This window comes from Neodiprion lecontei, chromosome 2, assembly GCF_021901455.1.
Source record: "Neodiprion lecontei isolate iyNeoLeco1 chromosome 2, iyNeoLeco1.1, whole genome shotgun sequence".
NCBI classification, from domain to species: domain Eukaryota; kingdom Metazoa; phylum Arthropoda; class Insecta; order Hymenoptera; family Diprionidae; genus Neodiprion; species Neodiprion lecontei.
Window position 1 is genome coordinate 26,342,398 of NC_060261.1, and position 435,260 is coordinate 26,777,657.

Below are 435,260 nucleotides of genomic sequence, written 5' to 3' on the forward strand. Positions count from 1 at the left end.
AGGTGATAATTATACCTGTGCAAAAGTCGACACAAAGTGAAATAATAATTGTTAACAATGGTTTGATATTGCGGCCGTCCTGCTGTTTCTTTTTCGTCTGGCAACCCTTTGTGCTTCTGTTACTTCTTTTTCTCAATCTTACTTCGACGTCCTGGAGCTGGTGAACTATTTTACTGGCACCAGGGGAATAGAGTGATAAACTGCGACTCGATTTTGCACGTTAGTTTACACAGTTTTATAAGGACAATCTATACGTCGAAGGGTTTTGTAATTGCTTACGGGGTCGGGAAACTTTTCTACGATATACATTTGGAAGAAAAAACTTTACCTGAGATCAATCTGTTTCACTCTGATTTATTGAGAGTAAGCTCGTTTATTGGGTTTTCGCTCGAATATTATCATAACACTGCACCTTCCGACAATTTCGTTCATTTAGTGATAATTTTAAAGCCGTCAAGAATGAAGTATGTTTATGGGTATCGTAGACAAGTTAAGTTTCACGTAGAAGGTTCTGAAGATTAGACAAAAATCGGTACGAATTGAATAGGTAAATATCGCGAACGATGCATGTGTGAACGGGTTGGGAAAAGGTGTGAGAAAATGATTCTTAAGAAAACATGGACGAGTCACCTTCTAATCCGACTTCTATTCGAAACGCATCTGCTTAAAAGATCTTTGATTGGATTAAGTACTAACGAAAGTTTTTAAAAATCGACTCTCTGCTCCGTTTGAATTTTTTTTTGTGCACTACTGCTACGGAAATACGGTTTAAACGGCTGGTGTAATATTTCATTTTTTAACGCAACTCATAATCGTTTGTGATAATTAATGGTTTCTGCCCGGATTCGGAACTCAAAATGATTCGATCCTCACAGACATCCTTTCTAATTCTAGCTAGAACGCTGAAACTCGTTTACTAATTTTTTCTAATTTTTTCCAACCGATCTAGGGTGAGCAGATTGAGGTCCAAAAACGACTTTCTTCAGAACCACACCGGTGCACATCGTATCAACTCGTTTGCCAAGTTCTGATAATTGCCGAGAGAAGCGCTGCTCCTGCCGTCTGACCACGTGGGGTAGAACGAAGCTTGCAAGCTCCTAGGGAGACAGTAGTCCGCGGACCGTCACACGGGTCTCAAGTTTGTCGTTCAAAGTTCGCTGGTTTTAAATGTAAGTTAAGAAAACAACCTGCGCCGTCAAATATTCGCCGTCGATAATCGTCCGCGGACGGGATAAGCTGGTGAGTTTAATCGTACGTCGTAATTTGAGGTAAAAATTTGATCCGGACGAATGTCATCGCCTTGAGTACACGATGATAACGAGAGTTGTGATTATCGTGACGCGAAGTATATAATTTACCCGAGATCGTAGAGGTGATGGGTGAAGTATGCAAAGAGCAAATATTTCAGGATTAATTATGGAACGGTGTTTGTGAGTTTTGACAGGGTTTGACATGCTTGCGATATTGACGTTTGAACGACGATTATTATTCCATTAAGATTATTATCAATTGATATTCGAAGTACTGTACTGGAAAAAAATTCGGTGTATGATGTACGTTCAGAACAGCCGAGCCAGAATCACGAGCGTAAATTCTTAAATGTGGAAACAGCGGTAAAGCAATGAATTTATTCCTCGACTGATTGAATAGGCCTTATCGAGAACTCGTGGTCCTACAAGTCATTAGCGAATTATATAATAACATTTTAGAAAGAGAATGAATGAAAAATGATGAGCATAAAAAACGAAGAGTTTTACCCAGAAAAACGGTTTAATAATTTCAACAGGAAATACTGTTTTTTAAAACGTGTTTGTTTGATTAAAATAAAGTATTCTCGACCAGGAATTATAAATATTGATTTCTCGCAACTGAGATGCCTATTTGTCTCAAATAATACATTCGAATAATGATTTATTACCTCTGAAGAGAAACATTTGTTTCAGACGTGTTTATTTGCTTCAAATAGATCGTTTTCAAGTGGGACACCAATATTCATTTCCCGTAATTAGTGGTATTCACTTTTTATCAAGTCAGACAATCTATTCGAAGTTCATTTAACTACAATCAAATAAATTAGTGAGAAATATATTTTCACGAATTAGATATTTATTTTCACGTTGAATTCATGAATGCACGGAATGGATGAATCGAATATTCCTGTCTGAAAGGTATTATATTTTTTACGAGGTTCGCGTGAATTTCAAAAATAATTGAAATTAATAATATTTCATTGACTGAAAGCATATCTACCATTTGTCGAAGAGCTTTTAGATAGTTGAAGAAACTGACGACACGTTAACATCCGAGCTTTTTTTTTTATGAAATCCTCGAATATCTTCAGGTGACAGCTTCGTATCATCGATATAAGTACGACTCGCAAAATGAATGAGAAAAATTTGACGCGGAGTTTGTGTGACAGTTTGGTGAAATCGGCAAAGTTTCCTAAGGAACTAAAATGGTATTTTTCCCATTTTTCGATCAACGATAAATAGTTTCCGAGTCAAAAGGCATGTACGACGAATATTAAGTAACGATTACAACAACCAGGTCGGAATTTTCAATTTTATATTCAATGAAACCAATTCCCTTTAATGTTACGTTCAGGGTATTCAAATGCAATATTTTTTCCATTAACAAAAATATTCATTCACTATAAATAAAATATTTATTTCGTATCACGACTTCCTGCTACCAAACATTTATTTACCGTAAAGAACAGATTTCAAATAGATCTTCACAGCAATGAGATGAATACATGTTTATCAGGTTCATATACTGATCTTTTTTTTTTCTTTGCGGTTATTAAAATTTATTTTAATGCACGATATTTCTTTATAGTTGTAAAGACAACACCGAGCCGTATCCATTTAAATCCGTCCACATTTATACGTATTCAATCAAGTGCGGAGTATGCAAAATAATAATCATCCTGTAAAAATTAAGTGTAATCTGGAATATAATATTCACTCGATTAATAATTATTTTACGTGTTTTTCACACGAGTGAAATCCGACCGAACAGAAACTTTGCGCATTGTTTTTATCTGAGATGGATATACAAATTGCGTAGCAGATTAGAAAAATGGCCAAAAAAAAAAAAAGAAAAGAAAAACGTGAAACAGAAAGAAAAAATCAATCCGAGAGGCGGAAAAAACATTTCGCCTACATTTAATTTTTTCCCGATAGTTGCAACGCCTGCAGCGAAATTGCACTGAAAAATTATTTTCATATACGGTGTTGTTGCTGAAAAAGTTGGCGCGATCTCGGCACAGAAATTTGAGCAGGTACGGGAAATGAGTGGAAATGGAATGATTGTATAATTGATTCTTTGCATGAGAATATTTTATAGATGCTTATTATGCAGAGAGATAAAAACTAAAAGGACATATTTCTTCTTTTCTCCACGAGTTAACAATAATTGAAGCAAAGACGGCAGATTGAAAACTGCAACAATACGCTTGTACAACACCTGAAAATACTTTTTTCAACATGAAAGACAAAATATGATCTCATGATTTTACGTTTTTTCTGCTTTATACACATCGTATCTTCAGAATGCATTTTTTTTACACGCGAAGCCTCGAATTCAAATTACTTCAATACCCGTAGCAGACGCTTGGCCCAAAGACTAACTAATTTGAACGGAGTTTGTCTTCACTGCGCGCTATCTTATTGTAAGAGCTAGACGTGATGTGAACAAGGATGCAAGTAGAATTAATATGCCCAGAGTATTGAATTGCGTGTATCGCAGTTGAAAATTACGTGTACACCGTGGCGGCAAAAAACTATAAATCATCTTTCGTCGAAGAATGTTATACATTAATTAGATGTTAAAAAGAAAAAAAGAAAGTCAGTCGAGTGATGTGACACCATTTTTATTATTTGTGTATTCAGCAAAGTTTCAATTCTCTTACGTAGTTCTTAGTTGAGAAGCCGAAAAGCAACGTCTTCTTAGAATTTACTACTATAAAATTCCAAAGTCTTACAATTAGTGTAAAACAGAAAATCGGTATCTGCATTTACAAATATACCAAAGTTGTGTCTATTTCTTATCGTCTCATTTTAGTATATTTTATTGTAAACTAAGATTCTGCGTAATGGCTTACAGAGGAATAAATAAATCAACGATCTCATTCATCAGAATTTCACGACTTTGTATTAATTGTACCACTGTTTAGGGTTGATAAATTTCGAACCTGTAAGTTGAGGAAGTTTTGCGTGAGAAATTGTCAAAGTCTAATTACGTTTAGCTTTATATTTTTCTGTATCTATTGATAAGAATATTTGAGCTTCGAAAGTGAAATGAGATATGATTATGGAATCGTTTGAATATTGCCCCATTGATTTTCACCATGTAAAAAAAAAAAAAAAAAACGTGTTCAATTATATATCATATCAACATATAATATATCAACATATCGCGATGTAACATAATTCTGTAAAAATGTCGAAATGACTTCTGATTCTATTTTGACAATGATAGTGAAGGCTTTTGAGGCTGTTTTACAGTGCAAAACTTAAAAATATGCAAACATGACGAAAACTCTGTATAGTTAGCCAGAAACAAATAATAAGCAAGAACTTGGGGGATAAAATGAACGGTCAGCTTAGAGCGAATAAAAAATGGAAACAGTTAAATCAGTGGTAATGTATTTTCAGTCCAGCGGTTTTACTGTATTTCCGTATAACTCTGTCGTTTTAATTCATCGTTACCGATCGGAATACGGATCTAGAAAACAGGGGTGCAAAATATAGCGCTTAACGCTTTCACTCATACGTTTTTGTACTCAATATCTTGGCCTCAATTCCGTCGCACGGTGATTTTTGGGGTCGTTGATCAGAAATCTGAAGTCAGAATTTGATGATTTCTGAATCCAAGACGGCGAATCGAATATAGAGAATGTAAAATCAACAAACTATCAAAATTCGATGATTCTAGCAAAAAATACCACATTTTCATATTGTTTGAAGCTGTACATAAACTGTTATAAAGCTAGGATACGGAAATTTTTGAGTCGGGACGCTGAGTATCCGACTAAGAATGAAAGCGTTAGCTCTAACGGGACAGTTTGGTTAGGTCCCACGTTTTACGTCCCGGGGATTTGCACATCTAATTCTTCAGGTCCGTGTAGATACGGAAGCTAATTTCGAATTCGCGTTTTCGCGATGAACTTGCGGAAATTACCGAATGACGTCGAGCTGTCGGATGGACGTCGATACACCGTTTGAGAAAAAGTTTCACTTTGCCGTGAGTTCTCGTTCCGTTTTTCCTAAGCCCATTATTAATATATTAACGTTTTCTACGCCAAGAGCTTCGCGTTGGTAGTTTTATCGTATAATGGCCCAGCTAGCTACACATTCGTTTTAATCAAGCCGGCTAACTCAGCTCGCTCACCTATTGACTGACTCGGATTGGATGACCGCTAACTAAACTCGTTCGGCTGAATAAACATGGAAAACATTCGTACTCGTTGCAGACTGCAGTGCAGCAGCCCTGAATCTGGGAACGCGTTTGTCTCACTGCACGGCGGACAGTCAGATTCGAAATTTGTTTGCCGTAATCAATATACAGCAGACCGGATCCTCTTGTTTTACATTGAATTCGACGGTTTTCAAACAATTAACACTTCGACCGATCGGGCCAATCTACGACCGATCCAGTTTGACCAAAATTTTACTGCAAGTTGGACAGGATGCGTATCCCAATTGTTTCGCAATTGAATAATAGATACGGATTTGCGGGAAGAGCTTTTTTGATTTTTCAAAATAGCGCAGGTGTAACAAATTTTTCGCTATGAACAATGTCGTCTTGAAAAATTCACGCACCGTGAGAAATTTTTCAATGTCTTTACCGCACGGTTCTTGACTATTTTCACTTTTTACCGTAAACGAAAAATATAACGAAATAAAAACGAGATTTTTTAGATGTCAACAGGAAATCTGGCGCGCGTTACTGTTTGCATTATGATCACTTGTGGTATGTTTTCTTGTGACTATTGCAATATAATTTATTGCTAGTTCATCAATGAATTGACGTCAAGGCATTGTTTGACGTAAAAAAATTTAGCTAACTCGGCAAAGAGATCGAATGTCGCATTAACCAGAAAATGTAGCATTGATAATTATAATAACACTAAATTAGTAGGTTTCGGATCATTGAGGTTCCTTCACGGTCTTTTTACACTCAGCGTAAGATTGCAGTACGAGTAAATAAAAAAAAAAAAAAACAAATTTGAGAAACCCCAGTTTGATCGTATCTGTTTCCAAGATAAGCAAACTTTTTCTGTTCGTCTCGCCTACACTTAAAACTTCGAAAATATTAATTAATTATTTGATACTACGTGATCTGTTGTTTCATTAGAATTGAATTTGTTCACCAACATGGAGGATCAAACATATTCCACTCGACGGAACGAATGTTTCGTTTAAGTACAGACGTTTTCCGATACATTAGGAGCCTGATACATTTTTTAAAAATTAATTTCTGCATCAAATACGCGTTTCGATGATCATAAAATCGGTGACTAATTTCTCACCGAAGGTAACTTAGAATCAACTTCCGGCTTAAACCAGGCAGTTTTAAATCGGATTAATTTAGCTTTGCTCGTGAATCGGTTAAATGGAACTGAGAACAGTTTAATATCTCGGTCAATGTTAGCCTGAATATAAAGAACAGAAGATATTTTATTTTTTTACTTGAATTACAGAGCTCGGTTCTTTTTTCCAGGTATTGCAGGATTATTGTAATGTTCCGTAAAAAATTACGAGTTACATTCAAAATTGCACCAACAATGTCTACTCCGATTTAGTAAATTTTTCTTAAATTCGCTTCTACATTGTTTTTTTTTAACAAAATTGTGCAAGACTAATCTGACACTTGAAGATTCAATCTTAGAAGCATGCGAAATTCCGTCCCTGCAGGAAATCCGCATTCATGAATTAGTTCAATGCGTGCGGATTCGCAAATAGATGTACATACTCGTATCATGTTCCGTTGTCCGTAAAAATTCGGTGCTTTTGCACTTTCATTACACATTTTTGCAAATATCCTAGAGCATTGGAATAGAAGAATGATAAAATTACGCCGTAAATTTATCGCCGTATTTCACCGTGGATTATTTGATTTATGGCGATAGCACAGTATTGAACGGTTATACCATGGAGTTCAATTCGCAGAGCGTGAATTATATCCGTTAGCGCTGAGTGTGAACGATTTTTCTTCCCTAACGGCAAATCACTAACAATGAATTTCAATCCTCAGTCATACTCGGAATTGAAAAACTCGGTTTTTTCGACGATATTTCCCAAATTCAAGTCAGTTCAAGATTCTATATTTCTCAAATAAACGTTCGCAATTTCATCATGATATTTCTTCGGAAATAATTATGGCCGTGAAAAATGATGTGCATAAAATCGAACACTGGGAGAAATTTTTAGTCCGGTTACCGCTCAGTCCTTGACTATTTTCATTTTTTACCACAATCGAAAAATATAGTTCTTAGTTGTTTTACCGAATTTTTCTAGTCGTTGTAAAAAATGAAATTTTTCTCAGTGTACAATAGAAACACCAAAGTATCCGTACGCGGCAATATTACACCCCGGATAGTAATGACGTGTACAAAAACGTGCAGGGAAATATTCTGCGAGTTGGCAATATTCATCGAATGGAAATTTATTTCTTTCACAATTTTCTGGCGCAATAGTACAGCCGGGATTCATGGTTCTACAGAATGAGAAATCAGCCCAGGCTTCTTTGACACTCGTGTATTTCAAGGGGTGGAATAACAAAGTGTGAAATTCAGAGAAAGAGCACAAAAACGTCGGGCATAAATGGAAATTCTTTTTTCACCTCGCCCCAAGCTGCAGTGGATTTTCAATTTCTGGTATACCTTCATCCTGCACCTGCCCTAGGGCACTCGCATTTTTCCCCTCATCGACAGACGCCAGTTTTCCGGTCAATTTTCCACCCAGGTATACGTTCACTTACATGTGTAACACCTCGTTGCCGAAAGACGTCACGAAAATGGATCAGCAATCGAGTTTGAGAAACTGAAAAACACCGGAATTTAAAGCACGCGTACATGATTGATTCGTTTCTTACTCCTGAGCCATGTTCCTCAATTAATTCAGTTTTTTTTATTTTTCTTTCCCGACTTTTTCGCGTATCTATTATTTTCTCTTTACGTCTTACGTCACGATCACGCAGCGGAGCGCGTCTCTGATGTTACGGCTGTAAAAATTGGACAAATAACCTGTGAGATACGGAAATATTTTCCACTTGTAACGACCAGCAAAATATAAAAAAAAAAATCACTATCGACATAGTTTTCTACATCGAACTGTCACGGAATTTTGAGAACGTATTTTCCAGTATTTGGTGTCTTTCCAAGGTATTGACAGAATATCAATTCATTGCCCGTGGATAAAATCATTCACGTCGGTTAAGAAGTTCGGTAAACCAAAATTGCCGCGAATGTTTTGAAATCCTCGTCATTTGCAATCTGAAAATTGGCTATGTCCAAGGAACTTTCCGGAAATCAACAATTTTCACCTGTGAAAAAGAGGATTTTTGATTGCTCCCGTCTTCGAGCGTTCTTCTTCTTTGTTTTTGTTCGTTCACAGGTTTTTACTCGCATAATTTGAAATGAGTTGTTTGGCAGAGGCCAAGATTTACTCGTGAAATGTTTGAATGACGCATGGTTCGCAGCGCTTTTGCGCAAAGCTTTCACCATTAACGGTAATAGGACAAAGACGTTTGTTGAATATAATCGGCTCGTGAGCTTGACTGGAAGCCACGCGGGTACCTACCGTTCTAGAGCAGACAATTAGATTAGGTATTCCGTTTGTCAGTTTAACTGTTAGAAATTCAACAGACGATGGAAATTGACGTCCTCAGATAAGGAACGACGCTCAAGCGACTCCGTCGTTCTCTGGATTTCTCCGAATTATCATTCGTCAGGGTATTATTGATCTTCCTAAATCGACAAATATGCATTTGACATGGTCGGAAATGGATACTTTTTACTGTTATCAGTATTCGTTAAATCATAAAGATCTCTTTGAAAATACAAAAATATTAAGTACTGGGATTACGAACAAGTGTTGATATCCACGCCCTATTTCAACTCATTAATTGTTAAAACTCTAGTAGATTCGTTCGTTTTCGCTCTACGGTGGCTCAGTTTATTCAGAAGACTATTTTCTATAAATTCACTAAGGCAGATTCTAGCCGTAGTCAACCGAATATCGCGGTTTGTTGATCAGAACTAATATCGGCACAATATTGTCAAATTAATTGTTCAGCAATTCCAACATGATAGAAGAAACGTGTCTCAGTAAATTTAGAAAAAGTAGTTTCCTGAATAAAATGAGTCTTATAAGACTTACTACAGTAATGTGAAATCAAACAAATCTACTAGATTTTAAACCATTTTCAAGTGATTAGAAACGAAGCATCGATATCTCGAGTTTTTTTATTACTATTTCAGTATTTTCGTATCTATGACGAGATAAAATATCAGGAAATTAATAATTCGATAAATGTCCGGTTCACGGCTGCCTCATAATGTGAATAAAAATGATCGAATTTCAGCGAATCAGCCTCCGTTGTTTGTATTTATCTTTGTTGAATAGCAGAATGCACTGAACTGTAACGAATATCGCGACCGCCTTTTTCATACATCGCAAGTTCGCATTCAATTTTACTGCCGATGTAGTAAAACTCGCAATTAACTTTAAGGCGAGTGCAGCAAAGGGTGAATTAAAAAAAAAATGAAAATAAAAAATAAAACGAACGAATCAATTAACGAGGGTGAGGCGCAGCGATCAGTCGTTTGTTTCAATTTTAGTATTTTCATCATAGCCGTTGTCGGGGGGGGGGGGGGGGGGGGGGGGGAGTTTTTTTCATTAACTTTTTTCCCCCCGAAACCAGACACGCACGCAATTCCCCAAAAACATTTTCACGAAAATGAGAATTGTACACGCGGCACGGCGAGGGTCTAACCATCGAACCTCGATACATGCGGCTATTGGTGCAGCTTGGCAAATATACTCCGCGTAAAACTGGATCGTTTATTTTGATTGAAGCGTGATTGAGTGGGGGGGTTTACCCAGCGTAAACCAATTAACGGTACACGGATCGATGAATGGAACCCTTTTCTAAACGAAAACGAATCGATTTCATTATGCAGTAGTGCAATTTCAAGGTACGTCGCAATACTAAATTTAATTAGCAGCTTCAAGTACTTTCTCGGCAAAAAAACAAGTATCACGAAAGCTGAAATGGAATCCCAACGATTTTTTCCCCGAGGGTTGATTGCCTATTTTTGGGGGTTGTTTTCACCCCTTTAAACCGTTTTATCGCCGACAAAAAAATATGCGAGTTTTTTAGTTTTCAATGTTCCACAACGTACATGTGTCATAACGAATTCGATGGGTGTCATCAAACTGGTGTTCCCTGTAAGTAGTTCAATGCACAATTACAATGTTTCGTTCAAGAATTCATTGCCACGTACGGTGGTTTAAATCGTCGATTTCCTGGAGGTGTTTCACTGCCATTCAAAGAAATTTTCTAAAATATTGTTTGAAAAAAGGAACTCCCTCCATTATGATAAAGTTGTATCATTCTATCTTGGTGTTTATGATAGACTACACTGCACTAGAAAGATATCTCACCTCTGATAGGAAAAGTCATTTAAATTTGGAAGAAACACTTCGTGATATAATTGTAAATTAGTTTCGGGATATTGTGGATACACTTTTCAAAGGGATTACACACATCTGAAAGTTCACGTATTGGCCTTTTTCATCGGTACTTTCATTAGATAATAGTCTTTTCATAGTCATATTCAAAGTCAAAATAAACATTATTTTTTCAAAAACGTTCTTAGTTCGTGAAAAATCAAATTTATACAAAGAAATAACTCAAAAGTGACTCGACAAAAATGTTCTCTATACCTTATGGCTCACATCTTAAGTTAGATGCATGCATCGATCCGAGATGAAAGATTATGGATAACTCGGTTTCTTTCAGATTATTGGTTCATGTGAAAACTGGTAAGAGGCCTGGAAAAGGACGTGAGTCTGATATACGATATAAGCGGTTGAAGATTGGATAAATTTTGAGTTATAGCCGTACAGTTTTGTAGAAAAAAACGTTACGTACAAACATAATAGTCGTTTTTATACAAATGCATTTTTGTTTTCTCCGACAAAATCAAATTCTTGATCGCGGCCACGAAAATAACAGTTTCGGTAGATGTTCTAATATATATTATAGATTTCTCTGTAGCAGTAAAATAATTGCGCGAAGAGTTCCGCCGTACAGACGCAAATATCCACGCCTGCCAAGGGTGGATAAATTTTCGCATTACGAAGATTTCGGGTGGTGTGAGTAATTTGAAATGATTTTAGAAAATTTAAGAAAAATTCAATATTTTGTGCCATTTTGAAAAGGTGTTACTTGATTTACGTAATTTTCTAAATTTTCAAACATTCAATGGTATTGGACAAATTTTCAACGAACTTTACAGAAGTTTGTATGATTTGCAACAATTTGACACGATTTCAATCATTTCTTTTCGCATTCAAAGAATGCTTTGGCTTTTATAAGATTTCGGGTCATAATTCTAAGTAATACCTAAAGGTCTCATCAAAAAGTATGCGCAATATTGAAGAGTTATACCCAATTCTGCGCACTTTTTCTAGATTGAGTGAAATGAATCAAATGCACCGACAGAAGTATCTAATTGTGGTTATTACATATCCAGTACTCAAGGGACGAGAATGGTGAAATTTTAATTATCTATTGACAATTGTCGTGAAACAAAAGCTTTCCTCCAAATTTTGGATTAAATTTTCAGCCTCCTGCAATGAAAGTATACAAGCAAGGAATTTTTATCAGCGGTGGGCAGAATCACTTTGGAAAGGTTCCTTGTCCCCAATCTAAAAATTGGTGCAAGTATTTTCTTATACAACTATTTTCAATCAGTCAAGTATTAAAAATCGTTTTTTCGCCGAAATTTCGGGGTGGAGTCGAAGTTCCGAACCAAAAAAGCTCCGAGAGTTCAAATCCCTGATATCATAAATTTCTTAAAGTAAAGTCCCGTAATCACGAAGCTTCGACCGTTGGAAATGCCGAATGCTCGAAGTTCCGAACGAAAAAGTTTCGAAATTGTACAGCTTCGACAGCTCAATGTTCCGTAATAAGCAAGCGCCTCAAGTAGTAATGCTGGTGCGTGTGTACGAAAAAACTGGTTTTCAGAACTTTGAATCGTCAAGAAATCGACGAAATCAATATATTCGGTTAAAGTTTCGATTTTTTTCGTTTTGTCGAATTGCTGTTAATTACATAAATGGGACTTTCTTTTAAAAATCCGCCAGATTTCGATAAAAATTGACCGACACATTCTTAATTTAGCTGAATTTTTTTTTACGGGTTCTGTATCGAAAAAAAAGAGATACGTATTCGAGGATTTTTTTCCACATGTTTTGGAAACCAGAGGGTATCGAAAATTTGAGAATTTGGTGATTTCGGCTTGGAGACTCATTTTCAAAAATTTCATAACTCCGGTTCTAATTGAGCTAGAAAATTCTTTTTTTTTACATTTCAAAGCTAAGAGAATGAATTTTGATCAAAAAAAGTTTTATTGAAAATTATTAATAAATTCATATTGTTATAAACAATTAAAATGTTTAGATCGATTTTTAACAATTGCCCGCCTCATTTTCTTGCCATTGATTCTATATTTTTAATTAAATAATATTATTTATTAGCAAATGAAACTTTATTAAAAATCGAACAAAAAAATAAATAAATAATAAATATTATTGCAGAAAATAAAAAATCAATTCACTAAGATTTTAATACATTATATATTATTAGTTAATAAGTTCCTCGTGTTGCATTACATCGTACATACATGTTTGAAAAATGAGTGATCATGAAAGATATGAGTTTAAAAAAAATCCATCACTCCAAAGGCGTGACGGGTAAGATTTTGAAAAAAATCCAGAAGTCTTATTTCACAGAATGCAAAAGGACAGCCAACTTTCAGCCATATCGCAAATATCAACTTTTAAATTCTCACCAAGTTGGCACGGAAAGCACCGTACACAATCAAACCAAACAGTCGATTGTACCAAATTTATTTTTGACACCAACATACAATCCCTAGTTCATTAAAAATTTTCTAATAACGACGACAAATGCAATCAGGTAACACGTCTTGCGGGGAAGATCGATCATCGCGAAAGCTCCGACAATCAAAACGATCTCTGCAAAGGCATGTAATTTCTTTCAGAGGTCAGAGTTGTAGTTAGCCGGCTCGAATGAACCGAAGCCGTGAATCACGCCCTTCGGTTCATTCCGGACGTGTAAGAAACTGGCCGTGGAATCCGGACGCGGTAAGGCAATCGGAATCCTTGGTACTTTCCGTGAGCCAAAGCGCTTCCTGCGGCCATACGGTCGGTCGGACTCGCGTTGGGCCGGCCGCAACACGAGATTAGATTACCTCACGATGGGATTAGGCGGGCCGGATGGGTAATAGATTTACCCGACCCGTGAAACCTCGCCAAAAACAGTCGGAGGTTCACTTTACTCCTTATTGCCTCGTCGTCGTCCCAGTCAGCGGCTCTTTCTTCCCAACCAAGATAAAGACGAAGAGAAAACCGGAAGTGGAAGTGGTGGTGGTGGCTGCGGAGACGGAGATGAAGGGTAGCCAACCTCGCGGGAACCGCCTAGCTGCAGTTTGCAGAATGCTAATTGTCCCTAGGACAAAGGAACGGGAGGATTCCGTCTTCGCGGGTCTCCCTGCAATTACGTGCTCTCGCTGTTTTCCCTCTTTTTGTCATAACAGTTGCTCTTCTTTTTTTTTCTCTTTTCTTTTCGTTTTTTATCGCGTCTTTTATTCACTTTCAGATATTTTGGTCTACCGAGAAAATTTTATCCTCCCGCAGGGAAAATTCCCAGGCCAGATAATTGCTTGTTCTACTTTGTCGCTTTAGAATTTGTCCCGTGGTAATTTTCAAAGGCTTAATATACCGCATGCTCATCGGTTTTCTTTCTACGTTCAGGTTTAGTTAGCTCCTTTACGAAGGTGGTGAAGAAAATCTCACGGAAATTAGCGTGCACTTTTTTTTCTTTTTTTGCTTTTTTTTTTTTGCGGTAATTGCGGTTGCTGCTCCTTTTTCCTGTAAAGATATTCGAAACTCGCGTTGATTTCTGCAGATATTACTTTACGCTGTGCAAAATTTCGACCAGATTTGTTGGTTTGTTTATATTGTTACAAAAGGTAACTCGCTTTGCTTTTTCGGATCAGCAATGTAATAGTTAGTCAATTAAAATAAAGACAATAACAAAATCTAGTAAAAGATAAGATATTCGAGTTATACAACTTTAGTCTGAGATTTCAATGTTTTACACAGTATTTTTCGTTGACTCAATAACAGTATAGTCAAGTTTTAAGACATTACGCAACCGAGAGTCTTAGAAGTTTAAAAAGTATTGTCGCACCAAATACTTGATGTGCAATTAAAATTACTCTGAAATCGGTGGAGCCATTCCTTTATAATTTAGATTACAGAAAAATAATTATAGAAACATTGAAAAATTCAACAAATAGTAACCGGAAGCGGCAGAAGCTTGGCAAGTTTTGTAGATCATCTCTAGCCCTTGATTTTTCACCCAATTTTCATTCAAATCGATGAACCTATTCTTCCTGGAATTGATGATTAGACATTCTCTATGCACACACAAACACACACATGCATACGCTCATTGGAAAATACCTACTATAAAACAATTTTACCAGTGATAACTAAAACGTTGTCATCAAACGGAAAATTGATTAATTTTTCAAATCAACATCTTTCGTAACGACACAAAGAGTTAATGGACACTTTACTTTTTGCGATCATGCCCGAGAAGGTAAAAAATTGGCACATTTTTTATTTAGCAAATTCTAGAACGTGTGCAAAACTTGCATCCGAAGATTAGATCTTATCAACGGCTTTTAGCCAAATCGAGCCGAGTCATGGGAAAGTAATATCTCGACGAGTGGTACGTGCATAGGAATTAGGTGTGATGTGAGTTCGTCCGAAAGATGGACATTATGATCACCTTCATCCCTTTCTGCCTGAGTTTGACGAGGGGCATCGCGAAAGGGTCATTTTTTGCAAAGAAATATGCAGAGTGGTGTACAGACTGTATATCTATACAAATCTGGAGAGAAGAAGAAGGCATAGGAAGAATCCCTTCGTCGCAAGTACCATTCACACGCCTAAATAATCTACCTGAATAATCATTTCTATATTCACAAGCGCGCAATTAACAATGGAAATTCCATCTCTGGAAAAAAACTTAATCAAGCTTGAATATCCGCAACAATCACATTGAAAAACCGATTGTGTACCTCGTTGGTGACTTTGTGAATTACTATGTCAAAGCGTAATACCCACTTTCCGAGTCGAGTTAAAACTCAGCACTTTTTGATCGAGCTTAATGAGCAAAGAATCGTAGAATTTGTCAATTTTTCTAGACGAGATGAAAATACCTCGTTACCGTCGTCGATAATTAATTTAAGAAAAACATCACGAATTTTAATAATGACAGCTAAATGTCAACATTGTTCGAAATCACGGTCGCAAAAATTATACCACTCGTATCGGTAGAAAATTTTTCAACATTCCTTCTGTGCATGTTCCGAACGTGTAGTTTTTCCTGGCGTAGCTGCAGTTATACCGAGCATGAGGGATTATTAATTTATCTGTAGTCCTGGGTAATTCTTCACGGTGCAGATTACGCGGATAATGAATCGCAAGACGGCTTGCGCGAGCAGCGGAATCCGGTATAAGCCTTTTATATTACATACGCGTAGATGGAAAACCCGCGAAAATTTTTCCGAGTTCTATTTCCTGCGCATTGTTCAGCGACTGTAACGCTCCGAATCAGTACGCGAAATTGTCAGTCCTAATTTTCGTATATCTCATCCATTGTTTCCAGAGAATCGACGCGGGTCTCTGTCGTCTTTACGCTTCATCGGTTCCATTCAAATTGATAATTTCAAAACCGGGCTTTCGCCCTTTGATCTCCTGTCGCTCACCTCCTGCTCTCGTACATGCACTTGGGGACAATGAATCTGATACGGCTAATTTTTTACACTAGACAGTTACGTTGGCAAGACAGAGAAACCTGCAGCGCCACAGTCAGCCGAGCGTGAAAACGAACTCAATCTCAATAAACGTAACATAACCCATGACCGTCGAATCTAACCTTAGAATACGTGTCGATCCAACAAGTCATTATCCCCGCGGTATTCTTAGGTTAGATTCGACGGTCATGGGTTATGTTACGTTTATTGAGATTGAGTTTGTTTCGCGCTCCGCCGACCGTGGCGCTGCAGGTTGCTCGGTGTTGCCAACGTAACTATCTAGTGCAAAAAATTACACGTCTCAGATTCATTGTCCTCAAGTGTATATTTCCAAAATTGAAGAAATCGTCTTTACTTATTTTATAAACGAGGGTAGCCTATCTGCAGATACGATAAGCAGAAAATTAACACCGAGGAGAGACGAATGCTGATTTGTACTTTTTATGCACGATCGTAAAGCGGAGTGCCTATCGTATTTGTCACAGGGAAAAATGTCGCTTGGAAAAAATGAGAATTCTCTTCGACTTGGAAATATGTTTCATCACTCTTACAATTGTTTAACAGCATTGTCCAACATGCGAATGGGCGTGTATGTATGTGTGTACGCAGAAAATGTTTAATTCTAAATGCCGGGAAAGCAGATTCACCAATTAGAATGAAAGCTGGATGAAAAATCAAAGGTTAGTAGTTAGTGGATTAGATGATTCGTGGAACTTGCGAAGCTTTCATCGCTTTCGGTTACCGTATGGCGAATTTGGGAATTTTTCAATAACTGTTTTGGTGTAATTTAAATTACAGAGGAATAGCTCTACCGATTTTGAAATAATTTGAATGGGTCATCAAGTATTCGATACAGATCTGTCGCGAAAATTTTTAAACTTTTACGACTCTCGGTTGCGTATATCCGCAATATTGAGAAAACGGCCAAATCAGTTCGAATAAAATTTGGCAAGAAGATCAAGTATTCGGCCATGCATGCTGCAAGCAAGCTTAACATTTTTTTACATATGGCTGGATCTGTTCAGGCTCACCACCTGATATACAAACGACGCAAAGACGAAGGTCTTATTCTAGCGAATGTTCACATTCTAGCTTGAATCGACCCTGGATTTTTCTTTATCTGCTTAATCACTCCAGCTTATTACGCCGAATGAAAATTTTTTTGCCTTTAATTTGCGGCTTTCACTTCAGTTTGAACTTATATAGCCCGTAAAAGAACTTGTGATATTTTAGATATACTTACGGTCTTTAGTGAAAAATTCAATTGTAATTTGTTCTTATCTTAAAAAGTGAAAAAAAAAATACTTGGACTACATAATACGCAATATTCATTTTGCAAGGAATTTTGGCTTCCGGGGTACAAAAGTATTTGGCTAGTACTACGAGAGGAAAGTTGTATTTATCGCATATCGAAAATTATATCTCAGCTGAGAAGCGAGATGCGGCGTTCATACCGATAGTGAATCGGTTTTTATTAAGAAAATTATGAAATTATTTCACCAAAATTCCTAGGACACCGTCGATAAGTAGAATTTCTTTTTTCTTAATTTGTTAATCCGACTCCGTTTCCGACATACGAGGACATAATTCGATGTAGAATTTTCCGCTTTACATAAAGATCAAATCATTTTTCATATATGGATAGCAGTTTTTACGGAATACCCAAAAAAATGTCAAATTGAACTGTTTTCTCGAAACAGCGGTTATGCAGCTCAGTGATGACTTTAGATTTGAGTTCCTTAGGGTCGAAACATTCCTTTACACAAAAATGCATCCACATCACGAATATTTTCAATTCAGACCTATCTTGACTGGACTATTCAACTGACAATTAGACCGTCAAGCACGTGGTTATATTTCGAGTCCCGAAAGAAAGAGCAGAAGCCACGCTGCCGGTACAAACGGTTCATGAACAGATTTTATTTCAGGCACGCTAACCCAAGCTGACCCTGTCGACTTTAGTTGACCTACCCTACTCGCAGCCTTTGTTCTTTCACCCTGTAATCGACTCGACTCATAGTTATTGTAGCAACTCTCTTCTCGGTTTTTGTATCCTTTGTTCTTTTTCTAGGCTCCTCTTTTTATACTTTCTCTTCCCGCAAGTGCCGGGTTCGCTATGTAAAAGCTTTTATCGATTCAGCCGGTGTCTTCAAAGGCAGTGAAAACATTTCAGTGTGTATGTATAATACATGTACATATACCACGAGCATACGACGTTCGGCAACTAATGTATACGGTATATCAATCAGCTGCGACGTGAGGTAACGCGGTTGAATTGAGTTATCGGGTTTGTTATACGGCTATTGGCACTTTGGAATACCTCGCTTTTTTATTCGATTTTCTTGTTTCTTTTCTTGCGTTTTTTATACAGTCGTTTTAAAATCTGCCAGTCTGCTGATAGACAAAATTAATTACGTCGCTTTCAGTCTCGCTCGTTCACAATTAAATTTCTCGTTTCCGTGAAAGCATATAAGTATGATATATGCGGCATTCCACGTGTGATCGTTCCGACCGAAGCCTTCACCCTCGCAGAACTAGTTCCAACTTTGTAAAATGTTTTTGTCAGCTACGGACGGTTGTGTATCATACAAGAAAAAGTTAAAACTATAAAAGTTTTCTTTTCAAATTAATTTGGAAGTCATAATACGCCAAAAAACCGCTGCTCCTGAAATTGAATAAAAGAATGAAAAAATACCTCAGCTTTGTTAGATATCCAAAAAACAATACTATTTTTCGGCTAAACTTTGAAAAATATTCGTATGTATAAATTTTGTCATATAGGGCCGAATTTAGCTCAGAAATTATGAATTTTTTTACGAATTATATTCCGAGAGAATGAATACTGTGAAGGTCTCAAAGGAAACAAAATACACAATCAAAAGTTGTGCTTACTTCCCACTTCCTGAGAACGTCATGTTTCAAGACAAGGTCAGCTGTATCTCAAGAACATGCAATCCTGATCAAATAGTCTCATTTCGGATTCAAACTTTGTATCTATCCGTAAAATCTTCAGAAGTCATGAGCCAACTAAAACTTTTGATAACTGTATTTTCGTTTAAGTCTCACAATCCGAATGCTCTTCCTATGCTGAATATTTCTTCTCTTTTTTTCTTAGTATTTAAATTAAAACAAAATCAAAGCCTCTACCTGCATTCAGTTCCGCAATTGTCTAGAAGCTGGTGGTCATTTGACATACATCATGTCATAAACAAAATTTTCCATCTTCTCGTACTCTCTTTGTATCGCTGATAATCGATTCGGAAGTTAGCCTGTCGTCTAGTGCTGGAGTCCGTGACGTACGGGCGCAAGAGTTAGAAAAAAAAATCAATTGGAAAACGTAATTTCATAAATTCTAGTCTTTGGTGTGGCGGCAGAGAATGATATTCCAAGTTGAGTAGTAAGAATGGCAGACCATTTGGTTCCTGGAAAATGGTGGCAGGCGGCAAAAAAGCCACGCGAAAATGTGTCTAACTTACTACGTGCCATAAGGGCTGGAACAATGATAAATATTTACAGAAAGTAATACAAATTCTATATCCAAAAAGGCGGACCAAAATTATGATTCGAACGCTCTGGCATACGCCGAAAAAGAACGGTAAGCCGAGTAGATTTAGTCCAAGAGCCAGAGCAGAACAAGTAGGTGTTCATAATGGAATCTTCCACAGAATTGATTCTCTTATTGGAAAATGTTCAGGGGTGTCGCCAGAATGTAAATTCAACTTGTTGAGAAGGGGGGAAGAAGCGGAGGGAGGTGAGCTTCAGCCGCCATCTTGAAAAAAAGTGTTTCATCGAATATCTCGTGAACTGTGCATCGTACGACACAAAACAGCAGAAATTGTTTCCTTAAATCATAAAATCTTCTACAACTTTTATTGGAAACCTTTTCTATACAGTGCATAGGGTTTTATTTATCGCACACGAAACTTTATTTAACGTGGTTAATGCTAAGTCTATAGTGAACGATCGATGAAACATTAAAAATAGTAATAACTAAAATTTTAGGACATAAAATTTCCAATACTAAGCTTTGTTTCAAGTTTTTTTCCGTAAAATTTATTTAGATACATAATTCTTATACCTAATCAAGAGCTATAGCCTGGTAGACGTTGAACCGCGTGAATTATTAGTGGAAATGTTGCTCGGAGTAGGTACACGAAAAATATTTCATAGCGCATAAAACGACAAAAGGTGTTGCGAAAAATGATAACACTGTGTAGTGGATCTATTAAAATTATAAATAGTGTGTAGAACTACTAATAACTTACATAGATCCTTCTTACTTGCAAGGGTAGAAGGTCTTATCATCAAACATTGTCAATGTATCAAGATACATCATGCTTTTACATCACGTTACATCGTAAAAATTAATAATGATAATAATAAAAATAATAATAATAACAATAATAATAATGAGAAAGAAAATGTGGCGAAGGGGGTAACGCGGCGCAACGTTTACCAAGCTATAGCTCTTAAAGTATCAATTTTATGGAAAAAAACTTGAAACAACGCTTATTGGAAATTTTATGTCCTACAAGTTTAGTTATTACCATTTTTAATGTTTCATCGATCGTTCACTATATACTTAGCATTAACCACGTTAAATAAAGTTTCGTGTGCTATAAATAAAACCCTATGCACTGTATAGAAAAGGTTTCCAATAAAAGTTGTAGAAGATTTTATTATTTACGGAAACAATTTCTGCCGTTTTGTGTCGTACGATGCACAGTTCACGAGATATTCGATGAAACACTTTTTTTCAAGATGGCGGCTGAAGCTCACCCCCCTCCCCTTCTGCCCCCTTCTCAACAAGTTGAATTTACATTCTGGCGACACCCCTGAACATTTTCCAATAAGAGAATCAATTCTGTAGAAGATTCCATTATGAACACCTACTTGTTCTGCTCTGGCTCTTGGACTAAATCTACTCGGCTTACCGCTCTTTGTCGGCGTATGCCAGAGCGTTCGAGTCAGAATTTTGGTCCACCTTTTTGGATATAGAATTTGTATTACTTTCTGTAAATATTTGTCTTTGTTCCAGCCCTTATGGCACGTAGCAAGTTAGACACATTTTCGCGTGGCTTTATTGCCGTCTGCCGCCATTTTCCAGAAACCAAATGGTCTGCCATTCTTACTACTCAACTTGGAATATCATTCTCTGCTGCCACATGAAAAACCAGAATTTATGAAATTACGTTTTTCAATTGATTTTTTTTTAACCCTTAGCGGCCATCCGCTGCGCTCTCTAGCACTGGACGCCATGCAAACTTCCGAATCAATTATCAGCGATATTAAGAGAGTAAGATAAGATGGAAAATTTTATTTATGATATGACGTATGTCATATGGTCACTAGCTCTCCGTCTACAAGGAAATTTCCACCCGCTTTTGTGGCCTGACAAAAAAGTATCATCCGAAATTTCCAAAGATGAAAATGTATGGTTTTCGAACACTCTGAAAATTTATACATTTTTGATTATTTCTAGACTTTGAAGAGCTACCGTATTGTTTTGCATACTTATTATGACTTCAAAATTCACTCAAGGCTAAAACTTTTTGATTTCCAACCTTTTTTCTCCGATGTAAAACTTTCAAGTTATACTAAACTGAACATCAGAGGTTGTCAATTTTCTAGTGTCAAATATTTTCCCTAATTTCAATCCACTTTGGATCACATGCAATTTCGATGAATAAATCAGGTTTTCCATATTTACGTAGATACATTTGCCTCGTATTTCGTGGTCAATCTATAAACGGTAATGTAAAAATGAATGTATCATATTTCTAACCTCACCGTTGACATTACCTGCACTTTTTTTCTAAATAATCTCTCAAGCCTTAATACGATTCTAAATCTAGTTTCTTCTAGTGACTTTCCTGATATTCTATTTCATCTTTTTCGTATAATAATATGCAACTGTAATGTATTGATTGTTGAAATAGTCACCACTCGTAATGAAAAAAATTAAGTTCGTATACATGTATTCACATATACTGATCTGCTTATAGGTTTACTAATGGTTTCATTTCCACTGATTCGCATTATAGTCCTATGCCAGCCTTGAGGAGGTGCCGTAAGCACAAAAACCGAATGAGGTTTAACATTAGAATCCAATGAGCTACTATTTTTTACATTTTTTGTAGCTTTTATTACAGATAGTAACATAAGATTCTGAATTTCTCCAGCTGCTGTGGTTGAAAAGCCAGCAGCAACTTTGAGTCACATCTTTGAATGTTGTGACATCGATGATCTTATCCAGGCTTTACTGTGAATAATAATTGTAATTCTCATAATGTTATTCTTGCTTATTGCTTGTTAAAAATTTGCGTGTATGTTAAAATCTTCACCCGATCATTTGAAAAGTTGTCGAGCCTGAAGTACGCTATGAATGCGCATCGACGTTCAAAGCCTGTGCAGCTTGCGCAAAGTGCTTCATTTCCAAAGAGTGCGATAAAACAACGTTGACGCATGCGCACAAGTGAAGAGCTCGATTTTACACACTATGGCTTTCTTTGATACACGCGTACTTTCGAATATCTCAATTTTACGTTATTTGATGTCATTGAACGTAAGTTACTTAACCCCAATTTACGTGATGTCAGTGGCACCTTCAATGCTTCTTGAATCAAACTTTTCTTCACAGGTGTTGGAAGAAATAGTACGTGTCACACGCTCAACCATTCTCGAGCTATAAATTTTTTGCGATTCAACATTTCACCAATTTTCCTTTTCTATTTATTTTTCTCCTCGTCAACTAATTTTTCACTATCGTCATTTCTTTAGACAATGACGAGCGTATTCCCAGATTTAATAATCGTCATGTACTTTTGCCACATTTTCCCTTTCAATTATTGTCAGCTATCATCTTTATTCAAAGAAATGGAATTATATGATCTAATTATTAACGGACATGGGTTATGTTACGTTTATTGAGATTGAGTTTGTTTCACGCTCGGCCGACTATGGCGCTGTAGGTCTCTCAGTGTTGCCAACGTAACTTTCTAGTGAAAAAAATTAGCCGTCTCAGATTCATTGTCCCCAAGTGTACATATTGTACGTTCATGGATGTAGAGTAAGATTTTGCAGTTTATCGTTTATTTCTTCATTTCTCTTCTTCGGATTAATCCCGTTCAGCGAAACCTCTCACATTCCCTTCGCTCTAAATTTTCCTTATTTCATGTTTTCCTAAATACAGACACGCAGTAATGTAATGCCCGCCAAAAAGCGGCGTTAACTTACTTGCGGACCAATTATGGCTGATCCTGACGATCGTTCGCTTAGTAATTCTATATCTGGAAAACAGGGCCAGAGACAGCGGTCAAGTGCGTGGTCGACAGTAGTCAAGAAGACCCTAAAATAACCACAAAACTAATACGTAGGTATAGATTTATATCTGATTGAATAATTGGATTACAGAAAATCAACTGCTGTGTGGACAGAAATGTCTAGCACCTTGAGCATATATTATTTATGTCGGAAGTAATTTCATTTCATGTATTTGCATTATTCAAAACATCAAATATTTCGTGTCAAGAAGATTGCTTAGGCAAAAATCGATTCTTTTTTTATCAACTATACTATTTAACAGTGGTTTTGTTGCCTTTGATATTTGAGTGGCCTTATTATTTTTTGATGTCAACGATCCTCGGAGTAAGCATAGTTTCCTTAAATTAGCTCTAGTTATTCATTTTATCGACATTTTTATACATGACTCAAAAAAGCAATATTTACATGAAGAATTCGATTTTTTTAAATATCTAAGGTCTATCAAAAAAATACTACACAGCTTAGCTGAAATTCTTTTTTGTGTTACCCTGATTTTCGCGGTGAATTTTGGCGTTTGAGGACGAAGAATTTACGAGTAAAATCATGACGCGTTGTTCGTAATCAATATCAGCGTAATGTTGTAAAATTAGGTATCTTACGATTCAATTATGATAAAACAGTGTCTCACATTCAATGACTTTGTGGAAAATACTCTTCCGAATATTACAAGTGATTGTAAATTTCCTTAACGATAATAAATTTCTAATGCAAAAATACAGTGTTTATTCATTTATATTGTAATAGATGAAATGAAAAATTCATTTGCAACAATCTTCCAAGTAAAGTTTAGTTTATTTCTTCCGACGTTCGAAACCAGCATGTCTCTTCATTTAGTCTCGTCTCTTCACGAGAGCATCCTCTTGGGATTTTGTTTATATCTGAATCTTTTAATACGAATGCTCTCGGAGCAGTCTAGAAGCGAAGTATTTTTCTGACAGTTGAGTGAAACCCAATCAATCAACTGTTGATTACGACCAACAAACGTCGAGCCGGTTGAAAACAAGCCGGAAAAATAGTATTTTTTCTGTTAGTTTTAATCACTTCACAAACCAATTTCATTACTCGGAGAACCATCAAGTTTGATTACAATGTTTTACGGTTAATATTCTTCTTTTTTTTTTTTTTTATCAAGCGGTTGCTTCAGTTTCCACGAAATTGTTTCCTATTACATTACTTCATTCGTTATTATAGCAACTTTTATAAAATTTTCTATAAACGTCGTGTGAACTGTGTTGGAGTCCAGTTTTTTTTTTTTTCGATACAAACTGTACGGTCAAAGAAAACGGGACATGGTAATTATAAATTCCCATTAACCAAATCAATAATTTTCGTACATCATCCTAGGCACTGGCCGGGGTTTGGACACGCGAACTCCAGATTTGGAGACAGCGTGTCTAGCCTCTGAGCCACCGTAGATCTGATGAAAGGAAGAAAGAAAATAAAAAAAAAATGTCTAAATCGGTTCAGTATTTTTGGAGTTATAAGCGAACATACGGTTTTACGTACGTTGAGAAGAGAAGAGAAAAAGATGAAAGGTTACATTCGTCAATTCGACACTTCAGAATAGCATCCATAGAATATATTTGGTACACCGCGAGTAAACAGGAAGGTTTTGTAGAGGAAAGTCTTGTGAAAGTTGAACGTGACGGAAAAATGATGACAGTGTTTATAGGCTTGCGCAACAAAATGTACGTGTGTCAAAAGTAAGGAACGTATGGAAAAAAGCTCAGGGCTTGAAGGCAACTGTTGTCAAAAACACTACAGACTTTAACGACTACTCAGATCGTTTAAAAAATATGATTACTCGGTATAGAGGCCAATTTAATTGATCTTTCGGTCTATTGCTAATTTACGTGTAACACAAACCGTCAAGCAAGTCAAACTAGCTCTTGATTCTTACGACGACAAGCGATACTTGCTACCTGATACCACAGACACGTTACCTTGGCGTCATTGTGAAATGAGAATCTTAACTGGTGTGAACACGGATATCTGGACAACAGAATTCGGAGTTAAGGGGAAATATTTTTAATAATTTTTAAGCGTACTAAGCTGCATGATGCAATGCAATGCAATGATGTTTTATAAAATAAAGATTGCCATTCGATATTTCCTAGCGGTTTGATTGAATCGAAAAGAGTACTCACCGGCGGATTCCTCTATGCAACTATTTGCGTCTTTTGCCCTAATCTATCCACATCGAATATCGTTTCTTAGACCCTTTCCGAGTACCACTTCCAATAGATAAATGTTCGGATATCAAACGTTGAGAATTTCCTCTTATGGGAAACTAAACTCGATAAACTCGATGGTCAAAAATGTATAATTCATCCACCACAAGATGTAATCGTATCCGCAAAAAGTATCTGTATGAGTATATTCAGTTTCTATTCATGAAACTGATTTCGAAACGCCGAACAAACGCTTTATGCACATTTCTGTTGTTTTCGCATCAGAACTTAAATCTCCACCAGAGAAGCACAGAAAAGAGCATATTGAAGTGGATGTTCCGAATGATGTGGCACAGGGGCCTGAAATATTCAAGGATGAGAAAGGGAAAAAATGGAAACATTAAGCGAAATGAGAAAATAGAAAAAGACATTGCGGGAAGTGGGGAAAAAAAAAAAACACTGCCATGCCGTTTGCGATCGATACAGTTTTCAAGGTATGTAGGTATCAGTCTCATCTATATTTCAGAGACAGATATACATGCCTTTCTTCGTTGATAACTTACATGTTGTATACGCTGGGTATAATACCGGTACTTTTTCTGGTCACAACAGGGAAACAGGAATTCGAACAATTTATTATCATCCATATGCATAGAATTCTCTTCTGACTGAAAATCATTCATTTTATTCGTTTCTAGGTTAACGAACGCGTTTGGCTCGATTCTAAAGCAATGGCAGGGATGGAGTATCTAAAAACTGTACAGAGTTTGCGACTAGACGTATTTTGTCGATAAAATTATATTATAAAGTGTTTTCAAGTAACAATAATTCGTTGTTACTGCGGAATAAAAATTTAGACCCAATTTACAATCAATCATTAATTTTACAAAGCTATCTTTTCCTGCCCTCGAAAATTGTATCGATGAAAAAAGTTGTCATAGAACGGGGGTGACTCGTTAAATTGAGAACACGGATCATTTTTTATCAACATTGAAGGTTGTATGTTTAGTATAAGGGTCAGCTTCATAAGTAAAAATTTCGGTTTCGTTGGAAGGCTACGATAAGCATAGTGAATCGGTCCGAGGAGGATATCTGTATCATCTTTTGAGGACATGTTGATACTAATAAGATGCGTTGATCCTACAAAAATTTCGGACCTCTGTCTATTTTTGTTTTTAAATAAATCGAAAAAACGTAAAATCAGAAAATAATTTTTTTTCGCAAAAACGGCTTAACCTATTTCAATGAAATTTCCATATATTATAGAGGTATACGAAGGTTGTACTCGTGAAAAATAACAGCTCATAATTTTTATAACGATCATTAGAAACAGGTGATTTTTTCCGAAATTATTTTTTTTCTCTTTATGATAACGTTCCAGAACAATTTTGAAAACTAGCTCTTTTTTTGTCTTCTTTGGTGTAGAATAACCCCTTAAATCTTTAAATTGATCAGAAGGGTATACCATATTGAAAAGAAATAAGAACCACTTTTTTTTTTTTATAATAATCCATTTATTCCATTGTTGATAAATTCGTAACAACAGAAACGAAGCTTATTTGATTAATTTATGAGTGCAAATAACATTCAATATTATATTACAAACAATGATGTGAAAACAATTTTTTTTTAATTAATATATTGAAATATTCAAAAATGAATTATAAATTGTGTTGAAATGTTGATAATTTTATTCAAAATAAATAACCTTTTGCATTTGAAAACAAGAATATAAATATTATTTCAATCAGATTCAATTTTAATTTTTTATTCAATTAAACTAAGATTTAGAGAATATTATAAGGATTCCCGCTCGATTATAATTAATTATCAGTCTGTTCGGTAACCGTAAGAAAGTATTAAACACGTATAAGTAGATAGACGAGGAGATGTTATATGATAAAGATATTAATCTTATAAGTAGGTAGAAACGTTGATTTTAATAAATAAACATATTGCAGCATTACTGTGTATAAACAGTGTTACCAGCATTAGGAAAACAGAGTCCAGTCAATCGCCTCCATTTTGGCCGCTATTTTCTGATGAACCGAAATCGCGGTTATAAATAAACATATTACAATCTAATTCTTAATGATTACTAATTGTTGACATTAAATGCAAGTTTTGTTTGAATTTTGAATAAAAATATATCCACGTTTAAAAGTTCATAATCCGAGTCGTTCCGTTTATTCGAAATTGATAAAAAAAAGTATCGAGTACTCCGAAAAATATAGATGCTAAAGATTTTTCGACAGTCTTTAAACGTGCAATTGTAGTTGGTGATGTTGTGTGACCAAATGGCTGGGTAATGAAATGTAAGAGAATAAAAATTGATGATGAGGAGCAGGCAGAGTCTTTGGGAGATGAATCATCTTCGGATACATTTGAGTTATTAGAAAAAACTGAATCAAGCTTACCATCGGTGAGTGAAGCTCTGATGATCCATCGTTTAATCTGAATGTTGTACGAAATGATACCGAGTGTATTGAAGTTCAAATCAAAAGAACTGTTATAGCTCATAAATATTATCGTGTATGCTTTGCTCCAAATAGAAATCTAGCAGTTGTTACTCAAATTGATCGTATGCAATCCATGATTATACGACGGATTATGAAGATCTCTATCAATTAAAAGTTCATTGTAATTTGAGCATTTTGAGGTCAACGGAGTTGACGAAAATTATGGAAAGCTTTCCTGTTGAATGTGACGGATTGATACGCTGATCGATAAGATGGATGATTTTCGTATTCTTGATGAACAATTCGAGATTTATTAACAGCAATGAAAAATGCAGATTCTCGTACTGTAACTCAAGCTTTTATTGTATTTTTATTTAAACTTCGTGCCGGCAATTCAAACAAGTTTATGTCAGTGACTTTACAATTAGGAGATGAGCAGTTGGTTTCAAAATATTGTGAACAAGTGATGCAATCATTCGAAAAAGATGCATTATCTAGTTACTTCGGTTTTTGATCTATGTCCAGAAAATAACGATCTCATTCAGGATAATTCAACACTATTAGTAAAACGTGTGTACGATGATTTTAATGATAAGCTTGTTTTGATTTGTGATGGAACATATGCTCGCCATTGGAAGAACTCTAATATTGAATATCAAAGCAAGTCTTTTTCTGGACAAAAAAAGTACCACTACGTAAACCTTTTACTATTTGTACAACAAATAGATACATAGTTGATAAGTTAGAGCCATATTATGCCAACCTAAATGATGCTGCTATAATGAAAAAAATTATTGGAACCGGGTGACGCTTTTGTTATTGACCGAGGGTCGCGTGACGTTCAAGAGCACTTGGAAAAAAATGGTTATCGAATAATAATGTCAGCATTAAGAGGAAAGCGAAAAAACTGCTGAATTAAACGCTTCAAGATATGTGAATAAAATTCGTTGGATAGGAGAAGCAACTCACAGAATGCTGATACAAAAATATCATCTACTTGATGAAAAATTCCACATCACTTCTGACTCGGAGTATTGAGATGAAATACACTAGCTGTTGAAGCAGCGAAATATGGTTGGCAGTGAAAAAAAACTTCTATTTGAGACAATCTCATTTTGTGATTTGATGGGATAGGAAAGGAAAGTATATGGCAGAAAAAGACGTGAAACTTTTAATAACTGGTTCTTATCAACATAAACAATTGGCAATATCACACTGAGCAGAAATGATAGACGAATCGGATAATATAACTATTATGTTTGTTAGAGACGAAACCAATATACCAAAGACTCAAGTACAATCTAGTCATATTGTTGGAAAGGTTTATAGGTGTTTCATTGAATATAAACTAAATACTGTTGGGTGGAGTGGAATATCAAGATATTGGTGTGAATGTGCAAATGGACCTTGTTGTTCACACGTTGCTGCAATAATTTTTCATTTAGCATAGGAACGATATTTGTCTAAAATCTCTAGACCGGCTGCAATACCTACTCAACACATTACGTAATAAAGATAATATTTCAACCGTTATTGACGAAGATAGCGACGAAGATTAGTCACGAAGATTAAAGGTGGTTTTATTATATAAGAAATGAAAATTGATCTGATTGGATCAGTATGATGATAAATGATATTTATATTAATGTTTTCGTACGCAGAAGGAAACTTTTTTCGAAAAAAATGATTAACATCTCAATATGGTTTAAAATAAATTTTTAAATATTTCAATGCTTTAATTAAAGAAATAAAAAAATTAAAAATTGTTTTCGATATTTAATGTTATTTGCACTTATAAATTTATCAAATAAGCATTGCTTTTGTTGTTTCAAAGATACAAGGATTCAAGTAAATCGATTTTTATATAAAAAAATTGGTTCTTATTCTTTTTCAATATGGCGTAGCTTTCTGATCAATTTGAAGATTTGAGGGGTTATTCTAAATAAATAAAAAAAAAAAAAACTGAAAAAAGTTAGTTCCAAAATTGTACTAGAACGTTGTCATGAAGAAAAAAAAATAATTTCGGAAAAAATCACCTGTTTCTAATGACTGTTTTAAAGATTATGAGCTGTTATTTTTGTCGAGTATATCCTTCATATACTTCTATAGTGTGTCAAAATTTCGTTTAAATTTGCTGAGCCGTTTTTGGGACAAAAATTATTTTTTGATTTTACGTTTTTTTCGATTTATTGAAAAACCAAAATAGATAAAGGTGTGATACTTGCAGGATTAATCGTTGACTTTTTTAAAATTTTCTTATATTTTTTTTTAATTTTAATAAATTTAATTTTAATTAATAATTTAAAAATAATAAATTTGGATATGTACGGTGTAGGCATACGCGGAATCGCGAAAATCCTTTAATTTTCAGGTTTTTAAGCCTTGCTATTTACGAGAAACACGTTGATCGATTTTATCGCTTTATCAAATTGGACTTTCGCTTTCGACTTCTTAACACTTTCTGCGGCCGGACAAATATGTGTTTATTTATACAGGATGAGTAAAAAAAAAAAAAAAACTTGACCGATTTAAATCGTGTATAAAATCCGAACGCGTCGATCGATTTTTAGAAGCTTTTTCTCTGCTCGAAATTAGAAGAATAAGCCTTTCACTTCACGAGTGAAAATCTAAAAAAAAAAAAAAACGGGTTCTGGAAAATTCCCTGTGAGGATGAAAAAAATTAATATTAGAAAACGTTCAACTCAATTTCCACCTTAAATTGTGAATTGAAAATTAATTCTGAAATGTCAGCAATTCTTTTAGATTCTATTGACATCATATGAAACGTTTCTTGTAATAACAGAGTCAAAACACACGCTTTAAAATTGAGATTTTTTTTTTGGGACATTATCAAAAACGTCGACTGTAAATGATGTCGAGAAGTTACCAAAAACGATACGCCTCATATTAATGATTTGAATACTTCAGCCAACAGTTAATCAAAATTCAATCAGAATTAAATTGAGAACGAGTAACCACCGGGCAGGCAAAACGAACATTTTTAAGATTTTTTGTCACGGTGTTTTGCCTGATTTTTTTTTTAATATTGGTGCAATATCTAGGGCATCACATTTGCGGTCGAGGAAGAGCATTATTCAATGATCTGGGAAACTTGAAGTCACGCAGCCTGTTTTTACTCTTCAGTGAAACTTTGTTAAGAGCAGCATTTATGCTCTACTTTTTCACATCTCGTTTCAGATCACGTGGACAGAATCTAGGAGAGTTACTAAAATCCTAGAATCAAATTTCAAATTACAATTTAAAATGGAAGTTAAGTTGAACATTCCTTAATTTAATTCCTTAACACGACTTTTCAAAATCGGTTTCCTTAAAGTTTATGTCTGAGCAATAAATAAAGAATTTTCGGATTTTCACACGCAAAATGAAAATATTATTCTTCTAATTTTGAGGAAGATGAGTTTCTGAAAATTGGTTCACGCGTTCGGATTTTATTCACGTTTTAAATTGGTCTGGTTTTGTTGGGACACCCTATACAAAACCTCGTGTGTTTTTTATGTAAAAAAAAATCTGATCTCTCTGTTTATTAAATTCATTCTCAGGTATATGCTCAGAAAGCCCTGAAAAATAGACTATTTTATTTTTTTCTGTCAAAAAGTAGACATTTTGTAGTATATCCCTCATCTCTTCGAAAACTTCATTAAATGCCAGAAAATGTGTAGATTATTAAAAAAACAGATACGAAATTTTGGTTTTTCTCCATTAATTTAGTTTTTGGAAATTGAAATATTTTCGTAAAATTTGAAAAGTTTTTTTTTTCATGAAGTTGGATTCCAAACTCTTAGAAAAAAGACTGGGTAATGTCGTAAAAGCGCAAAGACTTGCTTTGAAGCAGCCTGGGGCATTATTTAAAACAAAACAGACGAATCTGTTGACCATCTTTTTGCGTAGATACGACATTTCAATCCCGAGATAACATGGATAAAAAATTATCGGATATCGTAAACCAACAAATTTTGACTCTTGATAATTCACAAGCGGAGACCAAAAATATTCGGGCCATTGCATGAATGATCTTAATTTAATAACATAAAATTAATTATACGGCATATTTCTAATGATTAAAATACTTATCTCGATTAATATGCGAATTAGTAATTATTAAATATATACGATTTTTTTTTAGCAATTCAGTAATAATAATAATAAATTTAATTAATATAAAATAATTTTTTTTTTTCATTTTTGTTTTATTAAAATTTATTCTTACTTCGTGTAAAAAAACAACCCTTGAAAAAAAAATCGAAGGTGTCGAGGTCTGGAGGTGGCCCATTTCACGCGGAAGGTTCCATATGCCGTTTTATTGTTAATAGTCACCACATTTTCGATATGCTTTAAAAATTTAATGGTTTCCTCGAAATGACTGCTTTTTCAAACAAACAAAAATTGAATAATTCAGTCTTTTGGGTCTTGGCGTACACGTGACTCTAAATATAAAAAATAGTGTTTTTTGCCATTACCTAAGGATCTATATGAGAATGAATTTCATATTCGGAAATATCGGACATGCTTATGCAAAAAACACATACAGTCATATTTTTTACGACGCAGAGTGCTAAAAATTCAAAGACCAAGTTTCAATTCGTAAATGTAATAAAATGATGAACGTATTTTTTGTAAATGACGTATCCAAATTGCAGTCGGATCAAAAATTTTTACCTTAAAAGTCGAGCTCAGTCGATTGATCAGCCCGTACAAGTGTGACCGTAAAATTGAGCTCGAAGAAAGTATTTGGTAAATTCACATCTCAACTTCATTAGGACTAACATCTAAGAATGTGTTCTACATGAGTAATTCAAACAGGACATTTATTTTTATAAAAATTATCGTTGATTTTTGCGTTTGGCGTTTCACGTGGAAAAAACCGAGTTACTCGTTTCAATGAAGTGTGAAGCGATCGCGTCCGTTCCGTGAAAGCTGAGTCTGGCTTGTTTTCGTAATCATTGTAGGTTGTCGAAATTTAATATCCACAGAAAAAGCTCACACCTTTCCTGGAGTGTCCTGTTGAAGTATGACGCTCAAAGTGTGGGATAACCAGAGGAATACGGTTGACGATAAATGATTAAGTTTCGCGAACAATTCTACTCCGAGTTTCCAAAGTACTTACATAAGTACCTACGTGTACATACGCAACTTGGAAGGTTCGCTTGTACATATGTGACTACAAGATATATACGGCTAGTTCCGCGAACTGGATATGTAACTACAGCACCGTCTAACAGCTATCTAACGTGAGCGATGCCAGTCAGAACTAAACTTGTATGCAACTCGAGCCGCTCGCTCGCATCCCTGCGGAATTCTGTTTACTTGAAATACTGGAAATTCTCATCTAGCACCAGCGTCTATTATATTTCTCGGGCAAGTAGGCAGAACCGCGTTTTAATGAATTCCATCCTTCCGAAAGAGCTTCGTTCGAAATGTACAATCTTTCAGAAGCTTCGCTCGAGCGTTCTTAATTATTTTACAACCAAGTTTTGAACCAATATTTTTCCAATTTTACCAGCTGCTTTTCACGTAATTCAATTATTTGTCGATGGCAATAAATCGGATTTTTACAATTCTGATTTTTATTCAAACGGATTCGGACAAATCGACCAATGACAAATTTAGATTATAATCGTGTACCGGGACGATCTCTCGAAATTTGAAAATCAACCGCGCGTGCGCCAAATAATTCGATCTCATTGGCCGGCGAAATCTTCCCGCAGCCGCGCAGCGATATTCTTGTCTGCGATGCAGGCGGGCCAACGTACACGAAATATGCACGTTTGAAATTTCAAAATATTTTTTTTCCAATCTACAAGAATATGAAATAAAAAAATTTCAGTCAAATACTCAATTATTTGAGATTCTAACCTCGATAATTCGTATCAACTACTTTGCCTCCAGAAACACGTTGACAGCTGAAACTCGGGATGGCCCACCTGCACGAACAGCCGATACAACTCGCGCATGTGCAGTTGATTTTTAAGTTTCAAGAGATTGTCCCGCATCAAGAGTTGAAAACTAAAGGGACGTAACTCACTGTTGTTTATTTTTTTTGTATTCGCCGGACAAGTCCGCTTTTCTTGAATATTGTTAGTACGCCTTTATGGTAGTAATGTATTGATCGTTGAAAAACCATGTGTTAGAAACGCTATTTTGGTTCTAGCCTTTGATATCTTTCACCTCGAAAAATAGTTTATCGATTGTATGTCAATTTGTGAAAAATGCGTTCTGGCATTATTTACGATTTTTTTTTGTCGCTATTAATAACCAATCGTTGTTTGGTAGTCGTGACATTTATTATTCCATTACAGGAATCGAAATACCAGCTTCATTCAAGTACAATATTTTACAGCTTACAATATTTTTTCCCCTTGCAAATGAAAACTTATTTCTTGCAAAGAAGTTTTTCGATAGGTTAAAATACTGTAGCTTCTTTTATTCTCTGACTGTAAAGAAGTAGCAAGTCAAAAGCGCATTGTGTGCAAAAAAAAAAAATTTACACATTGTCTTTACAGTTTGTTAAATTTGATTTCAAAATACTCTCACTGATTTTGGTCCACAAAACTAAATTCGTTGCAGACAACTTCTGGTTCGATTCGTATTATATTCATCTTGAACCTGTTTTGTTTTTCGTCTTACCGTGAAGTCCAGTTGCGAGACTCATTTCTTCCCACATTAGTTTCTTGTATTCAATTGATATTTAGCTTAATAAATTACGGTACAAAACTTTTTGTTCCATTATCGAGGCTACGCAGATCAAAATTCTCACAAGTTTCTGACATTACTTATTTTCTGAAGTTATTCCACATATTTTTCGCACAACTTACATTCAACAATTTTTTAACCTTCTGCGGCAAATTTTCACCACAAACACTTACTTTGTGATTCGACTTTGCGGTTTCACAATATTTACACAATTTTAATTGCAATGATTCAAGTGGCTGTGTCATTACAGCTGGGGCAACGTACCGTGGTTTGAAAGCCCTGATATATTCGTTGATAAATTCTGCAGTGTGATAAAAAGCTATAGAGGTGGTAGAAAACTGCACTGAGAAAAGAGTCTTGTTATAGTGAACAGGATTTATTTACTGTTAAAAAAATCGTATATTTGAATATGGCGAAATAAATATTTAGATATAGATAAGAAATCGCGGATTTGTTTATACGTCTTTGTGTGAAACGAAGAGTTATTAATAGTTAATAAGTCATTAGTTTCTTTGGGAACAGTATCCTGTTATATGAAACAATCGAACACAACCTTCGACTACTTAAATATTGGTACCGAATGAATATTCATTAATAGTTAATCAATCATCTATTTTATTGAAAATCCTATTCAGTGATGGCAAACTACATGCTCGTTGCCTCGTTACCGTAATACGGATATAGCCGTTGTTACTTTTTTCAAACCGTTTCACTCTGAAACGGCCGGAAAGCGCACATCGTTCTTGGAGCACGAACGTTACGTAACGTACACTTGGGAACAATGAATCTGAGACGGCTAATTTTTTACACTAGACAGTTATGTTGGCAACACTGAGAAACCTGCAGCGCCACAGTCGGCCGAGCGCGAAACGAACTCAATCTCAATAAACGTAACACAACCCATGACCGTCGTTATCAGTGTTGCCAACGTAACTGTCTAGTGTCAAAAATTAGCCGTCTCGGATTCATTATCCCCAAGTGTACGTTTGAATCGAATCGGTGAGACGAACGTCCGAATGTCCCCGTGTGAGTCGGAAATAAATCTTCCATCGCACACACCTAACCTCGAACATAATTTCGCATATCCGGATCAGGAATTTATAAATAAAAACACCTTGCACTAACATTTAAATATTGGAAGCAGCTCGGATAAGCCCCAAGATTGCAATATCAGTTCCGTAACATTATTGTCGCACTGTCGGACTGGCTTTTATTATAAATCAACTGCTTGGCCTACGAACTGCGGGCAAAATGTAAAGAATGTGCTTGGAACGTGCGATTGGTGGGCTTATGAACTTTGAATCTTCAAATAAGATTTGTTGACTGTGAATAAATCTTCATTTGTGATAACATGGTGTGAAATTCCTTACAATTAGTGCTAATTTTTTGGTAAGAGAAAAAAACAAAAATTTGAATCAATTCTCACTTTATTCGCCACAATTTTGCACTATGTTTTGAATAATATACATATTTTAGTGAGAGGTTAATATTCAATTTGCTTCAAATACTACAAAATTTCGATTGTAGTTGTGACAGCACACGTATTTATTACATGTTAATAAGTTTTCTAACAGTTAAAAAATGTTTCCTGAAAATAGTCGACAAAATATATTTATCTTTTATTCCAAGACTCTTTTCTCAGTGTGGAACGGTCAATGGCTTGAGCCAAGTATTGGTATTTGTTTAGAAGACGTATCTCCAATGTTGTGAAAGTAAACTGTACCGTGTGCCCACATGAATTCGCAGATTGAGCTTCATGTACATTGTTATCCACACATTGAGACACCGCAGCCAGCACGAAATTTGTCAAGGTGCGCTGGTGCATCAGTCGTCGATGTGCAAACGTCTAAATTGCGCGTGGTATCACGTGCATTGGGTCACTGATCGTGAAACTCGAGCAAATAACTGATCTGCGGTATGCTTCGTGATTTTAAGTTGGCAAATTTTTCCTGGGATATCAGACAATGAGAATGCTAATTTTTATCATCACGATTCGACATTAAGGTTTCAAGAACTTGTAATGCATGCAAAAAAGTTGCAGCTACGATGCCATGTTTATAATTAATAGAACTTGTTGAAGATGTCGGCAAAAGCAGGACAATAATAGTCTAAATTCGTGGAAAGTATTCATCGGAAAAGTAATCCAATGTTAAACGTAGTAGAAAAGAATGTGCGAAACAAACGACCAAGAGATAATTAATTAACTGCAGCTGTCGCAGTTGAGGAGCTCGTAGTATTGCAACTGAAACGAACAGCAAACGTCGCTCAGGGATCCTGTTTCGGGTATAATTGACTTTAGTAATTATATTTGCAGCATATTCCAGCTATTTCAAGGAACAACTCGGTCAATTGTATTCAACTCTGAGCGTTCAAGTGTACGATTTCACTTTGTGCAGCTTTCGAATGTGGCAGGTTTTTCACTTAACAATGTTGCATATTCGTAAACAGAGATGGTAATTTCTATGCCACGTGAAAAACTGTAAATGCGTGTAAATGAAAAAATAATCAAGCAGCGTCTGATCATTGAGTAAAATTCAATTGATTTATTTTCAAATCTTATCCATTCGAGTATTTGGTAATATTTTTCACCTATCGACAAGGCTTACGAGGGTCAATTTTCTATAATTTGTACAGAAAAAGCCGCGTGATAATATTGACCTTATCCCCCTCTTCCTTTTTATTTTTCCGTATGAAATCTGATTTTTCATTCAGGGCGTCGCACACTTTTGCTTCGAATGATGTTGAAGTATGATATTTGTGCTTGCTGAAACTTGGAATTCAGAAGAAAACGATTCTCGGTTTTATAAACTCATTTTGCCATTCACAAAGAAAAACTGGGATTCAGGTGAGACAAGAAACGCGGAATCGTGCATGTATTACAAAACGAAACTTTTTTCGAAAGTAATATCAAGAAATTAACCAATACAAATAATAAAACAACTCAATTGATCTATCGTTCTCGAGTTCCATTTCCTAGGAATAGAATTCGCAAAGAAATCGCATCTTTTATACGTCTTTTTGTCGTATCGCTGCTACTGTATTAAACATTCGTTTTTCTTGTACCATACCATCTTCACTTCAAGTTTGCTTTTCGAAGAAATATTTTTCCGTGGCAACCTTGTACACGTGTAGAAAAAATTATATTTAATCGAGGACGTAACATGGAGTTAATATCACCCTGATTGTGAGTGCCAAATCACATTTCATAGTAAAAACAAATGTATCAACACGCATTGTTCAGAAAGTTTTGGAATTATTACCGAGTATATCAAAGACTCAGTAAAGTTACTTGAAAATATTGATTAAGAATTTCTGTTGTCTTAAATAGGAGGTATTTGTTTAGTTTCTTCGGAACCAGAGATTAATGTGTACTGCAAGAGATTTTCATTAATTATGGTTACACATTTGTCATTTCTCAACGAAATAAATATATCTATAACTAATTGTTTGATAGCACCTTAGTTCGCGTGTTTATTGGAAACACTGACCCTTTTTGTATGAAGTATGAGGTTACTTAGAAAAGAAATAGATTAACAGTGACGTGGTCAATTCTTCGACGTATATACGTTTGGGAATCAAATGACAAAAATTTAGAGTGTTTGAATTTTTTTTTTCGAGAATTCACAACTTTTCGAAAAATTGATCAACTCTGGTGTTTTTCGGAAAAATTTTCAGCCTTGACTATACTTGAGGAAAAAAAAATACGAAAAACGTGATTATCGTCAATCGTGGTATGATCTTTTCAATTAAAGCTCAAACTTCACGATTTCGAGAGATTGGAAATTTTCTTTTATAAATCTCATAAAAAATTTTTTTTTTTTTTTTTATAAAATATGCCGTCGGAGTTATCGTGGGATCACATCTCGTTCCGTTTTTATTTTTTTTTTTTCAATTTGAAATTTCGTTCTGCAGAATAAGGCTTCTGTATCAGATTTTATCAGAAAACGAAGATTTCGTTAAATTTTGATTCCCTCTGGAACTCTTTCGACTTATTTTTACTATTTTGAAGACTAGGGACTATTTTTCACTCATTAACTTAACCCGTTGAGGACACATGGGGTCCAACGGACCCCAGACAAATTTCAATGCAATTTTAAATCTACAAAGACCCTTAGGAATTAGATATATAGCACCATCTGTTGTTGTTTGAAGTCTCCACAACAAGTTTTGACACGTTACGAAGGTCTCTTTGGCATTAGTCATCCTGCAGAGACATATTAGTGCGCACGTGTTTTTTTTTTTGGGGTTCTGTAGACCCCGTGTGGCCGTACTGTGGCAAAATCTTAGAAAAATTCAATTTTTTTTTTATCGTTGATTGATGTTATATTGTTTCTATAAACGTAAGTATTTATGCATGAATTGAATTTTTTTTTTCAGCAATAAATAATGGTTATTAATTAAATATATATGTGTGTATATATACAGATGTCTTATAATCTTCGACCTCGAACTATCGCCAGCCGTCTAATGAAATAAAATTAAAGTTTCGCACCGGTTTTAAGTCGATACATAGCGTGAAACACAAATGAGAACTGTTTTTCTGCGTGGGGTGCGCTGGACCCCGTGTGTCCTCAACGATATTTTTTCGATGTGTGTCCTCAACGGGTTAATTTTACTATTTCTCAAAATAGTAAAATTACTCGAATTAGTTTCAGAGGGAGTCAAAATTTAACGAAATCTTCCGGTCTAACTTTATACAGAAACCTTATTGTGTAGAAAGAATTTTCAAATTGAAAAAAAAAAAATAGACTGAGTTGTGACACGATAAATACGACGGCATGACTTGTAAAGAAAAAAAAAACAATGTTATATATGAGTTTGAAAAAAAAAAAGAATACAATTATCGGACATCTCGATATCGTGAAATTACACCTTTAAATAAAAAAACCATTCCATAATTTATAACAATTGTATGCAATTTCGTATACCGTTTTTCGTGTCTCTTTTTCTGAAATTATAGTGAATAAGAAAAATTTTGAAAAAAAATACCTCGTTTGGTTAATTCTTCAACAAGTTGTGTCTTGTCAAAAAAAAAAATTAAAAAATTCATATCTCAAAAACACATGAACGAAAAAAATCGAAAAAAGTCGTGAAATCTCCTATCATTAGGCGTAATCACCCATAAAAGTTTTTACGGAGTGAAAAATTTCGAATTATTATTTCCGTACGTTTTGACGGAAAATGCCCCATAAGTTGATTAATCTGATTCCCTTGAATCTTCAATTCATTTATTATTTGTATCTTATATTAGGTGTTTAGGTCATTAGACTACAAATTGACTTTGGGCACTGTAACATTATCAATCACGCCTATTGACGCAAAGATGTATAAATAAGAGGCATCAATGGTTCTGCTCATCATTTTTTTTTTTAGCAGATAACACCATAAATCAATACAGTGGATCCTAGAAAGCAAAATTTCGTAAGGAACCAAGACTATTATTTTCCATGGATAGGAATATCGAGCTACTGTACGACAACAATTATGATAAAAATAAAAAATATTCAGTTACCGATAAAATACATGATTCGACCAGGAGTATTGAATACCACGATCTGATCCTAGTTGTAATAAAATGCGCGAGTGACCATCGAAAAAATCCCCAAACTCTGGTTATCATTCCGTCCGAACTTCGCTCAGGTCAGATCATTTTATCAATCAATTACTTCCGTGTTTGAGTTGCCGCGATTCACCAAGCGCTTGAGCTTGCGGATTCCTGCAAGCGCAAATTCGTACCTACCGATCATGCAGAAGTTCATTAACGAGGTTGCGCTGTAGCAGAGAGATACTCTTTGACTGTACGTTCCATGTCGTCACTAACGTACCGGTGTATTGAAACGTGTGAAAGGCACGGCAGGGTTCCACCACCAACAATTCCAACGACTCGGGAGCTTCGAGATTAATCAAGCGTTACCTTTGATGCGAAATAACTCAGGATGGATCGGAAATCCAACGGGGGGTGGGAACACACGAGTAATTTTTGTCACAAGAAAAATTCAGTAAAACAGGTATTGTTAAAAAAACTGTTTGATAATTGTTGGAATTACGAACAACGAGGTACGCCTAATCATTTTGCGCTATTGTCGATCCTTTTTTGGTAAGTGCAACGCAAAATCAGTTTCTGAGGTTTACTCTACTTTTTTAGCTAAACAAGGTTTTAACGTCAATTCATCGTTGCACAGGCATTAAATTTTTGCAACAGTTACAAGAAAATACAGCAACAGTGATCGTAATGAAAAAGAGTAGCAACGAATTCTTTTATAATAGTCAAGGGCTGAGCGGTAACCGGAATTAAAAATTTCTCTCAGTGTACTCTCGGACTTGACACATTGACAAAAGTTTTGTTTTTTGTTACTTTTTCAACGTAAAACCATTTTTTTCGGACTTACTCATTTCAGGTAATCAATGACCGATAATTGACCACTCATGACTTTCTTTTCCAAAGATGACTAAGTGTGAGGAAAAAATTTCCAAGACACAAAACGTTTGTTTTTATTTGGAGTTATCGAAAACAAATAATTTGAACTCCCAACGTAAGCAATGACTAGAGACTTTCGAATTCAAACATAAAATGGAAGATTTACAAAATACGTTATTTTTTGTTTCGGTATTTTTTTTCTTTAAAAAAAAAAATTAAAGGAAAACCAACATTTTCACCCCTGCTTCATTGAAGAGGTTTTATTTTCGCATGTTTGAATTTTCGATATATCGGTTGTTCGAAATATCGACCCTTTCAAGTTTTGATCCGCATCCAATTCTTCTTGATTTATTAGTCATTTTTTAATCAGTGTGTCTTCGGAAATAAAACTGACTAGGTATTGCATGCAGAATTTCTAGACATTCTAGTTAAATTTATCTGCAACGGTTTCAATTATAATTATAGACAGTTTTTCCTGATCTTTACATATCCAATTAAAATGTGAACGTTTTTTGAGTCAAAGGTTGAAAATGACACGGCAAGATGTGCCGACTTTTCGGCCCTTTGAAGGGAGCCTCCCTCAAAGTTAAACAATTTATTCAAATAAGAAATATAAAAAGCATGCCTTTGTTATAAAAAACAGAAAAGAAAAGATGAATATATGACATCACAAAATGGCGTGCGAATCTATCTGTACTCCACATAGATGAACGAAACGACAAAAGTGACAAAAACCAATCATTTCCGAGATCGCTTATCTCGTTATTATAACCTTAGTGGAAATGTTTTTTATCCTAAAAATTTACCAAGAAAAGAGGACATCATTAATTTACTTGTCGGGATCTTTGAAAATCATTTTTTGGTTATGAAGGAAATAAGAAAATCAAAAAGAGAGAGAAAATTATTTCTTTCGTTTCTTAAAGATTAAATTGTGTTATAAACTGCTAACGATAAGATTATCAGTGTTAGATTTAAGATTTAGCTAAACCTAAGGCTAATACAGTGGCCTAAATCCTACCGTTATTTTAGTCATTTTGAAATTTTTCCAACTCCCCTCAAAAATATGTTCATATTATAGAAACAAAATTCCCTGTGAATTATATAAAAATTTTCGGTCAATATTAACACGTGCTGTTCATCGTTTAGAATGTTCAATGCAAAACACATAAAAATTTCCGATGTTTGTCAATTATTTTTTTTCGTCAACGAAAATGAACTGAAAAAATCAAATCGATACTTGAAAACAATGTTTAAACTTCCAACTAAACGTAAGAAAAAAAACTTTAGAATGAACGCACATATTCCGTAAATAACAACACTCAATCAAACCAAAGTAAAAAATTATAGATTTGTGAAGCATAAGAAAGTTTTCAGATTCGAAGGTAGAAAAAAATGCACTCCTGGCAACGAAATTTCAGGATTAATTTACGTCTGACCGAACATTTTTTTCACCCAACCAAAAAGTTCATTTTATATAGTGCGCAGAAATCGTAATATTTTAGTCATTTTTAAGAAGCTGTTTGCCAGCACTATCCCATAGATTCTGTTGCGATTGCAAAATCAGATCTACACAGCGAAATCATTTTATAAAAAATTGAAAAATGATAACGCGTTGCAGAGATTATTTCACCATTTGGCGAAAAATTTTTGTAGATTTACGATGTAACATAATGTATTATTTGATAGCGGTAATCAATTAGTGGATCTCGTAATTTCGTAAATTTTACCAATCTTCATCCACCGAACCAATTTAGTGAACCGTATGAAGCGATTTAGTTGAATCCACTAGAGCGTATTCAATATTTTGATAATAACGTGACGAAAGTATTATTTCATTAAACTGACTATACATAGGTATTAAAATCGAGATTTCGTTTTTACAAGTATATTTTGTTCAGTTGAATTTGTTTGCAATTTTGAAACAATTGTTTCATTAAATTTAGTATTTAGAACAAAATATTGTATTCCCGTGAGAAAATTCTCTAAAAAATGAGTTTACAAATAAATATTTTTACAAAAGCAAAAAGTTTTCTCTAAGTGAATTTTTTTTTTTGCTTCTCTCTTGAGTTAAACATTGTTCTCAAGCGTCGAGTTAATTTGTTCAGTCCATTTTTGTTTGTGAAAAATAATAATAAAAAAATATCGAAAATTAAAATGTATTTTACAGTTTAAATTTCAACCACCCACCGGGGCTGGTGGTGTTAATATGATCCAAAAAAATTTATGTTCACAGTTTTTTTTTTATCTACAACGTGAAAATATTTTTGGGGGGGGGGAACTGAAAAAATTCCAAAACAACCAAATCAACGGACACCCTAGTGCTTAATTAAAGCTGTCTGTTTTTACGAAACTGCAAAAATGTTTCGCTCATGATCATTGATTTTAATTTTTAAAAGCTTTCTAGTTTATCATTGTAGCATTTATCACAGTCATTACACGGTGTTTCATATACCGAATTGGAACGATCTTCTTAATGGAGTTCATCTTTTGGAAGATCAAACAGCCTAGACAAGTTAATAACGTTTTATACAAACACATCCGTTATCGAACGTCTTTAAAGATTTAGCATGGAGTTTGTGACGCAAAAAAAAAAAAAACATCCGTCTAATCGTAATTCGGTACATTGGCCAATCAAATATAATGGATAACTTTTGGTTAGTATAACCTATCAAATTGATATTTTTGTCATGGAAGATACTTGCCAATGAAATCCCTCCGTTATACTGCAAATAATAGTTACTTTTTGTTTCGGAGGATGATGGAAATCGAAATTCGAATATCTTTGTTACCGTGTTTCTTTTTGGTACCAATCAGCAATTGTTGACCAATTATGTTTCATTATAGATACTTCTAGGAAACTGATCTTATCATTCGACTCAACTTCTGACGTACATTAAAGCCTATCATGAAAGCTATTGACGACTTCAATAAGAAAAATCCAAACGGCCAGCTGGGATTGTTATCAAAATATCATGAACACGTGTTTGATAAAATGCCATTAAAATTACAAAGACTACAAAGATCTTAATTCCAGTTGTGACGAAGTTCAAGAAAATTGGCGACAGTGGGAATCACATCGTCGAACCGAATATCTGTTTAAGTAAGTTGTCTTGTCAAATGTCGAAACAGCTGCATAAAAACACAGCTTAAAGGATTGCAGAAACTTTTGTAAAGGAATTTCTATATTACCTTTCTTTTTATCCCATATTTTGATAACAGAACTGATAGCCAGCTCTGTCGGAATATTGATAAAGATCGAAACCACATCGAAAGATCAGTTATAAAATAAAAAATTGGGATATTGCTATCCGCTCTAAAACTGATTGCATAATTTATACTGCATCCGGAATAGAGATGAGTTTTTAATTGTTTAGCTTTTTATATATGCACTATCGGATGAAAGTCAGACTATACTCGTTAGGGACACCGACTGTCTGTTTGTCACGTCTGTATCGCAGCTAGCTGCTCATCCGCGAGACACGAAACCCGATTCAATTACGTTAAACATATTTGCATTAATCAAGCTTTCTCGGGGGGAAGAACGTAGAATTCATTCGAAATAAAATGATGAATTGTGTGAAAATTAGCCGTTAATCACGAGAGTTCGTTATCCTCGTTTGAAATACAGCGAGTGGGCGGCTTCGCTTCGTTACAAAACATCCTGTCACCCAAATCCGGCAAATTAGTTGGCAGAGAAGGAAGGTGAGATACGATTATTAGTAAATTTGTCTTCGACGCAATCTATATGAAAATTTTATGAAAGAAGATATTATGTAAATACATTATCGAGATCGTTTCGATTTAACCCTTTCAATTTAAAATGAAAATATCGGCTCAAAATGCCTTTATCTCAGTAAACACTTTTTGGACGATATTGAAATGTTTTGATCATGTTTCAGAAATTGAGTTTTTTTTGTCCAAATTTTGGGTTTTTTTCGCAAATGTGAGAATAATTCTAAGAAATAAATAGCGACAATTGATTTGTAGGAAAATTTTACCCTCGTTTCATACAATTTTCAATTATCTCATGTGCAGTAAGTCTCGGGAAATTCGTAAAAAACGAAAATCAAGACTGTACACTACAGTGTACAAAAAAGTGAATGGGTTAAACGTCAAACGCAATCACCGTAAAATTCTCATTCTCGAGTTCGATGTGTCAACTACATAGACTCGCTGCATGGAATAGAAAAACGTTTTGTCAACCTGACAAACGGGATAGGATATCAGTAGCGTGTGTTTCAAACAGAAAAACAGCCTGGCGAAATTGAAAGCAATACGATACGATACGTTGATCTCACAGTCAAAAACATTTTCCTGGGAAATAATCAGAATTGAATATTGCGGATTCTCTCACTGCACTTATTGTATTCATTTTCATGGATCAGCATTTTGAAGATTTTTGGGGTCAAACTTAAATTCACCGATGTGTTCACACCGAAATAAACCTTTAACTACAAAAGGTAAATTCGTATCGATTTGTGCCCAGTGCCCAGGATTAGGAGGTCACATTAAAATTATGGATTTATTCCTCGAGTTTTCTGCACCCTCTGTGATTCACGTGTATATAATGCGTATGTAACCAGTCGTTGCGAATTGATAAATTTCATTGAAAAATACAGAAATAGATGGAACAATGTAATATTCTGCATCAGTTTATAGGTATAACATCCCTGAAAAAGATGGAATGATTTCTTTTACGTGCAGGGACAATTGTCTTACATTAATGCAAAATATGGCATTATTAGTAACTTAATGGTTAATTTTCGAGATTAGAAGAATCGATTTTAATTCCTAATAGTGTTTTGGTACAAATGTTATGAATGCTCATTCCAGTTGAATCACACTAGGTATGTAATATTCCCAACTAAACTCGAATCGCTCCGATTTAAAGGTATAAATCTTAACCATTGACGCCTACTCTCATTTCGATCATTCATCTAATTAAACAGTTAAATTTGAGATTTAATCTTGTAAATATTTTTATACAGAATGTAACCTGAGAATATCCGTAAATTTTATGGCGGTAGTGCGAAATATAAAGAAATGATTGTAATGCCGAAATTTAATTTCGGCCCATCTTTGCTAGGCTTCTGAGAACTTTACGTTCATTCACAGAATTTTTGGTAAAAAGTTTCGCAAACTTGAAACAAGGTATCGTTGGAAGTCAATTTTTTTTCTTTGGAGCCATTGAACTTTATCGTTATAAAAAATTGAATAAAAAAAATAAAAAAAACGACTCTACAGATTTTTCATACAAGACATTTTTCCATCTGACGTTTCGGTAACGAGTTAGAATCGTTCGAAATACAAACGACTTCCGAAGGTACAGATTTTGGAATTATCATAACTTTAAAACTAAATCACTAAAATATCTGAAAAAATTGTTCAGTACTCTGGGACTTTCATACGGAAAACCAATTCAAAAATTGGAAAGACTGAGAATCGGAAACTTGTCAAAGTTTTCTTGGATTGTCTCATAGATACTTTCTAAGAGTTTTTGTTTTATCTCCATTTTCTCGCACCAGTTTATTAACCAAGATAGCAAGTACAAATAGATTCGCCTCAATGTCCCCCAACTTCCCCGGATATGCCTACGGTTATTTTCTTTTTTCCACCGAGTCCACTACAGTATTAAGAACGTTTCAAATAAATCACTATACTAGGGCGAAACTGTGAACTTTACGACACTCGTTATTTTTACTTTCTTGAAAAGTTTTCACTGCAGTTCCACAAGCTGAAGAAAAAAGCTAGAAGGTTGTTCTCTCGCACTCCGCGTATTGCATTGATCAGATGAAATGAAGTTAAACCGATCATGAAACATCACAATTACACAAGACAAATCGATAACGGTCGTCTGCGAAAAGTTTTTCATGTCTAAATTTTCTGAAATTCATTTTTGAAAATCATGCAGCAGGATAGATTTTCTGTTGTCCATTACAAATGCGAAAGTACAGCGATTTTTCGTTTGGAAGATTTGTGAAAAAAAAAAAAGAAAAAAAAACCTCTTACAGTCCAACGTCCGGATATCAAGGCGCCGCCATTAATATGAATGACTTACGCTCCTCTTGTCGCCCCAGCCGTCATTCTCTCTTCCACCCTACTTCCGAATTCATTGTTACGCACTGTTATCATTCAGTGATATGCACCACCCGCATGTGTCATTTATTTCGATAGGATGGTTTCGAAAACGATTTGATAACGTTGGTGCGATCGAATGTACGCCGCTGTTTGATGCATTGCGACGCAGATATGCGGATATATAGATTCGTGTGACGTACGAACATTGAAAAACAAACGGATTCAAACGTGTCCGCCGTTTAGTTATTTCTCCAACAACTCTTTTATTCGACGAACACGCGTGCGACTTGAACAGCCAATTCCTGAAAGAATTTTTGTATGAAATTTCATTACTATGGTATTTTGTTTGATGAATTTTTCTACCGACGAATGAACGTCGGATCGATTCGACGATAATACTGGGAATTATTTGGCGGAGTACAAAATTTTGTACAATTGAGCCGACTTCAAATATCGTGGAAAATTTTTGGGCGCAGGGTTGAAGTTCCGAATTTCAAAAGTTCCGAAAGCGTCTGATTCCTAATTATTTGGTGGTGAAACTTGAAGTAAAGAAATCAAACTTTTACAAATCAACAAGTTCGAATGGTCAGAAACCCGACGGCTCAAGGTATCCGAAATGCGAGATACCGAAAATTCAAGTTACGATAGAGGAAAATTGTGAAAAATAAAGTTTCGATAGAGTAAAATTTGGAAAAATTGAAATATACTCACACAACGAGTGGGTGTAAAAAAATCAGAAAAACCGAGAATCAGAATGACCAGGATTCCGAACGTAAAAATATTGAAAATCCAAAGCAGAGAAAACTTGACGGGCCTATTTCAAGGTATGAGACTCACATGAAGCAATAATGATAGAATTTGATTTATTTCTGAAGGTATTTTTCTTTATTTTTTATACTTATTTTTCATTTGAGATTGGAAAAGTTTGGGGTTAGTCTGACCCCAGTGTGGCAGTGGTATGATTCCAGATAGATGTAGAAGCTAAGGGTCAGGTTTCAATCATGTTTTTATTGAGAATCAACAGACATGTACTTGACAGTAGTATGTGATTTGAATATTTTTTGATAAAGGATGAGATCACACATTTTTAATATACTTGGTGAAAGGTTTTTGCACCAGGAGTGCTTTTTGGGAGGATATCACAACTTTTTGTATAAATTTATTTGTTACTCGTTCTTTAGTCTTATGTATAAACTACTTTTGTCAGACATTGATAACTTCGAAATCCAGAGAATTGTTTTGGAAAAAAATCATGGTTATTTTAAGATGGTTTCATTGCAGCATCTAGTTGGTTCAAAGGTGCTATATATAGTCAAACCAAGTTTACCTGATTACATGAATGTAATCTTAGGTTTTGCAAAACTATCAGCTCGTTATATTGTTTATATTGTATCGAAACAATTCTTTCGATGAAATTTATAAGTTTGTGCTGAGATTTATATTGCTGACTTTGCTTGTTCGAAACTTTATTTGTGCGGTGTCACAGAAAATAAATTCAATTGGCAAGATATACTTCGTTAGTTCGACTTTATCCACCTGACTATGTTCGATACACTGAGCACTCAGTGCTACGTATATCGCTTCGTATACTTCAAGTTTCGATCGATCAAGTTTATTTGCAGAGTTTCAAGCTACCCAAGTTTCCGTCATTATTCAAATATTTATCACGGAATCTGGATATCAACATCAAATTGAGTTTTTGATTAAAGTTTATCGATCGAAACTCAAGGTAAATCTCGTTTCTGAATCAGACACTGTGAAATAAAAGATTTAGTTAACAAAAGTCACATAGTACAAGACTTCATCGTTGAAAGCTACACAGCATCAAGAGTAGACACGTTGGAATTATCTTCAATCCTGTGAAGTTTTATTTTAAAGAGACCAACACTTAATTACACGGAAATCAACACTATAATTTTTCTAAAAAATTCGACTTCAATTTCAGAATGTGCGAAAGTTCCAAATTTTCCTAAACCGATATTATAAAGCTACTTTTGATGCACCTTAAAGTTGTGCGAAGAAATCTGTGGACTGATTCTACGGTGATGGTCGAAGGGGCAACACGCTTTGAAAACATCAACGACTGACAAGTGATTTCTCGATGATTTCAAATATTAAAGAATTGTTTAAATTTCACTAGCCTTCCAGTGGTTCTCAAACGTTCGAAGATGTTAGACATATATTACTTATTTCCAAGTGATGTTTAATATTAAACTATGTTTCGAATTGCAGTGATTTCCAGTGATATTTAACTAATTCCTCAAGCAAATAGTCTCTCGATGCTGGTGTTTGATCCTAGCTGTCCATGCGCATGTCACACAAATTCTGTTTAAGTCGAAGCTTTTAGCGTCTATAATATAGAAGGAATGTTTTAATGTTTAGGATAGATAGAAAAATAGACTACGTAAAACAGAGCACTGTACATTTTATACATGTTTTCACTCAGAGTTATGTCTCGAAGAATGTATTCAAACCATGAATAGTGTTCAAGTAATCATCTGCCGACCTTACAGCTTGCATTGTGTAGCACAAAAATTTCCAACCCCTACAATGATAAATGAATGAACAGAAACTGAACAAGAACAGACCTGGGACTAGCTCGCACAGAACACAATACAATCAACTTTTTGAGGTTACAAGGCCGAGAAAGGAGACACCAAGGCCAACAAATACTTGTACGATAACTCATTTGTTATACAGAATGGCGAACATCGTTTGCATTATGTGTCACGCAGCTAATGGATTGTTTACAAAATGCGTTGTTCTATGAGAGCATAGTCTTCTGTACATTCCAACCCTTGTCCTTCGCTTCTTGCCGGTATCAGCTGACTTCTGTAGGTGCCGGATCTACGCTTCTTCGGTGAACCCACATGAAAGAGGCGATAGCGTGCGTGCATCCACCCGCCAAACAAGATACTAAATTGATGATAGTTCACACATATTTTATGCCGAAACGTATAGCTTTGTACATACCATCGGTCACCGCACACTCGTGACATTCGGCAGATTTTATTGATTCTTGACCTTTGTCCGCCATCGATGTTCCGACTTTTGATTTGCGACGCACTTTGTGCTCTGGAGTGATTTTTGTTCCACAGTGCATGCTGAGCTCAGCGACGTACTTTCTCCTGCAAACCTAATTATATACATATAAGGTATATCTGTCAGGTTACGTACGTGGAAAACGTGGATGCTAATTGATATTAATAAATAAATAATTTCTGTACACTCTCCTGGGTATATAGAAGTATATAGACAACACAATTAATGAAGCAGACTGCGATTCACGTTCATTGTGAAGTTATAAAGCACTTTCGAGAACTTGAAGCAAAATATTGAACTTTTTCATGAAAGAGAATCTACAATTTATGCCACTTACCTGCCGGTTTTACTCCATGTATTTCATTGTCAGCTCCGGCGGACTCGAGAAAAAATAATCGGATATGATCATTTTGATCATATGTGGATTGATCATATCTGATCATATACGAAAAGTTAAACAATGGATGCTTCTCTATGGTCTTATCAGCTCGTACACGAGGAAATATGAAGATACATCCCATGAAAAAATTTCCTGATGGGCACGATATGAAAATTGGCCCGATCGGACCTTATACGGACAGATCGAACTGTATGTGGCTAAATATTTCCAAGTATTTCTTATACTTATACACAGCCGTACACCTTACACAACAATATCACGCAATACAATACATTTATAACTCAAACGTAGAATTACATAACGGGATTTTTTGGTAACTTTTATACGTATATACTAAACCGGAAGTGGTACACCATCTACGAGAAGGAATATCATGGAAAAAACGCTGAATGACTTATTAAAGAACAATTTTTCTGTAAAACTGAAGTTGGAAGACTTGATTTTTGAAAGTTGAAATTATAGATCATCGAAAAATTATTTTTAGTCAAATTTTTTTTATTCTTGATTAAGAAGTAGCAGAATTTTTTTTAACCAGGGATGATTTTATATGATCTGATATGGACATATACGAGTATACCTTGATTTTCTCATACATTTCTATATTAGAAAATATTTCGCAGTCATATACAAAACCATATGCGGACGTATCTGGCTGTATGTATCAAAACTTGATTTTTCATCGGCATTTCCGGATGTGAACATATATTAAAATATAAAATCGTATACGACCATATCAGAAGATCTATTGACAAGGAAAAAAGAAGCTATATGTAGCGATATATAGCCGGATTTAACTGTAAATGGCGAAGTTGAAGTTACTGACATTATCGTAAAAATGCACGTTTCCAAGAAATCGCTATTCCTCAATTTTAGGAATGTCTGAAATGCAGTAAATTATAACAAGACAAAAGAAATTCATATTTCAAAAACTTACCACTTCAAATTCACTATAAAATTGCCAAATAGTGACTTTTTTTTGCAGCTGAAGTAACTAAACGTTGCATAGTTGTGTCAGCAAATATTTTCAGTTACGCACATTCGGTTCTGTATGAAGTTTCTGACATACCCTAAATTAAAATTATTGCCACAACGATGTTCACTACAGTTACAGACGCAGTTATTATTCACAACGAATACACTGCCGGCCATTACCTTCATTTTTGAGTACACTCTCTAATTTTTTAGTGCGGCAAGATATCTTAACTGGTGTACCCAAACTCTTGGCCGGCAGTGTATTTTACACAATTTATGACAATTTACAGATTCGAAATTTGTTCTAATCGTGAATTTTTCATGCCCTTAAACCTTCCATCAGTAAGTTCTTCAAAACCAAGTTCCTATTTTCAACTTATAACAAAGCTTGGTCACGGTTGAAACTACTGAATGAAAATAGTTAAAATTTATATAGTTTTTATCATCCATTAGTGAATTCAATCATCACAATGTTATTTGTATACGGGTAGTTATATTTCCGGTTAATTCTTCTCTCAGTGAACTGTTTTCTCACGGTATGCTAAAGTGTTCGGCCATCGCAACAAAATAAGCGGCTAAGTGGTGGTTTTTCACGGAATGAGATTCAGCGGTAAAATCTATCGACAGCTATTTTTCAAGCAGTCTAATTATGCGATATAAATCAATAGTTTTCTTCACAGTGTGCTGATTTATTCGGCCCAAGATCCGTGAAAGGGTCTTAGGGGTGGTTTTTCGTGGAAAGGGATGGAGCAACAAGTTCTGAAAGCCGTTGCTCGAGGCGCAACTCTATTCTGAGTTCTGAAAGAATGTAATTTCATACACTTTGCCCAGCTGTTTGGTCAATTTTCAGTTTTTGGGCCACAGAAATCGAGAGTTGTGAGCTAAAATCAGGCTAAGGGTTTTTTTTAAGTACTCTAAGCCACGAGCAATTCATTGGCAATAAAATATTGCATATTGAAAATTACCTCCGAGTTTCACGTTTTCATCGTATTTCCAACTTTTTTAATACCCAGAATTGCCGACGATTGCAGGGAAACGGCAGCAGCGACAAATTCCGGAGTATGGCAACTAATCAGCAACGAAAGAGGATTAATTGCCTGTATAAATCTGAATCGATTATGCTCGAGTAGTCGTGTCAGGTTCATAAACGTCGACTACGTCCTGAAAGTCTAGATCCCGGAATTACGGAAGTCATTTAGCTATATGATAGCTAGTTTGTTGTAATAACGATTGGCTTCTCCGAGAAGCTTTTTTTTTTACATATTATCTTATCTTTCGATGGAACAGTGATTTTCATTGCTAAGAATTGTAACTGCATTTCCTAATGACCCGCGTGAAAATTTTCTCAATTTTAATCTGTACTATTGTTACGTGGGGGTGAGGGTGTACTGAGCGGTGGTAGTTGATGATTAATTGAATAATCTAGCTCCCACGTAACGACAATGAATAATAATTAAATCTAAGAAAAGACTTACCTTTCGGTAAGCCGGTAATTTGTAGGATCGTGTTGCTATAGACCTATACAGGTCTGTGAGGTTTGTTTAAATAGTTGAGGCTATTTTATAATAAAGAAAATGGGAAGAAGGTCGCTCAAAATAAATGTTTAAAAAGATTTAACTGGTAAAAGATGAAGTATATTCTGGTTCAATTTAGTTATTGAAATATCTGGTAACAATCGATGGTGATAAATATATATATGAGCCGAAAATAACAATTCATAAAGTTTTCAAGTTTATAAAAATCGTGTGTTATACTATTCTAGAAGATAATATTATTTGGTACCAGGAACATCTACTCTGAACGATGGTTATAACTAGCTGGCCGTGATAATTGTATTGTATCTCTCTTTTTAGATTATCTTAAATCGTTTAATATTATGTATATATATTTAATATATATATTTAATCGTTTAGTCTTATTTGTTAATTCTTGAAAACAATAAGTGGAATTTAATTGGGGGTAGTGAAGCTAGCCACCAATTCTATGCTTGGTTTTTGTGAATTTACTGAAGTAGTTTTGATTATCAAGGTGAACAAGAATTCGTCTAATTTTTTGAGGGTTAACACTCGGATTGACTTAGCTTTTGGGTGAATCGGTCGACGAGATTGAGAGCCGTCGGATCGTGTCGGTCTGCGTCGGTAGAATGCTGGGCCAGGGGCCTCACCTCAAATTTGGAAGAGTTGATGAATCGAATGATGTTGAACGTTGGTCACTTAGTCTTTGTGAATTTAGAATGATATCTTGTTATCGAAAGTTTGAAAGTGTCTGTTTGTGATTTTGATGATAAGTTAAAATTGATTGGAACGATTATTTATTAAAAATGATAGTGTAATTATTATTATTTTTACTTAAGATTACCTGATTCGCTTGAATCAGGGCCGAACTCAATTTTAACTAAGGAAAATGGAATATCATAAAAATGTCTATTCGCGAAATGACGAGATTTAGTAAAGAACAGAAAAGATGGAAATGTAGAAGATAGTGAGTCTTTTGCAATTAACAGAATAACTGAATGCTCGAATTTAACGAATTAGCGCGAGACTTTAGGCCGGTCACAATTAAGATTTTCCAAACGCTACTCTTGCTCGAGAGGGCTAATCCGGGTTTACGTCCACGCACTTCGCGACTTGACAGACGAAAGACGCGGCTTCTTGGGCCCGAGGGTCCAAGGAGCTGCAGTTGTAATTAGTTACAACGGTAATTAGCCAATGAGGTGCGAGGGCGACCTCCTGGTGCCCAAATCCACATGGTCAGCGTTACTTCTCGCTCTTCGACGGTGTTCCGACGATTCTCAATCTCGTCGGTGACACATTGAAAATATGAACAAAAGATATTTGCATGCAATGTTCACACATTCATTCATACATTCCAATGAGTAATCTATTTTAATTTGATGGTTCTGAAGGTAGTGGTTTATCCTAGTTATTGATTATAATTTTAATTTAAAAAGAGGAATATTTCCAGGCTGAGCGCTACTGATACTAACTCAGCAGTCTCTCATCTCAGTTCTTGGTACCAGATAAATAGAATAAAGTTGAACCTTATACTAGGGATCATCGTTGGTCTCTACGTGACTTTTGCCAGGAGGGGTGGAACTCGCCGTTATTAGAATATGAGATTTTGATGAAATGATATCTGTGCATTGAAGAAATTAGCAATGAAATGAAATGGAATTTTGAAAAAGTTACGCCAAGGCGGTACGTCGGGGCGTAACATCCCTCCCCACTTAGAAACCATCAACGTCCCCGTTGATGAATAATTAAAGCCTAGTAGGTATATGAAAATTGAGAGTAAACAAAATGATAACGTATGTGTGTGTGTGACAATGATAATGATGAACCAACGTATTATATAGATATAAAAACAAATTTCAGGTCGGCGGGAGAGTAGCTCTCTGTGATCAGTAAACTGGTCAGCCGGCCTTCACATTACCGACAACTATATCTTAGGTTAACGTAAGGGAGTAATAACATGATTAAAGGTGGTATATTTTATAACATGGTGACAATTGTTGCTACAGCAATCTAGGATGTAAGGTCGGCGGGAGAATAACTCTCTATGATCAGTGAGACTGGTCAGCCGAGTTCTTTATAGCGAAAATGACTTATGCGAAACGTTGGTGGAACGGCTAGTATGTTCTGCGTTGGTTGACAATTGGCTTTGGCGCTGCTGAACATCAGGTGTACCGTGTCCTCTGATTGGTGAACGAGATCTGGATACTCGGCTAGCTGGAGAGCCTTACGCCTTGGTAGAGGCCGGATTCCGTGCATTTAGATCTTTGTGGTGGGCCTAGTGTCATGTGACCCACTGAGAGTCGTAGTCGTATGTGTACCCTCGTAGCGGATACTCGTTAATAGGTTGACGAACGGGAATCCTGGCAGTACTTTTAAGTGCTGCCTTGTTTTGGCATCTGGGTTCCTTTGGAGTAGTGCATTCTGGACCCAAACAGCTCGTCGACTGCATTCAGCCACTCGAACTCGCCTTTTCTCCTGTTAGGTTTTGTAAAAGTTTTCACCAAATTGCCATTTGCCTTAAATAATTGCCGAAGTTCCAATGGTCATTTTTTCTAATATACTGTAGCATTTTTAACGTTAATTTGGAATGAAAGGAATTTGAAAGAAGGGAAAGGTTTCAAGGTTAACATCACACTGAGTTGATCCATTCAGAAGCTTCTGAACGAACTCTAAGGGCAGATCAAGTTCATCGCTGAACTTCCCTCTTAGGTGTTAGACTTCAAACTTAGAGCTAGATACAGTTGAATATCCCTCGTTGCGGTTGGTCACGCCCCATCCGTTGGCGTTAAGCTTAAAATTACTTAGAAATAAAGAATCGTTTCCGTAGTGCCCCTCGTACTGCACTTACTCCTGAGCAACTAATCTGCTTCCCTAAGTCTGATGTTATGTAACTTTTCATAGTATATCCCACGATTGTTGGTAAATGATGTGATTATGTAGTCCTCCAAGTTGGTTTCTCTCAATATCCAAAATGCGATAATTAATAAGGTAAATTCCCCTAATGAATCCATGGTATTCTTCTTCCTCAAGTTCGAAAATGAATGTACATTACTCCCAATCCCATATTTGTAGTCGCATTAATCAGTCTACAATGCGTTCCATCAGTAAGCCAATTCGAGTTTGTCTACATGTTTAATGAATCTTTCACCGTTGTTACCTTCTAATACTACGTTATTGTTTTCCAAGACTTTAACAATTTTGTATGGACCCTGGTATCGTTTGCTAAATTTTCCTTTCCTAGCTTCTATCTGTACGCGTACCATGTCTCCCGCTTTGCCTTTGAACGGATGTACTGTCCGATCGTAATACATTTTCGACCTTTCCTTCGCCTGCACTAAGTTGTTCGCAGCCAAGGCCTGCATTTCGTTTAATCTGATTATTAGGTCTTCAAGATACGAGTTGTACGTTAAACGGTTTTCCTCAGTATCAAACAAGTTGGACAGCGCGCTATTTTTCCGAAAACTAGCTCATACGGTGTGAAGTTTGTGGCTTCATGAACTGCCGTATTGTATGAAAACATAGCAAATTGAACTAGTTCATCCCAATCGTCAAACTCATTAATATAATGTTTAATGTACTCTGTTAAAACAATATGACTACGTTCTAATGCGCCATTTGATTGTGGTCGATAACTGGAAGTTGTAATATGTTTAATTTTGAAAAGTTTAGCTAATTCTTGTAATAGTTTATTTACAAAACTTGTTCCTCGATCTGTTAGAATAGTTTTAGGCGATCCAAATTGCAAAATCAGATGTTTTACCATTGCGTGAGCCACTGTCTCAGCTCTTATATCGGGAATAGGCACGGCGATACAAAATTTTGTCAAATTATCCTGCATAGTTAAGATATGCTTGTTGCCACTAGGGGTCTGCGGAAGTGGACCTACTGTATCTAGTGAAATTTTCTGAAACGGCTCAGATGGAGTGTCCGTTATTAGCATTGGCTCCCTAGTCTTTACGCGAACTAGCTTTTGTTCTTGACAGCTTTCGCATCTCCGAATGAAATTACTGATATCCTCTCTCATTCGTGGCCAATAAAATCTTTCGCGGATTCTTCGGTATGTTTTGGTCACGCCTTTGTGTCCTCCCATTAGTCCACTATGCATTTCCGAAATTATGCCTGGTCTTATTTCTGATGGTGGTATCTCGGTTATACCTGAACAGATGGTAATGTCTATGTCTTCGTCCTCAAAAATATATATTAATAAATTTGAGATGTCTATTGATAGTTCGTCAGTCATATCCCCTAATTTTGAAATTCTAAATGTTTTTATTTTCAGATCTAGTAAAGTCGTTTTCAAATTTCCCAAAGTTTTTACTTTATCGGTTGTTATTCCCGTAATCGTAGAAATTTCGTCTACACTGATTAAAACGTCAGGATGTAAAACATTAGCTTTAATAAGACTGATGTCTGCGCCGGTGTCTATTAGAAAAATAGCTGAGTGTTCTTTTAATTCAGGAGCTGTCATCCTGATCAGTGGCGATTCTCGATCTGGTCCGCGCGTATCAATGCACCGGCCGGCGGTTCCGCGAAACGGACCGTCGGTTGACGCTCGGGCGTCGCGTACCTCGCCGTTGCGTCCGGACGACGAGTCGCGTTCGAGTTTAAAGATTCAGCTGTTTCGGACGTTCTACGCGGAGATGGTGACCGTGTTCTGACGTTCGAATTATCAAACCTCGCTTGATTAAAACTGGACTGCTGATTCGGGTCGTATGAACGGGTGTTTGAATTTGGCGAATTCGATCTGCTCGTATTTAAATTTGCTCCCGGCGATCCCGATCTCTGTGGAATCGATGTAGGATTTATTGTGGGCGGATATCCATAAGGTGGTAAATACGGATATGTCATCGGCGGATAATAATACGGGTGTTGTGGAAAATAAGGCGGATATTGATAACCACGCGGTTGCTGGTACTGAAGCTGTGAGTGAGCGGGCATGCCGTATGGGTAATAACCCCTCGGTTCGGGTGATCGTCGATCGGCGACGTTTGCCGTCGGGTGTCTGTACATCGCCGCGTTCGGTGACGGGCTTCTCGCGCGTGTCTCCGCTCCGTCTGAGATGCCATAATTCGAATACAATTGCGGCGCGTTATTTTGGTTATAAATCATTGGAGAGTTCGGTCGCGAAATTTGTACTCTCTGCGTTTCTCCGGAAGATATTATTCCCTGACGCATACGATTTTCTGTTTTTCGCGCTAACTTAAACGCTTCTTCCAATGTCTTTACACGTCCTTCAACATATCTTTCGATAGCTTCAGGTAGTCCTCGAATATAAGCATCCAACGCGTTCACTTGCAGTACTTTCATTACCGCGTCGACTTCGGTTTTTCCGTACTCGTCTTCTAAAGCTACGCGAGCTGCACTGACCAAGATTTTTAATCGATCGTAGAAATCGCTCACGTTTTCATCACGTTTCATCCGTATATTCGCGATCTCTTGTTGATAATACGGATAAGTCTTTTCAGCTGCAAATCGACTTTTCAGATGTTTTATTAATTCATTGACCGTATTGAAAGTCTCGCCATATGTACTGTCGCGAGCTGCTCCTTGCAATTTTCCTAGAACGCACTTTACATATGCGCCTTCCGAATTCGGCGGAATATACACTGAACCGTTTTGCACGTCTTGTAAGAAATCTTTCAAACGAATGTTTTTCCCGTCAAAATATGGAATATTTAATATACTGTGTTGTAGCGCGAAGCATTCCGCCATCGACGTCATCATCGCATTACTCGCGTCTAGAGCGGATACATTGGTTCGGTCCGCGCTCTGGTTTCCCGTTTCGTTGGGCATTTCAAAATCGAAAAAGGTTGTTTATGCACACGAAATAATTCAGGCCAATTTTTAGGCAAATATTGGGAACACAGCTAATACACAAATGACCAGTGGAAAATTCGGCAATATACGATATCAGGATATTATGACATATACATACAAATACACAAGTAATAATTCGCAGAGTTTCATGCACAATTTGTCATTAATTATATAATTATTATCTAGAAAGAAAGATACTTTGTTTTTTTCATGCGTTTGACCAGTTTTTCAATTTTAACACAAAAACTAAAATTTTTTTTTTTTTTTTTTCCTTTTTTTTTTTTATTTAAACAAATCTCACTTTTAGCAACAAAATCCCACCGCTGCCACCAATTCTTGTGTTACGTGGGGGTGAGGGTGTACTGAGCGGTGGTAGTTGATGATTAATTGAATAATCTAGCTCCCACGTAACGACAATGAATAATAATTAAATCTAAGAAAAGACTTACCTTTCGGTAAGCCGGTAATTTGTAGGATCGTGTTGCTATAGACCTATACAGGTCTGTGAGGTTTGTTTAAATAGTTGAGGCTATTTTATAATAAAGAAAATGGGAAGAAGGTCGCTCAAAATAAATGTTTAAAAAGATTTAACTGGTAAAAGATGAAGTATATTCTGGTTCAATTTAGTTATTGAAATATCTGGTAACAATCGATGGTGATAAATATATATATGAGCCGAAAATAACAATTCATAAAGTTTTCAAGTTTATAAAAATCGTGTGTTATACTATTCTAGAAGATAATATTATTTGGTACCAGGAACATCTACTCTGAACGATGGTTATAACTAGCTGGCCGTGATAATTGTATTGTATCTCTCTTTTTAGATTATCTTAAATCGTTTAATATTATGTATATATATTTAATATATATATTTAATCGTTTAGTCTTATTTGTTAATTCTTGAAAACAATAAGTGGAATTTAATTGGGGGTAGTGAAGCTAGCCACCAATTCTATGCTTGGTTTTTGTGAATTTACTGAAGTAGTTTTGATTATCAAGGTGAACAAGAATTCGTCTAATTTTTTGAGGGTTAACACTCGGATTGACTTAGCTTTTGGGTGAATCGGTCGACGAGATTGAGAGCCGTCGGATCGTGTCGGTCTGCGTCGGTAGAATGCTGGGCCAGGGGCCTCACCTCAAATTTGGAAGAGTTGATGAATCGAATGATGTTGAACGTTGGTCACTTAGTCTTTGTGAATTTAGAATGATATCTTGTTATCGAAAGTTTGAAAGTGTCTGTTTGTGATTTTGATGATAAGTTAAAATTGATTGGAACGATTATTTATTAAAAATGATAGTGTAATTATTATTATTTTTACTTAAGATTACCTGATTCGCTTGAATCAGGGCCGAACTCAATTTTAACTAAGGAAAATGGAATATCATAAAAATGTCTATTCGCGAAATGACGAGATTTAGTAAAGAACAGAAAAGATGGAAATGTAGAAGATAGTGAGTCTTTTGCAATTAACAGAATAACTGAATGCTCGAATTTAACGAATTAGCGCGAGACTTTAGGCCGGTCACAATTAAGATTTTCCAAACGCTACTCTTGCTCGAGAGGGCTAATCCGGGTTTACGTCCACGCACTTCGCGACTTGACAGACGAAAGACGCGGCTTCTTGGGCCCGAGGGTCCAAGGAGCTGCAGTTGTAATTAGTTACAACGGTAATTAGCCAATGAGGTGCGAGGGCGACCTCCTGGTGCCCAAATCCACATGGTCAGCGTTACTTCTCGCTCTTCGACGGTGTTCCGACGATTCTCAATCTCGTCGGTGACACATTGAAAATATGAACAAAAGATATTTGCATGCAATGTTCACACATTCATTCATACATTCCAATGAGTAATCTATTTTAATTTGATGGTTCTGAAGGTAGTGGTTTATCCTAGTTATTGATTATAATTTTAATTTAAAAAGAGGAATATTTCCAGGCTGAGCGCTACTGATACTAACTCAGCAGTCTCTCATCTCAGTTCTTGGTACCAGATAAATAGAATAAAGTTGAACCTTATACTAGGGATCATCGTTGGTCTCTACGTGACTTTTGCCAGGAGGGGTGGAACTCGCCGTTATTAGAATATGAGATTTTGATGAAATGATATCTGTGCATTGAAGAAATTAGCAATGAAATGAAATGGAATTTTGAAAAAGTTACGCCAAGGCGGTACGTCGGGGCGTAACACTATATTACAAATTAAATGAAAGATGTCGAAAATAATTCTTGTTTAATTTCGTACGAAATATTGAAAAAAAAAAATGTTAAAAAGCGTGTTTTTGGGAAAAAAATACTAATTAAATGCTTAACCATACGTATAATTTTCATAAATCTATAATGTAAGTAATGTAGGAGTTAAGAATGGACTAAAAAATCAAAAGAAGAAGAAATAGTACGTAGACTTGAAATTGACTTTCTCGGAAACGGCTGTCCATTCGGAGTTTCTGCTTTGGGCAATTCAAATTTGAGTCATGGCCCGCACGCGACATAAGTTTCATTGAAATCGGTGGGTGACGGACTGTAAGGTCTCCTTTTTAGAGCAATACCTCTAACGTCCACTCTGTTCAACTTCCGTAGAAGCTTACCGTGGTTCACAGCATCAAAAGTTTCACAATTAGTCCGATCCAGGAAAGCAATAAGGATATTTATTTACTCTTCTCAAAGCACAAGCATATGTATACCGTGAATTTTTTTCTATTGAAATAATTTCACACTCCGTTATAAATGCATATCAATAGTTGAGGTATATGCAAGTTTTTTAAATGCGAACAGAAAAAATCTAAAATAATACAAATGAATCAGAATTACACTGGATATTGGAATAAATGAAGCTGGGATCTTATTCCAGTGGTTTATTACTCAAGGAAACATTTTTCTCATTTGAAAACTCTTTGAATCAGCCATCTTTGATTTTGCAAACTTCTGAGTTTCGTAAATTTCAATTGCCGATCTTGGATACTGACTCATTCGAAAATGCTTAAAGAGGTAATAGCTATACGTTCTTAACCAAAAGTGAGTCTCCTTGACAATATTGAATACTTTATGATAAGATAAAAATCTGAAAAAAATCAATAACAATAAGAAAATTCAATTTGAATGATAATAATATTGAATGTTGATCGTGGTTATCGATGTCGTTGAAACCAAAACAATCGGATAATTGTTAACGTTTCGGCCCGAGTGGGGCCCCTCTTCAGAACAAAAATTAATTAGTTTATTGCTCATATCTTATCTGAAGATGTGTGTTGGATGAAAAAGGAGCAAAGAACAGACGAGCATCGCAGAATAAAAGGCAAAACAGGATGATCCGCCAACCATTAAAGAGCGGAAATATAACGAGATAATTTTCAAAGTAATACATATTGGTCAATTATTATTTAAAATCTGGCGTAGGTCAACTTTATAAAATGTTAAGTCGAAAATTTTAAAAACTTTGAAAATTATTATGACACCAGGAATGACGTAATTATATTCAGCAATAAGATTTTTATCTTGTCATAAAATATTCGATATTGTCGATGAGAGATTCACTTTCGGTTGAGAATGTATAGCCAATACATCATTAAGCGTTACAAGTTTTCAAAAAAACACCAGTCGGGTGACTTGCTTTCAAATGCCCACATGGGGCAAATTCTTGAAGAAAACAAGACTATCGAATCAATTGCAAAACTCATTTCCATTTCCAAACTCATTTACAGTTTCTTTTCCTCATTTGTTTTATACAATTTTCTTTTCTCTCGTGTAAAAGCAAGCGTGTCGTATTTCCCAAGTCTTATTTTTCATTCGCATTTTCTTCATCCGAATACGTGAAATTTGTCCGGAAATGTAAGTTTGAAAAATGTTACAAAAACGATGAGATCGAAGTATACGTTGTCACAAATTGTGAAATAATGAAAGAAAGTCTTGAAGTATCCAGGGAAAATCGGTAAAACGTATTCTTGAAAGTTTTTCGAATTGATTTAGTAGTATAGCAAGGAGAGTTCTACACGCAGATTCCTGTTACCGACACTTGCCGACATTCTCCCCAGACTCAAACCCTTTTCCGCGATGACGTCACAGTCTGCCGTACCGACTTGAGGTTAAAAACGTGCAGCCTTACCGACACTTACCGACATCCTCCCCGGACTCAAACTCTTTTTCCGCGATTTTTACCGTCGACCGATACAACTGTCGGTAAGGTTGCACGTTTTTGACCTCAAGTCGGTACGGCAGACTGTGACGTCATCGCGGAAAAGGGTTTGAGTCTGGGGAGAATGTCAGTAAGTGTCGGTAACAGGAATCTGCGTGTAGAACTCTCCTTGCTATACTACTTGATTTGTCGCTGATTTTTCACTCCGAACTGGGTACAATATGGACAACAAAAAAAATTTCTTGAAAAAGCCTGCAAGATTCTTAAGAAAAATACAAAATTTCCGTTCCGCTATCCCGATGTTCTTGCTGCTTTTCGAACAGCCACGTGCCCAGGAATACTTACAGGAGTAATAAGGATTACGGGAGTATAATTTCCATGCTGATATCTCAAAAATCGGATAAGACGTTGAGCGAGGGTGACGTGCCGAGGTGGGGTAATCTGTCAAGCGACTAGCTACGCGTCATCGTTCGGTAACGAAATTACCCACACGAACGTGCGGCGGGGATGAAATGAAAATGCCGCTCACGAGTTAGGAGCGCTGCCAAAATTTGGTAACTATATCAAATCCACGCCATTGTCGGGAAGATGCGGTGACTGCTTCCACGACTTTGTCACCTCCGTGGGGCGCCTGTGTAATTCTAATCGATGGATACACGTATGAGAGATTCTATGATAAATCGATCATCTCAAGATCCCAATAAGCTAGAGTTAAGTGGTCATTACGAGTTAGAGGGGAAAGTAAGTTTGTTTTTGATATTTTTTCTTTAAACTCTGAGATCTTCTACAAGTGTTGAATAAATACGTGAAAGGTACATTACGTAAGATCTTTAATGAGAAGCATCGAAAATAAACATAATTTGGCCATTCTTCCGTAGGTCCTTGAAATAAACCAGTTTTGCAATTACTGACTTTGCTCAGATTTTGATCTGAAAATAAAATGACTGATATTTATTTTGTATATTAAATTATGCTGTTTTCGTATGATTGGTTTTTTGAAATCTCGATTTGGGACCAAATTTTAATGGTGGGTGTTGTTAGTTGAAACTTTCGATTTTTGACGACAAAATCACTCGATTTCAGTTATTAAAAATGCAACGATGCATGATTAAGAATATTTCTCGTTTTACGACTAGTTTTTTTGATTGTTAATTTTCATGTATGAAGAGGTTACAAAATTCGAAGTAAATCAATGCAGTAGTCTGCCGTATAGGTATATTAATTTATGCTTAAACGATGTACTTGGCAACAAACATCGATGTCAATATCTTCTACAGCAAGAAAGTATTTTTGTGGGTGGCTATTTTCATGGTTTTTAACACAAAGAAGAACTGTTTTTTCACTCTTTCTAAATTCTGTCAGAGTCACTGAAACGACGTAATAAGAATCCCTTATCCATTTTGTCGATTCAATTGTTACTATCGGGTACAAAGTGATGGATATCTTATAATAGAACACAGCAGATGTTGCAAATTTGGAATAAAAAATTTCAGGTCAGTCCGGTACCTAGATTGTACAATCAGCTTATTGATAATTTATGAAAGGAGAAGAGCGCCGTACTCAAGCACCAAAAATGACTATCTAATATAAGGGGAAGTTCACATTGATTAGAATAGACTTGAGCTTTTCTAAGTAGCCCATCCAACCTGACGCTTTTCCCCTGTTTACCCTTCGATTTATTTTTTCAAATTTTACTCAGTTTTTCTTACTATCCAGTTCTTTCGTAACTTGTTACTTTGCATTCACGCCTGGCAAATCGTTTTACCACCACGCTGGCTAACAAACGACACTCCATCATCTGGTTCGTCTTTTATGGCAATGAATTTGTCCTCCATTTTATAGCATTCTATGCGCATTCTTGAGTATTCAGTTGCGAGAAGTCTGCTGAATGGAATAAACAAATGTTTCCAAATAATGAATATTCACCAGCTAGGGACATTTTTTTTCCACTTCCGAATAATGAAGCCTGGAAATTGTGGTTTAAAACTTAATGCAGTCGATTCTCTAATATAGCGTGTGTTACGTCCTCCACAATACGATCTATTGAATACCTTGCTAACAATAAGTTGTTTTCGTTCTCTTCATGCATTTCTATATTCATATATTTTCGAATATTCGTACCTCCACTTTTGAAACTAATCACTCTTCTTAATTCTCCGTTATACCTACGAACCCTTCCTCTCAACATGCCCAACGTCGTCCTTGCATCACATGGGTTCTGGACTTTCCCTTCCTCGCTAACACTCTTACTTACTTTTTTCGCGAATACTCCACCGAATTCCCCTCATTTTCTGAGACCATATTTTTTTAATTCAAAACTGGAAGGGTAGTCGCTGTTTTTTCATTACGATATAATCTAGTTTCAAGCTCGGTATTTTCCTATTATTTTCTGGCATCACCGAATGATTTCTCTGGGTAATTAAAATTGGAGATCACTAGGCCCGTTGCATTAAACAATTGGACATTAATCTATCAATGTATCGACCTTGTCTCTCTCGTATCCAAGGAATCAGCCGGTGGATGTCATTGCGCAACATGACGGCTAACGGCAACACAAACCACCTACATCTCCAATGTTTTGAGGTCACGGATTTTCGATCCGACTAGTTGTTGGCAGATCCAGTTAACTAGCCTTGAATAAGTCAGGCTATCACGTACTGCCTCCACTCAAATACAACGACGAAGAAGAAGGAAAAAAGTAATTGCTAAATCTCAAGCTGGAACGAGAGGAGAAAAGTACGAAAAGGGGATCCCCGTAACTAGAATAATTGGCGAATCGTTGGCATCGGGGGATTACTTTATCGATACTCGCCGACTGGCTGGAAGAGCTTTAGCCGTTACTTACAACATGGCGAACTCCGTTGTTTTATTGCCAATCAAACCAATCCCGGTGAAAGCAAGTTGGATATGTACCTATATACGTCGGTGAACTTCTTTAATTATGGACGACTCGTCGCATTTATCCGAACCTCCGATGGTCTTAATTTGCAAAAAACTAGAAACGGGTCAAATATACGAGTGTTAAGAAGTCTGAAGTGATATCCGATAGCAGGAAAAAATTTGCATTGTTTTCGTCTGTGAAAATTTTGCTGTAAATCCGTATCTGTATACAAATATGTGTGTTTCTTTTTTTTTCAACACGCACTTTATGAAACGTTAAGATCTATTCTGTACTCTTCTGTGACTTCATTTCGAAACTTTACCGCGCTTTATGTGTTCGGGAAATCGCATTTTGCTTATACCTACCAATCGGAAAAACGTCATTTCTCTACGAACTTCTTTGCAAGTAAGATCCATCTGGGAACATACCCAGAAGGAATTCCTTCAAAATAAAAAGCAAACAGATTATTATCACTTCGTTTGAAAATAAAATAAAAAAGTAACTTTTAATTCTAAGCCTCAATAAAAAATGTCTAATTGACGTTAATAGAATCCGTTTTGATAAGGGTCATTTATGTGATATTTTTAATATTTTAACTCTGAATCAAGAAAATTCCATGCTCGGGACCGTATAATCGTTGATATATATTGGCCTGCAAAAACTGTTTTTGGTAGGGCACATTTTTTTGAACACCCCCAAGCGTACAGAGTGTTGGATGAAAGTATTCCCATACTTATATTATTAATATTTGTCGGTTTTCCGAAGCATTCACAAAACATGCCTAAAAATGAATCGATAGATTGAAGAGGCCCATTTGAGAAAACTACTAAGATATTGAAATCTCCGAAAATGCGTGTATTTGAACAGATTTAACTAAAACTAGTTCATTTTTCACTGGGCATTTCTCTTTTTCACATCTCATGCCGCACAATGGTTTCTGTTAAATTACACCTTAGATCCACAGTGAATATGCCCTTTTCTTAGCCGCAATATGAAACGTGAATAATTACTTAGGAAAACAGCAAAATTTACTTTAGAACCACCGTATAAATTATACGAAATCTTCATGCCTGTTGAAATTTTTTTCCGCAAATAACTCCACTGAAATATCTTTGCATAATTTTGGGTATTGAGACTCCTAACTGCGGAGAAATATTGCTAAGTTAATAATGTAAAAAATTCTCGGATAATTTTTGAGCTTCCCTTACGTGCCCTATCATTTCTCTGCATTCGACAATGATATTTTATTTTTCTCTTTAATATTCGTAAAATTTCGTATTGTTTCGAGGGTAACCTTATACGTATTTTTAGTAACATAGAAGGTATCTGATTACATTAAGTTTGTTGAAAAGTCATAGCTTTGAAAGAAATTTAAAGTTGCTCGTCGCATATTTCATGAATAAATAATACACATTGTAATTGTCGTGATTTGGAAAGCTCATATCACGGTAAGAATTAAGTGGAACGTAGATTCGATATGCAAGTAGACGGTTAGTTCAAAAAATAGTCCTAATTGAATCATGAAAGTTGAAGGTATCCTCGAAGCTTTTCAATTGCTTGTACATTATTGGAAACTGAAATATGTGAAATCTAAATTATCAATGCAATTCGACTTGTTTATCCTCACTATAGTATTTTGATTCCTAACAGTCATTCGTAAATGTTCTTCAATTTCGGAGATCATTTATTAGTTTTAAAAAATACTTCTAACAATGAAACACAGCGAATTTAAGGTCCACATTCAACCCACATAATTTTGTACTTCAATCAAGTTCTAAAAATCTACAAATTTCTTATAATATATTCAAAATATTTGATTCCTTAAGTCCAAAAGTAACCCTCAGATCACAGATCTTCTTGGTAATTTCGTTTATTGTACACATGTAGACAGTCATTCTGGCACGACTAATTTTTCGGCCCAGTCGGCAACGTTGGCAATGCAGAATCTGCCCGCAGCGCCACCACCGGCCGGTTTCGATCGTGAAATATTCTCAATCTTCGTAAACATAGCATAACCCATCAATGCAAAATTCGGCCGGCGGTAGCGCTGCGGGAAGATTCTGCATTGCCAACGTTACCGATTGGGCCGAAAAGTTAGCCGTGCCAGAATCACTGTCCACATTACATAGGAAAGGAATCATACGAGGTTTCAAGTTCGTCGTGATCTAAGAATGCAGGTTATACAATAGAAAGGGTTGTAACCTAGCAGAAGTACAGTCAAAAAATTATGTCGACAGTCCAATAATTACTATCGTCGATTGAGTCACAATAGTGTTAATTATATTCGACCAAAACATACATACATAAGCCGAATGATTTCTTTGACTCGGTATATTTGGTCATTTGAAAAAAACCGTTATTCGGATACTCAAAAAAATTCTAAGTCTTCATCAAAATGGCGAAAATTTGCAGTACCAATGACCTAAAGGAAAAAAAAAGTACGAATGGGTGTGAAACGTGCTCAGTCTCTCTTCGGAGTCACGACTCATTCTTCGTCTCTCCTATCCAATAGACTCCATTTCACCTGACTATCGCCTTACATTCCTAGAATCCTGATCCTGCACTCTGCTCTTTGCATTCCCCAACGCTTCATTTCACTCGTCCCAAGACTCTACTGACCTATCCTTTGAATAGCACACCTCCTTTCAACTGTTTCGTAGACTTCCTTGCAATAAACATATAATTTATATTCTAAACATACCTAGAGTTATTTATTCAACCCTTATCCTAACCTCCAAAAGCGAAACCGAACCAGCTATCTATTCCTTACCGCTTGGGAATAAACGACCTTCGGGTTATTACAGGTGTATGTATGCAAGGGTGAGAAACTTTACCAGTAGAAATTAACGATAACGATTTTCTTCTCTCTCTCTCTCAGTTTTCCTCTATCCCTGCTCGACGGAGGTACGGCGTCCATTTTGCTACCAGCAGTAAACTTTTTCTTTTCATTCTACTTTCCACCCTCTCAAGCGGCAAAAAATAAACAAATTTCTCGTTTCTCAATACCAGGGTCGTGGGTTCGCCCTTCCATTCGCCTACACAAATTTCTGGAGCTTTGCAATTTTTCCATGTGGTCCGTGAGATGGGATGTGTGTATACATGTATGGAGCATTCCACGTCAAATTGACCTGGGTCTGGGACTCGATTTCTCCGAATTGACTTACGACTTTTTGTACGATTGTTTTAACTCTTGAAAGTACTTATATTTTTTCGGAATTTTAACAATACATTGCAATTAGCTAGAATTTTTCAAAATGACTATATTGATCACCACAATTTAAAATCGGAAATACTTTTGAAAAAGCATGTGTCAGATACCAAAATTTTTGAATCTCGAGCCAGAGTGGAATGGCGTTTGCTTCTTATTTTTTTCAACCTATTCCCGGATAAAACAAAAAAAAAAAAAAATTAGAAGGACGAGTTAGTTTACTATGGGTAGTTGTTCAAATATTTTTATACGTAACACCAGATTTTTGAAATTTTTATCAAATTTTTCCAAACTGATTAATTGTTTACCATTTTTAAAAATAAGCATATTTTTCGGCATAATTTAAAAACCTTAAAAAATTCTTAAAAATTTACAAAAATTACAAAATTTTCTCCAATGAGAAGGAAGAGTCACCGTGGTCTGTTGATTGAAAATTTGTACACGCAACACTGGATTTATAAGAACTTTTTCATATTTCTGACACTTGATATTTGAGAATTATTTCAGATTTTCAAATTGTGGCAATCAATATGGTCATCATCAAAAATTGTAACTAAATTCCACGGACTCGAAAAATTTCGAAAGAATGTGCTTTTAAGTGTCAAAACAATCATATAAAAAATCGTGAGTCAAATCAGAAAGGTCAAAGTTTATACCCAGGTCGATATGACATTTAACGCCCTATAGGTACATATATGTTACTGCTCGAGGTGATGTAACGTCGACACCGTGATTTGCACTTTGGTTTTGATCTCGTGAGGTCCGTTGCACGAATCCGCACATATTGCACCGGACGCAAGAAATCCGATATGTTTCATCGCATCGATAATCAGTCAAATTTCAATGAATAAAATAGATTCACGTTAGATTATTGTGACTCATCACAAAACTGATTCAAAATCGATGCATGTGGACTAAATATTTTACATCCAAAAGAGGTTTTTTTTTTTGTTACCGATCCAATTTGATAATTGTAGATAATCGTAAAATGGAGCGATTAGTTGAATACGACTGCTTAACTTATCAATAATTACGTTCAAAAATGTACCGTTCAAAATATGCAACACACGAAGATATACATATGGGGTATTCCATGACAGCTCGATCAAGATTCTACGTGGATGTCTCAGTTTGGCTTTATAATTTTCTGTAGGAAAGTACGTAACGAAAAATGCAATCGTCATTTTTTCAGAATTTTTCGACCCAGCGTGTCTGAAGTATGATTTAAAAATTCGAAAAAAGACCCAACTTTCTAAAATCTAAAAAAATTCAGAGCAATCTTGTAGAATATAAGAAAATTTTTTACACCTATTAGAAGATGGATATAATAAAAGAACAGCAAATAATAGCCTGAATTTAGTATCAGTCAAAATAACGTTCATTTTCCATATCTTATCAATTTCAAAGAACTTTGGTTTCTTCCGACAGCAGAAAAAAAAATTGCACACGTTTCCTGCAAGAAAAGGAATTGCACAACGGTTTTTATTTCATTACAGAAATATATTTCTTTCCGACGTGAGTAATTCGTATAATTTCCAATGAAAATCACCACGCCTTTGCTTTTCCGCCATCGTTTCTTTTGTACATAAAACGTTACCACAGATATAATCATTTGTACAATATTGCAGAATTAGGTGTTCAAAAAAACAAACAATTATTCTTTGCTTCTAAGAATCACCTATTCATATAAAGGTGAATCCAACAATATATGCCATAGATATTGTCTAAATACGCCAAGATTATACTCAAAAGATATAAAGTGTAACAGTCTTTCAATGACGTTCCGCTCTGTCCGCCAAGTACTGTACTTCCATTCGGTAAGTTTTTCTTACGAGAGAGATACACTATCCAGAGGTATTTAAAAAACACTGTTTCATAGTTCGCGTGACTAATGGCACAAGGTCGTAACCACAAAAAATGCGATTCTAGTGACAAAGGGAGGTATAATATTTTTTTCCACCATTCGTTCTGAAAACTAACAAAGTTATACCGTGAGAATTTCGATTTTCTGATCGCCAATTATGCAAATCGTTAATCCGATTACTTCAGCGGGAGGGGGGGGGGGGGGGTTTATTGGATCCAGGCCGGAATCGCAAACCTCCCCTACTGTCATATTGAGCAAGGGGACGGGCGCTTTCTTCCACTTAAAAAAATTACACTCTCGGGTAGAAATCTCAGGCAGAGTTTCGACTCTCCACCCCCTATCAGTCAGCCATAGCGAGCGGTCGAATCTCGGTTCGGATCGATTCCACCCCCCACCCCCTAAAGTTAACGGTTACATTGTGACAGACAATAGTTCAGGTAAGTTTGTCATATCTCGTTTCTTTTTTTTTGTACCAGTGATAGTACAATTTCATCGGATATTATTCAAATTAAAAAATCATGTCCCTGTGCGGTCTTGATTTAGATTGAAAAATGGCGAGACGCTCTGGTGACGATGTTGGTCGAGCACTTCATACGTGTGAAGCTGTGAATTATTTTTAGGGCGAGAGCAAAGACGACTTTGATTTCGTAGTTGTAAATAGTTTTGGATCGAAAAACGTTTATAGTTTCTATTAAAACCTCCTTTATTCGCACCTCAAAAAATCAGGTGTTCGTATGGAAAAATTAAGGGTTCCAATTCGATCAAATTATTTTGCAATATTTTTTTCTCAAAAGGCGGGTGAGGGTCAAAATCACGAAAGACCAAATGTCGACTGGTTGAAAAACTGAAATTTTTGATATACGAATTTTAAAACAACGAATGAAAAGCGTATCGAAGTTGGGATTTTCCTTAAATCATCCAGTAGAATAACTATTTTCCCAATGCACAGATTAAACTGATATTGAATTTCAACTTTTCTGTCTATATTTTCTTGTTTCAAGCCTAAATACGATCAAAAATAATATATTACGAGTAATTGATATGCAAACCTAATTTTCTACGAAAATATGTATATTAGAGTTGTTGTCAAATAATGATTTTATAAAAATAACTAATTTTTCGATAAATTTTTATGAAGAAACGTCGATAAGAATAAATGTTGTCTTAGGTTTGATGAATAACAAACTTCAGCTATTAGATTATTATTCATTCGGCGTCATCATGCGATTTGCACATCAATTACTCGTAAGCCGTTGATTTTACAGATAAAAGTCAAGAGACGTTTTTTTTAGAGAATTCGATTTCCTATAAAACACTATAGGGAAAATACCGTACGATTTAATCAGACTTGGGAGAACCAATAATAGTGGAAAAAAAAAAATTTTCCCATGTTAATCAAATGGGGAAACTTCAATGCCGTTCAGCTACGTCTAAATATTTTTTGACAGCGCTCGGATTGCGCTCCGATTTGTTTTTAGATTCGAACTAAAGACTTTTCGGGTGATGAGTAAAAAAAATAAAAATATCGCCCTAAAATGACACACCCTAATATATATATATATACACGCTTTTCTCGTGGAGGTTTCGAAATCTTGTAGAAACTCATCTTCGGAAGCTGCTAAATTCCATAAAACATAATTCCCTTATGTTTGAGTGGTAAGTTTTCAACCCTTGTAAGAATTCACAGTTTTCTATAATTATCTTATTAACGTTGTGCGAATTTTGTCATTTTTTGTCGTAGAAAACTATCGGCTATCGTAATCTTTTGTAGAATTTTGTACACTTTTTCTAAAATTCACCGAATTTAGTTCCAGTTTCTTAAAGGCACTTGAATATTTTTCATTTTCATATAGATAATTACAACTTGTGTAGTTGTAAATGATAGTAACTTGGCATGATATTTAATCGTTTCTTACGAAAAATTGACAAAAAACAACGATTTTATAGTTTTCCGTGTTTTCTAACATTCTAATAGAAATTATTTCCATCAAGGTTTGTCAAAAGTTTTGCATGACGGGTCGGATTTGAATTCATATCTCAAGTTATGAAAATCTCACATGATGACCAGAATATCGAATTGACCTTACATCACACAAAGAATAGAAATTACCAGCAAAAGATCCAAAGAAATTTTCGCAACTCTTGCGGAATAAATCTCAAGAGCAATGATTACGACAAAATTGACAAATGCTCGGCGATTTTTTACAACTTTGCAATTAAATTCACAGATATATCTCCGCGCACACAGGTTGGCATAAAGTTGTAACCTTAAGGCGAGAAATCAGGAAAAATCGTTCCTTCTAACTCGGAGTATAAGTTTTTAGCGTAGCGAGTTAACCCGGGGGTTGAAAATCCGAGCCTTTTGTAATGAATTATAATTATGAAAAGCGCGTTCGAACTCTATCTTCTCTTGGCTTTCCTTTTTTTCGCTTATCTAACTCCTGCCTTTACCGGCAGCCATGCAAAATAATCGGTGGAAATCCTATTCCCCCTATCGAAACCATGAAACAGGAACGAAACTTCGAATGCTTTTTCAATTTAACTTATAAGTAAAATATCTCAAGGTGAACATGCAGAAACATCGGTGCTAAAATTGGGTATTATATTTTTTTAAATACAAATGCTGGCGAAGCGAATGATTTACTCATCGTCATGATTTGATTTAGCGATTAGGCGGAGATCTGGGGACGTGTAAAATTCTGGTTAGTTGTTGTTTGTGCCGGTGCAGCAACTCTAGCAAAAGTTCAACGCAACCGAAAAAATGCGGGAGTTCAATCTTGCGTCTGAATGATCGGAAATTTAAACGAGAGAAAGAGCAGCGTGGATATCGCGAGAATCTATCCCCTTGTTCTATTTCGATACCCGATAAAAACAATACGTCGCACATTTGGCACGACTTTAACGGCACCTCATATATATGTATATTGTGCACGCGATACCAGAGTAGGTATCAGGAAACCTTTGAGGAGCTGAATTGATTTTAGATTGAGCCAAACTTCGACGTTCCCGTTCACATGATTACCTACTTTATATCCGACAATCGATTTCTGGCCGATGATTCAATTTGTGACCCACGAAACGAAAAACATCAAAATTGTACATCGTATGATCCACGTTTTATAGGTTTCATTTTCGTTCGTTCACAAATTTGGTAATTGGAGTGTAAACTTATTGCATTAAGAAAAGAAAAAAAAAAAACAAATCGACAACAATGTCAGCAGTTCTGGAATTTTTCACATCTCAGGATTCCCGATAAAATTTTCCATTATCCCAGAAAGGTCCCTTAAAAAAACACTATAAAAATTACCAATTTTCAATGAAATTCGTATACCAATCTTCTAAAACTTCATACAACTTCTATAAAAAATGTCTGCAACAATTCTTGACGCGTCACGAAATCTTCACGTGAAGAAAAATTTGTATATTTTTAAGATTCTCTGTGAATGTATAATTAAATGAATTATTGGTAGGAGCATAAAATGATAACATTACGAGTGAATATGCGGCGGTTTTTAACAAATAAAAGTGATCACGGCGAACGAAATTAGGTAAAATGGCGTGACACCGCCCCTTTAAGTAGGATAAAATGTATACAAATAGTTGGATTAAGGGATTTAAAAGCTTTGCAGCTTGGATATATTCTTTCCAATATGCGGTTAACGTTGCAAATTTACTTCAACCCACGACGCCGCGCCAACTACAATCAAATACGTGTTCCTATTTTCCTGGCTTACCCGAATATAACCTCCGTGAACAAACATTGCTAGCCTTAGCTCGGAGGATTTTTAGAGTAAATTCGATTTACGTAGACTAGACACAGATGAAAAGAAAAAGATTAAAAAAAAAACACAACTATACTAAACTTATTCATAAACTTACAAGAGCAGTTTAGCGCTTCTATGAATAAAGATAAAGAATTCGGGTGACTTAATACGAAATAAGAATTCCATCTTCGTCTTCAATTTTTCAGAATTTGCACAATTTATTTTTGATCGAAAATCTGTTCCGAACGAACAGGCCAAATTTTATGAGTACACATTTTTAAATTGAAACATTTTCACCCAAGAAATCGGGAAAAAAGTAATTTTCTCAGAATCATTTTCGATGAAATACCAGATGCGTTCCGATAATGTTTGACGTTCGGGTCGGAAAGCCGGATTGAATTTGCTGTGGAAATTTTAAACAGCGTATAATTTATATTTGATAATTCTTTAATCGACTTTAAATTTCACAGAAATAATCTAGGGACTCTGACGGGTATAATTTAATCGCCCCCAAATTGAATTGAAATTTATCTTCTTTGTCGTCTTTCCATCATTTTCTCAACTTTGGTTATCGAAACTCTGAAGGGAGCAATACGGCGACTTTCAAAAAAAAAAAAAATCGAGACTTCACACAATCGAATTATTTCTTGAGCAAATTTGTTTTGCGTCGAAAAAATGTTGAAAAAAATTTTACCATGAGATTTTTTCAACACCGATTGTCCATATTTTCATGTAATTTCTACAAATTGCAAGGTAGAAATTTGAACGAAACTTACCAACATGCATTTGGAACTCTTTTCTTCAGAACTGTACCTAATAATGAATTTACAGCAAAGAATTATGCTTAATGTTTATAACTACACCGTCGGCCAAAAGTTTGGGTACACCATTCGAAATTTCTTGCCGCACTAAGCTCAGACAGCGTACTAAAAAATAGTATTTCTTAATATTACTGTAAGCATTAACCCTTTTTTCTATTCTGCTCAACTTTTTTATTCCTATTTTCTAATTCTTGCATTGTGATTAAGTCTTTTTCCTCTTTTTCCTATTCCTTCTTCCACCTTTCTGTTCTGCCTGTTTTCCCACCGCTCTCATTTCTTTTCAAAAACGTTTCCTCCACGTCTTCACATTTATATTCTTCAAGATTCCTGATCCTCTATTTCTCTGTTTATTATTCATGTTACCGAATATTCTTCTTGCTTTGTCTTTGTTTGCTGTTTCCCATTCTTCTTGTGTCACCCTCTGCTTTTTCTCTTCTATTAATTTCTTGCATTTTCTTTTACTTTACAATTATCCTTTTTTTCTTTCGTTATCTCCCATAAAATCTGCCCTTTTTCTTTTTAGTTCTATTTTCGCATCATGACATTCTTTGACTGGACACTTTCTTCTCAAATTTCTCTCTCTCTCTCTTGTATTCTCTATTAATCAGCGCTTTGTTCATCCTACTTTTTAGTATCTCGCATCCTTCTCGTTTGCATTCTCGCTGCTTAGGTTTTCCTAATATTTTTCTATATCTTCTACCTTGAAGTTCATTCTTTCTTCCTTCTCGGTGTTTCCACCTTACCGGGCTACCACTTTTCTTTATATTATTTACGTTAGCCAAAAAAAAAAAAAAAAATAACAACTGTTTTGTACCGTTTAACTATTCTTTATACTTCGTTTTTGTTTTTTACTACACTCAGTTTATCTTCCATTTTGCTCGTCTTATCGTAATGATTTATTTCTGGTTTTCTCTCTATCTTAATACGTCAATCTTAGCTTAAAATTTTCTCCATTTAGTTATTATTTGTTATTCATTTTTTTCTACTTTATTGCCTTTTTACTTCTTCCCACTTTTGTTTTTGCTTATTGTTAAAGTCTCGTTGTTGGTTCCAGTGAGTCTCCTGTTTCCTCCAGTTTTCCTTCTTCGCGACGCTTGCGTTTTGCATCTCTTGTTTTTTTTTTAACTATCTTGGAATCTCTTCTATACTGCTGTTTTTCTCTACATCGTATATCCTCTTCTTTGCTTCTTCTAACGCTTTCCTCTATTGACTAGTATGCGTTTCCTGCGACCCCTCTGTTTCCTCTTGTTACTTGTTATTTCTTTGAATTCATCTAATACATCAGCTCTTCGCTTTTCTTCTTTTTTAAGGCAGGATCCCAAAGAATTTAATTTACTTGTTTTACTCTGTTTGATTTCTTCCTCGTGTTTATATGTTCTACTGCTTTTCTGCTCCCTTCACGGTCGTATTTTCAATTCTGAAAAAGTCTTGATCGATTTGAAAAATATGAGTTCCAAAATTTTCAAAATCTGTTCCGTTTCACGTGGAATTTCCAGCGTATCGAGACTGCGATATTCGAGTATTCAGGATCGTCGTTTGCCTATTCATCAGTTGATTTTAAATCTGAAAACAAAAGTTACCAAGAAATTTACTCGGGCTCGTTATACATATTGCATGTATATCATTATCTATATCCACGTACCTACCGTTGCGCTCGTAACCCTGGGCAAAATGTTCTCAAAGTTACAGCTCTGCTGCGATATAACAACAGATCAAAGTATTAATTAAGGGGGCTTAATATCAATTTCGTTATTCAATAACAACCGTAGGTAATCATGGCTCACTGAATTTCTCAATTTTGCATAAAACGTCACAATGGGTGATTTTAACAACGATGTAAAAAAGGTGCCTGGCTCGTGCTCGATTCACATTCACGAGCAACATTCTTCGTCGAAATGAGAATTGTTTAACGCGATAAGAAAGAGACGCGAGTTATCCTGGATGTGTAGGTTCTTGAGTAGAATCAATTATGCAGCAAATTTTAAAAGAAAATCAATATTTTACAACAACACAAACCTAAATCTTTTGCATAATAATTTTTACTTACTCTCATGGTTTAACCAGTATAATATATTCAGTGCAATATAATAAATAAAGTAATATATTTGGTATAATTGTTATGTGATAAAAGTTCATGAACACGGAATATCGTTTCAATGGTACAATTTTGAGCTGAATCTACGAGACGTCGCAAGTATATGTTTTTAATTTTGCAAGCTGGTAGTTTTCCATGAGTCAAATTCTGCGTCAAAGTACAAACCTGATGCCACAAGATTCATCGAAATACTTAAAAAATATAGATTCAAGAGCGGTATCCTAAAGTTGATTCTTCAAATTTTCATTAATCAGCCAATCATTGAGCAAGAGTATTTTAAACATTGAGCCGGACGTTCAAAAAATCGGGGAAAATTTGGTACGATAAACTTTAAGATACATCAAAGTTCGAGAATCAAGAGCTTTCGAAAAAAACCAATGTTAAAGATCGCGCCAGGCCATAACTGGCACGCTAAGTTTCATTCATTTTCAGAGCGTCCTAAACAATTCAAAACAATGGAAAAAGTTGTACGCACTTGAACAACTAATTCGAATAATACTGAAATTTCAAGAATGCGGGCGCAACCGTTTTTGAGTTCCTATAATTCAAACTTTACTGACGTGAATGGAAAACACTCCGTCTCGACAATACGAGATACCCATTTTCGAAAAAACATTGTTGATAATTTCAAGTTCACAATTTGAAAGTATAAATGATAAAAGGTTAGATTCGGCAGCGAGGAAACGCGGACTGGGGAACGTTCATAAATTACGTCGTCGAATTTTGAGGGTTTTTGATCCCCTCTTGTCATATTCTGTCCAATACAAAGACCCCTCCCTTTTTCACTGACTTATCTGAAATTGTATTTCGTATTTAGAAAGATTAGAAATTTTATTACAAAAGAGCAGTCTTATCGAGTCTCATACTCGAGATGCACGAGCGATTTATGTGATCCTAAAACGTTTAAACTACAGATTTTGGGCTGCAATCCTCACCGTAAAAATTCGTTCCCGCTATGTGAAAAACTGCAAATCGTGTGGCTATGCTTTGTGAAATGCATGTACGATTCATGTGCTTTGAAAATATTCAACTACCAACAAGTCGTTTTTATACTGTGCAGAAAAATTCGTGTATTCTATGTATATTACATTTATGAACTGTATAGGTAAGGGCTTTGAAGATATGGCAAGTCTGTGAAATGAAAATCGGGACGGAGAAAAGTCGACAAAGCATAAATATCGCTGAATTTCTGTTGATTAGCAACGCGGCTTATTTCTGTTTGAAATTATCTTCTACTTGGTGTAAAATTGTTTATTATATTTTTAGGATGGTAAGATTTGGTTACGTCCCTCCCAGATGTTGGTGGTGGGATGCTATCTAAAGTTCACTTAGCGCCCCCACCGAAAATCGCATTTTCCCACTTATCTGTAAAAGTAAAAAAATTTGGGGTCAAAACTGGTACATAAATAGTATAGAAAATTTTAGTCCCAAGTTGTTTAGAATTTTTGTCAAGTGGGTACGATAATCTGAAGGGTCTAGTGATACCTAAATTTCGATTGGTAGGTGTATGTTGACAAATTTTTACAATACGATTCGTCCTTTCGCATAAAAATCCAGCCCCCTTATAAAGATTATCGGTAGGTAGGCGAAATTTCAAAAACATTTCAAATCTCGAACAATCCATTTTGCATGGAATAGTTCACATGTAATATCGATGGTACAAAATGTTCTTCCAATTTCGGATGATTTTTGCTATTGCGGGAATAAAAATGAATGAAATTCTGTGGTGAAAATTTATACTCTACATCTACCGGCGGTAGACTTGCGAGGCTTGAAATTATTGAAATTTGTTCAGATGATGCAGAAAGAGTATTTTCTACCGCACGGCTTTCCCCACCAAATAAATAAAAACTCGATCGGTGAACGAAGAACAAGAATTTCCCATTTGTATGCATCAATGAGTATCAGTTCAAATCGCCCGAACGTCGACCAACCGTTCTCACATATCTGCGAGTATCGAATAATTTTCAGATTTCACGGGTTGTATGGCAGCTTGAAGTTTCTTTCTTCCACTTGCCTTTCTTTTCAAATAGAAAAGGAGAAAAAGGATAAAACCTCGTGTTGCAAGTGCTGTAACATTTTATGACGGCAGTGAAAATATATGTTTCAACCATACCTGGTAATGAAAAAGCTACGCTTTGAAACGATTTGTGCACCTGTGATTTTATAAAACGACACGTCGCAAAAACTATACAAACTTTGTTTGAAAAATTTTCATAAATAACCATGCTTATGAAATCAAGTATGCTCTTTGTTTCTGTTTGAATTCGTCATACTCAATATATTTCTAGACGGCAGTCCCAATAAATTCGAGGAACCTTTCACAAAAACATCGTGCATCATAATTTTTGTTGCATATACTCGTACAAATTTCACATTCATCATAAATAATTTGTATTTGTGTACAGTCAATGATATTCGTTCGGAAAAAATGACAATTGCAAGTGATATAGTGATATTCAGAATGGGATTAGTGGTTAGTTCTAACTTTGAATAGTAGCTTCTATTCATGGTTCTATGATGACTGTGGAATTAATATGAGTTTGGCTGGTGAAAATTTTGAAGAGTCAAAATATGTTCGTTATAGTGCTATTTTTAAAGACATGGGAATACAAATATATAAAAATATATTGAATTTCACCGATTCTAGCTTAATAAAATATACTTAAACCTATAGATGCATACTGTTATCAGTGGAATTTTCATATTTTTAGAATTATTGTCCAATTACAGTGGCGTCTTATTACGAAAGCTGCATCGAATATTGAAGAAACATGATTTTGAGGGGGTATTTTAGTCTGGAGGCCTAAATTTCGGCCGTGTCTCGGGCTTGATAAAAAGAAAACATACTTTCAGCATCCATTTTCTTAGTCTTTGTATTTATGTTTCAAGAGCTTATAGAAAAATATCAGTGTCGAAAAAAAAAAAAAAAAATTGAAAATGTTACGGCCCTCTAGATATTCCCATTAGTAAAAGACGGATTGTGGCGGTTGACATGATTCCATTACTTCCGACACAAAAGTCTGTCAAAAGTGAATATTTAGTATTTGAAAGTGAATTACTAAGCATTCTCATTAAATTTGCAACCAGTTTTCTTAATTTTGCTCAACTTGGTTAGGGAGACGCAATATCACATTTTATTTTATTTTTTGTTATTATTATTTTTTTATTATTTAAATAAACAATGTATCATGGCAAAAAGAATCAATACATCTCTACTAATGGTACTCAGTTCATCTCTATTAATTTCGCTCTGCGATTTCAAATACCCCGTAACTAGATTCAGGAATCACTTATGGCGAACTTTGAATTCCATCGTAGTCTGGTTTCGATTTTCCTAAAACTGAATTCCAAAATCACCACGAAGAATTTTAGTTTTACTTCATAGTGTATATTAAACGTAAATCATTTGAAAAATTGGTGAACAGTTTTTGGAAATCACGGTTTTTTTTTGTGAATCTACTTAACCTGTCAGGTATCAGTTTTATTTATCGAAAAACAATTTTTTTGCACATTAAACTCTAACGTCTATACAACGCCAGCATGGCTTCCATCCGAGGACACAGCGGAACCGAAAAGGGGAACACACACGATCGGTTACGATGTGTAGTAAATTGTATAGTAAATTCACAATAACAAAGGCGAATAATGTTCACTATAAATTTTTAGTAAATTTACAACAGGAATTTTGAACACTGTAGATTGGAATATCCCCTTAAATGACAAAATACTGTTTTGTATCCATATACATGTTAAAGATGGACAAATTATACCCGCGTGGAAAGTCCTCACCTCACGCATAATTTGATGCCACGAAGATAGGACGATGAAATACGATGTACATTTAGTTAGCGATGAAGTTATTCGCCCAGTCGACGCTGTCCTCTCAATTTGCTTGACATCGTACACACAATACTCGACTTTTGTGATCACCGACGAGATTAATGCGCGTAAAGTGAACCCTGCCCCCAGGAATAATTCTCACGCACTTCGTCGGGGGAATTCGAAGGAAAATTTTGACAACGTTGAACAACGTTTTATGTAGGTAAACGATTCTTATCTTCTGGTCTGTGTAGTGTAATTTTTTTCTCACATCATTTCATATATTCGTTCAAAACTCATCAGGTGAAGCTGAGTGAGACCGAAGTGTGATGAGTAATCAATAGTTCAAAAGAAGATCAAGAATTTTTATTAGATTCAAAGACGAAGATTTCAAAACCAAGCAAGTTAGGAATTGACTGCTGAATGTTCAGAATCCAAATCGAAATTTATCACCGTAGAAATTATAACAATCATCACTGATGTGTACTTTAATATTTCAATCTTAAATTCAAATCACATTCAACTTTAGCAGCCCTAGTCTAGATTTTGGCCTTAACGGTAGACATGCACTTATATGTACCAAGTAAGATCTCATTGAATCCTTTTTGGTCCTTGGTCCTATTCAGAACCTTGAGACCGACCTACCTACTCGATATTTATATCTACTACGTTCTTCGACACCCAACATATTTTAGCTCTACACCTTCCAATCCTCCTTTTTTTCATGACACTAATCCACTGGGCTTGGGGTGCACCCAGTGCGAGGTATCACTTAACGGCATTGCTTCAATTGCTTACACTTTACAGGGCGTGGCTGCGAGTGAAAAAGTTTTGCGGACTTGGGCCCAGCTACAGTGGCGACCCCTGGTTAGTTAGTGCGCCTCCTTCCAGGGGGCGTAAGGTGCCTAAACTATGAGGGCCTCACTATCCAGTGGCTTATTGTTTCACAATCACTATCAGTTCCTATCCCGTATTGTCTGTACTGTCTCCTTTCTGTCCTGCTGAATTTCTGTGTTTATTGTTCTCCTCTCTTCAGGACTCCCGGCTTTGCGTTATCGCGTCCATCAGGTCGTTTGAGCCCAGTAGTCCATGAATGCTGTCTCTCTGGTGGCCTCCACTGCACTACGGTGAAATAACGAATGTTTAGCATCGTCATACTCTCCGCATACTCTTCCGAAGCAGTAGCGGTAGGCTTTGAACCAGCCATGGCCATTCAACGTCTGTGTCAGAGGGTACATGACATTTTGTTTTCTCTTATGCCATCGCCTTAGATCCGGTTCTAGCGTGCGTGTCTAGGTGCCTCTATCTTGCCCCTCACTGCTGTTACCAAATCCTCAGAGTCTTCTGTCGTTTTTCTCGGCGAATCCATTTCCCTTCGGCTTTTCTCAAGGACTATAAAGACGCGTTGTCGTTTTGTAAGTACCGCAAGCTGGTGGTATCGTTAGATTTTTTCGCAGTATTTCAGGAACAGAAAGATTCCGCTTTGTTGAAGAGAAGTTCTTTCACACGGTTAATTTGTTCTTTTGGAACCCACCGCAATTTAAAGAAAGGATGGTTCACTGAAGCTAGTATGGCATCATTGATTTGTCACGAAAAAGAATGAAAATCGTGAAATTTCTTTAAGTTTTCTAAAAAGATCGTCACCAAATGTGAACAATACTTCAAATCTCGGAGATGTAACTTCCATAGCTGTTTTTGCATTTGGATCAGTATCGGAAACAGTTGGCCGTAAAAACAATTTTTTTCTCTTGTAGCCTATCTAAAGCTTCAACGATGGGTTGAACGAACTCTGTGTCCTTGAATTTTGGAAGTTCCAATGAGTCGCATACTTTAGAGAGGCAATCTTTTACTTTCAATAAATCTCACAAAGTCATATGATGAATTTCAACGAGTTGCGTAAGGAAAACTTGACGCTTTTCCCGTTATTTCTTTTTACTTCTCAACTGCTTCAGGAGATCTTGCGGTACGATTCCATATTGCAGAATGTTTTCCAAATGCAGAATGTTGAACTCTCTTATAATCGAAAACACCATCAACATTGGATTCTATTATAACAGCTTTGATATACACGGAAGCTATGAGATTTAGTATACGGCTCGCACAGCGTTGATGTTCAAGTAGTAATTCGTGAACATAAAAATTACCGTCACACAAATTCCAGTAACCACGATTTCATGTCCATCATCATCATCTACATTTTCATTTTCATCAGAATTATTCGGGCTTTGCGGTTAACTGTAAACAGCAAAAGCTTTCATCATATTTGACGCATTGTCGGTTCTTGTTTTCACAATCTTCTTCGAGTCAAGTTTGAGTTCGTTTTGTATGTCCTGAAGTAATTCCACAATTTTTTCATAAGATTGTCTTCCTTTAAATCTACGACAGGCTAAAGCAGCGCTTCTCCTCGTAAAGATTTTCATTTAGCTGCTAAAAAAAAGCCAACGGCAGTTTCCAAATGACTGCGAAACAATTATACATTGTATTATCATTCTGTTGTTAGGTATAATGGGAGATTCACCCAGTGTGCAGTAACTTCGAGAAAACTTTGCTCTGACGATGACTAAATGTCTGCGGTTGTACATATATTAGTGAAAGAGTTCTTATCATTTCGGTATACATTAGGGTGGTCCTTATTCAGGGTGTCGACGAATTTTTGTCAGACCATCTGTAGCTTATTAATACATACAATATTCAATAAATCAATCTTCAGAAATATTTGAATAAGAACTTTCAGTGAATTAATGATGACTTGTGAAAAAGTTGTCAATACTTCAATCACAGGTATTTATCATCATTGTCTACAGTTGCATAGAGTTTCATTTCATTTCATAGTTATGGCTGAATTACCTCGATTATACAATTATATTACATTCACCAGAGATCAATTTCTTGAATGCTGCATATTCGACGATAGACTTAGGCGGCTTCGTCTCAACTACAAAAGAAAGGATTAATGCTGAAAGTACTCAGAGAATAAAATGTTTTATCTTTGTTGGTGAAAAGAAAAACTCGTCATTTTCTGTTCAAAATGCACAAGTTTATCAAATAGTTAAAACAATGATTCGCACAATGTTCAAGAAAACTACATGAATTACCTTATCTTTTCATATGGATGGATTGTCGAGATTGAGAGCCGTCAGGTGTACGTATATAGTAGAAAATAATGAAAGTATTATCAATTAAATATATTAACATAATTGATTGTTATTATCAACTTTTAATATAACCCGATTCTATTGAATCGGGGCAGAATTTGGTTTTAGTTACGGAAATTGTAAAAATCACAAGGTGTCTTTTTCATCGAAACGATCTTATAATTGGTGAAGGAGGACAGTAAAAGATGAAATGAAAGTGATCGTGAGTCCTTCATAATTAACAGAATAAACTGAAGGCTCGGCTTGACAAATATACACGAAACTTATGCCAGTCACAGTTAGGATTTTCCAACGCTACTCTGCTCGCTAATCTGGATAATCCAACGGTTTTCAGTCTCGCCTATTTTATAATTAGAATATTGACGAAAGATATTCTATTATAACTTTCATATATGCACTCACACTGTTTACTAATTACTCTTTTTTAATTTTGTGCGTCTGGCGTAAACAGTTAGTCCTGATTACGAATGTGAAAGAGAGATCTCGTAGTTGAGCTACAGGTAGCTATCCCAACGTTTCTTAGTTTAGTTCTTCGCATTTATTAACTAATACTGGCTAACTTGGCCATTTATGACATACTAGCTAACTCGTCCCGGCTTCGCACGGAAAGATAAATCTAAGTTAAATGTACACTCAATCACGTAATTATCTCTCCGCTCGAAGCTTGCACAAAAGATGGCTCTGTAACCCTGAAATGTAAAGTTATCCATCACATCACGCTAATGTTATATTTCACGTATGTCCAACCATTTGGTTAGCGCACATTGATATAACAGTCAAGCATTGCTTTTTCTTCCGACTTAATTTACTAATATTGAGAATTCAAACTAAAAACTTATTTTATCAGAATGAATTATAGCCTATGTTATTCAGTGATAGTTTAGCTTTTTATTAGTGACAGAATTTTCATAATCGGTTCAGTAGTTCAAGACGTTATCCCTACATAAAAACACACAAAATTTACCTCGTTATAAATTAACGTGACTTTTAGTGAGAGGGGTGCTTATGACTGTTATAAGAATATGAGGTTGAAAGTATTTGCGTAAGAACATGCAGCGTGCGAAACAATTGTGAATAAAACGGAATTTTGAAAAACATACGTCGGGATGTAACACAATGAATGCGCGTGTCAGTTCATTCTGCTGTTAGTAGTCCTGCTAAATCTTATGAAGTTGGCTCAAATTTTGCAACAATTATGAATTTTGATAGCGATGTTTCACGATTTGTGGGTAATAACAATCAAAAACATGAAGTCTATCGAATCCGGAAATCGATCCATGTCGTCGTCCGGTGAATTTATCGTTGATTTCACTGTGTTTCATTGGCATAGATATATGTACACTTGGGGACAATTAATCTGAGATGTCCAGTTTTTTTTACACTAGACAGTTATGTTGGCAACACTGAAAAACCTACAGCGCCATGGTCGGCCGAGCGCGAAACAAATTCAATCTCAATAAACGTAACATAACCCATGACCGTCGAATCTAACCTTTAAAAATATTTAATGTTATGTTTATCTTGAATGTTTGATTTGCGTTAATGCCGAATTTTTTACCGGTATATGATATAAATATAGCATAATGTTTATTTTATACCCTTGTAACTATATTTTCAATGCATCCAATAGTTACACGGCGTGCAATATCTGGAGATTTTATTATTGTAATCGCGATTTTTATTCATGCGTTCTGCCGATTCATCTTCAGAATCAATTTGATTACTCGACATTTTTTAGAATTGATGATTTTTGAGGTTAGCTGTAGAACAGCAGAGAGATACCGTCCCTAGAATTAACTCGTAAATACCAGACGGGTGCAAATTCGCACCACCTAAATTTTCTTTCGTTGTGGTTCTGATTCTGAATTGTTCTGACTTTGATGGATTTTCAGTAAATAAATGTCATTTTTCGCATTCGAGACTATTATCATTGGATTCCTGGGAAATTTCAAACCCCAAGAAACATTGGTTATCGAATACTTCCCAACTGTATATACGAGAGTTATAGTACTTTGAAAATGGACAACTCCAAATCGCACTAGTGTGGTTTGTATGTATCCTCAATCGAGGTGCGGTTACTACGGGTTAACCCTAGGACCCTACACTTCTGTGCGAAACAAATAACCCATCACAAGGGTTACGCGCGCCCCAGAACTGCAAATCAACGCTACTAACGAACCGTTTGTCGCAGAAGGGTCTTGTTTTTTTTCATTTGAGAACTAAAAGACTGAATAGTAGAATAGTATATGCGACGATAACCTAATATGAATTTTTCACACTGAAAAATCCGATCGAACGAAGTAAGAAAAATGATTTTTGCAGGCCGTAAGAATTATGTGGGGTTAGGGGTATCCATGTGTAGGGTCCTAAGGTTAACTACACTTCAGTGTTCGCTGGACACTAGGGACTGACAATCAGTCGTAAAAAATCGATAAAAAAATATCGACCAAAAAGTTTTTTGGGAGAGTGTTACGGGGTAGAACGCGTAGACGTTGATGAGCGGTAAACGAAACCTACTCTACGCCAAGCCAAGGTGTTATTTGGCTATTTTAGGATTCTTAAACGTCGATTACGCGCTAACGTGCCACTACTCCCAATGCAGGAAGTGATTGAAAAGACGGTTTAAACGGTATGGTTGGTTTATTACGAGTTTGAGAGTTAATGTTCGTCGAAATGTAATTTATTTTAAAAAGTTGAATTGCAGATTATGTTATGAACAGAATTAAATGTATCGTCTAGAAATGTGTCTTGAGAAAGACTTGGTTTTAGAGTGAGATGTGTGGTTGTTAAAAGTTGGAAAACTAGTGAACTTAGAGACAAAGCGTATGAGTGCAAGAAAGGTGTGAGAATCTAAAGTAGAGGGGAATAGAATTACCTGAGTAAAGGCGATAGCGAGTAGTGTCATGCTGGTTGAAGGTAGGAGGACAGGATAGAGACTACAGCTTTAATATAATAAATGCGGGAAAGTTAGCAAATAGGACCGATAGACGAGAAAGGCATGTGTCGGTACGCCGGATGTAACTCCCGAGGGATAATTTTCACTAGTGAATTAACCCTGGCTAAAACCTTGCAGAAAACTAATTCAGACAGACTCATAAGCCATCTTTTAAAAAATGTCTCACTGGTCGCAAATTTTTCAATCAGCTATGGTAAAGTTAGGATAGGTACCATAATTCGCTAACAATAAGTCACAAACCGACGCGAAAGAAGCTGAAATTTCATCGCGACGAGTTGGATAAATGTTATGAAGTACTCGGTGCCCCTCCTCAATTACTGTACTTGGTCATTGCCGCTACCGTTTTCTTTATTATTGTCATTGTTATTATTGCCATTACGATGATTATTATGATTATTATGGTGATTATTATTACCCAGAAACTGGCGAATATACTTCGTGCATAAAATAAGGCGAAAATTGAGTTAGAGTCTAATATGCGAAAAAGGGAGTCCGTGCTGTGAAAATTTTCCGCAGCATCGTCGCGTCGCGTCTCTTCGCACCGGCTCTCCTCTGTAAGGTGGACTTAAAAAAATTACTTTAGAGACAAGGCCGGTAAGGTAACGCCAGCCTGTAGCTAAAGTGGGTTGGACGGTGTTAATTGATTGTGAATAGAAAGAAATAAGCATCGCAGAAACGTTATAGCGATGTCTGGCTCCATTAGGGGAATATTGCCTTATGCATATTTTGTTAACAATTCGATCAGGATCGAGTTCACACTTTGGAAGGCACATCACTTTTAGATATTCCAACTTGAGACTGCAGGAAAATTAATTCTGAAATCATTGCGAAGTAGGATTTGATGGATAGTGTTTTACTCCACAGGTCAAACTACACTTTACATGAAGTAAGGTTGAATTCTTGTTGAAAGTGGTTGATTATTCGAGTTTGCGAAAGTATAACTATATATTTACAGATTGAATTTAAAAGATTTTATTACGAAATTACAAACTGTCGTTAATACTAGTTGGTTGCATATAGCTTTTTTAAAATGTAAGATGTTGTTTGTTGAATAGTCTGTTTGACGAAATTTGATTGAAGTTTCGAACAGAAGTTTGATGTGGTATAAAATTATTAGACAGTTGCCGGTAATGTGACTGAGACTTGTTAATTAGTTAGTTAGTCGTTGATGGTTTGAAAGATTGATGTGTACTAGTTTTCGTTGATAAATGACGTCAACAATAACAATAAAAATTGAAGGTATAATGCATGTAGCATGCAAAGACAGTGACAATGAAATCGTGAAAAAGATTCGAAATGAAATGGAATTTCAGAATCCTCATAGAATATAGATAAAAACCCTCATGGGAATTCTTCATACTTCAGAAATATGACTAAAGCTTGATTAAAAAATGTCTTAAAATTTCACAAAAAGAAGTGCAATCCTGTGGGAGTTTCGTTAAATTCCAGCAGGGTGATTTTTGGAATTTTATCACAATTTCTCTACCATGAGAATTGCATTCCTTGTACCTCATGGAATCTCCATCCTTTGGGTTCTTGAGCTGAATTGAAGGAAAAGTCGTAACAAAAATGTACGATTGATTAATGAATAAAAACAGGGCAAAATTTGAGAAACTATTAGTCAGTTACATCTATGAAATTATTTACCCAAATCAAACCACAGGAAATTTTTCGATGAAACAGCTAGTACTTTTTCTTCCATAAAAGTCAAAAATCAAGTTTTGAGATTTTTGAAAATGACGAACCTAATTGATAGAATTTTGATCTTTGTCTTTTAAATCAGTTTCTGGTAGCCAAAATGTTTTCGTAAAATCCCAAATTTTTTGTCATTCAAATTTGCATTGAAGATAAATTTCTTAATTACGTTTGTTTTTTGACACCATTTTCTGACCCCGAGAACACGTCAGTTTCAAATTCTTGCATTTGACAAACCACCAAAATTTGACTCGTTTCAAAAGTCACATTATTGTACTAATCGTCTTGATTTGGTGAACATCGATGATTGTTTTTAGTTTTGTAAAAAAAAAAAAAAAAAATAGCTGTATTTGAACAGTGACTGCAGATTACCTTAAGGATCCGTAAGTTAATTCTGCAAGTAATTTTGATTGAATCAGTTTCCAGCTTTCTAAGTTTCTATATAAAATATTACAATCGTGTTCTCTTACTCTGGTGGAAAAATCTGCTTAAAAAATTTATAAAAGCACCCTGTCCCTTTTTTTTAATTTTCATTAAAATTCAAGTACTTCTAGTGTTTTTTGTTTCAAAATTTCGGTCAATATCAAGATTAAATATCACCGCCAAGTACCTGTAGGCCGGCTAGCGCTAGCCGAGAATCAAGTCAGCCCAATTCCTGCCCAAAATCAGGGTCTCACATCTCTGGAAAAATTAAATATTTTCAAACAAAACTCCCACGATCCAGAGACATTCCCCATCTGATCTTTATTGATTTAGAAATCTGATTGAAATCTGGACTACAGTTTTAATAATATTGGCGGTCAAAGTTGATGTAAAATGAAAATTCTTCCTCTTCTTCTTCTTCTTCCTCTTTCTCTTCCTTCTTCTTCTTCTTCTTCTTCTTCTTCTTCTTCTTCTTCTTCTTCTTCTTCTTCTTCTTCGGCCCTGGTGCTTGGGACCTCAATAAGTGATAAACGGCTACATGCGTTGAATTTAAAATTATAAGAGGGGCGCCACTATTGGTCATTTCCTAACCCAACGTAATCCTGCGCTCCATGCATTGACGCGTACAAGTCCTTGCTTTGGAGTTTCCATTCAGTCGACCGAATCAACCCTTAAGTCGCTATATAATACTCGTTTCACGGATTTATAGTTAATATTGTATCTTGCAGAGGATAGCATTTTGCCGTCAATATGTTTGTTTCTTAGCTGCGTTAATAATTAAGGAGAGGCATTTATAGATACGTTGATTGATTTTTTCATTAAGAATCTCGAGGTTCGAATAGCGACACTCTACATATCAAATAATTGCTGACATCTTTTCTTTAATGAGATATGTTTGGGTACCTAGCAGGATTTAAGATACACTACTGCCAGTACGACTTTTAATTTTTATACTTATGGTAAGTGGTTATTTGAAACTGGTTCTTGTACATTTTTCACGTAATAGGTAGATTTGAACGAATACATTGATATTATTCATTGTTACTAGTCAGTGTTCATTCGGTAGTAAAATTGGAACCCGTTTTTCACCGATGAGAGATTCTGTTTTCTTATCTTCCAAATATATTTGCAGTTGTTCTGGAAATTTGCAGAATCTTTTACGCGAATCATAAAAATCTTCGGGACAAACCCCACGTGATCCTGACTCTCACTCAGATGTACTTCAAAACAATAGTAAACTATCGTGATAGATTTGCGTTGGGGGTGAAAAATCGAGACTATTTTAAAGATACACATTTTAAAGTCGAAGAACCTTCAGACTTTCATCAATAGACTCTCTGAAAAGAGCGAAAAAAATTATTCACGCTACTTGCGTGCCGGCATTCTGTGACGGAATTACCTAAACTCGATTATAGTGGTAAAAAAAAGTTACAACCTTGCCCGAGAAAATACGTTGAAAAAAATTCTGGAATTAATATAATAATATAAAAACTTAGTGTGAATAATAAAGGTGAGTACAGATTATCATCGATATGCGACGGATTATAAGCCAATTTGAACAAAATTACTGACTTAGTCTTTGATAAAAATTCTTCCGGCTGTGTATAATACACATAATTTTGAGAAAGGACCGATCCTATAGAAATCATTTGTACAGAAATACAATTCTACAGAATCTAGAGAACGTGCTTTTCATCGAATAATTCATCAAATCATAACGACTTCTTTTACGTTCACCCTTATTTGATGTTCACCCTTATTTAAAGGGGGGGAGTAAGGGTTTCAGCGTAAAAAAAACCACTTTTTTGTGAATTTTTTTTAAAAGTATGGATTGTGCAAATTTAGTCAAACCTTTTGTACATTATTCAGTATACTTTTAACAATATTCTGTAATTTTTTCATGCGGAAATATTGAAAAACAAGCCGGTGACAGATCTTGCCCCAGAACGTCTCAGAAAAAAAACAATTTGCGATGTTCACTATATCTCGGTCGGAAATTATCTGATATCAAAAACCATTAAAATTTAGTCAAAGTATCATCAAATCCTCCCCCCAACGCTCTTTGATTCTTTTTTTTTCATTTAAAAGTTTTTGGCGGCCATCTAAAGTGTAAACTGTTATTTTCCACGCAAAATTCCGCCATTTTGTGGGTGGGAAACTCCCTTAATGTAAAAAAAAAAAATTTAACTAAACGTTGGGGGGAGGTATTTTATATGTATAAAATGTGTACCAAGTTTGAAATGAATCGGTCAAGTAGTTTTCAAATTGCAGTGAACACGGACTTTGAAAAAGTAGTTTTGAGAAAAAATCACAAGCGCACGATCGAACGTACAACGACAAACTGACGCTCGTTTCTCGTTTTAAAATATTGTACAGTGTATAGTACATATACAAATATAAAATATGTCTTTATGGCTTTACTTAACTGTCTTTACTAAATAAAATATTCTCGAAACAGGATAATGGACCAGAACGATTGAAGTGAATAAGCTGTATACCTGCTGTCAGAGATATAGTGTTAAAAGGCAGGAGACTAAGTAGACAATAACTTCAAGAGTTGTGCTCAGATCGACTTAAAATTTTGGGAATATATTCTTGAAATGTTTAACAATAAGATAAGACAAAAAAAAATTCTTCGAAAGTGCAAACCCTTATCTCCCCCCCCCCCCCCCCCCCCTTAAATCGATCAGGTTTGCTTGTCTGAAAGATATAGTTACCAGCAATGTTGATCGAATGTAATGTACGGAAACGTATTTATGAAGTTTTTTCCTTTCTTTGTGTAAAATGTTTAAGAGATTTTTTAAACGTCAAACTTGGATGCAGTAATTAAGCGGAGAACTTCGCCGTGTTCCCATTTTCGCAGAATATTTATTCAGCGGATTTGATAAAAATCATCCATTGAGTAAACGTCGTTAAGACTTCTGGCTCTCGGAATATTTACACTATATATGTACCGATGGAAGCAAATTATCGGGATTCAATGGAAACCCTCTTAGGTATCTCGCGAGGGAACGGAGTTCATTGGACCGACGGACGCAGGACGGAACAAATCTTCTGATGGTTTTATTCTGCCGGGGAGAAGTTTGTTTAGAATTCAATTAGAGGACGGGTATAATTGCAGACAAGAAACGGGATCGAAAGACACGAGGAGAATACGAGAAGGAATTGAAAACAAATTTTGAGTCTAGTGTGCGAAGTCAAGAGCCGGGTTCTGTGACACACCGACAACATTACAGCACAACTTTTGCAATTCTGATTTTCAAATCGAGTACGTTTCGCTCGAAATATTCGCAGACTTTGAAAGAAATATACTGAGAAATTTTCGCCTACTTATAAAACAGCAATACCCGCATATTACGCTCGTTCATTCATATTTATATGGCGCCTGAAGGAATAACACGTTTCAACATTCTCCCTCCGTCAAAGGTATTAATTAAGTTTGAATTCTTCTGACTTGTTCCAGCATTTTATTCAAATCACACTCAACGAATTTTGTTATAAATATAATTTTTGCAAAATATGTGACATGAGTTCTTACGATTCTTGTAAAAAAATATAACATGAAAAAAAAAGAAGCTGGATCATAGGATACGTAAAAACGGATGGCTAAAAGAAATAAAGGATTCAACGAAATGTTGTTTTTTGATATTCCAAATCGAGTTTGGATTCAATTCTTTTGATTCATTAGTTAGGCAGTTAGCTAATTAGTTGAAAACCTATACGGTTAAACGACAGACATTCAGAAAAAGTGATATGTAGTTAGATAATTAGATATTTGGATGAATATTGTATTAGATAATTATTTATGCTTTATCTTAAGATAATTTGATCTCTCGGTGGCTACCAATTCAATATTTCAGGAAAGAGTATTTATCAGAATTGTCCAAACGTGCCTAGAAAGCACCAATGTTTCTTAATTTTGAAATCTGACCCTTCGGCTGAAAGCGTATTTTTTCAACTGACAAGTGTTTCGAACATTCACCAATACTGAACAGTTACAACGTTATTTTGTTATATTCATAGATGCGTTCCGGGTGAAAAAATCGACCCGTTAGAGGTCAAATTCAATAGAACTCGCACATCGCCGAGCGAATACATAAATTTTTTAATCGTCATGTCACGGATCTGGGAGACAGTTTTCTGAACAAAACTTCTCTAAACAGAAGAAAGATTTTTGGAAATTCGATTCGATGTGACACCATTTCAAATGAGGAATTATTACATTTGCAAGCTTCGAAGATATTTTTGAAAAATGTAAGTATCTCGAATACTGGAATTATAAAAAGTCTGGGAAATCGAGCCTTCATTTCAAACCGCTCCAAAATTTTTTTAAATCTGGTAAGTGTGTTTTTCACTTTACGAATTTCAAAGCCATTTGAAACGAAGCATCGATACCCAAGTTTTTGTTGACAATTTTAGCCTTTTCTAATTTTATACTTTCATTGATAATTTTGCAAATTACATGTGGGACGACTTTCGATTCTGAGAACGTACACGGTCGAAAGCTAAAGCTTTGAGAAAAATGATGTTACCGGCTATTTCCAAAAAGGTATAATTCAAGTTCTTACGAGAGACTGAGACAGAGAAAAATAAGAAGAAAATAGAGCAAGGAATGGAATGAAAAAAAGGAAACGATTATAAATGAACTGCGTTCCACGTAATGCAGGGGTGTCAACAGCCCCTTTTCCTTTTAGCGCGTGGCACGATCTCTCACTTTTTCTTATCTCCTCTCTTTGTCTCTCCCACATATCTCTCTCTCTCTCTCTTTTTCCGAGGCGCAGCACTCTAATTGACGGAGTCCACGTCCCGTCGAGGTTCTCAAATTTTGCTCAGTCTTGCTTCTCAGTCGCAGATAATGATAAGTGAATTTTTTGCCATCGAGTCAATCGGACATTTAGATATTATATTAGAACAGTGTACTATGTTGTATCAAATTCTGTATTCCCATTTTACGAACTTTCTCAGAAAGATCGCCCAAAAATGCGAGTTTTCACAAGATTCACAGCGAAAAACACACCTAAGAACGAAATATATCCTGACAATATGGAAGAAAAATTTATTTTCAATTAATCACGTTTTTGAATCAATCAAAAGAATCATAAATAAAAATTATCACTCAACAGAAAAAAGTTTATTGAAAAAATTTACAATCTCGCAGATTTTTATACATTATTTTTAGACACGATCACTATCAACCGAGTACCTGTAAATACATTAAAGTATTTGTTGCTGCTGCTCCACGAATCTTCTTAACATTCCGGGAATTTCGGCGATGAAATAGCAGCAGGAGTGAACTTTCAGTAATCCGTAATTTCCCCAGTTTATAACGAATTTTCATGCACCATGAAAATATTTTGGAGTGTCTGTAGTGACAGTATTCGGAAAAAAAAATTTTATCAGCCGGTTGGAATGAATTTCTGACAAAAAATCATATGTGTCGAACAGATGAGAACTGACATCCAATTATTTACACCTCTGTTGTTTCGAAGGAACTAAATTTTGCCATTGTTATCGTTAACATTAACGAAATAGTCATTAATATTGATAAGCCTCGACCCGATCATGTTTTCTGCAAGAAAACAAAGTTTCTCCATTCAGCTTCCAACTTGTTATTGTTTTTCCTGCACTGAATGGATGAAAATATTGTTGTTACTAGGACCTGAACAGAAAACATGATGCGCCATACGGCAGGCAAAGTTTATATTACACAGGTTGGCTTTTTGAATCGCTTCAGGCTAATATCTCGAGTACTCGAAGAGATATCGGCATCATCTTTCCCCCTCAAAATCCTTTTTTTATTTGTATGAAACTTTGTCTCGTATCTTCTCTAGTTTCCGAGAAATGCACTTGAATCTTGAAACCTTGGTGGCAAAAGCCATTTTGCAAAAAAGCTGTCCGAGGTTCATACGATTTCGTGTAATATGGCAAAGTGCTAGATATTCTTTAATAATTATATTTTTGTACAAAATGTAATTTATATGATACTGATTTTCTCTCATTATCGCTTGGAAAAATTACGTCAGTCACAAGAAAGCTAATGATTTCGACTTCTCGTTTAAAATTAATTACCAACTCCACGTAATCTGGAGGCCTTCAGTTTCGACGAACGACTGAAATGCAAATCGTCGTATATTTTGCAAGTTGAAACGAAACTTTGTTGGAACGTCTGTGTAAGGCGGCAATGAAAGTAAGCAGAGTGACAATTTCATTAAGAAGAAAGCGAAAAAAAGTGTACTTGACTTCGGGCACTGGGAGGGCTGAATTTGATTATGTCCCAAGTACAGCAAAAATGTACATCTAATGGCTTTATAGGATGAAAAAATTCATGGTTAAATTAACAAATAATCACGTTGACACCAAATTACGCATTAGGTCTCTGATATAAAACATGCGGCAGTTACAGGGCGATTGTTCTTGAAAAATTCGTCGTGACATCTATATTTCAGAGCCAAAAATATACTCAACATTGAATGATTCGATCGTAATAACAAAATGAGATTTTAACCTTAATTCACGTTCATAGATCAACCTGTAATCATCAAATGATCGCTGCGAAGAAATAAGTTTCTCAGTACAACCAAACACCGATTTTTGTGTGTCGGTATAGCACGAAAATTCTATCTAATCACACTCGTATTCAACGTTTGCTTTGACCTTCATCCATTTGAATCACTATTTCCAACTCGCTTATCGGGCAAAAATACAAAACTTTTCGCATATGATGCGGAAACAGAATTAAAAAGGCCTCGTGTAATATGTTCGGATTATTCCCCAATTTCTCTATCTCAAATCAAATCTCTTCTCCCTCTTTTACGGAAATGTCTGCAATCCGGAAGTAATTCTGTCAAATGAACATTCCTGGAACGAACTCATATGCCACATATCATGAAGGGAGTATGCTGTTTTTCGTGAACTGAAGTACAGGAAAGAAATGCTTTCCACTCGACTCAGAATTTCTCTTGTTGTCATTCCTCACGCTGATTACTATTTTCCGGTATATTGTAACCTAAGTGGCGAACTAAATATAAAATTGCAAAGATCAGTCAATCAATCAGATTAACTAACAGTAAACGATCTGGTCGTCGGCTGAAATCATAACGGTTCGGAAACATTCGTGAATTTCTTGCATACTCTTTTAGAATTGCTCTCAAATTCCAGATGTAGAAAATATAAGTGCCTTTCAATTCAATACAAATTGTTATTGAGAATATTGAAGTTTCATACATTTCTTAAAATTTTTGTTACTGATAAACACCGACTTTCAGAATTGTATTAGGAAAACTTACTATCCATCTGTATCACTTTTTCACACAGATTCCTAACAGTAAATAATAGTATTTTTAAACTTACAGTACTACCTCTGGTTCGTCCGGATTTCAATAATTCATATATAAGTACTGTGATCTCTTATTATTGTAGAAATGACTATTACCGTACCTTGATTATCTCTGAATTAGTATATTTTATTGTAATTATGTATATGTATGTATGAGGCTTTCCACGCTAACTCAGTAAACAGTCGACCATGATATTTTTTAATTTCACCAAGGATTTTTTCTACCTTAAGAAGACCCTGAAAAGCTTTCAAGAATTTTTTCAAATATTTTTAATCACTCGTCTTTACCCTATGAATTTTTAAACCCATCTTAAGAACACCTAAGTTGATTTTTATGAAACAAGAAAAAAAAAAACATTTCACTTCCGAAATAAAATATTTTCACCCGAGGTTCAGAGTGGGGTCTCGTTAATTCCTGTTTTTATTTTTAATCATTTCTTCTACTTTCATACCTGTTAAAAATATGTTATAATACATACCCCATCTTCGGTTTAATTACTGATTTTGCATATTGTTTCTCTAGTACTAAAACATACTATCGTGTTTTTTCAACATTTTTTCAGAACATTTTATGTCAAGAATAATAACCAAATATAGCCAGAGGGAAAGGTGAGAATGAGAATTAACAAATTAACGAGAAAGGTAGTGTGTGATAAGTGAGAGATAGATGTCTATGTCCGCGATACTATTACTCGAAACAACAATAAGGAAGGCTTACAATAATCAGTTGAAGGTAGGCTAGCATTTAATGCACAATCTAAAGTCCTTAGAAAAAAATGTTAACAATCTAAGCAAAAGTAGTCTAATATATTGCGAGAATAGTATTATCACAGTAGGAAAACAGTCAAGATTATTCTCAGGTAAGACAATAAGATATTAGAAATGATACAGAAAAGCAGAAATTACAAGCCAATCATGTGTTATCGGAATTAAAGCACAAATTTACAGAGACAAGGTAATCAAAAACTAATCAGGAAATAAATACTAGATCGTATATTATAAAATATAAGAAATAGCGAGAACAAGTAGAAAAGAGAAAGATAGTCGTAACGTATTAAGAAAAGAGAAGAGCGAAAATTATTATACAATATATTACAAGTTAGAGGGATTACGATCAGACTACGTGACAGAGGTATCAGCGAAGAAACGTAATTAGGAAATATGAGTTTCATGCTATTTGAATCTGGCGCCAGCCGCCATCTTGTTTCTTGGGATTTCATCGAGAGATATTGATTGGGTCAGGACCACGGTCTTATAGACCGATGTTGTGAATTTTCGCCGCTAGCGCTAGTGAGGGAGAGGCCTACTTAGTACGCATACACCGGCCTCGGAGATTGCAGCGCTTCGGTCTTTGGTGCACAAATTGAGAAACACAGGCTTCAAGACGGTCACGATACGTTACGTAGGAAGGGGCTTGGAGTGCCCAGACCTGTCTATAAGACCGTGGTCAGGACATTTTTTTTCTTGTATCGATCAGTACTCTTTTCGTGATCTCATTTCGTGATTTCGTGATAACGAAGACCTTTATATCGTTATCCAACAAATATTAATCAATCCAACAGCGCGTGTAGATTAATTCATAAACCAAAATAAGTTGTGGGCTCAGAAAACGTATGCCGAGATGTATTTTTTGGATAAGAGAGTGTTTTCGACCAAAAATCTTGACTTTTATCAGACATTCCTTTTGAGGTTAGCTAGCCCGCGTGCAACAATGCAAATAACCAAAAATGGAACCTGAAGTGAGTAAAATCAGGAAGTTAAAAGATGCGGAAAACTGGTCACAATGGAATTTTCAAATCTCAGTCTTAATGCGAGATAAGATTGACATGAGAGTGGTTACTGGAGACTTCGTCAGGCTTACGCTCGACGACGAGCCAACAACGTCGCAGCAGCAGCAGCTGAGTTCCTGGATGAAAGCCGACGGTACTGCTCAGAAGATTATTGCATCGAGTGTCGCAAACTCTCAGCTCAATCGTATCATGAAATGCACCTGCGCCAAGGATATGTAGAAAACTTTACACAAACTTTACGGACAAAAATCTGAGACAAGCATCCACATACTTGATCAAGAATGGTACCCGATCACCAAACAACAGACGAATGGCATGTTATCTCACATTGCAAGACTAAAGAACCTTGCGCACCGCTTAAAAGTACTAGGTTAGTCGACTGCAGATTCAGTGATAGTAATCAACATTCTTATGACACTGCCTGCAGCGTACAATCACTTCATTAGTGCGTGAGAATTAACCGCTCGAACTGACCTTACCTTGAGTAACCTGATCGAGAGCCTACGCGCAGAAGAAGCAAGATTTTCAACTCGAGAAAAAGGACAGTGAAGCAGATGAAGAAGAAGAACCGAAGAGGAAAGCGAAACTCCAAACCCCCTCAGAAAGACGACCATGAAGACAAAGCCGGCTCAGATGTCTGTTACAAATCTAATAAACCAGGCCATTAGGCGAGTGGATGTTGAGCAGACAAAGCGCAGAACCAGAGCCGAGAGGCCAAGACAAAGGACCACGCTTTCGTCAAACAAGCAGCGTTGCTTGTGGATCATCCCCAATGCAACACAGAGGTATGGTACGTCGATTCTGGAGCTACCGATCACATGTCGAATCAAAAGACGTGGTTTATTAATCTGAAGCTTTTTAATAAACCACAATCTGTCAACATTGGGAAGAGAGGCGAGACTGTCGGTGTTTTGGGTAGAGGACACATAAATATTCTAGCCTACGACGGAAACAAATGGATAGAGAAACATCTCTCTCAAATTCTTTTCATACCTAATCTACGCTACAACCTGTTGTCAGCCTTCTCATTGTTAGCGCTGGATAAAGCATTGCTGCAGATTTCGGATGCCAAAGGATGCCAAGTCAAACATGATGGGACTACTGTTGCAGTGGGAGTACAAAAACACAAACTCTCTGAAATACTTTATAAAATATTTTAAACAGCGGACGATGAGATAGTAGCAAGTCTTAACACAAAGGAAAGTTTCAAGTTATAGCCCGAGAAGTTGGGGCATTGGAACATCCCTCACGCGAAGCAATACTTGAAAACTCACGGGATTAAGGTAGACGATCAAGAACATTTATTTTGCGATGGCTGCGTTTTCGGTAAAGCACACCGACTAAGTTTTCAAAAACGTAGAACAAAAGATTGAAAAACAATAGCTCCGGGTGAGCTTGTCCACACAGACTTGTGTGGACCTATGCAGAGGGAGTCTATAAACGATTCTCACTACTATTTATTGTTGAAAGATAATTACTCTCACTAAAGAACTGTATATTTTATCAGATTCAATACCGAGGCTGTTGCGCGAATCATGGATATCGTCGTCATGGCGAAAAATCAACTCAGAAGAGACATGAGGGTTCTGCGAACAGATAACGCTTTGGAATTTGTAAATTCCGAGGTCAACGAACTACTGATAAATCGTGGGATATGACATCAGAGGACAGTAGTCTATACTCCGGAATAGAACGGCTTCGCGGAGAGGGAAACCGCGCATTTGTCGAGACTGCGAGGGCTATGATACACGCAAGGAATCTTTTCGTCAGACTGTGGGCCAAGGCTGTAAATACGTCAGCTTACTTTCTTCACCACACAGGTACAAGGACCATTCATCGAAAGACTCCGTATGAGCTGTGGTCCGATCAACCTGCTGAGCTGGATGAGCTAGTCAGTTTTGGAGCACTTGCATACGCATACATTCCAAAGCAGAAACGCCAGAAAGTTGACTGCAACACGGAGCAGGGATACTAAGTGAGCTACGACCAAGACGTAAAGGGATTTAGAATCTGGTTCCCAGACTCGGACAAGGTGAAACCCAGAAGAGACGTAGGTACAGTTCAGAGAAGACTACCGTTACCCAGATGACTTCAAGCAAGTCGCAGAATCGGAACGGATACGTTTCTACGAATCTATAGAAGAAATCGCTGTCGAACCACTAGATTACGAGTTACAAGAACTCCAAGATGAGCTTCAAGACGAGCTTCTAGAAGAACTTCAAAAATCAGGTCTGTCTGGCGATGAGGAGCCTGAAGTTCCCTTCGCAGATAAGGAGTCTAATGGTGGAAGGGAATGGGATTCGGCTAACGATGCTCTTGAACTACCAGAAGAAGAGCAAGAGCAAGCATCCCCAGACCTCCGGCTGCGAGAGCCTTGTTCGACACAAACGTGATCAGGCATCTAAGTAGATACCAAGACGGTGTCGGTCCCGAGACTGTCCTTCTAGCAGAAAAAGAAGAGCCGAAAACTTATCAAGAAGCCACCAACGCGCCATATGCGGCGCCGGGGAAGTGCGCGATGGGCGAAAAAGTTGCATCACTGAAGAAAAATAAGACTTGGAGTATTGTGAGACCTGAAGGCAACTGGAACGCGATAGGCAAATGTTGGGTATTCAAGTTGAAAAGGTACCCCGATCGACAAATCGATAGATTCAAGGCTAGACTTGGTGCCAAAGGCAGGGCACGGGTCCATTGACATGACACCTTTAGCCCAATCGTCAAATATAACTCAATCCGAGTCATCTTGGCCTTAGCAGTATCGAGAAAGATGATCTTGAAGCAGTTCGATATAAAAACTGCTCTCCTCAATGAAAAACTCAAAGAAACCATTTTCATGAAGCAGCCAGAAGGATACGAGAAAGGAAAAGAACATATTTACGAACTGGAGTGAAACTTGTATGGACTAAAACAAGCTTTCAGATGCTCTCAACTCCTTGAGCAAGTTCAACCTACAACCAACGAAGTCAGACTCGTGCGTCTTCACCAATAATCAGGATGAAAGTACCCTAATCTTGGCCATCTACATAAACGATGGACTGGCTGCAACGTCGAACAGCGATGGTGTGAATGCGTTGCCCTCTGAACTGAAGAAGGAGTTCGAGTTAACTGCTGGAAATTTTAATTTTTTTTTAGATTTCCCGATAGAATGTGGCACTGACGACTCTATTTTCCTTCACTACATGGACTATGCTAAGAAGATCCTTGAGCGTTTCAGCATGGACGATGCGATTACTGTAGCAGTTCCTATTGACAAGCATCAGGAGCTGAACATACTGGTACATGGCAGACAGGAGTGAGCGGATTACGAGCCTCGTATAGAGAAGTCGTTTATTCGCTGATTTACTTGGCGATAGGGACCAGTTCGGATATGCTGTTTACGCTCAGTACCGTAAGTGAATATTTAGAATCACCTGACAAAATTCATTGGAACGCTGTTAAGAAAATTCTGAAATACTTGAAAGAAAGACGTGAATTACGGTTTAATGTCAAAGCAGGCGTGGATCTAAAATTACTAGCTTTCAGGAATGCTAATTACGCAGGCGATGTTGAAACACGTAGATCAACGACTGGCTACGTATTCAAGTTAGGTGAAGGCACTATCTCAGGGTGTTCGAAGAAACAAAAAGTCGTTGCGCTTTCAACGACTGAATCAGATTATATAGCTGCGGTTCAGATAATCAAAGATCTAATTTGGCTAAAACGTTTGGTTTATGAGATCACTGGCGAAGAAATTGCAAAACCTATGGTTAAGATGGAAAAGCAAAGCACGATCAATCTTCTTGAAAATCCAGAATTTCACCAGCGATTAAAACACACTGACATAAAATATAATTTTGCTCGCAAGATGTATCATAAGAAATTTTTTAACTTACTTAGCGATCCTACTGAAGAACAGCAAGCGGAGATCTTTACAAAACCACTGGCAAGTTTAGCAATTTTGTAACTTCGTAAACTATTAAACATAGTTCCTAAAGCTTAAAGATAAGTTTCGATATCAACAAACCAAGTGTATTTCTGCTAACGTTAATAAGACTGATAAAGTATAAACAAGAAATTGGTGATAATAGGAATGATTGAAATGAATGACAGCACGAAAGATACCATGAAAAGTGGGAGTATTAGAAATATGATTTCCATGCTATTTGAATCTGGCGCCAGCCACCATTTTGTTTTATACCGTCATCGAGAGATATCGATTAGGTTAAGATCTTTTATTTCTTGTATCGATCTGTACTCTCTTCTTGGTCTCAGTTTTTGATAACGAAGACCTTTGTATGGTTATCCAATAAATATTAATCAATCAACAACACGTGTAAATTAATTCATAACTCACAACAAAAAAGATGTTATTCAATACGGCGCCATACTCAAAAGTCGAAGAACGACGTATGATGCCGCGCAGCGATATAAAATCGCGTACATGGCACGCTTACGATATTAACTACTGAAAGATATTGAATAAGAAAGCAACTTATTATCAAATCAGAAAATAAAGAGAAAAGATAGAGACAAGACAATAAGAAACAGAGATAAGTTGCGAGAATTTATAGGGTAAACAATTTAGTAATCACTAATGAGCATCAATAGATAGTCAATTTCAAGTAAAGTATGGCAGTTAAAGATATTCTAATCAAGCACGAGCAAATGGATAGTAAAGCGCTACTACTCAACGGTATTAGACAATTAGATAACTCAACAAAGCAAGATCCAGAAATTAAAGGAATAGTCGCTATTAAATAATTAAGTAAGCGCTAACCAGTCACGAAGTTGCTTCCGGTATTAGGGGAGAGAAGAAAAGATAAGGTACGAGCTCACGTGGCTCACGCCGAGTAAATTGCGAGAAAAGATAAGGAAAGAGAAAAGATATAATGCAAGTAGCCTCGTGGCTTCACAAAATAACAAAAGAAAACCTCACTTACCAGAACAGAAGATGAGATATAGAGAGAGGTAGAGATAGTACAGTAGAAAAAAAAATTATAGAAGGAAACCGATAGATATTAAAAGAAGCGATATGTGATAGACTGAAGTAACGATAAGTAACATTGAGCGAAACGAAAGCACGTCTGCGATGTAATCTCGTTGAACGTAGAATCTGCCGGGTCGAGCGGTGATTCTGGCGATTCTGGCCAATTTTCAGCGTCCTGCTAAGCTGTCACGTGATTGTCTCCGTGTCCTGAGCGATCGCTAATTGGACCAGCAGGTCACGTGCGACGAGTCAACAGGTAAGACGGGCGGTACCATCTTCGCTCGTCTTCTCCTCTTTCGTGGTCATATTTTGAATTATCGATCCGTTAGGCGATACTTAAGGAGGTTGAGGTCAGCTGCTTCGCGCTATGCGTGAGAGAGGAAGGCTTACCCCTCATGGTATTGTGGAAAAAATCAAACTGGTGCAGCTCAGTACTGGTCCAAGACAAGTATTGTACCGAAACATCCTGGTGGCGATGGCCTTCATACCAGATACCCATGTGGAATCTGCCAGGTTGACGAAGTCCAACACTTACGAACTCTGGGCTTGCCCTCACGCTGCAGCCCTTCGATAAAATGTGTGTAACAAACAGACACGTTCCTTTTGATAATTGACGGAATAGCAGGCGGTATAATGGTTGATTCAGCTCCAGGCTGACAAGTGTTGACGACGGAGAGCTCAGCCCATCGACGACGTATCCAAACGGTAGTAGCGTTATTTCTATGGTTCGGCTCTTGCCCGAGAAGTCTGATCATTGAAGATCTGCTTTGAGCATTTTGCGACGTACACCAGGCATGGACCTTTTCATAATCGCTACATGTATCCACCTGGAGTCGCGTTCGCGATGTTCTGTACCTAGTAACTGACGGTATGACGCTGTTGACACAGCTTCGTTGTGTTGGGCGCTATTCTGTAGAAGAGGTTCTTTATTATAACCCATGTGACGGGGTACCTATAAAATACCACATCGCAATATATAATAATACAGTGTGTCTCAGAACCGGGCCCCTGGCAGTTGACGAGATTCTTGTATAGCAAGCCGACCCATTAATGTCCCCCGCCACTACGTGGCGCTAGTAGTCACCTATCACAATGCGTTCCTATTGGTCACATGAAGGTTAGAAACAACGCAACGAAAATGATAAAAAACGCAAAGAGCAGATTTACGGGTCGGTTGGAGGGGTCGGGGGTAGAGCAGGTGACTACTAGCGCCACGTAGTGGTGGAGGACACTAACGGGAACACGGTAAAACGAGGAGTGCCAATGACCTACCCAGAACTAACTACATAAAATGATAGGGGTTATAGAGGAAGTTGCGTCGAGTAAATAAACCTGTAGAATATGTGGTTTCCGAAGACACGTTTGCGAGATAAGACTGGTAAAAAAATCCCAATAAGCCCTGTCATGTAGGTAACCTAGTACACAGGAGACATCGGTTAGGAGCAGTCTTGGCCACCACTAATTACTTTACGTAATGAATTACATCCAAAATACTGCTAAAAAAAATGGATTCAAATATTGGCACTTTTGTGTGTCCGATATTGACCTAGTCAAGCTGTAAGTCAACACAAACTAAATGGTATTTTGGTTTCTCTTCCCTGTGCTAGTGTGCTGAAATCTTTTGCGCCACGCGGTGATCCCAACGGTTTTCTTTTTCTCATATTCACAATAAACGTAATCTTTTCTTCTTCAATTTTTTCCCCAAGTCCTGTGTTAATTATTTTACCCTTTTTATCGCAAGAATTTCAACTATGACATACATAATACATTTGTAATTTGTAATTAGAATAAGATCCGGTAATAATTACATTCTTAATTCATTATTTGAATTTTTCTAATTAAAAATTACAATTGTAATTGTAGTATTTTCGTTTTACCAATGTAATTTGTAATTTATATGTAATTAATTATACAAAGTAGTAAATGTTGCCTAAGACTGCTCCTAACCGATACTTGCGTGTGTACTCGGTTACCTACACAACGAAGCCTAGCGGGATTTTGTAATCAATCGTATCTCGTGAACGCATCTTCGGATACCGCATGTTCATCAGAATATTTTTCTTAACTCGACCTCCTCTATTACTCCTATCATTTTGTGTACTCAGTTCTGGGACATCCTGTGTTCTCAAGACCTTCAAGACTCCGCTACACAACCACTAGTTCTTTTACTCTCAATAATATTTGGATAAAAGTAATCAAATCATTTCCAATCCAGTTGATTAATTTTAATATTGTGCATCTTGTTTATAAACTTTAAGTCATCACACTTTGTATACTTGTACTATTCTTCATGCAATAGTACTGTCATTATTTTCATCTCTTCAAATGTATACAGTGTATGCTCCTTGTCCTTTGCTACACATAATCCAAGGACATAATAATTATGCAATTTATTCCAATTTAATTCTCATCTCTCTTCACATCTCTCCCTTTCGGATCGGTGCTCGTTACACGGGTAAGATACGCGAGCTTACAGCAATCGCGTAAATTGAAAGGTCGAGTGCCCATGCAACGTTACTTTCGGAAGTTCCTTCGTGAATGGATGTGAGGGATTGAATGCACGCATGTGGGTATAAAAATTTACGTATGTATTGGTATCTGTTCGTGTGAAGCCCTGCCCTTACAGAAATACCATATATTTGAAAATGTGAAAAATGGATATAAAAAATCAGAACATTTCTGAAGGTGAATTGGATTAATATTGGGATAGTATATACTGATAAAAATTACCTAATTTTGAAAACTCATACTACTCACGCAGAAAGCGGAAGGCGTAGCTAATGAATGAAAGTGAATGGATATAAATGGCATGAAACGCGAGCCTTGGGCCAGCTTTCAAAGGGTCTAAATTTATGTCCACCTGATATTTGGGTGTTACTGTGTACACTGTGTGAGGCGGTATTTGACGGATCGTCACAAGGGTGGAAGTAACGAACTTCCTCGCTTACCTTCAAAGCGATAAATACGACCAAGTTACGTCTGAGGCTAATACTCCACAGAAACGACTATATCCTGTTGAGAAAATATTATCATGCAAGCTTAAATTTTGTGCGTGTTCGAACTTTAAACATCGCATCACGAAAACTGTCTTACTGGCTTGGATTCTTCGTAAACGGTGAACAGGGCAGTGCCAAAAATATGCGAAAAGCTTCCCGCTATCGAATATTATCGTCCTTGAACCGAACAATTCGTACCACTAACTGTTTTGTCGATTATCAAGCACGTCATGATTGTCTTATCTCACATGACTTGTAAATGAACTGTAGCGTGATGACAAGTGTTATGAGCTGGATTGACTCTAATTGTTGTTTATTTACGAAAGAACAAACCCGCCGCAATAATTTAACGCTCGTACTAGAACTAAACTGCTGAACACGGTTTACCTGAGAACGAATGCAAAGTTTGCCTCTCTTGGTTTAGGTCGTGTTGAGAGAAGACGAGCTACTACGATAAAAAGACGCCACTTACTTTTCGTCGATCTTGATGATTCTGGCTTGATTACGGTAAGAATTATCACTATTTACTCGCGATTGCTCTGGTTACGGTGAATGAATTATTGTTTTTGGCTGAATAAATTTCCTACAACAGGGTTGTTGTGGAAAGGTTTTCAAAAGAAAGAAGGATAATTCATTAATGCCAAGCAGGCGTCGGTGGATTACGTAAAAAGGATTTAGATAAGTAATTCAACGGGCCAGGTACACCCAAAATTCACGAATGCCAAACAGGCGCCGGTGATGATATTAAAATGGATACGGAGCCAGTTTGATTTACTTACGTTGAAGGTTATTAATTAGGTTAGTCACTATTTAAATTGAGCACAATAATTAGTTTTATTCAAATTGAACTGAATTGAAATTATAATGTTTGGATATTGTTATGAAAAAATAATATTATTCAATATAATTAGAAGCACGGAATTTCTTGAGAGTTATTTAATCCGTCAAGATTTTAAACGCTTTTGTGAACTACTGTAATCGAAGGTTGACGAAGAACTTGCTCTGTTCAACGGATGATTTTGAAGTAACATATTTCGTTAAAGGATATTTGATGAACTATCCAACGCTTCTGTTCACAAGGAAAGGTATCGAAGTGCCTCCCCCCCCCCCCCAGGTTTCGTTCATTTTGGGATATGTTATTCTTCATTAAAATCTAAGAGACGCGTATTTTTTTTTATTGGCTGAAAAACGGTTTAAAGGGGTAGATTCAACCCCCAAAGTTGGGCATCCTCAGTGGTAATTATTATAATTATATATAATATTATTATTATAATTAATATTATATATAATATTCGCATGCTTCCAGTTGACATATTTGAATGAGACCGATTGGAGGATAATTCCCACAGCGAATAATGAAAAATGCATTTCGTCCGAATACGATGGGGTTAAATGTTTACAAATTACAGGGGTTGAAAGTTACAGATTAATTATAACCAAAAAACGGTTGCTCGTATTTGGCTGCAATTCATTGCATTTGAAAGAGAAAAAAAAATTAGCAGACGCGTGTTTTTACGTTTTCCGAAATAATGTCACATAGGGGGTGAACTACCCGTGTACACGTGCAACCAAGTTCCCGTTAAATTGGTACAACTTTGCTTCAGTTCGTCTCATTTAATATTACAAAGCACTTTGTAAGCAACAATGGAGGAGCTTATTCGTTTGAATAACATTTGGTTGCATTAATGACAAAAACCACCCTCCGAAATATCCGACCGCCTTCATGCAGAGTTGATTTCGCAATCTCGAAGTCTTGCGGAACCCAGTATTTCAGGGGTTTCTGAGTTCACCGGAGTAGATTCTGACCTTGCAATTTTTAAATTAAACCTGGCTAACGCTGTAAAAACGAAGGACTTTACTTCTTATTTCTTCCAAAGGGTTGCAAGAGATCGTCGAGTTAACCCTTTATTGCACGGTTCTTTCACCTATTTCATATCCATATTTTGTATATTTAGAGAGCTTTTTAACATACTTCTTTGCTGTTGTTTGCTATTTATAATCGTATACTAATAGGTTTTCAAAACCCGAGAGTGATTATTGAGATATAATATAAATTATTATTGTTAGAAACAAATTGATTAAAAAAATTGATGAAAATTGAAGCAATACTTTATTTCCGAGAAAGTCACCACTCTACACATATACATGTTTTATATGAATTACATATTTTCAGGACCTCTGATTACGAATCTGAAATCGAATTTTGAAAATCCAAGATGGCGAATCCAATCTCTCTCCCTCTCTCTCTCACACACACACGCATAATGGTCGCAGATACTTTGTCCGGAAATCTCTATGGAATTAGATCCTCGTTCATAAACGAGAGCTTCCTTACCCTTTCATCCCTAATTTATGAACAGTATCCTCGACCTAAAGGTTAATTGTAATACTCGAACTTTCACCGCCTACATAAATAGGAGAGAGTTTGACTCAACAATTCCGATGCATGATTAAAGAAGCCAACCGAAGACTTTCTATAAGAGTTTGTTCGAAGTGCGCTCCGCATATTTAATCTGAAAAAGTTGAGACTCTGAATGACAAACGGAACTTAAGACAAGACTTGAAACCTGAAGCACGTGTGCAAGAACTCTTTCAATAAGACAGACAAACGATTAAAGTAGAATTTCGGCTTTTAGTTACTCTTTTCTGTGAATCTAGAGTCACACGTCAACATCGTCTTTATGTGACTGGTTCAAAAAAGATTCTTTTTCATAAACAAATTGTTAGCACTAATATTAGGATATCAACCAAAACTTTCGTACATATCCTTTAACACTGTTTAACACTACATACAATGTTTGAAATAATGTTCACGATATGCTGGATCGGCGGCAAAGTTGAAACCTCAATACAATTTCCAAACCGAAAGTTTCAGTAGTTATATTCGAATTTATTATGTGTAGAAACTTAAATTAGTCAACGAATCGAATTATTGCTCAAAGAGCTTTTTGATGTTAAACTTTGAAGAGTTAGCGGAAGACTGACTTTCTATTAGTCGACGTTGAAAGGGAATTTTTTCGGTAATGATAGGAGTTTCTTTAAATTTGTAGATTGGTTCGTTATTCTGATACGTGGATTTTTAGGATTGGTCAGGATTTTTACAGTAGAATTTCTTATATAAAGAAAAGGTATGCCGATGGAAGCAACAAGAGAAAAATTCGTCGGAAATTATGTACGAGGGTTATAAAAAGAATGGGAAATTTTCGTATTTATGAGTGCACATTTGCTCGCCAAATTTGCAGCTCCGAAGCCGTGCGAAATTATTATAATTGTTAAAATTGTTTGACGATTTTGTTTTTGGATGATGGTCGGCTTTTTACGAGCTGTCACTAAAGGTACTTAAGCAATTTGCAGCTAGGTATGTGTGTGTGATACGATATTAAAAATTGTCCTGCTCTTGCAAACTCAAATTGTTCACAATCAGCTGTCAAGTCAAATATTAACGACGTTTATTCCCTAATATGCTTTTTCAAAAACTGTCATACCTCAAACTCAATAGTCAGAATACAAAACTTGGTAGGTTCATCGTCGGATGCACTTAAAATGCAATGCAATGAAAAATATTTTGCGTTGAATTATTAATATAACTATTTAAGGTAAGTGTCTCCTATTCAGTACGTCCTGTTTAAAGAAAACTAAAGATTCCAGGATTGTTTAGGTATGTATTAGAATTCTGCTAACAATGAGTCAAATACTACCGAAAATTTAGCTATTTCTCAAATGAAGTATTAAAATAAAAGTTCAACATTCCGTTCATCGTTTGATGCTTGAGGCGTGTTGGAAGCTCGCGAGCTTTTGACTATTTTAATATCATTGTGGCTTGTAAATAAATTTTAGCTCAATTCTGTGCGCAAGCTTTATTCACACGTGCATTTTTGTTTACGTAGAATGTAAAAAAATGTCTGTTGCATTTGCTACTTTTGCAACCGGCGCCCTTTTGTTGTTGACATTACTACAATTCATGTAACTACAACTTTTCTCCATGATAAATTAGACTGTCGATCTAGTAACTCGGAGCATTTCTGCAGTAACTATGCGAAAATGTGTTTTTCGATACTAGTGCGCGAAGGTGGCAATGCCCGCACAAGCGTGAAGGCGCAGCACGAGCCCGGAGACGAGTTGAAGGGAGAGTGTGGCGCATTCACGCGAGACAGGCATTGCCAACTTTCGCGCGTGTATCGAACTCTATTTTTTGCTACACCTGTAACGGAAAGTCCGACATACGCGATTATTTTTACACGAAACCACGGCACGATGTCTGTTCAGTGACGGTGTCGAGCACGGCAAAGAGTGACAAACTATTCCGTCGGTGGCGCTAGTGCAGCTGTTTGCGAAATGCGCAACTGTGGATAAAAGCGCGACCGTCTTTTTCGCACACCGCTAGCAATGTGCGAAGGTTTTTTTCTCGCACCCCTAGCAATGCGCGAAAGTTTTTCCCGCACATGTGTATAAAAGACTACTTTCGGTGCTTGTAAATGGTGCATAAATATGGACTTTCCGTGCAGGTGTTGCAAAAAACTATATATTAACTTCAACAGAAAACTGCGCCGGTACGTCGTTTTGCCAGCGGTAATTTTCTTTTCCGTATACCGATTTAATTAACGTTGGAGAAGAAAATTTCGCTTCCATTGTAAATTCGAAGCGAAAACGAGTAAAAAAAAAAAAAACGAAAAAAAAATGACCAAGTTTTGTTTTCGCAATCCCTGCATTTGTACGTTATATTCCGCGCAAGGCAGTTTAAACTCAGTTCCGCTCCGGGGTAGACTCACTCACACTAGCCAAAGCATGCGAAGGTCTGCAGAAGCCGCGGTTTGCATATACCTACCGACCATGAAGCCCGCTTAATCACTCTTTAAGTCACGGCTGAACTTTTGAAATTTCCGCTAACAACCGGGTTAATTACGGTAGCTCGGGACTTGCGGTTAAGAGTTAATTATAATAGAAGAATCATGCGCGAGGTTTGCCACCCAAAAATGCTAGGTATTTGATCGAAGAATCTGACAAGAAAATATCGTCTTACCGCATTGGAAAGCAGGTTGAAAGAGATAAGTAGTTCTTACTTATAAATTATTAGGAGTTTCCACACAGTCCGAATCCTAGGTCCGCAGATCCTACTCTTTGAATCAGCTCTTTTATCAACTGTTTATTCACGGTTGCTCCTTCAGCCAAAATTATTGTAGAAACAATCGTACTCTAAATCTCAACAGCAGACAACGCATTCCGAATATATATCGCATTTGCCGGATTCATCTTTGTCCGACTTCTATGGTTCATTTGCATTTAATTTACGCGGGAACCCTTTCACAATATTACTAACGCAATCTCAGAATGCCTTTTGTACCAACATATGTATCCTAGGGAAAAAACAAGCCGTAAATATAGCATTTTTTGCAATACTTTTCGAAGTACGATCAGATATTTTACTACCAATATTCTTTTTTCTCATAAAGTTCCTGTATTTTTTATGACATTGTTTACTATTGCATTATTTTATTCATTTCAAAACAATTTTTATGAAATGTTCTATTAGGATACTGTGAACTGTGTCGCAGTCTTTCAAGTTTAGCGAATATTTTTCTACATAAGCATATGGTCACAGAAAATGGGACACGGCAATTTTTAGTGCTCATCATTTGATTCTAAAATCGGATGAATTTCACATTTTTTCACGGGACTTTGTCAAAAACAGAAATTTTGAATTTTATGCCAACGATAAAAGCACATTCAGAAAAAAAATGTGGCACGGCAATTTCTCACGTTCATTATTTTAATGTGAAGTCGTGTGAGTTTCAGATTCAGAAGCCCAAAAACGCAAATTTACAGAAATTGAAAAAAAAATCATTTTTTACCGAATCCAATATTCACCTTTGCATATATCACCACAGAAAAGCAATAAAAAGGTAAAAATAAACGCAGTCGATTCAGTAGCTTTATTTTCCTTTTATTTCATCAGTCTCGCAAGAAAAGTGCTTGTAGAAAAAGTGAATTACGCAAAATAAATATAATGTAGAAAAAACGGTTATTTTTTTAGACAATGACCATCACCATAAAGACCGAATTGCCCCCAAAAGAAAAAAAAAACATTAGATGAAAAAATGCCAGTATTTCATTACGAATCAAGATTTTTTCAAATTAACGAAACCCATCTAACTTTTTTCATTTCCAGTTTGTGAAGCGGAAGGATTAAATTTATCGAATCCTCGTGCAATCCCGTAAGGCCGGCTCGATCTGTGATTAACGGTCATACCGAAGCCGATAGAAAATTTCGGGGGATGCGACAGCCAAGGGACGATGCTGGGACCCGGGACGTGGGAGCCGTGGTTTCTTCTCCTAGTGGCCACCCTCTCCATCGTCATAGCGAACCAACATCATCAGTTCGATAATCACTCGGTTCATCTCCACGAAAGGACCACCACCAGGAAACCGAGGAACGAATCCTACTTCCAAGGCAAGTGATCATATTTCGGGGGTGCGGGTAAAAAATCAGAAAAATCAAATATCAGAATGGTCAGAATTCCGAACATAAATGTATCGAAAACTCACGATCACGAATGAACACAGTGGTGAATCTTCATTAAGATAGAAATAATGGAAATGGAATGTAAAAGTATCGAAATTCGGAGTTATAGAATTTAGAATACACAATTGGTGAAAATTCCGAAAGGCCATTAGCGGAATGAGGCAAATGCGATTGCTCACAAACACAAATAAATAACCTTCGGATGGATCGTAGAGTAGAATTTTCATCTATTCGAATTCACAAATGCGAAGGATCGAGAATCAGAATGGTTAGAACTCCGAATAGTAATCTCATAGAAGGCTCGGAATATAGAATTGCAGTATATCAGAATCGTCAGCACGAAGAATCGCAATGTGTGAGAAGAGTCAGGCGCATCGTTGGCCACACTCTAAAGGCCTAACCCAACAGCTTTAACAACTAAAAGTTGTCCAATTGCATTGCCTTCTTTCTTCTTTATTAAGTATCGAGTAAAGAATTTGTTTGATTCTGTATAAAAAATATTTTACAACTTAGAATAGATTAATTGGATAGACTCGGAATGTGAAATTCTGGTGGTAAGCCATCGATACGGTTACTTTCGGGATACCAATCTTTCTGAATTGTAGGATTCTGAATAATGACCCTTCTACATTCTGGATATCTGTTTTCCGCCGTTTCTAGACGATCAAGTTCTAACTTTTAATTTCATAATATTTGGACATTTGAGAATATGAAACTTTCTACAAATTCATTATCTGGAATATTGACTCTATACATTATTAAATTCTACATCTCTGAATTTTTGGAATAACGTTTTCTGAAGTAAGTCGGTTCGGATAATAAAGCCCTCTACTAAATAAATTTCAGGTAAGGTGCAGTTTTTTATTGGTCACCATCCGGGACTTAAAATTTCTGATAATATCTGTTCTCTCATATTTGTTATTCAAGTTTATTAAATTCGGAATTCTGGTCATTCTGATTTTCGGTTTTTCTGATTTCTCACCCCCACCCATATTTCGGATAAAATAATTCAAACACATTATTTTTATAACAAGACAAAGCTTCTAGAACATTATCCATTCGTCTAGAAGATATTTCGTACGTCGTGGTGAACCTCTGTTTTTGTTCCGTGCTCTTAACTTTCATTTTGCCTTCACTTTGTACCGCCAAAGATATTCAGGAGAAAAAAAAAACACGCAAGCGTCAATAACGCCGCCTCTCAGACGGTTTAGTCCAGCGGCATAGTCGATCTTCAGGATCGAGACTCTTGGAGTATGAGAGCGGTTCTCCGACCCCTGTCGGAACCTTGCCTAGGACACGTCGTGAAATATACTCTTCATGCCAGCCTGCAACAAAACTGTAACAAATATTCGCGGACCGAAAAGGTTTCGGTAACGGCGCAATTCGGTCTGGGGACAAATTAACCTTCGGTCTGCACCCTATTGCCCAAGTCCCGCCGTATCTCCCCCATTACAGATGATACCGCTGAAAAGTTGGACCCAATTTATTTTTTACCACCTATAAAATCCTAAATCAACTATTCACCCTAAATCAACCTGATTCACTGGTCAATTTCGGTACAGAATTTAAAGTTTTCAGTTTCAGTAACTTCCTTCGTTTGGTAGTTGTAATCAAATGCATGGTAAATTTATATTCAGAAATGGTTTAATAAGTTCTTCCATATTTTTTCCCCAGGAGATGACGAGTAATAATTATGAATTCATTGTCAGAACTTATAAAAACATAGGTGTAAAAAATTCAAATGCGTCATAAAAAAATACAGACTTTCTCAGGAAACAAAATCCAACGCATCCAACGTCAATCGATCAAGATTGATCAAGTTGTTCTCAAGCTGTGACATCGAGCACAACGAACGTCGTTTTTTGGATCAAACTTCAATTTTCACGCGTTATTAGTACGAAAGTGCAAAAGAGAAACGAATGTCGATCATGGTGGAGAAAATAAGTAGGTAATGTACTTCGCTGCAGGGACCCTAAAAGGCTCGTAATTCTTTTTCACACGACCAACGCCTGGTCGAGGAAAGAATTGTGAGAAATTGATGTGCACAATTTGAGCCCTGCGTATTATGTGTCGAAATAAACGAAATGCAATCTCGTGTACCGTTCGTCGAGAATTTCTGTGTAACATGTTTCATCCGGAGCGAAGGTAACTATAACTTGCTCGACGTCTTACACACGTCAAACAAGGGGAGCAATTCAACCGGGGGTAACTTGACGTTTTAATTTATTAACCAACCCCGGAGCGAATAAACAATGAAATCATAAGACCTCTGTCAGCTGCACGCTAAGCCCGAATCAACTGTGGATACAAAGGATGTGGGCCGGTAGCGTGGAAGTGTGATCCAAGAATTCAAGGAGAAAAAGTACGAGGCAACTGTAACAAATGAAGAGAATACAGACTTAGTCACACGATCAAGTTTTTCGGAACGGTTTGTTTTATGAACGGGTAAAAGAAATGGTTACGGGCGTGGAGGATCACGTTTTTTTGTATCTTTTTTCAGTCCACCTATAATCCACAATTCATGAGAGTCATCGACAGAGACGAACTGACTATCAATCTTGAACCAAGTATTTCAATTTTCGTACCGGTTAAAGTTATTCGTTCGCCCGAGTATCGAAGAATCTAACTTTCCCAAACAGATGCTACCAAACTTTCAAATAAAATTTTAAATGCACGAACGATTGTGATTTTACCAGACGTCGATAACGTTATGGTTCTATCATTTCCATGTAGATTGCTACGGTGTCGTATGAAACATTAAAGGCGATTAATTACACGATTAAAAATATTGTACATATTTTACATTTCTACGACTTGTGTTGAGATTTTTTCTAATCCGAAAGCCTTTCGGAACCATTAAATTGTGACTTTAGGTTCAACACAGAATTCAGTTAAAATTCGAAATTGTATGCACTAAAATGTACTAAAATTTCAACCAATTCTACCGAGAGCCAATTCCCATACGGATTCTGCGGGGTCCTTTATAGAATATATATAAATGTGATATGATGAAATTTCATATTGAAACTGACGATTGTCTTAAAATCTTACGATGAACGTGTTATTTTTCTGAAGATAATTTGCTGATGTCCATTTTTTTAAAGCGAAAGCTTGCCTCATGCCCTTGACTCTGCTTCTTTCATCTTTGACTTCACGTCACACACGTTTTATATCAGACGTTACGTGCAATTATTACACATAATCACCATTTTCTGTACATCCACGAGAGCGCAGAACGCATCTATTGTCCTTTTGCCGCCTCTCCACTAATTCTCCATACACAAAAGTGAAAAAACTAAACACGTATTTCTATACAGTGCGGAAAGTTCGCGAGCGTTGCAGTTGACGTGAAATGCGCGGGGTTCGTCGAGCACGCCGTTGAATCATATTTTATTAAGAGAAATGGTTCAAGTTTAGTTATAGATATCGTTCTTGTTGCCGTGACAGGTACGAATGCGATATATCTCTGCTAAAATAAATAAGCTCTTCGCGCTTTAAATATATTTCGCAAATAAAGCTAACCTCCGGCGGTTTCATCCCCGTGACGTTATTTTGTTTACACAAAACTTCAAACTGCAGTGCATTATACTGCGGTAAAATTTAAATCATACATTTGCTCGACTTAAGACTCGGAGCTTTCAGCGTTTAAAACAGCTGTTTCAAGGTAAACGCAACGCAAGATTCACACACATCGAGTCTTTGGATGTATTGTTGATTCTTTGTAGAGAGAAAATTCCTCTCAAGTCTCCAAAATTCGGATCATCATCCGGCAGTTTAAAGTACGTTTACTGCATAAATTTGTGGAAAAGGAGCTTGAGGGCTCGACAAGTTCCTGCGAAATTAAATCTTTTCACTTATGATACACGGTGACAATTTTCTAATCCTGAAAAGGATATTTGTCGCACAGGAAATTGTTCGCTGAATTTGTAAAATCTTGACAATCTCCGGTTTCTAGAGTTCTCAGATCCGATCCGTCTTTTTCACGTCGATTGCTGAACTGTCGGTACTAATTCACCTTGTTATCTTGGACCTTGTTGTAATTTACAAACGTTGGAATATTCTATTCGAGTCTTGAAAAAAACAAGTTGGTGTATTTATCCCCCAGAAGCGAAGTATCGAAAATATACATTTTTCACGGTACCTTTTTTGTTTAGAGTATTATTTCCGAGTGGCTTGATGAGGATGAAAAATAACGAGAGATCATTTCTGCCATATTGTGTTAGCGGGTCTTTGCAAAAAAATTTATCCTCGTTATTTTACTTCAATACTTCGTTACGAGTTGTGATATTGAATCTCTGAAACAAGCTTTGATGCCGACACATTTGACAGTTTTTTTGCGTTGATTGAATTTTTTTTCTTACTGCACTGTATGTATCATAAGCAGTGAATATATTATTTTTTATAGAACAGTTTCACTTCTTGTTGTATTTCAAAATAGTACTGTTCTTTAATTAAAGAAAATGAATTTTTGGATGTTGTAATAATGACGAAAAGTCTAGTCCGGTTATCTTGGAAAACTTTTCGCTTCACACCTGGACTCACATCTAGTATTATAAATATTCCAAATTGCAAAAAGAATGATATACAATGTTTTAAAAAAGAAATAAACTATCTTTAATGAATAAACGTAGAAAGTAAATTGATGTGATTTTCCCTGAATGAATTTGAAAGCTAAGGCTAAACAAATTAATATTTTATTAATGTCCGTTCATTCAATCATTCATTCACGTTAAAACATCCATTATCTGTTCGCAAAAAATGCATATAATGTTAAAAATGTATAACACAAATCACTTTCTTTCAGTTATAATTATATAAATACATCGTTCTTCTTAGTTTTAAATGTATATATATAAATTATCATTAGTTAGTTCAATTTGTCTATGTAAATTGTCTTCCTTTGATTTAAATTCTCTCTGCTACATGTCGGTTATTTGAAAAAATTCTCCCCTCAATTTATATTTCACCTTGAAATTTGATCTGATGATGGGAACTTAACTGACTTAATTTTGTGATGCTCCTCTGTCGACGATCTCCAGTGACGACAGGTTCGTTTAAGATGTTTTTACCTAAAGGTGTTACGTTTCCGAAGAAACACCATAAAATCTGAAGATATTACTCCATCTTTTATTTAATGAGCATGTAGATCCTTCATACATAAACTTTGTATTAGAAAATTTTTATGGTTCTTATTCACATTGCACTTTAGCAAGACGTTTTATTGAAAGACGATTCAATACGTCGTGTTTCAAAGAGATTTTAGCAGAGAGAGAGAGAGAGAGAGAGAGAGGGAGCGCCTGTCTCTGGGAGGTCAGGTGAAGGCGGAAACCACGTGACAGAAGACACTGAGAGTCAATTCTAACTGAACGCTGGTTTTGACTTGAGGCGGACTTATTTGAATTGTTACAATGTGCCTGGACGTCGGATCATGAGCTCAATCATAATTTTGAAGTGGATGAGTTAAGGTGGGTTAGCTAACACGCAGAATGTCGGTTGAACCCCTTACGCTTGGTGCTCGTCAGTATTCAAATCGGCACTTAAGTTGATACGAGGGCAAACCTGCGGGTAACGACGGCTATACCCAAGACACGCTTCAGAACGAGTTTTGGTAAACTAAAGTGCGGAACTGAAGAAAAAAACTGGACAAGTGCGAGGAGGACTCGCGCCCTGAGGATTGCGGACAAACTTAAATATTTTTTTCTATGTGATATAAGTACAAATGAACTATTTTTGGACTTTTTCCTTTACTTGTTTCTCTGAAAATTTCATGATTCTAGGTCAACGGAAAGTATCCTGTAGGTTTTGACGAGTGAATCTGCGAGTATCAAAATATGTGACATAAATGGCCGTATCTTTTGATTGCGATGACTTGGAAGCTTGAATTTTTCACACCTCCAAGGGGCCGTAAACCTTAGTATTTGGTATTAATTTTAATTCGATACCTGTATCCGTTCCTGAGAAAAAGGGGTCTTGGTAGACGGACAGACGGATAACAAAGTGGTCATGTAAGGGTTCCGTTTTTTCCTTTCGAGGTACGGAACTCTAGGAACGTTAAATGTCGGTTTGAAGGATGACTTCGTGTCCACAATCGATTCGAAATTTTTGAAATAGTAAAAAAAAAGTACGCGTACTCAAACTCCTTGATTACATATTCAAAGAAAGAGAAATTGGAGTGATTATTTCAAAAATTTGGAATTCCCTTCTTGATTATTGAATTTGTTTCCTCATCGGGTGAAATAAATGTCAATGAATTTCATGATCGACAAAGCTTGTGTAAACAACCACCCAAGATGAAATGCCAAATTTTCAGCAAGCCGAGAATTAAAATCAGTATTTTATTTATTACCAACGTTTTCCAATTGTCTAGAAAAGAGTTTCTCTGAAACGAAAATGTTCACGGTCGTCAAGGTTGTTAAGAAAAGAAGAAAGCAGCTGAAAATTCGGTCTGAAATATTTGAAATATCCTTAGAATATCAAGAGATGAAAAATTAAAAACGAACCTAAAAAAATTTTGACCAACATTCAAGAACTGTGTTGCGAAGCATCGTTAACATTTTTTTGGGAAATGCGCATTATGCGAAGGAAATGAGTAAAATTTTTCCGTTGTACCCACTTTCCACAACCTTTTAAACGTCAAATAAACTTCCGTGAGTGAAAATACTTGAAATTCTTAGGAAGAAATTTATACGTAAGAACATTTTCGCTCGGCGTATTGTCGCGAAAGCTTTCTACTCCGTGCACAATAACCATCCTGTGCACAATAACCATTGTTGCAAGCTCAAGCTTATTTCGTACCAAAAATGGCGTAGGTTGATCGTTCTTTCGTCTGAATCGATTTTCAAGCCTGACAAAAGCTCTGCGCACAGTTTGTTTACGAGTATTTCCAAAGCTTTTCAAAGGCATGGCGAGTGACGCGGGGAAAGAAGGCATACGAGTGTGGGAAAAGTTTATTCTATTAAGTGCCTTGTTGATCGATGTTTTTTTTTTCCCATTTGTTTTTTCTTCTACTTTCTTTTTCACAACTCTGCCACGGATTCTGCAGGATCCTCAAACTCGACTATTTTTCTATAAAAAAAAGTGCAGGTGGAAACTTTTTATCCACCTTTCCGAGTTGAAGATTCTGATGATAGCAGCGAAGTTTATTTTAACGCGTTACATCGGAACAGCAACATTTTTTTGCGCATCAAAAGCTCAACCGCGATGAATCAAATTAAAGCTTAGTTTTAAAATCTGGATTCACAGTCGGCTTCGGAGTTCAAGAGAAGTAATTCTATGATCATTTGATTATTCATGCTTGAAACATGTTTATTTTCAAGTTTCTCACTGCGTCCAGTACGTTCTATGGTGAATTAACCAAACCCACGACACTTAAATTTTAGATTCAGAATGCTTCTACATTTTTCCCACGATAAACCTGCCTTGTTTTTTGTCTTTTGAAATAAAATACAACATAGGACTTGTAACCCAAACTTCGAGTTAGAATTTCAGTACCAGGCAACGTTTTAAAATTTGTCAAAATTCGTAATTAGATCGTAATCGATTTTTGATATTTATTGAAAGCGATTTCATCTTAGCCATTATCCCTTCCTTGGTAAGATTTGGGGCTGACGGAACTTTCATAGCATTCAGGAATTTTCTTGTTACTCAAAATTCATGAAGAAAGATGTAAAAGCTCTGGCTTGATAGTTATAATACAAGGCTCCAGAGTATGCAAACTCTGCCATTAATCTGAATGAATAATGGTAAGAGTTTTGATATCACACTCAATGCTCCATCAGTCAATAATTCAGATAGCCGACGATGCGATGGGGTGCCTGCCACCCCTGGCACTTTATCGATCCTGCAAACAGTACGTTGGTTATTTTTTGAATTGAGGAATACGTGGAAAAAATTATTCCAGTAACAGTGACTAAGTATATAAATCCTTACCGATTGCGAGTATTTGATTATTTTAGTAGTTGGTTGCATATTTTGACAAAAAATGTGTCGTTTTGTGCTTTTTTGTATTCTTTTAGCCACGATTGTAAAATCAAGAGTCTTTATACAGATGCGTTATTGTTGTTGAATACTTTGATTTTCAGTGACTTCCATTATTATAAGATAGCTGCAGAGTCAACTTTGAAAGAATATATTATTCTTACAATTCACAATGAATTTACCCAGAATTTGATAAACGAGCTTTTTTTGCCGATACATGTCGTTTTTAATTCGTTGAATATCCCTAATCAACAGCTTTCGAAAAACGACGTCTCTGTTTAACGCTCTTGTCGTCTCTGGAAAAACAAACGCATTTAACACATTTAGATTTTTGCCAAGACTCCTGTGGAAAAGCAACACGGAAGGAAACGAATTCCGGAATCAACACAATAGATTTCGTTGGAGTCCATTCGCTTTAATGTAGTATCCCTTATTTGTTCCAAATACGATAACGCCATTCCAACAATTTCGATGTATTTATTTTCTTAAAATGATTTAGTCGAGCAAAGATCGAGTGAAGTATTGATCCGAGTGAACCTTTTAACGTGTTTCCGAAATTAAGTCAACTAAATATCATTTCATTTGAAGATTATGTATTGTTTCTCCGAGTCGCATGCTCGTTGACTGAAGCAATTCGGTACCTATTTGAATTATAGTCATTACACGAATCTGGCCGACAAAAAATTTACATCGATCGAACGCCATACTTTGTTGATCCAACCGGAGCTTGTTTCGCGTAACTGGTTGAATCAGTTGCAATAATTTGTTCACGGTGTAAAAGAAACACGACATGCTCCGGAGCAAGCAGAGAATATATTAATCGTGAACACCGGTATATCAGTACTACAAACGGCCGCTAGGCGGTGAACTTTCTCGCTACGGAAGTAGCTTCAGATATAGTTATAAGATCAGGCAGTTGGTCAGGAAGTCAGATACGGATAACGTAAAACAACTCGTCATCGGACCTGTTTTATAAAAATGAAGAAAGGATGATGCCAAGTTTCGATTCATCGAAATTAATACCGACGACAAATAAACAAAAAAGTTTTCCGGCTTTGTCAATTTAATATCGAGTAAATCCCACAAAATTTGGAGTTGACAGAATTATAAATGATATCACTCGAAGAATACGGTTTTGTGCGCTTGAATAACTCTCAATGTTTAGTCAATGCAAAATATTGTTGTAACAACAAATTTCCATTACCTGTTTCAACCATGGAACTCTATTGACTGAACGAAACATGATATAGAGAACAAGCTTAATTAGTTTTGATCAAAGAATTTCGCATTTTTTAAACAAATTGATTGTCCTGCGTTGTATCACATTTTTAGGCATATTCAATGGCACATTTTCTTGATGCAAAATTGACATTATCGGAAGGAAACTCGCGCTTTGTTATCTTGAATAAATTGACAGTGTCAGTACGATCATCGTTCAAAGGCTTGATTCAATTCTATATTCTAAGTTGTCACAAGTATGCACCGATTCAATCCGGTGGAGTTTGAAAAATTTGCGAACGTGCATCAGAATATTGTGACAAAAACCGCGTTTCATTTAATTTTCATAAATTCTCTCCAGCCGTCGTTTCACGGCCAAGGACACAATTACGACAGGCATTCTTTCTTTTTCCAAGATTAACACTGTGATGTATTTGTTTTACAGCCTTATGCCGCTGCGGGGTAACCCTGTTCACCCCTCGGGGATACCACGCCTTTGTACAACGTCGCGTGTGTAATAATTTCACGCACCTTGAGCCACCGTGAATGCAGAATGCGAAAAGGGAAATTTTTATTTTTTCCTCTCTCCCTTTTTCACTGCCCAGCCATACATTTCTTTCATCCCATTTTCCTTTCATTTTAGTTTCGCTACACGATATTATAATCTTCCTAATTTCCTTGTCGCTTAAATACTTGGCTGGTATAAATAAGGCTTGAATAAAAGCGATTCACTGAATAACGATCAAACCTCCTATAATCAGCTTCAAGCTGATTATTACTAAACTAAAAAATATGCTATAATTGTCAAGCTGCTGGTAAAATTCCAGCCAAATACGGTCAAATTTGTTCACATTACACTGTTATCAATTGTTTACATAGTTATATATTGGAAAGAAAATAACGAAATTCTGCGTTTAAAACTTTAATGTGTTTACTTTTTGCACATAATGTTTAACTATCGTTGTACTGTTAAATTTTTATTAATGCGCTCTTACACTTCACGTAAACGTGAAATCAAAAATTCGCAACATCGTCTACTCATTTATTACCGTTCAGATTAGAGTCTTTTGAAGCACATCACGGCGGATGTATAAGATCAGTTTAATTATAATGGACGTTATACCGCTGAACGAAGATTAAATCTCAACGTAATTGATAAGAGAAATTTGACGTTGAGCTGTGAATTTAATATCACGGTGTTAATTTTGCAGAAAAATATTAATTAAAAATTTCCGGAGCTGTTCCCTTTTACGAGTCCTAAATTTGAGTGAAAATTAGTTTCTTTACTTCATGCATGTACTAATGAATCAAAGTTTGGTGAAAAATGAGCACACTTACATGCCCATGAAAAGTTTGAAGCCTCGGCCGTATCCTCAGCAATTAGTGAGATATAACGTCTGCCTCGGTAATCGTACAGAAGGCAAAAGCGAGAAAGCTCTGGCAGCGGGGTCTCCACAGTCGGCCGATGTTGAAGAGAAGTAGATGCTCATTCGCGATGCGGCACATTTTTTACCCACGTTAAAACCATCGCCACAAATTTTTCCCTCAATTGCCACAAAAGAACTTAAATTATGCATCGCTCACCGGTAAGCTGGAATTTTGATTGGACTGTATTGAAACGATACACTAACGGAACAAAGCTAGAGCTTTATACGGGATAAGAAAACGGCGAATCGAGGCAATTTTTTCGTCGTTTAAGGTCATGTAGTTCTCCGACATTTACCGACCGAGCAGGCTCACATTGTTTCTTTCTATGTTAAATAACCAATCGAACGGAAAGGGTTCAAATTTCGTCAATGCATCGCTACTTTGTAACGGAATTCAGGAAAGTTACTCATATCCCGAAAATCGGTACTTTTTGGTCAGTTTATTACAACGCAGTCGTACACTGAAATATTACGGTTTGTCTGGAATTTGGATATGTAGCAAAGTACATTGAATTATGAAAATTCAACAATCTTTACGTCTCTTGGGGTTATCGTTAACGAGATGTTGACGACGTTATTCAATTTTTTTACTTTTTCGGATTGGACCTTAGTGTTAGAACTTTCGATATTCCTTGTCAACCAAAAAAGAAAAAAAAAAAAAATTTGACCTAATGCATTTTTTATGTAATCGAACATGTCGGCGGGATTCTAAGCATTTCGAAGTAACTCAAAACGAGGCATCACATTTAAACTTCTCTTTACAATTCCCGTATTTTGTATTTCTGTATTTTTGAACAGATCCTTTAAGCTTACGAATACAATAATCCGATAAATACTTTATGCACGACTATCTTGTAACAACATTAATAATAAGTATCAATTTTTTGTAAACGGCACACCACTGTCATGAATTAAATATTTTTTGAAATTTTATAATATTTTTTTGCACACTATTATCGTGCAAGATTTCATCCGACAAAATAGTTTCACCTATTATTAATCTAAAAAGAAATTTCCCTAGAAGAAAGAAGGATTAAAAAGTTCTTGAAAAAAAAAAAAAAACCGCCCAAAGAGCATAAAAAGCTAGGAACTCCTTTTTTTCTCTAGTGCAATAAAACCAACTGTATATATACGCGTTGGGAAATCGCAGCAGGATGCTCGAAACTTGCAACTTTCCAAAGATATATTGTTGTTCGGTCCTGCAGGATTTGCGAACGAGTACCAACCGCCAAAGAGCTGATGCGAGTTTCTCCGCTCACGTCAGCGCAATGTATATCTATATTGTATACACGTTCTATGCTTCAGACGGTTTAATACTTTTAAGGGATACAAATCGGGGCCAGCTACAAACTTTGCGAAAGTTCAGACGACCTTACCTCAATCCTCTATATGTATAAGGGGATCGTCGGTGGGAATTTCACGATATTCTTATATTATACCGTGATGTACCCGAGAATCCAACGCGCTGTAAAGAACATCAGAAGAAGCCAGTTTTCCCTGCGAGATGAAACTCAATCTGCATGATTCAAATTTGCACTTAATTTTAGGGGGCACTTTCAAAGTTTCCCGCCATTCTCAACATTCATCTTATCGACGGAAAAATTTTCTCATCTTCTCCTTCCTTCTTACATCTTACGATATAGCGAATACACTAACAGTGTCACGTAATTTCTGACCAATGATGGCCTTGATTAAAAAAAAAAATACAACCGATACGTTTCAGTTGAGTAATAAGTATTTAATTGTATTGTAATGTTTTTGTGTACATACAGGTTGCGGTTGCAGAGATAAGATATGATTTATATTGATAACAAGATTACACACTATTTAAGAATAAATTTATAATGCAGGAAGTGAGTATTATGAATGGAAACTTTTGTTCTTGATTTTGTTAGTCGACACTCGATTGCACGAATAATATGGCAGATTCCTATTTTTGGCGCTAATATTCAACAACATGCATGCAGCGGATTATTATACAAAAATTTTCTCAAACGCGTTTCATTATTTCGAACAACTAATTCGTGTGGAATATTATTAGCAAGGCTTTGGAACGGAGATAAAATTTGTTCATTCTTCCATGTTTTTGCTATCATATTTGTATTTGAAAATTGTTTTTCTTCTTATTATATTGAATGAAAATAATGTTGTCACAGTGGTTGCCATTTCTTTAGAAACCATGCCTGATTAAAAGGACACGAAATAAAATAAAAAATATCTCATGTATTCGTGTATAAAACTGTTTAAGTTGTCAGGTGCTGCACATAAATTCAAAGCCCTTGACTATCTTATTTGTTTCACCATCATGGAATGTTTTCCGGCAAAATTTCATCCTTCGTCTGAATTTGATACTATGTACCCCGGATCCCGCGGTAAAGTGAATAATAATTGTACGAGGCTAATTGTGTAAGATCTCAGAGTAAGAACCCGGTAAACGCATGATTGCGGTGCAAAGAGGGTAATTAAGGCGAGAACGAATTAGCACGGGACACGGCGTAATTAGCATTGAAACAACAAATAAGACACTTGCAAGCGAATTGTTGTCGCCGGAATATAATTTCCGACATTCGCAAAGTGCGGTGGAATTTACAGTTTGTGTCTTCGCTTGGTTTTAAACTCACAATCGGCTAACAATAAAAGATGTTTGAAAAACCTGGCAATGTTTTCTATTCATCTGAAATCTATTTTCAAATTTTCCATTTTTACTTGTTCATAAATTTTGATTTAAGACAGCCAGGTTTTTTTGAAAATACGTGCCTCGATAAATAGTTCACGTGATGAATATGCATGAGGAAGTAGAGCGAACGGTGCTGCAGCGTAAAGTAGGTAAAATTAATGCGAAATTTGTCAAAAAGTTTTGTTCAAATCACTCTCCCATGTCATAGAATGACTTACTGAAAAGAACGGTCACACTCATTAAAACTTGACAGATTTTAATCAAGACTGAATTTTAATATTTTTCTCTACTCTTTATCAGTAATTTTTAAAATGTACTTTAAAATATTTTTTGACGTTTCTCAGGAAACAATTGAATCAAAGAAAAAAAAGGAAAGCTCTTTACTGCGGTTAAAAGCGGACGCCAAATCATTACACGGTTTTTGATTTTAGTGGCATATTATTGCTCGCTTTTTTAAAACTAAATTCTGTACTTATCGTGTTGGTCAGATAACGCAGTTTCACAATTTTAATTAATTCTTTGTCAAATATAACAAAAATATGACTTTACCGTTACAAACCTTAAATGATAATTTGATTTTAACCTGTTTTTTCACTACCCACGAGGTTAGGTAAACAATTAATTTCAGACAATGAGTTTCAAATCTACATGTTTCAGTTTCAGAATACATAAAAATTGAAAAATCGACACGGTTTTTTTGGTTGCTAAGAAAAATTGCACTCGAAATTTCATACCTACTTTTCGTCAAATACAATTTCTCCACAATTCAGAATTATAGTTACTCATTGTTGTTTTTTTTTTCCTTAAATTCTTTGAAATTGTTTAACCTCATATCAAGATTTTACTTCTGGAAGAAAATTTGAAACAGACTTAAAATCATATCCATTTTATGTAATTAATGTAACTACGAATCTCTTTGTAATCATCAAAACGATACTCACACTGCTTCAAAGTTCTGACTAAAAAATGAAAAGGTTCTCAAGAAAACCTGAATTTTCTCCAACAATAGTAGAATCAAATTGAAGAACAAATACTCGTCGCGTGATTTCTTTTGTGTAATCTGTGATAGTACCAACCACCAACACGCGTTACAATAGTGGACACGTGGAAAAAAATAAAGCTTTCGAGATTTTTTCACGAGCTGTTGAAATATAGGCAAACATTGTTCAGTGTCTTGTTTCGAGGTGAGCTTTTAGTAACGCAATGCGTTAAGGTCCAAGGGTTTGCGGTAAAGTGTACGATGGCACCACTCGCACAATGTACACCTCCGTAAATATAACGCCTGTATGCCAAGTCACCGATAGACGTACATATATGTATGGGGCATTCGACATGCCGTCGAGCTGACGGATAATTTTTTATGATTTTTGGACATGTTCGTTAGAACTATAGATCGTGCAATCAAAATTCGAGTCTAATGAAAATTTCATTCCGAAGTTACAATAACTGTGCAAAAAGACACGGAGACCCTTGAAAGTCGATGAATTTTCCGAAAAAAAAACTGAGTTCCTTGGGTTTTTTGAAAATCGCACATTTTCCCTTTGTGTCAGTGGATATTACTTGCCGTGTCAGTGTAAGAAATTAAATACTTGACGAACGATACAGCGTGAGATGACAATTTCTATGAAAATCACGATAGAAAATGACTTGACAGTTTCTGAATTAATTCCGGGCCTGTTACGAAATTTATAAATGTTTTACACTTACACAGACGTATTATCTAAAATTTCAAGCGTTGAAAATTTACAGTTTTCGAGAAATCAAAGTTTTCGAATTCACCCAGCATTGAAACTTATCGATTCTCAGATTCTTCCTTTTTTATGATCCGCAGTTTTCTAACCCATACTCAATTGAAACTCGTGATATTTTATCATCTTACCGTTTTTTCACGAAAATTCACAAGAAATCGCGCATAATCGTCTTAATCCAAAAGAAAAAAAAATCAAAAAAAATGTGAATCCATTTAAGGAGTGTCAGGGTTTTGGTGAAGGCTGATTACACGTGGAATGCCCCATATACAACGTTGGGTTTATCGTTCGTTATTTTGAAACCGAGATGTGTATGGATGGTGTACATACACGAGCATACATGTGTAATATCCATGAGCAGAGTCGTATCCTGACCAAACTACACAGCAGGCTGATGGCATTCGGGCTCAACCCTAGTTTCAAGAGGAAGTCCTTAAATTGCCAGTTACATCCCGAGCTTGCTCTAAAGTGAATCTTTAGCGTCATATCACCGCCGTATAATAATACGCCAGAGTTGTTGCCTCGTAGCTGGCAGAGGCGTAACTAGGCATTTAGGGGCCCCGGGACAAGGACGCAAATTGGGCCCCTCGGGTCGATAATGAAACACTTTTTTCCAGAGCTTCCCCTCTCAGGGTTCATAAATTTCTTCCCATTAAAACAGTAAGATATTCGCTTTATGCGTTATGTTCATTGTAAAACAAAGTTACGATTAATCCAAAGAAGATATTTTACATTTTTGACTATACAGTCGATGTAACTATTAAAAGAGTCACAATATTGAGATAAAATAAGCATTTCAAATGGAAAATATCAGAAGCACACTGACACGTTGTTAGATTGGCTAAATGACATTCTGACATCTGATGGTAAGCTAATGAACTATAAACAAATTTTGAGAAAACAAAAGAGCGAAGGATCACGATCACGAATCCGAGTGAAATATTTCGACTTCATTTTTTATCCACTGACTTCGGAGCCCCGAGTCATTGCCTCCATTCCTCCAGTCTAGTTACGCCTCTGGTAATTGGCAACGTGAATGTATAAACTACGTATGAATACTCTGAGCAGCACACACTGACATCGAAGTTTGAATTTCCGGTTGACAAAAGCTGCACCGATTCGTCGAGGTAGGCATTGAAAACGGACTCTGTTCTCGCGTTAAGTGATTTTATTACCTTTTCCGAACGATATTGCGCCAGTTCTCAGAATTTATTTTGCAATAAACAATTTAAGAACAATACGGCGATATCGAATGTCAAACTTCTAAAATTTCACAGGTGCCGAATACGGAGGTATCGAATTTGGAACTTCTTGCGTCAAATTGATAAAATTGTAATAAAAAAGTTCTCACTGATGCTTAAAGAATATTTCCGGGTGTATCTTGAGCTTTGTTGATTCTTAGAATTCCTTGCCGGCCAAGTTGTACTGGAATTATCATCGCCAGTTTGAACGTGACTTAAAAAATGCTGCTTTGGATTGCGCGCATCAGTGTCAGATTTCGAACAAGCAGCAATTTTTCTGATGATATCGTCACACCCTTGCCTCCAAACTGCTATCTTTTCACGGGTTACGACGTGTTTCTCAAAAGTTTTCAGAAATTATGTCACCAGCTTGGTGAAATCATCCTTGCAAGTTTCGACTTACTCGTCAGATCAAAAATTGATCATCCGAGGTATCAAATTACAGTTAGTTACTAACGTCGAACAATTTAAACTTTACTTTAGAGTTGTCTCCCAAAGTATTTTAAGGGAGTGTCAATGTCGATTTCGATTTTGTCGTATATACCTCCAAATATCGATGTCCACGTATCTGAAACGCGAAAAAGAACTTAACAGCGCCATTCTGTACTTAATTCTGAACAAAAAAACTTCAACGTATTTTCATTCGTCACAGAAAAACGGAAATGGCATGAATTCTACGAATTTAGTATTGCGATTCCGTAGAATCCGTGCCATTTCTTTTCAGATAGTATGTACCTACTTTCAAAATTTCTAGTCTAAATTTATAATGGTTTGGCTGGTGTTATGTTTTCTAGAGGCAAACTGCGACTTGCTATACAATCAATTGCTTCGTTCTGCGTCATTCGATTTTTCTCCTAATCAGTAGGCTCTGATGTTTGGATGATAGGAATCTACTTTTTCAATGTCATGTTCACACTTGTCACGGTTTGATAGATATTGTAACGCAAAGAGCGATTTAAAGATTATCTAGTACGCGTACTCTTGATCGAGAGAGGAACAGCAACTAGTGAAACATCGACAATTTGGATTACCATAGAAATCAAATAGCCACCTTTTTCGTCTAATTAGGAAATCAGTTTTTGACACAAATTCCAATCTCATATTTTACCCTTAAATTCATTTTGGTTTCCTCTCAGACCAGCTATTTCACCAGAAAGCTGTTCACTGACTAAAGAAAACCGTTTTATTAACTAGCTACCCAGCCACCATTATCAATATTATTAATAAAAAGTCTGTATTGTTGAATGCATATGCATCCATGTTAAAAAAAATTGTTGCGCGAATAAAACAAATCAGCCAAAAAAAATGATATCAACGTGCTTTTCGCTGTCTCAGGTGATTGGTACCCTCCCTTAAGAAGGTTGGTTGACCAAAGATCAACGTTTCTTTCAGTCAATTTGCTAACGAAATATCAATACTTTCAAAACTCATTAAATCATTATATTTGTGAGTTAGAAAGGTCTCTTCAAAAATTCAAATGGAGAAAATACTGAAATTACAAACATAAGCTTAGATGTCCATGTTTCATTCCAAATCACTTCGAAGTGGCTAACAATCTTGTGTCGTTGAACGCGTTTTAGCTACTGGCACTGGATTGCGGATATTTGTGTTTTTTCACAAAATATACCACTGTCATCAAAGTACAGAACTGCGTATGGGGAGAAAAAGAAGAAGGTGAATATTTTCTCGTCATCTTTAAAGCTTAATGAATCGGGAATCACTGGGCCCATTTGTTCGGGATTCATAGAGAATTCTTCTCTGTCCTTCCCGATTGTGAGACTTTTGATTATGGAAGTTTTGCCGAAAAATATCTGGTCGTCTTCCAAATACGATGCATTATTTATACAGGTATGATGTAACAGCTAGTTCGGCCGAGTAAACGATTCTGGCACTCATATCACACAATTGTGATCTAGTATATCTAATGATTCGTGCTTTCGTAAATTATGAGGTCATTTCTTATATATATATATACTTCGTGGAATTTACAAGATAAATAAGTCTAATAAATTACATGCCGAATTCTTTCAAAATATCTTATGATTCAACATACGAACATTTTCAGTAGGGGATCCCATATTTTCTTTTTCGTAACTGACGTCAAATGTCGTTCTTTGTAAATACACGCTCCTCGGTAATGAGATAAAATCACCAGGGAGCACACCACGCGCTGTTTCTCTTCAACGCGCAGTCAATTCTTCGCCTCTCACCCGCAGTCCATACTTCACACGTTTGCTTTCGACGCTGAGAGTCCATCGATTTGACCGAGGATCTGAAAAGTTGGCACAACCGCGACTCACCGGGGTTTGAAACCGCGATTATGTTTGCCTGCAATCAAGATACGCCTGGGGTGTGAAAAGTGTTTCCCGGAGGTATCGAGCGTTCTGTAAAGGATGCCACTGTACCTCGGACAAAGGTCCACACGAGGTCCTAACCATCCTCGACGGCCGCCACAGCGTCATTATCATTGTTGAAGATACTGCCGCAACATTGTTGGGGGTGCGGGTAAAAAATCAGAAAAATCAAATATCAGAATGGTCAGAATTCCGAACATAAATGTATCGAAAACTCACGATCACGAAAGAACACAGTGGTGAATCTTCATTAAGAAAGAAATAATGGAAATGGAATGTAAAAGTATCGAAATTCGAAGTTATAGAATTTAGAATACACAACTGGTGAAAATTACGAAAGGCCATTAGCGGAATGAGGCAAATGCGATTGCTCACAAACACAAATAAATGACCTTCGGATGGATCGTAGAGTAGAATTTTCATCTATTCGAATTCACAAATGCGAAGGATCGAGAATCAGAATGGTTAGAACTCCGAACAGTAATCTCATAGAAGGCTCGGAATATAGAATTGCAGTATATCAGAATCATCAGCACGAAGAATCGCAATGTGTGAGAAGAGTCAAGCGCATCGTTGGCCACACTCTGAAGGCCTAACCCAACAGCTTTAACAACTCGAAGTTGTCCATTTGCATTGCCTTCTTTCTTCTTTATTAAGTATCGAGTAAAGAATTTGTTTGATTCTGTATAAAGAACATCTTACAACTCGGAATAGATTAGTTGGATAGACTCGGAATGTGAAATTCTGGTGGTAAGCCATCGATACGGTTACTTTCGGAATGCCAATCTTTCTGAATTGCAGGATTCTGAATAATGACCCTTCTACATTCTGGATATCTGTTTTCCGCCGTTTCTAGACGATCAAGTTCTAAGTTTTAATTTCATAATAATTGGATATTTGAGAATATGAAAATTTCTCCAAATTCATTATCTGGAATATTGACTCTATACATTATTAAATTCTATATCTCTGAATTTTTGGAATAACGTTTTCTGAAGCAAGTCGGTTCGGATAATAAAGCATTCTACTAAATACATTTCAGGTAAGCTGCAGCTTTTTATTGGTCACCATCCGGGACTTAAAATTTCTGATAATATCTGTTCTCTCATATTTGTTACTCGAGAATTTATTAAATTTGTAATTCTGACCATTTTGATTTTCGATTTTTCTGATTTCTTACCCCCACCCTCATTGTTGACGTCGTTAAATATTGAAACGCGCCCTCCTAACCCTCCGAACTTGCCACTCCTCGCTTCTCTGCTGCAACGGTCTTTAAAAGCTCTGCATGGCGATCGCGGAGATCAATATTAATCTTGGGAGCGTGACTCGCGACCATTTGTTTAGACCTTACGCATTGTCTTCCGAGGAGACAGGCAAGGCTGTCCGCCATGAGCCGGAGAAGACTTTGGAAGTGGTCCATCCGTCTTCTCGACCCTGTCGCCTTGACGCCCTGTCGCTCTTCAGAATAAGCAGCTACCCCGACCGCCGGGGTTGTCTTGTGGCAAATGTTTTCACCAAAGATCACCGCCTGACCCCGTTTCCATCTTCTTTCGTCGTACTTTATTCCCGCGAGCCTCTCATGCCTGGAAGTACATCGTCGCATGGAATTTCCTGCCCTTCGTTCATCCCCACGACCTTAAGACTGTGAACTGGGCTCAAATCGGTCATCGAAGACCGATTAGTAGGTACGGTACTCTATTTCAATCTTCAGAATTTGATCGTCTTTAGTTAGTTTAGGAGTGTATTTTTGTAAGAGTCTTTTAACTATTCCAATGAATAAAAATAAAAGTTTATTGTTTCTATTGCACTAATGTGCCAGCACGTGGGTTTAAATAATATCCACAAGTTACGTTTACGGAGGTATTCTTTCATCGATAATTTATTTTTGGCAATCGTGAATTGTCGATTCTTTTTCATGATTATAGAAATCAAATTATCGAACAGTAATTCCGATAGTCTTGTACAAAATCGGTTTTTTTTCCCTTTAATAAACATTCATACATTACATTCATTTAGACAAATTACAAACGATTACTTTTGGAAAAAACGTTAAATGTTTTTTACTAATTAGTTATGTTAAAACGAGAATGTGACATTTTTATTATTCTTGCTTCAATTATGAATATAGAAATACGAAAAGCAAATTGTCGATCAACTTAACTTTTATTGAATATTTATTGAAGATGGTCGTCGATTTGTTTCTCATGGTGAGCTTCGTCAATTTCGTTTTCGTAGCTAATTATTTATTATAGTTAAACTGGACCAGATGCTATGATGGTTTTATTTGAAGTTAATATAAACATCGAACCTCCGACACGTTTTGACTTTGTTGGATTTAGATTGTTCTTTCGGAATTTAGAATTTGCACAGGTTTAAATTTTTACTGGCACATGAAGAGTAATTGAAGTTAAGATGGAGAATAAACTAGACAAGTGTTATCTCCATGCTCGTTTTTCCAACAGTGTTCGAGTCATCGTTTCCGCTAATTGAACTCAACTGAAAATTTTTACGCCTGACCACAAAAAGAATTAAAATGACCTATTGTTTGGGATTTTCCACATGAAATATTTTGGTAGATTAAAAACCTAAAAGCTTCTTTTTTTTTACTCTCAAGAGTTCAGCTACCTCTTAAATTCACGCCATCTACATATTTATATCAGCGCGTCTGCGAACTAATCATTTCTTCAGAGGAATTAAAGTTTAAATAGACCGTCCACTCAGCCTAAAAGAGCAAAAAAAAAAAAAAAACAACATCATTATCATTTTTTTTGCTTCTCTCTGGCAGATCTTTCGTATTTATGTGTCTGGTTTTTTTTTTCATACCGATTATCATACATTCAACTATACGAAACATATTTTTGTTCGAAGTTGTTAAAACTCGTTGCTATGGCAGCTGGTTAAAACCGACTGGTTTTTTTTTTATCGCTGGTAGACATCTTTTTGGCCTAACGGCTGATCGGGTAAAACAGTCACCAGATGGGATTTCAAAGCTAAGATATGAAACTGAAAACTCGAGTTAGCCACATTTTGTATACATTTTTTTGGCTCTACTCTCTTAACTTATACAAAAATATGAAAAGTGAACCAAAAACCAATGTTTTTTTTCCAATCAATTTGCTAACGTAATATCAATGCTTTCAGTACTCACTAAATCATTATACTTGCGACCTGAAATGATCCCTTCAAAAATGCAAATGTAGAAAATACTGAAATTACAAGCAAAACCTTGGAGGTCGATGCTTCATTCCAAATGACTTTCAAGTGGTCAAGAATCTAGTCATTGGCTTCGAATGGATTTATTTCTCTGATCCCATCGGTAGCACATCCATCGCACACATGCACCCCAGATGGCAATTTATCGGTTGAGCTACCGGCTTTGACGTCTCACTCCCGATAGCGTTTGAGCATCGCATGTTCCCGATCAAATCAACTTCGAGGTTGCAGATTTCACTGCTAATCGTCTGTCTCGAGGAATTTGAATCAAGTGCAACATGTAAGGACGGTCTTTCGGAATCCCGATTATAGACAAAAGGTTGTTTCGTCGGCAAGTAGCTGGAGCATGAATTGAAAAGTGAAGTAAGATGGGTATTTTTTTTCCTCATAGGATTATTTGAATAACGTCCAAATGTAATAACGTCAAACCCGGTAAACTGTTCAAACAAGATTTCTGAAGCTAGATTTGAGTTGAAAAAAATTGAGTTCAATCACAACGATATATTTTCAAAACACTAAAGCATTTTAACCTCGCTTAATTCGAGTCAAAGAATCCAGATGATTCAACATTAGTAACAATGAATAATTAAATTTCTTGAAAATCGATTCGTAGAGAAAATATTCGCAAACAAACTCAGCTTCGATTCATTCAAATCTGTCAAACAATACCATGAAACTTCTAAATTTACTAACAATTGGTCTTTCCTCATCAGATAATGCAGTCTTTATATTTTTTCCCCCACGAAAAGGTAGAACAATAAAAATTCAACACGATGAACTTTAGTTTTATTTTCCAGGGCACGATTGTTTTCCGTGTTTTATTTTCCGTTATAATGAATTTCCATCGTACCGTCCGGTACTGTGACGCAAAACGCGTTAAATAATCAATAAAAGAAAAATAAAGTAAAAAGTAAACAACGAATGAAAACTATACTGAAATTGATCCGAGAGAAAGTGTATATCTCTCTCGCTTCGACAACCCCGCCTTCCTTGATGGGGCTATAATTTCCTTCTCGCGGTATCATTCCGCGGACAATGAATGCGGCCGGCGTTACGCCGAACCGTATCCGAATAGCGGTGTGGGTGAATTCGCTTGAGTGTTGATTACGACAGTTCGTATAATTGCTATCGGGAGACGGGGGTGGCGGGGGAATGTGTACCGAACGATACAGGAAAGTAAATAGCGGGGTAAAAATGAAAGGGAGAAATGAAAATAAACAAGAACATGAATAGAAGAACAGAGGTAAACACAAATTATGCTTGCGACCAGCCGATTTTGCGGTCACTTTATGCTACCGGGTTCAATCGGTCGTGTAATTCGACCTTTCGATAACTCGCGGGACTCGCCTTTTGAGACCTGGGTAAGGGTTTCGGATAACGCGAATACCTGCGTAGGTACGCATAGCACGCATGTTTCACGCCCTGAGCTTATTGCAAATACTCCGCTCAGCTTTATTCGCCACTTCCGGACCCCGCACCTTTGGAACTTCAGAAACGATGTGGGTATGATTGCACGTTCCAAAATTACGGTGTACTGTCAAAACTGCACGGTTATCGTCAGTGTTTATGTACCTTTTTCTTTCAACACGGAATAGGCCCAATTTTAGCGCGTGTAAAGTGGAGGGAAAATTGCTCATTTCGAGCATGGATTTCATTACGTCCCTAGGGATTTAACGTTACGCGATTTGGCTACAAAGTCACTTCTCCGGTTTCACGCCTTCGAACAACATCTCGATGCGTTAACAGAAGTCAAATTTTAACCGATGACGGATGCTCGTTCAAAGTTTGAAATCTGTGAGAGATTGTTATTTGAACAGAAATTTGTCGTGAAGATTTGTTCGTCCGATCGTATAACTTGGCGAATAAATATCGTACCAATTGTGCGGTGAGCTGTGACTCCGATATGAAAATATATTTCTCGAAGCTTTCGTTTCGAAACCTTTTGTTTATGATACCTTTGCGTACATGAAATAACACACCGTTGAGATTAAATATGTATCAGTGCATTGCTTCCAAAATATAAGTTGACTTATATTACTGACATCCAGCTGAAACGATACCAAGCACACTATATTACGACGGAAGTAGTATAGCAAGGGGGGTTCTGGATAGAAACACCTTCTTTACCGACCGAGCCGACCAGTCCGCCTATACATTCTCCCCAGACTCAAACCCTTTTCCGCTCCGCGCAGCCCAGACTCAAACCCTTTTCCGCGATGACGTCACAGTCTGCCGTACCGAAGGTCAATTACCGACAGTTGTATCGATCGAGGGTCAAAATCGTGCTGTTTTACCTACAATCTTACCGACAGTTGTATCGATCGAGGGTCAAAATCGTGCTGTTTTACCAACAATCTTACCGACCGAAGGTCTGTAGTGCTCGCCTGTCCCACGATAGGACTGCTGATGTGTAACATGAACCACTCCGAATTCCTTTCCCACGGTAGGACTGCTGACGTGTAACGTCAACCACCTCACATTCCTTTCCCACCTTATCAACCACGTGACATTCCAAAATTAATGGTTCCGAGAATCGTTTTTCACTTACTCGGTTTGATATCCAAGGTCGACCGATAGTCGCGGTACAGAGCCTGCGGTGTCGGGTTACTATCGCTCCTGGAATGCCAAAAGGTGCGCGCGCATCCGTACAGCTGCCTTATAAAAAAGGACGCTCATCACTGCAAACGATCATTACGTCACAAGCTGTCAAGCATACGTGAGGAAAGAGCTCAAGATGGAATCCGCGAAGTGTTTGAGATTGATCGATGTTATGGAATCGGCGTTCAAGATTTTATCGGAAAAATCGTCGCCGGCAGAAATTGCAAAATGGATTCGACTCGGAACCCAAAATATCAGGCTTTTGAATAAAATCTTACGCAACAACGCCTCAACGATCGGGGAGAAGACAAGAATTTTGACTACAATTGGAATTCTGAAATCGTTGACAGTCAAATTTCAACAATTGCAGAAAGTGGGTGACGGATTACGAAGCCGGCGAAGAAGCGATCGAGTACGGTGGGAAGATTTGGAATCAGCTTTCGAGAGGAGAATTCGAACTGGATCCATCGTCAATTTGAAGCATAAAGATGTGGAGAGATTTCTAGAAGACGCAAAGGTACTAGCTGTGACGAGACTGAAAAACGCTCTGAAGAAAGACGGGAGCTTGAAAGCCAACGTTATCCTGGCTTGTAAATTTGAAGTTAGAAGAGATGATCGCACGGTGGAAGAGATCAAATTTTTTAATACGAGAAATGAAATCATCCTCCAGACAACGGATATCAGCGAATGGTTCATCGAAAACGCGACGGAGCGTTTGTTGAAAAAGGTGGAAGATTTCCAGGAAAAGGATTCAGGCTGGTCGCTGACCGAAATAATCAATTTGACTGTGAATATCAACAAGTACGTGCCACTACGAGGCGGTGTGTTCACATACACACCACTACCGAAAGATATTCAAGATAAGAAGGCTGTCGTCAACATCCGTAACAGCGACTCGTATTGCTTCCTCTGGTCGGTCACCGCAGCCCTGTTCCCAGCCGACAACAATCCCAGCGAAATCACTTCGTATCCACATTTCAGCTCAGTGCTACGGTATGATGGTATAACGTTTCCTATGTCTCTAGGCAAAAACACCATTTCAAAATTTGAGAAGCTTAACGGCCTTTCAATTAACGTTTATGGTATAGACCAAGGTGATCGGAAAAAAAGTGAAATAGTACCGATTCACCTGAGTCAGAATAAGTCTGATAAACCTACAATTCATCTTTTGGCGATAGAAACTGAAACCACTGACGATGACGATGATGATGAAATGGTAAATTATGAAAAAAATAGAATCTTTCATTTTACATGGATTCGAAATCTGTCTCGATTAACAAGATCTCAAATTTCCAAGCATAAATGTCAAACTTGGTTGTGCGATAGGTGTCTGTCTCATTTCAATTTCGAAAGATGTTTGTTGAAGCACCGAGCTGATTGCATGAATTTAAACAAAACCAAAGTTATTCTACCTACAGATGAGGAAAAAATACTGAAATTCAAAAATTTCAAGCACAAAGAAACCGTTCCATTCTGCATTTACGCGGATCTCGAATGTTTACTGCAACCCACGCGTGAAAGTTTTGGGGAAAATAGAACAATTTATCAGAAGCATCTTCCGTATAGTATAGCTTACTATCTGCATTGCGCGTTTGACGATTCGCTTTCAAAATTCAAAATTAATCGTGGAGAAACTTGCATCCAATGGTTTGTGAACGAGTTAAAGGAATTGGCACTTTCGTTAGATGGATATTACAAGACTGTTGTACCGATGGAACCACTAAATTTCAATCAGATCAACGAATTTGATTTGTCGGCGGTCTGTCATATTTGTGAAAAACCGTTTACGCTCACAGACGTGAAACATCGGGATCACTGTCATTTCACAGGAAAGTACCGTGGTGCTGCTCACCGCAGCTGTAATCTAAATTACCAAAATTCGCACACCATCCCAGTGATATTCCACAATCTGTCGGGTTACGATTCACATTTCCTGATCAAAGCACTGGCTACATCGTTCGAGGGCACAACTGAGCTTCTACCCGTAAACAAAGAAAAGTACATTTCATTTACAAAATACGTCGAGGGGACAGATATAAAGTTTAGATTCGTAGATTCGTACCGCTTCATGCCCAGTAGTCTTGAGAAATTAGCAACGTATCTCGGTGATGATCAGAAATCAATCACACGAAAATTTTATCATAGGTCAGATAAATTTCAGTTATTGACCAGAAAAGGAGTGTTCCCGTACGAATACATAGACAGTTGGGAGAAGCTCGAGGACACACGGCTACCATCCAAACATCAATTTTACTCAAAATTAAATGATCGGGATATATCAGACGACGACTACGCACATGCATGTAAAGTTTGGCAAACTTTTAACGTTCAAACTTTGGGAGAGTATTCGGACTTGTATTTACAGACGGACGTGTTTTTACTGGCCGACGTTTTTCAAAACTTTCGACAGAGCTGTTGGACGACGTACAAACTGGACCCGTTACATTACTACACAGCGCCCGGTCTGTCGTTTGATGCAATGTTAAAATGTACAGGCATCGAACTCGAGCTTCTCACCGACATAGACATGGTTATGTTTATCGAAAAGGGTATTCGTGGTGGTGTATCACAGTGTTCGAACAGATACGCAAAGGCCAACAATAGATATATGGGAGAGGAATTCGATCCTGAGGTCGAAGAATCTTATCTCATGTACTTTGACGTTAATAATTTGTACGGTGCTGCTATGAGCTTTGCTCTGCCATACAGTTCCTTCGAATGGTTATCAGACTTCGGACAATGCGACGTTCTAACCATCTCGGACGACGCGGAGTTTGGTTACATACTGGAGGTTGATTTGGAATATCCTGAGGAACTGCATGAAACTCATAAGGATTTACCACTGTGTCCGGAGCACTATGTACCTCCGATTTCGACCAATAAACAGCCAAAATTGACACCCACGCTATTTTCTAAGAAAAACTACGTTGTTCACTACCGCGTTATGAAACAATGTTTACAATTAGGTTTAAAATTACTCAAAATTCATAGAGTTCTCAAATTCAAGCAAACTCCGTGGCTGAAAAAATATATAGATTTAAATACCGATTTGCGAAAGAAATCTGACAACGAATTTGAGAAAAATTTTTACAAGCTAATGAACAACGCAGTTTTTGGCAAAACTATGGAAAACGTGCGAAAGTACAGAGATGTTCGATTGATCACGAAATGGGATGGACGGTACGGTGCGAGAGCTACCATAGCCAAGCCTAATTTTCACAGCTGCACCGTGTTCGACAAAGATATAATTATCGTTGAAATGAGTAGGACGAAAGTCAAGTTGAATAAACCATTGTACGCAGGTTTCTCCATTATGGATCTAGCGAAAACGTACATCTATGATTTTCATTATAATTACATTAAACAGAAATTTGGCAACCAAGCAAAATTAATGTACACGGATACCGATAGTTTAATTTACAATTTTACCGTCCCCGATATATACGAACACATGAAGGAGGACTTACATAAATTTGACACGTCGGATTATCCGCTTGACAACGCTTACGGAATGCCTCTAGCGAACAAAAAAGTTCTCGGTTTGATGAAAGACGAGAACAACGGCAAAATCATGCTCGAATTTGTAGGGTTACGAGCTAAACTGTACGCGTTCCGAGTCATGGGAGATGAGACAGACACTAAACGTGCCAAAGGAGTCAGAGGATCAGCGTTAAGAAAAATAACCTTTAACGATTATTTGGACTGTGTTTTGAACCACGAAAATCTATCCTCAAATCAGCATTTGATCATGAGTCGAAAGCACGAGGTATACACCGTAGAACAGCAGAAAGTAGCACTGAGCTGGAATGACGACAAGCGGATCGTGTTTCAAAATACAACCGACACGCTTCCGTGGGGCTACAAGCCTAAGCTTTGTAATTTATAACTTTACCATGTCTGTCGATTGTCTAAAAAGACGCATACTTGTTGTGTGTCGGATATAAAATAAAGAGGGACATACGTTTTTACAAAAAATTCATTTATTAAAATGTTACATGTCCGATTCGTTTATCCAACTGTTGTGTGTATTGTCAAAACCTAACCATTTAACGTATATTTTTCTTCCACGCTTCTTGAGCACCTTCTCCACCAGATAGATATCCGGATGCTTAACCTTGAGGAGCTCTTGTTCGTAGAAACCACCAGCGATCTCGGTAGTCTTTGAGCTTGTACGTCACAGGATGAGTATTTTCCACTCGACTTATCGTGAATATTTCGGTCGTCCAATTGGGAGTGTAACCTTTCTCGAAGACATTTTTGAATTTGCTGATTCGAACTTTGTCGCCGGATTTGAACTTTGCCGATACGGTAGGTATCGCTCGAAGCCCTCCGTACGCCTGACGTAACAACAGCCTCTCGTTTGCAACGGTGACATCCGACGGTTTCATTCTTATGGTTCGGTGTCTGACGTTGTTGTAAGCCGAAACCAAATCGGATAAGATATCGAGCCACTTGTAGCTTCCTTGCATGCTGAACCGTGTCCACATTTTACCTTTAAATTATTCGCTCTTCTGCTCCACCAATGATAACCCAGCAATCACCCTCGGATACGCAGACATCCATGTCCATGGAGCAATTTATGACTCCAATCGCTCAAACTACTGACATTTCTCCTTCAAACGCAACTCTTTCTCTCTCGGCGGTCTTACAGACCCTACGAACATGGAGAGATGCCTGGAGACACTTCTGCCCTTGAAAAAGCTTTCGAACCTCGAAGTATACTTCGAATACCGGGTCAGTGGCGTTCGTCGGGTTAAAACGAAATTTGGAGACAAAATCGTTCTGGACTTGGATGACTCTTTCACGATTTTTCTGCCCAACCGACTGAACAAAGCCCTCCACGAAAACGAAGATTTGTACCAGAAGGTGACAGCAGCCAGTAAGGAGATACGGTTGCATATACGCTATCTTGGCGGACCCTACAGTCAACTCGAATTTGTATACGTATAATATTCAAACAATGTTCTGTGTAAGTCTTACGTTTAATAAACAAAAAAGATTGAAATTATGAATATTTTTTCATTTATCCATCTTGTATACCTTCAATCCTACGTACGTTTTGTATCTAGAATTAAGTCTCAAAATCTAAGAAAATGTCCGAACACCACTAAGCAAAGACGGAGGGTTTCGAGCTGCGTCATGTGAACTCTACGATGAGTATTTGGACAGGTTCAGACCGGAGTGCAAGGTCGGCCGATAGCTGCGGTACATTCAGAGCCAAGGATCTGCGGTGTTGGGTTACTATCGCTCTAGGAATGCAAAACATAACTCGGTTTGAGTACAGCTCGGTCAAGGATGGAGAGCAAGGTCGAATCTTACATAAGCTTCGTATTGAAAAAAATTCTCTCTTAAGAGCTAAGGTGAAGGTATAAAATTATTTCATGAATATTCTTTAAAAAAAACAGTTTTATTACATCTGTCGCGAACAGAAATAATAAAATAATGTACAACTCAGTCATAACAAAATTTAATATGGAAGGTTTAGGTAATAAGCAGGGATGTTTTAAATATATCGTTCTGAGGAGGACCCCCATCACGGTTGAAACGTAAACACAAAAAAAGTGTTTTGATGTTCACGACCTTCATATCCAAGAATAATATTATTCAACAATTCACCAAGGTCAAGAAAAATCGTCTTCTTCACTATTCCAGAATTTCCGAATTCCCTGGCTTTTACAGGTCTCAAGATTTTTGAAGTTACAGCATTGTTCAGCTCTGCGGGATCTGCGACATTGCAGTCTCTTGTTCCGTATATTACGCTTCGACTGCCATGACTTTGACGTTGATATAAGCTGAACTTTGTATAACTTTTTTGACTTGCATATATCATGTAAGACTGACGAGTCTGCATCGGATGCGTTGAGCTTATATATATAAGCCGATAGATCGCAAGAATTTGGAAACGGTGCGCACTGCGTTCTGCGCATATCGGAAAGAAAAATGACGTCAGAGATGCGGTGCGCACTGCGTTCTGCGCATCTCGGAGTGAAAAAATGACGTCAGAGACGACTGGGTCCACCCTTTAGCCGATCCGCGATCCCTAAATTTTGACGACAAAAAAAAAAAATCGAAATCAAATTTGAAATTGGAGAAAAAAAAAAAAAATTTGTTGAAAAAAAAAAATTGGAGCACGCGGTACTTGGCAGGCCTTTTTAAAACGTGCACAAGAAAATACAAGTCGAGCTATATAAATGTTATGATGGCAATATAAACATGGGCCTGTCAAGTACCGCGTGCTCCAATTTTTTTTTTCAACAAATTTTTTTTTTTTTTCTCCAATTTCAAATTTGATTTCGATTTTTTTTTTTTGTCGTCAAAATTTAGGGATCGCGGATCGGCTAAAGGGTGGACCCAGTCGTCTCTGACGTCATTTTTTCACTCCGAGATGCGCAGAACGCAGTGCGCACCGCATCTCTGACGTCATTTTTCTTTCCGATATGCGCAGAACGCAGTGCGCACCGTTTCCAAATTCTTGCGATCTATCGGCTTATATATATAAGCTCAACGCATCCGATGCAGACTCGTCAGTCTTACATGATATATGCAAGTCAAAAAAGTTATACAAAGTTCAGCTTATATCAACGTCAAAGTCATGGCAGTCGAAGCGTAATATACGGAACAAGAGACTGCAATGTCGCAGATCCCGCAGAGCTGAACAATGCTGTAACTTCAAAAATCTTGAGACCTGTAAAAGCCAGGGAATTCGGAAATTCTGGAATAGTGAAGAAGACGATTTTTCTTGACCTTGGTGAATTGTTGAATAATATTATTCTTGGATATGAAGGTCGTGAACATCAAAACACTTTTTTTGTGTTTACGTTTCAACCGTGATGGGGGTCCTCCTCAGAACGATATATTTAAAACATCCCTGCTTATTACCTAAACCTTCCATATTAAATTTTGTTATGACTGAGTTGTGTTATTGGTAATGGTTATGATGGTCTCTATATATTTATCAGAACAATCCTTTATTTATAATCTTTGGTCTTTCACACAAAATACTTAATAACAAATTGGCGAAGAGAACGAGAATCTCTGGCTTCTTGTTTCTTTCTTAGTGAGTACCATAGAGTTAAGAAATTTAACATCTGAGAAACTAGACTCGTAACAGAATTACACTAAGGTAGTTTCGCTATCTGCCACCAGGGTTCCCGAACAAAGACAGTCGTTGTTAGTCGTTGTATCTAACACCCTCCCTCAACGAATACTTCATGTAGTCTTGGCTAATCCGATAACCCGCATTTTTCAGATATATTTTTTAATTTTACAGCTTGCAGCGGCTTTGTCAACATGTCTGCCAACATGTGTTCTGTCGGGCAATAAATGTAGTCCATCATTCCCTTCTCTTTTAAGTCCCTTACGTAATGGTATTTAGTGTCTACGTGTTTTGTCCGGTGACTAAAGCCTTGATTTTGTGTCAGCTTTAGGCAACTCTGATTGTCTTCATTTATGATGATTTTTCCGTGTGGTTCCTCCTGCAGATCTGTCAGCAACTTTCGAATCCAGATAGCTTCTTGACAGGCTTCTGCGAGGGCTATGTATTCAGCCTCTGTAGATGATAACGAAACGCAACTTTGCTTTCGACATCCCCAACTAACTGTTGCACTGAATAGTTTGAATAAATATCCACTATTAGATTTTCTGTCAAACCTATTCTCTGCCCAATCTGCGTCGGCATATCCGATTAATTCGTTTTTTCCATTCTTGTCTCCTAGTGTCAATTTTCTGTCTCTTGTCCCCTTTAGGTAGCGTAGAACCCTTTTTGCTTCGGTCCAATCTTCTTCTGATGGTTGCTGATTGTGTTGACTTAGTATGCTAACGCTTGCTGCTATATCGGGTCTTGAATTTACTCCAATATATAATAGGGCTCCGATCAGCTGTTGATATTTCTCACTCTGTTTCATTGGCTTTTTGTCTTCTTTAGTTTTTAGATATCCTGGATCTAAAGGTATGTTTGATGGCTTCGCGTCTTGAAGTCCAAATTTTTCTGATAATTTTTGTATGTATTTTGGTTGATTTATGTTATAGAATCCGTCTGGATTTTTTGTTACCTCAATTCCTAAGTAGTTTTGTGGTAATCCGAGGTCCTTTAAAATAAAGTGCTTCTTCAGGAAAGCAATCACATTATCGATGTCCTTCATCCCTCTTCCTGCGATCAAGAAATCATCCACATATATTATTAGGTAGATTTTTTCTTCATTCTTTCCTTTTATGTATAAACATGGATCAGCTTTGCTCTGTTGAAATTCGTATCTCAGAAGAATTTTCTTTAGTTGATCGTTCCAGACCTTTGCAGCTTGTTTCAGGCCGTAGATACTTTTATTTAATTTACAGACCATTTCCTCTGATCCTTCGACGATGTAACCTTCTGGTTGTTTCATGTAAATTGTTTCCCTTAGCGGGCCATTTAAAAATGCTGTCTTTGCATCAAGATGTTTTATCACTAGTCCTCTTCTGCCTGCTATTGTTAGAAGTATTCTAAAAGTAGTTTGTCGCACCACAGGGGCGAATATTTCGTCGTAGTCTATACCGTACTTTTGTGAAAAAACCTCTGGCGACAAGTCTTGCTTTATATTTTTTAGTGTCACCTTCGGCGTTTTCTTTTGTTTTAAATACCCACTTACATGTGATGATGTCTTTATCTATTGGTGCTGGTACTATTTCCCATGTATTATGTTTTCTTAACGATTCAATTTCATCATTCATCGCATTTATCCAGTGTTCTTTATTTTTTCCAGATATTGCTTCCTTTCGAGTTGTTGGTTCTTCTGTTTCTGTTGTTAATCCTGATATATCTCTGTATCTACTTGGTGGTATTCCTTTATTCGTTCTTTGAGATCTTCTGATTTCTATTTGTGATTCATCTTGAGTTTCTCCATCATTTGTTTCAACAGGAAAATCTTCATATTCGTCCGTCGAATCTGATGAACTTCCATCAGTGTATTCATCTTTGGTTTCTTCATTTGATGATATTTTAGGCGCAAAGATTATTTCTTGCGATGTTTTGTTTTCAGTGATCTTTGATTGATGATCAGAGAATATTACATCTCGACTGATTTTTATACAGTCTGTTCTTGTATCCAGTAGACGAAAACCTTTAGACTCCTTAGAGTATCCGACAAATGTAAGTTCTTCTGCTTTCTCGTCTAGTTTCTGTCTGTGTTCTTTTGGTACTTGTGCATACGCCTTACATCCAAAAATATGTATGTTTCCCACGTCTGGTTTTTTCTTGTGCCATAACTCATATGGTGTCTTGTGAATTGCTTTTGATGGCAGCTTGTTTTGTAAATAATTTGCTGTATTAATTGCCTCACCCCAATATTTCTTTGGTAAATTCGCATCAAACAGCATACATCTTGCCATTTCCAAAAGACTTCTGTTTTTTCTTTCAGCGACCCCATTTTGTTGGGGTGAATAAGCTGTTGTGTATTGCACTTGAATCCCTTCATTTTTCAGGTAGTTCTGTAAATTTTTGTTAAGGTATTCTCCTCCTCGATCTGAACGTATAAACTTCGGTTTATCTCGGTACCTTGTTTTTGTCATTTCGATGAAATCTTTCAGGTACGAGGCTACTTCTGATTTGTATTGCATGAGGTATATCTCAGTGTATCTGGAATAATCATCGATTATTGTTAGTATATACCGTTTGTTACCTGGTGTCGTAGTTTGCATTGGGCCGCAAACGTCGGTATGTATGAGGTCCAATATTTGTTCAGTTTTACTGTACGATTCCTTTGGGAAGGGTTTCCGAGTCATTTTACCTTTTATGCAGCTCTCGCATATCTCTTGTATACCGCATTCCTTGATTTTTATGTTTGTTGCTAATCCCTTTGATTCAAGTTCCTTAATTGCACGTGTTTCTCGGTGTCCGAAACGCCTATGCCAAGTATGTTGGCAGTCATCGTTGTGTCCAGTTTCTGTTGTTGTGCATGTTCTTTCTACAGTCTTGATTTCATATAATTCGGGTGATAGACTAGCTGTAGCTTGAATTTTTCCATATTTCATTATGTTGCATTCGGTGTCTTCGAACAGTAATTTATATCCTTCAGCTGCTAACTTTTTAACTGACAATAAACTTGCCGTTAGTTCTGGTACGTACAAAACGTTTTTTATTTCCATATTTGATGTGTTACTGTTATTGGTTTTGCATCTTATGATACTCGTTCCGATACCCTTTATTTCGCATAACTGTTGTTCATCAGCCAGGCGCACATGACCTTTTCTTCCCGGATTAAACTCGGTGAAACATTCTTTGTAATTTGCCATATGACTAGTTGCACCTGAATCAACGAACCAAGTATTATTTTTCTTTTGACTTCCTCTCGCACCAAAACATGATTCCTCATTTATCTCCAGATCTTCGGGTGTAGTCATCATGAAGCATGATTCATTTTCATCGACTTGTTTCGCTTTTTCATTTTTTTCTTTCCAGGCTTTATATTTTCTGCATTCCTTCTTATAATGTCCATCCTTTTTACAGAAAAAACAGGTTTTTCTTTTGTGCTGTTCGCTGTCAATCTTCATTGCCGATTCATTTTTGTTTTTATCTGTATCTGTCTGCTTTCGCCTCTTATATTCATCTATGAGTTTACTTTTTACCAACTGTATTGTGAGTTCATTTTCCGATCTGCTCTCCAGGCCTGTAATCAATGCACTGTATGAGTCTGGTAAGCTGCCGAGAAGCATAGCGGCTACTAGGTTATCTTTCAGTGTTTCTCCCAACGCGGCCAGCTTATTAACCAAATTTGACATTTCGGTGATGTGGTCCTCCATATTACCACCTTCCGCTAGTGTTAATCTACAAATTCTTTTTAATAGAAAAATTTTGCTGGATAAAGTTGCCTTTTGGTGATAATTCTTTAACGAGTCCCAAGCTGCACGCGCTGTCGTAGCGCTCCTGACGTGGTGCAATTGGCTGTCTTCGACTAAAAGTCCAATTGTTGCACGAGCTTGATCGTCACGTTCTGTCCAATCGTTTGTTACTGGAGATGGTGCATCGTCCCTTATTACGTTCCACACTTTATCCTTTATGAGAAGTAATTCTAATTTATAGCACCATACTTCGTAATTTTCGCCGTTCAGCTTCTCTATCTTAAAACGTGAGCTTTCCGCCATTTTTGTGTGAGTCTGTTTTATTATCCGGATAAATTTAATGATTCTTCGTACCTGGGCCCATAACCTGTTATTGGTAATGGTTATGATGGTCTCTATATATTTATCAGAACAATCCTTTATTTATAATCTTTGGTCTTTCACACAAAATACTTAATAACAAATTGGCGAAGAGAACGAGAATCTCTGGCTTCTTGTTTCTTTCTTAGTGAGTACCATAGAGTTAAGAAATTTAACATCTGAGAAACTAGACTCGTAACAGAATTACACTAAGGTAGTTTCGCTATCTGCCACCAGGGTTCCCGAACAAAGACAGTCGTTGTTAGTCGTTGTATCTAACAAGTTGTACATTATTTTATTATTTCTGTTCGCGACAGATGTAATAAAACTGTTTTTTTTAAAGAATATTCATGAAATAATTTTATACCTTCACCTTAGCTCTTAAGAGAGAATTTTTTTCAATACGAAGCTTATGTAAGATTCGACCTTGCTCTCCATCCTTGACCGAGCTGTACTCAAACCGAGTTATGTTTTGCATTCCTAGAGCGATAGTAACCCAACACCGCAGATCCTTGGCTCTGAATGTACCGCAGCTATCGGCCGACCTTGCACTCCGGTCTGAACCTGTCCAAATACTCATCGTAGAGTTCACATGACGCAGCTCGAAACCCTCCGTCTTTGCTTAGTGGTGTTCGGACATTTTCTTAGATTTTGAGACTTAATTCTAGATACAAAACGTACGTAGGATTGAAGGTATACAAGATGGATAAATGAAAAAATATTCATAATTTCAATCTTTTTTGTTTATTAAACGTAAGACTTACACAGAACATTGTTTGAATATTATACGTATACAAATTCGAGTTGACTGTAGGGTCCGCCAAGATAGCGTATATGCAACCGTATCTCCTTACTGGCTGCTGTCACCTTCTGGTACAAATCTTCGTTTTCGTGGAGGGCTTTGTTCAGTCGGTTGGGCAGAAAAATCGTGAAAGAGTCATCCAAGTCCAGAACGATTTTGTCTCCAAATTTCGTTTTAACCCGACGAACGCCACTGACCCGGTATTCGAAGTATACTTCGAGGTTCGAAAGCTTTTTCAAGGGCAGAAGTGTCTCCAGGCATCTCTCCATGTTCGTAGGGTCTGTAAGACCGCCGAGAGAGAAAGAGTTGCGTTTGAAGGAGAAATGTCAGTAGTTTGAGCGATTGGAGTCATAAATTGCTCCATGGACATGGATGTCTGCGTATCCGAGGGTGATTGCTGGGTTATCATTGGTGGAGCAGAAGAGCGAATAATTTAAAGGTAAAATGTGGACACGGTTCAGCATGCAAGGAAGCTACAAGTGGCTCGATATCTTATCCGATTTGGTTTCGGCTTACAACAACGTCAGACACCGAACCATAAGAATGAAACCGTCGGATGTCACCGTTGCAAACGAGAGGCTGTTGTTACGTCAGGCGTACGGAGGGCTTCGAGCGATACCTACCGTATCGGCAAAGTTCAAATCCGGCGACAAAGTTCGAATCAGCAAATTCAAAAATGTCTTCGAGAAAGGTTACACTCCCAATTGGACGACCGAAATATTCACGATAAGTCGAGTGGAAAATACTCATCCTGTGACGTACAAGCTCAAAGACTACCGAGATCGCTGGTGGTTTCTACGAACAAGAGCTCCTCAAGGTTAAGCATCCGGATATCTATCTGGTGGAGAAGGTGCTCAAGAAGCGTGGAAGAAAAATATACGTTAAATGGTTAGGTTTTGACAATACACACAACAGTTGGATAAACGAATCGGACATGTAACATTTTAATAAATGAATTTTTTGTAAAAACGTATGTCCCTCTTTATTTTATATCCGACACACAACAAGTATGCGTCTTTTTAGACAATCGACAGACATGGTAAAGTTATAAATTACAAAGCTTAGGCTTGTAGCCCCACGGAAGCGTGTCGGTTGTATTTTGAAACACGATCCGCTTGTCGTCATTCCAGCTCAGTGCTACTTTCTGCTGTTCTACGGTGTATACCTCGTGCTTTCGACTCATGATCAAATGCTGATTTGAGGATAGATTTTCGTGGTTCAAAACACAGTCCAAATAATCGTTAAAGGTTATTTTTCTTAACGCTGATCCTCTGACTCCTTTGGCACGTTTAGTGTCTGTCTCATCTCCCATGACTCGGAACGCGTACAGTTTAGCTCGTAACCCTACAAATTCGAGCATGATTTTGCCGTTGTTCTCGTCTTTCATCAAACCGAGAACTTTTTTGTTCGCTAGAGGCATTCCGTAAGCGTTGTCAAGCGGATAATCCGACGTGTCAAATTTATGTAAGTCCTCCTTCATGTGTTCGTATATATCGGGGACGGTAAAATTGTAAATTAAACTATCGGTATCCGTGTACATTAATTTTGCTTGGTTGCCAAATTTCTGTTTAATGTAATTATAATGAAAATCATAGATGTACGTTTTCGCTAGATCCATAATGGAGAAACCTGCGTACAATGGTTTATTCAACTTGACTTTCGTCCTACTCATTTCAACGATAATTATATCTTTGTCGAACACGGTGCAGCTGTGAAAATTAGGCTTGGCTATGGTAGCTCTCGCACCGTACCGTCCATCCCATTTCGTGATCAATCGAACATCTCTGTACTTTCGCACGTTTTCCATAGTTTTGCCAAAAACTGCGTTGTTCATTAGCTTGTAAAAATTTTTCTCAAATTCGTTGTCAGATTTCTTTCGCAAATCGGTATTTAAATCTATATATTTTTTCAGCCACGGAGTTTGCTTGAATTTGAGAACTCTATGAATTTTGAGTAATTTTAAACCTAATTGTAAACATTGTTTCATAACGCGGTAGTGAACAACGTAGTTTTTCTTAGAAAATAGCGTGGGTGTCAATTTTGGCTGTTTATTGGTCGAAATCGGAGGTACATAGTGCTCCGGACACAGTGGTAAATCCTTATGAGTTTCATGCAGTTCCTCAGGATATTCCAAATCAACCTCCAGTATGTAACCAAACTCCGCGTCGTCCGAGATGGTTAGAACGTCGCATTGTCCGAAGTCTGATAACCATTCGAAGGAACTGTATGGCAGAGCAAAGCTCATAGCAGCACCGTACAAATTATTAACGTCAAAGTACATGAGATAAGATTCTTCGACCTCAGGATCGAATTCCTCTCCCATATATCTATTGTTGGCCTTTGCGTATCTGTTCGAACACTGTGATACACCACCACGAATACCCTTTTCGATAAACATAACCATGTCTATGTCGGTGAGAAGCTCGAGTTCGATGCCTGTACATTTTAACATTGCATCAAACGACAGACCGGGCGCTGTGTAGTAATGTAACGGGTCCAGTTTGTACGTCGTCCAACAGCTCTGTCGAAAGTTTTGAAAAACGTCGGCCAGTAAAAACACGTCCGTCTGTAAATACAAGTCCGAATACTCTCCCAAAGTTTGAACGTTAAAAGTTTGCCAAACTTTACATGCATGTGCGTAGTCGTCGTCTGATATATCCCGATCATTTAATTTTGAGTAAAATTGATGTTTGGATGGTAGCCGTGTGTCCTCGAGCTTCTCCCAACTGTCTATGTATTCGTACGGGAACACTCCTTTTCTGGTCAATAACTGAAATTTATCTGACCTATGATAAAATTTTCGTGTGATTGATTTCTGATCATCACCGAGATACGTTGCTAATTTCTCAAGACTACTGGGCATGAAGCGGTACGAATCTACGAATCTAAACTTTATATCTGTCCCCTCGACGTATTTTGTAAATGAAATGTACTTTTCTTTGTTTACGGGTAGAAGCTCAGTTGTGCCCTCGAACGATGTAGCCAGTGCTTTGATCAGGAAATGTGAATCGTAACCCGACAGATTGTGGAATATCACTGGGATGGTGTGCGAATTTTGGTAATTTAGATTACAGCTGCGGTGAGCAGCACCACGGTACTTTCCTGTGAAATGACAGTGATCCCGATGTTTCACGTCTGTGAGCGTAAACGGTTTTTCACAAATATGACAGACCGCCGACAAATCAAATTCGTTGATCTGATTGAAATTTAGTGGTTCCATCGGTACAACAGTCTTGTAATATCCATCTAACGAAAGTGCCAATTCCTTTAACTCGTTCACAAACCATTGGATGCAAGTTTCTCCACGATTAATTTTGAATTTTGAAAGCGAATCGTCAAACGCGCAATGCAGATAGTAAGCTATACTATACGGAAGATGCTTCTGATAAATTGTTCTATTTTCCCCAAAACTTTCACGCGTGGGTTGCAGTAAACATTCGAGATCCGCGTAAATGCAGAATGGAACGGTTTCTTTGTGCTTGAAATTTTTGAATTTCAGTATTTTTTCCTCATCTGTAGGTAGAATAACTTTGGTTTTGTTTAAATTCATGCAATCAGCTCGGTGCTTCAACAAACATCTTTCGAAATTGAAATGAGACAGACACCTATCGCACAACCAAGTTTGACATTTATGCTTGGAAATTTGAGATCTTGTTAATCGAGACAGATTTCGAATCCATGTAAAATGAAAGATTCTATTTTTTTCATAATTTACCATTTCATCATCATCGTCATCGTCAGTGGTTTCAGTTTCTATCGCCAAAAGATGAATTGTAGGTTTATCAGACTTATTCTGACTCAGGTGAATCGGTACTATTTCACTTTTTTTCCGATCACCTTGGTCTATACCATAAACGTTAATTGAAAGGCCGTTAAGCTTCTCAAATTTTGAAATGGTGTTTTTGCCTAGAGACATAGGAAACGTTATACCATCATACCGTAGCACTGAGCTGAAATGTGGATACGAAGTGATTTCGCTGGGATTGTTGTCGGCTGGGAACAGGGCTGCGGTGACCGACCAGAGGAAGCAATACGAGTCGCTGTTACGGATGTTGACGACAGCCTTCTTATCTTGAATATCTTTCGGTAGTGGTGTGTATGTGAACACACCGCCTCGTAGTGGCACGTACTTGTTGATATTCACAGTCAAATTGATTATTTCGGTCAGCGACCAGCCTGAATCCTTTTCCTGGAAATCTTCCACCTTTTTCAACAAACGCTCCGTCGCGTTTTCGATGAACCATTCGCTGATATCCGTTGTCTGGAGGATGATTTCATTTCTCGTATTAAAAAATTTGATCTCTTCCACCGTGCGATCATCTCTTCTAACTTCAAATTTACAAGCCAGGATAACGTTGGCTTTCAAGCTCCCGTCTTTCTTCAGAGCGTTTTTCAGTCTCGTCACAGCTAGTACCTTTGCGTCTTCTAGAAATCTCTCCACATCTTTATGCTTCAAATTGACGATGGATCCAGTTCGAATTCTCCTCTCGAAAGCTGATTCCAAATCTTCCCACCGTACTCGATCGCTTCTTCGCCGGCTTCGTAATCCGTCACCCACTTTCTGCAATTGTTGAAATTTGACTGTCAACGATTTCAGAATTCCAATTGTAGTCAAAATTCTTGTCTTCTCCCCGATCGTTGAGGCGTTGTTGCGTAAGATTTTATTCAAAAGCCTGATATTTTGGGTTCCGAGTCGAATCCATTTTGCAATTTCTGCCGGCGACGATTTTTCCGATAAAATCTTGAACGCCGATTCCATAACATCGATCAATCTCAAACACTTCGCGGATTCCATCTTGAGCTCTTTCCTCACGTATGCTTGACAGCTTGTGACGTAATGATCGTTTGCAGTGATGAGCGTCCTTTTTTATAAGGCAGCTGTACGGATGCGCGCGCACCTTTTGGCATTCCAGGAGCGATAGTAACCCGACACCGCAGGCTCTGTACCGCGACTATCGGTCGACCTTGGATATCAAACCGAGTAAGTGAAAAACGATTCTCGGAACCATTAATTTTGGAATGTCACGTGGTTGATAAGGTGGGAAAGGAATGTGAGGTGGTTGACGTTACACGTCAGCAGTCCTACCGTGGGAAAGGAATTCGGAGTGGTTCATGTTACACATCAGCAGTCCTATCGTGGGACAGGCGAGCACTACAGACCTTCGGTCGGTAAGATTGTTGGTAAAACAGCACGATTTTGACCCTCGATCGATACAACTGTCGGTAATTGACCTTCGGTACGGCAGACTGTGACGTCATCGCGGAAAAGGGTTTGAGTCTGGGCTGCGCGGAGCGGAAAAGGGTTTGAGTCTGGGGAGAATGTATAGGCGGACTGGTCGGCTCGGTCGGTAAAGAAGGTGTTTCTATCCAGAACCCCCCTTGCTATACTACTGACGGAATGAAATGAATAGACATTTTTTCTATTCTCCGTACTATTTCCACTATCCTGTCTTGCAATCTTCAGTTCGTTGCGAATCGATGCAGTTTTTAAACGAGGGAGAAATCGCGTAATGCATGCTGATTAGCTAGGAATTGTTGTGGATTTTCTTCGAGGCGAGATTAGTTTTTTCCGCAAACAGTAAATTGATTGCGTTTTCCCAAGAGGAAGATGAACAATTTTAGTTTTTAAACTGTAAAACAAATTACCTACTTTTACGAGGTTTAATTTGCCTACGCTGTATGCAATTCCGTTATACGACCAATACGTTTCGAAATTGTAGCCCATCTAGGTTTGTAAGAATTGTAACAGGTTTACCCGAATGCATTTCATTGTAAACAAAGCAATTAGTGCTTCAAAAATTGCTTCTATAATACGGATTTTTCATCAATTGCTCACAGTTCAAGTAAGCTTATGCAGAATTCAAGTCACCAGCTTGTCGGATTTTTTTTTTTGTTTATTTCGACTACATCGCTCAACATTCCCGATACATCGACCTTTTCAAATGATTATTTCAATTCATTATCACATTTCGATTGTTCTTTCAGATTTCACAAAAGCTTCACAAATTTATGGAGAATTCATATTAAATTGTAAATGATTTCTAGCATTTTAGAATTGAAGAATATGCTTACATAGTACATAGTTAATGCTATTTTGGCGCTTTATTTTTAATATTCGCATATAGATAGCATTATTATTTTCTTCATTCCGAAAACACAGAAGGCATCGGCATTGCTGGAAATAGAATCATTCGAACGGCAGAACCTGTATCATATAACGTTGCAAGAAAATTCAAACGTTTTTCGTTTTCGGCCTAATTTTGTGCAAACTATTGCTACTTTGTATGGTATGTTGTGAAATATCATTTGAAATGTAAGCAAACTATATTGACAGCACATCAGACAAAATCTATAATGAAATATTTTTTAACGTGTAGCGAAAACTTTCAGCCCTACAATGTGCGACCATCTCAACTCACGAAATGCAGTTTTTTGAGTTTTTATTGAGTTCTACCATTGGCGAGAATGATAAAACACATTCTACAGAAAATTCAGATAAAGTGGTATTGAAAGTGTGATCGAAAAACAAATATGAACTCATTTCAGATGCTAAAAAGATACAGCCTTCGTCTCAAAAAACTCCCCAATTAGCGGAAGTCAGAAATTCAGAATCCATGCCTAAACTGATTGTGAGTATGAGTAAATGATGAGCAAATCCTTATCGTCAGTTCGGAGTCCTTGTCAATTCATTCGATCCCCAAAATATGCCAATGCATTACTGCCTTTTTCCAGACCTTTCTCAATCATACAATCCAATTTCAGTTCGTATATAAAATACGAAGTGCATAAATACTCAGCAATTGCGAAGAAGCCAAGGAGTCACGAATTTTTCCAACTATGAATCCCTGCCTTTTTTCCCGGAGCAAATCGTGTGAATGGTAGAAACGGAGCTTGCGCTTTTGCCGGTTTTACGCGGATGTTAAAGTACAATAGCTTGTAGCTCGAATGCGCCCCCTTAATTCCTGCATCGCGTGGAAACGTGCCCGGAGCCAGAGGTGCCTCGTATCGGATTACCGATTCAGTGAACGATGAACGTATAAACGCCGAACACCGAACGGAGAGTGAACAGTAACGGCACGATCTAAGTGCTAAGTCGAGCTTCTATACATGCCGGCGATGTTTTACGGACCATTTTCTGATGTCGTATATATCTTGCACCTTTTCGCCTATCTCTGTGAACACGATTACGGACGTAGGTACGAGTAGGAGGGTTGGTACCTGCTCTGCATCTTCAATTGAGCGGCAGGATTTGAGCGACCATGTTACCGAGATTCATGTAGTATTGTAGTGTCGTGTAGAGTATGCTTTTCTACCGTACGGTTTCAGAAAAGCAACCTCGAACTATCGACGCTTGGTTTACGCAAGTACTTGAGCTTTTGTTGAGGTATTATCGGCTGAGTTTGTACCGACTGGTACATTCGATCGATCGAATGGTAGTAAATTTTTAAGTTGCCGTTGTATTGTTACGGAATATATGAGCAGCTCCGATGAGCCGTGATCGATGCTACCTCCACCCCCAGCGATGATGTTACTTTGGTCACCTTTTTTGCTTTTTATCCGTTGATTCGTTTTTTCCTCATTTCTATCGTCGATACAGCGAAAGAAGAAAATTGGTGGAAATTAATCTTCAGGAAGGTGAACGATTGAATCGTGTTAAGGTTTACTTTATTGTTAATGGCTTGAGGCGGTGTCTTGAAAAAAGTAATTTTTGTTGATTTCTTTTTTATGGGGAGAGAAACTGTAACATTCGAACAAGCCCGCCTAAATCGTAACAAGATTTGAATGTCGGTGGATGTAAAGGCTTGACCGTCGTAGCTAGGCTTATAAGTTTCGTCCTCACCATTCCTTGCTCTCACTCTCTCGACTAGGACCGAACCGGTGACACGTATCAAAGAAAAATATAATATATCGATGTATAAAAGTGGAGTAAACTCTTCGAACAATAATTGTCTGTACCATAGTGACCAGTATGTCAAAATTAAACAAGCACCTAAGTTATTAAAAAAGAGAAACATATCTAATCAGTAAACTACGAAAAGGCAATAAGGGAAATTGAAAGAAATTAACGGACGAAACTGGAGAAACACGAGGACACAATCATACTCGGATCGATATTGATAAGTTTACATCACACACCTATTTATATTCTTTTTACACATATTCTACACATTTTATACAAATAATCACGAATTTACCATATACACAATAAGAAATAATATTTTAAACGATTTTATCAGCCGGTTATACGTTCTGTTTTTAACTTCTTTCTTGTTCTTTTATTAAACGTTGGCACGGAGATACGGCGAGTGTGATGAACAAAATTATTTGTTAATTTAATTTATTTATTGTATTGTAACGGAAAAAGGGCGTTCCGTTACAAAACGACGAAGTTTCTCAAAATTTAGAGTGTATTTTAACACACATATTAAAGAGGAAAAGACAATCTTTTCGTCATCGTATTGTCGCAAAATGGCGAAGTTATTAGCCGACCATTGAAGCGCCTCACCGCTGGAGTATCGAAGTAATTCTTGTCTGAAACGTAAAAACCAAAATTGTTTTTAATTGGCACATATTTTCACCATCGATGTACAGGATTTTGAAGTTGAATAAAACTTTTCAAGCTTATTTCTTTAGAACCTTGAGGATTTTTCCAAAAATCACTATCCTTAATTTTTCATCACGTACACGTCACTTCTTCCAGACCTTAGATTCTTTTCCCGGACTCTTACAGCTATCTTGTACCCTGCATTATTTTCTTATCGTCACCTCACTGCCTCGGATTCCATAACGCATCAGCATAATGCTCTCTTTACTAGTGAACTGCAACTAGCCAGTCAGTTACATCCTTCCTCCCATGTACTTCATGTCAAATCATCTCCCGTTCGGTCAACATCTAAATTCACCGCTCTTCCCTTTTTTCTCTTCCACATCTTCTCACTGTACTCTCCATATCTTTGACAATAAATCAATTATACATTGAAACATTCAACTCCTCAATGCAAGTTCCTCTCATTTCTTCTGATCCTTCGCACGTACGCGCAGTCGACGGATTACGAACCCAAAATAGATCGTGATCACAATCGTCCAACTCGTAACTTAAAAAAAAACAAAAAAAAAAAAAAACACTGAGAACATGGAATGATTCCGATTATTCAAAAAATTCGACTTTTCATGAGTTTGGTAAAGCCTGGAATTTCCGGTAAATCCTACACGTACCTCCGATTAAAGAGTTGAAAATTAATTCCGTACGAGGCTTGTACTTTTTCTTTTTCATCTTAAGTTTGTGAATAGCCTGTCCACGATCCCGAAGCCGTTGCGTTGGTAAACATTAATTTCACTTTGCATACAGGCAGGCTCTTTGATCGAACTATAAACAATCCGTATCGTAGAAAATGAAATTTCTTTTCTTCTCCTCCTCTTTTCTCTCTCGTCAAACAAGCAGCTGCACACCAACAGCGTAACGGAGCAAAGCCTCCCTCGATATTGGACTTGGAAAACTTTTTTTTTCATTACATCACAAGGTATGATTTTTGAACCAAAAAAATAACCATCAGAAATGCGAAGAACAAGGCATGGACATTTGTTTTCGGAGTAAAATAAATATTTGATAAAAAAGGACTATCGGTTTCAAATAATCTACAAATGTTCCGTTCCAAGATACTTCAAGATTCTTTTCATCTCAATATTTTCCTTTCCTCTCTCACTGTTTGCAAGTTACCTTTTTTCTGTATTATGTTTTTCAACATCGTTGATCGGATTTGCATACCATGGATGATTAACATGGCCAAGAATACCAAAAAAAAACAAACTAAAGCTCTTTGCAGAGCTTATCTTTCGCTACGTGATCAAGTGTTTAAGCAATGTCGAAACAACGGTCGCACAGGTGTTGCGCAATGTGCTTTGTGGTTTATTCGGGCTTAATCCCCGCAAGCTCGGCATTAGTTGTTGGAGCCGAACTCTGTTTACGCCTTGCTGTATACCGCGCACTGCAATATAACGAAACGAGGTGCATAAAGACCATAATGATCAGCAACGGCGTAATGAACCAGCAGCTTATTTCAGCTGGCTACTGGCGCAGTTTAAGCCCCATCCACAGACTATAATACACTACCGAAACAGTGCCACTCCACTGGTAGAGGTATCCACTCGTATTGTGTATACGATGGATGATATGTGCCTTGAATCTCGATGAGGATTATTCCGGAACCGCAATTGTCAGATAACGTGTCAAATCACGTGTCTCGCGCAATATGTATAATTACCTAAACTGACTGTGAACGAAGTGAAAATATTGGAAACTAGTAATCTTCTTGATAAAAATACTAACGACATAACGGAGCGTCACCTATTATAGTTCGATGCGCATGCGCTAAAATTCGAGAGCAGTTGTTTTCCAGGTTGACCAACCGTCGTGAACATAACCTTAAAGTTTTGACAGTTGTCGCAGGCAGTTGTGTTCAACATCCGACAGCTTCTGTCAAAATTTTTGATCTTACATACATCACGACGAACTGTCGTCTAAAGGACCCTACGGAATCCTTATTGCAAGAGTCGGGGGGTTTCGTTTTTCATGCGAAATCTGACGTTGCAACTCCTTCCAGTAAACCGACGATGGAATTAATGAAATCAATCACAGCTTTCTGCCTATGTTTGAGGACCAACCGTGCAGTTTTTTTCAATGATTTGTCTGATTTCAAGTCCTCCTGAAGCTTTCTAATTCATGAACATCACGAAATTCATGGATATCAAAAAACAGTGCCAAATCTATGGGGGCGCCGCTGTCTGGGGCGATAATAAGACATAGGAGACGAAGCCATTTCTGTTTCTCAGAAACATGGAATTTTTTTACAATGTTAAAAAAATCTCCGAACGAAAAGAACTTGTAGCTTATAGGTTTCTGTGCTAACCTCAAACAAAAGCTTGCTGTTGATTCCAATTCTGACATGGACGGAAATTTATTGTGAATTAAGCTCATAAGCCTCAACTACTTTCTTCCCGACAACTATGTTACTTCAATTTGAATTTTCAAACTATCAAGCAGCGTAACATTCAGGAAATGTATCGGAATGTGGGGACAGCGTTTCGCATTTTGGTTGCTATTCCTGTAACGTTAGCCAGTGAAAAACGCAGTTTAAAACTTAAATTGATAAAAAGTTACCACAATCAGCAATTACACAGTCAAGGCTTCCTGACTTAGCGACGCTTTTCATCGAAAACGAAATTGCCGAATAATTAGAGTTTGCTAATTTGGTTTGGGTATTTGCTGATAAAAATGCCCGAAACGTGAAATTTCGTTAAACTCTTCTCATCTTTAAGAGCTTTGAGTCAACCTTGATTCTCTTAACAAAACAGAACTTGAAAGATACAGGTATAAAAAAAGAAAAAAAAAATGTAAAACATGTGGAAAAAAAAGAATCAACTTGTAAAAAAGAAGCAATCTAAAAGCAGAAAAAAAAAATACCATAAAGTTGTAAAAAAGGAGATACAAAACTTTCTACGTCCAAGTCGTTAGCTCTGGGTAAAGCTGAGAGAAAGTCTTAAAAATTCTCACATCGGTTCATTAATTTGTACCCGCTCGAATGGATCAAACAGAAAGCTGTTAATTTGTCCTGTAGGAAAGAAGCGCCACACAATCTTGGCTCGGGGCGTCAGTCATGGTAAAAACCGGCTGTGTCAAAAACTCTGAACACCCTTTTCCCGAAAGCTGTATGTCGAAAACTACTGATTTTCGGGGCTTGTATCCATGAGAACTTCGGATCTGGAGGTTGTGTACCATAACATACTGAAAATCCAGCTCATGCGACCGGAAGCCAATGTCCATAAGAATTCTGCGGGGTCCTTTATGACTACCGTTGGCTGCCCTGCCAAATAGCTTCTCTCGGATCGTAACGCATACGCATTAATCTATAGCATACGACATACCATTCAGTCGTTAGCAATTCACACTGTATATGTTCGTGCCGAAATTTTGACCCTTTGTTAATTTTAACCCTCCGCAGTCACACTTCTTTTTAATCCCCTTTTACTTTGGTGCCAGGTGCATCACTGCACCAATTTTTAACTCTACTTCGCACATTCTATTCGCTACGCTTTGGGTTTCGCCGTATGGTGGTGAGGGAATGGATAATTTGGGAAAAGAGAGAGACTCTTGACTCCACTCGCTAATTTACCAAAATAAAATAAAAATGGTATATTCTGCGTATTGGCGATGCAAAAAAAATTATAACAAAACGAACAAAAGTTTTCAGAATGCTACGGCAATACAAAAGAAATTAAACAGACAAATAATTTCGTTTTTTGCGAATTAACAGAATCAACTGCCGTAATCTAAATAATGAATTATCCTAATTAAGCTGATTAATTTGCGTTTCAAACGCGATACTAACTTCTAACTCAACACAACTTCAACAGAACTCGTCCTACTCATTGTCAGCCCAACTTAACGTAATGGTAGTTCCTAAACTTTACCAAACGTACGTAATCGTAATCGTAATTCTATCAAAGACAGAGTAATCACTGTCATCAATATTGTCGAACCAAGTATAATCCAAAGATATGTCAAAAACCAATTCACTAAACTGTAATCTTCATCGTAATTGTCCTTAATCGTAATGGTAATTCTTTACTGCAACCTAATCGTCAGCTAAATCCGTAAACTTAACCAAATCAAATCGTAATCGTAGTCGCAAGCTCCTTCAAACATAGCGTAATAGTAACCGTAATCGTAATGTTCGTAATACGAAGCATGATCGTTGCCGTAAATTGTTGTTAACAAATCGTAATCGCAACGGCAACAAAATGCAGGAACGTAATCGAAATCATAAATTCAACCAATCGTAAACGCAATTCATCAGAAACTCGTAATTCCGTGAATTTAATAGTAAACTCAACGCATCAGAAATTCGTAACACATTACTCGTAATATACAAAATAACTCAAACGCCTCTTCAAACTCTCGCACGTGATCATATCCGCGACACTAAAAGAAACAAAAAGCCTGAAACAAATCTTACTCGATACTGTGTAAATTATCCCCTCACGGAATTTCGGATGCTTGTTCGTAGTTTTGGACTCCGTCTAAGGAAAGGGAGCTTTTTGTAAAGTGCATTCGGAACGACACATTGCAACATACAGTCACGAGGTTTAACAACGGATCAATTTTATCTGTGATGACTAAGACGAGGTGACGCCTTCGGAGTTTTGACCCTATGGATTGATAATAGACATCGTAGCATTCGCCCTGAACTTTGACGAATATAAGTGTGTCGTTGAAACAGTTTTTTAGTTACTTTAACCCGTTGATTAAATCATTTTGTGCGAGATTTGAAATCTCTACAAAAAATAAATATTTTAGTCTGGAACACGTCTCGTTAAATTTCCAGAATATTTTAAGCTTGAAAATCGTATACCATTCCACTCCAATATTCGAGTCGTACTCGACTTTGATTTCGGATTCTTTGCGACCAAAGGTGTATCATTGTATACTCCTACACGGTTGGAAGGATGTCGGAAATATTTCAGAAATGTTACAACATTTCAGATTCATTATATAATTTCAGGAATTTTTCCGAAAAGTGTCTGAAATATATGAATTACAATGTAAGACCTTCGATACTTCAGAAGCGTTTCAGACATGTTATTTTAAACGAAACAGTTTCGTTATTTCAAAAGTATTTAAAAAATCTGATGATTCAAATACGTCGTTTCCAATATTTCTGAAATATTCTAGACATATTCAAAATGCTACCCAACATTTTCATTACTTTGGAAAACTTCGCTTGAAATCATATTTCTATAATACATTATCCATTTAACATACTGTCCCGATAGAATTGAATTTTTTTAAATAATAAATTATTTTATTATCGATGGGTTTCATTATTGCTTCGGCAGAAATTATATAGGGAAAATTAGAAAGGATTTTTCATCTCGGTTCAAATCCCGACTTGGAAATAACATTAATGCGAAGTATTCACAGCTGTCCGTTGAATAGGCATTTTAATCGACATTCGGGACCAATGACAGATTACAATAATCTAAAAATCCCGTTGTCGCTTCATAAATACGTTTTCATTCCGCATGTTAACCACTCGCATGGCACAAAAAAATAAAAAAAAAAATAGAAATGTTTCTTCAACGTGTCAAAAATATGTCTATTTCCGCATTTACAACTTGGAAAATATTTATGGGAAATATTTCCCAAGTTATACATACACGCAGACATGGATACAATCCTAACATATTTCTCAAATGTTGCAACAGAATATATAGCATGACTCGAATGTAGCATCTTTGAAACGTTTCCGTTATACTTCTGATATACATATACGAGTGAAATGTTTCGACATATTTCAGACGTATGTCATCTATGCAACGTTATCTATACATGCGGACATGGACGTATCTCTGACATATTTCTGTAATACCGCATTGAAATATACCATGGTTTGAATTAAACATTTCCGAAACGTCTCTGAAATATTTCCGTGCCGTGTGAGTTGCGCCCACCTACGTAATATATACCCCATGTTTGTTCTCATTTTCTAGTCTTTATTTCTATTCACAGGAATATATTATGCATGCACGAGAAGGGAAATCCTCCCGGTGTACATTAATACTCCTTTGAATTATTTATCCCTCCGTGCTGCACCTCGTACGTACTCCACAATACACGTCTCCAGTTCTGCACCAGGTTCCCTACCTTCTACTATACATATAATATATATATACACATGTAATCCCCGTTCAGAATATTTGTCTTTAAAGTATGTGCATTGATCTTCGGTTTGAGTAATAACGACCAGTCTATACGCGTGTGCGTGTACGAATAAAGAACATATCTGCAAACCAACAAAATATTTCTTATACAGAAATTGCCGGAGAGAGCAAAATACCTGTACCTTTATTTTGATTGACAATTTTTTGAATGATCGATAAAGGCTTGGAATCCTAACGGTATGAAAAATGAGACTGAAATTTACCCGACACATCCTATTAGAACGAAAATTTGTTAGAAAACTTTCAAAGTTAACCGACAAAGTCAAAGATCTATTCAGTTTGTATTTCACGCATGGTTTACGTTTTTCAGTATTTATGGATTCTTTTTAAGACATAATAAGACATATCTGACTGAAATTAAAGCTTTCTTTGTGAGCTAAGAGGTTTTTTCCGCCTCATTGAATCTGCAGAATTATATCGAGAGTGTGAATTGTGTTGATTTTTTTTATTCAACCATTTGGGAAATGCTATATTTTTCCAAATTAACGTCGCTTGAAGACCATACAATCTGAAAATTTACTGTATCAAGAGTGAAGTCCTACATGTTTTGCTGTCATATTTTGAAATTTTTCGGTATAAACGTGTGAATTAGATTTAAAAAAAGAACCGTTCAGTTCGCCCCGAGTCCGCTTCTGGAGTAAAAACATCGAAATGATACATAAATTGTACCTCAAATTTTTACTTGAAAAAATCCAACATTTTTCAAACGGTTGGACTTAACAATCTTAAATGATTTACAGGTACTTTGATTTGCATTTAAAACTTCTTCAATTATACCGCTACAATGTGATAAAGTTTCAAAAATTTCATTTCAACGAAAAATTGAAGCTCTACTCAGAATCCTATTAATGATTATCGATTCCCCGATTCGTCTGAGGCTGCGTTTTCCAAAATTAATTAAATCATCAACCGATGATCAAGAAAAGAGACAACTTGTCGTCTTTTGTAGCGGTGTAATTTTCTTTTCTCACTCACAGAATTTACTGCGTTTGATCCGACTTTTTTCAGTTGCTTAAGCATTCTCCTATTTTTCGTTTTTACTCGAGCTTTGAAGTCCTTAGTAAATTACAAGGGTGATGTTATTCAAATGAAACTGAACAATAAAGAAGTTGTAGGATTGTTATTGCCACAGAAATATTTCCATTCTCGAAGAATGAATTTCGCTTAATGTTTACTCATACGTTCCACGCACGAAAGCGTTTCAGTTCGAATTTTACGTCGTTGTGTTGTAATTTTTATTCACTGCGTTTCTCGCCGAAGCGTTGATTATAAAATGTCACTTACGAAATTATTGAAATTTGAGAATTCAGTACGTTACAGCCAGCATAGCGATTCTTTGAAAATTGAAATCACAAATGCACTGAAAGTATTCATATTCATTAGGGTGGGCCAAAAAAATCGGCTATTTTTTTTTTTACTTTGTACTCCGAAAACTTGGTTGGTAGAGACCTCAAAAACATTCTCTGCAAGTATGAGCTCTTAATTTTAGTAGGAAGGTCCTCCGCCTCGCAGTTTTCTATTTTTTTCTTATGGTGAGGAAGAAAAATACATATCTCGGTATCTACTATTTATAAAAAAAAAAATGTATATCATATTTTCGTAGGAAATTGAATTCTCTACAAAAAAGGTCTCCTACAATTTTTTTGTATACCTCACTGTTCAGAAGATATTCAGCATCAAACTTCAATGCACACTATTTTTAACAAAAATAAATGAATAAATAAACAAATTGTTAGTCACGTCTCTCACCTCATCTGTACGAATTTTTCGTTGTGAAAAAACAATCGCATTTGCGTCGACCAGCCCATATTTATCGTGATATTCATTTTTTCGCAATAATCAGATGACATGATTTGATTGCATAAAGTAATAATCATGCATCGTTTTTTAATACGATATGGGCTGGACGGTGCGGATCAAAATTTTTTTTACAACAAAAAACTAATATAGATGAGGTGGGAGCAAGTGTTAAAAATCAAGTTCAAAAGCTTAAAGTTTTTTCTTTTTAATACGTAGTCGTAAATCCGATAGTTTTCGCGACACAACAAATCAATTAACGATGATTCTCCAAATTCCACGCGAAAAAATTTTCCTTGCACAAAAAAAATTTTGTGCGGCAAGAAATTTCGCACGGTGTCCCCAAACTTTTAGCCGGCAGTGTGCGTGAATGAAACCCGAGCTGTATCCGATGCTCAATAGAACTGAAGTAACCCAATCCGAAATATGAGCTGCAGATTTAGAACGGAAAATCAGCAAAAAAGTGCCACCTGGAAAAAAGCCGGGAGGTTTAACGCGTCAAAAAGTTCTGAATGATCTGCACACGGTGTAAAAAGGATTTGAAAGGGCGAAATTTTTTTATTTTTTTTCTTTGTGAGCCTATAAAACGCCATGTTAATTGCAATTTCCTCTCTCGTTTGTTTCGCTTGGTGTTGGTAACTCTAAGGGTATGAATTCCGCCGGATTCCACCATGCATATATTACATACAAAGATTTGAAAGTATGTTGAAAAAGGAATCTAAAAAACAAGTTAATATTATATAATTATATAGAAACGCGTAGAATTCATTTATATATTGCAAGAATCAGATATAGGCTCTTGCACATTTTTGTAAACCAATAATTTTCTTGTAATACCCATTTTGAAATTTGGATTACAGTTATTTGGCGATTCAGCGTTCGGAGTATCTTAAAGTCTCAGAGACCCGTGAAGCAGGTTCTTACAAAGATATTTCGCAGTTTAGTCTGAAATTTTGATTACCTGTTTAAAAAGACATTCTTTTGTCGGTGAAGTTCACGTTGTATAGAAAATCTGCATAAATCATTTTCACCACAAAAATGCCGTGATCAATTTAAGAAAAATTTATACAGAATTCTTCTAATTCCGAAAATTCTGCGTAACGGACCCTGTAGAATCCTTATAAGAAATTGGCTTCCGGTCGAATTGGCTGGATTTTCAGTATGTTGTAGAACATATCAAAAGTTCTCATTACGCAAAAAATGGAATTTCGCGAGTCGATATTCTATAAGGAATACCCCATACATTGCAATAATAAATTTACACTCTCAAATAGGTCCAAACTTTAATTTCCAGCTTTGCTTTGCTTCAAAGTACCGAAAATGAGGTTGACTACTTTTTAACCTAATGTGGATTTGAAAGAAGTCACCAAAATGAGGTTCACAATCTATATCGGAAATTGACAAAATTATATACATAAGATACATTTCGAAATTGGAAACAGAGAAAAGATTGTAACTTTTTGAAGTAAATGTTCTGCAACAATAAATTTAATAGGCACATGCTTCGCTGAATCATATGAAAAATTGTTCACTAGAAATCAAAAATTTTTGAAAAAATTTCGCACGTGATAGCTTCTAAACCAACTCTGCAGAATTTTTGGATCAGTAAAATTCGATACGAGGACAAAATAAAATACGTGCATTCTTTTTTTTTTAAGGAAGGGTACGTGAAAGACATTCAAAAATAAGCCTCGGGTGAAACTATGCTGCCGGCTAATGGCCGGGGACATACGCAACTTACCTTTATTATACTCGGCCAAATAGAACAGGAGCGATCAATTTTCGCAAAGCTTATTGACCGTGAAACTCGGCGCGATATGTAATAGAAACTGGTCAATAATGGACTATCGTTTTTTCAGTCCACAGTACGGTGTTATACCAGTTTGTAGCCTGCGGTGACTCTGCAAATTCAGCCCAGCCAGATGGCGCTAGTGCCGTTAGTCCATATGGGAAATTTCAGTTGAAATCGAACGCATGTGTTCGGATTCAGTTTTGAATTTGATTTAGAAATTCCACTCACTCTGTAATGATTCGAATATAACCGCTCAATGAGCACAAGACGAGCGGATGAGATTAGACCCATGGAGTGGGACACCTGGTCACCAATTTAAAATCGAAGAAGAAAGGCTCTTGGTCAACGTCTCTCTAGGATGAAGGAGGTGCGGAGATTCCCGTCTCCGAAATTGTAAATTAAAAACCGAAAATCGACGAACGTATATTAAAAGTAAATTTTACCACAAAGAAGAACATTTAGAACTAACTAGTAAAAACTCCAAAAGCCAAATAAAAATTAAAGAGAGACGATTTAAAACGAAGAAACAATTAAAACACAGTCCAATCCAAGAGTATAATGAAAGACAATTCTTTCCAATTAATTCTAGGTTTAACTATATACACCATTTTTAAACATTTAAAAACGACTTTTTCAAGAGAAAGTAGCGCCAAAACGTGAAGCCTGACGATAAAATTTAATTCAAATAAAATACTCATTTTTAGTTTGGTTCAAAGATTGATAAAATACGGTAAAATAATCCGTAACCACCCCAAAAGTGATTTGCTTCTTTCTAACGTAAAAAAGCAATTTTTTTGTCAAGTATAGAATGGTTGATTTGGCACGAATTTTTTTCATAGACAGATTCATTGGTTACGAACATTTCAAGGTCCCGAACATTATGCCCCGACTCTTCGTTGAATAGTGGAAACGATTTCAAATCGATTTGGGAGAGTCATCGATATTCGAGACTAGAAAATATTTTGTGAAAAAATGTACAACCTGTCTCGGATGACGTAAAAAAGGTTATTAAGTCTTACTTTATATGGTAACATTTGAAAATGTTTTGGAACGTTTTTTTCTAACTTGTAGAATGAACTCGGGTAACCCTGGAAAACGTTTTGGTAGTATCTAGAAACGTCAAGAATCCTCTAGGAACCTTTGAAAGTGATCTGAAACCTTGTACGAACTTCGGGGATACTCCGGTAACTCATAAAAATGTAACATTCTAGATCAGTTTCAAAGGTTACCAGAAGATTCCCGACATTTCTAAATGACACCAGAACGTTTTCAAGAGTTTTTAAATTGGTTATTCGAATATTCATCGAGCGTTGTTCGAAGAACTCTCACGAATCACGATTCAATATTATGAAATATAAAAAAAAAAAAAAACACACGAGTCAGACGTTGAGAAAAAAATGACTCCGTTACATTTGCCACAGCTCTGTAGCGACCTTTTGAAATTAAAACTTCTCGGATGTCAGGTATCCACATCTGACGCATCCAGTCCTCTCGACACTGCACGCGAGCATATGTAATTTAGACCTTGCGATGTGGCGGACGGCCTGGAGCGGTAAATGGGATGAAAAGCCACGGGTACACAAGTAACGTGTGATATATGTGCTCCTATGTATACATATGAGGTATTCCATGCCAACTGAGAGGACATTTTCCTTGGCCCCCGCCAATTTGCTTCATTATTTTTTATATGATTCTACAACCTAAAAAAAGTACTCACCATTTTTTTCAGATTTTTCGTCCCAACCGTTCTTTTTTAAAAAATGTTACAAACATAACATATGTTTTGTATATGTACAAAATAAGAAAAATTTTCCTCTAAAAAAAATTTTTAAAAAATACAAAAAATCAATTCTCCACTTTGAACTATGTCTCAAAATGTTTGTTTTGGGACTTAGAAATTATGTTGATTTTTGTAAAAAAATAAAAAATGGTATTATTTTTTTAGGACCATAAAAGGGTTTGTAACATTTTTTAAAGAAGAACGGTTGGGATGAAAAATCTGAAAAAAATGGTGAGTACTTTTTTTAGGTTGTAGAATCATATAAAAAATAATGAAGCAAATTGGCGGGGGTCAGGGAAAATGTCCTCTCAGTTGGCACGGAATACCTCATATGTATACTTATACCCTGAAGGCTCGCAAACGTATCAACGGTTACACGGGCTTCTTCCATAGCATGCGTTTCGTTTTACCCACCTCGCGGTCGAAATTTCATTCAAGAACAGCTTTACGCCGCTCCGTTTGAGCTGCGATAAATCCTGCAGTTAGAATTCACCCTCTATCTACGTATACCGGGCATTCCACGTCAGATCAGCTGACATGAATTTTGAACTATCACAAAGCTGGTTGATATTACTTGCCGTATCATTTTTCAAAATTTGAAATCTGAGTAACATTTTCTGTGCACTTTTTTTTGCTAATCATTATTTATTATTAATATTCCTTTCAACCGTGAGCTATATTTAAAATTCCATTTCTTCTCGCAATTTCGAAAAATTTGATTCGGCATGAATATATAGTGCGAATCGATACCATGGTTGTGGGAATATGGTAGAAATACTGACAAATACGGTTTATGATGATAAAAATTGTCGAACGAAAGAGATTTCGAAACAAGAGAGAAAGATCTTTTTAGAACATGTCCATTTTTAAATGAAATACCCACGATAATTTCTTCACAAAATTTTTTGGAAAGTACCATTCGGCGGTAATTCGTCCATTCTGAAAAAAAATCTTGAGACCTATTGGTACTACTTCTTTTACATAAAATCGGTAGTTATGAATAAAGTGAATTAAAAGAAACGTGAATTACATTCAAGTTCAAATTACGTAAAACACGTTTAAAAGTAGTTCAACGTAATGGACAATTGAAAAATTTTTCTAAATATTCTAAGATTCCAAGAACATGGTTTGTTTTTTTTCTTCAGCTTTAAATAGCTTCATGAACAATTTTCGAAAAAAGACTGAATGCCGCAGGTGCTTTCTAAGGTCCGCGAACGAGTAGATAAAAACGGAGATAAGATCCAAAATCATCAGGATACAGAAATAGTGTGAATCAAGCGTGGAATGCCCCTTATGTACATGTATATTCACGTCACACATGTGAGTATGCGTGGCATTTGGAATATAGCCTCGGCTAAAATTGCAGCAAGCAACTCTTTCTCTTTCGATATTATGCAGTATACAAGAAATATTTTATCACACGTTGTCCAGAGAAAATCATCTTCTCGTCTCGCGAAGAGTGTCTGAAAAGATTCGAGAACTGTGGAATTATTAATTTCATGGTTATCAAGCTGTTATATACATTACATTGCTGTTTTGAAAACTTTCGTTTACTTTTGTCTTAGAAAATGTTGTTTTTTGTTGGAAAAAATTATAGCATAGTAAATATTTCACCACTGCTCTCAAGCGGACGACGTGTGTTGCAAAAACAAAAAAATTTATTCGCTAATTTTGTTTCAGGTTGAATTCTAACGATCGATTTAAATAGTTAGCACCGTTTTACAGTAGACTTTCGTTTCGAGCTCGGTTACGCGTTTTGGTTTCGCCGAGGGGTTATTCCCTCAAGGAATCACCGAATAATTTTATGAGAAATTGCAAAGAAATAAGAAGAGATCTATAGGAAATCGTGAGAAATCGTTCTAAACCAAGTATAACGGTAATCCGGAATACAGATGATTTTGGTCAATTTCCGTCAACTTCTTGTGATTCTCAGTTGCAAGAAATCGAACCAAAAAAATTTGACAATAATTAATGATTCCCGATGCCACCCGATGGATCCTACCTGGAACGGAGACTACCTGGGATTTTCCACTTTCACTGATTGCCTACGAGTCTTCGGTTCATTCTCGATTGAAAACCTGAGTTTACCAAGCATATGCCCTTATCTTGTTCTGATTTATATTTTATATATATTCAGTGCATGCCATAAGGCTATAACCAGTCCTGACTTTCTCGTTAGGTTTTTTCGTTTATGTATAAATCTCAAATTTGGCCACTGCGAAGATTTTACAGAACTTACATGTCACTACCGAATTATTTTCAAAATGTGTTTCAATTATTTTCGGGGATATTGCGAGGAAAGAATAAGCCTTAGGCATCGCGTTTTTGTCAGTTGGTAAAACAAATGCTATAAGTTGGTTTGATCGCGAGTCATATTGAACTTTCGGCGTTTATGCGAATTGCATCTTCGCTCAACCGGACATACGGTCATAAGTTTCTGTCTTCTAAAAATTTTTTCAATTCGTTTACTCTACACGCGCCTTCTACAATGGAAATTGAACTACTATGGATAAAGCGACTAATGGAAGTGAGAAATGGGATTGGTAAATTTGCATATAATGTATTGTATAAAATAGGTCCTCCAACCATATAGACATGTATGCTAACAACAATTTCAATGTGTATTCGTATCGACAAGAACCTTTATTTTTTGTTAATTTTTGCCGACTAGTACGTATTAATATGTTTAAAAAAGTTGATCCGTACCTATCACTACCTATTTCGCGAACATGTTCCTCCATCTTTTCATTTTCGAAATTTTCTGTTCAAGAACTATTTCGAATGGTTTTCATGGATTCTCCTGTTACAGTTGTAGACGAGGTTATAGACATAGTAGATAATTCACCGGAAGGATGGTTTTTCGACAGATCAAATATCACTCGAAATATCACTGTAGACACTGGATACTGATTCGTTCCAAGTAGTATGTGCTACATCACCAACTATGCTCGTTTACATTACAGTATAGGGCAAATCATAAAGCAATACATGGTGTAGCTTTCAAACTCCATATTCGGCTGAAAATTTTCAATGAATAACTCTAAATTTATTATATCACATGCAATCAACAATTTTTAATCACAAGTTCCGATACATTTGTAAAAAAAACTCTTTTAAATATTATTAGCACCAATGTTCAGGAGTAGATTCAAATGAAATCAACTTGAATAGGATAGAGAATTTAGTGTAGCATCCGTTTAAGCCTTAACTTCGCAATGTCACCCGGTTTTCCCCTAACTGCTGTAAATCTTACAACGTGGCTGTATGAGGGTAGGGTGAGAAAGTTTCAAGACTATTTCGCCAAGTTTAGCGTGACGCTAATGTGCATATATACACCAAGATGGAAGTCTTCTTCAGGTGACGAAAGTTCACCCAGCTAGTTTCCCCAGAACTTACATACTGTACGTGATTGCCGACACTTTTTTGCCGGAAGTCACAAGTCGCAGCTTGATACCAAAGGCTCCTTTCGTCTTTTCATTTTCAGAGGTGTACGTGTTTCCTTTGATTATTTACGCGTGAAGTTATCGCTGCAAAAGAATATTTATTCAAAGGTACATTCCTGTGCAATTCAACCAGCTTTAGAAACTGTAATATTCTTGAACGTTATAAATACTTGTATTGTTTTTGTTTTATTTTCTGTAATACCAATATGGGAATAATATCGCCCCCCGTGTTACGGAATTCCTCACTTAGGGTCTTAAAACAAACGTTATTTTTCGGAACGTGGGATTTACTTGGATTTAAAGTTTTTCGAAAGGACTTGCACGCGGCTTATGAAAAAATCGTATTCGTTATAAGGGACAAAATGATCCTATTTCAAGTGTATTTTTGATCGTTCTTGCGGGAAAAATCTCATTATGTAGAATTCAAAAGATGCATGTGTCGCAAAAATTTTATATTATACTTAATTTCAAACATAAAGAAAAATTTCTGTGTAACAAAATACAAACCTTCAGTTGCATTTATGAATGACATCAAGACCTTAAATTAAAAAATTGAAAATCTTCAGTGAAGTACAAAATTCGAGTATATGAACAATTGAAATTTATTAAATTCTCTAAAAAAAAATGTACTCACTTCCTCGTATTTCAAATTCTTTCAGCAATTATTTGTCTGATCGTGACAAGTTATCTGTTCTCAGAACGCAATCAACTTGGTTTGTAAGAAATATGTGTAAGCCTGGTCACGTAAGACTTGTTACATAAAAATTCATTTGATCAAATCTAAGTGCTACACATAATTTTTTCTTCAAATTGTCAGCTAGTCGTAAAATTCAATGTAAAAAGGATCTTGAATATTCCAGGCTAACACATCTAATGTGAAATTGAATTTATCGCGTTTAGAGGTTCAGAACTATTGTTTTTCGTATATACTTCGTATCACAACGGAGGGACTAATAAATACGTGATACCTGAAAGAAGTGAGCAGCTAAAGATTGGTTTAACTCAGAAATATAAAACAATTCTGAAAACACCTTTCACCCAGCATGTCGCAATCAGTCAAAACACCGTTATAAATCTTTGTCTTGGATTTAAACAGTTTTGGAGGCTGTTATCGAGTGAGTCGGGACGAATCTTCAGGCTCCTGTCAGCTCCATAAATTGAACTCTTGGGATGCGGACGTTGAAAGTTTCATCCAAGTAATTTTTTCCGCGACAAGCATACGAAATTTTCAATTCATTTCACCTTTTTCACCTCGCAATGGTCGTTTTTCCCTCCATTTCAAAACAGTAAATCACTCCTCTCAACGCTGGCTATACCCGAAAGCGGTGGGAACAAGACGTTTGAAATTCCTTATCATACAAATTATAATAAAACTCCTGTATAATCACTTTCACCGATCGTAAATCTTACGGTTCGCAGTAACGCCACGCATAGAAAAATGATACCGATTGTGTTGACACTGGTGCGAACCGCGTGCAAAATGAACGAACAAACTGGCTCGAAGCCAGAATGTCTCAAAAAGGTGGAAACAGTAAAAACTGTTTGATTCGTGGAGAAATCCCAGCGTAGATCAGTGAATAAAAACGAGACATCCGAAGACGTGTCGGGAAGAGAGGCGCCGCTGAGCCACGGGAAAAAAAGGAGAGTGAAAAGATAGTTTTTTGCAATTTCTTGCCATTCATTGACCCACTTCTAGCTTCTCACATTTCGTAAATATACTGGGTGACTTTCGTCTGTAGAAAACACGTCATCGTTAGTTCATCACGGGTGAAAAAGTCTGGCTTAGTTTTGTCACAAGTCCACGTAATAAATTATTCCTTACTTTTATCCAAAAGCAAATAATTTCATTTAATTGAGAAAAATATCGTTGACCAGACGTGGTAAATATGATTCATTGGTACCTATGAGAAAACACTTCTTCAATGCCGTGGAATAAAAGTATTTCATAAAATTAATCATTCGGAAGAAATTACTGGCTGTATAATAATGTCAATCTAATGGAAAAGCCATACAGGAAACAAAAAATACACATAGGTGTATGTGCAGGCCTGAATTTGGTATATATTGTGAGTTTTCGGTAAACGGTCACGACACGAACAATGTGTTACTTGCAGGTAGACAACCGAAGTTACATCTCACACGCAGTAAGTACCTGTGATGTAACCTCGTTTACCTGCCGCCAACACATCGATCGCGACGGAAACCTTCACCGAAAACTCACGCTATAATATATAATGTATGTGGTTGTGCAGAAGAAAAAGGTGACGCAATTTGTGGGCAAGTAAATAACCTCAGGCTGCATGTGGCGAGAAAAAATGCAATTCTGTGTTCATACAGGGTGTTTCCGGGTAAACGCCACAGAATGTTGGGTTGCCTAACACCAAAGTGCACAAATACAGGTAAAACAGACCTGCCAAGTTATCGGTAGGTAACTCGGTAGGTAATCCGTTTAAATCCCTCGCGAGTGAGCCGCACAGAATTTGGCAAAACCGAAACTTCCAGCTCACTCGCGAATACTTTAAACGCGCTACCTGCCGATAATTCAGTAGATCTGTCTTAACGGTATTTGTGCCCCTAAGCGGTAGACAACCCAATCGTGGCGTTGACTCGGAAACACCATGTATAAGTAAATATATATGCTCTTGAGAAAATCCCATGAAATGATCGATTTAGGTAGTATTATGAAGAAACGGATATTTTCCGAAATTTGAAAAGCCTAATCCAGAAATTAAGCTCAACTTTCCTTTCCTCTATCTGTCTCTGGTGATGCTTGTAAAATAATAGGTTTTTCATTCATATCGCGAAGTCCGAAAACGTTGAACGAATATCAAGGGGAATGCTGTCGTGGCATATTGATGATGCTCTGAGATGCTGGGAAAATGACGATAGAACGAAGCAGGTTTACACAAGAAGCACGCTGAGTGAAATTTGAAATATACGAGAACTTTAAACAAGAACCCAATAACTATATTCAGTTCTAAGAATTTCGGCTCCAGTAATCACTTTGAGGAACTGTTTAACCTCCCATAATTGCAGATGATCTGGAATGACACAGTCCTTCGGCTCCTGTTACGTCAACTTCATGAGCTTTCCTGTATTGACGACAAAATCGAATTCCACCATACAATTTTAATGTAAATTTTAAAAAATTTCAGAATTATTCGTCTCGCGAGAATTATTATTCTCACTGAATTCTAGAAAGTCAATCAGATATCGTTATGCACTGAAAAATTAACCTGGACAAGAGTCGAGAGTGTTTTGTTATTCGTCAATTTCCGAATTCATATGACTTGAATTATGAAATTATAGTGGCAATATCCGACATTAATAATTCTAAACTTGAAAAGTAACGCGGTTTGATCTTAACTCACACTTGGGTATATACCTTTAACTTTGCACGGGTTCTTTATTAGGTTTGGCAAATTATATAGCCGTTGTACGTGAATGAAATATTGTTCACCGCACCGAACTATAATTACAGATTATAACAATTGAGTGCCTTCCTGGAAGCTTGGGCTTTCAAAAGTCATACCTAGACGAGATCGTTTCGGATAAGGAATCGCCTCAGTGTGGATAAAAACGTTACAAGTTATGAAAAAATACGAGAACCTAATCCTCTGCAGTCTCCGCAATCGATATATTTACTCTTCAATGTCAGTTTTACGAGCGGTCTGATCCTTAACTAGATTCACTCACGCATAGCTACTAAAACCGCCGAGCGAATTTTAACTTCAATACTGCAGAGCTTTAGGATTGGTGGATAAATCGTAAAATTTTCTAAGTCGCGAATGAGTATTTTCGACCTTCCGTAGAAAGAATGATCGGAATCTTAAGGATGCACGTAAAAAGGGAATGCCTAACGTAATTGATAAAAATGCCTGTAGGTCCCGAGCAGAACTTACATCTTATAAATAACGCTACGAAATCTAGATAAGAACAGACTAGGTGAGACGCTGAATGATTAGTGCGTTACGATTTCCAAAATGATCCCGTTTGAAGTTGCCTCACGTTTGTACTTTTTGATTCATAAGTATTTGTTTTTGGAATGGACACGAGAAGCTTCTACGACCTTCTAACAGATTCTATGACTTTCTGTTAACTTCCAGGGTATTCTTCTTATTCTGGATGCTTCTATGTGTAATCTTCTATGGGCTTGATTGTCATATCGATTTGCTAGAACGTTCCAGATTCGTATTGTGGGCATATTTTCTACATGTGGTGCAATATGTTCACGTCACAAAGAGGATTAATTCTTACTGACGAAGAAGCAGCTACTATTTAGCTACTATCTATCTTCTTGGAATGGCCATGGCTATTATCCTAACAATATGAAATGTGAATGAAAGAAATAAAAATCATCATCAACGCGGAGTCTCAACTGATTGAAAACCCCCTTCATCGGGCCCAGAAAGAGTCTACTCTGTATTATATACAACGTAAATGGACACAATAGGAACTGAAGGCATTGAACACCTTCAGGGAGTCAGTCTGTCAGAGGTTATAATAAATTATTGAGGAAACTAGAAAACTGACAAGAAATCCAGTTTGATGTTCCCCTCCGACTTCGTTGGAATGATTTTTTATGCGCTTGATGTATTTGAATGGAAGCAGCTCTGAAATGTTTTTATTGATGAATCAAACATTTCTATGTCAGTTTCATTCAAATACATCAAGCACTTCTATCTGAAATTAAGGAATCACCCCATTGGGTGGCCATTTTTGGAAGTTGTTTTCCCCCTTTAAACCTGTTTTTTCATCAATAAAAAAATACGTGTCATCTAGTTTTTAATTTTCTACAACATATAATTTACCTACTCAATAAAGACCGATCATAGTGCAGCGGGGGCCGAGAAGTAAATTCAGATTCGTCAGCAATGAAATTTAGAGGAATGATTGAGGATTATGCAAATGGATGAAGGTAGATATCGAGTCACTACGTTTATAAATAATAAAAATTATATGAATGAAACGTGGCCCGAAATCATCAAAATTACGCGATGGGGTAGCTAACACAGTTGCAGGTTATCAGATGTGAGGCATTAATAAAAAATTCCGTGAGCCATACTGAAAATGGATACATGAAAAAAAAAAAAAAAATACCGAATCGCCGTAGAAATGTGGATACATCAAGCAGGTGAATCAATACTCGAACTCGTTCAGAGTTGTCAACAGTTAAACGAAGTCTCGCGTGTCACCGGCTCGCAGTCCTGACGGATAAATTGAAGACGAATAACCTTCGCAGTTTGTATGTTTTCGAATTACCTGTTCTACGCGTGATCTGATAGTTGGTAACGCGATATAGCTGGTCGTGAAGAAAGCTTTAACAGCAAATTCGACGAGTGAAGTAGATACTGGACGATTGGATGGTAAATGACCAATTGGTTCAGAAACGCGTCTCCAGAAACGATCTTCAAACACAGAGGAAGAGAGTGTGCAGGTCAATCTTCGACCGTCTTCCGTCACTCGAATCTAGGTGAAAAGGAAGGAAGGAAGGAAGGAAGGAAGGAACGAGAGTGCGGACAGACATTAGGAACCAAGAGACTCCTCGTCTAATTATCTAATGGAAGACAATGGCCCGGTATAAAACGAGTAGACCGTCTTCATCCCCGTCCTGGTATCATCTTCCTTGACCTAAAGGACCGTTTCGAAATACCCTCACACTCCGAATGCTCGATCCTACCGCAGCTCTACCCAAAGCCGGTTGGGTACTATCGTAGCTCGCCGCGTCGTCGACTTTTCCATCACTTATCTCGGTCACTAAAAGAAGAGAAACATAAAAGGGGAGTACAAGAGGAAAGGTAAGGAAAAACAGACACACACCCACACACAGATGCTTTCGAACCTCGAGGAGTGTGAGGCACTTTCATTCCTTCTCTTCTTTCCTCCTTTCATTTTTTGGTTAGAGCACTTGGCTTGGAAGGTCAGTTGGGGACCATTTACACCCCTACCTTTCGCCCCACTTTCACTACTCGGGCGGTTTTCTTTCTATCCTTAAAACGTGGTGCCAATTTGAGAAACAGCTCGCAGCTAAGTGGTCCAGCGATAAAGTGAAAACTTTTAACAAGATTTGGAGCATTGACTAGTTAAGAGGGGTAAGGTGTACGCACTCACTGTGATCTAACCTGTGAGTCTGTGACTAACAAGCTAACTTCTGAAAGCTTCGGAGCGGACTGTGTGGGGAATTCTCATCGTAAAGTCAATGAAGCAATATCCGATGCCAAGACTTGATGCTCAGATTATTCGAGGATCACCGCTCTGTAATGGGGGGGAAAAGCTCGCCACTTTATCGCATCCTTTCTTAATGCTCTAAGAAAATGACCAAGATCGGCATTGAATATGGTTTTATACATGCGCGAAAATGGGCCTCATAGCCCGGCTTCGGATATATCCTGACGATCGTACGGTAAAATATGAATTCATCGTCGTCAGGGTCACGAAGGAACAGATATTAAAAGTTTTTTTGAATTTGTTTTCAGCCAGATAAATTACAACCTAGCATGAAGTAGTTAGAATTGATTATAGATTTGTTTCGAAACCGACAAGTTAACCTCAATTTTGAGGTTTCTAAAACTATGAAATATCTAGAATGAACTTGAGACATAATTATGGGATAACTTGATGGATCAAATAAAAGATGTAAAATGTAGTGGATAAAACGCGCGAGAACATTTTCAGCTAAGCATTGGAATGTTTGGCATTCTCTCTGTAAGATAATTTCAAATTTGTCTTATAATTTCATAGTTTTCAAGTATTTCTCGACAAGATATTTATGCAATTTTATCTTCGAAAATAACTTACGTAAGCAGAAAAATGATCTTTCGAAAATTTCGACCCGGAAGTATTAAATTTAGCTATGAGGAGTGGAAGAAAATGACTTCAACAATTTCCAGCAGTATTAAATTACAGATGAGATACACAGATTCACCGTTCGTATATCACAAGCTCCGTGTGAAACGATTGATCAAATAATAACAGCTTTTTGGTGCATCCATACGTGCAAGAAATAAATCACACCCATTCAGATGTATTCCAAAGACGACTCGGCTTTCTTTCTTACGGTTCGTGTTACGACGGTGATAAAATTTACTCCACCCGTTAACATCGCAGTAAAACGACGTGGTATGAGGTTTCAGGCTGAAAAGCTCACCTGAACAAAGAAATACAAGTAAGACAAATCCTGAGACTTGACGCGCTACTGATGGTTTGAGAGATGGATTTGTATCAGACGCAAACTCCGAAAAAACCGTCGATACAAAACAAATAATGAAACAAAAGTCCAAAGGCTGTGATTGAACTCTAATACGTTTCTGTATTCTGGACTAAACATTATCTGCAATGAATAACGAAAATTTAACACCTAAAAATATGAACTGGAATGTGAGACTACTCGTAATTTATCGCAATTTCAGTTATTAGATTACTAGATAGTTTTTCCTATAATAGGCATTCATTATAATACCTGATTTTAACCGTAACTCAATTTTCTGAAAATTAGCAATTGTTATTTTCCTCGAACCATCAGTTATTCACAAAACATATTCTACGCAAAATCATCACAAGCTATATTCAATAAACTTGAGCTTCATTAAAAAACTTTCTTTCAGAATTATCGTCAATGGTTTCGATACATTTTTATAGAAAACATAGAAAAATTTATCACCGAATTGCACGTTTTAAAACACTGATGTAATAATTATATGAAATATGGTGTAAGCTTTAAAGCCGAAAATTATTGTGACAAAGGGTGAAATCACCCGTCTTACCCTATTTTCTAATGATCTAGTAGTCATCATAGACAAGAGAAGTTTGTAAACGTCTTGTGTCTTACAATGAATAAGGTTGCTGCGTCAACCAGCATTCTTGTAAAAACACTCTTGTTTCAGACTTTAAACGAATAACACCGTTTTCACCAATAAACATAATTTTCCCAAAATTTTCATTTTTCGCCACTCATTTGCCACAAAAGCTCATATTTTTATTTCATAACTGCAACGAGAGCTTCATTATCATTTCACGAACGAACTTTCCCTCTCTGATAAATGCGACTCTTTTGCAGAGAAAATAATTATACCTATTCCAAATCCCTGCGACGTTGATTCCACCCATCAACCGAACTTCGTGAAAAATTACACACCAAATACTTCCCTTAACGAATCGTTGCGGTATAAAGGTGGATTATATACGAGGAATTGGAGTTTTGAAAATATTAGTTCCCCCAGCATCGACATGCGGTTAAACTTCGGAAAGCAATCGACGTTTTCTTGTATACGTGCCGGTAATGTATTTATGCTAATAACGTAAGAGTGGCGCTCTGGACTGATGGCTGCGTACTTTACGTTATCTTTAACGCCGGGCGTATAGCGCTGATACAAGTACACGTGCCTTCCATTACGCAGGAAACTTTGCGGTAAATTTCACACCCTGTTTAGATTAAATAAAGTCGAACACGAGGCGGCGACGTGTTTCGTTGCGCTCTGAGCTCTTTCACTTTAAGCCTTACCGTACTTAAGCTGATGCTACAACCTGGACCGGGACTACCACCAAGTTTAATTGAAATTTATTTTACACGGAGATAACTGCATTTTCGGTACAACGTTAATTTCATGCTAATTACAACTTTGCCGTGTAACTGAAATTGTTCTTTCCTCTTACGGATGAATCGACGACCGTGTCTGATCGCTGAAAAGAAAATACGTAGTGCAAATTTTCAGTATCTTATTCAAAATTGTAGTACGTACTAAAAAGTACTTGTAATTTCATTCAAGAGCTTTGAAATATTAAAATTGTAGCCTATTTCGCAAATTGGATGGTTTTTCAATTACCTGTATAACCAGAAAAATAATATTTCTAACACAATCACAGTGGTTTAAATATGAAACATACGTTGTTTCAATTATTCTGTAATTAATTTCCTGTTGATCTATAACTTATCTAGTTTCTTTCATGAAATTTTTTTCACCGGCAAAAACGAAGGTTTTCTGTCAGAAGAAACTGCAAAGGGTCTTTTTTCGGTGATTGTTGTTTGAAGCAAATGAAAATTCTTTATCATTAGATGTCTGTAAAAAGTTCAATTTCGGGAGTTACTTTTCTTGGAAAATGAGATCAATGTCTGTCAGTAGCTTTTATCGTTCCCTTACCGTCTACTTTTTCTTGTTAACGTTAAGTACTGGCTTTTTCATCTACTGTCACATGTAAAATGCAATATAGAGAGGCGAGTAAAATTAGCAAGATACTTGCAAATAAATTTTTGAGTGTATTTTAATCATTAAAGACTGATATCGTAATTATTTTTGTGTCATTCCCCAGGCCAAGTAGCTGACTTTTAAACACAACTTCAGGTCAATCTGACTTTCCTAAACCAAAACCAGATCACTGGTTGATGATATTTATGCTGATTCCGACAAAGGAAAGCTATTTAAATCAGCTACTGTCAGACAAATACCTGTCGCTTTCTTTTACGTTTACTTGACGTTTGCAATTTAAGTAAAATTATTACCCTAATCCTGAACTCATTATCACGCACGTAGACAGAAATACCGAATATTTTTACTGGCCCACTTCACAAAATATGTTTAATGAATTCCCCTTGTGGAAAGTATGTAAGTTTCTATTATTCCCAACTCAACCATAAAGTTAACTTTTTTGACATCAAAAGTGGGATGAAAGTGGCATATTTTTCGCTAAAATTCATTTGCAGGAAATGTGAACCCAACTTAAAAGTCCGAATTTTCAAACAAATATTGCGGCCTGAGTCGAGTACTATTAAGTACTTACTTTATCTTGTGGCCGTTTTCTATCGTCGCTGTACCTCTTCAGCCAAAATTCACCCCAAGATATTTCGTAAAAATTGTGCAGTAAAGGTATCGTCGTCATGCTGAAAATAGTAACAACCAACGAATTCCGCATTTGTCAAAACTAAGTCCACTAAAAATTTTTCGATGCGTTGTTAGGTTTTAAATAGAAATTCTGCGTAATTTTCTTGAGGACTAAGAATCCCGAACGCACCGATACTCACTTAGAATTAGTTCATCAGCAAGCGCAAAATCTCTGAGAAGAAATTTCGGACATAAAATTGATTGAGTTTTTTTGAAATGAAAATCCCATATATTTGTCTACGAAATTACGTTGCTTGAAAGTATTTCGGTGTAAAAATTTTGGCCAGGTCTCGGTATCCGCAGCACGTATCAAATTTCCTTCGCAATATTTAAATTACACATGAGGCATGTTATGCATACATTTTTACACGTTGAGCCGCGAAACATTGGACAAAAAACACGAGGCATAAGCTCATGGGTTTATACGTGACATGCCAAAAGTTTCCTCCAGTCGATGAATTTAAATGCTTAAAGTCGTACGTATCAAAACTCAGCTTTCAGACTTCTGTATTACGGCTTTTCGTGCAACGTGAAGAATTGAAAATTCTCTACGACTCCATCAAAGTGTTTCGCGTTTCTTTACCGTTCGGCTAATCACCGTCAGCTACGCGAAAATAAACCAAGAGTTTGCAGTCGATAATTTTTTGTCTAATTTAGATGGTTCTATCGGTAATATTTCTGAACTTTGAAACATGTAGAAAAGATATTACATAATGGTGTAAGATGAAAGTTTGAGATGCCATTCAAACAAATTATCGACATGGTAAAAAATCTTTGATGAATGTTATCGTTATTTCCGTTATTTTCGCCGTATTGTTACGGTTCAGTAAAAATTATTATACGGATATGAAGAATTTACGTGAGCTGTGGAAACTAGACATCATCGACTGAAACTTGATGCCTTAGAAATTGAAGCAGTTTGAAGAAATGCGTGATAAAAAACCTCCTGAAGAATAAGCATTAAGTTATTTCATCGTAATGTACTCAAATACCTCAATTTTACATGTTTCCCGTTTTTGTGCCTCAGAATATTCGTTTTCTTGCTAATATTTCACTGAACTATCAAAACCGAACCGTACTGTATACCATAATTGGTTTTTTTTTCCAAATATCAGTTAAATGCAATCTTGAGTAATCTACCCGTCGATTTATCCTAAGCTGCGCTAGCAAATATGCAGCTGAAGTTACGTTTTAGGTCTGCACTGTTATTTTTGAAATGTAAGCTTGGTTGCCTGTCTGCTGGCGAAGCTTTGAGAAAATTAAAGATAATAATCCGGTATGTGTGCATGGTACTTTAAAATAACATATAAATTGCAGATCCTTCAGATAGTCACTTATAAACAGATCAAAAATTTACAATTCGCAAACAAAGAGTGTAGAAATCTTTATATCCTAACAATTGAACTATTGATCCTCCTTAGATATTTGAATTGTCGTTTCTGATGTTCTTAGAAGTTTTAAATTCCAGTTGGCTCTTGAAGACATACTCACAAAAATTGGATTCAAGAGCAACAGTTTCATCGTCCAAAAATCGTGAAAATTAAAAAATTTTAATTTCTTGTCTTTGCCAAAAATTAAGCAATTTTGAAACTCGATCAAATCAATTGTTTTGGAAAGGCAAGTCACTCGTTATTTCCATGCTTGGATTGTCGGATTCACTTCTCACAGCAACTCTGAAGATGTAAATTATGGTGATAAAATCGATAATAGGGAAATCCGTCAGTTTTACAGCCTCTTAAATTGATTTTTATTTTTCATTCGTATAATTTAGTAAAAACTTTGAATTAACTACATGCGAAATAATTTAAATACATATTAATTCTCTTGAAATCGCGCAACTTTTACAATGTTGTGCCTGAGGCCGAGGCTTCGTTAACTTTGCTTTAATTATGACGCCGTTTATTGTCAAAGAGATTTTATGTTCAACTCCTACGAGGTGTGGCAATTAGAAATAATCGCTTACTGTAGCATGTTGGCATATTTTAATCCCGTGAGTCAAAGAGCCGTGGTATTCGGAATCATCGTAGCTTAACATCGCAATTAGTTTCCACGCATGATTAACTCCTAATTTCTGCCTTCCGCGTACTATTAATCGTTGGTACAGCAGGACGTACCCATATTATACTTTATAACTTCTGTTAAGAATAAAAAAAAACGTGAAAATCACTTATTTTTCCTGATGATAAAATAAAGAGCCGACCCATACGAAACGGTTCAATAACAGATTAGAAATTTCAATGAACTACAACTGTGCGATCGTCAAAGAAAAGTACGTCGATGTTTTTGAAAATTATTAGAACGTGGGAAAGACGCAAAGCATTCTCAGTATGATCAAGATGTAACTGACGCAGTCTTTTCACCATTAACAACCATCATTTATTGTAAGAATATATTCACAAAAACGTGTCAGTAATTGATATTATAATATAGTATAGAATAAAATTATATCTGCTAGTACGTAAATCTATTTTGAATGACAAGTAAAGAAGAAGTTCTCTTGGAACTAAAACTCTTTCAAAACGATTGACGAATTAACACTTACCATTGGCATCAACTACTTATCAGTCATCTTTATTATCATCCGCCATTTATTGGTTGAACATTTTTTTTTACTTACTCACATCTCGTTATCCCATATCTTACATTTGGTTTTACCGATGACCACGACGCATTACGAAAAGGAAGCGAGAGCCACGTTACATGCGAAGTGTTCGCCCCGTTGGAAAATATTCTCATTACGTCGGAGTCTGGTTGTCGGCGCCATTTTATCACCACATAACCTAACTTTTCAATTTTCACGGAAGCAAATCGTAATTCTTGCGGTTTCAAACTACTCATGTCACATAAATTAATGAAATGTAATCAATAATATACCTGTTCTACCGTCCACGTACAAAGAAAACACGGTCAACGGTTAGCTGTCAGCCTTGTTGCATTAGTTTCATTTTTTTACCACCAGATGACGCATCGCAAAGTGACAATCCCGATAGCAGGGATGGCCAACTTGATCAGACCCCAGATCTTCCGTTTATTCGCCAGACTCCGTGTGATCTACCAATCTCAACTCTTTGCCACAGAATTAAATCAAAATTTTTTGATAAAGTCAAAAATGCGTGTTTTCTAATCATTTTCTGTATTTCAAAGATGAACCGAGCCTGAAACTTCCTCCAATACGAATCCCGCACCTAAGGCATCACCACGTCACCCACTGGGGACCCTACTTCGAGAACGTGAAGAACGAGGATGTCAGCACCGGCGGTGTTCGCCACGTCGCTGTCCATCTAGGCACGACAGCAATGCTCGATTGTCGAGTCGCCATGCTGTCCGACAAGACGGTAAATGTTTTTCCAAGCTCTCGTCTTCGCTTCTTTGCAACGTCGTTATTCGTCTCCCTTTGCTGTAATCTCAGTTGAAACCGTAATTGAAACAAAAAGTGTCACTCGAATCCTGAAAATTTCTATTTATAATTCATGCAAAATCGAAGCTTACAATTAGTGGTAACTCTAGTATGAAATCAGGTTATGTGGATGAGACGAAACGGGGAAAGAGTTTCCCTGCTGACGGTCGCGAAAAATACCTACAGCTCGGATCTGCGGTACAGTTTGTACTTCCAATACCCGAACAACTGGAGGCTGGCCATATCTTCGGTGCGACGAGAAGACCATGGACTCTATGTCTGCCAAGTGAATACCCATCCTCCAAGAATGCTCACGACGAACGTCACGATTTTAGGTAATTATTAATCATCATTACTCACTAACATATCTCTTTCGAAACGTATCTTATTGGGGGTTTGAATTATAGACGAAAATTGATATTTTTTATGAATTTTATTACAAGATATTCTTATTCTTACATTGATGGCTTATATAATAATTTCAATACATTCGTAGGTTACGAAGGTGTCTCAGAATATAAGAATAAAAATGCTAGAATTATAAACGAAGGGTTTGATATCGATGCTTGGTTTGAATTCCTTTGGAAGTGGTTCAGCATCTACTGGATTCATTCGACTTCACGCCTCGATGGCTCTTTTTATTCAGAAGACTAATTTCTACAAGGTTGATGAAACAGATTTTCTTTTTTTTTCAGTAGTCTCTCGAATATTGTCCTTTGTTAATCACAATTAATATCGACGTGATGTGGTAATATTAAGTATTTAACGATACCAACATGATAAAAGTAAAATATTTCGGTGAATTTGTAGAAACTGGTCTTCTGAAAAAATGAGCCATCTTGGCGTGAAACAGAATGAATCTACTAGATCTTCAACCGTTTTGAAACGTTTTATCTAACATTTTATTTATACTTCCAATGAACTCTATTCTTATCTTTTTAAAGAGATCCTAATAACCTATGAATATAATATCTTGGTAATCACTCGATGCACGACTATCAGGCAATAAAACCAATAAAAAGCATCGATTTTTGGCCGATTTCAAATAACCAACTGATTACCAATTTCGGCCAACTTCTTGATTAGTTCGATCTTAAATATCCGGGCATAAGTACCTCGGGTATATTAGATATATCTTAATATATGTGAATGCGTTTTGTACTCGTATATATTATTCATAAGTTGATCCATAAGTGAAAACACCGCAGGGTAACAAGTGAAATGAAAAATTTCGCAAGCAATTAAATTTTTCTAGAAACTCTTTCAGCGAAATATTTTTATAACGCGCCAAATCTATTTTATGTGAACTTTTTCACAATTTCAATATCAGCGAGATCTTTTTCAGAGCAGTGCGGCAAACGGACGTGTTCGAGGCATTGGAAACTTTCTTAAATCAATTTCTTAGCCTCTTCTTGCTCTCGTCTGGTCCAGATCACACAAGTCTGCAACTTTCCGTGTACGCAACTTTTCACACTCCGTTACCTCTCACGCGGCTATTCCTGCATGGATAAATTTGAATTTCTCTCAAACATTTGATGAATTTCAAGTATTGCCAGGGTATCCGGTGCTGCTGTGAAAACCGAACGGATCGAGTCGGTTGGCCGGTGCGAACGACGAGGGACAACTTTAAATTGGCCCTAAAGTTACACGTGCTTGCAGAGTTTACAGGATTTATGTGGGTGTACATGTATGGACGAATATACAGGGGAAGGTGCCCGTCTGCTCGTTCACGCTACACGCGACATCCCGGGATCAAGCATCCAAACCCCAGTTGGATCAGTAACATTATTCGAATAACGCGTCAAAACGACACGTGTTCGGATACGGCAATGACAAGAATTACTTCTGCATGGTCCTTCGGTGATGCCTCCCTGTGACGCAGTTTTGACACTTCTATCCTGTTTTTTTTTTTTTTTTGCTGTACATTGTAGCACGTGAAATATTACCAACGTGTTCACCGAAGCGAAGAAAATCGGGCGCCGAAGGAAGTTGGGCGCGAGAATGTGACAAACTAAAACAGAAGAAGATACAAAAAAAGAATCGTTCTCCTAGCTGTGAAGATCATTCTATCACGCTAGAACTGAACGACTGAACGAACTTACTTGTAACTTAAGTTCTATCGTTATTGTATGCAGGGCCTGTTTCTCTAGATCACACACGTGGATGTTCAAAGCTCGTTACGGCAGCCACGTTTTAGTTCAAATATATAGTCTCCAACATAATTCATCATTTCGTTAATCGTGCAGTGTTATGCGATCATTTGAACCGACTGATATAACTTGTTTTTCCAAAATGGAGAAGCAGCAGGATCCTTGTCATACTTTACATGACGATTGAATGGAAGTCCTGCTTTGTCGGTGTTTTTTTTATTTCTCCTTTGGATATTTCTTTCTTCTTCTTTTATGTCACAGAGCAACTGCATCGTTTAGCTTGACAAGCCAGCTTTTTCTTATACCACGAGTGCTAATCTCTATCTCTTGAACATCAACTAGGCGGATGAATTGAGGCAATAAACCTGACAGAATAATTATTTCATCAAGGTACCAGATAATATCTTTAAAGCTACCAGCATTTTCCCGTAACTTTTGTGTGTCTTTCAATATTTGTCCCTATCCCAAGACAGATCAGTTTCTATTCATTATAAGGTTCTTGTGTTCTTCTCCTAGATTTCCGAACTAGTTTGCTAATCTGTTATCACACATCTCAAAGTTCTTAGTTGCAGCATACCTATGTAGATATAGAATATTTATAAATAATCTGTTGCTTATTGAATAGATGCTTTCCTTACTTGAAACATTTCCGAACTCAGGTATATTCAGGTTTCCCCAATAACTGATTCAGGACTCTGCTGGATGTAGTTTTACCCGTAAAAAATGAGGCCACAGGCTATTTTTGACTTTTTGACAGAATTCAACTCGTCAACAGTCGGAATTGGCTGCAAATCAACTCTTACAAATTTTGTGAACAGTAATAAGTCCTGAAACATGTAGAATTATCAGTGAGTGATCCGTTTTTTTTTTCTTTTTTTTGCAAAGTCGGTACGAGTGACAGTTCATTATCAACAGTTGGATTCTTGGCAAACATCCGTAATATTTGTTAGCTCCTCGCGGAGGCTTTAAATGAAGCTGGATCGAGATACAATCATCTTCGGAACACTGTGACTTGAACAATAATCTGAAGTGGCAACATATTTTTTGAATCCAAACAATTGTAGACTAGTGAAATTTACAGTCAGGCTGGATGGAGTATTAACTTTTTCTAAAAGTTCGAAATATAATGAGTCAAGTATCCAACGTAAAATGAAAATATCATTTTTTAGATCTATACATTTTTCACTTTCGGACTTTTTCAAAAAATCGAGAAAATGGTTGGATGATCAAGATTAAAATACCACTAGTCAATACGTCCAGATATTCTTTAACTCTTAGAGATTAACAACCTCGGATGAAAAGACCACGATTTAAATGGATAACGTCTCTTAACTTGGAGTTTCTAGCAATGCTTGTTCAACATGTACACTTGGAGAAAATGAATCCGAGACGGCTAATTTTTGCACTAGACACTTATGTTGGCAACACAGAGAAACCTACAGCGCCACAGTCGGCCGAGCGTGAAACAAACTCAATCTCAATAAACATAACATAACCCATGACCGTCGAAGTGTATCTTCCTCACAACCTTCAGGCTCTTGACCAGTAACTTGATGATATGATATTTCCTAGTTCATGGACAAGGCTCTGTCTGGCAAAGGACTCTCACTCTTAAATAGTGGCCTGAATATGTGTGGTACCATTCAAGAGGTTACATATGCGGAAGGATTCGTCGGTGAGGGTCAAAGTATTTGACTCACCGACGAATCCTTCCACATATTTAAGAAAATTCAAGGGTCACGAAAAATTCACATTAAGAGGTTACGCGCCCGTCTGGCTGAAAAAAGTCCCACATGAGTTCAAATTATAACGAATGATGTTTATTGATGAATGGTGGGACTTTACATTTCGTCTCATCACGAAATTCCGTCGGTTTACCTTGTTCATAGATAGTCTGTTATCTAGAGAGGACTTTTCATACACATATGTGTCTAACTTGTCTATCGAACCTTAGCCTAACTACTTTGCATTCACGTTACAACGTATGCAAGATGTGTTTATTTCAGTAATAACTCCCGGAAAAAAAGGTAAGAGACCTGACTAGTTATCGAAAGTGAATAATTGATTCACGTTTGCATACTCGTGCACACATCTTGATGTAACCTATAAGCTCCCGTCGTGTAAGATAAAGTTCCAAATCTGAGCAAAACTCACAGGAGTGCAGGACGAAATTGCCTTTTCTCCGATGGGCTGCGCTTCTGCCAGCGCCGAGCGCGACATTCTTTGTTTGACAAGAGACTAACTTTCCTTCTCTCTCTTCTACTGCTCTGCTACAGCAACCGACTCCACTGGCACAAAGCAAAGAATGGGGTTTTTACTCCTGGAAGTGGGCGTAAAAAGCTTAAAAACTGCTACGCCTTCGGTGGGAAAAGGAAGTACTATGTATGTTATGTAGAGCAAGAGGTATGAAATACAATTTTTGTGTACGTAACTCAACGATACTTTTTTCAAAAACATTTGGTTAATTTGAACACAGGCTCGAATTTGTGTGGAAAAATGTTGTAATTCTTTATTTGTATTATTCCGTCGTTATTTTGTTGGTTTTTGGATTTTTACGCAGGATTTTTGTTCCTATACGCTTCAGGGGATTCTTATTATTCGGAGTTTGACAGCATGCACCAAGTATATTCGTTGGTGAAAAAATAAATAAATTCAATACGATCCGTCCATAAAAAATTCAAACGACCAAATTGATTGAACCTATTGAAATGAACGTCACTTGAATCAAATAAATCGGAGAACTTGGCGACTGTGAGTTTTTTGCTTCTCGTTGTGCTACAGGTGTCAAGAGAAAAATAATATTGCCAGTTTCGATTATTCGTAAGTTTCCGGCAAAATATACACAGTTAAAATTTATCAGTACAGGGCATAAATGTTTTAGACAAACATTGAGAAAAAATGAAAAAAAAAAAACAAAACTTGTACAGAAATAAACAAAGCGTAAATGTAACCGATGTACGTAGAAGTTTTTACAGAGAGAAAAATTGTACGGAAATACATGAATATCTATGCGAACAATTTTCCCACGATTCGCCGAAGAAATGAAGAATTCTATGGAATGATTATTGAAAATTTAAGAATGAGAATCTATTGGTTGAATATGTATTCCTGTATGTTTTCCACAATCTCATGGAGCAGAGTTAAATATACAACTCATATTAGTTACTTATTAGAAGAGCTTAAGCAATAATTTACTCTGAGACTAATATACACGGAGACGTAAATTTTGAACATTTTCCTTTGAACAAAGTTCTACGGCACGCGAGTAGGGGCAAGCAGATTAAATCTCGTTCGCTTAAGATAATCAGGCTAATTCCATTCTTCGCTATGATTAATAGTATCGCCGTTTTCCGACTACAATAATTTATCATTTCCTATGTAACATTAAATTTGAGAAGCTCAATTTCGCCTTCATACACACACGTAATCCGGTGACCGTAATTAAGGTACATTTCACGGTATCTTTTTTTCTCCTTTTACTGTACTAAAAAAATTGTTAAGTATAGATACCAGTCATTCAGTATACTATCAGTTTCGAAAAATTATTTTACTCTTAAGACTACAGCGGATTGTGCAACGAAGTGTGAATTTTTGGATCGATATTGTTCGCTACCGATTCAAATTACGGATAACTCACTGTTACCATGAAATCCTAAGCTGCAATGGATGCAAGTTAGCGGTGCAGAATTCGATCGGAAAATTTTAATCACTCTCTTATTTGTAACTTACAAGAAGTATTGATTAAATAGATATGGAACGTACTGACGGGTCGACAAATCGTGTTGACACTAAAACGTGATACAACAAAGTTTGGAATAGTGACAGTGAAGCTAGTCTAGTTACATCCAACTGAAAAAGTTCCCGTAATACAGGAAAATATTTGGAAATTCTTAATTTAAACTGTAAGCACCCAATCATCAAGAATCTCAGCCAAGTTCACTCAGTCCATGCCATAAGACTGAAACTTGCAGCCATAGTTAGCTTGTAGATAAAATTATGTAGCGCGGTTCGATGTTTACGAATTGATAAAATTTTTAGATTTTCATGAAATTCAATGAAATTTTGCCTTATGCGATTCATTGCCCGCCTTTTTTAACAAATATTAATGCGTATGGCCGCTAACTTTGGCTACTGATTTCAATTTCATGGCCGGCGCTTGCCAGCTGTTACCGAGCAAACTCGATAGTGACGTCCCCACACGCGAAATCTCCCGAGACACTGAATATTTTTTGTAGAGATTCACACGGTAGCAAGAACTCGTATAGTGTAGTATTACATTGATTTGATCCCGAAATTTTAATGCAATCGAACAAGTATGCCTTGAGTTATTTCCAATTGAAGATGACAAGTGGCAGACCATTGTAGATGTAAAACATTACTGCCAAGTTCCAGGTTAATTACACCAGCCATAAAATTAAAACCTAGATCCTAGATGGCAAAAAAAGGACAAACGTATACCACTGAAAAACGAAGTACAAAAAGTTGTAAAATCGGGGTATGGCACCAAGCACACTGCGTCATCTTAAAATTATGCTTTATCTGATCAGAAATTGCTTTTGGATTACAAAGTAATAGGTGGAACCAACATTTGAAATTATTTACGGAAAGATCACTCGGCGATCCCATGTATTTCATGCATTTAATTAAAAAATTTCGTACTGATTGTTTGATTTCAATGACCAATAGTTGATTTCATTTGTAAGTGAATTTTTACCGATTATCCGAGTTAAACTGGGCTGGATGGCAGCTTCGTTTTTGTTCTGAAACACGAGTTTTTCATCTGTAAATCGAGACGACTATACGTATTCGATTTTTGTTTTGCCAACTCACGAACTCAAAAAAAAAAAAACCGTTTCAGACAATTTACAGGGTATTCATTTATAAATAGAATGAGCTATTACAAAAATAGAATCATGTGTTTTCTCTGCAGTTGTTATTAGGTATCAATATGTTTACAGTTAAAATACAATATAAAAAAAAAAAAATCTGGTCAACAGGGACTTTTCCAATTAAATTTAACTAATTTGCTTCAATTGCACTTTCCAAGCCATTGTTTTTTCATGTTTCGATTGCAACACATTTTTTATCAGGCTGTCTCTTATGACGTCTCATACATCCTTACGAATAAAAAACGGTATTCAAGTCGAGAAACAGCTCGATCGATAAAGCGCCGAAGGCTGACCTTTCTGTACAATGCCTTTTTTTGGTCTGCCTTTTTAGGGCGTATGTCGAGAGTGCTAAACGTGGGTGAAACCACCTATCCGCACTCATATGGAGAGTACCAGACCTCCGGACCACAGATTGATCTGAAACTTCTAGGGGTGTGTTTCTTTCACCCAAAATATGGAGCTTTTGAATATGAAGTTATATCCATTGTGCCTTCATTCGCTCTGTCTTCAATACATCAGATTGTCGAAAGTTCGCAGCTTATACTTCACTAGACTGTAAAAAAATGCGCCGTGAATTTCTAAAGAATATTTTTTAGCGTCAATCTAACACTATTTGACATTCAAGTTCTGAATTGACCACAAAAATTATTGTTCTATAGTAGTTCGCATTGGTCACTATTGGTAAACTGTAACACCGCCAATTTTTACAGTATATGACTCTGAAATAATAATATATCCGTTTACACTTGAAACTATGAGAACCTGACACGGACACTTCGAGAGAGGACAGTGAAAAGTAATATTTTAGCTGAAAATTCAATAGTACATAAGAATTTCAATTCCGAAAATTCAGATCCTTGAATTCTAACGCTGTACGTCCGTGATATTTTCCCTACAATTAGCCTTGCACCCTAACGCAGTAAAACGAAAGTAAAGCCATTGGTTCACATGGAGATTGGATTTATTAAATTCACGGATTATGTTAACAATGTCACATGGGCAATAATAAATCCAGAATAAATGATAGCATCCCGATTAAAAATGTGTCCATTCGGAAATTTTTACCGGCCTCGCAGCCCAATTATAAATCCATTTTTTACTCTTCATCTATACTTGGATACTTGCTCTAAAACATTTAGGTCGGAACTTCGAATATCTGGTAGGAACTTCGATTGTTTTTGCTAATTTGATGTCACCTCGAATTATTCTCTTTTTGGTCGTCAAATTAGAAATTTAGATTTTTTATATTTTCAACTTGACAGACCAGTCATGGTAATTCGAGTGCATTAAACTCAACGACGAAATTACATTGACTGCCTGTTGTAGTGTTCATAATAAGATGAAGCGAAATATGCTATTAATGATGCAATAAATCACTACGATAACGATTAATGATCGCGATTATACGGTAATAAAATAAGAATTCGTCAGTCGAGTCTTGAGATAAAAAATCGAATACATGAAATGTCATTTTTCATCCCCCCCCGGAGAGGGTGGAGGGGGTTATCCGCGTTATGAACAATTGGGCACATGTTTTTCTGACCTAAGAAACATTTCTGAACGGATAGTTTGACAACCCCGAGACAGAGGCATTTGGCACCTCTTAACCAGGTATACCCTTTGGGAAGGTGGCTTTCGTCATCAATGCAACCGAATGTTATCTAAACGAATAAGCTCCCCAATTGTTGCTTGCGGAGAGCTTTGTTATATTAAATAAGACGAAGTGAATCAAAATAGTACCAATTCAATGGGAACTTGGTTGTACGTTGTATAGAGGTAGTTCACCCTCTATGTGACATTAATTCGAAAAACGCAAAAATACGTATCTCCTACACTTTTTTCTGCTCTTTCAAATGCAATTAATTGCTTTCAAATACGAGCAACGGTTTTTTGCTTACAAATAATCTGTAACTTTCAACCCCTATAATTTTTGACCATTCAACCCCCGCCGTGACCGACAAAATGCATTTTTCACTACTCGCCACGACAATTATCCTTCAATTGGTTTCATTCAAATATCTCAATTAATAGCATGCGACTTTGGCCGTCTTAAAACGTTTTTCCGTAGATAAAAAAACAAAAAAAAAAAATACGTGACTCTTAGATTTCGATCAAGAATACCATATCCTAAAATGAACCAAAGCGGCGGAGGGGCAGGGGGAAGGGCGGGGGGGGGGCGTCTCGAGACCTTTTCTCGTGAGTCTGAGATCCGTATCTTATAATGTTACCGTAAATCAAGAAACGACTCTTTTCCTTTATGTCGTACACAAGAAATTTATGTAATCACGAAAAATCGTATCTCGGTATATTGTTCGTGTGTTCTCTCGACGTTTCTAACATGAGTTTTACGGTACGACCTCTTGCAGAGCGATCGAACGTCCCGAGTCCTTTAATTTATATTTTCGCTCTCAAACGTACGTCCTGTTCATTAACATTTCGCGTCTTGATCGCTCGTCTGTACTCTGACGTCACGTAAACATTTCATTCCGAACGCAATGGTACAGAAACTGCAAGGCTAACAATTTCCGGCATACGTGACATATCGGATGCTTTATGTGCGGTCAATCGCGATGGATGTTAAACGTCATAACCAACAGATTACGATCGTCTGTCTATATTTGTAATAAGATACGCGATGTTCACCGGGATTCCCAGATTAAAATAAGGAAACGATGGAAACTAGAGGTTAAATCGTAACACGCGTTCCAGTTGCCAGGCGAAACTTATACGGAATGAAATGGAGAAAGACGGTCGAGATGGGTATGGGTGTACATTTCTTCCGGGTGAATATATGCAGAAACGGTCTAGGCGGAATATCGTGCCCAGATACTGCCTGAAGGAGAAGCAGAATCACTCGGGAACGAGAAATATCAGACGGCGACAGAAAGCTCGAGAATTACAGAGAAAAAAAAAAAAAAAACGGGGGGGATAAAAAATATATTCGTCCGCGTCGCACGACGACGATGGTAAAAGATATTTGCCTTGAAGGAAGAAGGGATCTTTCATTTCTCTCGTAAAACGTCTATCTCGTACAGGTATGCAATGTAAATACAGACGTGTGTATATGATACACGTATAGGATTCTATAAATCTGTACCTACGTCGAATGGCAGATCCAAGTGTGCGTGAGAGGATTTTTTTTAAAATGGAGATGAGAAAGCTGAGGGATAATGATGGGGGTAAAGGTACGAAGAAGGTCGAGATATGGGAACTTGAAAACGAAAACGAACTTGATCCTGCGTTATTATAAAGTTGCCAGTTATTGATTATAATATCCCGTTAACAAAGCGGTTCGGATGAATCGCCAAGTAAGCCCGTAACTTTTCTTCTGTACGCAGTTTAAAGTAGATTTTTTTCCGCCTGCTCTTCTTTTCTCCTCCTTCCTACTTCCTGTCTACGTAATTCGGAAGCGGCAACGTAAACGCGGATGCTCACAAACCGCCGGAGTACCTGCGAAAGTAACCCAATTAAAAGCTACGCTTTGCTGTGCAGCGAGCTGATTTTATTCGATTAGGACGGAATTAATAAGAAGCAAAGCAAAGAGAACGGGGGAAAATTCGAATAAAATACGGGCAAACGTTGTTTTCAGTGACTCGAGCTTAAAGCTCCGTGCGTAGAAATTTAGCGATGATTATTTGTTACTAGATTCGAAACCGCCACTCCCATTTTCTTGTCTCAGGTCATAAGTTGTCAATCCATCGGTATCATTTGTAATCTCGACGTGAAAAGTTTTTCTGGAACATAATATGTAATAATTCACCACCTAGTTTGCAGATATTGGGATATTTATTTTTCATTTCGCAATATTTAAAATTTCGACACACATAACCTCAATGATACATTATAAGGTTCGATGCGATCAAAAATTTGTGAATCACACTTACTTTATTCAAGCTTGAATTAACTGCTCTGACTAACACGAATTTCGAGTCTGGATTCTAGATGTCAATTTTGATTTCTTCTACGTAACTAATGCATGAAAAAATAGTTTTATTAGATGAAGTTTGCTTTTTATATTTCAACGTGCTGCCACCTGCTGTTTATACTATCAACAAAAAACTTAAAGACTTATTCATCAACGTAAAAAAATCAAACGCAAATTTTGTAAGTATTAAATGAATATGTTGTTTATTAATCTATGTATAAAACTAAAATTTATTCATTTAAATATAAACTCAAAACAAAATTATTTTTTTTCTTCTGTTGACTTGTGTTATTTCCATACAATGTCAAGCTAAACATTCAAAGAAAATATTAGAATTTATACAATGTTTTTCTAGCCCGAAGACGAACGGATTTGGAATACGATTTATTTAAGTTTCTTTATTCATGTAGGTTAAATTTAACACAAGATAAAATCCATTCAACAAAACAAACACATCTTTCCGGAATTTTCATTCAACAGAATTCCGTCAATTAACTTCATTTTTCATCTTCATCTAGATAAATCAGATTTTCATCTCCATCTTTTTTATGGTATGAAGATAAGGTAAACTGCTTGTATTAAAACGACGGTGATACCATTCGGAGTCATTCTGCGAAAATAAATGGTTCAATAAAAACGTCTTTCTGGAAGAAACGCTTCGCAATCTACGATCATTGAGAGAGGGAGTCGAATGATAATTTTTTTTTCAGTCAGTGAAAAAAATATTTTGTTGTTTGAATTAAACACTGACATGATCTCACCAAATCCTTTGGCGCTACGAAAGATCTGCGCTGTCTAGTTGATCCTGCCGAATATTTTTCTGCCTCTGTAAAATGTTATTCGCAGAAACAACATTCGTTCGTGTGATACGCAAAGAACTGTTTTATGAAATAAATAATTATTGTTTTTTTTTTCAATTATAATCTTTAATTTTTTAATTTTATGGAAAATTATCTTCCACCTTACGTAGATGAATTTTTATACTATTCGTATAACTTATCTTCCTCTAGACGATAACACTCAACATTTTGTACCACTGGCTGTTCTGTTGGGTAACCTATAAATTTGTCGTAAGGATTATGTACTTGTACATAGTTTAATTTCTTCACTCATTGTATCTACACAAACCGAGGTAGATGATAACCAATTCAAGGCCGTCAGTATCGTCTGCTACCATCTATTTAACCCACATAACAGACGCATGAGCGACTTTGAATAGGCAGGATCCACCTCTTCGTTTACTCGCATGCTTCAGAAGTACAGAAAATATTCATCCTCACTTCAACACTGATTCTGTGTGAAATATTGACGATGAAGAAGGAGAAGAAAAAAATTCCACGTTCATTTACGATCTAGGATTATTGTCATCAAGAAAACAAGACAAAGTTACCGTATAAACACCACTGGAATAATATTGCACATAATAGTTGAAGATTGTTATTATTGACTTGCGATGAGGTCTTGTTTTTGTTTGTAGGTGCAGTTTTTATGGGGCCCTGAACTAGAGATGAAACTTCAACCCTGTTAGTCATCTCCACACCCCGCCTTTAGCGCCATAAAATATATACTCAAATCATCACGGAAAATCATGAGAGAACCTTAACTCTCGTCTGACACTTTCAATTTTATTTCATACTGTGTTTTAGAACGTTTAAACATCATATCTCGAAATAATCAGGTCGCATTCTTCTCATTGTCAGTTGTTGCAAGATTTCAGGCTAGCGCGTCATAATTTCAACGACAGATGTTGCTAAAACACCAAAATTCGATCTATTATGTTACTATTGATATTAAATTTACGAAATTGTGCGTCACGTATCCTGAAAACGTTTCCTCGATTTTTCTCAAAGTTTTAGGCTTCTTGTAGTATACCAGCTGTATAATTGTTTGATCAAACCCTAACGAAAGGAAAAACAAACCTGATTCCAGCACCCGAGATAAGGATTCTGGACGAAGCGGGTCACGAGGTGAAGGACCGTTACTACAAGACAGGAAGTGGAGTGGAGCTTGCGTGTATTGTCCGAAGCTCGTGGCGCACGATTGGAAACCTGGTTCCCACGTGGTTGAAAAATGGTGCGAAAATTCCTGACCACGTAAAAATTTACCATGTCAACGGGTGAGCAAAACACTTTTAGTCATTTTCGTGTGTTAATATATTTCGGTTAAGTTATTTTTATAATTTGTAACCTAGCATTTCTCTGCATTTAACGTTCTTGCTTTCCAGAATCAAGAATTTGGTTGCACGAGGTTCCCTTTTTTTTTTTTTCTTGGTATTTGCTCTTTGCGTACGGGAGACAAAAATATTTTTTCCAATCAAATTTTATTTAATTTACATACGTTAGATTGATTCTTTGTGCACCTAGAGAAAATTCGTGGTTGTTCCAAACCAAGTCTGAATGGGATTTTGCGAATTTTCAAAATAAAATTGGAAATTCCGACTGGACTATTTCTTTGTTTGTGTATCAAAAATTACGGTTCATTTTCAGGCATGATTTTGAAAATATTGAACGTTGTCGTAAAAAGTTTATGATGTAAAGAGGATCGAGGTTCGAATAGGGCGAAAGCCCGCAAAGTTGTGAAAAAAATTTATACAGATTTATAGCTTAAAATTACAAGTATATTACTTCGCAGTTCATAAAAATAGATTGTGGCAAACTCACAATCAGTAATCAAAAATTCGATAACCTTTACGATTTTTCAGAGAACACCGGTGTCAATTTTTATAATTCCCAATTTTTAAATACCATCAGTCATAATTTGAACGAATATTAGACGAAAAACACTATCTTGGTTAAAATTGTATTACATAACTTTTCAACCCTTCATTACTTCTGGATAAAAATTGCGAAAGTTTCAATATGATAAAAATATGTACATGCACATACCTACATAAGTAAAGCATCGTCTCTTTTATTCTTCTTTTATAAAACAACAATTGTTTTAGACCAGCAAAATATGTATGAAAAATTGAAAAGTCGTCAAACGTCGCAATTAATTTTCTGTTATAACTTTTTTATTCCACCAATAATCAGTCTTCCGATATTCCATCTCTGGTTAATCATCAATGGGGATTCTTCCGTTGAAAAATTAACAAGAATATGTGAACTCGTCGGTTACATTTTGCAATAAGTATAAAATGTTTTGGCATAGCTGTTACGCACATCCGTTTGACGGTGTGTTCGCAAAGTTCGTTGATTAGGTAACCCGTAACTTTTACATTTATACGGTGTGTAACGAAAATGAGACGGTCGAGAGCTACGGACGTGACAGAGAAAGAAACTCTCCAAAAAAATATTTGCAGGAAATCCCCCTGAGGGATCTCCTAGAGGAAATAGGTCAGGGATCGCCTGCAAGTATAAACTCCAAATTAAAGGTATACAGAGATAAATTCGTTTTCAACTTCGAGTAAAAGTTAGAAATTACACCCAACTTCTGGAGGTCAAAGAAGGAACATCGGTGTGGTGTCCCTCTTCGATTCCGTTACATCTCACGTGTGTTTCAGAACATTGAAAACTAAAGGACGCGTATTTTTTTATCGGATGGATTTTGTGAGTGATATCTCGATATGTCTTTCTGACAATGAGAATAATTTATCAAAATATTAGACTTTTCGCATACTCGAAGTCAATACCAGCGCGTCTAGCAGAGTTGTAGATGAAAATTCCATGAATTTTCCAGGTTATTCGAATCTGAAAATAGTTTTAACCTAACCGACGATGCGATATTACTTGGAGAATCGCACATAATTTACGAGTACGCGCTGTGCATCAGTTATTTAATCAAGTCAAATCACGAAGTCTGGAATCCTTTTATCTTGAGAATGTGTGGAATGAAAAAAAAATTTAACCGTGGAGATCGAAAATATATCTCACATTGTTCACGGTAAAGGAAATAAACGTGTATACATGTATAAAAAATGTTCAAATAATTCAGAAAATTATTTCAAGTATGTGGATCTTTGAAAAATGAGAGAATTATTACACAATTTTCTTTAAATCTATAAATATTAATCAACCCTTTAGCAGTGTTGCGAGAATGAGATTTTCGTGCCACTTTTGCGTCAGAAAAAAAAAATTTGATAAATTTATCCTGTAATCTCAGTGTTACGGTTTCTGAGGCCGCAGAACTTGAATCTGAAATTAGATTTCCAAAATTCAAAATGGCCGATCCAAGTCGGATTTTTGATTTAGGTCTGACAATAAGATTCAGCTTGATACATCGCTAAGCATCCTTTAATTAAGCATGTCACTAATTCAGCTATGATTGTCTTTGTATAAATTTGATAATTATACAAAAAATATTTATACAAATTGTTGAGGAAATTCTTGTTGAAATGATATAATTTTTACGAAAAAATCATAACTAATCGCATCGTTACCCACCTAGATTATCCTTCAACATTTTGTGAGTTCCCGTTACAGAGTTTCCAGCAGCCAAAGTTCGATAGTTCTCAAAATCCAAGAATCTTCGACAACTTGGACACTTTTAATTATTTTTTTTGCGAAATTCTTTAAGGAAAGCAAAATATTTTAAGCGATTACTCGAGGATTGTACCTTCAATGGTTGACAAGTTATAAATTGTCCGTCGTATTTCGCTGAGAGTTTTCAAGATGAACGTTTTGTCTTTTGTTACATATTTTTCAATCGTTAGGTATTGCCTTTTGATTAGCGAATCGGGTTACTTCGAATTCATAGAAAATGTAACCATATGGCGAGAATAATCAACATTCCTTTCCCGTTTGTCTGAAGTGAACCAACGAAAAAATAAATATTGTGCGGCTTGGAGTTCACTTAAAAAAACCTCACGAAATCCATTCGACCTTACGAATTGCTCTAGGATCCATCGAATCCTCATGAAATTTAGTCAGGATCTTCGGGCCCGTTTCGCTTGATTCAATCAATAACTGAGATTGCATAAAATTCAAGGTACATACACGTATAGCAATTTTGTTGCAGTTACTTGTCGTTAAAGTGCGTGAAGTTCTTTTTTCGCACAAATTAATTACAGAGTACGTTAGAATAACGGCATAATATTCTTTAGTAAAAAGCATTCATTTTACACATAGTTACATATGCGAAGAACATTTTGTACAATTTATTTTTTCTTAATTACTTAAACTCACTCATCAAATCCGGAAATCGTTGCGTTCGAATGATTCTAATTAATATCCCATGTACCGATGAAATATGTTCCACGGAAATCGTAACGTGACACTCCAATTACCGATTCTGTGCCAATTACGGAATTTCGTTTTCAAATATTCTCCAATAGGCGAATAATCAAGAATAGTTATTCTTTCGTCTCTAGATTTTTATACAATACCGGCAAAAGCTTCTGAAAATATTTTATTCGTCATTCGTCATCTTTCAAAATCAAATCCCTGGTGATAAAAATACTTTCCTGATACGCATTTAAACATAGCCGCAAATTGGTGATCCCAATTTTTCATTCTTTCCTTTTTCATCAGATCTGCTGAAAAGCTCATCACCAGAATCTACATAGAAAGCGCAGCAAAGAGCGACAGCGGTGAATACACCTGCAGCTTTGACCAGCACAGCACTTCTTTGGTGCATCTGCACGTTTTGAACGGTAAGTGATAGGAGTAAATTACTGCATCGTGAACATGAAAAAATACAATTATACGTCAAGGTCTTGCATTTTTTGGTTTCTCTTAGGTTGTTTAAGCATTAATTTACGAATTCAAATGTCATTTTCTACGTTGACCTTCGGTGTTTCTGACTTTTCAGAAACCATGTTGTATGCGTGTTTTTCCAACGATATGAAACTCGCCACAAAACCTGAGTGTTCATGAAATTTGGAAAATAAATATACGATCAGCGATGAATTTTACACTTTGTGCACAATCCACTATTTTATTCAGTGAATTTGATAAGTTAACAGACAACCGATCATGCAAAAATTATTCACGAGAATTATATGTATAAAACGATAAAATCTGTGAGCGTTTGTCCATTCGTCCGGTAGTTTTGCCCCGAATATAAGGAAAGTTTCTTAGATTTCGATAATTATGATTGATGTTCTTGTGATTATCATCGTTATTCTTATTAGTACTTGTATTTCTAATACTTACGATTTAGACTTAATGACTTATTATCGTTGACGTATTATATTTCGGGTGGGTGTTAAAATCTCGAAAGACCAAAAAGTCGACTGGTCGAAAAGCCGGAATTTTCGTGATACGAATTTTGAAAGAACAGAATTTGGGCCGTTCTGTCTTCAGCGAGTTTCGGGATTTCGATCTTTAGACTCTTTGGTCAATTCTTATTGATAAGATCGGATTGGTAGATTTTCGACAAAGGCACAAGTCTGACTTTTTGACTGTTCGGTTTTTCGCAATTCAATATTTTGCCCTTCATAATCTTGGCCATTCTCAAAAAAAGAATGTCGGTATAAATTTATTTATACATTTTTGCGTCATCAATTTTAATTTTTTTACTAGTCATGTTTTCGGATTTATGGTCTTTCTACGATTTCAACCGTCGGTAGTTTGACTTTCAGGATTTCGTCTCGTCGACTTTTTGATTCTTCGCCTTTTTATATCCCACTCTTATATATTTCCATCTATTGTTTTCCTTTTCTTTTTTTCTAATTTTCAAGGGGAATAATCCGTTGGTTATCAAATCATTAAATCCTGTTTCCAACGCAACATAATTCGTAGAGTCAGTTTTTATCCTGTCGGCTGTACGTAGTAATTGTAAGTATTTACTTCATGTACACAGTGTATATCAATCGGTGATTGAAGATATATATTTTCATCAACGTTCTCTAAAAGTACGTAGATCTACTTCACCTCTCAGAAGTATACTTTTATTCCATATTCTAATAAGCCAATTTATAACTCATTACTCATCAAGTTCAACTCCTTTTATTCTCCAAGTTCTTATTACTCTGGAAGTATTGATCCTCAGAATCAACTTTCTGCGAATAACAATTTCACGCTCAACACTTCTTGAATGTTCAAAACTAATCATTGATATCAATTTAAACTAGTTTTTCCCGTTGATACTAATTGTTTTTTTGACCGTCCATTTAGAGGGTACAAATTTTTTGCTCAAAAAATTATGGCTATCCTCTTTGGATTTCTGCTGGAAATTTTGACTTTTGAATATCGAAATCAATTCTTCGATTTACTATAACGACGTAAATCTGCGAGAGAAATCGATTGCACGCAGTCCGAATACGCTGCGAGCAACGGATCGAGAGTTAAAACCGAAAATCGAGGTAATCCCGCAGTATTTATCCAGCTGTTGGTCTAACGCTGTTTCAGATGTCTCATTCGCATCCCTCAGGAATCAATTAGTCTAATTAAAGTCGTACAAATTGCTTCTTGGCAGAAAAATTCCCGGGTTCTAAAATCGCAAAAAGCAACGCTAACCCTTTTGAACAACGGATCAAAAGTGACAGCAAAAACACATAAAATTTGTCCAGGATTTTTAAAAACACGAGAGAGTAAAATCACAAATTTATTGCTACAGAGTTTCAGCTGTTTATTCAATGTGCCCTAAATATTGTTACAAGTGTTCGGGTGTCGGTGTGTAGTAATTTAACAAGTTGCTATATAGTGTAAAAGTAAAGACAAAAAGAAATGCAAAAGTATGATGAAACATTACATAATAATTCTGATTATTGCAAGATGAAAAGGGAGTGCAATACACATTATCTTACAAGCGGAATAAGAAAAATATTATATTCTCGTAGTTTGTAAGTATAGTTCAAGTTCTGGCTTACGTTATACAAGCGCAACGCACCTCTGCATGATTAAACGATATATTACGTATGACATTGTATTGTTACTATTTTCGTGTAACCTGGATTAAGATGAATAAATTACCGAATTATTCCATGTTTTATTTGTATTTTCTCAGCTGTTGGTCTCACGACGATTTAAACGCCCCTTTTGGAATCCTTGAGGTCGAATTAATCTCGCTCGAAAGAGTCTAATACCAAAAATTTTTTGCTCTGACAACCGCGAAAAGCAAGGCTAACCCGTTTGGATATTTTCTGAAAATTACAACGATTTTGAAAAATGCTTATCACTCTTCAAAAAAGTTTCATGAGTGTAACGAAGGACCGACGTGCATTAAATTACTTTCAATTTTCATTTACTTCACATCGGCGAAACCTTATTTGTATACTATTTAATTATCAGTGTGACTTTTAGTCTGTGTATACTTGGACTGCATGTTCCAACAATTGGATTGATACTGTAACTTTTTTCTTTCGTACTTCCAACATTTAACTAATAATTGTCTACTGAATTGGTCAATGAATGATTTTCATCGAAGTTTATCCATAATAATTTATAATTCTCACATGCTCAACACTAAAACACTCAGTAAACTTTCAACTTTCGTCGTTAACAACGGAATTGTAAATTATATCATTATTGCTATACGAAGAAACTCCTTGTGATAAAAAAATTTTCACCTTGTACATTTTGACGATATTCCTTCGTGAAAATAGGAAAAGCTAATATTTTTTTCATAAATAACATCATAAAAATACCAGCGTTTTCTATAATTACGACTGAAAAATATCGTCAAGGTTTACGGGGTGTCCGCGAATTTTCAATCAGTATGAGGATGTTCGTTACAAAAATTTTCTCGATGATAATATAGTTCACTATCCCACAGGCAAGATTCAGACAATGAAATTATTACACAATTGTATCCTTTGCGTAATACAACATATTCTCAAACTCGAAATTCCTAACAGTGAACACGAGGACTGCCTCAGGTTTATAATAAAGCAGGCAAATATGAGTAATTCTCCGGGCCATTTAACCAATAAATTACCGAACAATCTTATATTTCAAGGTCGGTAACAGATTTCACCATTCAATCAAGCGATAGTCAAGGTGAAAGAATTTCAAAATTCAAGATGGCGGATCCAATATGGCGCAAAGTAAACATAAAAATTGATCCTGTTCACTTTGAATATGTTACCCGGGGGTTTTCGGGGTCGCTGAAAGCGGGTATGACGTCACAATTCCAAAATTCAACAAGACGGATCCAATATGGCGGACAGTAAATGTAAAAATTGATCCTATTCGGTTGAAATTTGTACAGATTATTACGTGCCAATAATGTATTCGCTAGCATGTTTTTGACTTGTTGTAACATCGGGTGATATTGAGAATAACTATTCACACAAACGTTGTATTGGTTAGTTTTCGTCCATGCGGCATCATTCTTGTATCTAGCAGAGTTCTCAAGTCTATAATGAGCCCGACAAGAAAATACCGTTGACTGTATAAACTGTAAAACTATACATGACATGGAATAGCTCATTTTCTGTGGAGAAGGGTTAATTGTTAAAATTGAAATCTCAAATAATTAACCGATTTACTTACTTATTTATTTGGAACTAATGTTGACTAAGTTTGAATAGGTCGAGGGACTTGAGATTTTTAATCACCTTTTTTACATGATTTCGGTTCGCTCGTCTGTGACGCGAGAAAATTGCAACAAATTCGATCTAGTTTCGATTATAACAGAAATGCTCTATGTATGGAAGAAGAAAATATTTTCAACTTCTGTTAAACCTACAAATTGTTAATTTTTGCTGTTTGCAGGCGAGAAGCAAGCTGCTGTACACCATGACCAATGGAATTCTGGCAGGACGGAGAGACCGAACAGAAAAACTATTACAGTGTTTTTGGCTATCCTGTTAAGTGATTTACTCGCAGTGATCCAAAAGTGAGAAAAACTCGTTTTCGGCTTATCAATGATAGGGGAGCGTCCTTTATTCTACGTACGATAATACACTGAGAAGAACATTCGTTAGATTCAAAGGAATAACGATTAATAAAAATTAATTGACTTCATGAGAATCTTTTATCTTCAACTGAGCCCTACTTGAACTTATATAAAATCATTTCTTCTTCAACTACGAAATAACAAGCTATTCGAGTACCTTATTGAGTAAAGAAAATTGATCGTTGGTTGTTAAAAAATATTCTACAAGAAAAAAGTCTCAATTTTAGTGGAACAGAACCAAATTTGTTTAAACAATCAATACTTACTCATAGAGCTAGGTAAATATTTTGTGAGGTTGTAAATAGCGTAATAATATTGACTAAATTGCATTGACAGTTTGTATAACAAAGTGGTTTCATTAGATAAAGGTGAATTTTCTCAACCGTGTTAAATTATTTTTTATTTCATGGGTATAAGTAACGTTCAGTTGAAGTTGAAACATTTCATTGAATGCAATCAATTAAATGCTAGTCAAGTAAATTTTTTTCTCGTCGTGTATATACACGTAATAAAAAATAATATAACAGTATTATTCCATAAGTATCATTAAGTACGTTTATACTCATGCATGAACAAGATGAGGCATACGAGTCGTTGCAAGTTAATGTCCCAAAAGATCTGCGGAGTGTTGAAAAAATAAGCTGTATAAGTCGCAGAGATAAATGTGTACTGAACATGTTTCCTTTCTTTTTTTCTGTTCAAATTTAAGTCGCACGCTCAATTTCTAATACAGAATTGTAGCACATGAACAACAAGTTAGCAATAGACTTAAAGTGTAAAAGCGAAAATTTTTTCAAGTAAATTTAAATGGACTACGAAAATTCCAATTGGGAATCTAATACACTGTAAGCAGGGATCGGCAATAATGATTGCCTTTAGGAATGTTTTTCTTCGATATTACTAATGGCGTGAGAACAAAAAACTTGTAAAAATTTTTACTCATTTTTACTCAAGTTAAACTCATTTTTCAAGTAACTTGACTTGTTTTTTGATTATTCAATTTACGAGTACCGATAAAATATTTGCCCGTGTAATTGTTAACTTTTCAGGCGACTGATCAATCACTTTAAGTAATTAGTCATTTTCTAACTAATTAAAAGATGAAAAATAATCTTTTTCAATCCTGATTCCGGACTGCCGATTTCCGTTACGAAAGTTTTTAGAGTGCCGTGTTCAATTATAAAAGTGATTGTTCATTCGAATTTTCATTCCATGTCAGCTCTGCGAATCGACGTAACAGCTTACACAACATTTTCCCAATATATGCTCTGGTATGATTCATGCGAATGATTCGATTGATGAGCATCTCTCTGATTAAAGTGACGGTTTTCGTCCAGCTATTGATATTTTAGCATAAACTTTTTTTTTTCGTTCTATTACCGCGACATATTTCGCAGGAGTTAACTCGTAACTTTTTCTGAGCCTCATTTTGTACATACGTATTTTAAAATCATATGCGTATTTATGTATACATAGAAAGAATGCAAAAAAACTACGCATGAATAATTGACGTATTGACGGTAAAATAAGTGGTGACAGAATAATGAGAAAAAGAATTAATAACTGTATAATGAATTGTACATATTCGTGTAATCGAAAAAAAGCGATACTTAAACGGGGCTTGGATGAACTTGTTTTTGGTTTAATTGAATTCAATAAATTGGCAAATTGTTGGCAAAAACACTTCAAAATTTCCAACTGATTCATGGTACATGAACTTTTTACAAACTCTCGAAGTTTAACGCAAAAAAAAGTGATCAGAGCGCTTTGAAGATTCACGTTTCAAGAGAACTTACAGTGATAGAGAACTACTATCCTTGGAATCGATGCCAAACAGTTTCTACTCGTTACAAATGATTTCTGACCAACAAGACTTTAAATATTAATAATTGACAATCGTTTATCCGGGAAAACGTGACACAAGCTCGAAACCAACTTTGTGATTTATTCACTGAAAAGAATGCTGAACGTCAGAATTTGACTAACAAAGGATGACATAATTTCGAAAATTGAGCAACTCTGTAAGTAACGGATTTTTCTACAAATTTTCACAAAAGCAAAAGTTGCTCCAAGAAATCTGGATTTCAATTAACTTGAAAACATGGTTTATTGCATTTTGTTTCCTTCCATGTTACGAAAGTTTTCCTTGTTATCGAATGTGAAACACATTGCGTTTATTTACAACCACCCTGTGTATGTATCTGATGTATATTAAATTTAAATATATAATTACTGTGCATAAGTATTGTTAACGGATACGTTATTAAATTACGATGAATGTCATACGGACCATTCATTTTCTTACCTAATATATATATTCATATCGAAATGATATATTCTCACAATTGTACTCATTCGTCAAATATTTCGCTCACGCAGTATGATCGTTATCAACTAATCATACTACCTGAATCATAGGAGAAGGGAAACGAAAAGGAATACCTGTGATAAACAGTAATATTCAATATATTTATTTTGGTATTCATTCAAACAATATACAATAAATTTCAATACATATACATACATATACATACATCCCACATATGCGAGCTGTGCCAAATCTGTTGTTGGGAAAAAGCAAATTTCCGTACATGATTCAAACTGGCAAGACATAGAATCAACCATTCTGGGTTTTTTTAAACTTTTGCAAGGCTATAAACGATTCATTTACCACAGGGTATTTTTCTTAAGCATAATTTTCTTTGGTGAATAGAATGTCAATAACAACGAAAAAAAAAAAAAAAAAAACTTGTTTGTTTCCAAGGGATTTTTGACCAACGTATTTAAATGCGGATGGTTGAATGATACCTACTTCATTTTCGACTTAATTTCTTTCAATTCACAATACCTCTGGACTCATCAATGATTTCAATGGTTTACAAAAATGATATTTCAGATCTGAAATAACTATATATTATTTTAATTGGTTCGCTCTTCTCTTTTTTACGATAGTATATGAATTAAAAATCCAAAAAGAAGAACTGGGTTTTATTTGATTCAAAGGACTTGAAAATCGAACGATATTTTTAAGACTGTTAGGTCGTCGGACATTATAATATTTCAAATTGAAACGAAATAGTTCCGTTGCCGTTATCATGGAGTTACCCATCCGATTGTGGTTAATATGCCGACTTACGGTACATGCGGTATTGTTTTACCGGCAGTATTTCGTCAGTCGGTACATGTATAACTACAAACGGTACTCGATTGTCGTATTCACTCCTGGGGGTTGATACAAGGAATTTCAGCACTGTTTTACCGACTATCGGTTATAAAGCGAATAAATTCTAGTCGATGATCAAACCAGCAGATCATCAGTTGATCAACTGATCTGAAACATGTTTCAACAAAACACATCGTTGATAGAAGATTGCTAAAGTCAGCCAACTGAACGGGGTTTTTTTTGCAGTTTATTGTTAGTGCAGTTCGGGAAGGGACGGAGCAAAGCGAAATTTAGTCCGGAAATTTTCTACAGTTACCGACTCAGTTAACACTGCTTAAGCGAGTCGGTAAGTGTCAAGTACTGCGATTACCTCCGCGCCCTATTCCTTGCTTCCACAAAATACCTACGGCTTCCTGTTTTTAGGAATCTTTAGTAAATTGCCCCATTCAACTGAGGCGTTGACGCAAGATAGATGGCAAGCGTATCAGACCCAGATTTAAAATCTTGTTTCACGTTTCCACGCACGTCATATCAACTTGAGATAATAATTTTTATAAGATGTGGATTCAAATTTACTGAAAAAAAAGTTAAAACATTGAAAGCGTGAGATTTTCGGTTATTGAAAGAAATTCCGGGCAACTTGTAGAGATGATTAATGCATCTGCCGTGTTGATATCAAGTTTCTAATTCATTTTGTTCTCTAATCCCATCTTGGACAGATAAATTTACCACGTAAACGTCACATGCATAATTATATTATAAATTTGAAGAATTCCTGTTTTTCTCAACTCCGTTTTCTTCGCCTGAGATTTTTCTCAAGTCAACCCTGAGCATTGAGTTGATTGCGACCGGTTAAACGTTTCGAAAAACTGAAGTTTGAGTACCAACCATCGCTTTTACTCTGTATGTACATCACGTACGATTCCTGGTGATAATAAATCAAATTAGTAGAAACACCACGGTAAACAGTTTGTAAAAAAATAAGAGAGCTAGAGAGTGAAAGGAAAAATATATCGCACCTTTCGGCTACTTTGGATCCTGCATCAATTGGTTTATCTTCTTTCGTTTCGCCACTCTCTGATGCTTCTTGCCTTCCATGTGCGCCTTCCATTGAAAGTCGCCGACGAAGACCCTCTCGCACGTCTATATCGAAGTGTGAAAATTGATTTCCTTAGCATTGTTTTTCTTTTTTTTTTTTTTTTACTTCTTATAATTTCTTTCTAATATTACAATATCGTTTGAACCTGAATTTTATCTGACGGAAGAAGTGACGGCCAAAATTTCTCTCTTTTTATGATCAAATGAAAACCGTAAGGTGAAAATTACTTCGCAATAGCGAGTTCGCTCGGTGTTGCTGTCAGGTATCGCGAAGTTTTCAGTCTTATTGTTGTTCAGGGATTTATGGCTGGGCGTTTGACCCTCAAGCCTGTCGGTTATTATGGACATCGCAGGTCCCAGAACTTTCTGATCCCACTGAGCTACGTCTGTGCAGTCCAAGGGATAAACCGGGGGCACCTAAAGCACAGTTTAATAATATTCCCAATAAAGTTAGAGGATGAAATAAGTTACTGCAATAGAAGTGCAGGTGCCAAGTTGTTACCCGTCTATGGGAGGGTGGAAGGAAACTTTTTTTTTTTTTTATTTCACGTTATTCGTTTTATTTAATCATTTTCTTTTGTTTTTTTTTAATAAATCGACACTGGCAACGGAAATATTGAACAAAACATACCTGCCTGTCGAATCGGCGTATGAATCGATTCGTCACCCATCGCTGCTGCCTCCTAGCGTATCGCCTTGTGCGTAGTTTTAAATTCTCGATACCTAGTTTCAGCAGTTTTCCACCCTGGAATAAATGATGCAGGCATAAGAGGTATAAAAGTCAAGAAAATGAAGTTGTATTCTTTCCGAAATTATTGTGCACCGGTGCAAGTTTTCATTTATTTCGGATATCTTATTTTGAGCACGGTGACGTTTTGCAGTTAAAACTAAATATGCGGTCGTGGAAAACAATTGTAAACCTGTATCATTGACTCTTTTCTCTAGATTTACTAAGAATAACAAAATTAATAAGGAAAAAAATATTTTGCACCGAGAATTCGAGCTGAAAAAAATTTCTCACAAAGCTTAGTGTTATTTTCCAGTCGAGACTGAGTGTCTCTAAGTATGCTCAAAGTGTCTCATTTTGTGGATAAATATTGTGAGGTGAAAAAATTTCAAATAATTCAATAAAACGTAATCTATGGTTGCTTCAAGGACCGAGTAGCGTGCTGAATACAATCCGTCTACAATCATTGTAACAATGGAATTATAGTAATTTTCCAGTTTACATTTTTAAAATTGTATTCCATTCGTTTTCTCATCCTAAAATCGAGCCTACAATAAGAGGTTACAGCGTTTATGAAATTCGCCTTTTCAAAATTGTTTTAGGTGTAACTATGACGATCGTTCAGCAACGTGATTATTTTAAGTTTTCTGATCGGATGACTCAAAATTTCCATCATGTTCTAAAATCGCAATAACAAAACTTTTTTTAGTGACTCGGAATTTCATTCCAATTCGCAATTATACGTATATGTAACGTTTTGAAAAGACCAAGTGACAAAATTCACAACCGTGTGATCAATATTACATAATAACGCTCGTCATAAATTTTATTAGATAACCTTTTTTTCCTTTTTTCCTTTTTTTTTTCATGCACCAGATTCTGCGTTTTAGTCTTATCTCTGAATACGCCTAGTTACATACTTGCGGTATAATTATGCATGCGAATACTGTTTGCGCGGATTTGCAGATCCCAGAATACATAAAATACATCGTATTTTTTGTCATCAAAACTTAGTAGAATCATTCTTATTCAACCGTTCCAGTATTTAATTATCTTGATGGGATGATTGACTTTGTTTGCAAATAAACACAAATATAGGTATACACCCGCGGAAAAACGAAAAGATTAAGATAGTTTTGGAAATGAATTTGAAGAGTTGTTGTTAAAACAATTTTATTGCGTTTTAGCTGTTTCTAATTTAAATTATAATATTACTAACCATATCGGAGCTTCTCTGATCCTCGGGTAGGATCAAGTAGTCGTGAAACTCCTTGAAACCGATGCTCTGAAAGATCCCTTTCGTGTAATCGGGTAGTCTGTAAATTAAAAATAGACAACATAAATACAATGTCGTCAATAATTGAACAATCAGAGCAAAACACGTCTGGCGTGCATGTAGCAACGACCTTCGAGATAAAAATGATATATGCATCGCACGACAACAGCATCATTGTAAAATTTGATTGTTACTTTGTACTCGGTGCATTAAACCCGATCGATACATTATTTCCACTGTGGAGTTCATGTGCTGACGGGTCGGTTTGTAATCGGCATCGTGGTATTATAATACAGATACCATAGTACATCACATTCTGCTCCAGATATTCCATCTTTCTATTATGGAGATAGAAACTGGTCGCCGCTCTATTTCCTCTGCATGATCAGCTCTCGACCCGCATTCCCCGCATGAACTTACAGTCACTTCGTGCCGGGAGATCAAGCTTTGATTCGGTCATGCGAACCCGAGGCAGATAGATAGTTAGAATCAGAGTAGTTATAAATTTTTTTTAACAATTTTAAGTATGCTCGTCGTGAAAATACGAAGGAAAAACCTGTGAGAAAATCGTTACGTAACAATAAGATCGAAGATAATCGTAGATTTCCAACCAATGATTAGACGGAGGCTGGAATTTATTTGAATTAAAATTCGTAGAAATAGATTTTCCACTTTCCTCGGAATATTTATAATGTATAAATACGCATGCCTATCCTGAACGCGCGGATAATCAATTTTGAATGAGCTTAGGATTCGCGGATCTGTATGACTTTTTGCATCGGTATCGCTTAACTTTAATTAGGTGTATCATATCTAATCCCACGTTGAAGTAGGTCAAGCGTTATCGTTACGTGTAGTTCACGAATTTGGCCCGGACTTAGTTACGGTATCGACAAAGCGACTATAAAATTTCGCGAATTCGCAGCATTTTTCTCAATTTGTTTAATTTTTCTGATTACAACTTTGAGGACGATCACGTGATACATCAGCAGCGCACGTCTCGTTTGCGATTCAAACGTTCGCGTTACTATGTCGATACGACCTCGAACATAAATAATTAATGCGTCAAGACTTTTTTTAATCAAATTTATTACTTCTTTCTTTTTCTGTTAATCGTTGCTACTAATTCTCGTTAAATTATTTAATCAACTAATTATACCCTCAATTGTTGACCCGCATATTACTTAATTGCGTATCATTTGAACTTCTTCAATTCGGCCCCTAACGCAGCAGACCAGATATATGTACACTGTGACGGGTTTTCCCCGCAAGGAGAAAAATGAAATGTATGGATGGTATGCTGTGTGCCTGCACATAGACGACGATTATATTGTCCTAAATTCGATTTGAATCGAGAAAGTTTATTACCAGTGAACTTCGTCAGGGGAAATCGCGAAACGGCGACAGGAGGAGATCGGTAAGCCGGATGTTGTACAAATCAATCGCGCTTGTCTAGCGATCGGCGTACAAGATAAGGATTAAGATTAGAAGGTGTTGCCTCAAGATAGCGATATTTGGACGTCCTATTCATACAGCATCCGCAAAATGTGATGCTATATGATCGTCTTGTTCTCATTTTCGTATGGAAACATTTACAAACTTTCTTTCGGTCAGCTTTTTAGTGATAAAATTTCCATTGAGCTACATTTTGATGTATGCTACAGTGTGGACTGAGATATAACTTTGCCATTATTTACTAGAAACAAGTTGAACAATTTCAAAACTTTTCGAATTAAAGTGTTGCCGTCGAATTTTTCGCACTCAATGTTCTCGGAAAAAAACTACGACGCAATGAACCGTAAATCTTCAAAAATTAACTAAGAACGCGTTTTTTTTTTTACGAAATTTTCAGTCCTGTGCATGCGAAAAACCGAAATAATAAATAATTTTATTTTTGTGTGGAGTATATCAAGTTTTCAGAGTAAAATGTCAAGGAGATTGTAAAGAAATCGGTATGAATAAAAAATTTCTTATTGTTCCAAAAAATACTCCGGTATGTCTACTTTTTTACACACAAAAATAAATACAATTTATACCTTCGACGTCTTTTATATGCACATAACTGAAAATGCACAAAAAAACGTGTTGTTTGGCAGTTCAATAAGATCTATGTTAAAACGCACTCTGATAGATTTGAATATTTTTTTTTTTCACTCCGTGCGCAACAAAACCAACGGTAACAAAATTCCCGTACATTCGTTTTTTTTTTTTCGACAGTACTTAAGAATGCAAAAGTCCTAACCAAACGTGCAGTTTTTTTTATGTTAGTTTTCAAGTTCTCAAAAAAATTCATACAGCAAAAAAGCGCGACAAATTCGCAGTTCTTATACGTCAAGTTTATTATATTTTTAATTACCATTGGCTTGAGATTGAACCGGTTCTACCGCAATTTATCCTACAGATTTTAAGTCCTACAGGGAACTGCCTCTAGAGTCGATCCGATGTTGAATTTATATTCTACGGAACTGTGGTATGTAGGGTAAAGTATGGTATGTAGGTTTCTAAAGAAAAGATCCTGCAGGATATTCTCGGTAGGACTTTTACTCTGTCAGATAAATTTCTGTAGAACCGAAGACCTCTCACTGGCTCTAATACGCCAGAAGGTGTAAAATAAATACAAAAGAGAGAGCATTAAAAAAAGAATTGACAGAAGTGGGTACAAGACTAGGATCAGGCGATTTGGTTGAACCGGAATTCCCCATTATATGTATGGGTGTACCCATGTTTACGATTCAAAAACGTTATCGCGAATAGTAGGAGTACCAATGAGATATATTTCGACTAAAATTGAGTCAATTGAATTACGTCACTGATTGCTATCTGACTTTCACATCTCGAAAGCGGAGCTAGTCTAGATGTCGAGAGGATTCCTAGAAGGGAAACGGTGCGAACGACGACGCGCCGGCAAATAGGCAACCAAAGTTGCATCTAATTTTTCGTAGGATGGTAAACGTGGAACCGTGCGCGCGCAACTATCGCAGTTAACACGGACTCCGTTAACAGAGGTTAGTTCTAGCTTTAAAGCATTGTGTTTCGTAAGATACCCTCTAAAATCACGCAATTTCGGAAAACTATGCAAAACTATGATACTAATGCAGCATCGAATCTAATAAATTTGAACATGATTGTTTGACGGCAAGTTGGATCGAAAACGGCTTCGTTAAAGTGGCAAATTGGTCGGAGAGTTCGATTCTTTGAGGAAACAGCGTCACGACCTGAACCAGGTCAAAAACTGTACCAAGAGACTCACCGATGGAATTTTCAAGGTCACAGGAGATGCCATACTCAACCGCTGATCGGTGTGTCAAGTACTCGTAGATCGATTACATGTGCGCCATACTAAAGGTAGGTTAGTGGCACGTATCAATTTTTTATTTCAATGGATTCGATTGCCACCAGGCAAAAGAGATACCTCAAGTCGACTGACTCCCGTCATCTTCAGTTTTAAGAAGAATGATGGATTTCCTCTTGGCTCCTCTTGCTCATCTGACGATGATATAGTTTTACTGAACGTTGATCAACGTATACTGCTCGTCGAAGCTTCAACACCATTTTTCTATTTGTGATCGTTGGAGGATTTGGTTTACTTGGATGCACTTCCGCGAAATGGTCTGCGATACGCTGATAACTAATTGAAAGCTCTTGATGATCTTCTCCACTTTGTACGATGCTAAATAAAAATTCACAAACCGCAGTAAACAAATTTTTCTTCATTCACTGACTACAGATATGGTTATAAAACGATACAAATAACTTGTTGAATTTTTTGAAGTTGAGTATATTAAATAATAGTTTCATTTTTTCGCGTCATTCAGGTTATTACCCAATGTAAATCTACGCCCTGAGTCGACGACAGACGGGGATGTGTGATAAACTTCTAGCATTTTTTGCGTCTTTTCTAATTGATTCAAGTCCGATATAAAAGTTCAAATATTCAATTTAAGTCTTGTGTCTTATGTAGCAGCTTTGCAACAGCATCTGTAAGCTGGCCTAGCATCTGCTGACGTAGATGCCGAGACATTGTTGACCATGGATCGGAGCTTATACTAACTTATTGTTAGAAAAATATCATTTTTGTCCAACCTGCACCGAAAGTATGCTTTTTCGTGTATGTAAAGTGCACGAAAAGTGGCCTTTTCCCGACCGGTGACGAATGCCGGGCGCAAAATGAAGTTGTGTAGTGCACTCGAAGGCAAACTCGAAGGCAAACACAGATTGTGGACTAAAAGTACCGTGTGCACCATGGGTGGAAAGCGATATACGCTCGTGCGTGTTTCAATCGCTCACTTTTCGCCCTAGATACATAATGTACTATTCCTTTGTCTGATCACAATCAAATCCATTGAAATAAAAAATTAAAACGCGCCACCAACCTAACCTTTAACATGTCACAGTTGCAATTGACCTAATGAGTACTTGGACAAAAACACAAGTCTGTAACCAATAAATTGCACAGTTTTTTTATAATACCGTTTCTTATATATTTTCACTTACTAAAACCGGAAAAAATACTCAAAGACTTCCATCGCGTCAGGTTTTTTCTTCAACTCGTGTTTGTAGTTTCATTTACATTGAAACTCCCTTTTAATTCCAATTCTGGTATCCTATTCTTGATTCTAAAAATCCTATGCAAGAGTGATTTCTTACTTCCATTTAATACGTATTAGAGTGAGACTCAAGAATAAATACAGAGAAGGAAACAGAAAAAGTTTAACAGGAAACAAAGAAAGTGTTTGTTTAATTTTATAATAAGCATTGTTTAGTTCATTGTAATAAAATGGTGGTTTTTTTAATTATTAGTAATGCTTTTTTTTTATCCAAACATCTTGTATTTTGCAAGAATACGCGATGAAGGAAAAGCGAAGTCATTTTTGGATTCAGCACAACGAAGTTGAATGCATTTTTACATCGATCAGCGATTGATTATTTTTGCGTAGTTTTCCGAAATTGCGTGATTTTAGAGGATATCTGACGAAACACAATACTTTAAAGCTCGAACTAACCTCTGTTAACGGAATTCGTGTCAATTGCGATAGCTGCGCACGCACGGTTCCATGTTTACCATCCTACGAAAATTTACACGTAACTTCGGTTGCCTATCTGCCGGAGTATCGTCATTCGCATCGTTTCCCTTCAAGGAATCCTTTCTGTATTTTCCGATTGACGCTCCATGGAATTGTATTTCATCAATTTTTCGCAACATGTTCTCCTTAATTATTTTCTTTGAATAATGCAGACGAAGGTATTTAAAAATTCTGCATTCAACATTTTCTGATCAAACACACAAATTGTTTTTATTTCGATTGATCGAACAATTTTTTTGCACATCACCATCGACACATGTCCCTCAATGTGTATGCGGTTTATAGCAATGTATAGCAATAACAAAAGTGGTGACATAATGCATATGGTAGGTTCCCCGAGACAATTATAGAAAACGTAGAATCAATTGTGCAAAATCCGGACGGACAATTAAAGCTGACGGATATTAAATATAGATTACAGCTGAATAACGTGATTGATCGAATAACGGTCGACTCAGTCAGATAAAGGAATGCGAGATTGTTGGGCGCCGTACTCGAAGATATAAAATTTCTTACATAATCGGCGAGATACGACGTATGAAATAATGTATTACACGGAAAAAAATAAGCAGTCCGACTCGCTATGCATCGTACGCAACTGTCTCAAACCCAGCAATTTTTTGTTTTTCTTTTTGCTATCAAGTTGAGAATATTTATTAAATACATTGATAATGAAAGGTCGATAGCAGCACATACATTGTTTAATGGGTTTATAGCACGGGTTTTGATTAAAATTACTACTTAAATTTAGCAGAATTAACAACGGCTTCCGTCAATCGATTAAGACCCAGCAGATACATGTATTTGACTGAATGCCATTGAAGACTTTTGGATTACTTACTCCGGGAATGAGCTATAACGTCATTTCAAATCTCCTTTTATCAATCAACAACTTAAATATTGTAAAATACCGATTGCTATAACATGTAGATATGCATATCTATGATAACAATAACCTGCAAAATGTACTAAATGTCTAACAACATTGAAGGGATTGAAACTGAAACTGAAACTTATAATTCCATTATTTTCTACTTAACTATTTGGGAGATCATCGTAGCTTACAAATATAACGATTTGACGAATATTCAATCTGTGACTATTAGTGAGTCAAATTAATGAAAATTACAAATTTTTTATCAGCCAACCTCCGTAATTTTCATTCGGCACAAGTCCATGTTACAAGATATTTGTCGAGCATTTTGTACACATAGATGCACGGTGCGTAACTGGACTTCGTGAGAAAATTTCAACCTTGATCGATTATATGCAGGCAGACAGTGTTCGAAGAGCAACCAAATTTGGCACGTACAAAAACACGAAACGATTTCACAAGGCGGGGTCAAAAAGAAACGAAAGCCAATAAAAATGAGTAATCGTATGTACATTTGGGTATGCATGTATATATAATATATTCATTCGGGACCAGTTTTTTGGCGACTCTCAATCACCTGAAGCAGTTTGTTTAACAGTGCCTCGCACTTACTTTTTATCATTCTCTATACGTATCTTCGATGATCTCTGTAATTTTTTTCGGCAATATGTTGCAAATTTTTTTTTTTTTTTTCTCTTTTCCTCAAAGTAAGCTTGACGGATTCGTTGGATGTAAAATAATCATGATGATGACGAGGATGATGATGATTATAATTCAAGAGTCAAGAGACGTGAAGATATTAAATTTATTGCTTTTATGAATGTACGTTTTACCAAATTTTTAATGTTATGCGATACCGCAATAGATGAACTTCGAATATTGAGACACTCCGGTTAAAATAATGAAAAATCGATGATGTTGAAGGTTTACTAAAAACTGTTACAATAATGACTTGCCTGCGGAAAATGTTTAGTTTCTACTTCCTCTTTTTTTTTATTCGTGCACCTGCCAAAGTCGCTGAAGACGGAAAAATATTTTTGCAAAGAACTAAATATCAAGACTGAATAGTGCACATTCTATGAATAAAAAAAAAAAAAAAATGCAGGTGGACGAAAATAGGCTCGTCGGTGAAAAAAGGAAGCAATGAAAAATCGGCGCTTATCAACTTCAAAAAATTCGTATAAAAACGGGGTGGGAGAGATCATCGGGGACAGGAAAAAGGAACAAAAATAACCACGTCGGTGATTTTTCGAAATCCAAGATATGAGTAATTCCATGTCAAACCACACGCTTCTGTTTCTCCATCCTCCATTCTCTCATCTCTCCGCCGCTTCTCCGTCGTGAAAATTTAAGATTTTGTTAGAAATTGGACGATGAAAAACTGGTATTTTTTTCAAATTTCGGGTAGCGTAGATCATGAAAAAAAAAATCCATTCGAATCTTTATAGCAATGAAAAAACAAGTTTGTTTGCAAGGAAAGTGTAATTTATATAAATATCATGACGTATATTTTTATGATCTTGAAAGTGAGCCCTATTCGAATCTTCTACGATGTATAAGTTTGAAAATATGAGAGTTTAAAGATCACTGTGCGCGATTATTTGGCTGGTTTTTTTTTTCTCAGCTTTCGATTCTGTGCAAGTCCGAAAATATTATGACATAAATGTTTGCGAGAAGAATCAGCAAAATTTTCTCATATCAAAGACGATATATCAACGATCTTTGATAAAATTTGAATACCTGATCGTTTCGAGAGGGTGCGGTTTGAAATTCGACGTGGAATGACTCATATGTGAAAATAAAAATGCTCCACGCGTGCAAGTAGTATATATGTATATACATTTGATTGTCAATTTAAGTACCTATTATATGTATATAAGCGAGAAAGATGAAGGTGTAAAGTTGAATGAAATTGCTAGCAGATATCAACTTTAAATACGGGATGTTTCCGAGTAAACGACGCGGTATGTTGGGTTGCCAACGACTAAGGAGAACAAATATCGGTAAAACAGACTTACCGAGTAATAATCTCTTTGGTCGAGGCAAGTCGTATAATTACTTTAACGTTACTCCGAAACGCGATGACTGATCGCTTTAGGATAAGGTTATAAATTAAATGCCCTACCTGCCGATAAACTCGTAACAACGTATGTTCCCCTTAGTGGTAGGCAACCCAACATACTGCGGCGTTTACTCGGAAACACTCTGTATAAGAAACGTTATATAACCACATAGACGCATGCGGATATTCGCTCGATTTCAATGCGTGATGACTAATTTCATTCGGAAGATTATTTTCTAAAAATTCACTGAATACTTGTCGTTCATTGTATGGATATTAATTGATATATAAGTAATTTGACAACATTTCAACAGTATCGATTGTGATCAATAAATGGCAATGTTGAATTGACTCCGGATTAAAAGAAAATCTGTTACAATGACACGATGAAAAATATTCTTCTGAATAGAATGGACGATCGTAGAATGAAGCTGATTTAACAGATTTTCAACAGTTTCGAAGCGATTCGAGATGAAATCGATACAGACATTTGCATCGCATTTATTTATAATTCGAGTATTTTCTATTTTTGTCCTTTTTAAAGTGATCGCAGCTTACGATTAAAATACTTTTTGCAAGCACTCAACGCGCGACCAATCTCGTGGTAAAATTGATAACAATGTTCGATTTTTGGCCAACCGGTCTCTCTAATTGAACGGAGGACGCTGTTCTGTGGCTATGAAAAATATTTCTACATTTCTTAGCGAGTCGGCAGGGGTATTCAATGCACGGAGGTAAAGGTCCGGGGATCCAATGAACGAGAAAAAGGAAAAAAAAAAAAAAAAGAAAGAAGGAAAGAAAGAAAAAAAAAAACGTAAGAAAGTGCAAGCTGTCGGGCAGGATTTCGACAGCCACCCCTTTGTCACGCTCCTGCACTGTCAATTGTTGTGCCTTGTTACAGCAACGTAGGTAGATACGCGCGTACGCGCAGATATACGTGTATTGAAGTACAAAGGGCATTATTATACCTGTAAAGTGTTTAACAAGGAAAGGAAATAGAATCCTACACATTTATACCCTTGCATTTCCGTGGGAAATGAGAAGGATAATAAATCATTGCTCCAAGTCCAAAAATTTTCGTTATCGTATTACCAGGCAGGGTATCAGATTGCAGGCCCACCCCATATTGCTTACCAGGATATGCAGTTCTGGCTGAGGGAAAAGTGAGAGAAATTAACGGCGGACGTTCTTTAAAATTTCAGCTGAATAGTCCAGTCAAATTGGATTGAAACGAGGAAGATAAAAAAATTAACCGGTAAAAAGCTATAAATTAGGAGGTAGGGGGTGTGTTTTTAGTAATGTAATTAATAACTCCTATTAATTCAATTATTTCCGATTTAAAATCGCGAATATCGCGAGAACGGTGATAGATGCGGCAAAAATAGCAATAATTTGGGGTCAGGAGGTGGGGAAGATTTATTTTTAATATTTTAATTGATAACTCGTATTGAATTAATTTCTTTCGATTTCAAATCGCGATTTTCTCGAGATCGGTCAAGATCTTTGTCTGCCACAATTTCCCAGCTACCAAAGTGTTCGTCATTTTTACTATTCGCCTCAAAATATCATTTTCTGTTGCTGCACAAAAACTACCGCTTATGATATGACGTTTTTCAATCGATCTTTGAACCCTTCGCATTTGTCCCGCCGCGCTCTCCGGTAACTCCGGCTAACCAGACTTCCGAATCCGAATTATGAGAGATGTTAAGAGAGTATCTGATAAGATGGAAAATATATTCGAGAGCTCAGCGTATAAGTAAAAATTGTTTCTGTGTTTACCGATGTATTACGGATATACCATTCGAAATATAAATAAAATGAATTATACCTTTCTTATAGAGAATTTAATCATCTTTAATTTTTATACTGACCTATTGCGATCGGATCAACGATTACGGAGATATGACGAAAAAACTGGATCGGAGCAGCTTTGTTTCAAGATGGCGGATCGAGCCTTGGAGGTAGAGATCAGGACTTTTACTATTACATCTTCAGAAGTATGCCAAAATAAAGGTGTCCACTAATTTATAGCTTTTTACAGGTTAATTGTTCTGTTTTTGTTCTATTTTTTAACAAAAAACTGGAGTACTAAAAAGTTGAACAAGTTAAAAAAAAGCGAAAACTAAAACTTCGTTCCTGAAAATTATCTGAAACATTCTTAAAATGGGCGCGGCGCGGCGTCAGAAATTTAAACAAAATGCTATATGAATCTGGATACAAAATAAATAAATTACATTATATTTTTCTCAAATCAAAACTTGTTAATAATAGTGATTGAAGAATACCATGCTTCAATTTCAAGATTAATATGTAGCAAAGTCTAATGTTTAGTTCTTTATATCGATTTAGCGAAGTAAATGTTCACTACTTTAAAAAACTTATTACAAACAAACGAGGTGCGTAATGATTTAAAAAATTACAGCATAGTCGTAATTTATTTTGAATCAAACTTTATTCAATACGAGTTTTTTACAGCAGTTGAGCTTACCGTTGTAATAAATTGTTCGGAAATATATTCCCTAAGAAAAAAAAAATTTATCTGACCGAAATTACACTCGTAAGAATTCTTTTTAAGAAGAGAGAATCGGCAGAAAAATAACCCAGTCTCGTTGTGAACTGAGCTTTAAGTAAACAATTAACGCGCAGTAAAAATTCATGCACAAAAAGAACTTAAGTCTGTAAAAATAATTACAAATTTCATTAAATCACCGGTTTCAAATTTTATAACGATTCAACCTGTGTCTGTAAGACTAATGAATCAAAATAAAAGTATAAAAAGTCGACCAAATGAATGCGTCGCTGTAATAACCGCATTGCATTTATAGTCGTTACATAGTTATAACTAGTCAAAAGTTATAACCTACTCCGCTGGAAAAACGTATGCGTGAGGATAATGAGCGTGGAATATCTGACAATAAGGTGTTGAGGCGGTAAAAGAAAGGGAAGTTCAAAACTGTCTGGTCGACAGCTGTTTAATGCACGTGATGTCTGGTATGATATTAAATAAATATGTACACAGAGGTGATGGTGGCGCCTAATAATTTTGCAGTTTGAATATTTATAACAAACATGCTTCTCGAACGGTTTTATAATATCCACGTATGCGATTGCCGTACAGAAGCCACGTAATAATTCGTACGTTTCGAAGAAAAAAATGCCGATTTTGATACGCGACATTTTGCATTGATTATTTTATTTCAACACCCGCGTCGAGAAACTTGGTTGAAAAAATTCTTCACATTGTCTACATCTTCGATAAGGCGATACATATATCGTGTGTCTAATTACATGAGGTCGTAACCGCCAAAAATGCGAGTTTAGTGACAAACGGGCGTATAATTTAAAAAAAAAAACAAAAAAATTATCGAAACGTATGATTCAGTAGAAATCAAACGTTCGAAAATATAAAGGCAAAAGGTCGTATGTAAAGCAGATATGATCTTTTTCCATTAATAAGTATACGTGAAAAAAAAAGATCAAGACGGAAGGTCGTAACAATAATTTTTTTTATGTTTCTGCAATCGCTCTAGAAACTATTGAAACGCGTTTGAAATCTGTAAGAATGTAGAAATCTTATAAATAAATGGTCGAAGATAAGAACAAAAGGTCATAAGTGCCATTTTTTTCTAGCAAAAGCTCTGAAAACCACGGAAACGCATAAATAAGTCAAAATCTGTGAAAATTCGAAAATGTTGTGAAAAAAAAAATTGTGGAAGGTAAAAAAAAAAGACTGTAACCGCAATTCTTTTTTTTTTTTTTATATATATATATTGCAAACGCTCTCAAACGGATAAACAATTGATACTAATAATATCATACAGTGAAGATATGTCAAAGTGGAAAGGGAGATTTGTTGAATTCTGTTTTCCTTCATGTTTTAATCGATTTCCACACTTTTCCCGAATATGAATATTTTCTGTGGTGATATAAAAATCGGATTACATACGTCCACGATCCATTCCGATCCAATAAAAGAGACTCGTTTATAAAATTGAATAAATTTGTATTACAGTCTTTTGAATTATTCAAGTTTCAAAATTTGGAACGGTAAGTTGTGAATTTTTCATGTTTCTCGAATGCAAAAAAGAATTAACAGGCCTAGAATAAAAGAATCCTCTAACTTTACAAAAATCCATGAATTAAAATTTTTCTTACTAGCAGCATTACCCAGCGAACCTTCCTTGCTTATGTTGATTTTTTCCGGAATACGTTGATAGACACAACATTAAATAATAAACAAAAAAAAAAAAATGTTTACCTTCACGAATAAAAATGCAAATAATTTTCATCCCGACTATAAGCAGGATTATTTAGTGATCCGATACTCGCCCCAAGACATTTTTAATGAAAAAACAAATTACAAATGCGAAAAAATCAGTGTCAAATCCTGCCATTTAACAGACCAAAAATTTTTGAAAATAGAATAAGAAACAAGGAAAAAAGTGTCTCTTTCGGTAGTTCAAGGATCGGGACGTGAGGGCGCGACTCTTTATAGTTGAGTATTCGAAAAACGTTCTCAAGCGTAGCGTGGAGAGCTTGACAAAGTTTCCCCATAGAGAGTGGGAAAAAATCATTTCGATCATCTACGAAATTCTCGGCGGGGCCCCGACTGGAACCTCGTGGGAAATGTTTTGTTAAACGATTTCGGGACGCATCAAAGAACGGAAAAAGTTTTGACAGAAAGAAGAACTCTGATATTGCACCGAAAGATTGTTTCAACTAAGATAGCAAAATAGAATGCTCGTTGCACGTTTCAAATTGCAAAAAATTACGATTTTTTCAAATAGAGATATTTTCATTTACCAATTCGTCAATGGAATTCCGAAAATTTTCGGACCACCGTCATATTTATTTACAAAATGGCCAAAATGGTGGTTAAAATTGGAAACTATTATCACGTGTAACACTAGACTGTCCCTTAACGCAACTTTTTTTTTTTTTGTCATTTGCCACCTAATTTGGTTCAAAATAAATATAAAAAAATGATGAGCCCAATCGGAGCCCTTTATTCCAAGGGGAAGGGCTGCCTGTGATCACGAACCTTTGTCTGTTAGAATAACATGATATTTCGACATATTCTGGTTTCTAATTTTTTTTTTCACAAATCCCAGAGATATTAAAAAAATCTTGTACAATCATCAGAATCTACTCTATAATAGTGACAAACGTGGAAAAAACGTTGATCGACTCCTCGTGAAATATTTTATATGATTTTAAACGCATGTATAAAATTGAGAAGAAAAACATTTGGCTAAAAACAGGTTTTTTCTAAACTGGGGTAAAATTTTAATTATATCCTTGACGTTTTCAACCGATTCGACGTTATTCTGTTCAATTCCCATACTATTTGAGTATTTCCGAAGTTGCGTGGACTTGCGAGCGGAGCGAGCAGGGAATTTGAAATTAATATTACTTCGAATTAAATAGTAACAATTTATATTCAAATAACAATTATTATTCAATTTTATTTCCTTTAACTCCCCCAGTTCAGAAAAACCCTGTTTTTGGGCAATATTTTTATTTTTTTGTTGATTTTATACATACGTTTAAAATCATACAAAATATCTCACGAGAAACCGTTCAAAATTTTTCTCGACTTTTTTAAACATACTTGGATTTTGGTAGAAATTAGTAGGCGAAGGTTTCTTGGATCAGTGATAACGAATCCAAGGTCGGACTTTCAAAATTCGTAACGATGAATTCATTAAAGTGGTTCAAAATAATAAAACGGTCGCAATGTTTTCACGTATATCAATATGAAACCAAAGGGCTTTTAAATCGTTGATCTCGAATCCGAATTTTTAGTACGAAATTCCGATTGGATATTAATATTTTTTTACTGCGAACTTCGAACCCGCGGTGCAAGAACGGGAAGTTCGAGGGTTAACTCATCGTCAGTGTAAAGCAGCTTGTTATCATTCGTATCGCAAGTTGGACTTCATCGCCGAATATTATTCGTCGCAAATCTCCCACGAAATATTACGTATCTGGGTTTCGGAGTTTTGGAAAAAAAGGGTATCAATTATAGGATTTCGATTCTCTTTTTTTTCTTCACTTCCAGCAATCTACTTGACGAGGGGAATTTAATTAATACATACACCTGTGGCAACAATACGACGTATTTCTGACAACTTGATATAACCCAACTTGTATGTATATATATACAGATACAACGTGCGTGTGAAACTCAGGGGTCACCCTGTAGTTAAATAAATTCTCCAAGGTAATCAATTCATTGTGAATATCATTGTTTATCGGTAGAATATGCAGCTAGGCAAGTAACGGAGGTGGGTAAAGGGTGAGAAAGTAACTTACAGCGGTTACTGGAATTTCAAAACTGTCAATTCGACGGAGAAAAAGGACAAGGGAAATCCGAGGTCGAAATTCTTTACGTTCAACGTAACCGATATTGATTTAAATATAATTTTTCTATTCAATAACGCGTAGTTAGAAAGCAAGTAAAGTATCCGTCGCTTTTTAAATCCTGTTGCGATTTGTAATTTTACTGCAGTATTGTCAAGTCTAATACTGAAAGTGGGAAATGGCAATTTTTCCATCTTCCAACCTCCACCTTGGCCTTGTAAGGAAATTCCATCGCCAGCACGTACCGTCGACTTACTTCCCGTGTAACAATAGTGTGGGAATACGTAAAGTAGGCGTAACGTTTGGACAATGCCAACACAGCCAGGCCTCTCCGATAAATATTAATCTTAGGGGACTGCACAGACGTGTTTGACCTACGGTAAATATTAATATTACGGTCTGACCCATATATAACGAAAACATTATTTTCAAAGTGATTGGTAAGAATGAAGGGAAAATAAAAAGAGGAGGAATGCCTTGAATAAATAATTCGCTCTCAATTTTTTATTCCTCGCGAGGGACGTGCCGGGTCTGATAATAAATTCTGTACGATAAGCCTGAAAAGAATTGAGGATATTTTAATGAAAGAGGAGAATCGGTTGGAGAGTTTTCTGAATTTTGGAAACATTTCTTGAAATTAAGACGCGGAATATTTCAAGATCGTCAAAAGTTTTGACTTTATAGAATTTTTATCTGATTGGAATTATTGATATTCGTAGAATAGAATTTTTATTTATTTATTTAATTTTTAATTTTACAATATAGTTTTCCAGTGACAATTCACGGAATAAAGTTTCAAACTAATTTGGTATGATTCTAAATTGTACGATCAAAGGCGAAAAAATCGACATCGGTGTAAGTTTTCATAACCGAAATGGATATTCGGAAATCGATCTGCAAATATCATAAAATTTTGAACTTCACGTTAAGATTTTATTCACAAGCGAAAGATTCGAGACTTCTGACCCTGTTTTTCATTTTTTTTTTTGCATTGTCTTACAATTCTTCTCAAAATTTCCGTGAGACTTGAGTGTTTTTTTACTGAACTTGGAACAATCTACCAATATTTTTATCAGCTTTTGCGAAAAATTGCACACACATGTGATGTAACAGGTTACTTATTTCTTACTCATTTTTTATACTCACGCATTTTCCTTAATCCTTCCCTCGTTGTATCTGCGGTGAAAATCCAGCAGTTCCTCGACTAATCCTGCCTTCAGCATCGAATCTACTCTGTGGTCGAGTCTTTTGTCCAACACCGCCTACAACAGAAACGAGACGCGAATCGTTAATAATGAAAAAAACAAAAACCAGAAAAGTATACATCGACGTATGATAGTCATTAAAATTTTTCGTAAATTTTCATTCATATTGACTTTCAGAATCAAAATCTGTAACCAAATAAATTTTTTGACCACAATTTTCCTCGGTTTTTGTGTTTATTGAATTATTTTAATTTCACTTTTTTTTACAATCGTAAACAATTTGTTACAAATATTTTAGCTGACAGCAGGAGAAAAAAATACAGACTCCAAATATCCGGTTCGAAATTTAATTTAAGATACCGACAAAGAAATTCTTTTCAGCGTCAAAACATCAGAAATTATTTCCAAAATAAGCACGCTGGAAAATGTTAGAACAATTGGTTTTAGTTTTTTTTTTTTCGGAAGCGACATTTTTCTCGATCAATTGGCGTAAAATCTTTGCATGCTTCGCGATCGTATCGCCACCAAATCGCTTGATTTTAAAACCTTCAAAGCTGACATAAGGTTTGAAAAAAAAAAATATATACAATAACTGAACGTGTACGTTGTTCAAAAGTACAATTTTGACTCTTATCAATTTCTAAAAAAAAAAGAAAAAAAAAACTTCCGATCTCATAGCGCCAAAAAATCGGACACATCGTTTAAATATAATGTGTAGTACAGTTTGAAAGGAGTATATTTTTTTTGCTTGCGACGAAGAGTAACTGAAAAAAAAGGTATCCAAGTTTTCATTTACTTGGCGCGATGAGTCTGATGGTGGTAAAAAAACGCGATATTTTAAAAATTTATAAACAAAGCTCAGAGTTTCAATTAAAAAACGCTTTTAAGGTACGACTTTTGATCGAGAACTAAAATACGACTGAAAAAAAAAAAAAAAAAAAAAAAAAATAAAAAAAAAAAAATAAAAAAAAAAAAAATAAAAAAAAAAAAAATAAAAAAAAAAAAGGCAAGAAAGTCCGTCCGAACCAAAGGCTGAAACGTTCTCCTTTTGACAGAGAATGCTTCACGTATTATGCGAACGTATATTGTACATTCAATTGATTCAAAAGTGGCCATCTCGTATCGCCAGGTGCGAGATATTGATTTAAGATTAAAATCTAATTTTTTTTTTTTTTTCTCCTCGTCAAGAATTAAGAAACCTTGAAGCGCCTATCTAGCATACAATACTCGCATAGTAACACCCGGTATGGCGGATTCTGCAGCTGCTACGCAAACTTTGCGTAAAAACATAAAATATCTGGATAAATAAAAACGGTTTTCCTGAGTAAACCTGTCCGAATCGGCACGCGGATGGAACTTTACGTCATTGAAGATGCGGCGAGAAATTACCAACATTCATAATTCGTTTGGTAGTCGTATTTTTATACTTGAATTTCATTTTTAACAACAAATTTTTAGAAACATTTACGAGACGACGATGGCGAGGATGAATGATGGAAAATCGATAAAACAGAATGACAGTCTAAACGCGATGATGTATATAATCTATGGTGCTGAACCGACTCGTGTCAGACATTTAAACTTATGAGAAGCACGCTCACCTTTTGGTAAAACAATTTTTATCATTAATTAACGAATTTACGTTGCTCCGTTGCAATTCTTTTTTCGTTTTTGTTCGCTATTGTTTTTATAATCGTAATTTTTTTTTTTTTTTTTTTTTTTTTTTTTCCAACTTCCCAAGAGTCCCGAACGTCGAATGACCCAGAAAAGTATATCTATAAGTGTGAAATAACAACGATGAAAAAGTTATCGGAGGGTGAATGATATTTTTATAGTTGGTTTAAATATATACACAACGTTCTAATATTAGATGCACGGTCTGTTATCATCGAACGGAGACGCATATGCGTCGAAATTTGTTTGTGCCTGCGCGTGGTTGTTTACGAATTGAATGAACTGAGAAAAATTTCATTTGCTACGGTAACTAGAAAAATTACAGTAAAACAGGTATCGTTAGAAAAGCTGTTTGAACATTGTTGGAATTACGAAAAACAATGTACACGTAACCATTTTGCGCTATTGTCGATCCTTTTCTGGTAATTGCAACGTGAAATCAGTTTGTTCGGTTTACTCTAATTTTTTATTTAAATAAGGCTTTAACGTCAATTTATTCCTGAACAAGCATTAAATTTTCGCAACAGTTACGAGAAAATAAAGCAACAGTGATCGTAATGAGAAAGAATAGTAACGGACACTAGACTTTCCGGTAACAGCTAGAAAACTAACTTTCATTTTTTACCTAGAACTGTATTTTTCGATCGTGGTAAAAAATGAAAACAGTTAATGACCGAGCGGTGATCTGAACTAAAAATTTCTCTCGGTATGCGATACGATGCGAGGAAGTACGATGGAACTATTAGAATAATAATGACGCGTTGCACTTTTGTCGGAATTGAGATAAAATCGCGTTACAGTAATAACGTAGGCACGGCTAGGCGTATCGATATACAACGATTGAATTTTGATAAGCTAAATTTTCACAATAAATAAAAATTGGTAAAAACGAAAATAAATCGTGACATATCGATCGTTGATCGCAGGGATAATCGATGTAACAATCTTTTCGAACCACGGGCAGTGCGACGTTCTGATTATAGATCGATTAAATAGCCCTGATTATTCACACGTAATAGCTCGAGAATCAAGATTGATCAATTTTCGCGTCAGCCGACGAGTGCCTGTAAATTAATTACATCGACTGTTCTAATCCGCACCCTGTCAACCGTATCGATCGGCATACGTAGCCAATCGGACCTTAGAATCGATTGAGAAAACCCGGTTATTCTCAGTCGCGGTCGCGCTGACTGTTATATCTTTATCTTTACGATTAGACTTTATAGACGAGCACGCCGTCATCGCAGGAGAGGGATGCTGGTAATAGAATTCGCGTGCGAAAATGCGGCCAAGGACATTCTGCGCCGGCAACGCACGTGGACGATTTACTACGATTTTCGAACCACATAAATTTCATTCTTTTTCTCTCTTTCTCCCCCCCCCTCCCCCCCCCCCCCCGCCGCCGCTTAAACATTATACACGAGTGTTAAATAAAATTTATTACTTCGGTTATCTGGCACACCTAGGTTTTCGTTTAGTATTCGGAAAAATGAAAATAATTCATCGCTACGAATTCTGTTCCGCGTTTTATTTTATTTATTTATTTTTTTCTTCTATTCAAAAGTTGTTTTTTTTTCTTTCTTTTTATTACCTCGGTTTCGTAATTCAGTATTTTAGGATTGTAGTACGCGTAGCTCGTGAACAGTATGCGAATAGAGCAAAAAATTATGCAGCTGTTACAAATTACTATGTTTGAGGTTGAACTAGAAATTAGGAAGAAAAAGTTAACAAACACCTGATTGGGAAAAGTGATGATTTTCTTATTATGTTCCAACAATTAGAGCATGTTGTGCACAGTGAAATTGTTATTTTCCATGTACGGGGGATTTGCGGTAAACTTTTTAAGCCTGTAAACGTTCATCGTATTCAATTGTTTGATAATCTAAAAACACGTAAACATGAGGGAATATTAAATTTCAAACTTTTTTCTTTATCTTTCTTGAGTGACAGAATCCTCTCAATCTTTGTTAAATGATAGCAGTTGCAATTGTGCTTGTACAGTCACGTAGAGAAGTTCAAAAAAATTACTGGCAACACTGTAAACAATTATTTTTTCACTCGATTTTAGGTTACGGCGTTTTTTGTGTGAATTTATCGAACTTAATCGTGTCATTTTTCAAAACTCGAAGTGATTCTGTCGTTCAGTAAAAGGAAAAGTTTAATATCGTACATGCGATTTGCGAAATTTGCTGAAAAGACTTGAAACTCTCGCATCGCCTTAGAAATAGATGAAACATCAAACATAGCATTCTTTTATTTCACAAGCGTAGAATTAATAAAAAAAAAGCAAAACGTGAAGACGACGAAGAGCCGAATTTTTCAAACGAGATGTACGTACACTCTTATCGCGATCCCAGCCAGCTGATAGCTGAATATGATCTCGAGAATGTGTCTAAAATACTATTTGCAAACGAAAGATTAGATACATTTAACTTTATACGCCCAAAGTCGGGTTCGCTGATTGTTGCATCGGTATCGTTACATTATCTCCGAAGTTATGTTGCCTTGACACAGTTACTTAAGCAACGATCTATATCATCGTGATAACTGATTACAACGATATTATACAAATTTTTCAGTCATCTATCCAAAATTCGCACGGTTTAGTTTTTCCTGCACGCTTCATATTTTTTTGCTTTTTTTTTTTTTTATATATATCTATCGTCGAGCAAACCGCGTCACAGCGCTATTGTTACTTTTAATCGAGTTTTAGTTTTACCTCGATTGCTGAATTTTTGCTTCTACCAAACACATGCCAGGAAATAAAATCTTGCTCCAAGAAAACGATGGAAAAAACTATCATGGACATTGTAATAATCTGTGTGCATATTTGATAAGTTCCTCTCTTATTATTTTTACTTGCAGGTTATTCACAGCTAGATCGTTCGATCGAGACTTGCGTTCCACAAATGTTTCCTGTCTATATTACCATATTTTTCAATCAACAGAAATTACGGTATTACAAGTAGGAACGTTCGATATACCCCAAGTTTCAATCGATAAAGATTGATTACAAGGCAGTTTTAACAATGAATAACTAAATCAATACAATATTTAACAATAAGTATACCATTTCGTTGAGTTAAATAACTATAATCAGTGGCAACAAAATTTTTCGTCACGTCTTGTATATTTATTCTATGACATCAGTCCCATTCGCTGTGAAGGTAATCAGGGAACGAAAACCGTGTAAACATTTGAAACAATAAGTTGCGGTCAAACGCAGCATTGAAAGTCTGGGGAAATATTTATCGTTAGAAAGGTATTCTAATCTGTACGTAACGATTATTATTATATCTGTTAAAACCTATACAAGTACAATTTATCCGTCCAACGATGTGAATATCGTTGCGCCTTTCACAGATTCAACTAACGTAGAAATTTGTCTCATCGTACAACGAACGTCGATTGAATTTATCGCTAATAAAAGTATGCCTGAAAAAGATACGAATCGACGATATTTTCGCGCAACTTTCCGCCAAAAGTATGCAACGGCACGACTTGAACGGACATAGAGAATAACGCTAAGACGGGTTACGACGGCGAAACAAAGAGGGCAGGTTGGCTGGAGGGTTTAGGGTTTCAAGCGAGAGTAAAAAAAAAAAAGGCACAACAATCGGATCTTTTTATCGCCGCAACAGCGGGCCCAGTCTCAGACCCAGAGCCAGACGCGGTCGCAGACGGTGAAAATAGCGAGGAAATGAATATGGTGGGGGGGGGGGGGGGATGAGAGGAGGCTCATTGGGCAGGGGATCCGGCATGGACACGCAGACACGGTTCCAAGGTCAAAGTTGTGCCGCAGCGAACGCGTGCGGTCAAAGTTTGTGGAACGCGTGTCGCGCTGCCTACCTTTATCGACCGAGTTGTTTTTCCATTTCGTAAGCATATTTGAATAAATGGTAAGTTAGCGTAGCGGACCCAAAAAGCTCGAGAAAACTTATCTCAGTGAGGCAATAATCTTATGGGAATTGGGTTTGCAGTGAAATTGGTTCAAATTTTTTGCATATCGTAGATCTTGTTATTTTGAACAAAAAAAAAAAAAACGTCTCCATGGGCAAGATCCTCTGCTACGAATAGTTTAGGCGCTAGAAAAATGTTTATCCTATGTCCAGTATTCGTTTGTGTTAAGAAAAACTGAGAAAAAAAATTATTGTTTTTAACAAATAAAACCTAGGCGTGTAATCGGGCACGGTGACATTAAGTTTATGGACTCATCCCCCCGCTCCAACGTCAATGATTTTGCGATGAGAGAGGTAAACTGTGGTAGAAATTTAGAATTTAGTGCAAGTAAAAAATTAGCAACCGTGTTGAATGTCATTTATCTCGACTACTATCAACATTCCATAGTATTATTTACTTAATTCACACCCAATGCCGAAACCAATATCTAAAAAAACGTTTTTTGACACACAACGAATTGCGTGTAGAATTGGGGTTTATAATGAAATTTTTTTTATTTCACATTCTTGTAGATTGGAGAAAAATATTTTGGACGTATTTTTTTATTTTTTCAATCGAATCAAAATCGCCGTTAACATAACAGATTGAAAACTATAACATTGTGACGTCACCCACGTTAAGATATATCTATACATATTAAAATCAATGAAATTCAATCACCTATGACATGGAAAATTATCATTTTTAACGAAAAACAAAAAAAATACGTCCTCATTATTTTGGCTTGCGCTGCATTATGCACCCCTAAGAATGGAAAAAAAAATTATTTCATTCAAAACCCCAATTGCGCTAACTGCGACATTTTCACATCGGTGTTGCGTGAACTGTGCTACTGGTAAAAAACAAGTGACATTTCACTCAGTCGGTAAAGACTGACCACAGCATCCTCTTAAGAGTATACTATTATCGTATAGTTCATCCATCACTGATGTTAAATTTCGGCAGACAGTCAAGTTCTACTGCATTCAATACCGAATGAGAAATTTTTAAAACATACTTGTGGCATGCAAGAATATTACCAGAAAATACATTCATTCCTGCAATTCGTATGGCAATTCAAATTACGAGAATACACTTTTTTTTTATCGTTACTATTACGCGATGCAAAACTTTTCGTATATTTATGCTCGGGATAATTTACATGCAACGTTTAGCGAGCCGCGACTTTTCGAGCCGACAATGCATGGCATACGCCTTTATAATAGCTAAAATAAGTGAAATTCAACGCGGTCGGTAAAGACAGACTATACGGTATCCTCTTAATTTTAGCTGCGTCACTGAGACTTTTGTTTCGTATTATTTTTTTTTTTTCTTTTTCTTTACTTTTGTATTCTTGTTTGGGATCCCAAACTCATGAAACTATGTAGCCACGTCAGAGCCATTGATCAACACTATAATGCAGAGCGTGAGGTTTGAGGTAGGTAGAGGTCGACTTAAGGTTGCTTTATTAAGTGGCTGTGAAAAGTAAAATTTCGAATTCCCTGAATTTTCCATGAATTCTACAGTCAGAATTCAAGTTTTCACCCGATTACTTTACAACGAGAATTCCAAAGTACCTAAATTGAAGAAATTCGTTGTTTTGCGGATTGGAAAAATTTTGAAACTGGTTATTCGCTTACATTGTTCGCCGTGAATTTCAAGCGAATGCAGTATTTTGACGGCCTAAAGGTATTCTGGCGATCAATTTATTGAATGAGGTGAATGGAATTTCTGACAAAATGTGGACCAGCTGTTTCATATTTTTATAAACCACACTCTGACTTTACGAATGGCAAGTTATTTGTTAACTCGATAAAGACAACAGTTTTTAACAACAGCTTGTTACACTTTATAATTCGTTAAGGATAATACAGCTCATCGACATTTTGAAGTGGATGATAGTGACAACGCAGACAAACAATACGATATCTGACACAGTCTGGGTATATTCCAGCATTGCACATTGCTAGATGTTGACTCATCGTGCCACGCGTAGACTTGCACTGGTGTGCTAAGAATATTCTAATCACGACATGTTCATTTATCCAAATTGGTCCATATATGGTCCTTACGCCAAGTACAGAAGGATGAATATCGAAGAGAGTTTTTGAAATTTTCAACTACCTACGTAACTCGAAAATGTCCGAGAAGTGAAAAATTGAAGAATTCAATTGAAGACAAACTAGCAACGTTAAAATTCAAATTGAAAAAAAATTTCGTTTAACGAATTGATGTAACGAACCTCAAACCTGACAAGACTCCAGTAATTCAATATAATCACAACGATTGAGAATGTTGAAATTTGAAATCACGATCTATTTTTAAATTAAAAGCGTTGCGAAAGTGGCCCTTTTAGAGTATCTCCGAACAAAAATGATTGTAGAGTAAAAGATTCGCTTCCAAGCCTCATTGAAGATGTACAAATAATAAGGTGAACACGCCTTTCAATCTATGTTCGTAAATAACTGTTTGTAGGAAAAGCAATGTCTGTGTAAACATAGAAGAGAAAATGGAGAGGCACTTTTCGGGACGGGCAGAGGCGGAACCGTATCTCGTAGGACGTAATTCGTATAATAACATACGTTGGAATGGGTTACGAAGGCGTAAAACGGCTGGGGTGCGTCCCGTTCATCGCCATGGCTTATAACCTACACGAAAAACTAGAATGCAAAAAATTGCACCACATCCTGCAACGCCGGCTGTGTTTTAATACTGGCGACGTAGAACGACGGCCGTCTACAATAGCTTGCACCACGTTTCGCAACGATTGTATACCATACCGTATCAAGAATAGCAACTCGTCGTTCGTGCACAATGTGTCGGAAACACCTTCGGTTTTTTGATTGTGAAAAATGTTGAATCTTTGACGAAAAACGTATAGAGAAAGTATAAACAGGAAAATGGAAGCGACGAAAAAGCTCATTTCTTGAATTTTTTATGTTATAAAAACCATTTTGCCGCCATGATTGAACTCCTGCTGTACCGTCCGTGACAACTTCGGGTTTAAAAAGATTCAGCAACATGCAAAAACAGCCTGACACGTTAAATTCCGTTATTCCGTGTCAGGGATCATTGAGTAAAGTGGCAATTTCGAATATTACTAAAAATTCGAAGATGAGAATCGCGGTTCGTTTTTCACTTTCCGAAAAATTACGTGACAAAAGAATGCTCGAAATTGAATGTTATTATCATTGTTATGCAACTTTTTTCAAATTAATACATAGCTGTAAATATCTTGGATTTCTTTTGTGGAAAAAGTCGATTAAAAAAATTCTATCATTTACTTATTGAATTTTGATTAAACAAATTTGGCTAATAATAAGCGCCAGTAACGAATATAAAACTCTATAAGCTTTATCGAAAATGTGTGTATCGGAAGAAGTTAGCCAATATAATTACTAGATATAATTTTATCTTGCACACTACGAATGTTACCCAAGATCTTTTCAATGTGGGAAAACACAAATCTTGTCTACACCGATAATCTTAACGACTTTAGAGTAATTTTCGAAACTTTTCATTGTTTATATCTAACACAGGAAATTACAACAATATCGAATGCAATTTTTTCACACCTATTATATCCTTGAAATCGTTATTAAATAAGTTAATCGAAATATTCGAGATACGAAAGAATTGATAAACAAAAAACAACTAATATTTACCAACCTACGAGATTTCGGATCATCGTAACTTATTTCCTTATCATTCATCTATATTGGTATATTTCGATGAACTTTGCAGATTCTCCACAGGCTTCCGGCATCATTACGATTATGTTTCATATTTCTTGCAATGTTCTGACCAAGTCCCGCCGGGCGGCGCCATTAATAATTATTTACAATTCTTACAGTTCTTACAATAATTAATCGCAAGAAGATTAATAGAGGAATCTGATTAACGATATAAATGTTGTAAGTAATTAAATTACAATAAATTTTGCAATTTGTCATCGTGTTAGTGTTAAAAAAAATCTGCCCGCGCGCCGAGCGTTTTTCGTAAAATCATTAATAGTTACAATATTTATGACCCGATTACATTGAAATTTTTGGAAAGTTTTCCTCAAACATCACGAAAAAACGGCTCACTACAAGGTTTCTCAATAATTTCATCGCATACGTTTTTCCGCCAAACTTTCCGAAGCCTGGTTACCGATATCCCGCTATTTGTTATTAAATATAAGTAAACGTATGCAATGTTTAAGTGTTTTATCGACTTTGAAGGTGTGACGTATGTATTCTGAAAAAAACTGTAAAGATTTGAAATCATTTCACCAGTTATTGAGCTAGAATCGACGAGTTGAGTTCTAAAAAACATCGGATTTGAATAATAATCTAATTTAAAAATTATACTGGCAAAGAATATCGACTTCTGACAGGTTTAGTTGATGGGATTTTCAATTTTTTTATTTCACACCTTTTTTTCAACTCGCTTTCTGCCTGCGGACAATACTTTGCGAGTTAAATTTGAAGCAAAAAAGTAAAATAAGAAAAAGCAGCATAAACATTTACCGAAAATGGCAATCTCTCAGCCGAGGCCAAATTGAAACCTTAGATTTTGACGAGTGTCGTTTCCTAAAAAAAAAAAAATAAAATAAATAAATAAATAACTACTCGTCAGCGGTAGAAGATAATCAACTGTTGAACTCGGTTCACGATTACCCCATAAAATAAAGTTCATCGCAGAGTTGCAGATTCTGTAACGGAACACCGTGCAGCAGGCTGTTACACGGGTACGGCAGTGCGCAACGTATAATATAGTAAGTTCAGATTTCCTCAACATGAACGCGAATTAACGATCGCGGTGAAGCGAAGCGGAAGTGAGCAAGCAATGCACGAGCCGAAAGGAACGAGAAGAACGTGTGAAAGGAATGTAATATTGGCAAATATATGCGGCCGGGGAAGAAGGGGGAAAAACGTGAGCCAAAACGCGTCGCAGTGCGCAGAGAGAGAGAGAGAGAGAGAGAGGGAGAGAGAGAGACCAAGAGTAAGCGAATATCAATCTGCGCGACATGTGCCGGAGGGAATTATTCGCCAGGGCACAGCACGCGGTAAGCTTGCGTCTTCGTAAGAGTTCGAAATCCAAGACCGCAGAGCGAGGAACGCCCGACGTTTCCGGCAATGCGACGCGATGCCTCCTCCTCCCACCGTCGTGGACCCGGCAAAACCGTGTTCTCAGCGCCTGGAAGAACCACTGAGAAGGTTCCCGAAACCACCGCAGCGCCACCGCTGCAGTTTGCGAGTGAGATCATCGGCCTGTGAGACTCACGTGCTCTTCGCATCGGAAAGCGGATCTACTGCGCATGCGTCTCGGCGACTCGAGCCGTTTAAGGTCATGCAGTACTCCTACCTTTACCGACCGAGAAAACTCACCCTTTTACGCGAGCGATGCATCGTCGAAATTGGAAAACTTTCCGTTTGTTTGTTTGGGTAATGTAGGAATAAAGGGGGTGAGTTTGCTCGGTCGGTAAAGGTAGGAGTAGTACATTACCTTAATCACGATGTCAGCTACACCGATGGCATTCAAGGTGCGACGAGGATGCTCCGAGGACTCATTAACTTGGAAATCGTAATGAATAATTCCTAATAATCGATATTGATTTCGACTGATTGTTATCAATTTCTGATTTTCGTCGATTTTCATTGATTTCGAGTGTAAGTTTTGATTTCGAGTGATATCCCATTTGGACATAATCACAGAAAATCATCTACGTATGTACAAGAATGCTCGGAAGTTAATGGAAGTCACTTGGTAAACTGGAAATCAACGACAACGCATGACAAGATAGAAGACAATGGAATGTGATGAAGTTAAACCATTTGGCGTTTGAGGCACGACTTATGATTCTCATGATTTGCAACCCTTTCCGGACGATTTTTTCAACACCATTGTGTACAATTTCAATTAATTCGCAACGATTTAGGTTGCTTCCAGCTATCTCGATTGATTCCTCGTTATTTCAACAGTACATTGTGTGACAAAGGACGAAATTCGGCAATCACACAAGCTACGATTACCAACTTTTGACCCGCGTCTCACACCATAGTTTCTTCAACAAGCGAATGAAAAGTGACGGGGCTTTGCGCAGCAGTTTGTAGAACGCAAATCGCCAATTTCTTCCCTGTAGGGATGAAAGTGAAGCAATCCTGGACTGCGCATGCGCGAATCCATCTTTACATCACTGAGATAAAATTGGCCACTTTCTTTTCGCCAAACTGCTCCGCAAGGCCCGAATTTGCATGCGCGTGTGATAAAAAGAATATTCCAGTCATTCAAGTTTTTTTTACTGACAATTCCATTTTCAACCGTCAAATTAATAACTTCCTTGAGTGAATGTTTGTCGGCTCCGGAGTAAACGCGCAGATATTAATGGGCGTCGACTATCATCCGTTACACGATACATCGGGAAGATGACACTCTGCAACTGCGGTTTATAAGCTATTTCGGGAATTTGAATCAACGTTCAATCTTAAAATACATTTCTCTCCATTACTTGTACGAGCAATTTTCCTGCAGCAGTGAGTTTCCACGTTCTTTTCGGATTCCCCATGGTTTCGAGTGTGTAAAATTTTCCGCATTTTACCGGCATGATACTTAATTCGGGGTATCATACTTGCTGATAATTTGCCCGAATAAATGTTCTTCGAACTGTGTTTTGTTCGACACAAATTTATTTACTAATTAAAATGATATATGCCTCATTTTAGAAAAGTGGCAAAGATAATACTTTAACAGCTTGCTTAGAATACTTTTCAAAGAATTACAGACAATCAGAGGAACATAAATCAAATTTCAAACTCCTGACTATAAATGGCAATATATTTTTGTTCACACTTTTTCCAATTCTGTGTAAGTTCGTGCCGTTTTCTTAAAATTCTTTCTTTGTCCTGTTCCGTTATTTTTCTCCGTTTCGTAGGGTCCCGTTCGTCGATCGGCCAAATCTTCTGAAAACTTGTGCCGACAAGCAAAAAGATAGGTAGGCAGGTAGGTAGGTAGGTAAGTAGATAACTTCAGAACTCGTTTTGGGTTGCAAGGGGCGATCGGTTAATTTACCTAGGTATAGGTACAGGAAGCAAACAAACAAAGAAAAGAGGTCTGGTCACGGTCGATGGGTGCGGCAAAAAACGTGTCTGCAGAACTGTTCACAGATCCCGAATAGACTGCAGGTATGAATTTCGAAGAAAGGTAAAAATACGTAGAGCAAAAAAAAAAAAAAAAATTATAAGATTTGAAACCGAAGTGTAATGTATATATAAATAATGGAAATGAAAGATCCTACAAGAGTACTTAATCAGACCCGTATATATATATACTTGAAGATTTGTAACAGGGAACTAAAAAATTTCACTCAAAACAAGCGAAGTTCCAGGCCCAAGCTTACACAAATTAATGAAAACTGAATGGATTTAAATTTGCAGAAACAATCCTGAATTTTGCACCGGATAATGTGAAATTTTGCGGCTAATTTCGCTTTAAGCTTTCCACCTTCGAATTTATATTAAAGAAATATCGGTTTTCGATAAATAATCAAAAATTGGATGGTTAAAACTTACTTTGGAAAAAAAATAAAAATATCCAATCGAAGGTCCAAGAGAAAAGAAAAAGTCTCAAACACAAGATTAACACATCAATTATTCAGGTTTAATTAATCCAAACTACATAGATAAGATTATAATTCAAATAATTTCAAACAAAAAATCCTGTACCGTGTTTGAAATATTTCATGTGAATCTTCGAAAATTTAATATTAGATCAATACGGATAATTTATGTACATACGTATAAGCTTTGCCTCAATCCCAAATAATTTCTGCATTGATTGGTATTGTTCTGCAAGTAAATAATGATAAATAAATAAATAATAATAATAATAATAATAATAATTTATTGTATCCATGACAATGTTGGACAAATATGACATGATAAGAAAAAAGAGCACAATTCCTAAGACTAATTATGGTAATAAATAAGCCGAGTAAACGAAGAGCCAACGAGAGAAGAATCCCACGTGGGTGTGAATGGTTAAGGTCGCGTAGCACTCCTACCTTTACCGACCGAGCAAACTCACCCTTTTTCTTCCTATATTAAATAAGCGGAAACGTTTCTTCGACGGTGGATCGCTCGCGAAAAATGGTGAGTTTTCTCGGTCGGTAAAGGTAGGAGTATTACGTGACCTTAAATCAAGAAACGGCGAGTCCTCGCGCTGCAATTTACTGAATGATTGTGAATGCTTGCAAACGTCAGCTTTGTTTACGGATCGCGTTACGATCTCCGTAATACAGTGTCGAGATGTAAGGTGTGCGTATCGAGGGTCATGCCACTTGCCGCAACCGCGGATCATTTTCCGCTTGCATTCGCTTTCGCACTTACATGGGTAATTCGATATTATGCTTAGCTCCGCTCAAATACGCTCTTCCGCCAACCATAATATGACTCTTTGTTATTACTGTATTCTAGTATTTTTCATTTTGTTTTTATTAACAAACGTTCGTTGAATACGTGAGAAAACTTGTCGTCAAATTTCGTAATCAACAACTAGCCGAATTATCTTGACAGTTTAGAAGTAATCTCGTTATTGAACGGCTTCCTCGCCCTTAAAAGCGAGGAATCGTTTCGAGTATCGTTCGTTCAATTTTGATGAATAAAAGATCATTTTATTCGTAAATCAGTTATTCTCAAGTCTTTTAAAATTTTTTGACAACAACAACGGGTTTTCTACTAAAACATTGTTTATAATTGTCGATTGTTTATAATTTGTAAAACTAACAAATAGTGTCTCTTAGGTTAACTGAACAGTTGTAAAAAAAAATCGACCGTCGGTAATTCCTATGAAATTCATTTGTGAACGGAATGAGGTATAGATCACGAAAATTGGGCAACCATATAATTTTGGCGTTAAATTGTATGATTCAGTTTCCACGAGAAGTTTTTTTTACATGTTTTATTCGACTCCACTAGTCGCAATTTTTCTGCAAAACAATAGCGGCAACGTATCATTCAGGGAAGAATCGTTTCAATATCGGAAGGTTACTGCATTAAGCGATCTACACTTCCTCGCGCTTAATTAGAGCTTTACAATTTATTACTCGCCTGAAGATGAAGTGACTCACAGATATTCGCTGTTAATTATCATTATAGCTCGTGAGCCGCCTGCAGACAATTTTTTACCGTGAGTTTTATTCCAAAACAGTTTCGAACACAAAACAAGAATTTAGATAGTACAAAAAAAAAAAAACATGTTTCATAAACTAATGTGCCTAAGTAGTAGTTTCATATTTTCGTAAGTTTATTTTGTCGTTTAACGTTTCTTTATGCATCTTTACAATACATCGTCATTCAAATTTCATGGATCATCCGATGATACCTACCGGAATAAATCTCATGACTGAATAATTATTTATATTTTTCTTCGTTTCTCATTTAGTAAACAAATTACATTGATTGTATTCTTCGAAGAATTATGATGTCACATTATTGAGGCACTCACCGTGAAACTGAAAATAATCTTTTTATCAATGACTAATAAAATTCTGGAAACTTTTAGGCATTATTATTCTAAATGAAAAGTTTGTATTTCTGGATGATTAATTGGCCGACTTTAATTCAGTAAACTTTGTAAAAACTACATGGCATAAAAATTTGAAGACGACTTAATATTTTCCAGTAAATTCCTTCTGCATCGATGAATTCAGAAAAGTTATTTAAACTTTGAAGGTTACTAAAAAAGCGTTTAGTTTCGTGCCACATTTTCTTACTCACACATTTTCTGGATTTTTGGGGTCGACGAAGTCCACTATAGTCAGATTTTGAGATGGGCACATCAATCAAAAAACGCCACTCGTCATTTATGGCAAAAATTATTAGAAACTGTAGATCTCTTTTAGCGCATCTATGACATTAAAATACTACTGCGATGGCTTATCAACTCTTCGATATCTTCTAAATGGCGCCCCATTTCTCACCTATAGGCTCCATTGCCCCAAAATCAAAAAAATTTCACAATAGAGTAACCCATGACAACAAAACAACATATTTTCTAGTAATATTCCGGCTATAAATAATCTGTCCGAATTCAGTAAAATGAAAGTCATGTACTGTCCAAGTTTCAAGCTACCTCTAGTCATTTGTTAATTAAGTAAACAAAAAATAAGCATAAGATGACTCGGTTGGTAAAGCTTTAAGAGAATGTTAGTCACTCTTTACCGACCGCGTTAAATGTTGCTTATTTGGACTGTTATCAAGACCTGATAATCATTCATGTAAGAATACCGTAGCCAGAGCAATTCCACACGCAGTGCCAACTACAAATATCTAAAAACGTTTATTTTTGCGCAAGAATAATGTTAAAGAAATGAATTCCTGTTATTGAAGTATCACTTATTGCAGGAATACATTTCCTCGCGCTATTCTCGCGTAAAGCCAGAAAGTTTTTGGATAGTATTTGATACTGGTCAAAACAAGTGACGTTTAACTCGGTCGATGAAGACTGATGATATCATCCTCCTAACGCACTTCCTTTGTTGTTGGCACGATGGGAGGCGACTCCAATCTTTAACGATCAAGTACAAAGTGTAATGGTGTAATTCTCCGAAAAACCGACCAAGTCTATTCGTTAGGTCAACACCAGTTGGCCTCCTGACCGCGAAACGTGCAGAGGAAAATAAAAAGAAATTAACAAGTAAAAAAAGCAAAGGACGGATACAATTCTGATACGTAAAGTAATGCGGTAGAATGAAAAAAATTCGGGCTTTCGTAGCTGTATCCTCAGAATTGAGGTCGTCAATTCGACTTTGCCAAGGATTTCGTTAATCAGCGTCTGCGACGGTTACCATATACACATGTTGTCGGACGTTGAATCTTACGGTCACTCGTAACGTGCAAGCATTCGTACCGCATACATAGTAGAAGCTGTGTAATTTTCCGCTACTATTTATTTACAAAGTTCAACCGTGAAAACTGATAATTTTTTTTCTGTCACGCGGAACTGAGCTTGGGATAAACCTGATTCTTAAAAACGTGGTACACGAACTGTACGATTTGCAGGTTGTAATTAACTTATTACAATGTGCCAAAATATAATTTGTATTATGTGTTTTTCTAATTACAAAATACAAGTGTAATTTTAATTACAACTTACTAATAAAATTATGATTTGTAATTGAGATCAAAATGGAACATAAATCGTATTGGCAATTCATGTTTGGACGCACGCAAAATGCAAATGTAATTTGTGTTTTATTCGTTGTCCTCACAATTACAAGTTGTATTTGTAATTTGTAACAGACTCCTTGAAATCACGCCCAAAATGTAATTTGCATTGTCTCTGCCTTTGATTACAAATTTCAAATGTGACATTTATTTCACTATCGTCGCAATTACAAATTGTATTGGTAATGTGTGACAGACCCGCTGAAATCAGGCCTCAATGCTATTCGCATTTTGTGTGCCTTGAGTTACAAATTTCAAATGCGTCACGTATTTCACTGTCGTCTCAATTACAAATTGTAATTGAAATTTTTAACACTCGTTGAAATTATTCCTAAATTTAATTAGCATATCGCGTGTCTACAATTACAAATTTCAAATGTGACATGTATTTCACTGTCGTCTCGATTACAAATTGTAATTGTTATTTGTAACGGGCTCACTGAAATCAGGCTTGACGCACTTTGTGTGCTTTCAATTACAAATTTCAAATGTGTCGCGTATTTCACTGTCATCTCAATTACAAATTGTATTTGTAATTTGTAGCAAACTCATTGAAGTTATACCTGGATGTGAATGGCATTTTTTGTGTCTTCAATCACAAATTTCAAATGTGACATGTATCTCACTGTCGTCACGATTGAAAATTGTATTGGTAACGTGTAGCAGACTCACTGAAATCGGACCTGAATATTATTCGCATTTTGTGTGCCTTGAATTACAAATTTCGAGTGTGTCATGTATTTCACTGTCGTCTCAATTACAAATTGTAATTTGTAACAGACTCATTGTAATCATGCCTGGATGTGATTCTCATTTCGCGTGCCTTCGATAAAAAATTTCAAATGTGTCATGTATTTCCTTGTCGTCCAAATTACAACTTATTTTTGTAGTTTTCAGCTTGTTACTGAGTAACAGCAGTTGTACCGATCACTGGCCTTGTAATCGGGGTCCTTCATCTCGTCTGTTCCTAACCGCGATTAACGTCGAACGGAAAATTTATGAAGGTTCTACTGTATCCATCGCACGCCCATGCACATACATTGTGTAGCTGGCTGCACACGGCACACATGCATGGTGAAAAAAACGTGTTCAGCATGTGGCAGTCGAAAATCCGCACGTATCCTCCTTGCCGCAAATACCGCAACGCACCACACCCATGCAGTAGTTCCCGCAAGCAGACATCGGCGGCCTCTGATAAGGACTCCGCATCGCGTCTCTGGTCGCGTCGTCTGACCGTCACTCCGACGGGGCGAAAGGGAGGGAGGGCAGCTGCGGCTCCGACGTATCAAGGCATCCGATGACGTCACTTCCCGTCTACAGTCCCCGTAATGATCTTACTTCTGCTGTTTCTTTTCTCACTGGATTCCCGCTCCTATTGCAGCTCTGCGCTTATGCTACTAATGCTGGTTACTTTGTTATTTATGCACGCGGACACGTGGAAGGTGGTGCATGTCACACGTGCAGGTGGTCCAAGGGAACAGATATATATATCTTAAAATGCTATATGGATGCTTGCCTCCGTTCTTTCTCATCTGTGTAGGTGAATTTTTTTTACACTCAACACTACCCGGCGACAGGGGATTACGTTCTGGGAACTCGATACTCTGCTTTAAAATTCCGTGAGGTTTCTCGATTAGGTAAAAAAAAAAAAAAAAAAAAAAAAAAAACAGACGTTTCTTTCAGAATGCGTTTTAAGCCAGCATGACTGACAAACTCACTCGTACGGTGTAAATATCATTCACAGAACTCTCAGAGGCGTAGAAAATCGTAATTCTTTGACAATAGCCACGGGTTTCCATACCTATCAAAATTGCTCCCTTCAAAGAGCGAAACATCGTATTTCTTTTAAGCATAATCGTATGTCTACGAAAAGTGAATCCTTTCTTCTACCTCCAATTTTGTCAGATTTACGCTATACTTTTGACTACGTTGCAAACTGCCAAATGGTGTATTTGAATTTTATTTGTTCAGATAAAAAAAACTGAAGAAACTCAAAACATCGTTCCCGATCAACGACGAATGATGAATGTTTGAGAAAGCAAATCATAGAACAAAGAAGATTCGATATAAATTATAATTTCATTGCTATACGTAAAATAAAAAACTTTATTGGTAATAAAATTTTTTGTACCGTGAGTGTAATAGTCATTCCTGTACTAAATTGTACGCCTTGCAGCGATAACTATACTTACTTTTTTTCAACCACCCGTTGTATGCCAAGTACAACGAGTTCGATATAAAAATTAATATTTACTCAAGTAACCGATCGATTCCCAGAGGTTATTTTAAATCGCAGTTGAATCAGCGAGTTCAAAAATCTGTGGCGTAAATAGTTAAAAACCCGATACAATGTTTACAGAATTTCCGAGAACCGAGTTATTTCCCTTATTTCATCGCTTCAACAACAGATTGACGCGATGGAATAAATAGAAAATAAAAGAATCGAACGTGAATTGAAACGGTGTTTCGAAGAGGCTCGTCGAGTAAAAGAAAACTAACAACGCGTTGCACGCTTTCGCGCCGTAGTCCCCAAATGTTTTCCTCGTCGGGCCCCGCGTGTCGCTGCTCTAGCCAGTCCCCTGTGTACAAGAGAGTTCGTGGTGCGAAAGATAATACATACGTTGGAGGATATTCTTAGAAAAGGCGCGGTTTCTACGGTTCCCCCGTAAAACGTCCTAGCTAAATATTTGACAAGTGAGACTGCATACCCACACTTTGCATATATGCAGAGGTACAAAATGTATAGAATCAGTGAATGCTCGCGTTTGCCGTTGCCATCGCAACGTAATATATTATACGTATATAATATATATATATATATAATATATAATATATATATATATGTGTGTGTGTAGGTATATATGCTGCCGTATCGGCGGTTCGCACAAGCCATTTTAACTGCAGCCACCGAAATATGAGATTATTTATTTATAAATTTTGCAAAATCAGTCTGTGAGAAGAGTAAGGTAATAATAATGGAGAGAGAGAGAGAGAGAGAGAGCCCTGACAAATATACTATGTATATTACGTATGTGAAAATGATACATTTTATAAATACATGAACTTTGGTGTTAATTTTTACTCGTAACTACAAATAACCGGAAATATATTTAAATATAAAATCGTAAGACGCAAAAGGACCGAAAGCATCTGAACAGCAGATGTAAGATAGCAAAAGAAGAGCAGAACAATTGATGGATTCGATAATTAATTACATTGAAATTTTAGAGTTTTGTACTTTGAGAGGCAGTGAAAAAGCATTAAATCGGGTTGACCCTGTAACTGCGATGAGAGAAATTCTGTTGCTTCATCCAGTGACATTGAAAAATGTTTGTTTTTTGTTTTTGCAAATTCATTTTAACTCATCGATCATCGACGATTCGTCCGTTATAATAACGATATAAATAAATCACTATCGAAACCTAGAGAATAATAACGGGTGTGTCGCAAGAACGCGACGAGTTGAACGTCAATCAGATTTCTGCAACTCCAAGAATATCAGCTCAACTTGACTCATTAAACTAATAAAACAGATCAACGAGTAGCCAAATCTCTAAATATAAGTCGTAAAATTTCCGTACCAACAGCGAATTGCGCATACAATGTGCGTAGTAGACATGCATAATCCATGCGTTAAACCGTGTAGCGTCGGGGACCGTGGTGGCTGCACACGTGATCCGCATCGCAGGTTGAGTAAGAAGGCAGTAAAAAGAGAGAAGGGGGGGGAGGTAGAGAAGAAACGAGGCAGCGATAAAGTCGGAGCGAGAAGAAAGGAGCAGAGCGCACAGCTCTCCCGTCATTCATAAAAATCTTAGAACTGCCGAGCGTGAGTGCGAGCGAACTTTGCGTTACACACGCGCGCATGCGCGCTCGGAAACGTCGCACGGCGAGTGCAGCGGGTCGCTGCGCTAGCGTACGAATCGCATGCAGCGTCGGCGCTTGCGTGCTTCGACGATCCCGTAAATGGGTCGAGAAAGGGAGACGCCGGCTAAACGGCAGCTGCCCACGCGCGTGGGTGGATGCGGGTAACTGGATGGGAGCCTTTGCTTCGCCCTCCGCGATTCTGCCTACTTCGAGACGAGAGAGACCGAGGATCGGCGGAGAAAATAGAATAGAATAGAGTAGAATAGAATAGAATAGAATAGAATAGAATAGAACGGAATAGGTATTGAGAGATTGTTCGCCACGGTGCCATGCTGCTCTGAGACCGAAGGAAGGGTGGAAGAGAAAGCCTGCGTGCCGTGGAGAATTGTGTCGGTAATAAATGGCATGTACGAGTAAAACTCCAAGCTTTTTTGACTGGCATAATATGTAACATGTAATTAACAAAGTTTAATGATAGAAATGTAGGGTTTGAAATTTACTCGGTAACTTTCCGGGCATTCGTTGCGATAACGTCGAAGACTGTGAGGCTGAAGTTAGTAACGTTGACGTAACGATAGATGGGAAGAAAAATTTATGATTGGACAATTTTGGGATGACTTTCTAGGAGTTTGCTTGTCGGAATTGGTTTTATATTTTGTTTATAATGATTTACTAAATTTCGAAGTCATGAAGAGAATTAGCGATTTTTACTTAACACGCATCTTTACGGTAACGTTACTGAATTAATCCTCATCAAAGACTGGGCTTTTTTAAAAAATCCCTCGAATACACGCAATTCTTGCGATTAGAATTAAAAATATTTTGATAGTAGTTCTCGTAGCATAGAAATCGATGTTCGATATCCAAATTCCAATTTGCTGAATACCATTACTTTGCAAGATATTTCATGATGTATTTCAATATGTTTGTTTATTTTTATTTTTATTTTTTTGCTAATAAATGGCACAATCTAACGATAAATCATCGGATTTCACAGTGAGTGCGAACTTCTGTTTTCTATTCTACCAGAATAGCTGTTGAATCATTTCACATTTCCTTCAGAAAAAGTTCATACGCAGCTCTCCCAAGATAACATAATTTTAACCCCGTTTAAACTTTACATTCGGGAACTTACCGAATAAGTTTAATCCAAAGAGGCAGAAAAATATTTGTGTAATGAAACTTTTTGAATAGTTGAACTTTCACGCCGATGACAAAAATTTGGAGCTTTATTAGCCTGCCCCCTTAAGGGTGCATAATGGGAGGTACAGTCAGAACAAAAATATGCCAAAACGAAAACATGAAATAATAAAAGTTTGAAAAGTTCAGTTGAAACGAATCAAGTTAAATCTGATGACGAATGAAAGAAAAGTTCTTGCAACGCAGAAAAAGTTTGAAACGGAAAATTTCTAGTGTCAAATTCTTATTAGTAACAACATCACTACCGTAATCGCATTATTCTACTAATTTTTCGCCGAAAAATTCCTGTACTTAGTTCGTCCGATTTTAACGAAAAATATAGGTAATTTTAATCATAATTGAATTTCTTATAAATCATTCGAAACAGATTTTCTCTTGATTTCGTATTGATTTATGGAAAATTCATTCATCATACTCAATTTATTCCTCGATTTATTCATATATTCACAAATAGAATCAGTTATCATTCATCAAAATCAAGCAAACAAAGTGAATTTTTCAGAGAAGAAAATTGCAATGTTATCAACACATTAATTAAAATTCAATGCGTTTACTTTTTTTTTTTTTTTTTGCGTAACTAGGATTTTTTTTTTAGTTTGATGTAACCTTTAGTGACGCTTCTAGACCTTTTCTTTACACGTTTCTGCTTCGATACTTTTACAATCTGCCACATACATCAATACATCCTCAAGAGAATGCTGTAATCAGTCTTTACCGATCGAGTAAAATTTCACATGTTCTGACTATTACCCAGATTTACAAAGCGTCACTAAAGCAAAAAAGCTGAAAGTAGCACTATTCTATACGCAACGATGAGTATAAATATCCAACAAAAGTTGCCTCAAAATAAGTGAAACTTTACTCGGTCGATAAGGTGTGACTATACCATTCTCTTAAGATACAAAAGAATTAACGTATAGTGAAAATCATTGATTCGTCGTTGATATTGCTGTACGAGAAAAAAAAAAGAAAAATAATCTTACTGCATGAGAATAAGATGACGTAATATGATGTTTTAGTATGTATATGAGAATGAAATGGATTCACGAACATGGATGACTAAACAGAATTTCATTTCCAGCAGACAATGATACAATCATTTTGTTCCAAACCAAGTTGACAATTTACTATGTTTTCCAGGTATTCCTAAAAAAAAAGCTCTTAAACTCGATTTTTCACACAGTAAGGCTAAAAAAATTTTCATTCCCAAAACATACTGCGCGGCAAGTGCAATTTGTTTACTTATTTCGCTATCCAGTTGTTTGCGGGTGATAGCAAGCTACGAAAAATCATAGGCGAAAATTGATATGCTTTCATACTAGCAATGTCAAAAATAAAAAAAAAACTTACCGGCTGTGTCATCCGCGTGAGAATAAATTTGTAAATGGGAGTAAAAACCAGTTTAACCCTTTAATACGTACATTTTTTCTTACGTGTGATTCACACTCCGCTGATTGCGAGTCTGAGCTCGAAATTCAAAAATTCATAATAGCGGGTCTAATATAGCGGACGTAAATTCAAACGGATATTTTATTTTGATGAAATTTCATATTACATAATTTTCGGGATCACTGTACGAATCTGAACTCGAGATACGAAAGTTCAAAACCGCGTATTCAATGCGGCGGACATAAATTGAAAAAGTTACGTGATTTTGATAAAAGTTATAGAACTTTTGGGATCACTTATAACGAATCCGAACTCGAAATTCGAAATTTCAAAAATTCAAAATCGCGGTTCCAATATGGCAAAACAAACAAGAACATCAAAAAGAAAAACTTGAAAAAAAAATTCTTTAAAACGTTACGGTACGAATCAGGATTGCGTAAAAATTGTCATCCAAATTTTCGCGATAGATTGTCAGAAGATACTTTTTTCCTTATTTTTTTTTTTTAGACTTGGAAATATTTAAGAGACCATGTAGTGCCAAAAAAAAAAAAAAAGAAAAGTTGTTACGAAAAAAGTAGTGTAATAAATAAAAGTCGGTAAAAAAAAAAAAAAAAAAAAAAGTCAATAAGAAAAGCTCTTCCATGCAAGAATGTTCGACGAACGACACTGTGCGAATACGTCTCGCTTAGCTTGCATGTAAATCCGCAATGTGCGGCATAGGCATACCGGGAAAACAAACTTACAACTTTGATAAGGCAGCCGAGTAACTTAGCCCGAGGGGCACTGCTCTCGTGATATCGTGAGCCACGTTTATGACTTTCCGGCTTAACCACAACGAGGTGCAATGCAACGCGGCGCGAGGCGGGCTGAGCTGTAAGAATTATTCGCGTATAACCGACGTAGGCAAGTCGCATTTATTTCTTCGCCAGACTTTCGCCTGCTGCATTGCACGCGCGCTCCCGTATTGCTATCACAAATTTCCTCCTCTTGCGCTCGTATATAGAAACGTGATGTATACGAGCGAGCCTCGAAATTCTCAACATAGTTCGATACTTGAAGGCACACTTAACCGGGATCAGGAAATGTGTGATCTTGCAATAATTTAACAATAAGATAATATTACTGAATATTTCGTATTCGACATTTTCGGTTGTAATTTAACCGTTTGTCATTTTTATTTGCAAATGGAATGTCTGGAATATCTGCTGTTGATGATTCCGCAATTGCAGTCGGTGAAATTCGATAATAATATTGTTGAAAGTTATATTATGACATTTCGTACGAAAGAGGCCAATTTTTTTTTTTTTTTTTGGATTTTGAGAGGTTAAACCGAACTTTGATTACATCGAACATATTTTCTCTAGAGATTGAACTACTGATTTTGTAAAAACAATATCTTGTAATATAAGTAACTTGCATGTCTGTGTGTAAAAAGAGATTCGAAATAAAGTTTGCTAATTTTTAGTGAAATTCTGCAGCTGTGTATGAATCATCGACACTTTCGCCTTCGTTTTTTTTTTTTTTTTTTTTTCACTTTTCTTCGTCTCTCCCTTCAGTTTATCTTTTCATCGCCAGTTTTGACAGGGTCTTGAATTCTGACAGTTTGAAAGACAAATGAAAGCAGCGACGACATGCAACGAACTTTTTCTGTCTTTCTTAATCTCTCTCTTTTTTTTTTTCATTTTGGCAAGAAATATAAATAAAAAAGCAATTTGAATTTTTGCCAAACTTCTTGAATACAGTCGATAAAAGTATTCTAAGGTCATCTTTACTTCTAGCAACGCTTCGACGTTTTTGCTTTTGACTGCTGTTAGAATACTTAAAATTTGGACGCAATTGAAACGGGCTTTATAAGTGGATTCATAAACAGTTGCTTGTTGGTCTGTTTTTTTTTTTTTTTTTGATCCATGAAAGGAAAGATGATCAAAATTCATTGTATATTGCAGAGATCTTCGTCGATCGAAGCGTTTCAGATTTTCATCTCTTCTTCAAACGAATCGTAAGAACTACGTAAGAAAACTACTGTTAAAAAACCTACTTCAAGACACGAAGTGTAAAATTTACTCAGTGCTTCTTTTTGATGATATTTGTAAGCAAAGAATGTTTTCATAAATTATATTTTAAAACGTTTAAAAGATGAAAAAAATGACAAGAGTTCGACTGTAAAAAATTCTTCCAGAACTTTAACTTCGAGGCGACTAAAAAATAGATTGTCAATTATGAAAAAAAAAAAAAAAATAGGATAAAAATTCTAATTCAAGTGAATAATTCTCAGCAGGAATAAGAATCTAGAATGATTGGACGATAGAATATTCACGATATCAAATTTTCAAAGAGGCAAAATTCTGTGTTTTAGAATTTCAAAATGCAGAACATCGATGTAAGGAAGAGTCGAATTACATAAACAGAGAAATTTTTATGCGCAGTTACTGTACAATCCTCAATTATGTTCATTTATTACCGTAAATGAAAAACATAATTCTAACTACAAATTAAACATAATTTTGTAACTGTAAAGAGATCTCTAAGTTTTACTGTTCTTCTTAATTCTAAATCGTCAGACATATACTGTATTTAAAATACTATGAGTGAAAAAATATTCAACTATACAGGTTAAATGTTAAAAGGGTAAAGTTAATAACGTAACCGTATCGAAACGTTGAAACAAAAATTACTATTTCACACTTTTGGAATTATTAAAAAAATTGAATTTAAAAAATCTGAGTTTATTCGTGCTTTATCAACAATTTCCTAAATTTCAGATGATCCTCCAAGCTTACAAAATATCGAGTTTTTCTAAAGATGCATGCATATGTTTCAATAATAATAACCACATTCTTCAGCAATTCGAACAATATCAAAACCAGCGATTGTCACGATACCCATTTTCCCATAATTTTCCAGAAACAAACTAAGATTGGCTTGCCAGGTCTCAAATAATATTTTGGTATTCCATACTTTGACCATTCTCGCGTATTCGAAAATGAAATATTCCAACCCTCCCATTTTCCAATCTTCCCAAATTTTCACCCGAATCCTTTAAAAATTCCGCTCAATAATTAACAAATTATCAAACATCGACGCAGGTATGATAAAAGTCTGCGATACGAGGATAAAAAAATACACCGTCTGCAGCGGCTTGTTGCAGCCGCCAAAACCGGTCGGTGAAACTACCGCATTATACACACGAGGCACGGGAGCGCGGATACTTGCACGAGATACGTTGTGTTATATGCATGGTAATTTAACAGATTGGAATTTTCGCATTTGTCCGCAGGTGGGTCAGGCCGCGGCTGCGTTTATCGGTTGGTAATGCAGAGTGAGAGGCGAACCCGTCGTCTGTCCGTTGATTCGTCTGACAGTCCAACGAGTAAGTCGGCTACACTCTCCTCGTCTCTATCCGTTCCCCGGTCAGATATCACGTCGGCTTATAATTATAACAGAGCCAATCTATCCGAGCCGAGCGTTGCGGCATTATAGACGCAAATGGAAACCTTGTTCGATTTTTGAAGGGTTAACCGTTACGAGGGAGTCGGACGATATCGCGTCTGAGGAGAAAGTGCCGTGCTGCAGATTTTGCGCACCCGAGATTCCCGCTCAAAGATATTTACACCTAGATAGACATTATTCTTATGTGACACGTATTATTCAGACCTCCGATATTGTTACGTATGAAACGAGATTCGAAAGTCGAACGGTTTTTCAGCGATTGGAAAATAAGAGAAAAAAAAGAGAGACGAAAAGAAAAAAAAAACACCGTTCATTTGCGATTATTATTCTCAATCGTCTCGAATGAAATGCGAATCATTGTTTTAATCAATTGTCGAGTTCTGGATAAAACCGACCGCGGGATTATCGCGCTCTGCGTTACCGACCATCGCACGCTACGAAATAACGTTACACGAAATAACTCGTGTTTTATCAAAATGCTGTAACTCGCGATTGGTTTATATGGAATTTATCAAACAACCAAGAGTCGACGAATTTTTCTGGACGTCGGTTGCAAGGAATAAATTTATAGGTGATTTTTAAGACGGGAAAGACGTAAAACGGTGAGATAATCTTGGTTCTGGCATTACTACTTGATTCTATAGACGAGACCGTAAAAGTGACAAGGAATGCGTATTTTTTATTCAGGGCATCTACTCAAATTCACTACTAAACAAAAACTTCCACATATTTCTAAAGACGGTATTCACAAAGCACGGGTAAAATGATTCAATTTTTAGATGGTAATTGTATTTTCAATTCAACAGAGGCAGGACAATATTGTTCTTTTCAAAAATCTTCCCGTACCTTTCCGTCTCTTCGGTTGTTCGATAATTGTTTAGAAAGCAGCCTTCGCTGAATAAAAAAAATTTCGTCGCGTGAAAACGTCTAATAATCTCGGAAGCGATTGATCAGAGATCGTTGATTCGAGTTCGTTAAATTTGTATGCGGAAGCTTTTCGTGAAAAGATTTGATTCTCTTTGTCGCGTCCCAGATACCACCGAACCAGCCAAATTTGACTCTTGTCACAAAGCATAGTTGAATCGGGGTCACATTTTCAAACGCGCTTGTTATTGACAAGTTTTCAACAAAAAAAATCACTTTCAATGTACACAGAGCACGCATTGCCGATACTGCTAATTATCTGTTGACTTTTCGTGTGATTAGAAGGATGAAAGACTTCATTTCTGCTCGGTATTACGAATAAATGTGACGTCACACTAACTCGGAACATTTACAACAGAATGAAGTTAAACAAGTCGTCGCATCTTCGTGTTAATTAAATGGATTTCACGAGTGCTGAATCGTATATTTTTCTCAACTTGTAAAACTTGCATATTAAAAAGAAAAAAAAACAAAATGTTCAACATGGAAAGTTTGATGATGTAAAAATTTAAAACCGTCCCGTTGTGACCGAATACGATAATATTTTACCGTCAAAGTTTGAATCTCTTTTGCAAAGTTAAATCAGAAACAGACTTGGCTCGAAAAATATTGTAAAAAAAAGAAAAAGAAAAAGAAAAAGTACTTCTCGGAATACACGATAATTCAAAATCAAATGTCGAAAAAAGTATAACGATAGCTGAACTTACACGTCACGCATACCATTTTGATTTCTCATCGTTCGGTTTCTCTCAAGTCCCCCCCCCCCCCATTTCGGCGGTAAATTTAAATCACGGTTGAAACGAACGCGCGTCGGTGCTTGAAATAATACGGAAGTTCAGTGACACCTCGTTCCGCGATGGTGACTTATTATTAGCCAGCGTGTGCCTCCGAACCTGACCTAGTTTTCTCCTGCGGGTTATTCCTCCTAGTGAGAGGGTTGGCCACGGCGAAAGATTTTTTTATTTTAGTAAACAAAACCAAAACGTCGGGTCAGGCACCTGTGCCTTGACGCAATTAGAGTCGGTCTCTGATGCCTCGTCTATTTTTGAGTCTCCGAAAATGAGTTTACTACGCTTTCCTTTTCGATTTCTTTAAACTTCCGCCGTTCGATTATACTTAAGTTTGAAGTGGGTTGAATTTTTTTCATCCCCATCGTTGATTTGAGAAGCGGATGACGCCGAATGACTCACCTGGTCGCATTGCAACCACAGTATGACGGAGTTGTGATAGCGAAGCGGACCTCCGAGGCCGGAACCCCCGGCAAGTTGCTGCTCCCTTAAAATTTCGGAATGTTTCGTACCAAACTGATCGAAGACCTGCAGCGATCTGCAAAATCGAAATTTTAATCAGGCATTAATTGTCGTGTCTAGTCGTGATTGACTCGGGTTTGCAGGGCTGTAGACGGAGCGGGGTTGAAATTTCGAATTTTTTTTATAACGAAACATCGAAGTTTCGAAAATTTAAAGTTCCGAAAGGACAAAATGGCAAAAATTTCAAAATCTGAAACATCGAAATTTCACCATTTTCATCTTTCTTCGTGTTGGATTTTCCATATTTTTACGTTCGGAATCGTGGTTATTCTGATTTTTCACACCCACTTGTTGATTAAACTACGCCGTGTGAGTATATTTTAATTTTCTAAATTTTACCCTATCGAAACTTTGTTGTTTTGCAAAAGTTCGATATATTCAATTCAAGTTTCGCCATCAAATACCTGATTCGGAATAAGACGCTTTGCGAACTTTTCAAATTCGAAACTTCATCCCCACCCTGGCTGTACGATCAATCGGTTATGGGATCGAACGATGGATCGATTAATTATTATAAGAAAAAAACTAATTCAAAGTACAAATTAACGATAATCAAGTAATGAAAGATACAAATTACTCGTTCTAAATATAAAAAAGGAAACCATTGTTGAAAAATAGCGATTGATCGGAAGAACATTTGATTGGAACCTTTGTTATAATACAGATTTGATACATCTACGCATTATTTTTGTTTATTTCATTTTTAATTTATTTTTTTTTACTTACGAAACATTCTGACTTCAGAATACGAGAAAAAAAATTGCCGAGGAAAATTTACTACCTGATACCAGAAAAAATTTCGTAAATTAAGAAATTAAGAATACTCGAGCAATCTTGAAATTGTAGTAAGTATGATAAAAGGAAAAAAAAAAAATTACAACAAGTTTATTTTTTGAAACAGGAAACCAGTTATCTGGATTGTCGGATGTTGCGTTAGCAAGCGTATCATAGCCAGTTTCCTGAATTGACGGAAGTTATAAGATCACGAATCAGAATGGCGAGTAACCGCTCTGACGATTGTTGCTCCAGTTACGGATATTAAAACTTAAAAAAGAAGCAAACAAACCAACGGACGCCGAAAGTACGTTGAAAATTTGAATCAAGGTCGTCGTGAAAACGACTACGTCATATTTTACTTGTTATCCAGGATCTTATAAAACGAAAATTAAACTTCTTTCGTCATTGTCTACTATTATACAATAAACACAAATGACACTCGAATAAAATGCTTATCGGTTTCGATGCAATTTTCGAGTACTTTAAAAATTCATAACTTTTATCCTGGCTCGATACCAAAGTTGAAATTTCCAGAGCTTATTAAGGATATAATAGACGAACTTTCCTGAAAATTTTTAGCAAATCGAAGTTCCAAGAAAAAAGTTACAGCTATCTGAAAATAGCGATTTTTCAAAAATCGATTGCCTTTTGTGGCTGTATATTAAAGAAATAGAAGAAAATTAACGAAATGTAGGCCGGATATCGATAGAATAGACCTCAATGAAAATCATCAGCAGTTAGTCAACCCTCTAGATTGAAAACTGTAGATTACAGAGCCTTTAAAAAAAACCGGTAAAATTTCGTTAAAACAGTAACGCAGTTGGAAGCTCGCCTCAAAGTCGGAGTATGAACTGAAAATCTATTTTTTTCCTGAAAAATAGAAGGTCGACAGAGAAGAATACCGTTTCGAACGAGTCTCCAAGTTGATTAGAAGCTAAGATAAAAAAAATGTTAAAATGACTAAAGGATCGACTTTTTTAAAATTTTTGTAAATTTCTCCAGCGGCCAAATTTGATCGTATCGGGCTGAAATTTTCATGATCGTCTCCTTTTCTGCCGTACTTTCGAAGGAAACAATTAGCATCAAAATCGCTGACCCAAGTGCGCACACTTTCGTCGAAAAGTAACGTATCTGCCCACCTATATATGTATACATACATAACATACAAGACTTATTTTTATTTTGCCATTTTTACAAAAAATAAAATATACAAAAAGGGGGGGGGGGGAAGGGGAAGAAAAAAAAATCCGAAAATAATACATAGAGAAGAATGAAAGGCCTGGAAAGAGAAGAAAAGGAATATAAACGAAGAAAATGCGTGAGAGCCAAAGTCTTCCGCGTATTACCCGCGATGGGAAATTGTTGGGCGGTCCGATGCCTCTGAACCGAAATAGAAAAGATGCGTGTTCGTCGGTAACCGTAGACGACGCCGGTTTCTGTTTCGTGTAGGAATATCACCAGACATCTTGATAAATCTTGCGAAGTAATCGGGAAAAAGGAATTTCCCTACTCAATTTTCACGTCCCATCGCACAACGAATGGTTATTACAGTAAAACCCAACGACCGGAAATCACTGGATGACAATTTTCTTTCTTGAAGATTCAACGCTTTTTATAACTTTTTTTTTAATCATCTCTTTCGTGCTTAAAATTCCGATAAATTTGTATTGTTTTATACGGTATTTTTGGAACGAATGTTTTCAGGCTGAGAATATTTAGAAATTTCTGCAATCAAATTAGAAACATTAATTACATGCTTTTCGATGTAATCGATGTATCAATTTTGAGTCACGGTTTCATGTTGTCGAAAATTTTTAATATGAAAAAAAAAATCATAAAACAACAATACCGAATACCGAAAAATGAATCGATCTACTCATTCTTAGCTGAAAATTGACCGAGTAACCATCAAGACACAGATGTTCAGGAAAAAAAAAATATGTAGATACTGCGCGATGAAAAATAAGTATTCATTTGAGTGAGTGAAGTTGAATTCTTGGAAGAATAATGAATTAACGTTTTTTACGATATTTCATTATTTATGGTGGATCAAATCAGACGATTTCAAATGTTTTTAGTATCGATTATACGGTGAAGATATATTTGGGGTCATTTTGATCCTGGTGTAAAGAAAAACGTCAAATTACGCAGGTAGACAAAAAAAAAAGGTTAAATTTTTTTTTTTTTTATATTTAAATAGATATATTTTGATTCTATACATCGTATAATAACTAAAGTCTCCATTCATTAGCTCTAAAGTTTGCTTTTGTCTTTTTTACGTTGATAAATAACACCAGTCAACACGAATTTTGAGTCTAGGTTCTAGATCTCAATTTTTGATTTTTTCCACATAGCTGATAAAAGAAAAAATAGTTCGATTGGATAAAATTGACTTTTTTTAAAAACCAGAACAATATTTCGTATTTAACAAAGAAAAAAAAAATTACCTATATTCTCAAACATTTATTGTAAATAACAATTAGACGAACTTCAGTTTCGCGTTTAGATCACTTTCGAATAAAACACAAAAAATTTTGTATAAAAGTGATTCAAACGGAAAACAAAATTTTGTTCAACTGTCGCGTACAATGAATATTTGTAAAAAGAATAGGTTATTTTTATTAAAATCCGAAATATCGTTCCGTTTTCTACAAAAGCAAACTTTACCCAATGAAACTATTTTCTTCTTTCATTAGTTACGGCGGACAAGATGAAAATTTAAGATCGAGAACCCGTACTCAAAATTCGTGTCGACCGGTGTTGTCAATATCTGAACGTGTGTCGTTCGAATTTGCTCAGACTTACTTTCGTTAAACTTAAAGAGATCCCCGCCATAAGTGTGTAGCGTTAAAGTCAAACATTGGTCCGCAACCGCAGGCGTGTAATAAAAATTTCGAAAGAACTTCCTTGCGATAGTAAGTTTCGTCGTTGGCGGTTAATTGAACGCCAGCAGCGTTTAAATAGACTTATCGCGGTTTGGGGCGGAAAAATAAGGTGGCGCAGTGTTTCCTGGAAACTGGAAGAAGCCGGAAGTCCTTTGAAGATAGCTTGCTCACAGGCAATCGCTCGTACGATACGCACCAAGATATCCTACATCGACCGGTACTCCCAAGGTTAGAAATGCGATAACAGTGGGGATGAGTTGGTGGAGTGGTGGTCAAAACTTCGAAGGATCAATATTTAGAAATTTGCAATAGCCGATGTATCGAAATATTGATTTTCGAAAGTTCCACCGATCAGAATGACACATTTTTATTTCGAAAATATATTTTCAAGTCAGTTTTGCTTTGACTAACGATAAGGAAGATATATGTTGTAATCGTATGCAAAAATTATGATCTCGAAGGAGCAAAATTTCTTGAGACCATAATAACGAAAAATTACATTTGTAACATCTTTCCTTTGCAAACCACAATTTAGATATCGTTGAATTTATTGGAGGTGGAGGTGAAAAATAAAGAGAATGGCCGAATGATAGAAGGAGAAAAATGTCGATTTTTCAAAGACGCGAAACTCTAATTTGTAGTATTATACAAATTTTGAAGTTCCCTGTGTAGAAACTCGATATACGGAAAAACGAAACTTGGAACACGAAAATCTAGAATCTGTATACGATTCTATATTATCGAAGCTATTTCTAAAGATTCCACATTTTGGCATTCTATAATTCTGACTTTTCTGTTGTTTTTTATTTTTAATTTTTTTAATTTTCATTTCCTACATTTTTCAGTCTTATAAATTAAATTTTCCTCCTATTTCCTGATCTTTTCACCTGCTTTTTTCATATTTTGACTAGATGATAACAGGAGGATCCATCTTGCAAACGGCTGTTTCTGTCTATATGGTGTTCAGACATTGAACAATCACCTAACCGAGTGACTTATAAAGTGCTCAACCCGATAAGTCAAATCTATCAAACGCATGGAGAAAGTCAAGCAGCCGAAAGTTCTGCCAAAAAGTGGCATCATTTATTTTACAATCTGCAACTTTGGCTTTCCGATAATAATGTAAATAGTTTATTATGTTTGTTAAAAATTTTTAAACTCATGTTTTCGAAAGTTGATTCTCTTTTTTGGCCTGGATGTTTATTTGAAATTAGCACTATAAAACATAAAACTTGGCAAAGAGGAAAAAATCCACGATTTTCAATAATTATTTACACCGAATGAAATACAGTTCATTTTATTGAAAATACGCCCCGAACATAAACCGGACCGTTTTTGAATCAGATAAAACCAACATAGATTATTTTTAAAAAACTATCCGTTTGTCCAATATTCTTTATACTTTTGAAGGACGTAAAATAATTCATTGCGATATTTCTCAAACAAAAAAACATTCTTATCTAGTTATTTATTTTTTCTATCATTAAAAAATCATTCATCATTTTTTAACGAATCAAAAACAGATGTTAAAAATTGTGTTAAAACTACCTTGAAAAAAAAAAAAAATAATAAAAAACGACAAAGAAACTTCCATTTCCCTAGTGCCATACGTTGGGTATGGGAAATGGTTCGCTCTTCGACTCCGACGATACATGTGATCCGTTGTATACTCTAACGGAATTCGAATTCGAATGACAATTTCTTAGAAAAATCCAAGTTACAGAGCCTGGGCGAGACACTCGAGGTATAAATGGATATAATGTGTAATACGACGACCGTACGTATAAATTCTTCGGGCCGGAAGCGTGATTCGAATTGTTGAATGAATTATTTTGATCACGAAACTAGATACGAAAGACAGAGAGAGAGAGAGAGAGAGAGAGAGAGAGAGAGAGAGAGAGAGAGAGACAGACGTCGTGATCTGACTCACAGTCTTTTTCTTCCAGCATCGACGAACTCGTGAAATGAAATTTAAAATAATTCTAAGGACCGTATGGTGTCCGTATGTGTATATATATATATATATATATATATATATATATACGGTTGCACACATGTTATTCGGGACACTAAAGCTCCTGAAATAAGAAGCATTTAATTTCGTGTTGCTGCGATTTATTGCTTCAAAGAAGAGAACGAGCCTCTAATTTAGACAAGTTCGTGATTTTTTCCATGCGACAGTTGCATACCTGTCAAGCAAAAACTTACGTACTTATTTATCAACGTGGAGTAAGAAGAGAAAAAAAAAAAAAGACAAATTTTATACGCAACGGATGTATAGAATCAAAATTTATCTATTAAAATATTAATTCCAAAAGATGAAATATTTTCTGCTCATCTCTGCGATAACTCATATGCGATTTTTATTGCCTGAAAAAAAAAACATGTTGGTAAAATTTTTTTTTTTAGATCGAATCTCATATTCTCCAGCAATAGGCAACGATTGTTTTTAATAATTTTACCGTGCAAACGGGTACATGCGTTTTAAATATAGACATTGATAAAAAAAAAGGAAACTGGATCTTGAGGCGTAAATATAGCATTGTAAGAAAAATTCAATTCCAAACTAAGATTGACTGTTTTTTTTTTTTTCAAGTTTTTTTTAACAATTTTTTACAATGTTCTAAAATCGATCGATTGAATGGAAGAAAAATTAATTCCTTCGTTGAAAATGGCTCGTATAATTATTATTGGTCAACACAGAGTTTTTGAGAATTTTCTTTCTACGTATTCGAAATTAACGTACTTTCTTATCGAGGTATCCGGTGTACTCTGCTATTCCTGTTGTTTCAATATCAATAGCGCGTAATTAACAAGGCGTGATCACTTTTAACACAGAGAATCTTACGAAGAAACTAAGAAAATTATAAAACGAAAAGACAAGATAAACACTCAATTCTCTGAGAATTAACACTCTACATTTAGCGACAAATTTTAAGTTACACAAAATGAATTCAATAATAAAATTCATTTGTGAAGACAAAGTATTAAGTTCATGCTGGTCAGTAATGTTGTCACAAAAGACATTTCTCTTCGACTACACATTTATATTCACCAATAAAATGAATTTGAAAAATCAAACGTTCAGTTCTGATTATGTCTGTCGTACGTTGAAAAAAAATTTTGAAACTATCGCTGCACTGCAATCGAGACCGACCACAGACATTCGCTGAAAAGCATATACATTATGTGCATAAATTGATAATTTTGGTTAAACTGTAAAATATAACGATAAGAATTAAGTGTCTGCGGTCTGTGAGGTTATCTACAAATTCGATTCGAAACTGGACATATTATTTCGACCGATTGCGTAATACGTGGGTAATTAGCTCAGAATGCAAGTAAAATTCCAGTGTATTTTCATATTATTTTACATTGTTATTTTATTATACATATGCAAGATTCAAAGATATTTTTCAAATTATCAGTAATTTTACGATTGCTGTGCGGAAACACCGAAAAACTACGAGAAAAAGTCTTTAATTAACATTCCAGCGTTGACGATAAAAGAATAACAATTTAAACAACATGGGTTTAAAAAAAAAAAAAAAAAAACATATTCTGTATTACTTGTTTTTTTTTTTTCATATCCACGATTCGCAAGCACGTAATGCTTTTTCATTAAGGAAAACGCTCGCCAGAACTTTTGAACAAAACTAACTCTGCACTGAATAACTCTAAAGGGGCGTGTCGATGCTGCGTTAGAATACAGCTAGAAGCGATATTTCTACGGCTTTGCCAGACTCGAGTCATAACTCAAGCTCCAAGGCTGATAATGGCCGATAAAATTTGTATATATATAACGGATTGTCGGCAAGGGTGAAGTAGATGACGAAAAAACGAGCGTGATGGAAAAACTTCTTCGTATAATTTCATCGACGAGCCTGCGGGAAAATTTCCGCAAAATTACTGCTGACAATAATTAACAAAAAGTAAAATACAATAAAAAAAAAAAAAAGTTGACACGCAGTAATGGCGACATCTAAATCATTTTGGCTCTCGGCCATCTTCTGCCACAAATAGCGTTAAACGGCTTACAGATATTAGTCGTAAGATTTTGGCTATTCCATTTTCTCTTCTCTTCTCCTCTCCACACGCGTAAAACTTAAAACTCCAGAACTATCGAACCGATTTTGATTTGTACTTTTTTGTGGATAACTGCGGAGTTTGGCCAAGTTTTGAGCCACATTTCGTTACAATTAGATCAATAGTTTTGGAGACATAACGATATATGTAAGCCAAGTCGAAGTGGGGTGACAGAGTTGTCATCTTTCAGTCACACATTTTTCAACTCAATATTTTTTTGCCCGAGGATTTTCGGGGTCGCTGATCACGAATCTGAAGTCGGAATTTCATCATTTCTGAATCCAAGATGGCGGATGCACTATAGAGGATGTAAAATCGAAACACTATCAAAATTCGATGATTCGGGCCCAGACTTGTTACTTATTATTAGTATTTTAACAGTCACACGAAGTAACAAAGATCATTTTGAAGTTGTAAATAAGCTGTGATAAGGTTGTGACGTGGAAAGTTTTCCAGTTTCCTTTTCGTTTTGGCACCGTCCGATGAATGCGAGAGTCGCCAACTCCCTGCGAGACTGATTGTTTCATTTAAAAGTTTTGTTTTTATTTTCAATCCTTCTTTTCATCGGTCTTTTCGTGTTTCAATCTGAATATCTATGAGAAAATCGCCCATAAGTGGTTAACGTTGATAAAAGTAACAGTAAATTCTCGATTCTCATTCGTAACAATTATCTTTTACTCAATTTTCTATTTGCAAAAATACTGCTAACTCGACTAACAATAAGTTTCAATTCTCTGGGTATAAATTATTTGTAAGGTACGCCATAAATATCGTAATACGAGATTTTTCGCATTTTCTGTAACAATTGGATTTATCGGTATATACATAAATAGCACAGGTCAAGACGAGTTTCTATTTTGATAAGAAGGTATGAAATTTCGATAGATTTATCGACAGTTGGACCAAAAAAAAAAATATATATTCCCTGGAAAAGTTTGCTTTTGTATCCAGGAGAATGGTTAAAAAGTATTTTAGAAAATCCGTAGTTAAAATTTTTATTTATTGACAACTAGAAACAAATATATTTACATGTAATTTTTCATCAACTTTTTACTATCGTGTCAAACAACAAAATAGTGGAAAAAAGTTTAAAAGTGAACCCTAATACTTTTTCTTTCATGTTCACAAGTACTTTCTCTCACTAAACCCCCAAATGTAGTCCCCCATCATATTTTCGTTGTATTAGCTCCCTGATAACGTTGTTCGAAGTTCATAATACCTTGATGAAAACGTTCTCCTTGTTCTTCCAAGTACGCTTCTAAGTATGTTGTGTTCAAATTTATCGAAATGAACATGCGGCATATGTACTTTTAGAGACATTCTCCAACCCATGTTTTTAAAATTTTTCAACATTTTTCAACCAGCTCTTGGTAATTTTCAACTTTGTTATTCCCTAAAAATCCAGAGACTACTTCTTTAAAATTATTCCACCTTTTTTTTTTTTGACGGTACTTTTAAACATACCAGAATTATCAAAAATATCGACGATTACTCAAAAAAAAAAAAAAAAAAAAATGTGTCATTATCAAAACTACTACAAAAGCCAAACTTTATGTGAAATATGGGTACTTTTCCTTTATTTTGGAGCACAATGAATAGAAAAATCATAAAATAAATTTTAGGACAAAGACGAAAAAATTTCTTTGCAGAGTTGTGTAGTATAATAAAACAGAGAAGCACGCGACGAGTTTCCTGCGTCAAACCTTCAACAGGTACATTTATTTCGTCCCCAAAGATCTGCTCAGCATCCGGCGGGAATCCGTGCGACTGCCGTCGTTTATACACGAACGTCACGTGATATTCTACGATATACGTGAGGTTTATAGATCATATAACGCGACATTGATAACGTCAAGACAAGAAAATCAGGCTAGCACCATCTCCAAAGCCAAATTACGATATTAATCGTGTATAACTAACGTACAATACATGCAATATCATGCGATGTGACCCAATTATAAGCATCAACAGCTGTCGGCCAAAGCCAGTATTCGGCAGCTTGTCTGAAGCCAGCGAGTTTCGCTTGCTTATCGACACCGCGTGCGATACGGAGTAAAAAAAAATGAAAAAAATTTAATTAGCGCAAAAGACAAGAAAAAAAAAAAAGAAAAGAAAAAAATAATCAATTGATACGAAAAATTGATAACCGGAGAGAAAAAGATTCGTTCAAAGTTATTATTTTTTTTTTTGTTCATTTCAGGTAACTTCTCTCCAAAATTATTTGTAATTAATTGTTTAATTTTTGACGTCACAGATTGGATGAGAGAAATTTGAGGAAAATTATAATGCGTCGGTTGAAATATCCTGACAATTATAATTCATCCGAGATTACTGATGATTTCTGTGTTGTTTCAGGATCGCATGCCAAACTAACGGAGGCTGCAAAAGATAGCAGTATATTTCGCAATTATACCGAAGCAATCGTGCGAAGACAAGGACGGTTCGTTATCTGAATGCCTCGGATTAAATTGAGTCCAAAATTCGTAATCAGCTCTCATTTCGGTATAATTGAGGATGAGTAAAGATAATCGCGGGTTATCGCACAGGCAAAAAAATAAAACGACTCGTTTCTGACGCGTTAAAATTCATAATCATCTGTATCGGCTGCCAGATTGGCCGTTGCATTTAGTTATCGCAAAATACAGCGTCACCGTTATGAAATGAATGAAGGACCAGTTTGAAAAAAAATTTCTACAACGAATTTGTAGATTTGCAATAAATTTGAAAATTTAATCCTTGGTGTTCAATTACCTGTATATTCAATGAATATAACGGTAAATTATTTACGTGCCGATAAAGTTTAGAATTAATTAAAAGCACATGCAAATGAATCTGCAATAATAACAAACAAAATTACTTTGATTTGATTAACTGATATCGAGTCAATAGATACGATATTAATAATAATTTGATGATGTAATCAAGGTATAATCTCACTATCGGTACTCAATCGCTGTAAAGATATTTTTTTTAAATTGTAGATGATAAGCAAAAAATGATATCTATGGGGAATCATCTTTCTGCTTATATTTTCTGAAAAATTGCTGTATCTTACTCACCGTTTACTAGGTTTAGATAAGTGAAGATACCTTCTTTTATTATTTGCGACGATGCTACGATTGATTTCATTGAAACTGTGAAAAATTTCAACCCATCAATCGTCCGACATATCTATGAGAACCTATACATTTCCATAACGAACGCAATCTGAAATAATTTGAATCAATAAACGCCGAACCAATTTAAACTTTGGCATAAAGTAAAATTATTAATACAACCCAAATCGGTTCTAATTTATAAAATATAAAAACTTGATGAACCAACAAAAATTCAATTCAATTTCACGCGAAAAATACGATAATACAGTTTCATGATTGCACAAATTAAAGTCTCACACGCTTCGTATCGAATACATACTCGTAATCATCCAGAATTATTACATTCCGGTATCGATTTGTCGGAAGCGACTTGTCACGAAATTTGTCACAATTTCTTTCCGTTTATTGGGAATACATTTACACGTGACATGCATAACTATCATTATTTACAAATAAAGATCTTCGTTAAGAGGTGCGAAACGCGAGACGAAAAATGAGAAGCAGCTACCAAATTATGTCGGGCAATTATCTAAACTACGTCTTAGTATTTCGCTTGATATTTGCTGCGATATTCACTCTGCCAGAGTTATCGACCAGCTAGATCTCTTCTCATATCTGTAACAGTCAGTCAGTCGGTTAGTACTGTATTCGGTGTATTCTATTCCGCGTAGAATAATACGAGCTCTACGTAAGCTTTTCAAAAAGCCAAGTGTTTCGATTTTTTTTTTTTTAATTTTATTTTTTTGTTTCAAGTACCAATTCCAACCAAGCACCAATGGCAGTGGTTAAGTCTGTACGTAGCCGATTTAAAAATTTTTAATCATTACTGTTATTACGAACTATTTGAATGAAAGAAAACGACCTTAAAGATACAAAAAAATTTTAATTCATCACCGTTTTGTAGATTAAAAAAAAAAGAAGCATAACAATAACAATAATACGGCTACGCGTAACGATAGTTACATTTGTATAAACGTTGATAAAATTTTGTTTTTTATTTTCAGACTACTCTTCATCAAGATGTCAATGCCACAATGGAGGGGCGATTTTTTTATTAATCGTTAGTCAAGGCCCGCATGCTTGTTAATTTTTGAAATTTATATGAAACAAGTTTCGTATACACTTGATAAAATATCAACAATACGATGTCTTTGTTGATTAGTTATCTTCGTGAAAAAAATTCTTAAACATCTGTCATTTTTTCGGCCGTCACAGTGGCCTTCCTCCTTAAAGTGTAATTGCGTACATGACATATCGTGACTTGTAATAATTACAATATAAATTTGCTCAAGTTGATGATTTATTAAATAACATGATTTTTTAAGCGATTAGAATGCTTGACAAAGAAATATTTTGCGATAAGTCGAGTATTTTCGCTGTCAGTCTCGGATAAAGTGAATTTTTACACGATTTCAACTTTAACCTTGAATAACTTTTGAAAGAGTTTAGTTGTCAAAAAATGATATGATATTCGTTTTGCAGAGAATTGTATTCCTTACAAAAACATGTATCGGGCATTTATGTACATTGCCTCGTTACCGAGCTACGAAAATTTCAGAAATAACTAACATTAGTTTCTAACTGGAAAACAGAAAATTTCGGTCAGCAGCCAGTAAATATTAATATTAGTCTTATTTCCTCTTGCTACATTAATCAAACGTGTGATTTAAAAAAAAAAAAAAAATAGTCGATTTTTTTGGACCACTCTATGAATACGGCACAGTAGTAAGACAAAGACAACAAAATCTTGGTATTGTTGTTTCCAACGAAGAGAAAAGAACATAGTAGCGGGTCGGTCGGTATCGTTTTCGAAATGACTCATCATTTTTCACGACAGAACGATATGCCGCAAGTAATTAAAAGGACAATTAAGCAGGCGACTTTCTCTCGAAAGGGTTTCTCTTGCAGCGGGCATTCATAAAATTAAGGTCGAACTCGGGGGATGGTAGATATCGCGTGAGATAAAGAGTGGCTGCAAGGATGGGTCCGCGATCAACATCCGGCGTCTCATTCGCCGCTCAAATAATATAAAATAAAAAAAAAGAAAACACACACTAACCGACTGACCCTGAAACAGTCATGAAACGTGTGGGTGGGCGAAACTTCAGCCCACGGAGACAATATCTTTTCAAGATACTTCCGGACATCGCGTTACGGGACTCGCATAGAAGAGAATTACGAAGGTAGAATAAAAATTGAATATACAAATTTTCAAGCCCACTGGCTATGTAACGGAATGAGATTAAACTATGCAAGTTATACAAAATAATTGACCAAGGAAACGGAGGAAAAAAAAAACAGACCAACTTTGGCAATTTTCAAGCACGATGAAAAAGAAATTAAGCAATTAATTTCAATGTAAATTTAATGAACCCAGAAAAAATAATAGAATACAAGCTTTCATGTTTGCAGTGAGAAATTTCAAGATAAAATGATTCAATTTTTTTTTTTTTCTTTTTTCTAACAAATCCGAACTAAAAGGGAGCATTCCATAAGAAAATATTCTTAAGCGCGCCAAAATAGTATATTGTGTTAAAAGTGCGGGAAGTGCGCTTGTGCCAAGAAAAGCCCTAGTGTGTAAAACCGAGCGATTCAGTTGTGCGCATGCGCCAACGTAATTTCGCCGCACCGTTCGGAAACAGCGAACTTTGCGCACGCTCCAGAAGCTTCGTAAAACCGAACATTCCACGCAGATATCGGATAAACCATATTACCATTTTTGAAACTTTTAATTTGCTTTTGTTGGAAGCTAAAATATTATCTAGTAATACTGCAAAATCATTTTTTTATCGAGTCAACGTTTACATGAAACACTTAGATAAGACAAATATTGTAAGAATTCATGTTACGTAAGACAATAAATTGGAATCCATTTCTTTGAAATCATAACCGTCAAAATAGCTTGTACGTGACTAATAAAATGAAACGACCGGAATTCAACGATGAATGATGCTTTCCCTTTATTTTTTTTGCTGTCGTTATGTTTAAATATTTCTTATATCTCTGTGCGATGGAGACCATCATCAATGTAGAAAATTTTAATTGATAAACGTCTGGAGTTTGGTAAATGATCTTTCGGATTGATGATCGATCGATCGATATTTTACTTTTAAATTTTTAACTGAAAACCGTTAATACGAATGAGCAAACATTCGATTTTCCATGATGTATTTTAAAAATTGGAAGAACACGCATCAATCGCCGCATTAAACCGTACGCATTGAATAATTGAATACGGTCGACGCTCTTTTTATCTGTTACAAGCGTCTTTGAACCTGACCTGCGCCTACGTATTTATGCTAGAAAAAAATCCTTGACGGAAGCGATAAGAACCGTACGTTGGTATTCAGTGGCGGAGAACGGAAAGTAGATGATAATTTTTTCGATGGAATTCGTTATTCATTGATGAAACGACGCTATGTATACACGTGACACAAGTATTTCATATATCCATACTAACAAACATTTGATAGGAAGATTGAGCAACAATTATCGTCTATATTTTCATTTTAAATGTCTGTAGATCCTTTGACTAGCGGCATATATCGCCCAGAGGATCAATTAAATAACCAAACCGAATTAGCTAAGACGCCGTTGTTGAGACAAATATGAGACGAACGATTAATTTGTGTTTATTAATGTGATCAATTTGAATGAAACAAAACGTTATAAATAAATAGTGAAATAAAAAACCCGTACCAGAAACGTTATGTGCATTTACGTTATGGTAATTTATGAAAATCGAAGAAAGTAAAAATTTTTTTGCCCCGTCACTTTGCTTTTGAAGTTAGGGGAACGTGGAACACGACGGGCGTTGTTTTGATCTATCTCGAACAAATTAATCAGTACATTGCCATAAGTTCAAAAAAAAAAAAAAAAGTTCTGGGACACGACGTATCATCAATGACCCTGCATCCTTTAATTCTACGACGTTTTGTCTCACGATCAGCAGTGAGAGTTTCGATAAGATGAGGTAAAAGGGTTGAGAAATCGCGTGAAACTTGTGAATTTTCAAGTCTACGAAAGCTAGTGATATGCACAAAACCGGGTAAAACTCTTGCGGAATAACGTATGTCACAGGTACGAGGTACAAAAGGCCAAGAAACCGTCAAGTTTTATCTAAAGATCGTAATCACCAGGTGAAGCGGGGAAAGGCTTAGAAGAGCCGAAGTTTTCAGTTCGCCGGATTAACCGAGCACGGTCTATGGAATGAGCAAAAAATGGATGAAAATCCGTGCAAAAACGGCAACGATTCTTTGGTGGAGGGTGAACGGTGAAAGCAGGTGAGAAAACTACACCAAGTTTTACCTTGGAGGCCTGAACTAGGAAAGAAATGAGGGTTACGCTCGAAAGATCGAGGGATTTGGGTCATCAAGGTGGACTAAAGCAGTCCGGATACGGGAACAAAAAACATCAAAGTTCGATCCGAGGATTTGAGGATGGCTGGTTACACTGAACTGCGTTTTACGGGGTCGAAATATTATTAAAGACTTTCTTGTGGATCCCATAGAACTACCTATCGATAGTTTCGATGTAACCAGGTTCATAAAGTTCGATATTTGGTTAAAAATTTTTACGAAATGCAGACAATGGCAATGAAATTTGTTTGAGAGCGTTATAAAGAAATAATAAAAAGATGAACTTGTGTCCAATTGCCCAGCACACTTTATACAACACTTTGTAGAATTTTTTCTATGTCCTAGAGTTTGAGAGATTCGAACAAATTCAATCCATTTGAACACTGGATTACATTGAAAGTTGGTTTGTTCGGAATATTGCCGTTAAGTTGATACACCGATGAAACACTTTCGTGAAACGGGCCTCTTACGGAATGATAAAAAAACTGTGTGAACAGAAGGAATTCTTTTTCTTAACATCGAGTACCTACTTGAATTATAATGACCAAGTCTGTGATTGCAATATTGTACCCATGCCTGACGACTCGAACTTGAAGAGAACATTTTCATCCAGAATCTGAGATACCAAATCCGAGAACAAAGAACATTTACTTTACAATCACCCTGTATGTAACTTATGACGCCACAGGCAAGGTAGAAGCATTTTATAATATATATGTGTCTCGAAAAGTACCTGGGTGAGGTAAAAGGTAGGAGAGGTAGGGACGGTGCGGAGATTTATATGGCGAGAAGGATGAAGCAATAAGAAGGATGAGCAGGGCGTTTCATTATACGTGGAATGAATTGTCGAAAACAAGAGCCGGTTCACTGTTATAGAGGATTTCGAAGCCTAGCCGGTTGATTGTAACGAATGCATCGGGCATATTAATGCAAATTGGTGCATACACGCGACGCGGAACCATATCCAGTACTACCCAAGTACCAAAGGGCGTCGCGTCGTCTCGTTCGGAAGGAAACTGACAGAAGAAAGGTTCACGGCCCTGCAGGAGAGGCGGAGAGGCGTTGGGGCCCTCGAAAAAGCAGGGCGATTCATTTCGCACCTGGCCCTGGTTCTGGGGCCCGTGAAAGCCTCTTTCTTCCTTCTCTTAGGCCACGGTGGTGGGCACGGGTAGGTAGCAAGGTTGTGTACCTTGTGCCCACCCATTGCACTCGTCCGTGAATACCGTCAGGGTATAAAAATATTGGTGCGCAGTTAGCTGGGGCGAATTGCGAAATTCGTGGAAACATTGCAGTGCGAAAATGGAGCGAAGAAAAGAATACAGCCTCGAATGCAAAAGTTGCCGTGGTATCATTCGTACGCTCGAACACACTCTACCGAATCTGCAGATTTTTCCGCATCGATCTTTGAACTTGGCGCATAGTGAAAAATCAGTAATTGGAAGTCTTGGTTGTGAGTCTCGTTTGGTGTTGTACCAGCTGATATCGAACGATTCCAAATTTAACAATTGATTCCAGACTTCCGACCATCGATGTGCTTGTTTTGAACGTTTCCACTGACGTTGCAAGACATAGTTGTGTAATTGGATGAATGCGTATTCTAGTACTGTACAGTATTAACGCGAATTTCATGTTTCGTATTACCAAGTTCCACGGCGGAGCAACACGTCGTTTTCGTTCCCAGAAAGTCCAACGTCCCAAAGTCCAACGTTTTCATCTTCTTATCGGACTCTCTACTCACGATGCGGTATAAGGTTACAAACCTGCGGATGGCTTTAAGAATGTTAATGTGAATGTTACTGTTACTGTGACCGTTAATTATTCATCGTTGAGCGTGTAAGATACCTCAGTTGGAGAGACGACAAATCCTAACGATGAAACTTTCACTAAATGCAATTTATAGATTCCATATGCTGTTGGTATGGTCCAACAAGTGATCCTCTCTTTATCAAAAGGTACCTTCGGGTATCTTCATGTTTATCATTCAAATTATCGAAAGCTACGACACAGGAAATCAGTCGATAACATTGAAATTTCCTGTAATCATCGACAGACTGAAGGATCACTGTAAAAATTTTGAGAAATTCGTAAAGAATTGAGAAAAAATATTATCGCAGTTATCTCGAAATCGATTGGAATTGAGTCCAAAAATCATAAAAACGCGTTAAAGCCCCGTCAAAAATTTACTATAATCTGATAACCGTTTGAATTTATCTAATTAACAGAGCCTTGTTGTTTCAAAGATATTAAAATTCGTACGCTGAGACTTAATTACTGTCTGTGACTGTACAAAGAGTCGTAGAGGTTTATCAAAATTGTAAAGGTTCTCACCACACCTCCATAAACTCACAATCGTAACTTCGTCCCTCTATTACGTAAATTATTCCAAAACAATCACCGATCAACGAGCAAATTACAAACTCAAGTTGAACTGATTCCAGACGACACGTAGTCACTTCTCGACAACGGTATTTCCGATTTGTTCGCTAGCATCATTATTACGTCAAATACGTTTTTCCGTAACTCTAAATCTGTTACCGAATAAAGTATGAAACAATGAATAGAACATGATTGATTCGCACTTCATAAAATCGAAACAACTATACGTTATTACGAACAGAAATGGTCGTACGATTAATTGTTCGATTTCATAGGTGTGGGGAAAAAAATGGACACAGAAATTGGCTCGTGGATGTAAAATGTACCAGCATACTAGATGCAACAATGTTTAAATTTCTCTGAAGGTTTCTTCCGTTTTTTGAACCTTCTTTTGCAGACGAGTCGGCATACCTGCGGTAGTTCAAGGAAAACTTTTACACAAGTACAGCCAACTCCAGGCATTCGTGCGTATAGATTATTGTAGATACATACGTACACGTGTATACAGTACGTACTTAGGTACTTTAGGTGCAAGTATGCGCCCTCGGCCGTCTCCTCAGCAGCATTGTTGCACGGCCTTTCTTCGCTCATTCAGGTTTTTCCCTACCTCGCTTTTTCTCCCTGTCGCGACATCCTTCTTCTGTTCTTATTCTTATTCGTCTTCTTCTTCGTCTTCTTCTACTGCTTCTTCACCGAGGAGTCGCCGAACGGTAAACCGGTTCATCACCATAACGTATAAGTCATAGCATGCACCTTCCTCCACCACCGGGTATTACGTGTTGATGCAACTTCCTTGTGAACCAAAAGATGCGCCGCAATCTACAGGGTGACTTTTAATTCACCGGGGTGCTATCCAAGTGATTACATTAATCGTTAACTATTTCTACTGGCTTCAATTGTTTTAAGATTTGTCTTGTGAATAAATATTTAAATGCATCGAAGATTTTTACTTCTGATTATTCTTAAATTGATATACCAATAATTATACGTTCAGTTCCAATAACGTTCATTCACGCTATTAGCCATTATTGGAATTCCATTGCTCTGCGATGATTCGCAACGTGGTTTTCACATTTTTGAAATACTTATTTTCAAACACCTAATCACGTTTTGCATTTTTGTTTGATTATCGCTATAATTTTTAGCAAGAAATTGCTCTCCATAATTTCAAAACAAATCCAGGACTTGGTAAACCTCGATAATCTTCAAAACTAAAATTTCACATCGTTCTTTGCAAACAGAATGACGAATGCGGAATACGGTTGCTTGAATACAAATGTAAGAACATCATAAATAAACTGTATAGTTCCAATTAAACCCACTGAGTTCATGTTAAAAAAAACATCTATAAATGCTGTATCTTCACGTTCTGTAAAGGTGCTTAATTCCTTGTAGAAACCAAGTATGGCTTATAAGATAAATTACTTGTCTGATAATTTCATTATTGTAAAAAAAAAAAAAAAAAAAATAACGATTCTGGTGAAAATTCGAGATAATTTCGGGGAAACATTACCGAAAAGGACACATGCAAAAAAAAGAATACATAGAATAGGATAAAAGAGACAAGAAAAAAATTTGCCTTTCCAAAATTTGCAGGAGAAACGTGGATTTCGTGAATCTTTGAACAGGCGTGAGAGGAAAGTCCTTGAGTTGACCATATTGGTACATATACATAGAAATATATCCATTGGGTAAGTAGATAGGTAAGTAATTTTTGTTTAGCGCGGGTAGGCAGGATTTACGATCAGGATATAAGAACGAGAAAAGCATCCCGTTACAAAAGGGAAACGCGCATATTCTCCGTACTCGGCCTCTTCCTCGGTTCCCATTTTCCGAATCCTGTTGTTCCGTAAGTAAAAAAGAAAAACCTAACCGAGACCTTCGTCGTCGTCGTCGTTCCGCACCCTCGTCAACAAAAGCGACAAAGGTTCCAGGACCGCCTGGTCCGCGTCTTCCGACCTTACGACCTGCCATTCTTACCTCCGGATGTCATCGTCGCAGAGCCGAAACAGCTGCTGGCCGACCACCGAATTCAAAAGAATGGACTCTGAGGATTTAGCTGCTGCGCACTTTCGTGGTTCTATTTAGTGCGTGCACGCGATGCGCTGCACATACTTTCCAAGGTGCCCATATCAGGGTTTGGTACACCTCGATCCGTAGTTTTTATCTTGACGATCTTTCGATTGGGATGCACTGGACGACGCTCTCCGGCCGGTTGTCATGAATTTTCATCTTTGTTAACATCGGGCTTTCGGGAATGGAACGAGCATACACCCGTCGCATAGCGCATCAGAATTGAAAATACAACTGACTCCAGGTGTTCGTTTGACTAACACACGCTAGAATTACCACCCCCAAAATCTGGAACGGACTAGTCAATATAATCCATTCCAGCTGTTTGAAAACCCTGAACGTCCCTAAACTCCGTGACTTCAAATCGGGTGAAGTATTATTCGAATGTTTTCAAATCTCCGCAAATCCACGCGAAATCGCTTTTCTCAATTTCTAAAAACCTTTCTTCCATTCCCACGAGATTTCCTAAAACCATGGAAAAACCGTGGGAAAGCGATCTAAACTGTAGATTGAAAAATAGTTTGAGGTCATAGGAATTGTCTGAATCTTAAAATAGCGTCAAAACTTTTTCGAGATGCTTCAAAATCATCCGAACAACATTGCGAAACCATTTTAAATTCTTTCGAAATCCAAGAATCATTTAACCTTACGCGAATTGGTCAGACTGTTACATTGTGATCGCAAGGATACTGCTTATCCGTTTCAGTAAAGGCCATATCCGGTTAAGAACGGATATCCGGCCTCCTCGCGGTTCAAACTGATTACGCAAACTGTCAGCTACCACTTCACTTGCGGTAAGTTCACTCTGAGTTGCAACCCCAAAACACCTCCCGATAAAGAACTAACAAATCAGATGTCAGTTTTTGATGTTATTTTTTAATTTCCCCACTATTATTTTTCCGAAGAGAAAAAGAAAAATGAAAGGGAAGTTATCGCAAACATTCCAAAGATGAAAGGTTTTAAGATCTAGATAATAACTTCCGACCATTATCGAATGGATGTTCGAACGGAATTAAATGACTACTCGGAACTGATTAGATTTTGGCCCTGATGAGTTCAGCAGTATTCAAGTTATTAGAATAAATAGATCAAAAAGTAAAAAAAAAAAATTCTTCCGACTGGCCATATGGACGAATTACCGACGTCAGTTTCAATTTAGATGAACATTGAAGTAATATTCGCCGAAATCCAGCATTCCTATCATCGTATAATCGTTAGAAAATCGTGTAATCTTTTCTTTTTGCCGTAATAAAATTGACGACGACATGGTGTATCCGTTTTTAACACTGCTGCGATCCGTTATTTTGTAAATAAAAACTGGCACCGCCTCAGGGCGAATGACACGTTATATTTTTTATAAGTCACGTGCAAGAAGGTTTTCACACGGACAATTCAATCGATCATAGGCAGTACAATAAAAAAAAAAGACGTTGGCCATGACACTGATTAGATTTGGACCGAATATCAATTTCAACCGATCTACTCGTATGCAACTAAAACGCAACCGGAATGAATCCGCATATTAATGCGCGTGTACGATGGACAAAAAAAAACTCAGCTGCGCTTTTATACACGGTTGTAAATCCCCCTCAATACCTGTCCTAATTAGGAGAGTGGCTAATTCTAAGAATGTTTCGTCTTCCGACAAGCTCGTAATTGCTGTCAGTCATGTCATCGTATCGCTTGTTCGTCAGTCATCTCATCAACTGCCCTATTCCTAAGAGTGCTTTATAAAACCAGTTCACAAAGCGTACAAAGCAATTTTGAAAAGTCGAGAAGGAAGAAAAGAAAACCAGCGTTAAGAAAAAGACGAGGAGAAAAAAAAAGCGAAGTAACAGTGAGTATGGACTATTCTTGGATATGGCAACCATTAGCACCGAGTGCCAAGTCTTCTTAAGTATCTAATACTACGAACAGCCTAGCCATCACTACGTATTTTAAATCTGTGTACGCCTACGTACGTAACTGGCAAATGTACGCAATCGAGGCAATCACGTGTAAATATACACGGGAGTCAGTAACCTCGTCCACGTAATTGGTACGTGTGAGCTTGAATATTGGATTGAGTAAGTCGTGAAGATACACCTCGTCTCCTCCTGACGTGTGATCACATGGCATCATAAAGTGAATTGGATCATACGTAACGTCATCTTGGGAAAACATGATTCTTGAATAATTCATTAGACACTAAAGTAATAAATCTGATGTGCTGGTTAGAAAGGCGCATGGATACACTTTGTTGAATTGAAATGGAAGTTAAAAAAGGATCCATCGTTTGAAAGGGAGAAAGATTCCGATTTTTGTTGATTTAGTATTTCATCTTCCTAACCCTAGAACGCTACACTGGGGTCTTAAAAGTCTCAAAGCTGAACCGTGAAAGGCAGAGAGAAATTTTTTTTCCATGTATTATATATCAGAAGTATCCAGATTTTGCAACTTTGTCAATGTCGGGATGGATTTCTCGACAAAGTGACTAATCTAATTAAAACAAAAAGAAACAACAAATCAAAATACGACTATTTTGGTGAAAGTTATGACATAAAATCGGATGTCGTAACACAGACCCAGGCATTGTAGGTATGTCGCGAAAAATAGGTATAGCATGGGTTAAGCATATCGGTATATGAAACCAAGCAATTCGAGAAGCTTGAGCGGTAGCAATATCAATTTATAAATGATATTTGAAATAATTCTGCCGTTAACTTTTTTCACTCACGTTTAATATTTACGGTTGTTTGATGCTACACTTCGTATATCTGGCGTAAATTACATGGAACGAACCGTTTTTACTTATTGTTCTTAAATAACATTTGCAGAAAATATATATTTATTTTCTAACAGTAGACAACGGTGATTATTTACAATCTATGTCACAGTGTGCAAGCAGTTGTACGTGATATTATACTTCAATGACAATACATTAAATTAAAGTGTATAAGTTATTCCAAAGAACGTCGAAATGTATGGTACATCCTTGGATAATTGAAACATCATTGCACGTACAAAATTCATTTAGTGACTGTGTAACGGAACTGATTTAACAGATTGCAGTATAAAAAAAATTTTATTCTTAGAAAATATTAAGGATTTTTTTTTCTTTGTTTCGTGAGAAAAATAATTCAAGTATTCTTGTCTGTTTTTTTTTCGGTAAAAACAACATTTTCTGTCGAGGGAACAGCAAAACACGTGGAGTGAAGCGGGGTCGACCGATCGCAGGTAGTAAAACACCAAGCTTCAGCCTGAAAGTCTAGTTCTACGAACTCTAGGGCCCTTTTTCTTTACTACTCGGCTGAATGAAAAGAGCCTCTATTGGTATTTTTAGGTAGAAGTTATTAAAAAGCGTAAGTGCCACGGTTCTAACAAAAATTGAACAAAGACTTCGATCAAAAGTGATTACATCAATAGTATATTTCTTGTCGGTGTTGTCACAATATTTCGACAACCGTTTAAGATCTCATATTAAATTTTGCAGAGAACTGTAGATAACACTCGAACGTATATATTAACTCTCTCTCTGCCTCAAAAAAATTTACACCGAGAATAATTTTCATTTTCATTCAATAATAACAAATAAACTCAATTTTTCTTACAGTTTTGCGTGATTTCGACACCTTTTTTTTTGGGAGGGCGGAGGGGGGGGGGGGGGGGGTGTAATCTTTTTTTTCTGGTATTTTTATACTCATTAACGATGGAATTAGCATCCCGAAAAATATCAACGATATATTGTAATGAACTCCCTTGTAACGAGCAACGAAAAACGAGACATTTTTTAGATATCGGACGATATTTAGTCTCTTAAATCCTGAAATTTACCCATATAGTTGAATAATTTCGGCTGTCAAGACTTGAAATTTTTGTCCAGTTTGGCCAAGAGTTACATCACGTATTTATTCGAATACTCGTCACTATCCGGCTTACGAAAATTAAGCCACATGGAGAAAATACCTTTTGCAATCTGAATGCGTGTATTCCTCAAATTCATGAACATATTCTTCAAATTATTCCTCTGGCAAGATTCGGTATAATACTCGTACACTTGTGTACGCAATAGTGTATTTCATACGGAAATGGATTAATTATTTCCAACAGGCATCAAGTCTAAGAATTCATTAGGCGGTACAAGCAGCGACACACAAGTAACTTTGTAAGAAGAAGGTCCAAGTATCGTCTAAGCTTGAAGTGCTCAATAAAAAAAAAAAAAAAAAATAAAAAAAAATTATATAAGCATATAGTACAAGGTCAATGAAATACAATCCAGCAATGGAGTTAATTCTAACTCCCCTATTTCTCCCCGGGATTAGTAGCGAAATAAGATTGCCGTACTAAAAACTAGGATACTTGAATAAACCTTACATTGATTGAAGTGTACAAAGGAAAGTAAGTGCTGCGAAAAACTGCAGGATGTTTCTTTTCACTGCTACTATTATTTCACATCGCGAATGAAATTTCTACTTTGTAGACGGCCACGATATATGATATAGAAGAGTTCACTGTACTCCTGATGTAACCTATGCAAATTAATGTCTAAGCTAGATAAGAAGATCTGAGTGTACTTGGTTGAAGGTACACTTGGGGACAATGAATCTGAGACGGTTAATTTTTTACACTAGACAGTTACGTTGGCAACACGGAGAAACCTACAGCGCCACGGTCGGCCGAGCGCGAAACCAACTCAATCTCAATAAACGTAACGTAACCCATGACCGTTGAATCTAACCTTAGAATACGTGTCGATCCAACAAGTCGTTATCTCCTTGGCATTCTAAGGTTAGATTCGACGGTCATGGGTTACGTTACGTTTATTGAGATTGAGTTTGTTTCGCGCTCGGCCGACTGTGGCGCTGTAGGTTTCTCTGCGTTGCCAACGTAACTGTCTAGTGCAAAAAATTAGCCGTCTCAGATTCATTGTCCCCAAGCGTACATTACCATCGGGGACTCCCAGTCAGACGGTGGTTCAAGGACGAAGTAGTTCTAGCCGAACATAGAAGAGTAGAAGCGGTGAGTGGCCTTCCAAGTGTCTAATTCCGCAGAACGGACGCCAATCTACTCAACTGTGCCGACAAGTACTTCGTCGATATAGCTGCAGGGTGTGAGTGTATGCAACAAAAGGATACACGCAGACACGCACATCCCTCTTCACAGGGGCTTTGACGATGTTCGTGATAATTTCCCAATTGCTATCTTATTTACATATGATACACTATACGCGGAAGACAAGTTGTTGCAACACACGCAGCAGCAGCAGCAGCGGCAATAATCATCGTACAAATTTTTCCTCCTACAATTACCCAATGAACTTCACTTGAAGAGTGACACAGATTTTTTCCACCGCGGTATCATCTACGCTAACTGCTGATAGCTCATCAGACCGTGAAGAAATAATTCCAAGCGATAGGAAACCCGACCAACTTTATAATACCGAATTCAACGAATCGTTTATCAACAACACGTGTACCTGTAGAGATGAAAGACGTAAGTTTCGACATGTTCACGGGGCGAGAGAGCGAAGAGTAAGGAAGAAGATGAAAAATAAGAATAAGAGTACGAGGGTGGTCGTGGTGGTGGTGGAGAAAAAATCGTTCCCAAGACGTCGCAGTGCGCTTAGGCGAAGTCGACGCCGACGTAGACGTAGACGAATCAGGATGAAAAGAAGGAGATAGAGAAGTCTCGGTCGGCAATCAAAGTTTGACTCCGTGCCAACATCCACCCTTCCGGCTAACCGACCGTGGGACGGACAGACAGACCGATAAACGGACAAATATAATCTGGGATGAAAACCTACTGGAAGGTAGTAGGTCGAGCACTTTTCGGTGGATACTCTACACCTAGACTTAAAAACAATGTCAAGTTACGGACGAGGTTGAAGTTAGCAGCTTCAACGATGCGCGTTTGGGAAAAAGTCGTTACTTTGATCCTCAGGATTGTCTGAAATTCAGCTAGTAAATCGCAACAAAGAAAACGTGTTCGTATTTCGAAAAGCCAAGTCCTTGAGAGTCGTTCTAAAATTGTACGACCGGATTTTCTTCCATCATGTTTCAAGGGTGCAAAAAGAAGCTGGGATTTTCAGGGTAGAAGAATATTTGTTAGGTTTTATTCTTTCTTTTGCTAGGCGACCAAAAGCTGCGAAGACCAGGCTGATGAAACCTATGAGCACTGTGGTGGTCCTTATTTAGGGTCCCGAAAAATGATTTCCGTGCTTGTCCTCCAAATCGAGTCCAAATTACTCAAAAACAATTCCTTAATTTTTTCAGATATTTACCTCCACTCCTTGTGGTGCCTCACGAGACTTTTTCGCCATAAGAATAACATGGGATCTTATGATCACTTTGAACTTTATCTTTTTTTTCTCCGACAATTTAAGTGGGAATGATTTGAATCTGACGGGGATTTCACAAGTATAATTAACTCTTTTCGAGGATATTTTTTTCTGAGAATCAGAATTTTCTATCAGAAATCTACTATATATACAACTGAAAAATGAAGCTATCGGAAAGAAAGAAATATCCTCGAAACGAGCTAATTATATTTGATAAATCACCGTTCGATTCAGATTATTTCCATGAAAATTGCGGTAGAAAAAAAAAATAAAGTTATGTAATCTTATTTTTATGGCGAAAAAAGCCTCATGAGGCTCTATAAGGGGTTGACAAGAATCTGAAAATATTAGGGAATTGTTTTTTAATTATTTAGAGTCGATTTGAGGGACGGCACGGAAAAAATTAATGGACAACTTAGATAAGTAATAACCAGCCTAATTCGAAAAAATTAGTGGACGCGTTAAATAAATAATAACGACCCTAATGAGCAAAATGCGAAGCTAAAAGAGAATGTAATGACCCTTTTATATTGATTAATATTTCAAGTAATCCGCTGGAAAGAATATCACAGTGAAATTTCGAAATATCACCATAAAAACTTGTCCGTTACATTTTTCCATATTTCTATAAGAATGTTTCAGTACATGTACAATAATTTTCTGTCAGATCTTTTTTGTTCATTGAATATTACTATTGTTATATTATTACTACATATTTTGTTTACAACCTTACATAATAGCAGGCGTTACTAAATTTTCTAATACTTGTCCCAACATATTCCGATGATGATGATGAAACTAAAAGGTAATATCCAACAGGTAATACTTTCATATATCAAGTAGTCAAAAAAACAGTTTTGAACTGACAAAAGACTTTTGATGTTCACCTCCTAGAAACCCTGAAGTTGCCCGAATTTCTCTAAAATTTTCGGGGATAGAAATTGTTATCGACTTATGGAAAATGAATATGAAAAATGTCACTTATCGATCACGGTATCGTTTTACAAACACCTTTCCGACGTTGAAAAAAAAAAATGTCAGACTTTATCCGAACTAGTAGGTAAAATTAAAAAATTGCAACAATTGATCGTACAAATTTGAACTAGATTGGAATAGTCGTTTTCACGCTAACCTTTCTTTTGCGATATCGCAGTCTGTCTTCGAGTGACTTTTTTGTAACATTTGTTACCGGTATCAGAAGCGTTTCCAAGCATCAACGTTCTTAAGAGGTGACATAAGTAGGCTTTAAAGTCGGCCGAATTCTGCTCCAATTCTACACCGCAAAGTAGGTGGGAAAATACAATTTACGCGATCAACTGGAGAACGTAACTCGGTTGGTCCTTGACTGGGTCAAACACGTGTAACCGAGGCCGGGGCGGTTGGCTGGCCACGTGGCGATAGACTATCAAGCGTAAAACTTACGAAAGCAGTAAAAACGGAGATAGATATATCCCGTAAGGAGGAAAAAAAGAATTTAACCAGAACTATGCAACGCCCAATACGTTTCTCATTGTGACGATGAAACGATGCAAAATTGAAAAAGAAACTAAAAAGTTTTTCAACCGAATGTAGAACAACTCAAAAGTCCCAGTTTATTACTTTATTCAGTCTGAAAGACGATGGGAGAGAAGAACGTTTTAACCAATATCTAATGAAAACACAAATAAGGTTTAATAATAGACTGAAAATTACCGATAACATTACCGTCGCAAGTCTGAAAGAAAATCACCATCTTTTCTAAAATTTATGTAAAACTATCGGGAGGAAAACGGGATTTTCAACGTGCGGATGCAGTTCAAACGAGTGATCAGCAACGAATTCGTGACAGAGCAGGAAGTTTCTTACAATCTTCTAGGTTACACACGGAAGTCTGAGTCACGATCTAAAATCGCAAGACATCTGGTGGTGAAAATTAGCTCGTCGAAAACGGCTGACGATGAATAAAAAATGATCAGCAGCCAACGGGATGGATCCGAGTCAGGCGAAATCGCAGGAAGTTTGAAAAAAAAAAAAAAAAACGCCAGTGCCAAAGTGATTCAAAGCGAATTGCAGTCATCGAGAGTTATTCTAATCGTAAATCGGAATATTATCACGCCTTCAACATTGATCCGTCTCGTTATGTCCAAACCACATATTCGCCCTATCGTAAACCTGATGATATTTTGAATTGCAAAAAAGTGACTAATCTATGTGGGACAATATCTCTGAGATATATTGGAAATGCCGAAGAGCCGTGCTGTTCGCAAAACTAGGCTGAAGGACATACCGAGCTCGGATTTAAAGACATGCCACGTCCTTGAACGGTGATTCGTTACCCTCGGCATAACAATACCAGAAATTGGTTCAATATTGAACATTCAAATTGATCCGGCACATTCAAGCACCGGACATTCAGTGCCAAATCGACAACGTTCTGCGATATACGAGGAAACGAATTTCCTCGATAAAATCTGTGACAAGTTTTTCCCACCAAATGGAATGGAATGCCGTGCAACCTCCGTACAACGCCCAACTTGGGTGACGACCACTCTTTACTTGGCATTGTTCGTTTATTTATTTATTTACGCATCCTCTTCCCTCCTCCCTTAAATATATTCACCGATCACTCGCCACTCCAACAGGTCTTTAGCGAAGAGACTAGACCCAGCGATACCCGGCTGTCTTTGCCCGTCACTCTCGCCGCCCACGTCGGGACTCCACGTGTCGCGGTGCCATGCCGGTACCACGCACACGCGTGCTGAATGCCATCCAAGATCCACACCACCATCGGACGGTATAACTTGAGTCACGCGACGTTAAAATCGTCGTCGGAACGGAGATCTGACCTGAAAAGAGGAGCCGCGTGCGAGACACGACCGACGAATACGTCCAACCAGAATCCAACAAAATTTTCACCTCCAAGTTTTGATGCTGGGCGAATCTTAAGCTCGGGATTGTGATGGTTGGGGACAGCTTTCGACATCTCCAATTGGAGAGTGCGAGGTCTTTTGCGTCTCTTTACCTGAGATGCTTGCATAAACTCAAAGGTTTCGGAACCTGCAAGAACGTTTCCAGGTCAGTGTATCCTACATATTAGACTATCGCTCGTTAGCTTCGAGTTGTCTGGTCGCTGCTGGTGCGTCTATCATGTGCCCAGACGATGTCCGAGGTTCTATGGGAACAGCAGTCGGTTCAGACGAAGGTTTAATTTGGTTTTGATGACATTCCCGGATGATAGATACCAGCGCTCTTTCTTTGGGATCGAAGAATACGGTATTGTGTTACATGTTCCGTTTTGGCGATATTCGAATGACAATTGTCGCAGTGTAACCGAGCGTTAGATGTGCGTTTGAATGATTGAGCTGCGTGAAAAGTCACTGTTAGTTTTAGAATATTGAAAGTAAATCGAGCAGGTTTAAATTCCTTGTAAACATGTCCGGTACAAGGTTCACAGTCGAGTTCTGCCTGGAAATGACCTCAAGTGACGCGATGATTTCCTGCGCAGTGTGTTTTTCGCCCCTCGCGTGGCAATTGCACTCGAAATAAGTGGCGCAAGTGTAAGCTAGTTAAATCAATGTGAATCTCAAATTTCACCAGAGACGAATAACTTTCTTGACCATTTATTAACGAAATTAAGCCAAATTTGATGATTTCTAACAAAGGCAACAGCTTTTATTCACTCCAAACCCCCGGAAAAGACTTTCTGTTCAATCATCGATCACATATAAATCGCTGGTATAACCTTATCAGCTTCCGAGGGAAACTCTCACTTCACTTTCGCCACTCCCAGTGACACCTTTAAGAAGTTGACATGGATCCAGTGGACTGAAGCAATTGCTCTCTTTTGTTTTTCAATGACTACCGATGAGTTTGTACCACGTATCAGTCAAGTTTCGAGTACCGTCATTATATATTTCAATGTCTTCCTTCGTTTTCAGGCATTAGCTCACGCTAATTGAGAGCTTTCAAGAGACATTTATAATCCTTTACTCCGACTGTTCGTACACTATCGATCGTTTCGAGGGGTTGCCTAACGATTTATTTCCCGAGCTCGTAGTCCCAACAAAATTGGTTTTACGGTACCCTCTAAGCGCTCTTCGTTGGCTTATCTCTGAAACCACGTGCACTTGATTTAACGTGTGAATATTTTCTCAATATTCCTTAATCCGAAGGCGTAAGTAATTTTCAATCAAAATTCACGGAAATTTGTTCTCTTTTTCAACGCATCGCTCTTCTTCCGGTGATTCCGAGGACATTAAATCATCGCGTGTAAGAAATTGTCACTCAAACGAAGTGCGATACTCATCCAGTCGGTATATTAGAACGCATGGATGAATTATACGCGTATCTACAGATTCTCAACGTATTTTTACAGCACGGTAATCATCAAGGGGACGGGCGAGGGATCAGCCTCGAGAAAATCATCAGACCAGCAAAGTCAAGGCATGACCAATTACGAGGCTTACCTGGCCGCAACAATTAGTAGGTATACCGCATTATAATTAATATAGATGACTACCGCCGGGACATTGTGGATATAGCCTTCTTCCCCTCAACTGCCGGTGAACTACGACTGACCTTTACTTTAACCAGGTACCCGGGTACTCACTCCATTAAAAATACAGATCAAAAAACTCGTGCGCGGTTTCTTACACATGATGCAATTAGTGTAATTGCTAGCCGTACATTCGTTTCATCCTTACGGAAGCGTATTGATTTCGAAGAGGAAATATTTTCTTCGTACCAACACCTGCTCATGTATTCAAAATAAACCAATTTGAATTGAAATCAATAACTTCTACAGTTTTCAGTCTCATTAATTTCAGCTTCCAAGTAAGCGAGCATGTCAGATTCGTTGCGGTGAACCAAATAAAACTTTTTGACAATCTCGATGAAACGAACACCAGATTGAAGTTAGTAACGTTGATATAACGAAATATCGAAACTAAAGTCACTGTTTCCAAAATTTATAACGACTTTAAAATATTTTAATTTCCAAAATCCGAGTACGTTTCACTTTTTAAAAATATATCACTCAGTTCGAGACGATCCTACAGTTACGAAATAATTATTAATCCAAAAAACGAATCGTTACATCAACGTTACAAACTTCTTTCGACACTTCTCTCGAAAGGAAAACCACGATTCAAGCATTACACTGACCTTATAATTTTTCGCCGGTCATTCGGATGCAATCTGTCAGCCATTGTTGCGTCAACTTCTCTGAGCTTCCGGTGCAGCTCGTCGGTGCTGATTGCGTCGTCGAATTTGATCTTCTTCGAAGCCGGGGCGTCGATATCGGCACTTTCGTATTCCTGTGTTTCACTTTCGCACACATCACTCACCCGATTTTCACCCACTGCACTACGATTTTCATCGTCAACCACGACAACACTCGTCGCACGATCCGATTTAACAACATCACTACCTCGCATATTCACGAAACCATCGTCGCGGTCGAAAACTAAGGAAGAACACGGCTCGTCGATCGCCGTATCCTTTGGATCCTCGATGAGCACCTGCCACAGCAGAGATTCTATGTAATAATTCGTCCCGCCGACGATTATTGGCACCTTTCCGACACTCAGGAGCTTGTCTATCTATGTCTATTAAGGAAATCGTAGTAGATTAGAATGGATTGAATGAGAAATTAATCGACTGGTTAAGATGAGGATATCGATATCATCTGTACGGCATATGGAAATACAGAATATATTCCGGGTTGATTGTTTTTGACAAGAAATAAAAAAAATTACCTCAACCCTGATCCGAATTTTTTCAAGTTTTTACTGTCGCAATTTTCAATTCTGACATTTTACTCGTAAAGTTTAAAAATATTCAATCTGGATTCTCAGTATTTTTTTTTTTTTATTCCTTACCAGATTTATCTTCAACCAATTTTGAGTCCAAGGTGAGAAAAAAATTAATATGATATTCACTGTAACAACGATTTATAATCCTGAAATTCTAACTGGATTCTTCAAGGTACCAAAAGCATCGTGATAAAAACTAAAAGTATTTCAACCATCGATACGATTCGCCACGAAAAACTTGAGACGAAGTGAAATCTTTTGTATCCACAGGATTTTTTTGACGGTTCTCTACAAAGTTGTATCGAGGCATTATTAGCTTTAATAATATATACGTACAGAACAGGTGTATAAAAATAACGTCCAGATCGACAGAGCGATAAATTTCTCCGGACACAAATTAAACTCATCGTGCTTATCTAGCTAACAGCGAGTTATCCTAGACATTCAAGCTGTGTTAAATGTATAATAGTAGCGTTTGACTCGAGGCAGGTGAAATTAAAGCAGATGAAATATGAGGGCAGTCGTAGTCCGCGTGTCACCAGGTGCACCAACACTCGGACAATTATGTGGTATTAATCAACACCCAAACGGACCAAATCTAACATCTACATTACGGGGCGGACAAAAAGTTCACTTCCCTGCCCACTGGGTGTATAATTGTGAGATTATATGGGCAAATAACAAGGACGAGATGAAAATTTACAAATTACTACCTTAAGCTTGATCATCGGATCATAAGCTCCATGACTCGTCCAATCGGCACACGATCAGGAAGCGCCGTGATGCCGACAATCATAGTCCGTCTACCTGCTGGTATTAAAGGATACAACAGGCAATGCTCTGTTCCTGAAATCAACGACCGAGAACGTCGACAAGGGATCCACGACGTCGAGCATATGGTGCGGAGCCATGGCTTGCTCCTCTTTGGTTACCTTCGCTGTAATCACGTCCAACCCTTTGTAGACCTGAAAGTAGAAGAAAGGTCGTCGTTAAGGAAGATAAGAGGAAAAGCTACACGTCTGAAACACACCCGTAAGAGGTCCGTTTCCGTTTTAATCTATATTTTATTTCTACGGCGTTCCTTTTTATTGGCAATTTCACCGTCGTCGGAGAAACATGACTTCAATTGCAAGGAATTTGGGATATTTGCTCAGTTCCCAACCAAATTACAGATTCGATTCAATTCTATCATTCATTCCTTGTTCTGTTTTTGTTGTAGCGATAAACATCTATAAGTGGATTTCCTCATTACTTCAGTCTCGATTTACGAAAAGTTTAGATAGGGACTTATTATCGGCAGATACGGATTCTGCAAAGAACCTTTTTATTAAGTAACCGCTAGATTTATGACTTTTAACAGCATTATCCCACCTTCGGAATGCAACTCATGTTTATTGCAGATGTTGTCCCTCTAACCGTTATCCACTTCAAGTTCAATATTTTTCTATAACAAAAGGACTCAAATATACTGTTTCAAGTGATGATAATTTACAGACATTTCTCAAGAGAAAGATGATTTTGTTCTCTATTTATTTCACCAATTTTAAAAAAGCTTTACTTAGAAAACTTTCAACTAATGTACCGGGTCGTTATACCCGTACGATTTACAAATTACAAATGCATTGTCAATAAATAGTATTTTCCAAGACAATCGAACAGAGAAATTGAATATTACCGGCAAAAATTTGACTCGTTGAACAGTTTACATTTGACGATAATTGCTTGCCAGTAATTTACATATGCTTTGAAAATTGAGGTTAATAAATAACTTTCTCCATTAATCGATGAAATAAATTAAAAAACTAGTTGTTCCCACGATGAACGATGACTTAAGATTATTTTCATCTGATTATACGACGGTATATTCGAAGTATCGAAAGAAAAGTATAAATTATAAAAAATTGATATTTCAGGTTGAAACATTCGTTAATAAATAACCATTCGAGTATAAAATTTGTACAAAAATTTTTAATACTTTTGGGACTAGGAAAGTGATATCCGCAAACATTATCAAATCCTAGATGATCCGGGTCAGGAATTAGTCGAGTTACGTTGCCGTGACCGGCGTTATTATTATTTTCGATGTTATTGCTGTTGTTTCTTGTAGTATAAAATTTTCATGAAGTGTATAAAAATATATTGAATTAGTTATGTCGATTAAAGATTGTTTACATCTCAAAAAATTAGAATCTCCACAAGTTTCGAATGGAAAACTTTTTCGAATATCGTATTTTTACACTTCTTAAGTAAAAACTTCGAGGCTCTTGCCAGAGTTAAAGATGTCGACTAAATACAAATTCCAAACACACGTTTCATTTTCATACATGTGCACAAATTTCGCTCACTTGAAGCATATCGATATTCAAAAATTTCGCGATATCGCGCCACCCCGTTGGAATTTTTTTTTTTTTTTTTCTTTCCAACCGAGTAAATTATATGGTACCAAACTTTATTTCACGGGTAACAAAAAAACACTCTCAACATCTTGCTACATGAAAGGTGTCGCGTGCGAGGAAAAATCATTAGCTGCAAGCTCCGAGGAAAAGATATAATGTTTGTAGGAACTGACTCGAGCAGAGCCCGGTTCCGAACACTGTTGGTAACACTGAGAAACCTGCAGCGCCACAGTCGGCGGAGCGCGAAACAAACTCAATCTCAATAAACACAACATAACCCATGACCGTCGAATCTAACCTTAGAATACCGCGGGGATAATGACTTGTCGAATCGATACGTATTCATTCTAAGGTTAGATCCAACGGTCATGGGTTATGTTACGCTTATTGAGATTGAGTTAGTTTCGCGCTCCGCCGACTGTGGCGCTGTAGGTCTCTCCGCGCTGCCAACGTAACTGTCTAGTGTAAAACATTAGCAGTCTCAGATTGATTGTCCCCAGGTGTACATACGTGCATGGGACAAAGCCGGAATTTCGTCGGGGTTCGAATCTCGGATTTACCAAAAGGGGGGCCCGAGGCACGCGCCTCGGCGACGAGCGATGTTCGTCTCTGTAACCGGTACCGGTCCACCGTCAGGAACGAGACAAAGGGCGCTCTTCGCGTCACCTGTTCTTCCCCCGTTTTATACTCCCGATGCAGCCAACTCCTGTTGGGAAACACCTGCCGTCTCACTAAAAGCCCCGTGCGTATATCTATACGTGTATCATTATTACACCGCAAAGGCAGACGGAGACGTTACCGAGGCGCGCTTCGAAGCTTTTCTCGGGTTCCCGGGGCGCCCTACTTTCTTCGTTTTTACGTAATCACGATTTTCTAGAATCACGAAAAAACGAGGAAACCTGCGCTGCGTTGTACTAATGAGGCAGAAGTAGATAAGAAGAGACTGTAATAAGCTGGGTGATGAAAAAAACTGACATTTTTTGCCACGGTCACAAACGGATGATGATCGTGTTTCTCGCGCTTAACACCGGCTCGGTTTAGTTCGTTAGACGATCGAATCGGAGAGACCGGGTCTAATTGACGTAGGTTTCTATCTATATTCGAAGAATTTGGGAAGTGGTAAACGATATTCGCTCTCTTAATACGAATCAGTCGTAAGTATAACGCTGGAAAAAATCAGTGCGCATACAATGAAAATCAGTGAAAAGTCACTGAATCAGTGGTATGTACTACTTGTAACTAGGAATCAGTGAATTTTCACTCATTCAAATTTAGAGAGTAGGAAGAAACAGACGCGTGGACAACAAGTTTGTAGATGAAAATGTCTCGCCTACTTCTTGAAACCCTACAATTCTTATCTAAAACATATTTCCGCGAAGCCTAGATTGTTGAGAATATATTTGACCTACATTCCACTGAAAACGGGACACCTACAATGTATGACAGAATACGTCGTAACGTCTAAATCAAAAGCGAAAAGTCTTTTAGCAAACTTTATGAAAATACGTGGAAAATTCGAAGACTATGAAATTTTATTCGAATCGATCAGGCTGTTTTTCGGAATTCAATTCTGAAAATGTCCGGAACAATCTTAAGGTTATTGATAAGTGAAAGAATTATACTGCGTTGTGTTACCGAAATATTGAACAATATACTACCCCACGCGCATTGCATACGACGAAAATGAATTCTGACCATTCTGAGCGTTTTCATAGAGTTCTGGGTAACTTGGAACAGATTCTAGAGATAATGAGCATTCATTTTTTCAACACGATAGGCGTTTGAAAAGTTCCTTGTGTTTTTTATTCCAATTAGGATCACTGGCTAATCGCAAGTACTGCAGTCAACATTTTTATAAGAGTTCCGGGAGTTTTAGCGAGTCTTCTTGGTAACTTACCAAGACCGGAGTTATAAATATAATCCGAATAAATTATTCCGACTCAATGAGAAATAAAAAATGTTCACGGGGTGATCAATTCGCTTTATAAAGAAAAACATTATAAAGTTAAAGTTTGTAAGCGAGCATTTGAATTTTGCGGTTAAGAAAAAGTGAGTATGAAAAATTATAGTAACAATTGAACTTTCGCGGTGCCTTAGAATGAATATATATATAATAAAAGATTGGTTACAAAAATGTATTAACACGTTATTTTTATGGAATATATTGCCAGGCAAGATTTTCAAAAGTTTGAACGTTTGAACAAATTCTTTCATAGCATAATTATAGATAAATTTTCTAATATTCTTTTTAGATTCAACGGAAAAAAATGATACACTCCCATAAATCGGTAATTGTCTACCGACGAGAAAAAAAAAAATTGCTAATTCGATTCAAACTATTACGAATAAATTTGAGTCTGTACAATTAAGCACGATCAAACTTGAATTACATTCATTCACCAAGATTAAATTCCGTCAAATGAACATTTTTTTAGGTCACAAGAAAATTGATTAATCAATCAAGCGAGGCGTAATATAAAATGATTATAAATCCTGACGTAACGAATTAAATCTACGAACGAGCGTAGTTCGCAAAATTAGTTTCCGCGTCACGAGTTCAAAGCGTTGCTGAAAAGAAAAATGCTAAAGTAACATTATAAATTCCGAATTCCGGCCTTCTCTAGGTTTCTCGATTATCAAATAATTCTCGGAGTTGTACTTTTGACGCGGTCGCCGTGTTGGCACAAGTGTCGAAAAGACAATTAATCGTTGCGGAGCCATGCGCATCGACGTAAAATTGTCTAAGACTTGGCACAGCTGGTCGAACGAGCAACTCGCAATACCGAAAGTAAAATTTCCACGGAATACGATGAGCAAACGAGCGTATAATCGATGTTTAAAAAGGTGGTCTTCTAAGGCGACCACGTGCCCGGAATTAGAGCGGTGATAATCCGTTTGTACGCAGACGGCAGGTAGAATTTTGTGTTTCACAGTTGCACGAAGCTTAGGCGCAACTTTGGCGTACAAATTACATCGAAGCGAACGAACGCCACGGAAGTAAATTTTCTACACACGGCGATTTTTTACACCGAGGATTGAGGTGGCGAAACAGGGGCACAAAAACCAGACGACACGTATCTCATTGTTGGAGAAGAGGAGGATTAGCTCATTCTTGCTGGCGCAGCAGGCTCTTAAACTTCTACAAAACACGGACGCTTCTTCTATACTCGCTTTTAAAATCCATCGCGCTTGGGTTATAGTTACGTGTGTATTTTCGTGTGATACGAATGTACCAGCGATAATATAACTAAACGAACGTTTCACGGTCGTTAATTTTTGCACAAGTCAAGCGTGCAACGTTGAAAAGCTTCTCTTCACTCTTGCTCAACGTGTCAAACTCTGCATTCCCGAATAAGTATCAAATGTTTTTTTTTTCCATCCTCTATTTTTCAACACTGCGTATTTGTTATAACCTGGCGCATTAGACGAAACTTGAATCCATGATGGATTTTAAGGATACTGGGTAATTTTTACAATCAAAAGAATTTCAGTTCATTCCGCATACTCGTGATTTTTAAACTTCTTTTATATGTCAAATGACGCGTACATGAAACTGCAAATTTCAACGTGTCCTAAAATTTATGACAAAAAGTATTCTTCATTGCTCGAATTCATTTTTATGTTTATTCTCGACTCAACCATATAGTCAACTTTTTTTACCTGAAAGGCAGGTCGAAAAAGGTCGAATATTAAGTTGTTCTATTTTTTATTTCGTTAGATTTACTAACAATTTTCAAAAACAGATCAAGTAATATACGTATATATAATAACGTCTCAATCTTTTACGTTCATTTTGTCGAATTTATGAATTCGCAGGTACACATGATTTAGATCTGGCGTTTTAACGATTCGGGACCTACGATCAACAACGAAGAAAATAAGATCCTTTCGAAGAAAAGCGGTCCAGACTACGTGAAACGGTGACGTAGCAAAAAATAATGAACTTGGAGGCTTCAACAATTTACAAATCGAAATTGAAGAGACCTAAAGAGCTGAAAGTTTCAGACAATCCATTTATTTGGGAAAGCTTTCATTAAAAAAAAAAATCGGTGACTTGAATGTGCAGGTTTGGATCAAAAATTAATGGATGTAGGTACCCGTCTATAATACATATGTAAAGTTACTCGATTTTTGTACAATTTGACTGATCTAAAAACGGATTGCGACAAGGAAATGTCCCCGCTTCTTGCCAATCAATCATAAGTGAAAAAGTTCCATAGTAGTTGAGTTTCAAAAACAATAAAACTGTGGCGTACGCATGCGCGAAGAGAAGAAAAAAAAAAAGGGTCAAATTCATCCAGCATCTGCAATTGGATCCAATGCCGTATTCCATTAAAGACATTAAGTTCTTTCTAAGTCTGCCTGAGGATGCCATTAACAAACAGGACACATGGTTAAATAGAGGATAGGATCCTCGTGATTCCGCGGTCGGAGCATCATACCTGCCCAAAAACCTGTTCGCAACCGTCAAGAGTTGTCCACCACCTAGAGGCACGTACAATACTGCCGCACGTATAGCAGACTCTATAAGAGAAGCATAACTAAAGTTTGCTCTAACAAATAGCACAATTCGAGCAAATTACGGTACTCGTGCGTCCTGACGTAGGATTAACAGAACACCAAGAGGACCAACGCACACAGAGAGGTATTAATCTGAGGAGAGAGAGAGAGAGAGAGAGAGAGCCGGAGCAAGCGACGAGCTCGATGTGCGATAAAACACGACGACTAACAGTACAAGGTGAAGGTATGTTTTCGGTGTGTTTGTGTGTGTGTAGAAATAGCTGCGGGAGAGGAGAGAAAAAAAAAGGGATCAAACGCTAATAGAAAGATAGAAGGCTACGCGTGTCTTCCGATGTGTATAATATTTGACGGTGTGACTGATTGAGTGGGAGGATCGACGCGAGGGGGCAGAGAGATCGTAAGTCTGGTAGTAGACGTTTCGGAATTTCTCGCAAGGAACTACCCGACTACTTTTAATAGCCTCCGGGCTAGTTGCCCGCGATCTGACCGCAACGGCAGTCTCTCCTCCGGATCATGACGCCTTGCGAAACGGTATTAAACCGTTCGCTCTTTGGTCACTTTGTACCATACAGGGGATTGTTGTTCGGTATCTTTAGCATCCGGCATACGAAATTCATCGCATTCCTATTTGGGTTTTGGAATAAACTAAGGAACGAAATACCGAGACAATTGGATTGGAAAGCGATGTTACAAGAGAAGTCAGCATGGACTTACCGCCACAAATATCAAAGGAGGCGTTGAATCCAAAGTTGGCTGGCTACTGCACGACAAAGGTTTCTGCGATTCGCAAGATTTAAATGATACGACAAGGCGTGCCATGAATGTCCATCTTACGCGTGAAGAAGAAGTGAGAAAATAGGATTTGATAGAGAACTTTTCAACAACGACCTGGAACCTGGAATATTTTTATGGGAAGAAAGTAAGAAACAAGTTGAAGGAGGCCAAGAGGACCCAGCAAATAGGCGAAGACCTCGAAGTGTCGGTGCAAAAGGCATTCCAAAAACTAGCCGGTAGATATTTGACCTGGAAGTCCCTTCGTGTAAAGAACCAAAAATAATCACAGCGGGATGAGAGATCGAGAATCCCAACGACGATATTCAACAACAAATATTGATATTCAACATTCAGCATCAAGCATTTATCATCCAACCGCTACATCTCATGAAATTTTCAATATTTACACGCTATCCGGTATATGGAATTCATTGTTAAACATTGAAAATACAGCATTAGGCGTCTAGCATTATTAGTTATACTCGATATTTGTATAGTATTTTATATTCACCATGAGGCGTTAAAAACCTCTCACCCATTGTATTGTTCATTCAATTCAATTTTTTAACACCGAATAAACGTAGAGTTCAACCTGTGAAAAATTATTTATTCACTACGTAGTACGCAGAATTTTATCCTTCACAGACTTGAATTCCATTCTCAACATTTAGCACTTATAATTTAAGTATTCGTAATCAGTATTCAGAAATTGAACATCTACCAATAATCCAATGATCGCTACGCGGGATTTACTTTTCAGTATCTCGACATCAGAATATGTGTTTAAAATCAGTATTTACCATTCAGTACTCGGCGGTGTTAAGCATGTTTTTCATACTAACCAAATACACGAAGTCTCGAACAGTAGCAATTCAGTATTGAATTATACTAATCTGACTCTACTATTTTTTTATTATTATCATTATTTTTTTCCGTTCAATCGAACCGATTTGAAAGTCGAGTATTACTTTGGTGCCGATGTAATTACGACCGCACGAAATTGGCCATTGGCAAAGGTAAGAGTTAAGCAAAGAAAAGGAAGAAGAGAATCTAGCACACGTACGAGTGCGCCAAGCAAGAATCGAGATCAAGGATCGAGGAACAATTGAAGTGAAATGATCAGATACCTCGGGAAAAATAACTTTGACACAGAGATATCTGATATGAAAGATTTACGATTTTTTTAAAGACGTTAGGTCATCTTCGATTACTTGATAGGAGACATATCATTTTTTATTGAATATGATCGTAGCTGGCCCGATTAACTCATTGACAGACAAATCTGATTGGGAAAAAAAATGGCATCTCATTTCAAAAACTCAAAATACACACATACTTACTTCAGTGATTCGGTATGGAAATTCGACACAAAGGTAGGAAAGTTACTTTTTCGCACGGAACTATTGAGAGGGTCGAGAACTAATTCGCGAGAATGAGGATTTGTAGTCGGAGTGAGGGAACCGAAATACTGAGAAATGTAATCCCCTCGCAGCCCGCGAGCGGCTCTATTGAGAGGTTGCAGTGAAGTACCGTCTGAAGTTTCCCTTCCAAGTAAGATTGTTATCGGAGACTTTTTCTTTAGTGAAAGTTATTTTTGCCAAAATATATCCTATAGTATGTTACTCGAAATGGGCAGGGTTGAAGTTCGTAGTTTGAAAACTTTCGAAAGTACTTGATTCCGAATTTTTTTGTGACGAAATATGGAGTAAAGAAATCAAACTTTTACGAAACAACAAAGTTTCGAGTGGTTGGAAAACCGACGGCTCAAAGTTCCGAAGTGCAAGATTCCAAAAATTTAAGATACGATAGAGCAGAGTTCGGAAAAGTAAAGTCCCAGTAGAGAAAAATTCCAAGAAATAAAGTTTGGATAGGGTAAAATTTCGAAAATTAATATATACTCACACAGCGCAGTTTACTCATCAAGTTGGTGTAAAAAATCAGAAAAACCAAAAATCATAACGACCATGATTCAGAACGTAAGAATATCGAAGATCCAAAACAAAGACAAATCAAAGTGGTGAAATTTCAGATGTTTCCTTTCAAGTTTTGTGAATTTCTGAAATCTCCAGCTGGTTAAACCCTGGTCTTTAGTTCTCCGTAAGACTTTTCCTCTTGGATAAACTAAAGTTGTCAGAATCTCTGGTGAACTTTTAAAACAGAGGTGGAACGACTTAAATTGAATAATGAATTGAAATAAACTTTTCCAGTACACCTGATGATACCAGCGATATGAAATTCGTAAATGACTTTATTTATTATTCACAAATCGTATCAATTTCAACAAAATCTTTTACCGAATGTCTTCTCCTCCCTTTTCACAACAACCCCGTGACAATAACTTTGTTTATTAAACTTGAACTTATTTTCTATCAATTAAACATTCACAAATTGAAACGACTCTAAACTAACCAAGAACTAATTTACAAACTATAAATCGATGAACAAGCCTTTCCTACGCAATCTCAAGTTTCGCCACAAAAACATTCGGAATCCGGCGCTTCCGGAACTTTTGAAATTCGGTATTTCCTGCTGACGAAATGATAAGTTAGAGCAGAAATTAGACATTCGAAGGATGACACCGATCCCATCGACGACGTCCGACGGGCGCATGTGAAATGCGACGCACCTACGCAATCCCATAGAACCAAGTCCGGCTCGGGGCTAACCGAAGCAGAGCAAAGCGGTGTAAAGCAGAGCAGATCATGGACCAGGAAGAGGAGGCAGCCGGCTGTGGCGGACCGGTTCTCAGAGGCCGATAAAAGGAGCTGCGATCCGCGGAGGGCAGCTCGGATGATGAACGCTCCGCTTATCTCCCATTCCAATCTCGAGACCTAGCAATACAGCACTTTTCACATACCTACACCCATACCCACCTACCTCTCCATTAGTCAGGTTCGGGGGAACGAAAAGCGCGACTGTCAACGTCGGTCAAATAACTGGAACTGAAGGCACGAGAGTTTCCACGGTTTCCACGGTTTCCACCATGGAGAGTAGAGCAAAGGGGACGGACACCGTGGAGGTTCGAGATTTTGAAACTTTGCCTCGCTTTGATCGTTGGTGACAACTGCTTGTTGACATGTTTGGAAATAATTACATTGTACGTCGTGGTTGTCAGGTCGATGATATCGGAACGGTTTCCCCCTTCGAATATGCATGTATTTATTTAATTAATCAAAACGAAGATCTCACGTTCCCTGACAACGAACGTCTTTTGGAATAAACGAGTATCTTGCGGGATTCCTGAAACGGACTTTAAAAACGACACGCGTCTCCTTGTACTTTTGTCCTAAAATAAACCGCCCCAGTCTTTCGAATTCTCCTGATTATTTATTTCGCCCTCTCACGTGACAATATGAAGGATCTGGGTTTGAAAAATTTTGTTTTACCACGATTCCAACTTAACGAATAATCCAATCCGGAGTCTCTTTGCGCTGGAACTCTTAACTTAATTCCTAGAAAATGTTGTCACGATTTTGTGATTACAAATGTCCGGATTTCTTCCTAATTTTTCGTTTTTTCATCTCCAGCTTCGTGATTTTCATCCGCTTTTCAGTTTTTTAGAGGGGATCGATAGCTACGGGTCCAATAAAGAGATCCAGACAAAGAGACTCCGGATTGGATTATCCGTTCGGTTAGAATCGTGATAAAACCCAATTTTACCTCGTTGGACTAATTACGTTGGACCATCCATACTGTTGATCTGAGAATCATGCGATGCGACACAATTATTCACAAGAATGCCAATAAACAATCCTGAAAGTATGAGCCGATTATATTCATCCGTACCAATGTTACAAACGATCGGTCAAACGAAGCTTCAAAATCTCGAACCTTCGATAAAAATCCACAATCAAAAAGTATGATATTTTTTTCTATCTTTGCTAAATGATATACAACCAATTCAATTTCGTACCTTAATATAATGACAATGATTAACACGGGAACGCGTGCTTAACGATATTCCCTTTCATATATAGTCAATTCTCACTAACTTCACTTCGGAAATTTACAATAACAGCGCTACTTTGGATGAAATTTAATGTTACTAAGCGACAAATTTTCGAGGGTGAATTTTTCGTATGATCCCCAACAAATATCGGACTCCTTTACTCTAATCTCCAAACTTTCTACGGTGAGCAGAAATGTATACCAGCTGATATTTCAACTTGGTATTACCCATTCTCAACATCAGCGAAATTGCGAATAACTTCTCTTTCTCTATGTTTTTTGATTCGGGACATTTTTTATTTACTTATTTTTTTTTTTCCGTCACGCTCGATCCGAGCGAGACGTTGAATTAATTCTTGATGGAGGAAAAAAGGTGCAATAATATACAAAAAAAAAAAAAAAACCATTCCAAGTGATTCGAGATCACATCTCCTCTCCGTGCGACGATTAATTATCACCAATTAATCACTGCATCATGCAGTTTACTGGATTGAAATTCACTTCAACTCATGAGCACCGTACGCAGCTGGCAGTAAGATCACGCGCGTATGAGTCATTAAGGGAGCTTTCCAGTGTGAAATTTTCAAAAAATCGATTTTTTTTTTTTTGCTTTATCGAATAGTATACACTCTTCCGAATATTCCCTGAAATTTTCATGCCGAAATTCAGATTATTTCGGTTACTGTACAGCATTTCTTGGAAGAAGGTAACGGAGCGCTACAGCTGCCGCGTCGGCCGTCTGCCCGTGCGACCGTCATTTCTATTGTCTCATTACTACCTGCACGTACATGAACTTGGTTCGCCAATTGTCGAAAATGTGAATTCGGACTATTGCATAATTTGCCGTTAATTAGCCGTAAATTAGTCGCGCGACTGATTTTTTTGTCGCACTCGATTTTCAAAAAAAAAGCGGTGTACGGGCGCAAACACTCAAAACAATAACGAGAGCTTCAATCACTGTGTATGGCAACTAGCCCCAAAGCACGTATTCTGCGGCAAGCAGATAGTAGAAATCGCTACGCAGTGTGCTGTGTGCACCTTCAATGAAGGTTACGACCCAATTTTAAAAATTTTGGAGACGATGGGATGCACGATAGGGCCGAGCGCCGCAGATTTCGCCGCTAAGTACAAGAATGCGCGCATCACCCAAGCAAACCGCCGGGCGTCCCTGGATAGCAAAGAGGCGAGGACAGCTCGTCGGATTGAACAATCCATTGAGCACGATCTTTTCGAAGAAGCAGAAGGGATATCGTATGGACCTGGCATCGCTGATTGACCGTAAGTAAACGATTTACCTAAAATTTCCGCACTTGAAACTTTGAACGCGTTTTTCTCGAAACAGCATTTTTCAAAACGGTGTCCAACTTGGAGGGCAGAGTTTTAAAGCTATCGAGTTGAATTTTTTACACAATATACTTAACGTCATTGTTTATCGTGCTATGGAAGCTTTTTTTTTTTTTTTGACATCTTCCTATTTTTTTGTAAAAAAAACTGGCAAAAAAAATGCTAAAATCGATACTTTTTTTTCAAACCGGCGCCATTTTTACAAAAAAAAAAAAAAAGTAAAAAGCCTCCATAGCACGAAAGCCAATTATATACCGATCAATAATCTTTTTGTGTTTTTTATTTCAGATCAAAATTGTGACCCCCAACGTGGACACCACATCCAAGTGCATTTTCTGCAACAATTGTTTCATCATTTTTATAGATATTAATTAATAAATAAATCGATCTTTAAAAAATTGTTTTGTATTCTTCAATACCCAATTACTATACAAAAAAAAAAACCAGACCGATTAGATTATTTTTTCTTTAAAAAAAAAAATCGCGAAAAACAGCGATTTTTCGGGCTGTCACACTGGAAAGCTCCCTTAAATACAAATGTACCGGTAATACCAGCCAAACTCACAATCGGTCACTTTTACCTCGCTATTCGTCGATTTTTGCCCTTCTTTCTTGAAAAAAAAGGCAAACGGTCTACCTCGTCCGTAATTGCGGTGATCCAGTTAAACAAAAAAAAAAAAAAAAGTAAAAAAGAAAAGAAAAGAAGAAGAACTTTTCATGCAAACCGTAGCGTTTTCAATTCAGATTCATCCAATATCTCCTATTTGCCTTCAACTTTATCGAAATGTTTTGCGGATGCGTACGAAGATCGAAAGCTTCTGACATTTTTTCAACATTGCTAAAATAAGTGGCGAGGAAGATCAAGGGCGAAATTGTATTAAATGCCTGTATAATTGTGAAAGAAAGACACGCAAGGCTCTTCAAATTCGAAATTCATCGGTCAGCTAGAAATTAATACCTGTTAAAAATCGGTTCTAAATTCACCCCACGCGAAGCTGTCCACGTACAGTCATCGGGCATTAGAAACTGAGCTCTGTAATTGAACCAAGATGAATATCGAGAAGGAGGACGTTATGGTGTTCGATTGATTTTTTCCCCCCTAATACACGTGTACTTACATCGATATATAATATATATATAAATATATATATACACTGAGTTAAAAAAAATAAATAAATAAAAAAATGATTCGCCGATCGTTCGTCGTACATAATACCTTTACATAGTATATGCCGTTCCAACTGTACGTATAATGCGCAATAAGCGTCGATTCCTTTTTTCCTTTTTAGAAACGCCTGGTTATCTATTTTCTCCTGCCAGCCTCGTATGAACACGATCATGTATCGATGTTATAACAATATAAATAAGCTCCCGTCGGTTCGATTCGGGAGCAGAGACAGGAGAGTTACGCTTATTGTATACAGTCGCCTCAGGGTATAAATACTACATACGGGCATCCGATAAATGTGTAATACATGTAACTATGATATATTATAGAAATGAACTGCGTCGATCCGCGCAGAGTTTGTCGGTCTAGACTTCTTTTTTTTGCACAATTTCTTTTCTTTTTCTTTCCATCTTTTATATACACTTTAAAGTTTCTTTTTCTTTTCTTTTTTGTTTTTTTTTTTTTTGATTTTTTTTAATTTTTTTTTTTTTTAAGCAAGCAAATTTCAGTCGAACAACCGGCACACATTTACATAAGACTACACTGTGAGGCGCTCGGATCACGCGATCCTAGAAGCGTGAATGAATTTTAAAAGCAATACAACAAACAAAAATAGAAACGACCGCAACTTGGTATGAGATGGGAGGAAAAAAAAAAAAAAAAAAAATAGAAAGAACATACTTGAGTATGTGTGGATATAAAGTATCGTACCGGGGTCGTTGGAGAAAGAAGAAAAAAGAAAGAAAAAAAAAAAACACCTTGACGATGATAGGAGAAAGAGAATAGAGTGAAAAAAGATAAAAATAAAAACAAGATTTAAAAAAAAAAAAAAAAAAAAAGTAGAAGAAACAAGGATATTATGTAGGTGTGAATATATTCTTGAACGCCGTGTCTGTAACTGTAACAATATTGTATACAATCAAACGGCACGAACCAGAGTAATTCGTGGTAATCATATGCGAGTAGAAGAAAGAAAAAGAAATAGAAAAAAAAAGGATTAAGAGAGAAGAAAAAAAAAAAAACATCGATGAGAATAGCGATAATTAATTAGATATGAATTTCTTTTAATTCTAGTTGCTTCCCCAACGAATAGTATAATTTTTGCGTTTGCATAAATAATGTTTTCGGTTCAAAGGAGCCCCCCCACCCCAGCCCCATGAAATGGCCGTAACGCAAATTTGACAATTCCTATAATAACCTTCGACATCGATAAAAACCCACACATACAACGATAATTAATACCTGGTTACATAGCATCGAGCGCTCTTGTACGTAACTCGTGCGAGTATAATAAAGAGAAGAAGAGGACGGCGATAAACGACGCGAATAATAACAATGACAATAACAATAATAATGATAATGATAAAAGGAAAAAAGAAAAATCCCCCCTGGTGTGAGTAAATATACCCGTGTGTACGTACATGTATTTATGTATTCCGTCCGAGATTACGTAAAAACGTTTCAATACGTGACTCGGATTTGCAATTAAGTATTTTAGTTGAACAACCGGGTTTTTATAATATGTATTACATAAATCATATTCCTGCGGCGTGATATACGACGTCTTATAATTGTACGTTGATACGATTCTTCTTGGCATTTCTTGTACAAAGTTAAGGGTGACTTAGGCACAAGTCGTAGCGTTTCGAAACTATTTTTTTTTTTTTCGAAATAAGACGTGGAACAAAATTTTGCAACTTAAAATTTCATGTTTAAAATTTTTCTCTTGAGAATATGATACCGTAGGTAATGATCAACGTATAAATCGCTGAGTCGCATTTAAAGATGTGTTATTTAAAATATGTAGGAAGAAGAAAAATGTCATGGAATACATTTGTTAAAAACATGGGGGAAATTTTCAAACGTGTGAAATATTTGCTTACGATTTTTTACCGTCGATCTGGATTACTTTACACTTGCAAAATTTCATCGGATGAATCCTCGGTATTTCAAAAAGTTATATTTTGTACAAAAAAAAAATAAAAATCGATCGCGAGGTATTGACGGATAAAAACAAATGCAATGATTTCGGTTTTTTGGATATATTTTGCAACATGAATGGAATGTGAGAGAAAAAAAAAAAAAAAAACGACGAATCCTGCCAAAATAAAAACGGCATATTTTGGAATAAAATGATTCTCGTAAAAATTCAATCGGACAAACGGTGCTCCAATATTTTAACAAGGGGCTGATTACCTACCCTTGAAAAGTGATTCACTTATTTGCCAATTCTTTGCTGCTGTTTGTCATTAAATTTTTGTGCAAATTCTACAGATTGTGAAGCAGAAACGATCGACGTGAATCGTGACTACTTTTTCCAAATCTGGAAGACCAAGAGTACGTCAGAGAATGATTGGAATGTGGTTATTTGTACGTCTTCTGGCTTGTTAGAAAATCAGTTGCACAGCTGGTCGTCTTAATTGAAAGAAAAAAAAAAATTGTACGACTCAATTATTTCACATTTCTCTGCGTAATAAAGATACGAACATTTTTCATGCAAAAACTGGATTGTGGGCCTGAACCGCAAGTTACCGTAAACAAAATACTTTATCATTTGAGCCAAACTATGCAAACTTTTCCGGCGTGTGAAATTATTCCAAGAACAATTCTAAACGTTCCGAATCTTAATAATCACTTTAGTTAATATTCAGTTATTTATTTGCTCAATTGATAAAAATACCTACCATCCCCATTATTCAAACTGACCAACCAAACTCATTTCAAACCTTTCCGTTCGATCGTTTATTTAATATAGAAAGAAACAGGATGAGTTTGCTCGGTCGGTAAAAGTAGGGCTACTAAATGACCTTAACAATTCGAATAGAGTGACAAGTTCCAGTGTCGATTCGTGCTTTCCGAAGAATTATTCAAGTTTACAGCGACATGTGGCAAAAGAAAATTAACCCAAACATGAAACATCAATGACTTGTGTAAGATTAGAGTAAGCCAAAAATGGGCGAGTCCACTAATTTTTCAACCTCTGACTCGATGGTTTTACCGCGCAGTTGAATTCCTTCCTGTCTTTTCCGTCGAACCTCACTTTCTGTTATCATTCGGCGAATCTTTCGGTTCGGTAAAACAGACTGGAAAAAAAAATTCGACCAACTTTCACGTCGAGGGAGAAAAAAAAAAATAAATAAATAAAATAAAAAAAAAAAAAAAACGAAGAAAAGGAATAAAAACTAAAAATGGGAAAAACCCGGTGAACGAGACTTCGGTTCGGGGTCATTTACCCCCGTGAATCGAGACAAGCTGCAGCCTGAGGAATGGCGGATAAGGTAGGTGGATAAGTAGTAGACTGATTGTGAATAGAGCGACAAGTTGTAATATCCATCAGAGTCAGAGACGGCCACACAACGACCTCGGAAACCGGACTAGAGCTTGATGAAGCGCGACGAACCAACGTATGGCTTATATATACACACGTCTGCATACGTATAAACACATACATGTTGGGTATAACGTAAAAGAATGAAGCTAAGAGCCTAATTCCAACAATGTTGAAACAGTTTTTCGACGATACCTGTTTTACTCAATTTTTCTAGTTACTGTAACAAATGAAATTTTTCCCAGTGTGATTTTTTTCCGCAAAGTCTGGCCAGATTTTAAGATACACTTAGTTACAACCAGATGAATAGGTTTGAATATAGAAGAATATTCTTAAGCCAAGTCGGATGACACGGTTATGCAAACGCCGACTAAACTCTCAGAGATGGAGAAAAGTTACGCGAAAGAGTTTTCAAGATCACAATGATCTCTACAAAAAAGTCCCAGGGAGCGTATGGCTCTGTGTCTAATAGTTTGGAATCGAGAAGCATTTGAAATTATAAAACGGGCTGGTGGTTCAATCGTGAGAATGATAAGAAAAACAAACGATTGAGCGGATATGAAAATTACAATGGAACAGCAAAGATTGATACGTTTGATCGTTGATCGATATCGAAATTGCGACTTGGCACATGTTCACCGGTGTGTTGATTTTTCAAACTTTTCATACGGCTGATAGATTTTCACTGGGGAAAATCTCGACATTATGGAAATAAAAAAACATTCGTCAGAAATAATATGAAAATTTTCACACAGGTTCACGGTTAAATGTCGCAATACGTGCAATTGTAAAAACAAACTGACGCACAACGTACAAAACTCGATAAGAGAAACGTCAAAATTTTGTTTGACAAAGCTCAAATAATTTCTAATGATTAACCAAAAACTTGTTACGACTTGTTGTCGGTGAAGACGAGGTACATCGCATTCTTTTACAGTTCAACAAAATCGCTCGCGTAATTTGTCACCTCGTTCGTTTCTCGTAATCGCATTATCCGTGCGTAATTCGGTTGACGGAGAATCTACTATACGTTAAATATCGTTCTGCAATGCTTCGCGAAGGTCCTGAGCTCATCTATGTCAGATATTACACATCGGTAGTCGACGACGAATATTCCTTCAAGCAAAACCTGATAAGTTATAATAAGCTTTATACGACAGTTACACATTGCTTAAGTTTAAGCAAATATTTGATGTGAGCAAACGATTTCAAGGGAACAGAATCACCTGTAATGACACTTCACTCGTTGCCTAATCGAGAGCTTGACTAAATATCATACCGGGTTACGTGTCTAAGTATCTGATTGTAAGTTTGCCAATTCGTTAATTCCACGATTCTCGATTCAGTCGCTGTATTATCCCCACGATGGGGGTTTTCAAAAAACAAAATCAATCGGCAACGATTAGTCAAAATGGCGACAATTTTGCTGAAATAAAATTCTCTGGCCTTTCCCGTCAATACAAAAAAAAAAAAAACCATCAGAATTCCCTGAAGTTTTCCCGCGAAACTTAGATAATGTGGGGCAGCTTTTGTTATCAAAAGCTTCAGAAGTTGTGCACCTTGAATATACAAATTTGGAACTAAGAAATAACCATTGTTGCTTCGTTTCGCATAAATAATTAAAAATTGAACAATACCATTTTCTAAAGTTAGCTTAACCGAATTTACGAAGCTTGGCTGAAGTTTGAAGACGATCTTTAAACAAATTACGTTTTTTCTCTGTGGTTCGTTATAGTTCCCTGAAACATCCCTGAATTTTCGAACCTTGAACCGCAGCTTCGCTGCCCCGGTGAGAAAATTAATTAAATTCGTTATAATTTCGTATTCGACGTTGAAAAGTTTCACATTCAAAACGGCGTAGCGAATAGAAGGCGAAGAAACTGATTTAGTTTTCAAAGGTTCTACACTGAAAGTTTCATCAAGATTGCTGATTTCAAATCCAATAACGAAGTTTTTGTTTCATCACTTTGAAATAAGCGGAACGAAAATTCTACATAGGCGCATTCTGACAAAAATCCGAACAATTTATCGTCTATAACGCGATGAGTAAGGAAAAAAAACACCTGTATTGGCGGCAAGTTTTATCGCCAAAAACAAAAATTACGCGACAGTGACTTAGGGCTACAACTTTTCGCGCGAAATTCAAATACGTTATGAAACTCAATTGTTTCGAATCCCTCGTGAAAAACGAATATGCCAAATCCATGAAACACCAGCTGTTTACTCGTGCAAAAATTTGACATTTTATTTCCGTTGGAACAGATTGTTTTTGTTGCGGCTCCGTGTCGGGTAATTGTATCTCAAATTCTTTCAAAATGTGTTACTTTCCTCAAAAGTCTCGCACCGTGTGAGAATGCAATATTAATCGACAACTAAACTGCAGAAGAAGTTGAGGAAAACACCAAAACATGTATTTATATTTAAAAAAAAAAAAAAGGAAAACAAAACCACGAAACGGTGTCAGTTTGAAATTTCCGAACTGTGCAGGAAGCAGGAAGAAACTGTATCGTTTCCGTAATTAGCTTCGGACGCCGGCAATTAGGTAAAACCGCAGTGCACGTGGTCTGTGGTTTACAATATTCGAGATAACAAATGAGAATTCATGGTTTTAACTATTGAAGATAGAAATTCCTCGTAGCTTGCGGTTTGACGGTTTAGATATGATTACACAAACTTCGACGAAAAAATTGGCACTATGTGTTGCTACCGGTTCGTCAATTTATCAAAATCACCAAATGTTGTAATAACTGTCAATTGACAAAAAAAAGTTTTCTCGTATCGTAGTACACGTTTAAGGAAAGGCTTGAACGGATTGTTTCAGATTTTTATTCCAAGCCATGCTTGAGACACGAGTATCGCGAATTAAAAGAAACAACGGGAAGTGGAAATGTTTGATTTTCTATTCGACAAAATGCACAAAGTTCCGGATCGAATACCCGATGTAAAAAAGCTCATCGGGCATTCACGTTCAAGATTAAATTTTAAGTTAATTACTGAGAATAAAAGTAATTAAAAATTATTTCTGTAAATAATCATCTACTTAAAATAAACATCACATTAGATGATATAGATATAGGTTATGTAGGTTTTTCGTTTCACTACCTACCACATAATTAGATAGATTTACATAAAGTGCGTAAAGCGAATAAAATGTTCACGAACACGTGAAACAAAATGATTAAGATAATATTTCGTGGCTTGGCTGCAGAGTAGAAGAAGAAACGTATAAAATAATTTTTCCAAGTTCTCAACTCAGAGACAATTCATTCAGGTGGAATAATAGAAGAAAAAAAAAAAACAAATCATTTATATTATTTTCAATACAATTGGAAAAAATCATCGGGTTCAGCTACGCTGGATAATTTAGCATTGACAATCAATGTCCCTGCACTTGGAGCCGACTTGTTCGCTCTTTTTTTTTTTATTTTATTTTCTTTTTTTTTGTAAACCGCTCGCGTGCAAACTTCAAGTTGGATAAATTTTTGCCGCGGTATATATTATACATTTTCGCGTTTAAATGAGGGCACCCAGGGTGACACGTGTTTACTACACAAGGTCAGTAGCGTGTATAATCACTGAGCAAAGTCACGAGCCTCGTGTTATTACGTAGTTGCAAACTATACTATCTAAGCCTCGTTACTTACGATTTGATGAATGCTTTTTAGAGGTTGGATTATTGATAGAATAATCGCGCAAATAAATTGAATATCAAATATGGACTCGAAATATTCACTCGCTAAATTATACAGAGTTGGAATAATTTTAAATCATTTTAAAATAATTACTGAAATTATCGTGTCCGGAAATACAATTCAACAATGCGATTGAATTACGTGAACAATCGACAACGTTAGATTTAATATTCAAGTCAGGACTGAATTTCATTTGTAATACAATGATTTCAACTCTGTGACAAGTCAACTCGAAAGTTAGTTTATACGGAAATCGAACAGTTGAATTTATACTGAGTCGAACGGTAGATTGGCGTGGCCAGCTTGACGGAGATCAGAAGTTACATGCTCCGGAAAGTTCGTTTGACTGTTGTGTATTTTGAAAAAGTTTCAATCTGTCTATTAAAAAATCAAAAAAAACACAAAAAAAAAAAAAAAATATTGTATCGAATAAAAGAATAGAATTTGAATTGACTAGATAAATATGGCTACATAACTATAATTGTGTCAGCATAGCTTTGGGATGATAATTTTTACAATGCCGATTGAAATAAGAAAATTGTTTTGAATTAATTTAAGCACGTAGCTACGACGCGAAGCTAGGTGTAATTGCGCAGTGTTTTATTAATAAATCGAATGAAATAACCGAAATAATATGAAAATGTTTAGGAAAAAGGATGTAAAAATGAGGCAAGTGGATAAAGAGAAGGTGGGATAAGGTATGTAAGAAAAAAAAAAAAAGGTATAAAGAAAAGACAAAGTGGTAACAGGTTAATTCGTATCACGTGCACCGCGGTCTCCGAGAACGTTGAACTACTTCGAATTCAAGGTTCCGCAAGCCGCGAGCAACAGGCATGGCGACTAGAAGGGTCAATGGTACTATAAACTATCAACAAACCACGGCATGCGGCATGCAGAGAGGCATTCATTTGTTTCGCGATCATAATTACGCAATCGCGAAACGCGCCGGGCTGCGTCGTATTTACAGTGGGCTAATCGATAGATGGCTTGCCTTCCTCTTACGTTCGCCTACAAGGCATGTGCGCAAATTCTCTCATGCAGACTTGGGATCGGTGATTCGGAGATCGCTGATTTGTCGGACAATAAGTCCGTTGCGTTGGCAATGCCGTGGAGAAACAGCCCGCAGCGCCACCAACGGTCGGCCGCGAAATGTATCTTTGTAAACATAACTCACGGAGAGAGAAATTTTCGGTTCCGGTTACCGCTCGTCGTCAGTCTTTGACTATTTTCATTTTTTATCGCAATCGAAAAATATGGTTCTAGGTAGAAAATGAAAATTAGTCTGGTATCCGTTACTATTCTTTCTCATTACGATAGTTGTTGCTATATTTTCTTGCAACTGTTGCGAAAATTTAATGCTTGTGCAACGATAAATTGACGTTAAAGCCTTGTTTGACTGAAAAAGTAGAGTAAACCGAACAAATTGATTTTGCGTTGCAATTACCATAAAAGGATCGACGATAGCGCAAAATGGTTACGCGTACCTCGTTTTTCGTAATTCCAACGATATTGAAAACAGTTTTTTTTTTTTTTTAACGATACCTGTTTTACTAAATTTTTCTCAGTGATTAACCCACGACTGTCGAATCTAACATAAAGATACCAAATTCTGTGTGAACGTAACGTAACCTATGACCGTCGAATGTAACCTAAAAGAAACAAAATTTTTTACGAACATAACGTAACCCATGATCCTCGAATCTAACGTAAAAATAGAAAAATTACAAAACAGACTCGACGTTTGTAAACACAACTTAACCCGTAACCGTCGAATCTAACCTAAAGATACCAAATTCCGTGTGAACACAATGTTACCTGTGACCCTCAAATCTAACCTAAAAATATAAAATCCTTTATGAATATAACGTAATTCATGACCGTAAAATCTAACCTAAAAATACAAAACTCCTTGTAAACATAACCTAACCCATGACCCTCGAGTCTAACCTAAAAAAAAAAAAAAAAAAACTACAGAACATGCTCCATCTTTGGAAACATAATGTAATCCATGAATCTAACCTAAAAATACAAAATTCTTTGTAAACATAACGTCATTCATGATCATCGAATCTAACCTAAAAATACAAAATCCTTCGTAAACGTAACATAAACTGCGACTGTTGAAAAGTTATGTTTACAAACATTGATTGTGACGCTGCGGACAATTTCTCCACGGCATTGCCAACCTAACCGACTTGTTCAAGAAGAATTAGCTGTCTCCCCCGCTTAGCTAAATACCCCGGAAGTACTTCCTTTTCACCACGCAAAGTGATAAAGAAAACAACGAGAATCCGAATTCGATTATATCCTGCACGGATTTCGAAGACTGTACTTTATTTTCCTAGCCGTTACTAAGCCGATTCTATTTATTAAACGCAGGCATAATAAATCTAAGATTCTCTAAAAAATTGGATTAATCGACAAAGTATAGGTACGATTATTCTATTTGGCACGAAATGCGCCACGTGCCGTTGATGTTACTTTGTGTGTTTGAAATTGTCATTTTATTTCGCATCGTCTTGAATATCGTGCCTTTGCAAAAGATATCGGAATCCGCACGAGCGCAACGCAGCAAGCACTAAACGTCGATGTGCACATTTCTTTTATGCTCGGCGAAAATTTTTCAGAATTCCGGAAGTACAGGCTCGAGTTCCGTGTGTTTATGAGGCTTATAAAAATATCCGAGTTCCATAGACGTGCGAATGAACCTTCGATACTTAAATAAGAAACCCGAAAATAACATTATTAACTCCAAGTTACGACACGTTTATATTTTTTTACCGATTGACGTATCAACTTTCATTTCCAATGAATTTACCAGCTGACGCAGATTGACCTGCAATTCAAAATCCAGTCGTTTTTTCCACTCCTATACTTCGTTCATTTCGCATGATAAAATTTTATCGATACGCACACGGAAGACTAAATTTCTGTTTTTCAACATGGACTCGCTATTTAACGAATTTTATACCTCGTTTTATCGTTCTTTGTTTCAAAACAATTGTCTCATTTTTTTTATTCGAATATCGTAATTTGGAATTTGGAATTTCTGCACGATTTACAGATTTTGAGCTTAATCGATCAGAGTTTTTATTTCCTTTTATTTCTTTTAGAATTTTTTCAAATTAGTGGAATGATGTTTTTCTGCTGGAACAAAATCTAAACGCCAGTTTTCACAGTGAACGAAAAATTCTCCCGAAGTAAAAGAATTCCAATCAAAGTCCAACAGTTGCCTCACAGGATGTAACTCTTTCCAATTCAAATATGACAAGTATAAAAACGCACTTATTCCAATTTCTGATTAAATATTCAAAGATTGCCTTAAAAAATGTCAAACGGCTATTATTTACGTTGGAACAACCAGAAACCAGTTACTGGCAGCGTACTGAAGCAGACTGTAAAATCGACGAATAAAAGTGTGTCATTATTAACATGAAAATGAAACCAGTCCAACTATCAAACACCTTAATTAACGATGAAATTGGAAAATTGATTAAAAAAAGTTAAAACGATTACGCTTTGTTCCGTGGGAAATAATTCCCCTTAGACTTGATCTAAAAATCTTATAATTCGGGAAAATTTTTAGTTCGGTAAAAATTAGCGTTCAGACTTTATTATATATATATATAATAAACATAACATAGCGTAACATTGAAGATAAGCAGAACCGCCAAGTTCGAAGGTGAGCGACCGATTGATTGAAGAAATGTTTCCATCCAATAAATATTTGCTAATTGCGTTATATATATAAACGTGCATACAAGTATACAATTATACTCGTGTAGGTATAAACAACGCATTGGCAAGACCGACACGTAGAACCAGCCGAGGACGAGAGTACATTCACACTCTGGCTGTGGAATGTTGCTGAATACGCTGCCATTGCATCATGCGTATTACGTGTGATGACCAAGTTCACCACACAGAGGCATACCTACGATATTACAAGAGAGTGAAGTTGGTAAAGTTGACGTAACCATTCGTTTTTAGGAAATATCGTTGGGTAATCTATTTTTAAAAATGGTACCGTATGATATTCAGGTTTTGGAAATTAAACTCCGTTAAATTTGTTCTAAATTTTAAAAACAATAACTTTAGTTTCGATGTTTCGTTACGTTAACGTTACTAGCTTCAATCTGGTGATATTGTACGATACGGTTGTAGAAAAGTTGGTGATAAAATGGAGGAATTTCTTTCGCAGCAAATAGATTCGATTAATGAAACTACGATGAGAATCTTTTGTCTCTAATGCTGTTATTCATAAAATTATTTCTATTATTATCGGTTTGATGTAATAAAAACTCTGTACGGTATAAGGTGCTTTGAATTTTATTTAATCGCTATCGAGGTCAGAAGATATATTTGGATTTTCACATTTCGACAATCGCTATGAATAAAAAAAGCCAAAAAAAAAAAAAAAATTTAGACGTTCGCTATAAAATAATAACAATATTCTATCATCGAAAAATCTACTTGACAGGAAATTTTTATTGAAATTGTAAAAATGACTCGTTTATTCGAAGAAAGAAATGAATATAATACAATTATAAAAAAATATCAATTAACAAACAGTAAATTATAATACTCCATGTTTTTTTTTCCGGTAGAAGCGTACGTTAAAGAATAGGATATGCCAACTCTTCTCATGCCTATCATTTATTCCGTAACGTCTTGAATGTCAGATTTTTTTAACGACCCGTTTCCGAAATCACCGTGGGAGATTGTCGGGACTGAGAGAGACGTACGGAAAGACGAACCGACAATCTTTCTACAAACCTGTTTTCCGAATGAAGCTGAAACTAGCAGCCCGAGTTAGCAGCAGCCGAACGTGTTTTACTTTTTGGAAATAGAAAAATGCAGTTCAATTCAGTCTTGTTCTCGTAATTCTTATAAAAGTTTGTCGATAAAATAATCAGGAGTTTACGGTATTTCGAAAAATTTTCATTTTGGGACTTTCTCATTTAAATGAACATCAGCCCCGTGTTTTCCGTACAAAAGAGGCCTGAAAACGCGAAGATTCGTTCCAATGAACGCCGGTTACTTTCACCGTAAAGAAATACTTTTAAAGTTCAGTTAAAATAAAAATGAAAAGTAAAAACAAAAAATATACCCTCCATTCGTGCCGTGAAATTAATTTTCTGTTATAAACTCGTAATTTCTCGAGCATATAAAAATTTAACAATTAAGATAACTTTTCGATAACGGATAAATGACAATTTTGCACAAAAAAAATTTTTTTTTTTTTTTTTTTTTTTTTTTTAATCGAAAAATTGATGGCGGCAATTTTTCCATCTCCGGTGTAAATATCGTACCGATTTTCAGAGTTAGTTTTGAAAAGGCGAATTTCATTCATTCGTCGATTTGTACGCGCGTAAATGAATTACGACGAATGTGAGAGCCAAAGCGGCAAGTCTCTCAATGGCTAACAAGCACGTGGAGATACTACAATAATATTATGTTATATACTCGGTCTAGTATCCGTCGTAAGCATTTAACTTCCTGCCCAAGCAGAGGATGCTAAAAGTGCGATTAACCTACAACGAAGTGGCGACGCGACGCGATAACAAGAGACGGATATTCCTCGTAGTCGTAAACCGCTAACTTCGGGGTACTTGAATTACGATATATAAGCAATACAGTTATTATAAATAAATATACACATATATATATATATATATATATAAAATCGAGTTTTAATGGTCTTACCCCCCAAATTGGCTCGTAATAATTCAAAAAAATATGTGATGACTGGATCAATTTTAACTTCTATATTTATAAACCAGAAGTTCTGTTCTATTATTATATAATAATAATAAAATGTGTGAAGACTTGACCGATTTTAACTTCTATACTTAGAACTCTGAAAGATACTTTTCGACTTTTTTTTATATTTTCAACGATTTCTGAGAATTTACCATCTTCAGCGAAAAGTTTCCTACTTTTTGTAACCTCTGCCATTTTATTCCTCCTATTTTTAGCCCTCAAAACGACGTTCTTCGACTTTTTTGTTGCTTTTTTCCGCGTTTTTTTTGCAACATACAGAGAATAAAGACGCGATTGACCTAGCCCAAAAATGCTTGTACCGAATTCCAAAAAATTCGACAAAAAGTTGACATAACTGTCAACATTTTCTGAGAATTTACGATTACATGTATATATATATGTATGTATGCATGTGTAATATCGTATGAAAATGTTTACTAGTAGGTATTATCAGGGTGCGACGGTTAACCGCGAAATTTATTCTTACGTTTGTTTTCCTCCTTGGTTTCTTTAAAATTGTAAATATACATAGACAAAGAATGAATATTTGCAGAAATTTGTCTGTACAAGTAGTTTGACCAACGTTGAATCCATAAGGCAATGAATAAATTGAAGAATAAATAGTATCGAGGAAAAAGAAATACGAGTGGAAAATTGACGAAAACAACTTTGAATATTCACTGTAGGAAATGAATGGCGACAAGTTTATTACACATGTATTCATCCTGCGTGAAGTGAATACAACAAGATAGGCGTATATTTTCGAATTAATACACGGTGTGTTATGACAGAATTTAATGAGATTTTAGATTTGTTTGAGAAGTTTTTTGGTTTTTTATACGAAAGTACGTGTCAAAAATATTACAGACCGGTTTCTTCAATCGCAGACAATTTAGAAAAATCTAGTAAACTATGACAGGATTTTTTATCACTTGTCGAAATATCTTTTCTTGTCTTTAGCCTGTAGCCTTGTAAGTGCAACTTGCATTACAGCAAAAGATCCATAATTTGCGTATAATATATACAATGTATGTTGAGAAAATGAATTAAAAAAATCCAAATCAAATATAAAATTACAATTTCCTATCTTGATCCATACCTTGAAGAATGCTCCATACATACGTAAATACGTGGGATTTCATTGATATTACCGACACGACTTATGAATTATATTTCTTGCAAGTTTATATATATATATAAATGCAACAATTTCTCAGAAGAAGGTAAAATTTTTCCTCGTTCAAGTTTTTACAAAATAACGTATATTTATCCTTGCACGTTGATCAATAACTTGTAATTTTTATCTTTAAATCTTACCGACTAGATTCGAAATTCGTTCGGTCATCACTGAAAGCAAGACTACTTTTCATTGATGGTAAAAAATTCTATATTTGACATCGTAACGTAAATATAAATAACGATCGATATCGATAAATTATTGCCGGCAGTGATCCAATTTATATAATTTACTCGTTGTTAGTCTTATGAAAGGTTGTGTAATTGGAAAAATTGATTGTTATCAAAAAAAAAAAAAAAAAACATCTCATCTTAAGATAAGTTAAGATTCAATGAAAACATGTGTTGAAAAATTTATTTCGCGGAGCATGCGAAACGAATCTCGCTTTCAGGATCAAAATCAAATCTTTTGCAGGGTTTCGTGGTTAACAAAAATAAACGAACAGTACGATATTCGCTTGACAGATCAAAGTTTTTTTTTTTTTATGAGAAATCCTGCATTTTTTTTTTTTGTTTGTTTTCATCCAAATTTTCCACCGTCGATAAATCTGCCGAGAATTCGAACAGAGATGAATTAAAGAAAAAAGTGGCAAATTCGCGTAACGAATTTGATTAGCATCCGCTGTATAATAGAAGGAAATCCCTTCTTTGGTATCGTCGTCGGCAAGTCGAGCGGTGACAACTGGTGGAATTTCCCACGCACACTTATACTATAGATTTAAATAAAGCTGGATCGGCATTCAAGCACGGAAATGGGATGTTTATAGTCGTGAAAAATAAAGTATAAACGAACATCTCTGCGATAAACCGAGTGGTAGGTAAGTGGGAGTGCGTTACAACGATATTCTACGACTGTAATGGTTCGCGACCCTGAAACATTATTATTTCTATGATATATATTAATAGCAGATGATTTTTTTTTTTATTTTATTTTTTCCACGCGCACTTTTATCGCACGCGTATGCGTGACGACTATTATTGTATACACGTGCATGCGTGTACAAGTATTCGTACGCATCCGTAGGCATATCGCAAGGTCGCGCACGAGTGATCAAAATTATCGGACGAGCAAACGTTAGGTATATTAGTTATCGTCGCTTAAATAAATTTTGTTACAAATTAAACAGCTGTTCAGAGCGAAACTAATACCGCGAAAAGTGGCAAACTTTCGACCAATTTGAAAGTATTTTCTCTCTTCTCGCGATCGTTCGTCGATCAGGCACTTTTCGTAAAATTACTTTGTCGAAATTTGAACCGAAAGATGAAAGATCGGTATGAAAGAATTTGTAAATCGATCGATTCGCCGCGACTGTATGAAACTTTTTAGAATTCATTTTTTTAATTTTATGTATCATTATATTTTCTCAAATATTAGCAGCACGCTTCTATTATATCCTGAGGTGCGGAAATTTTATTGAGAAAATAAACGGATGAGACGTTTTAACCGACGTTTTCTTTCTGTTATCTTGAACGCGCGAATTTTTGTTTAAGGAAATATTTTAGTCTGAAAATTCGGAAAAATCGATTTTCATTTTGTGGCATATTATTATGGCTAAATCTTTTGAGAATATTTTGGCCCGGAGCCGATGTGAAATTTCCAAAAATTGAGGAAGTTACGAGCACTTGAGTGAAAGAATCAGCCTGTGAGGAATTCGCGAATGCGGCAGTGAGTCTCCTACACGCCTCAGGAATTGCCAATTAAGGGTAAGAAAAATGTAATTTAATACAGAAATCAACGTCAGAACCGAAGCCAAAGCTTTAAAAACGCGTTTATCAACAAATTACGATTTTTCATCTGGTTGACCTAAAATCTTGAGTTTTATCCAACCGATTGAGTTCAAATTTGGTACGGATCTTCGGTATTATACATCCCTCTATAGATCCTACCACGAACGTTCCGAAATTATTATTGATCTGTTTTAAAGAAAATTGAAATCGTCGAAAGAAACGGGGAAAAAAATTAATTTTGCCTTAAAAGAGTTGCCATTTTCGTAATTTTTTTTTTTTTTTTTTTTTTTTTACTTTTTGGTACAGGCTATAGCGACATATTTCTTTTTTTAAACATTTTTTGTACCTTTTTCTTTCACATTGCGTATAAAAAAAAAACGCCCGAAGTCGATTCCTGTAGACTAGAATATACAGGTATTTCTAATCGGACAAACTCACAATATATATTTTATTGTAGGAGTAATAATGTGATAAAAAAAAAAAATTGTAACCACAAGGTTTTAGTGGGCATTGATGCTACTGTCAGAAATAATTCACATCATCATATTTAGAGGAAGTGGAATTTATCTAGTTTGCTTGGTATGATAATGGAAATATTGGCACTGACGCCCACTGAAACTTCGCGGTTAAAGATTTTTTTTTTAAACATTATTACTCTTACAATAAAATATATAATGAAAATTTGTCCGAAGCACTTGTATTTAAATATGGGGGAATTCGAGGGGTGGGACAGTCAAAATTTATAAACCACTTTTTTAAGGACCACCCTAACATAGATTTACGTGTATTTTTTATTTTTTTTTTTTACTTTTCCGGCAGCTAAGAATAATGTAATAATTTGTTAAATACCCAATGCGCGACTATGTCGTCGAAAAAAAAAAAAAAAATTATTTCAAACTATCGCTTTTTGTCCAACCAACCTACATAACGATAAATGAATAAATATCATTCGATACGTGCGACGAGTGGAACGTGACGATTTTCACAATGTAGAAGCTAGTTTGTTTTTTTTTACGACAGTTTGATTTTTTTCTTATAATTTATTCTATTTATTTGTTGTGTTTTTTTTCGTCAAAAGTCGGAAACAGAAGGCTTGATATACATCTTTATTTGCAACTCGGCCGTTTGTCCTCGTGGACCAGTCGTCGGATAGTCCGGCCATCGAGCCATTCAGCCGACATGTTTATGGCGTTTATACGTAAGAGCCGCCACGGGGATTTCGTATATTTGTGCGCTGTGCCGATGGAGGCGTTGTGGGAGACACGAGTGGGCGGGAATGTCGAGGTCTAATTGAAACAGGGTTGTAAAACGATATCGGGTGCAAGATTTTACGTATTCGTCATAGATACCGCGACACATGGTTTGATCGTTGATTGGGAGAAAATGACGGATTTCTCGCAATGTGCTTAAAAAAAAAAATTACAACCAATTTCAACGCTAAATGGACGGTCAAACTCTGTGAAAAATGTAATATAATATGTCAGGGTGATTCGTCAGAATAAAAAAAAAAAAAAATTATAATTTGGTTTTCCCTGCTGCTTCCTCACAAAACTTTTGTTTATAATGAAAAACAAATTCCCCGCAAATTTGAGATGGATCGGATAGGATTTAAAGGTGTCCCGCTTTCGAGTTTTCGTTTTTAAATTGAAATAATACGTAAAAAAAAAAAAAAAATGCTTGCTTCAACTTATCGTCGATTTCGCGTGTAAATGTGAACGAAAATGAAAAATATCAGGAGAACTTTTTGGGGGCAACAATATTTAGTACAAAAAAAGGTCTCCGGATATTTTGTTCGATTTTGCATATTTTGAGAGTTATTGTGACTTGAAACTGAAATAATTGTACAATTTTAAAAAACAATCCTATCAAGTCCAGTGAAAATAAAAATTTTCATCACTTTCCATTTTCTTTTATATTTTCACGCGTAATCGACGGTGAGTTAAGACGAGCATATTTTTATTTATTTATTTATTTCCTTTCTCCGTGTTGTTTCAACGTGAAAACGAAAACTCGAAAACGGGACCCCTAAATCTAATCCGATCCAACTGAATTTTTTCAGGGGATTTCGTTCTTCGTTACAAACAACAGCTTTACGAGAAAGCAACACTGAAGAAAGCAAATAGCATTTTTTTTTTTTTTTTTTAAACAACGCACGCGACTAAATTAAAAACGAAGTAACGTCGTCCGGAAAAAATCCTACAAATTCGAGAAAAATACATCTGTCGTTCGATATTCCGACGAACCTCGGATAATTGTCGCGTGTATAAAAACCGCGAGAAAGAAACGCAAAACAAACAAAAAAAAAAAAAAAAAACAACTCGCGACGTTTGGTCTACGGAGGTGCGAATAGACTTAACTTACATACGAGACGACGCGAGATACCAATTCGAAGAAGAAAAATCGCGTAAGAGACGAAGGCCAAGTTGGCACGGAACGCCCTATAGGGAAGCACCGTAGTGTTGTTACGTTAACGCGCGTAAACCGATACGCGTACCACGTTGCTGTCTCGACAGCTTTTAAAACCATGATAGCACGAGCAACCACCACCACCACCACCACCACCTCTACTATACGCAACACACGTGCCGATGAGAAAATCAGTGTCGCGCAATATAACCGTGACCTTGAAGACGTTGGGTATACGTGTGTGTTTGTGCGTGCGTGTGTCTATATACCCAATGCCAATAACCTGTACAACGAAGGAGGAGAAATTTAAAACGTGAAAAAATTATTTTAATTCGCGGTAAATCGTCACCGCGTCGTATTCGTTGTGAATAAGATTTCACGATATCCTGTCTGCCCCCCCCCTCCACCCCTCCCCCTTCCACCCTTACTTCCTTCCTTCCTTCCTTCCTTTCCGCCCGAGAAAAGTAACTTTCTCTCACCGTGATCGTACGTTACATCATTGTATAATACATAATGTTCGATTCGGTGTAAGACGGTTTCATTTCTTTTATACCGCATTATTGTTTCGATTTATTTATTTACTTGCTTTTTTTTTTTTTATTGTATTAATTATTAGCGATTCCTTTGTTACGAGTATCACCGTTACGTTTGTTTTCTCAACATTCGTTGTGGGAGTTTACGAATTTTTTGCAAAGAAAATCCGGTTCTTTTCATTTTCAAACGATTCCGATTAGTAAACAAATAATACATACACCGTACGTATGCGAGCGGGAGTTAATGCAAAATAGTCGGTAACCTAATTCTTTTATCGGTGTCACACGTGGGTATAGTTGTTTTCAAAAACCTAAATATAAAATACTTTAGTGTTATTTCTTTGTTTTTTCTTTCTCCCCCCCCCCCCCCCCCCCTATTCGCCACCTTCAAACGCAGTTTTTGTTTTTTTTTTTTTTGTTTTTTTTCCTCCTCCCGAAAGAAAAGGATGAAAAATTTTGTCCCCGTTTCGAGTGTTTGTTGTTTTCTAAACAATTTTTTTCCCTCGCTTCTTCGGTCGTTTGATCGAACGAAAAATTAAGCTTGAAACGCGATACGTGGACGGATAAAGAAATCGACTCGCTCGTTAGTTCTGCACTAATTAAAGAAGAGGAAAATGAAAAAAAAAAAAAATAAATAAAAAGAAAAGCACGACAACGTAACTTTGCGAAGAAGATTAAAATAATATTTTTACTTATAATCGAGTCGAGTACCTGCTCCTCCTATTAATTGCACAGCGGTGTTTGCTCTGATGAAATGAAAAAATAGAATTCCAAGAAACAATTATGGAAATGAAAAAGGAAAAAAAAAAATTACAACCAACAACACCACCTTTAAACACACGCCGCGTAGGTAAATAGTACAAAATGAAACATTTGCCAGTGTTGCGAGTGATGCCGTAATTATATTTTCCCCGTGTGTATTTCTCTTGTTGTTAGTCAAACAACATGATCGTAGAGAGCGTAATGAAGAGAATAAGGAAAAGTATAAATAAATACCACACGCATATCCACGAGTGCGGTGGGAAGAAATATTTGCATTAACGCATACTTGAACCTACACCAGCAGAATTAGATTGTTTCTGCTTACCAATTTGTCGTTTAAATGCGTCTGACATTTCACACGGATTCGTAGAAATATCATGCAAGTTTCAATCCCAAGGATCGAACTGTAATATGAATAATAATATGAATAATAACGTCATTCTTGTACAATTTTCGGACTACATAAATTGTGCGAAGAAATGATTTCAAGTTTGAGATTCGTTGAACGAACAATGGTGAAATCATCTTGCTCGGTACAGTGAAGGTACAAAATTGTGGATGACGTCGTCGTTCAGTTCCAGGCACCAAGACCGAATGGGAATGACATTTCGAGAGTCGGTTGTTAGAGATCGTGTAATATGAGTTGGCCGGTTAGCAGCTATGGACGACAGTCAATGACGATAATAAACGGCTTAAGCATCGTACGAAGTCTGGTGGATTTTTACGCAGGAACGTAACGATGGCGTGAAGAAGTGAAAAGAAAGAGTGATGGTTAGTAAAAAAAGATAAAAAGATTATACAAAAATTATTATTTTTTTTAACCATTGTTTACCGACGAAATGTTACAAGATAATTGAAAACTGAGGAAACACATCCAATCGTTTCGAGGCTGTGGATTTTTAAACTTAGAAAATAAATTTTCACCATCAAACCAAACAAAAGCAAAAGTACGGATGTCGATTAATCGCGTCACATTGTTCAGACCTCGTTTTTTCACTATCAATGCTCAACTGTATTGTTTATTGTCTCTCATCACATTTTGAAATATAAATCCCGAGTCATTAGTGCTGAATTACGTCCATTTATTATCGATGTAAAGTTTTTACTTACATGCAAGTTACTGACACCGAGATTGTTAAAAACAAAAACCGAGATATCGTTGTAAAAAAAACAAAAATAAAGATGTGGTCCCTTAGTCCAAGACCAATAACAGGAAAGTTGTTTATCTCAAATACAAGAATATTTTTATTTCTATATTATCTAGGTTAAATAAATAAATAAATTTTGATGAAACTCCAACGGGAATTTCGAATTTTCATAAGAAATACCCATAGAAGTTATTAACGCATTTACCGACGTTTTATGGGGGTGAAATTTTTTCTTGGTTATTTACTTCTCGGAAATGTTCATTCGAACGCTTCACAATTTTCACTGCGTCAAATATGCCAATGGTTCTCCGTACATCAATAATTATAAAAGTAAAAAAAAACGAAACAACTCTCAGACCATTCAATTAGGACAACGCTACCTCCGTTTTACAGAAACTTCTCATACTGAAACTTTATCAGGGTTGTTCGAAAGTAAGAATCGTATGCAATTTAAAGATCTGCTGTTTCCAGGACGGATTATGTATGTATCTCCAAATATCAAAGTCCGAGTATCCAAAACGCGAGAAAGGGCCCAACAGTCCCATTCTATACGCAATTCTGAAGAAAAACCATCCAATTAATTTTCATGTGACGTAGAAATAAAGAAATGGAATGGATTCTACGAAATCGCAACGGTAAATTCGATCCATTGGCTAACAATAAGCGTTAAATAATAATGAATATACATTCGGCAAAATTAAATAGCAAACAAAATTATGATTAAGATAACGCAAGCTGACAAAGTGTACTATATTTCAGCTGCCATAGATAAGTATAAGAAAAAAAGCTACTATCAAAATATAATTCAACCAGAATTAGACGCAGAGTGCTATGACTCACATGATACTCTCTGTCTAATAGCTGGTCTAACGCCCACACACACACACACACGTATGAATAACCCAAAATAGTCTACTATTGAGAGCGAATGATGATAGGTATACATGGAATGAATTTCTCCTTCAACAACAATTTGTTATTCGAGATGTAACGAATTTTTTACTGTCATCCCCTAAATCCGCACCAGCAGGAGTAATTGAATTTTATGTTCATATTTCAGAATGCGTAATTTCTTCTACGGTATTGTATTTTGAAGATCATTTTTTCTGTTCGCTAAGTCACATGTAACTGAAGATTATATCCTAATACGTATACATGGTACCCTGAGTACGCGTTAGTTGATAGATAAAAGTGAAACAAAATTTACGAAAAACATATTTCTAGTGTGTGAAACGTGAAATAATAATAAAAATGTTGCAGAGAACCGAGTCAATAATGTGAATCTTTATGTTAATAGTTAAAAATTAGTCCATCACCTGCAAGGTTGTCTCAAAAAATTCTTTAACTGGCAAAAGATAATCCAAGAGGTTTAAATCTATAGTACTAATTTAAGATAGCGTTAGACAAGAAGCTGTATGTAAAAATCAGCAGAATGGTTCCTCATTTTTATTGATTTATTAGTTTCTTTTCTTTTTTTTTTCTTTTTTTGTGCACAGATTCGATAAAACGACAAACAGCTCTTAATAATGCGATTGATTAGCTATGAATGAAGGAAATTTAAATTTCCAGCAATCGTTGCGGGAACCAAAGTTCATCGGTACACTTTTGCATTGCAAGATACTTTATGGAATTGAACATGAAAACTTAACGAGTCGCTGGAAGCGATCGGAGGGTTTGAAACTTATCTAATATTAATTAATTAATGCTCTGTACGCACAAGTCTAAATATAGAAAGTCGAGAAGGACTTCCGCAATTGTTACGAATTTATCAATTACTTTCTTATTTACAGCTATGCAATTACGATATGCTGTTATTGAAAATCAAACAATCGTCAAAGGTAGTGCAAAATGTTCCTCGAATAGTTAGAATTCTGAGTAAATACTGCACCAAACTAAATTCTTTAGTCAACTTTTGCAGCGAGAAACCTTTCAGTCAACTTCGACTCCCCAAGTCTACTCGGACGTACGAAAGCAGCTTTCAGCCTAGCTAGCACTTCTTGATCAGAAATTTTTATCGAGAAAACTTTCATATATAAAATAAAAGTCACGATACTCCGATGCACCATTCAGGAGAATGAAAGAATGTAGATATTTTCATGTAAAAAAGTCGATATCAATGAATTAAAATGTATAAACCGAGCGATGAGAGTTACAAGGATAGCGATGAATCCTTAGCTCCTCCTTTAACATCATTTTACACAGATCAATAGGCACCGGGCACGAAAGTAGATGAGAAAATTCCGTTCTCCACGTGCACGCGAACCTCAACAGAAACTCGAAGCCCTGTCGAAGGCAAATTGGTCGCCACGATACTCCGAAAATCTTGTAAATCGTCAGGCTTGTTTATACTCAGAATCTCGCGAGGATGTACGGAGTTGAAAATCCGGAAAATGAGCCGGAACAACCTGACTTGTCACAAGAACCTAACCTCAATCCTAACCTAAAAGCGCAACGTGGCGCGAGAAGACGAGAGCAGGAATGCACTCACCTGCATGCTGTCAGCGGAAATAATTTCGCCGCAGTACTTCTGGGCGAGTTGAATGGCCAGTTTCGATTTCCCGGTTCCCGTTGCTCCCAAAATCACAAGAATCGGCACGCGCGACGTCATAACGTGCTTTCGATCGCCTTTTCGCGCACCGCCGTCACACCCACACACCGACATGGCGCACAAACACGAGCAGCGATCAACGCGACTTGAGGCCTGACAGCGAGAGTCGAGGTTCGAGACTATCGACGCGCATGCGCGCCAGATTCGATGCCGACTTCAAAGCGAACGGCGAAGCAGCGCGGACTTGCGACCAACTGGAATTCGACTGAGAGAAATTTCATTTCTTGCAGTGGCTAGAAAAATTCAGTAAGACAGGTATCGTTAAAAAAACTTTGAATATTGTAGAAATTACGAAAAACGAGATACGCCTAACCATTTTCCGCTATTGCCGATTCTTTTTTGGTAATTGCAACGCAAAATCAGTTTCTGAGGTTTACTCTACTGTTTTGGTTAAATGAGGCTTTAACGTCAATTTATTGCTGCACGAGTATTAAATTTTCGCTACAGTTACGAGAAAATATAGCGACAGTGATCGTAGTGAGAAAGAATAGTAACGGTTACTAGACTTTCCGGTAACAGCTAGAAAACTAATTTTTATTTTCTACCTAGAACTGTATTTTTCGATTGTGGTGAAAGATGAAAATAGTTGAGGACTGAGCGGTAACCGGAAATAAAAATTTCTCTCTGTGTATAATATGTACGATAGATGCACAGTTTGTCGCAACGTTCGTAAAATTATCTTTTCATTGATTTGACTTTTAACCCTTCGAATCAGAGCGGTAAATATTCTCACCACCTATTTTACGTCCATTTTTTTCACATTTGTTGGACGACTTTTCAACATACCTCACTGGCAGTGTGCTGATGTTATGTCTTCAAAACCCGGGAATAATTATTGCGATATATTGGACACTATTATTGCTATAAACAGATTGATTGATAAAAATCGTGAAAATTAAAGGAACGATTCGTTTTGTGAGAACATTAGACCTGTGAGCATTCTATTATACATAATTTGGCGGATGAAAAATTCTATGGTCTGATCAAATGTAGACAAAAAAGTACGTATAGGGTGTTTCAGAGGTCGCTGATTATGTTTAAATGAATAAATTTCGATTCTATACCGGGGATGGTAACAAAAATCTTCATTTCTTTTTTTTGTTTTTTTTCTCTATTAGTCACGTGAAATAAATCTGAATCTGACATCTAGAACCCAGCAAAATTTTGAATATTCGAGATTGCGGATCCGATATCGAGTACAAAAATTTCATAAACTCATTGAATCTGGACGAAAGTCAGCGATTACTGAAATTTTAGGTTGCTAATTACGAATCTGACTTTAGATTTCGCCAATTCGCAACGGGGTCCAACATGGCAGACAAAATTTGTTAAAAAAAACATGCCAACTATTTGGATCCACTATTTTCAATTTTAATAACCAAACTTTGAATTCGTCACAAGCAACCCAAAAAACTGTATGGGAACTATATTATTGTGAAAGTTTACTTAGAACAATATCGTGTGACTCGAAGGGTTAATCTCACCAATTGCTCGATTCGTAACTAAAACCCGATTAAGAGCAAGTTTGGTCGGAAGTTCTTGACCCTTAAGTATACACTTAGTTGGTTGAAAATTAGTTCTTGTACGTAGATCAAAGCACTTTTATATCATTTGAAGTCATAACCCGAGTTTAGATGCAATGAATATGGTCACAACCTGGTATCAAGGTGACCAAAAACGGTGAATCTACGAAAAACAAATACTTTTATTCATGATTTGCGCGCACATTGTTACTAGAAAATCTCGAATTTTCCAATCTCGTTATCAGAGTTCTCTAAATTAAGTTATTAATAAAGGTTCTTTTCAGAATTAATAGGCCCCATCACCTGAACCAAAAGTTTAAAAGGGAGAAAAAAAAAAAAAAAAACTTCAAAAAATCACGAGCATAATCTCAGTTGTCCCAATGATAGTCACCACGAACAAATAACAGGATAGCTAAGATATCAACAAATTAAAAAACGGTTTTATAATTAGGACGTTCGAGGGGATTAAACGCTGGTATTTCTGATCTTGCAGATACAATGTTTTGGCTTAATTTTTCTCGCTGAACAAATAGGTACGCACAAATCGTCGAAAAACCACTTAAGAAAACTCACATCACAGTACAGTTATAACGCGTAAGCGAAATCATTGACGAACATCTGTTAAACCGTACTTACACAAACCTAGGTATATTTATCCACTCCGGGGATGACTGTACTTGTTAACTTTTTTTTTTCATACTATCTCAAATGTATTATTATTCTTGACAAGCAACTACAGTTCATCATATTATCTTCTGTCATTGATGTTTCGAACGCTCTCATCTCTTTGAAAGTATTGGCTTCGTCTTCACGCATGCGGCATGGTCAAAACATTTCAATTAATATTAAAACTAAGCGAAGACCTGAGAACTGTAACGTTACTTATTCCTATTTGAGAGACTCGTCCTAGAATATAAGCCACGGAATTTTTGGAAACGTATAAAATAGATTTGTGAACAACGGCGAATAGCTGAATACGTGCATTGTTCGATTTACAAAAAACTCTTGGAATTTATTAAAATTTGGCATTCTCGCAAATTAGGCGTCGATGGAAAATGAAAATATCGGAGAAATGAAAGCTGCAGCCTGTCGTGTCGCAGCAATACAACATCTAAAATACATCCCGAGTTAAAAAAGGTACAGAGTCGCGATTCACGCGTAAGTAATTTGAACTCGGTAATGGAATCCCGCAATGCGGGTGTCGTGTAAAATATCATGTTCATATCATTTATCATCATCCTTGATATTTGGACTTAAAGTTACAACAAGTGAAACCGCAACAAAACGCGCATCTTATTTCGCGAAAATAACCAACATTATTTGTGGACGCTTAAAAGTTCGCACTTTAAATCCCCCCACCGATAATCAAGATAGAAAGAGAAACGATTACGTAATTTGAAGAGCAAGGAAAGAAGACGTCGAGTGTCTGGCAAATTTTCGAAGCGTCAGCTTTCGATCGGTAACAAAAATTGCACGATATTTTTATACTCATCTGTGCAACAAATGTGCAAAGTTTTACGCGTACATGCGCACTATACGAGAAGCCTGCAACAGAGGCGGTCTTGCGACACATTGCGAAACAGTAAATAATATAACTACACACATACACGGTGTACACATAGTTGGATACATATTATGCACGAACAGCGACAGCGACGATCGTGAGTCATGCAAATACTTATCGTATCGTACTCAATAGTGTGGTCCTACCTCACACTCGCGCGAGTTGAATATAACTAGCTTCGAATAGAAGTCTAGAAAAAATAGATGAAAAAAAAAAAAAAAAAAATGACAGGAATAGGTGTACGAGGCAAAAAGTAATCGACAATGTTCAGAGATTCTCGTGTGTAACGTGCGACGTATTATATCATCCGGTTCAACACCCGTCGAAGGTGTCAGGAGTTGTATACGTATACCGATTTCGATTTACGCCGAGTCGGAGTTAAAAAATTGTACCAATATTTCACCTTTATTTGCGGACGGACTCCTACACACACACACACATATATATATATATATATATATATATATATATATATATATATATATATATATATATATATATATCTCATTGAAGGAAAAAACTTGTTCCAAATTCGTTGAGTCGTTGAACTACGGATTGCCGTGACAGTAATTTTATTGCTGTTTAACTGTGAGCTGGGATGTTTTTCTTATCTGTAAAACCGTTTCAGATTTCTTCCCGTCGAGACAATGTAAAAGTGAGGATTGCACGAAGTATTTGAGATATCGAACAATGAATGCGGGGAAGAAGCATAACCAACGGTTTATAGAAACGTGGGGAAATTATTTTCCAGCTATTCTCGTCGGCAGTCGACGTCGTGAAACTTAAAATTCATGAATTGTAATGAAATGCTTAGGAATGCAAGATACGATTTAAAACGATTCAAGAAGTCTACTCATCCTTGTTTACCGCGCGAAATATGATTCATAGTATTGGTGCATTCGAGGAAAGGAATAATATCGTTCTATTCCTCAGCCATCGCTGATAGTAAGAATCGAAGAAAACATTCGATCACGAAACTGGAAAACACGTGACGGTTTATGAAATTGCGCAATGTTTGAGTACAAGTTCTCGATAAATGTCACGCGTCAATTTCGTTAAATTCATTACGATAAGAATGAAATTAATGAAAAGCAATGTACTCCGAGCAGCAGATTTATGAATTCATCGCTGTAACTAGGTGCAGCAATTTATCGCTGTACAGGTATTTTTACATTTCTTGGAAAAATGAAAAAATCGAAATAAAAAAAAATTTCTCGTAGATATCAATACGAATTGAAGGCTGCAGAGAATTTATTGTCCACTTAATGCGATTTAATAGAACCCGATTTTCCGAACGTGTAAGGGAAAATCTCTATTATCATGCTTAGTTGGCTCCCATCGAAAACTACAAATAGACCAGATGCAACCTCGTACATATTATAATCAATTTTGAAAATTCAAATTAAATAATGGGGATTTCTTTCAATCGGAAGATGTTTCATACATTTTCCGACTTTACCGACTGTTATGTTGAACGATTGCATCGAGAGCACTGTGTTACACGTTATCGTGGTATCTTCTCGTGATTCGCATATTCATATTGCAACTGTTACATTCCTCTGGTGTATTTTTCCACACAATTTTGTTCACCGTTCCGGGAAACAAGCATTGTGTATTAATAACGCAAGCCTGCGAAGTATAATTTTCAATTTCCCCGGCAAGTAATAATGCTTTTATTTTATAGGTATTTAGGTGCGTCGGACTGAAATATAGCGCTAGTTTTTTTACAGCGTGTCGAGATTCATTTTTATCCATTATTTTTAACTATTATTATGAAAAAAAAAATAAAACGTATATAAAACTAAATGTTTAGGTATAAAATGAACAGCATTATGTTATACAATTACGAAACAAGGATCGACAATAGAGCAAAATGGTTACGTGTACCTCGTTTTTCCTAATTCCGACTATATTCAAACAGTTTTATTAACGATACCTGTTTTACTCAATTTTTCTAGTTGCTATAACAAATGATATTTGTCTCAGTGTTGTTTGAACCTAATACTGTTCATTTTATACGTAATCGTTTGGTTTTATATTAATTCTATTATTTTTTTTTGTACAAAAATAGTTCAAAAATGCATAAAAATAAATATCGATGCGCTGTAACAAAAAACAAACGCTATATTTTAGTTCAATATACCTAAATTACTGAAAAAAAAAACATTATCACTTAACGGTAAAATTGAAAGTTATACTTCGCAGGCCTATCTAATCGATGAGAAAATTCTGCCCAGCTAGGAATTCCGGCTGTCTAATTGTTAATCTAGAACTGTCACATGCAGACTTATGTCTATTTATACTACACGTCTATTATTTACTGCAATCGAAAATGTGAACTCGTGTATATTTGAATGGAAAATTAATCGCGAATTCATGAAACTGAGATACCGGCCCATAATCAATCAATCAATCAATCAATCAATAACCCTGAGCCAATTTTAGATATTCAAGCCGTAATTTACTTTGTACCTCGTTACATAATTATCACAATACCCGCACCGGTGTAATTGGTATATTTTATCATCACGCACTTTTCCACTCCGAGACTTGCAGCACCGGCTGAACACGTCGCCACATCGTCCGAGAATCACCGAAATACCTTCTTGAATTCAGAAATTTAACCCCTGAAATTTCCTCCCCGCAGTTTCGCCCCTTGCAGGCGAATAAAACGTCTATAGTCCCGTCCGTGATTGGACGACGGCGGTTTTCCGTCTCGCTCGTCCGACCCTCGGGGATCCTCCTTGAATTCTTGTTGGTATCCGATATTTTTTTCCTCTCCTTTTTTCTCCGTCTAAATTATGTCTGATTATGCAAAGCGTATCGGTTACAATTTTCAAATATGCTACGGGCTTGTACACAAAAATGGCCGGTGAACGATCTTACGCGTTATGAGAGGCCGCGATGCTACGAGAATTCGAGATGCCAGATGGTCTGAGATTCGCAGGTGATTCTCGAAAGCCGGTTATACCAATTAAACGAGGTAAATGTTAAAATATACACGTGAAGTTTCATCAATCGGGACAACTTTTGACCATGATATTAACTCGAGGAATACACCCAAGGTATCGACACGTGTGCTCGGAAATATCTTGTACAAATATGTGCCCAAGTAAATAGGGAGTCACAAGTTCTATGGACAAGTGTAAACACCGATGTAAGTCCAAGGTATAATCGCTAGCGTTCGGAATAAAAATCCATTACAACTGTACGCGATATTGCATCAAACTTACTAAATTACTGAAACGAAAAACCTAAAAAAGCTCCTCTCCTTTCCGTTTACAACTTTTCTTAGAAACGTTTGAGATATCGGTCTGATACGTTTTGGGAAATACAGCGGTACCAGAATTCGGGGTTAGTTCTTAATTTTTGGATGTATAAGAACAGCGTGGAAAATATGTCAAGCCATAAACTGTTAACAGTGGTTGGTGTGGATGTAAGAACTTTCAATCGTGCTTAAATTAACACGCATTCTTGGAGTGCCTCTTTATTTTTATCGTATTTTACAAACTTGAATCGCCTCTCAAATGTGTGTTGAAAAATTGAAAAGTGTCAAATTGTATCGCTTAGTTTCAGCACGACACTTGATACGAGTTGTAAGCCATATTACGTTCAGCAGGGTTCACAAATCGGATAAAAGTTACCCGATGAGTACTCGTTTACTCGTAATTATAATTATATGAATATAATTATGTAATTAGAACCATATCAGCAATTAAAAAAATAGATAGCCAACGGAAAATTGAATTCACTTTTTATTTCAACCCAACGAACGTTTTTCTTTTGTTATTAACACACCATTAGTGCATAACGACTATTCGCTGATCGTAAGCTTTTGATAGTACGAATGAAAAATGATTGATGTTTCGTAATGTTGTAAACATCAATTTCAGCGTTGAATTATCATGACCGATTGATTCTACGTTATAAAATTTTAATAGGACAATATTCATCCTATCGATCCGTTAAGGTGAGGAAATGATGAAGAAAATTTCTTGCGACATATATTCGATAGTATAGTTTTCGTAAGAGAGAATCGTTCGTTAAAGAAATACATAAAAATATGTGCATAGATCGACTATTTTCAAGTGAATCACCCCAACGAGTTTAAACATCTTCTTGTGTACGCTTAGAAATCAAGCAGAGTTTACATATTGATCTATGATTTAAAAATTCTACGCCTATGACGAGGAAGACTTTAAAGGTACAGGCTTACATCTTATCTCATATCTGACCTCATCTTATCTCGCTCGGCGTAATCTCTCTATTTTTGGTTTCCGCCGTATCGCACACCCCGCATTGTAGATTTTTTCATTAATCTTAGTCACCTCACGTTACATTATCATACGCGTGCCCATTTTTCTCGGTTCTAATTCTTACGCTCCCCTCCCTCACAACGTAACGAGCTTATCGCTGCCTGCGTATTACACGCGTGTGTATATAATACATCGTACATCTGTGCAGCGCACGTGTTTGTCTATTGCCATTCTGATATAACGATGGCGAGGAAAAAAGAAAAAAAGAAAAAAAAAAAAAAAACAACGAACGATTAGGACAATGCGATAAGAAAAAATACTCACCGTTCGCCAAAGATTACAATAAATAATCAAACGTCTGCGTTCTATCGATATGTGACAATCTATCGAGCCTTTTTTTTTTTTTTTTGAACGATACGCTCTGGGCAAATTTCATCTCTGTACGAAATTGTTCGTACGGACGAGTCTGTTCTATTAAATAAGAATTGGCGAGTTTTCTTCACTTTCTTTTTCATTTTCGCTTCTAGTAATCTATCGCGTTGACTTGTCAACTCGTCAACTTGATCTCTGATTAATAAATAGTAATTTAAAACTGCAAACTACGGCGATTAATACGTTGGAGAAAATTTCTTCTGTCAGATACACACGCGCATAGTTAACTGACTCTGCCTACGTGCTGAATGAGGTATTCACGATAAGCACTCGTTGTAAAACAAATGAAATATCTTTACCGTTGTTGCTAGATCGAGTATTTGTAAATCACCAGAGGCTGTCCGGCTGACCCCCGGGGCGGATATCGAAATTAAACTTTCTCTGTGACCTGCGGATATAATTGCTCAAGGTACACCACGACACACCACACACCTGCCTTCCCGCTTAGCCTGGGGTCAGCAATTACGGGGATGGGGTAAACAATTTATTTTTATTCCCTGTGTATTACCTGGAATGAAGATTCCTCCCCGTGTATAATTTTCTACTCAAACCGTTTAATATTGTATACGACGATACAGTCGATTATGTTATCGTAGAAAAATTTGGAATCCACTTTTGTCTTGAAATTTTTTACTTTGTTTATTTCATTTGTTATCGATCGGCAGCATTTACATTTTTTTTTTTTGTTTTTTTTTTAAATATGGTCACGTACCCCGAATCTCCCGCAACTAACTCGGGACAATTTTTTAAGAAGGTTGTTTTTCATTGAAATCTGATGTCGATTTTATGAAGAAGAAAAAAAAAAAGACCGTCTTTGTTGAAGAATAATTTGTATCTTATTCGAATGCAGGATTGATTTCGCAGAATACATCGAATGACTTTCACTGCAATTCAATTTTTATGTCATCCCTTTTTTTAATGCCAAGTATTTTCAATTACTCAAAAGATGCTTAACGACTTAAGTGATTAGTAACACGTGAATGAAAGGCCGTTTAATATTAATTTCTGAATTTAAAATTACGACAAGACTTTGCTTACGTTTTTGTCAGCTAAATGTCAAGGATTGAAATTCTCCGGAATTTAGTAGAATGAAAGGAATTAATATCATCAAATTTTCTGCCAACTAAATTGAGGATATGTAGAGAAAAATCTTTCGACTCGAATCACTTCCGAAAGTGACTTTTACGGAAATCATAAGAATTATCGAAATTCGTTCATACCTTCAAACCATCACACTGATATGAGTAATTTAAAGTGTATAGAATCATTCGTAGGTAAAGAGAAATCGAAAACTACGACTGACAATAATATGGCAACCACAGTTTATAACGCAAAATCAGTAGGTACACGTATATATGTATAATGTATATCTCATACTCGCAATTGGAGATTTATAAGATCCGCAGGTCAGATATATATAGAACAAGATCAGAAGAAATTTAAACGACCTCGTTTAAGCTCTGCCCCTGATTGTGAGACCTTATAAAGATATCCGATAATTCTTTGACTCGTTCGAAGGACTGGAAGAACTCGCTTATCAACCAGACAACCAGACTTCCGTCCCGAGCGGATTGACATATACGGAGGTTAATTGGGGCAAAGGTTCGAGCCGCTTCGAAATTCGTGGGAAAGTACATCTCGCAGTCCACGATACTTCTTCAGGCTGCAGTGACCGGAACGTTTCCTCCCCCGTTTTCTTTTTCTTTTATTTTTTATTTTTTTTTACTTATATTTTCTCTTTTTTCCTTTGCTAATGTCACCACCTCGCTGAGAGACGTTAGAATAATATCACTCGCACGCGATAACGAATCGGCATAAATTGAACGGAAACAGTACATTGTTTTATTAATTTGTTAGTGCGGTAAATGGGCGATTTCCGATGAGTGTGAAGTTTGCGGCGTGAGCCGTAAAAGTGAGAGCTACGTGCACGCGAATGGAATTGAGAAGTTGGCGGATGTTTATGCGGCATTCTACGTCAATTCGACCGGGGTCCGATCCTCAAAGCCAATGATATAGTGCGCACAATAGAGTCCCAGTGTGTAAAGGCGAGCATTTTAGTTGTGCGCATGCGCCAACGTTGAATTATCGCACTGCTTGGAAATGGGGCACTTTACGCACGCTCCACAGACTTCGAAAATCCAACTTTCCAAGCAGGGGTTCGAAAAAAATGTGCTGCTACGAAGTAACTCAAAGTTAGTAGTGCAAAATTTTTTCTCCAAAAGTAATTACAAAAACTGTATTACCATCACGCAGTCACAATGACAATGATACTGACGTATATACGCTGTTAAATTAAAAGGTCTTTAGTTAGAGAAAACGTTAACAAGATTTCTACGGCAATTCGGACGAATAATGCAAATCATTTTTTGTACGACAGGTTTCGCTGATTGAAACCAAACCAACAGAAGATTTTTTCACTATTTGATATTCCACAACATTTTCGAAAGACAAAAAACAATATTCGGCAAAAATAGCCATACATATGAGTTTACTTTTGAAATGTTCGTCTTTATGCTAATAATTTGACATATCTTCTCAATAAAATTTAAACTCATAGTTTGCAAAAAATCGTTTTTCCAAATTTTGAGGTACAATTTCGTTGTTTTGAACACGTCATACATTTTTTCAATTTTACTTTCAACAATTCAAGTTTCCAACTTTGATAATCTAATTTGGCGTTCAGATGTTACAGTCAATTGATAATATATTCTCCACAGCGAAAATCGTGAAAACTGTAAGTCATATGTCGAAGAACAACGCAGCTTGAATTTTTTCTCAATACGTTGTATCCGCTTTGTCCTGAGAAATGTAATTTTAATTTAGCAAAAAATCAAAAGCGCCGCGCTTTGGACGATAGTTGAGTTTATCGCGACTTTCTCGTTCTGTTTTTGTCGGACACACTGTACACGAATCGCGATTGGGTGATACATCCTCTGCTCGTATTGAGCCATCGGCAGTTTTATACCTGAACTATACGGACGCCATACCTACTGGCCTACCGACGGCACCTCAGAGGCTTACGAGTTCCGCGAAGGTGATCCTGGGCTGTTTTCTTTCGAAACGACGCAGGACACAGGTACATGGTCAAGCGGTCAATTTCTCCTCATTCCAACGCGTGATTCGAATCGTGAAAACGAAACGAAGAACAAGGACCCCTCGCCGGCCAATTTCCGATCAACCGTTCCGGAGATATGGGAATTTGAAATACCAGAAGCAATGCGAGGCGCGCGCGCAACCGCTGGAATGTGGTTATGTGCGCTTGTCTGGACAGAATGCGGAGCTGCGCAACGCGCATTGGCTCGCGATTAGAATTGCGATATCTCGGGAACCGTTGGTCAGAATTCGGAGTGCGACGTCGCGTTGGATTCGTCTCAATGTCGGCCAAAATCTGATACGGAATGGAATGTGAATTTCGATAACAGGACACCACTTTCACAGACAACAGTCAAAGCCCCCGAGTTGACTTTGTGGCAACATGAATACCTACCGCATGTTTACCTCTTCGGCCGACCTATTCTTTCCCTCAAATATCCTTTGGGCGAACGCCGGTGCGCGTCGGAGTCTCCTTTTAGTAAGGCTAAGCGAACCTTTCCGAGGAAATAATCAGAGAGCCCCCCGTGCCGAGATATCGCCTTTGTTGCGCGCTTAGAGAAATAAACTATTTACTGAGGACTGCAGGATCCTTTCCGTTTATCACCCTCTGCAGAAGTAAAAACCGTTTCACGCTTCGACCGCAATATCTATGTCTATCCTACACTCGCAGCTCGCCTCCGGTAGAACATCTGCGAAGATTATACGTATTTTGCCAAGAGCGGGACGATTTTATTTTGACGTAAATTGTGATTTGATAATTGCCGAGGTTGTTGTCACTTTCGTGAGATCGCAGGGGTGAACGGATATCTTAGTTATAATATACCACGAGGGGCGCGTGACGATGGAAAGAACCGAACAGCCGTTACGGGAGGAGAACCCGGGATCTGCCGAGGACAGAATCTGTTTATTTACCTTATTAGATGGAACGAATTTCTTTAATGTCCGGGTGAAACCCGACCCGGAATGGACCGATCTCTATACCTTAGCTTGCCTAATACCGTCTGCGAAGCACACACTACGCTTCAGCTGAAATGTTTTTTTCATTAGCTTCAATCGTCGCCGGTAGTTAAGATCGGTATACCTATGAACGTGGAACTCTTCGTGACTGTTTAGATTATCAATTATTACCATGCTTCGTCGTTCACACACAATAGAGTAGTCAGATTTAACAAAAAACCCATTCTTATTCTATTCTACTCACATTATGGTCAGTTTCAAACTGTTGTTTGTTGATTCAACTTCGAATTTTCTCACTTACGATTAGTTACGTTTTCTCTGCATTGATATACCGGGACAATCTCTTGAAATTTGAAAATCAACCGCGCATGCGCGCGTTTTATCGGCTGCTCGTGCAGGCTGGCCATCACGAGTTTTCAGCCGTCAAGCCGTTTCTGGCAGCGATGTAGTTGATACGAATTTTCGAGGTTAGAATCTCGAATAATTGAGGCAGTGACTCGGAAAGATTCGGGAAGCATTTGTTATTGGGTCGGAAAGTTGATTCTTCGAAGAACGATCGGATTTTAATGCTTGTGCTCTTTGAAAATTCAAACGTACACATTTTGTGTAGGTTGGCCCGCCTGCGTCGCAGACAAGAATATCGCTGCGGGAAGATTTCGCCGACCAATGAGATTGAATTGTTTGGCGCATGCGCGGTTGATTTTCAAGTGTCAAGAGATTGTCCCGGTATAATTAAGATATGTTTGCAATCGTGAGCATGGATGCCACCTTCTTTAATTGGTTTTCTGGACTCGTAGGAAACTGATGGAATCTGTAATAAAACACCATCAAGCACGAAGTTGGGTTTAAGGTTATATTAAACGTTCAGTCTGATCAAGAGCTGCAGAGACAGTAATATGATGTAACAAAAGTTTGAACGTGTACTCAAAGTTAACCGAGTTGACTTTAGTTGAAACAGTGTTGCCTTGACTCAAACAAAATATTAAAAAACCATAAATATCGGCTATATTAGCACGATTATTGACGACTTTGAAGAGATTCCATTATCGAATTACTCTACGATGAAAAAATCGCACCGTTTGACCGATTTTAATGAACTGGACCTTGTTTCGTTCGTAAATGAAATCTCTACAAACCTACAAAATCAGATTTTGGATAACGGCGGAGAATATTTTGTTAAGACATAGGTCTACTATTAAGCACTCGTAACGATTTCACTAATCATGTATGTTCTGATTAACAGAGCGGCGAAATAAAAAATATAACTCTGTTGATTTGTAGAGAATTCATTCGCGAGCAAAATAAAACCTAGTTCATTGAAATCATTCAAACGCTGTGACTTTTTCCTTATAGAAATGACTTACATTTAATACAGATATCTCTTCAGAGTTATGAACAATTCTGATAGTGTAATTGAAATTTATGATTTTTAAACTTTTTTCTTGTTCTAAGGAAATATCGTATCAACTAAACTGAACTCGATGAACTTCAGTTGCACTTTCAAACCTTCGTTACATGATATTTCTCTATAAATAGATTTTTGATTGGACTGTACATTTGGTATATTCTCAAAACATTTAGTATGAAAAAAGATGGAAACGGGAAAAGCCTACCTAAAACCAGTACCTATGCGAATCAAACAGTCAACTTGTCAACTTTTTTTCCTCTTCCACGTAAGAAACGACATGCAGATTTATATTTAAATCAAAAGTTTTCCCACTTTCATCTTGGTCTCAAAATTTACGTTTTTCAACAAAGAACTTACGGTACAAGTTTGATGCCAATCGATTGGAGCTGTCGATTCGAAAATTGGGTTTTCGCTTTTATAGAAGCAGTAGAAGTCGAACCCGTGGTCCAAAAAATCCAAAACTCGGTAAAAGATGTATTTTTTTTCTGTACGCTCTACATCATACTTACAAAAAAATTTTAAATCCTCGATACCGAGGATCACACGCAGGTCGGCTTGGGATAGAATGCTTCGTATGTATGCATCGGTATTCATTAATAGGTGATGTTTAACGGTTTCGCATTAGCCTCGCCTTCCAATAAGCACCTCCATATAAAATAGCGCTTATCTTACTTGATTCATTGATTCATGTTATGACAGCCCACCGCTCCGCGATATTTATTAGAGGTCATCGGATCCTTAATTTAAACAACATATTATTTTGGCCAATGTATTCGAACGAGCTAGAAATTTTGACAAGCTTAATTATTCCGAGTTAACAGCCGCTGATTGTTGAGATAATTTTTTCACAAAGCGTAGTTTAACAAGCTGAAAATCCTCACATGGAACGTTAATCAAAGTTTCTTCGCGATCGTATCCGAAATTCTTGCTATATGTGTACCGGTCTACTGAACTAAAAAAAAAAAATCGCAACCGAGTATAGTAATTTTTGCAACGTCATTTATTTCGCGGGTGCCGAGATAAGTGGGTAACTAAATGCGTCAATCATTTGTCATCCGCGTACAAACTGGCGGGTACTCCATGTTTGGTCTTTACTTCGTGAAAAGAAACTCTCTAATGCGCTTCGAGGGAACTGGACTTTACTCCTCGATGTCTGCTCCGTCGACAGCGTTTAAACGAGCATTGGGGGACTTCGGGCCCCGGGCCTAACCTGACCCAACGTAAACCGAACTGAGCCACGGTTCGAAAACTATAGTCAGTCGGCGAGATGCGTCTCTTTCATTTTTGTTTTTTTTTTTTTCTCGAGGCTTGCCAAGCCGACACACTTACCGGACATAACAGTAGGTATGCAACAGCCGGCCAAACGACTACCAGGTTGTCTGGCCCGGAGCTCGTTACAGAGTAACCAACCACCGCTCATTGTCGGCTTGGTGTACGAACTCCCGAGGCCACCGCGGCGTACAACGAATGGAAAATTATATCCATTCATGTACCGTGACGCGGTGATCAGGACTCCAAAAAATGCGAGACGGACGGCGAGGATTGGCAATTAACATAACTGGTAATTTCAGATGCGGAAAGAAGCCGGGTATTCAACGAACTATGGACAAGAAGACTACAAGGAAAGACCGAGGCTCGTTGCAACAATTTCTACTAATTATCTCATTACCATTTCGCTATGTGGCAAGTCTTACGGATCCCCGGTGTATACTTACATGTCTCGCTAACATGTCGCGGATTTATGGTTGTTATTAGTACGTTTGCGAAATCCCTGTCAACCTGCCTTGTAATCTATGATGGGTGTGGCGTAGGTACCTTGACGCGAAGATTACTGATTCTGAGATCTGGATGCATGAACATTCGGCCTAGCAGGTATTCCAATGGACGGGGATGAACTGCGTAGTTTGAAACATTGTTAAAAATTACTTGTTCCCAGTTAGGAATAATTCTTGTTGATACGTGATTGGTGTGTGTAATTGTCTAGGATTAAACTGAGAGTTATTACACTCATTTCTAAGACATTGATAAGTGGAAACTATTCAATCTGTTACCCGGTGGAAAAAATGCTGAAACTGCTGTCTCCACGACTTGATTGGTAACAAGAAGGAGTACAAAGATATTAGTATTGATTCGTGAACGTGAATGATAAGTCAAAAGTATTAATATTCAAATACTTGTTGAGAATAATGCTACAAAATAGTAAAAACTAACGCAATAACATTTCTGGCGATAAGTAAGAAATGACGTGATTGGTGGAAATAAATTCGTCCATTTCGACTAGATAAAGTATAGGATTTGCACCAAAAAACCTTTCGGTTGCTATTGTGTAGGAAAACTATCCAGAAACTTGACAGAAATTTAAGGAGATAATTGCACGACGAACGATTCTTATGTACCTGATGAAAACGATGTATTATAAACCGTCGATAAGGTCAGAATAATGCAGACTATTATTCAAAAATGCTACATTTCCGGTAGAATCGAGTCAGGAAATTTTCATAGTCTCAAACTTTCCACCGAAGTTTGCCTCGAGAGAAATAAAATTTTTCACCAACTTTCAATATTGTGTAGCAATGAATGTTGTTTTTCTTTGTCAAAAATTGCATAATCTAGAAACGCAATTTGTTGTAAGAAAAAAAAAAACATCAATCTCAATCATACATCTGTTCGATTACAATGTACAATAGATTTCCCCGACAGTTTTCCGATTTTTGTGAAAATAATCAGCCTGAAAGTCAAGTTACCAATGATACTGGCAATTCATTGTCACAAATAGAAAGCAGCGGTTGCACCATACGAAATTAATTTCATTCCGACTTCTTATCCGTGAGAGATCCGAGAATCCAAGTCGGCCAGTCCGTCTGTGCTAGCCAGATTTTTACTCAAAACAAAGACGAACTATGTACTCGGCAATCCATGAAAATGAGAAAAAACGTCGTAACCCATTACACGTGCCGAATTTGTACAAATATTAGTCAGTCAAGGAGGCTGCGGCTAGGTCGAGTCGAGTCGAACTACCAAGTCCCTTGGCATTTTTGAAGGTTGCGTAACTGCGTAGGTTCGGTCCAGTTCCTCAGGCACGAACCTCGATGTAACTAAAAGGTGAACGGAACTAGTTGGAAACGTAAAATGCTTGGTTGTTTGTTTTATCGGCGCGTGGCACGGGGCCGGGAAGATCCGAAAGTGGGTGCCAAGCTTCTTGACAACTTATCGAACCATGCAGTTTCCATGAGTTCCACGGTGTTGCGACCTTGGCGCGTAGAGGCGACGTCACGCCGACTTTCCATAATTATCGCATTTAACGATAAGTCCTAAATATCGACGGACGAGAGAGAGAAAAATCTACCGAGACGTAACCGTGAGTTTCGTAACAACCTCCGCAAGTCGCGTAGGACACGACGCATCATCGAATCGAAACACGCTATCGAATCGCCTTAAAACGCGCGTTTATCATCCGTATTCACTCTGCGGAGGCTGTTTAGTCGCGTGGCGTGGGATTGGCGGATTCGATAAAAGTTTGCACTGTTGTAGCCTCGATGAGCAACGACTCCGATTCAAGCCCGACTATGTACCGCGTTCTTATCCGACATTGCGTGAGAATCGAAACTGTACACCTGTAATATGTACAATGTTCGTAACACGGTAGACGTTTCGTGACTTCCTGCCCTGGGGATGCTGGGAGTGGAGCTTTTTTAGAGACCGCGAAGTTAGAGGGTTCTTGACGCTATAGATTCGATCTCACATTTAAAAGGGTTGACAGAAATTTAGAACAATCCGATCACATCGGACGTGTTCGAATTCCTTCATGAAAATTACGACGTGCGGTATTGATATTATGAAAAGATTTGGCAAATCTCAATATCCAATTCTTACAATTAGTTCCGGTTAGAAGCATCTTAAAATTTTCATTACTAGCTGTAATCAAACGGATTGTTTTAACCAGTTTAAGAATTAAAATTACCACAAAAAATGTACAAAAGTGATTTCATTCAAAGCTCGAATATTAACGAGCATTTACGCATCCGCACAATTTAGATCGCTCCGGTATCACCCGAGTTGAACGATCAGTGGTTTGCTACCGAGTAAGATTTATATTCGCAACAACAAATTGATAGCAGATTGTGTACGCGTATCGAATTTTATTCATGTTTCGGTCTGGCACAAAATTTGAATGTTAATAAATTTCTCGGAAAAAAACAACATCGCGGAGACTTTCGTTCAAATCATTGATCGCAAACGAGGACAATTCATGGACGTCACTTTATTCAACGATCAATTTCGTTCAGAGATCTTACACACGTCATCGATCTACTTTTACAACGAGGCTGATTGAATTTCACTTACAGCGAGACAATGAAAATAAAATAATACTGATCGAGTACCTATACCCACCTACCTACCTACCTACCTACCTACCTTCCTACCTACCTACTTTCTCCTGAAGTAAGCAGCAGCTGCGCGGGCGCTACGATCAGCTCTCTTACCTTTGCCTCTAGGACTTGCCTTTCTGCAAGTAAGTATTCCTCGAGGAGAATTTATCATGGTTAGGTGCCTGCCGCATCACACGAGTGTAGTTGAACCGACAATTCAACATTTACTCAATTTTTTTCATCCCCCGAAGCCTCCGTGTTCTCACTTTTCAGTTAAAAAAAAAATCAAACGTATTTATCACGGAAATCTTATAAAAATTATAAATCCAGTTTCGACAGATTCTCCAAAAATCATCGTGCAAAATAATCGTTCGTTATTCATTATTTCTTACGGAGTTCGATGCAGTAAAAGTTGTTGTCTTTTGATCCTTGATCTCTAATTTTTAGCGGAAAGATACTTGAACTGTTCGATACGCGCGGGGCTTCTTGAGACTGAATACAATATAATAACAATACGATCAATTTTGTAAACAAATTTCCAATAGTTATATTGAAAAAGTTCTTATTTTTCAATTGCTTCGGCTTAAGGCTGCGTTAACACTGTTAGCCTCTAACGGTATAAATAAAAAATTAAGAAAAACGAAAAAAAAAAATACAGAAGATCCGAACATTCTAGACATGAAGAAATTATCTCAAATTATAGATATCTTCGATTGCGTTATTCGAATTTGCTCAGATAGATTTCTTTTACGTAATAGAAACGTTGTTTAATTCGTTTTCAGTATCAACGTCGTGAATAACATACCTGGCGGTTCTTCACGAAGCCTTTTTCTTCCACTCCCCAACTTTCATTCGGTCGAACAATTGTCGAACTTTGTCGCATGTGTGATATTTCAAAAAAATCGAGTGCGGTAGAAAAATGAATAATCAAAGCCGATTATTTCAATGTTCAAGTTGTAAAAAGTACCGTATCGTAGTTTGAAAAATATGAAAAAAACCATTTTCTTATCTTCCTTTTTCATCTCCACCGCTCGGCCAACCGTTGATGTATCCAACAAATTCTATTTCTCCTAGCTACCGAACATATTATGATTAACGGTAGACGAAGTCGTAGTGAGTAGACCTGGACGCGGCATGCGACGTAGTTATGTTTGTCACAAAATCTATCAAGGACAGTCGTTGACCGGTATTAAAATGATCCGTGTAACAAAAAAGTTTCGGACTCATGTAGCATTCGGCTTAGCATTCGAGAGAGGTATGTCGAGACCAGCGGCAAACACGACGTAAAAACATGAGAGACAAAAAAAAAAAAAAAATAAACAAATAAATAAAATAAAAAAATAAAAGATAATAAAATAAAATAAAACGATGAAACAGAAAAAAGCGACTTATATATCCAGACAAGTGGTACTTTGTGACAATTCCTCCGGGTCATCAACCGCGACTGACCAGGTAGAAAAATTCATTTGCACGCGTGCAAGACGATTTTTTCTTTTTTTTTTTTTTCTCCACACGGATTACACAAGTATATACGAGCAACGAAATTATCATCGCGAACAACAATATTATTAGAAACGTAATCTCAGTCAGATTCTTAGAGATAACTCTTCGAGGCTGAATATTGCGTGAAAAGATCGGTTAGGATGTGTAAGGAGGACGAGGACTTCTGAATAGATTATATTGGAATGAAATAATGAGAAGGTGGTAAAAGTTAAATGATATATATTTATTTATTAATCAATAATGTAAGATAATTTCATATAAACTGCCAAGGAACTGTATGACCCTTTCTACTGTATGTATATATATATATATATATATATGTATGTATGTATGTATATATATATTTAAAAGAAAAAAAAAAAAAAAAATCATTGAATTTTCAACAAAATATTATACCTGTCCTACATAATAAACCAATTGCGCCGATACCGTCGAACAGAGATACACGAATCGTTTGAATTTCGTTGAGATCAGTTCGAAGTGATCGGCGCGTGGTTTTTCAAAATTCGAGAAAAACAAGGAAAATCAATAATTTCGTTTAGCGAAACCGCAGCCGATCCTCGCCGACGTTGCATTTTGTGGCATTTAGCAAAGCCGGAAATACACGATATAAATTTTTTATTCATTTTTTCTCTTTTAATTTCTCTTATCACGTAGCAACATTTTTCCGACAACCGAGCGAATTACGAGTTACCGAATTAGTCGATTCACCTGCTGTTCCTTCCGGTATTATAGCCAGAAATACCTGAATGCCAGTTTCGCAGTATCAACAACACTTAAGTACAAGATAATTTTTATTATTATTATTAGTATTATTGATATCATTATTATTATCACTACTACTGTTACTATTACTATTATTATTACTACTACTACTACTAGTATTATTATTTACTTTGATAAAGAAGCTTTTATACAGGATTATTTACTTTATTCTTCAATCAACTCATCATAATATATAATATATATATATATATATACATATATATATATCATAGAGTATAATATATTATATATATAATATATAATATATAAGTATGTGTATATGCGTGTATTTTACAGTGGTTAGAAATATTATCTATAATATAACTATATAATTATATTAGTATATGGTGAACGGGTGAGTAAAAATGCTGTAATCTTTTAAATCGTATCGTCATATTTTGTGTCGTTTGTTAATGTGCCTTGACCATTATTTTCAATAATACAAATAATTTTGCTGATTTTCATGAATATTTTTTCACCAGATTGCCGTGTTGCGGGATATTTTTTTTTCGTTTTTTTTTTCCCCCACGTATAATTCTCATCAATAATATGTTCGAGAAAATTTTCATACGCGTATGCGATTCACTTCTTGACGCGTGACAAAATTTCAATACCTCTCAAGTTTACACACTAACTGGAATAAAACAAGAAGATTTTTCTATTTTCTCTCCTATATTCTCGAAATTGGTCATATTCGAAAACGGATCGGATCGTATTCTGAATTTCTTTTCTGACACAGTTTGTAGTTTTATGAAAAATTTATTAAGTATGAATTTTCACAACAATTGTCCCGTCGTTCATATGTTGTTCCATTTTTTTAAATGTCATTCTCTTCAAGAAAATACAGAGATTCTATTGATACGTGTGTTTGGCAGTAAAGGTGTACGCGTGTGTGTGTGTGTGTATGTTTACATGTGGCTATTTTTATAACACACGTTTCCACGTTGGCCGTGTTTTGCTCTAATTTTATTACTTCCCGAATAATTGATTTAAAATCTGATCTCATGGATCGCGTATATCTCTATCTATTTAGGTTAAACGGCTAATACAATTTTCATTGCTTTTTTTCTTATCTAAGCGCATCTGGTTTGTTTAACCGCAGGTATGTGATTATTTATGATAGCCTCTATTGTATAAATTGAATATGTATATTACAAACTATTGTCCAGCTTTACACCATTGATAATATAAAGTTGAATACGATACGTTTATCAAAAACAAGTCGACATTAATTTATGTTAAACGACGTATTATTAAAAATAGCCTGAAGTGATTTTGAAAAACTAAAAAAAAACCAAAGACATATAAAGCGTTTTCAGACCATTATTATAGTATGAATATTATATACGACATAGTAAATTATTAAATTAAATGATACTTTTCTATCGTAATCTTCAGTCGGCAGACGTGAACAAGGCATGGGTTTCTATTGTTTTTTTTTCCCCTCTATTTTCATTTAATTTAAACTTTTTTTCGATTTTTTTTCTTTTTTTTTTTGCTTCTGCTTTTTCTTAAAAAAAAAACCTCGAAACTTTTATCTCGTAGAGCTAAATCGGACTAGTTGTACCGGAACAATTCCGAGTCAGTTTAAACTCCCTCTAATAAGGCTATCTATTCCTTTTTTGGATCAACTATAGATCACTAAAATTTTGGGAATTTTTCATCAATAATCATCGTATCCGTCTTCGACTTGTGGTGGCTATTTCAAATATATATATTAATCTATGTCGAATGTTATTAGTTTTTTAATGTTTCTTTTTTTTTTTTGGTTTTTTACATTTTTCCCAACCATTTAAATTATATAATATTAACAGTTAGAACTATCATTTAATGTCTATGTGGGTATAAAGCAGGTACGTTGTACTTTTTCTTAAAGATAGCGCGAATTTTGCGGCGTGCATCGGGGGAAGATCTAGTTATTTTATAATCGAAAGTTCGTATTTGAAATAATACCGCCAGTCCGTCATTCATTACTTCGTGTTTGCGAATGAAAATGAAAATAAGGCAATATATCCTCGACCGGGTGAGTATTCGAAATGCCTTGTGCGTGGAGAAGGGGGAGTAAAAAAAAAATTTTATAACAATAAAAAATAAAGCAACAAAAGAGGAAAATGAAAGTAGTCTGGAATGGAAAATAAAAAAAAAAACATTGTACGTCTACAATATCCGCGGGTTAAAATCTCACCGCGGCATAGTGAATTTTCAGTATGAAAAATGTAATTCATATTCCCGCCATTAACACCGAGTGCATTCCGGTCATCGTCATCACATATATAGTATAACGCGATGCGTCGTTATTGTTATTAAAAAAAATGTCGTAAAACTTGGTAAAAACTTGAAAGTTTGAACAATCGAAAATAAGAAGAGGGTAAAAATAACAATAATAATAATAATAACAACAACAACAACAACGACAATAATAATTAAAAAAAAAAAAAAAAAAACCTGGGACGGTATTATATTCCTTCTGCGGGGTGATCACGTCCTATAACGAATAAAAAATGAAGAGGGGGAAAATAAGCAGTAAATACACGAGAGGTACTCGAGTTGCTCAGACTTTGGAAATGAGTTCCGACACGCCAAATAATAATAATAATGATGATAATAGTGATAATAGTGATATTAATAATATTAATAATAATGGTGATAATGGTGATATAGCAATTTCGAAGGGAGAAAAAAAAAATAATATAAAATAAAATAACCGTGACGAAATGACGAAGTAAAGAAATTTCAGTTCAACTGTAATCATCGATTTATCGCGTAATGTTCATTATATTTCTCCGGTTATTTTGGCACAATGTAAAATTACTATCGTGCACTTACGAATGAGGGAAAGCTGCTGCTTGTACGCCGCAAGGCACATTAAGACAAACCAAACGACGAGGGCGGTAAAGAAGAATGAAAAACTTGTAACGCGGAGTTTTAGAATTTTAATGAATTTTAACGGGGCAAGTTGGTTTATCGTATAGAACTGGATTGTTGTTATTGTTATTGATTTCCTACGCAGCTATATACCTATGAAGTATGGAGGGGTATATTTGATAACGGTTATATATATTTAATACGAAGACGACAAACTTTATCTCACGGACCGTATGAAAATAAAAACGTATTAATAAACTCAAGATAGTATAGATATAATACATAATAATATTAGATTATTAATAAGTCATCATTGTTATACGCAATATAGACCAATCGTACATAGTAGTATAGGCATTTTATTTTAAGCTTGTAATAAGAATATGATCGGGGTATATTATTACATATTATATGTATGTATAAACAGGAAGGGTATAATTAACTTACGTTCAAAATTATGTATATAACGATTTTGTATATTTTAAATCTTTACAAAATACTAAAGAAACGAAGAAACAGAAGTAAAATCATAAATAGATTGATAAACAAAAGTAGAATTGTTTAAATATCATGTCCGCATATTGAATCATGAGACCCAAACGCGCGATGTGTCATGATAACTTTTAATCCATCATATCACGACGTAAAAGAAATAAGAAAAAGAATTGATGCTATTAAAAATCAATTATTTTCGTTTAAATTGACTTTCCCCATTACTTCGATAAAATAATTACCTATATGCGATATTGTTAGCGTGAAAGTGAACGGAATAGTAACAATAATCATCATCGTAACAACAACAGCAACAACAATAATTATGTTAATATTAATAATAACGGTAAGGTCCTGTCTTTCCCAAAATAGGGCGCTGTTATCAACTATCATAATTATCCTTATATCAATATCGTTTATTTATACACTCATGTATACCACCGCTTAATATCCTACATTCACGTATACGTATAATATTATATCATACCTATTTATAATATGCCTAACAATATATGCAAATATGTAGAAACTTAAATATTATATGCTAAAATGTGTTATCTAATTGAGTTATTTCCTCGTTCGGAGGTTGTTTTTTCTTTCCTTCTTGCAAAAATGTCAAAACTATAGTATATTAAGGTGCATGTGCAATTTACGTGCTAGTTAATGTAAATCTTCACTTCAGTGTTTGTTTTTTTTTCTTTTTTTTTTTTGGAAATTGTTTACTTATCCTTTCTTTCATCATCTCGTTTTTCTATAATAAAAGTATACAGTATAATAACACATAATACAGCCATTGTAAAATTCTCATCTATTTAACAGACACACCTAAACATACATTTGGAGACAATGAATCTGAGACGGCTAATTTTTGACAGTAGAGAGTTACGTTGGCAACACAGAGAAACCTGCAGCGCCACGGTCGGCCGAGCGCGAAACGAACTCAATCTCAACAAACGTAACATAACCCATGACCGTCGAATCTAACCTTAGAATACGCGTCGATCTAACAAGTCATTATCTCCGCGGTATTCTAAGGTCGGATTCGACGGTCATGGATTGTGTTACGCTTGTTGAGATTGAGTTTGTTTCGGGCTCGGCCGACTGTGGCGCCGTATGTTTCTCAGTGTTGCCAACGTAACTGTCTGGTGTAAGAAATGAGCCGTCTCAGATTCATTGTCCCCAAGTGTACATACAAAGCACTCTATGTTTCCTTACAACTCAGATCCAGTGCAGAAACAGCTGTAAACGATGTTACTTTCATATATATTCTACTAAGCGTGAATAGTTTTAACGCTGCATTTGATTAGTTCATTCTCTCTCTCTCTCTCTCTCTCTCTTTCTCTTTTTCTCTTACTCTTTCAATTCAGTATTTTTCGAGTTTTTTCTTTAAAAACAATTCTGCTTCTTTTCATGTAAAATTTTATATCGTATATAAACGAATACTGAACTATATACACTCTATATGTTGATATATCTACCTACCTACCAATCTGTCTATCTATCTATCTATCTATCTATCTATTTATCTATCTATCTACATAACTAACCAACTAACTACCTACGTACCTGTTTATCTACCCGCTTACTTACTTACTTACCTACCTACCTACCTACCTACCTTCCTTACCTTATCTTACCTTACCTTACCTTACCTAACCTAACCTAACCTAACCTAACCTAACCTAACCTAACCTAACCTAACCACCTACCTACACATGTAATGAACACATTTTTTTAAACACCACTCGCTTGCAACTTTATGTTATTAATATTAATATTATTACTATAATCATCATCATTGTTATTATTATTACTTTTGTAATTGTTACACTTGATAAGAATAGTTTTATAATTATTACCATATCTTCGCTTATCGTTATCGTTGTTAATATTGTTATTATCATCCCGTTCCTCAATTTATGTATTACTCCATAACTGTAGGTTATTCCAAGAAGTTTAATGTTGCGGTACAACTCGGTAAATCGTTCAACGCGACAGCGTGCCAATATCTGTCTACGTGAGTATACGCCCAAAATTTTTTTAACTGTTTAATCTTCAACCGCGTACCCGCCATACCACCACCGTCCCCTTAGGCAATTCGGTAGCGGAACGAAAGAGAAAAAAGGAAATTAGCGTAACAGAAAATCATCCAAAAATCAGGGTAACTTCGTAACCATTGAGGAATAATGAAATGATAATATGCGCATCGTGCCATTACTGTCTCGGACCTCGTAGAAAATGAGGAATTTTTTAAAAAGTATTTTAATATTAGGGATTCACATTGTAACAAAACTTAAACCCGTTTCCAATTTGTACCGATAATATTGTGGCTGATTATCGAGGCACCTCGATTGATTTCACATCCGTCGTTAGAAAATATTAAACGCTTCGTCGGTTACGATTTTTATTCTCTTATCATCTACGCGGACGAATGAAAGAAGAAAAAAAAAAAAACTTGTAACGTGTATAATATTAACTTACGCTGAGCAAAAAATTATCCAGCATTCATCGCTTTAACATGTTTTATCGTTATTACCATTGTTATTATTCAACAAGTGTTTATATAGGTATAATATATAGGGAGAAATGTAAGTGCTGCAAAATAATTAAAATTAAAACTACGCTCACTGCGTTCGATGCAGGAAACTTCAAGAATTGATTACTAAACCCGATTTCAACTCTACGCCTACGGTACTAAATATTACACCTTTACGCGTAGGCATATTATCATTAAATTCTAAGTTTTTGTTAAACGTACCCTACTTGAGAAATTAACTATGCAATATATGTTGTTGTTGTTGTTGTTGTTGTTATCAGTATTGATAATATTATGTTTGTAAATATTTATACACACGTATTTTTAAATTTTATATAATGTAATACAATGTGACGTACCATAATAAGATTATTACTCCCGTGGATAAACGAGCAAGTGTACTAAACAGTTTGAAAATAAATTACCTGTCTTTGATGGCAACGTAAGCGGTCGAAATTGAAAAAAAGAACAATAATCATTCCCTTTCCTCTGCGCAAATTTCGCAAGATTGTTCCGGCATTTGGTTTTGGTATTTTTTCAAAATACTTTCCATCACTTTTTTTCTTTCTTTCGTTCTTCGCGTCGCTTGATACCGTTTTTTCTATTCATCTCTTTATCATAAGTTTATCTCACTATCTATATTCAACTACGTACTCATTTATTTATTAACTTATTTATTAATCAACTACAATTTATTTGCAGATTTTTTGTGCGTTTTTTGTTTTTTTTTTTTTTTATAGCGAGTTTCAAACAGACTTTGAACAGTTTTTGCGGACGTGTTTTTCATACGTGCTGCGAAGAGGTATATGAGTTTTCCTTTTTGTTTTTTTTTTTTTTTTGTTTTTTTTTTCCACTACAAATGTATACAAACAAAGGCGATTTTCATGCCCCTGGAGCTAGTTTCGTGTTTTCCGTTATTTGAAACAATTATGATAGACGGGTTTATAATAACATACTCACAGCGCGCATGCCGGCGACAAACCGACGGGAAATCGAGCAAGCAAGTGCGCACAGCGTATATCATAATTCAGTTGCATAAATATTGAATGTTTTTTTTTTCTTTCATTTCGTTTCATTCCATCTCAATTCATTTCATTGCTGCTCCCTCTCTCTCTCTCTCTCTTTCTTTTTCTTTTACGCTTTATCGAAGCACATATCATATTATATGTATAGTTTGATAAGCGTGGTAAAAATGATCAACCGATAGGTACATGATTTACGGCAGAACTATATCTTTCAAATAGAAAATTCCAAAATATATGATATATCTGTAATATGCTCCGTTATTTCCTCGTTAAAAGGTATACAATAGCGTGTACTAGATATAATCAGAGCGCGTAGGATAGATATAGAAAAATATAAATGTTGCCGGTTATTATTTATTTATTTTTTTGTTTGTTTGTTTTTTGTTTTTTTTTTTTTTTTTTTTTGTTTTTTTTACGTTTTTTGTATTACTTTTTTGTCTGTGTAAAAAAGCTAATATCCGTATCGACCGTAATCAATTACATTATTTAACGCTAACTATTGTATAAGACGTACATGTTTGTCTATATATTTATATTTTATATATTGATATAACGTATGTTTGCCTATATATATATATATATATATATATATATATATATATATATATATATATATATATATATATATATATATATATATACACACACACACAAACACACGTATATCAATATATAAGTATATTTATACATTTATTTATAAGAGAGGACATTTAGGTAAAAAGATATTGCCTTTCACATATACGTTGTCAATAATCGCGTATGCGACGTCTATAATATATTTAATTCAATGTTATATATGTATTGAACATGTATTTAGCGGTGGTCGTAAAACAGATTATTCACCCTTCGAAAAATTCACAAGTTTTTCGTAGAAACTTTGGAAGAAATGAATTAAAATATCGTAAATCGCTCCAACGTTTCGTTTCAAATTTCGAGAATTTCTAGCCATGTTTCGATTTTGTATTTGTTTCTTCCTTTCACGAAATAATTCAAGTCAAACTGTTGAAAATCTCTGCAACAAGGGTTTCAATGCTGCAAAGGAACAAATATTGGATTCAAGATGAATTTTTACCGTTTGTATCATCAATCTTACGTCACAAGTTTTGCTTTTGGTTAATCGTGAACCATGAATGTCGCTTTTTAATAAACAATATAAATCGGAGGATTTTGATTAATCATCGATTTGAGAATTTTTCCTTCATATTCTCAACAAAATTGTTTCAGCAAAACTTTCTCTTTCCTTCTCTTTGAAGTATGAAATATATCGTACACTTTCAACAATTCGTAGGGTAATTATTTCCTCCTAACCGGGGGGGGGGGGGGGGTAATAATTTTTTCATGTCACTTGGAAAAATAAACTTAGAAAAGAGAAAAAACATCAAGATATAAAAATTTCACCGCGATTGACGCTGTCCTATATACATACTTATGTGTCTGTTAACGTGTGTACGTGACTATGTACATACATATATACACACGTATAAATTTTTAAAACTCGAAGTGTTCGCTACCAATTCCCGCAGCTGCCGAAACTACATCGCCGCGGGTTAGGCAATAAACTCGAATTCCTCGGTAAGAAAGACTGTGCTTTTTTTTTTCTTCTTCTTTTTTTTTTTTTCTCTCATCCTTTACCGTGTATTTTTTATCCGTCTCGAAATAAAAATGAAAAAGTAAAAATACCAAATAAAAACAAAAAGTAACATTCGCGGCTTTATAACCTCGAGGTTGAAACATCGTAGCATTCTATAAAGTAGAAATAAATCAATGAAACGAGTGTTCGAAAAATCCACGAACGTTCGCAACATCAATCCCATCCATCCGTGCTCGCACGGTTTTTTCACAATGAAAATGAATATACCGTAAAAGAAAGGAAGCGAAATCACATGCGTGCATCTCTCTCTCTCTCTCTCTCTCTCTCTATGCGGTACGTGTGTTTGTTAAGATAAGTAATATTCGAAATAAACCTTTTCCGCCGCCTAGCGACACGCCGCGAAGTTTCTCCTCAGCTGACTGAGCTTTGACCTGAGACGATCCTGCCGACTTTTTAGGTCCGAGACAGCGTCCGTATTTGTACGGTCCGTCTCGGTAAGCTTATTACAGTACACCGCGGCCTGGCGAAGGATCACAACCTTCGGCGCCTTCTCCTTCATCTGTACCTCCGGCACTAGGACTCTTAGATCCTCGAAGGCGTTCCTCAGTTCTATTCTCCTCTGGCGCTCCATGTTGTTGTGAAGGCTTCGCTTCTCCGTGTCGGGTTCGTCGTCGGAACTGCTCCGGGAAACGGTGCTGCTCGAGGCTTGTGATTTTCCGGATCCTCCACCGACTCGTTCCGAAAATCGCATGTGATGATGCTCGTTAACCTCGGCAACGTTTTTCGCACCGTCGATTGTGTCCCCGATTCTGTCGCAGTTTTCAAATCTGTCGACCTGCATGCTTTTCGAACTTCCGCTGCTGCTGCTGCTGCTGCTGCTGCTGTTGCTGCCACTTCCGGGCTTTCCCCGCTTTTGATACGATTTGTGCCTCGGTCTTTTTGCCGGTCTTGACTCCGTTTGGGCGGAACGTTTTCGCGGAGGGTTGGAAGGTGGCCGACCTCGTGGCCGAGGTGGTGATTTATCCTTCAACGCCGATGTGACAGTTTTTTGAAGGTGCTGTTTATCCGCCGCGCTTGGATTTGTTGGCAACGAGGCAGGCCTGCACGGTTTGTCAAACGTCACTACGTCGATCTCTTCTTCTGGAAAGAAAATTCAATAGTAGAAAAGAATTATTCCCCGCTTACGGCGTTTTTAGAAAATTTTTACATCGTTTCATGTAAAATGTTCTCCGGCAGGTCCGGCAAAAAATTTCTACTCGATTTGATCATTTTGTAATATATCACCAAGCAAATAAGGAACGATTAGGAATTATATGTTGATATGACAATTCGAATGTTAAAATTAGAAAAATTTTTGTCACATTTACTAACGGAAATGTAACAAATAATACAAATACAAAGTGAACCTGCCGGGACATTATTTTTAGTTCATTTTTTTCAACAGTCTACGGGTCGACAGAAATTTGGGTGTTTCGTTTAAAAGCAAGTTTCAAGGGAAAGCGAAAAGAAATTCTCAAGCAGCTTTAAATTTTTCGAAAAATTATCGTCAAGTTTCGATCATATTTTGTGGAAATACGTTTCCAACATTCATTTTGCGACACATTTCAAATCGACTGTTTATTTCTCTTCAAGCTTTTCTCGTGTTCGTGTCAGTTTGTATATTTTCTATAACGTCAAAAGTAACAATTACATCGAGTATAAAACCTCGAAATTTTCAATATTTTACTGCTTTGTACAATGATATAATTGTTCAATTAAATTTTCATCGCACACAGAAGGCAAATTTGCATGTAACATAAAAAAAAAAAAAATCATTCAAAAATTCAGGGGGGGGGTTACATTGTACTGAAACCGTGAAATCACCTTCAACGCCTTGAGACGGTTTAATATTTTCAAAAATATTTCTAAGATATGCATATTCGGAGAGATATTTGCATACGAACTCGTATGTTATCGTCTCGCAGCGCTGCGTTCAAGTTTTCGAAATTAAGTGAATCGTCAATATTGAAAGACAAAGTTCGCTCCGTGACCGAGCGATCTTCACGTTCGAGTACACAAATTATACCACCTATACATGCGCATGCATATACGTGTCCATGTAATAAAAAATGCACGGATTATTCTATGGGGGTAATTTGCCTCGTGTGATTCACCGAGCAGACACTGCATATTGTAAATTAATGTCTCGCAATTCAACAACAATAAGTCAATGTGAGATGAGTAATTTAAACACCCACGACATTACACGACGAATAAAGGAGGAACGATTAGGGTATTTAAATTGCTTTAATAAACACGATCTTGACTATCTCTACGTAGTTCCGAAGGAATGTCGTTCGTACTAGTCCAGTAGAGATAGACGTTCAAATGGAAATAATTAGGGAGTTATTGGAAGTCTAAATCTCGATTTTCGGGAAAATCCCGCCATTGCGTTCGCCGTCATCTTGATTCAAAGTTCAATTTTTTCGTTTTTCCGAAATAACTCGTTAATCTACAACTTTAGAGCAAAAATGGTCGGATCCAAAGTTGTTGGAAATTTAATTTCCCACAAGTTTGGTCATTATCATTTTTACGCTAGGATCGATATTCGCAGAGTTATACTATCAAGATTATCAAAAAAAAAAATCGTAATGGGTGGAATTTTATTTCCTTCGACTTCGGTTCTCACACTTTTTTTAATCCACGATCTATATTGCTCTGCAAATATTGATCCCAGCGTAAAAATGACAATGACCAAACTTGTGGGAAATTAAATTTCCAACAACTTTGGCTTCTACCATTTTTGCTCTAAAGTTGTAAATTAACGAGTTATTTCAGAAAAACGAAAAAATTGAACTTGTAAATCAAGATGACGGCGAACGCAATGGCGGGATTTTCCCAAAAATCGAGATTTAGACTTCCAACCACCCCCCCTCCGCCGAATTAAAAAAAAAAAAAAAAAAAAACGCTCCCTCCGATTATTTCCATTTAAGGCTATTTTTATGTCTATCCCGACTGGACTGTACGTCAATTTCACAGGCATGTGTCGGTATGCGGATTGTCGACCAAGAGAGTGGACGCAACTCTCTTATACGCCGAGGTGACAACGCGGGTGAAATTAACTCGACTTATCGCTCTCCCTACTTTACACACGTGGGGATGAGCATATAGATAAAAGATAGAGACGGATAATGCGCAGAGTTCGTACTTTCGTAATGGAAATGTACAACTTCAGGGCACGGACACATACTTGTGAAACAATAACCAACGTGCAGGGAAGTTTCCAAGGAAGAATTCATTCGGTCATTCCACACCGAGAGAAATTTTTAGTTAGCTCAGTCCTTGAATATTTTCATTTTTTACCACAATCGAAATATATTGTTCTAGGTATAAAATGAAAATTAGTTTTCCAGTGTCCGATACTATTCTTTCTCATTACGATCACTGTTGCTATATCTTCTTGCAACTGTTGCGAAAATTTAACGCTTGTGCGAGAAGAAATTGACGTTGAAGCCTTATTTGAGTAAAAAAGTAGAGTAAACCGAACAAACTTCGAATTGGGTGGTTGGTCATTTTTCTTTGGTGTCAAGGAGAGATTCATTTACTAAAATTACAATTCCATCGATATCAGTTTCAATTTTCAAACGTTTATTTGTATTTATCCATTCGCTTGTTTTTCTTTTTTACAACCGGTCGAACTCTTGTAGATAAGATTTTCAAAAAAAAAAATCATCAAACGCGTGTATGAAATTATTCTTGTGAAGGATAATTTTTAACGAGGCTGAATTTAGTAAGAATAATGTAATTAATGTTGAATTAAGAAAATCAGAGTTTCCTCTTTCCGTATTAACAGTTCCCTGAATCTCAAGTAATCCTAAAATTGCAAAATGAAAACTTTATCCAAAGCTGCGTCGTTGCAATAATCGGTACAAGCCTCACAGCCTGATAATTTCCGTCACTTATAGGTACGAAAAAGCGTATATATAAACGAGGCTTGAAAGAAAAATTCCCCACAAATCGAAATACTCCGCGGATCTTCGCTCCGCGTCGCAAATCAAATATACATAATATGCGCGATGTTTCGACCAAGTTCTCGCGAATTTTCAGCACACGTTTTTAACCTTGACGCTGCTGGTTAGGGCCAGTCACAGTTATTTGCATGGCGTGTACGAACAGCCGCGGTTACGCGTTCGGCTTGCTCGCTTTGTGACGTAGTCGATACCAACTTATTCATGAGTGATTTTATCATTCAATGAAACGATCCCTTTCCATTTTTCATTGAAAATAAACTCCACTTTGCTATTCGAAGAAAGTATCTTCGTTGAATATTATTACTATAATTTTTTCCATTTTTTTTTTTTTTTTTTTTTTTACCCCTACTCAAAACCAGGGTGGCCACAAATTTGTCGGGAAAAAAAATTCCGAGATATTCCCCCAGTTCTAGTAAGTTACCAAAACCAAAATTATTCAGTTCATCAACTATAATTATATTCGGTTCAAATTCGATTCGAATTGAAAAAAAAATATAGATTACAAAAAAAGTCAGTTCGGGCAAATTTGTTTTTTTCGGCGATAAAAGTAAACTTGTTACACTGAGATAAATTTTTAGTTCCGGTTACCGCTCGGTTCTTAAATATTTTCATTTTTTACCACAATCGGAATATATAGTTCTAGGTAGAAAATGAAAATTAGTTTTTTAGCTGTTGCTGGAAACTCTGGTATCCGTTACTATTCTTTTCTATTACGATCACTGTTGCTATATTTTCTTGCAACTGTTGCGAAAATTTGTAATCCCAACGAGATTCAAAAAAATTTTTTAACAATACCTGTTTTACTCAATTTTTCTAGTCACTGCGACAAATGAAATTTTTCTCAGTGTACCTCAAAAAATGATCTCTAATTCCTGTCGCAGAAAATAGTGATGTGTTCAGTTTTCTTCTTACTACTACCCCACCATTTAAAGTTTAATTTGTCCACAGCGCGTGTATAAAATTTTCTGCTACCCTAGAATTTTACTCATCGCAAACAGTCGATTTCTTCAGGTAAGTACTTTTGATACTTCGATCCCAAGTATTACAAACCACGCGAAAGACGAACCGATATTCATTGACGAACAACAACTCGAGATAGAACCGCTGTAGTTTTACTTTTACGACTGTTTCGTTTGATATTCATGAAATTCTGTTCACAAACTTTCACATACTGTACCTACACTATTATACGAATGAATAATATTCTCTTTGCACGCGTAGCTTCAATTAACTGGCAGAATAGGGTGGGAACAACATTTTTCTGTTCTTGCAACTAGCCTTAGTTAGCGAAACGGTAAATAACCGAGAAGACGGTTGAAAAGACAGTAAATATTGATATTTTTCCCAAAGTTCGTTGAATTTCGTTGATGTATTCACTTTGCTAATTCGCCAAATACGCTTTGCTCGTTATACATTGTACGGCGACTCGTTTGAAAAACAGTGAAACTTCGCGTATTATTCGATGAAAAATCAAAATTTAAATAAAAATCTATCCCTTGATTATCAGACACGTTACATATTACATATGGTTGCGGATACGCAGCGGATGCTTTTAAAACGTAACGTGTACGTAAGTGCGAGTGATTGACTTCTCATCGACGACACGTGAGAAAACTTGTAAATGAGAAAAAACCGAGCCTATAACCGCTGTGTGTATGTGTGTTTATATTCGTGTACGTAATACCATTTATTTCGTAACTTGCACTCGTTGACCGTCATCTTTCACGAAAGCCTGTAGCAAGTCGTTACGATCTCGACGAAGCAAAAAAAAAATTCCAAACCCAATGAAATTTTCGATAATTGACGTTAGAAAAATGAAATTGCGTTATTACAACGTCTCGGTAGCGGCATGTTGTTATTTTTTTACTTGTACGAAATCTTTTAAGAACGAAAAATTGACAGTATTCGTTGAATACTCATAGCGGTTATCCGTCAACGGAATCCACACCGTGATACTAAACCACACGGCCTTGGACTTAATTCACTTATGTATTAGTATATCACCGGGTGACACTGGCGATAAAACGACGTTATTTCGACCGACCGAAACGTAGTTAACAAAGAGAAACCTTCTTTTATCAATGAGGCTAAAAAACTGGCAACAGTACAGGATGATCAATTTTTTTTTTTTTTCTTTTTCAAATTTTCAAAGCAAAATCAACCCAAAAACATTACAACCGAATGACGAACAACGACAAAAAAAAAAAAAAAAATTCAATCATTCTAAACATATCAATTATAAAACCTCTTCTCAAAACTTTAAAACCTCTTCTCAAAACTTTAATACCTCATTATTACCTTGCATTATCAAAATTTACCCGAACTATTTTCATCGCACGTAATGGAAAGAAAAAAAAAAAGGAAAAACAAGTAAAAAAAAAAAAAAAAAATGATTAATTATTAATGATTTTTACAAAAGGTCTCCAACTATCATTCTATCCTCCTAATTAAATTTCCGATTCAAGGCGGCCACCGTTCATTTTTTTTAAATATAACGACAGCCAACCGAATATCGCATGCCAGCCAGACGATTCGCCGTGCAGGAATTTCCCATATATGCGTGCGCCGCCGGTGTATATAGACACGCGTAAATCGACTAGGCGTCCCCCCCCCCCTTCCCCTCCTGCCGCCGATAGAACGGCACGTGTACAAAGGCTGAACAGTGACCGACGGAGGCGTAACGCGTGACCTTGCTGTTGGGTCACTGGCCTTCGCGGTAACGCGAACCTCGTGTTGGGGTAGGCGTCTAGTCGCGTCGCTATCTTATCGACCGAGTCCACTGCCGCCAACATCCGCCACCCACCGCCCTCGACCTCACCCTTGGCTCTGTCGCAAAACCTGACTGTGAAATCGACCTCGCCCCGAACGGGATTCGGATAATAATAACGATATTACGATACATCGATTACGGATTGTCACGATTAACGTTTCGCCGGAAAACGTGGACGATATCGTTCATTCCAGGGTCCTCGTTTATCGGTGTCTCGGGAATTTTTCACTGTTTAACGGTTTTTACTAATCGCGCGTACTCGTTCGACTCTTGCAGAGAAAGAAGATCCTTGAAACTGGGTGTACAACGGTCGTTGATTTGAAAAATGGGATCTGGGTAAATTTCAACATTCAAAATGGCCGATTTAAGATGAGCTAACAGGATCAATTTTTACATTTTCATTCAGCTATATTGGATCCGCCATCTTGAGGTTTTAAATTCTGACGTCGGATTAGTTTTCCTTAATGCATTGCGACATGTGTATTGGTAGTTGGTTAATTTAGTCGAGAGTCGTGATGTTGCTCTTTTTGTACGCGGAGGAAATCGAGAATGTCTCGAAGCCTTTTGGTTTTTCATTTCACTTAATTTCAAAGAATTTTTGGTAAAATATCACCTCAGACGGATAGTGAATAAACGATCGATCGTTAAACGGAACGAACGTTCGTTACAAAAATTACCGAGCGTAAGTTACGTACGCGCGATTTATCTCTCCACGTCTATTTGAACATCGCCGTAATATTTAATAAAATTCTATAAAAAAAAAAAACGTCAATTTGAACATGTCCTCATCGCCGTCCCTGTTTCGACTCGTTACATCCCCCTCATCCCAGTCATCCTTAAATTACGTTTCAATAATAATTACAAGCGACTTACTTGTTGAAACATTCGTAATAATTACAATCTCGGCAAAATACATTAACACGCATTCGCATGTACATACTATGTATAACTGTTGCATTCTACGATTGAGCGAATGTCGGTATTGAAGGAGACTTCCTTTGATTGGTCCGTGGCAAATGAAAGTAGCATCGACACCGCAGGCCTGCGGTAAGATATCATCATCGACAAGATGTATCGTACACACGGCAGGGGGGGGGGGGGGGGGAGGGAGGAGGGGTCGGTGGCCGTTTACGTGACGCACAGGAAAATACTTGTTACTCGCATCACTTAGCAAGCTCAATCATATATGTATATAAGTTTCAGCGGCAACAGGATCGATATTTCGTTATCAAAGTCCTTTTTTTTATATATATATATATATCTCATTTGCCAATCCAACGATAAGTTGGATCACGATTATCTTTGATTTATTCATATTTTTCTCATCTGCGAAAAATTTGATTACACGGATAAAAAATGTGTAAACGTTGTGATTCCAACGTAAAATCGATGTGTAACGTGATACCTTTACGAAATGAAAAATAAAAAAATAAATAACTACAAACCAAATTATTCCAATGAGAATAAGAAAAAGAAGCTATAAAAATGTTTCAATCGATTCTCGTTATAAATTTGTAAAATGAACCGAAATAACCCATTATCAGATCGATCTTCTTCGTTTCCTATCCGTAACGCAGGAAGGAATTGAACGAGAGACGAGAAGTAGACGATAAAACGCGGTAGAATAAAAAGGAAAAGTTATAAGTGGGCAGACGGGTAAACGGGACGGGTAAATCCACCCAGGGACATGTGTGAATACAGGTGCTCGTCTATGTGGGTACTTGAAAATCGAAAATTATAGCCCGTGGTTAAGCGGATGTGTACGCACAACCATTCAAGCCTCCTACCGCCGCGGTTAATAGTATACGCATAATATCCACACACTGGGTTTCCACGACGAGCCGACTGCCGCAGACTTTTAAATGCCCGAACGAGACGGTGACGACGTGTCGCGTCTTCCTTGTACATGTCTACCATCGTTGATTCACGGACGTGATATCAACGTTCGCCAGGTACAATGTGCGCGTTTGTAGTCAGCGAACCGAGGAATAAAAAGAGCGAGAGGCATGGCAAAGAAGCGGAGGAGAGTTGAGAGTGTTGGGCGGCCTTGATGAGGACAACGAATCAGGCGGGACGGGAATATCCTAACATTTTTCTATCACGATTGGAATTTTTTTACGATTTTCAACGTGAAAATCTCAAGTTCAATATTTTCAGACATTTCGAAACCTAATTTCAATCGCAGAGAATTATGGGGAAAGTCTGTAAATATCTTACACTGACAACGAGAGAAATTTTTAGTTCCGGTTACCGCTCGGTTCTTGACTCTTTTTCATTTTATACCGTAATCGAAAAATGTAGTTCTAGGTGGAAAATGAACATTAGTTTTATAGCTGTTACCGGAAAGTCTAGTATCCGTTACTATTCTTTCTCATTACGATCGCTGTTGCGAAAATTTAATGCTCGTGCAAGAATAAATTGACGTTAAGGCCTTGTTTAACTAAAAAAAAAAGTAGAGTAAACCGAACAAACTGATTTTGCGTCGAAATTACCAAAAAAGGATCGACGATAGCGCAAAAGTGGTTACGCGTACCACGTTTTTCGTAATTCCAACAATATTTTTTTTTTTATATTCCATGGAAAATCTTCCTTTTTTCCATTTTCAGGTAAACTGAAAAACCGAATTGCGCGACTAAAAGGGTTAATATATACATATCAGTGGTTTTTCATGTAATTAAAAAAGTTTCGGTCGACAGAATTGCGTCTTATACAACATTCGAATATCTGGATTGTTTGAAAAATTTTAATGGTTCAAAATTTATACACGAATCTCGACGGAAAATTTAACGAAATTGATTTATTACATCATTTGCTCATTTTTGAGATCACACAGATTGCTGGATAGGCATTTGTTAGCTTCCACATTAACGCTGGAAGAGTAAACACGAAAACATAAAAAGGCTTTTAGACATTCTCGGTGTCCTCCGCGTACAAAGAGCAAGATTACGACTCGACTAAATTAAGAACTAAAATGTACATATTACAATACCTTACAGGAAAGTCGTTGGGGTAAGAATTATGGGGTCGATGGCGATATGTGGTCAATCCCCGCAAAAAAAAAAAAAAAAAAAAAAAAAAAAATGATCAAAAGCAATAAAAAAAATATCGATCTCTCAAAATATTTAAATCCTACATCGCTATTTCAAATCGAACGCAGATAAAACAACATCGAAATCGGCGTTAAAAAATAGTTCCGATAGCTGTATCTCTACACTTACGTAAAGAAGCAATTATCAGATTTTATAACAGTGCAAACACACAACGACTGGATATGTACCCGATGTACCCACGTCTTAGAGAGGGTAAAAAAAAAAAAAAGAAAGAAGAAGCAAAAGAAAAAGACAAGTCTTGTAGTTGGAAAGAAACGATAATATAAAAAAAACTAAGAAAAAAAATTCAAAATACCATTCTCAACGGTAAGAAAAATGATAAATGCTACGAAACGGACCGAAAGAAAAAAAAGAAAGAAAAAATCCGACTGTAGATGAAATCAGCAGACGTAAGCTCGAAGTATGTATCATCGGCATTCGGACGTGCAATTATTAATAATCTGAGAATAAAAAAAAAACAACACCTGTACAGAAAAATCTGAGACAGAGTCTGGAGTTGAGAAAAAAAAAATGAATGAAAAAAAATTGGTAATCAGGGCATCGAACTTGTACAGCGCCTGCTCGTAGATCGCATGATTGATATTGATGTTAATATACGCATACGTATGAATATTAACATTAATATTAATATGAGTAACGATGAATTTTCGTATTTCAAGACGGGCGTGTCGTGACGAACGATTTCGCGAATATCTTGCAAACTTCAGCGATGGATGGAGAGGGGGGGAAGGGAAGGGAAGTAAAAGTAGCAGCAGCAAGAGAAGGAGGAGGAGGAAGAACGCGGCGGCGAAGAGCGAGAGAATCGAAGTAAAGAGAGTCAACGAACTCTCCTCTCCGGTGAATTTAAATGCGGATAGTATGTACCGCTGCAGGGGATCGAGATACACATCCTCGTTCGTTGATTGCGAGTGTGTGTGTGTGTGTGTGTGTGTGTGTGCAGATCTGGAAGAGGAGAAACTAGAGACGTACGATTCGAGCGGGGCGAAGGAAGAACTGCTCTTGGGACTTTGGCCGCGAGGGGAGTGTATTATAGGTACATAGTCGCGTTAGATCGTTGGACGATCGCAGAATGTATGAAAAGTGGCAGAGGAGGATATAAACGTTATAACCGAGCACCCGGTAACGGTACGTGTAACAAAATGAATACGACATTTCGAACGAACGCGAAAACGAACAACGAACACGGACCTCCGATAATGAGCTTTTAAAATGTCACGTCGTCGTTCGACCGGGTCTCGATCAAACTTCCGGACCGGCGAACGATTCAGGGGTTGACTTGGTGAATTTCGACGTTGCCGTATACGCGTCTCTGATTATTATCAAAGTTCAATCATTTACTCTTAATGTTTGCCTCGAAATGAATATTTATCGGAGTAGTTTTGCTTTTGGATCGCACGTAGAATGGGGCTGTTGATCCTTTGAGACAAACATTTGTGGCGCGTGAGTCGACAGTTGTAACTAGATCGTGTTCTGCGATTTTGGGATCGCTGATTGCGAATCTGAGATTCCGATTTCGAAAATTCAAGATGGCGGATTCAATATGACGGAACAAAAATTTCTAACTTTCACGTTTTCGGTGGGAACCTTTTCCCATGACGGTAGAATTCCCAAGAATCTGACGGAAAAATTACGTCTTTGAAGCTTGTGAATTTTCAAACCTTTCTCAAAGACGTTCGCAATTGTTTACAAAAAAAAAAAAAGGAAAGAAAAAAAAAATTAATAAATAAATGGAATTACTTGATTTACGATTTAGAAACTTCAAAGTGGAAGTAATTTTTTTTCTATACTGTTGAAATCGGACATCCTGATTAAACGGTGATTCGGATCTCGAAAGGCGACCGTTACTTGGTGGTTCTTTGTTTTTTCAAAATCAGAAACCGTTCGCAAATTTCTGAAAAAATCATTACAGTGTTTTAGAACTGGAGAGACAATGAAGAAAATCACCGATTACATTCGAGGCGATAAATTTTCGTACTAAATTAGTAACAAATTCTGAACTGAAACACGCGATAAATCTGTATGAAAATAAAGAAAATTCGATGAAATAATGTAAAAAACCTTACTTCCACTGCTTAGAATTTTCACAATCAATTGGAAAGTTTCCGGGCACGATTTGAAATTTCAGAGTACCGATCCGTGTTGTTAAAATGATATTGAGAATTCTTGGTTGAAATAAAAGAAGAAAAAAAAATAAAAAAACAATGTTACGGTCAATTGTTCACTGAGTAAGAATACGTACGCATATTCTTCGAAAATTTATATTCCTCTGTTGTTCGCTAAATTACATAAAATATACTGGTCGATTTTAAACGGAAAAAGAGATTACTCGGTCTCGGTTTTTTCCATTCCTTTTTTTTTTCAAGAAAGAAAACTAAAGCAGGATAATCAAGAGGGCGAAAAATACGGGCGACGTGGTCGTCACACGCATCAGTTTCTCCAAAGTGACTATCGGGACACCCGCTGCTCTGTCGCTTTCGTCTGTGCAACTAAAGCACATAAATCTTCCTAATTTACCACAATTCTCGGAAAAAGAAGCCCGGCAGCGGTACCCGTATGCAATACGTACATACATGCAGAAACTGGAGGTTTCCCACAGATCTTATGCATACGCTCGACGACTGACGATTCATGTATTACGCATACGTGCACATGTGTAGAGGTAGAGCCGTGGAGAGGATGGGACAATTTTTTCACCCAAGTTTTTTCAACGTGCCTTTTTTCGGACGTTTCTATTCAAGATAGATTCGATATGGGAAAAATATGGTACGATAAAAAGTGGAATACATTTCATTCGTAAATATGTATACCGGGACAATCCGTTGACAGTTGAAAATCAACCGCGCATGCGCTAAAAAATTCAATCTCAAGACGCAGGCGTGCCAACCTACGCAAAATGTGTACGTTTGAATTTTTCAAGAGCACCGGCATTAAATTCCGACCGTTCTTCGAAGAATCGACTTTCCGACTCGGTAACAAATGCTTCCCCGAACCTTTCCGAGTCACTGCCTCAATCATTTGAGATTCTAACCTAGAAAATTCGTGTCAACTAAATCGCCGCCGGAAACGGTTTGACGGCTGAAAACTCGGGATTGGCCAGCCTGCGCGAACAGCCGATAAAACTCGCGCATGCGCGGTTGATTTTCAAGTTTCAAGAGATTTTCCCGGTGTGTATTTGTATCGAGTATTTCGTTCGCTTCGCTAAGCATTTGCGATTACGAAATTAATTGTGAAAGAAAAATTGTTGAATAAATATCAATTTCAAAGTAAACAAGGCGACAGAGCAGAACGGACGTTACAAGTATGAGATACTTTAGAATTTCAGTTGAAATACTATCTTGTTACGTTAAAGTGAAAAAAAAAAAACAAAAAAAAAAAAAAATGAATAACTACAGATTTCTTTTATTGAAAAACTTTTCATCGTTTATTTGTTCTTGACAATCCGACCCAACAGAGGAATGCAAAAATAGACAACGGAGTCAAGAAGGGAAAATAAATTCGAATACGACAAGAATGTAACGAATAATCGAAATGATCGGTGTGTTCCGAAGAAGAAAAACTGCATCCCCGATACCGTCAGGGTATTTTTAACCACCCTGTGTAGACGCGTGTCGGAGTTTCATGCGAAAGAGTTACGTCGCCCCGCCGCATTCCACGCGATTATCATTTAAACCGAGACTGAGCGCGAAAGAGAGAGAGAGAGAGCGAGAGAGAGAGAGAGAGAGACGAAAGAGAGAGACGAGCCTCCCACGGCCGTCAACTGGCCATGCTGGTTGGAATTTGGCGGGGACGAATGGTCGGAGGGGCGGAAGGAGGAGGAGGAGGAGGATGAAGGGGTGACGTCATCGGACCCCCTTCCCTGACCTCGATCATTCATTCGCAAATCGAGATATAGGCGCGGATATGTCCTGAGCGTGGGTGGGCGGCTTTATTCTCGCGGAGCGTCGTGTTCAATGGACTTACTTACGCACGGCTACGCGTACGAGGAAAGAAAAAGGAAGAAGATACCAAGACGAGGAGGAGGATGAATAAGAGTAAGAATAAGAATAAGAATAAGAATAGGAATAGGAATAAGAAGAGGGAGAGAGGAATTAAGAAAATTACCTGCTGGCGTATTTATAAGCGTGTGTATGTATTGTGGCCGCGACAAATGTTTCCCAATTAGAGCTTCTTTCTTTCCAACTTTTATTCGACTTGTATCTCGGTATGACAAATCGTGCTACATTTTACCGCGTGATCGGTACGATATTGCGTTACGCCAACCAAAGCGTGGAATTTCGTAGCGAGCCAAAATATAAATAAAACGAAGAAGAAGGGAAATCTATCTAATCTGCGGAGTATCGATTGCAAAATGGCGGTATAGTTAAGAATTGGTACTTGAAACGAGAAATTTTTGACACATCGAACCGCACGAAAGGAAAAACGACGATTTGAAATTAGTAACGTTAAAATAACAAAACGTAGAGTTGTTAATACATTATTTTTCACCTTCGGAGAAACTTGAAATTTCAAATTGAGTTCACCACGTATGAGCATTGATTTGTTTTATTACGGTTAAGCAAAGTTTATCTGCAATCTAAGGTTCTCGACTTTACAAACCGAGCTGCGAGCAGAGATGAAGGTTTTTTATGCATGGACCAAAAGCCGTGCGAAGACCGAGACGAAGATAATTTTCAACTGTCTGTAACGAGGTTACATGTTTCCAAAAAATGGTTCAGTGAAAGAGACTCTCGGCTTATTTAAAACAAATCCTCTCGACTTCAAGCTTATCGGTTGACCAACATTAATGTCCTCGTGGTTAGAACATCTTGTCTTCTCTTCTCTCTTTCTCAACATACATAAAGCTCAGCGTCTCTCCGTAAGTTTGCTTATACCTTTAAAACTACCGAACCCACTTCGATTCCTTTTTTTCCCTGTGGATAGCTACAGAGTCTCGCCAAGTCTTAGGCTATATTTAGTTACAATCGGATCGATTATTTTAGAAGTCTATAAAACGATATTTGCAAGCGAATTCGGAAGCGGATAACACACAGTGTTTTCAATGTCTCGACGAGCTCTACATAGAAAAAAAAAAAAAAACAAAACAAAACGCGAAAGCATGCCATCAGACTATGTCTGATAGTTTTTTCACAAGAAATATTTGAAAATATTCGCGAATGGTGTCGTGACTTGGTGCGCTGGTGGTAAACTAATCGATATTTTCGTAGTCGATAATCAGTAGTATCGATAATTTTACTGCAATATCGATAAGAGTGTATCGAAATCCCAACTGCCATAATACCCCAAGCGTATCGTTGTAAGATAAATTTAATTATCGAGTTGTTGTATATTCTACTTGAATAATTGTAATAAATTTGCTTTATGGTAAAATGTTGCAGAGAATGAGTAATTGTAACATTAAAGTAAGTCCAAATAAATAACTCAAGTTTCATTTTCCAAGTTACAGTATTTATCGATGTTCGGAGCAGCGATATATCGATAATATCGATATCGAAGAGCGCGATACTTATCGATATTTCGGCAAATATCGCGCGACGCTATCTGGCAGGCTTTCGCACATGTTCACCAAGAGACAACGAATCACTCCTCCGATATTTAAGGAGGGGGGGATCCTACGGGCGGCTCGGAGAGATCTCGCCGAGAGGATCGACCGCACTTGACATTCAGACTTTGTCTCGTCGCGTCGTTCGGGCGATGAACGCAGCACTGTAATTGCCTCCTCGTCTAGGGGTCATCGCGGACTATCCGGCGAACGGACAACCGGTACCTAATCTACTACCTGCGCTGATAGAATATAGACGTAGTAAAAAAAACACGCGTACATCCGCACCGAAGGCGGCGCCCGCAGGATTGACCGGGTCAAAGTACGTATTTCCGTTCCGAATATAATTCGGGCGAGCGAAATTCGCGGGACTTTTTACCCGGCCCAAAGCCGACGTAGCGACGGAGAGTAAAACTGTGTAAACAAGAGATTCGATTATCCGAATGACGCGCGATAATACACGCGCTAGTTGTTTTTACAGACGCCGAGTGTGTATCTCTTGTACACATGTATCCAGTAATAACAAAACGAGGAAGTAAAATATTATCTCTATACGCTACTTTCCGTTTATCGTACGTATTACACAACTTTCTTTTCTTTTTTGACATTCAACGTCATTTTCATTGGTCCGATAAACTGTTTCGAAATGACGTTCGCAAGTTTCGTCGATCGGAGACTTTTTTACCGTCGCGGAAAAGCTTCGCGATTGTCGCGCTCTCCCTTCCTAATTCAATTTTTCGACGTTCGTGGACAAATTTTTGTCACTCGTATTCGTTTTTGAGTTAGGAGCAAGTCCGACGATACGGATAAGGAAAGGATCTATAAGTAAAATTGGCACAGAATAATCGCCATTTTCTTAATCTTTTGTTATCGTAAATTCGTTAGTTTGCGTGAAATGACACTTGGTGAAAATAATTTGAAGGTTTCTTTTTTTTTTTCAAGACATTTTTTTCCAACGCACAACGTCGGACAGACTACACAAATTTATACAATGTCCACCTCGAAATTGCCAATCTATATATAATTATGTACCGGATTAATTGGTATCTATTTATTTGATTCGACAGTTCTTCACTTTTCCAGACGATGCGAGCGAATCTTATTCATCTTTCATACTATACACGTGATTTTCATTACGGATTCCGCGATCAATCGAAATTCAAGGATACTTTGAACGATTTAAGGGTATGCGTTACTTCTACCTTTTCCTTCTCGTATTAAATTATCGTTGAAAAAAGCTCATGTCCCGAAAATGATGAAAAAAATTCGGTGTTTTTTCCGTTGGGAGTGATATTCGTGAATTTCGCTACGAAGGAGCGATTCGTTCGTTTACTCAATATTAGGAAGGAAAAAAGAGTGAGTTTGTTCGGTCGGTAAAGGTGGGAGTGCTACATACCCTTAAAGACCAAATCTATGTGGCTAAAACGGTACGTCGTCCGGCCGATTTATCATTTTCAAAAAAATATTGAGAGAAAGAGAGCGTCGCTTACCTGAATCCGAAGGTGTCTGTACTCCTAGGTGTTCGAGCTTTTTACTGCTGGAAGTCTGACTGAGGTAATAGCAGTGATCCCCGAGGGAAACGAGAGACTCTCTATGAGCGAGGCCCTCGGCATTGTGTCCTACACCGGGCGGCGTGTTGCTGGCTGTTTTCTTCGGCTCCTGGTGAACTTCGGTCCTTCGACCAGTCTCTCTGACCCTCCGGTCGCACTTTTTTCCCGGTATCGCGATCCGCCTGACGAGTTGACCGGTGACTTCGCTGACCGGAGCGGCTGCGGCGTCGCCCAAATACTCCGTCAACTTCTCGTTTATGCTTATCGAGTCGTGCCTGAACTGGGGTGGTTCCTGCTCCTCCTCCTGCTCCTCGTCCTCCTCGTCGCTCTCGGACTCGCAGCTCTGCGGCGTTTCGGGCCTTGTCGAGTCCCCGTCGCTCTCGAGGTTCTTAACCGCGGTGCAAACCGGCGGCTTCCGGTTTATCAGGAGACTTCTGCCCGCCGGAACCTTCTTGCTGCTCATCTGTACGTCTTTCTTCGCCGGGTGGGTCCTGTTGTGCTCCTTGCTGATGCAAAGTCCGGCCCACATGCAGTCGTGGTGCCGAATCTCGCGCGCCTCGAGCCGCGACATCGAAGTCTTCTCGTAGGGCTCGGGCAGCGTCGCACCCTCTGTCGTCCCGTAGTACTGCTCGGTTGTAAACGGCTGCGGAAAGTCCAGATCGAACTTCTTCCATATGTCCTCGGAGACGACGGTCGTCGTCTCTAACGGTTCCTCGAGGAGGCCCAATTCCGCACAATCCCAAGTCGGCACCGGCATGTTTCTCGGGTTTTCGTTCTCCAGAGCTGCTGGAAAATTTCATCAACGTTAGTTACTTCTGCTGTTTACTCTTTCTCGCTTTTCCACCTTGTCACGTTTTTGTTTCAACCGATTGCCACGCGTTTCTTTCAACCTTTCGCGCTTGTCGCGATTCGTAAGATTTCGTTGGGTGAGCGGAAATCGTCGCTCGAGGTTAAACAAGGACATTAGCATCGAATTATCTTCGGAATTAATCAGGATATTCGAGATGGTCGATAAAATCGTGGATTTTATTCTTAATTCGTACGTTTTTTCTTCTTATACGCATACCAGGCTGAAGCTAGCCGGCAGAATTGGCAGGCAAACGTTCTAATGTTCACTCGAGTAAGACCGTTAAGTCCGAAAATCAACATTCTTCGAAATACCTTAAGCCGCCGATACTTTTACATCGGGTTCCCAAAATTCCGGATAATCGAACTCGGGTTCGGGAAGGGTTTTTGGCAATCCCCAAATCTTTGGGTAACCCGAAATCTTCCGAGTATCTGAAATTTTCGGGTACCTGAACCGAAAGTAACACATTTTACCCGACCCGGCCCAAAGAATTTCAGTACTCGAACACCCCTACTGGTCGATAATAAAATTACTTCACCATGACGTGCTAATGAAGCAGATACGAAAGAATTCGAGAGTGTATTTTTCGGTGAGCCGCTAGTCTGATTTTTTGAGAATAAAACCTACGGAACTCACGATTCCAGACGACTGCGAAACGGTCCTTCAGATTGTCAGGAATTTCGGAAATGACACAAGCCTGAAATTTTCGATAGTCTGTGTTCGCTTTAGAAGTCCCGGTATTTTTGGAGGAAGCGAAAACAGCCGTGACCAAAATTTTCAGCAACTTGGGATTTTCGGGTACCCGGAATTTTTGGTAATCCAAAAGTAATCCATTTTACCCGACCCGACCCGACCCGAAGAATTTCAATATCCGCACACCCTTACTTTTCCAGAATTATGAGGATAAAACTGAACTGCATTTTCCTATTTCCCAAAAAGTTTTCCTTGGCTGCCAGCTTCAGCTTTATTATCCACGTTCTTGTTTTGTGTTGCGTTATTACGGAAAATGAAACATCAATTATACGGATGTTTCAACTAACGATGGGCTTCGGAGAGCCTTGGAACAATTACTCTGACAGACGTGAGAGCTTGTTTCAGAAAGTATATAATTTATGTAAATTAAGAAGAGGGGAGAAAAACTTGACCCATCGACATCACGTTTTTGCAAAGTTATGATATCAATATCGCAATATTTAAAATACGTGGAACGAAAAATGTACGCCGTGTAAAACCATCTGTAATCTTTCAAGGTATAAATAAATGTAGTATGAACTTTCAAAAAATCGTATTCGAATTAAAAAAACACGAAAGACCGAGACGTAAGTTATTCTGCGTAAAGGCGGCCGGTGCAAATTGAAGTATTTGAGCTTCATCAAACAACATTTGCATGTTTACTCTCTTTCTTGGTTGCTTGTAATCAATGAAAACGTTTTACTTCGAAGGCTGACAAAAGAAAAATGTTGAAAACCATTTAAAAGATTCATTCCTCAGGTTTTTCGGAAGAAAACCTCGGGCACCTTAAAAGACTTAAATAACAAGAAAAATTCTTGAAAATTATGAGCTTTACATACATCGATCGCGTATAACAGATAATTCCTTATTCCTAGTCTGTTATTACTCCGTCAACCTCTCGCAATATTAATAATCCGTTACGGTCTTTTGCGGTTTCCGGACTTTGGTTAATAAGTAAATATATATACGAGTATACACATACATGTGTACAAGTGCAGTGAAGTCAAAGAAGGATGCGGATGTGGAGTTTTCTCCACCGAGTGCATTGCGCGTATCAACTAAGAAAGGAAGGGCATACACCTACGGGTGTATACAACATATGAGGTATTCCGTGCCAACTGAGAGGACATTTTCCCTGACCCCCGCCAATTTGCTTCATTATTTTTTATATGATTCTACAACCTAAAAAAAGCCCTAACCATTTTTTTCAGATTTTTCGTCCCAACCGTTCTTTTTTAAAAAATGTTACAAACCCTTTTATGGTCCCTAAAACAAAACGCCATTTTTTATTTTTTTTACAAAAATTAACATAATTTCTAGGTCCCAAAACAAACATTTTGAGCCATAGTTCAGAGTGGAGAATTGATTTTCTGTATTTTTTAAATGTATTTTTAGAGGAATAATTTTTCTTATTTTGTACGTATACAAAACATATGTTACGTTTGTAACATTTTTTAAAAAAGAACGGTTGGGACGAAAAATCTGAAAAAAATGGTGAGTGCTTTTTTTTGGTTTTAGAATCATATAAAAAATAATGAAGCAAATTGGCGGGGGTCAGGGAAAATGTCCTCTCGGTTGGCATGGAATACCTCGTATACGTATAACAAAAACCGACACGGTGTTAAAAGACGTTGCTTTTATTATCCTGCGGCGGCATGCAGACACGTGCATGTGTCCAAAGAGTCTACACTGTGTGTCTACACACTGACCTCGATAAATTTGAACGAGAAATATAAGCTCCTTGGCGAAGATGCGCCTTCGCGCGGAAAAAAACAATGTTTACACACGTGACTATTCGAGCTCGGAGCTCTTCAACAGCCATTGTAAGTTTCAAAGTTTTCAAAGACGGTCGCCCATTGTACGACTGCATTTTTTACCGTTTAGAAGATGAAAAGAATGAATTATTATATCCTTCGTAGACTTTCGACGAAAAGCTAACAATAAGAAAATGCAGAAGAGAAATAAAGATCCCCGTATATTCTTCTAAACTTCAATGGCTTGATATTTAATTCTGCATTCGTAGAAATAAATATACTTTAAATAACTTGGACAATCTTCGGGTTGCATCTACAGCGTAATACGCGTTACAAATTTTTATGGAAAAATTAACGTTCAAGGGTATAATTGACTAGTATATCGTCAAACGATGCTTGTTTATCTCTTTTATTTTTCCAGCTGTATATTTTCTATGTTTTATTGTCGCTGTCATACGTTATGTCATATTTTCTCTCTCAACTTTACTCTTTATGTAATATTCTAATTTTAACTGCCACGCTTCGATTCCCGAGCTCGAAAATTATCCGTATTTCTGTATTTTTAATTCAACCAATTTCACAGATCGTTCGTCGCCGGTTGTTCCAACCTTCCTATCGTTAACATAAACAACAAGAAAAGAAGAATGCCACGAGTGGGATGAAGTAGAAAAAAAAATTACGACGGTACATCGCGTCGATAAGTAAACCAAGGATGAAAATAAAGAATCGGTCGGAAAGAAACCTCTACGGCGCAAACAATGAAGTGCATAAAAAAAGGTTAAGTCGGCCACACAATCGGCAAAGGTGAGCGTATACGGGTCGGCCTGAAGTCGCCGAGTTTCAATGTCAAAATTTTATTTATCGGGGCAACATGTGTCGGAGGTCTTTAAAGCCGCGGCACGACGTTCCGCGATGGGTTGGGAAGAGAAAAAAATAGCAACAATGATGATAAAAACGTGCCCGAATATATTTAAATACAAGATATTATAGAAAACGAGTTTGGTTATTTTTGATAAATTATTTTTAGACGCGTGTAGGACCGGCGTGCATTTTCGGTTCTTGTCCTCCAATTTCTGTCAAAATATTTTAATAATCGGGGATAGAGTACTGATTTTACTGTCACTCTTATCAGACCAACATTAACGAAAATCTTCTTTGTGTATTTTTTCGGAATTGGTATTAAATAATCCCAGTTCGGTGATAATCGTTAGCAAGACAAAAATTATATCAGAAATGATACAGGTATTCGGCACAAGATCGAAATAAAGAGACACATAAAAAGAAAAGTTAGTTTTCCAAACTGTATTGTTTCCTCGAAAAGAGGTGAGCTTGCAAATTGATTAGATATACTCGTACGAGTTCTGAAAAAGTTTGAAAAGAAAGATGGCGAAAATTGGCGGAAAAACAACAACAACAACAACAACAACAACAACAACAACAACAACAACAACAACAACAAACAACAACAGTACGGGGGATGGAAAAAAGAAACAATCGAGTTAATTTTTCTGACAATTATCATAACTAATCGCAATTATGTCGTAAATTGTTGCACTGCAGGAATAGAATTCGTATCGCGGCGAATCGACGATCCGATCAGCGGAGATATAATCACGTTGAAGTTGGTAACATTATCGTAAAAAACTGTTACTTTTCAATTTTGGAACTGTTTCAAATTGAGTAAACCGTAACGAAACAAAACATACTTATATATTGCAATCCTGGTTACTCAGAAAAAAATCATTGTAAAAATAAGAAAATAGTGATTTTTATCTCGAACGTCTCGTTACGATAACGTAACCGAACTTCAGCTTCGTGAATACCGGATGCCGGTTGCCCGAGCGATTCGGGATTCTGTTGAACCGCCGACGATCGTTGGTTTATGAATAAATTGCGAATCGCATCGTCGGCGGTCGCTTTCAATTCGCGGAAGAATCTACTCGCGCAGTTTTCGAGAACCGAACCGCGGCCGCGACGAATGACGATGAGGGGGGGGGGGGGGATCGAGAGGCCCCGACATCACACGCGACGTTTTTCAAAGTATAAATTGGCGCGAGCGGCGATCGACTTTGACCGAATACGCGAATCGAAGTCGCCGCCTGGCGATTAATCTCGCTGCCGATCGTCGAATATTTACAATCGCGTACATGAACGGGTGATATTTCTTATTAATCTCCGGTATGCAACCACCGCCTACTCCTGGGACGAATCGCCCGGTTAATCGATTTGAGAATAGGAAAAAGCCTTGCATACTCGTCGCTACTCATTCACGTTTTACGCGTGTATGTATATGGATAGACGAACGAAGGGCGGGAAGAAACGGGGACGGAGAAGGAAAGAGATCGATGAGAGAGAGAGACAGAGAGAGAGAGGGATGGGGAGAGAGAGAGGTTGCGTTGGGTTAAATATTGTACGAACCTTGTTATGGATAATCCAAAAAAACAGAACCAACAATCGATCCGTGCACAAAACTTGCGGATTTCTTCCGGCTTCTTTAGCTATTTCTTTTTTTTTTTTTTGTTTTATATATTCTAACTTTGGCGGTGACGAGAGACGGATCGGAAAATTGAAAAGAGAAAACTTCTCAACCCGGCTAAATATCAGCGGTGTGAATTTTACCACGGTTACGATGAAACTATTTTGTTAAATTTTCCCGGACTACGTGAGCCGAGTGATTCGCTCGGCTTTACAATCGAGTCCCGCGGCTTACGAATTCGATATATATCTCAGGATAAACGATTTCTGCTACGATACGATTGAAAACACACTTTCAATTTACCGAACGCGATGCCTTTACCATTGACAACGTGCAAGATCATTCTAGCGCACGGCGGTATTCGCGGTTTAACGACGCGCGAGTGAGACACGTTCGGTTGTTCAGCCCGGCTTGAGGCGACTGAACGATCCGAATTCCACTTTCTATGCTTGAGGAGCGAGCCGCCCGGCGCCAGGGGCGGCTCATTGCCACTGTCGCCCCATCCCCCCACCCCCCTCCTAGCGCGGACGCTTCTACCGCCCCCACCCCCTCCCTCCTTCGCAGCCCCGTTTGGACACTGCAAACGGCACGTGCGTCTAAGGCCGTTTTCCCCCGTGACCTTTCCCGGCCGGTCTCATGATCCGCGGAAATCGATTTAATTGTTGCGATACGTGAGGACAGTTTTCCCGCCAGAACTGAACAGCGGGAAGAACCAAGTTCGGAAATGTCGAATCTTTACGGCGGAATTGAAAACCCGCTCGCATGCCCATCGTTCTTCGGTATCGTCGAGGCGCAATTTTTACCATTATCGTCGAATGCCATGAGAATATTACCTGAAACGAAATCTGAACAACCGCCGATCGTTCGAGGGAGATTCGTGGAGCCACCGCACGTTGACACGGTGCTGGATGGTCCGCATGGGTGCCGCACCCGAATGAATTATTCCATAGTGCGGTTGAAATTGGCGAAACTATGTCACGCCGAGCTTCGAAAGTTGGTTAACCTTGTAGAGGGTCGGTTATTACGTCGATGTGCGAAAGCTCACCGGTTGTCTTTGCGTACTTTTTTAGATATTCGACGATATCCATCGGCTCTTGAGATGCGGACTACTTTATGCGGCGGAGGCGCGCGTGGCGGGCGGAGACGGTGTCGCGCGGCCGGCGCGGCGGAGGCGAATTTTAGAGTCGGAGGGAATTCTGCTGCCCGCTGGTTGCCGGTTTTGCGGTGTAGAGGGCAGGAAATATCGCGGAAAATTAACGCCGAGCGAGGCGGGATGCCCGATGAATGTTAAAAACGACGAAGGACGCGTTCGGCGACAAGCTTGCACGCAGCGCGTCATCCTACGCCAGCGATCAAAATTAGGCGAGTCGGAGGTTTCGGCGGCTCGTTACGGCTAACTGTCTTACCGACCGAGTGGTAAATGCAGTTGGATAGTTTTATTTGAGCAGTGTAACGAGACTGCCGAGATTAATCGTACTTTTATTGATAACGAAGTCTTATTCATACTGTACGGCTCGAGTTTCCGCAACCGATTATAATATGTATTGCAACGAATGCTACGACGAGGAAGATAAAGCGAAACAATCGAAGAATCGACTGTATGTTGCTGGGTATGTGTAGAAGCAGATTACCGCGTTATTGAATCAATTAGTTCGACGATCTTGACCCTCGAGACTATGAAATTTTATTTAAATATTATATCAAGGGGAGGCGGCCAATTCTCTCGCGTATTTTGCAAGCACGTATTTAAAAAGTGGAATCATGCCAGTAATCAAAATTAGATATAAGGTTGAAAGACCGTCTGTCACCTGCCTCTCGCCGTGACGATCCTAAAAAAATCGAACAATACAGGTCGGGAACTGAAACTTTGATATTTTTTGTTGGCTTTCTTCTGGCCATTTGAAAAAAAGTTTTCTTTCAGTCACGTCTACGTTGTCCGTCAAATAATGACACACCGTGTCTTGTAGTTTTGTAAACATTACAACAAGGGTCAGTCGCAAGGATATGAGAAATAAGACGAGGGATTTTTAGAGGCATCGTCCAAAAGACCGCCGGCCATGCGTCTCTGTCATTGTCAACTAATTAAACAGAAGCCGGCGCACCGTTTGGTAACCTCCTAGGGGTATAATATAATGAATCCGTAATGCTCTATTTTGGGTAATATCAAGTTTCTTTGTTTTCACTCCACGATAGTAGATGGTCAAATGAATATGTGGGAATCAATCGCAGACTGTCTTTCTCCGAAGTAAGAATATGCTAATAAGCCGGACCTGCGTATTACCTTCTCGTTTTCGTTTGCCCCTCTGCCTTCTTTAATGAAAATATTTCAAAAACCACTGAGATTGGTTGAAAAACTTGCGAAACCAACGGACGTCCATTTCCTATTCCATTCCAGCCTTTCGTCATTGGCCAGAGCTCATCTGACGTCATCGCCATGGCGCCAGTATTTGAGTACTTCGTAACTGCAAACAATCGTTCGAAATTTTTTTTTGTCATTATTGATGAGATTTTTTGTTTTTTAAGGGAATGGTAATCGAAGCTAATTCCTACAGTTTGGCGACAACTCGAGCAAATCTAACCTAACCTAACTAGAAACACATTTGTTTTTTTTTTGTTTTTTTTAACCACGAAACCGATTTAGCTTGACGTTTTAGGGATATGAAAATGTCCGTTGGAGTTTGTCGGGATCTGTAGAAGTCTACACCTTCTACAATGTTGTATTGGCAAATCAGCCCTCGATAGAGTCATATTCTGTGGCAAAATGTACGGACCTGTGCACAACCCGAAAGTGCTTAGGCTCGACACAATTCTTTTAAGAGTGATAAGAGATAGATTGGTAAGTGTTATATACGTATGTACGGTAAGCACTCATGTACGTTTGATTATTGGAGCAAGATAACTGAAACGTAGCGCGTGCCATAGTTGCTTCTATAAGCGATAACGAGGAGAAATAACAATAATAATAGTAATAGTGACATAAGTATTTAAAAAAAAAAAGAAAAAAAAACAAACAAAAAAAAAGAAAAAAGAGAGGCGTCAGTGCGGCACCTTACAGGCGTTAGATAATGCTATACTCACACTGATTATGTTACACTAACTATACCGTTACATAGCCTATAACCAGCGATAAACGAATGCTCGAATACCATCGACGATGTCGGGAACCTTCGTTTTGTTGCAATGCGGACACCGTGTATAACGTACGTGTTATACGCTTTGCGCGAACGAACGAAACGAGACCCAGACGTGGTTTACCGCAAGCAAGGGTTCGAAGGACGAAGGGCTGCGACACTTCAAATCTGCAACCGGTTTACCTTCAATCGTTACATCATCGATCCAAAAATTTGCTCTTCTATTTTCGCACCTTCCATTGGGCCACATTTAAACTCCAGGGCTGCCTCAAGAGCTCTCGAAGCCCCTATTAGTTTTGTAAAATCGATTTCGTGCCTTCTGTATGCTATGATAATTCTTATTCTCAGGTTCGAATATGTTTTAAATTTGAACGCGAGGTGAACATCCTCAAAATTAACAATTCAGATGAATAGCCTACATGAACTATGTAAATCACAAACATGAAATTGCCACGTAACTTCAATTCTGTTTCTTTCTATTCAGTGGTATTCCGCTGGAGGGGAGAAATTTGTATTTCACAATTCTGGAATCGGTTGACAGCAGTATCTATGCATCAAGATGCTCAATTTAAAACATATCGATTAGCCGTTCTCCCGGTACGGCGTTTTTAAAAGCGAACGGAGTGATTTCGTAAAATCGACGATTGCTTGAATTTAATTTAAATTTGATATCAGTATTGATAAGATGAGTGTGCGTAAGCTTCGATAACTGTAATTGTGCAAACTACAACATTTTTTAACGACTGCATTTGGTAAATAACTTTTTTCAACTATTAAACGCTGCAAGATTTCACGTATTAAACTTCCCAATATGTCCAACATTGTACTCATTTGTACTCCTATCGCAATTCTGTCCGCACGGCTATAACCTTGACAAGCACAAAAGTGTTTCACATTTTCCATTGGCTATTATCGTTTCAAAGTTACATTCTCACGAAATAAAGCAGACGCGAGCCACGAGTGTTGTATCGTATGATAATTTATTACGATACATCTGTATAATCATATTTTTTACAACTTTTTCAAATAGTTTTTTTCAGAAAATCACAAAAAATCACCAACTTCTAAGACTGTCCTCAGCATGGAAAGTCCATTAGTGAATGAATTGAATAAACCTGTACGTGCAATCAGGGCATGAATTATCAATGAATGAAATGTCGACTGTATTAATAGATGAGTATCATTTCAACGAAATGAAAGAATCAGAAACCACTTGATTTATATCAAATTATGGCTATCGCTATAAATGCCGATGAGAAACTCTCCATCATCTCGGCAATTATTATTTTTCGCCGGTATCGCAGATATTATTTATATACCGTGGGTCTGCGGCTACTACGCGATAAAGCTTTCTGTGAATTATTTCCGATTTTTCGAACGAACCGTTTGGGAGATACCATTTTTTTTTAAACACCGTATTGAGAGCAAGCAATTGGTCGTACAAAAAAACATTCAGGGCAAAGAAGTTATCAAATTTTGTCAACAATCAAATGGATTGTTAAATGCTAATTTTATCTATATTGATATTGCCATTTATTGGCAAAAAAGTGATAAAATAATTTATATTAAAAAAAAAAAAAACGTTCCTGACAATGAGATATAAAATTAATTTCTAACTTTTTTGCCAAGAAATCGCAATCCCAACATTTCAGTGTATTTTACTCTCAAAGTGTAGTATCCGATGTTTAAATTAGATATTTTCGAAGCTCATCGGATAAAGTTCAAAATTCTCATTGTCTTTGTTTTTTTTTGTTTTTTTTTATGTCAGCGATCCGGCTGCGAGATAAGCTTTGAAAATCAGGCCGGGTTATTTTTTATCCATAACGGCTGACAGATTGACATAAAATCTGTTCAAGAGCAAAATCAATCGGTGTTTATTTTTCGACCACTTTCTCACAAGTCTATTTCTCAATAGTCGATTTATCCCGCATGCTCGAGTTTCACATGTACGATTTAATCAGCAGCGAAATAAAAAATTGGTGCATTCAACCTACCGTAAAACATCCCGTGCCTATAACCTAATTTTTTTCAACTTCCATGGAACAAAAATCACAGGCATTATCGTATTTTGTAGTCGTTTGCACAATTTCGCCATTTCATTTCCATGCGTAACAATTCATTTCGATATAAATTTATAATTCGTATGATTCGGGATTTTAACCACTCGTAAACTTTGATGTGGACCCGCCTTGGCCACTTGGCTCAATCTAACCTAACCTAATCCAAATATACGCATGCGTGAATGGACAGGATAACTATGTAAACATACACATGTCTGTACGTTGAACCGTGTCAAGGGTGTTTTAATCTTTTTTCAATGAACCGAAACTCATTAGCTGAGGAGGTAGACACGCACACATACAGGTCATGACGGCGGTAACTCAAAGAGAAAGGCGCACAATGTGCTTGGCGCGAGTTCATCCTGGAATCGTCGAATATAGCTTAATTTTGAGGGTACATTGGTAGAGGAAAAAGTTGAAAAGAAATTATATCAGTGAAATATGACACCCTGAAGATTTATGACTCGCGCACAAGCAAAGCAGCTCGACTGAAGCAAATCCCGCAATTATTCCCGCAGGAAAAGTCTGCCCTCCATAGAAAATCGGGGCCTCTACGACCCTTGACAAAACCCGGGGGAGGAAAATTCGAGGATCCCATGCGGATGCGGGTCTGAAAATGGGGTCTGGAAAAATTAGGGGCGTTATTCTTGCTGCGTCATTGCGGCTGGTTTGCGAACGCGTTGAGAAATAGGTTGACGGGCCCCGTCACGATGGGACCAAGGATAACGTCATGGGGCCTTAGATAAACTCGAAACTCAGAGAAGTGTAACTGCACTCTCACGGAAGTGACTCGGTTATGCGTTGATCGCCGATTTTTTCACCCATAGTATAAAACGACTTGACTGTAATCATATTACTTCAATTATATAGAGAGAATTCCTAGCGACTGCATGGTCCGTTGGCTACTAAAATTGAATGCGCACGCGCTAGAATCTAAGAGAGCGACTGTCTCTAACCTCAAAAATTTTTGTTGTTAGAGACAGTTGGTCGCCCTGACGAAGAGCCGCTCTCGAATTGTAGCGCGTGCGCATTAAATTTTGGAAGACAACGAAGCGGGGAGTCGTTATGAATTCACTCTGTGTAGACTTCGTACAATTAAGCCTGATAAAAGGATCTTCTTTTCAAATCTACGCTGTGCCAATCATAATTGACTTACATTAGCGCAAAAATGATGCGTGGTAATGTTTTTATAGCAACGATCAAGAAGAAAAAAGTAAGCGAGACTTTAACAATATCATCAAGTTAAGTTATTGGGATCGAAAGTGAGAGCGTGTCGTATCAATCTGACGTTACGATAAATTAATATAAAAAATCCGATTTCTTTAATTCATTACAACTTGAATCGTGAAATTTACGTATCTTTGTTACAAATAGAGCAATTCTTTATGATTTCTGTGCTGACCATAGCGAAAATAAAAATGATCGATTCCTTTTTGTGTCAACATGTCACTCCCTTTTTTCGAAGAGTAAAAATAAGAAGGGACGTTATTATAATCACACCGTAAATAAAGAGTCGAGTTTTCACAAGATCTCGACTTTGAAAAACCTAGAGAATATCTTCCGACTATTTTCGGATTGACGTTTGAATTTTCTTTCAGTTTGGATGACTTTCGTCTCAATCGATGGGATGTTTTGAACTATTAGACCTGACTAGATTTTGGATATAATCGGTATATTAGTTTCAGAGATATATTAGATTAAGATCAATAAAACGTCAGTTATGAGATTTCGAGAGATTTTCTAAGTTTAGAAATGACTAATTTTTGTATTTATTCGGTCATGTAGTGTCCGAGTTACTTGAATAAAAAAATTGAAAAAAATGATAAAATTTCATTCGTCAATGTTTCACGGGCTCGTAATGCATCCCAGCTTGAACTTCATAATTATAGATGTAATAAATCGGAAAGAGAAATTCTCGCCGGATCATAATCGATTGCATTCCTTATCGACATTATTACACCGTGAATAAATTTCGCGCAAACGGTCGTTACGGGTTGATGCACCCATCATTTCCTCCCATAACAAAGATTTCGATTAGGCACGTCTGGGCGCCAAAATCCCGGGGCTACCGGGATCTTCAGACTAGGATCTAGATTCTACCGCGGCTCGGCAAAGGGGGTCAGCGCCGTTAATTGCACGTCTGATTTCTCTAAGCCTGATAATATCGCGAAATCGATTCTCGGTATAGAGCAATGTGTGCGGATAACGCAGACATGCAAGTCGGTAGAAAAGACGGTGATTAGTCGTCAGGCTACAAACACGTGCGGAGTATCTTCGCGCTCACAAAGTACGTTACACGCATAATGCCTATGTATGCACATGAACGGAATTTACGGACGTTATTAACACACCGATATTCGCGCGCTAATTGTGCCCATGATAAATTACGTTGTTCCGAAAATCCCGTACCGAAATTGCTCGTCAAGTCCAGGGTCTATGCTCTGTAACCGTCTTTTGAAGGTAGGTATAACTTACAGCTATATTACACGCCGATTCTGTTCATCGATTAGTATATAGTGTAAGTAGGAAGCAAACTCGGTCTTTTCGGGCTGAGCGTAAGTTTGTAATATGAGGCGTAGGTGAGCCGAAGACGAGTATTGAAAATACCCGAGGCGAACAAGAGTATGTTTTGCTGTTTTTCACGAAGCACGAAATTGAGGTTAGGGTCGCGTAATGTCAGATTTGTTCGCGACTGCGCATGCGCGCAACTTAAAACTGGTCTTTTCGGTACTCCGCGCATGCGCACACGCAGACTCACTTGACCCTCGTGGAAACGGGTGCTTTGTGTATGGGAAACACGTATGGAACAACGCGAAAAACATGCTCGCGTTGGATAAAACATTGGGTGAGGGTCAAAATCCCGAAAGACCAAAAAGTCGACTTGTCGAAAACCGGAAATTTTCGAGATACGAATTTTAAAACAACGAATGATCAGCGTACCGAAGCTGGGATTTGCGATAAGTCATTCGGTAGAATAACTGTTTTCGCGAAAGTTCATTTAACCGATCGCTCTCTTATCTGAAAGAGTATTTTCAGAACAGTCGGCATTCCGAATGACCAAAGCATGGAATGTGGAGGTATGTGAAAACGAAAGTTTCGAAATTAAATATTGAGAGCGGCTAATACTTCACACAGCCGCAAATCCGAAAAAATTAGTTTTCGACAATCAAAGTTCAGAAGGAGCAAAAGTACGCTCCGCAAAATGCAGAAGGGCCAGAAAGCCGAAAGGCCTTGCAAAGAATATATATATGAGTTTCTTTATGACGTCATCCAACCTTTTGGCATTTTAGCCATTCTGTCTCTAGCGGGTTTCGGGATTTCGATCTTTCGACTATTTGGTCAATGGTTACTAATGAATTCGGACTCGTAAATTTTCGACAAAGGCACGAGTCTGACATTTGCAAAGTCGACTTTTTGACTCTTCGTTATTTTCGCAATTCAATATTTCGCCCTTCTTAATCTTGGCCATTCTCAAAAAAGAATGTCGGTATAAATTTATTTATACATTTTTGCGGTCTCAATTTTTATTTTTCTACAAGTTATCTTTTTGTATTTACGGACTTTCGGGATTTCGTCTCATCGACTTTTTGGTCTTTCCCATTTTTGTACCCAACCCTGAAATATTATACACGGCAATAATGTATTGAACTTCGCTCATAACTACCGTTAAGCATAATACGTTTGTACCCAGCTTTTGAGGGCACAACCACACACGCGTTATGAATCCTCGTAAGTCTGCACACACACAGGCATTTAATGTATATAGACCAGGGTCGATAATTTTTGAAACCAAAAAAAATAATAGTAGGATGAAACCCATTGGAAAAGGAAGAGAATATACCAAAAATGAAAGGAAAAATAGATTACCGGCAATATAACATGGAATATTACGTTTTCCGAGTAATTAAACTGTGAATTTTAATAAATAGCTCAAAATTGTACATAATGATTAAAAAAAAAATTTCGAATTCGAGTTTTTTTCGTTTCTTTGCATTTTCTGAGAACATTTACCATAGTAGGGTATATTTTTTTTACACCATCAGAAAGTAGAGATTCGAACGAACGAAAAGCCCACCGACTTTTTCGAAAAAGCAGGTATTTTGACGTGAGAATTTTCGATTGAAAATTAGGGTGCTTTTTCGATATTAAGTCAAAATAAGGTGAAAAAATAGATATTATAGATCAAAAAAATTACAGTGTGTTTGGGACACAAAAAGCTAAGTTTTCACCAAATTTCGTGGAAAAAAAATTTTTTTGTAAAAGATAAAAATAAAAAACCAAAAACTTGGTTGTTTGAATTTTTCACATAAATTTTGAGGTTATGTGAAAAAAGTGTAGATACAAAAGTTGTAGATCTTTTTATTACCTGCAACTTTGCCGTTCAACTTTTTTCCATAGGACTTGTAGTTTTGTCGGAAATCGAGATAAACCGTTTCTTACCCTCAAAAACTCACCCCCTACCACTTCCCGGCCTCAGATCGCCCGTAATTTATTTTTCCTTTCATTTTTGGTATATTCTCTTACTTTTCCAATGGGTTTCATCCTACTATTATTTTTTTTCACTTTTTACCATTTTCAAAGGCTTCAGCCCTGGTCTAACAACCTATGCTCAAGTCTGACTTGGGTTTGTCTCTCGAACACGTTGAATTTCCCGCCATGGTCACTCCAGTCCTCCCCGTAGAAACGAACCTTATCAATTACATCTATACTTACATTTCCTTTGTTTAATACACTCTGCAGGTCTTCACAATCCGCGCATAGATACACGAGAGAACAATTTTCTTTTTCCAGAAATTCTGTACCATCATGGTTATCAATGTGTGGTGAAAATAGTGTTGCACGTATAAGATAATTGCAAGCATAGACTTCTCTGATAATATATCAGCATTTCTCTACTCTGATAACTGTAATTAACTGTTGAATGCACGTTTATTTATTTATTTGCCTATATCAGATAGGTTCAGGTCTTAAGTATGTTACTAATACACGGCGTGAGTTTTCTTTTTTTACAAATCTAGTTTTGATTTTTCAGACTAACCATGCAACAGCATTTTGGATTTATCAGTCTTGTTGGAAATTTATTTACCATTTGATTTCCTTGTATAAGCACCTCCTGGAGCAGGATGAGAAACCACATTTTTTCTCACTAGTGCGTAACATGTCAGTTACCTGACAAACATACTTTAACGTGGCATCAAGGAAACAATTTAACCTTTCGAGGGGCGGTTTTATTTTCGTTTTTTTTTTATTTCTTCGATGTTTCGTGACTTTAACCTGTACTAAGGCATTTTTAGACTCTTAGGTTCCTAAATAATGTAATCGTTATGAAAAATTAGGACAACTGACTTGTTTTTTTTTGATTCTTATAAACAATAGATTTAAAAAAATCAATTTCATCCGGAAAAAATCGGCTATTGGTAAACGGATAGAGCTAGAGCACTGAAAATTTTCACAAATCTTTTCTATGCTTACAATTAGTACTGTTATACACATTTTTTGCAAATTTTTTGGCTCGCGATTATGTTGAAAAAAAATTTTGAATTTTGAATGCCCCAAATTTGAAGACAACGAAAAATCATTTTTCGAAGAATGAAAAAGATAACTTACCTTATAAAAATTGACATTTAAATTGGAATTTTGTTTATTTTATCTAGTTGATTGGTATTAAATTAACTAAGTAAACAGAAAATTGCAATTTAAGAACTGGAATTTATACTATATAAAGTTAATATCACGCTAATTACAAATTCGGGGTTATGTTATCTCTTTCATTCTTCGAAAAATGATTTTTTTTTTGTTTAAATTCTACTTTTACCTCTAGAATCAACGTAAATGTTCATTAGTGCTCTAGTGATGAAAATTATTTTAATTTTTTGACAATTTTACAGTTAGGAAAGGTAAAAATAGAAATAAAATTGAAAATATTATAAAATTAATTATAAACCCAAGTTTAACGTTGAATAACTTTCGAAGGAGTAATTTTATCAAAAAATTATAAGAGCCCTTTTTTTTAGAGCATTAAATTTCCTACAAAAACATGCAGCACCCAGTGTCGTGCTTTAACTTATTTCGGAGTAAAAAAATTAAATGAAAAAAGTTGCAAAATCCCACGTTATTCAAATGGGAAATGTATCACGGTTTCGGCACGGTTTAAAGTGAAAATTAAGGGCTTATTCAGGGCCGATGTCTTTTTTTATGACACAAACCATGGAGATTCAGGGACCGATTGCTAAAAAAAAAAAATCGTTTTGGGAAATGACGGACACCCTAATGCATATGTGTATAATAATATATAATGTAACAGCTAATTGACGGAGGTCAAAAATCCGACGACATGTTATCGGGCTGTGTCCGTTACGTAGGCATAACGTAGTTGCCTGCCTGGAACTGTCGTCCTATCGTTTCCTACCGTTATTGCAGCTTTCGCGATAGGCGAGCGTACTTCGGCTCGTGAGAATTCAGTTCCTACTTGCGATAGGTTACGAGTACCCACCGGAGGTGATAACAATTGCCCAGAGCAATTTATGGCTTGACGAGCATATCCCGGGTATAATAGTAGGTTCATGCCTACCTACGTCGGCGGTATCGCTTACCTGCGGGCGAGGTTTTTGTTCCGTTCTATTTCCGTCTTCCTTTTCTTTCCACATGTACGTATCCATGAACGCACACACGCTACAACCAAGTTCTTTAAGGCATTCCTTGAACGAAATCGAATATTTTGCTATTTACTGATTTTTCTTTAGAATAAATTACTGACACGTGCTACTCAATTAGAAAAATTTCAAACCAAGTTACAGGAAATTTATCTAAAAATGACGACTTTGATAAGCTGTTTTCGTATCAAGGGCGGAAAGTATTACAATATTTTTCGTCCTACGTAGGTGTAAAGTACCGTGTAAATACGATTTTTGGTGTATTACGACGATTATTTACACTTTACGATTACACTTTATGGAGACGACATGCTGGCCGCATTTCTATTTGATAATTTGTATACCGAGTAATTCTGGATGTCTGATACAAACTGCCATGAGCATGGCATGTGAAAAATTCTAATGAATCTGTAACTGCGATAAAAACAGGGGTCACCGAATTTTTAAGAAAACAATAATGACGAAACTTGGAAAAATGTTGCGAGCAGAAGAATTTTCGTAACCGTAACTTTTTGCGGGTTATGTTTAGCGAAACGATTCACGAAAGATTTTCGATTCCAGTTTTTCGTTAGGTGTAATAATTAATCATACTTCATTTTTATTAAGAGCCAGTCTAATTTACGAATTTACTTTACGTAATTTATGCTAATTTAATTTACTTATGGGCCAACGAAATACTGAAATCCGCACAAGGAATACTTTGTGGGAGAGTTTGTGGTGTAAGTGGTAAAAAAAATTAATACTTTTTTTCCCTTCGCATAAATGAATTGTATACGGGCCAAAATTTGAAAGTGGAGTATTTGTCTGAAGATGAAAATTAATTGACGAAACGATCCCGTACAGTGATATCGAATTTCATCCAAATCCTGTTAGTTTTTGTTATAGAGGCTGGTATACGTTGCATCAACCATTTTTCATTTCGAAAATATGTAACCAAATTTCCATTCCGTTATCTTAAAACTTTTTGTACTGACATTTGAATGGAGATCCGAATGCTTTGTTCCAGTAGCCTTTCAGCATAATATAATATGTTATTTTTCGTCGGACAAAGACTCTACATTTTTCAACTCCGCGTTCAAGAAAACTCAAAATGCAACCAGCCATAGGACTTTCGCAAAATATGGTTGAATTGTTTATCGTTTTACCCAAGATTTTTACCAATCGTAATAGTTTTTCATTCCAAGCTTCTTTATTTTTTTTTAAAAGCTTTGTACTTTGTACAAAAAATGATATATTTTTCGACAATTCTTAAATTTTCATCCTTCGATCGCAGGGCTCAATTGATTCGAGTCTTGCAGCACAAGCTAATCATAAATTTGTCGGTTTTCCATCAAATCGAGAATCTAAGATCTGAAATTCGTTTAAATAAATAAATTTACAAAAAATAAAAATTTCATTCGCTGAATGAGCTATTTAAACCTTTTTTCAAAATTGGCACACCAATTTCGCTGTCATCTTCAACTAGAAGTCTAATAATTTCAATGGCAAATTTCAATTCACAATTTGTCTATAATATGTTGATATTGTTCTGTAATTCACACGCTGCAAACTAATTTGAATAATATACAAAATTGCACACATTTTTCACACTGGTTATACCGTCAGTATACAATTTGTCTCATACTGTTTGATGAAAATTTTCCTCTCCCAGCAAATCCTTTTTGATATTTAAAGTTACATTTATCGGACTCAAATCGTACTGATTTATTGCTTTGTCTAATCTTTTCAGAATATTTTCTAACGTCAACGTCCATAGAGATTTGGTAAATTGAAAACTTTCAATCCAAGATGCATTAGCCACTGATTTCCCATTCACTCCTCTTGAATCAGAATCATACTTCTAAAGTTTGTTTGCACATTGGCTCAAAGTTATTTAAATTTCATTAAAAATGAAAATTTCTGCATACCGTTCAAGGTACAAAAAAATGCATTTTGCAGTACTAGAACGTTGAGGTGTATTTTCTTCTTGAAATATAAAATTTTAATAGTATTATGAAATGCTCTTACAATATCTGAAACTCCATATATTTTCGCAGAAACATTCAAATTAATCGCACGAAGGATTTTGAAACCTTTGACTTCCGGTTAATCTTATACAATTTTCAACATTCACTGTGGACCTTCGTAATCAGGTTATAAATTCCGAGAATACAATTATCAAATTTTGAAAACTTTGATAAGATTTACTTTCTTCTTTGATATCAGGTGAACTGCTTATGAGATTTTTGAAGCAGCACGAAACTAAAATCGCTGAAGGGCGAAAGGAAACAGTAAAATTCTTTGAAATTCCTATCAAATCTCTGTTCGAAATATGTTGAATGTAATTCCGGTCACGTATCTAATTTCAAGATCCCAAATAACAGATAAATTCTTTGACATCTGCATTCGAGTTCGGTGCATGTGGAATTTTTTTTCGAAACGTCTAACCCGTGAACAGGCCTCCGTTGTTTTAAGTGTTCGATCAGTATTTCGTGTTCGAGTCTCGTTTACGAGCGATAAAAATCGCGCCTGCAAACGACGAGCCTAAAAAAGTAATGCCGAAGGAGAAAAAAAGCCGCTAAGAAAAATCATAAAAAGTGTACAAAGGAAAAACGCTTCGGGCCAGAGAGAAGACCGGAAACCGGATATCTCGTCACGTGATAATGACATTGTTTAAAGCATGCGCAGCCTGATCGGTACGTACGGTGCTTGTAACATTAGCAGTATCTACTCATCAGCCTGAACCCTCATCGATAACCCGCGGAGTCAACCAACTTCCGCAGCTGTCAAGAGGAAGGTGATTCCAAAGCTTGGAGGCGTGCATCTGTTTACATGAGATTATATTTATTTATGCGTGTGCATGTATACTTGAGCCTGGAAGAACGCAGTGAGCTTGACTGTTGATTAATTTAATTAGGTACAAGGAGGGAAAGGAATTCTTCGATCAACGAAACCGATTCTCTTGGAGTCCATTCGCTTCAATCGAGTATCCCTTACTTGTTCCTACACTGAGAAAAATTTCATTTGCTACAAAGCTAATTTTCATTTTGTACCGCGAACTATATTTTTCGGTTGTAGTAAAAAATGAAAATAGTTAAGGACTGAGCGGTAACCGGAACTAAAAATTTCTCTCAGTGTAATACGACGAATCCGATTCAACAATTTTTATTCAGTCAATCTGTCAAAATGATTCAGCCAAGCGAATTCCTTGATTCAACAACATATTTTCTTGTCGCTATCTAGTGAAGTATTGATTCGATCGAACCTTTTCATGTGCTTCTGAAATTGATTCAAGTAAGTATCATTTCACTTGAAGTTTATGCGTTGTTTCACCGATTCGGATGTTCGTTGACAGGAACAATTAGATACTTTTAACAAAGCAAGCACGTGAATCTAGCCAACAAAAAATTTACATCGATCGATTGTCATACTTTGTTCATCTAGCCGGAGCTTGTTTGGCGAAACTGATTGAATCAGTGGCAGTAATTTGTTTACGAGGTTAAAGAAACGCCGCATGCTTTGTAAGAAATAGAGAATAACTTCATCGAAAACATCTGTATGCCAGTACTGCAAACGGTCACTAATTGTAAGCAGTCAACCTTTCTCCTACTCAGTTAGGAAGTCAGATACGGATAACATAAGATAGTCATCAGACCTATTACAAGCGAAGAGAGCATAATACCAAGTTTGGAATTATCGAAATTGACGGCGACGACAAATAATCAAAAAACTATTGACTCATTTTCGATTTATACTTCTACGTATACAACAATAAATTCTCGGGTTTTACCCATTGAATATTGGGTAAATTTCTCAAGATTTTGAGTCAATAAAACTATAACTCATATCATTCGAATAATATATTTTGTGCGCTTGGATGGCAGTAATGTTCAGTCAATGCAGAAAAATTTAGTAACAACAAATTTCGCTAATTTTTTCAACCGTTGAGTTCTTGACTGAACAAAATATGAATTACCACAAGCTTAATTTGAGTTGGACACAACAATTTGATATCCTCTGATATTTCCAACATCACCGAAATCGTCAGTTCGATCAAGAATGATCAACGATTTTACGACTAGATATGTGACCTACACTTTTTGGTTTATATAGATTTACAATCGTTGATAAATACGGTTGCCCATCTTGTATAATTGATCCGTGGAATTGTAAAATTTATACGAACACTTCTGGTGGCTTCAGTAATTTTTCTTCGTATCATTGAACAAGTAGTGTTTTTGCGAAATTATGACCGACATTGGTGTCCAAAAGGCAACTCCAAACAATGAGTCAAAAATTGATGTGTGTATGGTGGCAAAGTTTTCGATAAAAACGAAGATTCCACCGAAGCTGAAAGATGTGGAGTAAAGCCGGCTGGTGAGTCATATCATGTTGGTGAGTTAGTGTATCATGTTGATCCGAATTTATGGTATTTGGTCGATAAACTGTAATACTTTACGTCCGGTTCTCGAAAGTGCCTCACAATACACGTGAATCGTAGTCTGCTTCATTAATTGTGTTTTCTATATACTTCTATATACCCAGGAGAGTGTACAGAAATTATTTATTTATTAATATCAATTAGCATCCACGTTTTCCACGTACGTAACCCGACAGATATACCTTATATGTATATAATTAGGTTTGCAGGAGAAAGTACGTCGCTGAGCTCAGCATGCACTGTGGAACAAAAATCACTCCAGAGCACAAAGTGCGTCGCAAATCAACAGTCGGAACATCGATGGCGGACAAAGGTCAAGAATCAATAAAATGTGCCGAATGTCACGAGTGTGCGGTGACTGATGGTACGTACAAAGCTATACGTTTCGGCATAAAATATGTGTGAACTATCACCAATTTAGTATCTTGTTTGGCGGGTGGATGCACGCGTGCTATCGCCTCTCTCATGTGGGTTCACCGAAGAAGCGTAGATCCGGCACCTACAGAGGTCAGCTGATACCGGCAAGAAGCGAAGGACAAGGGTTGGAATGTACAGAAAACTGGACTCTCATAGAACAACGCATTTTGTAAACAATCCATTAGCTGCGTGACACATAATGCAAACGATGTTCGCCAGTCTGCATAACAAATGAGTTACTGTACAAGTATTTGCTGGGCTCGGTGTCTCCTTTTTCGACCTTGTTATCACGAAAAGTTGATTGTATTGCATTCTGTACGAGTTACTTTTAGATCTGTTCTTGTTTGGTTTCTGTTCGTTCATTTATCATCACAAAGGTTGGAAATTTTTGTGATACACAATGCAAGCTGCAAAGTCAACAGATGATTGCTTGAACACTATTCATGGTTTGATATATTCTTCGAGACACAACTTTGAGCTAAAACATGTACGAAATGTACAGTGCTCTGTTTTACGTAAGGGGCCATCCATAAATTACGTCACACGAATTTTAGAACTCTTAAACCCCTCCCCCCGTCCTTGTCACAGGTTGTCACATTTTTAGAACCCCCTTCCCCCTGATGTGACTACACAAATTTTTCAAACTTATGCATTTATTTAAAAATAATCAATAGAAAACAGATATTTTCATTTTTTTCTTATTTTTATCAAATAATCTTTATATATAAATTTCGTGTTTTAGTATTTTAAATTTTAACGTGTGACGTAATTTATGGATGGCCCCTAATCTATTTAGTTTGTCTAGCCTGAATATTAAAACATTCTTTCTACATTTTAGACACTAAAAGCTTCGGCTGAAGTACAAAATGAAAATTAAGTGTGAATAAAGAACAAAATAACTCATACATTGATGAAAATCCACAAAAAAAGTAAATCAGTAGGTGATACTTTTAGGCGGTCCGTTTTAGAAAAATACCTTCAGGAATAAATCAAATTCTACGACCATCGTTTCATGTAATTGTCATGCCTTGAAAGAGGCCCTCCAAGTTTCACCCACTGATTTGATTTTTTTTTTTTCTGGATTTTCATTTTAGTGTGAGTTATTTTGTTTTTTATTCACACTTGACTCAAATAATCCTTTTCCTCCGTTTACGTACACAAGGTTGTAACTAAAGCATTATTTTTTAAATCGTGGACAACATCTTAAGATCTCGGATTTTGTATGTACTTCATTTTTCCTTTATTTTGGTCTACCTACCGAGGGAAGCATTAGCGATTGTTTGCTGTTTTTTTCCGAAACATTCATTTTGATTTGGTCTCGAATGATTTTTGGAAAAATATAACCTGCTTAAATCTTTGAAGTGAATATGGCTTGAAGTTCAAATGAGATATGTATTTAAAAACATCGACGTGTGTGCGTTTTTCATTCTGAGTCACAGATTCGTAAAGAATTACGAAAAAAGTAACGTCTTTTAAAATTCACGTTTTTCTTTTTTTTTCTATTCGCAGGTAGTTTTTCTTTGTCTTGATCTTCCTGTTTCATTCTCTTGTGAAAAATGTCTAAAAACATATTGTTTCCTTTTTTTTTCATAAACTTTAAGCCAAGTATCATTATGTGTTAATTTGTCGTTATAGTTTTGTTCGACATTTGAATGGGAATGTGGTTGAATTTCTCTGCAAAAACTTCACATCCGGTCGTATTAGGAATGCATTTCATTATACTTTCAGTCGGTTGAGCTGTACTTTATGATGCTCATTTCTTTTTTTTTTATCAGAGAGAAAAAACAAAAAAAAAAAAAAAAGAAAGACTAATATGCAACGAATAAATATTTGGCTACAAAGCATAGCTCAATCGACTACCTATCGACTTTAAAAAAATTAACTCATCAAAACTCACATACGGGTCAATAATAAAATTATAACTCGTAGTTACTCGGCCGATAGTAAAATTTGAATTAAAATCACGAAAAAAATCAACAATATATTAAAGGATATTTTCCATCGAAGAATAAAACGGGAGTGACAAGATGAAATTTTTTTTTTTCGTTTCAATTTTAAAAACGTTAGCAGTTTTCATTATTTAATATAATATATTCAAAAGTTCATAACTTTATTTTCATGAATCGATGATTGGATACGAAACGGAACATGTCCTAATAATTTTTCTTAGGTACATATTTTTGAAAGGAAGTAAAATATTTTATATCGGTCATTTTGGTACGAAGTTCACGAAGCCAAAATTTGAAAATTGTGCGAATGAAAGTAATCTAGTTGTAAAAAAATTATCCAAAAATCAAAACGATTTCCGATTCGCTTCTCTTGTGATCCGGTTTGATGTTCGGAATTGCATTATCGCGATCAAGATTTGTAGGTATTTAGGATCCTGCTAGATTCGTGTGGACGATATCCTCGGCATATATAAAGAATTTAAAAATCTAAAATTTCAGCTATAATGCAAACCAAATATAGATAACTTTGGGTCAATACCTATTATTGGGAGGTTTCTCCTACCCCTAAAGTCTAATCGTTTCACAAATTTTCTTGAAAAACAATTAGCTTTATTCACGAACAAGTCTTTCGCAGATTGTCTACAGATTGCGAAACGATTTTTCAAATTAATTCTGTAATTTTGTTCGACAAACGGTTAATTTCATTAGTAAATAAGCTAATCCATGAATTATATGATTTTGACACGGTTTTCCAAATTGCTTCTCCGACCTCGTTTACTCGCTGTTAATTTCTTCGGTTAACGAGTTTTTCTTAAATCGGTTAATCGTGTACCGGATTTCCAACACTGACAATTACACGATTTTCACATGCCACTAAAGCTGAAAAATTCCTATCTCAAGGATCCAAAACTTTACCCGCTGTATCGTGTTATTATCTCAATTCCAATTATACCGACAAGTTTATTATTTTATCAAGTGCTGAAATTCGCTGACTAGACGTATTAATTTCGTTTGACAAAAAAAAAAAAGAAAAAAAAAAAAGAAAAATTTATAAACAAACTCCCTCCTCGGCGTGTCGACACTTTTTTTTTTTTTTTTTTTTCTGTTTCATTGCAAACGATCAGCCGCGATACATCGTTAATTGTAGGGCGGCAATTATTTCCGACCCTTTCAACTGGCCGCCTCGAATTCTCGCGTGCCCGCCGAGATTTGGCAACGATGTTTAGCGTAAAGACTTCCCAGAAGGTCCTGCAAGGATCGCTGCCCATTCTGCGCCAAAGGACGAGGTGCGGATCGGAGAATTCCGTCTTCTGGGCCTGACCTGCAGGGCTAGTCTTCGGACTCGGGTTCTCCCCGCTGATCATTACGAAGTCCTGGCACGTCGAAATAGGGAGCCGGGTGCATCGGAGGCCGGCGATTCGCCTCGCTAGTGTGGCCGGCTAACCTCTTCGTCTCGTTATGTGCGTCTGAAAAAGAAGATTTGTTGCCGTATGGACAGGAGGATTTTTTTGCTGCATTAGCGGACCTTTTGCAATACTGCAAAAAGGCTTCGCGCCGGCGCGGCGAACGGATTCACTGTTATACCATGCCTTATTGTCGATCCGTTGAGTCGCATGTTATTGTTGTATATTCTCTGGTTCTTGGGGTCGCTGATTACGAATCCAAAACTAGGTTTTTCAAAAATTCAATATGGCGGACGAAAATTTCAAATTTTATCAAATCTGGTGGGAAAACTCTGTGCGGTGGTTTTCGGAGTAGCTGATTACACTGAGGAAAATTTCATTTGTTACGGTAACCAGAAGAATTCGGTAAAACAGGTATCGTTAAAAAAAACTGTCTGAATATTGCTGGGATTACGAAAAACGAGGTACGCGTTACCATTTTGCGCTATTGTCGATCTTCTTTTGGTAATTGCAACGCAAAATCAGTTTCTGAGGCTTACTTCACTTTTTTAGTCAAATAAAGCTTTAACGTCAATTTATTGCTGCACCAGCATTGAATTTTCGCAAGCGTTACAAGAAAATATAGTAACAGTGATCGTAGTGAGAAAGACAAAGAAACGGATACTAGACTTTTCGGTAATAGCTAGAAAACTAATTTTCATTTTGTATCTAGAACTATATTTTTCGATTTTGGTAAAAGATGAAAATAGTCAAGGACTGAGCGGTAACCGAAACTAAAAATTTCTCCCAGTGTACAAATCTGAAATCAAGTTTAAAAAATTCATGATGACGGATCCAATATGGCGGACGATAATTTAAATTTTGATCGAATACGGTCAAATATACCCTATGCAAGGATTTATGGGGTCGCTGATTCGATTCGCATTACTGAATTTTCAAAATCTGATTTCAGATTCGTAATCAAGCCCCTGGACAGGGTTTTTGCGCCGGGTTCGATTGAATTGAAAAATTTTTATCCGCCATCTTGAATTTTTTAAATTGTAAAACTACACGTATTCATGCAAGACATGTATATGTACAGAAGAGTAAATTTCTCGGAAACGAATTATTCCTTCAATTTCCACGATTAATTTCACTTAATATTGTTTCTAACAACAACAATTTACGTTAGATCGCAATTATTACTCTCAAGTATTGAAAATCTATTAACATACTTTCAGAAATAGCAAAATACTGCGATGAAATGTATCGAAAACTTATCTAAATTTTCAGAATACACGTCACTACGACTCAAAGGTTTAAGGCGATGATGGAAGTGCAGTATTTACGCCAATGCGAAAGCTTCAGCTGCTCTCTGAACGTCATCGCAAATCGCCGCATGATAAAAGTGACCGTCGGTTTATCAAAAATTTTTCGAAAGGTTTACGACGGTAAAACCATAGCGAAACTGTCTTCTCATCGTCAGTCGAACGATGAATCGTCAATTCTCTTTTGTCAATATTCCGTTACGGCGGAGGAAAGGAATTAGCATTATTGCCATACGGATGGGGCTTCGTCTATAGGAATACAAATGAACCCGAGTACCTACCTGATGTACAAAGTCTAAAATCAGGGCTGAATAATATTTCGTACATCTTGGTACAATATTTCAGATTAAAGCGAAGAACGATACATTCCTCGTTCTATCTTAAAATCATGTCGAATGAAAATTTTCTGAAATCATGCTTTAAAAATCTTCAAACGTTTTCAAATTGAAATTCAAACTTCTTCGGGTTTCACAGTTGTAATTACAAAATGTATAAAAAGCTTCCAAGAATTTTTCAAAAAAAAAAAAAAAAAAAAACATTGTCAAGTAAGTTCACAAAGTCAGTGACTTGTCTACGATTTTTTTTTAATCTGCCTTTATCCGTGGAAAAATTCTCTGACAATCTATCGAACCGTTGCAACACCGTGATGGAATCTCATCTGGATACGAAAGTAATATTTCATTCGCATCCGCGACGTCTAAGATACCAATTATACGAAAAGAGTTTCGATTTCGCAAAAATTCTTGCTCTCCTCCGCACTTTCGCAGCAACGTTGCAACGACCTTCCTGCATGGTTTTAAGACCTGGGTATTCCCACCGTTCCGTTAGATGATTTATTCAAAAAGTTGGGTTGTTTCCACTTCCCGTTTTACGGCTCAGACTCTCGTCTTGGATACGCAACTGTACACACCGCATTTCCAGTACCTAAGTCCTTAAATGTTTCAGGACGCCTTTTGTACGAGGCAATACAATGCTCCTCGGTTCTAATTCCTTGAAAGGTCGACACCGCCCGCAGGAAAAATTCGAAGGAACAACGGTGCCAGGGATATTTGCTTTGCGGGTACGGCAAGTTGTAGAATTGTAGGTAAGGGATCATCCCTGAGTCCTGGGGTTCAAATGCCATCCTTGTCTTCCTTTCGAGAACCGACTCCCACTGATATTATAAATGTGCAGTTACTTGGATATTTGTTTCGTTTCGCCCAGTTACGAACGTACAATTAATCTTACGAATGAACGTAGGTACGTGTATAAGATTTTTGAAAAGCAGTCACGATTGATTTTTGTCAAGATTTTCGAAATCCGCTTCTCGAATGAGGAGAGGAAAATAAAATTATGTACAGCGAAAAGTTATTTTCTGGAACGAAGTTAGTTCTGATAGTTGTTTTTTTTCTATGTTTCTGTTCAAGGAGATGTAAACTATGTATATCGTGCGTGAAACGTGAGAAACTCATTTTTTGTTTGAAACATGTAATCCGGACACGGGAATATTTGAATATATACCTAACGACAGTTTGTTCGAGCGTTAAAAAAAAACGTCGAACAATTTACATCTGATCTTAATTTACAAAATACAAGTACACCAAGTTTTGATTTTTAATCATGGAATGGACGATAACGTCGTTTTTTCGTTATGTAAAACACGTTGTTCTCCTTTCACGCATGCGTACCGCGGTGAAAGTTTCCCCGATACGAACCAGTTTTTGCTAGTTTTATAATAAAACGACGAGGAAAATAAATCGCATACTACCATTTTCGGCTAATGAACTCCTTCAAGAATTCCGTCAATTTTGTGAAAATTCGTCCTACGATAGGGCGAAAAAACTCCAATTTTGATGGGAAAAAAATTGAATTTGAAGGAGAGGAAAAAACTAGCAAATGCAATGACAAGTCGTCGTTTCGTACGACGATGAAAGAAATGAAAATAATCTTGTTTTTGCGATGGTCTTGAGATTTATCTCCGATTGATGAGCCGCCGGTTTCCACAAGCACACGCATAATGAATAGGTAATTACCAATTACTAATTAACCCGACGCTTTACCCGTGATAGCAATCGCCGCGATCAGATTATGCGCAGACGCCCTTTCGAAAGAGTAAAGTGTAAATACTTACTTGCCTTATGGCTGTTAGATCGTGCGGGCATCGCATGATAAAATTGCACAGACAACGACGCAATACTTATCTCAATAATAATTACCTACCAAAATGATAGAATATGTAATGAGGTTTTATAATTGGAGTGTTTTATTAAGTAATTAGCTAATAACCGCCACATGTCTTGATTATTCGTATCCTGCGATCCCTCCGTTCTTACAATCAACGGAAAACAAACACAGGAATAAAAAAACAAGAGAAGGTAATAAATAAAATTGTTTTAAAAATTCTACAACTTATGCAAAAGTATCGAATTCTTCGACAATCTGGGAAGGGATTTATTTCGCAAAAATATTAACGTCAAAGAGGAAATGGTTTCATTTATGCAATAATTTTTACTGCCCTTATATTGTTCTTTTTATCTTCTCAATTCCATAGTGGAGGTCATTGCTAGGAATTACTAAAGATAGCAAAAAAGTACAATTGCAATTCCGCCCGAATTCATAGAATATACATATTTACAAATTTCCTTGGAAATATTCACATTCTTCTACCGTTCATTTTTCTTACCTCGAAGAAACGAAGATTCTTGATCTTTTTGATAAATCTCTAAAAAATTCTTTTACAGTTTGTTATTTCGAATCATTTTAACTCGTTTGGCCAGGGTTATATAAGTTGTCCCAGATTCATCTAAATCAAAAGCATATATACAATATATATACACAACAATACTGCATAAAAATAATTGTTCACACTTGTATGTTTTTAATTGAAATAATGCTTGAATACAACTTACACTTTCTTATCTATCGTCAAGTTAGATTCAATTTAAATTTCAACTAGTCATTGATATCTTTCTTCTATCCAATTACAATATTTATTAACGTAATATAATTGCATGCGAGTATCTACAAAATTACCTATACAGATTTGTTGAAACGTTTATGTGAGTATTGGTGTATGCACTAAACATGTTCGCACGTACAAATTAATAATTTTGAACGCATCTTGTATTTCATTTTCGTATCAATTACAAATTATACCTGCAATTCGTAATTTGTAATTAACTTATTATAATTGTGTCCATTGGTCTGAAATAGGAATTCACTTGCTGCCTCAATTGATTGATTTCCTGTATATAAAATCATACATGAGAAGAATATGAATTACAGTCTCTGCGAATTGACATTTTCTCCACACAGATCTGATTAAAAGAATACATCTTGTACGATGTAATTTCTCAATCACGCATAATTATCGGTAATCGATGAACTTCGTTTGCACTTTCAAACATTTTGTACATCATATATCTTTGACTACGTTTGATACATATTTAAAAGTACTAGTCAAATTCACGTTGAAGGATTTTTCTTTGTCTGCTAATAGTTGTAAATCGTTATCATGTAATCACATATCGATGCATTCTTGACTATTCATGCTTTTCGATTTTTTAGGGCGGAAAAAAACACATTTCGAGAAAATACGGTTTCAAAACTTTGCGACTTTGGTTGAAAAAAGGGCAAGGAACTACAAATCCTTTCATGAGATGCAAGTTTTGTTTTTTATTTTGTAATTGTGCATTCGGCCTTCAGAACTGCGAATTTTTATAAAAATATAATTTTCAAAATGGGAGTAGGACAATGTGGTGAAAATTTTTTCTCGTCTTCAGTGCATGAATATAACCGTGTGCGAAATAACGCATGCCAGTAAGACTGAAAATAGTGTTTTTCGATACTAGTGCGCGAAGGTGGCAATGCCCGCACAAGCGTGAAGGCGCAGCACGGGCCCGGAAACGAGTTGAAGGGCGAGTGTGGCGCATTCACGCGAGACAGGCATTGCCAACTTTCGCGCGTGTATCGAACTCTATTTTTTGCTACACCTGTAACGGAAAGTCCGACATACGCGATTATTTTTACACGAAACCACGGCACGATGTCTGTTCAGTGACGATGGCGAGCACGGAAAAGAGTGACAAACTATTCCGTCGGTGGCGCTAGTGCAGCTGTTTGCGAAATGCGCAACTATGGATAAAAGCGCGACCGTCTTTTTCGCACACCGCTAGCAATGTGCGAAGGTTTTTTTCTCACACCCCTAGCAATGCGCGAAAGTTTTTCCCGCACATGTGTATAAAAGACTACTTTCGGTGCTTGTAAATGGTGCATAAAAATGGACTTTCCATGCAGGTGTTGCAAAAAAGAAAATACAACCACAACAAAAATCGGGGGTCGGGCAAACCGGTAGTTATACCAAAGCGAGTGCCACGCTGCGGCGCATGGCGATTCGCAGGTCAGAAAGGCGCTCTTTCGGCTCGTTCCTTTTTGTTATTGTACATTATCCGCGTACACATGTAGCCGTCAGAATTAGCCGGAATCATCCGAGAAACAGCTCTCTTATAAATTGCACCGGAGCGTGTTATGCGGAGCGCAGAAAGGGTCTAGACACGCACCTGTACCTTGATCCCAACGTCGCGTCATCCTTCCTTCCTTTCAGGTTCGGGAGCAGGGCCCTTCCTCCGGGGCATCATTCTATCCGCATGCTCCAGACTCGCGGATCTCAGGTAGGTACCGAAATTCGCGCGCATAAAGATAATAAAATTACGCGACTTGGGAGGCTTGTGAATACATATCGGGCGGACATTATCCGAGACTTGTTAAGTTCTTGTTCGAACGAGCGTGTAAACAGCTTGCCTTGAAAAATTTAACGCTTTTCTCGAACGATTCAATCACACAATGCCCGAGTTTTTGTAATTGTGCTTTTATTTGAAAAATTATACATCGCGTTGATTCGAACGAGGCCGTACGGATGAGAACCTGTGAAGTTGTAAATTCGTACTTGTAATTAAGCTTGCCTCTTTTACCGACGAAAATTCAACTGAATGCGATTAAATTTTCATTCAGTCGCAATTTGAATTCAGACGCGAAGAACCTGTGAATTTGACGGTGTATGTTTTTATTTAAGCTTACCTGTTTTACCGACGAATATTTAAGTCAATACGAATAAATTTGAATTTTCTCGCAATCGCGATGCAGAGATAAAGAAGCTGCAAATTTGTCAATTAATCTTTTCATTTAAGCATACCTGTTTTACCGACAAAAATTGGAGTCAATATGTGAATAAATTTGAATTTTGTCGCAATTGCGATGCAGAGATAAACAAGCTCTAAATTTATCGATTCGTCTTTTTATTTAAACCTACCTGTTTTGCCAATGAGAATTGAAATGAATACGAATAAATTTTCATTGCAACGCAATTTAAATTCAGACACGAAGAGCATGTAAATTTGTCAATTCACATTTACGTTTAATCATACCTGTTTTACCGACAAAAATTGAAGTCAATACGAATAAATTTGAATTTGGTCGTAATTGTGATTCGGAGATAAAGAATCTGTAAATCTATTAATTTATCTTTTTATTTAAGCCTACCTCTATTACCGATGAGAATTCAAATGAAAACGAATAAATTTTCATTCGGTCGCAATTTCAATTCAGACATAAAGAACCTGTAAATTTGTCAATTCGCATTTGTATTCCTCGCATACCTGTTTTACCGACGAAAATTAAATTGTATGCGAATGAATTTTTATTCGGCCGCAATTCCGATTGACGTATTTTAACGCACCCAATATGTACAACACAATTAGATAAGAATGAGAACAAAGTACATTGCAGAGATAATAAAAGTCTATTGTATTCAGTCGTACGGATTGAATAAAAAAAGGTGAATGCTCAGTATTCAATTCAAGCATGTAAATTATGCAGATGACCAAGTTTCGTATCAATTTTATTCTCTCACCAGTGTGAGTTACATTTCGCACAATGTACCATTTTTATGCAGCAATATATAATATGGTAAAATCTCATAAATCTTTTTCGTTCCCGTTGCAAATGTGAAATTACACATCTTTTTTGATTCTAGGAAACCTCTGCTGGATAAAAAATCGACAAGAAATAAGTTGCTTTCACCACGAAGCTTTTTTTCTCAGCGTGTCTGTCTTTCGAGTTCATTTTTTTCGAATCCTATAAATCCTCCGTACCGGCTTGTCACTGCAGGTACGCCTTTCACTGCGATCGTTCGTCAAACAGCAGAACAAGTCTTCGCAAGTATTTCTCCTGTTTGTGAGTTTGTACAAGGATAAGACCGGATGCAGTTATCAAAGCGTTTCTCTGATAACCGGTGGGAAACGCACGTGTATTGCAATGCTAAGGTATCCCATGCAGCGTGATTCCCACGTTGAAACGAGTCAAAGAAAAGATTGTGGTTGCGCTATAGCCGTGAAACGACTATGATTATCTCTCAGTGCCAAACCTTGTGCCGCGTTATCATTGTTTCAGAAATCAAGTGAAATAAAAAAAAAAAACCATGTTCAAAAAACAAAACGTGTGTTATACGAATGTCGGGAGAATCCAGCGTTCGCTGTTTGACCGGTAACTCGGTTAACTAGACCGGTTCATCGATTATTACTATAATTATCATAATCCTTGATTTAACATGCGCGCCACAGCTTTAATTAAGACGCATGAAGAACAATCGAATTGTACATTATGCAGATGGGACGCGGATCACACCTGTTACACAACGCGATCATTTCGATTGGCTAATCACGATTTGAAACCCGCAGCATATTTTACAGGTATTGAAATGTTCTGCAATCGCACGATGCGAAAAAAAAAACCGTCGGCTGATTGAAGAGGTAACACTACTGTAAAAACAAAAGGAAAGCGTTTTTTTACCACTTTGTTTTTTTTTTTTTGCCGGAAGAATAGGCTAGAAGATAATAATATTTCAGGAAGTCATTGGGCATATATTTAAGGATAACACTAAAAATTACTGTCAACATGTATTCAAAAATGCCATTTTTGCGAGACATGTTGAATTCTGCGGCACGAAGTGTAACTGGTGCAAATTTGAATCTAGAAAAAAAAACTGCTCAATCCACATGTCTAGAGGTAGAGAAATGCGCGGGGGATTTTAAAAATATTGATTTTTGTCTAATTGAGCAATGCTTGAAAGTAAATGTTCAATTTTCGGCTGAAGAAAGGGCAATTCTTTGTTAATAAATAATATTTAAGTTAATTTATGGAAAATCCCCTACGCGTTTCCGTAGCTATTAAAATGTAGATTAAACTGTTTTTTTTTTTTTTTTTCACAAATTCAGATCTGTATTAGCAACATTGCGTGCCGCATGTTTCGCGATAATGTCTCCAGTGTCACCATTTTTGAATATCTGTCGATAATAATTTTTTTTTATCATACTCGAATATATGCCTAATAACTTCCTTAAATTTTACCTTAACTTTTCTCCCATCCAAAAAAAAAAAATAGTGCATTTTTGAGATTTTTACAGCGGCGTTACCCCTTAACGAAGCAAACAGGTAAATACCCATCAGACAACTTCTTTGTCGTAGCAACTAGTGAAAATCATAGAAAATATCATGACGTAATTTATGGATGGCTCCGAGTGACTTATTTATTGCACTTGAAATAACGAATGAAATTTCTCTGTCTTGATGGCAACAAGTATGCTCGCTGGTAATAAAATTATGGCTACGTATCTGTGGCGATTAACTTTTTAACCATTGCTGTTTAGTTGTTATCATTGATTATTATAACTGTTTCCATTCGAATTAAAATGTTCGAATTACTATTACTTGATTATTAGCGTAAATTAAAATTGAGTTATGAAAATCTTCCGTAAGGCATTTATACTTGAGTATTCGCTATTGATGTTTTCCTTTGGTGGAAATATTTCGATATATAGAAGCGTGAACTGATCGATCGTCACGACCTGATTTTCATAAAACAAACAATCAATAAATTTCGATCGCGGAATCGTAGGAAATCTGTTGCGCGCAGAAGATCTTGACCAGAATTTGTTTGTCTTTCCGAATAAAATGTCCCTTGGTAAGAATTTTGAAATTATTTTATTCAGAGAAGACGATCATTCGTAAATGCGATAAGCTTCGGACGATGTGGTTTTCCGTTGAGAATGAAAATTTGCAAAAGGTTGCACAGGAATAATAAAATAATATTCAACCGTAAACAATATGAACCTCTCTCTCTCTCTCTCTCTCTCTCTCGTCGTCTAGAAATCTCGAAAGGTACCGGGACACATAAGTCCCATAAACCGATAACCCATACGGCCCAGGGCGTCCTTTGGAATAGCCCTGGGTGTGCGTTAGATCCCTCGCGGAAGTTGCTTCCGAGATTTGTTGGATCATTCGCTCGTGCACAGGTAAACCGTGTGTTAACCTGGGGCCGATTTTGGGGTTGCGAGCATGGCAACGAGAGAGAGAGAGAGAGAGAGGGAGGGAGAGAAACAGAGAATTGAAATTACTACAATCAGAGGAGGTTTTCTTCTATCTGAGATTCGATGTCGTGATGACGCATGAAATGACGATATTTATTCGATCCTGCGGAATCTTGATCCGAAAATATCATATTATGGGTTATTTACCGTAGCGCTGAATAATATATAAGTAATAAATGATAAATAAATAAGTATAGATTTAATTTATACCGAAATAAAGATTCTCGGGATGTCGAGCATTATCAGTTGCGTGCGCATACCTCCCCTCTCCGCGCTTGGCGACGGTGGGGGGGGGGGGGGGGGGGGAGGGTGTCTGACCGTATAAACGAACGCGCTGAAGCGAGAGCGTCTGTCTACAGAGAACTTCGGTACTGAATAGATCGTAACAATAAAGGAATTTAGAGACTAACCCTTCTTTCTTATATATAACCTCTTTGCTTAACCTAACCCGAACAGTAACTATGTAAAAAATAAATTCATTACACCACACGTTTTGCAGTAACGATTTTTTATCGTTGTTGTGTGTCCAGAAAATACAAAAAAAGGTTACAGAAGACTATACAAATTAAGAATAATAAGTTTCTTTTTAGATATGGGGCAATGCTTGTGAAATTGGATAAGATTTTGATCTGAAATTTTTCTTTGGCTTTATTTAAAAAAAATTTTATCCGGTTTATTAAAGGAGCATTCCTGATTTCTTTGCAAGTTTTATCTAAATTTTTTACTGAATTGTAAGTTTTTGAAAAATTTCCCGATCGAATTTTTCAAATGCATACAACTCGAAAACAGAAACATATATTGAAAGAAATCAGAATATGTTTTTCCGACTTGAATCATAGATTAATAAGTAAAACATGAAAAAAATTACATCTCATTATAATCACTAACTTTTTTGAATCTCGAATAAAGAAACTATTTTTTTCATCACGATGCTCTCGGGTTGTACTATTCAAAAAATATTCTTGAAGACTTTGTATTTCCTACGAACTTAAACCTCACGTTATCATTATTGCTTGATTAATCGTAATATTTTAATTACTTGTTCGGATTCGAATTTTGTCTAGCTTCTTTCAGAAAGTTGAGTTGATTGATCAATTCTCATGCTTCAAATATTTTTACACAGAAGATTGAAACATCTTCCTGTCTTACTTCGTATCATCGAACATCAAATTTTTTAGCTTCAACGAATCGTTACGTTTTCTAACCTCTAAAACGCGAATAACAGGGTTTTGAAAATCGCCGGTATATCGGTCTGTCCAAAAAAACTCCCACGATGATATTAGAAATGGCTCGACGAAAGAATTTGAAACTTAGGCATGAAAAATTGCCATGTCGCGTTTAATTTAAACTTCCGGTTCTATCGAAAATGAATCGATTCTCAATGCTTAATCGACAAATCTATACTTTTTCTTCTTAATTATTTTTTCTAAACGAATGATCATGTTTTTCTAATTTTAAAAAATATTTATCACGATAAACTTTCACGGTGTTCTCGGAAACGGCTCGATGAAAAAATCTAAAGCTTACAGAATCTTACAACGAAATGATGGGCATGAAAAATTGCCATGTTCTGTTCTATTTGAACTTCCGATTCTACTGTAAATAAATTATTTTTAAATATTTTACCAACAAACCTATACTTTTTCCTCCTCACTAATTTTTACAAATAAACGATTATGTTTTTCCAGTTTATTTATTTATATTTAAAAAATTATCAATTCTTTGTTGCTCAGAATTTTTTATTTTCAATTTTTCTTTCAAAACTTTTTCATTTAGCTACCAAATCTGATCAGTTTCAGATCTTTGATTCGGCTGTTTCTGAGATCATCGCGGAAGTTTGCCGGACAGACCAACAGACTCTTCCCTTTTACGGTGATGAAAAGTATGTATCGCGAAAAGACTGTTTTTCTGGCGTGTTCGTCGTGTAAGCGAATGGAACTGTTGGTTTGTTAAAAAATGCATATCGAACAAAAATTATTTTACATTTTTAAGACAACATAACAACATGTATCTATGTTTTTTTATAAGAAATAATTTTCGAGAAATGAACAGTAAGGCGACTTCTGGAGATCGAAATCGATCTCATTTGGAGAATGAAACTTGTGGCCTTTATCGTAGAAAACTAAGACGATTTCAATTCGATCAACAACTGTCAGATTATTTTCGACCGATTCACAGCACTCCAGAGGTTGCAGAAAAAAGGAACAAGCAAGTTGAAAAAATGACCATTCCTCAACATTTTTTTACTGTGTATTACTGAGGAAATGTTGATTTCAAAATCTGAAGACAATAAATCAATGAGTAGAATTTAGGTTGCGATTACAAATCCGTAGTCTGAAAATTCCAGCGCACCTGCTTTTTTCTAAAATCAAGATTATTATACACATTGGCCATTTTTACGATTTCCAAGTTTTATTTTCTTCAAATTTTAAATCCCGCAACCGACTGCAAAAATTACCGGTACGACGAAAAATATTGAATACCAACGTAATTTGTATTATCTTTTTTTTCTTAAATCGTGAAGTAAATTTCACATTATCCGTGTTTTATTCTCCCTATTATCGTACAATTTGCATTATCGTACGATCCTTTTTTGGTAATTGCAACGCAAAATCGGTTTGTTCGGTTTACTCTACTTTTTTAGCCAAACAAGGCTTTAACATCAATTTATTGTTGCACAAGCATTAAATTTTCGCAACAGTTGTACAAGAAAATATAACAACAGTGATCGTAATGAGAAAGAATAGTAATTAGCGGATACTAGATTTTCCGGTAACAGCTACAAGGCTAATATTTACTTTGTACCGCGAACTGTATTTTTCGGTTTTAGTAAAAAATGAAAATATTTATGATGAATTTTCGTCATCACCGATTAGCAGCACTCACCTTAAATGCGGCTTCTCCCGCGTTCGCTTGGTCGCCGTTCGATCAGGTATCCATGGAGACAGACACCCCCATAGCACAGCGACGCGCCCTTTTTTGGATTCTCCGCGAGCCACTTCCCGCCATGCCACCAGGCTGCTCTCGATACCCTCCGGTCAAAGGTCACGTAGTGCCGTTACCCCGCATCCCAGGGGTAGTGGAAATAATCACGTTACATCTTACCCGAAACGAGGGATTTCACTTTTCTGCAGGAGAAGCCGAACGGTTTGCACTAAAACTCGAAATTGTTTACCAATTTCCGTTGAATAATATTAGACCATGATTGGAGTCTTGGGGATCTTGCACGAATCGAAATTCAAGTCCTACTTGCAAGAAGGATATAAATGGGATTGAGGAGGTCTGATCCCTTTCGATTCAAATAATTATAAACTCGAAAACGTCGAACAAGTCTATTTTATTTTTGGCTACAAGATAGCTTCAAGTTTGTTGAGTTTTTGGTGAGAAAATTATTTGTTTTTTATTGAAAATGACGCACTGCGACTGTTTTCGCAAATGCCGTCCGAGCCGCTGGCCGATCGAAAAACTGGTGGATCTGAAAAGAAGGATGTTCTTATTCGTGAATAGTTTGGTTACGATGTAGCGTTCAATTTTTGCGACAAGTTTATAATTTTTCTAATCGGACTGTATTTGCCGAAATTCTTGGTACTTGAAATTTTTTTTTCATTTTTCAGCCGCCATCTCCTGCCCCCTGTGCATTATCCATTGTACAAATTTTATCATTCTATTAATCTATCAAGTCCTATGACTATCTTAAAAGAAAGAATAAATCTAATTCTAATTTTTTATACAAACAATTAACATCATCAACGATTATCGTCGACTATTTTACACATCACAATCTACAGGAAAGAAATGTAAGGAAACGATTTGTTAAAGTTTTGGGAAACTTTTTGCTCTGAAAATAGCAATGATTCGCATCTAAATTTGTTGCAGTTATAAATTGGTTGACTACTATTTCAGTAATGATCGATGATTATCGCATTACCCCGCACTGCAATAATTACCAGTGCAATTGTAAGTTCATCGCTCATTAGTACATTAATACAGTAATGAGTAACGTAACTGTAAATTCATTGTTCCAATAATCATAAATGCGGTTGTCGATCCACTGTCAATAATTGCAACAGTAATGGCCAATGTAATTATAAACTCATTACTGTATTAATGATTAGTACAAATGTAAATCATTTACCGTTATCCATTATTCTACGGCACGGAGAGGCAACGAGCCGAGAGAGATAGCGTCGTGACGTAGTCTCGTCTTTGCTTTATGACGTCGCGCATGCGCTCGTCACGGTATCAGAAAGCATCTGCAAAAAGTCAAGCTACGGTTAGTCCTTTGAGTCATAGTAGGAAGGATTCTTACCACGTATTTTTTAACCATTTTTCGCATATTTAAACAACTTTTCAACATATTTTTTTGCGGTTTTTTTGCTATTTCTGATAGTATACTAATAGGTTTTCAATACTCGAGAGTAATCATTGTGATATAATGTAAATTATTGTTGTTCATCGTGAAAATTGAAGGATTCATTAATTTCCGAGAAAGTTACCCCTCTGCACATATACGTGTTGTACGTAAATTACAAGTTTTTGGGGGTTTCAATTGATTACGATTTTGAAAGTAGATTTTGAAAGTTAACTCAAAATGGCGGATCCGATATGGTGGACGAAAACTTCAAATCCCGGACAAAAAAGTGTTCAGCTGTTTTTGCGGTTGGAGATTACGAATCTGAAATCAGATTTTGAAAGTTCAGTATGGCGAATCCAATCAGCGTTCCCGAAAACCCCCGCATAGCGTTTTTTGACCAGACTCGATCAAATTTGAAATTTTTGTCCACCATATTGAATCCGCAATCTCGACTTTCTGAAATTTGATTTCATATTAGTAATCAGTGATCCCAAAAACCACTGCACAGATTTTTTTGACCTGATTTGATGAAATTTGAAATTTTTGTACACCATATTGGATCAGCCATCTTGAATTTTTGAAATCTGGTTTCAGATTCGTAATCAGCGACTCCAAAAATCGTAGGATATATTGGATCCTGTTTTGTTATAAAAGTTGGCTCAGCACCGTAACGTGTGACTCAAGGGAATTTTCGTTCACTCAAAGTAGCATTTTGGAATGGACTGTACAAGGAGAACGCAACTACATCATGACGCTATCTCTTTCGGCCGGCGTCGAAAACATCGGAACACATTCCAGTCATATTATAATTCAGTGCTAACGATAGAATGGCCCATCGTCTGCTACAGTTTAATGCGCATGCGCCGCAATCCGTGAGCAGTTGTTTGCCAGTGCGACCAACCGTCATAAATATAACCTCAAAATTATTGACAGTCGTCACTGGCAATTGTGTTCGACACCGACCGCTGTCAAAATTTTTGGGGTTACATACATCGCGGCGAAATGTCGTCTAAATTTGTGACGTTTGTGTGTTGGTTGCCCTGGTAAACAACTGCTCTCGGATTGTAGCGCATGCGTATCAAACAGCCAACGGACCGTTCTATCGTTAAAAATGTAAATTGATAAAGAGTAATCTTTACACGATTTTGCTTCACGAAAATTCGATGCCTTTTTTTATATTTTATCACGAAATAAGCGTACATTAAGTATTTATCAGGTTATTAGACTCGTAAGCCACGTGACTCGTTTTATTCGGATGACTCATTACTACTTCCTACAAATTGACTGAGATCACGTTTTTGATCATGCTGGCATTATTAAATATCTAATGTACAGCATTGCACCGATACTGATTTTGATCAACAGATGGCGGGCGATATTGAATTGATTAGTGAAAAAAAAAAAAAATTATATTTTGTATCTGCAATTTCCTTGAAAATAACCTTTCGAATGAAAAAAGCCAATGGAGGGTAAAATCAAACGATTCTACTAGATTTTTAATCGATTGAAGCATCTTGATTTAAATCGAAGTGTCGAAAAGTCTAAGTTTTTGTTTTTATAATTTCAGTATTTTATATTTTTGTATTTTTAAACAGATCTTCGTAGCTTACGTGAGTACTTATTGTACGACTGTTTCGTAATAAAATTGATAAAAGCTATCAATTCTTGGCTAACTACCTCCTTCGGTGAAAAATTTTCAACATGATATTCTAAAATAAATTAGTACTTGTTCATCTTAAAAGTAGTACTCGACTAATGAAAATGTTGACAATTTTATCGTAATCCATAGAAATTCAGTTGAGTCCGCGTTACAGGAAAATTTCTTATACTTGTGGGGGGATTTTCCACGTTGAATTGAAAAATCAAAAATCCCTCATCTTCTCTGTTTCCAACGGCAATTCCCCTCTGAATCACTCTTCTGATTTTGCCAGATTTATTATTTCTGAACCGTTAACAAGTGAAAATTACGGCCACATTAACAATCTTGGTAGAATCCATCAAAATTTTATGGTCTTGCACACATAAAAATTTGAAAACATTAGAAGGGCGTTTCAGAGGAAGTACTAACATTAAAAAAAAGATCGCGGATCAAAACAGGGGTGAAGAGGGTCTTTGATTTGTAGATTTTACGAGATAAAATTCTGCCGCATTTCTTGATCGGAGAGTTCGTGGATGTAATTTTTCTCTCCTTCAAAGTGTGACCAATGAAATTCACTGGGCTCGTTGAGCTTGCGGAATGCCATGCGTGTCACAACGACGTTGTTATGTAATACAATGATTTTAGTGTCGCTTGAAAATTGACACGGGTTATAAGCTGCTATTCATCCGTTAAATAATTTATGGTTTTAAAAAAAGTTAGACGCATAAGTATTCTCGATAAACTTGTCGAGCGCAGGCAGCGCCGTGCCTAGCAGTTGGGGCGCCTGAGGCAGGCTGAAGAAAACCGCCTTTTTTGATACAAAGATACGTATTTATAGGGAATTACATACATACAATTAACGTCTAACCCTCAACATGTTTGATTTTGTTTAAAATTTTTTCTGCGATTGACCCAACTCTGATACAGCACCCTATCAATTTTTTTAGATACGTTATTCAACCGATCAATTATTTATAAATATTCAGAGTGATTTTGAAAAGGATCTTCATTAGAATTTTTACAAAAAATTTCAAAAACTTTATTTTCTATTCCAAATATTTGAAGACTATTTTTTCGGTATTTTCAGTTTTTTTTTTTTTTTTATCAACTAGTACATTGTTTAAACGGGTTTAAAAATTCCCGATAAATGCTCGAAACTTTTATTTCTCACTTAGAACATTTCTAGACCAATTCCATTATGCAGCGATTTTTGTCTACTTTTTTTGGTAAATCCAACTTGTGTTATCAACTTCATAATGAAACCCGTCTAGAAATGTTCCGCGTGAAAATTAGAAGTTTCGAGAATTTTTAGGAATATTGATCACAGACAGTCAAAGTGATTAAAATTTTTTTTATTAAAACCAGCTTAACGTAGGCTCGATGCCTTGGCAGGTTTCGAAAAGAAAATACAATTTTGGAGAGTTTTGTGATAATTTTAAAAAAAGGTCCTGTTCAAAATCACTATTAGTATTTATAAATAATTAACCAGTTGGATAAAAATTTGAAAAAATTCGGGTTACTCTTTCAGAATTGAATATACGAGTATAGTCTAACCTGTTATGGACGTCAGGGGTGTAAGCCATCCCGTGCTAAGTAAGTGGCTCATATTACACTATTTCTGAGGAAAAACGGAGATTTTCACATATTTTCATTTCATTAAATGTCATCTCTAAGGATTCAAAATTTTATTAAAATCGATCACTTCCAACTTTAAAATGTATTATATCGTTTTGCTCGGTTAGCCCTATGGAAACAATTTTATCTTGAAGTGTGCTTTGTTGAGAGTTTGTGGTTAAATATTGAGCAAAAAATATTTACACAATTTAACGTTTTATAAATATTATGGGGTGTGTGGTTTAATAAATATTAAGAAAACTTTAAACGAAAGCGTATTTCACTCAAGGAATCGTGGTGTTAATGTCATTCGAAATGTTTCCGTAACCTCCGAAATTACACTGAAATCAGTAATATTAAAATAACATTCTGCATTAGTAATCATTGATAGTAATGAGAAATCATCTAGGATTACAGAAAGCTCTTTGCATTCATAGGAAATCGTGCGATATCTTAGTATTCGTGAGAAATTACTTAATCAAAGTGAAATTTATTCATCACGTAATCTCTCGTAACCACTTCATAAAATGTGTAAGGAATCACGAAATATGGAATCATAGAGGCAATTTTATTTCTCAGTCAAAAACCCCCCTTGCTTTAAACCTCGTCCGGTTGAAAAATTCTCCAAATTCATTTGTATAATTTCATGAAATTTCTTCAACCATTAATTCGAAGCTATCTTCTACGTAATCGTTATATCAAAAAAAGAATCTCGACATTTTTCGAAACAAAAGAAGAAGCTTTTAAGGCGACCCGCAAGTGAAATTCTAATCCAACGATACGTGTATGCTACAAAGCTTCTGATTTTTTTTTGTAAATGACTTTGGATAAGAAATGATGACCCGTGTCGATAAATAATTCCAGCAAAATCTTCGTTATTTTCGAAATTGATGTTTTTGAACGAGCAAGAAAAATGTTGCAAAATTCATGCGTGATGTCGTTTGAAATAGTGAACAGGACATGTGAAGAAATCGGCGAAACTTGATAAGAAGTATTGAAGGATGAGATACGTTTTTAAGTAAACAAAAATGACTAAGAGGCCGTTTTTCGAATTAGCAAACTCTTCAATTTCATGAGTGAAACGGGAAAGTAGAAAAAAAAAAAAAAAAATGTTTAGTAATGGGGTGTGTATATTCTAGTGTATATTCATATAAATTTCATTCTTCTTTGTTCAAAAATATCAATTTCGAAAGTAGCGAAGGTTTTGCTGTGATTATTTTTCGACATGGGACATTATTTCTTATCCAAAACCATGTTCAACAAAAAAATCAGTGGCTTTGTAGCATATATGTATCGTAGGGCTAGAATTTTATTTCCGGATTGCGGGTCCCCTTACTGGATTCGTTTTTTTGACGTTATATCACTCAAAATTTATTTACCCATTAGTCATCTATTTATAGTTATTACTCTCAATGTTCTTTATTACTAAATTTCTAAATCCAGTACTGCCGCATAGGGTGAAATTTATAGTTTTAGAAACTATACAGTTTTTTACTATTACGATGTCTTCTCGTAACCGAAAAATACAGTTCTAGGTAAAAAATGAAAATTACTTTCGAAGCTGTAGCTAGAAAATCTAGTATGAGTGTGTTACTTGTTATATATACATATATATATATATATATATGAGTAACGAGATGGCAGCACCTCCTAGTTCAGATAGAACCGCTGTAATCGAGAATGTAAGTGGTATCTCTCATGTATCAGAAAAAAAGTATTACATATCCGAGGGAGACATGAATGTTCCTTTCTTCTCTATCAAACACAACATTACTAGTTATTCTCTACGATTATGGTCACGCGGTAAAAATATGCCTGTAAGTATTGCGGTGATTTGATATTTGTACAACAATAAGTTAATGTTAACGTTATATTCAATTGACAAATTGTAGAAAAAAAGACAAACAGATTTAATATTGCATCAAGAAAATGTAAAACTGATAACAATAATCACACTAACGTCGGTTACTTGTGCCCACATTTTCTTATAATTCCAAGAATGTTTCGAGATAACGATACCCATTTTACAAAGATTTCCTCGTAACTGTAATAAATAAAATTTTTGTCACAACGATTTGTTTCATTTTATACGATCGTACGTAGAAGTATAGACGAAAATTAAAACTGCTTTCCCTTATACTGAACGATCGTTCATCGCTGGATTTATACATTTTGCTGCGCTACATGCTAGGCCGATAAATTTATGGCGCCCTTTACAAAAAACACACTATTTTTGACGGATATAATTTTTGACGGAACAAAGTTGTACAGCCATACATGGGTCATTCTTTTAATTCCGAAGCTAGTTCTCGGCCTGATGGTTTTTACACTTTCTGTAACTGAGCGTAGATCGTCGCGTCCGATGATGCCATGGATTTAAGGACTTGGATAATTTTTGAAAAAAATACTTGTCTCTTTGACAACCGAAGTCGCTCGGAAAACATTCTAGATTATAAATTTGTGGCAAGGGGTCGCAATAGGGGGGAATACTTTGAACTTCAGAACGTGACATCTTTAGTCAAGTTATTCCGTCTTACTGCTCATGGATCAATAAAGCTTTATGTATTCCTATACCTATATATTCACTGTTCTATTATGCAGCAAAATGAAGTGTGACGGGGATGCAGGTGGAACTAGATTTTGGTGGTCTAATTTTTTCGGTCGGTTTATTTTAAAATGGTTTATCCATAAATTATTTTTTTAAGAATTTCTACCGTGTCGATAAAATAGGGATCTCGTATAATTTCACCAGGCACAGTTTATCGAAAAATGACACATGATGCTAATTACAAAATTTTATTTCCAGAACCTCAAGACTTACACCATATAGATTTTAGGCACTATGAATATCTTCTTGCGATTACTTTCTCTTGAATATGACATTTAATCACAATTACCTCAGCCTGGAGCTCCAAATTTCTCTCAGCTCAATTAGCTCAATTCATCAGGTAAAAAACGGTATTAAGTAACCATCTACATCGATTTCTGAAAATAATTCACACAGTAGTTATACATATATGAATAGATACGATGCAGGAGTTAATTTTACATTATAAACAGCAACTAACCAAATTCGTATAAACGCCATGATTTTTTCGTCCAATTCTCATATTTTCACTCTGTCAGCCAGCAACCTTCGTTCTTGGACGTTAAACAAGTAAATCACTCGCCGTTGGAGAGGAAATCTGTAAATGCAGTTGTTTGGCGGGGATAAAAAAGGTTCAGCTTGAACCTGAAGGTGTTTTGAGATTCAGGAATCCATTCATAGATCTACGTAGTTAACATCACGTGGGCTGGAGCGGGGGGGGCTTTTCAGATTTTAAAAGCACGTGTCACCCGCGGTGCTTTTGTAGGTTGCCCCATACCGTGAGTCCATGTCTTCCTCCTGGCACCAATTTACCACACCTGTCTAGTAGAAGCCAGGCTACGGACCGCAAAATACCTAGACGGATACATTGGTACTCAGAACAGGGACGGGCAAGTGGAACCGGAAACACAAGCCTCAGAAATCCGGATTAGAATATACCGGGGCAATCTTTTGAAACTTGAAAATGAACCGCGCATGCGCCAAATAATTCAATCTCATTGGTCGGCGAAATCTTCGCGCAGCGATATTCTTGACTGCGATGCAGGCGGGCCAACCTACGCAAAATGTGTACGTTTGAATTTTCAAAGAGCACAAGCATTAAAATCCGATCGTTCTTCGAAGCATCAACTTTCCGACCCAATAACAAATGCTTCCCGAATCTTTCCGAGTCACTGCCTCAATTATTTGAGATTCTAACCTCGAAAATTCGCATCAACTACATCCCCGCCAGAAACAGTTTGAAGGCTGAAAACTCGGGATGGCCAGCCTGCGCGAGCAGCCGATAAAATTCGCGCATGCGCCTTTGATTTTCAAGTTTCAAGTGATTGTCCCGGTATGTACATTTATTGTCACTTGACCCATAATTAGAAACGATTCTAACCGCGCTAATTTACATTTGTAATATTATAGCACGGCGAGAGTACTCTTACAGCTAAATATCAGGAAATACTGCGGCTGTTATTATGCAACGTTCTGTTCTCGAAGTGATAAAAATCTCTGCATGGTTGAGTCTACAGGACAAGTTACAGATTCTTATGGTAGAAAGTGAACCGCATGCAGCGATGTGCCTGTGTCACGGGCTCGTGAAAAAAGGCCTTTAGAACCGTAGGATCGAATTTATGGCCCATCAAAGGACGATATCGGTTCGGTAACGGATGTTGGAACTAAGTGAATAGATCAAACCTGGATTACATATCGATATCCGTCGACTTATGGTCGATACGTGTATCAAAATTATATAGTTTATGCTGTTCTCATACATACAAGTATTGCGTCTCCGTATGAATACAAAATAGCAGTAACGCCATAATTTCGCAGTCGTCCCCATGTGACGGAATTTCATAACGAAATTCAGACGAATAACCGTTTTTCTTATCTGAACGCAATTCTCTCAGAACTTATTGTTAATGGATTCATATCACAGTTTTTGATTCAATGATAAAATTTTCGTTACAGATGTTTTTGCGCGTACTTTATAGTTGCGTCAATGCAATTCCAAAACGATCTTTGAGTACATAGGTACTGAAAAAATTTATGCATTTCTACCCGGTAAGCTGAAAAGAGCAGCGACGCCCTATCGCTTGGAACACAGCATGCAGGAAAAATTATTACATTTTCCATGGACTCATTTCCTCGGACTTACGTAATTGAAACTATAATGCGTATTATTAATATAATATTTTCTCGGCATTCTTACGTAATCGTCGGATCAGGGCGATTGTGAGGTTTACCACACAAGTTGTTTTCCTTTCTATTCATATCTTCCTTTTACTTATGGGGTAACGTGGGGCATGACGGTCCCCTACATTGAGAAAAATTTCATTTGTTACAGTAACTAGAAAAATTCAGTAAAACAGGTATCGTTAAAAAAACTGTTTCAATATTGTTGGGATTACAAAAAATGAGGCACACGTAACCATTTTGAGCTATAGTCGATGCTTTTTTTGGTGATTGCAACGCAAAATCGGTTTGTTCGGTTATTGTACATTTTTATTTAAGTAAGGCTTTAACATCAATATATTGTTGCACAAGCATTACATTTTCTCAATAGTTGCAAGAAAATATAGTCACAGTGATCGTAATGAGAAAGAATAATAACAGATACTAGACTTTCCGGTAACAGCTAGAAAACTAATTTTCATTTTCTACCTAGAACTATATTTCTCGATTGTGGTTAAAAATGAAAATAGGCAAGGACTGAGCGGTAACCGGAACTAAAAATTTCTCTCAGTATAAACCGCTCATTATTTTTTGTGGCTTTTGAGCACCGGATTCAAGTTGTTTTCGATCTATCTCAAACAAATTCATCATTATTTTACCATAATTCGAAGGAAAAATTTGTGGGGGATGACGAAACACCTCAAAAAATAATTTTTTTATTTTTTCTAAATCACTCTCCGTCCTTTAATTTTCCCTGTAATGAAAAATTCTTTGACTATTTGTCAATATGTATGACAAAAAATAAAAAAAACGTATATTCCGGAGCAAATGGATTTCATATAAAATATCATTGGAAAAAAAAAAAAAAAATTTCGTCCTAAAAGAATGTTGCGTACTTTGATTCAACAGATATTAAACAAACCTCTAATAATATCTTAACGTAAAAGACAAAAAAAAATCATTTTTTTGCCCAACGTTACCCGACTCAAGAGCACAACGGTTGTTAAATTTTTATTTTGTATTCCCCAACACGTGAGGCTTCTTATACCGGGTTGACCCGAGACTTTTATTTTCATTCGTGCCTTCAGCTGTCACCGTCCCTCATGTTCTGTACAAGCTAAGAAAAAGGATCATCTGATCTAACAAAATTTAATCTCCGTCAACAAAATCTCTTTTTTATTCGTGGTATGTGCAGTATGGGCATAAATTCATATACATTGATTCTACTCGTCAGCAGAATACTACCAAGAAAAATATGAGCCAGAATCCTCAGCAGTGAATGCATGCAAATATTCCGTATCACATTAATTGCAATTTCAAAATTGATCTTTCGAAATATTTCTATTAATTACAAAGTCTTCGCCTCGGACTCGCAGAGTTGGAACCATGAAGCGTCTTATCATTAATTGCTTACCGAGTATCGAACCGAGATTGATTATGTAATAACATTTTTTTCACCTTTCTAATGACACTAATCGTTTTGTATTTCATAATAACCAAATTAAAATTTCGTTGCAGCAGGTGGAATTTATTGCAAACAATACAGATAAATTTCAGCGTTCCTACTGTGTAAAAATTTTGCGTACCAGATCTGATTTGCAGATATTTTTGAACTTTATACCGTTGATTTTTGTGATATCTTACACGTTTTGCATGGTTTTAATTCTGAAGATTCATACACTCTTTAAAATGACATCGGAAATTTATTATTTTGTGTCTACCCACCGCAAGATGGTGGGCTGGATATGTAATACTTGACAATTTCCATGGATGGACCATGCAACAGTGCTATGGACGGATTTTTCTATTTGTTTTTTGATCATTTGATATGTTAGAAATTTGCAAGCGAGGCTTTTGTCGTTTCGCCACCATTGCGTGACGGAAAAAGATTTCCACCTGGCTTGTATTTGGTACAGAATAAACAGATCATTTTGTTCTTCTTGGAAGTTTTATTTTTCTCTTGTGATTTCGTTTATATTTAATAATGAAAAAAAGATGAACAGTGAAATATGGCACCATGTTTACCTAGTTTTTAATTAGTTTAGATGTAAAACATTGTTTCTTTGGTCACAATCGTCTAAAATCAAAGCATTTCGTTTTTTCTCTGGTCTGTGATGCTTCCAAACAGATGAGTAAGTATATTCAAAAAGCTTTTCATCTAGCTTTCATTTGTTGACAGAATAAATCAAATAAATTGTTATTTTTTTTGTCGCAGATGTCGGAAATTAAAAATCAAAGATATTTGAATTAACTGTCACAGTTGTAAAGTGATAAGATTATCTTACGTACTAATATAAGTGCAATTTGACATGGTTTCATAACTTTTGAGAGTGCCATTTTAACAAACTTCTATTTATACTTCAACTATTTATCATTTACACTGTTATATCACAATACATTGGTCGGCGGATTGTTCATTATTTCGGTGGTCCACGAATGGACTAGATTAAAAAATGTAATATTGTTTTTCTTGAATCGAAGGTTGACAAAATATTTCCCACATCCGAATGTTTTGTAAAGTAGGATTCAATTAGCGCATCAAAAATTGATTTTGTATCTCGTACTCAAAGTGCAACTTTTATTACCAGTTTATAAGAATATGTCAATAGGAACTTTACGCTATCCTTAAAAGAGAAGGCTCAAGTTATGCGTCTCTTGCGGTTTCTAAATTTCATAGAAAAATATTATGAGACCGAATGATATAAAAACATTTAATTTCTGGGATAAAAAGTGATTTGTGAACAATTTTTACGAAAATCGGAAGAATTGCGAGGTTTGAAGTATCAAATAAATCAATACAAACGTTATTCAACTTTTTCTTGACGTTTGAAGATGTATTCATTCAAATAATATCCAGCTTCTGCTATCGCACCCATACAATTAGCTTCTTCTTGATGGTGTCACCTTAATATTATAATTTTACTAAAATATTTGGCTTCAGTTGCCAATTTTGGCAAATTATAAAATATCTCTGAGAGGTGAACGGAAAAAGTTACTCAGTCGGTAAAACAGTTTCTCATAATTGTTCATTTAAACATTTTCATTTCAGTCATTACAGAGTTTTCGCATAACATAGCCTGGTTCATATTTTACGTTAATTACTAATGGCGCCCACGCAGAGGCATAAAAAAATACGCCACGTGTTATTACTTATCATTCAATTGACATACGGCATCTCATATGCTGTATAAGAGCCTGTTTGGCCGGCTCTCGTTTATCCGGATATCCGGTTAGTATGGACCGGATATATTGAAGCATTATTATACATAATCTTGCGTACGCTCTTTGTCGCGATATTCCTTTTATAGAATATAATTTTCATATCTGTTTTATTATACTATGCCTTGTGGGATATTAAAGATCGAGGAAAACCGCAGGGTGTGGTGGGGTATGTTTCTCTTCGAGTGACACACATATATTTATATGTATACCGGGTGAGCCGAATTAACAAATGTCAATATTATCCGGATATCGAAAAAATCCGTCAATGAATGGATTCTTCAACCGATGTTACAATAAAAATTAATGCGAAACTTTCCTGTGACTTCTAGGCCTGCCATTTTTCTAAACAGATATTTTTCAATCATGGTTTTGAATTTCTGAGGAAATTTCAATTACGGGAGAAAATTAGCGATCAATAGGGCGGTGTATGAACAAGGGAATCACAATTGATGCTTTCAGCATGATACTGATAATTCGATTCCCCATGTTGCCTCGTTTCACCTACGACTAAACCGAATAGACGAACTGTAAAACACCTGATAGAACGGTACCTCATTCATCCTATCATCCTCTTTCTTCGCACGAACAACTCTTTTCTGTATAAATTCTTGTCGTAGGCTCTGCATCAGGATCGGGTTGAACGATTAAGTAACAAAGACGGTGATTTAAGACAACACTGAGTTGAATCGCGGGAACGGTATACATAAAAAATTAATATCATAAATAATCAAAGGATTTAAATGACGAACTGTAGCTTAATCGCTGTCGCATCACACGGTTTACCGAAATACAGTCTATTGCAGGTTTAACCCCGCATAGTGCATAATGAATGATAGACGCGTCCCACCATCTATTACAACGACGTACTCACTGATTCTTATCTTCAGGCACAAAAAATTACCCAGCCACAAAAGCCAGCGAGAGTTAGAAAACGGGAAAGAGAAAGAGATAGAGAAAGAAACGAAAAAAAAAAAAAATAGGATAAAGTAAACAAAACGATGTCAAGAATTTTTCCCTACGGTGAAAATTTAATATTTCATATCAAGTGTACGCTATTTTCGTTAATATTTTATTCTAATCGTTGACGCAGAATATCGCCGTATTCAACTTACAAAAAAAAAAAAAAAAAAATGCGCAGTGAGTGTATCTTCCCTATTTTTTTGGTCTTTCTATTCGTGGGTATCGACGAAGCTCAACGATTGAAACTCGGCAGATACCGAGGGTCAAAAATAACGTCCAGCCTAATTGAAATTACAAGTGTTACGACAGCGGCCGTTTTGATTTTGCGTGAATTTTCAGTCCGTCTCAGAAGTATTGTTACAGCCCCGGGTATAGAGCCTGGGTTCGTTTCCCCAATAATACACTACTGGTCACGCACCTTGCGGGACCGTATACCGAAGTCAAGAACACCAGCTCTGGCGGAAAATATACTTTTTGTCCGATCCCTTTGAAAACTCGTCATTTCTTGCGTGTAAAGCAGGTGCCAAGTAGCGCGTTTCAGATCCATTCGGAAGCGGGCGGACAAGGACTTTCCGCCAGGTTTTAGCGGGTGTAATGGTATAAGGTCGAAGCGAATACGGCGCCTCTTCGCGTGACAAATAGGAACTATCAATTGGTGTCATGTCAATAATTGTACCAACAATAAGAACTATATTTCACAAAACGTTAAACCGTCCATTTACTGCGTTGTTTTTTCCCGTGTATATATATAGTTAAATAACTCAATGGCACTGATGTTTTGTTTCAGTACTTCGCCTTTTCAAAAGGGTTAGACAAAAAGTATCGTGTGCACCACGGGCGGTTTGCAATTTCGCCTCGCTTCGCTTGTGCGGCTAGCTTCACACTCCTCATAATCGCCTCTTTTCCACTCTTGATACACAATGCACTAATTTTCCAACACCAGCCTGGAACGGTCCACTTTCGAAACCTGTGTAGCGGGCGAAAAGTGACCCAATTTCGAAACGGTGTGGAAAAATGACGTTGGTGCATGCGCACAGCTGAAATGAAAAATCCATCTTCAATTTTGCGCGCTAACTATCAGCAGCATCTTTGGCGTTCCCAAATCAAATTTTGCTGCGCTGAGGTTGCAAAATATAGCCTGTGTTACACGTATGGATGGGCTGTTATGTCTTTACCCTATTTCTCTTTTACTTGGGGAATAAGATTTTATGCCTTCAATAACGTAAATACTTTTATATTAATTTCGTATGTTTATTCTTACATCACGGCGATACCTGATTCCATAATTACAGCGTTCGTCCTGGCTCATTACTGCGCTTACATTAGTACTTTAGAGTCTTTTTAATAAGATTTGTGCCACTGCATGATCTGTTTTTGTCGGCTGGTCGGATTCGACAATTAATGGCGGACTTCGATAGCTAGACAGTGCTAAAAAATCGAAACTAGCGTTAATCTATGTATGTACGTACACAAACTTCAACTTGCAACTTGGTCTTTCATGCGGATTGCGATAATCTGTTCATTCTAAACGTCACAAATCATGTCGAAGGCTACCGACCGGAAGGATGCAAACGGTAAAAATAGTGAATACCGCCATAAAGGCGTTTCCTCAACATCAACAGGTATGAGATCCAGGCGGGATCTCAGCCACAAAAGCGTAAGCTACAATTATTTTGACCTTATTACTGCCAGAAGGGCGTATCCCATGAAAATAAGAAAGAGAGAATACGCCCTTTTGGCCCAGTGAGGAGCTTTCGAAAATTGAAAAGATTCGATTCTACTGCTGCCAGAAGGACGTATTCCTAATTCTTTTTTCATTCTTTAATAAAACCTGGTAGAATACAGCGGGATGAAATGTTTTATATCAATTTGACCCAAAGTTGAAGTATTGAAGGTTTCTGTCAATAAAGAGGAATCTTCTGCTTCTTCATCGTGTTGTCGATAGCTTCGGTAATGTAGGGATCTGCTAAGTGCGAGCTTCATCCGCTCGCTGGCCTTGCATTCTGTGCGCACTCGAGTTACCGGATCCCTACATTACCGAAGCTATCGACAACCTAAATTCAAGGTGTCACTTTGGTTGCCTATTCCAGGCGAATCAGATCCGTGACCGCAGGTGCACACGTGAAGACGTATCGGCATATTATGCATCGTATATTCAACATAATTTTAGTGCATTCGACTTTAAACGTGCAGGTAAATTCAATGTGTAGGTGAACTTGGGTATATATAGGGCATTCCATTTCAAATCGACCAAATCTGACCAACACCATTATTGATTTTATTACATTTTTTTAACGTGATATGAGCATCTTTGGAACCCGTCATTTGCATTTTTTCTTTACAACTACTGATGAGTAACAAATATTTCAACCTTCGTAAAGTTGCACCTTCAGTAAAGTTTTTGAAAAATTCTCAGAAATTTAATATTTGTTCAATTCATTTTAAGATCGAGAACAATTTTGGTTTCAGCACCTCGAAAACTTCGGACTGACGAGAACGATGTTTGAAGTTTCGAAAATATCGAAAAAATTTGTAAGCATTTTCCGATCTAAGAGAAGTACGTGAAAAAATAACAATATCTATAACTGAAATTTACTTCTCAAAAATTTTGAACGTACTTAATAATGCTCGAATCAATTCTTTAGTACACTACATCGAGGTAAAGTTTCGAGAAAAATTGATTGCGCGCAGTCCAAATATGCTGCGAGTAAATGATCAAGACTTACATTTTCTTCGTAATTTCCGTTGACTGAAGAACATACAAATACCCCTGGGTAAATTTATGTGACCAGTTTTCGGCGGGCAAGTGGGCCCAGGTGGGCCTGCGAGCGTAGGAGGGTTCTACTCTATCGACTCTACCTAACGAGCTCGCACCGACACTCGTAGTGGCCAAAGTAGTGATGGTATGAAAGCTTGAGATTAAGTCTGTACAAAGTGAGTACGTAAGACTCTTTCTCAACTGCGACTTAGAAATGTCGATCAGCTCAATCATCTCTGTGAGAACAAGAGTAAACGCGTCCACCGCCAACCACCACCAACTATCTCCAAGCACCTCCAACCACCGTCAAACATCTCCAACCACCTCCGACCACCTTCGTCCACCTCCTATCACGCGCTGCCACCTCCGAACACCTCCTACAACCCCCTACGACCTCCTACCAGCGCCTAACACCTTCTACCGTTTCCGAATACCTCGGACCACCTCCAACCACCACCGACCACCTTCGTCCTTCTCGTCCACCTCGTCTGCGCCCTCCTCTTCCTCCCTCCCCTCGTCATCCGCGTCAACATCCTCCTCATCGACCTCCTTCAATCACCGCCAACCACCACCAAACACCGCCTGCGTCGACTGAAGAATATGAAGACAGTTGCTCTAATGGGCTTTGGCGCGACAACCGAAAATCGTCCTGCGCTTGCGCTGCCTGAGATGTTCCTATGGTAGAGTTGAGAACTTATTGCAGAACATCAGGGAGGTACCGATTTCGACATGATGCTGGCTGCATTCACCTTCCGAGTAACACAGTCTTCGCAATGGTGCGCTCAAGCCAGTACTCAGCCTGTGTGTACTTACCGACTTGTCAGCGATACAAGGAATTAGTAACGAGCATAAATTTCTTCCAAAATTCTTAGCAAAACAGTGATTTAATTAGAGTATAGGTACCCGAGAGAAGAATGTATACGTGGATCATAAATAATGATAGATCAGACGTAATAATGATGCAGAGACCAAAATGTATATATGTAAATGCGGCCCATGTACGATATTAATATGTATGATCCATTTACGATCAATACGTAATGCATACTGTAAATATGATGATTTTCCAGGAGACAAACTAGATTACCTACAATAATACTTTATAGTATGGAAACAGAAGACTTCTTCATTTCGAAATGGGATTCTATTCGACACGCGCTCGATGTATTCCATAACAATAATATTCATAATTGTTCCAACAACTTTTCATTTGCTCTCTCGATCTTGAATTTTCGTAGGCATAGAATCGAAACGCTGTTTTAGCTAGTCGCAAGTGAAGTATCGACGTTGGGTAGAGGAGCAGAATTGGTTTCGAAAAGTGCTCGTATGGGGGAAAATTCAGAGTAACTGTCATACATCGCGGATGCGCTAATTTTGGTCGAGATGAAGTAGATGCTCCGTATATGAGACCGTATTTAACGCAGTGTCCTAATTTGAAGGCCTGAAAAGGTAATTGTCGGGGATTTTTATTTTTTCTTAATAGGGAGAGATAGAACGAAGCTTCTTGAAACTTTGAGTGTATTTTAACACGCATTTGAAAGGTGCAGGCAAAACTTTTTATCATCCAACTGTCGCAAAACGGCAGCATTATTAGCTGACACGTTGACTGAAGGATATATCTGCAGTCAACGGCTGACCATCGAAGGGACTGGTCGCTTGAGTCTGGAATCGGCAGGAGAGATAAAGTGTGTATTTGCTATCTGAAATGTAAGAACTAAAATCATTATACATCATATCGCATCATCGTACATCATACATCATACATAGTATTATCATACATAGTATTAGAAATTTTTTTTCTCTTGACGTCATCGATCTAAAATCAACTAGCCGAATTCCTCAGTCTGGAAACAACCGCGCAGTAGAGCGGACGTATCAGAATCGCGCTCCGCAGATTTCGAGTACCGGGTTCTCTACTTCCTGGACCCTGCGCTACGTGGTTCCTGCACTTGAGGTCCGCTTCCTGGTGGAACCCGACTTGCAGGACGCGTGCTCCGTAGTTCTGGCTGTCCAGGTCCTTGACCTGATGAATGTTGACCTTCCGTACTAATTCTCAAGTTTACAAGATTGATTATTGAAAACGTTATGTTTTGTACAATCAAACCAATATGCATGCTTCAGATAACATTTTGAATTGGAAAAAAAACCGAACGACCAGAATCAAGAAATTGCAGTTGGTGTGTAGTTGGCATAGTATAAATAGGAATACATGACAAAATCGTCGTTCAATTAGAGCTAAAATTGCTGTGTGTCATGTTTCAAATCTGTTAGCACTTGGCTGATAGTTCTGTGGTATTTATTGACGAAATTTATTGTCCCAAAAATATTTGTTGGCAATTGTAATTATATTTGATCTAATATTTATGAAAACTTGTCATGTTTACAATGAATTATTTCAATTCAGTTTTCGCGCAAACCCAAATTCAGTAGCTATCAATGCGCTAATCAAATTTTTACAATTTTCATAATTTTCTCATAATGTTCTTGTTCAAAGCTGTCAATAAAAAAATTATATCAATCCTTACACATTATTTTTGATGTGTTCTGATACTAAAAATATTTATTAGAATTCGAGGTGATTACCGGTGGTCGTTGGAGGTGGTTGGTCGTGGTTAGAGGTGGTTAGGAGTGGTTGCGGGTGAATGAGGTGGACGAGGAGGAGGACTCGGAGGAGGAGGACGAGGATTCGTGCACAGTGAGTATAACATTTTTATAATATTTCATGGCTATTGTAATTATATTTCATCTGAAATTTTTTACACTTGTCATGTTTACAATGAATTATTTAAACTCATTTCCCGCGCAAGTCCAAATTCTATATCTATCAATGCGCTAACAAAATTTCTACAATGTTTTATAATTTTTCCACAATTTTCGTACAATGTGTCTATGCAAAAATTACATTAATGCTTGCACAATATTTTTAATGTGTTCTAATACTGAAAACATTTATCAGTGATCGAGGTATAACCCGAGGTGGTTAGCCGTGGTCGTTAGAGGTGGTTGGCAGCGGTTGGAGGTGATCGGAGGTGGACGAGGAGGAGGACGAGGAAGACGAGGATTTGTGCTCGGTGAGTAAAACATTTTTATAATATTTGATGGCAATTGTAATTATATTTTATCAAAAATATTTCAAACTAGTCATTATTACATTAAATTATTTCAATTCATTTTTCGCGCAAGCACATATTCAGTAGCTATGAATAAGCTCATATAATTTAATGTATTATTAATTACTTAATTAATATTCTTATAATATTTGATGGCAATTGTAATTATGTTGTATCTGAAATTTTTCAAACTTATCATGCTTACATTAAATTATTTCAATTCATTTTTCGCGCAAGCACATATTCAGTAGCTATGAATAAGCTCATATAATTTATTATAATATTAATTAATTAATTAATATTCTTATAATATTTAATGACAATTGTCATTATATTTTATTTAAAATTTTTCAAACTTGTCACGTTTACAACAAATTATTTCAATTCATTTCTCACGCAAGCACAAATTCAGTAGCTATCAATGCGCTAATAAAATTGATTATATTATTAATTAATTAGTTAATTATATCAATCCTTGAACAGTGTTTTTGATGTGTTCTTATACTAAAAATATTCATTACTATTCAAGGTATAACCCGAGGTAGTTCGCGGTGGTTGCGGGTGATCGAGGTGGGCGAGGAGGAGGACGAGGATGACGAGGACTTGTACACTGTGAGTATAACATTTTTATTATATTCATTAGAGTAGGAGTAGGATCAGGAGTAGGAGTAGTGGGAGTTGAAGTAGAAGTGGTAGAAGTCGGAGTAGGAATAGGAGTAGTCGTAGTAGTAGGAGTTGGAGTAGAGTAGGAGTAGAAGTAGATGTATGCGGGGAGGGGCGGGGAGGGGATATTATCATATCAAGTTATCAGTAATAAGCAATTGCGGGTAAAATGTTAGCTTACTTTTGTAAGTATTTATGAATATAGCCTCTACGAATATTCATTGTTGGTATATAAGGTCTGGCAACGTACCTACTTCCTGTAAGAGATGTTGACGATTTTCAACACAATTATGTTTCAGTTCTGTGCCCCACCTATAGTGATCCACTAGTACATATCCTCCGACGTGACATCGCTCCGCTACGTATGAAGAAGAAAAGATTTATTAAGATGCAAATTGCTCCTCTCTTCTTGCCATTGTGCTTTCAGCCATTGTTGTGCTGTGTGTTTAAAATTTAGGACAGTATATAATATAGAATAACAGGTACAGCTACGAATACAGCACTATAATAAATCTTATAGAAATGAGCTTTCATTGAGATTTCTCTGTATTTATAACTCGACGCGAGAAGGCAAAAATCAATGTAATGCCATCTGTAAGGTAATTGGACTCGTATTTGCACTACGAGAACTTGTTGGGCATTTTGCGGTGAAATTTGAAAAATTGTTGTACAAGAAATTAAATAACTATAAAAATGGATAAAAAATATTATCTCTAATAGTGAATGTAGCTAATACAGCTTTAACCGTATATTGATTATGTTAATGATCTATTGTGACAAGATCGGAATTAGATAAGCTGTCTAAATACTCTTTTCTAGTCTATTAATTTGTATCATGTACATGTAAATGTATATTTCTTCAGTTTGTACAATCACTGCACTAGGATTACCCTTGCCATGTTTTATGGTGCGCTTGTGTAATTTGTATATTATTAACCTTACGTTTTACTCCATTTGCGACAAGTTGTGAGTGTTTATAATTTCTTGGCAATTATTTATGTACATGAATGTGTATATATGTATACGTATACTTATGCATGTGTATATAAATATATACACATATTTAAAACTAGACTTTTACAATAAACACAGAGGTCTTAGTATATTCACATACGGATTTCTGTATATAGGTATACTTGAACTAAAATTTCCTTATCTCTAATACGGAGTTCGTCGTAATTCGCATTTGTTCTTGTAACCCAATATCCTACGTACAATGGCAAAAATCGAGATCCAACTTAACTGAGCCTCAAAGCCCAGTTGACATAAAAGCAGCTATTTGATAGAAATTATATTTTATAGTTTACACAGCCCATTGCATGATATTTCATTATAAATACATATGTTTCAATGTATTTAGGAATAATTTATCAAATATACAGAGGTCATGTGCAAATAATAAATGAATTCGACCGCAGTTTGATGTATTCATTGGAGCTTTAACAATAAATTTGAGCTTTGTTACTTCTTTTATTTTATTATGGATAATCAAAAACATTTCCGACTATTCGTGCTGTGGAAGCATGGGGATTAAACCAAATGTAGCAAAAGATTAGAAACAGTGTATGTAGAGTACGGGTATTTTTCTAATAATGCAAACACGTGCCGCTAGCTTAGTTTTGACATATCTAGACTACCACGCCTTGCGAATTAGCTTTCCAGACAGAGATGAATGATGAATTTTGAGGACTGCATTATCGTTGTTGAATACTCTATGCCTCATGGGAAAAGAAAATCTGTAACGATAGAATTGATGCACCGGATCATCGTCGACTTTAACTTTTGAAATGTCCTACCATTTCCGAACACCTCCAACCATCCTATTTACCTATATTACTAGATTAGCTATGATATGAAAAGAGAAGTATTTTGCATTTCGAAATGGGATTTTATTCGACGCGCGCTCGATGTATTCCATAACATTAGTATTCATAATTATTCCAACAACTTTTCATTTGCTCTCTCGATCTTGAATTTTCATAGGCATAGAATCGAAACGCTGTTTTAGCTGGTCGCAAGTGAGGCATCTGCGTTGGGTGGAGGAGCAGAATTGTTTTTCGAAAAGTATTCGGATGGAAAAAAATTCAGAGTAACTGTAATACATCACGGATGCGCTAATTTTGAACGAGATGAAATGGATGCTTCGCATATGAGACAGTATTTAACGCTGCGTAGTGGTTTAAAGACCTAGAAAGGTGATAGGGAGAGAAAGAACGACGCTTCTTAACACTTCGAGTGTATTTTAACACACATTTGAAAGATACGAGCGAAATTTTTCATCATCCAACTGTCGCAGAACAGCAGCGTTATTAGCCGACCCGTTCACTGAAGAATATATCTGCAGTCAACGGCTGACCATCGAAGGGACTGGTCGCTTGAGTTTGGAATCGGCAGGAGAGACAAAGTGTGCATTTCTTGTATGAAACGTGAAAACTAAAATCATTATACATCATATCATATCATCATACATCATACATCATACATCATACATCGTACATCGTACATCATACATCATACATCATCATACGTAGTATTACAGTTCGAAACCAAAGTTTGAATTTTCGGGTGTTCGGAAAGTGACGTCACCAATCTAAAATCGGCTAGCCGAGTTCCTCAGTCGGGTAACAACCGCGCAGTAGAGAGGACGGATGAGAGTCGCGCTCCGCAAATTTCGAGTACCGGGTTCTCAACCTCCCGGATCCCGCGCTTCGGGCCGCTACGTATTTCGAGTACGGGGTTCTCAACCTCCCGGATCCCGCGCTTCGGGTCCGCTACGCGGTGAAGCTCGACTTCCAGGATAAGCGCTCCGTGGTTCCTGGTTCATGTTTACAATAAATTATTTCAATTCGTTTTTCGCGCAAGCCGAAAATCAGTAGCTGTCGGTCCGCTAATAAAATTTCTCGACTTCCAGGATAAGCGCTCCGTGGTTCCTGGTTCATGTTTACAATAAATTATTTCAATTCGTTTTTCGCGCAAGCCGAAAATCAGTAGCTGTCGGTCCGCTAATAAAATTTCTCGACTTTCAGGATAAGCGCTCCGTGGTTCCTGGTTCATGTTTACAATAAATTATTTCAATTCGTTTTTCGCGCAAGCCGAAAATCAGTAGCTGTCGGTCCGCTAATAAAATTTCTCGACTTTCAGGATAAGCGCTCCGTGGTTCCTGGTTCATGTTTACAATAAATTATTTCAATTCGTTTTTCGCGCAAGCCGAAAATCAGTAGCTGTCGGTCCGCTAATAAAATTTCTCGACTTCCAGGATAAGCGCTCCGTGGTTCCTGGTTCATGTTTACAATAAATTATTTCAATTCGTTTTTCGCGCAAGCCGAAATTCAGTAGCTGTCGGTCCGCTAATAAAATTTCTATAACTTTATAATTTTCTTATAATCTTTTTGGTAGAATACGAGTATGTCGATAAAAAAATTATATTAAACCTTACACATTATTTTTGATTTGTTCTCATGCTGAAAATATTTATTAGTATTCGAGGTATAACTCGAGGTGGTTGGCGGTGGTCGTTGGAGGTGGTTGGGGGTGGTTGCGGGTAATCTCGGTGATTCAGGAGGAGGAGGACGAGGATTTGTGCTGGGTGAGTAAAACACTTTTATAACATTTGATGGCAATTGTAATTATATTTTATCTGAAATATTACAAACTTGTCGCGTTTACAATAAATTATTTCAATTCATCTTTCGTGCAAGCACATATTCAGGAGCTATGAATAATCTTGTACAATTTATTATATTGTTAATTAATTAATTAGTATTATTATAATATTTAATGGCAATTGTAATTATATTTCATCTGAAATATTACAAACTTGTCACGTTTACAATAAATTATTTCAATTCAT

The 435,260-nt window shown here is 36.7% G+C and overlaps 3 protein-coding genes across 5 annotated transcripts; 1 reads left to right on the forward strand and 2 right to left on the reverse strand.

Moving 5' to 3' along the window:
- The first annotated feature begins 1,122 nt into the window (after positions 1 to 1,122).
- LOC107228171 (zwei Ig domain protein zig-8) lies at positions 1,123 to 209,791 on the forward strand. Its single transcript, XM_046730808.1, has 7 exons — positions 1,123 to 1,239; positions 113,122 to 113,403; positions 186,512 to 186,702; positions 186,886 to 187,099; positions 199,658 to 199,844; positions 203,197 to 203,318; positions 207,325 to 209,791. Exons 2-7 carry the CDS (start codon positions 113,247 to 113,249, stop codon positions 207,450 to 207,452), a joined length of 999 nt encoding a protein of 332 aa, XP_046586764.1. The 5' UTR covers positions 1,123 to 1,239; positions 113,122 to 113,246; the 3' UTR covers positions 207,453 to 209,791.
- Positions 209,792 to 209,956: 165 nt separating this feature from the next.
- Positions 209,957 to 327,482, reverse strand: LOC107228172 (tRNA dimethylallyltransferase). Of its 3 annotated transcripts, none has more exons than XM_046730806.1 (11): positions 327,314 to 327,482; positions 290,906 to 291,043; positions 289,429 to 289,865; positions 258,198 to 258,333; positions 242,752 to 242,802; positions 229,302 to 229,417; positions 213,716 to 213,812; positions 212,401 to 212,514; positions 211,998 to 212,186; positions 211,691 to 211,814; positions 209,957 to 211,596 (listed from the first exon to the last, which is right to left on the reverse strand). In XM_046730806.1, the coding sequence occupies exons 1-10, from the start codon at positions 327,431 to 327,433 to the stop codon at positions 211,698 to 211,700; spliced, it is 1,515 nt and encodes a 504-aa protein (XP_046586762.1). In that variant the 5' UTR covers positions 327,434 to 327,482; the 3' UTR covers positions 209,957 to 211,596; positions 211,691 to 211,697. The 3 variants fall into 3 exon arrangements, 2 of the variants coding, with proteins under 2 accessions (XP_046586762.1, XP_046586763.1); XR_006902729.1 differs by having other exon boundaries at positions 211,583 to 211,596; positions 211,916 to 212,186; XM_046730807.1 differs by lacking the exon at positions 242,752 to 242,802.
- Positions 327,483 to 355,782: 28,300 nt separating this feature from the next.
- On the reverse strand, positions 355,783 to 378,111 carry LOC107216677 (myc protein). Its single transcript, XM_046731251.1, has 3 exons — positions 377,949 to 378,111; positions 372,733 to 373,575; positions 355,783 to 356,953 (listed from the first exon to the last, which is right to left on the reverse strand). The coding sequence occupies exons 2-3, from the start codon at positions 373,547 to 373,549 to the stop codon at positions 356,199 to 356,201; spliced, it is 1,572 nt and encodes a 523-aa protein (XP_046587207.1). The 5' UTR covers positions 373,550 to 373,575; positions 377,949 to 378,111; the 3' UTR covers positions 355,783 to 356,198.
- Positions 378,112 to 435,260: the final 57,149 nt, after the last annotated feature.

What these genes read in the sequence shown, in the direction of transcription:
- LOC107228171 (XM_046730808.1), top strand. Translation starts at nt 113,247, where the DNA reads ATGCTGGGACCCGGGACGTGGGAGCCGTGGTTTCTTCTCCTAGTGGCC. An exon ending in GAACGAATCCTACTTCCAAG is followed by an intron (nt 113,404 to 186,511) that starts GCAAGTGATCAT and finishes TGTATTTCAAAG; the next exon opens with ATGAACCGAGCCTGAAACTT. An exon ending in GACGAACGTCACGATTTTAG is followed by an intron (nt 187,100 to 199,657) that starts GTAATTATTAAT and finishes ACCTGATTCCAG; the next exon opens with CACCCGAGATAAGGATTCTG.
- LOC107228172 (XM_046730806.1), bottom strand. Translation starts at nt 327,433, where the DNA reads ATGACGTCGCGCGTGCCGATTCTTGTGATTTTGGGAGCAACGGGAACC. An exon ending in TGTGGTTGCAATGCGACCAG is followed by an intron (nt 242,803 to 258,197) that starts GTGAGTCATTCG and finishes ATTTACTTGCAG; the next exon opens with AACAATACCAATCAATGCAG. An exon ending in AGCGAACTCGCTATTGCGAA is followed by an intron (nt 211,815 to 211,997) that starts GTAATTTTCACC and finishes ACTTCGATATAG; the next exon opens with ACGTGCGAGAGGGTCTTCGT.
- LOC107216677 (XM_046731251.1), bottom strand. Translation starts at nt 373,549, where the DNA reads ATGCCGGTGCCGACTTGGGATTGTGCGGAATTGGGCCTCCTCGAGGAA. An exon ending in ACAGACACCTTCGGATTCAG is followed by an intron (nt 356,954 to 372,732) that starts GTAAGCGACGCT and finishes TTTTCTTTCCAG; the next exon opens with AAGAAGAGATCGACGTAGTG.